The sequence below is a fragment of the Alligator mississippiensis genome, chromosome 9 (assembly GCF_030867095.1).
Source record: "Alligator mississippiensis isolate rAllMis1 chromosome 9, rAllMis1, whole genome shotgun sequence".
Classification (NCBI taxonomy): Eukaryota; Metazoa; Chordata; order Crocodylia; family Alligatoridae; genus Alligator; species Alligator mississippiensis.
In genome coordinates, this window is record NC_081832.1 from 74664778 (window position 1) to 75201851 (window position 537074).

Sequence of the window (537074 nt, forward strand, 5' to 3'; positions counted from 1 at the left end):
AACATTCCCAGCGCTGGAGTTCAGGGTGGATTTGAGTGAATACTTCAAGTGGCTGCAAGTCAGGACACAGACTGGCTCCTGAGTCCACAACAAAGCAAGAGGGAGGTGGGGTAGGTTGCGGCTCTCAAACATTACCTAGTCTGTATAACTACCGGCTCCCTCCCCAGGCTTTGGGAGAAAGAAGAGAGATCATGGGACTCGGCTGAGTCACAACCATCTGACCTTAGTCCCTTCCAGTAGTTCACAGGGCCAAGCAAGGGAGTTCCACAGGGCCAACAGCAGATTGTGGGCAGGATTTTGTGTTTTAAATCTGGAACCCTCCAGAAGGGGGAGGATGACATCACGGAGAAATCCAGTGTGATTCAGCCCAGGCAGACAGGGACTCTCCTGTTGTTTTTGACCTTACACACAGTTCCTGCGGCTGCAGTTCTCAGACCTACTTACAAGTAAGCCAAAGTGCCGTTATGGAAAGCCCCCCACCCTTAGTAAACTAAAAGAGATTGACTGGCACCCCAAGCACTCCCTCAACGCTGTCCCCAAAATTCATCACCTCCTCACCCTGTTGGGAGATAATCCCGGCTTCCTTTCTCAGCTAGAAAAGTATTCTTTCAGAACCACCAGCATCTTGCCTGGTGTTTTACACGTGAAGAAGAGAGACAGTCCCTAAGCCAAGAAATCTATAGTTTGGTGTAGACATAAAATAGTTTGGGCACAAAAAGTACATGGCGAGTGAGCCTATGGTATAGGAATTGCAGAAGAGCTTTAGAAAAGGCTTCCCAGGAGGTGGTGGTTCTGAAGAGGAATTGGAAGGAGGAAGAGGAAAAGACTGGAGGGAAGTCAGTGGATGCAAAATAAATTCTGAATGCTCTGCATAACTGGAGAATCTGAAATGTGCTGAGTTTCAGGCAGCAATCAATCCTTCTTGAATGGCCTGGGAAAGTAGTCGTTAGAGCAGTCTTCTACAAAGCATTCCTGAACATCAACAAAAACACATTACAAAATTCAGCCCTTCTAAGCATAATCTTGTCTGCGGCTTATCTGACGGACTGACTAACCTCTTTATGTTTTAATAGCTCTCTTCTGCTCCTCGTATGGAGTTCTGCAGGTGCAGACACTCTGTTCAAAAATAGGGCCAGGAATCTACCAGTATTTTTCAAGCCAGATATAAGTCTTACTGTATTGCCTGGTTCCTGGGCTTCCTCACTGAAAACTCCCTAGAAACTGAACCTTCGTGATAGGAATTGCAAATACAGCATCCACAATTAAAGATATCAAAATGGACGCAATTCACCTGAACCCCCAAATCTCAAAGCGAACATCTACTGAATTTTGACCCTAAAGGCTCAAGGGCACTATTACTATTACAATGATTGTTATTGTTATTTCGATGTACATCCTGTACTATCCAGAAAGGCTCAAATAAGACGGGTGGGAAGCCATGTTGAGGGAATTGGCAGGGGTTATTGTGGGACCCCGGCACGCACTCGTGGTGCTCTGGCCAGGTGCCAGATGACTGGAAGAAAGCCAACATGGTCCCCATCTTTAAAAAAGGGAAGAGGGAGGACCCAGGCAACTATAGGTCCCGTAGTCTTACTTCAATCCTGGGGAAACTCTTTGAGAAGATTATCAAGGAGCACATCTGTGATGGGCCAGCAGCAGGGATGATGCTCAAGGGCAACCAGCACAGGTTCATTAGAGGCAGGTCCTGTCAGACCAACCTGGTGGCCTTCTACAACCAGGTCACAAAATCATTGGCCGCAGGTGTCACGGTGGACGTAGTCTTTCTGGACTTCAGGAAGGCCTTTGTCACTGTCTCCCACCCCATCCTCATTAAAAAGCTAGGCAACTGTGGCATTGATGCCTACAAAATCAGATGGATTGCATATTGGCTGAAGGGTCATATTCAGAGGGTAGTGGTGGACCTGAAGGGAAGTGGGCAGTGGAGTCCCACAGGGCTCAGTCCTCGGGCCCACACTGTTCGATTTCTTTATTAGTGACTTGGATGATGGGGTGAAAAGCAGAGTTTAAATTTGCTGATGATACCAAGATTTGGGGTGAGGTGGGCACGCTAGAAGGGAAGGACAGGTTACAGCAGGACCTGGACAGGTTACAGGGGTGGACTAATGAAAATAGGATGGGTTTCAATACTGACAAGTGCAGGGTGCTGCACTTGGGCAGTGGGAACCAGCAGCACACTTATAAGCTGGGAAACTCCCTTCTTGAGAGCACAGAGGCAGAAAGAGATCTTGGAGTCATTATTGACTCCAAGATGAAGATAGGCCAACAATGTGAGGTCACAGTCAGTAGTGCTAACCGTACCTTGTCATGCATCCACAGATGCATCTCAAGCAGGGCCAAGGAGGTGATCCTCCCCCTCTACACGACACTGGTTAGGCCGCAGTTGGAGTACTGTGTCCAGTTCTGGGCGTCGCACTTCAGGAGTGATGTGGACAGCGTGGAGAGGGTCCAGAGGAGGCCACCCACATGATCAGGGGCCAGCAGGGCAGGCCCTACGAGGAGAGGCGACGGGACCTGAACCTGTTCAGCGTCCACAAGAGAAGGCTGAGGGGGGACCTGATGGCTGTCTATAAACTCACTAGGGGGGACCAGCGGGGTTTGGGAGAGACCTTGTTCCCCTGACCGCCCCCCCGGAGTAACAAGGAATAATGGCCATAAGTTGTTGGAGAGTAGGTTTAGACTAGACATCCGAAGGCACTACAGTCAGGGCGGCTAGGATCTGGAACCAACTTCCAAGGGAAGTGGTGCTGGCTCCTACCCTGGGGGTCTTTAAGAGGAGGCTTGACATCTACCTGGCTGGGGTCATATGAGCCTGTTTTTTCCCTCCTGCTGAGGCAGGGCGTCGGACCTAATGATCTACAAGGTCCCTTCCAACCCTACTTCTCTGAATCTATGAAGCCTGCAATGTTACGGCCAACACTGGAATCACAGAAGTACCATTTTTATCACCGTTCTGTCCAGTCCAAAGGCAGATTGTTCCCCGAAAGATTACTGGTAAATCTAAGCCAACGCTTATATGTCAGATATACAATCTGACCATGTATGAAAGCTTTTGCAGTCATATAGGTAAACCTCCACATGAAATGGCTGGGTAGAACAAGATGGATTATAGAAAAAAAGCACAGTTTAATACCAATAAATGAAGCTCCCTAACATCCGTCTATTTTTCTGAAACGTTCCCTTGTTCTCTGCAAACATGAAAACAGCTCATCAGGTTCGAGTGATTCTCAGCGATGTGAACGTGGAGAAGTCTCGTGTGGATTCAGTACCATCTTCAGGAAAGGTCTTCACTAACACACTGCAGCTCCTGTGACGCAATGATAGAAGGGGAGCGATGGGAAAAGCTCCTGAGACTCTGGGGGAGAAAGGAAAGTGCTCATGGGATATAGGTGAGTCAGAACAATGAAGTAGGCAAAAAGCAGGGGCCCTTTGAGGGGGTTGTGGATGACAAACAGGGCCAGCTTGCTTTTGTTGCAATATTTTAATTAGGAAGGAGCAGGACGCCATCAACAGCAAACCTAGCATGACTCAGCACACAGCAGGCAGGAGCGGGGAAACCCCGCATGGTTTCTGGTCCCCTTCCCTGCTCACTCCTGTTCAAGTTCTCACTGCTCACATTTTGAAGCTTTTCACTACGTGCCCCTCCCGATCTTGGTGGGTGCGTAAAGGAGTCAGGGGCAAAAGTGTTCAGGGCATCTGTGGAACGTGAGAGAAAGCCTCCAGCCCCTAAACCAAGGGCAGGCAATTATTTTGGGTGGAGGCCCGCTTACTGAGTTTCGGCAAGCCATCGAGGGCTGCATGACGGGCAGCCAGGGGCAGATAAATATTAATTTTCTAAATTTTTTAGGGGCCCCGCGGGCCAGATAGAATGGCCTGGTGGGCCGCATCTGGCCACCGGGGCCACATTTTGCCCACCCCTGCCCTAAACAAATCTGCAGGGAACAAGCACCCTCTCTGCACCACCTGGCTAAAGGTTAGTAATAGCCCAAAACAGTTGATGTTGGAGGGCAGTTTGGTGCCTGTAAAAAAACCTGGATGTTTTAAGACCATTTCCTAGCAGATAAGAGCCCAGTTTACAACTGGCCCCTTACACAGCCTCAGGATAGCGGCAAAAGAAGGAAGATACATGCAGAAGGAACTAGAGTGACCTTGTCAGGGAGACCTGGGCAGAGAGGCCCGTGCTATCCATGCTGCCTCTATGCTATGGATAAATAGAAGACAAGTCTATTAGCCATGACAAGCCAGCAATTTTCATCAGTCCCAAATTTGACAGAGGGGAAAAATGGAAAGACTGACGAACTTGTCCCTACTTCCCCCCCACAGTGTTTTCAATGTCTAGCGCTGTTAGCACCGTACATGTGTTTACAAACCTGGCCAAAGGTTCAATGACAAACATCCCACCATTTTCCTGCTCATGTGTTTAAACATTAACTCATTGCTTCAAGTGGGATCATGGACGTAAACCAGTAATATCAGCCAACGTAGGCTACTTTAAACAAAAAGCAAGTCATTCAGACTACTCTAAAAATAAATATTCTTCAGCTAAAAATATGGCATTGGGATTTGAAAATGACAGCTTTTATTTTCAAACACTAAATTGATTTACCTGGAAAGCGGATATATTTTGCAGTCTGAAAAGACATTTTTAAATATTTCCCCATCTAAAAGACAGAGCGAGAGAGATCAGATCTTTTAATTTAAAAAACCATTTAATTAATGACAAGGCCTCTCAAGCTTCTCCATTATCACAGGTTAAGAATGATATCACTAAAATTCAGGGCAGTGGGCCTCCAAAATGAAAGGAAATTAACATTGACCTGATACTAATTGATTTGTCTTTATGTAATTTTACTTGGAAGGTACAGACAGCATCTTCTGCCAGCTGGACTCTTGTCTGACCAGATTAAGAATCCTGTCAACTGTGTCTGATCTGAGAATAGTGCTGCCAACAATCCTGGAAAGTCCCCAAAACGTCATCCTTAATGTCACTGATGTTTATGCTAGCATCTATTTTTAAACCTCCAAATTCAGGCTCAGGAGAGATTGTTAGCTAAGGAATTATTCTAAGCTCATGTAGCATACAAGCCGGCAGGGGATGCTGGATACATGGTTGGATTGCTAACCCACCCTAAAGTTTGCAGTGCCATGTCTTTGCAAGCGTTACCCTATGTAGTGAGATGAAAGCTAATGCCAGTGTACCAGCACTATAATAACATCTGTTTGCCACGTAGACATACCCTTGGAAAGCGTGTATTAAACAAATGGAGAGGTCTTGTTAATTAACATACTCATCTTTTGGATTTCATAAAGCAGACTGGATTTTGGAGGCCCTCCCAACCAGCCGTCCTGACTAATATTGCCTTGTGACCTGATGGGAGCAGTGTAACCGTGTCAGTGCTAAAGGATGCTGGATGCTGTGCTTACGGCAGAACGGAGGTACAGATGTGACCATCTCTGTGACAAGGGCCCTGGGGTATCGTGCTGTAGCACAGCACTCGTGTCTCCATGCTGGAGGCTTGTGGCTGCCGTGTTGCTAAAAAAAAGACGTATCAATAATAGACTCAGTCCTCGGTGTAGGAGGCTCCTGGACGAGGGACAGATGTTGCTGCATTCCACTAATGGGGCTTAATGTTGCTGACAAGCCCCGGATAGCAGAACCGACTGCCAGCTGCTGGAGAGTGCTGCAGACTTGATAAGTCACTCCCAGGTGAAGTGAATCATATTTCCATAACACGAAGTGCTGGAAACAAGTATGTCAACAGTCACGCCTACACGGCCCTGTCTTGTGGTAGAGCTGTCTGTGGACAGCAAACACCCTTGCTTTTTTTCTTCTTCTTTTTTCTAAACACTCAAACCTATGAATTCTTCCATGCTAACGGGTTGGGTTTTTCTCAGTATGCAGGGAAATGGGACATGGAGTGAAGAAGTCCTTTAAGAGCAGGATTAAGCCAACAGGAAGCTGCTGGCCTTCACTGGAGAGAGGAAAAATAATTTGGGAGCTGGAAGGAAAGAGAGGAAGAAAGAGGGGAGGAAAACAGAGTGGTGAACACACAAGGGAGTGCCGGGATGAAAAGGCAGCGGGAGGCAGAGCATATGAACGCTGTGCTCAGTCCTGGTTTCCAAGTCTTGCAAGCTGCTGCAGGATGCAGAGGGGCTGGGGGAGGGGCAGGATCCAGCACACGGCAGCCCCTGCCAGGGCGGATCCAGGGGCGCACCGCTGCACCTGCACCCCTTTCACTTCTGCTCCACCCAAAGTTTCAAACCAAGTACCTGGCCGTGGCACCAGCATTTCTAGTCCGGCAGTTGTCTTCATGGCTCCTTGTCACCTACCTGATCCCTTCCGAACTCTCCAGTCCTCAGGCCTTAACGACCCCTCTCCCCTTCCCAGTGCCCTCATGAACCAGCTATCTGCCCTGCTCCCCGGCACCCAGCTTTGACCTTGCAGCCCCGCAGGCTGGCTTTTAACACCTGCCAGGGCCCTTCCCCTTGCTCCAGCACAGCCCTTGAACTCCAGATTGATTCTGAACGGGACATAAGTGAGGGCCGCGTGGGGCGGCGAGGCAGGAGACAAGAACGGGACACAAGTGGGGACCGCGTGGGGCAGCGAGGCAGGAGACAAGAACGGGACACAAGTGGGGGCCGCGTGGGGCGGCGAGGCAGGAGACAACGGGACACAAGTGGGGGCCGCGTGGGGCGGCGAGGCAGGAGACAACGGGACACAAGTGGGGACCGCGTGGGACGGCGAGGCAGGAGACAACGGGACACAAGTGGGGGCCACGTGGGGCGGCGAGGCAAGAGACAAGAATGGGACACAAGTGGGGGCCGCGTGGGGCGGCGAGGCAGGAGACAACGGGACACAAGTGGGGGCCACGTGGGGCGGCGAGGCAAGAGACAAGAATGGGACACAAGTGGGGGCCACGTGGCGCGGCAAGGCAGGAGACAACGGGACACAAGTGGGGGCCACGTGGGGCGGTGAGGCAGGAGACAACGGGACACAAGTGGGGGCCACGTGGGGCGGCGAGGCAAGAGACAAGAACGGGACACAAGTGGGGGCCACGTGGGGCGGCGAGGCAAGAGACAAGAACGGGACACAAGTGGGGGCCACGTGGGGCGGCGAGGCAAGAGACAAGAATGGGACACAAGTGGGGGCCGCGTGGGGCGGCGAGGCAGGAGACAACGGGACACAAGTGGGGGCCGTTTGCCCCTCACCCTGTGCGCCCCTTTGGCGAAATTCTCCAGCTGCCCCCAGCACCGGCATGAGGCGTAGGGTGGCCATTGTAGAGGACAGTCCGGTTGCCTTCTGCTGATGTGAATCTGTCCGCCTGTATGCACTGGGAGGTGTGGAGGGGCACGTGCCCCCCCCAGAGAGGCTCTGCCCGTGCTGGCAGTGGTGCCCGCGGGCAGATGGTGACTGCTCCACCATGGCCGGGGCACGCGCGGCCCGTGCCTTTGTGCGCTGTTTCCCTGTCGCAGAGCCCCGGCCCCGGCCCCGGCCCCGGCCCCGGCCCCCCGCGCCCAGGCTGGGACCCGGCGAAGCCACCCCGCCCGGCCGCTCCCCGCTACTGCCCCCGGGCGGGCGGGCGGTGCGGGGGCTGGCCCGAGGGGGCGTGGCCGCGCAGGCCCCGCCCCCGGCGCTATAAGGCGGCGCGGCGGCGGCCTGCCCGCAGTGTGCGCTGCTCGCGGCCGGCTCGGGGCGGGTGGTTACAGTCGGTGCTGCGGGGCCTTGTTGCTGCGCCACAGGCGGAGGCGGAGTTGGAGGCGATGGCGGCGGCGGCGGCGGCGGCGGCGGTGACGGTGAAGGCCTACCTGCTGGGCAAGGAGGAGGCGGTGCGCGAGATCCGGCGCCTGGCCCTGCGCCCCCCGCTGCGCTACCAGCCGCTGCGCGACCGCCTGGCCGAGCTCTTCCCCGTGCTGCTGCGGCCCGGCGCCGGCGCGGCCTGCCGCCTGCACTACCGCGGTGCGTGAGTGACCCCTCGCGCCGGGCCGGGCCGGGCCGGGGAGGGCCGGGGGCCCGGGCGGAGGGGCCTGGCCGCCCGCGGGGGTCGCTCACTGGGTTTCTCTCTCGCAGATGAGGACGGGGACATGATCGCCTTCTCCAGCGACGAGGAGCTGGAGCTGGCCTGGCCCTACGTGAAGGACGGCATCTTCCGCGTCTACATTAAAGGTAACTTCTTTTTCCCCCCCTCTTCTCGAGAGAAGCCTGGAAACATAGGGCGTGTCGTGGGCGCGCCGGATGCAGCCGGACCCCGACTCAGTCAGCGCGGGGCTGCCCATGTGCCTCCTCTTCCCGCGAACAACTGCCGGGCGACGGTGGATCCAGACGCTTGGCAGGTGTCGTGGCTGTGGAGGCTGCAGCCTCCGGGCACGGCTCGGTGGGGCTGGACGGTAGATCTAGCGCGGCGATTTGAGACGCGCGGGAGCCTCAAAGGGGGAGCGAGACTTGCCTCTTTCGGGAGGGAACAAATACCTCGCCAGGGGAAAGCAGTGTCATTTGGAAATGTGAAGCCCCAAAAACTTTTTGGGCCCCTTAAGTCCAGAAAACTGAAAAAAAGAAACAAAACCGAGTTTAGCTTTCTGCAAAAGTAAATGGAGAACCTCCTCCCAGTTGAGCGCTGTCTTCAAACTATGGTTAATAATAATACTGATTATTATTTCATGTTTCTCTGGATAATAATATAACTCTGATGTTCACCTATTTCAGAGAGAGAAACCTTGGGGGCACGTAATCTGCTAAAATTAGATTGTTTAGCAGTGCTAGAAACTAGCAATACAAGTAATACCCATACAAGCTAGCGGGGCAAGGGCAGCTTCTTCCTCAGTGCAGCGTGGACCGTGTCCAGTGACACAATCCTGTCCAAAAAAGTGTCTCCACAAGGAGGATGTACGCTTTCTTGACTTAGTCTTTCTGGCTTTGTTTCATGTTGCCCTCTTCAGCGTTGCGTTTCTTCCCCAGCTCTGTGCTTGCTGCTGGCTGGTCCCCAGATACCCGAGCATTGTTGAGGGCGTGCGTAATGCAAATGACCCATAAGCTGGCATCGTGGACACATTCGGCTCGTGTGGTCCGTGTACTAATGAACTCCAAATGTAGAAAGCTTTGCTGAGTCTTGTTTCCTAAAGGCTTAAAATAACCTGGCAGCTTCCTTGTAACGTAGAAACTCTCACTCTTTAGAGAAAAAGGAGTGCAGGCGTGAACATCGCCCACAGTGCAGCCAGGAGCAGCCCCCAAATGTGGTGCATCCCAACGTCATCTGCGATGGCTGCGAGGGACCGGTGGTGGGCGCTAGGTTCAAGTGCACTGTCTGTCCAGACTATGACCTGTGCAGCACCTGTGAGGGAAAAGGCCTCCATAAGGAGCACAACATGGTCATGTTCCAGAGTCCGTTTGAGGTGAGCAGTGTTTCTGCTGTGGAGAGGGACTGGTGCAGGGGGTGTCCAGAGGAGTTTGCAATTCCAGATACTGCATGTAGTTGCATGCTGTTGTGTGACTTGTGTCCAGGATGTAATCCAAGTATGGGGTCAAATGACACTGCAACTTCTTTCAGTGGTTCCCACGAGGTCGCTGGCTACGTAAGATGAGGCACGGTGCTCCTCCCTTTGCCTGGATGCATAGCTGGGGGTATCCAACTCCTTCAGCTCCGTGCCAGAACTCTGGGCAGGAGCAAGCCAGTACGGCACCGGAAAATCCAGCCCCTGAGCAAGGTAAGAAGGGAATGCTCTGCTGAATGAAGTGCTCGGACTAGTAAAGGTTTGATAAGTTGTTGCTGCTGTGGAGTGGGCTGGAGTCTGTGTTGGATGGGAGTGGGGAGGAAGCGCTAGGTCTCCATTTCGAATGCAAACCTGCTTGAATTGCACTTCCCTTGGATGGTGGGTGGAATGGGTTGTCTAAGCCTGCCAAGACCCGGCTTTTTCATTCCCTTGAGGAAAGTGTGCGTTTGGCACCTACCTGCTGTCTTGCATTAACAGAAGTTGTTTTTTTTGTTTTTAGAGCCCTCTACTAACAGCCAGCCTCAGGACCCCAATGTCACCTTCCTAAAGAATGTCGGGGAGAGTGTTGCAGCCTTTCTGAGTCCCCTGGGTAAGTGACTTTTTTTAACTCGCAGTTCTCAAATCCAGTGTTGGGGCTTGCTCCTATCTTGTACCAAGAGGAACAGTGGCATGCCTCTGCTCTAGAAGACATCCGAGCCATTTCTGGCTCCAGTCTCCCCATAAGGACCCAAGGGTGTCCTTTCTTGCAGAAGTATACTACACAGTGGTAAAATGATAGCATTTAACTGGGAAGAACCTTGAGCTAACTAGGTGACTTAAGGCTGCATCTAACTCCTGTGTTAGTGCATGTAACAGCTGCTTGCTCATCCTTTTAAATGAGAATGGAGAGCAGCTTTTTCCTGGCACAGGAATGGCTGGCATGTGCTTCACTTAACATAAAAGCACACTGAAAGCTTTCTTTTTTAAATTTTTAAATCCCCTGCAGATGAGAAATGTCAAACAAAATGATAACTTGCTGTTTGAGTTCAGAATAACTAGATTCCAATGAATGTGCTATCTTTCAGGGGACTTCCAAGTCTGTAGCTTGTATGCTAACTTACTGATTGCTTTTCCCTCTGCCTGGTTTCTTAGGCATTGAGGTAGATATTGATGTGGAACACGGAGGACAAAGAAGCAAAGTGACCCCCACCTGCCCTAGCTCCAAGAAGAGTGATGCTGACTCTGCGGGCAGTCCCACTACTCAGAACAGCCAGACCAAACAGGAAGGGAGCAGCACAGAACCTGCCCCAGAAAACAGTGCTATTGCAGAGCAGATGCAGGAGATGGTGATCGACTCTCCTCTGGCACAGATGGAAGACAGCAGCTTCCAGTCTCAGGTATAAGAACTGAAGGTGGGTTCAATCCTGTAGGTGTGAGAGATGTCTAGCCAACTCTTGCCATTGCAAACTAAGTGGCATTACAATGGATACTCTTACTAGCAGGCCATTATTCATACTCTCCTGCTTGGAATGCTTCAAGGCACAAAACTCACTTGTCTGAGTAGCTGCTGGTTTGTTTTTTGTCTCTTTTTAACATTCAGTCCTACAGACTTCAAGTAAAGGAAAGTGATAAACTTTTCTGCAGAAGCCTTGGATAACAGCAGAATCTCTTCTGCCATGAAGAACTCTGCAACATGGGCTAATTCCCTCTTTCTTTACAGTCCTTAGAACAGAGCGATTCCAGTAGCAACTCAGCAGTTGATGAGGACTGGACCCACTTATCTTCAAAAGAAGTAGATCCCTCAACAGGTGAGCTGCAATCTCTACAAATGCCAGAGACAGATGGTCCCAGCTCTCTGGACCCATCTCAGGCTCCCCCTACATCAGGGCCTACTGGATTGAGAGAGGCTGCACTGTACCCACATCTCCCACCAGGTAAGCAGGTCAGGAGTGAGAGTTAGTTGCCTACTGTCATACCCCCTTGAAATTCATTTAGGTTGCTTGTATGAAAACCTCTGGTCTTGAACTTCCCTGGCCACTAGTCAACCCATGCAACACAAAACTGCAGGAGAGAGCATTAGTTGCAGATGGGATGCTTGGAGGGGTGGTGGAAATCTGGGTCACCTGAGAACAGCTAACACCTGCTCAGCCACTGGGGTAATGGGAGCTAACAGCAGGAGGGAGATTACCAAAGCTGCCAGCTACTCTAACTAAAAAGGAACTATTTACCCCTTCTGTTTTGAAAAATGTAGTAACTTATCTGTAATGGAAGGGAGCACTTTAGACTAATGAGGCTGTTTCAATACCTGCTTTCAGTTGATAGTAATGTGATGGCTTCATTTCCAAAGCTCCAGTTGTAGGAAGCATAAGAGCAGGAGAAGGGTGGAGAGAACATGTCTTTGATATCCCTTCCATTTAACTTGCTAGATGGCTGATTTTAATGACTTTACTGCACAAGTTCTGAGGGATCCCTCCCTCCTCTGCTGATTTTTAAACTGCAATCATAACCCCCTTTGCACTCTGTTTGACTAACAGAAGCAGATCCTCGCCTGATAGAATCTCTGTCCCAAATGCTGTCCATGGGCTTCTCAGACGAGGGGGGATGGCTCAGTCGTCTCCTGCAGGCAAAGAACTGCGACATCGGGGCGGCATTGGATGCCATCCAGTATTCCAAGCAACCACCGCACTCTTAACACTTGCTATGTAATCTAAAGTACTTACCTGCAGTCTACGAGAAGCTGAACTTGTATGACAGCTCAACCGTTGTTCTCCCTCTATCAAGGGTCTTGTATCTGTACTTGGTCTTTCTGTAAGTGCTCAGTAGAACAAATAAATATCACTTCCTGCCTTTAATTTACCACACTGTCCTAATACTTGTGTCTGTCTGGTATTTTACAATCTTGCTACTCAAACATGCAGAATTAGTAATGCATTACTGCTAACACACAAGAAACATGTCAAACTTAAGTCCTTATGTAGAATTTCTATCATGATGGGAAGGGGCTTTAGGTATGAGATACAGGCTTCCTCTTCTTTATGCTGTACATGCATTCCTGGAAAATGGCGCTTAACTTAACCTTGCATAAAGGGAACCCACTTTACAATATAACAAATAGGGATACATTCCAAGACCTTGCCTGTACTGAACCCCAGGCTGATTCCTACCACTTGGTTGCAAGACAATTTTGGTACTTGCCAACAGCACACAAGCACAGGGCACTATCATAATGGTGATGGCAACTACAGAAAACAGTTGTTGCAGACAACATGCAAGGAGCAGTGATTCACACAGGAGACGATATTTTGGTGTGTACCACTCCCACAATACACAGCACAAAGCAGCTGATTAGACTTCCACCACACCAATTGCATAAGAGTGAATTTACCTTGCATATAATGATTGTTTTGGTATAGAAAGGGTCATCACATAAGAGTGAATTTGCACACATAAAACCTGCTTAAAGCAGGGGAAAGCTGTATAGGAAGTGTCTGGTGGAAGGAGTCATGTCTAGCCTTAACCCCATATTATCTAGGACTTTAGTAATGAAAGAACTGTTATACATGGGCATCTTACTGGTAACTAATCTTCTGCACTAAAACGTGTTACAGGAGTGGGCAAAATGGTGGATCTGGCCCATTGCCAGACTCCATTTCCTGGCAACCCCCACAGCTCCCAGCACATCTTCATGGAGACCCCAGGATCACAGGGCAGGGTCAGCTGCAATCCACTCCTTGCCCATAGGACTCATGCTCATCATAGGGGCATGGGGGCAGTGGATTGTGGCTCTGCCCCAGCCTTACCCCATGTCACCATCCCAAGATCCTGGGGTTCTCCTAGCCCTGCTCTGGCAGTGGGTACAGGGCAGAAGGGTTGCATCCTATGGCAGCAGCCACAAGGAGTTGCCGCTGCTGGGAAATAGGAGTCCCATCACCAGCTGAATTTTGCCAGCCACTGATTCAGTAAACCTATGGGCTCTCATGGAGAAGCCACAGGCCTTGCCCTTTGCATAGCATCATCAGGCTCTTCTTGCTATAAAAGTAGTGGTAACAAGCCAGTGAGAAGTAAATGCTTTAATTCCTTCCTGAAGCATCTTTTCAGAGAGTACAAGGAATTACCAGAGAATATCTTGCTTGTGAAAAGAGGAGTCCAACAATAATTCCTTTAATAAGTTATGCACCAGCAAGTAACACAAGCGTGGGGGATGGGACTCTAGTCTCCAAAATTGCATCTTAATACATATCTAGGGTCACCAGACCAGAGCCCCTCCCAGGCAAACTCAGCCCACTCACCTTCAGAAAGAAAACACTTAAAAATACTGAGATTTGTAGAAATAGCAACAAATATAAACACAACTCAGCCCAGATCAAGGGAACAGCTTAACTTTTAGCCCTCCGACTTCCAGTAGAAAGTAAACTGCATGAAGACATCCCTTCCTCACACTGTTACAGTGAAGCACGAGTGACCAATTCTCAAGACATTAATATAACACTCTAGGGCTCTGCTCTTCCAGACTATTTTAATACACCTTAAACAAAAATAGTGGCTAGCAAACCCCCCAGTCAATCAGGGTGGTGAGGCAAGAAGGTCAAGGGTGGAGCCCAGAACTTCTCAAAGATCATCATCAAAGTCATCACCTGTGCAAAAGAGGCCATGATGTGGAGTGGTAAGAGGGTTAGACACCACATTACAGCTCACAAAAGACCCTGCAGAAGGTGCCACACAGGCCTTGGACAGTCTGCTGGCTGGCATCAGAGTACCGTCTACCATGCAAAGCCTTTCTTTGTTTCTCTCTGCAACAGCAGATCCTGCCCCCATCAGGTGATCTTCACATTTTCCACAGGTCATATCTCCAGCTGCGTCACTGCTGACGTTAAAAGCAGTTTGCACATGCTTGGTTGCTGTGGTGCTGTGCGGCTTTGAAGCACGTTGCTGAGCAGTGCATGTATTATTGGTGAAACAGTTTCTGATTTGAGCACCCGCATCTGGAGACAGAGACTCTTCTTCCCATTGTGCATATCCACCAGAGGTGGGGAAGTCTGCTGCAGTGGCTTTGAGTGGCTCTAACTTCTGGGCTGTAAGGGTTGCTTCATCTTTATCTTCAATGTAGTTACCAGCAGATGAGAGAAATGTTTTCCACTTAGAAGCAGTGATATGACATGACCTGACACTGGAACTTGCTGCCTCGGATACCAAAGGCCGACTGGGAACAGGAACCACAATACCATCACACAGGACATCTTCATGACCTTGTTCAGTCACCGCTACTGAAGTTTTCCTGCTCTGTAAACAGAAATTCAGGTGGGCTACGGCATCAGCTTGCACAGCCAAACTAAGTGATGCTGCTGCTGCACACAAAACTGACAACAAACAGGCGTGCAAAGTTGTAATCCTGTTGTTGAAACCTGTCTCACTGCTAATCTATGTCGCTCCACTCAAGGCAGAAGTGAGGCTGGCACAGTCGTTATTCCTACACATGAATGAGGGCAGCAGCCAGGAAGCACAACTGCAATGGCTAGGTCTGCTATCCCAGGAAGCAGGGATAATAAAAATAATACATTTTCTTTTTTTCTCTGCCCCTGCCCTTATGATTTCCAGGGACAAAACCTTTTGCTAAAGAGGCTGATCAGACTTAACTGCTGTTTCACACAGTTGCACTATTAAATACAGAACAGAGACCAAGTTAAGCTGCATACAATCTTAATTATGCATATAAGGCATAACACTTGATATTTGAGTTGTCTGAGCAACCTTTGTACAAACACAGGTACAAGCAAGCCAAAAATAAAATCATTTACAGGTAAGGAAACATTTGCTGCAACTGGATACCTCAAAGGCTTTGACTTTCTTGGCCTGGTAGGTAAGCCCACAAGCTCTATTTTCCTCCTGGGCATCGCTGCTGTGGAAGCTGCTACTGTGTTTCCTGGCAGGGAGGGAGCAGTTCACAGAGGGGTTGGATTAACGCAGGTAGGAAGCTCAACCTAAATAAACTAGCAGATATTTTTAGAAGAGCGGATCTACTAGTAGGTGGGTTCTCACTCAGGCTGGTACAGATCGGTTACTGCAGCCTCCACTGGGTTCAGCAACCCCACCAGAAACACTTCCTAGTGCCAAGGCTGCCCATACAGAAAACCCCATCGATCAGAACAAAGTAAGGATTAAGGAAGAAATTATTTCAGCACCTTTGTTCTTGCACACAGTCCTGGTGGGAACGGAGCTGCGGTCTGTTTGGATGCAACTCCTCCTCTTCCTCCACATCTTCACCACCCTTATCCAGATACTTATTCCAGCGGCTGACAAAGGGCCTGACCTCCACCTTCTGCTCCTGAGGCACGGCAGAACGAGTCAGGACAGCAGCAGTAAGGCTTTCCTGTGCTGAGTCCCCCCAGAAATGCTCAGAGCCTAGACTTGCACCGCCTTCGGCAGGAATTGAGAGCGCTCGGTACCTCGAGGCCCTAAAGTGACCTCTATTAAGTTATCCTCATCAACGCGGAGCAGCAGGTACCCACGTACTGCCCCCTTTCCTCCAACACGCTGGAGCCTCCTTACTCATGCTCGGTGGTAGCTTTCTCCATTAGTTTCAAATACCGTTGTTGCATCGTCTCTTACCTGCCAGCCCGAACTGCCTTCAGGCTCAACCGCTGTGTATTTTTTGTCATCGACTGATTCTTCTACGCACCTAAAAGGAAAGGTTTAATCTGGGTTTTCCCGGGCGCTCGTGCGTCTCCCAAACGTTTCTCGACTCCCCTAACCGTAGGCACGAGCGACAGACCGCAGGAGGAGCAGCGCGCACGAACACAAGCCCACAAGAAAGCAGATGCCCACGGTAGAAATGGACAAGGCGCGTCTTCAAATGGTTCAGGAGGGGCCCCTTCCTCTCTCGCAACCGGAGCAGGAAGCGTGATTGAGACGTGGATACAGATGTGGTCACTTTGAACTGATCGCGGTTAAACCCTCTCCGTCGGCTGGGACGAAACGAGCCATCCCGGGAGCGCGGGGAGAACAGCAGCAGCAACGCGAGCTCAGAAAGCGCCCTCGCCACACGACAGCATCTAACGCAGACGCCCTTCATCCATTTCAGGCGCTCTCGGTAGACGATGGACTTCCACAACCGCGCTCCAACACGCCGGCAGCGCTGCCCGCGGACACGGCCCGGGCAGGGAAGCGAGCAGGCAGAGACTGGGGTTTGGAGATCCAGTTTGGAGCCCCCTCCCCCATAAAAAAATAATGCCCCTGGAGGGGCCGAGAAGGTCCCCACTCACCGCGCGGGGGCTCGCGCCGCCTGCTCCGCCTCCCCCCGCAGCCGGTTCAGCTTCTGCACGTGGCGCCGGCAGTCGGCGGCGCAGCCCCGGCCGTGGTCCTGCGGGGGAGAGCGGGGAGCGGGGGATGCGGGGCCGTCGCGGGGAGGCGGACCCCCGTCCCGGGCCCGATCCCGGCCCCGGCTCGGCCGCACTCACCCGCAGCAGCGCCTGCCGCTCGCCGCACACGGCGCAGCTCCAGCGCCGGCTCCGCTTCACCTGAGGGGAGCACGCGGGTGAGCTCCGGGCCCCTTCCCTTTCCCCGGGCCCGGCCCCGGCCCCGGCCCCGGCCCGCACCCACCTGCTGGACCTGGAAAGTGCGGCACGAGCAGCACCGCAGCACCTGGAAGCGCTCCGCCATGCTGCCCGTCGCTAGGGCCTGCCGCGCCTCCCGGCCCTGGCAACCGCCCCTTCCGGTCACGTGCTGTGCTCCCGCTTCCGAGGACTGGAGCGCCGCGCGGTGCACCACGGGTGTCGAGGGAAACCCGCCCCCTGGCGCCTGGCGGAGGGAGCGCAGCCCGCGGGGCCGGGGTGGGGATTCCTCCCCTCGACCTGCAGGCACCCGGCTCTGAGCTGCAGGCACGCCAAGGAGGGCAGGACCTGCTGCACCACGGGGGAAACGCAGGGAAGCTCGAAGCCAGCGGTCCTCAGCCTTTTTCCTACTGGGACCCATTTGCAAAGACCCACCAGCCATGCTGGCCTCCCTCACTCCTGCCCTGCCGTCCCCTCGCCCTGACCCCACAAGCAGGGGTGCCAGCCTGGCCCCACTTTCCCCACTGCCCTGCTGCAGCTCGCGACCCTTTGCAATGTGCTTGCCCCACTTGCGGGTCACAACCCACGGGTTGAGAAACAGGGCTCTGCGCCTCCCGTAAAAAGGGAGGCCGCCGAGGACAGAACAGATTTCTAGGGATAAACTGCAAGAAAGCTGGGACGGGGGCGAGGTGGCAGGGGCACACGCAGGGAGCTGGAAGGGGACATGGAGCAGAGCACGCCAGCCAGCACTCAGCCCCTGAACGAACAAAGGGAGCCTATGGATGCTGACTAGCGAAACTCTGCCCAGAGGCATACGTGGACTTGCCTGGCTTGCCCCCCCCCGCCACAACCTCCTTCCTGGAGGAGTGGGTGGTCAGCTTGGCCAGAGCCAGGAGGAGGTTGACCAGGAGGTCCCAGGGCTTGGCAGGGCCACAGGTGGGGAGCATTGAACAGAAAAGGTGCAAGGAGAAGTGCAGCAAGAACCTCAGCGCACAGTTGTGGAGGAATGAGGGAGACGGGAATCGCATCCAGGGGTCTGGGAGGGAAAGAAGCAATCCTCCCCGCAGCTTGCAGGTGATTTTCTGCCCTAGAAATGCATCTGGGACACAGTCTAGTTGGAAAAAAATTGCATGCCAGCGTTGCCAGGTGTTAAATATGAAAATTATCATAGTGGAAGCTCAAAATTACCATATTTGCTGAAAAACCCATCATACACTGAAAAGTTATGTAAATAAACAGCCTTATTTACATTATATTGCTCTCTAACTCACCAGTGAATGAGTGAGAATTGAGTCAAAGTTGAAGCATTTATTTTGAGACAAGCTGTCCTAAGACGTACTGACAGCAAACCCAAATGTTGGTTGAGACTCTGAGAACAACTTGGGTTTTGCATATGCTGCATCAATTAGCTGCCTCAAAAATTACTGCATGTTTTGAACACCTTTACTACTATTATTGATCATACATCGTACAAGGGTTGAAACTGTCATACACCTGGCAGCACTGTTGCATGCTCCCCCCAAGGATAAATGTAGCAAAGCAAGAGCCTATCCAGGCTTGTGCATGCGGTTCCAGTTCGTTTATTGAATACACGACAGATCGGACACAGACAGTGTAAAATCACGCATGGTATTGGGACTTTTAAAAAGTTACAATAAATTACTGAATAATTAGTAAAAGCAATTTTACTAATGGCTGCTCTCCAAAACGTACGTGACCTAGGAGGCAGAGAATGAAGAAGCATGTTCTGGCTGTGAACACGTACAGAGAACTCCACAAAAAAAGAAATAACACTGAGTATCACACCGCGTAGCGTGTTCAATGGAAACATCCATCAGATGGCTCCAGCCCGTACTGAACAATGCTCACCAGAAGTACCAATGTAGCTCACCTTCAGCACTGCCTGCCAATGTTCTTGTCCCCCGCTAGTGAGGCGCATATGCCTGAAACGCAAGTGCTTGTGTAATGAGATGAACGTGTCTGGATGACGGGAAATAACAGTGCTTCCTGGGAGGGTACGCCATCCCACAGGGTGGCCACCATTCCCAAATGGAGCCCCTACTTTCCTCCGGGCCACCATTGATTTGCAGAGGGGAAATCAGTCTCTTCAGCAACAATCTTTTGAATTAGCAGCTGAGCTAGTCTGCTCTGGTTTCTAGTACTGGGGCCACGAGAGCAATGTGTTGCTCTGCCCCTCCTGGCTCCTGCTTTGCTCAGGATGTAAATGACCCTTTGAACTCCTTTGTACAGCAAACCAGCTCAGGCTCCTGGAAAGTAGTGTACTTCACAGGACACAAGGAGCAGCTACAGCCAACACCTCGCTCCTTAAATCTTCTGCTCCTTAGAAGTTACATCAGCCATGCTCCTGCTCTCACAGTGAGATACCCATCAGCTGGTTTCTCCTGCATGACATACTTGTTCTATGATAATGGACTTGATAAGGGTCTGGGAGCTTGGTACGTACACTGATACATCAGAAATTTACTAGGGTAGTTCTAATCATTGTACCTGTCATTAGCAAGCTAAATGAAATACCAGCAGTAAATCAGAATATAGATGCTTTTCCTCTAACGGCTAATGGCTGGGCTGACAGGAAGCGAGGACAGCTCAAGCACAATCATTAATGCTGAAAGCAACAGAGCAAAACAGATCTGTGTACCGCCACCTTGCAAATACTCCACTCACTTGATTTCATGGTCAGGAGGTGCCTCATTTCATCCATCATCTAACCCCCTAGGCTGACCCAGTCTGTTACAGTCTTAGTATTACTGGCACAATGTCAAGGAGCTTGTGGCTTCAAGGACAAAATTCACACACACCAACAATTCCTTGCACCAGAGTTAAAAAGAGATTAGAACACAGCGTCTGCATCAAACGGTCTTGTAAAATGGTGAGATCTCCCCTACACACTCCTGGAATGGCAAATCACATTCAACAGGAACCCGCACATCTGAGAAATGTACATCTCAGAGTACCAGGGACAACAGGACACAACTTTAAGTTTGCTGCAGTTACAACACAGCATCTAAGAACTTAGCAAAACTATGTTATAGGCCAAGGACATACAGCACTTAGACACTGCATTAGCTCACAGGGTAGCACCCAAAAGATGTACAGTTTCAAGCCAGGCTGCATCTGCTGTGTAAAGTTACCCAGGAACCTACAGCAACAAGGGCAGGGCATTGCGTGGCTGTATCTGAAATAAAACTTCATTAAAAAAAGATAGCAAAAGATAGACATGCATCATTTATGGTGGTAAGTCTAGGCCTTAGGGGCTATTAGGTTCTAAAGGCTTTCATGCTCTTGAGAATGTAATGTAATCCCACCAACTAGGGTATCCAGGAAAACTGTCTACATTAAATTGCCACCGTGAAAGAGCCCCATATTCAGCTGACTCTACTGCAGTTGTGAAGTTATTGGTCTCAGTAAAAATAAAGAAAAAATATCTCCTGACATCTGCTAGGTGTCATCATCTTCCTGCCTTATCTCCCAAAAGGTTACTGTTTTCCTTGAGTTCAGCCTGACACAGAGGAGAGTTCATAGTCACTGGATGAACTGAATTGCCTCTCTACCTTCTTCTGGTCCTTTATCTTCTGTAGAATGTCAATCTTTTTCTCAAAGTAGTTTACCAGGGCTGACTCCGTCAGCATGGAAGCCAAGACCTGCTCAAAGGAGATAGACCAGTCAGTGTCAACAGTGCTACCGTACCTTGCAGCTGAACTCAGGGCTTCACAGCCAACCAGGACAGTGTCGTCTGCAATATCTTCACACTGTAGGGAGCCTGTGCTGACCATGGAGTAGGAAGACATGGACATGTCATCTTTGGCTTCATCATCTGAAAGCAGCTGTAAAGGAGATCCTATTTCCTCCCCTACCCCATCCCCCAGAGTTTGGTTTTCCTGCTGGGTTTTTCCAGCTTGTGCATCTCCAGCAGCACTATCTTCAGGGTCTACTTGGAGTTGCCGTTCTACTGCTGAATTCTGACTGTGTTCTGATGTCGGTGACTCCTCTTCACTAACAGGATCCTGGGTATTATTTGCTTTGCAGTCATCAGCTTTCTTCATGGGGCGGCTGGAGAATTTTTTCCCGACTTCCCCAATTCGGAGGAGAAGGCTGGCTACAGTAGCAATGGCATGGTACAGCTCTTGTTCCACTGGATCCTCACTGAACATGTTATAAAGGGTCTTGCATAACTCGATAAACTGTTCCTTTAAATGACAGAAAATGAAATCAGATTAGGATATGAAACCTCTATCAAGTTTCCAGTGGTGGGTGGAACCACTCCCTGCTTCTCTGTATTTGGTTCCTACTCTTAAAGCATTAGCACCACTCCCAAGCATTTTAAGTAGCATCTTATGTCTATGAGATGCAGGAGACTCCAATCTGAGATATGAATTTTATTCGCTCTGGGAGCAGAAGGTAAGTTTGTGGAGAACAGATAGAGCTGAAAGTAGGGCTAGCAGTTTCACTAGCTCATAAAATGGCAACAGACACGTATTTGAAGGGAAGGGAGAGAATCTGATTCTGTGCCCAAAACCCAGTGCATAAGATGGCTGGACTGGGAAAAAAAATTAAAAATGGAGAAATATATGCTTGTCAAGCTTTTATGGGTGGTAGGAAAGTAAGGAAAAACAGAAGCTTATAAAATAAGGAGCTACAAGTTAAAAAGAGGCTTTTATCTTTCTATAAATAACTGAAATCTCAGAGAGAGAGAGAGAGAGAGAGAGAGAGAGACACCAGGGGCTTGACGCCAAGATGACATTTGAAGTGTGCAGATATAGAGGGGTGTAGGTTGTAGCCGTGTAGGTCTACGGACAAAGGCAGACAAGGTATCAGATTTACCCAAAGAACCTTGTCTGACATAGAACTCTGACCTAAATTTCCCTTCTTCAAAGGAAAAAGGATCCTAGAGGCAAAAACAGGTAAAAGCCTCAAGTCCTAAAACAAATGAAATTGGTTTGTACATTAAATCTCAAACTCGTCCTCCAACAGAAGCACTCTCATAACTGAGTCACTGTAGAGTCTGCTGCTGTTTAGAATTCTTCCTACTGAAACAGGGGTTTAGGTTGTAGCCGTGTTGGTCTGAAACACTACTGAAACAGGCAGGTGAAGACGGAAGCATGCCGGAAGAGCTGTGCGCTTCCTCTCTTCATCTGGGCTGAAAACTTGTCAGCTAGAAACATAAGGAGGTCACTTCCTACCTGGCTCATTTTGGGAAGATCTTTGATGGTTTCTTTCTTGGTGTCTTTTTCCTTGGCCCACATGCGCAGGTAATATTTATAATCCTGGGGACTGGTACTCTTCTCCTCTGCAAGACAAGGCCATGCTATTAAACACCTGACTAACAGATTGCGACTAAAGATGAAACGTGCTGGCAACAATACTGTTTTTGGAGGGTTTACCAGGCAGGGTCCAGGAAGGGCACACCACTCTGGGACAATTTATCAGATAAAGCTCAGAGGAGAACATTTTTACATTACTACAACAGTTTAGTAGTCATAGAAAAATGTGTTATTCTGTAAATTCTGCAGTAACACAAACTATGCTTGTCTAGTTTGGGCTTCCCTAGTCCATCAAGACCCTTCCAGCTGGAACACTTAACAGATATGAGCAAGGCATGACAATGTTTATTGGCTTGCCTGCATCACCCTGTGCTTTTTTCCACAAGGGAAGTCTTGAAAACTTCCTTGTTTTGAAGTGAAGTGTAGGAGGATAAACACTTTGCACCGGAAAAGCCAAAAGTCTGAGAAATGCTGAGGAGCAAGAGGCCATATATTATATATTGAGGAATGCTGCATTACCTTTTTCCTTGGAGTTCCCATTTCCACCTCTTTTATCTTCCTGAGCAGCTGCTTCTAAACAGTGATATTATAGATATAAAAAAAAAAACCCAATCACACAACAAACTCAGCAAATATCCCATTTATAATAATACAGAGCAACGAACAAAACAAGTAACAAAACCCACAAAAAGAGTCACATGTGGGTATATTTAATATAATTAGGGAAAACACTCCCATTTCTACTGCAGTCAATAGGACCACCAAAGCCACTGCTCAAAAGACCAACATGCACATAGTAGGGAGCCTTTCTCAGGTAAGTATCAGCCAGTTTGCAGAATTCAAGTTTATGAGCTCTTATAGAAGAAAAGAAGCTTTCCATTCTTGCTAACTGGTATAGTCCTTAAATTGTGAGTTCCCTCAAAACTCCAACAGCTTATGGAAAAATAACATTTCTTAAAGTCATCCCCTGATATAGTTCAACTGGCTGCAGTAATTGTAGAAAAGTATCAACATACACAAACCTTTAGTGAACAGTGTGAGTAGGGAGAGAGAGTGAGAGACTAGGATAAGCGGGGGAAAAAGAAAGAGTATTAGTGAGGTGGGTGGGAAGGAGACGGGCAGACTACACAATGCGAGGAAAGAACAGATGTGAAAGACAGAAAACTGAGCCACATGATCTATTACAGGAAGGAAAAAGGAGTTATCCCAAGAAAGGAAAAAGGAGACAAAAGCAAGAGAGGTTAAGTACAGAAGAACAATATTCAACAAATACAGTATTCAAATGTGCCACTATTCTTTGAGTAATTTGACACACTAATTATTCACCCAACTCTAAAGACTGTGGCACCATATTTGGCAAATGTATTATTCAATATGTACCAGTAGGGGTGCACCAATATATCAGTTGCCTATCGGATCAGCACCGATAAAAGAGAAATTTACGTTATCAGCTATTGGCTTTTTGTGGCTGTTGTAGCCGATAATGCTTACCAATAATTATGTATTCTGGCCAGAGCCCTGGACACCTAGGTTCCCTCTCCCCAACAGGGCCAGGGCCCCCAGATGCCTGGGTTCCCTTGGGAAACAGTGGGTTTCCCCTTGCAGGCAGGCAGCATTCTAGCCTGCAACGGGTCCTGCATGCATGTGTGTGGCTGCACACATGCACATGGCCAGGAGTACAGTCAGGCAGCATGGAGAGCAGCTCCCTGCAGGTAACTCTATGGAGAGAAAGGTGTGGGGAAGAGAATAGGCATGGACAGATCAAAGGCCCCACAGGGAAGGAGGGAGTAGGGCAGGAAGCAGCACGGAGCCATAGGCAGCTCATCCAGGGGACACAGGAGAGGGCAGCTCCCTGCCACTTCATGCACCCCCTGGGGGAGACATGGGGGGCATGTGCCCCCCAGATTTGTGTGTGGGGCAGATGCAGGCTGCCCGCTGTGGGCTTGGGGCTCTCTGCCCTGCTGCCTTTGCCCTGGGAGCCCTGCCCCAGTGGCATGCCCCCTGCCCACCTGGCAGCACTGGGGGCAGCAAGATGTGCCTCCCACTGCCACGTGGGCATGCAGTGCGCAACCAGCGTGGGGCTCCCGAGGCAAAGGCAGCAGAGCAGAGAGCCCTGAGCCCACAGAGGACGGCCTGCATCTGCACCATGCACAAATCTGTGAGGCACATGCCCCTCCCATGCCTCCCCCAGGGTGTGCGCGCAGTGGTAGGGAGTGCCCCCCCCCCCAGATGAGCCACCCATGGCTCCATCCTGCTCCCCGCCCCACTGATTTAACCAGAATAAAATTGGGTTAGTGGATCGGCATCGGCTGATATGATTGCTTAATAATCAGCTATTGGTATTAGGCAAGAAAATCTTTAATTGGTACATCCCTACAGACCAGTGACCTCTGTCACATACATTTAACCCTTTTGCTTACTATCTGACAAGTTCTAGCAGCCAACTACACTTACACTACAAAGTAAACCCGAGTAGCACGTTTTTAATACCTTTTGCTCAAGGCAAAATAAACATTTTACTTGCAAAGGCAGTGTTTTGTGGATAATGTGTAGGCCAGGAGCCAGTACCACCAAGATAGTTTTATGGTATTTTTTAGATGGCACTTGGATGCTGGCTGATAAGACTGACATACGTCGGTACCCAACATGTGCATACACCTCCCGTCCCCAAGACTAACCTTGAGACTCACAGTGCAGGAAGAGATCCAGCTCGGAGACAAAAGGAGATACTGGAGCAGCAGAGAGAGGGTTTGAGGGAAGGGTAATATCCAAAAGACAACCGGAAGAGGATCAGACAGAGAGACAGACACAAAGGAGAAAACAAAAACAGGGAGAGGCAATGAGACTTGCATGAAAACCCTGAACCAAGAGACAGGAAAGACAGGCTGATAAAAGCAGACAGTAGCAGTTCTGTTCCTCCTCGGCAGTCTCTGTGACAGTGATTCAGAACATGCTGTGCCCTTCATAAATGCAGAGCTTAAACCAGCCCAGCACCTGACCCATCCCCCACTATACACCACCACCAAACAATTATCACACGCCATGTTAATGTAATATGCTCCTACTGGGAAGCCCTGCATGCAAGGGTGACCCTTCAAACTGCAAGCCCCAGCAGAGGGGCTCAGCCTCCACCTCTCAGTCAGTTTACAGCAGGCATTGTGTTACCTTCTGTCACAGCATCCTCTGTGAAATAACTTGTGGCCTCCAAAGCAGATTCAGCCTCTTCTGAGCTCAGAGCTGTACTTGCAAAGAAGCACAATATGATCAAGGCACATCAACAGCAGCACTCCTTCCTCCCATCTGCCACCACCTTACATGCCTGTTGCCCTGGCGGCAGCTGCTTACATGGATTTTGAATGTGGAGGAGTACTTCCCGTATGTCTAGCCATCTTTCTCGAGCACCAGGTCACAACAATACCAGCTCTCTGCTGACCATGACCTAGCCATCTCTCTGTAACCATGAGCAAGTTCTTCATAGAGAATCACTGCAGCATGATGCTTAAATAGTCCCCAACCCACTGGTGCTTCAGCAAGAAGGAGATTCATAATCATTACTGAAGTATCAAACAACACATTACAGCTACGCACAGACAGTCAAGAAGCCTGAGGCTGAATCCCCCATGGGCTGACAGACAGGAAGCAGACTAAGGAGCAGAGGGGTGAGGCAATCCCTGCTCCATGGGAGCAGGCAGCATAATCCAGGGCTGCAAAGTATCCTGGGATGCTAGGGGACTGTGAGTTAACTTGAACCAGGAAGGGATCTGGGACAAAAGTTCCATAAACCGGTTTGACCTAAATCAGTTAAGTCTGATACTACATTCAGTCAGGTTTACCTTAAACTGGTTTTGGTCATTTTGAAAGTGGTTTATGCATATTGAACTTCTGTTCTGGTACAGGTTTAAACCAGTTTCTGATCACTTAAACCAGTTATATGTAACTTGTCTCTAGCATACATGTTTGGCCAAGGGAGGGCACTCCTGGTAGGCAGCTAGCAAGGAGTGCTGGAGAAAAGGAAGAAGAGGGCACTCACCTGGAGGCAGATGTAATTTATAAAGTAATTTGAGCTTCTCAGTCAGGTCACCATGGTACATCCCACCTACAGGGAGGACATGAGAGAAAGCAGCTTAGTGCCAAGACTCACTGGCTGTTTGCTCACTGCAAACAGACCCACAGCCTTCCTGTGAGAGTGATGGGAGGCCGTGCATGTCTTCAGGCACTACTGCTGCATGGAAAAACAAGCCATACTACTGCCCCATGAACAACTTTCTTCTCTACCCCACAGCAAGGGATGGACATTCTGGCCAGAGGACATTCTTACTTTGTGTCACAGTTCCTTAAAACACATTCCCCTCCCTCCCAGGTAAACACCACCACCTCCCTATGGTTCTGTGCTTGGGAGAGTTCAAACACTCTACAGCATCTCTCAGAGGACCACTTACTCATTCCTGTCACAAACTCCTTGAAGTTAATGAGAGAATCCCTGTTCTCATCCAGAAGCCGAAACATTCGTCCCGCCAGCACAGGTGTGTGGAGCCCACAGGACCATGGGGTCAGACTAGCAAAGAGCTCTCTAAACTGCTCCAGGTCAATGCGATACTGCTCCAAATAAGGCAGGTTCTGGTCTCGGCATGCAACAGCAGTACGATTGTTCCCCCAGTAGCAGCTCATCAGGTGTTTGGCCTTTGAGGGGAAAGGGTTAACAGGAATCAGTCCACCTCTTCTCCCTTGAAAATTCTACAGCATCTTGCAACTGAGCACAGCAAAAGCACAGCAAGCAGGGTTCTGATACTCCCTTGAGACTGGAAAGCTGCCAGCCCTCTCTTGCACACTGGCTGATGGAGGCAGAACAGTTAATGCTCATGGTCACGGAGCATTTCAGTGGCAGACGTACGAATACAATTTAAGGTGCTTTGAATCCTGTTCCCCTACACTAGACATTAAATGTTCCCTTCCCTCTGCATTTCCCTCTGACATGGTATCATTTGAATGCTGTGAGCAGTTTTCAGTCAGCTTTGCCAATAAGATCAGACATACTAGAGCCAGCCTTACTGGCACCATCTATTCCCAAGTTCCACATCTGCTTGTGATGAATCAGACTGTGGGCTGAAACAGAGCCATCTTCTCAGACTTGGCCATCCCTCTGTGCATATGACAGAATGAATGGGACACTTTTCTCCCCATGCCAGCTTCCTACCTTGAACACCACATAAAGCTCTTCTAATTCTTCCATAGAAAAATTTATATCACCAGATACAGCTCGGACCTAGGATAGGGAGAGACAGAACGAGCATTTATTTCTCTTAAAGCTGAAGGCACAGCGATTATTGTAAGCAATATATTACCCCGTGTGAAAAGGGATCTTGAAGTGCTGAGAGACTAGGTCTGAGAATGGGAGGGGAAGGAATGCAAGATGATCTGAGACAACTATGAGCTGCTATTGATCTCTGGAACAGGAAGATGCCAAAACTGCTGACACTTGCAGAACAGCTCTACCCCCTCGAACCTCCTGAATAAGTACATTTCCTGAGCAGCTTTTTGCTAAGTGTATTTCCTGCCTTTGCTGGGCTGTAATCAGAACTGGGAACAAGTCACCACTCCTTTTCATTTTATTTTTTCATCTAGAGCGTGTATGACAGTGAATCAAGCACAGAGAGCTAGTCTGTGAACCAGCACAAAAAGAGCAAAGCTGCAGTAATGTACAAATATTTCTTCTGCAGCCCCAGAATCCTCAGCAGGATTTCTCACACCGCAGCACAAGCTCTGGCTAGGAAGAAGCATCTGTCATCTCTCCTTCCTCAAAGACTTAGTGTGATAAGTAAAACAGACACCAGTGGGAAGTACTATGGCCTGCTGGTATTCCGTATTTTCCTTCCAGTATAATTCCATAAGGGCCATGTTTTAGCACTTTATCAGTCAGAACTGTTAAATTACATTATTTACATTACCCATAGTTTCTTTATTTACCGGTTTGGGTAACTCTACTTCACGTTAATCTAAGTCACCCTAACCCAATTTTGCTGAAGAGCAGTTTCCAGAGAGCTCAAAATGAAAAGTGCTATATTAACATGCCAGTTGGTAGTCAATGTACTCTGGTGTCACCTACCACACTCCTCTTGGCTGTATCCTCCAGGGACTGGATCACCTTTAGTCTTTGCTTAAAGCGCATCTGCTCAATGTCATCTGCCCTCAAGCTGCTGAATTTCTACAGTAAGGAAAAAAAAACAGACCAGGTCATTGCCATATGCCACAGAAAAAACATCTCCCATTTAGTGACATATAGTCAGCAAATCAGAAATCACCTTATGGGTGACCTGCAGAGGTGGGTTAGCACTATACAGAAGAGCAAGCATGTGTGATGGGCTGTATTGTTAGCCATTAGGAATCCACATGCAAGTTCATGAGGCAGACATCCACATATTGTAAAGAGGCCTGGGGCAAAATAAGCTTTTCCTTTGTTGCACTAGTCAGACTGATTGCAGTGAAGTTCTCTTAATAAGGAAGGAACCAGAAAGAACTGATAGGCAGTGTGATAATAGAGGGCACAATGACAGCAGGAGATGGCAAACAGGGAGCAGTAAGAAGAAACTGTGCAAGACAGACAGCAGGAGGAGGACTGGAAGGGACAGGAAGATGAAAGACGAAAATAAGAGAGGGATGGTAGCTAAGAAAAAAAAAAAGTTGGCCAGAAAAAAAGCCAAGTCTTCCCACAATTCTTCCTCATTGCATTGGAGGAGAGGAGGTACCAAGTGCAAATTTCTGACTGCCCTGCTTAAGAGAATAAACTTTGTTTTCTCCCACTCAAATAGCTTCTCTCAACAAAGTGGAAGGAATCTCTGACTCATAAGCTTTAACGGACACCAATACTCAGTTTGGTTGGTGAGATTTTGTCAAGTTGCCAACATGGCCCCCATCCATGTTTAACATGGAGACTGGTGGCTCAGCCCTGTGTTCTTTGTACACCCTAAACAACTAGTGGAGATGGTTGAAGTCTTGACCAAACAAGTACTGGGTCTTGGACAGCACAGATGACTCAGGAAAAAGTTATCCAGTGCCTGACCTCGTAGGATGTTTTGATGAGTTCAAAGATGTCTATTTCAAGTGGTTGATCTTCGCCACTGGTGAGCAAGGCATGCAGGTGTGGAATACGTGGGGAAACACTCTGCTGATTAACTACGTTGTCCAGGTACCTGTGGTGTGGGGAGGAGAGGGAAGAGGAACAAAAGCAGGACTCTGTCAATCATCTGAAGAGAAGACAAGTAATATTCTAAATAAATTATCTCACTTCCTTTACACAGTCAAGCTAGTTGCCCAGGAGATGCTCCTTCCTCTGTCACTTTCACTGTAGTACAACTAATTTTCATTCCATTATTCTGGGAGCCTTGTTAAAAAAACAAACACTGCGGGCGATGCTGCATTTGGTGCCAATCAATGTTTCAGTGGAGGAGACTGTATATTTGCTACACTGAGGGATATCTGTCTTCTAAGGTGCTAAGAGGCTTCTCCTGTTAGAAGCTGTTATTGACGGTGGGTTTGAATTCTCCATGGTTTTCAATCCAATAAAGCTTCAGGTTTCAAAACACAAGGTGGGCCATAAGAATGCACTATGCCAGGAAAAAAAGGCTGGAGGATTCTGAGGAGATGATGGACCCCTTCACACCTGAGCTTTCAACCCCAAAACCTTGTCTTCTCGAGACAGTAGAAGACGGTAAACTGAACACCTTTGGATTCCAGACAAGAGAAAGCATTTCCTCCTAGAACTGCTCTCTTAACCACTAAGCAGTGACAGCTGTGAGGGCATTAAAAAGGATTTCACACCAAAGTGAAAGGGGAGGGATTTACAAAGGGTACTGTTGCCACTCATTTAATTATAAAGGGAGAGTGAGTTAGGGGTACCTGCCCAAGACAGTCATGGCTTCACCTTCATCACAGCAATTTAGCAGCTTTTCCACGTTGGCATCAAGGATGGCCAGTGACACCTGCAAGATAAACTTGATGCCCTCATAGAAGAAGCAGTCGACAATGACCACAGCGCTCTCAAAGGGCATGACACTGAGAAAGAGGGTGAGAAACCAGGACAGGGAGATGGTGGAAATCACTCCCAACTCCTGCATCTTCTCTGACAGTTGTGGCAGGTAGTCTCGTGTGAGTTCCTCAAAGATACCCTGGTCCACTAATGCACCTAATAAAGAAAAAGGATGGAGACAGGAAGAAGTCAGACAATTTGACACCTAAGTACTAGGTCCAAAAAGTCAACTTAACTTTTGCTAGCATGGTTAAAGTAATTCATATCACACACCAAACAGTTTCCATCAGAACTGAAAATGACATAGCTTTGGTCCATGGTAATAAAACACTGATGAGAATAGCATTATTATTATTATTATTAAATGAAAATTTATAATTATATTATTATAAATATCTTGTATAATCTCATAACGCAGAAGCTATGGCAATGAATCCTCTATTGATCTGTGCACCCCATCAAAAAGATGGGCAACATTTAAAAGCTCCTCTTAGCGACATGTTGGAAGATAATTTTTCTACAAGTGATTTGGCAGAATCTGGAGACTGCAGCACATTCTTTAGTACTTTGTCCAGTTTAAACCAAGAAATCTCAAGTAAAGGACATCTTAAATTTCCCTGGGAGACTGTTAAAAAAAACCCCCAAGAAACCCCACGCTCAGCAAATGTTCCATTATTTTTTCTAATTTCAACCCATTACTCATAATTGTCCTCCTTGTACTTCAACTGTCCTTTATGACTAATCTAGTCATGACTAGTCACATGGAAGAATTACATCTTGGTCATACATATTTATCTTTAAACCTCTCCCTACAGAGAAAGTCCTCCACTCCTTAATATTCAGATACTCCGTCTTCTTGCTTAATGCATTTACGGTATGAAAGAGGGAGAATTGAATTATTCTAAGAGGACTGAATATAGAAAGTTTACAGGAAATTTTCTTCCACGATATGAGGTCAAAGCATTCATCTGCTAGTGTCCCCCCACTACCCACCTTTAAAATGCATAGCTTGTTTATCAGTTGATGATTACAAGACATCCCTTCCTGAGTGCTGCTAGTTGCATCATAGTGGACACTCCAAGCTTCAAGGGTGAATACTATGAAGACTCACCTACTACCCTGGTGTTGTAGTAATCTGGCAGCATGCGCTCACACAAAGCCACGAGGAGCCAGAAAGCCTCTTCCTCATTACAATATAGCAATAGCACCGATGTCACAATGTTCATGGCCTAAACAAAAGGTAAAGCAAAATCCATATGCATGTAAAAAAGGAGAGCGGGTGAGGAAATTTCAAGAGAGCAGTGGGTATTAAACCAGCTAAACTTAACAGGGATACACGATTGCATTAACATGGTTTTTAGGGGCTCACACTGTTTCCAGCTGTTGATTGAGTCACTATGCAACCTCTGGTACAAAACTGCTGCTCCCTGTAGCAGTGGAGATAAGGCAACTCGCCCTTGAACAGCAGTCTGATCTAAAACCTTGGAAGATTGTATTTATGATGAAAACGCCGAGACAGCTTTTAATAAACCAGCATGAAGGGAAGGACCCTTTGTATCAGACAGACCTGTAAACAATTCAAATCGAGTTTCTAGAGCACTTGTTTACAAAGTAATGAGTTAGAGGCAGTGCGGTAACAATGCAGCCGTTATGAACACCGGCCTCTCCTGCACTACTCAGGAAAATGAGTATTTCTCCTGAGCAAGCAAATGCAATATCCAGGAAACAGGAGCTCTCCCTAATCAAATGAAATATGCAATATCATTACAACCACTTGAGAAGGGCACAGCAGACTCCGATTGTATCCAGATGACCATTAAAGCCTTACGACATCATGGGTCCTGCCCTTGCACTAGACTCTAAAGGCTACATCAAGGAGGCTGTTTTAAAAATCTGGCATGTCCACTGAGCAGGGGTGGTCAGTCTATGCTCTTACCTGACAGTATCCGATGGTGGGGTTTCGGAAAGCATACGCTGTCAAGACTCTCCGGAGGGCAGCAATCCCCAACTCGTTCTGGAAGGCTGGGTGCTCTGGCATGGAACGGTGCAGGTCTCTCTCAATCTCCTCTGTGGCAAGGTTATACTTTCCCATTGACTTTTCCACCAGATCTGCATAGTATCCAGGATGAGTCACCATCTCATTCCAGGCCCCTGCAACAAACAATTACCAATTCCCTTATTTGCTTTCCCCAGTCAGCCCTTTCATTCTGATAGCCTCAGCAAAGGGACAGATTGGGGTACTACGTGACCTTAGTAACTAGAAGCAGATTCTAGGGGTCAGAAACAAATCTGCAGTAAAATCAGGTAAATGTCCCGACTCCTGCACATCAACATTCAGACAAAGCAGATCATGAAGTTCCTAAGGGACGGAGGAAGGACATTTACAACATGCTGTCATTGGAACCATGACATGATCAAACATGCAACTATCACAAGCAAAATTTCAGAAGCCACCTACAAGGGAGGGAGGTTACCACATGTTCTGGTTCTTAAAGCCTTCAAATCAGATGGAGTGCATTTGTGACCAAATTATTTATTTCACTTATTAATAAATGTTTGTGTCCAAATGGATCACATTTATCTCTTGCAACCTTTTTCTCAGAGGTCTCCAGAAAAGTTATCTCCAATGCCCGTCTGAGTATCCAGTAGAACCTCTCACCCGAAAACAAGAGCCAGAGCTCTCCACGAAGATTCTCTGGGATTCCTTTTTGTATCAACTCCCGGGTCTTGGCTGTGCGATACATACACATTCCTCTCCCATATTCAAAGAAATGAATATTCCAAGACTCTTCCTTCATCTTTTCTTTTGCCTACAAAGGAATCAAGAGAACCATTTTGCTAGACTAAAGCATTTACATCCATTCTGCATAGGTGAACCCAAATACTCAGATCTGAACTGAACTGCAAAATTTCAGTGCCACTTTCAAACCGTTCCTTCTTTCCGACCATGGGATGTGCTACATAATTTATGAACTATTCCTCGATATGAAGTTTCTGTGTATTCACATCTGAAACGTGAAAGCACATAGGTTGACATGCGACAGGAGATGGCTTCTGTCATTCAAACAGGAGTTACTGGAGGATGTGATGGGTGGCACTCTAGGTCAACAAATACCACCTTTCATCTCAAAGGGCCAGTTTTAAACAGTTACCAAGTGAAGTGCGTTTTGTGACCCAACGCTAATTCTTAAGTCTCCTCTACAACACAAACATAACCAGTATAAGGAGTTATCTTGGAATATGGTTAAAATTCCCACATCTCTGTACCCAAGCTAAGACTCTTAGGAATCTAGAGGGAGGTGACACTTTGGGGGCATTTCTCTACATTACATAAGCACAAGAATTCAGCATAATTAGCAATCTCTGCTCAAGGAGCTCAGAATGAGAAAAGTTGGTGCTCAGGTCACAGCTACGAATGGCAAAGCTGAATGGATGCATAGCAGTGTCAGAAACAGGCCATGGAGATAGACTCAGGCAGAGGTTAGGAGTTGGGAAGGAAGAGGAAGGTTTCACTGCACTAGCCTGTTCTAGACAGTACTGTACTATGCGACTTTCAAATGCATCACAGTTAACTGCCTTAGATCAAAAAAGAGTGAGCTGCTTACCGCTTTGGGCCCCAAGAGCTCTTCAGAGTTTCTCCTGAAGAGTTTGAGGAGCCCCTGTGAAGCCGTGGGAACCTCCCCTGTGCAGAAGCTGATGGGTTGGCTGTTGAAAGCAGAGGTTGGGCTGACTGGCAGTGGACTGGAAGGCAGCTCTGCAACCTCCTACAGAATAAGAATACACAGTCTGAGAAAAAGCACAAGCAAGTCTCTACTGATGTTCATTTTGCATTAGCAAGTGCAAGACTGAAGATCCTTCCATGGAGAAAGTGCAGTAAAGACAATGACAGTCAGTGTGAGTTCTCCCCGCTTTTTGATTCATGTACTGCAGTTCAGCCCAGGAAGGGACTACCACCAGGGAGTAAAGGAGTTTAGCCTCTATGCTTGGAACTCCGCCAGGTTATGGCTTCCAGTGTTAGACTCCAGAAGACAGACCTATTTTCTGGAGGAAATATTACAAAGAGCATAGCTTTGGAAGCACAAGAACTGGCCCCCAGGCCCCAGTGCTCTTCTGTACCTCATTTCCAGGTTCCGCCATGCTCTCCTTCCATTCCCTGCCATTGCCACATGGGGTCTTGGAGGGTGTCTTCTGCAAGAAGTCGGAGATTCTCTGTACCAGGAAATCTCGGTCTTTCAGGTTGGCGAAAAGGAAGGTCATTTTACTTTTGGTGCTGATGGAGAGTGGGCTGGGTAATACACTAGAGCTGTCTGCTTTCTCAACAATCGTCACCTGAAAAAAGAGAGACACCAGTAACTGGGATCTAGCAGAGCCTACACTACTAGTTCATTAAAAGGGATGCTAACAAGAGATGTAGGTCAACACCTAACCTCCCATACAGCATCTGTAATCTGGACTGCCCTCCTGGTATTTTTTTTTACCAGCTCATCAAGAGAATACATGACAAGGTCGCATGTGTCATACTAGTGCAGGCCATCTTTACAGGGATGATGGTGGGTGGCAAAAAGGGCCTAAAAATGGATAGACACTTCTCTGCCAAGGTGTCTGATTTGCTTTTGAAACTCCCTCACGTCCTGTGGCTCATACAGTACAAGAACTTCCCAGTTTACTTCCTGCAAGGGAGGACAGACATCTTACTGCCCTCACCACATCACTGAACTGCCTTGAAAACTGAAATAAGAACATGCAGTGCGAACAGGACCGACAGTTCCCCATTTACTAAGCTGAATACAGGCAAAAGAATATGAAAGATATTTTGTAAATAAGCTTCTTTTGAACAAGGTGTGTTCACCCTGCCCTGCATGTAAACAGCTGTGTTAAGTGTGCAACAACCAGCCTGTCTCCACTTCCACAGAGCAGAACAAAAACCCTGCAACACCATTTCTCTAGTGCCCCTGCCACTCTATTGTGCACATGTAACAGAGTCATGTGCTACTGTTCCCCTTTCCTTCAGGCTCAACAGCAGCCATTATCAAGAGCTACTGAAAGAGCTGTGCCAATCTCATCAGTTCTGTTGGCGCACAAACAAGATGCATTTCAGCTTCATTAAAAATAGAGGAATACATCTATTTGCTAGATGGGGATGGGCAAGTAGTAGGGAGAAAATGCTATTTTCAAGCTTCTAAGAGGCTTTCCTTTTACAAGCTCTAGGAGAGCAAAAGCAATAGCTAAAGTGTCAAACAGAGTATTCCACAGCATCCTTTGAACAGTCTGTTACAAAGTGAATGCTTGACTTGTCCTTGGACACATCCAGGGTAGGACGAGAAGCAGACCTGCTGGCTGGCACTCACAGGAACTGGAGAGAGATGCATGCATGCTCTCTACCTTCACTTTCTTCTTTGTTACTGGGGTTTGGAGACAGAATCGTCTTTTAACAAGAATTGTGCTTAGTCTTCTACTACAATTATTGCTAATGCTGAAAGAATGCTTCAGCATCTAACTACATAGCTAGCTCTTGGGGAAACAGTTGATTCAACACATGGATTAACCCAGGAGTTGAGAGTCAGGACTTTGTAATTTGCAAGCCCCAGAAACACTCAAAATCTAAAAACCAAAGGCCTGTGGCCATGACACACACATGGGTGTTTTATCTAAGAGATTCCCACCTCCCGGAGCGGAATGATGAGATGACAGGCTTCCTCTGCCTTGCTAGCAAAACAGATGTAATTGTTGGAAACAAACATCTGGCCAGGGATGTGCATCTTGTTAAAGGGAGTCCACAAGGTGCAGTCTGTATGGCCATCTAGACGTTCATCCTTTGGCAGCCGGAAGGTGGCACGGTAGCATTCATTTTTGGCCCGAGCATCCAGATCCCTGGTGGGGAGAGAAAATGATAATATTCATACACAGAAAGGCACAAGGCACCCTACCTTCTGTCCTTCACATCCTAAAGCCTCCTAAGGGCTCCTTCAAGTCCCAGCTGACAGACCGCGTTGTATTTTCACTACTCCCTTTTAACTGAGCTGCTATTCTGAATTGCCCTCTTTGCCTTCCTATTTCAAGTAGGTCCCAACACAGACCCTTCCTGCAGCACAAAGTAGATTAAAAGTTATACTTCTCCATATCCTAGGCTTGTGCTTTAAGGGAAACATCACCACAAAACTGAAGCTGTTGAGAAGGGAGCAATTGTACAGTATTGTTGCCAAATGGCAGTACCATAACAGTTTGTACAGTACTCTGAGGATATAAAATGCTAAGTGTGTTTTGTGATTAATAAAACCCTGGACTGCAGACAAAGGAGACCAGAAGAGCATTTGGGAATATGGAAGGATACTGACAACATATGTCAAAGCAGTTGCAGGCCTCCCCCTTCCCCAACTATGTTTCTGCACCAGAGCACAATCCATAACAGATCCAGACATCATCTGAAGAAGCAAATCCTGCTCATGCAATTCCTTTCAACCCTTTCCCAAGACATGTGGGAGAATATACTGGACTTGCCTATAAAATTAATGATCTATACCAAGCTGGAAGAAAACTAAGCACAGCTACAGGGATGATGGGTTAAATGGCACAAGGGCCCCAATCCTGATTACTGAATAAGTGATACATAACACTGCAGACTCATTCCTTCAGTCCCCTGCTTCCTTTCTCCCTTCCCATTCTCCTTGCTGAAAATGCACCTTTTGAGTGCAGAGATGTTCTTGAGAGGCTTCCTGGGCTTGGGCAGGGTCTTGTCCTCCAGGAAGCCCTCATTGTCCAATAGCTGCCGCATGGCAATGTTAGCCAGCTGCTCCATCAGCTTGAAGGTCTCGTTGATGTTGAGGAACATGGAGAAGTAAAGCTCGCTATCCCTGGTGCTCACTTTAATACACTCAGGGAACAGCAGTGTTGCATTTTTTTCCAGCTGCGTCACATCCACCCACTGGACCACCAGCGTCACTGAGGAAACACCCAAAACAAAGCCAGCAGTTCTAGTGTGATCCAAGACAAACTTAGTCAGAGGGACAGCCAAAGTTGCCAGCAAAGCCCTCACACTACTATTACTTTTTACTGCTTCTTTTCTCAGTCATGGGCAGCTTTTTGCTTTCAATTTCACCCTGGATCTCCAGAAGTGCTTTATAATAAAGGAGGCACTTGGGGAAACAATGGGCTAAGAAATAATGCAGGTTCCTTTATTAATATTTTCCAGGTAGGAAATGTAAATTTCTCAGGTTTTTATTTTTCTCCTCGGCAGGAGACCAAAAACCACTGATATTTGTAGAATGCTATTCCCAAAAGAGAACTGCCAAATCATGGATTACCTGGTTCCCCAACAGGTTATGGGTAAAACTTCCTAAAGTGCTTAAGAGACATAGGAGCCCGAAGCACATTTTCAAAAGCAACTTAGGCTCTTTGACTTTCAGTGAGACTCAGACTCTAAACTATGTTGCGTACAAAAACAGGGATCAGGGTCCTAAGTCACTGAGTGGCTTTTGAAATTTTTACCCAGAAGTCTGGAGAAAGCTGGATGAAGCATGTAAGACGAGGCCATACATTTGTCTACTATAGGTCTCAAAGAGGATTCCTCTGCAGAAAAATGTTAGCAGCCAAAAGGACCCACACAAAGGGCCAACCACCCCCAGGAAAAGTGGGAGGAGTCAGGTAAGCGCAACCAGCAGGCTACTAACTCACCCTCCTTGCCCAACAGGAAGGAGTAGAAGCAGAGGTGATTGACAGTCAGGTAGAGCCAACCCTGTCTGGGAACACGGCCTTTCCAGTAGCTGCAGGAATAGTAATTGACCAGCTTTTCCACCTCAGGCATCCCAAACTGCTTCCGCATCTTCAGTTCTGCCTCCTTGAATTTACCCGGGTCCTCTTCACTCTGCGGTTGCTGATTCTTGTTCTCTTCAGCAATAATGCCCTGAAGGGAGAGGAGAGAATGGTGAGAAATGAAAAGGTCACTTCTGTTTTCATTTACAGAGTTAAAGTACTGCAAGAGGTAACTGGCGACCACTGCTTGGAGAGGCAGAAAGAGAGAAGGAAAGAATGTGGCAAGGAAACCACCACTAGATTTAAGTTAAAGATAAAATGAAGAGACATTTCATAAGAACAAGTCAGGCAGCTCGGAATCTTGGTGAAGGTGAATTGATGCCCGAACACATACTTACAGCTACTGCTCACAACGAACATTTAGTGACCTTTGTATGACTGGCCTTGGAGCACTGAATACATCATTCAAGAGACCTGGGGACGGTTTCTGTTATTAATAAGGAGTGAATATGCCTCCTTGGAGGGAGGAAAAAAACTGGACAAGGATGCGAAGGAGTCCCAGGAAGAAAACCTCCCACAGTTACAATCAGGAATGAGGACTTTGGAGGTTTAATTTTCCTAGATTATAGTAAAGCCCTCCTCCCTTGTGGAGATTTTTCTTTCCCTTCTCAATCCCAACTACAAAATTGCTACTTGCTTAGAATATCACTCTGCTCCTGCTTCTTCAGAGGTGCCAGGCAACTGCCACGCGAGTTTTGTGAACTGGAGTCTTCGTTTTCAGAGGTCCTGAGCATATAGAAGTCCATCAATTCTAATAGATGGAAGCTACAGCAATCCTTGATAAAAGTCCCCAACTTGCACCTTTACTTTAAATGTTAAGTAGTTCTCTTCTAATGACATTCAAACAGCGAAGAACCAGAATGAGAAGCTGCCCGAGAATTGCAAGCCAGTGCCTGTGTTCTCTCTCTCCATCAAGTCACACATGTTGGTTTGTGACTCAGATCTGGGCTGCTTCCATATTTCTATTGTTAGAGGGAGCTATTTTTAGAAGACTCATGAGTCTTTAAGGAAATCCTTAAGGAAAAGATAACTTTGAAAACTGAGCAGTTTCTCATTGCATCATGGTGTACAGTGACCTTCCAAGCAAGCACAGCTACCTTTTTCCAATGACAAGATGACAAAACCAGTGCCTGGTTGCACTGTCATTTTCAAACCATGCCCTTATCACTTCTGCCCTCAACTTGGAAGATGGTCATCATGTTAACTCCTTGCATGGTTGTCAGTTCTACAGTCCAGATCATTCCCAGGTTTTCAGAAAAGAGTGCACAAGTGTCTGTGGCTGCAAGTACACTACATGTTCATCTAACAGGGATGCAAAACTCATGGGACTGGTCCCTAGGCTGGATCGAGCCCATGGAACCCATCCCCCAGACTGGATCTGGTGCCTGCTCTAGCTAGTCTGGGACCCATACTGTGTGGGGTGCAGATCCTGGAGTGGTTGGAATGGGCACTGTGTGAAATGAAGCCCAGTCACAGGTGGGTAGTAAGGATCCTAGACTATGCCAGACACAGCACATGCTTTGGGAACCACTCTGCCCACAGAGCCTACTCCAGGGATTCTGGGACCTGCTAGGGCAGGTGTCCCATGTGACAGACCTAGAGTTGCTGGGGTAGGTGTTGTGTATGTCACACATCCTGAAGCGGGCACTGCGTGGCACAGTCCAGTTAGGGCAGGCACCACGTGTGGCCTGGTGCCTGCTCCGGACAGTGTGGGATCCATCCTACATGCTCTCAGCTGGACTGCACCACATGCAGTACCTGTTTCAGCCACTCCAGGATCTGTGCCACACACCCACTCATGAGGTGCAGACCTGGAGTGGGTGGAGTTGGTGGTGTGTGCAGCATGTGTTCTGGGCCCTGCCCACAGGGCTGGTCCTGCACACACTGTGCCTCATGTGGATCTGCTCAGACCCTGGGGCAGCATCAGGGTCTGGACAGCAGGGCTCTGCAAGTTGGATCCACAGGCCATGTTTGACACCCCTGATTTAGCAGTCCAGAATACAGGTAACATATCCCACCCTAGCCTTCAATTTTTGCCCATTAAGAGATAGGATTTTTTTGCTACTCCCAAACGTTAATTTTGGGCTGAGAGGAAAGCAAAATCCAGAAGTAAGGCTCTTCAGCAAACAAGGATTGCAAATGTTTCTGGTCAGACCTAGAGTCTGACAGAAAAGGTATATCCACCAAGGTCAGCTGCTGCTACAGCACACAGGGCAAGAGACAGTCCATTGCATACAGGAATGTAATCAACATCAACCAGCCAGGGCAAGCTGTGTCTGGCATTCTCAGGCTGTCCTTCCCAAGGTACTATTCCTACCAAGAAACTGCCAGAGGACTGGTTTATCTGCCTCCTTCTCCATCTCCCCTGATGCTGCAAGAGCTGACAATCTCTACTCCACTACCAATGGCAACATTGGCCACTCTCCAAAGAAATAAGTCAGACCTGTTCTCCAGCATCAACAGGTCAATCTCAGTTTGTCTTTGTTACCTGAACAAGCTGCAAAGACGCTAGGGTTTGTCTGGATCACAATTCAATTTAATTCAAGGTGCCCGAGTTACTTTATACCACAGAGATTCTTGACAGCCCTAGTAATGGAAAGGCATTGTTTATAAGCTGGAATTATCTGGAAACAAATATGGGGGAGGTAAAAGGAGTATAACACGCTCTTCCCATTTCTCTCTGCCAAAAGTTCAACCCACTGGAATGATGTTAGACAGGCAACACATTTTAATGAGTTACTGCAGGATGTGAAATGCTGGCTGCTTGGAGATCTCCTGCACTGTCCCCATGACTTCTACTGTATGTGTTAATCCTGTGCCTTGGTGGTAAACAGGTTGCTGATCCATTGCATGTTTTTATGTGAAGACTTGAAGCTTATGTCTCTCCAGAGAAGCATGGAGATGGAAGAGCCTCTGTGAAAACCTCCTTTCCAAAAGGGTAAGGCTCCCCATTTTTCTGCCAAGGAGCTGAAAGCCCTGCAGGGAATCATGTGCCCTTACGTGTATTTTGCCCTTGACAAAGGTGGTGATGTCTTCCTCATTGTCAAAGATGGAAAGAGTCTGTAGCAAGTTATTCTCCAGCCATTCCCAATGCTTCGTGATCTCCTTACGGGATGAACCTAACAGTGGAAGAGATAAGAATAGTTAGATCGCATTCTGGATTTTTTTTTTTACTACAAGTTCAGTGAGAATTTAATAAAAGTATAGCTCCACACAGCAGAGGCCAAGGCACCTCAAACCAGCCAGCGAGACTCATACTAGGGAGTCAGCAAGTCTGGCCTTTTATAAATAATGGGAATCACTGTCCTCACAGCTGAAGATGCCCTAAAAGTGATGAAGCAACATTTGGGTTCAGCAAGATGCATTCCCCGCCCCCACCAAAAAAAAAAAAGAATTTCACAACTTGGAAAAGTTTTCTGGGTTCTCATTATTAAAATCCCGGAGGATGAAGATACAGAAAACTTTATGAAAACCCTGTAACTTTAGAATAAATGGACTTGGTGCACCCCTGCAGACCAGCTCCATTCTCTACTGCTGTGCATGATTGCCAGCAAAGAGCATGTGGACTTAAAATAAATAACTAAGTGAATCTGAAACATTCATGCTGTAAAAATACTGCTGTGCTGTTTATTTGGGATATTTAGTTGTTTGTTTTTTTGGAAAGAAGATTGTTTGCAGTCTCCTATAACCCTCCAGGCCAGGAGACCCCACAGAGGGCAAACTTCATCCCTCTAGCTCTTGTACAGATTTCTGTTTTAATAAGAGATTTTTCTCTTCACCATGGGCTGTGTCTTTTAGCTTAATTGTGCACCAAAGGCAGAACCCTTGGCTCCACGTGTCAGCTTACAGTAATGGAAGTCAGCTGTTTGCTGTTATAACTTCAGGTGAGAATGAAGGCAAAAAAACCCAAAAAAACCCAGCCAAGAAATTAAAAAAAAAAAAAAAAAAGTGTGAGGTAGCAAACAAGGTATAAACATTATGAAGTGCAGCTTGAAAAATGACCTGGATTAAGTGTAAGCTATCCACATATTTTTTTTCCTTTGCAAATTCCAGTAAAGCCTAAATTCCACTTCAGCCAAGTAAACAGAACTCCTTCCCAATTGGACACGGGAAAGAAGTGAAATTACTAAGAATTTTTAATTAAGCATTTCAGTCCTTCAGTGACGGTGTCCATCCTCCAGTACACTCTCCATGCAGGGCTATCAGCCCGCACCAAGGGTGATGGAGAAACAAGAGGGGCTGGGGGAAACAGAAGATACAGGCAACTGCCTTTAGCTTCTGATCTACCTGAGGTTTATTTCTTAGCAAGTGCCTGCCTCAGCAAAACAAGTCACAGATGAGGTCTGCTGTTGGAGATCTAAACACAAAGCCTATACAAGACTCTCTGTGGCTTTTCAAAACAAAATAACCCCAACATCTGAAACCAGAAACTAGAAATCTTGTGAACAGTGCTGTCTCAGAAGACCAAGGAGCTATGAATGCATGTTTTCTACCCATTAAGTCAATGGAGCATGGACTACAGGTATACCCAAAGACAAGATGAAAGGATCCCTGTGGTCTGCTGTAACCACTGTTTAGGGTTCAACGTATTTATTACTGTTGACAGTTCTAAATGGCTCAAGTTAAAAGGCAAGTATCTGACCAGCGCTTTAAATTTGGAGGAAGCATGTCCAGTGTTCAGTGGTTTGGAAAATGGAATAAATCTGAAGTTCCCCCACCAGCTGTAGCTCTCATTTCATGGTTGTAGGTGGAAAGGTCTCTCTACAAAAGTCACGCAGAGTGCTGTTATACCATGTATATAGCTGTGCTGAGCGCTCACAAGTCAGAAAGTGCCAAAGTTGGGGTTACAAGCTCGAACATAAGTCTGCCTGCATTTATCTAGTACAACAGTCTCTAAATGCACCTATCACACCCTGCTTCTTAACTAGGGTACTAGACTCAATCATTACAACATGAAATACTAGTATAATAACATCTTGTAATATTCTGCTTTTCCACTTAGATTAATTTTATAGTCAAAATGAACGGTTCGTTATATAAAAAGTCCACCAATAAAACGAGCCCTTTTTTTTCCTCCAAGGCATAGCATTTAATCACTATACACAGGCTTGCTATCATTCCCATTTAATACAAAAATGCATTCATAAAGAACAATTCAGGGACTGAGATAGTTAAGATACTGATGTAGTTGTGCACGCATGGTATACCATTCCTTAGGAGCAGGGCTTCACATATAATGCCTCTGCACTCAGTTTCATAACAGGTATTATATAAACCCACTTTGTAACACATACACCCACAAAAACACTGCTTCTTTCCACTCAGTTTCTCGCTCACAACCGTTTGCTTTCAACTGCCAAAGCTTCTCACTACACTGAGTCAGCCCAATACAAGTCTGGCTATATTTTCTTCACTAACAGGTAGGATCCAAAGCCTTAATAACCAGCCTTCTCAGCCAGATAAGTGGGGATGGTATCCAATTCAAACCTGGCATTGTGCAATAAGAAATAATTCCAGCAGTAAAATAGGAGGGGCTCAGGGACTCAGCTGGTGCCTAAGAATTGAGTTCTCTTGATCTATTCCTTTCAGACAAAAAAATCTCAGGCTGGGTATAATAAAAGGAAGGGCCCCAGCAACATGGTGAAGGTAGCTGTGGGTATTGTTCAGCACCCTGAATAACCTTATTTCTCCACTTCAGCACACTTTCCCATGTGTTATACTCTCAGTACACAGAGCAGAACACAGTACTTGCTATGACAAAGGAGTCCTTGTGGGAAGTGGGTTTACATCGCTGTGTGCATGCACACGTACATGTACACACACACACACACACACACACACACACACACACACACACACACACACACACACACACACACACACACACACACAGAGTTTTAGGATCTCTGCCAGTTTGGGCATCCTACGCAGCCCAAGGGTTGGCTCACTGGCTGTCAAGATTCTTGGCAATATTAGCTCACTTGTTATGATCCTAAAAATGAAGTGTTAAAAGTTGCAGACTTTAAAAAAAAATAAAAAGAAAAAAATAAAAAGAAAAAAAAGAAATGAAATGAAAGACAGAATCTGTCAACATTCAACAGGAGCAGAACTAATCATCTAAAGAAATGATCAAGTAGCTTGCTTTGGTGCAATGATATGCATGCCAGCACTTGGCAGGAGCTGCAGCAGTACCCACCACATGCTACCGTCCAATAGATTTGCGAGTCCTGGGTCTGGTGAAGGATCCGGTAAGGGGCAACTCTAGCACTGGAATCCAAAACCACGTCTAAGGTTCCCACAAGCAGACCTGGGGAAAAAAAAGATGTGAAAATAAACTCTCTCACTGGAGTTAGTCAGAGAGTTTGGTTAAGCAGAAAATGCAGCTTCAGCAGGATAGAGGCAGCATGTGCTCCTTGCCATTTCAGTAGGATGGTGGAGCAATAGTACCTTAGTCTTGAAGGGATGCCCACCCCGTCCCAAGGGAAAACAAATCACACCAAATAGTTACGGTTTACTCCGCTGTTAAGGACTCCACAGTAAAGGTTACAAGCAGATGTCTTAAGCCTTAGGCTGACTACATTCTCCCTTTAAACTTTCAGTGAAAGAAGATAATTCCATTAAAGGTTTTGTAATTAGCCCCAGGTAAAGACATTTGCTGGAAATACTCAAGTCTAGAATAAATATTTTTCCAGTGGGAAGCATTCAACAGACCTTATTCAAAAAACGTGAAGAACTTGGCTGCGAAGCTTTGCTTCCAGCATGAAGAATGCTCCTGGGTAGCCTCTGAGGGTTTCACTGACATACCAAAACTACTATAGAAGGATACAGAGTCTACAACCTTCCTGTCCTTATCAGTCAGTGATGAATGTTAAGATTGCCAAAACCCCAAAATGTACCAGAGACATTTCTACACTATAGCTTTCAGTGCAAATAGCAGATAAGAGAGAGCGGTGAGCAAGTGTTAGTAAATGCTGGCATTTGCAGACCTCAGTGATGTCACCTGAAGATAGATTAAATGCAAAGATTTCTGGATTAACAATTAAGAGGAGAGGCAATTTCAGTGTGCAGAGGCAAGAAGGTGATAAGAAGATACCCTAACTTTACAAAGGAAAGTACTTCCAGTATCCAGTACCAAGGAGAGCCGCCAGAGAAATGCACCAACCAGTTTGTTATTGGGGTTGACTTATTTGCCAAAGTGCTTATATTGAAGTATTAAAGATGTTACAGAATTCTCATTCAGGGCTCAGAGGGATCATGAACCTAAATCTCCTCCCTCTTGTCAGATAAGGAGTGAATCATCAAGCTGCAAGGAAAGAAAAAGTTCCTCTTTTGCCTCAATCAGTACTACTCAAAAGGTACAGAAGGATTTTAGACATGCTTTCAGATCCCTTCAGAACATTTAAGCTCATGCTTAGCATGTAGCTACTGCTCTGGTGGAGAAATAACATGCACTTAGATGAATAGGATGGTTTCCCAATTCCCATTTTCTTGATACTGTTTGCTGACCACAAGGGACTTTTATGGAGTCAGGAGGTGAAACAGCCTGTTTCATTTCCTCCTAAATTTAGAGTGAAGCCAAAACATCATCTTTTCAGATGTAAACCTGAGCAAATCACACTCTGAACAACATTAAGGATGGTAAAGTAAAACCCTCTGAACTCTGTAACTGCCTCAAGAGATGGGAGAACAGTGAAACTGCATCTCCACTGATGCTCTGCAACAGCACTGTTAGCTGAACCTTTACTCTACTACACATAACCAATATGAGAAGTTTAACAGGTTCTTATAAAATGTTGACAGCTGTTGCTCTCCCAAGCAGTAATGCTATCACAGTGCTGCACTTTCTTTTTAGAAAAATTCCTGGACACAAGTGCCATTTTAACTCAACTTTGAGCTAAAAGCCTGCTAACTCTACATCTGCAACAACAGTCGGTTTTATTTTTAGATTTGCTTATCACTGGATACAAACCAGTCATCTCCTGCCCTTATAGAAGGACATATGGTACTCATGGTAGTTATTTCTTAAAAACTGCATTTATGGAAAAAAAAGTCTTAATACTCAATCTATTTATTCTGTAAACTTTAGCTTAAAAAACATAATCGCTAGTATTAACTCTACCATTTTAGGGTTTGTTGTAGTTTTCATCATTACTGAAGCACTCCCAGATGCATCAAAGCTATAAGGCAAGATCATTCATCTATTTCAAGGAACTTTCTGCTCTTTCAGCTTCTCTAATTATTGGAAACTTTGCTTGGGACATGCTATTTCAATGATCACATTTAAATTGGGTTATTCTTATCATACTTCCAGACGACAAATTGCGCACACCTATAAGCAAATGCCAATTGTTTTTGTGACAGCCGATGCAGGATCAGACATCTCCAAGCTTCTCCCTGCTGTCTCGCTGTTGGTCTCAAAGAACAGACCAAGGTTTGCCCCGGGACAACTCCTTATCGGCACAAGCCTCAGCTCTACTGCCCTTCCGCAAGACCCAACAGGTGCAGCAGGGAATCTTTGCCAGGTGATTGTGAAAGAAGCCTAGGTGCCCCCTCCCTACCCCAGTAGAAGGGGCCAGCCTGGACTATCACTCACTGGAGATCACACTTTACCAGAGGAAATCAGTAAAGTTACCAACCAACAAAAGGATTTATTGCAAAGAATACTTCTTTCCTTCCTGGGACATTGTAATTGCCCTAGTTAATGGCCCACATCCCCGAGATGCCTTTGTTATGGTGGGTCTGGTTACAGGCAGACAATACCTTGGGTGTTTGTCCCAACAACAGCCCTTTCTGCTTTGGGTTTGGAGTGGCAATTGCTCTTGCCCTAGTACAGTGGTTCTCAAATGGGATGCTGCGGCTTCCTACCGTGCCACAAATTCCCCTTAGGGGCGTAAGCGGCCAGGTACAACTGCCCCACGTGCACTCCTATGGCATTAGGGCTCTGATCAGAGCTGGCTGGTGCGGTGTAGTATTTCTGGTCCAGCTCTTCCCACGCTCCTCCTGGAAACAGAGGCGTGCGGGACAGTTCCACTTTATTTCCAGGAGAAGCATAGGAGAGACCAGACCAGGAACAGCTACGCAGCACGAGGCAGGTTGTGCAGCCAGGCACTCGGGGCAATTTTTATCTGGAAGAGGCAGACTAGGGTTGAGAAGCACCGAGGTAAGCCGAGGCAGCACCAACAGCTGTTCTCAACCAGAGGTGTTGCCATAATCCAAAAAGCTGTGGAGAGGTGCCCTGAATCGTAAAGTTAGGCTGGAAGGGACCTCCAGAGCTCATCTAGTCCAACCTCCTGCCTCAGGCAGGATCATCCCTAACCAAACCATCTCAGACAAATCCATCATCAACCCCGACTCGAACAAGATTGAGAACCACCGCCCTAGTAACACAGTTGCCCAGTGATACTAGATTCACCTTCTCTCTGCCCCCTTGGCATACGTATACACAGCTCTTAACTAGAAACCTGGCTCTAATTCTTTCTTTTTTTATCCAAAATTGTAAAGACACACACAGACGGCCTGACATAATCCACGCAGCGATAAGAACGACATCAACGACGACAGTCTATTACTGACGTTTCGAAGAGACCGAACACGCGGTTAGTCAGATCAACAAGCATCCGTCTGACCCCAACGAGCAGTCCTGCTTCGGGGCTGGTTCGCGGGCAGCATCTTCTAGCTTTTAATGGTGCGTCACTTCAGGAGTTGGAGAGGACGAGTTATCTTTCCTCCGGACCGGAGTTCAATTTCCAGCCCTACTGAAAATTTCCCAGTGAGCTTGGGAAAGTCCCTCTGTGCCTCAGTTTCCCATCGGTACGAGTTAGAGTATTTGGCAGCTCCCAGCCCTGGTCCGTCCTGACTACCAACACTTTTGTGCTGCGCGCAGCAGGGCGAGGGGGAAGCACTGCCGTCAGACAGACGTGCCGTCACGTGCGAGACTACAGCCTGTCTCCGAGGCACGGCCAGCCTCCTACGCAGGGGGGCCATCATAGAGGACATGCCCATTTTCTGCTACTCTGCCCTCCATTGATACACAATCCAATGCCTTTACACCCTCTATTTTTCTCTCCGAGAGACAGAGGGCATGAAGGCATCAGGTTTCGTACCGATAGGGGAGAGGGGATGCTGGGCCCCTGCTCCCCGCCCGCGGAGCAAGGCCCTGCTGCACCTCGAGGCCCTCGGTTTCTAGCGGCGATCGCTAGGCCGGGCTTTTTCGGGAGAGAAACAGGGGGAGCTCAGTCGCTTCCAGGCCGTCGCAGAGGACGGTCTGGTTTTCCACTCCTCTGCCGACACGAAACCCGACGTCTTTACGCCCTCGGTTTTTCTCTTCAAGAAAGAACACGTTTTTCTCTTTGAGGGAAAAACAAAGGACGCGCAGGTGTCCGTCCGGCCTCTCGCCCGCGGAGGACCTCTGCCGGTACGCCCTTACGCCCTCTCGAAGAGAAAAACGCGCTCTCTTTCTGGAAGAGAAAATCCGTGGACGTAAAAGGCGTCGTGTTTCGTGTCGACACGCGCCGGCTGCCCGCAGACCCCGCTCGAGCCAGCCCCCGTCAAACGCCAGCGCCACGGCAGTGCCTGGAGCCCCTCAGCGCGGCCTGTGAGGGGAGCAGCGACCCCGGCCAGGCCGCAGCTGGGCCTGAGGCGCCGCGTCGCGTCCCATCCCATCCCATCCCGCCCCAACGGCCCCGGCCGCGCCTCACCCGTGAAGCCGCCCCCCTTGCCGTGGCCGCGGCGCCGCTGCAGCAGGAAGAAGGGGTTGGCGCGCTCCGTGACCCACAGCGCGCCGGCCAGCAGCACCTCCTCGGGGCCCAGCCACATCGCGCCGCGCCGCCCGGTCCAGCCCGGCGCCGCTCCTTGAGGCCGGGCCTCGCCGCCGCCCGCCAGCGCCCCCTGGCGGCCCCACGCCTCGGCGCCGCCCCGCGCCACGGGGCCGGCGCGAGCGAGCGTGGCGCGGCCCGTCGCCGGCGCCGTGCCCCCGCGCCAAAACCCCGGGTGAGGGGCGTGTGGGGGGTCGGCAGCATCGCCCCCCACCCCGCGCGACCAAGGGGGGGGGGGGTCGGCGCAGCGTCAGAGCGTGGTTTTTGGGGTGATTTTGTCTCATTTGGGACACCGGCCTTCTCGTGTGTCTGTGCAGCCGGGTTTTTTAAGCGATGTATTTTCCCCTCTCAAGAGACAGGCCCTGCCCGTGTTTCGAGGCCGTGTACCAGCCATGGCCCCGCGTCCCCATCTCCTCCGTGAAATCCTGTGAAATAGGGACTTTTGTTTCGACACAGAAGAGCTTTTACTGTCTTTTCGCCCATGCCTGATGAAGGGGGTTTGCGCCCGAAAGCTTGCCAGGCTTTTTTTTGGTGGGAGGGGACAAAAATCCGGTTGGGTTAATCCAAGATGGCACCTCTAGTAGGAGCGCACTAAAGGGCGTTTCTGTTGACAGGTCCCGAGGACGGCGGGCCCGGCCGGGCAGGGCTTTGTGAGGCGCGGAGGCGACGAGGACAGCGAGGGCACGAAGGGAGGACGGGGTCAAAGAGGACGGGTCTGTCGCTCACCCCGGACGCCGACGCGTTGACGATGCCCATAGTCTATAGTCATTAACGGGGCACAGGGAGGAGGCTGGAGGTTTGAGCTGTGGTCCTTTCAGTGCTGCATATCCCACATGCCCGTCCTCCTCCTCGCACATAGAGAGAGCAAGGATGCCCCTTCCTACAAGTCCCTCCCGCTGCGCCTTTGTGACGGACGGCACCTGCACCTGGCGCAACCCTTGCTCTTCCCTCAAGCCATCTCCCTCAAGTTACCTACACGGCTTGGAGGAGCAAGCAGCGGCCTAACGAGCCCCTAATGCTAACGTGACACTCCACGGAAGGAAGCACAGTGACTTCATGGCTGTTGAGAGAGCATTTTCCTTTCATATATATATATATATATATTCACAGGTTAATCTGGAAAACCTGGGTGTCCCTCCTCTACGGCTGCAAAGTGGTTGCCGTAAGACGTGCTTTACAGAGGGCATTAGCTGGACCCTTGCTGATGTCCTATTTTGAACTGAAATGTCCCTTTGCCAGCACAGCTATAATTTGACAGACTAATGGACTTATATAGTAAAATATCAGGCAGATGAAATATCTTCTGTGCAGACCCCTTGGGATCCATTGAATCCAACATTAACTAACACTGATTATTTAAATGCTCTTTCCGGTCATATACACTGTAATTTATTGGCTGGGGATGCCAAATGTTGCTTTATAAGTGGCAGTGGCCTTTTTTCCCTAAACTCCTGCTCTCAGCCTTTTTTCTGGGCCTTTATCTCTGGTTTCCTACAGAAGCACCAGTCTTTTGGGGAGACAGAAGCATGCTTGTTTTGTTCTCAGGAAGCTATTTGGGGCTGAACCCCACTGCAAAACCCATGACCCTGGCACTCTCCGTGTTTATGTGCGAGTGGGGTTTTCCGGCTACTTGGTGTACATTTCCTGGAGTACTTACCTGCCTTGCTGGGAATGTAGGAAGAAATATTATTCTTCTGCTTGAAAACTGCAAAAGCCAGCCCACTAGTTTTCCCCTCCAGCTTTGGGATTCCAGAGCTTTTTGGAACCATTTTGCCTGTGGATTCAGGTTTATTTCATGCCCTTGGCATGTTTGTCCGTGGCGTTTTGAAGGACAAACTCAGCAACAAAGCAGGAAGAGGACAAGCAGCATGTGCAGATATTTCCTGTTATCCACAGAGAATTTACTGGGCTTCCTGTATTATTTTTATAACCATTACTAAGCTCCAAAATACTGGGAGAAAGTGATCGCCATTCTCACACGCAGAGCTCCCAGGGAGGCAGCAGTGGTTTGTTTGCTTGAGCGTGTAAACCCTACAAGGCTAGGAACATTTATTTTCAGAGCCCAAATCCTAGCTGGAGCCTTCACATGCTACCATTATATAAACATTTATTGCCTGGCTGAGCTGCTGAGGGCCTGTGCTCAACCTGATAGCGTTGCTGCAGTTGAATGCAATGCAATAACTTTTGAACATTGCATCTGATACAAGGAGTGTTTTAAGTGGCAGTAGACAGAACCCTACCGATTTGGGGAGTCATGGCTAAACCAGAGGAGGAAAGATGAGACCACACCAACCCCTTGCCATCTCATTAGCAGGGTCAGAGCTTCCAGAACCTTTATAATTGCCTAGAGATCAAAGAGCAAATGAATAGGATCCATTAATACCTAAAAGTGTAAATGCACCACAACCTTCTCTCTGCCCTGTAGCAGTGAAGGGGACAGGACTCCAGTATGGGGGATGGTGGGAAGACTGGGGTGGAGAACACAGAGGGGTCTGGCATAAGGGAGGAAGCAGAGGGTTGCAGCAAGTCCTTGAAAGAGGGAGATGGAGGCTGGTGCACACAGGGAGCTGTGGAGGCGGCTTCGGTAGCAAGGAGGTCCTGAGACAACAGCCACAACCAACCAGGTGACACCTACTGACATTTAAAATATGCTAGTCCAGACCTAGACCTTCAACTTGTACAGATACTGCAGGAAGAAGATTCCTTTTCATGTGCAGGACCACATGTAGAGCAGGCTGCCTTCAGTCCCTGTGTTTCTTGGTGAGTGATGCCAAATGCCTCCAGCCCTGCTCGGAGGAGGTACCAGCTCTTGGGGGAAGGACTGCAGCTCCACCAGCTTTGTTAGTGTTCACCTGCAAGCAGCATTTTTAATCCCCGTGTTCACAGTACAAAGACTCAGAACTGCTTCCTGCAACCAGCCGTCCCAGGTGCCTCCCAGTGGCAATGCCAGGAATCTGTGACAAGTGAGGTGCCTTTGGAAAGTGGGTGAAGATCAGCTGCCTCTTTCAGTGTACTCCACAGAGATTTTTGTAATGAAACAGGCTTTACAGAAGGATTCAAATAAAGCGTAAGTTAGTTGGCAGATCTGGGGAGCCTTGCTAAAGGCAACAGTTCTGCTGGCATATAAACAGAGCGCAGACATTTTATTTCTCACATGCTTAAGCAGAATGTGTGCAGATTTGGGGAACACAAGCCACCGACTTCCTTACAGAAAGGATGGATTATCTTGCCCCTTTGCCTGTAGCGCTAAGATTTTGCAGTTGACTTCTGATTCTTTCGCAAAACTGATTTTACTGCTGTCAAACTGTCCTGATGCCAACAGGATTATATCAAATTATCCACTTTACCTTGAAATCGTAAGAAAATGTGGACAGCAAAGGCACATCTCCATTGTCAGTGCTAGTTAGCGTTGCCATGAAGACACACGCAGCCCGCTTGCCCCTGCTGCTCTGTATCCTGAAAAAAATGTCATATCGTTTGCCCAGTGCCATTCTCATGAGCACATTCAAGATTGAAACCCAGAGCGCGGTGGCTGGGCCTGTGCCAAGGAGAGCAGGTGGAGGGGTTGGGAAGCGCTGTTATCTAGTATAATCCAGCATGAAGTAGATATGTCCAAAAGCCCTGATCCAAAGCCCACTCAAATTAACAGGAGTCTTTTCACTGTCCACAACAAGCTTTGGATCAAGGCCTGCAATCATTTGGCCATACACATGGGGATATCAAACTTGATTCTCTTTTAAAGAGGCTCAGTGACTACCTCCTCCACATTCACAGCAAACGTTTGCTTTTCTTGGAACAGGGCACAGCAATGCATCCTTCGTGCAGGGTGGCCAATGGCAACGAGTAGCGACCATTGAAGTCGCTGGCAAAGTATTGTGAACAGCATTTACAGAGGCCCTGAACTGGTCCAGATCCAGTGGTGCCAATTGCAACCTCTGACACTTAGCAGCACAGTAAATCCAGGAAGGTGCTTTTTGCGACTTGGTCCAAACTGCTGTTGTGTCCCAATGGAAGCGGCCCAAGAGGGCAGGATGCCCTGTCAAAGGGTTTTACAAAATTGCTCTGCTTCAACTGTGCAGCATAGTCCTGGGCTATCCTGGATTTACAGCAGCCAGGGGCAAGATTTAGCAGAAACAACATCTGCTTTTTGATCATGACATTTTATTACCTTCACAGCACCTCTCACCTTGGCAGCCAAGTGCTGTGATACAGACTGTTAACACTGTACAAACAACACAGTGCTGCGCACAGTGGGCACCTGAGAAACTTGTCATATGCTCATCAGCTCATTTCAATCAAAGAGCAATATCATGCAGAGGCTCTACATGGCCCGATAATGGCTAGGCAAGTGACGGGGTGTGATTACTGCTAGCAATTGCCTTCAAATTGCTCACGCAGCTCCACTGCACTATAAGTTCCTTTTCTTCTTGCTTCCATCCTTCCTTCTCCTGCCTGCTTGTTATACGGCATCTTCTATGTCACAAACTCTTTGGCACCATTCTCTCCGCATTCAAACACTGTTTAGTACAATGGGGGGCCCCCAACTGGTGGAGACTTCTAGGCAACTACTACGCTCCATCACAACAGTAATCATGGTTCTTAGACGGGAGATAAAACCAGTTCTGCCAGGGAATCTTTAACCAAGACATGCCAGGCTGACCCATAAATCAACGTACTCAGTGAAAGGGTGATGTTCTCATCTTCCCACAGGCTTAGGCACCCAACCTACAGAAACACACCAAGCAGAGAGAGCTTGTGTTTTTAAATAGCTTTTTATTGAAATGTATTACATTAGCAAATCTTAACCTATAGGTATACACTATTGACATATTGGCATATACCACGCAGCTACAATACAGTATTATACTTACATCAAAATATGTAGACCAAAAGGTTCTGCCGCTACAATTTCACAAGGGCTCAAAAGATCCACTCGTCAAGAGGTGCACAAGCCACCTGAACACGCACGCCTGTGCTCTACATGTGGCCACAGTCCACTGTCATTTTGCAAGACTTGTAGTAGTAGCTCATTTGCATTTTCTGATTATATAATCATACCGATAGAGTCAACCCCGTGGCAAAAACTGAAACGCACAGAACCTGCCTTTTCATTTCACACACACGCGCGCGCACACAAATCTGTTGATTTATTTTCTCTTTAGTCCAAAAATTCCTAAAGAGGTTTCCCTGTCTACTGCTATAGAAGTCTGGTTTCCACTCTGTGGACTCTGTGCATAGTTAACCATGGGCATAGCAGGTGATTCCACACAGACACAAAGACACAAGAAGCATTTGGAATTTTACATCCACTTGTAAGTGCTGTGGAATAAATTTCCCTTCACCTGCTCAAAAAGGGCAACACCCCTAGTCTAGAGGGCTAATGACAGGGCTGATCACCACAGTGTCTTAAGTGTAGATGTAAAGGATAAGAATAGTCCACCTCTCAAATGCATTTTGGTGGTGGCATTTCTTTTTCTTGGCAACCAGGCATGGGTTTCCATGTGTTCCTTCAGGTACATGCAAGAGCTGGAGGGGAAGGAGGCCACTGCTGCTGGTTACTGTTATACTGTTCCCTCTCTAGCCAGCCATCTCCGAGGCAGATGCTGTTGTAACATTTGATCAATGTGAGTAGGTGATCGCTTTTTCCTCTTTCCTAAATGCACTAAGCTTTGCTGGCCTTGGAAGCAAGAGCCAAGGTAATTCCCAAAACAGAGATTTTCTGTGCAGAGGTATGCAGGAGTTGTTGAGCCTCTGCCCTGCCTAAGTAGAGGCTATTTTTTTCTAAGCCTTTTTTCCCCCTCTAATTCAGTGCAATTTAGCAATTCATCTGTTTGTCATCTGCAAATTGATGGTCTCCAATGACTCTAGACCCATGTACTTTTCATCATTTGACTCATCCTCAGATTGCCAGCGATTCAACACTTGGGATTCAGGACAGCATGTTTTAGCAGTCAAATTGCTTGCATCATATTTGCCTTCTGTCAACTGTTGACAACGTTCATTATCAAGCCAAGGAGCTTCTGGTCTTTAGCGAGGTACAAGTGTATCCCGTATTCTGAACCTTCCAAGAAAGCAAGTTCTAGGAACAACCAGAGTCAAGCAAACAAAGCAGAACACAAAGAGCAGCAAAGGAAGCAAACTTCATATCAGAGTAAATACACAGAACAGATCACAGGCTGGGGCTAAAATTATCCATAGCTCTTCAGAGGCTGATGTGTAAAGAAAGCTGAGGACAATGGAAAAAGATAATCAGACAGGTTATGACCAGCCAAAAACAAGCAAATAAATAACTGTGTGCACTTATACAGCACCTTCCCACTAAGGTGTTCAAAGCACTTTACAGATATTGCCAAAATAAGCCTCACATCAGCCTTGTAAGGTAGGCATTTTACCCATCTTACAGATTGGCACACAGATGCAGAGCATGACTTGCTCCGGACGTCTACCAAGGAACCAGGGATCTCTGCTCAGACCCCTCTTGGTTTCAAGGCTAATGCCTTACCCTCATAACTGCTGTCCCTCCATATCACTGATTAAAGGTAATCAAGGCCTTCCTTGTATTTACACCTTGCGACTGCCCAGGCATGCAAGGGCAAGGTATCAATGCCCGTCATGCTAACGTTACTGGCCTTGGCCACGGAAGGACTACTACTGACCTACCGCTTCAGGACAAAGAGAAATACAGTTCCTGTAAGCGTCTAGTTCTTATCTCATGATTCACTACAGAGCCCTCAACTGTGTCTGCTGCTGGGGGGAGTTTCTGCAGCACAACCTGGGCTTGCGGAGCAGGGATGTTACCGTACGGGTGCTGCATCTAGCAAGATGGACCCCAGTCTCAGCTGAGCACTAACATGGGAGATGCTCCAATGCAAAGAAAACCACATTTAGGCAACACGAACCACTCGGCAGTCTAAATGGCTGCAAGTTTTCATAAACCAAAATCAACAACTTATTCCCAAGCCCCCTGGAGCCCCTTGGTTTTGTTTTTATGCAGCACTGGGCACAATGAGCTCTTGGTTCATGATTGGGACTCTTAGGCATGACCACAACAAATCAACATTCACAAATTGCATCCTAATTACTTCCTAAAAATTACTTCCACAATCCTAGGTGTCAAATTCCTTTCCCCTGGGGTTAATCCAGAGCTCCTCCGAGCTGAGGGCATCTTCAGGAGGCAGGAGAGAGAAATGAAAGGCTCACTCAAAGCAAGCGACTCGAACCACCATCTGGTTTTATACGCTTTACTACTTTTACTGAAAGGGATGCAGCAGGGACTGGCTGCAGTGCCCCAGTGCACATTTGAGGGATTAATTCTTCCTTTTTTTTTTCTTTTAGAAGGAACAGACTCATTGCTGCAGGGAAGGGAGAGAGTAGCTGAGGAAGGGAGTCAGCAGGGCATGAGCCAGGCGGGGAGAAGCCTGACAACTGTTGTCAGATAAAAAAGCTGACTCGGGGGAACATGCTTTGTGTCACTGAAAACCCACTGTCAAAGCGAGGTGATCCGTTTTTCAGATCTGAGCAACTGTAGCATAAAAAAAACCCCATACTGACAGAAAACGGAATGACTAGTGTCTCCATTGTTCTAACAAGCAGAGGAAGGAGGAAAAAAAAATAGGACAATAAAGCAATTTTCTGGCTGAGACTCCAAGTGGCTCCACGCTGCTGCTCCCGCTAGATGTCACTGCACACAACCCAAATTCGTCGCAGGGAGAGTCCAGGAGCCAGCTCGCAAGACAGCAAGAGGCTGCAGTGCCTCTTCAGCTTCCTTGACTCATCCTGCAGGCTCCTCACCGTTTCACTCGGTTGGTGGTAAAACAAAGACAGCCGCACCGTGATGGTGACGGGTTTCTCAGCACAATGTCTAGCCATCTGGACCTGGCAACCTTAGCTATTCCTGCCCTAGGAGAAGTAACGCACGCCTGCATCGGCACTGACAATGAAACAACAGGAGCAGGGTTTGGGCACTAGAACCAGGCCCACCCTGGCAGCCAAAGAAGTCAGCACTTGTTAGGAGAACACGAAATAGCTGTGTGATGAGAAAGCTGCTAGGTTCAGACAGCAGGAGCGGACAGATGTCCACCAGAGAGCAGAACGATCCTCTCCTTTGCAGAGGGCATGTTGTGCGTTTGCCTGATCTGTGTCCAAGATGTCACTCTAAGGGTGTGTTATTGTGTGCGTGCGTTCACATGTACACCTGTGCTGTTGGGGTTTTTTTTCCATTTCACAGAATGGAATTAAACAGACAGCCGCTGACATCAGTGGCTACTGACTGCTGCCATGTGACAGGCATGTATCTCGTCATCTCAACCCACAACAGATAGCTGGGCACAGGAAATGAACTCTATTCTGTCTCTTTGTAATAGTCACATGCGTCTGTCTCATAAAAGCCTTCTACATCACACAGGAAGGAGGCTCAGGGTCATATTCTCAAAAGCACCTTAAGAACCTACATCTTACTGAAATTCAAAGCCCTTCCTAAAGGCATCTGGAAACCTCACCCTCTCCAGAACAGAAGGAAGCACGCAGTTATTAACAGAGAACGGCAGGGGAAATTTAATTTCGGAGGATTAAGAATACACGGGACCACTGCAGACTACTGAAAGAAGCTATTAAAGAACAGAAGGAAAAGCAACGTCAATTGATATTACTTGGTATTAGATGTACCAAGAGCCTTTCATCACAAGATCTCAAAGTACTTTACAAACAGCAATTAAATCTCATGATGGCCCTGCGAGGTAAGGTAATATCATAAGCATTTTTGCAGGTCCACGACCACTAAACAGAGGTTATACGACTTTCCTAAAGGCAGCTGATGCTGGAGCCGGAGCCAGCTCCTAAGCATCACTGCTAGTCACTAGACAGCACAATGAGGGAGTACTGGACAGTTTTTTGATGTTTTCCCTGAATTACTTCATACAACACACTGTACAGAGCTAAACTCTGCACCACCCTAATTCCCCACCCCAAATATTATGCATGCTATCTTCTCTGAAAATACTTTTACCCACATGCATGTGCACGCCCCTCTCCCCTTACTCTTCAGCACAGTTTGCTAAAAAACTTTCAGTGAGACAACGGACTTTGTGGTCTATGGAGAATAGATCAAGTGCTGACCCTATGGCTTCCTGTAAGGTCAGGGTTTCACACTCAGACTTGGATGCTGCATTTTTTTCAGTCCCCACCAAATAGCATTAACCCACACTTTCCGGGCAGGCTGCATAAATGAATTTAGCATCTAAGGAATACTTAACAGAAAGTCCTGTTCCAGCTTTCTGTGGGAAGGTAATTTCTACGGCCTCCCTGTTCCAACTGCTTTTCTTTCCTTCTGGAAACACACCAGCAGGGGCAGAGACCCTCCCTCACTCCAACTGGATTGCATATATTAGGTGTTTGGCACCCAAGGTCTTAGATTTGGAGATTTGCTTAAGTTTCTTTAAAAAAAAAGCACAACTCCTAAACACACAAAGAAGTAATAATTTAACCATTAACTGCTCCCATGCACCAGCAAACAGCTTGCACAGAGCTGCCTGAAGTGAACTTCTGCTAGGGTCTGCTGCCCTTGTACTTCAGCCCAGGTTTTTCCGGTACAGGGCAGTAATCTAACCCTAAACACACACTGCGGCCACATGTGAACTGGACAATTAACTGCCCTGGCCTCTGCTGCAGCATGTCAGAGTAGCTGTCTCTGTATTAAAAATGCAGGCTAAAGTCATTTGTTCTCCCAAGCTTTTGAACTGGCTTAAATGAGAACTACAATTGTTTGCGTTACCTTGCTCAATCACCTGCTCCTCACAGTAAATTTTGTGTCCTTTTTTGTAAAGGAGAGAACACCAAGCCTCCCAGTAAAACCTTCTGTTGGCTTGTCCAATGTTGTTCAAACAGAGAGGAAGAGTGCAGATGCTTCATAATCTGTTTGTAAGTACTGTGGTCATTTCTTTCACTGGTACCCAATTGTTCTGGCTTTCATTTGGCTGAGACAGTGCAGCTAGTCCGAGCATGTCATTCTACAGTACTGGTGTTGTGCAACAGCTTTGACAATCTCTTTAAAAGAAAGAGAGATTGTTAAGACAGGTATTAAGATGTGAAGGAGCCTGTCCTGGAAAGGTCTTGTTCTCTAGAGTGGTGGCACTAGCCTGACAACTACGTCTTCACCTACTGGTGTGATCATGCAAGTCTTAGCAGCGACAGGAAGGAATAGGAGTCCATTAACAATGTGCTAGCCTGTTTTTTCTTTCATTCACTTCCCCGGCACCTGCACATCTTTGGAAGCTGGTGTGCTACTGAAGAAGCGTACAGCCCTGGCACGTCTCTCTCACCAGCAACAACCACCAGAGCATTTTGCTGACTATTACACAGCTCTAACCTGAAGCAGATAAACTTGCCTTCTGAGGACTGATCCCATGAGGTGCAGTTCCCCTTCACTCCCACTGGCTGTTTCCAATCAGTTGTAGGCATCTGCTGTTCGAACCTGCCGTAGAAACTTCTCACTTCTGCCCCAGTACTGCTACTTTGCCCTTTGAAAGGAAGACACATGGCAGGCGCAACAATTCAAGGAGCCCCGTCTTACCAACGGACCACACTTCAAACAAAGCTCTCATTAGTGACACTATCAATAGACTGCTTAGAAAATCCTGCCCCTCTAGAAGCACACACACGCATGCACACACTCTCTCTCTCTCTCTCTCTCTCTCTCCATGACACTGTCCTGATTGACTATCCATGCCCTAATTCTGTGGACTTCCTTTAGCAGGGCTTAATATTTTCCCCATACAGAATCCCTTCCATATATATTTGATTCCTGTGTTTGCTCTATGGAAAAGTGCCTGCTTCTAACCATTTCACAGGCTTAATGAATGCAGCAAAAAAGTAATGCTGGCTAGTAATTTAGGCCTACAATTTAGGGACTGGGTTAAAAAAAGCAAAAGATTCATCAAACCTGTTGTTTAAACAACTCCTTTTAAGTTTGTGCTCGGTTATTAACATTCTGATAGCGGAGAAGAAATGCAGTGGACTGACGAGCCAGTTATTGGTTGTAGCAGACCTGACATAAAGGGCCTCCCTCAAGTTGAGCCTTGTTCAATACAACCACAGTATCCAAGTTAAAAATCCTAAATCTGCTTTCATTGCCCAAGCTTAATGATGGAAATAAATAGAGCTGTTGCAAGGCAAATTAGATTTGAACATGCTTTCAAGTTTTAATAATTGATGATATTATTGGTAACATAAGTAAAAAAAAAAACAAAACAACACACTGATACACTAGCTTTACCTGGAGAGTATCCTTTAAAAACACAAGCAAATCTTGATTTTATAAATGTCTCGGGAGAGGAGAGGGGCATGCAAAACTTTCCTGAAATTCACAGATTTGTAAAAACTGAAGGGAAATGCCATTTCTTAAAAAAGTACAAGGAAAAGGGAACTGCCATGAAATCCATAATATTGGTGCTTGTCTCTAAATCCTTTTGGTCTAAAAATTACTTCCCAGGTGACTGGCACTTTGCAAGTTTGGGGAGATTATCAAGTATTTTGCATCTGAAGTGATTCAACCATGTGTAACATCACATCAGGGGAAGCCACACCGAGGTGCTGGCACCCAGTTCTTTTTAAAATACTATGGAAAAGGAAACCTCAAGCCTAAGAACACATCCCAGAAGAATAAGACATGTCGCCTACGCTGGTTCTTTCACATCCTTCATGTGACGGTGTAAAAGGATTCCCAGAATACCATGACAGGACATGCATTCAGGGATCAGTGCTTGGGCTGGCACTTAAGCTTCACCAATACTTGGAGGTTTCCAAACGAAGGAGCATCAATTATAACCGTCAGACCAACACACCCCTCAATTCACTCATGTGACTCGTTGCAGCACCAGCTCATTCTTAAATTTGGCTGTCGAGTTCAGGTTTTCAAAAAGTATCAGTCAGGTCCCACAAGATCACAAGACTGGATAAAAAACCTAAAAGATCTGACAACACTGATAACATTTTCTGTTAAATTTTATTTCCTTTTTTTAATTATTTTTGTGCCTGTAGGATTCATGTTTTTCAGCTTTTCTTTCCTACAATCACAAGGCATTAGCTGGCATAAATTATCACAGCTGAACCTGGACATCTACCTCTTACTTAATTTTTAAAAAAAAGCAGTGATTTTCACTGACTTGCACGATGCCAGCAGCCGGAGTCTTAGGAAACTCGCTAAATACGATGAGAGTTGGCAACACTGGCCAACTTAGTTAAAACCTCAGAAGTTAGTGCCAAGTTTCAACTAATCCATTGAAGCGGCGCAAGAAAACTGACTTCACAGAAGACAGCAGCAATTGACAAGCTCATGGCATTCAGAGTAAGTGATCACCGGCCTAAGAGGATAAATATCACTTTCCAAAAGCCAGTTCCCTGGGAATATTGATTGGTTTTGTCTCTCGTTTTCGCTGCTCACTTGGGCAATGGGTTTTAAAGCTAAGATAGGAAACAACATTGTTCAAAGCTAGGGAGAGACTGCACCTCACCAAATGCTGCTCGGGCTTTTTTGTCTACCAACGGGGAAAACTGCCCTGGTTACAGCTCACCGTGGCCAGCCACCGACAGAGCTGCACTGGGGCAAATGCCTACATTAGACCGACAAAACTGCTGTAAGCTAGGATTTGCACAGTGCATTGTAACGCTGCATAAAACTGGAGTAAATTGCACTAGTGCAAATCACAGTTCACAGCAAATTTGCTTGCAGACTGCAGCCAGGGGCTGGATCAGCAGAACAGGCAAAACCTCAGAGGCTTATATGGAGCATTAGGTAACTAAGAGTGTAATCTGACTACTTCACCTTACTATTACAAGCTCTAGAAGAACTCCCTCTGTCCTTGAAAGGCAGGGATTTTACTTTGGTGCATTTGCCTGATTTGGGAAAGTTCACTGTTCTTATGGATCTGCCTGTAGGTATCATATACAATCATGAACACAAGTGAAATCCAGTCAGGCTCCTACTGCACCCAAACTTGATGTTGGACTTCATAAACCACTTAGGTCAAAGAGGTCTAGCTTGAGCGACCAGCTTCAGGACTTTAAACGGGGCCAATTTCTGCCTGATGTTCCAGATTTAAAAGAGGAACAACAAATGCTGATGGTTGGTTTGTTATTACTTTGGGGAACAGGACTAGCTTCCTCCCTCTCCCAGCCTTCAGTTCTGCATTCTCCATGCCTTGTGGGAGAGCTTAGCATTAAAACTGTGCTTCTTACAAAGTTTGGTTTTACAAAAAAGTTTCTAGGATTACTTGAATACAATAACATTTATTTGGCAAATGTAAACAAGGGGCTGTAAGAGCTAAATCTCTTTAAACTCTGTGCCACCAAGTCTAGAACGATCAGATTAAATAAAGCCGACTCAGCAGCAGCAGCAGCGTCAAGTCAAAGTTTGATCGCTGAAGAGGATCACTTCCTCATTTTATAGCAGTTGTTTGGTTTCTTTCCACATCTGCATTAGTGTCAAAGCTCAACCACACATCACCTGAAGATGTGGGCTGAGGCAACTCATTGCAGGACCAAGAGGGCAAGTTTCCCCACCCACAGCAGCAGGTGTTCAGATTTAAAAGATAGCAGGACATTTCTTACCTCTTGTTTTGCTCTGCTATTTGTTCTAAGTCATTTCTATATAGAGTGAAGCTTTTTTTTCACATTACAAAGGACACAAATGCATTTCTACACCTACAGTAACTCAGACTGCAATGAAGAAAATATTAACATTCATTAAACAACTATGCAGTGTCCGGTAGGAAAAGGTGCCTTCTAATGCACTCACTCACTCTCCAGATCTGCTTTAAAAGGAACGTTTAACTACCCTTTTAGAAAAATCTAGCCTTTCTTCTTCTTGCTTTCCATTTTTGCATTACTCTTTCAGAAGCTTGAAAACAACATTCACTTCCCTACACTGCTTTTGTCACACTGGTAAAAAACATTGATTTTCCCTGCCAAGTGTAAAAGCAGTTGCTGCTTTTCTTGATTCTTCTGCTTTCTGCATTCACATTATTGATGTCAGCAGGAACAGGCATAGCTTTAAGGAGTTTGTTACTTAACGGCTGCAGTGAGAGAACAGGATAAAATGCTTAAGCCTTTTTCTCTGTATAATGCCAACATGTTGGCTTTCAAAAAATCTCAGTGAAAAAAATTGGTGGATTTTTTAAAAACCAAAAGGATAGCAATCGAGACTCCCGTGCAGTTCTCCAGAAGTCTAATGCTTTGAAGAAAATTCAAATGCTGGTCCAAAGAGCATTATCACCACCCCTGCATTCAAGAGAGTTACTTGACAGGTGGCCTGGGAGAGGCTACAGTTGCATTCTGCACAGGCAACTTTTGCCCAACTTCAACAGGAACCAAAATTGAAGAATCGGTTATTGCAATCTTTTTCTGAAAACTGCGGTTGTAGTTTCTTCCATAGCATTAATGCCAGCCTGTTTTGCCATTGCTCAGAGTTAAATGGATAGTTAGAAAGTCAATGCACTTATATCAGTCCCTTTAAGAAAGGGAACATTTCACAATGAGTTAATGGAGAGGATGAAGAGAAATGGGAGTGCTTTTACCAGTAACTTGCAATCCTCTCCTCCCCCCAGTCCCATGTCTGATACAGTCCAGCAAATATCTGAACAACTAAAAAATGGGAATGGCACGCGCCTGGTTGAGACGCATCTTCAGTACAGAACTCAACGCTCAGGATTAGGGCAAAGCCTTTTCTGGACAGACATGGCTGGATGAATGCATCTAACTGCACTTTAACTCAGCGATTTTCACTGGCCGATCCAGTACGTGCACCTTATCATCTCAGAGGAGACATCTTCAGAAACCACCTCAGTTGAGCTTCATCTTTGTAACCTGGAAGCGGGGCTCATGTTCTGGAAAAAGCAGCTCCTCTTCAGACAAAGGACACCCATGGGAAGAGTACACAACAATAGCAGTGGGAAATGGAGAAAGGAAGAGTAACCAACACCCAACATGGATTCCTTTCAAGTTTTGTTCTCATCGTATATGTCCAAGACTGGCTCAATCGTTGAGAATTCACTCTCATAGACCAGGCTTCGAGGAGAGAGAGAATTGCGGTGAAAGAAGTGGCCACCTAGAAGAGGCAGAACAGAGAAATGGCTGTGTTAGAAACACCTGCGAGTCTATACAACCAGACAAAAACCAAGAGCAAAGGCTTGTCTGCATCATTACTCACTCTTGCAAATAATTCAGTTCTGATCAGGAGCATAATGTACACATAAAAATTAACCTTCTCTTTAAAACACTCACCAGTACAAAAAACAGAGGAAAGATGAGCATGAGGACTCCTAACTTCGTTGCATCTTTATTTTAGAAGAGTATAGGATTGAAAGCAATCATTTGTTTGGTACCACAACTGTTCAGTGTGGTCCTGCACTTCAAACATCCTCACCTGGCTTGCCTTCTGCCATGTATCATGCGCTCAGCTGGGTGTAGGTAAGTAAAGTGTCCGCTGAGGATTGGACTATGGCCAAATTTATTTTTACCTTCAGCAGCTTACTAATTAAATAGTTGTGCTTTGTTCACCAAGTTGGTCTAGTAATCTGGGTACAGCACTGCAAGCTGGGAAGCCCCACATTTGAGCTCCAGGCTCCAAGACACCCCACTGCTATACAGTACTAAACTTGGGAATATTGAAGATTTGATGTCCTTTATTTTGCATGGCACTGTCAACTGGTGGAAGAAGGTATGTGCATGTATGATCCCACCTCAAATGGTTCTTTCACCAGGAAGAGAGGCCTAGTCTCAAGGATGGTGGGGCATGTTTGAGTTAGCAGTCATTAAAACTCCAACTTGCAGCGAGTTACAGCAAGATCCAGTTAAGAACTCCTCACGCATCTGGCCTGACACACTTAAGAGTTAGACTCCTTGGACTGTGATTTAAGAGCAGCCAGGCTGAATGGGGAGGCACCTAGACCTAGCCAACAAGTCATGTATGTAGGCAGGCATGCATCTGAGGTCTGCCCCCCTCACAACTCAGATGCCTCACTCAGAGCTGCAGGAAGGACCCTCCAGGGTCCCTTCCTACAGACTTACTCAGTTCTTTGAAAGAATGGATGCAAGGCTCATTCCCTTCCTTCCCTTTGAGAGTGTGGTAGGCAGTACTGATATTTTGTCTAATGCTCTCCCATGACACGAGATGCAGATTCAATTCATTTCTCAGCCCAAGGGGATGCAAACCCACATCTCCCTGGAGACTGTCCTAGCTATAGGCTTGCCTGGGTGGCAGCCCCTCTCCAGGAACATGTCTGAGCCTGCAATTTTGGATTTGATGGGATTCACGTGCCACTTTGGCACAAGAACTCCTGTTGGAGTCTGAAAGCTCTACTAGAAGAGTAGGGAGTAAAGGGGGCAATGGACCCCTCCCATTGCATGCTGTTACCCTACCCCCCACCCAAAAAGAGGTAGCTTTGTGGGCATTAAGAAAAAGCTGGTTTTGCACTCTCACTGTGGGAGGTGTTACAAAGGTTAAGTAAAGATGAACTGTGCACTTATCAAAGCAAAAGGCCTAATAATAGTTCTGTCTGGGACCGAAAATAGGGTGGGTGGGTATGTCAGCTTCTTCTTCCGTAGCTCTGACAATGCACTGCACACTCCGGACTCGCAGCGACATCTACTAATTCTAGTCCTGAACCGTCCAGTGGCCGCCTGACCCAGACAACAAGCTAGCACTGAACGGTCTCCACCAGTCCGACTTGGAAGGGAACCTTCTTGAGAAATGGTTAAAGGAGTGAATTAATCTACTACCTTAATCTTCCATGAGAATAAAACAGTAGTTAAAATTCCACAAGATCTGCCAATAAAGCAGATATTTAGGCGTATATAAAGAAACACACTGTACTGGACGGGGGCGAGAGAGGAGGAGAGACCAGCAGATATGACAATTGAATGATTGGTGCTCAATTTGTGGATTTGAATCCCATCCCAGACTTAAGCTTCCTGGAACCATACAATGCTTTAATAAAGATAGATGTATTTATTTACACAGATCAGCATGGGACTTCAGCTCCCAGAGAGATCATAGCCCCTCTTCAAACAAACCTGAACTCCACCATAAATATCTACTTGGGAAACATATGGGACAACATGGGTATTCAGAGCCTCCTGCATTACATGTTTTCCACCGTGTCCTTCTGCGTCAGCATTTCAATTATGATCATCCTGTGTCCCATTTTACACTGCCCAAAATGAGCAATGGGGTTTTGAACCTTTTGCCGCCTCTGCCACCCTACTGAAATGGTACACATTGTACGACTGAGGCGGAGGCAAAACAAAGGGCCCCTAAAGACTCAACACTGCTGCTCTTTGTTTTTATTACACAAAATCAAACAAGGGATTAGGAAGCAGACACCCGAGGCAATCATTTCCTCTGTGTGCAGAGAAACTTGCCCTCTAGCAGACTCAATGGGGAGAGTTTAGTTAACAGGCAGGCAACCATAAATGTTTCCTCTGACAGATCTGTTTAATTAATCTGCAAGCGAACACTGTGCACTCAGCACCTCCCATGCCTTGCTACCTTCAACGCTTTCTTGCTTCCTGCAAAAGCAAATTTACCTTGTCCACCTAGAAGAATTGCATCTTTATATCCAGCCTGTACCTTTACATCCAGGTACAGACTGTTCTGCTTCAATAGCATCTTTGGAGCTCATAATTCATTCTCTAATGCCTTCTATTCAAAGTAAGTCAGCTAAATCAAATAGCATTTTTCCCAGTCCTTCGTTGGGTAGCAGAACTGCCTGTGCACCAGAAAAAGTCCCAAAAGATGCCTTTGTTAAGCCAAGTATTGCAGGCACTCTCTGCCAGATGCAGACAACTGAATGGAAGTCCCCCTTCTTCTCTCCTTCAGTTCCTTAAGACAATTTTTTTCTGTTGGCCTTAACCCCACAAACACCCAGGAGACAGCACACCAGCCATATGTTGCCTGTCCCCTCTTGGTACTGAAGGTCGTGTTTCAACATGGACCTTGCATCTCAAGGCAAATATTCAGTGCGATACTATCATCACCATCCAGCTCGGAGAATGCGTCATCACTAGATCCCGAAGGGTTTACACAAAGGAGGGAAGGCTCATTATCCCCATTTTACAGAGGGGGAAACTGAGGCCTAGGGTGGTGAAGTGGTTTGTCCAAGGTCACTTAGCAGATTACGAGGAGTGAAGAAAACCAATCCTAGTTTCAACCCAGTGCTCTCCGTTTGGCAACACTGCTTCTCCTCCACTCCAAAGATATTTGGGAAGAAGCTTCCATTCAACAGGACAGCTCGTGTCATGTAAAGATACCGGAGAATTAAAACTGAGCTCCAGCTTGTTCTAAATTTGCAGGGGTCCTTAGTCAGAAGTTTAAAAGGACCCTTAGCACCTTGCCTAACATGCTTTTTTCCCCCTTAGGCAGAAAGCTGCTTTGTTTAAAACTGAGGTAATCAGCACTCTGTAAATCCACTGCCACGTTGGGCATGAATAGATCTCAGTAGCATGCAGCAACACGCAAACTTCCAGCAAATTTCTGACAAAGACATAGTATACTCTTCCCATTTTGCAGCTACCAAGAAGACCTGAGAGAAACTACACAAAAGCCTCACTATCCCTTAGATGGGGAAAGCAAACCAAAGTGAATTACTCCGGTTTACAAAGGTCAAAATAAATACATCTTAAATACATCCAGCACACCTTGCTATTATTTTTTCAGTATTTAATTAGAGAAAACCATTCAACAGTGATTGAACACGAACGTGAGCTTAAAACTGACAATAGCTTCACCATGTGCTGCAGGGATAGGCGCAGTACAATGGCATGCATTAACAAGTTACTGTAGTGCTGTTGCATATATGCCAGGTGCTACCGGGGGTCCCTTTGTATTTACACTTTTATGCAGCAGAGTTCAGAGCTGCATAGAGCCGGGTGCTGTGCAGAAATGGAGACGCTCCCTGCTAAGAACAGCTGACTCTGCAATGCTTTCTCTCGACACGGAGATATGGTTCGGGCACACCTTAGGCTCTTTGCACTGAATGATCCATTTGGACACTAGGAAGATGTAAAGTAGCAAGAGAGCCAAATGTCACCAGACATTTTTTTCCTCCTTGGCAGCAACATTTGGCAAAAGGAAGAGAATGCTGAAGGACATACTTCTTTGTATACAATCGCAACAAGAGGAGCTGACAAACCCTTGCTCTAAGCATTTATACCTGAAAGTAGTGGATGGCGAATAACTTTAGGCTGTTCTTCTGCTGGCCCAGAAGCACACACGTATTCACCTTCCTGGGGTGGTACAAAATCTACTCAGTGAATGACAGTAAGGTAGAGTTTTATCTTTGGTTTGAACTTCACTTAGCCAGCTTCTCTACTTTGTGAGCATCTAATGGATGCAATGATCAGAAAACTCGAAACAAAGTGAAAGGGCGAAGAAACGGGGGTAGTGGGTGTCAAAGCCTAGAACCTAGAAACTAGTTAACTTTATTCCTGGTACCAGTCAAAAGACAGCTCTTCACTTGTGGCATTGGCCTGTTGAAGAAGTGTAACAGCCCTGGCTGCGGTGTCCCTCAGAATCTGGGCCCTAAAGTTTGATGTTTTTCAGAAATAGCTCTTTACATTACTTCGAAAAATAACCTTAAAACAATAATCCCAGGTGGTAATGGGAGTATTTGACATACTATTTCAGTTGTCTCATACTGTTAATAAATGGACAAAAAATGAAATCTCTGAACTCTCTAGTTTGTGCATCATACTTCACTGTACTTCACTCATCTGTCTCGGTATCAGTATTCAGCAATACTGGGTTTTATAAGCAGTCAGTCCTAGGGCATAATATACAGGGTTGTTCCTCCTCCCCTTTTTAAATCCATCCAAGATTCCCAAAATTGATTCACTGCTTTCTTCATTGACTGTATTTGTGATTCCTTCAAAATTTCAGAGGCTGTATTTAAAAAAAAAAAAAAAAAAAAATCTATTAAATATATTGAAACGATCAGACACTTCATTTCTAATTTTAAAAGCTGCCTTCTCAGCTGAAAGCTCTTTGACAGCTAAGAATTAAGCAAGTATTTTAATGTAGATTTTGGCCGCCTTCCTAAATTCTAAAAGTGCCTATACATTAAAAAAATCCCTATTCCCAATACATTTAAAACACTAAATCCTATCGTAGTACAAATGGCTCTTTTCAATAGTTTAGTTTAATTAAAAATGTTAGATTTCAGTTGTCAGTTAAAGCTGGATACCAGGGGAAAAAGCCCACTTGCAACAGGTTTTAACTCTGATCAGCTTATGGTTTCCCCCATCTACTGGGTTCTCCAATGCACCAGCCAATCTTATTAATTTAAACATTAGGCCTTGGCTGTGAACCAGCTCCACATTCAGTAGTGAAGGCAGTGCGTGCATTTTTACTTGAACAGTAAGCTATTACTTACTCTCCGGTTGGATAAGTAAGTTTGCGTGAACAGCTTGAGATTAGATGAGATGTGATGGGATGGATACTATCCCTCACTCCCTCTGCCACATTACCTCCCCAAAGCAGAGTTTGGCAGGAAAGGGCTTGTTCACAGGGTTTCCAACTTATAGAAAGATATTAGCAGCGTTTCACAACTGCCTATGAGTTAACATGAACTAGACCCTTTACTAAATAATACTGATCTGTAAAGAGATTTAGCAACTGAAGGGGGAGGGAAACCCTACCTCTTGCTTGCTATTGCTGCACGAAGAAGTGGTTAGGATCGGCTTCACTTCCCATGAAAAAGGGTGGTGGGGGAAGGGCGCTTACGAAGTTTGAAAAATGTGTTGCAATATTAAAACAGAAAACAATACTCCAAACCTCCTGCGGTTGATGAAGCTAGGGGAGCACACTGCTAGCCTCCTAGCACAACACAAAAAAAGTTAAGGGATGAGAAATGAAGATAATATTCTTGAACTGAGTTTTAGAAGCAGAAAAAAAAGACTCAAGATGCTGGGTCCAGCTACTTGACTAACTATAAGCTGGTAAGAAACAGCCTCTGACAACACTGTCATTAACCTCTGTGCTAAAGGTGGATATCATGATAGTATTAAAACAACATCTTGCAAATCTCCCACCTACTAGTTTGTGCCTCTCAAAGGAAAAGGAGAAGTCATTCACAGAAAGATTAAGTAAAGATTAATTAGCAGAGTTTAAGCCATTCACAAGAGGAGGTTAAGGAACACATGCAAATTTCAGCAGAGGATGAGAGAAACACTGAAACAACTCAATACAGAAGGCTCACAGAAAATAAAATTCAACCTCAGAATAAAGTTTTTGTAATTAAAGTCCTTTATTTCTTCATTGTTTCCTTAATACAAAGCTTTGGCATCAGCAAATTTTAGGAAAAATAAAATATACTAAATATAACTGCTTGTGCTGTATGGATCAATACATGATGCATAAAAAGGTGGGTCTTTCCAAGGCAACCGGTCCAAAAGCATTTCTTCAATACCATTCTGCTCTGTGGGGTGAAAAAAGGAAATACTAGTATTAATTACAATACTGCTCACAGTTGCATAAAAGTCTTGTAAAAAAATATCCATGAGGAGCAATTACATGCAGCTACAGAAAATTGTGCAAGGGGTTTGTGCACTGCATATATCACTGGTCACGTCATGATGAAAATGCATCAGTTATCAGAATGCCTTAGGGCAACACTGCTAGCGGTTTGAGAGTTGGCTACGAGACTGTTGTGGAATGTCCACCTGACACCAAAACGTTTCTGCTAAGGAAGACTGACCAATACTCGGAGGCTTTGGATTCTGGAATGTGGTCATGCAGTTACTTTTGGGAGGTCAGTCTAGAGTCACTTCTGAATGCAGAACAAACTGTTCTCATTTCTTGCCTTCTATGAACCCATTATCTAAGAACTGAAAGGAAAAGTAGCTGTCAAGTCAAGCTAGTTCCTGGAAGATGCTCTCTATACCCAGGGAACACCCCACATTATAAATTAAGACCAAAGGGAAGCAGTCTTTTAAACAGCGTCTCTTACAGTCATTCCCTTCTAAGCAACTTTATAGTAGAGATGAATGTGAAAACAGTAGTTATTTTATCTTTTGCATATGCACATGAACACAGAAGGTGTGCCCTAAATCAGATGAGTTTAAAACTGCAGGAAACGTGGGAGAGGGAAGCAGTGGGGAACGTCACTTGGAGGGTACTGCTGACTGAGCTCCCTCAGACTATGTCCCATCTTCTACTCATTTCACTCCTTCCTGCTAGTTTCATCTTGGAAGGTGAAAGAGGACCCTCATCTTCACGATGAATTACTGGTGTATCAGCTAAATGGTGCAATGTTAGCCCCAGCTGTTATATGGAGAACAACACAAGAAGCTTTGTTGCTTTTTCCTCTCTCGCATCTATAACAACCTGGCATTTCCTGCAAATCTTAGGAGTCAAGCAGTATGTGGCACACTGATCAGCAGAGGAGCCTTCTTGCTTGATGTGTAACATATTAGGTAGCACTTAAGCAATTAACCTCGAACCTCTCACGCACAAGGGACAGACTAGAACAGGGTTGCCTAACCTCACAGCAGAGTTGGAAGCTGCTTAGGTTATTGGGATCTGACTGGAGAGCCACTTGGGAGGTGGCTGCAGGTGGGGATTCAAGTCACAAGATGGGAGAAAGTGGTGAAATTTTGCCACTCTTCTGTACTTTCCCCATTTTCCATTATTGCTTCTGTATTTCTGTATTGGAGAAAGATCGCTCAGCTCATAAGAAGCTGGTACAAATGCTAGGGAGCTTACCATCTCTCCCTTTTGATCTTGCATACAAACAATTTTAGTGAGGAGCCACTTTCAGGCAACCCAGCCAGACATACCTTACCACGAATGTGCACGGGTAGTAATCCATTGAAAAGTTTTAATAGAGAGACTTATACCTAACAAGAGAGAGAAGGCACTCCCTCCTTCCCCTCCTGCCATTTCTTCCCAGCGTTGCCTGTGATGCATGCACCAAAACCAAGTATACACACACGTATTTTAACATGTACTTACTCATTAGCATTCAAGCTAGCTGTGGCTTTGATGATCATGTAGCAGAGTGTGAGGGCGCTGAGGAGGCCAAAACTGGCAATTATAAACCATTCTTCTGTTGACAAAGGAAAGGGAGGAAATCACTCGTGGGAGAAGGCTTATGTCAAAGCGATGTCAACATATCCCTCAAACACTGGCAGAAGGCAACAGGGTTTTAAGCCATGACTGGCACCGGGAAGTGAAGCAGAAGGAGGTTAGCCATAGAGTTACTGACTGGAGAAGGCTAGCAAAGAAGAAGTGGAGAGAGGTGTGGAAAAAAAGCATGGCACAACAACATCTCCTGGCTCAGCCCAAGGGTTAGCGAGAAAGAAAGATCACTTAATGACAAGTGAAATGCAAAACAAGGGAGAATGTAAGTGAAGACTCCTACCTCTCCTACGTTAGGAAACACTGCTGAGGCTGGCTTTCCTTTGCTCAGACAGTGTCTCTTCAAAAAATATTTGCATGCACACTCACAGAATTCAGCACATTCCTTTTTTCTCCAAAGCAAATGCTTTTGTTCTATTTTAGAACAAAAATCAGGGCCACCCACCCAGTGTTTAAGCATAACTCTAACAAATTTTCTCCAACATAGAAGGAAGGGCTGTTTGAAAAGGAGAGAGACTTCAACTTTAACAGAATACAAATAGTACGTACAGATACTTTAAAGAGAAAAACCTTGACGGTAATATTAAAAACAGTGGATAACAAACAAAGGCATTATTAGTTGTGATACTGTCCCTTTCTGACAACTTCTACAGATGCTAATAGATTTTGTTACAGATCTGCATTGCTGAATACAGATTTTAGGTTCAATGTGAATGTATCAATTAAGGCACACAATGCACAAGGCTAAAAGCCTGTACAGCTTTTTTTAATTTAATTTATATCTATCAGGGTGAATTGCTGCTTATTTTTCTCAGTTCTTTACTATGGCAACACAGCTGAATGCAGGTAGCTACAGCTGAGAGCAGACAGTTAACACACCTACAGTCAAGGAAATCGAGCAGTTAAACTATTCGACTTTGTTGTGGGTAGGCAAGCTTTGAACACTACACAAACGCAGACCAGGATTAATTTGTCTTCAAGAGAGATTTGAGTAAGGGATGCACTAGTAGTTGACAGATGCCAGACAGATGCCAGACGAAGACTTGTTGGTTTTGCAAATGAACTCAGTTTGAAGTTTCGATTTGCTCACGAGACCAACACATTTCTGGAACTGATTACACTCGTCAAGACAAGAATAATTTTCTATAGCAAACTTCCTTTGCTGTAGCATCTGAAGAAACGCTCCAGAAAGGACAAGACTAAAAATACCATCTTAGAGAGCTAAGAATACCAAGCAGTGTCTCTGACTTTGAGAGGCTGGATGAGTAGTTAGGCAAAATTGTCTCCTTACTTTAAACTGTCTTGAACCATGGAATCTATTTTTTTTTTAAACAGTGAAAGAGGAAACCCCCCCGCCCCCCCCCCCAGCTATCTGTGCATCAAATCACTGCTCTACAGCATTTAGAAAATGATGCAATTCCATGCATACTGTGCAGTATTCACAGAGGCCTATTTATACATCAGAAGCCCAAGGTGGAATCTGCTCAGTGGAATTTTCTCCAGTTGCTCCTTTAAAAAGAAGAGCCTGTGAACAATTTGGTCAAGCAGTTCAGCAGTGGTCTTCTGATGCCATGAAATTCCTAGATTATGCAAGGTTCAGAAGCCTCAACATCAAATGCAACAAATTACAAATTAAAAGGGCAAGCATAACAAACGTTAGGGTTAGCCTTTCAGATCTCTGTTGCCAGCAAAAGAACTTTCAAATGCGACACAGAAATTGCGAAAGGGTTCGTCTGTAACAATGCTAATTTAGAACCAGCTAACCAGTTAAGCATCTGCACAATATTTTTTTAATATAGTAAAACAGTAGAAGCAACCAAAACTTCCCAAACTGTCAAATTCAGTTTGTACTGAACCCTGCTGTACGTTTGTTCCACGATATATGAAGAATGTACATATTAATAATAAGCATTTGCAATGTAGCACCCGATTTAATTAGTTTAATTAAAAAGCGTGTACTTTTCTTGTACAAACAGAGTGATCACTTTCATCTCTGTAAGGCAGTGGTTCTTAATCTTGTTAAAGTTAAGGCCCCACCTCTGAAAATGCCAGCTTTTAGTTTTCACTCATTTTTTGACTATGCAAAAAAGAGAGCAGTTTTTCTGTTGCAAAGAACTCAGAAAGACCGTAACGGTTCAGAATGTTTTTAGCACTCTGGATTCCTATTTGAAATCCTTGGGTTTATATTGTGAATCATGTTTGTACACTTAACAGTGCTAATGTTGTGTGGCACCCTCGAAAGGATGTCACGGCACCCCAGGATTCCCTGGCACCCTGATTGAGAATCGCTGCTGTAGGGAAATCTTTACCACTGCCCTGGTGTGAAGAAACACAGCAAAGCAAACCACAGAACTCAAATTGAAGGCCAACCCCCACTTACTTGTTACAGCAATGTTGATCTCCCCTGACCGTGGGGTCAGTTCCCCATCCTGTGGAAGCTGTGACATGCCAGATGTGCGCAAAGGCTCAAGGCTGAGCGAACTGTCATTGGCAAAATCACCAAGTGCTGATCGTCTGTTGGGTGGCTGGCCTCGGGTGAGCCTTTCCATGTCAAAAGCTACGTTATCTGTGCACGGCACATTTGGCTGAAAAACAATATTTCCACAATAAAATGCTAGATTTTCTATGTGTGGGCAGCTTGCAAAGTCATACATTTCCCCTTTATCCAATATTTTTTGAGAATGCTTTCTAAACGAGAAAACACCAAACAATCTGTAACAGGCTCTCTATAGCAGACAGTTACCTCTTCACTTTCAAGCAGGAACCCTGAAGTGAGGCACATACAGGTGAGAGAGGTCCAGGGGATAAGATCGTGAGTCAGGAGAGAGTTGAATAGGCTATGCGCAACACCTAATTTACCCAGCAGCAAGTTTACTCCCATCAGCCGTGAAACCATATTCTCTGCACTCTCCTTGCACAGAGAAGCTATAACAAAATGCTTGTCAAATGCTACCCTTTCTCCTTTAACAAACTTGGTTGCATTATTAATCACAAAAACACCTGCCCACAATGTGCCACGTGCAGCTCTTTCTAGAAAGTGTCTCTGGTTTGCCTTTAAAAGGGCTAGAAATATAGGCCCGATTTCTTCTTTGTCATGCTTGACTTGATAGCTGCTATAGACATGGAATGAAATTTCTCCTTACCCTTACATCTCTTGCTATGCCCTTTCTCATCTTCTTTATTAATCCCTGTGACAAAAGCATTCACCTCTGTGCTCCCCAGACAGGAACAGTGGCAGAAAGGTCTTTTGGGAGGCCACCGTCAGAGAGGATGTGGGGCTATATGGACCTGTGGACTGATGCACTACAAGAGGGCTCGTGTGACAGCATTCCAGTATGTAAATGTTAAGGGGAAAAGCAATCAACTGGTCACTTTGCCCACCGGAGTAAGAGACAAAGAAACTGGTTTGATTTTCAGTGAAATACATTTAGGTTATGTATCAGGAAAACATTTCTAACGATAATAGTGAAGCACTGGATCAGGCCAGGTAGGGAGACAGTGGAATCTCCCTCCCCAGAAGTTTTTCACAACAGATCAGTGATGAGCTAGGACTGTGACCCTGAGATCCCTTCCACCCCTGCATTTCTGTGATCCTGTAAAACGTGAATGAAATGAAGGTCACAACTATGTAACTTACCACAATTCCCAGTGCCTTCAAAATGTTCAGTTTACACATGGGACAGGTACAGTGCTCACTTAGCCAAGGATCCACACAGGCTTTGTGGAAAACATGCCTGGAAAAAAGTAGATATAGACAAGATTATAAGCAAACCTGAAGAGAGATTTGTATAGTATGTATGACCCAGTTAAGTAGAAACAGTGAAGAAGTCTGCTATAAAAACTAAAGATGACAAAAATACCCATCGACCATCTAACAGACCCCATGGTCAGGTACAGACATTACACTTTTACTGGTATAAGAGTGATCAGAAACTGGTCTATACTCGTAACAGAAGTTCAGCACACCAAGCCAGTCTATACCCGTGACAGAACAGAAGTTAGGCACACAGAGAATGGTTCAAAAATGGTGGAACCCAGTCTAAGATTTGCTGCCCCACCAAAGAGCGAACGTGTGTTCTGTTTGCTCCCAATCTAAACTACGCTGCTTACAGAAAACTGCGCAACTTAGATTGATTCTGCCTCAGGCTTTTTGAATGTCTGCACCTACAATAATCGACAGATGGGCTGTGCCGCTGGGACCAAAGAAATCTGATCTGGCTTAGAAACATGGAGTTGAGAGCGAACCTCAAGAACCATCTAGTCCAGTGTGGGGCCAGCCTTTTTGGCAGGTGTGCTACAAATTAGCCCTACATTGAGTGCAACTCTGATCCCCTTCCCCAAGCTGCTGCTCCCTGCCGAATCTGTTTTGCACTACTTGTCCCCTACCTGATCTGCTGCACAACACCCCCCACACACAAACACATAGGCTGTGTAGCACATGTAGCTCAGGCTGGTCATTCTGATCTAGTTCACCCCTTCCCAGACCAGCCCAGAGACTATTTTAAGAAGCTCCACTGAGGGGTTCCACAACCTCCATACACAGATTTGTTTCCATTGTACTACAGCTCTTAAGACTTTCCTGAGATTTAACCCAAGTCTCTTCTGATACAGTTTAAACCAACTGCTTTGTGTTATGCTCTCTATACCTCCACTGTTGGATCTTGGCCATTTTTTCCCCCAGTGGCAGCCATTCAAATATCTGAAAACTGCTCCAGGCATCTCCCCCACCTGCCTTCAGCCTCCCTTTTTTCCAAAATAAGTTTTCCCAGTTTCTTGCTTTCCAAACCCATTACCTTTGCCATTTGTACTTGGGTCCTCTCCAGTTTCTCTACATCCTTCTTAAAAAGCAGTCCTCCCGCACTGGTTACAGTACTCCAAGTAAGGCCACAGAAATCACTACTCTTGGATATCTGTCACCCAAGGAACCTTGTCTACTCTTGGATATGGCTCTTTCTGCTTAGTGACTAGATAAAAGTCACTAAGACCATAAAAGCTAAAGAGGCGGTAGTCATGGGGGACCTAAACTACCCTGACATCTGCTGGGAGACGCAGACAGCAAGGTCCCATCGCTCACGCAGGTTTCTAACCTGTGTACAGGACCTCCACCTGACACAGGAGGTGCATGGTGCCACTAGGGGGAATGCCATACTGGATCTGGTATTGGCAACGGGGGATGACATGGTAGGCGACCTCCAGATCGGTAGCCATTTGGGAGACAGTGATCACCTAATAATAGAATTCAACATAAGACGTTGAGTGGGTAAGGTAACTAGCAGGGTGAAAGTGCTAGACTTTAGGAAAGCTGATCTCATTGCACTCAGGCGATTAGTCAAGGACGCACTGCAGAGTAGGAGTTTTGAAGGGATGGGAGCACAAGAAGGGTGGCTGTGCCTAAAGGAAATGATCCTTCGGGCACAAAGCAAGACGATCCCCGAGCGAGGCAAAAAAGGGAAAGGGGCCAGGAGGCTTCCCTGGCTGACCAGAGAAATCCAGGGCAGCCTAAGGGCCAAAAGGGAAGCACATAAAAAGTGGAAACAGGGTGAGATCACTAAAGATGAATATACCTCCTCTGCTCGTGCTTGTAGGGAGGCAGTTAGACGGGCCAAAGCTACCATGGAGCTGAGGATGGCAACCCAAGTAAAGGACAACAAGAAATTGTTTTTTAGATATATTGGGAGCAAAAGGAAGGCCCAGGGAGGAATAGGACCCCTGCTAAATGGGCAGAAACAATTGGTGACAGACAGGGGGGACAAGGCTGAACTCCTCAACGAGTTCTTTGCCTCAGTGTTCCTAAGCGAGGGGCACGACAAGTCTCTCACTGGGGTTGTAGAGAGGCAGCAGCAAGGTGCCGGACTTCCATGCGTAGATCCTGAGGTGGTGCAGAGTCACTTGGAAGAACTGGATGCCTTTAAGTCAGCAGGCCCGGATGAGCTCCATCCGAGGGTACTGAAGGCACTGGCTGACATCATTGCAGAGCCACTGGCAGGAATATTCGAACGCTCGTGGCGCACGGGCCAAGTCCCGGAGGACTGGAAAAGGGCTAACGTGGTCCCCATTTTCAAAAAGGGGAGGAAGGAGGACCCGGGCAACTATAGGCCAGTCAGTCTCACCTCCATCCTTGGTAAAGTCTTTGAAAAAATTATCAAGGCTCACATTTGTGAGAGCCCGGCAGGGCAAATTATGCTGAGGGGAAACCAGCACGGGTTTGTGGCGGGCAGATCGTGCCTGACCAATCTAGTCTCTTTCTATGACCAGGTTATGAAACGCCTGGACACAGGAGGAGGGGTGGATGTCGTATACTTAGACTTCAGGAAGGCCTTCGATACGGTATCCCACTCCATACTGGTGAACAAGTTAAGAGGCTGTGATGTGGATGACTACACAGTCCGGTGGGTGGCGAATTGGCTAGAGGGTCGCACCCAAAGAGTCGTGGTGGATGGGTCAGTCTCGACCTGGAAGGGTGTGGGCAGTGGGGTCCCGCAGGGCTCGGTCCTTGGACCGATACTCTTCAATGTCTTCATCAGCGACTTGGACGAGGGAGTCAAATGTACTCTGTCCAAGTTTGCAGATGACACAAAGCTATGGGGAGAAGTGGACACGCCGGAGGGCAGGGAACAGCTGCAGGCAGACCTGGATAGGTTGGACAAGTGGGCAGAAAACAACAGGATGCAGTTCAACAAGGAGAAATGCAAAGTGCTGCACCTAGGGAGGAAGAATGTCCAGCACACCTACAGCCTAGGGAATGACCTGCTGGGTGGCACAGAGGTGGAAAGGGATCTTGGAGTCCTAGTGGACTCCCAGATGAACATGAGCCGGCAGTGTGACGAAGCCATCAGAAAAGCCAATGGCACTTTATCGTGCATCAGCAGATGCATGACGAATAGGTCCACGGAAGTGATACTTCCCCTCTGTCGGGCGCTGGTCAGACCGCAGTTGGAGTACTGCGTGCAATTCTGGGCGCCACACTTCAAGAAGGATGCGGATAACCTGGAGAGGGTCCAGAGAAGGGCAACTCGTATGGTTAAGGGCCTGCAGACCAAGCCCTACGAGGAGAGACCAGAGAAACTGGACCTTTTCAGCCTCCGCAAGAGAAGGTTGAGAGGCGACCTTGTGGCTGCCTATAAGTTCATCACGGGGGCACAGAAGGGAATTGGTGAGGATTTATTCACCAAGGCGCCCCCGGGGGTTACAAGAAGCAATGGCCACAAGCTAGCAGAGAGCAGATTTAGACTGGACATTAGGAAGAACTTCTTCACAGTTCGAGTGGCCAAGGTCTGGAACGGGCTCCCAAGGGAGGTGGGGCTCTCCCCTACCCTGGGGGTCTTCAAGAGGAGGTTAGACGAGTATCTAGCTGGGGTCATCTAGACCCAGCACTCTTTCCTGCTTATGCAGGGGGTCGGACTCGATGATCTATTGAGGTCCCTTCCGACCCTAACATCTATGAATCTATGATGACCAAACCAAACCCCAAGCCCCCTGCTCAAAATGCAGCATTTCTTCCAGTACAATTATATCTACCTTGTTGGGATGCAAGTTATATTGGTTTGGCTGGAGCACCACACTCATGCAACTACACTGCTTTTGGTATCCAAACTAATTTGGGTATCTCTGCATGTCATGTCATTGTGTTGTCAGCACACTCTAGGGCTCTTCCATGACCCTGTTCCCAATGAAGCAGTGAGAGCAGTGTCATTAGAAGTCAAATTTATCTTTAAAAAAGAACAGATATATAAAGTAATTCTAAGTAAACCAAACACACCAGAGCTTATTTTTTACTCGCTTTTGTCACTGTCAAAAGGTACGTAAAAATACCTTCTGAGAATTGGAAAGGACAAGTCAACTACTACTCCATTATAAACAGATCTTCTGAAGACAAGAAAGCAAAATGGGCTTCTACTTGCACAGCAGAGAAAGCTGCATTGGATGATGGATCTGAATGGCTTGCAGAAGTTTATTTTCAGATCTATTAAAATAAGGGTCACAGCACTGGTTTAATGTAACGATAGGAGTGGAAAAGGATGCTAACAACACACTTAAGCAAAGGGGTGCCCTTGGCCTTACCTGTGGCACATTTCTGACTGTGTAGGCGTGGCAGGAACTGGTACCAGCAGCTTTGCTACCTTGTACAGCACTGTCACGAACTAAAAATAATCTACTCCAATCTATTCCTTTCACAAGTCCCCGTGTTTAGAAAGGAGGTAATTCATTTCTAGCTGCTCTGACTGCTGAAGTCAAGCTACTAATGTTAACAGGTCTGATTTTGAATGAACACAGACGGATGAAGTGAGAATTGCTGCTAATTGAGAAGCAGCTTTGTTCTGACATGTCAGCGAGGGAAGAGGTAGCAGCTCAAGCAAGATGGTCTGGCTATTATATTACACAACCCGCAGAGGTCTGTGCTGGCTCCCAGAGCTACTCAGAAAAAGGGGGAGCAGGAACAGAAGACATTTGCCTCCTTCAGGTTGTACTTGTGTCACATGGGACTAGGCTCAGCATGGAATTTGGGCCTATATTAAAAAGAGACGGACTGTTCTTGATTTCAGATTCTCCTTCCCTACCGAGGGAAAATTTTGAAGTGGATTACAAGATGTGTCACTGGGAAGCTACCTTGCAAGACTCCAGCAAGTCATGCTAGTAATCTACCCCAGAAGCCATTACTAAAAACAGAGAGGAAGTACATGTGATAGTAATCTTTCTTGTGTTGATAGCATGAGTGTCAGGGGTTACAGTTCATCACTAGCATTAATTTCCAGCTTACTACATGTGTGCAAACCACCAGACTTAAGCAAAGGTGCACATGTACAAGTAAGGGCCTAAACTGATGTGCAGAAAATTAACAAAAGGGAAGATTTTAGCCTGATATTTCCAGACAAGGCTGAATTTGCAGGAGAGAAAGAAAGAGAAGGGGAAGGAAAAAGAAAGAGAAAGAAAGAACATTTCTGATATATGATCAAAGACAGACATATAAAAGCTTGTAATATTACTTGCAGTCAATTTTCAGAACAAAGCCATAGTTTCTGTATTCATGGGCTGGTGTGCTACACAGCATGGAGAGCTGAGCTAAAGATAGTTGGTATGTATGGTATTTTGAAGGTATGAGACTTGTACTTCCTTGGTGAAACAGTCTCTCTCCTCATCAGCTTGCCTGGTCTCTCTACTTCCCTCTCTAGCATTCTTAATAAGGCAATGTACACTGAAGAAACATCCATGCAAAAAAACCAGGATATGTTTCTTGCTCAGCTTTAGAGTAGTGTATTAAAAAAAAATGCTTGTTTCTGATGTCGTTAGCTATTAACCTTTTCTGTTTATCACTTGTGGGAGCACAGAAAATGCTGTTCAGCAGTCCTTTGGGGGTAGGAATTGGCTTGCAATCCAGTAGTACACAATTACGTTACTGTGGCATCTTAGACAATTTATTGCTGTTAAGTCACTTACATTTCTTTTTAAAACTCCACAGTTGGGTTTTTAGAGTGGGGCATACATTCCTAACAATTTAATATTTTGGGGAAACGGCAAACATCAAGACATCAGTATGAAAACAGATTTAATGTCGTTACCAGCTGATCGGTGCTTAGTGCTATAAAAGCACGCAGATTAGCTTAGGCACCATGTGATATGAATTCCAATGCGTACCTAGCAAATGGTATATGATTGTATTCGTAGCCTGATAAGATTAAAAACACCAGAGCACCTGAACTCCTTTTCTGACCTCTTTCTAATTGTTCTGAAACCTTCTCAGCTCTGGGGACCTTTATTGATATTTTCCAGAAATCACAGTCCGACAAAAGCTTTTATTTATATTAATCAATAGGGGGTTGCTGGTTTTTTTCTCTCCCTAAACATATCTTGCTGGCATTAATGCTATGGATCAGGCTCTGCTTTGGGTTTTGCTTAATTGAAGAGCAGATACAAAATGACAGTGATAATGACAAAGGCACAGTTTGTAAAGGTCGGCATGAATGAGAATTTTTGTGCTTTTTACCATCAGAAAAAAAGAAAAGAAAAGGAAAGTATGTTTCTTCCTGTCCTCCTGTAAGCTAACATGCAGCGTTCCCAAGCCATGAACAGGAGCAGTCCCTGGCAGCTCTTCTGCCACATGCTGATTAGAGTCCACCAGCAACCAGATGCTGGCAGGGAAAAGCTGAGTGCCCCGTGCTCCAACTCATCAGCTCTGCAGCAGTAGAGGCTCTCCTCATGCTGATGGTTTCTACTCCTAAAACATACCTAAGCTTCTGTGAGTGCATATACAAACAGAGACCCGTTTGCATCCTACAATGTGGTTTCTTTATGCCATTCCAGAGAGAGAAGACAGCCGGAGTAGTCTTTGTCATGATTCCCTTTCTTCCATTTTCCCAGCAAAGGCTCAAAACATGTATGCACCCATTCTACTGGATTGACTTGGCTTCAACCTTACATTAGTTTTTAAATGAATTGAGCTACCTCTTGTTTGCTCTTTCATCCCACTCCTTTCTTGTTTTTCTGTAAGCTGTTTTCTGTCCATTCTTCTCGTCTTCCTGATGCATTTAGTTCTTTCCACTCCCCCACCTCCCAAACTGCACAAGCTAAAGATGCTCCTTTTCCCTTCCGTACTTTTCTATAACTTGCTTCTTTACTTTTTTTCTTTCCCCATTACTCACATTCCCTACTATCTGTTTGACCTCTGCTGCTGCTTCCTCCCTGCTCGCTCTGGCTTCCCTCTTCCTCCTATTCTAGAGCTATAAACAGGAAAGTGGAATGGAAGCTGTTTTTTGTAGAAAAGTTATTCAAGAGTCTTGTCTTTTCTTCCTGATATATACATTTACTTATATAAATATGACACGGGCAAGAGAACAGTTCTAGCCAAATGCTCCCCAGGCTAAGATGTCTAAAAAATGACCAGCGTTCCCTGTTTTGAGTTAGGCTGGGTAGATCTGGCAGTTGTCCCATCTCATCAAAGCACAAAGAGCAAGCAGCCACGTTTGCCAGCAGCTCTTGGTACTGAACACAACTCAACTCGGAGGCAGAACAGGCTGTATAGAATACATTCAATATAACAGGATGCACACGAGGGATACTGTCCTCTTGCTACTGGTCATTTTCAGTAATTGGAAAGAAGATTTTTTTTGAGTTTACTTAAATCTGCCACAGAATTTCCCATCTGTCACAAAACTCAGCACCAGAGTGCATGCCAGAAACCTGGAGGCTTGCCACAGACTTGGATCCAACTTACTGCCGAGTGCACAGGGCTCTCTCCTTATTGTGCATCTGCCCCAAACAGACGCCTCTCTGTACCAATGGACGGGAGTGCCAGATGAGCACTTTAACCAGAGAGCACAATTTTGTAACTACAAAAAGAAATGTTACTTTCACACTGAGTACAGAAAAAAACCCTGCAAGGATGTCACATGTCACTGAATCCCACTGCAATGATTACAGCTTCCTTCACAGGCACAGTAGAAAGAATCCAACCCTTCCATTTGGCTCCTCTTGGCCAAGAGGACTCTGGTTATTTTTCTAATTATTACAACACATTTCCTCAAATCTAGCTAATAAACTGGCTTGTTTTTATTGCTTCATTACTGACTGCAAATATCACACTGGAAGGGTGGAGTAGGAGGAAGGAGTGAGAAGAAAGGCAGGGAGATTAAGATCTTGTGAAGCAGGATAGATTGGCCTTAAATCAGCAAGCAAGAAGCCTTGATTTAAAACATCAATTTTAATCTTGTACTTATTTTACTAAGGACAGGTTGACTCTCATTTGTGTTAATAAGTATGGGGAAGACAATTCAAATTCAGTGACAAATACACAGAAACTTCTTTATTTAACTGAACAAAAGCTTTAGTGTACCGATACATCAGACAATTCACGGGATGGTTTTGTTCAATCAACATAAAAAAAAAAATCTACCTGCAGCTCATGAGCAGAAGTCATTGTTTCTGGTCACCCAGATTTAAAATAGACTTTGGCGCTTCAAGGGGTTAGAATTAGGGCTGCGGCTGGGCAATTCCTCTCAGTATGCCCCAGCTGAACAGCATCCAAGTCAGTTCAGCTGAAGGACCCCTGAGATGACTGGCTTCTGAAAGTTAAGGGCTCACCCTCAAAGGTGAAGTGGTAGAAAGAGAAAAGGTGAGAAAGGCTAAAACAGGGGTGGGCAAAGACTGGTCAGCAGGCTGGATCGGGCCCGCGGCAGACTCCATTTCCGAGCAGCCCCCAGCATGGGGGCTCCTTCTGGCTGCCGCCGCTGGACCAAGCCCCACTGTGTGAGCACCCCAGCCTGTCTGCCCTGCATCCACTGCTGGGGGCAGGATCCGTGCGGGCAGGGTGTGCAGCCAGGTGGCTGAGACTGGGCTGCAGCTGGAAGCAAGGCTGGAGGACAAGGCCAGGGAGACCCTGGGATCTTGGGGCTGGGGCAGAGCTGCGATCTGTGTCAGGATTCCTGATGGCATAAAAATGACTGCAATACTTTATTTTTGTAGAGTTAGATTAAATAGTTTGCTACATATACACAAAAGAGTTAATTTATTATAACAATATGGAATACTAAGTATAAACCAATCAAGATTCCTAAATAATCTAGGAAATGTACAAGCAATTTAAGTGCTTCATAACGACAGGGAAACCTGGTTGCACCTGGCTGATTAGCAAGCAAGCAATTTATATTTACACACATGGTCTACCTTTTTTACCTTCACATCTATAACTGCCATAATTTTTTTTTTTTTTTTAGATAAAAATAATAGTTTCCCATTGTGCTTTGTACATTTGACAGCTGCTTCTTGATGTAGCACAGCTATAAGGGTTTTTTTTCCATATAGAAAGTAGGAAGAAATATATTCAGAACAGGAAAAAGGAGTTGGCAAAATAAAAATCAAGATGTAGTAATTTGAAAGGTCTGTAAAGCTGACATGGATTAATTAAAGAGTTACAACCAAGTGCTGCTAAGACATTGTTTTTCTTTCCATTGTCTCATATGCCTATTTAGAAGCTGGAAGATAAAGTCTAAGCTCATTTTCAGCTTTACCGCCCAGTAAAACATTGTAGTTTGCTTTCTGTCAGTGGTTCAGAGGTAAGAGTAGAGCCAGTGGCTGATTTCTGTCTGTGCACCAGTGCTTTATATTGCCCTGTAAGATGTTTAACCCTTTTTTTGGATTCTATCCAGGCTCCAAGGGGTTCCAGTGAACGGGCGAAGAGTGTTGTGCTGAAAAGGCGTGGGTTTCTGGCTAAAACGTGAATGTAGTTGATCTAATTAAAGATATCACATTTACCCAAAGAACCTTGTCTGTCTATGTCCTTAGACCAACACGGCTTTAATGAACACCCCTGAAGTCAGGAAGCAACATGAAGAACTCCATTCATACTCCTCGCCTGCCCTGCCTTCTCTTTACTACTGCAGTCCTTGATCCTCACCCTTTGACAAGGGACCAGCAGTGGAAAAGCAAGTTGCTTGATGAGATCAGATGGAGCAACTGGCATGTTGCCAGAGGCAGCTCTGTCAAACAGCTGTGCCTGTATTATCATTTGGGGATGTGAAGAGACTACTTTAATATGCAGTGAATGAAGTAAGGGAGCAGAATCTATTTTCCTCTGCTCCAGTTAGGATACATCTGTCCAGTCAGAAGTGCGATAATAAAATGAAAGTTTGGGTATAACTACGTGCAACTCATGTGGGTTCTAAGAACAGCGAAGGAGTGGTGGGCTGGATGAGCCTATGAAGTATGTGCTCAAAGACTGTGCCACTGAAGCTTTGGTGCTACCGGAATACAAGCTAACTAGATTAAAGCTAGCTTGGGTATACTTACATACACCGCAATCAGACCACCCAATTGATGCACAAATGCAAGTTTACTCTTCATACAGGCTCTAGACTGAGCTCATACAACACTGAATAAGTACCATCCATTTCATTCACTACCTTCCCTCTGCTGGAAAATACCGTACATTCACTTATTAGTTATTATCTACTAGTAAAGGGAGTTGAAGCACAGTTGTATTAATTTCTTCTTGAGACCAACGTAGGATTTGGAATCCATAAAATACTTGCCCTTTCAGATCAAATGTTTGGCTTAACTAGGCTGATATTAATTATAAATGCACAACCCCCCCCCCCAAACAAATTAACCCCTCCCCCCTCCCCAAATCTGTATTATGAATCCAATTTTTAAACAATTCCTTCTCAGCATGTGGTTTACTCTGTTCCTTTAAAGACACCCTTTTATTCTACGCATTAAAGCCTGCTGGCTTGGTAACACACATTAGAAACAACTCCATGAAATGCGCACCTCAAATGAAATCTCTACTTCTACAATGCATTAAGAGAACACATTTTGTGGCTAGATCATATTACGCCATTTGGTTCCAAGTATTAGCCACAATCTAATTACTGCAAACTGATATACAATCAAGCCAAAAAAACTTTGTACTCATCACAATCTTTACCTTGGAGTGCCCTAAGCTCAATTATACCCAAAAGCAGTTTGAACACCAACTTTTGAGTACAATGATTTGTATGCGTACACACATGCGAATCAACTCAACACTGCAAGGAAAAGTCTTGAGGAGAAGACAAGTCTGGAATTTCTGGAGAGCCTTTTCTTAAACTAGACCAGCAATAAGCATTTCAGTTGCACAACAGTACATAACTGAATGACATCTTGAATTTGCAGAGAAGCAAATAATTAGCCTTACAATGTTTATAAGGAGAAGTGGGACAAAGTGTCTTTGCACAAGAAAAGGGAAAAGCATGTTTTAAAAAAAAAATCCCAAAAACTTAAATTTGGACTACAAAGTTCAATGCTTAAAAAATAAGCCTTTATAAAAATTTAAGGCCAGGACCAACTGTTCTATGCATTTCTAAACACTGCATTTCAAAGGAAATAGCTTCTAAACAGACATCCCTCTGTAGGGTTTGCTACCCAGGCACTTCAGCATTGAACCTAAATACGAAACAGGTGTCATTCATTTTCACTGTCCAACAAGTCAGTGAATTTAGATAGAAGTAAACTGAATTCCACTTCCAACTTCAGTAAGCTAAGGTGCTAACAGAAACAAACCTAGTGTGTAACATTTTTTTACTGTATGATATACAAACTAATTTCACACTGTCCTTTTAATATCTTAAAATAGAAATTCATTACACATTAGAGGAAAAATCTTCCACCTATCTAGGACAGCTTGCAGGAGGATTTAGAAGACTGATAATGAGTTGCTATATGGCCCTCAGGGACATGGGACTGATGCCCAATTTCAACACCGTGACTTACTTGTTTCTAGAGTATCATGCAAAAAGCTATTTATATACTTAGCATAGGGCAGGTTATTGCATCTTGTCTGCACATATGCATAGTAATTTATATTTTTTCCTGTTGGTGGGAAAGGGGAGGAAGGAGGAGGATAAAAATGTGTTTCAGAACAAAAGGAAGAAATATCCTTAGCAACAGTCAAATGATTAAATTCCCCACCAATACCCAGCAAGTGTAAAAGCAGTTAAACCAGCAATCTATCAGAGACAAGTAATGTCATTGATCAGTTCAAGAGTGGAAATAATTAGGAGGAAGGAAAAGAAAACAGTGTCTCTGGGGGGCTCAGGGGTGTTTAGGAAGGGCACACAGGAGTGGAAGTGGTTGTTGCACTTCAAGTGTGCCAGGACAGCATCTCTAATCTATTTCTCCCACCCAGCAAGATTGCAAGGGAATGAGATGACAGTGGTGGGGAGTTATCTTGCGAACATGCAGGTGGCAGTGATGCTGGAGTGACAGCATTCCTAGGACCTGGGGGAATGCTTGACCGAGCTGGAGTTGCTGAAACAGCAAAACATCAGGTCGCAGCAGCCACTGTATAAATTCTGCATCTGTGCCTCAGTTTGCTATCATTCACCAAGATACTGGGTCTGCCCATTCTTCCGTCATTAAAGCTCCTTTCGTCTTATTCTCTTACTCTAGGTTGCGTCTTTCATACCATTCAAAGCTTCCCGATCTGTTATTTCTCAGAAACCTCTTTTACCTGATCTTCATTGTCAATAACTGTGTCAGCTATCACCTGCAAGCCTTTCTACTGCATTTGAGACCGCGTACTCCCAGTCTTAAGCATTACAGCATTACACACACCTACACTAGTATATAATTATTGGAAAAAAAGAGAACGTGGTACATAAAATAAAACAAAGGGGTCTTAAAAAAACCCCAAAACACAGAGCAAATATTTATGAAGAATAAATCCTTTTCTAAGGAAAAGAAAATGCTAGCTTACTTGCATGGCAGAATGCGGACAACATCGTTCTGCTTGTAACTCTCAATGCAGACAGCACAATGATCAAAGTCTGGGTCTGTTTCCTAAAATGAATAGCATGAAAACTAAAGTCAAAAGTTATGACTATTAAAAGCAGTGTAGGCACTTTGCAACCGAAGAATCCCGCTAGCCCACGGAGCACTAGATATGCAAGACGACTATTAAGAGGAAGATACAGAAAGTGACACAGGTTATTAAATCCTACCACATTTCCCCTCCCACCCCAAAACCCACATGTTTTACCTGCATATCAAAGTCACCCACTCATTTAAAACTACTGTTTACATGCATCTGACATTTAAGTTAGAGGAAGACAAGACAGCTGTAACCATCATTTTGTACAAACAATCTCTTCACATTGACTCAAGGAGGTAGTAATTTTCAAGGGTGTTACATTTATGATCTAGTCTATGGCTATGGTTTATAAAACATTTTTTTTTGTATAATACTAAAAGATATTCTTTCATCCCCTCTTGTAATAAGAGATAACTGCCATCATTCCATGCTTCAAAAAGTCCAGCGTGGTCTCATTCTTCAAACCCTCTCCACAGCCTCAAAATTACTCATACCCTTCTTAAGCAGAGAGGGATTCAGGTCAGGATGCTTGCTGGCTCTGCAGTATTTTGCTACAAAGATTACACTTCAATTACTGTTTCTACATCGACAGAAAGAATTTCACTTATTTTAAGCTTTCCTTTGGAGAAAGACAGATGTCACGTAGGCATAACCATGGCATTGTTGGTATACAATTAAAACCTTTGTGCTACACACACAGACTGTGCTTTCTCCCAGCCCAAATTCAGACAGTTCTTTTCAACACCAGCAAAGTACTGAGACAAGGACATCAAAAACCATAGCAAGGCAAAATTAGCAACTCCGCTGTCGGAAACAGGCAGTCAATATTTCATGCAGAGAACCCTGATGGGCTGCACTGATGAATGACAGATTTATTCCTGTATTCCTTTCAACTACATATACGCCTCCTGCTGCCTGTACTGCAACCTCCATATCACGTAACTGTCTTGCAAGAAGACAGCATCTTTCCTCTCTGTATTAAGTTCTAAATATATTCACGTAGGCAAAGATCTATTGCAGAAAGTTCTTATAGCCAAAAGGCATGGGGGGAGGAGGGGAGGAAAAGAACACAGGCTTGGGAAAAACATCTTCCTCAGATTTCTCTTCAGGCAGGCACAAATTCAGAGAGCTTCTCCCATTAGAGATGGTATTGGTAGGAAAGATGAGACTCAGGCAGGCTTAAAAGGCCAAAGAGAAACTGCTTGCTTTTTAATACCCTTTAAATAAAGTCAGGTCTATGCATGATGCAAAATGCAAAGGGACAGTAAACGAGGCTATTAAGCAAACCTCTGGTAAAACCAAAAACCTGAAGAATACCTACAGATTTATAATTTACAGTGCATCAATTATTCTGCGATAGTCAACCACGATTCCCACAGTTCCAGATGGAAGTGGCAAAGAAAATAACCTTGTTGTGAATCCAAGGAGAGGATATGGAGGTGAAGATTACGGACTGCCTGACAATTAAAATTTTTAATTTTGTAACAGCTACAAGCATCCTTTAAGTAAAAGCTAGCGTGCAACTCAACCTGTGTCACTCCAAGAACACATGACTGTTGAGAAATCACTTGTATAAAAAAAAAAGACATCTTCCTCCCTAAGCCTTCTTCCACTTTGCATAACATATATGCAATTGCTAGTTTACTGCGACTCGCATAACTGATTTTAACCCTGCCTTTTCTTTGGTACTGATAATTTATACAGAGCATAGTAAAGGAAATGTCATGATGGTTAAATAAGGTTCTTGCATGACGCTTTCTGTACTCCTGCCTGCAAAACCATCAGGGCCAGCTAGCACAGAAAAGCATCCGCCATTCAAGTTGCCAGGGAGAGCTCACCAAGTTTACAGGCAAGAAAACTTCTCCTCTGCGGAAGCAGAAGTCACCTAGAGCTTTTGTGCATACTGTAGACAGTAAATATTACGGAGGGTGACCTCTCTAGCAAGCCACACACTAACAGTTGAAAGGGAGGAAGAAACAGTAAGTTGTTTTTCTTGCCAGAGTGAAATACAAAGCTCAAGTTTACTGTGAGAAGTCTCATTACTGTACCTTATCGCCCTTCTTTACTGTCCTGGTTGCCAGTTTGCCGATGGCTTTCTTAGCGGCATCTCCAAGGCGACGCTATTAAAAAGTTATAGAAAGAACGCAGGAATTAGTGCTGAGAAACAAGCTATTTTTTTCCTTTAGAGGACTTATTTAGGCTAACTATCAGCACTGCAATGTCTGTCTGCTATAGCTAGGCCAGTGCACAAATTGTAGAGGGTACAGTAAAGACACAGGTGCTGGCAAATCTATCCAGAGAGAACATCCAAGTACAGACCACGTGGGTACAGTCAGGGTAATCAGGAGTCTCAGACTGTTGTAGCCATGGCTTAAAAACAAAACTCACCCCCCCCTGCACACTTCAACAGAGCTATTAAAAACACAGGATAGGAATAGAAACACATGACCTTTCACTAATTTCTATTGTATTCTGCTCTAATCGCTTTTTATTCAGTGAGCCATAACAGCCTTCCTTTTTCTCTCCATACACTGCCTAGTTCTGTTTTTCCCCAGAAGTGGGCAAATCTACCCTAAAAGGTTCACTGCTATTTTTCCCCCCCATCTCAATACAACCTGAAACTGCCATTATCTATACATGGGGAAACAATTTAAGGACCATGAAATCTAAATCAGTCAATACAGATTAAATAAAGCTCAAATGAATACTGATTCCAAAACTAAACTCTATTGGGCTGCAAAGGGTCAAGCCACTCTAATGGGCAGCGTTGCTTGGAAGCAGCCATTTCTATGCTTAAAGTGCTGATCCTAATTGCAATGCCCTGTTTGGAGCCAATTAAGAATGGCTATTTGCCAGCTGGTTCAAGGGATTCCAAGGACAGGTCACTTTGAGCTGAGCAAAGCTCATGTTTCCTTGTTTCAATAACCAGAATGCCCCGGAGAAACAGGATTAAGTTTACACTGATCAGGACTTTTTCCCCCCCCCAATCATTTCCAACTCCTACAGTCATATCACATACAATTATTGCAAAAATGTTCCACCTTCACCCCTTTCATCCCAAGAAAAATGCTGGTTTTTGAACCTTCTTCATTCTTTGACTCTCCTGAGTAGATGCAAACCGCACACGATATAAGTCACTATAGGTCCGTGAAAGGACACACTGAGTAAAATGGATTAGTTTATCTCCAACCCTTCATAAGCTTGAAAAAACAATATCTGCTTTACAAGGCTTGGGCTTTTTCTACGACATTTTTTATGGGTTTCCGGACAACCAAAATGAACAGGGCTCCTTATGTTTAAAGCAAAAGGCCTCTATTTTGCCACCACAAATGTGTTTACACACAACAATCATCGGCAAAGCCACATTATTCTGAACGTACACAAAGGTCCATGTTTTGGGAGCCAAACTTAAGGGCCCAAACACTACTGCACCTTCTAGGCAGCACAGCTGGGGATAGGGGGGAAGACAGTGGGGGGCAATGTAGTTTAAGGTGCACCTAGACCTCCCAAAGTCTGGACTTGACTGGGGCCTTCTTGGTCCCCAGTTTAAGATAGTGCAGCCTCTTTTCTGTTAGAAGTGCCTTGCCAGCACAGCTCTCAGTGTGGACACAGCTTACACTGACAGAACTGCATTTTTGCCAGCATGCACTGCTAGCTGCTCATAGCCTGGCTCCATGCAAAAATCACTTGCACCAAGTCAGCAGTTTTAGCTGTATAAATGTACCTATACTCCGGGCTTTTGCCAGCACAGGTATGTCAATCACTAAGCATACATCTTTACCCTTCTCCACTGAACAGCTAAGTCGTGCTGGCAGAATGTTTTTATACTGATATAGCCTTATGTGCATTTCACACTGCTTATGGGTCGTGCCAGCAGTCCAGGTAACTAGAAGACAACACTGAAGCCCTTCTTCTCTTGCTCTCACCTGGCCTGTGTTGTCACTGGGGATGGCATATGGCTGATACACCAGCCTGAGCTGCCAACAGAACAGCCTGTGCTCAGGGACACTACATTCACGAATAACGGTTTGGGTTTTTTTATGATCTGAGATAAATTAGTCAAAATACTTCCCAAATTTGGTATTCACAAATGCAAGCAACTGTGCATGCCGAAGCAAGGCAGGTGCCACACGGGCTTTCCACAAGTTGGGCAGTGCAATACATTCTTGACCTTCAAGCATCTTAAAATATACACTTTATACTGAAATTGTAGAGATGTTTGTAGAGCCTAACAGAGTCTGCAGGACATGCAAAACTAGTGAAAGCTGTTAAATTTAAATCAGGTGAGAAGTTTAATTATGGTTTAATATTGAAGGAAGGGGCTTATAAATAAAAAATGCTGTCCTAGAAATAAAGGAAGAGTTTTTCCATACAAGTGTTAAATTAAGTGGCTGTTCTCACAATGTATTCAGATAAAGCTTTCATTGAAGAAATGTCTGTACAGAAGGAGAGCACTTGCACATAATTACAGATATCAGGTATCCCTCCACTAAACTGCAACCACACCTTCAGTTAATGCCTGAATTGCTATGCCTCTTAGAACAGGACGTGAATGTTATGGGCAATGGAAACTGAAATACAAATATGCAGAGGATTTAGCCGTTAAAGTGCTTTTCAATCCTTTGGAGTATATCGACTGTAGGTGGAGCTGGCACCATCACCTATGATTAAGGTCAACTCATTCACTTCTGACAATAAAGATACTGTTTTCAGTTTGCAGATAACTGCCAAATTAACAGTTTGGGCTGAATCCTTCCATGCCAGGGTCTCCCTTTTTCAGCTAATATCGTTTAGCTGTTTCTGAGAAAGTTGGGGAAAAAAAATACATCTTCTCCACATTAGGAACAGACTCCTACAACTGTTTCACTGAAGAGCTCCAAGACCTTCATGCTATAAAGAAGGAATCTGAAACCTGGCAAAAGTTACCCTGGTGTCAGGATGCTTCCCTATGAGAACCCACCCAAATCTGGCTGTTATAGCTTCTGGGGAAAACAAACACACCAAGCAACCCTGCTTTTAAAAAATAAACAAATAAAATAAAATTAAAATTAAAATATATTAAGACTGGTATCTAAATTCTCTGGAGTTTCAAACAGCATTGGGTAGGTTCCAGTCTAGAGGCAGATATGATTTGAGCTGGACTTGATGGCCACACTTGGTAATAGAGCAGGTATTTGGTAAATCTTCCCCCGCTGGTGCCTACAGAGCAAAGAGGAAGACACAACCTGCTTGAAATGAGAGGATGAGAAGTGGTGGGGGGAAAGAGGAAGAAGGCAGTAGGAAGTGAGGAGAGACCCAGGATGTGGCAAGCAGGAGCAAGGTAGACTGACAAAGTTGGCCTAAAAGGACAGAAGGGGTTTCATCAGGACAGCACAATCTCCCCAGCCCCTGGAACTGAAACCCAAAGTCCTGAATCTTGACAATGCTATGCCGCTGTGAGCAAATAGCTTTAAAGCCTATTTGCAAAATGTACCATCTTTCCTCCCGTGGCCGACTGGTCCACAAAGAACCTACCCCCATAACCAAGGACTTTATTGGTTTCAACTAGGTAGAGCCAGCTATAGATACAAGAGTCCAAAACCTAGCTGATGACTCAAACAGAAGGGCAGAGCAATTTTATTATTTTTATTACTACAGTTCTTGAAAGGACTTAGGTTGAAGACAAAGAAAATCATGCATCGTGACATCTTCAATTACACTGCTGCAGACTATTTTTTTTCTACACCATCCACTATCCTGAATTCAGTGCATGTGAGGGGGGCAAAAATAGGTAAAAATAGGGTGTGACAGGAATCAAACTTGGCATTTCCTGACACCCGAGTGCTTGACATTTAAGCCGAAATAACCTAACACCACAGGCTTTTTGCAGGTGATTTATCAATACTGTTTGTATTACATGCACCTATACACTTGCATCGAGTGTTATCATTCATACTTAAACATCAGCTCTTCCAAACACTAACAAAATTCAAGATACAGTTGACTGCATTAACATTTGTTAACACACTTCATTACCTTTGAATTCTATTTAATAGTTACATGATCATGTCAAGGTTAATGTGCATCTATATCAGGAATTTGCATTAGTACAAAAGCCCATGTCACTAATATTGCATTAATGGTCTCAGTTTGAAACCAGGATATGAGGGTGCACAAATATGACTGAATGTATGCTATTCATTTTCATTAGCAAACTTACACTGGTGCAAAATTTAAGTGTAGATAAATATTTAGACAGGCCAGCATCATACACGCTTTTTTGAGCAACTAGGACAGTGATCCTCAACCAGGTGATGTGGGATGCCTTGAGATCCTTTCAAGGGTGCTGGGGGTTTACCACTGTTAGGTGTGTAAATACAATTCACAAGATAAACCCAGAGATCTCAAATAAGAATCACAGTGTTAAAAACAATGTAGATCCATGGTCTGAGTTCTTTGCACCAGAAGAATTGCTCTAGTACTTTTTGTAATCAAAAACAGAGTGAAAACTAAGAGCTGATATTTTCTGAGGGGTGCCACAAACCTACCAAGGGGTACCTTGACCCTAAAACAGTTGAGAACCACTGAACCAGGATGTACCGTATATTTGCTTATGGAAAAGTTCAGCACTATTAGCTAACTGAATAACCACAAAAGGAGTTTCATGTTTTTGGCCTAGTAGAAGTGCACAAGGTTAATCACGCGAAGCACCTGTATCGTACAACTCTACTTACATTTTCTTCTCTACAAAACAGCCTGTTTTCAATGGTTTCAGTAGACAGGAAGTGTGCTTCTGTACACGATAGCTTAAAACAACAGAGCTTAGAAATGAGCCATTGTTCATCACTAATAGCTCTGGCTTCTCCGTTACAATATGAGAGCACTTCAAACTGGGCTCTAGCTGTTGCCACCTCCTTATTAAACTTTAATAAGCTGAGCTTTTTAAACCACATAAAAATTTCATCAAGTTTCTCCTGACCTTTGTAAAAATCTAAAGAAAGAAGAAAGGTCATAAAAGGCCTTTCCCAGTGGAGCAACTGTTTTGAAATGTGGGCATTTGGAAGTAGCACACAGTGAGGCCGGGGATGCACAGGAACAATTCTGTACTCCATGGACATTCCTGAGTGACTGGTGTATTTAAATCTTTATCTTCCCAAGGGACCACATTAAGTACCAGTTACAGTCTGGTCAGTCAAGTAATTAAATTTTCCCAAAGGTGTTTCAGGATCCCCTTTGGACCAACAGCCTACTAGAAGCTATTTCCAGAAGCTAAGGAAGATACCCATGGACACTTGTGAAGTTTTAAATCTGTCTGAGGTTTATTCAAGTAACGTTAAATAGATTCTTCAGACCTTCAAAGTAGCTATAAGGAGACCTTTCTTTAATAGAACATACCCCCTACAAGGGACTGTTAAAGCAACTCCTTACACATGGACTAATTCCTGAAAAAACCTATATACAACTCCTGCAACTATAGCCAAACAGCTGAAATTCTGAAATCTGGAAGACGCTTAAGGCAAACGGCAACATAGGAAGGCCAGTACGTTCTGTCTTCAGGGGACAGAGTCAAAGACGGCAAAAAAGCCTACAAAAGTTCTAATCCCTTCCTAATAAAAATAATGGCATGGCACATGGGAAAAAAAGACGCGGTGGGGTGGGGGGAGCTCATGAAATATTAGGTTTTTCACACCAATTTAAGGAATTTTTCATTGCTAGAGCTTAGCTTATATTTTAGTCTATAATCATGTAAGTGCCACAGAAAAGTAGGGAATGGCAGAGTGCAGCAATATTTAGTTAGCATCGCACCCAGATAGAAACAGAACATTGGAAGTGAGAGACGAGTAATAAAATAAAGTTGAAGGAATGATTTAAGCTGATCACTGGAGTTTGGTTGATACCAAGAGCTGAGGACATTCTTCTCAGTTAAGAAGGCTGAAGTTTACTCTCAGCACTGAAGGCAACCAGTTCTGGAATATGTTTCTTGGTTCTTCAGAATTTAAATTATGAATGTAAAAGCAACATTACTATAAACTGCATTATGATGCTTGAAGTATAGGACCAGGAAAGTCAAGAGGTCTGCATATATATCATGCCATCTTGGGTAAAGGCACAAGTCAGGACAAATCACTAAGCCTTTTTGTGCCTTAGTTTCTTAATCTATAAAATTGGAACAATAATTATGTCACAGGACTGCTGCAGAATTCACTCACTGGCATCTGGAACATACACCGACGATCTTAAAATAATGCTTGACAGGGCATTCCACAGAAGCAATTCTCAGTCTAGTATCTGGGATAATGAATGCAGTTCTCATTTGTTTAAAGAAGTAACAGGGTCCATCTCAGAAATGGCTTCTTAAAACTATAGAAGAGTCTGGGAGGTACTGATTACAGGGCCTATTGAACTCCATGAGAATTGCGGGCTCTCATCTCAGAAGAGAATGGTGATCTTTTAACATCTTGCTTCTTGGTCTGAGTGTCCTTGAGCAGCTCTTTAGAGACTGAATCAAAGTCAGATGCTGAATATGGAAAGACACAAATTTCAATGATCTGGGCAGCAGATTTGGTCTTATTTATTAACTGCCATAATCCTTCAAGTCGCACTGCAGGTAGCAAGGTAGAGGAATTCTCTCCAAATGCATGCTTTGCTTACTATGCAACTATACTGCACTCATTTAAATCAATTACCAATTGGGGTCTGTGAACTTTGTCTAAAATGAGATGCTTCCTGTGAAAATCTCACAGATCATTTACCCTCCCACTAGAAACGTCATGGCATCTGTGGCAACTGCCTGCAATGTCTCTAAACAGCTTCAGAAAACAATTTAGCACCTGTAGATGAGAAGATAGTGGTCTGTGAGGAAACAGATCTGCCACTGCTCATAGCACCAGCCACTTAGAGGGGTAAACTCTTTCATTTAAATACAGTCCACCTATGTACTAGTAGTTTTAACACATTAACTTGACTCAATGTATCAAGAGGGATTCAATTACCACCTTCCCAATCTGAACTAATATCTGCTCCTGATTTTTAATGGGTTAAAACCCCTGTTCCACTTGAATGTGTGCAATTTTGTGGCGACAAGCCTTGGTATGTATACTTGTGGAGCACTGCCACTTGGATATACTGAATACACACAACGAAATCCATGATCTGCAGACACAGATATTAGTGGAGCAGAAGTGCTCATGCAGAAGCAAAGGATATCTACTGAAAATCAGGCCAACAATATCAGAGACTAGATCACATTTCACCTAGTAATTCTCCTCTCTTATCAGTTTCTGTAACAAGAACCTAAAAAAAAAAAAGAGCAGTGGAGACAGGTACCTGGGGACTCAAAAGGTCATTTCTACTAAGTCTCTTCATAGTGCATTTGTTAGGATAACTGTACTTATAATATTAAAGCAATAGGGCACATTAATATTTTCACATGAACAGTATAATTGAAATGGCAACACATTCTTAAAATGTACTCATGATTCAAAAAACATGTCCTCTTATCTCAACATAAAGACATCTGCATAAACAATGTTACGGTGCTATTATTATTAGCAATATAAAGGGTTTCAGATCCGTACTGGCTAGAGATGTGCAAATAGCTCATTCAGTTTGAGATTACTGTTCAAATGGAAGATGGGACCAAAATCAGAATATAAATCCTATTTCTTCTCCCATTTGTGTATACTAAGCTAATAGAGGTATAATTAAAGATATCAGATTCACCCAAAGAACCTTGTCTACTAAGCTAATAGGTATTCATGCTTCTTTTAAATTTTATATCCAATTAATCTGTCCTCAGTTATTCCTATTACGGTGTCTGAGAACAGAGAGAACTAGCTTTTACCTGAGTTTGGGAAGACTGCATTACACACAAGGAAAAAAGCCATGAATTAACCATGAAATTTTCATACAAAAAGATACTGATACTGTAATCTGCATATAGCACATTTTATACAAAATAGTTTAAAAGATATTTAAAAATATTCAAATATTTAAAAATATTCAGCACATTTATTGGTACTATCTTTCCATATTTTTCTTCCTATTATACCAAACACCCTGACTATCACAAGGCTGATCGTATGGGCTCTTAGGAGAGACACTGGGTAATAAATATTTTATCTACTTTTGGTAATATTTAGCAGCGTTCCCCATACCTAGTCCAAACTCCTTCCTAGTGCACATCTATCCATGAATTCAAATGGATTTGTTTCAAATGGATATGGTAATGAGATTTAATTTTAGCCAATTCACGGCTGGTAAGGTACCCATTAAAAGGTACATTACTTTTCCAATATCTCTTCGGAGTTTCACACACTGTGTACTTAATGGTTGCTTTTACCTTCATTGGAGCTTGGTTTCTCAATTCCCCATAGATCACTTTCTTCAGAGAGAACTGATAGGAATTGTTTCAAATCTCAGGACAGAGTTCCCTCTATCCCAAGATGTTGCCTCAGCAGGGGGATTTACTGTAGCTAGTGTGGCAAAAGGACTGTGTAGAATAAAAAGGCATTTTTTCCTGTGAGCTACTAACTGGGGTAGAAGAAACATCTACTGGTATATGGCCCTCCATCAAGTATATTAGTCGTGTGGATGATAGGATTAGAAAGGAATTCTACACCTGCATTAACGCACTTTAGTTAATGCGCATTAAATCTAGTACCTCCGGGGATTTTTACATGTGCTCTGGGATGCAGCACCGGGTACCTTAATTAGTGGGCCGCACTAATCAAAAGCGCGCACCCATCATGTGCATCAGCGTCCCTGAGCTGAAAAAATGGCGGCGGGGAGCTTTGAACTAAAGCTCATCCAATGTGTTTTAGTTCAAAGTGCCCCAGTGCCATTTTTTCAGCGCAGGGACGCTGATGCATATGACGTGGAAGGCTGCCATAGCACAATTTCCGTGCTCCAGCAGACTCGATTAATCGATTTTTAGTGTTGGAGCAGGCTCCCCAAACATCTAACAGGAGCCTTCCATTGTGAGATATTAAGAAAGTGAGATTAGCCTGTCTTAAGGCACATTAACTAAAAAGCACGTTTTAAGTGACACTTAATGTGCATTAAAATAATGCGCATTAACTGAATAGCACTTTTTTAGTGATGCTTTAATGTGCATTAAAGTGCTTGTGTAGATGCACCCACCAAGTACTATTCTAATCCTTAGTTTGACCACAATTCCTGTGTTAAACAATTATTTATACCCACTTCCAATAGGAAAGGAGTTAACTTCTGGGAAGTACTTAAATGGGCTTATCATTGCCAGCTTGGTTTCTTCCTCAGTCTGTAGGCAAATGAACATAAATGGCATAAAAGGGGGTGGATATTTACCATGCATCAGATACTCAAGGATACTGCCTTTGTGCCCACTCTTACCCAGAGGTAGATGAAAACTAAACTACAGCAGCTTGGATTTCTTTCACTGAAGTATCTTAGTACCTTTCTTTGAGTACTGAGCTACTGCAGTTTAGGTTTCACCTACTGTGGGCCAAGAGAGTACTTACAGTGTTAGTGCCCCCCCTTTCACTTTGGTTTAGGCTGCTTCCATTAAGTCATCTGAAAGCTTGCAATCTACTTGGTATAATTCTTACATGCACAGCCTTCACCAAGGTATTCAAATCTGAACCCCTATTGAGATTTCTGTTTGAAATTCTTCTGATACCCAAGATACGTCTATGGCCCTCAACACAGCATCCAAATACATCAATATTTTTAGTGCATTTATCATCACAGTGCTTCCATGAGGTAGGAAAGTGCTTGACCTCCATTTTACAAACTAATTTACCCAAGGTCACATAGAAAGTCTACAATAAGACAGACCATTTAACAGACTTCCTGAGTCCCAGGCTTGTGCCCAAGCCAGCAGACCATCCTTCCCCATATAGAAACCACAGAAAAAGTAATCCTGCTGAACTTAGCTTCTCTGAAACTTTTTTGCCCCCTTCATCCCCCTGCACCTCCCATGTACTATGAAGATTTCCATGCTAGTCACTTATTACTAACAAGAGGCTGACAAACCAGATTTCAGTAAGAATGTCAAAATAGTTTCTGCGCAAGTGTCTGCCATTGGCTAGTTAGGAAATGCCAGAAATCTAAAGTTCCATGAAAGTTATATAACAACCTACCTGAGACGCCTAAAATACTGCACAAGGAATGAACTAAATCTTAAACTGATTTACAAGATAGTTTAAAAAGATTACTAGAGGTGCACTGATACATCGGTCCGATATCAGATTGGTAACAATATGAAGAAAATTGTCTATATTGGATATTGGCCCTATGCACAGATGTAGTGCAGCAAGGAGCAAAGTCAGCAGCGTGGAGAGCTTCCTCCAGCTGGTAAGTCAGAAGGGGAGGGCGTGGGGGGGGCAGATCAACTCCTCTCGTGGTAAGGGAGGGCGCAGGGGCAGGCATGCAGAGCTGGGGCAGGGCAGAGGGGGATTCCACTGCTGCTTGCAGGAGGGCAGGGGAGAGGAGGAGCATGTGTCCCTGGATCTGTGCAGAGCAGGGTGGGCTGCGGATTGGAGCCAGAGCCAGCGCTGCATAGCTCTTCTCACCGGGGTCTGGGCTCAGAGCAGGCTCCAGAGGCGCAGGAAGGATGCTGCATCCACCCCAAATTTCGCCACAGCTCCACTCCCAGCTGTGCGCCAGAACCAGCCACAGCCCCGGCTGAATGCCCCACCTCCACCCAAGCACCAGGAAAAGCTGGGGCTGTGGCATGGGGCAGGGAGAGGAGCTGCGGCAAAATCTGGGGTACCTGCAGCTTCCTCCCAGTGCTGTTGCAACCCACAGCGAGAAGAGTCCCACACAGTGCCGGCTCCAGCTCCACTCCACAGCTGCCACCTGCCCCATGCCAATCCGGGGGCATATGCCCCCTCTTCCCCCACCCTCCCAGGGTGCAAGCAGCAGAGGGAGCTGCCCCCACCCCATGAGCAGTGCCTCCATCCTGCACCCCTACCTGCCCCAGCTGGGCAGCGCCTGTTCCTACCCTCTCCCTTACTGCGGGGGACACTGATCTCCCCCCACTTCCACCACAAGGGTGTTATCAGCTGATGGCAGCTGTATCAGATATCGGATTGGTATCAGCCGATATGCCTCCTTAAATATTGGCTACTGGTATCGGCCCCCAAAACCTCTATCGGTGCACCCCTAAAGATTACATATATGATCCAACCCTCAGTTAGCAAAATCTCCCCAGAACAATGAGCAGCCAATTTCCTCCAGCAGCATACCATACAATTTTATCCAAAACTTTATTTCCTTTTAAAATCTCTAGTAGTTTTCAAGAGAAGCAAGAAATATTATACTCTGTTTTGCCAAAACTGGGTGATTTTTGTTCTCAAGAAATGAGTCTCGCTTTGGAGGACTCCATGTATTTTATTCTTCAGTTTCTGTGCATTAATCTCACAATGAAAATAAAAATTCTTCCCTTAGTAAAGAAAGATTATGTCTTACTAAACACAGCTATCACATAGCATCTTACGCTCTGAGTGCTGAGTATTTAAACATCCAGAATCTACATTTAAAGACTACAAATTCAATGTTTATGGCCCAACAGACCATGCATCAGCAATCAACTGTACAGTATACTGTTTTATATATATTTTCATAAATTGATAGGAGAAAAACAACCTATTACCTGGTTCCTGTCACGTGCACTTGTGTACCTAATCTTTTGGATGAAGTAAAATATTAACCATGCTGAAGAAATGATCATCAAAACGATGAATGATATTGACACAAAGACCAGAGAGCCACGACTGAAATTCTTTGGAGGAACGCGAGCGCCGACTGCTATTGCCATTAAGACAGAAATGTTCTTCTCCAAGTAATTCAGGATCTCCTTCACCTTTGACTCTGTAATCATCACAGCAACAATGTCCCCAGTTCCTAGAAGAAAGAAGCGAAAAGTTCACACCAACCTTTTAACACACATGCATCCTACCTACTTAAAAAGGAATGAACCCTAGCCCTCTGGCCCTTTGTGACTGACATTCACAACTTGTCCTACAAACCCAGATCCCTAACTTACATTCATAAACGCACCTGTACCACAGTCCTCTAGCAAATCGATAAGCAGCATTTATTGCCTTTGTAGCTGTTTTAAGCAATCTCAGAATGCACAACTCTTTTCCTCCTCTCCCAAGCACATTAATCCATGTATACCTTGTAGATGTCAGCCATGTGACTTGAACAGATATTACTTTTTTCAGTCTTTAAGACTATGCAGGAAATTCATTCTATAGGGAACAGAATTTGGGACTTTTTATTTTATTCATTAGAAAGCTTCACGTGCACCACTCTTGTAGAGAGTAGGGTACTTGCAGCAGTGATTACATCACCAAAAAAACAAACTAGTTCAGGGTATGAAGTGGAAAAAAGAAAGTTTAATTTCTTGCCTCCTTAGGAGGCACCATATAAAATGAGGATGCAATCTGTGGGGGGGATAAAATCTGAGAAGAGCGAGGGAAGCAGTGCAGGTTGCTGCAGAACACATTCAATGCATACGATTCAGCTTTATAACATTCAGGTAAGACACCAAATGCAGCAAGGTCCTCCTGTAATAGTAATGAACCAGATCAAGTGACTGGAGCTGGCTATGAATTCCCAGCAAAGGGCTTTACTAATCAACACCAGAAACTGTGAATAGCTGAACAGTACCTCTTGGGAAAAGCTTAGTAGAGCACTGTAGTGATCAAAAGACAAGAGATTAGGGAGTCTGGAAATTCAAATTTTAAGGTGACACTTCAAAGAAAAAATGTTGTGCATTCTCATAATTATAATGATTTAGATGGCTGTAATTCTGCTGTGCATCTCTAAACATGGAAAAACAAGAACTCTACAAACAAATTTATCTTCAAAGACGAATGCAAATATCCAGTAGCTACTATGGTGTCTACATTTTTTAAATTCTACTTTCAGTGTCTGACAAAAGAATCACTGCCTCCACTCTCTTTCCCAAGTCAACTCTTTTTTGTGACTAAGATTACCATTTGCTTCCTGGTGACAGTTAACAGGCAATTAATTACTGTGTATGAGAATTATTCCTTTCTGATCACTACTTTTAGGACTGGAAAAGTCATAATGATGATGGGGAAAAAATAAAAATGAACAAATAAACAAACAAAAAGAATAAAAATAAAAATAGTAATAATAATAAATCTCATCATAAATCCTACTATTTTTTCATCCTCTAGCATCAGGCAGAAAGCCCAGGAAATCAGCCTTGGCCTTCCCTATTTCATGGTGTGTGTGGAAACAATCTGGTGTTCTGTTTAAGAAACCTTAAGGATGGGCAGAAACCTTCAGTGACGTTGTTTTGGGGTGTTCTACCTGGAGGACCAGCTGAGAATACCAGAAGGTCTTCAGCACTTTAAGAAACCCGGTATTTTTTGCGTGCCTTCTGCAAACAGCTTTGGGATCTCCCCGGCTATTCTAGGTAATCCTGCTCTGAGAGGCTGCTGCAGACAGCTGAGCAAACAGCCCCAAGAGGAACCATCTTGACGTACACAGCTGAATGGCAACTGCTGGGGAAAGCTACAGGTTTCCCCTAAGATGATTTGCCTGTTTTGCCAAACCAGTACCAGATGCTGTATTAACGGTGGATGCTAGATTCAAAGGAAATGGCAAAAGTTAGGCTTCTGTGCAAGTCACTCTGGAGAAAGGGAAACAAAAGAGAGAAAGTTTGGGTGCAAAGCAGAGGGAAGAACGAAGTGCTAAGATTCAGCAGAAAAATCAGGAGTGACATCCGCCAGCAGTACAGTGAGGGCTGGTGGCCAAGACAAAAGCCAAGGCTTCTACGTGTATAAGAAAGGGCTGTGGAAGGACAAAGTTCTTGTAGAAAAGAAAAGGCCCCAGGAGAGGAAACTGGAAAGATCATGTGCTGGGTGCTCCCATCACCTGATGAAGCTGATCAGGAGGTTGCTTGACAATGGGACTGGAGAGGTTAGGAGAGAGCTCTGCAGATTTTGAGAAAGAATCTTTTTATATTCTAGAGGAAAGGGAAGTGGACAGGCAGGTTTTCCCTGCACCTCCCACCATACACCCAGATCCTTGAAAACAAGTTCCCTCCAAATAACCTTACATCATTTAACACTTACAGTATTTTAAATGAATAGGATGGAAGTAGCATTTAAACAACCCTGTATTTTAGAAACCAAGTTCAAGTGCACAAAACTCAGTGCCTTCTCCTGAACTGAGTGTTTTTTAAAAATAAATTATTACAATAACATAGAAGTTTTACATAGCAACCAGAAATCAACATGATTTATGGAAACCATTTATTTTACCAGTAGTGCACCAGAAAATCACCAACCATCCAGTACAGACTATCTGCAAAGGCCTTTCCTCCATTCTTGAGGCAGAGGAAACATTTCACTTTTACATGAGAACTTACTGGGATATTTACTGGGTGGCAGGACTTGAACAACCAAACAAGAGCAAAAGTTTGTCACTGTTTTACAAACACTGTCCCTTAATTGTAAGAAAAAGGTATTCCCTGGCTTTCTACCTTGGTTCCAGTACAGAAGGGATGCTCTGAAGCATCCTCCCCTGTAGCTGCAGCTATGAGAAGACAAAACCCAGTGTGCCTTCGGCGAAGAATTCACTGAAAGCATGAAATACCGATGTAGAAATATTTCTGTAACCCTGAACAGTATAGCTCAGATGATACATGATCTATCAAGATTATTTATTTATTATTGTTTTTCTCTAAAGATTTAACTTCTGCTTTACATACCTGATGGTGGAGGAAGAATGATTTTTCCCAAGAATGTGTTGGGTTATACTTCCTACTGCGTTACCCACTGTGATTCTGGGATCATTTTTGTGTTGACCTATCAACCAGCAATACCCAAAGTGGGTTCCCAGCATGGTTTATACATGGAGCCATCTGCAAAGCACAACTAAAAGATCATATGATCTTAGTCTCTAACTGCAAAAGCTTTTACTTCTAGTCCTGCCTCGATGAGCTGACAATCTGTCGTGTGTTTTTACAATGCCTAGCACAATGGGGTCCTTTGGCACTACTGCAATATAATTTGAACACGGAATGACTCAAATTGAAAACAGTCAGCACAACTGCTGTTTCTGACCTTGCAAGGGCCAAGAAAACTGCAGAACAGAAGAAAAGGTTGTGCCTGCTTAAAACATCCTAAAGACTTTCAAATTGGTGTAAACCATAACTTTGTTGAAAAGGCTCCCTAGTGTAGAAAGTTATTTAGTATAGTTCATAAAAATGTGTTCATCCAAAAACTTAGACAAAGAAAAACAAATCTTTCACTTCTTACATCTTCAAAAACGTGTAGCTCCAGGTGGACTCTGAATTAGTATTTGTAGACACAAATCTCTGGATATTAAGGGTAAAAAAAAGTCACATTCCAATATGCTAATAAAAAGCAGTGCTTTGGGTAGTCCAGAACAAAGCCATTCTGTAGAGGAAGGGGAGAGGTGCTAGGGTGTTAACTAAACCCACCTGGAGGCCATGAGTTAAGGACAGATGCTAGATCAAGATCAGGGATAATTTACAAATCCCAGTGTTTAAATTTAACTTTTACCAGCGCTCAGTTAGCTTTTCCGATCCAACAAGAATACCAAATTAAACAATTCAGCTGGAAGCGCTATGAAAATGCATGGTAATCGAAACACAATCATTACATAAAATTCATTTTATATGGGAGAGAAAATAAGAGGAACTGAAAGACAGGAAGAGCTGAAAAACAAGGAAAATAGAACCAAAAAAAGCTGTATTCAGAAAGGTCCCAGTGGTTTTTCTAGTAAATTATGAGTAGAGTTCCCAGCAAGCGCTGGGGGTTTTGCTAGCTTACTAGAGCTGGTTCACTCTTGCCAGCTATTTTAAACATTTGGAAGATAGGAAGCTATATCAAAGAGCATCAATCTCTCGTGTTTGCCAGCATCAATGCAATAAGTTTACTCATATTTGTTTTTACTTTAAAGCTACCAGATCTCATCTGAAACTCATGGTGTTAGGTCAGGCTACAGGATTAGTCAGACTGACTGCATCCAGACGAGCGTGGTCATGCGGTATGTGGTGCTGCAGACCAGTCTGTGGTGACACACTGCCCATTTCAGGCGTTCCCCATGCTGCTACCTTGCAGTGGGGGAGAGGGTTGACCCTGGGGTCAAAAAACCTGTGCAGAAAAAAGCGGGGAGGTGCACGTGGCGGTGTGCCCAAAACTGGAATCTAGCTGGCCGGAGCCACACTCTGGCTACCAGCCAGGCTCCCAGCTGCAGGAGCACCGTGGGTGCAGCTTCCCAGGCCTCCTGGTAAGGCTGTTGGGGCTAGTACTGTTGGTGGCCCCAGCTTCCCCTACCCCATCTGGGGTAACCTGCCATGTGCCAGAGGGCATGTGGCACAGACACTCCCCAGAGACAAGCAGCAGTGCCACAAGTTGTGCCACTTCTTCTTGTCCCCAGGGAAACAGACATCCACACTTGTGTGAACGTGGCCACTGTAATTGAATTTGATCCAGTAAGCCATTCCTTATTCTCTCCTACTGCTAAAAATGTGACTCGACGAGTTAGTCAACTTTGACTGGATGAAAAATTTTCAGGTAATATTGGGATACCTGCAAGCATCCAACTGAATAAATCAATGCTTGGAGCGAAGCAGAGAAATACCGTGGACAATTTCTTTCAAAAGAGGTTGGGGGGGGGGGGGGATTTTTTTTTGAGAAGCAGGTCGATACTATATTTCAGCTGGGTGACAGCACTTCAACTGTCACCGTATACAGCCAGTTACTGGGGACAGTGGTCCAACTGATTTCAGAAAGGGAAACCATCGATGTTGGTTTGGCATGATTCTTTGCAATAAAATATGAAGAATTAAGGACTGGCTGTTGGCACTAGCTAGTTGAGATGACAATGTCACCAGGACATTTGCTCCTGATAAAGGCAAACCTGGGGCCAGGGGAGCAGGGAGCCCTGTAGGTTGGATAGGACTTGCTTCAGTGAACAAAGTAGAAAAGTGTATGTACAGTGGCATAAATAACCATTATAGTGCACAATGAGGTGGGACATGGAAATGAGGTGGATGGACAGGTTTTGTACAGCCAGACCTTCATGCTCGCATTACAACTGCACACACACATGATCAGATAGTGCCAAATCAAGTCACAGGAAAACAAAGATCGCAATCGTGCGTGTCAGTGTTTAACCTCTAAAAGCAAGGTTAAACACAGTTATCATAGCTGGGGAAAAATAATTTTAAAAAGGACCACTGGTTTACTGGAACTCTCTTCCTATTGTATTTATACCATTAAAGCATTGAACAATCGCTTGGTACATACATTTTTACATTAGGATGTCTGTTCTTTTATGGAAGAGTGCTACTGGGACCAGAATAGATGTTACCATATTCTGAATGAGAAAACTGTAAAATAAATAACTGCACATGAAACACTGTGTCCTTATATCCAGCTGGAGCATCCACGTGAAGCCATAATATGCCCTTAGGAGCCCCTGGCTGCCTCAAATTTCTGAAAGTATGGTGCAACCCCTTTTGGATACTGTTAGACAGGCAATTTTACTGAACAAAACCAGGCAGATCAGCTACCAAGACACTGGTTAAAAGACTGATCTATGGAATAAATTATTTCTGTTCACTTGTTTTTCTTCTAGATACCTGCCAAGCTTAAACATTCAGAAAAGGCCAAGTAGTTTTGGTGGTTCCGGAATGAAGCAGCAGCATTAATGGAGCAAGGACAGTTTTGTACTACTTAGGCCACATTCCTACAGTTAGTTACATGTGCTAAACTTTATGCATGTTAATAAGCCTGTTCAAAAGAGCAGAACTAAGTTAGCATGTGTTATGCACTCTAAAGTCCGGTTAGTTCGTCAGATACATTTCTGAAATAAATGGAATTTCCCTTCTTGTCATTTGAAGTCCCCTTTCTAAAAATGGATTATTAGATTATAAAATCTTGTAACATGTTCTTCTGAAATCATATATAGGCATTCGAAAATAAAAACTGCAATACATGCATTTCTCCTTCCTGCACTAAAGCCACCACCTTTTATTCTAAGAATAAGTCCCTTGCTGCAATTTCTCTAAACTAGCAGCTATAATTATTTTCTCACTTAGTAGGCTACTGATTATATCATCAATTATATGTAAAGCTGTGTAAATGCAGGGTCAGAGTTGTCCAGAAACTGGAATATTAATTACTGGTAAATGAGAAGTAACCAAGATGTGAAAAAATGTACTTGCAAACAGTTTGTTAGGCTCTGAGCAACAGTGGTACTTTATCTTGCTCTTCTGTATGTATTCAAGTCATTACTTTCACAGTCACATGCATGCATGACGTGAGCAAAGTTAACGGGCAATGTGCCAAAGTTATAAAGCAATTACTATTTTTCACATTTAACTACCCTGGCATCTCTGAATGCTTATAGCCTACAAGGGTCTACAAGGCATTTCACATTTAAATGCGCACGCATCTCTGAATGCTGGTAGTCTGTTGTCTTCCAAAGATAAGTAACACCTCAAAACCAGCAGAACACATCTGAAGTAAGATTTAGGTTATACTGTATACTTATACACATGCCAGATGTCTTCTCCAACGCATGCTAATTAGCACACAATTAAATACAGCAGCCACCGTGTCATGTCTATTCAGTGTCCCTACACTTCAAAATGGCAGCAGAGGCGCTTTAACTAAAGCTCGTTGAAGATGAAGGACCTGATCCCGAAAGGTGCTGAGCATTCAAGACTCTCAATATCCCTAGACACCACAGATGGTTAGCAACTAAGGATTAAGGCCAAGTCACCAAATTCATGTTACAGGACATTTGTATGTAATTCTCCCACATCCCTCCCCATAATTACACTGACAAGGATAATACCAGACTGATCCTATTTCACAGTCCTTTTGCTTCAGGGCTGCAGGTAATCAATATATATAATTAATAAATCTTTTATTCAGGCTGATGGTCCTGGGTATAACCATAAACTGCATCTGACTGGAGGACTTGGGGGCAACATAATGGAGCCAAATGTGGTGGGGTAGCTCCTATATCACAAGGTTGCAAACTCTAGAGTAAGGCAAATATTGGGCGCCTCCCCCACTGCCTTGTGGGCAGCCGTTAGCTGGAGAAAGGACAAGAGCCATCACCCTGGCAGAAACATGTCTTTGCCTAGGGATTCGGCAGTCAGCAGCAGTTCTTATCTGTCGTTCTCCGGCAGCAGCTACAACCATCGAGGCACTGAACGTCTGGACTCGGTCTGGCCTTTGGATTTTGTCTCAATGGCCTGAAGGGAAGGGGTGATAGGTCTTGGGCAGCCTCCACTCCTCCATACTTCTGCCTAGGCAAGAGGCTCAATGTACGTGTCCAAGGTCTTGGTGCAATGGTCACAGGACTCTGAACAAGTGCATTCATAAGGCGCTTGCCTAGACCTCTTACACGTACACCACGATCCAGAGGATTGACGGTAGCCTACTTGTATTCACGCTTAAATGAACAGTTCAAAACACCTGAAGTTTTATTGTTCTAGTGAAGCATTATCAAATGTGCACTTTAGGATAAAATTCACTTGCTCATTTTCACTGAAAAGTAAGAGCCTGATTTCAAGAGAACTCAGCTTAATCACCAAGTCTGTTTGGAAATCCTATCCCTAAGTGTCACAAGGAAATCTTCTGGGTAGTCTACAATTTTGGAAATCTGGCCAAAGTTCCTTACCACTTAGTTTCACACTTTAAAATAAGATGAATTTGCAGAATTAGGGCTTTTTAAAAAAAAGTATGAATAACTGTTGATATCCCATCACAATTGCGGTATTTTTCTGGAAAAAAAAATCCACAGCAAAAACTGTCGCATAATAAAGAAAACCTGTCAGGTTTACAGTGCTGCATTTCTACTTCACCATGGTGGCAAGAAAAACAACAAAACAACTGTGTGACAGTTGCTTCATATCAGACTGAAAGAACATTAAAATGGTATTACAAAAAAAAGAAGAAAAAAAAAAAAGATTCATCTCTCCAATTCACTGATTGCAAGATAATGCTGTTACAATCGACTTAACTGGCCTTTCTAACAAACATTCCCCTACCGTTACCACTACAGTGCAGTCCCAATGGCAGGAGCACAAGGTCCCCGAGAGCTGATGGCATTTTAACCGCAACATCCTGAACATCAGTGGTGCTATTAACAGTGGGAAATTTCTGAGAAAAACAGCTTGCATGGAGAGAACCTGGAAAGATAGCAAAACCACCATCATAAGGGGATCTCGTTACAAGACAAGACTACCAGCCTGCAATGGGAAGACATAAGGATAGACTGAAACTATTACTTAGCACGTTGTTGTGGCTGTACCCTCTTAGATTAAGGTAGAAAGGGAATACGAGAGGAACCAGAACCCTAGAAGAGTTTGCCAGAGGAATCAAATAGCATCTGAACTGATCTGGAAAGTGTACAATGTACTTTTAAAAAGCTGTATTTCCTCAAATGAGTCATCTTTATGGATAGCATCACTGTATAGATTCAGAAAAAGCAGAAGTATCAGATATGACCATATAAGAGAGAGGATTGAGGGTGCATATAGACATGTGGGGATGCATACTCCAACATGCTGCAATTGCAGTGTCTTAGAGCAGGCTCAATTAATCCAGCAGATTAATTGAGTCTGCTGGAGCATGCTAATTAGCACGCTCCAGCAGTCTCAGCGTCTTGAGTATTCAGTGCCCCTGCAGGGCAAAATGGCGGTGGGGGCGCTTACCTAAAGCTTGTTCAATGAGCTTTAGTTCAAGCACCCCATATTTTGAAGTTTGTGGCTGTGTAGGACAGGAAATATAGAAAGACCGATCTTGTTCCTTCATTGTAACTGTATGGAGTGATGCATCTAGATTGGCTTTTGCAATATTCTGAAGAAGATTTGCATTTTTAAGCTACTTAATTCTTAAATATCTTCTTCTGAAACCACAGGGATGGTATTAAAATTTATGCAGACTATCTGGAAGAGAAAAAAAATCCTTTACTTACATGATCTAATTGAAGAAACATTGGCTAGAATCTACTGCATTCAATATTCCCCATTTTAGAAAAAGGCAGAGACTCATCTGTCCTTTGCCTTGTGATATATTTTCAGTGCTGCACTCCTTAGGATACATAAAAAGTACATAACTACAGCCTGTTTAAGAGGCTGCTGCAAATGTGGACTACTGTGCAACAGTTCAGTACACTGAATAAGATGCACAAAAAATACTAACAAACAATAGGCGACATGGAGGTTGCACACACCACATGCAGTCAGGAGATAAACATTTTTTTTTTTTTTTAAATCAGAGTTTACCAGTTTGTGGAGAGGACCTAAATTTTGCTCCATGAGTGAACTAAAGCTCTGGAAATAAAGAACTCTCAAACCATGACTCAAGCCACAAAGGTTTCCCCTTTGGGCCAAATTTAGTCAGCACTATGTTTAACAGCAGAATGAATCTATTTAACCAAAATCAGCATTGCTGATGCTAAAACCTGAACTTTAGACTTGCCTGCCTCCTTAAAACGATAGACATATATGTTCAAGACTTAGCTCCGCTGGGGAAGACTGCTTAAGTCTTGTCTACCTTACTAATTAGACCCAGGATGCAGTCAGGTTTCTGACTGCTGTATTTATACACTACAGGAAGTAACCTTACTCTGTAAATTCTGTTTACAACAGGAATCGTACTGCCCTCCCAAAAAGCAGACGTTTGGCATATGGGCAACAATGAAATCACAGGGATCTTAGCTTACAGGAGCTGCAGGTCCTGGTGAATAGCACCAAAATTTGCTGACATGTTTCAGTATCCTGGATTAACAGTTCTCAGTGGCACTGCTAAGACAGGTGAGGTTAGCAGTTCACTAAATTCCTGTTCTCTTCTTTTAGAGAGGGGAATGACATTAAGACAAACAACTACAGCCAGAAAGCATCAGCAGCTTTCCAAAGAGTGGCATTGTGGTATTTTCAAGGAGCGACAAAGTTGTATTATATACTAGTTTAACAAGGAGGATATTTAACAAGATATTTTTCCGTATCCCCAGCATATTTAAAACCTTAAAAACAGGAATTTATTTCCAACAGAACTGCTCCAAGCCTTCAACATAACTTTCTGAATGCAGTGCTTTTAGACCACTATTGTGAACTGACAAGCCCAACATCTTATTAAAGGGGTTTTTAGATGGCAAAACAAGAGACCTATTTTTTTCCCCAAATTCTTGGCTGCCTTTAAAATGTTAACTGTTGGCACCTGAATTGGTTAAGTTGCATTATTCAGTTCTGCCACTCACTGAAGCATTAAGTGGATGGCGATGCATGCATGAGTGACATTTCTCCAAGTCTAGAAAGGCATATCTGGCTTCTGGGTACATCTGTCTCTTCACTGTACCCATGGCTTAAAAAAAAATGAATGTGGTCTCACAGAAGGCCTCACCTGCAGAAACATGCATCTCTAGTCTCACAAAGATACAGTCTAGTCTTAGTATAAAAAAGATGTAAAAAAATTCAGGACGTGTGCATCTCGCCGCCTAGCGTAACTCACCCACACTACTTAAAAACCAATTTAAACGTATTGTTGTTAAACCCCTATTGTTTAATGAGGAAGTGTCCAGTTCTTCCCTAGGTCTTGCTCATCATCACGTTCTCTCTACGTCAAGTCACCACTCTCCTATTTTAGTATTTCACAGAGCTATTGGGAGTAAGTCACAGCAGGTAAGAATAACAACAAAGCTACCATGGAGTTTAATTTTAAATTGCAAGGAGAATTTCTTTCACTCTCTCTTTTTTTTCCCCCCCGCTGACCTCTTGGACTACTGCCTGGTTCTTAAAAAATCAAACAGCGAAATAGCTAAGATTATTCTTTTTATACTATATTTTTTTCTGGATGCAGAGCTTGTTGCCTTCTGGAAACAGGTTTTTTGTTTTTTTTTTTAGTTAATGCTCCTAGATAAAGTCTTTGAGAATCTAAAGGGATCTCAGTGTAGCAAATGAAGCTATAATATAAAGATGCTCCTTAATGCAAGAGACTGAGGAAATTGGGAATTGGGAGATGGTCCCCGAGATAGAGAATAGCTAGTTAGAGAGAGATGCAAAGGGTCTGCAGAGGTTGCCTACTGCTCACATTAAAAAAATCGGTTGTTTAGTTCTTCTCAATCACGTACGCCTGTCTTTCATTGAACCCTATGATCACTACTCTCAGGAAATATTAAGTGATAGAAATTATATTCAAAAGGCAACCTAACCCTTTTGCCTGTTAATTCTTTCTAAACAGGACAAAAAAAAGCTGGAGAAACAGGGATGAGGCAGCTGAATTTTGCAACACGCCTACAAACCCCTCATACAATAGTTACCATCTCCACCACATGCTGCTTCTATCCATCTGCTTGACCTTGCAAGGCTGGAATCTACAGGGGAGTTGGTGAAGAAAGTCCCTTTTATTCCAGCATACTTATGAGAACTGTTCATATTCCTTTTCTGAACCAGATCTGTTAACATCTGTCTATTCATTTCCTTCAGACCAGTGGTTCTCAACCTTTTTAGACTCAAGGCACCCTTCAGAAAAAAATGTCAACCCTTAGGTTTTCACTCGTTTTTTTGACTACAGAAAAATAAGTCCAGTTCTTCTGTTACAAAGAACTCAGAAAAACTATAGCAGGTCAGAACGGTTTAACCACTATGGATTCCCAGTTGAAATCTCTGGGTTTAGCTTGAGAATCATGCTGCACACACACCAGTGCTGACACTGCATGGCACCCCACAGCACCCTTGGAAGGATCTCCAGGTACCCCAGGGTGCTACAGCACCTTGGCTGAAAAATCACTATGTTATACTGACCTCTTTTTGAGTCAAACTAGCACCTTCTGCAGTGGGCAATATTTCACAAAAATGCCTACTCCAAACTTACATTTTTTGGAGGACAATTCTGTTACACTGGAGATATGTACCTGCTTCCTGTGATCTCATGTGATTTCAATTATGTCTGTCATGCCTGTTTCCCAGAGTGCTATTAAGAATCCTGTTAACATTTCAAGTGTAGTCTGAATGATAGCTGTGCTTGCCTCTGGAATAAAATAGAGACTCAACACAGGTGTTGATCAGAGGACATGCATCTAGCAAGATAAGAGACTGAAGTAGTAAAAGGCAATTTATCAGAGGGGCACACAACCATTTAGTCATGCAGCTCTCATTAATAAAAGTCATGCCTTTTACCAAGTTGAAAACTTACCTATATGCAACGTGTAGCTTAAATAGCTGTAGCCTTCTTAGAACTGCGTTTATGCATTGCAACTCACCCGGTTTGTCTCTTAAGTAAATATGGCTACTATAAAAAATTAAAAAGGATACTTTTTATTTTTAATTAAAACAAAAAGATGCAGAAAAAGAGAGGGTGGTAAATCTGAAAAGTCATTCAGTATTTCTGGGTTGCACGTTTATTTATAATTAAATTGCATGACAGAAACCAGCATGAATGTGGAACAGTGCCTGTCCTTGAGAGGAAGCAGGTTTATCAGAAAGTCATGGCAGAAATGTCTTTACCACTCTCCTCCCTCCCATCCATTTGCATATACATTTTCCCCCTTTGTTCAAGTTAATTTTACAGGACAGCTATGGAAACAATGAACTTGCAGTAAGACTGCAAATGGGGTTTTCACTGTTGGGAAAATCAGCAAAGCTAACAAGCAAGGAATGAAAGAGGTAGGAAGTCTTGAGCAAATGCAAAATTTTAGAGTTAGAACAGCTTAAGACTAAATCAGTTCCAGAAAACTGCAAATGAAAAAGGAAAATAATCAATGATGAAAATCTACTCTACATCTCACAAAATCCCCATTTGAGTATTCTTGCCAGTATGAAATTAGAGGGTAAAGCAGCTACAGTGACTTCTACAACCCACTGAAAGGAAGTCTTTTGGAAATTTTTTCCTCCTTATTAACTAAATATTATAACATGAACTGATGCCAGCGGAGCTGGAGAAATGACAAGATGCATATGCTACTTATCCTGCAAATGAGAATGTGAAATCTAATAAAGTTTCTGGTTTTTCTGGCAACTTCTTCATTTCATCCTATTCATAGCTCAGTGAAGTCAATTAAATGCAAAGCAGCATGCTTCCTAACTGATTAGCAAGCTATTCATATTAATATATTTGGGGGTTCAATATTTTTGAGGAAAGCACTAGTACTCATTGGAGAGGTTTTCTACACACCACTTTCAAGGGGTTTGCCATGGAAACACAATGTAATACTTCAGTATTTGCAGCGTGCCTGGTAAACTAGCTATCTGTCATTTGCCTTACATGCCATTGCTCTCTATGAAGGGGGACTGATACGGACTACTGCTACAGGCAAACAGTGGTCCTCCTCTTTACTGTGAAGTCACACTGTGCCATAATTGAGGCTATGACAGTTTGCAATTCAACAGAAATGAGAAATAAAATGTAGAAGTGGAAAAGCAATAGACCTCACATGTATCTGAAATGCCCAAAATGTTTTTTATGGACTAATTTACTGCACAAAAAATAACCTGCCAGAAGTGACCACTTGTAAATATTTTAGAAGGGGTTAATACCTCTTTTAGAGCCTTGCGATCTGTTTGTGTGTTTGTTACCTTTATATATAACACACTGATTAGATCAGTGTCATTTATGAACAGATCTGCAGCTTGGGGCTAGGGTGGGTATAACTTCCTGCAGTTTTAAGTTGGTGGCAAATCTATAAACTCCAGGTTGGCAAAGATGTACAGCCACCCATGAAACACCATTCTTGAATTGAGAAAGAGCAAACTATATTCAAAATCTCTTTCTGAATTACTGAATTACATTTCTATGCCTTTCGCTACACCACACTAGCAAACCAAGACAAAGATGCCTATCTTACAGAGTTTTATCTTTTTAAGGAATAAAGAAGAATTTAAGCGCTAAATCTGTATCTCTACATATTAAAAGTAATACGTTTTCCAACTTTAAATGCACACACTAATAAAACCTTAACCATGACTTCAACAACATAAGGCAGAGTAACTTTTCAACTGCATGGAAATTGTGCCAATCTTTTGACAGAGGACAGCATGAAATCACTTGTTAAGGATTTCCCCCGAGTTACTTCATATTGCAAAAATTTTAAGTAGTCTGGAACAAGGGAGGCTCAACCCCCCAGACCATGGGCCAGATCTAGTCCCCGAGGCTTGTCATCCAGCATACAGGGCTCCCCAAAGATCTGTGGAGATCCCCATGGACCATGGCACAGTAGATCACGCCTGATCCTGGTACACGGGGGAGTTGGGCAGGGGTGGTACAGGGTCCATGGAGTCCAGTCCCGGCCAGGTGGAGGCAGCCCAGGGCCTAACCCAGACCTCACACCAGTCATCTGACCCATGGGACACAAAACTGTGAGCACCACTGGTCTGCACCTACAAGATCACAACTACCAAAGTTAGCTAGAGCAATGAGAGGAGACTTAACAGGAAGCACATTAGCAAGGGTTTCAAAGCATTTCAGATTCAGCACAGGATAACAGGACAAGTAGTAACTATACACAGACTAGCTATATAGGTTACCTATAAGAATTCTCGATTTCTCAGACTCTTTCACATAATAACAGGTCTCTTCACTTTAAATTACACACATGTCCACTTCCTGTTGCATTAGCATGAATTGCCCTTCTTGGCTGCCGCTCACAACCAGGGAATGTAGTAGTGTATGGCAACTTGGGCAGCAGTGACCATGAGATGGTTGAGTTCAGGATCCTGAGGAAAGGAAGGATGGAGAGCAGCAGAGAAAGGACCCCAGACTTCAGAAATGCAGACTGCAACTCATTCAGGGACCTCATGGGCAGGATCCCCTGGGAAGCCAGACTGAGGGGGAGAGGAGTCTAGGAGAGCTGGCTGTACTTCAAAGAAGCCTTACTGAGAATGCAGGAACAAACCATCCTGGTGCACAGGAAGAGTAGCAAGTATGGCAGAAGACCAGCTTGGTTTAGCAGGGGATTCTTCAGTTAACTAAATCACAAAAAGGAAGCTTATAAGAAGTGGAAACTTGGACAGATAACTAGGGAAGAACACAAGAGCATTGCTTGGGCGTGCAGGGATGAAATCAGGAAGGCCAAGGCGCAATTGGAGTTGCAGCTAGCAAGGGATGCGAAGGGTAACAAGAAGGGTTTCTACAAGTATGTCGGTAGCAAGAGGACGATCGGGGAAAGTGTGTGGGTCCCTTCCTGAATGGGGAGGCAACCTGGTGACAGAGGATGCAGAAAAGGCTGGAGTGCTCAAGGCCTTTTTTGTCTCCGTCTTCACAGACAAGGTCAGCTCCCTATTACAACAGTTTATCACACCAACATTTGTTAGCAGTTTGATAGCCAAATATTTGATTTGGTGCCATACCATAACATGGGGTGAAGCTGGTTGGCATCTCTTGTGGTTGTCATGACCCAATGATTGTGTGCGCGCTTCGGCACTGCGTAATTATTTCCCGCCACATGGAGCTTTCTTTGCACGGTGCAATTCTCAGCTGCAGAGAGAAAACCCCGGTGCAAAGGAGTTCCTGCCATCCGTATGTAAATTTGTTTCCCACTATTGGCTTTTCCTAAATTATTTCTACGTGGCGGCTAGCAATTGGCTCGCTAGCCGTATAAAAGGTTAGAGCAGTTTCCGCCCAAGTTGTAGAGGACTCCATAACCATTTCGTGGGGACTCTGAGCACGCGGCAGAGTAATAGAAACTTTGTGTGTCTCTCAGAGGAGTTTGGCGGCCTGATCAACCACCAACCTCTTCCCGTCTCGTTCGTTAAATTCTTCTTAAGACGTATCTACGGTTTTTGCGCGCTTGTCAAGGGTATCCAGAGCTCTGTCGTGTTTGTTTTGCGGAGCCTAGCAAACTCTGCTCGTGTGTCTTCGGTGGAGCCTAGCAAACTCCACTTGTGTTTGTCTGTAACTGCAACTCAAGCAAGTTTTTCCTGCCTGCACCGCGACCACCTACAGTGTAAGTAAAACAATGTTTAATTAACCGCTACGAGTCCATGCTTAATTCTAGTCCGTCGTGCAAATGTACCTGCCCTACCATTGCAGGCTCCCGGCCACAGCCCACCACGCGCCCCCGAAAGCCTCGGACTGCTCCCGGCCCGCACAGTGGTTACTGTTTCTAGATAGCTCGTTTTCCACCTGATGCTGGAGCCAGAAAATAAAAGTATTTTTAATGAGGGGTGGGGGAAGGAAGTATCCCTTGTATACTAATTTTGTATTGGGGGGGTTCGCTCAAACAGGACCATTAATGGAACCTTAATTAATTAGTGCAAAGGCCCAGTAACAAATGCACAGACTAAAATTAGCACTTTGCTGCTGAGGTTCAATCATGGACGACAAACAGAACCTAACCCCTCACAATGTCATGGCCTTTTCACAACAAGAGCAATCAACTTCTCCATCCCCTAAAGAAACAAGATAGCCCTACCTTGGTGGCTGCAACTACTTCTGAAGATGGTGAAATAACACCTGGAAAATGTTCAGATATTGGAGTCAGGTGGGAGAGTTGTTGTGGCCATGATGGCCCAGGAAATGCATAAGAAAAAAATGTTGCCTTTTGATATGGGCACAGATTATTCTCCAACACACTTTAATAACGTGTCCATTCACTGGAGCAGTTTTTCCTGGCTTATCCTAGAATGGCTCCGCTGTCTCAGCTTCCTAACACACACTCTCCTGTTAACAGTCAAGACAACTTTACTGCATAGACTTTTTTTTAATTAGTATGCCTCTAAACTACAGTGAAAGACTAGGTTTAGATGCATGGGCTTTTTTCCTCCAGCCACTTACCATTTTACCTGGTGTAACTGCGATAATTAAAATGGTGTATTAGCAAGAGGCAATAGTGCAAACTTCTCTTCCTTGCCCCAATATCATCCCTGAATCTTGACTTGAAACCACTACCCTTTGGGTGCAAAAGCACAGCTGCTTTTATATATTTGTTCCCTTCTTTAATGCCCAAGTGCCAACAAGCATTATCATGGCAATTTGAATGAAAGGTTCTTAACATGTACAATGCCAACCCTGAACCCTCAATGGCAAATGAAAAAGCCATCAGGTGGCAATGACAAGCCACTACTGTCCCCATTCTGCCTTTAAACTTGCGACCTAAACTTATAAACTCTCATCTTTGACTGTATTTTAGAACAGACATGAATCCTGCTTTCTTAACCACTCTTCTGTCAGATAGAGACCAACTACATACTTTCCTGGGGGAAATACCTCCTCCTCAAAAAAAAAAAAAAAGTTAACACGCCTTTCTTACAGCACAAAAACGTATGGCAGAGAATCTGCCTGCATACAATGCCAAACAGAGATGCTCTGAAAAAGGAACAGATTATTTTTCCAAAAATGCAATAAAGCCACATCAAGATCAATATCTGCAAGCTTGTCCTGAAGCCTTTCAACACTTAATCTTGGACAATTACCCGCTCAGAATCAGCTATTATGCTAAATACAGAACAAAGACTTAAATAAATCTTCTTAACACAAGTGATACCATTCATCTATCAGTGGAATTTGGTAATTTTTATATTGGTGTTTTGAGTCTCCATTTAGACGAGCTTTATTTTAAGTGCTAAAAAAAAAAAAAAAGGAGGAAAGAACCTATACTAACCTCCAGAATAAAAATGACAGAATTTTATAGAACAAAATTCCAAGAAGTTAATGGAGTAAAATTGCTACAATTTGAGAATTAATCATAGTTTCCACAGCAATTTTTAAAAATGAACATTTAACATTAAAGTGCTAGTTTACCTGCACTTCCTTCCCATTCCCATAATTGATTATAATGGGACAGCTACTAAATATTTTCCTCTACCACATATGCGCTTGCTACATTAGATAGTATTTGTTCTGCTTGGTAGAAGTAGCAAACAAAACCACCCATAAAGCTGCCTTCCTGCCAGTGATATCATAGCCTGTAAAACCTGTGCTGGGAAGGATGTCCTCTATTGGGTAAATGAAGGGCATTTACCAAGTTATGCAAAATGTACATATTTTACGGTGGGGATATAGACAGGGGAAATGAGATAAAATTTGCTGCAACTCAAGTCAGCAGAATTTTTTGGTTTTAGAAGCAGATACAAGCTTAGTAAGGTCAATGCCTCTTTTGCAATTGGGCCCTGGGTGACAGCAGCACAAAAACCCAAGAGTCAAAGACAATATACGACTATTACAGTACCAAGGAGCAGGGGAGGGGAGGAACAACTCCTAATGTTAAAACAGTCAATTGTTTTCAAGTGATGCATGAAAATATTTTTTGATTGAAGAGTGATGATGGCTGACATCTGGCAGAAAGGTTTTGTATTCTGCTGAAGCAGCATGTGGAGTATATACATGCACACACACTTCTGTACCTTCCCCCCCCCCCCCAAAATGTGCATTTAGCCACAAAACAGAACACAACATGGATGAAACGTTCATGAATATGCTAAAATAAACAGACCTGCGGGAGGGCCGCTTGCTCACATCTGCAAGGAGATGGGTGTCCTCTGGGGGGCAACACAATGTTAAAAACTGAATATATAAAGAATTACCTTTACATGCAAGACTTGTATGTCCAAGACTCATATAATCTGGGTCTCATCTCATTAAGAAAATACAGCAGATGAGATCACCCATGGTGCCTGAACAGGCGGAGTAGAGTTGGAGCAAAAAAATCAAGGGATCCTTTGTTAACCCTATTCAAGGACTGGACATGGTGAAGTTCAGAACATGCAAGAATATCTTCTATTTATGCAGACCTATTGGGAAGAGGGCTGATGTGGGAAAAGATAACAACTTCTCCATGTAGATAAGACAGCTGCCACACGATCTTAGAAGAAGGACACAGATGTGGTACGTTAGGTTTGTGGGCCTGACTGGAATGGGAGTAACCTAAACTGTGCTTACAAAACAGAGGTAGCATAAGCAAACCAATATTTTTGTATGCAGCCCTGCCACTTGTGTTGCTGTGCATCCCTGGGCTGTTTGCATGGGTCCCAAGCACCATCAGAGCAGGATCAAGCACGTGGCCCACAGAAGATGTGTCTGGCACAGCTCCTGTTCTCCCTGCTTTGCTTCTCTGGAAGAACAGAATATGCTCTTTGAATATCTCAGAAAGCCTAAGAAGCAAATACACAGCATGCATGTAGCAGCACTGGGTCATATCTAGTAGACCCTTGTGTAGTCAAACTGAGAAAGAGGACGTCCTAAATGCCCTATGTAAACTGTATAATAGCTGAGAGTACTGGAAAACTGGCATGTGAAGATGAGTGTCTCATGTCTATTTACCTGTCAAATAACTTTATTTTAAGGACATCTACTTGGTTAGACTAGTTAGACAACAGCTGTCACAGCCATGGAAAGTCAACCCCTGTTGAGGGGGAAACTGCAAAGAAACAAAGTAATGGACTTCAGTATCTTGTTGGTGCAGAGAATGCCAGACTCCTTACAAAATGACCAGCAAGGAACATAGGTAATAGTACAGGGAACTGAAGGGTCAAAACCTGAGAATATTATGTTCAGTTACAGAGATTCCCCTAAAAGAGAGTAAGATTCACAAGTCAGAATACTTGAGCCATTATATATAGATGGATTCATAGCGGGTAGGAAGCTTGGAGGACTAGACTATGAAGTGTGTCCTCTCTGACATTCATTTTAGTGTTGAACTGAAGTTACAGCAACGACTAGTCTAGCTATCACAATTGCCACATCTATAAAACTGCTTCCCCACTGGCAATTAAATTTTGCTTAGGTCAGCAAATAATGTAACTCAAAACAATGTTGTAGCTCTAAACAGAGTCTCCAATGCTTGCTCTCAAGACAAAGTAAAATACAGTTGTGTTCTACTTTATTATCACATGACATTTAATATTGACATTAAATTAAAGCCGAGATAGCACATTATTTTGAATTTGCTGAGCAGTTTAAATTGTTCAAGTCTAATATCTGGTTCAGTTAGTACTGACAGGTCTCAATCAGCAAATGAGCCTGTCCATCTTACTGTATTAGGGCCTGTACACAACAAAAAATGGTCCCTGCCCTAAATAACTTCAGGATGCAACATGCATTTTTTGTGATTAATATTTTTATCTCCTCATGCAAAGATTAACTTAAATTACATGGGGCATAAAAAAGGTGGGGAACTGAAGGAAGCGTATTGTAAAATATTTATTTTCCAAACATAAACCACCCATGTAATGATATCACAAGTCTCTGCCCTTGTGACTCCTCACTAATGGATTTTGGGTCCTTACAATTTGAAGAATTACATTAAGATGTCAGCCCCAAGACCTGCTGAAGGACTCTTCCAAGGAACTAAACTGGTACTTGTGCTGAAGTGCTGAGTGAACTTTAATTTTCCCTTTAACAAATGGACACATTCATAACTACACAACTTATGTACCAAACCCAATCATTTAGGATCCTCTCTCTCAAGCTCCACTTTATGTTTCCCTTAACATTCAATATTTGAGTTACCTTTCTAGGCTTTAGTTGGTAACTGAAATGCTACTGTCAATGTTTTAGCGCAGAGGTGGTCAACCTCTGGCCTGCAAGCCAAATGTGGCCTGTGGAGCCTTGGCATCTGGCCCGCAGGGCTCCCCAAGGGTGAGGAAATTTGGTGGTAGGGGAACAGTGGCAGTTAATACTGCCACCCCTCCCCTGCTGCCAAATTCCCAAGTTCTGTGCAGCAGATTGGACATGCGGTGCATCCTCTCCACCCACATGGTTAGACCAGGGCCAGGCCATGCCCTCTTCTTGCACAGCTGAATCAGGGACAAAACACATCCTTTCCCTGCCACGGCCTGATTGGGGCTGGGCCAAGCCCCTTCCCACATAAACTCGGGCCATGCCCCCTCCACTCCCATGGGGGCCAGGTTGGGCCAGACTGATCCCTCTTCCTCCTCTGTGCTGCCAGATGGGGCCCTGCAATATCTGCCCCAGGTGCCGGATCAGAACCACCACTGGGCCACGGAGAGACTGGGCACCATCCATCTGGCACACCAGGTAAAAAGGTTGGGCACCACTGTTTTAGCACAAGTCTCTCCAATCTTGGATGTTCCTATAGTTCCCTTCCTGACAGACCTGTCTAGACTTCGCTCTTTTCTTAAAGTTCATGCCTACTGAATAACTTACAGGAGGAGGAAAAGCATAAGTCAAGGACTTTATGCAGCATTCTACTATTTATTAACAGGGTAGAAGCAACAAATTGTTTTAAATCTATACGTACAGCTGTTGATATAGTTTATTACAACAGGTATCAATAGGTGCAATATCAGGACTTCCAATTCATTAGGAGCATTAGAAACCACAAAACATATGTATTGCTAAATACAGGCAGTAGGCACTCAAAAGTCTTACCCACTGACCTTGAAAAGGCAGAGATCAAAGCTGAAAGGTTTAAAGGGAAACTGCATAGGCAGAGGAGACAAAGAATAGAGATGTCCCACAGAAGGAAGATGTAGAAAGTGTTTTAATAGAACAAAGCAAAAGACAGATAGCAAGAGTTATGAACATGGGTACTGGGTAGTTTCCTCTGTACGAGATTTTGCTCAAATCCCAAATTAGGTATTCAAGAGACTATATAGCTCTCTTAGCAAAACACATTTAAAACTATTTCACACTAGGGTTTCACAATGTGCAAATTGATCATTTGCAGATTCCAACTTCTACAAGCATTTCCTCTCTGTGTTTAAAAAGAAATGTACTGAAACAATTTTAGAAGACTATTTAAAGGAGACAACCATCAGAAACATATGAAACTTTTCAGGGAAGGGAAGGATGAAGACAACTCAAAACAGACATTCTTCTGCAAAAATAAAGCAAAATTTAGTCCGGTCTTGAAAAATTTACAAAAAATATTTTTCAGTTGTGGGATAATGCAAAAGGAACAGGTTCCAACTACCAAAAATAATCACTAGCAACACCAACATTATCCACGTGGACTATTCTTGTAAAATGTAAGTCTGCAGAGATCCAAGACCGTTAATGAATCAAACCTCAAAGGGTAATTCTAGATTATATTTAGAGGCATGTTTCTTTCAATCATGTGCACCTTGTTAGGGCAGTACAACAGTCAGGTACATTTATTGGCTTGGACCATCAGAAGAGAACTAGGCTGTCACCAAAAAGGGGTGTGTAGAACACAATTTTTGCACCATCTCCTATAGGCTCTTTTGAAAACCCCAGCTTAAAACAACCAGTGAGAGACAACTATAAACATTCGCTACTCCCCTATGCTTTGTAAAAGTTACAGCTCTTCTTGTATTCAAGAACGTTGTCTCCCATAAACTTCACAACAAGTGACAGCTCTAAAATCCACCAAAAAGGAAGGAGATAAAAGTTATTTGGTAGACAGGCGCTCCCTTTGGAGTACAGCTCTAAATGCATTCATTTCACTGTATTATATACATATGCACATCTTCAAAGAACAGAGGGACAAGTGCTTTCAATCAGTATTGTGCGTATGCTTTAGAAAAAACATGAAGATTTAGGAAGTGAGAGGTGAATGAATTCTGTTCTACTTACCTTGATGGGTCATAGTAACAGGCTCTTCACTGGACACATTGTTGTAAATGACCACCGCTGTGGCATTGTGTGAAGCTGCTCGCAATATTTTCTCTCTAAAAGTACAATTTCCTCGTTGCAGCAAGGCAATCCACTGCTTGGTGTTTGGTGGAACGTTGAAACGAGTTCGTGGATCACAGCCCAAACGATCTGCAACTAAGGGAAAAACATTTATGTATTTACAGGTACATTCAGACAGGCAAAAGTCAAACAGTAAAGCAGAAAACAAACAGTTGTCACAGAACCCAGTTGGCTTAAGCAAGAAAGCTTAGACTGTCCTGTTACTGAAGACTAAAACTATGCGCATATTTATAAGAGAGGTCCTCCTTGGAAATATTTTTAACACACCTCACACCCATAGGAAGCTGTGAATATACCTGAGAATTTGGCTCACTGACCAACTGTTAGATACTCATAACACTTGGGCAGTCAGTATAATGAATTTATATTTAAATCAATACCGGTATGGGAGGGAAAAAACATTAGAATATGGTTCAGATGCCGATAAACTGCTGTTTGTTAAATGCTTACATTCGCTATGGGCACCATCACATTGTTTCTTTCCAGTCATTCCAGTGTAAAGTGTGGCCAGACAGAGAAAAAAAATAGGATTTTTGGACAGGCTATGTCATGCAGACACTAGTCTTGGTAACTGGTGACTTGTTCTTGGGCTTGCAAAACTTCAGCTGCCCCTGTCAAATACATACATGTGCCCCACTGAAGCCCATTTAAATTAATTTAAAAAGTCACTGAGAAAGACATGCTGCAACCAAGTTACTGTACCAGTATGAAAGGATTCTGCTATTACAGTGCTTATATTACAGAAACCGCAAATCCCAATTACACCTTTAATTTCAACACCCACAGCAGATTTTTCCTGTTGTGCTCTTTCCAATCTTACTATGAAAACAGGAGTGTCATGCAATTTCTCCTGAGGTGCACTAACAAGATTAACTGACCCACTATATAAAAAGGATAAAAAGCAAGGTAATAATATACAGCTTGCAGTAAAACAGCCGACACCCATGAAAAGTAATTCTGTTCACAACAGGAAACTCAGGCAGGAATATTCAAGACTGAACCTAGAGAATTCAACACAGCAGAAGCAACAGTAACTTGCAAGACAGCAAAGCAATCGCGGATTTAGGGATCAGTTATCCCTTCCACCCGCCAAAAAATGCAAATATGATTGGCTGCCAATGTCAAGTTAGGACCACAAATTTACTAAAATATATATAGTACAGCTGAAAACTTCTATTTCCTATATTTCTATGACACAGATAGGCTGGTGTTTGCTGGAATATACCAAACGTTCTCTGTTTTCACAACTGAGTGAAGACATGGGGCAGTTATGTTCATTCACAAGACATCCAATTATAAGCAGTGTCTTGAATCGAATTAATTACAGCATTGCCATTTAAGGTCAAACAATACTATGGATTTGATGTGGCATCCTTAAGATGTGCATTTCCACCCCAGAGACCTGCTACATATCAGAAGCTGCAGAATGACTGCACATTTTCTAACTGTGGACAACAAGGACTTCTAAGCAGGGCTCATTTTGTACTTCAGCAATACAAAAGCCCCCCAAATAAGAATATAAATACACAGTGATAGCAGCCCGTGTAGTGGACAATTAACTACTGCAAAAAGCTGGTGTAGCATTTCTTGCTAGAAGCTTGGAAGAAAACCTGATGTAAATTTACAGATTCAGGGAGGCTGGCTTATATTCGTCTGATCAGTAGTTACAAATCTGACAAAATTCTGACCATGACAAAAGGAAAGTCATCCATATCAGGTCCAGGTGAGCTGGTATGGAGAGTGGACAAATTTGGGAAATAGCAAAGCTGCTCAACAATTCATGCTAGGCAGGTTGCAGCCAAATACACTATCAAAGAGAACCTGAAGGACTAGACAGACTCTTTTAATAGACAGGCTGATGAGAAGCTTTATTTGATTAAAAGAACGTTTTAGACATTCATCAGACCTCTGCAGCAATCAAAATCTGTTAGGCAACAAACTTCCAAGACAATATTACCTAGAAAATGGCTTAGAAAATAGTGAATACAATTATTCTAGCTTGAGAGTGTGCTAAATCTTTGTAACTCATTTGTCTCTAAATCATGAGCACAGGTGCATAACAAATTCTGATAAGCTTTTATTGACAACTACATGCCATTCAGGGACACGAACAGAATGCCACAATTTCTTTCAACTCTTATTTTTTGTTTTATTAGATTTTTTTAAAAATATACTCAGAGGACAAACTCTTACAGTTAGTCACTCCCTTTTCTTACTGAATTCACCAAATTGGGCAAGATAAAATATCTACTGTACACCTAAAGTGCCAGACATATCAATCTCTCTTGTAAGGAAGGTAGATAACCAAACTAAGTCAGCAAGTATAATTGTCAATAGTTGTCCATTATCATCCGTCATCTATACTCAGTTGTTCAAAATGCATTTGAGATGTACAATCTTTTTCACAAGCTTAGAACTTGAATAGATCAGCTGGATGGTCTCCATGACATAATGAAAAGCAATTTAGAGTAATTTTAAATACTAATACAAATCACATATATGAAAAGATCTTATCAGAAGTAATTTGTCATTTCATAATTGTGGAAAATATCAATAGAGAGAGCAATATTTTTAGTTTTTTAATGATAAACGAAGTACCATCATATGAGCTAACTCAGAATAGCAGTTACTTGTCAAGTCTTCCTTGCCCATATCTGCTGCTGTACCAAAACCAACCTGGGCACAATATGAGCATCCTGACAGATGAGGGCAAAAATCAAATCTGCAACCTACCATCCTCTAATGTCTACTCAGCCCCACTCAGAAGTCCTTGTGGTCTTATTTAGCAATAAGCCACCCAAACATCTGCACTTCTGCTTTAATTTAGTTGCAGAAGTTCATTTCATACAAGTCTCTCAATTAAACTGAGGAGCCACGTACAACATTGCATTACACTTCTCTGTCAAATTACTTTGAACTGCAGTTTCCCCGCTTTCAAACCTTATCAGAATTACAGGAAGTTTAAATATATACCAATGAACCCAACTATACGCAATTTCACCTTTTAGTTACAGGCTTTATTACAGAAGGTAGACAGAACCCACAGCAGAGACTCTTTCTAGTAGGCATCATTCACATGACAAGCTGTACTAGTTCAACAACATGAGACCAATAATTTACTATTTTCTTCTTGTACCGTATTATTTCTACTTCCTATAAAAGTGAATATTGCAATGCTATTTTGTCACTTTCTTTAGACATGTATTTGCTATTGAAGCTGCTCTAACTTAATGGCACCACTCAGAAGTATTCAACTGGAATGTCTACAAAGCAAAGCACATTATTCCCTGGACACTTGCTTAGGACCCCCCCCCCAATAAATAAACAAACAAATAAAGCACCTTCCTATAAAGATAAGGAGTTTCCACAACCACAATCTGTACAAAAAGCACAATGGCTCATCTTCTCTTTTCCACCCAAAAGCAACTTGCAGTTTTGATTTCTTCTACTGGTAGAAGAAAAATCCAGATTTGGAGACTTAAAGACCTCTTTCCTACCTCTTCTGAAAGCTCTAAACTAGGGGTGCTCAAATTCCAGCCAGCAGGCCAGATCCTGCCTGTGATGCCGTGTCATCTGGCCTGCAGAGCTCCCCATGAGTCTGGAAATTTGGCAGTGGGGGAACGGTACCACCACTCTCTAGCTGCCAAATCTTTGGACTGATTGGGAGCCTCAGGCCCCGTGTGCTGGACAAGGTACCCAAACCCAGCATATAAAGCCAGGTGGGGGCAGTGCCAGGCCCCCTGGCCTTACAAACCCAGTGCATGAAGGCTAGGAGGGGGCAGTACCAAGCCCCCAGGACTCAATCCTGGGGCACTGGGTGCAGGAGAGGCATTGCCAGGCCCCAGGACCTAATCTGGCCTGCTGACAGGACCCTGCTCTACCATCCCAACCTCCCTTCTCATATAAGAACAATGTATCCACCTTTAATTTGTCCATATGAATTCACACATGTGTAAAAGATGATGTTAAGAATGCAAAATAAATCCCTCCTCTAAAAGCTACACTCCACCTATACCAACAAGGCTACAACCAACACCCCTGAAGCAGTCTACCTATATGCACACGTCCTTCACATTTAGGAAGCTTCAATACAATTGGGTTTAGAAGGTCTTAACAGGCATATCAAACTCCTGAAAGTCAAGGGAAAAGTGGAAAGTAGCATGCTTTCTATAGAAGTTCTGATGACAGTATTATCTTTTTTAAAAGTTGCAAGGGAAATTATCTGTTGATAAAGATATTTCCCCATCTTCTTTACGGAGAGCCTTCAATTTCTTTAAAATTAAATTCAATTGAAATTCATGTGCAGGAAGTAGAAAAACAGTAAGTTGTTCTTCCTAGAAACCATTAAGATCACTTCATTACTTAGTAGCCAACTAAGTACTAAGCTCAAAGTGTGAGCTCAAAGATTACATGGGCTTATTTTTTGGTTAGTTTAAAAACTAATTTCTACCAATATAAAAATGTTCATAGGTTAATGGCCACAGCATGTCCCTACAGCAGTAACAGTACTTTCAAAACTCTAAGAATAAAATATAGATGTTCCCTTAATTATGTCCTCTGAAATGTCTTTTAAAAGATAAATATAGTAGTAAGAAGGTATTTGAAACAGCAGTCATCATAACCATTACAAATATCTCTGTGGAGATCAAATATTTTGGAAAACTACATCTTTTGAAGACTTTCTGCTATTAAAGTTTCAGTTCTGCTCAGCTAAAGTGACAGTATGTTCTTAAAATGTTTTCTGCTAGAAGATACTATAATTACAACATTACACACAAACTGTTAAGAGAACATTGTCATTGCTAAGTCAAGCACCACTCAAAATATAAAGTGCCAGAATTAAGACAACCTGTGCATCCCTCTATGAATATTATGATGCAGTCTAGTTACATGATTATACACTATTTTTTCCACAGGAGTCCACTTTGTACAAGGCACATGATGGACTAACTGAACTAAAGGTGGTATATAAAGTACTCATCTATAGGACGCTTGCTGCCTTAATTACAGAGAATGGAAGACACAGTGAATAAGACAGGACTATGGAAAGAAAAAATGATGTTCTGATAGTTAAGTTATGCTGCCCTGCATAACTGAATTCTGTCCTTATCTATACCAGAGCTCCTGTATAATGTAAGTCACTTAACTGAAGAACTTTCATAGTTAGGCACTTTGCATGCTTTTCATTTTTCACTCTCTGGTCAACCTCAAGTGCTGCTGCGTACTCATAAATACAAACTGAGATCAGGAAACTATGCCCTGCCACAACACTTGATTTTTTTCAAAGTATAAAGCGTCTCAAATGCAGTATCCAAATTTAGTGCATATTTTTACCTTAATCTCTCTTTTGGATCCTCAAATGTATACCTATTACAATGATATCCTTAAGAGGCAAAGCGAGATTATGAAAACAAATCAATGTTTCTAAAATGCTCAGATAAATGATATAGGAAAACCAAAAGGAAATGAATAATTCTATCCTCAGAGCGGGGTTTGAATATTATGCATTAAAAAGCAATGGGGCCACCCACTGAACAAAATTAATCATAATACTAAATAATTGTCCACTAAGGGTATGGCTTTGCAAACAAATTACTATAGGTAAACTAAAGTGAACTCACAGCACATGAGCTACTCTGACCTTATAGTAAGTGCAAGTAGCTTACTCAGAACAGAAGAAGCGACCTTGTATAGGCAGAAGCATGTGCATGTGGGAACTGTCTGCAGAACAGCTGACACTCCTTAGCTTACCTAGGAGTTAGCTGTTCAAGTAGCCATGCCTTACATGCACACTCTGGGCACTGAATTACGTACATCCTGCAGAGAAATCCATGAACACATATTATGGTTCAAAAGGGAATTGGCCAGTCACTCGCAATGCTGGCATTGCCCAACTCTAATGTTACTTTCTTGGTGTTCCCTCTTCTGTTCCTAGTCCTCTTGCCCAATGCATCCCAATCCCCCTCACTTTGTCCTGGTTGTCACCTGCCCCTCCAAGTCCCAATTATCCTCCCAGTCTTCCTCCTTCAGCTTCCTTGTCCGGATCCACTTCCCTATCACACTCTCCACTGCAGCTCATCTCCTCTGTTATGCTCCCTATTCTGTCTGAGCATCAGTAGAGAGCGCAGAACAGGAAGTCTTGGGATTCTTAATTCCAGTGCCCAGATATGGCTTGAGAAGCAGTTCAGAACAGTCATTAAAGAAAAACCCCTTCTCAGCCCCAGGCTGAAAGCATGGTCAGTGGGGACAAAACCTTAGGGGGATTTAAACTGCAAAGCTCTAGGGAGTTTCTACTGCAACTGTGTCCACTGAAGTTTTTCAAAAGCTTTTTTTTTTTTTTTTTTTTAAACTTGGCCAAATTTGACTTATGAGAACAAACTACTCATCCCCAGGAGAAATGCTAGAAACAAGTTTCAAGTTCCTTCTCTATACCATGGTGTGCTCAGCTTCTCACTCTGCTTTTACCAATATAAAAATGTTCATAGCTTAATGACTACATGTCCCCATAGCAGTAACAGTACTTTTTAAACACTAAAAATAAAATATAGATGGTCCCTTAATTACATCCTCTGAAATGTCTTTTAAAAGATAAAGAAAGTAGTAAGAAGGTGTTTGAAACAGTACAGCCATCATAACCATTACAAATATTTTTGTAGAGATCAAATATATTGGGAAATTACATCCTGGAAAACTACCACCAGAATTAAAAAGTCTTGCTCATCTTAAGCTAGCTCTGCTTTCCAGAAGTTACTTATCTGGTTTGACTCAAGTTTTCTGAAGAATTTTAGCTTGAGGCAAGCACTCAGTTTGAATAATTTCAGCTCAAGCTACAAAAATTTGGCAGTTACAGGCCACTGAAAATAGGATCTTTGAGAATGTGATTTATTTACGTATTTATTAAATGTATACGCAGACAGAATAAAAATATTAAAATAAAATAGTATGTAATAGAACAAACTTGGTTGGTGTTTATAGCACAAAACTTAGTGCTATCCCAGCCCTACTGGTGATACCAAAGAAGCTTTAAAACAGGCTTATACAAGATCTTTTATTATTGTTCTGTTCTGATGTCAAAAGGCAGTCTATGCTTTCCATTCTGTACATATTGTAATCTATATTTAGGAAGCCAGTTAAAAGCATTTTTTATTGTTATATGAGCATATTATGTACTTTGTTCTGACGTCTTTAAAAATTAAGCTTTCAAGCCAGTGACAAAGAGAAAGAAACCCAAAGACATGCAAACAGAGGATATAATGGTGAATAATATGATAGCCGAGACATTTTTAACATACTATTTGTAGCCTAGGCTGAATGTGACATGAGCAAAACCACCCAAGTTACACATTTACGCTTCACATTTACAAACTCTAATGTGAATTACTCTTACAAGTATCTCTGGGAGGTGGAGGGAGGGGCAAATGGACAGCTTTTGAGACCCAAACATTTCACAAAATTTTGATAGATTCATAGGTTGTAAGGTCAGAAGGGACCTTGGAAGATCACTGGGTCCAGCCCCCTGCACCAAGCAGGAAAGATAACTGGGGGTCAGGTGACCCCAGCGAGGTCACTGTCTAGTCTCCTCTAGACTTGAAGAAGGGACAGGGAAAAAAGCTTGGGGTTAGGAAAATTATAGCATACTGGAAGTACAACTTCAAGGGAATGAGAAGAACTCCATGTTGGGGGTGGTACAGTGAACCAAATCTTTTACTATTTATTTTAAAAGGAAAAGTGGCTGATGTAGAAAATACTGAGTAAGCAAAGGGCCCAGCCATGAGAATCGAACCAGGCATGTACTGTTTAATATTATGAGTAGTGGTAACACATAAAACATCATGTTTAATAGTTTAACCTTTTCAGGACTGACTCCAAAGCACTACACACAACTAATTTACTTCCCTATATGCAGCTAAAGAGAACTATCATATTTGTACACAGAGGCATTTCCATCCCCGAGGCCAGGGATGCTCAGTCTATTCAAATTTAATCAGTAATTCTGAGCAACCAGATTCACATAAGAGTCCATGCAAGGCAGCGAATTGACAGTCTAATACCAAACCCGAACCAGTCTGTCCGCATACATGACCACAGCAGGGACACGGGGCCTTTTCTGCTCACCTCAAGCATGAAGCTGAACTTGGCTGAACAGGACATATTTCAGCAGAAGATTACACTGTTTATTCTAGTTAAGAGGTATTAAAACACCTTCTAGCAGACAATAATAAAGGCATTAGGGCAAATGCTGGCAGAGGGCAAACATTAGGGCTCTTATCAAATACAACACATCAGGTGGAAATAAAAACAAGCATGATTATGTCTAAACAGAAGCATCTTGGATCAACTAGGAAAATACAAATTTCAACATTCTCCACACTAGATGAACTGTTGCACAATACTATTATTTTTTACCTATGTGAAAGCATGCCATGGCAAAATTCAAGCAAAATGTGCAAGGCTTAAAGTGTATCCTGGAACAATTCTTAAGGGGTTAAGAATGAGTGGAAGGCAGCTGTGCATACCTTCACAGCCTTCTTTTGACAAGCTGAAGGACTGAACTGAACCTGCTCAGCAACTGATGACATATCAAATTTTAATGATTACACCATGTCAAAACTGCAATAATTCAGAGCTCTGCAATTTCATGATTCACCGTGCTACCTAGCTGAAGTTATTTGTCATGCTATGCTTTAGTATGGTATACTAAAAGATGTTTATGGACTGCTAAGATTTTGTTCAGATTTTCTCTTCTTATGGGCTTCCAGTTAAAATACAATCATCCCCTGAACAAGGCCTTTTCACTCTTTGGCAGGTACTGTATCATATCAGAAAAGACTGCTATAAACAGATTAAAAAAAAAAATCTCTAGCTGAAACACTTTAATTATTTAAAGATGCAGCAGTATCATAACCTTAAAAACATCCAAAACATGTTTTCAGCTTGGTCAAGCATCAAAATATGCTATTAAGATTTAACACATTAGCTTCGCTCAACCCCCAATTATACTTTAGAAATACATGGCCTGAAAGCATGTTAAGGTATTCTTCATCTCAGCTCTTAAAAAAAGTGTGCGCCTCCATGATGAGCGTGTAAGGTTACTTTGAAAGAATAATCCATTTTCTGGTCTCTTCAGAAGTCGTGTCCAGAAACTAGGCGGGGGCCAGATGCGCTCCATCAAGTCAGTCCATTTTCTAAGAAAGGTGGCAATTTGAGAACCTATTGTGATGTACTGTCTACAGCCAAAAAGAGCAGACATACCTAAGGCAAGAGAATCCATCTTTTTCTAGGTAATGGACTTTAGTTGCAGCTTTGGCTAGATCAGCATAATTAAAAAAACAAGTTAAAACTAGAATAGTTATATTACGTTGGCCAAAAACCACCCCCCAAAACTGCCATTTAAAAAACAATTAAAAAATAAAATAAAATCGGCAAGCAAGCAAAATGTCATGTTTCGGTTTCAGAATGCTAATAATGGAAAAGAGGCTAAAAGCACGTCGCACCTCTGAAGATGACACTGTCATGTAAGGGGCACAGTTAAGAGGCTGAGGAGCGGGGCAGGAAGGGGACCTCCAGACGGCACCTCCGATCCAAATCATCCTCTATGAATGCGGCGTCTCGACCCGGTATCAGACACCGGTCGAGAAGAAGCCCCAAGGGTTTCACAGGCCGGAACGGAGCGAGACACAAGGATGAAAAGCCGGGCTGGTTCAGCCACCTTGCAAAAGGCAGGGGGGCGAAAACATCAGTGTGTCAAGCACGGGAAGAGGCTGCCCAGACAGGAGGTGGAAGCTGTATCCTTGGAGGTGTTTCACACCCGGATAGACAAAGCCTTGGCTGGGATGATGTAGCTGGGGCTGGTCCTGCTTGGAGCAGGGGGCTGGACTAGACGTGACCTCCCTCACGTTGGATGGTTCAGCGTGGAGCGCGCTGGGCCGGCCGGGCCGGGCCACCCTCGGCTTTGAGGCTCCGGTTTCTCAGGGCGCTGGTGGAGCAGCCGCACGGCTGGGAGCGCCGCAGGCAAGCGTCCTAAAGCAAGGCACCCTCCAGCTCCCCGCCGCACGGGCGTGCGAACAGGGAGCGGCTCATGGGGCCTGCGCCCCTTACAAACACAGGCTCCAAAAAAGCCAGAAATGTGTCTATAAATACACACACACACGTCTCGTGGCTAGGCAGGGACCCCCATTTTACACATGCACAGGTCCCATGCTTGTGCAGGGACCCCCCCCCATTCCACACACACACACACACGTCTCATGGCTAGGCATTACACACACACATTATACACACACACACACACACACGTCCCACGCTTGTGCAGGAATCCTGTTCCCCCCCCCCGACAGGTGCGAGGCCGGGGCAGGGCCGCGCGCGGCGCCACCCACCTCCGTTGATGGGCCCGGGGGCCACGAGCAGGCCCCTGACCTCCACCTTGGGCGAGTCCTGGCCGTAGCGGCCGCGGTCGAGGCGCAGCAGCGCGGGGCCGCCGCGCTCGGGGCTGAGCACCGTGACGTTGAGCAGCGCCGTGTAGTACGCCTGGCTCGCGTTGTCGGCGCCCGCCAGCGCCGCGCACCAGGGCAGCAGCACCCAGAGCGGCGCGGGGCAGCGGGCGCGCCGCGGGCTCATGGTGGCGCCGCGGCGCGGGGCTCACATCCCTCCGCCTCGCCTCGCCTCAGCGCCCCATGGCCGCCCCGCGCTGCGCTGCGCAGCGCCTCGCTCCTCTCCACGGGGGCGGCAGCGTCTCGCGGGCTCCCACCGCAGCCGCGCCACTGCGCACGCGCGCGCCGCCCCGCCCCCGCCACGAGGAGGGGGCGGGGCTCCGCGCGGGCCACGCCCACCTCAGGGAGGGGAGAGCGTGAGTGCGCACGTCCCCCCGGGGGGGGGGCGGGGCGAGCTGGAACTAGGTCGGCGTGGGGCGGGGCCAATGGGAGGAGGGGGCGGAGCCACAGCTGAGTGCAATGGGGTCAGGGTGGAGGCCCGTGGCTGCAGTGAGGGCAGCCCATGCCTCGCACCCCGCAGCTCTGCCTTGTACCTACCCCACGTACAAATCTGAGGGGCTCGCGCCCCCTTGCCTGTAGTGGGCAAAACCCCCTCCTCTTTTATTGTGACCCCATGCAGCGTTGCACCCCCCCAATTTGGGAGCCGCTGCTCTAGGATCCCACGCTGAGCTGTGTAGGGAGAAGATGGGCGTCAAGAACGAAATGCACAACCACGTCTCCCATGTGCAGGAGGAAGGAAGGGCCAGGTGGGGAAATGAAGAGTAATTGAACCGACTGCAAGTAGAGCAGGAACTTAAATAGACGCGATACAATGACCGTCCTTGGAGTTTCGCCACCGCTGCTTGGGTTGCTTTCTTTTTGTTTGGAATAAAAGTAGGAAAGCGCACAAATGCCCAAATGTTACGGGATTAAACAAATAAATATTCATCTCATTACACCCTGTACAGGCAGGGGTTGGGGAGTGAGCATGTCTTCATTTCAATGACAAAACAGCAGTTACAGGGATTTGAGGCTGGTTGTGGCCTCAGGAACAGTTAAAAATAACGACAGCAACAACAACAAAAAACAACAACTCAGATCTTGCAAAGGCAAAGTCTCTCAAATTCATGTCTTCTAGAGAAAACAAGTAATCTAGTATTTCAGTCCTCACTGGGCCTTTGTGGAGGATACTTTCTGAATTCCCCCACCAATAATTGCAGTGCTGTTCTTCTGAGATAGGCAGTCCCTGATGATTTTACCAGCAGCTGTGGAAAGCCCTACGATAAGCAAAGTGATTAACCTTTAGTATTCTGGTTAAATGGTTCCTCTTTTTAAGTTTTGCAGCCTATCTGGTTCTGATTCACACGGTTGCACAAGCACACGTGGTAGCAAAGAGAAAGCCCCTCTCTTTGTTTCCTCCACCTGTAACCGCTGGGTCCTACGCAGTCCTTGGCTTTGTCCGTGTAGTTCCCAGGGAAGGCAGTGGGCACCACACACATGCCTCTGAGGCCAGAGCTGGCCCAGCAGGCCCCTGATGACATGTAACTTGTGGATCTGTGAAATCCTCCGAGAGGCTGTTTATGAAAAGCTCTATAGAAATGTCAATACAATACAGGAAATGTTTCTAAAGCAGCAGCTGAATGTTCTGCTTTGCATCATATTTTTTCCTCCTCTGCTTGGGAAATGCTGGGTGAAAAACCACAATGATTTCACTAATGGCCTCTGAGCATTTTACAAAACCCTTCATCCTGCCCTCCCTGAGAGAGGGGCCGCAAGGCAGCAGCGATGACAAATGCTCACAATTTGATAGCGTCCCTCGCCAAAACCGTTCCAGAGCCCTTGTGCCTGGAGTGCGGATGGGAAGTTGAATGTTATGGGCCAACAACTCTGTGGTGATCAAAGCAAACTCAGAGCGAGGAGCATCCCTGCCGAAATGCCCTTTCCCCGTAGCATAGCTCACACCTCTGCATGGCTTAATGGTTGGGCAAGAGGGAGGCAGCGTGCTGGAGCGCCAGGGGCTGGCTCATCTCACCTGCAGTCCAGGGGAGTGTACCAGGCCATCTCAGTGTGTATCCCTGCTTTGCAGAGGCACAAAAATCAGAGAGCTCCAAACCCATGGCTGTGTCCCTAACCTGCTTCCTTCACCCCAGTGATTCTCTAGCAGGGTCCCGTGACAACCTGGGGTGCATTGAGATCCTTTCAAGGGTGTTGCAGAGTGCCACACAATGCTAGCAGCATGGGTGTGCTAATGGGATTCCCACGATAAACCCAGAGGAATCCATAGTGCTAAAAACATTCTGACCTGTTGTGATCTTTCTGCCTACTTTGCAACAGAAATGCTCCTCTAATATTTTTACGTAATAAAAACTCACGAAAACTAAGAGCTGGCATTTTCCAACAGGTGCCTGGAGTCTAACAAGGCTGACAACCCCTGCTCCACCCTGTCCTGTCCCCTGCACAGTGGGGTATTGCCGAGACAGCCCAGGGCTGATGGGGCCAGCTGCCTGCCTGGGTGCAGCAGCAAGCTCCTCTGTGCGCGGGGGAGTCCCAGACCGCCTCGTACAGCTGCTCAGCAGCCCCTTTGTGTCGGGCTAGCAGGCAGAAATGTGCTGTAGAGGAAATGCTGCAGAGGGACAAATAGCTTTCTATGAGGAGCAAGGTCTGCAGGAGCGAGCACTGGGTGGCTCTCAGGAAATGGTGGCGGCTTCTCCTGGTTCATGCTGGGTGGTACTGAGCCAGCTACTTCCCTTCCTCACCTCAGTTTTCTCAGCTGTAAAGTGGAGCTAATCTCCCCCCAGGGGTGCTGCAAGGTGTGCTTGGTAGGCATTTGTGCAGTGCTATGATAACAGCTTGACTGAATGGTCAAGCTGCTATTACTGCTCCCTTTTTTCTGAGAATTTCCAAACACTGCACAAGCACCTGTAAAACTCCCCAATGCCCCGAAATATGGTTTCTATTTTATACATGGGCATATTTCTCCCAGACCATTGCTCTACACTGTGTTGCCTATTACGAAGGGACCTCCTTTCTCACCCTCGCTCTCTCATCTTTCCTAGGTGTTGTGTCCCCTAGTTCACACCTCCCAGGTCAAGAGTCCCTGGATGCAGCAGCTCTCTGGCCTTGCGCTTGGACGGCACCGATCTGCTCAATGGAAGACTACATGTGTCTAGAGGAGCTAATCCTCCCGCCCCCAGCGCGAGCAGCCAAGTTCTCTTCTCACACTTTGCTTTTCATGGTACAAATATGTTTCCTTTCCCAAAGCTTCCCCCTATCCACCCTCCTCATTCAGTCTCGGGTGCCTTCCTCTGTCCCACAGGTTTCCAGCCTCATCTCTCAGCAACCCTGGTCCTTTCCAGTCCTGTGCAGTGTTGGAGTCAGAGCTCCACCTTGAGGAGATTTAGGAGAAAAAAAACATTTTCTAACCTCTTTCTCCAAGTGTTGCTCAGGTCCCCTTGGAAAACAGCTGGACAGGGGGAGGATTCACTGGGTTGGGTGCTGGCTTGAGAATCTCTCGACCCTCGGGTCAGGACTGCTGGCGTCTGATGTAGAGGCGGGGGGGGTCTGAGACCCTGGGGAAGGGCCCGCTCTGACTCCTGCCTGTTGATCTCAGCACATCGCCAGGTTTGAAGGAACACATTCATATATCTCTGCAGCTGGATAAAAGCTATCCAAGTCACAGCCTTCTGGGGCCTGAGCCACCGCAGGGACAGGAACTGCAGAAGTGGGGTCCATTTCAGTGGATTTTGACTAGGCAAAAAATCCCCAAACCTCCAGTAAGGAACCTCCTCCCTCTTCCTTAGGTTTTAGCTTGTATTCTGGGGCCCGGTGGGATTAGGTAACCATACTTATTCAAAATGCATTTGGTTTTATCCAAAGATCTCACGAGAAAACACGTATATTTTAACCTGGGATGGAAATGCCAGCGCCAGCACAGCTGCTTCCTGGCTGCAAGAAGGAAATGCAAAGGGGCCCCACAAAAAAGATGAAACCAAAGCATGTTCATTGATCTGAGTTGGATCTCAAGATAGCCTAGATTCATGCTTGAGTTCTGTGTAAAGATCAGAGACGCTGGGACTTACCGAGAATCAACACCTCAGTATCCGGTGCTGGGTGGCCTCAGGCATGACAGGCAGCAGGTGCAAGTTATAACTTTATTTAATCTTTCACATTCAGATATTACAACAAAACTCTTAATGGCAAAGTATAACAAGTACTATACGAGGAGAAGAAAGAAAGAAGTGTTTTAACTGGTTTGATATATAACCATGAACTTCCAGAGATAGGACTCAAATACAGTGGGCTGTAAAACCCATGTATGCTTCTAGGTAACAGCAACACTCACAAACACACAAACACTTTCTCACACTCACAACACCCACTTATCCTCACACACAACACACTTATTCACTCATGCAGAACCCCTAATATCCTACTTTTATCAAAGTCCAGTTCACCAAAACATTCAATGCTGCTGGGGCAACAACTGGTACCAGTTTAAAATGTTGCCATATAAATGAAGTATTACTGGATAGACAGGTCTGATGCATATTCAGGGTATGAGCGTGTGTATGCGCAGGCAGAGAATTTATGACCACTTGGAATCAAATCCTTTACTTTCATAAAGGAGGAATGGTTTTTATCAGTATCAATGAGTGGCAAAGAAAAAGGAAACTGTGGGTATATGAAGTACGGTCATTTTTAAGGGATGATGGCAAGTAGGTGCAGTGACAAAAAAAGTGAGGGTGCGATTATAACCCAGTAGGTACAGAAATTAGCAGGGACTATACAACCTGAACTATAATCCTGTGACTGTCAAAAACCCAAATAGTATTGGACACCAGAGCCAAAAAAACGGACAGACCAGCCTCATGTCATTGGTTGTCCTGATCTGCGCCAAATAAAAAATGAAAGAAATAATAGAAAAGTGGATTTGTAAAACTCTGGAAGGTTTAATACTCACTGAGGTGGCCACAACACTGAAAAGGACATCACATTATTAAACTAGAATTTGAAACTTGCTTGAATGGTTGTAAAAGACCAAGAATACAATTGTCTATGACTGTCCAGATTCATGCATTACGTTCATGCTTCATTAGAGGGCACATCTGCACAGCACACGGTACATGCTCATATTATGGGTGCATTATTCATATCTTTCTCTTGCTGGAGATGCAATAGGATTGGATTTTTTTCCCCCAGTCAAGATGGTACAAACTATAGGCCACAAAGAAAACCTCTGTCCATGTTGAATGACTGCAACAATAAAAATTAAATATTACTCCAGCTCCTCACCGCTGAAATTCAGAGACTCATCCAGGTCACCTCTGACAACGGACTTTAATACCGTAACCTTTCCACAGGCTGGTATCTGCACACCAGTTATAGCGTGAGTGCATGTTCTGAATGCGGAGACACTGCTCAGCAGTGCAAGCTCACTGCCTGTGAAGGGAAATAATGTGTTTCAAACCCATGCGTTCACACTGGTGAGGGGAGCTGCATTAGGACCTTGTTTAAACAAGGCTACATTTCAGCCATCCCATACACAGAGCTGTGAGGCCTTCTGCAGAGTGTGTTACTTGCTGTTTTATGTATAGACAAAGGCAGGCTGCTATGGAGGATGCCTGCCCTGGAGAGAGCGGGCTACATTCAGCTTGGTTTTTTGCTTGCCCTGAAGCAGATATAAGACCTCAGCAGTGCAAAGCAGGCATAACCTCCCCTCTGCCAAGGGGCCAGTGAAAAATAGCCGCACGTGGGCAGAGGAGAACTGATATTACACAGAGCAGACACTGAGTGCATCCACAAGGCACGGGCCAATGCAGGAAAGGCATGGGCAATGAGGGACAGGCTTGGAAATTCAGAAAGCCTTCTTAGGGAAGAAACAGAGTCTGGAAAAAATGTGTCTGGCACAACAACAAAAAAGCCCCAACCCCCCCTTATTCTATACAAAGAAGCCTGGCCCGCAAGCAGAGTTCCTTGGGTGCTGAGATGCCAGTGAGATAGGGAGCTTCTGGCAGGGAGGGGGATGAGGGATCAGAGATGCTGGAGGGAAGCTCACAAGCTGCTCAAACCAGCCTCTTCAGAAGGAGCCTCTGATGTGCCTGTATGCATTAGGAGCAGAGAAAAGGCAGGTGGAGAATGGCAGGGAACCAGAACCAACACGTGTCCCAAAGGACCTGCAGAGAGATTCCCCAGATCTTCATTCACGTGGTTTTGCATATACAGAAAGCCACTGAAGCAGCTCTTAAAGAATATAGGGGTACTGCTACTCAGCCTCACGGCTGACCCGCAAAGCTTACCAGGATGAGAGACTGGCACACATGGGAGGCTCTGCCATGACATAGGAGCTGCAGAGGAGCCTGGCAGAAGGGGTGTTGCCTGCTGGAGTAGTGGCTGCCTAAAGCGGGGCTCACAGATAGGGAGCAAGCTTGTCTGTCCAGGCTTATAGTGCTTACCGATCCCCGCGCACATGCCTCTCTCTTCCACTTGTGCAGCAATGCCAGCAAATGAAGTGCTGCAAGGAAAGGAGCCTTGTCTTTCCGCTTGGTCTCCCCCATTGTTTGTAAAGCACTTGCAGCAGTTTGCATATAAATGCCTTGCTCCTTGCCAGCTTGATCCTTTTCCTTCCAGCAAACACTGATTTTCTCCCTCTGCCTTGAAGAGCCAGCTGAGATTTACATGGCTTTGTCATTTATTTTCTTATCTGAGCAACAAATGATCTCAGCACAGCCCTGGGGAAAGGCTGCTTAGCTCCCTGCTGCCAGCACAGAGAGGATAAACCTCTGCTTTTTCACAGGGTCTTCAATAATACTTCATCTGGAGGACTTCAGCTACTGGCTGCTGCCTATTTCCAGGCCCGTTGCTTTAAGATGGCAAAAATAACCCACCTGGTAAGACACTCAAAGCAGGCCTGGGCATTATTCCCAGAGGAATGCTGGGATGGGATGGACCTGGGGAGAAGGGATGGCATGGGTGGGTATCCCCTGGGGTGCTGGGATCTGCCCAGCTGCCTCTGGGAAATGGCCTGCTTTTGCTGCTGGTTGGGGTTTCTTCCCTTTGATCCTGCCCCCTTTCTCAGTGGCTGATGTGGGGAGGAGAGGCAGAAAAGACAGTCCAAGGAAAACAATTTCATATACCCACAGGCCGCATGTCAGGATGGAGACGGTTCTATTTATATCTGACCTGAGCCATGGCTTATGGAGTGGAGTCCTGTCTGCATGGAGCCGGGATGCAAAGAGAAGGGCTACAGTGCTTGGGAGGGACACCTGCTTGTCTGACCCAGACATATCTCGTTGCACCCACTGCTCAGGGGTCCCCCCCGCAAGGCAGCAACTTGAGTCGCGGCATCAGTCGTTGTCCAAAGGGGTCTCTCCTTGTCTCCCTGTGCTCTGCGTGGGTTTCCTGCTGGGGTTCCTTCTAGCTCGAAGGGGAAGCTTGAGGGGGAAGCTCCGTATGGCAGTGGCGATGCAGCATGGGGTGTGGAAGGTGGGTCTCGGCATGGCATCTTTGCTGCCCATGCCCGTCAGTACTGCTCTGAGAAGAAGGATGCCTGGAGGGCGGAGGGGCTGGCCCCCTCCCCGGGGGGGGTGCAGCTGCCATCCTCCGAGTGTTCTGACAGCTCCCCATATTCACTGTTGTAAAAAGTCTGGCCTCTGACCTGGGACTGACATGATGGCCGAGCCCTGCCCCTCAGGTCCGACTGTTCCTCTGCCAGCTCTATGTTCCAACCGGGCCCTTTACTGCTGCAAGGGGGAGAGAGGTGCAGAGAATCAGTCCCAAGCAGCCCCCAAGAGCCCCCATCACTCTCTGCAAGGCTTCCCCGCAACAGGGAGACTCCCCTGAAGAGCTGCCAAGGCAGGAACGGGAGAGAGAGACTTGCTTGGTGTGTCCATACCCCACGTGCTAACACCTAGTGCCTCCAACAAGCTGGGGATGCTTGCCAACAGCCCATGCCAGCGAGCTAACAGCCGGGGGGCCCTGAGGAGTTAATCCCCAGCATGCTAATAGAAAGCACATCCAAGCTACTAGGAAGAAGCAAGCTAGCAACCAGTGCTGATACCGAGTGTGCTGACAGTCTGTCCAAGCAAGCTGAACCTGGGTCTGCTAACAGCCTGAGCATGACACAGTATAGCCCAGAGTGGTAACAGCCCGGTCACCTAGGGCACAAACACACTGTGCACCCAGATTTAAATCCTGAACCCAGCACCAGGCCTGACACTTGGGGGTGTGCGTGTGTGCGAACGGTTCTCCCAGGGCCACTTGCTGGCAGCTATTTCAGCTCAGTGGTTGTACTGGTCTCTATAGAGCCCTGCACAGTGGCTGGTGCAGCTGCATTTGTGCTCTAAGAGAGCACCTGGGAAGACAATCAGGTAGAGACAAGTAACAAAGAAGACAGCCCTTGTCCCATCGTGGTCACAGCTGAGGTGTCAGACGGGATGCAATTGGTGGCTGAGACAGACAGAGAGGTGGGAAGAGGGGGAAGACAAAGGCACAACACAAAGTTTCCCAGGAAAACAGAAACCTCAGATCCCCCCTGTCTAAGGCCACTGGGCAGCTAATGACAGAGGAAGGCTTCAAGGATATATTCAGGAAGAGGAGTGCCTCTGGGAAGTCTGGCAGGAGATCTTCCCCGGTACAGTTGTGGCCTGGAAGGAAATGTGCTGATGCTTGAGGGATGAGTGAACAGGCAATGATCAAAGCTGGTGTGTCCCTGAGAGCAGGCTGACGTGTTAGCATGTCTGGAGGACAGGCTGGGGCTAAATGCCCAAGGGTCTAAAAGGCAAGGCAAGGATGCTGAGTCCAAGGTGATGGAGGAGGGTATACAGCTGCAGACTCAGGGGCTGGGTTTCACCAGAGCAAACTTATGTGTAGCTCATGCAAGGCCTCTCTGCCCTCCTCCTGCCCCAATGGCAGCATGTCCCAGCGGGACCATTCCTGACACACCCTGCACACATGCTCTGAACCCAGAAGTGCATTGTGCTGTTGTTCTGGGTTGACCCTCTGCAGCTGCTCTCCTGACCTCACTCTTTGGATCCTGGAGAGTCTTTATTGGAACATTTCCCAGTTTAGAGAGTGTGGGTGGGAGCAGATGGGCAGGGCAAGCTGGAGGCCGTGCCAGTCAGGTTGCATACCTGCATGGGGCAGACCTGTCCTCCACCCTCTAACACAAGGCACTGGCCTTTGGAGAGAGGAGGGATATTCTGGGAAGGTGAGAAGTGGATGTGGTCTCAGTCTCAACTTCTGGATATTGGAAACTAGCCATAATATAGAATGGGAAGGGATACAGAAAGGGCCTGGCCCTGGAATAGCAGGAGGTGGTATAGGATTTTACCACTTTCTAACGCTTATTCCTTTTGCTCCTGCAAAAGCAGTGTGCCCACTCAGGCCTCTCCTGGCAAAGGGCTCCAGGAATGCAGCTGCTAGGAGCAAGGCTATGGGGAGGCAACCAAGAGAAGCACTGCTCCCTGCCTAAAGCAGGCAGCAGAACTCAGCCAAGGGGGTCCGAGTAGGAGATACCTGCATCCACCTTCTTTTCTGTGTCGGTTTTCTATCCTCTCAAATTCCTCAGAGGCCAGAACCATCCCACTGTCCGTTTGATTGTCCTGGGTGGAAGCAAGGGAGCATTATCAGTACCAGCCCTACCAAGTGGTCCTTCCACTCCTGCTGGCATCGTGGGGTGGAAAGCATCATTCATGAAAGCACACACCAGAGCTATCTGCTAGACAGGTGGCAGCACTGAGGGAGGTGGCAGACGTTTTTGTCAGGGGATGCTGTGGTTTCAGTGGGCCTCAGCTTTCAGAAGCAGCCTCTGGAAGTCACATTTTCAAATGCAGGGTTTGTGTGTGTACTTTAGGTGACTGGTTTTGAACATCCGCTTCCTTTCCCTGAAGGTACAACCTGTCCCAGCAAACAGTGTGGTACCCAGCATTTTTCTGACAAGGCCCCTCAGTAGCTGGGGAATTAATTTTTGAAACTGTGGGAAAATGGAGGTTAATGTAATTTCTAAGCTATCTATTCAACACTCAGACAGGCCAGCGATGGCTCTACAGAAATGCTGTACATGACGCTGACAAACAAGCAGGGGGCTGGACCGGGTAGTACAGAGATGAACAGATAGACCGCATATGGGTAACGACTCTCCCTCTGTCTATCTCACAGTGAATGGGCCGGAAAATAATGCGCTTCCCTCACTTGCCCTTGTCCCCCAGGCTGCACTCACCGGATGTGCTTTATACATGGTGTGCATCATGGGGAACTCCTCAAATGTCTTTATTCTGGACGGACACCTTATCTGATTCCCCCCGGTCAGGCAGCCGGGGAATGACACGCAGTTGTAGTATCTGTCAACAGAAACAGGCAGCACATGAGAAAACGAATAAGCCACTCTCTAGATACATGCTCTGTGAAAGGTCACCGGTCTTAGGCTCCCCTCAAAGAGCTTATCTTGGTGAGCAGGCAACTCTCACAGGCATTCGGGGGGCTCTGGCAGTTTCTAGACACCTCAGGACCCCAGTGCTGTGTGCTAACCTTCTTCTTTTAACACAGTGGCATGGAGGCCTGGGGTGTACTTGGTAGCCGTGTTGGTCTGAGACAAGAAGACATACAAAAACCTAGAACTCTTGGGTCCAAAATGATACCTTTTATTAGACCAAAACTTGGAAATCGGCTGGACACTTTTCTTGCGATTTCCCAGTTGGTCTAATAACGGGTATCATTTTGGAACCAAGAGTTATAGTTTTTTTGTATGGAGGCCTGGGGCACTGCTCCTCTGGTGACAGAGAAGCACCCATCAGGGAGGGAGGCAACCAGGCAGGCACTCCAGTCACCAAAAGCTTTCCGTCATCCTACACACCTTGGCTATTCAGCTCCTTAGCCATCTCCTAGAGCTTAGCCACCAAAGATACTGTGGGTCTGTGGTGAGAGAGACACTGGATAAGAGAGGAAATTTTCCTTACATCAATAGTGTCCAAACCCTGCCCTCTGATCATGGAACAGCCTCCCAAGGGTTGAGGCACAGGACCCATCTCTTGAGTCACTTAGAAGTAGACAAAAGAAGGCACCTGATGGATTGGCAGAGACAAGCTAGACAGGTAGTTCCCTGGCATAGGAATCCAGGGTCTGGAGTGCATTGCTGGTGGTGGGAGGTCGATGCAGATCTGCTCAGGCATGAGGCCTCTTGCTGGTCACCAGGAACATAATGAGGAAGCTCTGCCTCCCAGCACCGGACTCAGATCTGCTTAAAGGGCGTCCCCAAAGCTTAGCTCTATGGAGATTTTCCAAAGGGCACCATTATGGGATCAGCTCCTGGCAGGGTTCTTTCTCCAGGAAAAGCACACACCAACTGCTGAAACTTCCCTAGCCTGACGAAGGGTTTTTGAACCCAAAAGCTTGCTAAATAATTTTTTTCCAACTATTTGGGTTGGTCTAATAAAAGACATCAGATTCACACAAGGAACCTTGTTCTTCCACCAAGACACTTCCCAGGAGGCACCAGGGACTCACCTTGCTGCTAAACTGTGGCAGCGTATCCTCATGTCAAACTCCTCTTCGTCAGAGTTCTGCTGGGCAGAGGAAGGCACCTGGGAGAAGCCGTCGTCCTCCGAGCTCTGCGAGTCATTCAGCGGGATGTAATCCTTCCCTTCCTGGTGGGAGAGAACACAGGTGAGGAGGTGCATGGAAAACACCAGGAGTGGGCAGGCCAAAACCATCTCCCTTGAGCCCAGTGAGGGAGGAGGCTGGGTGTGTTACAAGGGCTGTGAGTATGTGCTGATGTGCGTGCATTGGAGGAACAGCAAGGAGAAAGAAAGTAGCTAGTCCCCTATCTTGGAAAGGATGCAGCTCCTCAGCTTTTCTCTTGGGGGGATGTTGGTAGAAAGCAGGTGCAGCACTCATTCTGCTGACATTTACCCCAGGGTTCGCTGTTAGCCCCTTTGCAGCCTGTAGGCCACAATGGACACTATGTATGGTGCACAGAAACCAACCCCCTGCCCATACTGCGGATGTCTTGTGCATCGGATGTGCCGCTGTACCGTGCTGATTTCTGGCCAGCACCTGCAGCGTGTTATGCCTGCTGTGCCCCTTTGTGATACACCAATGGGACGTCAGCATTTGGAAGGCCTGCAGCTGTACCTGGGATGCATTCGCCCTGGGGCACAACACCAAAAGGGTTAATTTTGAAGCATGAACAAGGAAACTACAAACCAGAGCTGCACGTTCACTGCATGCCAAATCAGATCTGATCAACTACTGCATGGCAGTAATTAGGAGCATGTGTAGATACATCTGTATGTCACCATTAATGGTTAATAGGATAATTGGTTGGTCTGCGTGTCCATGACATTCAAATTTGGAGATACAGTTTCAAAAAGCCTTGCTAATGCCTGGTATTCATTATTGGTGCCTGGTAGAGGCAGGGACTTGCCAGGAGGTAAAGGCAGCTTAAAAACTCCGTAACGTGGAGGCAACTAAGAAAGAACAAGAAGTTGGCTATACTCCCAGCAAGCAGCTAGCAATGCTGTGCTGGGGACTACAGTGAAACATGCATGTCACAGAGCGATACAGATAACAACTGCGTGAGTCTGAACCTCAGCACGTGTCCCTCCGTGTATTTCCCACGTTGCTATGCAGATTTACCATCTGTTCATCTGTCCACACATGCACATGCATGCACACACAAACACACACATGCATGGTGTCAGAGGAGGTTGTAGGTGAGAGGTGGATAACTAGTAGTGCAAGGAAGAAAGGGCTGCTTGAAGGAACTGGGCCCAGCACTGTGCTGGGCTGTGATGGTTTGTGAGAGCCTCACCTGCTGGACGTTCTCCTGTAGAAGATCCCCCAAGATCTCCACCAGGTCTGAGAACGTGGGTCTCTCCTTGGGGTCCCCATTCCAGCAGCTCAACATGATGCGGTAACTGCCAAGAGGAAACAACGCTCACTTTTCATAAAACTCACCCTTCTCAGGCAGCCTGCAGTCCTCAGCTGAATGCAAGGGCTGCTTAGACAGGTGGTGACAGCCCAGTGATGGAGCGAATGATATCTCTCGGGTGAATACCTAGCCTTCTACAACACCATCCCGATTTGGCTACCATGGATGGAAGGAAGCCTGAAGTCAAGCTGTCCTAAGCATCTCTGACTCAGGCATCCTTTTAGGTTTATTTGTCTTCAACTTCTTCCCTGGAGATGATGCTTTCTGGGGCACAGGCTAAAAAGTTGCAAATACATTGTTTGAAAGAGAAAGGGCATCTATCCAGCATGGGTGACCTTCCCTCAGCCTTCTTGGCTCTGTGGTTTGAGTCAGAAGCGTCCCACTCACATTTCTGCCGTGGCGTATTCAGGAGCTCTCATCCTGGTACCATCCTTGAGTCTCTGGCAGAACTCCTCATTGATCTGGACTCCAGGGTAAGGGGAGGCACCTAGAGAGGAAAAGTCAAAGATGATAAGGAATAGGGGAAATGAAATCTGCAGGAGAACACCTACACCTTGTCCTCACCCAGCCCCACCTCCCAAAACCCCAGAAGAGGCAGGTATGATGCTGCTTCCCTCTCCATCCACTTCCTTTACACTCTGTCTCACACTGGAAGGTGCAATCTTTCTTTTCCCACCTCTCCTTCAGATGTACTGCTGAAAAGGCCACCCGTCCTGTATGGCCTGCCTGCCGAGCCTGCTCTGTGGAAGATCTCCCTCGGAAGTGCGTGGTACCCCCCCATCTCAGCACTGACCTAGAGAAAAGATCTCCCACAGCAGGACTCCAAAGGACCAGACGTCACTCTGGGTGGTGTAGACCTTGTCAAAGATGCTTTCTGGAGCCATCCACTTCAAGGGAAGGCGAGCCTGTGGGACAGAGACATGCCATAGGAATACGGTCATCCTTGCAACCTGGAACAGAGCTATGGGTACCAGTGTGAGAAATGAGACCCAGAACAGCTCCCCCACCCCAGACTTTCATGGGCAGAAGGGATAAGGATGGATGTCAGCTAAGGGAGAAGGAACATCCATGCATCAGAACGTTACATCCCTGTTCTGTGGCGATAGCTGTAAATATATCAATCGCTAAGTATCATGTTCCCACTGAGGGACAGATCACTTAAGTTTTCTCTTGCCCAGTCATCTCTTTCTGTTCCTCCTTTGTATTTACCACTCACAGGATAGCCCCAGGCCCAATCCAGATGTGCATAAGCTGAGACCCCCTACTCACGCTGCCCTTCCTGACATAGTCAGGGTCCTTGTAGATGTCCCGGGCTAGACCAAAGTCGCAGATCTTCACCACGTTGTTCTCTGACAGCAAGATGTTGCGTGCTGCTAGATCTCTGTGGATGCACTAGAGGAGAATAGGAAGAAAGGGGCAAGATCAGAATGAGTGGCGTTTGTGCAGGATCAGCCAAGGGAGGTGGAGAAACTGCTGCATCTCCCCCTCACTTCGCTTGTAGCCATGAAAGCAGGGAACCAGCCCCTAGAAACTCTTTCACTTCTGGACACCTGCGGTCAACTCCAGGGGGCTCACAAGGAAGAAGCAGACCTCCCAAGAGCAAATGCATATGCATCATGCTCAGGGCACTTGAGGCAGAATCAGAACAAATATGAAACACAAAGCAGAATCAAATGATTCCTGCTTCCCCCTTTCTGGAAACCAGAGCATTCTGGTTTGGGGGTTTTGGCAGGAGGGGAAAGATAAAAATTCAAAATAAGATTGGTTGTATGATTAAGGGACAGGGCAGGGCTCAGGAACTCAGCTGTCTTCCCATCTTGGCCACAGATTTCCCACGAGGTCAGGGCAAGTCCTTTCATTTCTCTCAGTGCAAGCTTCCCATCTATAAAATGGCAATGGTAATAGTTCCTTCCAGTGCAATGGTTTCATAAGGATATATCAATACAGACGGAGAAATGCCATTGCCATTTTAGAGATGGAGAGCAGACACAGAGATGTGTACACCCCCCCCCCTTCATTTCTATTATATGGATATTGTGAAAGACCTATCAAGACAGAGAGATATAAAACAGAATCAGGATACATAAAGCAAGCTCACCTTTCTAGATGCCAGGAACTCCATGCCCCGTGCCACCTGGAAGCTGTAGCAGATCAGGTCTTCCATAGTTAAAGGACTTTGCCACAAATCATCCACTGTCCCAGAAGTGAAAGAAAAAAAATCATTATCTTCCCTGGCTGATAGACTTCACCTTCCACCCCAGCTTGCCTCCAGAACTGCTGGATGAGCTCAGTACCTTGGCAAACTACCAGGATGTTTAATGGAGCATATTTCTTAAGAGGACCAGCTATAGTCTAGAACAGTGAGTCTCAACTGGGGTGCCTCAAGATCCTTTCAGGAGTGATGTAGGGTGCCATGCAGTGGTAGCATGGTTAGGTGTGCAAACATAATTCACAAGATAAGCTCAGAGACTTCAAATAGGAATCCAGAGTGTTAAAAACATTCTGCCCTGTTGTGATTTTTCTGACTTCTTTGCAACAGAAGAATTGCTCTACTATTTTTCTGTAGCCAAAAAATGAGTGAAAACTAAGAGCTGGTATTTTTTGAGACTCCTAAAGGGTGCCCGAGTTTACCTAAGAGAGCTTTGAGTCTAAAAATGATGAGAATCACGCATCTAGGGTTTTCCCTGCAACCACTTCAGACGATGAAGTGTTCACTAAGGAAGGCTGGTCAAGTCAAGGAAGAAGCCTCCTGCAGCTGATGCTTTTCAATCAGGATTGACAGAGCCTATGCCAATCCACAGAGCTTGGGGGAGAGGGTGCTTTCAGAGGAACCACTGATTACTACAGTTGCTTGTTAGTATTGAGTAGGATCTGAGGTCCTGGAAGATTAGGGCCCCATTGCATCAGACACTATTCATGCATAAAAAGCTGCTGCTGGCTCAAAGAATGCACGATCTGGGTTTATTAAGAGAGAGAAAAGATGGGTACAACAAACTAACAAGAACACATGACCACAAACAGTTAGAGGGAGGAAGGAGTGGGCACCATCTCTCTTTCTGGGACTTCTCTGTATCTTTGCTCACATGAGGAGGAGGAAGATGCATGGGCCAGCATCACATGGGGAGAGGAGCTTACTGTGTAACCACAAGGAAGTCACTGGTCCCCCATGTGACTTGGTCACCCCACTTAGGAACCTGAACAAAGCATCTGGTCAGGAGATCTGGGCTCCGTTCCCAGCTCTGCTCTCTGCCCCCAAGAGGGACATTCTCATCTTCCTCTTTCTCAGTTTCCCCATTCGCACACTGGGGATGATGCTGTGAAGCTTTTGAGAGCCCCAGGTGGGAAGCTCTTTGTCAGTAAGAGCTTAAGGATTATTCTGCATCTTAAACAAGTTGCTAAGCTTGTTCAGAGACAGCACTAACCACAGCATACTGGGCTTGGTAACCTCAGAGCACACGCTATCACAAGAGGCCACAGGATTCCAGTTAAGGCAAGGAAAGCAGTCAGACCAACATCACTGGAGTCCCCTGTCCCTGTTAGTCAGGGCTCCTTGCTGCACCTTGACAGATACCCTAATGATTCAGTGGTAATTAAACATGGTGCTAATTTAATGGGCAGCAAATGGTGGAGGCCAGGGCTGATTACTCACCTTCCTGTATTGGCTGCGCTGTCTGGCTCTTGTTCATCAGAAGCCTGCTGAAGATTGCACTGTCGCTGGTACCCGAGCGACTCCTCCTGTCTGCTCTCACAGCTTCGACGATGGACCGGACCTGGATGCGCTGTCTGGGTGATTTCTCCTTTAAAGCAAACAGCTCAGCGTAAGATGCACAGCAGAGATTTCGTCACCACATTTGTACCCTATGCTTCCCAGCTCTGGTCTGCCAAAGGGACCCCACCCTGGCCTGGAAGCACCAATCCCCCCTTGGGCAGCAAGTGATGCACACTCTGCATTCACCCATCCGGCAGCACCATCACATGGAACTGGCACATGCCTAGCCGTGAGGCTTCATTGCATCTGACTGTCAGACCCAGGCTTGCTCCAAGCCATCTGCACGCTTCTTCCTTCCCTAACCATGGGGAAAGGTCTGCCAACACCCTGCAAGGTAAGACAGGCCACGCACCCTGTAAGGACTGAATCCTTCTCGTTTGGTCCGCAGGTAGTTGGAGAGGTTTCCATATTTGCAAAACTCCACAATCACCATGAGGGGGCCTCGAGAGAAGAAACAAAGGTGTCAGCAGTTTCCTGGACGGGGAGCTAAATCTGCCCTGACTTCCTGCATGTGTAATTCCATTCTGCTCAGCAGACACGCCATCACGTGCGCTCCTAGACGTGTACCAATGCATCCCAACACTCACGCTCCTCTGCTGTCGCACTCACAGGGGAAATGATGCACTGTATGAGGCGGAAGAACTCTGGACTCACTTCCCAGCCAGCTGTCCCAGTGCCGGTGGATATTTACCATTGGGTTTAGTGCAGGCGCCCAGCAGGTTAACAACATTGAGGTGGTTTCCAATGTGAATGAGGATCTTCAGCTCGGACATCAGTGCCTTGTGCTCACTTGCAGTAGCTCCCTCTGGAAAAATACACACCAGATTATGGATCCCCTTGGATTAAAGTGTCTTCCTCCACCCTTGTTTTCCCCAAGGCCCTATCCCCAGTAACCTCAAAACAACGTCGGCCCAAATCATAATTGTGTCAAACATGGTTCCTGTTAGCAGGTAGTAGCAGGTGTCAAACATGGTTCCTGTTAGCTAGTGTAGACGAAGTCTTACTACCTTGGCTTATAAAAATACAACAGGTAGACTCCTCCACCCCGCCCAGCTGTATCGCTAGTCTAAGTTATGGTAGGTCAGCCTACTGCTGTTGAAAACTGCAGCCAAAGGTAACGCAACCTGCACCAACAAACTGTTGCTAGTGGTAGCTGGAAGTGTTTAAATCCACTTGGTAGAGGGACAAATTACCAAGTCAGGTCTGCATACACGTGTCCACGCATTTCTAACCTGGCCTATTGACTTCTTGGACTGAGATAATGAGCCATAAACCTTTTGAAGGAAAACCAGAAACAAAATAAATTTGGGTTTTTCAGAGCCTGGCTGTAGACAGCTACCCTGGGGTTAGAGTCTCTGACTTGGTTCAGACTCAGAAGTTTATTCTTAAATTCATTTCCTGTATTAACCACATTGTTTGAGTAACTCTCTGTCCCTAGATTTTTCCTCTAGAGAATGCAGGCGGCGGCAGCGATTGCTCTTCAATAGTTATTTATGCACCAGGTGTTGTGTTGTTGCTCCATGACTCAGCTACACTCATGCACTGAGATGCATCTCTTTTTTGGTGAGCATTTTCTGCTTCTTCCTCCTGTTTTAAGCAGATCTAAGGCTTGCTATTCAGAGCAGTTTGGCCACAGAAATTCTCCCTGCTTGGAGTGGGGCAGGGAAGGGCCTTTCCAAAGAGAGTCCAACATGCCGGAAGAGAGCTAATGTTAGTGCCTGGTGAGGAATTGCAATCAATGTTTGCACAGTCTTGCTTTCAAACAGGCCTCTGCAATTACTCCCACAGACTTTGTGTGTGCAGCCTCATATGCAAATGGGCACTGAGATCAATGTTTTCCACATGCTAATGCCTATCTGTGTGTGCAGGGCCCGTTGCCTTAGGGGTTGCACATATATGTGGTGCCCAGTGTGCTCAAATAATGTGGGGTGTTTTTAAGCATCCAGGACAGGAGGGTGATGCTGCAGAGGCCTGCTGGAAAATGTAGTCACAGGTTGGAGACCTCAAATCAGCAGCATGCCAAGACAGGGCCTGTGTCTGACAGGTGCAGGGCAGGTCAAGCTCTCCTGATTTCAAGAGAATTGCAACCTACTTCTCACACCTCTGCATTCGGTCTTTAAACACAAAATGCCATCCCCTTTGAAAGCAAGGATTAGAATAGCTAGGGCGGCTGTGGAATCTCCATTACCGGCAGGTTTAAGGGCAGGTTGGACAACCATTTGTCAGGGATGGCTTAGACACAGCCCATCCTGCTGAGCAAGGGCTGGATTAGATGGCCTCTTGAGTTCCCTCTCAGCCTTATTTTCTATGATTCTAAGAAAAGCAGCTTCCTTGTCAGTCACAGGCCAAACGTGGAGCTCAGGACGGTCTCTCTCTCTCTCCTCTGAGAGTCAGTAAGGCCATCCAAGTCCCTAAAGCAGAGCAGGGAAGGAGCATTTCCTTGCAGTCCTCAGGAACTTAAAGTGGAAGCTGGATATCCCAGGGTCCTGGGCGCATGGCTACACTGCTGGAACACAGAGCACTGTACACCAAGGTGCTCAGTGCCTGCTCTGCACATGCTACCTCCTGAAATGGGAGCAATGTGGCCAGCTTGGTAAATGCCTGCCACAGCAGAGCTGAATGGCAGCACTGCATGCAGGTGACAACATTACTGGCCTTTTGGGGGGCAGCAGGTGTGGAGGGCTCCCGCGTGCTGCCGGGCCATCCTGGACAAGACCTAATGGTACAAGGAGGCGTCTAATTGGGTTTGCAAAAGCACCTGAGCTGCCTAATTCCAGCAGCATAACTCAGGGTAGTAAGCAGGGCACCAGTGCCAGGTGCCCGTTTAAGGGAGCCCAAACTGCCCCCACCACTGCTCCTGCCCCTGCAGCAACGGGCAGCATTTGGGGAACTTGTACTGTGGCAGCAGCAAGACCTGTGCAAGGAGGTGAATGGTCAGCACCCCTAAACTCTTGGCTATGCCTCAGCTGGACCCCCACCAGGGCAGGACCAGCAGGACTGTAGTGGGAGTCAGACACAGTCCCTCAAGGTAGCTTTCTGCATAACTTGTAAAGCTGGCCCTCCCTCCTCTGCAGCATTACCAGTGCACCTGCATGGGGACAGGATGCCTTCTAGCAGAGGCCAATGGGAGCAAGGGGCTCAAAGCCCAGAGACCTAGAAGTTGAAGGAAGCATGTTCCCTTTACGGCCCCATGCACCTCCCATCCTCTGCCGAGGGCTGCATAGACCTGGGGGCTCTCACCATGTGAGCACAGGGGGATGCTGGAGAGGTGACAAGGGATTCATCTAAATCACTGAGAGTGGTTTCTGTAAGACAGGTATTAGCCAAGCAGCCAGCTCCTCCCCTGCTGTCTGCCCCAGCCTCCTTGGCTCCATACCTTTCAGCATTTTGACTGCCACAGTCTCACAGCTGTTACTCTTATGAATCCCAAACGCGGAGGCTTCCACCACCTTCCCGAAGGCACCATGGCCAAGGACTTTACCTGCCAGGAAGAGAAGGACAGAGGGAAGGTAGCAGCGCCTCTCCTGGTGATGGGAGAACAGGTGGCTCGCCTGGGGCTGTGCCAGGAGAGTGGGACAAAAACAAAACAGGAAACTGGGAGGAAGAGAAAAGGGATGAAAAAGGAAGAGGAAAGAGTAGAGCATTTGCACTGCCCAGGTCGCTGCCTCTCTGGAGGCCGTTATGAAAGGATGAATGGGGGAGCGGAGACAGACCCAGCGCTGACAAAGCACAGGAAGGAAGTTGCTTGCTGAGGTGAGGCACCATTTGTTGCCCCCGAGCGGAGTTTGTGGGAAAGGTGAGTGTGACACCTTGGAGCAGAACGGCAAGGGCGGATGGTGCTATTCCAGCCCCCGGCATTCCCACATGCAGCCCTCTCAACCCTCCGGAGGCTGCGCAAGGAGTGGAAGTGGGGACAGGGGGTGCGTGTGTTGGGGTGATGGGGCGGGGGGCATTCCTCAGCTGGAACGCCTCTGCCCTCCTCCAGCATGCTCCCTCGGCAAAGGAGCCTTGGGCTACCTGGAAGGCCCCGGGCTTCTGGCACCTTTGCTTCCCAGGAAGCAAGGAGAGCAGGGCCCTAGAGTGGGCTGATCTTGGGGACTCAGCCATGGCTACAGGGTGAGCCCTAAAACCCAGGTATACAGGAGCCCCGGAGAAACAAGGCAGTGAAATCCAGGAGCCTACAGCATGCCCAAGGGTGGTGGCCAAGTGTACCCAGAGCCATCTCTGAGCCCTGCACTGGGGACAGAAGCTGGGGACCCGATGCTGGCAGGAGGCAGGGCACACAGAAGGAGAGCTCAGCCCCCAGGCACAGCCCAGAGCTTGCAGTGCCTGGCTGCCCCTCACCTAAGCGGAGTCGCTCCCGGGGGAACTCCCACTTGCTGGAGTCGTAAGGCAGGTATTCGCACTGCTCCTCCAGGGGCACTGAGCCGGGGTCCATGATGATGGACAGGTAGCCAGTCTTGATGTCAGCATGGGCGGGCTGCAGGAGCCAACAGACAGGGAGTCAGTCTCATTTCCAGTGGGAAGGCACCCCCCCAGCTGTACGGTGCCCTAACACCTGACCCTCAGGTCTGCTCGAAGGGGATCTCCTACTTCCCCTCAGATCCTTTGCTCTGTGCCCTTAGTCCAATGCCAAGGCTACCCCACCTCCTTCTCCCCAGCCTTGTGGCCACCGTACCTGGAAACAAACCAGCCCAGGGAACCATACAGTGCACGTCCCATCAGTGACGTGAGAATTAGGTTTCTGAAGGTGCTGCTGGAAAGGTCCCTTCAGCTGCTATGCCCTCCCTCCAGGACATGCAAGAGGCTTTTGAGCTCCTCTCTCCCACTCCTACCTGCCCTCCTCCACCTCTCCCCCCACAACGCACCCTTCTGATATTACAGAAGATGAGAATGAGGAGGATCCAGAAGAAGACGGCAATGACCCCCGTGCCAATGAGGATGACAATCTCTACGTTGGTCTTGTCATCGGAGCCTGTGGGAGGGGGGGGACAACGGTGGGATCAGGAAGATGCTCATTCACCACTCTCTGCCCCAGCCTGGCCCACCCTTGCCATGTGCCCCAGGACACAGGAGGCGGCAGGGGTTGGAGGAGATGAGACAGTGCATTCCCCTCACACTGAGCTAAGCACAGGTGCTGCTGTGAGAGCCCTCGGCATGGTCCAACACCTTGTGAGTGAGCCACGTCTGCATGTCTGTGGAGAACACGGCTCAGCGACTCAGTGGCATGCTCGTTCCCTCTCCTCATGATGTCTTCTCTTCAGCAAGACCAAGGTGCCTTTGCTCCCAACTGCCCACTGCACCAGCTCCCTTGAAGCCTGTGGAAGCAGTGGGGGCCCTTGTCTGCACCCCCACCCTAAGCCTCAAGAGATTGTTCCCCATGAATCTAATGGCTGGGGTAGCTGACGGTACCTTCCACAGAGACGCTGGCCGAGGAGTTCACACAGCCCTTGGCGTTGCAGACACTGCACAGGTAGAGGCCAGCGTCCTCTTCTCGCACCCTCTGAATGCTCAGCCTCTGGTTGGAATCTGCCAGGTCAATGCCTGAAAGGTGCAGAGGACTGCGGGTATCAGTGTTGGCTGGGGCGGGCCCAGGAAGGAAGAGAGCCTCATGCTAGATAGATTCAGACTCAACATAAGGCATATGCTTTATATAGGAAAAGTCATTTGCAAGTGGGGCCTCTTGCCCAGGGCTGCAGTGGAGTCCCCATCTCTGAATGTTTCCAACTCAAAGCTGGGTGCCTTGAAAGAGCTGTGCTCTAGTTTGACTAGAAGTTGACGGAGTGCAGACAATATCTAATGCTACTAGTCCCTGGTGTGGTTTGACACCCCGCATAAGAAGACCCTGTCTGCACAGGCCTCCGAGCTTAGCTTCCCAGCTATGCACAGGCACAGTACAAATGCACCTATGCTCAAGTGGTCCTGGTGTCATGTGCTCGGCCAGTGAGGACACAGTCAAATCATGGTGGAACCTAACATCCAACCCTGTTCCAGACCTGCTGTGCAGCACAGGGGCCTAGCGTCTAGGCCACATCCACATATGAGAGCAGATATGCCTGGCAGTCCTGTAGAGGCAGACCACCCTGCTTTCTGCTCCACCCCTGCAAACCAGATGTACCTGAGACCTCTTCCACCAGCTTCTCATCCTTGTACCAGCTGATGGCAGGAATGTGATTGCCATCCACCTTGCATCGCATCTCTATCGAGTCACTGACGTTCACCCAGATGTCTGTCAGGTTCTGCTTCAGTCTGGGGATCTCCAGGGCTAAAGGAGCAGCATGCAAATAAAGAGGAGGCTGAAGAAGGGCAGGAGCTTTATTGCTCTGAAAACACCTGGACCCCTATGGGAGTGGGAAAGGAGTCTACGAAGGGGGTAGCGGGGGCTAGATAGAGCAATGGCAGAGGCCCCAGCTTCTGCTGGCGGAGACACCAGTGCTGCAAGCTTGCCATTGCTGCTAATGACCCATTTGCTCCAGCCCTTCCTGGTCCTCTCCATGTCCCTTGTCCATGTCTCTGCACATTTATGCAAAGCCTGTCCCTCACCTTGTCCCCCTTTTACCGCCCCAGCACATGGGGCCCATTTAGGCTTTGTGCATGCCTCCTGTCCTCCCCAACCCTGGCTCCTCACCCTGAACCGAGATGTATTTCTTGTGGCAGTGCTTCTCTCGGGTCTTTCGGTTCTGGACCTCGCAAACATAGTCGCCCTCCTCGCCCAGCGAGATGTTGGGAATGGAGAGCAGCAGGGTGGCATCATTGGAGTCGGGTTTGAAATGCAGCTCCCCTTGCATCTTGGTGGCATAGTGGTGGACGTTCTTGCAGTCGAGCACCAGCGGGTTGCCTTCCTCATCGTGTAGCTTGGAGAGGTTCAGCCGGTACCACTGCAGGTTCTCATAGGTGTAGTTGTCGGCGTTGCAGCTCAGCTGGAGGTCTTGCCCCTCAATGGGGTCCTCCGATGGCTGAGTCTCTATCTTAAATCCATCTGGAATGGCTGCCAGGAAAACAAGGCATGTGTGGCTGAGATTTATGGCTCATCTGTATTGAATGGCCTTACAGGGTAGAACTGTAACTGTGCTGAACTCCCCGAATCCACCCTGTACAAAGAAAGCTTTCCAGAGCACAGCTGCAGCTTCCACGTTCTGGCAAGAAATAACTACAGCTAGGAGGGGTCGCAGGTGATGCACTGAAGTCCTGAGCTCAAGTTAAGACCAGGTCACAAGTCCAGCGAGGTTGGGAGGTCTGAACCTTGCGGTCAGTCTAAGGCTCCTGCTACACATTACATATATCACACAATGAATTGCACAATAAATTTAGACCACCCACATGAGCAAAGTAATTATCGTGCGATAAAAATGATTATCCAGCTATGAAAAGGGCCAACCCACTATAAAGTGACTTCTTGAAAGAGTGTAACAACTTTACCACTGGTTTCTATCCAGCTTTCATCTGAATGTGTGGCAGGGCCCTAAGTGTTAAAACAGGGTCCTAAGCTGCTTCCACTAAAAAAGTGCTTGCACCCACCCTTTGCACATTGAAGAGGTGTGTATGCAGACAAGGTAAGTGCCTACCTGCCCACACAAACAACAACTCTTGTTGCTATTCATGGGGCTGTGATGGGCTCTTTACACATAGGGATGAAGACCAGTCTCCCCCCCTCCCCGAACCATTTGTACTCTCAAGAGCACTCTGAATCCGCAACACCAGAACATCCTGCAAAAATCCCAGACTCTGCAGGACTTGGGCCTGTCTAGCAAGGGGGATTGCTGGTCAGGCCTATATAAGGGCCTCTTATACTGCATTTCCCTGTCCTTTTTGTGCCTTAAGCCAGTTCTGGCAGTCTCCAAACTTTAACCACAGCTCTCTGGGATTCACTTCTTCCCTGCACTCCCACCAAGCGCCTTGGGAATGGAGCACAACCCCTTTGGGCCAGTGCAGTTGGGGCATACAGCACTAGGGGGAGATCTTTCACCAGACACACCTGAGAGCCGCACGCTCCAATTTTGCCGCTGTGACAGAACAAGGCTGCAAACTCTTCCTTCGGAGGCAGGCAGGAAAGTTGCAAGAGGAACAGAGAGGACTCTCAGTCACACTACCATTGTGAGTCCCTGAAGCTTCCAGCATGGGCACCATTTTTCAAGTACCAGCTGAGTAAAAGCCTGCAGCAGCGACCCTGGCTGGCAGATAGTGACTTCTTACTTTGAGGCTGAGTTTGCTGCCAGGACCTTGAGATGGACCTGCTGCAGGCTGCTCCATGGGGTCATGCCTTGAACTGATTTGGCAGCTGATGCCAACGCATAATGTTAAGGGGAATTTCTCATGGTAAGTGCATGACCCAAGTGCTCTGGGATCAACTGGAGTGGCCTGATGGCTTTCCAGGTGGAGCTTAAGGTGTACATTTTGACCTACAAAGCCACATATGTCCTGGGACTGGACTATTTGAGGGCCTTCAAACAGACGGACAGACAGACAGACAGACAGACAGATAGACAGACGGCCATAGAAGGGATGGAAATTGCCCTGGCATATTTGTGGTACTCACTGGTTACATAGAAGTAGATCAACCGCTCATCTCGGCCCACTTTGTTGGAAGCAACACACTTGTACATGACGGAAACGTTGGCTTCCTGGATCACCAGTTTGCTGACGGTCTGATAAAGGAAGCAAATGTCAGAATGAATGATACGGGGAGACAGGCTCTTCTTGGGCCAACACAGGGCAAGCAGTAAAACACACAGCAAATTCCTCTTCCTCACCCCCCAAAAAACCATAAAGTGCTGTTCCACTCTGAAAAAAAGAGAGATGGTATAAAAACTGACCCCTTGGTCTTCAGCAGGCTTCTGTGCATTTAGAAATCAAATCTTCCCCGTCTAGCATCTGGCAATACCTTTTTTGGCTTTCTATGCCCATTGACAATGCAGAGCCAATATGGGGTGCATACACATGTATTAAGTAGACTTAAAATAAGGTGACTTACCTAAGCCAACTTAATTAACACACGTTGGACTGTATACATGTACAGCTGCTTGACATGGTGACAGCCATCTTGTGAGCTAAGTCGACTTACCTAATGAGACTCAAGATAAGACACCTAGGAGATGTATTATCTTACACCGCATTTAAGTCGATTCTGCTCCATATACATGTGTACAGTCTGACAGTTAAGTCAACTTAAAAAAGTTAAGTTGGCTTAACTGCCAGAAAATTAGTACAGGTGTATGCACCCACAGCTATTAGATAAAGAGCAGGATCCCATTCTTAATCATGCCTCAAAAATAGGATTGCGTGCTAAATTCCAGCAAGCGCATGAGGGCAAGTCTCTGGAGGGCTCTGGAGAGTGTGGGGCTCTGCCAGTGGTCCTCAATGCCCTCTACCTATTTAGTACAGGTGAGGAGGAGTGAGAAGGAAAGAGCTTGGATAGATTTACAGGTTCCAAATGCAGGCTTGTGGGACTTGGGTTGCCATCTGGGTACAAAAAGCCCATCTGCTTATTTGTAACTGGGGCACAGGTAGATGTGGCGCCCCACCAGGTTGCTTTTACATTTTATAGTTACCTCTCACATCAGAAGGGCACCTTGGCCCTCATTCAGGAAAGCAGACCTGTTCAGCAAAGCAGTTAAGCACATGCTTACTGGCTATCTGAATTCAGTAGGCAGTAAGCAGATGCTTAAAGTATTTTTAGCATATGGAGAAGTTCAGGGGCCTGAAAACACTGTGGATCTCACCGCTTTAGGCCATTTTTTCTGCATTCTGTAAATCCCAAGCTTTCATTTAGAAATTTCAAAAAAAGCCGCTCCCTTTTCCCATTGCCAAGATACAGCCAACACAAAGTAAACAGCTCTGCGGCTGTTCTGTTCCTCAACATTAGAGGAAACTGTCTCCAGCAAAAACAATAGCATCGACAGCAAAGATTGGAATTTGCTCTTCCTCCACCCTCTTCACCTCGCGGAGGTATGGACTTCAAAGCGATGTGTTATTTGAGCACTTTCCCTTTGAAATGCTCTGTGGTATGAACCCCTGGTTCCTTCTTTTGAGTTAAAGCAACAAGACAGTGCAGAAAGCTATGACAATACAATATCTAAAAAGCACCAGAAAATGCAAAACCAATTCAAGTTCCTATAACAAGGATAGTTTGCTCCTGCTATGCAGCCGGGATGCTTTATGTTCTAAGCATGAACAAGGACCCCAAGCGCTCCAGTAGTGCGGTGAGGCCCAGAGAAGGAGTCGGAGGAGAAACACAATCTGAGGGCACAACTTCCTTTCCTAAGTAGCGGAGTGCTCTTCTCACAGAGCTTTGGAGGCTCCCATTGGTTTCGCCACCTGAGGTCCTTTGGGATATTTCATTAAAATAACCCCTGATGAGCAGGTGCATGGGAGGGGCAGAGGGGAAGAATATATGGGAAAGAGGAGGAAAGGGGCAGGAGAAGGAGGAGAAGAGCCAAGGGAGCTAGCTGCTAAGAGAAAAGATGAAAGCCACACTAAGAGGCACCAGGTGCCGCCACTGTCACCAGCTCCCGCTACACCGCTTTGTCACGTCGTCCTTCATCCATGAACAACTAACCCCGAAGGGAAGGGTCTGGAGCAGAGTCACAGGCAGCATCCTCCCGCCTGTCACCCTTTCTGGCACAGCGATGAATTCCTGGCCAGGGCGTTGGAACAGGACGGGACTTTGGAGGTGTGTATGAAAACAGGAAGTGACTTTAGGAAACGGGGAGCGTTTGTTTGTTCTTGAGCCTGTATCCCTCTGCGCGCGTTTGGTGCCTGACACTCCAGCCTGGAGCAGGAAGTTAGTCATGGCGGGGCGCACATACTTCTGACACTTATGTCTACCAGAGGGATGGAAAGACACAGCTATTCAGCGCTGGCCGGGCCTGGCCGTGTCACACGTCAGAAAGAGGGAGTGGAGTCCCTTCCAGGGAGGAAGCATGCTGCGGGAGCCAACGGCTCAGGCTCCACGGGGCATGCACGCACTCCCACGCTTTCATTCACACCAGCGCTGTTCCATACCACCTCCGTTTACTGGCTTTTCTCCCACGCCAAACTGAGTCTCAAGTGAGTGGTTCTTATCCCAGGATGTTCAGAGATTCAGAGTCCTATCCTGTCCTTCAGGGGTAGGTCGGTGTCTGATTCACAGCATTGGGCTGGCTTTCCCCAGCTGATGGTCTCTACTTCATTTACTGGGACTCTGCACCTGAGCAGTGATGCCTGTGTCCAAGAGCAAAAGCATGGGGGTTTATGGGACAGAGGAGAGCGTTTTGCCTCTGGGGAAGAGATAAGGTGGAACCTAATCGTGGTGGGGAACAACCTTCCCTTGAGGTTGGTTTGGTAGAGACAGGCTTGAGATGTTTATCAGGTTGCAGGGAACTAGTTTGCCGGCATCTCTCTGTGTTTTGGGCCCCCTCTCTCCCTGGTTTGGACTTTTGCTTCACAGCTTGATTGTTGGCTGGCAGCAAACCCACGAGGCAACAGGAGACGGTAGTGGAAACCCCCAAGATCTGCCCCTGGGTGCCCAGACATGCCAGCTGCCTTCCCCAGGTGCTCTGGCTGGTCCAGCAGGCTAGATGATGGGGAGCTAATCTGAACTGAACTGCCAGCTGCACCGTACCTAGACTCCTGGCAGCCCCAGGCAAAATTTTAGTATCGCCCCCGACTTCGCCTTCACCAGGGATAATAATAATAATAATAATAATAATAATAATAATGACCATTTTGGGGCCCCCTTTCTGTCTGGGCACCCAGTTCATCCATGCCCATGTCCGGCCCTGACTACCAGAGAGCTCTGCATCACAAGCAGGGACCTAGAGAAACAGCCTCACCTTGTTTCTTCCTTCCACAAACTCTGTCCAGGTCTCGATGTTCTCAATGGGGTTCACGGCGTCCTGCAGCGACACGTCCTTCCAGTCCTTGCACTCGGGCATCCGGTCCCGCTGATGCCGCTTCGCTGCCCGTCGCCGACTGCGGCTAATTCGGCAGGGAGGGGAGAAAGGGAAGGGAGAGAGGGTGTTAGCTGAGAAGGAGACAAACAGAGGGCTTGAGACCCGGAGGCTCCTTGTGCTGGGACAAAACACACTTTTTGGGCTGGGGAATGGTCTCGGTTACAATACTTCATGTCCCCATGTGGGCAGGTCTCACCAAACCCCTTGAGCTAGGCAAGAGGATTACTTCTGTTCGGGGGGAGACACTGCGGCAGGGAGAGGGAAGCGACCAGCCCAGCATGGCCACTATTTTAGCTACAAGTTTGTCCTGCCCTCCGAAAGCAGGAGGAGGCTGGAAAGGAAAGCCAGTTACTAATGCCGAGGCTGGTTTCTGGCTGAGCTCTGAATCCACATTACGATTCCCTGGAGCTGGATGCAGAGCGCAGAGGGCTGAAATGCCACCATGGCTCGCTGCCGGGGAGCGATTGCAGATGTTTCTGCTCCCCCACCTGGTGGCTCAGGTCCACCAAAACCCCGCTCTGGGGCCGAAGGAAATGTCTCCAGCATAGATGCTGAAGGCAGTGAAGAGAGAAGGGAGTGACTGAATCTGCTTGGCCCGGGCGCTTTCCAACGTGGGGGAAGGAGCCCGAGGCTGTTCAGCCTTTGATCTTCCAGGAGTGCAGAACCCAGATCTCATGGGCAACCTGGCAGCCAAAGGTGCCCTCTGCCAGGTGCATTTAAGAAAGGCAGGTGGGCGATGTGGAAAGGAGAGGAGGGTCGGCTAGAGACCCCCGGAGCAGGGCACGAGGGTGTCCTTGGGGGAGCAGTGGGGGTCTGGGGGCCGGTGGAGTGAGCAGAGAGCATCCCCAGTCTGTGAAGGGGCTGGTGGCTTTGCAGCTTGAGCAAACCAGGGGCAAGGGGCACAGGGCAGAGCGACTCTGCTCCGTGGGTGCATGGGGGTAAGGGCGAGGGGGAATCTGCCGGCAGCGCAGGGCAGAGGGCTCGGTGTTTTGCGGGGATCTGTGTAAACAACAGGAAGTCAGGAAGAAGCCTCCTGCATCCTCTGGAGCTGCACTAAGCAGAAATGCCGCGGCCTTGGGAGACAGTGCTCATAACTCACCGGCCCCTCTGCTTCCTGACAGGGCCACAAAGCGCTCGTGTGCTAGTGGAAATGCCCTGGCTTCCTTGCCCCTGGCGGCAGTGCCTTTGAGGCCTGGGTGGTTGTGCAAGCGTGCCATTTCCTCCAGGCCTGTAACTCTCCCTCTCCTCCAGCTCCTGCTGCCTCCGCTTCGCCCTCTGGATGCATCCGCACAAAGCCTTTCCCTTGAACCACAGTGGGGACCAGAGAGACAGCGAGCCCCCCGGAGCCAGCTGCCATTTGACCACCGCAGCATCTATTTTGAGCAGGGTGCGATAGTGCAGGGATGAAGAGACCTGGGACCTGCTACACAAGCAACTCCTATGAGGCTGCCTGACCCAGGACTACGGGCAACGAGGGATTTTGCAGGAGGAAGTCTAGTGTAGACAGGGCCTTCCAGAGACCCCTCACCTTTACAACTCATCATGCTGAAGGCCCTGTACTGCAGAGACGCTTTCCTGCCACAAAAGGCCAGCAGGATCCTTTCCAGAGCCTACATCAGCCAGTGGAGCTGGGGGAGAGGACTGGAGGGTCCCCTAGCCCCCAGAGCCTGAGCATGCACAGCCTCTGGCCCCTACTGCTCTGGTTGTAGGTCCTGCACATCACAGGCTGTCAGTGTTTAAATAAAGAGAGGGTGAGGAGCAGGTGTCAGTTTTTGCCTTAGCAAGGGGCAGGGAAATCCTGGCCTGGAGCTTTGCACCCGACCAGTGGTGAAAAGGAGGCAATGATGGCAAAGTGAGATCAAGACCACAGAGCGGGTCAGTAAAAGAACCCAGGAGTCCTGATGCCTCCCAGTTGACAACTGGTTCCCAGCCTTGCCTCCTATTGTGCTACATAATGGTGTAAATGTTACACGTGCACACCGTGACTAGAGGTCTGACGGGTCTGCAATCATTGACCGCACGACCTTAACGATGTCACGACCTGCTTTTCCTAAGAGGAGCACCTCGTGTTACATCACACCTCTTCGGTGGGAAAGCTTGCAATGCTCACCTACGTTCCTGAGCGGTCACCGTGGGATTGATGGGTGATTGCAGTCCGTGAGACCACATGATTGGTTGTGCATGAGATGGACAGGAGTGGTGTGGTTAAAGGGTGCGAGAGCTGAGGTGTGTGTGAGCAGGTGTGTGAACTGCGGTGTAAGAGGTGTGCGAGGATTGGGCAAATACCATGCCCAAGTTGGTGATTTTTGGCTCAGATCAAGTGGGGGCATCTGAATTGCAAGACCTCCAGGCTTGGGTCTGCATGTAGGATGCCTGCCAATGGATTTGGGAATCTCTAAAGTCTCAGGGTGAGAGCCTGGGATGGAGGATGCTCGCTGGTTGTAGCGCCATACGTGATATTTTGAATGATTGAGTTCTGCCTGCTCCATTGATATGGTTTTTGGAACGATTGAGTTCTGCTCAATCGATGTGATTCGGAATTGATTTAACCTGGAACACGAAATGTATTAATAAAAAACAAAAATTGGTGTGAAATCTTGTGTATGAGTAAGGTCCAGTGCTGTGAGGTGGGGCGCACGTGAGGTGGTGGGAGTTGAGAAGGGAGCCTGGGCCGTGGGAGACGATACTCTGAGACAGCAGAGTAATCTCGAATTTGGCCTGAAGTACATCCCGAACCTTTTGTCTGAAGGAGTGGGTAACATATAATTTATCCCTTTTCCAGTGACGTGCCGAGTCCCCGGTGGGAAAGGTACAGAAATCTTCACTGGGGGAGAACGGGGGGCAGTGGAAGAAGAGCTGCACGGCTGTGCCAGGGCAGTGGGCGACAGCCTGCCTTGGGGAGAGTGCTGACGGGAGCGAGCGCTGTTGATTTTATGTTTCCTGTTATTCTCTGTATACTTGTGTAGTCTGTTTATACTGGTTAACCTTCCATGGTTGTTGTCACTATTATCTTTTAAATACAGTCTTGTGGCTGAACTTTAACTGTGGCCCGTTCTAATTATCGCCTCGGGGTGGGGGCAAGCCGTAGGCCAATGCCCGGCGGGATCTAACCCTGTGAACTCACCATTTCTTTTCAGGACCCAGGATTTCTTTGAGAAGGTCTAACAACCCTGATTGACTTTAAGCAGCCCTGGGTTCTTCACTTTCTTGCTCCAAGTCGTAGACAACACCACTTTCCATGTACCAAAGAGTTGTCCAACAGCCACTCTCCCCCACCCTGTCCGCCATGCCCAGCTCTGAGGGTCACAGAATCAGATCCATACAAAATGAGGGTTGGAAGGACCTCAGGAGGTCACATCTAGTCCACCCCCTGCTCAAAGCAGGACCAGCCCCAACTACATCATCCCAGCCAAGGCTTTGTCTACCTGGGTCTTAAAAACCTTTGAGGATGGAGAGGCCACAACCTCCCTGGGCAGCCTGCTCCTGGCCCAGGAGCTTCTCTTGAGTGATCTGACAGGGACCTGGGTGCCCAGTCCCCTCCTCAAGAAGCCAGGATAGGAACAGGACTTACAGGCTGCGTCGGGAGAACATCCGGCAAGGCATCCACGGCCTCCACTGCCACTGGATCGTTTCGGGTGCTGGGATGCCGTAGACCGTGCAGGTGAGGGCCTGATGGCTTCGGCGGGAATAGATGCTCGGGGAAGATGCTTCCTTCTCGTGGATGTGCGGAGGAACTGAAATCAGCAGAACAGCCGCTTGCGTCACCTGGCACCATCCTGGTTGCCCCTTTGTTGAGCTGCCCTCTAGACATGACCCATTCCCTGTCCTGCTCTATTAAAAGATGGGTCTCTGGACCTCTCTGGGCTTCACGGCAGCTGAGTCCAGCCGCAGGGGGCTCCGGGAGGCTCTTGGCTGGGTGGTGAACTGATGCAATGGACCTGAACCTCTGAAATGTGGAGGTGGGTGCGGGGTGGGTGCTGCAGGGTAGGTTGCACTTAGCTATATTCAACACAACTGAATCCTTCCCCCATGGGACATCACTGATGAATCACAGCAGCTTCAGGCCCTCTCAAGCGGCACATTCAGCAGGACCAGACCATCCCAACAACGGGGTCCCTTCCTCCTGCCCCACCTTTCCCTGCTCAGACGTGTTGTTTCCATATTGAAGGGATGCAGGAGGTTTCTAACTCATCCCTGGACTAACTCCAGTCAATTAACATGGGTGGAGACTGGGTGAGTGATTTGCTGATGGGAGCAAAGGAAGTTGCAAGTACCAGCCTCTGGAGGCCAGTGGAGGAGCCAGGAAGAGGCCCCCAGGTCTCCTGGATCCCAGCCCAATGCTCTATCTATGAGGCCACCCTGAAAATGCCAGGTGTCCTTATCTTGGCACAACAGGAGGTGTTTCAGGGGACTGGGGAAGGCGGTGACAGCTCCAAAACAGAGCTGTCTCCCTGGGAAACAGTGCAAAGGGCCAACGAACCCCCTGAAGACACCCCAGGGACAGGAGGCCCCCTGGCCGCCCGCTGCCTTCCCATTCCTTACCATTGACGACGAGCTGGAGGCTGATGCTCTGCTCCAGCCCAGCCGGCCCGTTCCTCAGGACCAGGGTGTACATCCCAGAGTGCTGCTCCGCCACGTCCTTGATCTGCATCGAATATTGAGATTGCCTGTTGGGAATTAACTTTCCATCCTTGTACCTGAGGAAGGCAGAGAGAAAACGCATGCACCCAGAGGAACGCTCCCGCCGAGGCATGCTCCAGGCTGGGGGTTTCTGTTGCTACAACTGGGAGCCCCACTTTCCTGAGGAAACAAAGGAGGGGCCTTCTGCTGTCTTGGAGGGATAGACTCTAGCACCAGGAGGCCTGGGCAGCAGGGTGCCTGGCAGTGCAGGATGAGGCCCTCTGCTTTTATCCTCCATACAACAATGACCCTAGCTGCCCAGCCGGGAGAGGAGCAGCACAAATGCAGCTCTGCTCAGCCCCTTGGGCAGCGCAGCAGTGCCCAGCTCCTCATCTCTGCCACTTGCTTTCAGCATGCACCCTGCTTCCCTCCCGGGCAGGAGGAAGGTGCACAACATTGCAAAGTAGCCACCTGCCCTGTGTGTGGGGGGCCGTGGGCGGCGAGGACAGAGGAGGTCGAGGGATGGGAGAGCCGATGCAGCCAAAACCAGAAGGCTGATTCCAAGGACCCATTAGGAGCGCTCTCTTCCCTGGCCGGCTGCCAGCTGCCTGGGCTTGAGCCAAGGGAGAGCGCTTCCATCAGCGGCAACTGCTGGGATCTCTCAGTCAATCCTGTTAGCCAGTTCCTGCCTCCCCAGAGCGCTGGAGGGAAATCTCTCTTCCCGACAGGGATATCCCCAGATCCTCAAGAGCCCCAGTCCTCCCCGCTCCCTCCGCAGTCGTGCTGGCATGACAGGCGGGTACCAAGGAGGGGCAGGCAGGGAAAGGTGCGTTACCACTGGAACTCTGGCTGTGGGTAGGCGACGACCTTCACCGGCAGCTTCACCACTTCGTCTCCTGCCGTGGCCTCGATCACGGGGCCCTTCCTCCACTCCACGTTGATGAAGGGCTTTTCTGTAGGCACCAGGGGAGGCAAAGGAGATGCATGAGAGGACAGACCATCCAGCTGCTCTACCGAGGTGTCACCAATGCGAGGAGTCAGCCACGCGTGGCAGGACCACAAGTGCTAGGAGTGCATGCTAGTCAGTGTGTGGAAACAGAGCTGCGCCCTCGCTGGGGTGTAAGGAAACTGCGAACACCGAGCTGCCAGCTCAGTGCTGAAGTGCAGGAAGCCCCCAGCTCGTCCTTTGCTTTGGGATCTCTCACTCTGCTTTCAGGCTGTCTCTCCCTGCCACCTTCCCCGACCCCCACCGCCTGGGACACGGGGAACATCCGCTGTACCGTGCACGATGACATCTGTGCTCTCCTGGAATATCTGCTCCCCATTGCTGGCAACACACTTGTAATTCCCCAGGTCCTGCTGGCTCACGTTCTGGATGATGAGGATACTGGAGAGCTCCGTGTGCGTCTGCTGGGAGCGCCTCTCGGGGACCTCTGTGGCGGCCCGCTGCAGCTGCCAGTTGGAGTGGGTAGAAAGAAGAGGGTTAAAAAACAAGATGCGGTGATGGAAGCAGTTTGGATGGGTTTCATCAGGAGCAGACTCATAGCTTGGAGGGCTCAAGTCCTTCCCCAGTTGCTTCTCCCCAACCCACTGTTTGAAAGATGGGCAGCTCTGTTATCTGCTTCCATCCTTCGGGACCTGCTCAGCCTGGCAGCGAGCCATTCCTACGGGTCTAGGCTTGTAACAGGCCTACGGTGAATAACTAGACCAGGAACCCTGCTGTGTTTTTAACTTTCTGAAGTTCACCAGCGATGTTGCCACTGAGTACTGTTTTACAGGACAAAGTCTGGTCCATGGCTGTTCTACCCCAGCATCTGCCAGCTGTTTTAATCTTACCAGGAGCTAGACAGGAGCTACCAGAATGGGTGGGTGTCTCAACAAGGAAGGAGGTCACAGGTTCCCTGCCCTGCTGCCTCCCACATTTAACCTCACTAAAATGCTGAAGTGGATGTACAACAAAGCCAATGGAATACAATAGCCCTGGTAAAATGCAAGGTAAAGCGGAGCATGGCAAGGCCGCTGCAACGGGAACAGCCGAGAGAGGCAGCAGCTTCCGCTGCCCTTGACAGACGCAGGCACTCTGCTGGACATTGCAGCCCTGAAAAGCTCAAATAACCCTACTCAAGTCAAGGAGGTTTGCAGTGGTTTTGCACCTGTGGAAACAAAACTGGCACTTGACCTGCAGGCTGCCAGAGAGAGGCAGAAAAGGATGGCTTGACTTTCCCGGGAGCGGAGGGAACAAAATTTCCCTCCTCCATGGGCTCTTGCGGCATAATGGCAAAGAGGGACACTTGTTGGGAAGCATCCTAGTTGCATGAGCTAAACGGGATGCTCAGGCCTCAGCCAGGCAGGGTGGCCACAACTGGGATCTGAGCCTCACCGTCAGCCAAGGAGGGGGAGCTCACTGCCTGGCACCCCACTCCCTGCTGGCTGCGAAAAAGTGGAAAACAGGATGGAAGTTGACCCTGGACATCACATGCCCCAGCAGCCATCGCCTCCTGGCCTGAGAACACCACCAGCATCAGCGAAGCACCAGTGTGGAGACTGAATGTATGGGGAGCAGCTGGGGGGAGGCAGGAGGGTGTTTGAGGTACCTGTTTCCCAGGATAATCCCACTGGAAGTGCACTCCGGAGTTGAACTCAGCCCACACAGTGCAGTTCAGGACCAGCTTCTCCCCCACAAGCAGCTCCATGGCCTTCTTGGGAAACAACTGGATGTCGTACAGTTCATTCCCTGATAAAACAAAGGTGAGAAGAGAAGCCATTCCTGAGTGAAGGAAATACCAGGCAGCTCTGTGCGCGTGTCCACATGCAGATTCGCTAGGATTGAGGAATTCAGCGCAGCAGGGCAAAGGGCGCCGGATACCAGCCTACCTGTGATGTGGACAATGAAGAAATTGGACTTGAAGAGCTTCTTGTCAATGGTGGTTCCACACTGAATGAGCCAGGAGTCCCTGATCTGGTGAGTGGGGACCAGCATCCCCTTCTTGTTGTCCCAGAGAATGCTCTTCCCATCGGGGTAGAGGTCTGAGGATGGCTGGAAAGAAAGCAACCGTTTGCAACATCTGCCGGAAGCAGAGTGGCATCTTTCTCTACTCTCACCCCCTGCTTCTCCTTGTCTTCCATGCGAACTAACCAGTGTTTCTTGGGGGAGTGGGAGACATGCAGCAATACACCACACTGGACCTCTGCCCTCCTCCTGCCTCCAAGTCTTTGCCATCTAGGAGCCCCAACAGCCCAGCAAGTCACCTGGACAGATTGTGTATCCCACACACAGCGGGATGGGACTGAGTCTTCCAGGAATGGGAAAGGATGGTGATAGCGGAGGAAGCTGCCACTGATGTCCCAAGCAGAAGCCCCAAAGCCATGAGTGCTGACCTTGTATGGGGGCCTGCCTGGGCAAGGGGAAGGCCCCCGGCCCCCAGAGGATCCCAGGAGACCTTTGCACAATAACATGGCTCATCCTGGAAGGATGTCATGCCATTGTGCCTAGCCACAAAGCAGGCTGAGAATAGAGTTGTTTTGAATGAGGAGCCCCTGGTCTCTCGGGAACGCTGGCCACCCAGTGCGTTTGAAGATCTCGATGCTCACGGCAGCAGCGACCGCAGGGGTAGATGTGAGCGGGAAATAGCATTAAACAAAGATTTTACAGCTTCAGTGGGCCAGAGCGATCCAGCAGGAAACCTGTGGGCCAGGCTTCACAGACGGCTCAAAGGGCCTGGTCAGCACCGCTCCAGCCAGCACATTGAATGAGGAAGCCAGTGGCTTGCACTTTCCATGGAAAATCTGTCCCATGCATTTCCCAGCCCTGGCAGTGTCTACTCCATCTCTTCTCAGCCCATTAAAACACACCATAAAAGCAGAGAGAGTTCATATGGGACAGGCAGGTCCTCCTACCAAGTGCAGCGTGACATTGAGGTCCGGGATAGACACCAAGCAGGGCACTCGGGTGGTCTCTTTCTTGTTGAGGAGGAGCGTTTCCGGTCTGTTGATAAAGGGTTGCTCGAAATCTGAGAAAAAAGTGAGGGTAGGGGCAGGAAGAAGAAATGGGTGACTTGCTGGCAAGAGTTACCCCAGCACAAGGGGGACCAGGAGGGCCACCTGGGCATTCGGGGGCTAGGAAGTTTAAAAGGCCACCTGTCAACCTTGGACACACCCAGGGAATAAGTGAATATATTACTTATACTCCCAGGGAGCGTGCTGGGCGGAAAGGAGGTAGGGACACATTGGGAGCCTGGTCTGCCCTTCATCTCCTGCTAGGACCTTCAGCCTTCTCTTATGGGAGCCCCTGCCCTCCACTCATATCCTCAATGCTGTCTGCACTGGGCGCCTCCCCTTGGACCACTTCCCCAACTCAGCCAAGTGCTATTTTTTTTCAACAATAGTCAAATTTCGGCAGTGATTTAGCCACCAAAACCCTTCATGTAAAAATGAGAAAATATAATGGGACCTCGGGTCACAGGCACCGCTCCAGGACTTTGCAAAAGAGGCTCTTCTTATTTGCACGACACCGCTTCTCATGACACCTTGCTAGCCCTGTGACACCGGACAGAGCCAGCACGGACTTGCACGCCACAAGAGAAGGCAGCCAGTGCGACCTTCCTGCCCGAGAAGGAAGCGATGCACAGCCCAACGGTATGCAGATGTTATCCTGCGGAGATCCCGGCCAGGAGATAAACAGATGAGCTGAGATATCCAGGGCTTTCACCCCATCTCCGCTGGACTCTCACAAGCACAAATATTGACAGGAAGAGCGGAAACACCAGAATGAATCTTTGAAGCTACCTCGGTAAAATGCTGTGTCTTAGGCTAAACCCTTCCGAACCCTCCAAGAAACCATGGAGGGCCTCAAAGGGAACATCCAGCAAACAGATGCCCCGGGGGGGACTGCCCTCCCCAGGCTGCTCAGCATACTGCCCTGATCAAGCAAGATGAGGGCCCACGTCTTAGGGCCTCCGCCAACCACCAACACCAGCGTATGGACCATCCAGTTCTGTGGGCTGGACAACGTTTGCTATCAGCACAGCTTTGCGATGCAGCGTCCCTCATTGCTCTCAGCACAGTGGGATGGGATAACTGGATGATGCAGGAGACTGGGAACGAGATGCAGCCCCTTTCCTCTCCAAGTCTAGCCGAGGCCTCCCATGAGTGACTGCCCTCAGGAAGCCCATCATGGACCAGGACACTGTTGTGCCAGGCGCTGTGCAAATGCACAAGGAGATGGCCCCTGGCCCAGGGAAGGGCCGCGCTATGTGAATGGGCAGGGTTTCCTGGCAGGACCTCTGCCGCCTTATTCACTCTCCTTCCATCCACATCGGGACTGGGAAATAAAAGTGAGGGCAAATGGCGACTTTTCAATGACAACCACTGCACTGCGTAGGGAAGGAGCTCTTGATGTTTTTCACAGCCACGGAGCCACGTCATAACATCCGGCACCACCAGTAGCATCCTTTCAGGCAGCCTCCGCCAAAAGAGGATCAGCGTGATCCATCTCCCGCTCCCCGTAGCCCCGTGTTAGCCGCAGAGTCCTTCCCACTTCTGGGCGCAGAAGCCTGCCACACATTTTTAGTGCAAGCAATACAGCAGTGGTTCCCAAATAAGAGGTCATGACCCCCAATGCGGTCGAAGGACTTAACAAATGAGGTTGCAAAGCCTCATCTAATTCAATTACAGTGATTGGGACTGGCTTGGAAACCCAGTCATGGACCGACTGGGAACGGGACTGCCCTGGAAAAAAGGTGGGAACTGCTGCAGGAGAGGCTCGTGCTTTTAGGCCCCAGTTTTAATTCCAGCTGCAATGCCAGGAACTGAACAGACCTAGAAAACAAGCAACCTTCTCATCCCTGGGAGATTGCCCCCGTCAGGTCAATACTGAGACCCCCCCGGCCGGGGCCGCAAGGGAGGTTTGCTGCAAATGCTGAACAGGTGCGAAACACAGGCTCTTCTGTTGCTTTTGTCCATACAAGGCTTTTGCTGTGATTTCTTTTACTCATCAACTACTTTGTTGTTTCAAAGGGTTACTTAATCCCGATGGCTGTATATAACAGGTCCTCCAAGGTGCGCTTGAAGAACAGCCACTGATGGTTTTATGAAAGGCCTCAAACCAGCCGAGGAGATGAGATGACGATGAATTTTTGGGATGGAAATTCCTGCCAAGTCTTTTCTGCTGCTGGCTGTTGTTTTCAGTTTGGTAACGAAGGAAGATTTGCTCTGAAATAGCAGCATCTTGTTGCCCACGAGTGCTCCTTCCCCAGGGGCAGAATCCAAGCATGGACCCATAGCTAATGCCCATAACCCACACCAAAGCAAACGCAATGAGCTTTGAAATGCCCACACCATGCCTGTCCTCAGCTGGCTTCTCCTGTGAAATCTGCCCGTGTGGACACTGGAAATATTTCTTACATGGGGAGGTGATGGAGCTGAAACAAGATCTGGGAGCACTAGGTCAAATTCTGTGGCCATTACACAGTGAATGCCTGCCAGCAGCTGGTGCGTGCATCTGGGATGATCTGATACTTTATCCCTCTTAGATGGTGCAGCCACTTGCCATCCAAGACAAAGATGCCCTTGGCCACGAGTCAGGACCCAATGGGTCAGTCTTTGGGATCTAGTTCAATCCACCTCTTGCACCATCAGGTACATAAGGCAAAGGTCAACCATTGCCAACTAATCCTACCCTCCACCGCTCTAACTGATTCAAGTTGTCGACTAGGACAGTCATTGCTTCAGTCGCCCTCTTGCTGCAAAGGTTCCTTCTGCCTGGACACCTGGAACAGGGCTCCCACAGACAGCCTGTTGTCTGGCTCTTTTTAAAGAGTGATTTGGATGGAGAAACTGTGTTTGCTTTTAGCAGCTGAGGTCTGCAGATTTGCTTCTCAATTTAAACATACTTCTGCTTCTTTTCACTGGTTGTTCGCAGAGCTTCAGTGGTCAGAGAGACACTTAACAGCCATCTACTTAGGTGCTTACACAAACCCTGATATCACAGCATCGGAGCGGCCTCTGGCACTCATGGATGCATCTTCGCAACACACCTGACACAGAGAAGGCTTATCTCCTCTAACAGGGCGAGAGCCAAGTTGCAGAAAGGTTAAGCAGCTTGCCTGAGGGAATCCATGACAGGGACCAGAGCTGATCCTAGATCTCTTGCATCTTGGGCTGGCGCCTCAGCCCCTGGGACCCTGATTCCTCCCCACCAGCGGCCCAGACTGAGCTGCTTTTCCATTGCAGTCATCGCAGCGGCAGAAGCAATCTTGTGTGTGCATTTCTGGTGCTACCCTGGCACTGCCAAAAATGTTGTCTTATAGGTCACAACCTTCCCACCTCACGGTGACAACACAGACTAGAAAAGGAGCAAATAACGGCCCACTCCTTCCAGCGGGAAGATTATCCATCTTAACAGCATGAGCTTTTAGCTTTGGCGTGAGCAGAATGGGGGGAACATCAGTGAGTTAATGCAGCAGCTCTTCACCTCTGCAGACCTTGGGGTTTGACTCAGGTCACTGAGCTGCATCTAATAAGGGACACAAGTTCATACCTGGCGGACGGTCACTCTTACAGACACTCGCCTCCTAATTTCTGCCTGGCCTAGCAGCGAGTCTCCAGCCGGGTGAGGCCCAGGCATCATTGAAGAAGGCTGATATAATTGGCAGAGCTTTGGGCACTGAAATTAGGAAGAGGTTCTGCAAGTCCGGGCTGATGCACATGGCCACGTCCAGCTGGGTCCATCGGAGCCTGCCTGCACTGTCCTGTCCCCTGCCACCTCCGGGTCCAGCGCTGCACGGAGCATTTCAGCTCTCAGTCCTGCACCGTGGCTGCTCTTTGCAGAGCCTGGCAGCCCTTCATTTTTGTACAGGCTGAGCTCCTCGAAGGCCCAGCGCTCTGCCTGGGGGACACCGCGGAGCTGAAAATTCCTGCATTCCAGACGGACGGGAACAATCACCCCCGGCACCGCTGTAATTGAATCCCGGGCAGAGCAGAGCTCCAGCGACCCTGCAGAAGGGGACGGATATTGATTCGTTCTCAGCATGGGGGGACAGCCCTCTGCCCTCCGGATTCCAGCCGCCTTTCTGCAGACAAGGGGACGGGCATGTTTATGGAGGAGACTTTCAGGATATGAGCGGTGAGCTCAGCTCTGCCCAGCTGCTGCTGGAAGACGTGTCACTGCCTGAGGGCAAGGCTGCACTTTGTAATACTTCTTCCATTCGGTCCATGTCCCCTGCTCAGTCACGCTGGCATCTCCGGGCTCTTGGGGGCTGTCCGCTTCTTGGGGTCCTTCATGCCCAGGGGTCGATGCAGCTCCAGCGGAACTAGACCAAAGCAAGGGGTCCTTTCCCCCCAGAGACCCTGCCAGCCCACGGCCACTTTTCCCAAAAACAGGCCTTTCTTAACACCTGTCCTAGGGAACCTTCCCACTCGCTCAGAAGCTCCTGGGGCCAAGCATGTCCCAGCACTGCAAGCTGCTCTCAGCTACAAGGATGTTGCCCCTTCCTCAGATTTATGCCCAGAGTGACAGTTTTACTGCACCCTCGCTGCTAGGCGTACCATGCTGCCAGGCCACACTGAAGAGACACAGGTCTAAGGCAACGGGAGGGCTGGAGCTACAGGGGTAATGATGGGACAGAAGTGTGCATGGAGGCTAGGCTGGTCCCAGCATCAGCTACGTGTTTATCAGTCTCCTTTTAGAAAGGGGACGGCCCCTTCCTGCCAGGACCGACTCTGACCACTCAGCTGCTTCTCCTCGGTGTACTCCCTGAAGGGTTTAGTGTGGCCCGGCTCACCTAGCCCTCCCTCTGCCATTGCCCATGAGCCCTGGCTTCTTACCTCTCACAAACACGTAGGTGCTGACCGCTGTGGTGCCCTCAATTTTGGCCTTGATGTACTTGTAGTAGCAGCAGTAGTAGCCTGTGTCATTAGCCTGGGTCTCCGTCAGCACCAAGATCTTGCAGTAGGGCTTTGTGTCAGTGCCCTTGCAGTCGTCCTGCCGGACAGTCCGGCTGCCGCTGATGCTCACCAGCACGGTTGACTCGCTCTCCTTTTCACTCTGGACAGGATCTACCTGGCCCCCAGGCCACGACCACTCCAGGGGGTGCTGCCCTCTTCACGGAAACAAAGGGGAGAGTTAGCCAGGACCAAGGACTGACAAGGCTAATCCATGCTTAGCCTGTCCTCTCTCTGCACAAGCGTGTGGCTCCCACCCTTCGTATCAGACCATGCTTCTTCCTGGGACTGACCAGGGAAAGGGGGAACCAGATACTCCCCGAGACCAGGTGTGCCCGGCCCAGCTCTGCCCAAGCCTGTAGGTGCCCAGGTGAATGCCACTGTGTGGGTGGTGCCCAGAGGAGCAGCGGCATGGCCTGTGGGCAGAAAGGGGTGCAGTGTGATGATGAAAACCCATGGCTCCATCAGCCCAGCTGGTGACAAAGAGGAAGAGAGAGGTGCCCCCTTTCCTGCAAGACACCAGTACGCTTCACCCACGGAGTCTCCCTTTCCTGAGCTCCCCCAACTCCATGTGCGACAGGTCTGGGCCAGCTCTCACGAAACGATGGGTGTTGCCCCTTGCCTAGCTCCCGTAACACAATGGGCGTCTCATCATCTCCTCTGGTGCCCATGATTTCATGTTGCTCATACTGACTCCAAAGCAGGATGCAGAAGGAAAGGATCCGCTTATCCAAGATCTCCCTCCCCATTACTCAGAAGAGTTTTCAGCAGTAAAGAAAGCATATAGACATGACACACTCTGCCTCTGGCTCATGGCTGGTGACTCAGGCTCGGGTGTGAAAAATGGAGTAGGTAGGACGGAAAGGGGAGAGGAACTGACTGGGAAGAAAACAGCAGAAAGGAAGCGGGGACAGAGATGAAGTCAAGGAAAGGGAAACCAAGGGGAAGCTAGAAACTCATTGAACTTCCTTGAATCCAGCTGCCGGGACTATTCACTCCTCTCATATTGGCAGCCAGTCGCCTTCCAGGCAAGTACTCCAGCAAGGTTGTTCAGGTGCCTAGTGTGCTCCCTATGGGCCAGCTCTCACCCAGCTCAAGCTTCCCCCGACCTAGAAAGGATGGTCAGCCTTGAGGAAGCCCCCAGGGCTGGCCTGCCGCCTTCCAGGAATGTCCAGGGAAACTCAAGGCATAGTGCACACGTGTGGCTTTACGCTCTGCCCCTGACGAACGGAGCCTGGGGTTTCCAGGCAGACACACATCTGTGCAAACACGTGCTCATACACACTCCGACAGCTGGACACACTTACTGAAAACGCAGCGCTGATGGATTCTTCGCAGAAGGTTTCTTGCAGCAAACTTGGAGCCCCTGCCGCAAAAACGCCTCGTCTGCACTTCCAGGTTTGGCAAGCGTAGCTAACCCCCAAAGCCCCATGCCTCTAGCTGCAGTGGTTGGGCTGGAAGCCCTTGTGCTGGGAGAGCCTCTTTCACTGGGCAAACTGGTTGCCGCTCTACTGGTAAAAGCACACTTTGCTGGTACAAGCCACTAGGCGGGTTGCCAGGACAGCAAGTGCTTGAGGCGTGCGCGCCCAAAAGCTTGCAGAAAAATATATACGTTTTTGCAAATTCTTAGTTGGTCTAATAAAAGGTATCATCTCTGAACCAAGAGTTTGAGAGTTTTGCATTTCTTTTTGTCTCAGACCAACACGGCTACCAAATACATCCCTGAAACCTAGAACTGGGGCCAGTTTAGCTGGCGCTGGGAGAGGATAGTGAAGAGGAAATGAGACAATAGGGCACAAAGAAAGAGCACCTGAGATTGTACGGGATGGGATTCCTGTGTGCAGTGTTGGAGATGATGCCGTGCTTTCCTCTCTGCATTTGTCTTCAGCAGAGGATTTTCCTTCCTGCACAGACCCTGCCTTGCAGGGGAGGCTGGATGGAGCTCCCTTCTATCCAGGGCCTTTAATTAGTCACAGAGGCTGCCCCTGGGGACTGATGTAATTGCCCTCTCTCACCCACTCCAGCCTTCACAGAGGTCCCAGCCCTGCCAATATGTGGAGTAGCATTAAGTAGGGCACGGTGAGAGATTATCCAGTTCAGAGAGGCATAAGCTTTCATAGATGACAAGCTATTTTGTCTGATGCTATCATCTGTTGTCAGGGTTTGTAATGGTTAATGCAAACCCCAGGTTTGGAAGAGATGCTCAGGGCATAAGGCAATCTCTACCTAGGAGAGGCTTAACGGGGAGGAGGAAGTGACCTTACATCTGCTCCTGCCGGATTGTTAAACCATCATCCGAATCAATCGACACCAGGCATAGTTGGAGATAGGATACTGAGTTGGGTGGACCCCAGGGCCGGTCCATCTAGCAACTCCTACATCCCCCTGCTTTCCACAGCAGTGCAGCCTGCTCGTGATAGGACTCAGGAGCGGGTTGCCTTCTCCACCGATCAGACTCAGGAATGAGGATGCCTGTTCGATTACAAAGACTCTTTGTCGACTCCGGTCTCGAGTCTCTCTCGAGTATAAGCCAAGCGAGGGCTACGCTGCCTCGCCTGTGGAGCGCAGGAAGCAGGAGGCACATCAAGAAGGAGCTGGTGCAGCTTCCACAGTGGGGGGTGCTGGCCGGGAAGAGAGTGCAGCCAAGGGACGTGCAGATCCAACATGTTGGCCGAGCAGTCTCCTACGGGATGTGATGGGTTTGCTCTGAAGCACTTATAGCTCCCCCCTTCTGGGAACCTTTGCCTGGGGCGTGGGAGGATGAATGGGGGCAGGAGGTGGAGCTCACATGATGGATATTCCAGCTGCTGCCCTTGTCCAGTCATCCCAGGCTCTTTACTGGTCATGTATTGCCAGCTACAGACTGAATTGTGCCTTCAGCGACACCTGAGCAGCCCTCTTTCCTTCATGCTGCCAGGTGCTGTGCAGGTGAAAATGCCTGGGCTTTGTGTGTCGGCCTAAAGATCCTGCTGGTGCTTGAGATGGGATGGAAACCATGCCTCGCTCAGCCCTAGCATGCTAACACTGCAAAGTATCTGCTTGCGACTCACGTGAGCAAACGTGACTGAATGGGGAGTGAGAAGGGGCTGTTTTTACACTGAGAACAAGGTGCTTTCGGTCTTGGATGGAGCACAAACGTAGTTTCACTAGGATGCAACGTGCCAGAGTTGGTGACTCCAGGTTAGATTCAATCCCACCTCTTAGTTATGCAGGAGTGCGATGTTTTAAAACATGCATTTGGTTTTTTAAGCTGAAACCAGAAACAAATGGTAAACTTTCTTCCCCTGACCAGACTCAGACCCCTCTTCCCACTGAGTCTGCTCATGCTCTCTCCGCAGACCCCATTCCTCAAAAGCCCAGGGCAACAGGATCGGTAGCAGGATGGCTGTGCTTATTAACAATATCTCAAGGTTTTAAGGCCCAGACTACATTATAGAGCCTCAAAGCCTCCCGCATTTGTTCAGGCATTCCTGGTGCTGCGTATGGAGCAGAATAATTCTGGGAGTCTCCAGAGTTTCCGCTGTTTGTTTACCAAACGGGATTTTCAACCTTTCTCAAACCCACTGTTTTATTAACCATCAAGGCTAGCAGCGGTTGAGTGATGAGTATATACACATGTATCCAAGAAGGGCCAATACAAACAGACCTGTTGACCGGTCCTGGGTCGTGCTCAACGCATGCATTCCTGCATCACGTGCCACTGGACTGAATTCGGAGCTGGGGAGAGGAGCGATGTGCGGGCACATGCGTGTGGGGACAGACCGAGGTGGAAGTGACGTTGGGTCAGACTCGTTTCGATTCACCTCTGTGTTTGGACCGCTGTGCTTGGGAAGAGGCCCGGGTAGCAGTTTCTGGACAGCATCCTGCCTCCTGCCCTTCCCCATCAGCGCTCCCTGTCTAAGTGCTTGTCTTCATTATGCTGTTCCAGCCAGGGCCCATCTGCCAGCTCTTGTGACTGCTCCTCTTTGCTGAGGGGTAGGAGACAGGCAGCGCTGGTGCCAGCTAGGAACAGATGCCGCACAGACTTCTCTGCAGCTGCATACATGAATAGCCCAAGTCTTCTCCGAAAGGATGCTCTTCAAGGCAGACAAGCCACTGACAGCTCTCTTCTTTCTGGCCCAGCTCTCTCCACCTCCCCACGCGCAGACAGACGGGGCAAAGGCTTCAGTGGGCTTGTGAGCCGATCTCATGGAAGGAGACTGTCTAACTCGGGGGGGGGGGGGGAAACTTAGAGGTGCCAAGCAGGGGTTTGCTGCATCTGCCACACACGAGCGCAGTCCTGTCTCTTCCCTGTGCTCCCTGCGAGCTGCCACGGGGGCATGGCTGTGCCCTTCTGTTCCTTCAGCTCCACAATAGCTGTTTGCTTCCTCGTCACCCTGAGCTGGGAGGGGGCCAGGGACAAACTTCCTTTCTGCCAGTGGAATATGCAGGCGGCCCTCAAGCAGCTCTGTGAGCTCATTGCCCTGCCGTAAACCGCAGCGCTCTCTTCCCTTTCCTGAGTGTCAAGGCCAGACGCGCTGACCCGGTGCACCTGAGCGCATGACACCTGAGCGGGGACGCGTTAGGTAGGCGAGCGGTGGGGCGACCGCGGCGCCTGGTGCATTTCTTTCCTCCGGGGCTCCCTGTTGCTGTGCAAGCAGCTCTGGTGGGCTCTGCGCCAATATTCATGAGACGGAAAGGCACAAAGTCTCCGCTTCCCCTCTGGCATGGGCTGCCGAGGGCATGAATACAGAGATTCATCCCGATATTCCTTCCTTCCTTCTTAGGACTCAAACTAATAAAAGATGCACTGTGTGCACGGACATCACCCTCTTGGCCCTTGGCTGTTATATGCTTTGACTCAGCCTCTTTGGTCTGCTCATGGTCAGCCCAAGCGCCCAGGGCTGATCTGTAATTCTGGAAAGGAGAGGGAGTATTTTTATATGGGGCCCAGCCTGGTCTGTGCAAGGGAACAAAAGCCAGTGGGTTTGCAGAGGGAGCCCAGCTCTCCGCCTAAATGCTGTTTAACAGGCTTGGACTAACGGGGCGGGAGGCAGATGCCAACAGCAGCCAGAGAGCATGGTTTGTGGGGTGACAAGGACAAGCAAAGACCACGTGCAGCTCGACTCCCAGAAGGAGCCGTCAGACACAAATCATCACCCCGCCCCACCCTGGCACCCTTCCCTTGTCTCCTCTGCCCTTGGTGGCCTGGATGCTTGTGTATTTTGCTGCCATAACCCTTCCTCACCCATTAACGCGAGCCGTGTCCTGTCAGGGTGGTCTGTGGTCTAGGGGGGAGACTTGGAGACAGCTGGGCCTAATTAAAAATGCATGAACCCGTAAGAATGAAAAGCAAATTCAAGTGATGGAGTGGCTGGGGGCGGTGGAGGGGAGGATGACTCTGTAGCTGCCCTCTCAGCAAAATGATCTCCTCAAGACACTAGAGAAACACGGGTGCGAGAGGCCAGGAAGGAGGAGGGAGCATCTGATTCCTGTCGTTGGCAAAGGGCTGGGACTTCAGTGGGACCTGTGCAGCTGTGGAGGATCTGTGCAAGGCCACAGCCCCCAGGACTTCCACAAGCCGATCACCCCTCGGCCACCAGAAGGACCCCAACGGGGAACACAGCTTAATGGGAACATAGCCTTCACAAACCTGTCCTTTATATGCCTTCTTTGTCAGTCTTCACAGGCAAGGGCAGCTCCCAGACTAGTGCACCGGGCAGCACAGTTTGGGGAGGAGGGGAGCAGCCAACAGTGGTGAAAGAATAGGTTAGGGACTATTTAGAAAAGCTGGACATGTACAAGTCCACGGGGCTGGATGGGATGCACCCGAGGGCGCTGAGGGAATTGGCTGATGAAACTGCAGAGCCACTGGCCATCGTCTTTGAAAACTCATGGCAATCAGGAGAGGTCCCGGATGACTGGAAAAGGGCAAACATAGTGCTCATATTTAAGAAAGGGAAAAAGGAGGACCCAGGGAATTACAGACCAGTCAGCCTCAAGTCAGTCCCTGGAAATCCTGGAGCAGATCCTCAAGAAATCCATTTCTGAGCGCTTGGAGGAGAAAAGGGTGACCAGAAACAGTCAGCATGGATTCACCAGGGACAAGGCATACCTGACCAACCTGACTGCCTTCTACGACAAGGTGACTGCTCCGGGGATGCGGGGAGACCAGTGGATGTGGTGGGCCTTGATTTTAGCAGGGCTTTTGATATGGTCTCCCACACCATTCTTGCAGGCAAGATAAGGAAGTACAAGCTAGATGAATGGACTGTAAAGTGGATAGAAAACTGGTTGGAGCATCAGGCTTAGAGCGTAGTAATCAATGGCTTGATGTCTAGTTGGCAGCTGGGATCAAGTGGAGTGCCCCAGGGGTCAGTCCTGGGGCCAGTTTTGTTCAATGTCTTCATGAACAACCTGGAAGATGGCACAGCGCACCCTCAGCAAGTCTGCAGACAACACCGAACTGGGGGGAGTAGTAGATACACTGGAGGGTAGGGCTGGGATTCAGAGTGACCTAGACAAATTGGAGGATTGGACCAAAAGAAATCTCCTGAGGTTGAATTAAGACATGTGCAAAGTCCTGTACTTAGGAGGGAGCAATCCCCTGCACCGGTGCAGGCTGGGGGTGACTGGCTGGGCCTCAGCTCTGCAGAAAAGGACCTGGGGGGACAGGGGACAAGAAGCTGAACAGGAGCCAGCAGTGCGCCCTTGGTGCCAAGAAGGCTGACGGCATCCTGGGCTGCATTGGTAGGAGCGCTGCCAGCAGATTGAGGGCAGTGATTATTCCCCTCTATTCAGCACTGGGGAGGCCACATCTGGAGTCCTGTGGCCAGTTTTGGGCCTCCCACAACAGAAAGGATGTGGACATGTTGGAGAGAGTCCAGCAGAGGACAACGAAAATGGTTGAAGGGTTGGGGCACATGACTGGCAAGGAAAGGCTGAGGGAACTGGGCTTATTTAGTCTAGAGAAAAGGAGACTGAGAGGGGATTGAACAGCAGCCTTCAGCTCCCTGCAGGGGGTTCGAAAGAGGATGGATCTGGGCTGATCTCAGTGGTGGCAGATGACAGAACAAGGAGCAGCGGTCTCAAGTTGCAGCAAGGGAGGTTTAAGTTAGTTATGAGGAAAAATTTTCCCATTAGGAGGGCAGTAAAACTCCGGAACAGGTGACCCAGAGAGGTGGCAGACTCTCCCTCCTTGGAGGTTTTTAAGACCCAGGTAGACAAAGCCTTGTCTGGGATGATGTAGTTGGGGCTGGTCCTGCTTGGAGCAGGGGGCTAGACTAGATGCCACCTCCTGAGGTCCCTCCAACCCTCGTTTTCTATGATTCCAAGGCACAGGGATCACCCCCACCCTGCTCTATTTGCAGGGACCCTGGTGACCTTTGGCTGGGCCTGTATCCCACTGAAAGCCTGGACACGTAGGCCAGAGCTGCTCCTGGTTTGCCTTGACAGGACACGGCTCGCATGAATGGGCACCTCTGGTGTTTGCAGGATACTAAGAGAGGCTTTTGCTCATTGTGCTCAAAGAAGACCCTTTTCTGCTCTGCATGGCTTTCTTCCGTGTACACGGATGCATCCAGAGCGTATAGCTAAGGATGCAATGTTAGCATAACGGCTAGTTCCTGTCCCTGTGTGGGGAGCTTAAGAGAAAGGCTTTGCACTCCACAGTGAACAGGCAGGCATATGCGTGGAGCAAGGCTTGGGGTGCTCACTGAGAGGGACTGTTTGTATGTGCCCACCTGTCTCTAACCCTCATTTGTTCTCCATGCCCAACAGTGACCCACAGGCACTGCGTGGGTCTGGCCTTTCCCTGCCCTGCTTCCACGTAGGAATACCTGCCTTTCATGCCATGTACAGAACACCTCCCAGACCTGGCATGGGCAGCTATTCAGATGTAGATGAAGAGAGGAGAGCTCTTCTCTTGCTGCATGTGGGGGTTAAAGGCTGTCAGGACCCCTGGCACTGCCTACAAGCCAAGATGCAACTGGAGGTGCCAGCCAGCATCCTTTCAGAGTGCAAAACAGCGCAGCAGGGGCTGGCACAGTTTGTGCAGCTCATGCAGGGAAGAGCGTCTGGCATGTACCCCACTGTCGACAGCCAGTGCTGCCCAGGTCAGCCACGCACATTGCACCCACCTGGGACATGCACCTTGGGCTTGCAGTCTGTTGGTCCGGGCTGCTCTGCCAATGCAGGAGGCCTCCTCATGCCCACTGGCAGCAGCCTTCCTAATTCGAGGAACAGTGTTGGCCGGAGAGCCCCAGAGAAAGGCCTCCCATTGAGGCAATGCCCATCACTGGCACCAGCAGCACAGTGCAAGCCTCTCCCAGCACTCCCACTGCTCCCAAACCCATTCACTGCTTTGCTGAGAAAGGATCTGCACAGATACTGAAATCTCTGGGATGTGATTAAAAGCCCCTTGGGAATGAAATGGAGGCCAATGCAAATATTTATTTCCTCTACCACCAAGGTCCAAATGAATCTGGGGGGAGAATGTGGCCCTAACACTCCTAAGAGAACTGGAGCTGGAGCCTTGTGCCTACAAGGTGTCCTTTAACACCTTCCACCTGCTCCTCAAGCCCAGAACACTTTCAGGCTAGAAGGGAGCATTCATCAGGGATGAGATGGATATGGCTAAGTGAGCTTAGGACAAGACAAGTGCATGGCCCTATACCCAGGACTGGCACAAATGCTTCAGTGCCATGTATAATGCTGAAATTATAGTGCACACCTCACCGGGCACCTGCCTGCACAATCCTGCCATGGACTACTTCATGCTCTTGGAGCAAATCCCCTGATTCAGCAGCATAGGTGCTTCCAGCCAGGGACCAGTTCCCTCCCACGCATGTGAGTACAACACAAGGCGTCAAATACCCACTTATGGGAAATACCAAGGACCACCTCCATCACAACCAACAGACACAGCTTTAGCCTCCTGCCTGTGGGGTCTCCACATCCCAGAACCACCAAATAGCTGGCAGGCTTTGCTCAGTGCAAAGCTAGAATTAGACTGGCAGGGACCACAGGACCAATGCTAGGGCCATGCTAGACATAGAGAAGGGCTGTCACATGCACAAGGAAGAGGAGGAGGGTAAAGGCAATGCTTTCTTTCAGAGCCAGTGAGCAAACGGATGAGATAACAAGCCACATGGAAGTCCTCATTGCCGGGCGTGCTGAAGGTCAAGTTCCACAGCTCCGAGTCCAAAGAGCAGACCACCAGGAGCCGGCATGGGCACCCAGAGCAAAGCCACTGTCACAGGTCTCTTACCTGCAGGTAACAGCCAGTGTGTCCTTGGCGTTTATGACGTGCTCCTCCTCGGTGATGCTAAGAGTGGGTGGGCTCATAGAATAGCTGCTCACCAAATCTGCAGAGAAAAAGGAAAGAGAGAGAAATGCAGTTGCTCTGCTGTGCTTTGGTCTGCCATCGAAAGCCAGCCCGTGGCAGGAGAGATGCTGTAAAAGAGCAGCAGGGTCCTGCTGCCCTGGATTGATTTATTGCTAACTCACTGGGGCAAGCACAAATCCTCAGGCTCCCCCTTCTCTAGAAGGCATCAGCTCCCCAGCAAAGGTAGCTCAGCCTCAGGGACAGATTGGTCCTGAAGGAAGGAGCTACAGGAGCACACGAAACCTCAGGAGCTGGCTTTGGGCAGCCTTGCAGAAAACCATGGGCACATCTGCTTTTAAGCAGACTAACACAAGATCGTTGATTTATTCTTCACATCTGCATCGTCAACAGACTGCACTAGGGGCAAATGTCCCGAGGTGCCACTGAGACAGCAAGATAAGTAACCACTGACTTGCAGCAATCCGGTGTCACCCACTCTCCTTATTTCCTGGCCGGTCTCATGATCTTAAGTGTCCATCTTCAAACTCAAGCTCCTGGAAATGTGCTAATTGAGAAAGGGAAGTTTCTAGCCCTTCTGGTTGCAAAGAAAAGCCTGAAAATATGACCAAGCGGACGCTAAAATCCCGCTCAACATTTTTTTTGAAAGTCTCTTGGTTTTTGACTCTTACAAACAGCAATGAAATTAAGGATTTAGCTGATGGAAAGCCAACTGGGTTTGATTCCTGGGCTGGTGACTCTGTTTCTGGGTTTGACAGCAACATCCCAGAGCTGAGCAGCCCATAGTCTGGCAAAGAACCGAACATTAGAGCATCTGATGAAATGACAGACTCCCTGCGGGACTGAGCCGCAACCTGGAAAAGGAGGTGAGAAGCATCCCAGCTCCGAGCGGACAGGGCCAGCCTCCCGTGGCCAGCCACGGGACACGCAGCGAAACATCCACTGCGGTGAATGGACCTCCAATAACGCCGCTCTGCGCAGACGGCCTTGTGGGGCTTTTTTAATTTTAATTGTTTTCCATTTCCTTCCCACCCAGAAGACATTCTGAGCACAGTCAGATGACTGGCTGTGCCCATGGAAACTGGCCCAGCGCTAGTCTATCGTGGACTGACGCACCAGCCGTCAATCCCCCTCTTCCCCTTCCTGCGCTACGCGATGACCGAGGCTGGCTCAGACGTTCCTCGGATTGGCTCGGGGAGGAGATGATTCGCTGTGATGGTGGCGCGGCACTGGGCGATGTCACGGCCAAATGCTGCGTGTCCATCTCCACCCCTTCGTCCGGCATGCCCTTTATGCACAGAAAGCCTCCTCTGGCTTCCACCCTGGCCCCCCAGTCACTGTGCTACCAGGCAGAGCCCTCCGCCAGGCTCGCCTCTGCCAAGAGCCCGTATACAAGGATTCGACAACAGGAATCCGGTGCAATTAAGCACGCCGATCCCCGCCTTGCACGCCCTCCCAGACTTCTCAGCGTCTGCTCTGCCCCGCTTCAACGTTAGGTTTTCCATGGCAGGGACTGTCTGCCTTTTATGCCGTGCTGAGCTGAGCATGCCGCCAGCCCCTGACAAATACTTCTGCAGACGAAAGAAATCTGAGAGAGGAACAAAAAAGGAAGAGAAAGAGTGAGGGATAGATAAGGAAAGATAAGAAAAAGGCAAAGAGGGGAACAGGCAAGCAGGCCGGCACGGCTTTGCAAACTGGTGTCTCCCCCCTACCTGCCCTAGAGCGTGCCAGTGGACCGCCAGTGCCTGGGCAAGCCCAGAGGTCAGTGGGAAATGGGCACAAGCTCACCCCGAGCACAGGAGGATAAGAAAAGGTGTAGCTGAAAGAGAAGGGCAGCGTGGAGAGAGACGGAGGGAAGCAGAAGAGGGAGACGAGAAGAGGTGCGGACAGAAGGGGTGAAGTGCTCCCTCTCCCCATGGCCATCACTTGAACAACAATTTGTTAAGAGAGAGAAAGGGAGAGACGCTTTGGATGTCAGACAAAAAAATGTGCCCCGTGGTTGTGAAAATAAATTAAAGCATTTTTGGTGAAATCCCTGAAAAAAACAGAACAACAGTTATTGGAACAAAAGAAATCCGGGTCCTCTGCCACAGGGCTGGGCTGGATTCGAATCTGTGTTTCCTATTATTGCTGCACAGGGCGATGCTGTCCAGACGCTGCTTCCCAGAATGGCCAGGTCTATCTCGCTCAAACTTTGTGCTACCCTCGGGTCTACATCTAGGGACAATCCCTGCCACAGAATAGGAGGCGCTCACTGCATTGTGGCCCACTTACAAGATAGACCCCCAGAGCCCAAAAAGCCCTGGTCAGATGTGGTTCACACTCATGGACTCTCTAGGAAGTTTCCCTCTCTGTCTGGTCCAGGTGAACTTCTCAGTATTTTCCACCTGAGTGCAGCGAACGTGCAAGTGCCAGCCTAACCGCTCTAGATTAAGCCAGCTACCGTGCAGGCGAGTCCTTTGTGCAGTTCTGCAAGCAATGCCCATGCACGAAAGTCTTCCCACCAAGCCAATGGACTACTCGTCTAAACATGCAGGTGTGCCTGAAGGACCAGAGCCAACATTTCTCCCGTACGACTCTGGCAAAACACCTGCCCTACGGGACCATCAGAGCCCAGGGAGGCAGTTCAGTGCAGACCGTCGGCACCTTTGGATATTCCTGACACAGATCCCAGCACAACTTGGAGAACACAGCTCAGTCCAGGCCCCAAATCCCTCTGCTCTTCCAGTCGTGGCTGCCCGCACAGCGCTGCCAACCCTGCTCAGCACCCACTGAAAGCGCTCCTCACTGCTCCACTCTTGGACACCCACAGCAGAGCCTGCCGCTTGCACCGACACTTCGCCGTGGGTTTGTGAAGCCCACCCGGACTTGGCTGAGGTTGCCAAATGTTCTGAGAGCTGGAATTTTTGCATTACAACACTTTGGAGGACTAGTGCTTTTTTGTTGTTGACGGAACAGGATTCCACCCCCCAAATCTTTTTGGTTAATTTTTCCTACATTTTAAAGAAAATCTGGAAACCAGTAATAGAAAACACGCAGCCAAAAAAATCAGTTTTAGGGTTCTTAGGTTTTGCAAACTGAATTTTTTTTTGCCAAACGTGTTTTTTTTCCAAGATTAAATATGCTTTGGTTTTCTGGTTCCTTTTTTAAATCAAGAAAAACAAATTGTGGGATATTTAAGGGGGAAATGGAAGTTTTTCTAAATTTCCTACAAAATCCGGCATTTTTTGATCACTTCACCCATTTGTCTGTGACTTTAGAAAAGTGTGAAACCAATTCTTCAGCGCTGAAAGGCAAGTGCAGTCATCCTCTTTCCTCGGTAGTTTCCAAGTGACGATGAGCAGAACACAAGTCTGGTCTGGGTGCTGGGATATTCAGCTGCTAGCAAATGAAGCAAGCCTGAACAGTAACGGATTAGCAGCCGACTGATTGATTTGCAGGTCTCAATAGCTCTCGTCCATTGATCTGAGGGTCCCAACTCCCTGCTCTTACCGGGCAGCTCTCAGGATGGTTGCAACCTCAATATCACGTGTGATAAAGGCAGCAGAGGGATGCATGCCGCTACCTGCAATACAGGCAGAGGACTTGGGCAGCACAAGACAAGATTAGGATGTCTCCCATGTGTGGGTGCTCCACGGGGCAGGGCTGGTCTTCAAGAGCCTAAGTTTCAGAGGCAATCAGGTCTGTGTGAACTGCCAGGACTCCCCTGGCCTCCACGCCTTGTGTTTCTGGTGATGCATACTACCATTGCTATCACAGCAATGCTTTGCAGTCCATGCTCCCCGTGCTAAGTGCTGTGCATGACATCCCAAGGTCTCCATAAGCTCACCAGCTGGACAGAGAAGTGGTGGGGAAGGAATTAAGAGGCAGTGAGGGTTGATGGTCCCTTGCCTGGGCTGCTGGAGCATAGTGCCCCCTTGGGAGGGCAAGGTGTGCCAGGCGAGACACACCCAGCTGGGATGCCTGCAGGTGGCTTTGCAGAGACCCAGGTGAAGGCCTAAGGCAGCCACAAAAATAAAGGCCTGTCTCCCTTTCTGTGCAGTGTTATGACCCGCTAGAAAACAACGCCGGGGGCAGGGGCAGGGGCAGGGCAGCCGGGGAAGGACGAAAAAGTACGGGCTGTGCAGGTTGAGGCTCTGGGATTCCTGCAGATGTATCCTGTCTGCGCCCGGCCGCAAGTACAACAGGAAAAGAAACAAATGCTGCAGCAAAGCGCGCTCGGACAGAGCTGCCCACGCTGCGTGGGGGCCGGTCATGCCGTTGACCAGCCAGCATGGAGCCGCCCTCCTGCCAGTCTGGCCCCAGCCGGTAGGAGGTTCCCAGCTTGCCCCCGTCCCTCTCGATACAGCTCCTGGGGCGAATTCACAGGCAGGAGCAGTCCCCTTCCAGCCTCCGGTGGGCCCCGACCCCCAGATTGCACCGCTGGTGACACGCTGCGGTTGAACACCTCCCGTCTCCTTTCGCTGGCTGCTCTCCGCTCCCTAACCAAACCCACCCCAATGCCTGCCGTGCTTCCCCGCTGTCCCCCAGACACGGCCGACTTCCCGAGGCAACGCACCTCCGCTGGAATTCACCCCGTGCCTGCGCAGCACAACCCGACTCTCCTGACAGTTGATCTTGGCACCGGCTTTTGCTAGGAAATGTCAGCTGACTGACAAACAGATGGTTCGTGTCTCTGACAAATCCCGGAGCACGAGGGAGACGTCTCCTGAGAAAACAGGGCCCCATCTCCCCAGATCACACGTTCCCCAGAGCCATCCCAGGCTGGGAGACTGAGCGGCTCTGGCTCTTCCAGGCATGTACCAGTGATGTGCGTCACATGTACCCTGATGCATGCGTACATGCGTGGTGGGGGCGGGGGGCTACAACACTGCATATATCATTATATGTGCATGTCTGAGTATATGTACACACACATCACACACACACACATATCACATCACATGCTTCCACAGAGAAAGAATTAATGTAATTAAAAAGGCATGCCTCAGCCCCGGTGATCTTTGTTTTTTCAAGAGGGTTTCCAAGCGAGTTGGCAAGAGGATATTAAAACAAACAGAGCGGGATTGATGGGACGCGGGGAGGAGAGGAAGCCGGGTTCCACAGCCACTCACACCTTGTCTATTTTGGGAGAAGCGTGTTTCCCAGCGGCTTCCCTACCCTTGATCTCCCAGGGCACGGCTCTTAAAGGAGCAGGCTGAAAGCACCTTCTCCAGCTTGGATGCATCTTCTGGAGCTCTCCTCCAAGTCCATTAACAGCCCTTGAAATCACTGGAGGGAACCTCCGACACGGCTGTTCAGAGACCATACGTCAGAGCCCATCGCCAGCGCTCGCCGCGGACTCGCCTGCCACGCACCCTGCTACCGCTCCAACTACGATTCTTCACTTTTCCCAAAGGCGATCTGGGAAACGGTCACCTGGTGCCCCGAGGTCCCCCAGCGTGACCCAACTGACTCCCAGGGAGGCACACCTGACGGATGCCAGCTCAACACTGTCCTGAAATGCCATGCAGCTTGGAGAGGGCTGCTGATGGGACCCTCTGCCCATGTGGGGCCGGGGCAGGCGAGCGGAGGAGCCAAGTGTGCCAGGGGCAGATGTGAATGTGCTTTGGTCTTTGCCACTCAGCAATGCTTTCTGCTCCCACTCCCTGTCCGCCCGGACTGTCATGGGTAGCCCACTCAAACGGCTCCAGCATGTCTCTGCCTCCCATTTCCTCCCTCTTGCAGGAGGCAGCCCCGCTGAGCTCCTCTCCAGAGAGCGATCCAGCTCACACGGTCCCTTGCACCAACCTCCTTTCTTGTCCTGGCCTGTGCTGAATCCCTCTGGTTGCCATCGGCCTGGTTATCGGGCAACCCCAAAGGGCCCCCCCACACTGAGATACCCCTCACTTCCAGGATCCTTTTAATAAATGAGCTTTTCAGCTGCGGCACATCTTATTGCAAGTGGCTGCAATAAGGATTTCCAGAGCTGGAGCATCCAGCATTCAGCCAAGCGGTCACCGGCCCTGGGCCCACCGCTCCGATTTCCTCCCTCCTGCTCCCAGTCCCAGCTCTGCGGATCCCCCTTCTCTTCTTCCCCCCTTCCTGTCCCCACATCTTCTCCCCCGCTCTCTTCTCTGCTCTCTTCCTTCTTTTGCCTCCATTTCCTCTTGCTCTTCCTCGACCGTTTTCCTGTTTCTTATCTCACCTCCTCTTCCCCCAAACTCCGAGCTGCCCCTGGGCTTGAAGCTCCCTGGCGCTTGCAAGCGGTGCAAGTCGACACCGGTGCAGAGTCAGCAGGTGAGTTTGGCCCTTCCCATGTGGCTTTGGCATCTAACAAGGGCAGCTGCTCCAGAGCACGGCCCTGAAATGGGAGAGTCCTGAAGGCGGGGAAGGGAGTGGGGAACCAGCTTCAACAAGTGGAATTAAATCCATCTATTTTCTTTTCTAATACGGGAAATGGCATTTTCCTCCTCGGATCTTCCCCCCTGCCTTGTTTGCCTTCAAGCCGAGCCCTGAGCATTTCCAGATATTAGTGGATACGTTGGCAGCCAACTCCATGTCTAGACGGCCTGTTGGGCTAGTTCCTTATGTCAACAAGAGCAGAGGTTACTGCTGATGGGTGATGTCAGCACCAGAAGTGTCAGAACAAGGCCATGCATTTCCACTTCCCTCCCCACCCCCTACGAGCCCACCCCCTAGCTAGGGGCTGATTGAAAGGCATGAACCTTTGTGTCTCCAACGCCACCCAGGCCCACGGTCCGGACTGGTCTGCCCACGTGCATGGTGCACCCCTTGTTGCTACGCAGAGATTTCCATGTCAAAAGAAGAGCTAAGAAAGAAACACGGCGCTTTTCCTTCTGCTCCACCCGTGGCAAAGGGACAAGACCCAACCCTCTGCCAGCACGCAGATCTTGTCCACACGCAGTTCCACTGGTGGAAGCTTGCACCCAACGGGGTTTGGACCATTGTGATGATCTCTGCCTGGGAACTCCAGGGAACCCCCCCAGTCTCCACTTTCTCATTCAAGGCTCCTGCCTGGATCATCCCAACAGCCTCTGCTGCCCTGCGATTGCAAAAGTGCGCTGAGCAAGCCCCACGTGTCATGCCGACCCCTTGGGTTCAAAGCCACCCATACGAGTCGCTTCATTTCTCAGTGCCTCGGCCTCCCTCTGTAAAGGGTAACACAGACCTGCCTCAATCGTAAAGAGCTTGGAGGAGGTTAAATCTACGCCTGGTTACACTATGCACGTTGGGGACAAACTCAGTTGCAGACACTGGGGTGCCCGAGATCAGTCATTGCCTTAGTGTTACCTCGTGGGAACTCTTCAATAGCCCTGGGCTGGGTGGGCTGGTTTGCTGCTCAGAGCACACGGACATCATGCTGCAAAGCAGTTGGAAGCATCTCCTGTCCCAGGGGCTGACAAATCTCCCAGCCTCAGAGGGTGCAAGTAGGAAACCAAACCAGGTCTCAGGTAGCAGCTGCGGAGACACCAGGATGGCTGGACATGCATCGCAGATTTGTGATTCCCTTTGCATCGCAGATTTGCAAGCCTGGGTTCCTGCTGTTGTGAGCTGCTGTGCTCCCCGGCAGCCCGAGTTGCCTGCACTTCCCAGCCCACTCCTTTCTCTGCTGCCCTTCACGGTGAGGATTCATAGATGTTAGGGTCGGAAGGGACTTCAATAGATCATCGAGTCTGACCCCCTGCATAGGCAGGAAAGGAGGAGCAGAGCTGATCTGCAGCGCTCCCCCATGCCGCTTGCGGGGGAGTGACAATACCTCCTCCTCTCCCCAACTCTTCTGTCAGAATAGGGCTTCACAATGCAAAATGCCTTCAGCTTTTGAATCTCATTGCCAGCGCAGTAAGACCCCTTGTTCCACCCCTCCAGGCCTTCCATGGGTCAGGAAACCTGGCAGAACTGCCTTCCCCGTGTTCACCGCTTATACCATCACCTGGAAAAGTAAAACTGCCCTTCTGGACAGCAAGGAGGCTGGAGCAAGCTCTCAGCCAAGCAAATGTTATGACCTTCCCCCCTTTCTCAGCCTTACTTAGCACAGCAGAAAGGAGGAGGCGAGAGACACCTGTTTCCTAGTCAGCAGAGACTAGGACCAGGAGAGCTGCCTTAGTCCACTGGAGGGAAACATATACAGCATTTGGTGGCTGCTTGGAGGAGAATTAGCAGCCACTGCTAAAAAAGCCACTGCAAAAAGTGGCACCCCCATCAGAGCCCTGAGAAGAGGCCGAAGATTGGACAGACCCAACTGTCCTCTCACACATCCAGCGGCAGCTCTCACCTGGAGAGGTGTCCCGCTGTAGGTGCAGGCAGCTGGTGCATGAAGGAAGCTTGTCCATACTGGCCCTAAAGGACTTCCCAGTCCAGAGCCGTCTTCCCCCCCACTCTGAACACTGGGGAGCAGATTAGCAGAGCACAAGGCCAGTGCAGATCATCACCCCTCTGATGTAGTAGCATCTTATATCCCCTTATATAAAGCAACGGGAAATGTGGCCCCTAGTACTTCTATGTGACTCGATCCACGTGCTGCAGACAAAGCTCGCCCCATTTCCCACCCACTGGGCTGAAGTTCTTGCAGCAGGCTGAGTCCTCCTCTCTTCTCCAGGGGAGGCTTGGAGCCGTGTTTGAAAAGCAGAATGTGGCTGTCACGCATCGAGCAGGGGAGCTGGCAGGTCGACAGGGGGAATTTGAATGCACAGCTGACATCTCCTCCTCTTCACAGTTACTCATGTCATAAGAAAGGACAGGCAAAGGGTGAGGAAGGCTTGTTTGCAACGGCATGACAGCGCTGAAGGTTGAAAACTGAATAAACCGGCCCTTGCCAGCTCTAGCTACAGCTGGGATCAAACCCCATGGAGATGCATAGCAGGTGAGGTTCCCCCTGTCCATCACCCAGGATGACCCGTCCTAAATGCAGGACAGAAGCACTCTGGCAGCATGGAGCAGTCTTTAAATGCTAGCCAACAAAATGAGTAGCAATAAGGTGAGCCTGGATTCAATGTGACCATTTCAGAAGGATCCCAGCAGAGAGGACTGGGGCAGGCTAGGATGCTACAGCAATACATGTGCATAACCAACAACTGAAAGCAGGAATCCCAGAAAACGGCTGGTTCCCACAAAGGGCAGAGGCACTGCCTCCCTTTCTTGTGCTCTTAATGAGCTGCTTAAGAGACATGCCCAATGTGCTCCCTGTTTCACAAGGGTCAGTCAAGTTGCTCCGCACACGGTTCAACGCAGCAGGTCAGTCCGTGTCTTGCCCTGTCCTACACAGGGTTCGGGCCGAGGGCTCAGCTAGCACCGTAGATATAGGGCTGCTTACAGCTGTCAGCGCCTTGTCCAAAGCTCAGATGTGAAGGGGCTGGTATCCTTGTCCTATCACGAGGCATCCACATGGATGGGTTAGAAAGAATCTCGCTGGAGTCTGGAAACACCCAATTCCCTCTCTCTTGTTCCCCCATTCCCTTGTCCCTCCTTGTCGATGCACACCCCATGCGAGGAGGCCTTTCAAAGCAATGACAGTGCCTTGTCACCCTTTTCCTTGCGATGCAAGTGAGACCAGAAGGAAGCCTGACCAGGAGGAGAGGCATTGCTCTGTGAGACTTACTTCTGTCCCCTCGAGACCTACCGTCTGCAAGCACCGCTCCGCCGGGGAGCATCCTCTAGCTCCCTGGGCTCCTTTGAGGGATGGAGAATGCGGTGGGAGCAGCCTAGCAGGGCTGAGAGGGCAGAAGGAGTCCACTGGGCACAATCACTGCATTACAACACGGCAGCACTCCTGTTGAAAAGCTCCTGTTAGCACCGGGGCTTGTTATGAGACAGGCGGTACCCCCAACCCAGCTGGGACTGGCAGGCTCGAGGACGTAGGAGAAGTCAGGTTGTGGCAAACCTGGCGTCTGAACCCCGACCTAAGCACTCTCAGTGCTTAGCTGGTGATCTCAAGAACCCCTTTGGCCTAGAGCCATAGACTTTCTTATTGCAATAGGAGACTTGCACACACAAACACACACTTCAAAGGGCTTCCTACGGAGGCAAGCGGGGTATCTCAATGCATCAAATTAGCACCAAGTTGGCCACATGGCCCCCTCAGGAAGCTAAATATAGATGTTTCTGCAATGATGCTGCATCGCTGAGGCCCTTGGGAGGTAGTGGAGCACTAAGACCTAATGGCTAGAGTATGCGACTGGAGTTGGTGACATCTGCCAACCTCACAGAGGAGTGGGGGCAGGTGACTTCAGGTCCTCACACAAATGCTGCTCTAACAAAGCACTGCTATTTGTACAAGCCCCTGGGAAGCTTTTCCTCTCTCTGGAGTGCGCCAGGTCTGCTGTGGAGGCAGAGGCGGCAGGGGAGCAGGGCAGCCAACCCTCCAGCTGTCCAGGCATCGCCAAGCCTTCCAGCACCCTTGCTCAGCTTGGGGAACAGCATCAGTTCCTCTGCCTGGGAGTGTTTATCTGTCTGTCTTTCTCCCTCTGCCTCTGCAGGAAGCTCTCTCCTCATCACCCTGCTTCGCTCCAGCCTGGTTTCCTGCACGATCCTGCCAGGTTTACCCTGCGTTTTCCTCCTTGTCTCCCCCATGCTATGACCATCAGGCCATGTTTGCATTTCTGTCTCCTGCCGCCTTTCCTCTCCCTTCCCCCAATGCTCCCTCCCCTCCCCACTCGCTCCCTGCTCCATCCTCCCAGAGAGGCCATGTCCTGAGCCAAAGTTAGCCTCTGTCAGGTAGCCACATGTCCGGCCCAGAGCAGCGGGTCAGCCGGGGCCACCCTGCAGACCTCCTCTAGGATCTGTGCTGTCAGCAGCCTCTCCGGGCCCCAGGGGAGTTGGATGTTTGTGGCTCTGCACTGGTGAGGGATGCTCTCCGCACATCTGAGACAGCTCACTTCCCCTCCGGCTGGCCAGCCAACCCTGGCTAGCCCACCTCCTCGTTCACTGGCAAGGGGCTGGCCAGACGCCTCTTTGTTTGGTCCCCAAATCCCTGAATTGCTTTGCATTTGTTGGCTGCCCACTTCAAGCCGCAGAATCCTTTTCCTGCCTTTGAGATAGAGGATGCTCCAGCCATCTGTGTGTGCTATTTCCTAGTAGAAACTAACCAGCGCAGAATTGCTTCCGCGCCCCGACACGTGGGAGCATGGCATGGGTTTTCAGCAAGGCACAGGACTAGGCAATGTGGGCAGGACGTACCCAGCACCTTTTGGCAGGACTTAGACCTGCCTTGATCATTGGATGCATTCCCCAAGGGAGAGAAAAAGGTGGCCCTCAAAATCCATAAGGCTTCAAAGTGTCTAGAGTAGCTTGCAGGGCTGCATGGTAGCCATCCTTACTAGGACAGGTGCTGATACTGCCTGGCAGCGCAAGCAGAGATCTTCTCCCCCACCAGTGTACAAGACTGGCCTCTGGGATGTGGCCTTCATCAGTCATAGGGGTCAACCTTTGCAAAACTCAATTAAAAATCACCCTCCTTCCTTTTAGAGCCTGTCAGTCTCCCCTCCCTGGTCCTTTTCCATTCCTTTCTCTTGCAAGCTCATCTTGCTACTCTCCTCCGTTCCAACGGGATGCACTTAATGAGGAGCATAAAGAGCATGGGGACGCGGTGGCTCCAGGGTTTGGTAATGGGAAACAATTTCACTGGCAGGTCACTAGTCACAAGGGATCCAAGCCCATATTGGGAACAATCAGTAGGTCGGAGACCTGACTGATGGCCTGCATGAAACGAGCAGCTGGTCCCAGGCCAGTTCTCAGCAGACGAGTGTCCATGTCGCAGACGGCAGTCTCAGCAGAGGAACCCAGCGCGGGGTCAGCCAGGAGGGTCAAGCTTTGCTCTAGTGGTTGCTGAGGACAGACAAGGATGTCTTGGGGGAAGCTTGCACTGCCCTGGCCCAAGATGAATCCATCCTGCGACGAAAGAGAGGCTTTGGCCATGCCAGCGCCTTTCCCCGGCATTTTTCTTTGCTTCCATTTAAGGAGGAAAACAGTAATGCTCCACCTCAGGAGGAATGCAACAGCAAAGGGGATAAACCAAGAGGTTATACAGGGCCAAACTATGCCTTCGTCTACAGAGGCAGAGCTCTTGCTGCCTTCGCTGCAATGAGCATGGCCTAGAGCGTTTAGCAGCAGGAGATGAAGCCCAGCTCTTCATGGCACAGGTTTGCCAGCACCGCCAGGCCAGGCAGGGGTGTGATTATACCTAATAGCCAACACTGCCAACAAAGCTCCTTTTGTGGATGCAGCCAAAGAAAAGGGCCCTGGTCAGCTTGATTATATTGCTCAGGGAGGTGGTGAAGAAAACCCCTGAGTGGCATAGGCTGCATCTTCACCAGGGGCTGTGCTGATAGAGCCATGCCGTGTAGCAACGTAAGTAGAGGCTTTGCAGAACAGGCAAGCCCAAAGAGGGGCATATTCCACACCTTGTCCCTCCTCCCACGAGAGGGGAAAAGCAGGGTACAATGGGCAATGGTGAAGGGGCTTCAGTGCTTACACAATTATGCAGACCCTAGCGTGGGTGGATGCTGGTGGGAGACAGAAGAGATGGCCAGATGCACAAAATGGCTAAGCTGCCGATGACAAAGAACCAGCTAAAGCAAAATGACTGTCAGAGGAAGGCGAGGCAGCAGCGATAATGGTGATGTGAGGCAGCAAGGAAGGCCAGGAATCAGTTATAACCAGACAGAAAACCAGAGTAGGGCCCTGGACAGACAGACGGGAATGGGGAGAGACACTCTCAGCATCTGATGAAGCAACCTGCTGCATACGAAAGCTTATGTATCTCTAATGTAGTTATTCTATAGTCTGCAGGTGCAAATCTACCTGGCCTTTCGCCTGACTTCAGACTGACGCAGCTAGCCATCTCTCTACAGACAGGGCAGGTCCGTGTATGCCCACGTGCCCAGCTGGGTTTAATACCATGAGCTTACTCATGGACCAAACTCCTGAAGTCCATGTTGAGGAAACACTCCCTCTGAGGAAAGGGCTTCAAAATGAACCAGGATGTTAGGATTTGGCCTGTGGGGAGGCAGAAGGTATAAGCAGAGGCTGGACAGGAGTCAGAGGGCCCCAAATGCCCCCTGAGAGCGGCTGCAGCACCAGTGCCGGCTGAGGAACTATAAACTGGAATTAATCCAGGTCCCCAAAGCAAAAGAGCAACAGCAGGGTTCGTCTCTCCTTTCCGCCCCCCTGGCGTGGCCACCTTGAAACCTATCCTTACTTGGTCCACAGAAGAAAGGACATCAGGTGGTTAGAAATGATTTGAAAAGAAGATGCAAGAAACAGCAGGGAAGTCCAGCAAGTAGGGCATAGTCCTAGATGTGCAGGACCTGAGTCCAACCCCTCCTTGGAGATATCGGGCAAACCACTTGGGGACAACAGGGAAAAGAGCATGGCCCAGCCTCCCAAGGGTGCTGTGAGGATACAGGGGTATGCAAGCAGATTAGATAGGACAGGTGAGACCTCGAGAGAGAGACAGCTTTGAAAGCAGATGAGCTAGCCGGCCCTGGAGGAAAAGCAGGAGGGAAGGACAAATCACCATAGCTCCATAAAGAAAATGAATGCAGAGCAAAGGAATAGGAGTTGTTTAAGACCATATGAGGGGAATGAGCTAGTGGAGGGGGGCGGATGCTGGGAAGGAAGAAGAGTTTAACGAAGAGCAAACTAATAGCAAGAGGAGGCTCTAAGCTCGGGGGGTCTCATGGGTAGGATTTGCAAAAGCCAGCACACGGCGTATTTACACAGATAATAACTATGGGAGGCTGTGCAAGTGTAGCAGCGGGTTGCTCTATGTAGAATTAAGAGGTGTAGACAACTCAGACAGCGAGAGGGCACTTGCTCCGATTCTCGCACATACACTCCCTGTGCAAGTTATTCTGGCAGAGGAATGAAAAACTCAGGTACGAGGCAATGAGGGATCTCATCTATGTGGACACGGCAGCAGAAGTGCCTCCAACGGCCCTGCAGACTTCTGTGAGCGTGTCAATGCAGCAGACCGGGCACGAAGGAAGCGTCCAGGGAGATGTGCAGCAATCTAGGGGCAGAGAGGAATGTCACCCCCCAAGTCAAGCACTGGCCATGGGCCTTTTCTGCCACCCTCTCCAGCATCTGATAGGCACCATCCCCAGTCTGACGAGCTGATGCAAGCCCCGGCCATGCTGCTCTATGGATCTTGCTGAAGAACGAGGTCCAGGTGAGCAAGTGACAGGGACCTCATGCCACAGCATTTGGAGAAGAGCCTCACCTGACTTGCAGGACTGTAAATGGTCCCTGATGCTAACAACAACACGTAAAGGGGCAGTTGGGAAGAAAATGACCCATCCTGTGACCTTGGCTCAGGTGAGGAGCTCCTTGATTTCAAGGGAAGCAGAAAGACCACGCTCTGTCCCTTTTCTTCTCAGCATACGGCTGCGACAGCAAGCCAGGCATGATTTTATTAATAAGACGTGATAGCTAGCAGAGCCCCAAAGGGAAGCAGTGAAGTCGAGGGAGGCGCCAGCATCACCCTGGTTTGAGACCTGCTTATTGCTTGACACCTGCGCAGATATCTCCATTGCCTGCCACACAGCAGAGCACCTGCAGACAGGAGACTCCTTTCATTCCTTGCAAGAGAAGACGGGCTTTGAAATGTCTTGCGTGGTATATCCCAGCGGAGCTCCCAAGAGCAAACTCTATTACCGTGCTCAGGAGCAATTTGAAGGCAGGCAAGGTGAAGACATGCTTTTTAAGCAGCTTGAAAAAGACTCCCGGGATTGTATAAACAGGCAAATGATGCCTTTCTTGAGAGGCATGGCTTGATAGTTGTTTTCTTACTGAAGGACCTTTCCCAGGCCGTATAACCCAGCCCAGGGATGCACACCACCAAACACAATAGAAAGGAAGTGTTTACATATGCTAATGACTTCCATGTAAGGAGCAGAAATAATAGTAGAGCTTGTCCTAAAATGCCTGGACATCTCGATCTGCTTCTCCAGGTGTGACCGCAGCACAACTACCCGGGAACAGACGGAGCTCAGGTCCCTGCAGGCGCAGCCTCGCAGACCAAACGGCTTGCCCACAAGCACACACCTCACATGTGCCTCTACCAGCAATGGGAGCCAGCTCTCCCGGCAGATGTTTCTACCACCAGATGTTTCTGTCATGCACGGCGGGATTCCCACGGGGAACACAGGCCTTGCCCGTTTCCACTCTCTCGCAGCCCTGAGCAGAGCTGGGAGGCACAAAGCCCTCCTGCGCGCAGCGTGAAGGAGCAAGAGAAGCCCTGGCCGACGTGCAGGATTAGAGCACAGGCCTGCAATGGGAACGACGCCCACGGGAGCTGCCGGCACACGTGCAGCGGTGCACGCACAGCGCTCCGCTGCTGCACCGCCGCATACTGCTGTATAAGGTGAGGGGAACGCACAGACCCTCCCCGAGATCAATCTCAGAGAGGTCTTTTGCCAAGAGCTCGTGAAAGGGGCTGGGGCACATGACTTGTGAGGAGAGGCTGAGGGCACTGGGCTTATTTAGTCTGGAGAAGAGAAGACCGAGGGGGGGTTTGATAGCAACCTTCACCTCCCTGCAGGGGGGTTGGAAAGAAGATGGAGCTGGACTGGTCTCAGTGAGGGCAGATGACAGGACAAGGAGCAACGGGCTCAAGTTGCAGCAAGGGAAGGTGAGGTTAGATATTAGGAAAAACTCTCTCACTAGGGGGGTGGTGAAGTACTGGGACAGGTTACCTGGACAGCCTGTGGACTCTCCATCCTTGGAGGTTTTTAGGACCCAGGTAGACAAAGCCTTGGCTGGGATGATGTAGTTGGGGCTGGTCCTGCTTGGAGCAGGGGTTGGACTGGATGTCCACCAGCGCTACTGATAACCTTGTTTATTCTGCAGGTGGAAAGAGTAACAGCATGTCCCTTCCTGCTTCCATTAGTGTCCTCAGTACCAGTATCATGCATTACCCTGGGAGCGCTCAGGGAGCATCAAGGATGAAACACTGCTGAGACTGGAGAACTGGGCTGAGCTCTGAAGGCAGGAAAAACCATCTGTGCAGGGAGAGAGGCCACAGGATTGCAGCTCTGCCTTTCTAAGTGCATGGACAATTACCTCCTCCAGGTCCTGCTCAGCAGGTTCATCACAGATACATCTTTTTACCCTCGCATAAGTCTCTCAAGTTCATCTGGGGATGGCTTTATTATTGGTTTTTTTAAAAATCTGGTATTGTATTTAAGCATTGCTCTCTTTGGGTGAGGGTTGCTGGGAGGCCAATGCTGCACAGCATCTTCTGCCTTCCATCACAGCAATAACCATTAAAGAGCAGCTCACACACAGCCACTGGCTCTTATCTTCAATAAAGGCCGGCTGGTGTTTCTACCCCCATATCAAAATGGATCCTGGCGCTCCCTCTCTCCCACTGATAAGTTCTGGGAGATGCCACCCAGATCTTGTTATTGCTTTGGAGGCTGGAGGCCTGGGGGATGAAGCGCTTTCAGTCAGCATTGGACATGATTTGTCTAAGCAGCCGGGGGCGGCAAGGGACTGCAAATCTTATGAAACGCTGCACACGGTGAGTGCAGGCCTTGTCCTGCTGAACTGCAGTAAGGCACAAGTTGTGCACAAGTCAACACTGCTGCGCGGCATACCGATCCCAGGACAGGTCCGACTCTAGTGCAGCCACTGCGTTTGGAGAGGGGAGATGGGATGGAGGAGGCAACTGAAGCCACTTTCTTTCCCCCCAAAGGGGATATGGAAGATGTTAAGGACCTGTCCCTGGACCAACCTGACCCAGGAGAGCAATCTTAGGTTCTGAGATCCCCCCTACACTGGCTTCTTCTTTTTGGACTTCATTGCTGCCAACAGGCTGGCTCTAGCTAAGGCAGATCATCCGCAGACTGTTTAGAATAACCTCAGTCCTTCCCTCCCTGTACCGGCTGCACACCAACAGCTCTGTGATTTGCACTCAAGGGCACAAATGATTTCTGCCTGCCTCCATTAATTAGGCAGCTGCATGCAAGGCAGGGCACTCAACATACCCTTCCAATGTCCCTTTTGGTCATAGTGAGCTAAACTGAAAGAAGCACTCTTAGACCAAAGTAGGAGGACTGATTCTGCACAGATTTGCATTGAAATCACTTCATGGTTCACTGGTAGTTGAGCTGGGCATGTCTGCATGCAGGCAAGGCATCTGCCTCCACAACGTGATGCTGCTGCTTTCCGCTGAGCATGTTCCACCCAAAGATCTCCAAGCTTCTGCCAAACAAATCAAGCTGAGGTGTGAAGGAGTCCTGGCCAATGGAAACCATATGCAAACCATACATCCCTACTCATTCTGTTGAGTTGATGTCAACTCAAATCCATTTACCAGCAAGTGAAACATGGATTTTTCTGGGCATCTGACTTCTTCAGCTCTTTATGATGCAATTTTAAAAGAGGAATTTTTTAAAAAAAACAACAACCCCTGCTATCGGTTAATGCAGTTACACGGAATTGCCTACTGGCTATTTTGAGTGACAGCAATGAATGGAAATAACAATTCTGATATTGACTTCTTGTTTCTTTGAATCTCAAGATTTATTGTCCTGCAAGAAAACTATTGACTTAAGCTTTGCATTGGTCAATATGTATATCCAGAGTTATTGACCACCCAAAGCACGTCTCAGCAGCACTCAGTATTTTACTGATGTGGAAACTGAGTCCGAGGCAGAGTAGGGAACAAATGCTGCTAACTGAAGGACAGAGCAGAGTCCTGGATGTCCAGTCCCTTCCTTTAACCAGCAGGCACATGCCTTTCCTTTCGGGGGCTTCAAAGTGTGCATGTGCCAGGGGACCTTCCACAAGCCTTTGTGCCATCATCTCATGTCCATTTTGCAGGCTTAAGATACAACTATGCCCCTTTCTCACGCCTCCTGCAGGGAAGAAGGCAATAAAATAGTATACTCTTATGGACATATTCGTCCCCTGAAGAGCCTGCGTGCCCTCTACAACGCCCTCTGCCCAATTAAGTGCTTTCAAGCTCTCTGCAGGCCTCTTGGTGCTCGTGAATCTCTAGACATGCTCTCATCAACCTTCTGATTCATTACATAATTGTGTACATCTAATCAGGGCTTCCAGAAGCACGTCCAGTAGCAGAAGAGCAGCTCAGATCTCTGTTTATCTTAATCCACCAGCAAAGTAAATGCACTATAGATATCTATCTATACATCTATCTATCTACCTCAATTCATCTATATATCTAGATCTAGATCTAGATGCAGTATCTAGATAGATACCTAAATATATAGATACAGTTTATAGATAGATATCTATCTATATATAGATCTATATACTGTATCTATATATCTAGGTATTTATCTATATATCTTTCTAAGTTGATCTATATATATATATATATATATATATATATATATATAGATACAGTATGTAGATCTAGATCAAGCTATCTAGATACCTATCTATATACTGCATCTATATATCTAGATGCATAGATTTCTTTTAAAGCAATGCACTCGCTGCGCAGAGGGCAAGCGGTTGCTCAGAGTCTGAGCCGCCTGCGGAAAGACGCTGGGTGCTGGTGGACACGCTCGGCAAACAATACTGTTTGCTAGGGGCCAGATTCTGAAGCCCTTGCTTCAGCTGACCAGAGGCAGATCTCGCAGTGGAGTCATCAAGGACTTCGCCACCATAAAACTGAAGGACTTCAGGATCTGGCCGGATAATAAAAGCTTCCTTCCTTTGGTAGTGCTCGCTCAGCCTGATGCCATGGTGGCCTATCTCCTCCATGTCTCCCGAGGCCTTGGCCATCAGTTATTTTGGTTTATGCTGCTCTGTCTTTGTACCATCTGCTGGGCTGGGTTCATCCCTTCCTGCAGCTGCTAGCTGCCATAGTGGAAACGAGGCAAGCTTCCAGCCATCAGCGAGGAAAAGGGCGTGGGCCAGCGTAAACAGCAAGGCACCAGATGGGCACTGCTGCTTTCCTGGCATGCGTACGGGGACGTAGGTACAAGCATGCGTGGGTCACAGTAGGTGTGTAAATGCACCTAGCTGGGAGTCGGAGCATCCTGGTGTGAACGGGATGGTGCTGTATTACAGGGCAGGGCCATCCAACTGGTGGGTGCACAGTGTGCAGAGCTGAGGGGGAGCTTGGGGCAGTGCAGCAGTGGCGGGGAGGAGGGCAGGGGGTTTGGGTTCGCAGGGAAGCAGGAGGGGAAAGGGGGTTGTCTTCACAGCATGCAGCCCAGGGGGCCCGTGACTTGCCGTGGTCTGGCCCATGGGGCACTTGGCCCCCGGGTACTTAGAAGCTGGCCGGCCCTGCTATAGGATGCAACAGCATGGGAGAAATGAATGATCTGAAGCAAACCCTTTGCTCCATAGATCTTGCCTCTTTTTCTGCTCTCAGAGGGCCTGGGGTGTCATTATTCTGATCACAATCAGCTCTCTGCAAGCACTGAGCTGAAGCAGCGGCATTCAGCTGGGATTGGGGAGGGAAGTCACGCAGTCTTGCTTTCATTGCTCACCAACTGAGCTTGCAAGTGCCTCGGCTGGAAGCGGTACTTGAGCATCGCTGAAAATTTTGGTTTCCTCCCACACTTGCCCTCGCAACTCGGAAACTTCCTGCTTGTGAATCCGCAGGGCAGCAAGGTCTGACCGCATGCAGCGGTTGCAGAAGCCCAAAACGAGCTCATTTACAAGCACTGACGTGCACAGAAGAGGACGAGCTGTTTAGATATTACGACAATAACTCTGGGATGGTGACTTGGGCCCTTGTGCATGGACTTTACTAGATGCGTGGCAGCCCCAGGGAAGGGAGCGGGAACATTTACACAGCATGAAGTGAAGCATGTGTAAGTATGGGCCCCACTGAAGTGCTGGAGAAAGGGGGTTTTCCTGTTTGCTCGGGTGAAGCTGAATATGGCACATGCCCTTCTGTGCCCGGGCACTTCCTCTCATGCATGTGGAATCAAAAGGCTCCACTCCGCAGAGGAGATTATGCCATCCCCACGTGCAATGCACTCGGGCAGTACCCCAGCCTCGCACAGCTCCGCACCAAAGTGTGAAGGTGAAGCTTCGTGGGCAGCACGTGATGGAGAGCTCCCAGCTGTCCCGCAGCCTGATCCTAACTGCAGTGGTGCTGGCGCCACTCCTCAGCAGCAGCACAGGAGAACGGAGAGCATGATCTGGTGCCTCATCCAATTTTTTACACCATTCATCTTGCTTGACGCTTGCCCTTTCCTCTCCTGGACATGTTCCCCCTTTGCAACCTATTAATTACTATGGAAACTAAACTGTGGTTGGTATGAGAGCTGCTTAACAGCCTCCACAGATGCAAGCTCAAAATCAATGGACACATCACAATACAGACAGTTGTTTGGGACCCCAGGTGCTTAGGGGATGGTGTTTTCTAACAGATGTGCTCCTGGCATTTCATTAACCTCCTCACCAATGAAATGCATCTTTTACCACCAGAAGATGGGGGAAGGGGAACCATCTGGTGGACTTTCCCTTGGCTGGGCTTATCTGCTGGATGGCTTCAGTTGCAGGCGTGTGGTCCTTGCGGTTGTGCTGGGCACGGGCACATGGAACGGCACGTGCACAGACCTGTTCTTCCACCCTCTTCTGTAGCTGACCTGGCCATGTCACCAGGCCATCACGCTCATCTCCACCCACCCCACTGCATGTCACATCCCCAGCACTAAGGGTGGAAAGCTCTGCCTGGCCCTGGAGCCCAGCCAGGTGGCCGTCCTCCCGGATCTCCCCTCGCCCCACACACCCCGCTTGAGCGTGCTACAAAGAGGTCATCGTTCCTCATCCTTGACCACCTTTTCACTCAGATCTGGGGGTTTGTGCACAAACAAGTAAACAAGGCCGAGGGAAGGGGCTGGCAGTGGCCTCCCTCCCCGTCCTGGGCCCGGAGGGAGTGCTTATACCACAGCCAATGGAAACCTGGAGCAGGGGCAGCCCGAGCTGCCCTCTTTCTCCCATCCTGGATAGACCGAAAGCTGCCCTGCTCCCTGCTGTTCCGCCCACCATAAAGGGGTCCCTGAACTGTTATCAGGCAGTGACAGTTTCCGCCATTCGATTCCTCCTGTCCGTCAGGAAAGCTAAATAAGGAACGTCGTGCAGGCGGCTGCAGGAAAAGGGGAAATGCAGGAACATCCGGCCCAGCTGCCAATTTTTCCTTTCCCATGAACCACTGCTGACCTCCACCAAGGAGAACCTGGACACCCAGCCTGGCATCAGGACCACTCATCTTCACTTAACCCTTTGGGGGCTCCCGGCCGCGGCTGATCCCACCTAGCTAGTATGCCCAGTATGGCGGGTATCTCAGCCCTGCCGCCCCATCGCTCGGTTGAACCCAAAGAGGGATGGTGCCCTTGCGAGCGGGGCGCTACGTCACTTGGTGTCGCGCTACCATTCGAGCGGGAAGCCAATGCCGCTTGACTCCTACGCACCAGCTGACTTTCACCCAGTGAACTGGAGTCTCCAAAGTGCAAAATAATTAACCCTTTCACCCCTGCAGGCTGTTGGATTTGCACAATGAGAATTCACGTCTAAGTCTTCTACCCCAAAGCATCATTCCGAAATATAGCACTCCCCCCCATACACCCCCCACTCCACAGCAAGGGAAAACATCCACTAAAAGAGGGTGTTCATTGGTACAGGAGCAGTCAATTTGCTGCATTACAGCAATGAAAAAGTCCGGTCCTGCTGGTGGGAGTGTTAAAAGCAAGGGATTGCTATAAACAGGGTTCATGAAAAATAGATTGCACCGTCTCACTCAGCTACTTTATCTCTTTGGAGGCAGTTTCTCTGTTTAATGTTTGCATTAAGCCTGCACGTGAACCCACGGGAGTGGTTGAACCTACTCCATTCTCGAAGCCATCTGGGATTAGTCTGTGTCCTTCTGGACACTGACGGGGGCTCTAAACCAGCTCTCGGCTGGCTGCCATAGGGAGGCAAAACCCACCGACTCTGTGCAACTCTACCCACTCCACTTACTGCTCCAAAACAAGGCCCAGGAGTGTGTGGAGGGGTCTGGGATACAGCTCCTGCCAAGTCCTTCTCACGCACAGCCCCGCGGGCTGGTACTGCTTTTGCCCAATCGGACAGCACGTTTGTATCGCGGGAATGAGTCTGCAGCTCGTTCCCTGGCAGAGACCTCAAAACGGGCATGGAGACTCAAGGAGGGAGCACCAGATCCAGAGGCAAATGCAAGCGTGCCCACCCGGATGCAGCCATCGTCTTTCCCCACTGTCCCATGCCACATGTTACACTGACCTTGCGTCCTCCTGCACCCCCTTAGATGGATGCCCACGTACTGATGTGCCCCACAGCACCCCTGACAGGGGGCTGTTTAAGTCCGTACATTCAAGGGAATCGGTGGACTGACTCAGACCTGAAGGGCCTGGAATAGAGGGAAGCCCCAAGAAGGGCCGTCGCAGGCAGGGGGGAGAAGGTGGGAGTTCAAGTGGAAGTCACCCCCTGGACCGAGCTGTTTCCTCCTCTTGTTCCCAACTCCGCAGTGCTTGCCCTGGGCAAAACCATGGCTTAATAAAGCTGGCTTTATCCCCAGGTTAGTGAGGCCAGGGCTTCACCCCCTGCCCCCGTGCCCTTTGCGTGGGGGATCTTACCTCACCTCTGGCATCAGCACTGAAGTATCCCAAGTGCCAGGAGCTGGCAAGTGGCAGAGCCAGGCTTTGAGCACGGGCCTTCTTGCCTCTTTGCCCACTTGACCACTTGCCATCTCCACTCCTGTGATTTTGCTGCGACAACAAGACACCGCAGACAGGCGAGAATACGTTCAGCTGGAAACAGCATAACGGGCTTGACCAGAAAGGAAAAGCCCCCCTTGGGACTCAGCTAACCCTCTGCTCGAACAACCAGAAACACGAAACACAGGCCTCGCATAGCCAGAGGCAATAAAACCCTGGAATTAATTTAACCAGGCTCTAGATGCCAGTGCAGCTGCAGCAGCACTTGGTTTGCTTAAGGAAGGAGAAGTTCTGATTTCAGCTCAGATCCGAGGGAAAGTCTAGCCCCGTCCCACGCAGCTGGCTGTGCTGCAGAGCTCGCGAGCACCATGCGTATGGCTGTCCCCTTCCGACCACGGCACCAGGCACAGCCGTACTGTACGTCTCTGCAAGCCTTGGCTGCTCCCTGTACCGCCGTGCAGCCAGGCCTTTGGCTTGGATTCTCCTAGCTCCCTTGTGTTTCAGGTGCTTTTCTAAAAAGCTGCTGAGATCTGCAAATCAGGCATCCAAATCTCCTAGGCAGGTTTTGACCCAGTCGGGTCAAGATGAAATGGGGTGTGGGGTTCCTCCAGAACACAGGCTGCCTCTGCCAGCCCACGGGCTGTTACTTGGTCAGGAATCTGGTATCTCTTCCTAAAAGCTACGGGCTCCCCGGTCCCTGGGGTGGCATCGTGAGAGTCCCTCTTCCAGGCTTTCACAGTCACTGGGTTGGAAAATGGGGTTCCCCTGGCAGTGGACACAGGAGCTTGGGCTCCCCTGTAGCGGCTTCCCCCAGCTCTCATGCAGAAAGGGCCCATTCGCCAGAATTAAAAGAAACAAGCCCCCAAAACCCAGCTGGAAAAGGGAGGTCAGACAGCCCTGAGAAAGCTCCTACTCCAAGAGGTGTCGTTGGCACGCCGCTGGTGGAGAAGCCTGGGAGAGAGGAGGCTGCCACTTCTAATCCCTGCATCCCCCCCAAACCATGGGGAACAAAGCAGGGGGGGAGGACGGGCCTCTGATCACCCCCGTCTTCACCGCCCCGCAGGCACAGCTGCAGTTGCAGGGCAAGGGCCTCTCACTCAGCAACAGCTTTGCGGAGAAGCTCCGATTTCAGCTAAGATCAGAGGGAGAAGTCTAGCCCATGTCCCAGACAGCCGGACCTCATAGCAGCTTTGCACAGCCGCGAGAGCCATTGGTCCCCCCTGGTTTGCAAAAGCATCATATGGAGAAACAGAGCTGGGGACGGCTGCCCCTGCCCTGGCTGCCTCTCTCTGGTGGATACCGTCTTCTCCGCCAAGATCTGCTCTTTCTCCTCCTCCTCCGCAGGAGGCTTTGCAGGGAGGTTCTCGCAGGCCACCTCTTTGCCTGTAGGATACCTGTGTCTTCCCTTCCCCGGGGGTCCAGAAATGGAAAGTGCCACGCCACCACGGAGAGGCTGCAACCCCAGAGCGGAGCCAGGAGGGGTCGGCACACAGGTAGAAACCCTGTGGGGTGGCAACCTCCTCAAGCCCCGTGGCAGTACTGCCCCAGGGGGGCAAGGAGGCCATGCGCAGCTGGAAGCGGGCCCTGCACACGACATGGAGCACCACCATCATTACGAGCTGCTGGGAGAGCAGGGGTGTCTGCATAGTTGTGCGGGCCAAATCCCAGCAGGGGAAAGACGTCTCCTTCAACTGGGGTGCTTTTGCCTTTGCAAATGGATGGGCTGGCTTTGCAGCCCCCTGCCTGCAAGTTGCTGGGACACAGGGCTCGAGGGGGCTTCCTGAGGCATCTGATTCAGTCTGCAGGGGTGGTCTTGGTCTCTGTAGGGAATGGCACGGCCCTAAATGGTGCCTGGACACTTCCAGAGCTCTGTGCCCAGCTCTCCCCCTACCTTTGTCCCCTACCATTGCTCTCTACCCAGGTGCTCCCTTATGCTGGGAACAGCTCCCCTCTCCTGGCACATGCTGGTGGCACTTGCTGATGAGTGAATAAGTCAGTGCATCCGGGTGGCTGCGCACTCCCAGATCCTTGCAGGGAGACCATCGGAGAAATGGCCATTATTAACAAGCAATAAAGCTGCGGATGCAACTGCTTCCGGCACTAGATGCGAGTGTCACAACCGCCTCTCCAAGGTGCAGATAGCAGTGCTGCAGCCACGGGAGCTGGGGTGTCGGCGCATCTAAACACAGGGATGACGTTGTGCTCTTGGGTAACTAGGGCTCTCTGGGAATCTGGAGCAGGGACGCTGGCCAAGAGGGATATCTCAGTTCTGCACCTCCAGACACGATCCCTAACACCCCAGTGGGACGTTACCCCCTGACATTAGGGAGACGAGCCCCTCAAATTCAAAGAACTGGCCCAACAGTTCGTCCCAGGGACATAGCCAGCTGGTCGGACTCTCTCTTCCCCTTCCAGGACACTGCTGGAAAACCAGCTAGACCCTCCCCAGCCAAAGTCGGTGATGGCCAGCCACTCGCATCGGGTGTATCGCACTGGCTGATGCACACAGCCCGGCAGAGCTCTGACCCCGTCTGGCACTGGCCAGGTATGATCCATTCCCACACGGGAAAGGCGCTGCACGCTAAGCCTGCTGCTCTGTCGAGACCGATCCCGATTACAGACCCATAGAAACAGAGTTAGGAGAGACCTCCAAGGATCCTCTGCTCCAGCCACTGCTCAGGGCCACATCCCCCTGTCTAAACCCTCCCTCCCATACACCCGTTTGTCTCGCCCACACCTAAGCACTTCCAGCAGCGGAGATTGCACAACTGCTCTAGGTGATTTGTTCCTTCCTAGGACAATGCTGGAAATCCCCTTCATTGGCGGTTTCCAAGAAGAAACTGGACGGGCATCTGTCTGGGGCAGCTCAGGAGCAATGAACCCTGCATCTGTGCAGGGGCCGGACAAGATGACCCCAAAGTCCCTCCGAACCCAATGCTTTTACACGTTATCCTGTTTCTCCTCAGTCTCAGCTTTAAAAGCTGTCTCACCTCCTCCTAACACAGAGCTTGACTTCTGATCCCCAGACAGCACCGGAGAGGGAAAGAAACACAAGTAAATCCCAGTCCACGCAGCAGTCGCACCCCCTCCTCTCCCAGCTGGACGCTCATTTAACAAGGAACACATCAGTCTCTCCCTAATGAGCATGGCAGGGGGAAAACTGCATGTCCTGGGGGGGCAAAAGAGGCATCTGACCTTTCCTATCCACATTTCTCCCTGTTTCCCACTTGAGAACTGTAAGAACATTAGCTAACGAGGCCCACGTCCTGGCAGTCTCAGCCAAGCTCCCACATCAGGACAGGATTAGGGCACAGCTGAGAGCTGCTTTGCAAGTTGCTACCAAAAAGGCTTCAAACAGATGCTGTTCTGGCAGCAGGGCCACAAGCGGAGCGTCGGCAGCTGGGGGCTCCCCCACGCCTGGCAGCCACCCCACCCCACCCCACCGGGGTCCAGCCTGTCCTTCCTGGGACCAGCTTCCCCCTGGCGGAGCACTGCACACCCAACCATTTTACACCTCTCCATGTCCCCTCGCAGCTGAGCCAGCTCGGACCCACAAACCCGCCATCCCCTCCCGGCATGTTACAGCACAGTGTTAATGTGGCGACAACGAGCCCCGGGGCACAGAGGACCGACCGAGCTATTTACACTCCAGGAATCGATGGCCCCCCTTGTCTAAAGTGTCCTGCGCCCGGGGGTTTTCTCCAGCAAGCCTCGTCTCTGTGCGTGCCCCGCAGGCCCCATCTGAACAGGACGGTGCCCTGGTCGCCTGCCCCGTCTTGGAGCCTCAGCCCAGCACCATCCACACCTCAGTCCCCATTCGCCCTGGCAGGACCGGCCACGTCCCCTGTCCGCCCGGAGCCGGTGCTCTCCCGGCACCCCAGCCAAACCGAGGGGCTCCGTTTGCCCACCTGGCTACAACGGCCCGCGCACTTTGCTCCTGGCCAGTAGCTTCCCCCAGCGTGCCCCGTCCCCGCTGCGCCAGAGCGTTTCAGGCCACCACGCTGGTCCCAACAGCACTGGGTACCTCGGCCCCAAATCAGGACCCAGCGCCCTGCAGACGGGCGGCTCCTGCCCGGTGCCGGGCACAAGGGGAGGGAAGGGGATTGGGAGGGGAAGGGATCGCAAAGCCCAGCGCTGCGAGCCGGGCTGGAGCGGCCAGGGCAAGCCCTGCCAGGACCGGGGGGACTAGCGGGGACAGCAGAGCAGCACCCCCTCCGCCCGGGCTCCCTCCCGTGCCAGGCGGCGGTGCTCGGCGCTGCACGGCGGCGCTCACCTGCCTGGGAGACGAGGCGGATCCAGAGCCAGAGGGACAGCGGGCACACTCTCCTCATTTCCAGGCGGCGGCGGGCAGGTGCGGGCAGCCGAGCCGAGCCGAGCCGAGCCGAGCGGGCGCAGCCTGCAGCCTCGCGGCTCCGGCTCCGCTTCCTTTTCCTCCGCCGCCCGCGGCCCCCGCGCCGGGCGCCGGGAGCGGGGAGGGGCCGCGCCTGCCGGGCCGGGCCAGGCCGGGCCGGGGGGAGCGGGGGCGGCGCTGCCGGGCCGGGCCGGGCCGGGCCACGCACCTGCCGCGCGCACGCGGGGGCACACCTGCGCGCACACGGCTCACACCTCAATACACACGTGGCACACACAGGGCACGCAGTTGAACACACGGCTTGCACTTGAGTGCACGCATGGCACACACATGACACACACCAGGCACATGGGCACGCAGTTGAACACATATGACTCACACTTGAGAGCACACGTGGCACACACATGACACACAGGGCAGGAGTACACACACAGGGCACACGGTTGAACACATGGCTCACACTTGAGTGCTCATGTGGCACACAACACACATGGACACAGGGCTTGCGGTTGAACACACATGGCACACATGACACACACAGGGCACACGATTGAACATGCATGACTCGCACCTGTGTGAACACGTGGCACGGACATAGCACACAAAGGGCACATGGGTGCACACACAGAGTTCACACATGGGTGCACACACAGAGCACATGGGTGCACACACAGGACACAAGCCTCACACCTGGGTGCCCATAGCTGTGTGCATGCTGCCCGCACTTGCACAGGCACACACTCTATGCCCACACGTGCTGACCCCAAGTGGCAATGGGCAGCGGCACCCCCCCAGTGTAGCCAGGCACACCCCATAGCCCCCTGTGTTCACAGCCAGGTCCACAGAAACACACTGGCGCACATGCTCAGACAGACATGCACAGAGCCGTGCCTTGGCACACGCAACCCCCACACGCCCCTGTGTACACACATCGGCACATTCAGAAATGCAAGAAGACGGCCATAAAGCAGCAAGAGCAGAAGTGCCCCAGAGCCGTGCCCTCCCCCAGCCACACGCAGGCACAGCTGCACACGTTGTACAGAGCAGGTGGGAACCCCCGAAGGCTCCCTCCATCCGGCCCCCTCGACCAGGAGCACCGGTTCCTTCTCCGCTGTTTGTTGGTGTGGTCCCTCTCCTTTCCTTCGTTTAGGTTTTAGTTTCACAGCCTGCATGAAGAGACCCAGCCCCAGCCCCAGCCCTTCGGAGACTTTCTAGGGCAAAGGCAGGCGGGGGGAGGTGGGATCCAGGTGTTAGGAGCTTCAGTGCTACCAGGACAGCGAAGGCCACAGCTCCTGCACCAGCCCCTGTGCTGTAGGGAGCAGGCGCCTCCTTCTATAGGGGCATCTTGTGTGCCACCCTGCGCTTGGACAGCCGGGTCTGGGAGTCTTTCTGGGCTGCTAGGTGTTGGCAACCTGGCCCTGGCTTTGTAGGCATGAGTGAGTGGGTGAGTGAGGTTATCCTCCAGGATAAGTAGCCTGCTGCCGCTGGTGGTAGATAACACGCTTCTGGGGTGCAGTCACAATTCCCTAGGACTGACTTGTGCAGTAGCTGTGTCTATGGCTGCCAGAGCAATAGCGTAGAAACCTCTAAGGGCTCCTTACTGGCGTGTCAATGGAGTACAAGGGGTGGGGAACTAATTAGCATGCGCCCATAGCAGGAGGGTTTTGCAGAACCAGACGTGCCCCTTCACGCACGCAACGGGAAGATTTGGTTACGTGAAGGTGCCAGTCCACTAGCGCTCCTGCCGTCTGCCGGGCTACAGCGGGCAAGTGTGGGGCACAGGGGATGCGCCAAGACAGTGACAAGAGCTGCTCTGCAATGAAGGCAGAAGAGATGCTCTCCCAGGGAGGGATGCACACGTGCATTTAGAAACCCACTGTCCAAACCACCCTGAAAGAAAAGGCTGTTAACACTAGTGGTTTATAAGCTCAGATGTGGGGGCATAAACTTTCTGATTCTTAATTACGATTGCAGCTCAGCAATCTGGACACCAGCCCTCACATCCAGCGTGGATTTCCCAGAGCGGTCAGTAAATAAATGTCACCCCCAGGCTCACACCTTAGAGATGCAGCAATAGCGCTGTGCAACTTTGCCGACATAAGAAAAAGAGGGGTCTGGATTGAGAACTGTGCGCCTGGGGTCTCAAAAAGGCATGAAGCTTTGTGTGCCTTTAGCTGCCTCCCCAGATATGTGAAAGAAACACCCTTCTTCCCAAAGCTAATAAAGGACATCTAAGAAGATACAAGTGCTTCTAGCTAGGTTATTTCCCTTGTCCCCCCATTAGTACACTTCTGGAGATTTTACTTGCTCAAGTGCCAACACAAGCACACACATCCACGCGCCCGTTTTGCTTCTTGAGATGAATACGGGCAAATACTTGTGTTTCTCATCTGTGACTTCCACCAAACCCTCCCCCCATCCCTACTGTGACTCAAAATTGGGCAGTCTCATACTCCTAATGTCCCCCGCTCATGGCTCAAGAACTTTCCAAACAGGGAGGAGGTTGGTAAGGGCCCATTATTCAGCAGTCCCTCACCTAACCTTGCTTCTCCTGCCAGCGCAGCTTTAGACCAGACTCAGCACCTCTGATGCTGGATCACGTCCTAGAGCAGCAACCTCCTCATTTTGGAGCAGGTCCTTGCGGCGGTCTGGAACAGTTCTCCCGCAGGTGAATCGTTATTATATCATGGTGATGATGATGATGATATATTTCTATTGCTGTACAGCCTAGGACCCCCCATGGACGGACCAGGGTTCCCTTGTGTTAGGCACCGTGTATCGAAGGAACAAAGCTCCCCCCTCCAGGGCTAATAGTCCACAGAGAAAGTGAATGCCGGCAGGACTGAGTGCTGCAAGCTGTTTCCACAGTTTCTACCTATGTATTTCTAAAGCCCTCTGGGAACCAGTTGCTGGTAAAAGCCCCAGAGCCAGAGGCCCACCAGATTTGCACAGGTAGGAGTTGTACAAATCCCCCCTTGTACCCGTGTCCTGGTGCCATCCTTAGGTTTGTGCTCAGCACAATGAGACAGGGAAGGAGGGTGGCAGCAGGGTCCGGCGATCAGGACACCCACAGACTGGGAACTGGACTGCGAGCACTGGTTTGCAGGAGCAGCCCTGGTTTCCATTCATCCCCCTAGGCCCTGGCCCAATTCTTGCAGAATCCCTGAAGGCACAACCAGAGCTCGGGAGGAGAAGGAACACGCTCAGCCCATTGCATGGCAATGAATGCCGGGCCCAGCCCTTTCTGTGAACATCTGTTTCAGCGGCGAGGAGCAAAGGCAGCACAGGTACAGAAATAACAGGCTGCTGAATCACTGGCACTGGCGCGCGGACAGACAGGGGAGGAAATGCAGCCGTGTGCGGCAGAGGGTTTGTCTGCAGCAGCGGAGGGGGGAATGAGCTGGCTGCCAACTCCCCCGCCACCGGGTCCCAGGGGGCCAGGAGAGCAGCCTGCAGCTGGCGGGGAAGGGGCTGCTGTGCACCTGAGGAAGGGATACGAGGACCCCCTATGCCAGGGCTGGGACAACCAGCGGGCAGGGACCCCCTATGCCAGGGCTGGGACCAAGCTGCCACCTAATGGTGGGAAACGAGCAGGAGCGTATGCCCGAAAAAGCTCTGCGGGAAACTTTCCATCACAAACACAGGTTACCATGCGCCCGACCGGACCTTTTTGGTGTTTCTATGCTCAGGAAACAAAAGGAGCTTATTTAAAGCCTTACTCCCCCGCTTTGCCCAGGACATTGGACTGACAAGTGGAACAAAGGCATCATGCGTACGTGGGGCGCCGGGACTCTTCCCTTTCCCCCAGATTTCAGCCCCGGCTGAGTCAGTGTCTGGAGAGCTGCCCTCCAGCAGCCTCCATTCAGCCAGGAAGGCCTCGGCGATGCTGTCGGTCTCGGGGAGCTCAGGTTGAAGGCTCTGGGCGGCTGAGGCTTGTAGCAGGTGCCGGGGGGAGAAGGGGGGACATAGAGTCGGCTATGGGCCTGGCGAGGGGTACAAGGAATGTGGCTGCAGATCCTCAGGGCGCTCCCTTTGGAGAATAGCTGGGTCTGGGCTAGGTGAGAATCAGTCCAGGAGGTCTAGGGACCTGGGAAGTCCAAGGCTGGTCGGTGCCGTCCCCACCTGCGCTCTGCTCACGGGTTTCAGACAGTATCTCAGGATGCTACGCAGGAGTGCAATAAAGGCCTACCCCATGCGTGTCACAGCCACGGAGATCAAGGCCTTCTCTTATTCCGCTCTATCCAAGCAAAGCAGGAAGGCAGGCCAGATACAGCTCTTGCCACCCCCCTGGCTCTACCCAAGGCCCAGGAGGCACATGGACATGGGTATCCTTGCACTGCAAGCCTTCCCAGTGCAGAGGAGATGCATCGACAGGGTCCCTCCCGCCTGACCCCTCCCAGCCCCGGCTGCTGTGAAATGGGACCCCTGCCTTTGCCTCATCAGCAACGGAGCCCAAAGCACATGGGGCTGGGGATGCTGGAGGGGAGGTTTCCATGGACTGGAGCCGTTTGCTGGGATGGGATGTGAGCTCACAGCACAGGCAGCTGGCATCGGCTGGGCAGTGACGGGGCTTCCACCTGTGGCTTTGCTTTCTCCACAATACCGTGAGCTTTTGAACCGCACCTGCTGGGCAGGTCTGGTTTTCCTGCCCAAGACACTTGCACAGGCCTAACAGGGGCTTGTCCAGGGGAAGCACCAGGCACTTCCTCTCATGTTCCTTTAGCAGGGCTCAGAGCCGCTCGAGGGCTTGCCAAACGTCTGCCTGCCACCGCAGCAACCCTCTACCTGGCTTTTGACACATGTCACAGCATCATGTCCCCTGGGGGAGCAGACAGCCCGGGAGGTACAGCGGAAATGCAGCTGTGGTCCTCAGGGTTGTGTTGGACCGGCTGCTTTGACCGTGGTCAAGCCACTTACCATCTCGGTGCATCTTTACCTGTCACACGTTGTCTGGCCTATTGGACTGTAAAGTCCTTGGAGCAAGGCCTGTTTCTTTGGCTTTGTACAGCGCCTTGCACGGGGGAGCCTCAGCTCAGCCAGTGCCCTTATGGCAACACTGAACAGTCATATGAGCAACATGCACAGCTGAGCACCAGCCCTGTCCAAGAACTCCAGCCCGACACTGAGAGGTGTTACGTATCAGTGCTAGTGCTACACATCGTCTCACGTGCACGTGAACTAACTGCTCTACAGCTTTTCTTTAGATGCTACGCGCTGCTCTCTGAAAGGCTGTAGCAGGGGCTGGAAATGCCATATGGACTCTGACCTCTGCATTTTTTTTCTTTTTGCAAAAATATTTATATTTTTATATATAACTCCACCTCCAACACTGCCAATTTTTCCCAGTGTATCCATGCACCCATCTCCATATCCATTCCCCCACCCACTGCCCTCTTCAGAGGGCCTGCCCCTGGAAAAGTCTATGCCAGACCCCTCTCCACCGGATGAGGTCTGCCATTTCTTTCCCGTTGTCCTCTTCTGTCCTCCTGCAGTACCACTACATTTCACTTAGCTCCATTTTAATACCTCTGCAAGGACTTCTTCCTGCTAGAACCAGCCTCACTGACCTCTCCCCCGTCCAGGCCGGATTGGCAGGCCCCCGCACCTGCTCCTGCTCACAGGAGAACAGTAAGGCTTCGTTTTGAGCTTGATCCCCAAGGACAAGCAGGTACAGTCTCTTCCCTCCTCTCTCCCACCAGTCAGTCCCATTCTTGGGTGCTTGGTCTCTTCCTCCAGGAACCACCCAGCCACCCTGGCCCACTTGTCTTCCATTTCTCGCTCCTCATCTTCTCCTCTTTTGCATCCTCGGGCTGCTTCTGCGCTCCATGCCCCAGGGGCGCTGCTACAATTCATTAGCAAATGCATTTCTTCGACAGCATTGCCAAGGGGAGAGCAGTTCAGTGCAGGCGGTTCTACCCTGCAGATCCCCACGCAGCAGTGGCGATAACAGGGGTAGCCTTTTCCCAGGTTCTTTGCAACGTGCCTAATTGACCTGGCACTCACAGCAATGCTGCACCCACGGCTGGGTGCATGCCGGAGGACGGTGCCCCCTGAATGGCAATGTCCCCGGAGAGGGGCAGCTATGTACCCTGCAGGATGCTATCACCTGGGACAGGCCTGTGCCGCAGGGACCATGGCAGAAGTTAACGCGGCAGCTCAGGCATTGTCTCATTTCCTGGCAGTGACCCCCCGGGGTCTCCAATGTGCTTCCTCGCCTCCTGACCCCCAGGGCAGGCTGGAGCCACTGACATCCCCTTCCTCGCGGGGGAGGGAGGGTGCAGCCAACCAGGAGCTGGAGGGAGCCCTTCCAGGCAGACCCATGCATGGGGCAGCAGTGCCCTCCGAACTATTCTAGCCATTCCCCATATCCAGGCAGTATTAGAGGGCAAGGCAGGTCCCCCGGCTGAGCTGGGGAGCACCCTCCAGACTCTGCTGCCTCTGCCCCACTCACCAGACACTGCCAGAGGGAAAATCTGGTTTCTGGGGCTGGGTTCAGCATCCAAATCCCGAAGCACGGCAACAGGACCCAGTCCTTGACAGAGAAGGCAGGACAAGCCGTGGCACTGCTCCCATCCTAGTGGTGACAGCCCCCACGGGAGGCACTGAGCGTTCAGAGCGATCCCCAGGCGCTGGAGCAAGAGAAGCACAAGTGTCTGCTCCAGCGGTCCATGGAGAAGTCACGGGCATCACAGAGCTAAGTCCAGGCTGTGCACAGCGCAGAGCACATGATGCCGACAGCACCTTACAGCCTTGGCAGCTGCAGCCACCTTGGGGAAAGGCAGCGCTCGGTCCCCTGAAGGACAAAGATGCAGCTCTTGCCCTACCAACGTCACCTTCTCCTCGGGCCCAGCAGTGAAATGGGTTTGTGCCCGAATTTCCCAGCTAGTTGCTGCTCCTGGCTTGCACCAGGCTCATGGGGGAGGGCAGCCCTCACACCTGCAAAGCAGCTCAGCTCTCCCAGCGCAGGGGTGCGGTGCCATGGCTGGACCCGCCAACAGAGAGGGATTCTCGCACGGCTCCATATTGGCCCAAGCACCACAACCCAATGCCGGGCCATCCCTCCCCTGGGCATCTACGGAAAACAAAGTCCCTTGGATCCAGAAGTGCATCAACACTGCACCTCCAGCTGCCTTCCCCTCCAGGCGTGCGTGTGTCTTTCTGCCTGCCGGGATGCGTCGAGACTAGCGACTCTCAACCAGGGTCGCCTCAAGATCCTTTCAAGGCTGCCATGGGGGGCCAACACACACATGGTATACAAGATAAACCCAGTGGTTTCTGGCAGGAAGCCATGGGGCTACGAACATGGTGCCTTGCCGGGGTCTTTCCAAGTTCTCTGCAACAGAACGGCTCTATTATTTTTCTATAGACCAAAAATGAGCTAAAGTGAAGAGCTGGCATTTTGCGAGGAGGGCCTCGAGTCTGACACGGTTGAGAGCCACTGCTCTAAATAGCAGCACTTTGGCTCCAACTGAATCCCAGTGCTGCAAATCCCCGGGGAGTGAAGTCAAACTGCTCTGTGGCCTGATCCCAGCTCACCTCTAGTGAGAACTTAAAGCCCAGCTGCCCTGGGCAAGAGGACTATCCCACCATCCACCAACCCTCCACTAATCCCCCTGGCTGCACAGAGCCCCTTGACCCGTGCCCAACTCCCCAGGTGTCCTCTCGGCCCCTTCCCTGCCCGTGCCGACACAGCCAGGCGGGTATGGAGACCGTGCCAACGGACACCCTCGGCCCCAAGCTACTCCATTGATAAACGGGCCAGGCGGTCAGTGTCCAGCCCATGTAACAAGCTAGAAACTGAATGTCCAAGGAACAGGAATCCACAGGCTTTGTCCAAGCCCTCAGGCCACATGATATTGCATTGGCTTTAGCATCGGCGTTGACCTTACAGCATGCCATGGGTGGCTGAGCCAGGGCAGCACCCTCATCTCTCAGGTCTGAGACCCCGCTCCAGCCAGCATGGCCTGGATCCCCTCCTGGAGGGCGGCCGGCAGGGCCAGGGCTGAGCCAGCTGGGGACACAGCCAGTTCCCCAGAGGCAAAAGCAGGAGCAAGAACGCAGCGCCCGGAGGGACGGCAGCGCCAGGTGCCTTCCTTAGAGCTGCCACTGAGAAACAGCAAAGGCAGAGGTGTGGATACCGCTGGAGCCCATGTCGAACCTGCTCGGACGCATCGTGGGCAGGGACTCTGGGTCTGTGCCGGCCAGAAACAAGAGACCCAATTCGTTTCCTCTTCTGACCAAAGACACCATCAGAAGCCGAGTCTGGAGGAAGATGACCAGCACAGACACCGCGTGCAGGAATACCGAGGCCTGCGGCAACAGGCAATGCCCGAGCGGCCAGTAGGAAGGCTAGAAGGGGCAGCCTGCCATCGGGACCGGCAGACCAAAACCCTAAAGCAGTCTTAGACAAGTGCATTGCTGAGCCTGCTTCCTGTCCGTCTGTCTGGGACCCAGGCCCACCAGGACTGTAACAAATAGGCCTCCCTCCTGCCCGTCCGTCTCCCCCTGCCCCCGCCATTGTTCATTATGTGCTACCGAAGCGCGGCTGAGAAAGCAGCTGGGACCCAAGGTGCAACACAAAGCAGTGGCATTGTCTGCGGGGAGCGAGGGGAGACGCCAGGAAGAGCCCGGGTTCCTGTCAGGCCGAGGTGACGGTCTCGGGGCCCTGCTCTACCGGAGCATGCATCATGCTGCCCCCCCCTCCTTCAGGCAGTCCGGCTGCAAATGCTCCCAGGTGGAGCTCGTTTTACAAGGCCCTGGACAAAAGCAAAGGAAGGCGGCAACAAAAGGTTAATGCAGTCCCAGCAGCTGGCCAGTTTTCCAAGGGGAGCTCTCCCAGCTGGGGGTAGCAGCCACTTGCAGGGAGGAGCTGGGAGCCATGGGTAGCATGAATGCAAGCAACCTTGCTGCTCAGACCCTGCGGCACTGGGCCCTGGACATGGGGCATGCAGCACCAGTCTTCCCTAACCCAGGGCCAGTCACCTGGCTGCAGGACCCCCCACCCACAGACAACCCCATCTCCCTCCCTTCTCACCGAGCGGCCCCAGAGCCCAGCCCAAAGCAGAGGGTGAATCAGGAATAGCACTGCAAGGCAGTAAATCCAGGGGGTTCCTCCCTGCCCCAGCAGCCTGGTGTTGAGGTCTCCCTTCGACCGCCCAAGACAGAGGAGCAAGGCGATGACAGCACAGTCTGCTTCTGAGCTTTAATGGCAAGGCAGCAGGGAGCACAGCAGGGGTAGGAGCCGGGAGCCAACACATCCATCACCTGCTGCTAGGAGCCCCGTCGTGGACACCTTGGCTGGGTGGAGGGTGCCCTCTCCTGGCCTGCCCTGGCCTGGCACCGCAGAGGAAGGGCTGAAGAGTCGGGTCTGGTGCTGGAGCCCAAAGGCGGGTCTGTGGGCGATACAGGTGCAGCAGAGGCGGCCGTGCTCTGCTGTACCAGGGGCCTTGTGCATTAGACATCTCTGGCTGGGCGCTCCACCTCCTGCTGCAGGGCTGCTCCTGCCCCTCTCCCCACACTCGCCAGAGCCAGGACTGGAAATGCCCTGGCTCCACACAACACAGGGGAGTGCAGGCCAAGGCCCTGAACGAGCACAGCTCATTTAAGTCTTTACTTGGAAAGAGGCCAGCCCCCAGGAGTCTCAGCGCTGCACCAGCCTGCTTCCTTCCACTGATCTCCAGCTGGGGAAACTGAGGTGCGAAGGTCCCACTAGCAGGTTGGCAGCAGCACCAGGCCCTATGCCCCAGGGGAGGGTGCCGTGTGCTGCCATGAAGCAAGTTTGCAGATTCCTCAGCACAGCTCCCCCCCTCTCTCCACCTTGCACGAGGCAGGGGATAGCACTGGGCAGGGTGGAAGAGGCCTTGCACTCAGCTTGAGCAGGCACCGGGAGCGGGTGCGACAGCCTTGCTTCGCTTCTGCAGCTGCAGCAAGGGGCTGAGTCTTCCCCCTGCACCTGAGGGGCATGTTGGCACCAACAAGATGCCACTGCCGTAGTCCAGCAGCTAACAGCTCTGCCCTCTGGGCAGGAGGGGCTGGCTCAGGGTAAACTGGCAGATCTAGGGCCATCCCTAGCCTGTGTGGGTCTGGGCACGTGGTGGAGCAGCGGGGTATACCAGGCACCCAGCACTGCCCAGCCCGCACTGATGGGGGAGCAGGGGCCAGTCAGGATTACTGCTGCCCTCCCCATGGGCTCGGCTTGGGACCAGTGGCATCCAAGACACAGACACATGGCAAAGCCTCAGCGACAGCAGCATGAAGGAGCCCCCACCTGGGCAGCTCTTCGGTCAGTCACCGGTGCCCCCGGTCCCACGCATGCTGCCCTCCCCCTGGCTCAAGAGGGAGCAGCCCGAGTCCTACAGGGCCAGGTGGCAGATCCTCATGGGCTCTGCGTTCTGCCCCCCATCGCTGAAGCAGGTGCTGAAGAAGGGGCAGAGCCTGGGGGCGGCAACCCGGCGGAAGGTGTAAAGGTGGGCCATGTCCTCAGCGTTGTAGAAGGCCACCGTACCTGCCTGGCAGTCCAGCAGCACCCCCACTTTGCGCAGGCGGCGTGGGGGGTAGAGGCGCACCCAGGGCGTGGCGGCGGCCCAGTATTCTGTGCGGTTCCTCAGGCGAAGGGACCAGTAGCCGTTCTCAGGACACAGCTTCACCTTGGCCGCCCGGTCCACCGACTCGGCTGCTACGCCCAGGTCCCACTTGGTCTTGCCGCCCACCCACACCTCCCAGTAGTGGCTCCCGGCTGCGAAGACCTCAGACCCCAGCACATTTACACACTTCTGGAAGCGCTTGGGGCTGCTGGGGACAGGCTGGGGGGTCCTGCTCTCCGTCACTGCCCTCAGGTTTTCAGACAGCACCAGGTTGGGGTGTGCTGTCTCGGGGTCGAAGGTCAGTGGGGCAGGAGCTAGGATGGAGGATGAGTGTTTGTCAGGGTGCTGTGCACATCAGCTCCCTTTAGCTTTGCCTCGTCCAGGCACCCCTGCCACCCCCTCGCCCCTGCCGGGGCCCTGCCCAGTGTCAGACTCACCAGGGGATATGGAGGGCAGCATCCGTCTCCAGAAGATGTACTGCAGGGGGCCGCTGTACTGGTCTCGGAGGCGGTCGGCATCAAAGGAAGGTGGGGCCTCTACACGCACCAAGGGCCTGGCAGAGGGAAGGGGCTGGAGTGAGGCACGGTGCAGACAGAGCGAGTTGGGGGGTGGGCATAGCAGGTTGAAGCCAGGACCCTGGACGTGGCGGGGTGGGGGGGAATATTTCCACAGACTGAGGCTTCTGCAGGCACCAAGGGAGTGGAGCTGGCAGGACAGGAGCCCCCCAGGAAAGGCAAGAGGATGCAACAACCTGATGGCAGTGTCGCCCGCTCCCTCTGCCTTGCTCCCTGGCCTAGAAGGGAGTCACTGGACCGGCTTTGGTAGTGACTGGTCTCGAAGGGCAGGGCAGTCTGCGGGGGAGCAGCATTCAGGGCACGTGAGAGATAACTGGGACATATACAGAGGGGCGCTGGCGACTGCCAGGCTCTGGTGGCAGCTGTTCTTATAGCGCCGCTCCAAGGCACAGACACTTCCCTTTGACAGCTGCCACGATCCCACGTGAGCCTGAAGGCTGCTCCGAGCTGCGTTTCTGAAGGTGATCGGGGGGGCGGGCTGCCGCCTGGGGCTCAAGATCCATTTTGCAACAGAACCCTTCTCCTGTGAGCCAGGCCAAGCGCTGACAGGCTCACAGAGAGGTGGCAGCAGGGAGGACAAGAGCCAGAGCTACTGAATGGGGCCTCCTGCTTTAGCTCTTGCATTTAAAACACCTTCCACTTCCCCCTTGGCATGCAATCCCTGCCTGTGACACCATTCCCAAGCCCCCTGGCCCCCGCCCTGGGAACTGTGCACTGCCAGAGAGATCACCCAGCCCTGGCCGGGGGCTGCATCTTCCCTCCACCCTTGGCTGATTCCGCACCAGCAGCTCGCCAGATAATTTGCAATGCTTTAAAAAAAACTTACAGAGATAAGGCCCCTCCCCTGTGCATCACCAGCCCAGGCAAAGAGGGGAGATAAGAAACTCGTGAAAAGGGACGCAGCGCATTTCATGCCAGGCACGTACCTGATCTCCAAGCTCTCCACCTGCAACAAGAAGCAGAGAAAATTAAACAGCCATCAGCCTTCATTCCTACCGCTGCCCCAATGAACGCTGCCCTGCACTCAGGCACACAGCAAAGGAAGGGATGCCAGGACAGCTAGGCACTGGCAGGGAGGGGTCAGCCCGGCTGCCTGGGCAGAAGTTAAGGGGACGTGGAAAGGCTGGGAGTTGAGGAGAGATGCTCCCAAAACCTGGTGCCAGGCGGGAGAGGTCTCTGTAGGAACCTGACCCGATTCCCAGGGAGAAGGGAGGCGACTCACGACACCTTTCCCACAGGCCAAGTATCCTTGGATGTCTCCCGGCACAGATGGCATCTTTGCCAAGAAACAGCCTTGCAAACCACCCCCTGGCTCCCATCTACAGCCCCCCTATGCCCTGTGGCAATGGCTGATGTGGAAAAAACACGAGGGATGTGGAACTAGACCCTGCCTGCTCTGCCTCTGCTCGGGCGCAGGTGCACCAAGCCCTGGGCCTTGCTACAGCATGATCCATTTCCTGCTCTCCCGCTTCCCCCACATCCCAGTGCCCTGCCCGGGCTTCTTGGCAAGCACTGGCCAGACACTCACCTCCACCAGTGCCACATCGCCCAATTCATGCAGGGCTTGCTGTATGCACTCCATGTTCCTCTCCAGCTCCAGGATCCCATTCTCCAGTTGCCAGATGTCCCCTTGCAGCCTCACCAGCGACTCCTCCTCCTCTTTGGCCAGCTCCATCAACACCACTCTCTCCTCTTCCACCAGGATCTGACGAAGTCGCTCAAACTCCGCCTGGATCTTAGCGTGCAGCTCCCCAGAGACTTTCTGCGAGAGGCAAAAAGCCGCAAGACACCATGAAAGGGCTTGGAGGGGCATGAGCAAGGGGGAAAATGGAGACTGAGTTGCAGCATGTTCATAGACCCACTTGTTTTTCCCCCTCCCGAGGGTTTCAGGTGCGATCAGAATTTCTGGGAAGGAGGGTGGGAGAGAGGCAACACTACAGCTGCAGGGCTTTGGCTGCCCAAGGCACCCATTTCCACAGACGTCCTTTAAAACAGGGCCCACACAGCCTGGTGAATATGGAACAACCTTATGCAGGAAGAAGCCAGACTAAAGGCTGACTGTCACCACGTTCCCCCCACCCACTCCAATGGTTTTCCAGTCTGCAGCTCCATATTATTTAACACCTGCTCCCCAGAATCAGGCCATGATCTCACCAACACGCAGCTCCTGCCTACACAGCTGAGACATGCGACCCGTGCGGCTGACGTTAGGACTACGGGGCTGCATTCCCCTGCGCAGTGCATTAGCTGCCGGCTAACGTAGTGGCCCAGAAGCAAGCTCTCTTTGGGGCTAACACATGTTTCTGGACAATGGGCAGGTGGAGAATAGCTATGCTGACCACAGAGAGGGCAAAGGCAGCCCATTTCCCCTTGCGCAAAGCAACTCAAACTGGCCGCTTCAGCTACTCGGATGGACTGCCTGGCCACGCAGCTTCTGGTTCCAGCCATTTCCCATATCCAAACTTTCAATACATTGAAAACTGTTGCAGGCGGTTTCTGCTAGGCCCAGACCCAGCAATTACTTGCATCTCTGTATTAAAAATATTAGTCCCTAAATACCTTAGTTCAGAATACAGCCCTGAGTCTCAACAGACATGCACAGAGCTGTGATGCTGTAGCTATGTACCGATGGTCCCAAAGTACTCGCTACCTATGAACATGAGACATAACAGGTGCACCCAGGGAACAGGCAGGAGGAGGCCATCAGCAGACGGCAGCCAGTGTGACTGGCAGGGTCACTAGTTAGCCACTGCTGAGTGTTTAGCAGGGGCCATGGCAGAGATCAGATCTACAAGCCCTGGGCTCCTGGAGGTCATTACTTGGTGTTATAGGAGCAGGAGGACTCAGCTGAGCTGGAAGCTCTCCATGCCCTAAAAGAACAAGATGCCTCAGGGTGAATCGGGTGAAGTGATTAAGACGGAAGCAAAGTGGTCAGTAGTCCCTGGGCAGAGTTCAGCTCCCTTCCCTGCTCTCCTAGGTGGCCTGTCTTCTCCAAAGCAACATACTGAACTGGTACGACTGCCAGGTGTTGGCTTGGCTTCATCCCCGCTCGGTGTTTGCTCTAGGCCAAATGGCTCCTGTGGATTCAGACTCAAAAGAAGGGCCAGCACAGCCACCTTTGCAACAGCATGTAGAGGGATTAGTACAACGCAGCTAGGGAAGGGAGGGAAGCCCGAGTGGCTAGAGGCCCTCTCAGCCCTATTTTGTGGCCAGTTTCCCAGAACGACGCAGACACGGAAGCTGCTAAAATTAACCTCTTCCAACAGCCTCTCTGACACTCAAAGGTCGCTGCTCCCAGCTTGTTACCAACCTACCTCCAACCTACAGGGTAAGATTTGCAAGCGTCCTTCAGCAACTTTGCCTCCCAAGCTCCCAAAATAAAAATGGACGTTAGGCTCCTAAGTCACCTCGGAGCTTTTGAAAAGGCTGTGCCTAATCTTGAGACCCCGAGCTGCAGCTCAGCTGGGCTCAGAGCAACTTGGAGGCAGGACAGGCACATGCTCTCACAGCAGCTTGTCCTGGAGGATAACTGTGAAATGGGCACGGCATTATTGCTTCTCAGGTTTGAAGTGCCCTGGTTTTCACTGTCACCCAGCGCAGCCTTCTTCCTGCACTGTGAGAAAGGATAAGTGGATTCATCTACTCGCTCTTTCTGTGGCCTTCAGGAGGTGACACACCTCAGTCGCATCCCCTACTTGTCTCTCTCCATTCCCCTTCTTTAAACTGAACAGACCTCATTTTTCAGGCTCTTCAGTCCTGGATGGGGGGGCTCTGCCAGGCCCATAATTGTTTTCCTTGTCCGTCTCCATCACCTCCATTTCTGCTGCATCTCTTTTAAATGAAGCAACCGAAGCTGAATGCAGAATTCCAGGTAGAGGACGCACCACCAATTTCTATAATGGCCTCGTAATGGTCTCATTATTTCTCTCTTATTCTTTAGGGTGGCGGCTGCCACACGCTGTATGGAGGTCTTTGTCAAGTATCTCTAAACGAGCTTTGTGGCTTTGTCCCGGGAGATTACAATTAATTTAAAATCTAAATGACTCCTTCCATCGGGCAATTATGCTGTTTGTGTGCGTCAGCCCTGCCTGTGCTCTGCCTCACGTGGCCTGCTCTCACTGGCTCCAGGGGAACCGCAGTGACTTACTGTGGCCTTTTGGCTCCCCTCATCGACGCAATTTTATGTTGGCGGCAGATTCTGCTACCTCCCTGCTCAGCCCCTTTTCCACTTCACTGCCGCACACAGCAGCGAGCCTCCCCCGCTGCTGATCCTTCTCCAGGAGGAGAACTGGCCATTTATTCATGCTCCACTTCCTTCCGACTCGCAGCCACATCTGAATTCACAACAGGTTTTGTTTGCTCCTTGCTCCGTCACTGCGCTTCTTGGGCATGGATCGTGTGTCAGGGGCTGCAAAAAGGGAAGAAAGCGGCAGGGTCTGCCCCAAGGAGCTTACAATTAAGGGAAATACACTGCTTGAGTTCTGGTTTTTCTAGCACCCTCTCCTGACACCTAAGTCCCCGAATACCTCTGGATCTGTACCCAAGAAGCCTAAGATATCAATGTGCTGGAGATAGATGGAAAGATGTGCTCAGCTGGGTCACCAGGCCTACACACCTCGGTCCTGGTTTCCTGCTAGTGCTACACGTAAAAAAGTTATCTGCTCCTGTATCTCTGAGCATTTGCTTTTCAGTGGCCATCTTCAATTTTCTTCTTTCTGCCAAGCTTCCTTTGTCTGAAGAATACCTGTGGGATCTGAAGAGCTTCTTGAACCATTTAGCCTTAGCAGTTTCTCTCCTCTCCCTTGTCTGAAGCTTCACATCCCCCTTTTCCAGCCTGTTACCATTGCACAAGTGGCCACGGCACTAAGTCCAAGAGGCTTCTCGACGAGCTCCCAAAAGTCTCCTTCCTAAAGCTCAGTGTCACTGGACTAGTTTTCGGCATGTCCCTGAGGACCAGGTCCTCTCCAACGGGTTAGAAGCAGGCCGAGCGTCTGTGCTGTCTCAGAAACAGGCTGCTCTCTGGTCGCACCAAACACCTTGCAGTCAAAAGCCCAGCATCTCTCGCACCCCAAATCCAGACCTGCCGCAGATTCTGGCAAGGGCCTGCGGTAACAAGTACACGACACTGGGTTTCTTGAAACACCCTCTGAATACTAAGCGGATAACAATTTGGGGTAAGCATATGGGACATTTCACTCCGGTTTCCCACCTAGTTCCTCTTTTGGCTTTTACAGAGCACTGAACTGGCAATCTCGACTAAATCTGCATCAGGCGGACGTGCACACAGCTGTTACCCGCAGCGCTATCCATGTGGTTCGAGGTACCATTCCCCACAAACCCGCGCCACGTGGTTTAGTTGAGTGAGACGGATCCACCTGCTCAAGAACGTCGCAGGAGAGAGACGATCTGGATTTTCCCAAAGTCCCAGAGCCTTTTGCTGGCTTTGTGCACTCCTCAGTAATTACCCAGCGCTGTCTCTAAGTGCTGCGATTAGAGCTCTTTATCTGCCTTTCTGAAAAGGCATCTCAGCAGATTGATTGTTATCTTGGCAGAGGAGCCTTTTCTGCCGCCCCTGCAGCAGCTCTCTTTATTTTCCCGACTTTAGTCTGTTGCTCGTGATCTAAAGATACTCGACGTAAAAAAAAAAAAAGAGCAGCCCTAGGACATTCAGCTGCAAGTCTGCTTGTTGGCCAGGTCTGTCAGATCCCTCAGCTGACTCGCTACCAATAAATAAATCCCTCTTCATTTTTCTTTCCTCCAGGGATCTTGCATCTAACCTGCCCTGCAGACAGGCCAGAAAGAGCAGCGAAGCAGGATACTGCCAGGCCCCCCGGAGTGCTTCTCCAGCCACACACCCACCACCCTGCTAGCACCCTTCCCTCAGCCAAGCCAACGGCACTGCTCGGTCTATGCAGGAAGCACTAGGAGCAGGGGTTTACCGTCAGGCTGCAGATATCCTCCTCCACCGCATGCTTCGTACGCACACGGCGCTCCATCTCTCTCTGGTGAGCTTGCAGCGCATCTTCAAGCTGTTTCTATGAATACAAAACAAGCAGAGTAGCACAAAGCTCTCTAACAGAGCAGCAGCCCTGTACACAGCACTGACTCTAGAGGCAGCTGTCCAGGTGCAGGAGAAAAAAAAAAAAGACGTTGTGGGAAAGTGCGTGTTTTGGGAACAAAGGCCCTCACTACATATTACACAATTAACTGGTTAACCACACAATAAATTTAGACCAGTCACACTTGCAAAGTAAGGCCAGCCACATGTGCAAAGTATGGCATAACTAACCAGTGAATTGTGTGATCATTAAAGTAGACTGGGCACATGTGCAAAGGAATCATCACGCCATAAATGCGTCCACCCAACTATAAAGAAAACCAACCCACTACAAAGATAGTGCTTGAAGATGTGCAACAACCTTGTACCTAGTTTCTAAGCAGCTTTCATGTGAACGTGCGCTGGGGCCTACGTTTTGTACATGCTAGTGTGAAACCACAGTGTGAGACCACAACGGTCCCATCACCCCGCTCTCAGGCTGCCTGTTACAGAAGGCCTGACAAGCCTTTGCTTGGAAGAGGCGGGGGCAGAAACTCCCCTATCTCTTAGTTACGTGGCACCTAGCACACACGGGCCCTGCGCTGCACGCAAACAGCCGGTGCAGCCATGCACGACAAGGAGCAGCCGCCCAAAAGCTGAACTTGAGTCTGTAACATGCCAGGGGCTAGAAAGGGCACTGGGGAGCCAGTGCTGCCCTCTGCACAGAGTACGGACAGGGAGGCGATTTCACAGCTAAATGAACCTGGCTTGGAAACAGGTGGGAGGGATACCGGGCGGGCACAGCACCCGGGCCTGGCGCCGTGGCTCACCTGTATTTGCCTCCGGTGCTCCTGGAGGCCGTAGCGCCGCACCTTCTCCACCACCCCCGCTACCAGGTAGGGGGTGCGGAAGGTGCGGCCGGGGATCTCCCTGCGGCACTGGGGGCAGGAGGGCGGGTGCTGGCTGCTCTGCCAGTGGGCCTGGATGCAGCCCTTGCAGAAGTGGTGCATGCACTCCAGCATGACCGGCTCCGTGAAGAGGTCGCAGCAGATGGCGCAGGTCAGCTCCTCCAGCAGGCTCTGCTCCGTGCCCCGGCCCGCCATGCCTGCGTGCAGACACCTGCCTGTAGCCCCCTCCGAACGAGCCCCCAGAGCCCCCTCTCTGCTGCTGCGGGCACCCGACCCAGCGCCCCCCCGCCCGCTTCGGCCACTGCCAGGCCCGGCCGGGCGCTCGGGGGAGACTGTGCTGGGACCCAGCGCCGCGCCTCCGGGCTTGGCGGGCGAGGGACTTCCCGCAGGGCCGGGCCCCAGTTCGCTGCAGGGCAGAGTCCAGAGTCCAGAGTCCAGGCCAGCTGCGCGGAGCTGCTTTCACTTCCTCTCCATGTCAGCAGGACACAGCCCCGAGCAGCCGGCCTCGCGGGGACCCCGATGCCCAGCACAACCCTGGCCGGCCCGGCCCGGCCCGGCCCGGCTGGGGAGTGGGGCTGCCCAGTGCCCGCACGAGGGAATGGGACGTCCCAACCCCAGCACCCCGCACCGCCTGCCGCCCGGCCTGGCTCGGCTGCAATCCCCCTGCACAGCCCTGGGCCTCCCTCCCACCGCCTGCCCTGCCCTGCCCTGCCCCCCCTCGCCTTGCACCTTGCTCCAGCCTTACACCCCCTGCCAGCCTTGCACCCCCAACCTTGCACCCCCCTGCCTTGCACCCCTTGCCAACCTTGCACCCCCTGCCTTGCACCCCCAACAACCTTACAACCCCCTGCCTTGCACACCCCCAGCTTTGCACACCCATTACCGCTCAGCTCCGTCCCGCCGGCCGTAGTCCAACTCCTCGCCCCGCCCCCTTGCTCCCGCCCCTCCCCGCGGAGTGACGCGCGGCTGCTCCAATCCGAGCCCGCCCCGCCCCCCCCGGGGCCCCCGCTCGTGACGCGCCACGGGGACACCCAGCGGGAGGCGCCCGGGGCGGTGTGCGCATGCGCGCCCCCGCCCAGCGCGCGGCACGTGGCGCTGCCTTGGCCGGAGCCTGGCGTTGGACTCGAGGCGGGAGGCGCGAGGGGTCCCGGGATGCTGCAGCGCGAGCCCTGGGGAAACACGAGCTCGTGCTCGGACTGCGTGTCTGGGCGGTGCCCCTGCACCCCACTGCCGGCCCTCTGCACTGGGGTTCATACAAGCGCGCCCGCCTTCAGGTTCAGTCTGCAAGGCTGCCACACAGAGCCCTCCCCCGCCCAGGAACAGCGGGATTGCAGGGGAAAGGGTGGTTGGGCAAGTGGGACATCTGGACCCTTAAAAAAATCAGAGGGGCGTTCACACCTGGGGGTGGAGAGAGATTAGCTGGAAGCGGGAGATGCAGCCTCCTCCCCTCCACAGCGTTCGCACTGCTCAGGACTATGTGCATCATGCGAGGTTGCTGCTGATGTTCATTTGCTTGATAAACGAATGAGGTGTAGGCCTCCTCCCCGCACGGAGCAGGTGCCCGTTGCAAATGTGCTGACATGCTCCAGTGTCAGCATTGGCGTGTGAGCTGGGTGGACACCTCGCACCCAGAGAGGGCAAACGCATCCTTATCTGGCTCGTCACAGCCAGGGGGATGAGCTGCAGCCCCAGCACTGACTTCGCTGCCAGGCCGCGGAGGAGGAGGAGTGCATTCGTGTCTCGGTGCAGTCTGAGAGTGGCCGAGTCGGAGGAGTTCACCCCCTGCTCCATCGTGACGAGGTGAAAGTGCCTTGGAGAAATGATGCTGACAAAAGAGTTGCCCAGCTCCACTGGTTGCACCTGTAGGCTGCTCCGGTGGGCATCTCTCTCTGAGTTTGCTCATCTGCTCCGGCTCCATGCCGAGCTCTTGGTCTATCAGTCCATGCCAATAATCACGATTCCACAATACTACATATGAGCGCACGGGATGACACCTCCAGAGAGACCACATTTGCCACCAGACATAGCTGAGTGCTCTCTCGCAGCTCTCCAAGGGCTTATGAATATCAGCATTAGAGACAAAACCTGACCGACCCTGTGAGATGCTTTAGTTCAGGCAAAGCCTGCACATACTCAGCGATGCTCTGGGGTCTTGTTCATCTCCCAAACGAGTCCATGGTGTCAGACCAGGACGCACCACTCTGTTAAAATGATCGTTGTTGTTCCTCAACAGGAGCAGGAGGCAGATGGGAAGCTAACGGGCTTGGTTTTTTCCTGCCCTTTCTATTGAACAACATTAACTTACAAAATTGTATTTCGGCAACAGTCTCAATCTTTGCCTTTGTTGTCTCCAGAAAAGCAGCCAGATGCCATAATGCAACAAGCAGACGAAAAGAAAAGGGACAAAGCAGGATGATTATTGTAATTGCGTCTGCTCCGTGACAGCTGGAGCAGAGTTATGAGGGCGCAGCTATTCCCCCCCCTTGGACACCAAGCTCCCTTTGCTCTTTTAGTGGCAGCTTATCAAAGACCCTTTCAGAATCAGCCAGAAACTCGGGGAATGTTCTTATCTATTTTTGTCTTTTCAGCCTCAGTGTCATTAACTGGTTGCTCAATCAATCCCACTCTAGCCAGACATATTTTCCTGAGGTCTTCAGGCCCACATTTCCACCTGGCCGCTTTTAACTGCGGCATCGGTGCTTGTGGGTGCAGCTAGTTGTGTGTGCACAACCCCAGCATATGTGTGTGCGCGCATGCAAAATGCAGGATTCTCCATGTGCAAACGGGATCCTGTGTGCGTGCAAGGGGCGGGGGAAGACACCTGGCAGTTTAGCTCATAATTATTTCCCATGCAGTCTTGGGAAACAAATGGCCCGTGTAGCAGGAGGGAGAGCTCTACTGCTGCAATCTCGGTGAGCTCGAATTTGAGTGGGAGGGGAGATGGAGGGCAGGCGGGGGGGTCCCATGGGACCGTGCCCGTTGTGGGGAGAGGGGTGACTGTGGTCTCACAATGCAGAGGGAAGGACTAGAAAGCTCCCAACGAGCGCCCGTCACTACAGGGTCTGCTGTTCTCTACCATCCCCGGGGAGGTTGCTCAGCAGTGCATGGAGCTGCCCCTCCCTTTGCGCTCAGGTCACTGGCTTTCCACTCGACTCCACACCGAACAAATCTCTTTAACTTGCATCATAGCTTCGTGACCCCTGCAGCAACCACCGCTGAATCTCACCCACCTCTGAGTGGCAGCTTCGTTGCCTTCTGGTGCCAAATTGCCTGTCTCTCGAAGCCCAGATGAGAGCAGTACCTTGAAGTCTGGAGCAGGGGATGAGCTCTCTGCTTGCTGCCTAGCTATGGAGCAGTCCTCAGCTCTCCCTCTTTATGGCAGGGTGAGCCTTGCCCAGCCGACACAGGCTTGGGATGCCTAGCTGTAGCTGGCAGCGAGTTCATCAGATGGAGGGCACTGCACAAATGCGAAGCGTCCTTGCCCATGTCCAGCATCTGCCTGCAGGTGCTTTTGTGCTGCATATCCCTAGCACGGTGTAGCAACAGGTGTCTGGACATCTCCCCCATGGGGACAGTCACAAGGGGCTGCTAGGGCAGTTGAACTAGTACAGTCTCCCCCAATAACCTAGTGCTGTGCCATCAGGTGGCAGGGAAACAAGGGTGTCCTGGGGAGGGCACTCATGGACCCAGAGGGACAGACTTCCATCTTCAGCTCCCTCTGTGCAAAAATGAAGTTTATTTCCTACCTATGGGGACTTTTTACCATCTTGTACCATCTACACTTTTCCCAGAACCTGACGCAGGGACTTTGATCCCAAAAGCTTGCAGAAAAGGACAATTTTCTTGCCATTTTCCAGTTGGTCTAATAAAAGGTATAATTTTGGAACCAAGAGTTCTAGTTTTTTGTATGTCTGGGGAGGTAAGGATTACTTAGGGCGATAGCTCTTATCGGACCAGCTACAATGTTGGGATAAAGCTGGACAAGCTTTTGAATGCAAGGCTTTCTTTGTCAGGTCTCTGATCACTGGGTTAGTCTGGCACCGGGCAGAAGGCAGGGTAGAGGTGCACCTCATAGACTAACTACATCAGAGACACACAAGCTTCCACGAGCATCCTTGGTTGCCCTAGGGTGCAGAGAAGGGGCTCCTCTGGGTATTTTTTGGCCATAACTTTGCTTTGGTGCTGCCTCTGCCTCTCCCATCTCCCAGCCTCACTTCTTGCTCTTTCCTCCTCCACTTCTTTCTCTGGCTCTGCCTTTATGCCTGAGCTCTCTGAAGGTGTCTTGCTGTGTCTCCGTGCAGTGCCTTCCTCTGGCCAACTCGCTCCCCTTTCAGACCCTGCTTGGGTTCGGCTCGCTCTCCCCCACCCACAGCACCAGCCAGTTCTTGGGGACAGCCTGGTGCTGAGATACTGAGCCGCAGCACAGCCCTGCATGGCCACAAGTCCAGTAACAGGACCCACATCCTTCCCAGTCCATGGGGGATTCCCAGCCACTTGATCTATGCAGCCAGGGGCCTCTCCAGCCACCTCCCTCCCCTCCCTGAGCCACGTGGAGGTAGACTGTGCATGCACAGCACTGGCCAAGGCTCCACCCTTTGCATGGGAGAGCGTGTGTGAATTTTGCCATCAGAAAAGCAGGACGGCATCAGTTTAGGGTCCCCACTGACAGCCAGGGAAGGAGGATAGGGGGGGAAAGGCTGGGAGGTCTGGAAGGGGTCGAGGAGCCCGGAGAACCCGGCAGAGCTGCATTATTGTATGATTATTGTACAGCCCTCAGCTACTGATTGCTGCAGCTGCCTGTGCTACGGGGAGCAAGCAGGAAATGAAACAATGGTCCGAGATAAGGGATCCGTGTAAGCAACTGCGGTGAGGCTCTGGGCACCGCCTGGGCTGTCCAGGGGGAAGATGCTCTTGACAGGCACCCGCCCCAGGTGACGTGGCTTGTCTGCCAGGGCCTGGAGTTCAAGCGGACCCCAAACGGTTACCAGCACCCCCGAGGGGTGCATGCATGTGAGTCGGCAGCAGCTGCTGGACGCAGAGTAACCTGGGGAGAGCCAGAAGATGCAGGATAGCAGTCGGGGGTCAGGGGGAGGGGGTCTCTGACCTCAGGCAGCTGGAGGGGCAGCAGAGGCCTGCATCCTGTTCCACATTGGGTTTCTTACTGCAGGACTAGATAAAAGGCTCTCACAAGTGGTGACTGAGCACACTATGATGGCAAGGTCCAACGGGGGTGGGGGTGGCAGTGACCTTGAAGGGAGCTCTCAACGCGGGGCTGGGTCAGCTCTGCCTATCCCTTGGCAGGGGTAAGGGGCAGGGGACATGGCGGGGGGCTGCCAAGCTGCAACAGCCCTGCACAACGTCTGCCCAGCCTGGCCCTGCACCCTTGTGTAAACCATCGTGGGCGAGCCTGCCAGGGGCTGTGACACATTAACAAGCGAGCTTCTCCATCCTGGCATGGCCCCGCCGCCAGGCGTCTCCGTCTGCATACCACGCGGAGCCTCACGCTCCCTCCGCCAGACTGACCCGGGGCTGCAGACGCTGGGGCGGTTTCTGCCGCGGCTTGTTTTCGGGGTGATTCTGTGCTTTGCCTTGGTCTTCCCAGTCCAGATCTGGCCCTGCCTGGCCCAAGCAGCTCTGTGCTAGCAGCGTGGCCTCCTGGCTCCGAGACTATGCTCCCTCCTGAACCCAGGCCCCGGCCAGGCAAGTCTGGCTAAGAGCAGCCCAAACCCTCCTGCAGCCGCTTGTGGTGCACAGCCGTGAGCCTCCAGGCACATCCATTCCCAAAGCTGCTATTCCTTGCCTGATGCTGGGTTTTTGCTACGTTCATAAGCAGTTGCCACCGAGCTCTGCTGTACACAGTGCTCCTGGGTATTACATGTGGAAGCCTCGGGTCTGTTAAGTGAATGATTCATTTGCAACTTCACCGCAGCAGAAAGCCACAAAAGCCACCGGGTTGACTGGAGTGGGGGTCCACAGAAAGCCAAGGACCCTGCAGGCTGGGGGACATCGCACAGGGCTGCATCCATGCCAAGTGCAAGTTGCCACGTGCAAACGCTCACATTTCCACTTGCTCGTTGGGGCTAGCATTGCTTCTAGGGCCGGGGCCGAGCTCCATCCATGGCCAGGCCCCGCTGCGGGAAGTCTCTCTGGATCCCAGCTTTGCCTGAGCTCTGCGCTCCGGTGGTAATTAAAACGACTTCCACCCTGTGTCGAGCTGAGCTGAGTGTTTTGTGCAGTTGTGCATCGCGGCACCAGCCTTCAAAGTTACTCGCCAACCCGAGCAATCGTCAGAAAGAAAAGCACAACGGATATTGTCATTTAGCAGCGAGCGCGGACCGCGGTCTCCTCCCCGCCCAGCGCCTGAAGGAGCTCTGTCAGCATCGCAAAATCTCCTGAAAGATCCTTGCAAGTGTTTGCTCCTGGAGCCGTCACCATAACAACCCGCAGTTGTTAAAGGGGGGAAGCGCCTTGCACGGCCAATATTTGGCATTTCCAACTCAAAAGTGAAGAGGCATGAACTTCATGGGTGGGGAGATGGAGTGGGATGGGGGAAAAGAAGCACTGTGGCAAGTTTGGAGGTGCAGTGCGTGCTCGGGGGGAAAGGGGAGGGTGGAGGGAAGCTGGAGAGGTTGGAGGCAGGGGGTGCAGAGAGCTGGTGATTTGCTCACCCTGATGCCTATGTTATAGCGCTACTGCCCCCGCCCCTAGGGAATGCCCCGGCTGCCCCTCATCCCTGGGCAGAGCTGCGTCCAGCTGGGGCATCTGCTGTTTAGGCTTGCAGGGTGCGATCTTTTCACACCTCCAGCGGACCATGCAGGCTAGGCCTGAGCACATCCCCTGGATTAAATCTGACCTGGTTTCCCTTTGTTTTGTGGCAGAGAGGCTGAGGGCAGCACATACCACTTCCATCTGCAGCGGTGTCGGGCTTATGCGGATTAGCGCTGCCCAGACCTCGCCCCATTCCCTCTATGGGGAGGGGATATTCCACCCCAAGAGAATACCCTGCCGCCCCGGGAACCTCCTCATTCCCAGTGACACGGACCCTTTGATGCAGGAGATGCCAGCACACGTGTGCTAAGAGATACTGAGTCAGCCCCTTGCTCATGCCACGACGGACATGGGAAGCCACCCTCCTACCTAGCACCCAGATGCCTGGCAATACAGCCAAGTCTTTTCTACTCCATGAGTTTCACACTGTTACCATCACGGCTTGCGCTGGGGAGAAACCTGCTGCCTCCTTCTCCAGCATAAAGAGGCTTTCGAGTGGGACTGGTGGTCCACGGGCTCCCCATCTCCCTGCTCCAGCCTGGCGTTTCAAGAGGAAACCCTTTCTGAGAACCGCATAGGAAGCAAGCGGTCCCTGAGCAGCAGCTTGGAAAGCAGCTCAGGCTCTCCCTGCCAAATGGGCATTAGCCTATCCCAGCTCATTAGAGCTTGGGACATGTCCGTTCCTTCACTTTGCAGGGGCGTGGGAAGGACAAACCCAGAGCTCCCTCCCATCCCAGCTGCTTGGGACACCAGGCCTGTTCCTTTCCACCCCCCAGGAAGGTGCTGCTACCCCACGGGCCATTCTCCTCCTGCTCTGGCCTAGGCCAGGCTTGCAGATGGTGACGGACTGCAACACAAAGCCCCAGTGCAAGCAGCTGAGGTCCTGGCTCCCCCCGGAAGCCTGGACTAGGGCTCTAGGGTCACCCCAACTCTCCTTCCAGCTGTGTCTGCTGCCCGGGGGAGTGGGAGGAAGGTAAGGCTCCGATGCCTTTCCGGGAGAGGGTGAGGTTGCTGGCAGGAAAGGGAGGAGGACAATGAGCTCCTTCCAGGGCCAGGCAGCCTGCTCAACTGGTACAGCCTTGTCCCAGTGCTGTCAGGGAGGGAACCAGCAAGGCACCGCAGCTGCCAGCTTTGGGCTGGGTCTGGCCAGGAAAAGATCCTCACTGCAACACAGAGGGCCTTTATTGGGGGAAAGCAGAAGTATGGAGCCGAGGTGTCAATCCATGGGGCCTGAACACTGCAGCCCCTTTCACCTTAGCAGAGCCTGTGGGAACAAGGGGACAAGGAGGGAGGAAAGGGGAAGGGCAATGTCTTTTTTCCTCCTGTTTGATTGAGGTGAGGCTAAGTGCTTTGCCCAAGGTCACACAGGACATCAGTGTCAAAGCAGGGCCACCGAAGCACCCAGGCCTACACCTATGCACTGAGCAGCATCCTGAGGGTTGCCTCCAGTGGACGATGCAGTGATTATTCAGCCCTGGGCCTGGTGAGCTGTTTTGAAGACAAGAGACCCTTAGCGGAAGCTGTTGGGTCAGCGGCCACCATATAAATTGAAAGCAACAACCGCCAGCACAGCGGCGAGGCTCTGAGCCCAGGCACTTGCCCAGGGGAGGGATCAAGGCAGTTGCCGGGGCTGGAGCTCAGGCACACCAGGCTCTGCACCCAGTAACCCCGCCAGCTACCCTGACTGCAGCAAGACTGAGTGCATTTGGCAGGACTGCGAGGGAACGGGGTGCAAGGTCCTTAGCGGGTGTAACTAAGAGCAGGCAGCTCCGCTCGGGCCTGGGTGCCTTCCTGGGAATTCAGACCTGTCAGGGGTCGAAGAGAACCAGAGCCCTCCGCACGGCTGCAGGGGATGGGCATCGAGCTGTGCCCAGTCCTGCACACCTTGCCAGCTCCTGACTTAGACCTGCCTCCTCTCAGCTGCGCCTGCCTGAGCCATGAGCGCCTACCGCTGCATGTTTGCAGGCAGCTGGTCCCTGGAGCTGGCCCCTCAGCTGGGGCCTGCCTGGTCTGGGAAGGAGACAGGCCATTGCACAGATGAACTGAATCCCAAGACTGTCTGGAAGCCTTTGTACTGGCTGGAGGGTCCATGCTCACATTTGCTGGCAGCTGCAGCCCCACACACCTGAGCTGCCTCTGCGCTGAAATCCCCAGCACCAGGCCTGGGGTGCTGTTTCCCAGGGCAGCCCCTGCAGGTGTCTCTGCCCAGCCCGAAAGCAAAGGCTCTGGGCAGGAGTTGCCTTTCGGGGCCCCTGCTCTTCACTAAACCGAGTGAATGCAGGGGCCAAAGCAGCTGCAAGGCAGGAGTGCGAGGAGCTGTGCAAGGGAGTCTATGAATGGAGTTGACCAGGAAAGGAAGCAGGAAGGCAGCTCTGGCATGCAGGATGCTAGCCTGAGCTCCCAGTGGCCTGTGGGCTCCATGCCTCTCCTTGTCTCCAGCCTGTCTGTAAAATGGGTACAGCTGCCTCATGAAGGGAGGCTAGGAAGCTCTTGGTTCTAGCGCCCCCTGTGCGCAGCTTGCAGTTGGTCCGTCCCTGCTGGGCATTTCAATGGCATGGCCATGTGGCCCAAATCGGTCTGAGTGGCAGGGAAATGCCCCCATTCTGGCCACTGCACCTCCCCTCGGGCTTCCCAGCCTGGCGTGGGACCCCTTGCCAAGTGTGGCTGGGAGTCTCCTGGCTCTTTGCAGCTCAGCCCTGCACCAGGAGGGCTGTGCACAAGTGCATGCGCAGCAGGACTCCTCGGGGAACGGGGGGTGGGGACTCCACAGGGGGTGGGAAGGAAAAGGGGTTCAGGCCATGAGGCCTTCCCAGCTGCTTATGCTCAAAAAGCAGGTGCCCCCTTCATCCTGTAGGCATCCCAGAGCCCCATGCCCAGACCCGAGCCTCCTGCAACAACGCTGTTTAAATTGTAAGCCACGTGCCAGCCTGGGGCTCAGGGACGTGTGCTGTGGGATCCCGTGCAGGCAGCAGGAACAGCTGGCGGGTGCGGCGGGCAGATCTGAGGAAGGCCGTATTAAAGCAAAGCAAACAGGGTGGTTCAGCCCTGTTGCCCCCTGCCCTTGGCAATCAGAGCAGCTCATGATGACACTGTCACGCCAGCGCCTGGTGAGTTGGCCGAGGGGTGCAAGCAGGATCCCAGGACTCTGAAACCATTACGCTGGGAGCAGCTCTGAGCAGCGAGCACAGGACAAGGCTGCCCCTTGCTCCCTGCATTTCCAGCCCGTGTTGTTGCTGAGTGCTGTTTTCCCTCTGCCGTGCTCTGAGGCCAGGTACAGTCTGGTGGAGCAGGACCGCGGGTCCACTGCGCAGTTGGAAGGATGCCGACGGCTGGACTCCACCCCAGACACCCGGACACTGGGGGACAGCCACGACTCTGCCCGGCTCAGCAAGGGGCTTAGGGGCAGGAGGATGTCTCTAGTGCCTTTTCTGGCTGCCCGCTTGGGCTTTCTCTCATCCCCTGCCTGCTCGGAAAGACCTGCTTAGTGCCAGGGCTCCAGGCAATCAGAGGGGAGAGGCAGCCAGCAGGCGGTCAGCTCCACCCCACGGTGCTTTGTGACCCCTTCCCAAAATGCTTGCTAGCCCAAGCCTCTCCGGTAGATGCTGCGTCCCCTCCTCATCCTTTGTCGTGCCTCTGTGCGCCCAGGCCAGCTGGGAAGGCAGAATCACAGCATCTGCCGCAGAACCCATGGAGCAGGAGCCCTTCCTCTGTCTTAGCTGCCACGGGAGGGACCCCCATCCAGACTGCAAGCCAGGCTCTGCCCTGCTTTCCCCACTTTGGCTGCAGGATACTGTGCTGGCCCTGGGGCCAGCCCTGGCAGCAGCCCTGCCACTTGGTGATGGACTCTTGGATGGTGTAACTGCACCCACCCTGCCCTTGGGGACTAGCTCAGTAGTGTGTCCAGCCAGGCTCTGGGCTAACCCAGTGGATCTGAGCCTTTGCAGACTCCAGGCACCTCTGACTGGACTCGAATGACGCCAGCGCTTAGTTTACGCTCACTTTTCGACTCCAGAAAAATACTGGAGATGTTTTTCTGTTGCAAAGCACTCAGGCCACAGCAGGGCTGGAAGACTGGGAGTTCCTGTTGGAAATCTCTGGGGTGATGGTGTGGATCATGCCTGTGCACCTCCCGGGGCTGACACTGTGTGGCCCCCCCTGGCACCCTTGCAAGGACCCAGGGTGCAGGGGCACCTGGCTGAGAATCACTTCTCTGCCCCGAGCAGACAGGCACAGGGAAGGGGAAAGAGACTTGCCCAGGGGATCTCAAGACAAAGGCAGTGAGTGACTGAGCTGCTCTGGGGTCCCCGTAGTGCCCTGCGCTGCCGGAGCACTCAGCATCCGCGGCTCCAGCCTTGTATAAACAGCAGCCAGGCCCCTCCCTGCTTGTCAAACACAGGCTCCCGCTCCCTCTCTCCTGTTCAGTGTCTCCTGGAGCATCAGGCGCCGAGGGAGGCAGGGCTGGGCAGGCGCTGGCCCGGGGACCAGCGGGGAGGTGCTCCCCCGGGCCACAGCCTGCACGTGGCTGGCAGGGGCCGCTGCTACAGGTTGCACTGGGGACAGGACCGCAGCTCCATCCATGAGACAGTGACAGCAGGTGAGTGGCTCCCGGGGCCTCCCGGGCTGGACTAGGAGGGTGCTGGGTTGGCAGGTGGGCTGGGGAGGGCATGGGCTAGGGGCCAGCTTGGACAGTGGCATTCCCAGGACTGGTGTCAGCTGCAGCGGTGGGATGCAGCGGGAAATGCTGTGGGACTTTGGCGGTGTCCTGAGAAGGGGCAGGGGGTCTGCCTGGACCCGGATGAGCCGATGTGTGGGGAAATGGGCTCTTCTCAACCCCACAGCCCTGGCACAGACCTCCTCCCCCTGCTGCCCACTCGGCTGGCTGTGCCCAGCTCCAGTCCCGGGAGCTGGGGGCAGAAGAAAGCAGGGACTGCTCTTTGCCCCCTTGTTGCACATGTGCATGCAAGAAATGGGGCTGCCCTCGGGCTGGGACAGACTCTGCAGGGTCTCTGCCCTCTGCACCCTGGCATAGTCTCAGGAGCTCGCTCCTGGGTCTGCACCAGGGCAGGAATCTGGGTCCTCTTTCCCACTACCCCTCCATTCCTCCCTTCCCTCTACCCCCTCCATTCCCCCTTCCCCCTCCATCCCCTCCTGCTGCAGTGACCCCTCTCCCCCCAGCATGAAGGGGCTGCAGGCTGGAGATGGTCCTGGCAGGACTAGCCGGAGCAGAGGGAAAGCCATGCTGGGAGTCTGCCTCCCTCTCCTCTCCTGTGTGGCGATGCTGGCAGCACATCTGCTGCATTTCTCGCAGCTGGAGGGGCAGCTCCTTCCCTCTTTTCTACTGCATCTCCTGCTAGTTGCAGCCGGAAGGGAACAATAGGTGAGGGGCTTCCCCCCTCCTGCCCCAGGCAGTGCCGCTACACCTCTCCCATTGTGTCGCCTGCTTGGGGTAGAGCCGAGTTCCTGCCACTGTCCTGGGGGGAAAGGACTGGGGTGGTCAGACAGTGCAGGGGTGGCCCCGTTACCCCCCTCCCCTTGGTCCCTCTGCTCTGGGCTGGGAGCTCCTCCAGAGCCAGCTCCCCGGCACTGTCCCCTGCAGAAACTTCTGCTGCTCCACCCACATGTGGAGTGAACATCTGGACCTGTCCGCTAGGCTCCAGCCTGGGATTAGGAGCCCTGAGGGCTGTTCCCCTCCGCCATGCCACTCCTCTCCGGCTGTGTTTTTGGGTGGGTTTGGCGGTGGCTGTTCCTTTCTCCTTTCTCTTCCCCTGAGCCCTGGGGAGTTTGCCCCTTGGCCTAAGGGGCTTGGCAAATGCCTGGATGTGCAAGGGGCTTCCTGGCTGGATGTGCAGCCAGGCGCAAAGGATCATCCCCTCTGTTTGCTGGCTTCCCCTTCCCAAGAGCTGGAAGAATCAAGTAGGATGCCAGTTGGGGCCGTCTGGGATGCCAGGTCCGGGAGGTGAGGTGGTGGGCACTGGAGCATGCTCTCAGCCTCCTCAGGCCTCCAGGGGTGTGGGTCAGGGGAAGAGATTGAATCCTTTGTGTTTCCTTCTCTGCTGCCGCTCCATTGGAAGCCCCTCATCCCACAATACAAAATACCCAGGGTCTGGGGCTTCTCCATGTTGGGGGCATGCTCTGCAAGAGCAGAGCTGGGGCAGGGCAGGTGGAAGGGTCTGATTCTCTTCTACACGCATGAACACACGCACATGCTTGCAAACACGTATGTGTGGACGCACATCTGGGCAGGTGCTGGCTATTTTGGCAGAGCTGCCTGGCTGCAGGCCCTTTGGGGAAGGGGCTGGCGGGACACTTGGCCTCAGTCGTGGATCCAGTGCTTGGAGTCTGGTATCGCCTTGAGCCTGGATAAACAGCTCCAGAACGGCAAAGCCACCACGTGGGACACAGGAGACAAGCGTCTCTGCCAAAGTCAGTGGCACGGTTCCTGCAGCGAAGCAGAGCTGGGGAAGCCCAAACACTGCTGCTGCATGTGCTCGAGGGAGGAGCGAGGACATTTGGGCCCCCGCTTTACTGCATCCCGTCTTGATTCCTTGGGGCTGCACGGGGAAGAGTCAACATGGTCCCTGCGGCTTCCCAAGCCCCGAGTCTGGCCAGTGCTGCTCCCCTCCTCATACTGCAGCCATGGGGTCTGGCTGAGGACAGCACGGGTGCCAGGTGTGGCCTTAGCTCCCTGACCCTGAGCTGGACCCAGCGCTGGGGAAGGGGTGGTGAGCAGGGGTGTGAGGATGCAGGCGTGCCCCTTCGTGCCCCCACCAGTCGTGAAAAGGGATCACAAACGTTATTATTCAGAGCCACTGCCCTTGGGTCCAAAGCAGGGGCAAGAGGCTACCCCGTGATAGTGGCAACGGGGCTGCGATTGCCGAGGGGCCTCTCTCTGAGTAGCCTTTGCCCTTATCTCCCTCCCATCTATGCCTGCTCACGCTCTGCCACCGCAGGCTGGAGCCACCGTAATCTCCCTGCTCCGAAGGGAGAGAGATTTTAATTAACAAGCTCTGCTGCTTCTGTCTCCGGAGGGCAGCGCTCTCCTCCTCCATCTCCATCTCTGTCCAACTGCCCCTTCTTCAGTCCTGCCCCATGGAGCCCCACAGGGCTTTGCACAGGCACCCGTGGCTGAAAGATGGGTCAAATTGAGCGGGGGCTCCAACGGGGTGGACAGGAGCAACCCGGGGCTCAGCTGAAACTCCCTATAGTCTGCAGAGGTAGATGGTGAGGTTTTATATATATATATATATATATATATAAAACCTTTATATATATATATATATATATATATATATATATATATGTATATGTATATGTATGTATGTGTGTGTGTGTGTGTGTGTATATATATATATTTCCCCCCCACCCCCAAAAAAGGTAGATGGTGAGGTCAGGCAGGCACTTCATCCAGGACTCACATGGCCGTCCTGGGCCCGGATTCCAGTCTGGTCCCTGGGAGGAAGGGAGCTGAAGCAGAGCTGGGCTGCCATCTGGACTCCGCTCCATCCTTCGATGGCGACCAAGCTGGGATTTCTGTACCGGCCTGTATTGAGCTCCCCAGTGTGGCCGTCCTTCCTCCGCAAACACTTTGTCCCACCCATGCTCTGGCCCTGGCAGGGGATACGGGGGTTAGAAAATAGATTTGCTGTTTGCCTTTACCTACATGGGCTGTCCCCTCCCCGCTCTCTGGTGCGGTGCAGACCGGAGGTCCCCGAGAGTGGACACATCCAGCATCAGAGCGGTCCTTGCCAGGGTGGCCTCTTCTCTCCAGACTGCAGTTACCATCCTCAGCGTGACGGCTCTGCCCGGGGGCAGGATGAGCGTCACTGCTCAGTGCTGGTACGCCCCGTGCTGGGCAGGGCACCCAGCGGCAGACAGTGCAGGTGTGCCTTGGAGGAAAGAGCTGGGGAAGATTTTGGCTTGAGAGGAGGGATGGCCGAGGGGGCATTCTCCCAGCTCCTTCCCAGCTGTGGGAGGCAGCGGCAGGGGCTGGAGAGCAGACAGGAGTATTTCTGGCTCTGCTTGCCTTGTTCCCACCAAAGTGCTTCTCATTCTCCTGAGGTTTCTCCATCTAGCCTGGCAGCTTCAGTCCCTCCCAACCCGCGGTTCACACAGGTTGCACCTCCACAATGTGGGTCCCCGTGGGAGCGATGCTCCATGCCCCAGCTCTCCAGGGAGCAGCAGCCCGGGGACCTCCCAGCCGCCTGCGGAAGGGCCATTACAATCAGCACCGTTTTTCCTCTAAAGTAAAACCCTATAATTAATTTTTAATCACTGCCCTCTGCAAAGTGAAACACCCATTAAAACCTTTTAGTTAGGAGACAAAACAGCCCAAATCATCATCTTTTTGTTTCTGTCTGCTCCTGGAGCACATGTCTCTTCCAGGCCCCAGCTAAAGAAATCAGGGGGGAGCTCTGCCGCTGGTTGGGGGGCAATGAGGGTGGAAGGAAAGCCTGGGGCCCGGGTTGGGATGAGGGGCAGAGGCAATGGGATGTAGGCAGAGACAGGGAGAGCAGTGGTGCGATGGGCAGGACGTAGGAGATGAGCCCAGCGAGGGAGCTAGGGGAAGGTGTGCCTGGCTGGGGACACATCTGGCACTTGCTTTGCACCAGCCTTCGATCCAAAACTCTGCTCTTCCCTCCCACAAAGTTGGCCTTTGGGCACGTGTAGCTGGAGGAGGGCAGCGGGCAGGGATGTGTTTTGGGCAGGGTCAGCCTATGCAGGGGGTCGGACTCAATGATCCATTGAGGTCCCTTCCGACCCTAACATCTATGACTCTATGAATCTATAAGAAGGGATGCAGCTATCACCAAGTGGGGTCTCTCTCCCCACTTCCGCTGGCCTGCAGCTACCTCCCACACTGCCTTCGTGCCCCAAAGTCCCCCGGCAGAGTGCTACCGTCCCTCCTTGCCAGGCTGGGATCAGGTCTCCCAGGCCTCACTGTACTTTTATTCCCCTGTAAAGCACAGGGAACTTTTCTCTCCCCTTGACGAAAGAGCCGTGCGGCTACGCCATGCTGCCTGCCTGCTGAGCCCAGGGCCACTGGTACCAAACAAGCCGCCCGCTCACGCCCCGTCCCAGCTAGGCAGAGCAGACCGCACGGCGAGGTCCTGAGCAAGCATCTCGTCCTCCTTTCGGGCTCAGGGAGCAGCACCAAGGCACATGCATCACCTGCCTAGCTGCTAGGGTCACACGTGGGGGGTGGGTTGGCAAGCAGCACAGGCCTTGCCCAAGTGACTGTCATACAGTGACATGGGTACCTGCGGAGAGGACGGGAAGTGGGGTCTTCCAGAGCCTGGCCTGGACCAGGCTCTCCTTCCCATAGCTGTTCAGCATTTGTTTTGTCAATGCACTGCTTGTTTCCTCTGGCTACGAAGAGTGGGGGCCACACGCTCTCTTATAATGATGCCACCTCGCTGCAACCCATGCTCGCCATGGGACCACATTGATTTCTCTGAGAGGAGAGATCAGGGCAGCGTCTCTTGAAGGATTCAGCAGCACGATTAGGGCCGCTGGTGCCAGAGTTGTCAAGGCCAATAAAAACGTGGAGGGGGCAGGAGAAAGCGAGTGCATTGGGACCGGGCTAAATTAGGCAGTCCTCTCCGTGTAGGGCTTCCCAAGCAGCACAGCTGTGCAGCTAGCAGATTCCTGCCGCCGTCCCAGGAGGAGGCCTGATCCGTGTCTTGAGGAGGGACAAGCCAAGGCAGAGCCATTTATTATTTGTTACACATGATGGCAGGGCAGCCTCTGATGGCCGTTGTTTCCTCCCAGTTGTTTAAGGATCTAACTTAAATCGCGGTGCATTGCACACGACATTTTGGAGAGCTGTCTGCCCCCGAGAACGTGGTGTTTCGAAATCCCCGTGGTTGGCAGGCTGGGCCCTCGCTGCAACAACGCAGGAAACGGGGCAGAGGAAAGGAGGATGCCCTGAACTCCAAGGGGCATCCTTCCTTTGCACCCATATTTCATCCCTCCCTGGCGCCTGGCAGGAAACACATTTGCTCTTCACTGCGCTTGATTCACAGCAGACGGGCTGAAGCACAAGGCTGCCCGAACAGTTATTTATGCACGGCCATTAATCTCTTGCTAACCGCCACTCTGCTCAAGCCTTGTTCCTGGGGTTTGACCTCCCCTTTGGGCCAGGGTGAGGATGGGAGTGAACAGGACCCAGTGGGGAGGAAAGGCTGATGGGGATTTAATAGCTGTGCTGAAGGTTATCCTGCTGCATGTGTACCAGGTGAAAAGTTGCGGCACTTACTTATGTCCTCTTATTGCGATGGCACCAAAATCCAGCACCAGCTCGCAGACCTGGTGTGGCCCTGGGTCACCACATGCTCTGCTGCCAAAGGCATGTTTGCACAGGGATGGCAGGCTACATGTGCCCTGCCGGGAGCGGGTAATCCGTGTCGACACTTGTGTTCTCAAGTATGATGCTTGGGTATCTGTTTGTGCCTGGATGGCCAGGCTCGTGCACAGCCCTGGCAGAAGCTTGCTCACACTTGGGCATTGGCTCCCATGCCAGGGCACACGCATGCACTTGCACAAGTCGATCCATGCTCCATGGGGGTAAAGGGTGAGGCTGAACCTGCACTGGCGGAGCGACAACCTGAATTGCACGGCTTCAGCATCCCCAGCTGGGAGGATGGTGGGGGTGGCAGCGTGCTCAGGCCTCCCTGCTCCATCCAGCCCTACTCAGATCATCAGAATGGCCCGTTACAGGGTCAGACCATAGGTCTGTCTTGCTTAATCGCCTGTGTCACACAGCGGCAGAGAGCAGGTGCTGAAAGGAGAGTGAATAGGGCACAACCCAGGTATTTTCCTTTCTCTCTCTCACTTGCAGCCTCCAACATTTAAGGTCTAGGAGGTTCTGATTCAGAGGCAGCGCTCCTCATCCCCACCCTTAATAGCCAGTGATGCCCCTTTCCTCCAAGCATGTGTCCGATCCCTTTTTGAATGCAGCTAAACTCTCATCTCCCACCTCATCCTGTGGCAATGAGTTCCCCCTCCTTTAATAACATGCTGTGTGAAACCAAACTTCCTTGTGCTCGTTTTACACTTACAACCGACTTGGGAGGTCATTTTGTGACCCCCCGTTCTTGTCTGGTGGGAAACCATCAATACGAAATCCCTAGCAACTTTCTCTTCACTATTTAGTGTTTTGTGAGCCCTTAGTCTCCTGCTTCCCTATGGTAGGCGAGGCCTCCGGTGCTTGCTCTTTGGCCTGCCGGTCCTGGAGCGTATTTGTGAGGATGCGAGGGAGAGGATCCAGGAGAAGTGCCGCAGGGGGAGAGAGGCAAAAAGACCGAGAGCGCAAAGGAAGCAGAGCCCGGCACAGTGTCTCGTTGCCAGAACGGCAGGCAGGAGACCGACTCTTTGGCCGGCTGTTTGACTCCGACAGGGTGACATTATTTTTGATGCTCCCCACCATCCTCCCTGAGCTCATTTAACCTTCTGCAAAGCACAGCAATGACCCGAGAGACCCGGGGTGGGAGAGGGCACTCCGGCGGCACTGTGTGAGTGCAAGCTCGCCCTTGTCTGAACCATGTGGCATTTGGAGGCCATTTCTTTTAACCCTCCAAATTAAATAAGCAAGACCTGAAAAGTCTCGTGCGAGGAACCAAGTGGGCACTGTCCTTTTCTTGCTGGGCTGGCATCACTTTCATCGTGTGTTGAAAATGAGATGTGATGGAGGGGTTGACATTTCCATCTGAGTGCTGTATGGAAACCACGAGCTTATCACTGTAACGGGAGGGAAGTCACGGGGTGGGGAGCAGCCGGGGGCACTGCCACTGTCTGTCTGAAATGCCACCCTGTACCTGCTGCATTGAGCCCGAGCCCTGGAAGCTGCTCTGCCATCTGCCCCCATCTCATTTGTACCCTCTCTGCATCCCACAGGTGACAGTGCTGCCTTCCTCTTCCCAGCTGAAGGGCACAAGCCAGGCATGGGGCCCGTGGAGGAACCCAACAGCACCCTCATCATGGAGCAACTCGTCCTGGAGGAGCAGCTCGTCCTGGACCAGTCCAACAGCCTGGTCACTCCGAGCCCGGGTCTCTACGGGTCCGGCAACGTCATGATGGACAGCACCAAGATCGTGGGAGTCCAGGTGATACTGATTGCTGCCTATTCTTTAATCATCCTGCTGGGGTTCATTGGCAACTCCCTAGTCATCTACATGATCGTGAAATACAAAACCATGAGGACCGTGACCAACTTCTTCATAGCCAACTTGGCCCTGGCTGACCTCATGGTGGACACCCTCTGCCTGCCTTTCACCCTGGTTTACACCCTGTTGGATGAGTGGAAGTTCGGGGCAATTCTTTGTCACTTAGTCCCTTATGCTCAAGCGCTGAGTGTGCACGTGTCCACTCTCACCTTGACCGTGATTGCTCTGGACAGGTACAGATGCATTGTTTTCCACCTGGACAGCCGCATCTCCAAGAAGCTCAGTTTCACGATCATAGCCATCACGTGGCTCGCGGCTGCCATCTTGGCTGGCCCGCTGGCCATCTTCAGAGAGTACCGGTACGAGGAAATCCCATCCATCAACCTCAAAATAGCCGTCTGCTCTGAAAAGTGGCCTTCTGGGAATAACAGAGACGCTACCATTTACAGCCTTTCCATGCTCCTCCTGCAGTACGTCCTCCCACTCAGCATCATCTGCTATGCCTACATCAGGATATGGTTCAAGCTGAAAAGCCATATCAGCCCCACCTCCAGGAGCGAAAGCCAGTGCCGGAGGAAGAAGACGACCAAAATGCTCGTCATGGTGGTCGTGGTGTTTGCAGTCTGCTGGCTTCCCTTCCACATATTCCAGCTTGCCATTGACTTGGATCTGGTTCTCATCTTCCACGAGTACAAACTCCTGTACACCGTGTTCCACGTGGTGGCCATGTGCTCCACCTTCGTCAACCCCCTGCTCTACGGCTGGATGAACAAGAACTACCGGAACGGGTTCCTCATGTTCTTCAGCTGCCAGAACAAGCCCGAGAGCTTCTACACGGACGGTTCGCTCAGGGGACGGTCTTTCACTTTCAGGGTGACCACACTCAACGGGAGCCTCAAAAACTCTGCGGGCAACGGGAAGCTGCCGACAGAGGTGTAGAGGTGAGGCACCCCCTATTCACACGGGCAGAGGCCAAGTGGAGCAGATGCCTTTTGCTGGAAAAGCCCCAAACTGGAGCAACTGAAAGCGCCGAATGTATCTATCGAAACCGTAAGCCTGGAGGACTGTCCGTTCTGCTTAATGAAAGTGCTTGGCGGTCCTGCCTCTGCGTTCGCGGCGTCAGAAGCTTACTTGTACATAAGTCCAGAAAGTGAGTTGAACGAAGGATGCTCCCGGTGACCGGGTGAGGTGGTTCACTGTCACCCTGGGCTGCAAGAAGGCTCCCATTCAGTGGCCTGGATTATTTACCGGGGTTCACAGAAATACGATCCAGAGCCAGTGTGGAATCAGCGGAGATGGGTGCACGTTAAACGGGTTGTATATTCCTTTATCTGGTGTACAAACGCTCTTCTTTCTCTCTCTTACCCGAGAGCCTTATGCATTCATCCCTAGCCTGTGACTGCCCGTGGAGAGAACCATGCTTTGTCCTAGACACTTCAGTCTCATCAGTCTACCATCCTTACCCGGACTGCTCGGTCTAGGCCAAGATGTGGTGAGAAGTTGTGTTGTGGGAGCCAGGGCGGCAGTGGTGATGATGTGACAGGGAACAGGGGACGGTTGTCTGATTAAGAGCAAAGGTAGGAAGTGGAAGGCAGGTTTGCTGGTGGAAGACGACAGTCTCCCGGTGGATCAGGGCGGTGGGCAATGCTGTTTTCATACCTCTGGGGCCTGTAGCCCACCGTCAAGCATCACTGGTGACTGGAGGAAGTGTGACAATGTCCAGGCCCCTGCTTATTATCCTCGTTTCTAATGTGCTGTAAGAACGAGTACTTACAGCACAGTATAGCTAGGGTCAGATTTTGAAATAGCTGCTATATTAATGCTTTTTCTCGGAAGACAGAAATAACCTTTTAACGCACCCACCCCCCTGACAGTGTCCCCTGTACTTATCTTAGATGAAGTCACGTAGAAAGAGATGTATTCTTTGAAACCAACCGGTACGTTCTCATCTTTTAGGCTGCGTCAGCTGGAGAAGCGTATTTTTAGCTTTGCCATCAAAGGAGTCTTGATTGCCACAGTGCTCTTAACAGCTCGTCATTTGTGTCATTTGAAGCCAGTGTTCATCAGAGTGGAAAGTAACTCTCTAGAACCCGGGAAAAGGGCCTCGACATACCTCCTAATTAAGCCAAAATGAAATCCCATGTGTAAGTCTTCAGGAGAGCAAGGGAAAAAGGAGAGAGAAGGATGAAAGACTTCAGGAACACAGGATTTGCCATACTGGATCAGACTATGGGTCCATCAAGACTGGAGCCCTGGAAAGCCTGGGGTAAAAACCTGCTGAAGGGTTGATTTGAGGGTCTGTTTTCCTGCACCTTCTCTGACTTGACCTGGCTCCAGCCACGCCGGCTGCCCCGCTCAGCTTTACACTGCCGTACTGAATTAGTTTCCCCCACTCTTTCCATTCCTCCTGTTGCTTGCATTAATTGAACCTCAGCCGTCCGTAAGCGTAAGAAAGTCTATGGGTGGCAGGGGATTTTTTTGAAGCAGAGAGATCATTGTGATGCACATTATGGAAACAAGGCTTTGCTTCTGTGCCTGGCCAGACTGCCTGGTGACACTGCCATGCCTATGAATAATTACCACAAAACCTGGCTGGCGGCAGATTTTCTAAATCAAATCCCAGGCGATTCTCTTCAGAGCGCCTGGGAATAGCTGGGGCGTCTGCTGGCGAATTTGACTGTTCCGATAACAGAGGCATCTGCAGCATAATGGGGCAAATGCTGACAAGACAAGAGGCACTAATTAATTGCTCCCTCCTGTGTTTGCTAAGAGCTAAAGCCTGGTCCGCTGCTTTCCATGGGAGTTTTCCAGTTAATCCCGATGGGACCAGGATGATGCTCTTCATTACGCTCCCAGCAATTTCTTTTTGCTGCATAATGAAGTGGTTGGTTCTGCAGTTCATCCTCTGGGGAGATTGCTGCATATCTTCATCCCACGGCAGGGTGCAGGAATGTTTATCTTTTTCAAGGAGGCTTGGCTGGATGGAAAGGATTTGGTCTCACCAACAACCACTTCATAAAGCAATTGAACGCTCGGTCACATATGTCAGAAAGAAACAAGACGTTTCGCCGCGCAGGTTTGAGAGCGGGCTGTTCTGGCAGCTGACATGGATGCAGAGCTAAATGCTTTTTGCCAAGGACTTGCCAGGGGTCTTGTTCCGTGACGCTGCACAAAGCCTGTGACTGCACAACATTAGAGATAATGGCATTATAAATGACCATTTAATTGGAGTCGAGCTTGCCTGCTAAATATGAGTGAATAAATAAATAGCCGAGCGCTCTTCACAAATAAAAACCGGTGGTGTAATTTATTGGGAGACACTCCGTGCTAAGCCAACAAAGGAGGAAAAACATTTACTTTAGAAGGAGCATGCTCGGCAATGGCCTCTCAGCTTTATTGAACTCACTTGTACAGTTTTATTAAAGGATTTCTGCCTCTCAGCCTCCTGCCTTTCTGCCCCTGAAAACAACTGTGCTCTTACGCATTTAATATTACAGGCCAAATTCTGCTCTGGGACATGTATGGAAAATTGCATTCCTATAAGGAAAAAAAAAAAAAGATCCCCAGCTTGCATTGCCAAATCAAACAGGAGAAAGTGGGCAGTGCGGGGGCAAAGTTCTTCATCGCGTGCATCTAAGCTGGGTAATTAAATCAGGATGTTAAGCATGAAGACGGAAAGAAGATGCATAGATTTACATTTATATAAAGCAGAGGTCTGTATGATTCAAGGCTGCCCCCCTGAAATGGCATTAACTGCATGATAAGCTCCACGCAACTTCAGCCAAGAAGGTTGGCAGTTCCTAAAGGACATATTATTGGAGCCTTAACATCAAGCTATTCCAATGCAGAGGAAAGATAAGAAGAACCACAAGAGACCAATGTCACAAAGAGTTTCCAAGTTATCTGAAAATCACAAGAGATAGATACAGGCATTGCAAGGAAGGGCACATTGCTAAAGAAATCCTCAAGGGCATGGCACGAATGTGACAAAATCGGGAAAACAAAGATGAAGAATGAGTTACAGCCGCAAAAGAAATGCTAAATATGCTAAGAAGAGGTTCTGCAAAAACGTCAGAGCGAAAGGAAAGTCCAGGGAAATTGTGGCAGGCTATTAACAGAAGGTGCAAAGCAAACAGACCTGCTCCGTGCCTGCTTTGCTTCAATCTTCCAGTAAAAAAACGGAAGATAAACTGTGATCATCTGCGTACCAAAATGCAGCTAAACAAAGAAAGGGAAGGGATACAGATCACAAGAACTAAAGGGCATGGCAGAGAACTTCTCATTAATTTGAGGGCATTTAAGGCAACAAGGCCCAGTGCAATTCACCCAGGACAGTGAAGGAAAGAGATGAACAGATCTCAGAGCCACTGTTAATAATATAGCTGAACAACCATGAGCAAAGAGTAACTATAAATGGATTGGTGGGAGAGTAGCAGGTCTTATGCAGGGTTACACAGGGGCCTGTGCTGGGTCCCATGCTGTTTAGCTTTTTAATTAATGATTTGGATGCAGCGATAGAGAGCATGCTGATCAGATTTGCAGACAACACACCACCAATCTACATGGAGAGATGCAAACACGTTGGAGGACAGGAGCAGTATGGCAGGGGCGGGCTGGGCCATAGACAGTAAATGAAATTCAAGAGAAGCTGATGCAAGGTGCTACACAGAGAAGAAAAGACAAATGCAAAGTTAGAGAATGGGGGGGAACTGGTTTGAGAAAGACCTGCGGTTGGGGTGGATCACCAACATGAATCATCATCAATGCCATGTTGGTTGTGTTAACCGTTTGTGTCTTGTTTGCAAGATGTGCAATGGACTAGTGCCACTTTACTTGGCACCAGTTTGGCCTCAGCTGGAGCACTGTGTCCACTTTGGGATGCTGGGTTTTCAGAAGGATGTACAGTAACTGGAGAGGATCCAAATGCAAATGATGCTGATAAAGGAGGCAGAAAGCAAGCTGCATGACGGAAGAGCTAAAGGAACCAGGCAGGCTTAGTTTGGAGAAAAGGAGATGGTGGGGAAGGCAGAACAAGATTGCAGTTTCCAAATATTTGAAAGGTAGCCTTAAAGAAGATGGAGACACTGTTCTCCTCTGCAACAGAAGGGAGGAAGGACACAAGGCAAAGGGTTTAAGCTGCAGTGAAGATCATTTAGTTCAAATCTCAGGAAACTGTGTAACTGTAAGAACAGCAGGGCGATGGAAAAGGTGTCTAGGAAAGTTAAGGAATCCTCTTCATTGGAGGTTTCAAGAAGCAGCTGGGTAAGCATGTGGGGTAGTGCAGGGGGTTGGCCTAGAAGAGCCTAGAGGTCCCCAACAAATGTATGATTGATAAAACTTGTAACCAGCTGCACTGTAAGGTTTTAACAAAAGTGACAGAGCTCAGAAACATCATCCTGCAATCACTGAATCAATGGCAAGTCTGGGACCTGGACAGGGTCCATGGATAACGCCAGTGTTCGTGGATTTGCAAAATAGTCTTTTCATGTTTGTTCCTACTTCCTATTCCTTCATGTTTCTTCCTACTTCAGATCTCGAATTGTAATGTAATTTGTGATTATTATGAATGCCAAAAGAGCTTTGGAACAGCACAGGCACGGCAATCCAGCCATTTACAAGCAGCAGCTAATGTTAATAATTGCAGACTCTCACTAAAAAATCATCCAGGGCTCTAAGGAACTGGGGAGTTCCTTATCAAAGCACCATTCTGTACCAAGTCCCCATAAAGGACTGACAAATGAGTTTGGCTGAGATTTGCAAAAACATATTTGGGATTCAGACACTGAATAGCCAGTGAAAGCTCTGCCTCTAAATGTACTAGGCTGCTGTGAACATCTTGTCCCATTTGTTTTCCAAAACAGAGGGGACTACAGGGAGTTAGTTAGGATTAAGAAGCATAGGTAGGGCTTGTATTTTTCCTTGCTTACAGGTATTTTGGGACCATCTCTCTGTTCAGACGATGCAGGCTGGGTTCAGCCAGCTTGCATCTCTTTGTCTCCACTGGTGGAACATCGAGCCTTTTGGTCTGACTTTCCCAGCACAGCTTTTTCAGTGTTTTCTCAAACTTTTCATGTACAGTTTTGCAGAGCTCCCCAGCTTGAGAGAGAGGAGAGCTGATAAGAGGATATCAGAGAACCTACAGGCCTTTGCACTGATGCTGTGTCTACGCCGCAATTGCCATCGCTATCCCTGAACTGGCAAGATTAGATTAGCCATGAAAGCTAAGGCAGAGCAGATTTGGCATGAATAGCGCTGAGGCCCCAGACAGGCTAGGGCAGCCCATGTGGGATCCTGTATGGCCATGGCTTTGCTGTGTTAGGACTCAAGCTCTGCACTCTGCGTACACCTGCCCTGTAGACAAACTCTGTGTGCCTTCAGCCATCCACCTCTTCCTGGCAGCTCAGTTCAACAGGACCCACTCGATCCTGGCAGATCTACTCGACAGCTGTCTTTGGGAGTCTCTTAAAAGGGGATCCCCACCACGGAGGAGGTTTGCACCCTACTTCCCAAGTGCCGAGCCTCATGGCGAATACTCGGTGGGCTTGGAGAGGATGTGGCCAAAAGCCCCTGCACAAAGACCGGGGCATGCATTGCATTCCTGCCCAAGGGGAGAGCAGCACTCATTCGAGCACGAGGCAGCTGCAGGTAGAGCACTGTGGAGATGCCAGTCACATACAACCAGATTGCCCATCTTTGGCACTGGAAAGCCTACAAGACCTCCTTTGTATGTCCTTGTATATCACAGCATTTGCTCCTGTCACACGGTTGGAGCGATCTGAAGTGATCATTAGAGGTTTGGCCCATGTCCGTCATTAAATTAGGAAGCTTTAAGAGCCCCGCAAGTTCTGCTGGATTTGGAGACAACCGGTATTCCAAGAGGGGCTTGAGCCCAGTCATAAGAGGTGCTTGAGTCTCTAGTTTGAGACTACAGTGACCTCCCCACACCACCTTTTGAACACTGTTGGTGCAGTTTTCCCCCTCCCAAACCATGTCAAATGGCTTCTGTTTTGCGGTAGATTCTGTGAGAGAGCAACAGAAACACTGCCCTGGGGTTTGAACAAAGGATCCATGGGGAAATAAATGCAGTCAGAGGATCAGTTCCTTTAATGTAGGATAACAAGGGAATGGATGAGGTGACTTTCTCCAAAATGAGGTCACAGACAGCACGGTGTTTTCCCTGAAATTAAGTGCTAATCTTATACTTATTAGTGCTTAACTTAGTCTGAAACCAAATTAACCTTTAGCTCAGGCAGGAGCTGCAATTTTATTGCCTTCTTTGCATACATTTGTTATTGTCTAGAGCTCTATTTTTTACTTGGCTGGGGTTGCTGGATGTCTTGTTTGCTAAACTAAGCCCTGGGGTCCATCCATACCAGTGCAAATCGGGATTAACTCCAACAATCTTGGAAGAGTTACTCTGGATTTACCCCAGCGAGCAGCATTTGACCCCCTGAGTTGGAACAAACTGGACTTCATCCTCCGTTCAGTTCTTTCCATATCTATTTTGAGGTTCTTCAAGTGCCAAAAATAATATGGCATATTTCTGCAAGAACATTTATCTTCCCCTTGATTGATTTCAGTGAAGGGATTTGTTTAGGAAGGGGTTTGGGGAAATAGATATTTAAAGCAGAGACTTATCTGTATTCTCAGTGTTTTGTAAGTTAGAAGATAAACCAGGGAGAGACAGAAACAATGTTGCAAAGTTGCACACATGCAGATACACACGCGCACACACACACACACACGTGTGCGCACGTGCACCAATTTCTCTTCAGACTACACAACACGCTTAATTTGCTAGCCAGACACTCCACTACTGGCTGCACAAATGCTGCAGGTATCTGGGACTGAATGAGACTGTAGGAGGAGCGTGGGAGGAAAGCACTTTTCCTCCGTTAGTAACAATACCTTTGTGTCACTCACAATTTATATTCACTGAAGAAAGCTTTTTCTGACTACGATATTCTTTCAGAGCCTGTTCAATGCAATGAAGAGAGAAGGAATAGCACAGCTGTCTCCTGTTGCTCACAGGGGGAGGTCTTCATTAGCTCCTTTCTCATTTATGTGGTTTTATCTTGCCATTAATGGTCTGGCCAAGATTGAGAATGTTAGAGAAGAAACTCTTTTGTTAACACCCAGCTTATTAAAGGCTTGGAGTCCATAAGGCATCCATCCTAGAAGGCACTTACAAACTTTGAACCAGCGCCTGCCACAAGAGTAAATGGGCAGTTCACCTGCTGGCTTGCTTCCCCCCTCCATATGACAGAAGAAGAATCAATGAAGCTATAAGATTAGCACTTACAAAATATACCACTGACAAGAGGCCATAGAGCCTCCCACTGAATCCTCTGGGTGCGCAGGCTCTTGTCATTGAAATGCTGGGTGGAAATGCCAATATGCTTGGAGGGCAAGAGCACTAACACTTGAAGTCTGTGAACTCCAGGGGAAACCGGGAAGAACAGGATTTCTATCAGAAGACAAACAAGGAAAATGTGCAAAGGGCAGATTTCTGTTCTCGGTTATGATGGCAGACGGGGAGATGCCGCTATCAAGTTATGGACTCTGTGTTGTACTACATGGTGCACACACGTTCAAAGTTGCCTGTTATGCCCTGTACCTGGGAGGTTCCCTGCACAGGAGAGGGGCTCGATGCATTGTTGAATGACGACCACTGAGTTACCAAGACTGCAACTCAGGGCCATTGCCTAGGATTGTCTCGGCCTTGGAACGACGGACTTTCTACACTGGGGTCACCATGAGGAGTGGGTCGGGGATGAGTGCAGGGGGCTGGTACCTCCTTTGCAACACACAGCACAGGAAGAGGTTTGTTCAAGAAGGTGTTTTGCTCTGAGCAGGGGGGAATAACCATTGCTGCAGGTAAGAAGGATTTGCAGGGGGGACTCTCCATAGGCTGAAATGTTCCTCCGTGGACTCCAAAGGATGAGTGAACATCAACACGGGACAGGCGTGTTTCTAGACTTCTGTTTTCAAAGATTTGTACCCCTCCAGTGGTTGAAGAGTAAAGTGCCTGTGGTGAAACGATTCCTTTACTAAGTGTGTGCTCTTTGCTTGCCTGCTGCACTGTGTCTAAAGGGTTTAAATGAGTAACCCGCAATGTCCGGCTGTAACCATGTCCGGCAAGGCAGAATCCCAGTTGTTCTCAGCATCAAAACCCTCCTATTTGCTACATGTAAAGACAATCCGTCGGGACATAAGCCGGGTGGAATAAAACTGAAGAGAAAACTCTGAGGGCCATTCAGCACGTGGAGGGGTTACTCATCATTTATGTATAACGTTGCATAAATGTCGGTGCCAAGCACTGAGCCTCAACACCCATTGACGGGGCTTTCTTGTTACTTTAGCCTAGTCGTGAAATTATGATCAGAAGGAGAGGAGCGCTTTCTTTGGTCCGAGTCAACACAGCTTCAGAGCGTCCTGTTTTGCTGCTGCCTCCCGATCATTTTATCTTACTCATTTTCTGAATACAGAGAATTGTTAGAGGCAAACTTCAGAAGATTCATAGGGGAGAATCGGGAAGCACACAGGACCCAAGAGACCAATTTATAAGCCAAGGATTGAAAGAACGAGCTTGCTAGATACATTGCTGTGCTCTTGACTAACAGAGAGTGCTGTGCCTACTAGTATTTTAAGGGTAGGCAGCCTTAATGGTATGGATTAGGGTGATAACAGGGACGGAAGTGGGATGAAAGGCTAGTGCAGCCACCTCTTGTGTAGCAGTTCCTGATCACTTTGATGAAGCTACAGATTGCCAAGCATGGTTAATGCCTGGCTTATCTGGCCTCTATCAAAGCTGCACCAGAATAATTTACAATCTTCAGTGGGTTTTTATTTTCATAAGAAATCCCCACAGGGTAGGGGAACGATATCTGAGCCGAGGCTTACAGAAAGGAAGGCCCAGATCCTCAAAGGTATTTCAATCTGGACTTCATTAATTGCCCCAGGGCCATGCAGGGAAGCAAACACAGGTTTCCCAAGTGCTACCTGAACATGCCCAGGCTGCTTTTTTTTCAGCAAGTAGCCACAGAGTCCTTGGAGCAGTGGTCGTTAGCCCGCTTGTAGCTTTGCACTAATATAGCCACACTAACTGGATCCAGCCACGGTACAAACTACTTTAAGTTTGCAAAGTTTATGGAACACCTGGATTTTGCTCCCAGAAAGTCGGCTCCTTCACCTCGCCCCAGACTGATGGCCCTGAGCTCTGCACCCCTCTGCTAGGCAACTCACCAAAGGCTGGACATCTGAATAAGAGGGCTGACTTCCACAGGTGATCCAGCATCTGCAGCTGCCTTTGTTCGGGAGAGAGATGCGATTGCTCATCTTCTCTGGAAAAAAAACAAGCTGCTGATTTAGGACATGTAGCTGGGACCCCCTTTTAGGTGCAAAGATCTTTCAGGTGGGAAGAACTTTGTGGCAGCACAAGTGGTCCTGATCTTGTCTTCCTGTTGTGGATGGCTGCAGTGGCTCCTGAGCTGTTCCTGTTTGTGAACGAATCCTCGGATGTGTCCCCTCTCTCCAGCAGAGGCATTTCACAACGGTTTAAATGTGCTGTAATCCAGCTGTCAGCTGCAATCAGTACAGCCCGGTGACACTCTGACAGCCAACCTTTGAGCACCAGAAACAAACCCATCAAAGGGAAATAAGCAAGGCATTTTCATGTCAAAGCCACAAATGATGCAGTTAAATCCTGGGGCCCAGGTGCAGACAATATAAAGAAGGGTAAATTTGGACTCATTTCCTGTAGGTGCAGCTAACTTCAGGCCCGAATGCTGACTTTGTTATTTAAATAATAATTTTTAAAAACTGCCATCCCATTCCTTAGCTAGAAGCTCATCTCTAGTGTTAAGAACCAGCCGCTGCATAATGCGCCCCGGCTAATGCATTTGCACAGCACTTCAGCATTTCTCTCCAGTTTTGTTACTGACAGCTTTGCTACGTGAAATCTCATTTTTATTCCCCAAGCTGGATAAAGGGGCCCGGCAGTTTCAGCAGACAAGGCTCAGTTCTCAAGGAAGGACTTGCAATGCCCAATTAAGCAAAGCTAATGGAGCAAAGCTACCATGGTGAGAACTGGCTGAAGCATATATGGCTCGAAGGGTTCCAGGCGTAGGAGATTGCTATAGTGGCTAAGATGTCCCCTTTCTAAGGGACAGTCTCTTGGTGATATCTGGTCCAGATAAGCAATCTTCTTTCTGTTGGATGCAGCTGCTTTTAGCCAGGTGAAATTCCCAGTGGCTTCCTTGGAAGCCAGTGCAAATTGGGCACCTAAATACTTGTACTTTGAAAATTCCAGTCTTGGTGACTATAAAGTATATAGGGTAAACTGGAGATCATAGTGTGGGTCACCTGCTTAATACTGACTTGGACAGCCTAGGAAGATTTCCTTAGAAACATAGGTGTATAGCTACTGGCTGTGGGCTTCCCAAAGGTGTGGGAGGTTTCTATAAAGCATCTTTTGTTTTAGAGCAAAATGTCCAAATCCAATAAGTTCCCAGATAAGTATAAGGCTGAAAGCAGCAAAAGCAATACTGAAGAAACATAAAGTCTTTGCGCTGATTGTTGCATACGCTGGAACGAACGATTGGGAATGACTGTTTTTCCAACCTGATGACTCTCTCTGCTCGATGAGAGGAGATCGGGGCGTTTGCTAGGCTGGGAGCGGGAGCAGAGCTGTTTCTATGCCCTGACTTGCCTGGGCTGCCAGTGCTTTGTCACTCTTTTCTTGCCCTGCCTGTTGAGAGCAAAAACGGGGCAAAAGTTTCCCTGCAAATTAATTACTTTGCGTTTCATATGTTGAGGGTACTGTGCCTTGGCGTCACCCTGTTTACTGATGGGGAACAAACACACAGACCTGTTTCCCAGCACAGCAGAAGCAAAGCGCAGCGAGCAGTTTCATTGCTTATTTGCTTGCAATTTCTAAACCTGTCTCTCCTGGAAGCCCTGTGCCCCAAAGAGCAATGCGTTTCTTCGGGGCACTCTTATGATTGCTTCTCTTGCCTTGCTGGTTTTCTAGTGACGTCCTGCTCTTACACACAGAATATGCAGAGTTACAATCCATCAGTCCCAGGCACCTGCATTTGTGATCAGCCTTGAGAAAACCTCTTCGGACCATACGCAGCTGATTGCTTTGGGCAGTGGTCTCTTATGGGCTGCAGCTATTTCATACCTTATTTAATTGCTCTGTCCATTCAGCCTTAAAAACAGGTACCTAGTAAAACTATTGGCTTTACCCAGCTGAGTGTCGGGAGTGGGAGGCAGGAGGCATGCATTTTTATATATTATAATTAATGCAAAAAAATTTGCATTATGAAAGAGCCCCAGCCATGAACCAGGACCTTGTTGTATTTGGTGCTGTTCAGACAGGGACCAAAACAAGCCTCAGAGTGTACAGCTTGGTTGACTTCATCAAATACCCCTCTTTCCAGGTCCAAACATTTCAGGCATCTTTTGATGGAATATTTTAGTTTAAAACTTTCAAACTGAAATGTTGGGGTTTTGTTGAAAACCTGGAGTGGGATGGAGTTTTCCAGTTCAACAAAATAGTTGAATACCTTCATTGCAAACTTTGCAATTATCTCTATGTTCCAGCCTTGGTTGCCTCTTGGATTTCCCTTGAAATAGTGGGTAAGCCACTAACCTAATGCTGCCTCATTTTCTTACCTCTGTGCATGGGTGCCGAGTACGTGGGGGTGTAGGGGCCCTGGCCCGCCTCGGGAAGAGGGGCTGTCACCTGAAATATATAAAACTTTCCACGTGTCCATGATTGTAGGGCTTCCCCTGGCAAAAATAAAAGTCAGCGCCTATGCCTCTGGGTCTTTCCTAGGCTCTAACAGAGTAGGGTTTGCCTACAATAGCTCATGCCTGTATGAACCTGTTAGTCTGTAAGGTGCCACCCTGCCCTCCCTTATGCCTGACTTCAGACTAATGCGGTGAACCACCTATATTGTTTTACCTTCAAGAGATGTTCATGAGCCTTAACACATGAATGCTTGCACGGCATTCTGCACTTGCTAGTTGAATGGTGCTACAAACACTAGATTTGAACACACAATCATTTAACCCCAAATTATTTTTTTTCTCAGTTAATGGAGGTGGATGTTATTTTTAAAGTTATCCCTAAAAGCTCAATGAAAAGGAGGTTTGGTATTCTCCCGGGAGAATAAATTACCAAAAAACCCAACCCCTTAACAATTATGAGATATGTATCCAGTGGGAATTCTCATTATTGGAGAAGTGTAGAGAAACAGCCAGTCTATAGGGGCCAAATGTCCATTGATTCATTTTTCAATTAGGCGTGAATAATAGCTGGGAAAGGGATTCATTCCCTATCTGATATAGCATTTTTGGATTGTTCTGAGATGAAAAGTGCTACAGACGTGTCCCATATACTGATATGTTACTTGTTTTATTTTCTGCTCCACAGAGCCTACTTTTTTTTAATAATCAGCATATTTCAGCAAAGCCTCGTTGTTGCCATGTGCTGTCTGGTGGTTCCTTCCCTGCTGATTGCCGAGATATGTGAGCGTAATAAGTAGCTTCCTCCTGTGGAACAATTTGTAAGATTACAAGGCTGGCCGGCTGTGAATGGACTGAGGGGAAGGATGGTGCCGATGGGTTATAAAGGAAACTTATAATGTCACCCACATATCTTGGCAATCAGCAAGACAGAAAATGAAATTTAGGAGCAGTGTCTAAGTGACCTCCTGAAGGAGGGCGTTTTTCACATCCCGATGAGGCTGTTGGTAAGCAGACTGCTGTGTCTCTGCTTTTATGAGTAAGGTGATTGAATCATGCCCCTGTGTTTCTACAGCTCGCGCCCTGTCTGCTTGTTAACGATGGATTTAATTTTATTTTTGCTAGCCAAATCTTAATGTTTGCACTCACTGCTTCATCTGAGGCTCTCAACGTGCTTTGTGGCTTCAGTTCTGCGTGTGTGAGTGCACAGACATGTGTATGTATGCACTCAACTCCTGGTGGTAGTGTTCGATGGACAAAGTAAAAAATATACATATATCAAATGCAAGATGCAGTCACAAGCTACAATTCTGGGCTGTACCAAAGAAGAAAGGTAAAAATTTGGCTCTTTGCTAGCTTTGTCCTCCCAGAGTTCAGGGTTGTCGGGGCTCCTAAGGGAATATCTCGTGTCCCAGAAAAGCTGGAGCAGAGTGCTGATGTTCCCTACAGTGTATTTGCTGGCATTTTTTCTGTTCTAGTTTTAAATATCCTAAATTATTGGGTGTCTCTTATTTCCTTTGGGAGACCATTCCAGAAACGAATAGCTTGCACTGACAAAAGCTGCTTCTTGGCACTTAGTCTCTTTTTTCCTTTTCTTAATTGCTTTCTGTGATGCCTGGTTATACCTCCATGCACTCCCGTATTTCTTGCCCCCCATGCTGTTATCAGAAAAATAACTGGATAACCCTATTCCTGGCAGAGAGGCCTTCTAGCACACCATGTGAAAAACTAAAATGCCTGCTCTGCATTGAAAATGTATCTGTCGAAGAGAGGTGGTTGCGCTATTTACCTGGATGTTTGCAAAAGTAAGAAAACATATGTGAAAGAAAGGCTCCTTCTGACCCAAATGAAATAATGCGGTTCCAACGTCTGCTCTTTGATTTTTGCATTTTGTCTAAGGGGTTGTAATTTCAGACTGATCTTGTGTTCTCATTTTCTTGCATTTTTATATTCTGTATCTGTTTTATCAAGGTGTGCTGATTTTAAAATTTGTATTGATCTCTTATTTATTATATCGTGTGATCTGCTTAAGGTTAAGATGCTATATTAATAAACTCCATCCTGAATGTTTGCACCCTTCAGATAGCAGTAGTCTTTTTTTTTCACGCCTCTTCCTTTTTATATCTCCTAGGCAAGCTTATATGCACATTGGTCCTTTAATCTCACTTTAGAAAAATCAGTGCCTCCAGCCCCCTGATAATTTTTGTTACTTTCTTCTGAACTTCCTCTGGATTGTGTTAATAGCTGTCTGGTGAAGAGATACACAGCGCTGAGCACAAATAATGAGGATCATGAACATCTTAGAGGGCAGAACCTGTGCCTTGCCAGCTGAACCTAGTGGTATAGATAAGTCCACATTTTATAGTTGAGTAAATTAGGGCAACTAAGCTCTTTTAAAAACAGCCGTATATAATAAGCCTTTGAGTTTCTGGATGACTCGTGTGTTATACTCTTCATTACCTTTATTTCTGTTTGGCTGTGCTAGCAGGTGTGATGTGGGCACCTTTGGTACTAATGAGTTTGTATTAGCCTCCGTGTCTCATTGAGTAATTGATTTTAGCCAAGCCTTCCAGAATAATAGTTTCAGAGAAGGGCCATTTCAGCAAGCCAAGGCTTGCCTGCATTGGCGTGGTATAAAAACAGAACCTGATGAAGTGCAGTGTGCTTGTGCGAGGGGTACTATTCCCCAATTATTTTGGTTACTGTGGGGTGTGATTCAGGCCTCCTTACATAACTGACAAATCCCCCACCCCAAAACCACTGGAGCCTGTGGGCTGCTTCATACAAACCATCCACGTTAGATTTCGGTGGACTGGATCTTCTGGCGTGTTAATGGATGCCAAGTTGCTCTGAGAGGTACTGTGCATAATAAGGTCCTGGCACTGATCTTTGCTCACTAGAGACTTGCAAACATTTAGAAATGCTCCATAGCGCAAGCAAAGCCAAGGCTCGGGGCTTTTTAAATTCTTTTAATCAACACACAGCTGGCGAGGTTGATAAGGTAACTCAGAGCTTCAGCTTAAAATGAAGCAGGCTACACTAAAGGGGGGCTGAAGGTGAGAGAAGCTGCAGGCGGATGCCATGGAGAAGAATAACCTCAGGGGTCTGGTGTTTTCTTTTCCATTGGCAAGAGAAGATTAACTGCACTGCATTCAGTAATAGTATTAACTGGTTCAACATAAGAGGCACAGCAGCCCTCCTGCAAGTCACCACTGAAAACATAAGAACAATTCCAGGAACATTCTGCTCTCCATTGCTCTGTGTCAACCCAATTAACTTCATTGGGAGCGCACTGCCATAACAAGCAGCTTGGTGTACTTGGAGATATAAAGCAATTCCCACTATAGCCAAGAAAAATGCCTCCCTCCTGAGGTATGTGGGATTTTCACGGTTTAGAGATGAACATACCTTGGACAGCAAAAGTCTCCAAGTGCATTTGACTAGGGTGCTAAAGGTTTGAATAAGGCTGCAGTTTTGATTGCCCTGCTGAAGGTCAAGTAGTGTTGGAAGCTGACATCAATCTAGCTGAAGGCAGAGTAGAGATGCACCTTGTAGCTCGTTCCAGGTACGGTGGAAGCTCAGTCGGAGAGGTTACCAGGCCCCAGCTGCTTTCGCATACAATACAGGAGCTGCAGAGAAGATGCAAGCTTCTCAAGTGGAAAGATTGTGCAGGAATTTTATTCTGTGCTAGATGGGCTCTTCTTTGATGCTCGTTACTATAGCACCTGAGTCCAGCCGTGTATTAAGCACACTGGCTAACATCTGTCATGGACCATTTGCTTCCTCATTCTCTTCGCAGGGCAACAAGTTTGCTGGTATTTTTGGTCAGTGTTTCTTTTTATTTAATGCAGATGTGGCTATGTGCTGCCTCTGAGAAGGTAAGGACAAGGAAGTGTGTCTCGCTGAGCAGAAATGGATATTTGTGACAGGCTTTCATTCCTGGGGGCTTCATTTCATACACTCAGACCAGACCCAGGAAAGCATGGGTCAGATTTATCCCCTTATTGCTGGAAGGTAGGTGGTGCAAGAGGAGTATGAGCTTTAGGTGGTCTTTTAGAGATCCTGAGCCCAAGCTACGAGGTGCCTAAAGACAAAAAGACGACGGCTTTTACCCTGACTCCAAACTCAGTGAGAAGCCAGTATAGAAAAGTGAAAACAGTTCTTGCAGTAGGCAGTGTTGGTGGGAGCATTCAATGCTAGCTAGTTTCCTAAGTGCCTGTATGGCTTCATGCCTCAGAATATCCACCTTAGAAATGAGAAAAGTGTGAATCACTGGTGCCAGGGCAGTCTGCCAAGATGCAGACTGTGCATCAATTAAAAACCCCTCAAATGGTCTGTACGGATTGTGTACTATAAGATGGAGGTTCAGCTGCTGAATAAATAGTAATTCATATTCCAAGATTTGTTCAAGCACCTTCTCTTGGCCAACCAGAGATCATAGAAAGCATCACTTGCAGAAGTTGCTATGTGAGAGCTTAGCACGAGTGAACAATTCAGGCATCCTTGTAAATGACTGTCTGAATTGTACAAGGTACATGCAACCAAAGGAGACAGTACCATGGCTGCAAACACTACCAAATGCACTGCTCTGCTTGGCATCACCTCTGTGTTGCTAAGGGTCAATGTGAGCCACTTGTTCTCTACGCGTGGGCTGATCTAATCCTACCACTGGGCCATTTTGGTGGCAAGGGTGTGAGTGCATGTGGAGGAGCAGTGTGTCACTTGTACGGTGATCACTCTTGATTTCAGGTCATCTGAATAGTTCATCTACTGGCTGTGAACAGAAGTCGAAAAGGAGCAGAGCAAGCAATGGTCCTTGTGGGGTTCCACACATCGGGGCTCTAGCAATGGAGATGCCATTTCCTTGGGGGATGTCAACCAGGGGATGTCCACACTGATATGTAAGCCACCTAGCTTGTTTAGCCTATATGGAGCTCTGTGCTGGCATGGCTAGATTGCTTCTGATACCTAAGCTGGGTCATTTAGTACTAGCCCATGTACTGCTACCCTCTACTGCAGTGTGCAGGGTAGACTTAACCCAGGGTAGTCCGGTGGGCATGTTTCAACGCCATTCCCACACTCTGCTATAACTCTGAAACGATTTTGGCTTCACGTCCCAACCTGAAGCCAGTTTTTGCAGTGTCTGAAACATTAGCTTCAATTAAATGAGTTTGTAGTTAGCCTTTGATTACCTTCTCTATAAGCTGACATTGGGGCTACTGGAGGGATTGGCCAGAAGTGATGTCAAGCTCTGCTTCCTGCAGTCCCTTCATAGCACCCTATGGAGTAACTTACTGCTTACAAACGCTTCTGCATCTCTGAGTTAGTTGGTCAATAAAGTGCAAATCTATCCTACCTTCTGCTTGACTTCAGAATAACCCGGCTAACTACCTCTCTCAGAACTGACGTAACCAGAGCGTGTTTCTTCAGATTGCTTGGACTCTGGTGAATTTGCAAGAGGAAGGGAAGATTTCTTATCCGAACCGTGCTCTGCCTATTTTGGTCAGAGCACAGTCCAGACTCTCTTTTATGAGCTAAAAAGGCCGTGGGTCAGGTTCTCAAATTTTGCGTGAGAGTCCTTGAGGAAGCTTGGAGATGAACATTAGGAAAGCAGGTGGGCTGCTGGTTTTGCAGGGTAGGAAGAGCTGAGCTTTTTAAAAAATCTCATGCTGCCTAGAGTCTCATGATTGTGGCAGGGTGGGGGGTGGACACTATTTAAACACTTGGGTTTAGAAGTACTGGGAAGTACGTTGGGCCTGTTTTAATGTCCTTCTCATGCTCTGCTGTAACATGCACGTGGAGTGAGGGAGAGGAGGATTCTTGTGGTTGCATGTCATTTAGATTATTCTTGGGAGCCTGAGGGTACCAAGCACTCTCAATTGACCTTTATTGCCTTGATGCCTCAGCTTCTCCCACGCTACAGGGACATGAAAATATACTGACAAGAGATGACTAATTAGTTTGTGCAAGCAAAGTGGTCTATATTACTATTGCCAAGGAAAGCTCCTTATCATAGCTTCAATTCCAGGTCTCCAGATATTTTCTCTCTCATTTACATAGACCAAGGCAAACTTGTCATGCTTTAAAGACTCGGCACAAAGGATGTTCTAATTTCCCAAGGCAGTGAGTCTGCAAGTAGGACCTCTTAACTGATTAATATATTTATCAGCTCAGTGAGACATATTTCTGCACTTTGCGAACTGTGAAAAGATCTGAACAATACATGACTTGGAAAACAGAAAGACTCATCATGGATCTAATTCATTAACATGCTCATTAAAGAATCGATGGGGCACTGCCGCTTGTTTTGCAAAAAGTGTTGCGCACTGCTTAACAAAAGCAGGATGACATAAAGCAACAAGCTGCTTGTGATAGCTAGCACTGTTGCTTATGAGTCTCATGGTTCAGCACATGTGCAAAACTTATCAGAAGAAGGAGCGTGACATTAAAATCAGAAGATATTATTTCTGCAACAACAGACCAGCAAGAAGAGGAGAATCCACGTGCTTTCTGGGGGAGCAAGTCGTTAGCCTTCTGGGCTGGCTCTGTCTTTAGATGTTTCTCACTTAGTAAGAGCAAGAGGATGAATTGTTCACTTAATGTGTATATTTAGTACAGGCTCCTGGGGACCAACATAGCAGTCTGGTGTCAGCGGGACATGTCAATGCTCCAACCACGTCCTCTTTGCCCTTGGTTGCCTCTCCTATGCTCTGTGCTGGCAGCAGGGATAGAGGCCATGGGGCCTCGCATAGTTGCTGCAAAACCACTAAACGCTTGCTTTATGTAAAGACAATTCTTTTGTGGTTGAACAGATCATAGTATGTGTGGCACCAAAAGCCACAAAGTCTCCCAGAATGTGACTATACTTTTGTTAGCAACCAGTGAACTCCCTTTAGAAACAGGTGGAATAAAATTCATCTGACAGCTTCCTTCAACTGACAGCTTAAGAAGTTCCCAGCCTATTTCTCCGAGGAGTCCTCTGGTTAATACCAGGAAGACAGTACTCCTGACTTTTCTAAGGTAAGAAACAAGCAGAAAAATAATTGTTTAGAGAAAACAGCTTTCAAAGCTGCTTTAAAAACATAGCGGGCCCTATCAGATCAGGTCTCTTGCTCTTCTGTTCCAGCAGCCTGGCTCGAAGTGTGGCTAGTGCTGGATGCTTCCTAGGAGAGAGCAACAATCCTGTAATGAACAATTATGGCAGAACCCAGCCATGGGGGATTTGCTTCATAATCTCTTTCTATTACTGCTTGGTTTAGTCTTTAAAAAAGAAGAAGGCTTAGAGCCCTCATGCATTTTTCTCTTGTCCTGTTCAGTGTGACTGGATATGCTCAATTTCCATATGAACACCCAAAACTTTTTTGAATCTCACTGAGTTATAATTCTCTATGATAACCAGGAGTTATGAATTCTGCAGATTAATTATATGTGGTTTTGAAAGGCATTTCATTTTATCGGTTTAAATCTGTGGGCTTTCAATTTTGTTGGACGTCTCTTTTCCTTTTATTATAATAAAGGGTGAAAGGGGGCACTCTTCTGACCTCTTTTGTGCTATTCATTACTTTATATACTTGTATCATATACCTAGTTATTAGTCTGCTTTCTGAGCCGTCCTAATCTTTTCAACTTTGCCTCATCCCAGGCCTTTCATTATTTTCTTCTCCTGAAATATGAGTCTTTATACAAGATTTGGGGGGGGAAAGGGTCCTGATTAAATTTTCTTTTAATATATTAAGGTCACCTTTAAGGCTAGCAAACAGCCTTACAGAGATAACCAGAACAGTGAAGCAACAAGAATCAATGCCCTTTATTTTATTGCATCTAAGAAGGTTTGAATAAATGCCTTGAAAATGCTTTATGTAAGCTCTTTAAAAACAAATTCAGTTAGTGTGCTTTGAAATATGTCCTAGGCTGACTATTGCTGGGTAGATCTTGCTGGATAAATCTAGTTAATAAGGGACTGGGAAATCAAAGCCATTTTAAAGGAAAGAGAGGGGCTTGTTTTGTTTTGTTAATTTATGAAGTCTCGGGTAAGCACTATGGATGAGTAAACTGGCTTCCTGCATAAATGGAAATGTTTATGATCTTGGTGCGTCAAGTGTGAAGTTGATGTAATAACTCTCTTAATGGTTACATTGCTTTTGCTGAAAAGAGAAGAGTTTTTTTCCAAGTATCTAATTTAAATTATTTGTCACACTTGTAATTTCTCTGCCAGTGCAATAACCTTTAACTCATGAAGGGCCTAGATCTTGAGTAATTAATGGCATATTTAATAAAAGAAAGATTATTAAACCTAAAAGTTCAAGATTCCTTCACTTGTGTACTTTGCTGTGATTTTCTGGCGGCTTGGTCTTTCCACCCAGTAAAGATGAGTGTTTGCCTTTTGGGGTCATCAGTACTGCGCCTGGGACAACTAATGGAGATCATTCTGGGCTGAAGGAAAAGATGCTCTTTCATGACTCTTTATACTAGTATTTCTGCAACTTGCAATGTTCTGGTTATTATTTTATGTACGTGTCATTGCAGGGTAGAAACTCAACTCTTCTAAAAGTGGTTGGCGATGGGTTGCTCTTCAGTAGATACTACTCATTGTTTATTGACCCAGCTATTACTGCTAATGAAGAGTCTCCCTTAACTAAGCCCATCAGGGGAGGTGTTTCTGAGCACAGTTCGGATGTTCTGTCCTGCTCGCTGCATAGGCACAATTCAGCTAATCATTGTAACATTTCTAACAAACGTGAGCAGCTGGGAGCGTCCAAATTCTTTACAAATACACCTCTTGACTGCAGGCAAAGCCACTATAATAACAATCTCTTAAACATCTGGACCAAACTATCTTAATCCAAATTGGGGATGGCTACACTGTTCTCATCATGAGCTGTTCACACCTCATTTTCTGGCTATTCCAATCCTAAAAAAAGACTTGTCTGCAGCTTTAAGGAAGGAGAAGGGAGAGGGCTTGTGATGTAGGCTAAAGTCCATTATGAATGATTAAGGAAGAAACAATTTAACTCGTTTGAGGTCAGGGTGATGTCTGGTTCAGTGGCTCTGCAAAAAGTGTGATACCCTCTCATGCAAGAGATCTAGTTGTGTTTTAGCACTTGGGAATGCCCTGAAAATAATATTTTGAGCCTGAGATGCTACTTTTTTCTGTATCTGTCAGGGGGCTCTATATTAAGTGGCTTTACTGTTTTAGAGGAGAGTTATGTGTTGTTTCTAGTTGCTGTTGGTATTTTGGGAGAAGGAGCCATAAAGCCATGACAAGTAGGACAGTGAGGAGAGAGGTAGAAATCCTGTGACTCCTCTTTTCACTCAAGATGGTCCAGCGGACTTGAAAAGAGAGGAGTTTATTTGTGGGTATAAATCCCTGGTGATGTAAAGAAGAGCCTGTTCTTCCTCAAAATAATAATAGTTAAAAATCGTTTAAAAAAAAAAAAGTAATTTATAAACAGGCTAAAAATAAAGACAACAGACAAGGAGGCAACTGATAATAAATGTCTGCAAGTCTGTGAAATAACACAAATGCCTATGTTTTTGTCTCCACCTGCCACTTTTCATTATGTATATAATTAAGATTTTTGAAAATATTCGTAATATGAACATTCCTAAGATCCCTGATGTTTATCCTTGCCAACACTTCTTAGACATAATAAAAGCTGTCAGGAAAAGAGTAATAGTCCTATTTTTGCTTTTCCACTGGTGCCATCATAAAAATAGTAACCCCTCGTTATTTTTATTTGTTCTTAAAAAGAATGACCAATTTACTCATCTGCAGACACAGACATAAATCTTTCTTTCCTTATTTATAGAATGATCATTAGACTCCATTTCTCTGACTGCTGCTTCATCATGGTGCTGGATGATTATCAGCATGAAGAATATTATCAGTGGCACAACACAACAGGAGCTCACGGAGGAGGAACAGCACCAGAGAGTCGTAGTGGGACTAGTGAAGTCTACTAGGGCTTCTCTGTGAATGAAGAAGGACCCTCTTTCCTGCCCAGGGCAGGGGGTCAGATTCGATGATCTACTGACGTCTCTTCTGACCCTAAAAATCTATGAAATCTATGTTGGCCTTAGTGCCGAGAGCCTCAGATATGGGTGTTCATGTTCACAAGAACCATGGAGCTGTTAATGTGCTACCATGAATGAACTGCAGGTAGGGTACCATCCAGGACAAAAGTGTTGCAACCCTTTCCTGCTGTGGACAAGTCTTGTAGGGAGGCTTTTTGGAAGATCCCTCAAGCATCTCTCAGTATAACACACAGTATAAAAGGTGGGGAGTTGTCGCGGAGTTGTTTGCAATGCTTCCCTCCTCCCAGCAAGGCCTTTTGCTCTGATGTGAGTTTTGCTTTTAACCTGCTGGGAGGCACTGGGAGATGGGACTGTGTAACATGAAGGAGATGTAAAATTGGGTGCCACATGTTTAACGTTGATGCTTCAGCTCCATGTGTCAACAACTCTCAAAAAAAGCTTTGCCTAGATATTGAAACCCCTGGGGTAAAGGACTGAACCTTGTAGGGGTTCAGCAGGTAAAGGATGTTGGGGTAAAGAAGCAGTAGCTGCTGGGAATGTACATGTTCACTGACTGGCTTCTTTAGTATTTCATCCAGGGAGAGCACAGGCCATCTGCAGACGTTTCCTCAGCCTGACGCTGGGGATTTGTACCTGAAAGCTTGCAAAGAAGAATTTTTCCAACTATTTGAGTTGGTCTAATAAAAAGTATCGGATTTACCCAAAGAACCTCGTCTGCCTGCTGCGAATACCGAATCCATTGCATCTCTGACCAAACCTGGATCTGCAACCCACTCTTTGGCAGGAAAAAGACTGACACGCTAGCTCACACTGCCACCTAGCCCTTTAAGCTCTACAAATGTGTCCAAAACTTTGCAGGGAGCTGAAAAACGGACATCTGTTTCGTATCAAGCCTGGCAAATCTTGAGATTTGGTGGCTTGCTGGCACTGAGTATGCGATGCTTTCTACTTCCAAAAACAGATAGCAAAGGTCAAGAAAGGTAAAACCTCCATCCAAACCTAGGGGGCACATCAGGCTAACATATTGAAGGCACACTAGTTTCTAAAGCCTTTAGCTTTATGCCTTTCTGTCAGCCAGTAATGGAGATCTTTCTACAGCAATGTTCTTTTTATGCTTCTCTTCTCAAAACATTACCGCAGGGTGAAAAAAAATTATATATATACGTGGTATCGTTTGTTAGCAATAAGGCTGTATTGCTTGCGGGAGCTTTAGACATGCCCAATTTAGGCAAAAGCCTTCATTTCAGCTGTAGTTGACAGCATACACACAGCGAGAAACTTATCCAGGAACAATGAGCAAACTGTGCTTTTTTTCTCCCCCAGGCAGACATTTATTTTCACTTATGTTTTCCATATTTATTTCCCTTACAGGTTAGGCCAGTGAACCCAACTAAATTTTCTTTTAAACGCAATGCTATAATACTTCCAGTGGTTATACATTGTTCCAGATCGATTTGTGGAGCTATAAAAGAATATATAATCTTCTAGCAGGCTATGAGAGCCTTGATACAGAAAAGACTTGCCACCAATTATTGTGCTTGCACATGCAAACCACCAGCTGTGAAACCTCAGGAGGATAAATAAATGATCTAAAATTAGCATTTGCTGTCATATCACTATTTAGTTGGTTTTATTTATGAACTGCTAGATGAAGGACTCTTGTTGTAATTCACTCAGATTAGAGGAGGTGTTTATGGGGTTTTTTTGAGATGGATGAGATTCAGATTTTTCTGCAATTAGAGCTGGAACTGACCTAACATAAACAAACACAATCAGATCTAGAGGAGAAAAACCCCATGTAATGTAAAACCTCATTAAAAGACATTACTTTCGAGAACATTATGGCAAGTATCTGAATTAATGAAGAGGGAGATGGATGCGGGTCAAGAGTCTTGCGAGATTTAGTTCATCCGCTTGTCCCTCAAGGAGATGTGCGCTAGTTTTTCATGTCAGTTTGCGCCAAGGACAAATCCCTCTCTTATTTCATTGTGAACATAAGAATACAAGAATTGCTATTTCCTGGGTCAGACTATAGGTCTGTCGTGAGCCATCAAACCCTTGCTATACTTAAGATATATTGATGACATCTTCATCGTTTGGACTGAAAACCTGCAATCTCTGACTGAGTTCCATCAGAAATTCAACAGTCATCATCCCTCCATCCGACTATCTCTTGAATACTCCAGCACCAACATCTTCTTTTTAGACATGATGATCAGTATCCAGAATGGTAAAATGCAGACCACGTTATACAAGAAACCCACAGACCAACATACATATCTGCACAGAACCAGCAATCACCCTAAACACACCAAGAAAGCTGTGATATACAGCCAAGCCCTCTAATATCACCGCATTTGCACTGAGGACACCCGGGATTGCCACCTCACCAATCTTAAAAAGGCTTTCACTCAACAAGGACACTCCTCCAGAGAGAGAGAGCGCACGTTTGAAGGAGTCACCCGGATACCACAGGAAGGATTGCTGCAGTACAGAAGAAAACCCCCCATGAATCGCACACTGCTGGCTATGACATATCACCCCTCCCTTGGACCCACACAGAAAATCCTCAAACAACTGCAGCCCAGACTAGAAGGAGACCCAATTCTTAAAGGGATCTTCCCAGATCCACCCATCCTAGCCTTTAAACAAGCACCAAACCTCACTAACGTCACCACCAGAAGCAAACTTCCTATAGCCCAAACCACACCCAATGGATCCAGACTATGCCAGGACAAGAAATGCAAACCCTGCCAACACGTCTCCACCACCCCCACCATAACTACACCCCACAACAGAGCCATCACCATGCCTGGATCTTACACCTGCACCTCCAGAAATGTCAGGTACCTCATCCAGTGCACCACATGCCCCGATGGAAAATAGGTAGGAGAAACCAAACAACAACTGTGTACCCGAATGACCGCACACCGGAAACCCATCGACGACAAAAATACCCAGTTACCGGTGGGAGCACATTTTTCACAAGAAAACCACTCTCTCCAATCTCTCAGTTCTGATCCTCAGAGGGAACTTACAAAACACTTTTCGCAGATGAACCTATGAACTTCACTTCATCAACCTCCTGGATACAAAAAATCATGGACTAAATACAGACATTGGATTTATGACACATTATAACATGCTTGACATGACTCCCCAGGTACCTCTCCACTATTTACCTGCTCCATTCATCCCCCCCCCAGCCTGTCTCTCACCCACTGACTCCTCAGTTTACATCTTCTCTGACTGCCCATCTTGCATGCATCCCAGCCTCTGGCCTCTTTACTAGTCGCTCCACCCAGGACGAGCACACACCAACTGCAGAGACTTCCTCAGCCTGACGAAGGGTTTTTAAACCCGAAAACTTGCTAAGAAATGTTTTTTTCCAACTATTTAAGTTGGTCTAATAAAAGATATCAGATTCACCCAAAGAACCTTGTCTGCCTGTGTCCTTAGATACACCCCTCCAATCCCTTTTTCCCATCTCCCACCACGTCTGGTGGCAATGATTCCCACCCTGTAATGAAAAAGGACGTCCTCGTGTTACTTTCAAACTTACGGCCTACTCATTTCATCGTGTGACCCCTCGTTCTCATCTGGCGAGAGTCATTAATGACTTTCTCTTCGCCATTTAGTACTTTGTAAACCTGGAGAGCTGCTTCTTGCTTCCCTCATGTAAGCCAAGCCCTCGCGGCTTGCCTGTCCTGGGGTTTATTTGCAAGGAGCAATGCCACAGAAGTGAGGGGCCTGGTTTGCTGGAGGAAAGGGGTTCCCAGCACCATTGCGAGCTGTGGCATGAAGGAGGAGGGCGACGCTCAGCGGGAGCTCCCGGCACCCTGGGAAGTCAGCTGGGATCGAGTGACCCCAGCACGAAAAACATCCACGTGTTTTTTGAAAGAGTCCAGAGTAGGCACTTGCAAAATTGCCGTGATATTTCAAGATGAATTATTGTAACGTCTGCACCGATTGATGAACTGAATACAAATAGTAACGGGGGAGCCCTATATATGTCTATTTTTGTCATATTAGAACAAAAACATCCCGTTTCCCCCCCCCTTAGAGGCCCCTCATACAGGGAGGCCCTAAAATGTAGCTTAAGCCGAAATCCAAATCCGGCACTGATTTCACTTGATTAATGACAGAAGCAAACTGCCCTCAGACAGCTCTTAAGAGGCTTGGGGGCTTCTCCTACGAGGGGGGTGGGGGGGTGCCTTTTTGCACAGCCCAGCGCCAGCCTCGCCCCTCGTAGGCTTTTCCCGCCATGTCTTTTCCCGCCACAGCGCCAGCTGGCCCCGCGTCACGTGACACAGCGGCGGAGTGGTACATTCCACCCCCTCCCCCCCCCAATAGGGTTCTTGGTTGAGTTCGCTTCGCCGGGGTGGCGTCATCGCGCGCCGGCGGCGCCATCGCGCGCCGGCGGCGCCCTCTGACCCCGGAAGGGTTTGTGGCGAGCACTTCCGGTGCGGCGGCTGGAGCCTCTTGAGGCGGCCTTGTGTTCCGCCGCCGCCCCGGGGGCCGTGGCGCCGCCTGGCCCGGGCATGCTGGGCCGGCCCCGCCCGCCGCCGCCTCGCGCTGACCCGGCAGGGAGGTGAGTCCGTGTCCCTCCCCACCGCGCCCCGCTGAGGCGGCGGCAGCCCCGCCACTCCGTGATTCTTGGCTCATTGACAGGTCTTCAGGTGACTTCAGAGCCCAATTCTCGACGCGCCGGCGCACGTGCAGCTCTGTGCGTGCGGGGGGGAGAGTAGTTTGTAGGGCAGCAGCCCTCTCTTTTTTTTTTTTTTTTTGTCCCTTCCTCTTCTCTCCTCCGCTTGGAGGGCCAGGGGCTTCGCCTCCAAACTTTGACAGCCAGCCTGCGTCCCCAGCAGGCCCGCGCCCCGCCGGGTGTGACTGCTCATTCTGAAACAGACTTGAGTAAGGGAGGGCTGGAGTCCAAACCTCTGGCAGTAAGAGGAGGACGCCGTCGCTGCTCTTTGGGATGATTAGACGCAGCAGCTGTTGTGCTCGGACACGCGTCGGCTGCGGACTGAGCTTAAGTTTGCTACGCTGGCTTCACACCGCCTGTTGACAAATGACAGCGTTTAGTTATCACGGGCCTGGGGGGCTGGATTTGACCTCGTAATCTAGAAGAGTTTTGTTTCTGGTCCCATGATGCCCCCCCCCCCGTGTTATGGTTTCTCTGCTGCGCGTCCACCAGTCTCTCTCTTCTGTGTTTGTCGTTTGTCATTTGAAAGATGTGTTTGTTGTTGTCGTGTGAAAGGGTCTAGCAAAGGACGGAATAACTTGGGGAAATAAATGAAATTTCCAAGTAAAGAAATGTAAAGCAGTTAATACCGAAGTGCTAGTATTGTTGTCAGGGCGGGCTCATTTGCTAAATGCAAGCGCTGCATAACTTTACTCGTCATGCCATCCAGGAAGAGCACACGCCAACGGCTGAAGCTTCCTCAGCCTGATGAAGGGTTTTTGAACCCGAAAGCTTGCTTAATAACTATTCTCCGACTATTTGGGTTGGTCTAATAAAAGAGATCAAATTCACCCAAGGAACTTTGTTTATGTCCTTAGACCAACACGGCTACAACCATCACCCCTGCAGCATAACTTGAGGTGTTTCTTACTTTGTAAACATTTTGTCACTTTAGTAATGGAGGCTCCGTATGATGGCACCGAAGTGACTGTAGTAATGGAGGAAATAGAGGGTACTTACACCTATGCATCTCCAGTGCCATCGAAGAAGAAAAAGAAATACAAAAGTCCTGGAGACCAGGGAGAAAAGGCCAAAAAACCTCGGTGAGTTCCTCTCCATCTTCCTGTCCGTTTCCATTTGTGGCTCTTTTCAAGTGTCGGAGCGGGATTCCGTTTCTTTAGTACAAGTTGCCTCTGCAGTATACTTCGGCTTGTACGTCACTCGGAGCAAGTGCGATGTGCGTGCTTTTCTCAGTGCCGTCACGTGGCCAGAGCTCACCATAATTTGCAGTTCTGTAGCTGCAGTATTGCTGTCCCCTTGCTACAGAATGACTTGCTAGCATGTAGATCAGTGGTTCTCGACCTTTTTGGACTTGAAGCACCTCTCACTGGACTTGAGGCACCTCTCCAGTACTTTTGTGAATTGAGTGGCACCCAATTTCAAAAATTGTTTTATCGGTTATAGTGCTTACCTCCTTGCAGAGGGATTTAGGGTGGGAGTGAGAGATCATCCAGACTGGGATGAGCCTGAGCCTGCTCTTACCTGCTTAATTTATTTGGTTATCTACTTGCACCTCACAGCACCCTTCAAAAGGTCTGGCTATGCACCCTAGTTGAAAATCACTGATCTAGACTTTAACCTTAGAGGAGATGATGATTATGACTGCTATTGCCTGCAAGAATGTGTACTAGATGAAGTTTACTTTTCATCTCATGGATACACATTCAAGACTCAAATATGCTTCAGATTGCAGTGAATTACTTATTTTGCTTATTCTCCTCACCCTCCAATATACTCTTATCCTTTTCTGCTTATGGAAAGGCTAAACTATTATAGTGCTCTCATAATTGGCCCTGAGGCCAGCGTAAGACTGGTGGCTCTATTTTACATTTGATCTTTAGGAAAAAAACTTGCAGTATTACCTTCTGTTTCAGATCAGCTTACCTTCTCTACTACTATGATATCTACTTGAAAGTACAGCAGGAGCTTCCCCATCTCCCACAGTCTGAAATCAACAAGAAGATCAGTGAGAGCTGGAGGCTGCTCAGTGTAGCTGAAAAAAGCTACTACTTGGAGAAGGCCAAACTAGAGAAAGAAGGACTGGATCCAGTAAGTCCTGACCTTTTCTGACCTTCTTCACTGTATGAATTATAACTTCCTGTCCAACTTGCTTTTTTCCTGAAGAGTACGGTGAGTAAAATACTAGGAAGAATCATGACCTATGAGCTACTTTTGTCTTTGCAGATTTAATGTGCATCTCTAATTGATCCCACTGTGTTCAGAGGTAGCTGGGCTAGCTTCTTCCTTAGGATTAGAAAGCCTCCCTATTTCTTTAAACTTTAATGTGTCTTGAGTACAGTGATATCTGATTATAATAGACTAAGTCATGATACAGTTCAGCAGGATGTAACATGGTCTAGCTTCCTAGGTGCTGCGTTCTGTCAGAAGTAGAATAGCCACGTGCATGAGGTGACTATTGTAAGATAACTGCCTTGTGGCAGTGCATACCATAGCTGTGTGGGAGAATCCCTTCTTTATAAATACCAGTCTAATCCTGATAGGGTTAGGCTTGTTGTGGGAGGTAGTGTGCTTGGGGGTGGGAAAAAGGGAATTTATTTTGTTGCCTAATCTTTGTCCAGCTAAAGAGCAGTACTAGCAGGCTTCAAACAGATTCTGCCCAGTACACACTCGTCAGAAGCATAGTGACCTTTTTTGTAAGGGCTGGTAAAGAGTAGGGTTAAAATAGGACTAAAAATCGAGGATGGAGTTTTGGAGGCTCTGTCAAATGTGGAGGAATCTTCAGAGTGTGTTTAGAAGCCTGTTGAGTCCTGATGGATTCACTAAATGTCCCCTCTCCCAGCACCTTGATTGCAAATTAAACTTTCTTTTGAGTCTCGCTCCTCTTATTTCCTTCTCTGTTTTTGTCAACAGAACTCCAAGATGTCCGCTCTGACTGCAGTAGTTCCAGACATTCCAGGTTTCCGTAAGATTCTTCCTCGCTCAGATTACATAATTATCCCCAAAACCACTCTCCAAGAGGACAGGAGCAGACAGCCCCTAGAACTGTGTGTGGCACAGGGTCAGACCGCATCAGAAGGAATAACAGCCTCTACCAACATCACAGGCGTCTCCCAAGATGCAGTACAAAACATCCTTTCTGTCGACTCGAGCCATGTTGGCATTTCTGAGCAGTGCATTGCCATTGAAGGACTGGCAGAAGAGGCTGCCTCATTTGGTCAGTCAGACACTATAGAAGAAATTGTTGCCTCAGAGATTCTTTCTCATTACGTCAGACCCATAGCAGATAAAGTGACTGGAGATATCCTCTTGGATGAGGCTTCTGTGGAGATGGGAGAGGGGCAGCCATATCAGACGACCAGTGTGGTAATTGAAGAGACTCTGGTTAGCAGCTCCACAGACCTCTCCAATGGGAGCATTGCTGTGGCACAGCCTCAGGTTTCAGACAATCTCTCTGTGGTAACAGTGGTGACTGGGAGGGTAAGTTAAGCTAGTAACCACTGACAGCTTTATTTCTGTTAACTTGCTGCCTGCTTTTTTCCTGTAGTCTGCTCAACCAGCAGGTCAGTAGTGATGAAAGAACGTTTCACTATTAAATCAGTCTGAAAAGGCTGGGGTGTTTCCCTATCTCCCACTGTTAGCCCAGGCTTAAAAAATGATTGCCCTAGGCTTTGGGATGGGTTCCATAGGGAGCATCTACACATGATAGTAATGTCACACAAAAAACTCGGGTGCAGTTCACGCTGGAATTTATTGCTCCCAGGCTCAGTGTTTGCTTGTGTGCCCGGGACTGCAGCACGTTGAGCCAGGGCAGAGAAGCTGCAGCTTGCAGAGGGCCTTGGAGATCAGCCTACCAGCCTAGGGCTGCTCTGACCCGGCTCAATATGCTGCAGAGGGGCTGGCTAGGGCACGAGGGTGCTTCAGTGCGAGGTTAGCCAGCAGGCTGCCCCTACACTGGAAGCACCCTTGTGCTTCAACTGGCCACGTCACCGTCTACATGTGCGTGTTTTGCCTCATGTAACTACACTGCTGTACAACAGTACTTGTGTTGGGCAGTACTATCCTAGAGTGGAGTTAATTTATTTACTGTGGCCTAATAGTGCTGCATGTGTAGACAGTGATGCTTTACTGTAGAGCTAATTAGTCAACTCTGCAGTAAAGTGTCTTGTGTAGGTGAGCCCACAGAGACACTAGAGCTTTATTTTGTGGGGTTCAAACACTTTCATTTCCCTGTCGAGTCTGGTCCCCATCTGTCTCCTTGTGTGTCCGTCGTCCATGTGCGCCGCCGCTTGCCCTCCCCCCCTTCCCCCCCCCCAATTGGTTTCTTAGCTACAGAGGATTGGATGGGGATTCTTTTGAATTCTAGGGTGTTACTACTTGTCTGGCAAGGCTCAGAGAGATCAAGCAGCGTCTGCCCAGGAGCTGAGTGCATTGCTTTCAGAGTGCTTGTGACCTTTTCTAGACTGTGAAGAGATTGACAGTCTCATCAAATCTGCTGTGCAGCCATCGCTTCTTTGAACATGTCACTTGTACAATGGTGCCTCTGAGCATAGCTGTGTGATACACTCTGAAATCTTACATTGAAGGGACTCTTGACAGAAGTTTAGAATACAGCAGCATGTAGCCCTTGCTTGTTGTATAGCTTTCCTTTTCATGATTTTTAGGATACGGAGGAGAGCAGCTCTTCCACGCCCCCTACACAATATATTATGCTGCCTTGGCCAGCTCATTCTGTTGTGGAGAACCCGACATCAATCAAACTGGTAAGTAAAGGAGGAGGTTGTGTTTCTCTCAGGCTTTCTTTGAACTACCATTTCTGCGATATCAATGAGCTTATCTACGTCAGTCTGTTAATGAGTGGTGGATAACATCTTCTGAGTCCTGGCCTAGACAAAACCTTAAAGAATTTGATCATATTCAGCTCCTTATTCCTAACAAGATACATCACACTAATTGCGATTTCCTCTCTAGTTGGGAGGGTCTGTATGCTCAATGCAACAGGTTCAGATAAACTTAAATGAAGTTTTATAATAAACGCATAACAGTCAGTACAGCAGCCTCTTGTGTTGTGTAACTTGGTATTCAGCTGGTGATGTGCTATGCATGTTGTAAGGGGTATGTGAGCATGCTATATCAAATTGTCTTGGAACAAATATGTTGCTGCACTAGCATGTGCTCAATGTCCCAAGGTATTTTTTTCTCACTTTATAGGAGAATGAAATATATATTTTTTTTTAAGTGGGAGGTTAGTTCCTGCAGGAGGGGGAGCATTTAATGACAAATTGCACAGCTGTGAAATTCCTGAGTCCTTGCACTAGCCCTTAGTAACAGGGCCTAGGACTCTGAACATAAATGTCCTGTGACGCTGAATATTGCTAGTCTTTTTGAGGGAAAAATACTTTCTGCACATTAGTTTATGTAAAATGTATAGTATTACTTGGCTCATGGGGGTTAATTAGCTAATGTTCGTAACAGGGTTACCAGTAGAAAGTGTGTGTATTGTGGGTTATATATGTAGTTCTGTAGAGAAATTCTTGGCAATCGTTTTGTTTTAGACAACGACCTATACCCGCAGGGGGCATGGAAATTGCACCAATCCTGGCTGTTCCTTCACTTACGTCACCAGGCACAAACCTCCAAAATGCCCGACATGTGGGAATTTCCTGGGAGGGAAGTGGATCCCAAAGGTATTGTCCCACATTGTAGATAACCTTTGCTTTTTCTAGTGATTGACATTTGTATGAATACCTGTGAAATCCCAAAGCTTATAGCCTTGGCAAGTCAGAGAGATGCGAAAATGAATTGCTGTCCTTTTCTTTCAAAGTCTGTGTTGGAACAAGTTGCTGTTGACCGTGATTTAGGTGGAGATTTGCAATGAGCTTGAATGATATTGCTTCTGCATTTTCTGCCCCTCTGCTGAAGATACTTTCTACACAAGTGGTATCAGTCTGAAAGAATGGGGGAAACCTTATAAGGCCCTGACCCCTTTATACGGTTCAGTTTCCCCCGCTTGTGGTCTGACTCCACTTCTTGTAAGGTTCTCTTGTAGCAGTCATCAAACTGCACACAGAATCAAATGAATTCAGACACTCCAGGATGTAAGTTTTTAAGGAGGCTTAATTCATGCAAGCTTCTATCAGTCCAAAAGGCTTTATTTGTGTCTCTCTTTAAATCGTCCTTGTTCTTCTGTTGTGTGGTAATTCACTGTGAGAGTTGGGTGCATGTGTGTGCACAAGTGTATGCATTGCCAAACGCCTTTTTTTTTGATGACCAGGATTTCTGGGTGCTGCCTCGGCATAAAAAATGCACCCTGCACGTTTGCAGAAAACTAAACTGAAGTACACAGAGTGTCAAAAGCAAATGGCTTCTGTCTGAAAGTGGCGTCTCCTGGTGTGTTCCAAGTAACCCCTGAGGTGACTGGAACTGACTGAAAGACATTAGAGGGAACATGTCACTTCTGCATTTTGACATCATTTTTTGATTATAAACAGCTTTGTTGTTTACAGTACAACCCTTTAAATAGCTGCATCAGTAGTTTTTGTTTAAACCAGTGCAAGGAGTACAGAGTTGAAGCTGGAAGTGAAAATATATGCATCTTGCTATCTAGTGAGGAAGGGGTTTGGCCTAAATGTCTGCATCTCAGGTCTTCCTTTAAAAGCTCCTTCATTGTAAACTGAGCATAAAAGCCTGTCTTTAAAGTGACTTGCCTATGAACCAGCAGGATTCATAGGTGCTAGGGTCGGAAGGGACTGCAACAGATCGTCATTGAGTCTGACCCCCTGCCTAGGCAGGAAAGAGTGCTGGGGTCAGATGACCCCAGCCAGATGCCTATCCAGCTTTCTCTTAAAGACCCCAAAGGTAGGGGAGAGCACCACCTTCCTTGGAAGCCCATTCCAAATTTTGGCCACCCTTACCATGAAGAAGTCTTTCCTGATATCTAGCCTAAATCTGCTCTCTGTCAGTTTGTGACCATTGTTTCTTTTTACTCCAAGAGGCACCCTGGTGAACAGAGCATCTCCGATCCCTTGCTGCGTCCCCTTAATAAATTTGTAGGCGGCCGCAAGATCCCCTCTCAGCCTTCTCTTGCAGAGGCTGAAGAGGTCCAGGTCCCTCAGTCTAGCCCCTAACTATACGAGTGGCCTCCTCTGGACCCTCAAGTCTATCAACATCCTTCTTCAAGTACGGAGCCCAAAACTGGACACAGTACTCCAACTGCGGTCTGACCAGTGCCACACAGAGGGGAAATATCACCTCCTTGGATCTATTTGTCATGCATCTGCTGATGTATGATAAAGTGCGGTTAGCTTTTATGATGATTTCGTCACACTGATGACTCATGTTCATCTTGGAATCCACTATGACTCTGAGATCCCTTTCTGCTTCTGTGCTGCTGAGAGGGTCACTGTTGTGGATGTGCTGCCAGAACACGGCATTTCTCGGTGATCCTCCCTCTAACTCGGGTATCGCTAGCCCAGAGGGCCCAATTATTATTTGGCCATTGTGAAGGAAACGCTTCTGATTTCCTTCTGTCTAGGATAAAATATCTTTCGAGTAGTTAACATTTCTTCTCTTGAGGAACACTTACTTCCTGAATTCCTCAAAATGAGTCTTTTTCCCCAAGTGATTGCAGAACTCTGACTAGTACACACCGTTCTGGTCCAGAAAGGTTATACATACAATAGCCAAACTGCACGTTCAGTTCATTTGAACTCTTAGACTGAGTTCAGAGCAAGAGACTGGTTTAGAGAGTTGGGAGTTGTGGAAGAAAGGGCCTCCCACTAGGAGAAAACTGTGGATGACTTATGCTATGAAGTAAGCAGTGCTGTGGAAATGGCATGATGGGACAGCTCTAATGCTAATGAGACATTGACTGTCTGAGGGGATATATGTTTCTGTTTTTGTGTATCTTCAGACTCATACCATGTTTTTAAAATTGGTGTTAAGCAGTCCTCAGACAAGATTTGAATAGAATTCATTTTCCTATGAATGTCCTAGAGCTCTGAGGAATCTGGGTGTCTTTTTTTGTTTTCAGGAGAAGCAACCCAAAGGCAAAGCTGAGCCAAATTCTGGTGTCTCTCTCAGAACACCAGCAGCTAAAAGAAATCAGCAGCCACTAATCACAGACCAGGCAGCTGCTCGAGAAAATGCCTCCAGAGCTACTTTGGAAAGCTCTGAAGCTGTCAGCCAGCTCCTGAATGCTGTACCTATTGGGGAACAGATGCAGGAGACTGAGTGGGAGGAAGTGATCATCTCTGAGGCTCACATCCTTGCAAACAATGTGCAAGCTGAAGACAGAGGGAATGCTGCTGCAGTGTCGCTGGCTCAGGAGAGCCATGTGCAGGGGGACGCTTCCTTAGAACAGGTGGAAAAAGACAGTGCGGGGCTGGGGCTTCAACCATCCTCCGAGGTTACAAGTCCAGCTAACCCTGCAAAGAAGCCATTGGGGTGAGTCAGTTCCAGATAACTTTTATAGAGGTGTTGGTCTGTTACATGTGGCAGCGCTGGCAGTACTAATCCAGTGAAATATGTAAGCTTTTGCCAACGTCCTTGGTAAGACCTGCTCTATCCTGCCCCATCCCCTGCCAGTATGGGGTTTCCCTTGGAGATGTTATTCTGTGAGTCAAAGCCAGCTTGCATGGTAAAGTGAATTACTGGGATAAATCTGAGGCCAGATTTGTTCTTGAATTCCCCACTCCTGCACAGTGTGGTGGGTACTGATTGTGCTTCCTTCTGGCCTGCTGTCTGCTTGCACTGCACTAATGTGCATACACTGTGTAACATTCATTGCAGCTGCCACTCTTGTCTTTTAGAGTTGATGCTCCTGCTACTGTACACAAAGGACAAGAACTAAAGATCAAGCCAAGACCCAAACCCTCCTTGCTTGCAGCAGCAAGACCCATGAGAGCAATCTTACCTGCCCCTGCCAGCCTGGGGAGGGAAGCCAGCACAGAGCCTCCCAGCACCAGACAGGCCTTTCCAAATAATGGTAAGAGCAAGAAACAATCCATAATGTTCTTTGAAAGAAGTAGAGGCTTCTGAAATGTGGGCATAAGGAGGCAAATGATGCATAGTACGTGTCTTGATGTTGCAATGTCTTCTGAGGAAACTTGAATTCCAGTACTTGTCTGAATCACCAATTATATATTGCTCACTGGTTTGTATTGTAGTGTCTAGCAGAAACTTTACACAATCAGCCTTCAATAATGGAGCAGCTTCCTGCCATTTGAGGTTGTAAGCTGCAAATTTCCAAAAGCTGCTTTGGTTACTTTGGGTTCAAAAAACAGCAGGTCCCATATGTGTCATTCCTACATTTGCACAAGCTCCTAGGATAGAACTAAAATCCTGGTAAAGATGCATCTTGCAATCTAACCTACAGTGTTCATCTCTTTTTCAAGATAAGCTTTCCCCTGTGAGAACCTCAGGCCTGAAGCCCAGTACACTGAAGCAGCTGGGTCAGCCTATCCTCCAGGCAACTAGCGTTGAGGAGCGAAAGGTAAGAGTGTTGCTTGCTTTTTGTAATGCGTATGCTCTCTGCATTGGATTGAATTGGCTGGGTACATGGTAGGATTTCCAAAAGGACCTGAGTGTTAAGGAAATCTAGTAACATCTTGGAGCTGGGATTTGTGACTAGTGCCACTTAGCTTTTGGTCTCTCTGAGGCAGAATAGGCTAGTGGCCTGAACACGAGACTTTTGAGCTATGAAGTGCTGAATTCTGTTCATGGTTATGACTGTTTCTCTGTCTTGGACTTTTTCTTCATATTACTGTTTTAACACCTCACTAGTTATCTCATGGGAGCGTTTTGAGGATCTCTTAGTGCTTGAGGGTGATGTGTGATAAGTACTGAGTGGTGTTCTTGCATTTGTTCTGTGAAAGAGTGCTGCATAGCTAGTGATATATGTAAAGATGTTGCAGTAATTCTAGTTTAAATTGACACTGTATACAAGCACCATGCTAAAATATAGCCTGGCTTCATTTTAATGTCTTAATAGTTCTTGTTTGTGAGTGATGACTTGTGCATCCAGTACCAGATTTCTTAAATGTGTTTTCCTATATTATGTTCAATCTTACAGCTCCACAGTAGCCCAATCAGCGGGTCATCTCAGGTGAAAGTAGTGGAGGTTAAACCAGACGTATTCCCTTCCTACAAGTATAGCTGCACTGTGACTTTGGTAAGTGTCTTTGACAGTCTGTGGGAACACCAGCGAGCCTCTTGAGAAGTCGCAAGAGTCTTCAAAGGCAGTTGCTTTCATCTTCATCATTAGCTCTTTGGCTCTGATAATTACAAGTTTGAAAAGCAGTTGTAGGTGTTCAAGAAACCACTTCTGTATGTGGTCTCCTTTGAAGGTACAGCTTGGAATTTGGTGTGCTTTCATTTTGAAGCAAGTACTGTGTTGATGAAGTAAGCTGCCCTAACAGTGTTGAAGTTTCCTATCTACAGCTTAAGGAATGATAGGGCAGACTCCTTGTATTATGTATAGCCTGTGTCTTGAAGGCTACCATTAGCAGGGATCAGGTTAGGTCAGTCTCAGTATTGGAATAATAGTGTCCTTGAGAGAGTGCTTGTTACAGCAGTAGGTTTTGCGAAGTGGACATGCATCAAGTAGGAATTGGAATGAGAGGTCAGATCCAGCTCATAGTCAGGAGTTACATTGGCTTCCAAGAAAAATGATTCTGATGGTCTGGTAAAGTGAATTACTGGGATAAATCTGAGGCTAGATTTGTTCTTTAATTTCCCACCCCCACACAGTACAGTGAACTAGTGCCAAAAAAACAAAGGACTTGTCATGTTACAAGTGCTCTGGGTTACACAGTCCTTTATGATTTGATTTCTCAGTTGGGTAGCTCCTCTGTGTTTTTTTCTATAGGATAGCTCTAATTTGGGGTCTTTAACACTTTCTGGCTTGTATCTCCACTTGTCTGAGTGAGTCACCTCATACATTGTATGTCTTCCATTGCTACCTACGCACTGAACCAGAACATTTTAGTGTTTTGATGAAATCCTGTTAGATACTTTATATCCTAACATAACCTTAATCCCTTTCTGGCATTAGTATGAGAGGGTTAAATAGGACTATTTCTGAATTTCTTTCCCCTGCCAAGTGACCATCAAATGAAGCCTAAGGTCTATAGATTAACTGAACTGTTCTTAAGTAAGTAGCCAAGCCTGCTTGAACCTTATAAACTACTATTTGAGATATGGGGGGCACATCTTAAGAAAAGATGACAGTTTACTCTCAGGGGTCACATTCCTTCTGTGTCCTTCCAGGATTTGGGACTAGCAACCTCACGTGGCAGAGGGAAGTGCAAGAACCCATCCTGTAGTTATGTATACACGAACAGGCACAAGCCACGTATCTGTCCCAGCTGCGGCTACAACCTTGCCAAGGACAGAGCTGAGAAAACAGTGAAATCCCTGGTGAGTTGTCATCTTTCATGCTGAATTGAATAGATTGCCCTGGGGTTTGCTGCAGTCTCTTGAGTCTCTCTGTGTGTAGAGAACTGATTGCCACTGCAATATCTTGGTGTCTTCTAGTACAGCATTTTTCAACCTGTGGGTCGCAACCCAAAAGTGGGTCCCAAAAATATATAAAAGGGTTGCAAACAAACTTTAAAAATGGATTCTCCTTTAAAGGAGAAAAATGTGGGATACTGTGGCTTTTTCCCTTGAAGGGTGTCCGAGTTCCAGGCTGCTTGGTGCCCCCCATGCCCTACACACTGCAGAGCTGGGGCATGGGGGCAGGGGACAGCAGGTTGGGAGTGAGGGAACTGGGTCAGGACTGGCCATCAATGTTTACAGATGAGTCCTGGTACAAAAAAGGCTGAAGAGCACTATTGTAGTGAACTAAATCATCAAAAAAATTGGGGAGGGTGATTGGAACACACTTAATTTTGACTGTAGTGAATATTTTTGAACTTGGGGAATCGGTGTTTATTTTGTTGGGGTTCCCCTCCCTCCCCCCCCCCCGGTAATTACAGCATTTTAGTGTTTTCAGGCAGCTTATTGGTCTTCACACTTTTTCACAGGAGTGTTTTTTCACTTTGAATGAAACCGCAATCTCCAGTATTTTTCCTGAGGAAATGCCGAAGTTAATTTTGCTGACTCCTGTTAGAGGCTATTTTACCATCCTAGTGACTATACTCTATTTTGAAAACATATATTCAGATTGATAGTGATCACTTTTACCACTGGGTGCCTCTACATTTTTAACTCCCCCACCCCTTTTTCAGGGAAAGGACACATAGGAGAAACCCCTCCACATCTCACCTTGACACTGCCTCTCTGAATTTGAGGTGAAAATTCCCAGCGAGTCTTATCTCCAAGTCATAGCAAATGTCAATTCACTGTGTCTATTGTGAACAGCATCATTCTGTTTTCAGTGGCTTTTGACTCATACTCTCACTTTGACCTGTTGGTAGACGGAGGCTCGGCCTGGTTTTATTTCATCCTGTGAACGTTTTCACAACTGTCTTAGCTGCTTTTCATCTAATTTGCAATAGATTGCATAGAATGAAAATAACAAAACCTGTTACTTTATGACACTTGCTATTTGCCTCTGAGCCAAAATCTGCATTTTACAAAGGAAGTTTTGAAGTTCATCTCTGTGGGTTGTTGCTTGTGCAGAATTGGTTTGGACTTTCAAGAGGTTTTCCCCATTCCTGACTAGCATGCTCACTCAGCATGTAAGCTGGCTACATTCTAATGTGTGCATTTGATTTGAATCTTCCAGCTGCAATTTATTTTGAAGAACAAAATTATTTTGCTTGCTGTATAAAACAAACAAAAACCCCCTGCACTCGAATAATACCATGTGAAACCCACACATACACAGATGCCTAAGGAACCTTACTTTCCTTTTATCTGCTTCCTTAATACAATATGCTGGTCTTGCATTTTGAGAAAGCAACTGTGTCCTGTTTCTTTGGGTTTTTTCTGGACTTTTTTTTTTTTTCCCCAACCTTAGTATTCCTATCACAGACTTTGTTGTGCAGGAATCAATGCTATTTACAGTGCCCTTGGACAGGCCATTTATCTCATCACTGGACTAGACAGAAAACAAGCTGAAACGCTGGCCAGGGTGGTTTGTTTTACTGATTAAGTGGATTAGTCTGTTACTGTCTCTGCTTTGTTGAGCCCCATAGTGCTGAATTCCTCCATGATTCAGTTTGGTTCTTATGGGAGACTGGCCACTAGTGCTCAGATGAACCAGACTCCTGTATTTTGTATTTATTTCCGTGTATTTGGTACTATGCTGTACACCTGTAGCTTTCTCTTACTTGGTTGCTTATTGCTTTCCTGGTTTTTTTTATCTTTTATAGACTATCTAGGATGACTGAACATGTTGGAAAATTTGCACCATAGCCTACAGCTTAAGGAAATTGTGTTTAGCAGGAATGTTAAGGGTGCGTGTACTTTTGCAGCCCTTGCCTTGCCATTGCTTATACTTGTTAAGCTATGGTTGCTTGTACAGTTGTCGTGCTCTACCTATGTATAGCAGTTGTAGCGAAGTGCTAAGTGGGCCAGCCACAAGATTCAGAGAGAGAATGGTGCCTGGGTACAAGATTGACATAGATTCTGTTCCAGTCTAACCTAAATTGATGCCTGTGCTTGGGTAGTATATTTACATATGTGTCAGATCTACTGTTAGGTTCCAGGAAACTTAATGCTGTATTCCTTTGAATAGGAAGCCTGAGTATTTTGGCTTTTTGTAGGAGGTGAACTCTGGTCCCCCTGATGTGCTGAACACTAGTGAGCCCTTAACTCAGGCCCAGAAAGAGATCCAGCGCCAGTCCACGCTGCAGCTGCTGCGCAAGGTAATGCAGATCCCGGAGAACGAGTCAGAACTGGCTGAAGTCTTCGCACTCATCCATGAACTCAACAGCTCGCGGCTCATCCTGTCCAACGTGAGTGAGGAGACGGTCACCATAGAGCAGACCTCCTGGTCAAACTACTATGAGTCTCCATCTACGCAGTGCCTCCTCTGTAACAGTCCATTATTCAAAGGGGGACAGAAGTAAGATCCTGTTTTAGATTTGACTTTCATCATCAAACTGATGTTCTGTGTTTATAAATGTGTCTGAAGTAATGCTGCTTTATCCCCTTGATATCAAAGCCAGGGTAAACATTTTCATTTAACTTGCATCTCTGATGGAGCTTAGGGTTTTGTGTGAGCTGTTCTTTAGTATGTCCAGGTGGCGATTACAATCTCTCACATCTAGGGTTTGCTTTTGTATAGCAGAAAAGCTTCATTGAGTGTTCAACAGGATTCAGCTCTGGATTTGACACTGACTGTTCCTCATTTCCACTTCCGGATGATTTGCAGTGCATAATGAGTCTGAAAGATGCAGTAGTTTAAAATGGCAGGATTTTAGATGTGCTGTGGTAACTTGATGCTTTTCCCAGCCTCACTTCTTTGCCAGAGCGCTTGCTGTTTGTGACCTGTTTATTTTTAATGGCTTGCACACTGATTGTCAGCCTGCATACGATTCTAACCCTCTTCAGAACCTGGGCTGAGAATCTTGGAGTTTCTTCTCTCTGAGCATTGAATCACTTGCTTTCCCATTTTCTAAGCTAGTACCAGGCAGGTTTGTATACGTGGTGGATAAGTTTCTTCCTGCTTGTTCATTACAGTTCCCTCGCTGGCCCTCAGGAGTGCTGGTTGCTGACTGTTAACCGGTTACAGGTGGTTACTGCTCAGGTCAAGGTGTGTTTGAATCTGCAGTGCCTGGCCTTGCATAGCTTCACTGATATCTACACAGGTAGGAAAAATGATCAGTAGGTTACTCTATAGAGACACCAACCTGCAGACGCTAGGGATAGAGGCAGAGTCCTTTTTTTGAACCAAAAAGTGTTCTTGAACTCCCTACCTTGTCAGACTCTGTTTCTTTGACCAAGACTTGTACTGCTTATTCTCCTAGTTGACAGATGTCTGTGAATCACTAAAGTGGAGAATGCCCCACCTAACTGGAGCAGTCCTGTCTGGAAAAGAGTGACCAACTGTTCTGTGTTGTATACAAAATCACTGAAATATTTGGGATATGGAGCTGTGGGCTGAGGAGATGGACAGTTAGTGTTCATTGCAGGTTTTCTATACAGGGTGCAGAGCTGGATTGACTTTTGTGCTGCTTCCTTTCCAGCTGTGTCTTTAAATTTAAGAAAACTCTCCAGAAGCTCTTTAGCCATGCTCTATCTGACCCTCCAATCAAGCTTGGGTGGTTTGTTTGCTTAGCAGTAAATGAGAAGTGTTGCATTTTACACTGTGTTTGTGGGTTTCCAAATCTTGTTGTGGTGTTTAATTGCAGGCCTCTTCAACGTGGGCAACAAGCTGTTAGTGAGCCTGGACCTCCTGTTCACAATCCGCAACCACATTAAACTTGGAGAGGATCCCAAAGTGGCAGTTAGCAGTATCCTGGAGTCTGTGCAGGAGCAGACTGGTAGGGTTTTTCTCCTTCAGTTATTCTGAACTAGCTGCTTTCGCTGGGAACTTGTGGGGGTTGGAATCTTAATGTAATAATAATATTAGATGGGAAAAGTTGGTGAACTCTAGATTGGAAGGAGAGAGCTCAGCCCTCCTTGGGTTAGGTTTCTCTTGGGCTTTGGTTTTGGTAAAAGCTCCGCTCTGCATTTATAAAGGCAGAGTTCTCTCTGTCTATATACAAACCAATAGATTTCTCTGTAACTGTAGTTTCTTCACAGTTAGAGTGGCCAAGGTCTGGAATGGGCTTCCAAGGGTGGTGGTGGTGCTCTCCCCTACCCTGGGGGTCTTCAAGAGGGGGTTAGATAGGCATCTAGCTGGGGTCATTTAAACCCAGCGCTCTTTCCTGCCTATGCAGGGGGTCGGACTCGATCTATTGAGGTCCCTTCCGACCCTAGCATCTACGAATCTTAACATAAGAAACATTAATGCTTCTGTATCAGCGAGAACGGTTTCTTCTTGGGAACTTCATCCCAGCGTTCTAGGGAATTCCTTCTCCTTTCAGTGACCGTTGGTAGGTCAGCAGCAGAATGTAGTTATTTTGTGAATTGGCCTCACTTGACCAAGAGCAGCAAGAATAATGAGCAGGGGAGCTCATACAGGAACTCTGGATTCCTACTGCAAGCAGAAGACCCAGGCATCCAATGTAGAGACTTAGTAGTATGGTGGAGCTGGGCTGACAAGGGAGCTGGGTTCCAGCCAGGCTGTAAAGATAATCCCCACTGCCTGTGGGGATAGAGCACAAAGAACAGCTATTTAACTTTATATGCTGGGAAAATTTAGGTGATGAGGCACCAGGGAACAGTCTGAGAACCAGGGGTGACGTGGGTATTTAAATATTAATAATGTATTCTTTCTGAATATCCACCTGCTCAATCTTTGGTAGAAAATGAGCATATTCCATTAATTTCTTCCCCTCCAGGCAATGGAGCTGGTACCTCGTGGCTTCATAAAGAAGTGTGTTTAGTTAGGAGTTTCTTCTGATTAGTGCCAACAGTTTTCATTTAAAAATTATTCCTGGGGGTTTTGAGTGATTTTAAAATGATTGAGGAGCAGTAGGTCTAGTTGCAACATGTCCTTGTTGGTTAGGCTGAGTGTTTGAAGCTTAACTTTTAGAGCTCTTCTGCTTTCAGAGGAGCCCTGTCCAACTTTTTCTTGAGAGGCTTTTTCCTTACTGGGGACTTCAGCATTAGACAGTCCAAAGCGGGGAAAGGAGATTTTAAGTTATTTTGGTGTCTCCAACTATTTCAAGGCTTCTCCTTGAAAGTTTCTCCATTAGATCATGACTGGTCTATTTTATAGAAACCTCTTCATCTTTGGGGCTTTGAAATAGCTTTGTCTTTTTTTTTTTTTTTTATTGAAACAGCAAGCACTTCACTGAACAATTTTGTACAAATTTCAGCAAGAAATCATGGAGGATGGTGCTTGTTTTGAGCAGTAGCTCTGATGGTGGCTAGTTTTGCTACTTTTTCCTTTCCTTTTGGAAGTGAAGCCTCTGTGAATGCAGTTTGACTCGACAGTGCAAGTGGCTTTAAATAAAGCATTCTTTTCTTTCTAGAAAAAACTCTGAGCCCTGATGAGCTGAGTCAACTCCAGGAGCTGCTGTGCAATGGCTATTGGGCATTTGAATGCCTCACCGTCCGGGACTACAACGATATGATCTGTGGAATTTGTGGCATTGCACCCAAGGTGGAGATAGCCCAGAGAAATGAGGAAAATGTCCTGGCGCTGAGAAATGTTGAGGTATGTTGAGATGGTCTTCTCTTCTGCTAGCACTTCAGACTGTATTTGAGGGTGTTTTCCACTAATCCTGATTTTTAGTAACTTGTGAGGGTTACGTGTGCTTTTCTTCTGCTGATATCTCACAACAGGGTGTGACCTGGCTCACTGACATCCATTCCCTTTCTGAGTGGAACCCCCAGGTCATAATCCTCTTGCTCCTGACTTGAAAGCATCCTCCCTAAATAACAGTTTCTCTGAGGTGTCACAGTATTTTTCCCTAATCCAGAAGGAGGTGGTATGCAGCATTCCCTGTTCTCTAGCTGATTTAATCTACAATCTGTCATCTCCCGTTTCTAAGAGAAGCAAGCCTGGATGTTTTGTTTGGCCCAGGGCAGGAAAAAGGAGCACGGTGTCTGCTTGGTTTGTTGGGCTGAGCAGTGTCCATGTTGGCCTTCCATCTCTTTTGCAAATCAAAGCGGATTCAGAGCCGTCAAAGCCAAGCAGCTTTTGACCTATACGTTTTCTTCCCCTGGTAGTTTACCTGGCCAGAATTCTTGTCGTCTAGCGAGGTGAATGTGGAAGACTTCTGGTCCACAATGGAGACGGAAGTGATAGAGCAGGTGGCGTTTCCTTCTAGCATCCCGATCACCAAGTTTGATGCCTCTATTGTTGCTCCTTTCTTCCCACCGCTGATGAGAGGGGCAGTGGTTGTCAATACTGAGAAGGACAAGAACCTTGATGCCCAGCCAGTGCCAGGTAACTTACTCAATGAGCTGGAGGGCCCTGGGTGCCTTCAGCAGTGGTGGTGCACTTCTTTTTCTGTAGATGACTTTTGGAGAGAATTGTGAAACAGCAGTTCTTAAAAAGAGATGCTTTAGATCCTCCAGTCCTCAGTGGGGCCTTAGGTTAGCTTCTGGTATTTTTGATTATGAATGCCATGTTTGGACTTGGGTCTGCCTGGGATCTGATGGACTCGGGATGCCATTAAAGCTGAGGAAATGCTCTGTATCCCAAGTACAGTTCAGTGCTGAGGATTTCATGTGGGCATTAATCACCTGGGGCTTATGGACTTAAGTGTTCTGTGTTCTCTATCTTGAAAACTGGTATTTTACAGCTGCAGATGGTTCTTGTGGCTGTGCCATTTTTGAGATGCTAACAGAGGTGTAAGAGGTCTGTAACGGACTTGGAGAGGAAAAGGTCTAGCAATTGATATCATTGCTATAGTACACTCATCTAAAATTTATTGTGGGTTAATACTATTAATATGTTGGCTCAGAACATCTTGTATGTTGGAGTCAGATATCAGAATCATTCACTCATGGCTCCTTGTTAAGAGCTGGGTTCACTCTGAGTAGCTCTTTGCTTAGTAGATGGATACACATGCAGATGCACCGAAGCTTGCACCTCTGCCTCCCTGGGCTTAGTCCCTTGTATGGAGCAGCTCTGTTTGGCAGAAAATGAACAGTTGACTTCTTCATTCCTGAGTTGCTTTCGGAAGGGAAGCTCAGCATGTGGCATGTCTGAAGGAGAGAGACGCCAGTAACCAGTTTTCAGACGGAACTAAAACAACAGTGTTATTGTGGACCCGAAGAAGTTCAGGTTGCCCAGCATCCCGCCAACAGCTGTAGCTGTACCAGCTGGCCCAGGAGAGGGCCTCTGCAGTTGCATGGCGGAGAAGCAGCAGGCAGGCCACTGCAGACAGGGGCCTTGTGGGCTCCTGAAGTGTTAGGCTGAGAGCTGCAGAGCCAGCTCCAGGGCGTAAGGGGGGGGTTGTATAGCAGTGCTGATGCTGCAGATGTGGGTCTTGGACTAAGGGGTTTCAGAATATTGAAGGGGACTGAGTGCGCTCATTGGGACAATCTGGCCCTGCCAGTTTCTTGAACTGGTTCCTGTTAAATATTTTGATTTTAATTATAAAACTCCCAGAACCTCCCCAGAAAAGCACCCAGCTGCTGGCTTGGTTTGGGGTGAGGCTGGCCATCAGCTTCTCCTTAGAGGCTGGGATGGTTCATGCGATCCACTGCAACCGCCCACTCCTGAAGAACTGACTGAACAACCTCTTCCCTTCTGAGGGTATGTGCTGAGTGCTTTTTCCTTTGGCAGGTAATGCCAGTGCTTTGGTGAGGCTGCTTCAGGATGAGACCTGCAAGCTGGAGCAAATTGGCTCCTACAATGAGGAGCAGCTGCGGGACTTTCTGACACAATGTGGAGTGCCCTGGGAAGCAGCAGATACAAAGGTAATAGGATTGTTCCCCACGCACCAGGTCATGCCGCCCTGTCATCTTCTCTTCGATTGGTAATGTGTAGAGTACTTTTTGCTCCACTGTACTAAGGAGATGGGTGGATCAGAGATCATAAGTCCCTGCTGTTTGCAGGTTGACTGACACACAGTTAAACAGTCAACCCTTGTGGGTTAGAGGAAGAGAAGCTTGTAATTACCTTGTCATGGGCTCCTCCTCTTGGAGACGTGCATCTTCCCTGTTGTACTCAGCATGAAATTAAAAGCTTGTTAGCATATGTTCATGCAGGACTTGTGTGAGATGGCACTTAGCCAGGCCCCTTTTTTTTTTTTTTTTAGGAGACTCCTGGGCCTTCATTCTTTATTTAAATGCAGGCCTTTCTCTCTGTGTTTTGCCTAGGACCAGCTCTGTTACTCTCTCCTGGCCCTCTATGACTTTGTGCTAAATGGGACAAGTGCCAAACAAGTCTCAGCCCAACACACGGGAGGCAAAATCTACAAAGTGTGTCCACACCAGGTAAGGCAGGTTGGAAGCTGCCATCTGTTTGCTTGGCAGGTGTGAGTGACAGGTGCTTTAATCAGTGGTTGACACATCATTTGCACAGGGAAAGATTTGTCCCCCCTTTCCTGGAAGTATAAACAGGAGACTGATAGTGAGTGGAGGGGAATTGGGGATTCTTGTTCTCCAGCTCTTTTCAGGGGGTGTCAAGGTGACTTGGTCTTAATAGTCCCAGAAAGCAACATTTTTTTTGAAGAAAAGAATGTAAGGTTGGGGTGAGTGAGAAGGTTCCTGACTATGCCACAGAGGTGGGATTAAAAATTATCCATCTCTGCATGAGTCGCTGTTGACTTGTGTGGGGAGGAGACAAAACTGAGGGGGCACTGAGTTGACCAGCTAGTTAAGAGAAGTTGTGACCATTACACTTGAAAGTGGGAGTTTTTAAACAAATATTTTGTTCTCTTTAGGAATTTTTGTTTTGGGTTTAGTGCAGTGCAATACCCAAAGTTGCCAGTTTATTTTTCTCTCTCCTTCCTAGGTGGTGTGCGGCTCTAAGTACATCGTGAGAGGGGAAAGTGCCCGGGACCACGTGGACCTGCTAGTCTCCTCACGCCATTGGCCTCCTGTTTACGTGGTCGATATGGCCTCTGCAGTGTCATTGTGTGCGGACATCTGCTGCCCTGACCTGACTTCCCAGATGTGGGGAAAGAACCAGGGATGCTTCTCTGACCCCCTGGAGCCGCCAGCGGTTAGTTATATTGCAGTCCATGCCATCTGCCAGGCTGAAAGGAATTTTCAGCATTGGTACTGGTCTTGTGTCATCTGCAGCTATGACCCTGTGGGGTGACTTGGCATCCTTTTATTATTAGGCTAATTCTAGAGTGAGGCTGCAGCTCTCTGCCTCTTGGGAGGTCTCAGACTGATGACAGGCATGTGTCATGACCTGTCCAGTGTTGTTACTTTTACTGGTACATTCCTCCTGGGAACAGTTACAGGCAATACTTGCTGCTATTGCAATTCACACGTATTCTCTTACACACGCAGTATGCACTGGTGATATGTCTTAGTTGCACAGCTTGTGGATGTTGGAGCATGTGGCCTGTTCTTAAGACAGTGCCTTGAGTCATTCAACAGACATTTTACTATTAGAAAAGCAAGGAAGCTGGAGAGCAACAGGGATGTAGTGATGATGTTTTCCTGCCTGTCTGATGGCTCAGCATGGGGTTTGGGATGTATGAGGCTGCCCTCTTGGGGTCTGGAGAATACTGACTGTCTGCTTACCCCCTCTGCCCCAGGTCATAATTCTCATCTTTGATTCAAGAAAGAGTTAGGATTTTCCTAGTCTCTTAACAGGTGTGCACTCAGCTGGGTGCATGGGTGAGTGTGTAATATAAAAGAACTCTTTTCCCCTCTTCCAGTATGTGTCCTGCCCAGAGCTGCTAGACAGGCACTACAGTGTGGATATGAACATAACTGAGCACTCTGTCCAGCACCCAGTCACCAAGTCCACAGCCCGCCGAGTTGTTCACGCTGAGGCAGAGGCGAATGCCCAGAGCGACCCAGTGGCCCAGCACCATTCTATCTCCTTGTGTCAGGAACTGGAGCCTTACAGTGCCATCATCGCCACCATCAACGACAGCAAAACTAGCAACATTCGCCAAAGGCCGATCACCTTTGACAATGCCACCCATTATTACCTCTACAACCGCCTGATGGACTTCCTCACCAGCAAGGAGATTGTGAACCAGCAGATCCATGAGGTGGTGCAGAGCTGTCAGCCTGGCGAGGTGGTGATCCGGGATGCCCTGTACCGGCTGGGGGTAGCCCAGATAAAAACAGAAATGGAGGAGGAGGAAGAGGAACTCCAGGAGGATGATAAAGAGGCTGCTGAATAAGCTGTTTTGAGCTTAGTTGGTTTATCTCTTTCTGGCCGGGCAGGTAGGGGTGCTGGGGTGGCTTTGGCCAGCTCTTGGCAACTGTCAGGTTTATTTGGGGTAGCTAATTCTTTACACGGAGAAGCTGTGATTACAGAAGGCTTTGACTGCTTACACTGACCAAAGAGCTGTGTGCTTCCTGAGGGCTGTCAATGCTGCCGTGGGCACGAGTTTCCTTAACATTCTTACAAAGAGGATGGGAATCCCTGCCAAGGTGATTCTTGGCCCCATCTGTGTGTGGAGCAAAGTGCTGCTCTTGCAGCAGTTGGCTGAGGTGGAGGAAGGAGGCATTTCTAGTCCCTGGGGGTGTCTGAGATGGGAAAGCACGTGGATTTCTTTTCCATCTAGATCTTAGTTTACTGACCTTGTTCATCAATGCAGGGTTGGCTGTGGTGGGGCAAGACTGGAAGGAAAGCAGCAGAAAACAGCACAGGGCTCCCCCCCCCCAGACTGTTTTGAATGAATTAGCAGAATACATGGACCTCCCTGCTGTGGGCCTCTGGCTGTGCTCTTAAATGACACATGCTGACTGGTCCTTTTAGTAGCTGGAAGCAGCCAGTAATGTCTAGGTGGCCACCCAGGAGACGCTGGCGCCCAGGGCAAGAACATGCAGTTGTAAGGAGGTGGATGGTGCCATATTGGTGTCTGGGGTCACTGGCAATGCAGTGTAGCAGCTGTGTGGCTGCGGGAGTGAGTTTCTAGGACAGTGGATCCCTAAACTTGAGTAATCAATTATTTAGAAGCTGCAGTGGTTAGTGAGCAGACTTGGTGGAAGAAAGAGTTGACAGAAAAGGGTTGTCATTGCTTTGATAAGCCAAGTGATAGCAGGTTTTTTTGAAGCTTGAGGTGTGCTGTGTAAGGCAATGATTCTTGAAGCAGAAGAAGCACTTGAGTCCTGGGCACCTTACTGTTTGTTTGTGAGCTGTTGCATCCTGTTGCAGACTTCGGACAGTGCCGATGATGGCACTGTAATTTGCATACTATCCCTATGACCAAGCTTGAATTGCAATGAACATCTGTGTCTCAGCAGCCAGAGGCCGTGACCATAATGTAAACTCTTCACGGGCCTCTCTGGTTTTACTAATCATTTTGCTTAGGCAGAGTATGGTAGGGAGAGCTGCATCCGCTTGTCTCTCTTGGCCGTGTGCAAAGTGTCATATCCCCATCCTGCTCCCCACAAACTTGAAAAACCCAAGTGGGTCTTGTATCCTCCACGCTGCTTTGACTGTTCCTTTTGAGGAGCTTGGCTGAGACCCTTTTCCTTCCAGCATAGTTAAGCAGCTACTTTAAAGCCCATTTGTAAGCTACTTGCATTGTCCTCTGACTCCCTTTCCTTTGTGCTGGTCATCAGTCTGGATGTAGGCATCTGCTCCAGACAGGGAGCTGGGATGTCAGGGCATTGGGAAACCAGGACAGAGTTTCCGTGAGAGGACATGGGAGGTTCAGAGATGCATAGTATGAAAAGTCCCTTCTGTGAAGGGGAACCTACTGAGTACCGTACTGTAAAAGTAAATGTATTAAGTCTGAGCAAATTCGGTAATTATGCTTTGGGGTTTTCCTGTTAAGAGTGTTAATTTATTAAAAACATTAGTGACTTTTTCAGTCTGTGATAAAGTTTAATAAATTATCTCCAATTTTTTTGAGTGAAACAGCTTGGCTACTTGAGTTTTTGTTGAGATTTAGACATCAGGAAAAGGGTTTGTGCAGTTTGACAGAGATATGTTGTTTGCAGTTGACAGGTGAAAAGCCTGCCAACATTTCACATAGATTCATAGATGTTAGGGTCGGAAGGGACCTCAGTAGATCATCGAGTCCGACCCCCTGCATAAGCAGGAAAGAGTGCTGGGTCTAGATGACCCCAGCTAGATGCTCATCTAACCTCCTCTTGAAGACCCCCAGGGTAGGGGAGAGCACCACCTCCCTTGGGAGCCCGTTCCAGACCTTGGCCACTCGAACTGTGAAGAAGTTCTTCCTAATGTCCAGTCTAAATCTGCTCTCTGCTAGCTTGTGGCCATTGCTTCTTGTAACCCCCAGGGGCGCCTTGGTGAATAAATCCTCACCAACTCCCTTCTGTGCCCCCGTGATGAACTTATAGGCAGCTACAAGGTCGCCTCTCAACCTTCTCTTGCGGAGGCTGAAAAGATCCAGGTTCTCTAGTCTCTCCTCGTAGGGCTTGGTCTGCAGGCCCTTGACCATATGAGTTGCCCTTCTCTGGACCCTCTCCAGGTTATCCGCATCCTTCTTGAAGTGTGGCGCCCAGAATTGCACGCAGTACTCCAACTGCGGTCTGACCAGCGCCCTATAGAGGGGAAGTATCACCTCCTTGGACCTATTTGTCATGCATCTGCTGATGCACGATAAAGTGCCATTGGCTTTTCTGATGGCTTTGTCACACTGCCAGCTCATGTTCATCTGGGAGTCCACTAGGACTCCAAGATCCCTTTCCACTTCCGTGCCACCCAGCAGGTCATTCCCTAGGCTGTAGGTGTGCTGGACATTTTTCCTCCCTAGGTGCAGCACTTTGCATTTCTCCTTGTTGAACTGCATCCTGTTGTTTCTGCCCACTTGTCCAACCTATCCAGGTCTGCCTGCAGCTGTTCCCTGCCCTCCGGCGTGTCCACTTCTCCCCATAGCTTTGTGTCATCTGCAAACTTGGACAGAGTACATTTGACTCCCTCGTCCAAGTCGCTGATGAAGACATTGAAGAGTATCGGTCCAAGGACCGAGCTCTGCGGGACCCCACTGCCCACACCCTTCCAGGTCGAGACCGACCCATCTACCACGACTCTTTGGGTGCGACCCTCTAGCCAATTCGCCACCCACCGGACTGTGCAGTCATCCAAGTCACAGCCTCTTAACTTGTTCACCAGTATGGGGTGGGATACCGTATCGAAGGCCTTCCTGAAGTCTAAGTATACGACATCCACCCCTCCTCCTGTGTCCAGGCGTTTCGTAACCTGGTCATAGAAAGAGACTAGATTGGTCAGGCACGATCTGCCCGCCACAAACCCATGCTGGTTTCCCCTCAGCATAATTTGCCCTGCCGGGCTCTCACATATGTGAGCCTTGATAATTTTTTCAAAGACTTTACCAAGGATGGAGGTGAGACTGACTGGCCTATAGTTGCCCGGGTCCTCCTCCCTCCCCTTTTTGAAAATGGGGACCACGTTAGCCCTTTTCCAGTCCTCCGGGACTTGGCCCGTGCGCCACGAGCGTTCGAATATTCCCGCCAGTGGCTCTGCAATGATGTCGGCCAGTGCCTTCAGCACCCTCGGATGGAGCCCATCCGGGCCTGCCGACTTAAAGGCATCCAGTTCTTCCAAGTGACTCTGCACCACCTCAGGATCTACGTATGGAAGTCTGGCGCCTTGCTGCTGCCTCTCTACAACCCCAGTGAGAGACTTGTCGTGCCCCTCGCTTAGGAACACTGAGGCAAAGAACTCGTTGAGGAGTTCAGCCTTGTCCCCCCTGTCCGTCACCAATTGTTTCTGCCCATTTAGCAGGGGTCCTATTCCTCCCTGGGCCTTCCTTTTACTCCCTATGTATCTAAAAAACAATTTCTTGTTGTCCTTTACTTGGGTTGCCATCCTCAGCTCCATGGTAGCTTTGGCCCGCCTAACTGCCTCCCTACAAGCACGAGCAGAGGAGGTATATTCATCTTTAGTGATCTCACCCTGTTTCCACTTTTTATGTGCTCCCGTTTTGGCCCTTAGGCTGCCCTGGATTTCTCTGGTCAGCCAGGGAAGCCTCCTGGGCCCTTCCGGAAGCCTCCTGGCCCCATCCACATGGACTTCAGGCCAAGGTGAGTTAGAGAAGTAAAACTTGGTTGTCTCAGTCCTGTGTTTTGAAAGGAGTACATATAAAGTCCCTGGGTTCCACACCATAGCAATGAATCTGAGTCTCTCAGAATAAAGCTGGTCTGTAAATACAACTCCTTGTATCACCTTTTAAATAAAAATTCATCACTTTGCGTAGGGGGGAGCTAAAAGCAAAGAGTTTGGGTCAAATATCTTCTTTTCCGCTGGACTTCAGAATCTTTCTTCCTCCCCCAAAATGGTGTTCTTTATTACTGGACTGGAAAATTAAGCAGAAAGTGATGGTTGACTTCATTGTGTGAGTGGTTTAGAATGATTTTTAGGAGCTAGAGTTTGGTTCACTCCAAGTGAACCCCAGGTTCTGATTCATTCCTTTCCGCAGAGGTAGACAAGGGCAAAAGCAACAAGAGTGATGTCATGTGAGAAGAAAGTGCTTGACGGCTGTGTAGCCAAGACATGGCGTGGGCTGAGGAACTGATCTCATGCCTGCAACTGAGCTGTTAATGAGCAGACTTTGGAGGGAGGGGATAGAAATGGTGGCAGAGGCCATGTTTCACCCCACTAAGGGAGTCCCTAATTGTGCTTTTATTTCCAGCTGTGTAGCTTGTATGCTGCAGAAGAGATCCTGAAGAAGAGGGAGGTAATAACATTGGGTTTCATAAATTGAATTTATGGCCACCAGAGTGGTGGTAGCCTGCTCCTTCCAGTAGTGTACTGCTGTTCTGATGCAGCCGTTCTACACAACATGATGCACGGGCACATACCGGTCTCCTGTCTTCCCAAATGTCTTAACCCTTTAGTCAAAATATACTGTGGTGGTTTTCCCTCCTCTGCCATTGCTTCACCTCCCCTGCTTAGGCTCCTTGAATCAGTTTGTCACTGTTCAACTGCTTAAGGAATAGCAGCGAAAGGTTGAGTTTCTCAGATAATTCTGAGAGCACCTGGTAACACCTTGTATGACTGCCTTGGTTTCACCCTTTTCATGAAGTGAGCACTGGAGAAGGAAAAGCTTTTATGAAAAAAATAGAAATGGAGCATTGCTTTGTTCATCATGTTAGTTTTATTATAAGGCTGACAAGTGGAAAAGCGTTAGATTTTATTGAACAAGAAGGAAATCATTCTGTATTAACAGCATGTGTACAGTTTAATTGGAAATCGCCCTGAAATTATTGGCAGTAGTTCAGCAAAGGCTGAGTTAGTTCATGGATTAGTTCCTAGTAGCTATCATTTAAGCCTATCTCAGTGCATCTATAACTAGTACTAATACTCTGCTATACAGTTGATTAAGGCTAATGTTCCTTATAGCCTCTTTCCATTATTGTTTGTAAAGACTACAGACCTGGCTGCTGTGTATCATTAGCAGGGATCTTGGTTTTCCATGATTAAAAAAAATCACAAATTCTCTGATAAAAACCCCCCAAATCTGTGATTAAAATTAAATGCCCCCCACAGCCCCTGCCCCCAGCCCTGCCAGAGGGGACCCCAGCGCGGCAGCGCACAGGGGGACATGCATGAAAGCTTGCTGTTGTGAGCTCCATGCTGCCCTGGCCATGCTTCCGCTGCAGGTGGGGACTAGGAACGGAACCCTATGCTGCCCCCGTGCACACAGAGCAAGTGTGGCCTCGCTGTGCCCTGCCGTGCCAGTCGCACACGCTGTAATTTGGAGGGCAGCAGGGCGGGGAGTGCAGCGTTTGCAGCTGACCGTGCACTCTAGAGGGGGGAGGACTGCCCAGCCAGCTGCAAACCCACCCCCACCCCTGGCCGGAGAGTGCCCAAGCCGGGAGTGAGGAGGCTGCAAACCTCCTTGCTCCCTCAGCCCCCAGCCAGCTTCCCCCAAGCCCCACTCACCTCCAAGAAGAATAAGCCTGAAGCAGCCTCCAGTAAGTGTGAGCTTGGGCTCCACCCTTCCTCCTCTACCTTCCACTCAGGGCAGGGTTGTGGGGTTTCCTTGCCCCTTTTGCAAGCAGCTCTTGCAGGCTGGAACTCAGCCAGCCTGCAGAGCTCTTTGCAAAAGGGGGAAATCCATGGGTTTCTCTGCTAAAAGAGAAAATCCATGTTTTCTTCAATAAAAATGGGAAATCCGTTGTTTTCTCTGTTTTTTTTCCATAGGGAAACGGAAAACCCGGATCCCTGATCATTAGTAACCCGGAGTAAAAAGAATGGAAGATCAAAAATATATTCTGAGGGCATTAGGCCCTAGCTTATGAAATCTTAACTACCTTACCAAAAATGTCAATACCTACATTTAAAAAAAACAACCATATGGTTCTGCTATAGGCAGTGAGTTGCTGCATTTCTTGTTCAGCGATTCAAATGCAGTGCAGACTGCAGAATGCTGATCAGTTCCAGGTCAAAATAAAGCTGTTGTTCCTTCCTGGGTTGGGATTTATATTCCATGCCCACTTTTAAAGAGTTAATGATTCAAGGAGGCTCTTAGCTCAAGAAAGTGCTCTGTTCCTTGTCTTCTCACCCTGCTTTAGCCTAACAATGGCTGAAGAATGCCTCTCTGCTCTCATCTGGGTTTGAGGGGAGAGGGGCGTCTTCCAGTTAGCCAGTTAATGCTGAAAAAGCTTCTCTCTCACGGTTACTGTAATACCTGTGTAGGAGAGGGCAGGTCTAGTGAAGAAAAAAGGTACGCTGTTTCCATCTCTAAAAGTTAGGGCTGTCCCAGAAAGCAGGTTGTGTTGAGACGGGCATGAAATTAAACTGCAATCCTCAAACCACTTGCATACAAAAATGCACAGAATTCTTTGTACACGCACAGCCGTACAGAGCGTACATATCCCCACGTGTGAGCTTACAGATCTGACTCTGGAGAGACTGCTTGCTTTGTTTTTTGGCTCGTAGGAACTGGATAGCATGGATTTGCAGTGGCTGGTCAGGAAGACTTAACCAGTGTGCCCATATGTTACCGGCATTGGTCAGTCAGTGAGGATGACAAACATGATCCGTATATGGATCACGGCTGAGTCTCAGCTTTTTGCTCCTACCGTGATGGCTCTTCAAGGGGGGAATGCTGTAAATCTCTCATACTTCAGAAAGCACCGCAATAAGGAGACTTGGCATGAGGAGCCTGCCTTCCAAGCAAAGTCCTCTGCAAAGGTGAGTGGAGAATAGGGGCATATCCCCGGTGACCATACAGCCTTAACAGAACTGGTAATTGTTGCTGTTCAGAAGGGGCTGACTGCTCTCTCCTTGATCGCAGGACTCCTCGCAGCAGCTGGAGGGTTCGCACCCACTGTCTTCCTCTGCGGGGAGGTTTATGTAGTCCTGAAAGCAAAGAGAGGCCAAGAGCTTTAGTGCACCCCTCCCTAGTTCTCCATCAGTTGTCATCGTGGAAATGTTACTGCTCATTTCATATTTGCTTAGATTAATTTTGGAATTTTCCAGCCTTGTCTTGACTGAAGAGAAGGGCAGAATACCTCCTTCAGCAGGAGTGGGGAGCATGGAGGAGCTGCCCTGAGGGTTGAGGCCTTAAAGGTCCAGTCCTTATGTAAGCCATTGAGACTATTTACCAGAGATGCTGCATCCTGCAGTCTGACTGGAAGTCCTGCTCTGCACAGGAGAGCAGGGCAGCCCTGGCACTGGGAAGCTCGTGTCTCCCCACCTATGCATGGGCTTAACTTGCCGTGCAAATCTTTAGCATTTGATTTGCAAGAAGCTCCTGACCAGGTAAAAGAAGGGAGCTGCTGCCAACTGGCAGTGGCTTGTAAATGCTGGGGTACATCTGAGCCTCTCTTCCTGCCTTTGTCCACACATCACTGTGTGAAGCTTCTCACCTGCTCCTTGTTGACTTCCATTTGCTTCTGAATGAGATGGCAGATCTGGTCGAAGGTCGGCCGCTGCGTGGCTTGCAGGTTCCAGCACGCTTGCATGATGCTGTACCTGCAGGGTTGAGAAGCAGTGATGAGTCTGTTAATGCTCTGAGCATTTCATAATCTGTTTGCTCTGGGCCCTTCCAAGATGCCAGGATGGGATTAGCCCACTTTGTCTTTCTGTGGGACCTGGAGGACTAGCAAACCTTTAATATTCCCATGCCTCTAGTAAGAGCAATGGTGATGTCTGCATGTGTTCAAAGAGGCTTTGTTAGTACTGGTATGAAAGCTCTTGTCTCTTGTCAGGTGGACGATATTAAAGGAGAGCAAAAAGCTGCCTCTTTCTAACAGCCTGAAGACCTGACATAAGGAGCACTTGGGCCATGTATACAGACTTTCCCATATAGCCAACAGGACAGGAGCAAATTATAGGAATGTTTGTGGCTATCCATGGCTGTTACTATATTAAAAAAAAAAAAATAAAAAATCTCCCTTTATGTATGCCAGAGGGGCAATGGTGCCATGCCAGTGGCTTCTGAGAGGAAACTTAGTCCTGTTTTGGAAGGATCTTGTATCCAGCAGGAGTAATGGTCAGGGACAATACGGCTCTTACTGTCTGGAGCCTCATCTGCCCCCCACCTCTTTTTGCTCCCCATCGCATATACACACTTACATTTCCAAAGGAGCGAAATCTGGCCTGGCCATCTGGTATCCCAGCTTCACCATGTTGTAGAATTTGCTATTCACTGCCATGCCTGGGTACGGGCTTTTACCTGCCAACACAAGAACCAACATGTTGAGCAAAGGCAGTGGTGAGAGATCGAGGTCCCTTCCAGCCCTAAACTTCTGTGAATCCTTATCAGCCAGTCTTGCTGCCTGACTTAAGCAGTGCTGGAGGAGTTTGCCTTGCCCGTTTCTCTTGCTGAGGAAGTTTTGCGGCAACAAGAATTTGTCACGATCCAGTGATTTTTACAGCTAGGACTGATAGTGGGTTGTTTTATGTCCCTAATAAAGGCTGCTGGGCCTTTCCCCAGTCCTTGCATTTATGTAAGCTGCAAGCGATGGAAATGTATTATCAAGAACTTTTAAACAATCCTTTCTCACCCAGTGAGAAGATCTCCCAGAGGAGGATGCCGTAAGACCACACATCACTCTGCACTGTGTAAATGCAGTCAAAGATGCTCTCTGGGGCCATCCACTTCACGGGCAGACGAGCCTGGAGGGGCAAAAGTCTCCAGTCAGGGGGACAGGCTGGCTGCAAACACCACTGGTTTTGTCTTGTTCTCTCCTTAATGTCTTTCCCGGTGAACAGTCTGCTCTAGCCCTCCTCACTGCTGTCCCCATGTCAGGTACTTACGTTGCCTTTCACGACGTAGTTTGAATCATTCATGATGTCCCTGGCCAGCCCGAAGTCACAGATCTTGGCTACTCGTCCATCAGACACCAGCACGTTCCTTGCTGCCACGTCACGGTGGATGCACTAGAAAATGGATGGCAAGACAGTCTCCATGAGGTACCTTCCCATTACAGCCCTTCTATAACAAGGGCACAATTTACCTGTCTGAGAGGAGCATTGAGAAGATGAGCTCTTGTTCACTGAGACCCCTTGGTAGTACTAACTGTCTCGCACTACAAATGCTCTCTCTGTTTATACTTGCCACTTGCTTCCATTTTATTGTGAGTTTTAGGGAGCTACACTTCTAAGGCACTGCCTACTCTAACTTGGAGTCCCTTTTGCTGCTCTTGGGTTCCCTTTTTGAGGGCGTTTCAGGAGTCTGGGATGTTTAGAGACAGCCTCAGCATAGAGCAGTCCATCAGTTTGCTCGTTCTTAACCCACTTCTACAAGCAGATCCAGGCGGCAGTGTCAACTGTCACTTTCTGTTCCTTTTTCCCTGAAGAGAGCTGCGAGTGCAGGAAGGCACAGAGCAAGAACTCACGCTCTAAAGTAACAGCCGGAGAGAGAGATGTGATAACGGCACAACACGAACATGCAGTTAGATACAGATGGCTGCACTATGGGTTGCTGCCACGGAGCAGGGGATGCATGCTCAGAGGAGACTGCAGGCACTGGGGTGGAATGAATCTGACCTGGCTACTGACTGGCACCACATCAGCACCAGAGTTTTATCCTGCTCCTGAAGCAGCAGCTTGCTATGATTGACTGAACCGTTAGGAACCTCATGCAGACTGACTCTCATCTGATGCTGTGTCACCGCAAGCTGGTGTCCCCCTGATGCTCTGTACTGTGAGCTAGATTGGTATTAACTAGTTCACTTGCTAGGAAGCCTCTGGGGTGGTCTCCCCTTGGCACTCACGTTCTTTGAGGCGAGGAAGGCCATGCCCTGGGCCACCTGATTGGAGAATTGCAGCAGGTCGTGCAGGTCCAGGGGCCGCGCATCTTCCTTCTCCTCTTCCTGTGGGGTCTTGCCTGGAACAGACAGGAGTGCTTAGAGGCTGGCAGAGGATGGGTCCAGCGGGGTGAGTGAATGCAGAGCCTGCTAGATCCCGGCCTGTGATGCATCAAACAATGTGGACATCACATGGCTAAGGTCAGTGGAAAGCAGAGGCCAGGCTTTGCAACTTACCCCTCGTGGGTGTGGAGTTTGAGGAGGATGACGATGATGACACGGGTCTCATTTCCACATATGTCTCCAAAGTCTGGCTTGCAAACCCGCTGTCACTAAATCAGAAAGAGCCAAGGGCGCAAGTCATTAGGACCGAACAGGGCCGTCTCCTGATGGACTTTTGCCATTCTCTAAGCCCAGGCTGCTGAGCAGAGAAGGCGCTTCAACGTAGCTACCAGAGTTGGCTTGTATTAAAGGTGGGACTGCAGAGCTAGCGTGAGCAAGGTTAGACTGAGAACTTCACCCTAGCTACCCCTGGCTAATTGCACCCCATGTTGGGAGCATTCAGGAGGGAGATGCATTGTAACTACCCCTCTCAGAACTGGTTTTCTCCCCTTCTGTCACCTTCTCTCGATAGCTCTTTGGCTGGCAAGATCTCAAACTGTGGCAGGTCCTTTGCCGTAGGTTGTGGGCAAAGGAGCAGCTTTGCACTGAAAAGTATAGAGGGCTCAAAAATCACGCCAGTAAAATGTAGTCCATTTTCAGAAGCTTCTGTAATGGACCAGTCACAATTTTGCTCTTTATCCCAAGGTGTCCTTCTAGGGCATTTCTGATTGATAGGAAATGTGGCTTCATGGACATAGGGATTTAAAGAAATCCCTACATTTCTACTTACAAGTAACCTGAACTCCCAGACTACATTGATATAACCTTTCTCCACTTCTTGCTAGCAAGTATTCTTTTTCTTTCTCTTTCTGATCTCTAGTCCTGATTTGTACCTTCGGACATACTTCTTCTCCAGATAGATATTCTTGTAATTGGCAGTGTTGTCCGGAGAGGAATCCGAGCTCAAGTCCTGGATAATTAGGCACTCCGCTTTCTTCCGCAGAAAATTCAGCAGATCTCCGTAGCGGCAGTACTCCGTGATAACCAAGATTGGGCCTAAAAAAAAAAATAAGGAAGTGGTGACCATCAAGAAGTGACTTCACTGCATCCTGTCTCTTCTGGAGAAGACTTGCATCCCTGATGCGTGAGAACAAGGATGTCTGGGCATAGACTTGGTGTGAACAACAATCTTGTATATACTTTTCATTGGAAGACTAGAGATTTTGCTGGACTCTGCAACTTTATGGTTATATATGAGTCTCTGATAACAGCCCACTCTCATCCATTCCAGTTCTGTCCATGGAATAGGATGGCAGCTCTGCTAGGCCAAAATCCCTTAATCAGCTCTAGGAAGGAGAGACGCAGTGGAACGGCTGCAGGAAAGCACCTGAGAGATATTCCAAACCTACTCCTTGTAACCAATAAAGTTCTCCTTTGTATCTAGCGTGGGAGACTTATTGGGAGAGGACCTAGATTATGCCTTGGGGTCCCCTTGGTTTGACTGACTAAGGGAGATCACTATTTGTGCTTCAGACTGAGGGAAGCACCCCAAGTTCTTGCAGTGTGTCAAGTACCCTCGAGGACTACTAGGCCTGTTTCCCAGGGGCAAAGGGCCAAGATCAGTCCAGACCCTGGGTGGTGGTGGCATTACCCCCAGGCTTGTGGGTGTGCTCCAGAAAGGGGTCGGCCGGATGCAAGGTGCCCCCAGGCAGGCACTTGGAGCCTGGAAGGTGGTTGGGTACAATGAGGTGGGTGGCTCAACACAGGAGCACCCTTTACTGGCCTGCTGCATGTGGTGGCAGTGGTGGGATCTGACAACCTGCTGTCCTGAAGGCATAATTTGGGGAAGGGAGTAGAGTCACTGAAAACCCTTGAGCAAACAATCTCTAATTCGGCATCAGGTCAATCAGACAGTGTAGCTAGCTAGACTGGCTGATGGGTATGACCACATGACAGTGGCTGACTTGAAAGAGGCAATGTTTTAAAAAGCAAGAAGGGACCATTGTTACTTCCCAGTTTGACATGCTTTTAAAAGGTTTTTAACATGCCGGTGCTCTCTTTGGTCATTGAACTCAGACTTCCTTTGAGGGAGAGGTACGTTGCTGCCTACCTCCGCAGGTACATGCTCCCAGGAGGTTCACAATGTTCTCATGGTGGCCCAGATGACTCATGATCTTGAGCTCAGACATGAGCGCCTCTTGCTCATCTGTGTCAGCTGTGGCTGGAATGAAAGAGGAAAGGGTGGTGTGGGGGGTGATGGGGGAGAGAAAGGGGTTAGAAAAAGGGAGGTTGAGGAAGGGAGTAGAAAGGGGGCCAGAGGTAAGATGAGAGGAAAGGTAACGATGCAAATATGGGAAAGGAGGAGGATTGATGAATGTGTCCCCTTTATCCATAACTTATGGTAGCTATGGCTGCGTGATGACCAGCAGCAGTTCTACCCATGGCGCCAGCCTGCAAAGCAGGTGTTATCTAGCCTATAATCTGCTAGAGGTGCAAAAACTGTGTCCTCCATCCCAGCCCCCTGGGGCCACGTTGTTTCTTAGCCAGGCTCCCTCTGCAATCTGTTCTTGACTTACCCTTTAGCATCTTCACAGCCACTTTGAGGACAGAGTCTTCCTTCCCCAGCCCGAAAGCAGTGGCTTCGACCACTTTTCCAAAAGCCCCTGCTCCAAGGGTCTTTCCTGGAAAGAAACATCTGCTTAGAAGACCCCAAGTTTTGCAATGGCAACTGTCCAAAGCACTGGTTCGGGTGGACTCTCCAGCTGATGTGCCAATGGCAGAACCATGGCAAACATAAACCGCACGAGCAGTGGGAAATTCAGATGTGTTCTGCCCTTGTCTATGGGGGATTTCAGTGTGAGAAAAGTTTTTTTTTTTTTAAGGAAGTGACAGTCCAGCCCTACAGGTCAGAAAGCAGCCTGGACAGCAGTGGTATTCTGGATAACGCACAATGTTAAAAGAATGGGCAGTATCCTATCATCCCAGCTCTGCGTGAGAGAGGTCACGGAGAAGGGCTGTCTCATGTTGTTTGTAGTTCTACATGCAGGGAGAAAAGGGGGCCTGCGTGTGGGTGGTGTTTTATTGCTCTAACCATTGTGTTTCTTTTTGATGCAAGGAGTGGGGGGTGCCAGCAGCAGCATTTCAGCTCTGCACATGAACCAGTTTGGACCTGCATATTGTCACCAACTCGAGGCAAAGAAGCCAGAAGGGTTTCTCACCAAACTGCAGGTTGTTTCTGGGGAACTCCCACTTCCGATTGTATGGCAGCTGGGTGGGGTCAATAAAGATGTAGTTATTCCCTTCGCAGGCTTCAATGATCTTCCACCGCACCTGGTATTTGGGTTTCTGCGAGGAAGAAAAATCTGATTACTCAGGTGCTTTCTTCTGCACAAGGTTCCCAATCCAAGGCTGCCGTTGCACAGGGGCTCTGTTGCAACCACACCCCCTTCCCCGTATGACAGAGTGGTCTCGCTATGTTATTCCATAGCTTTGGAGAAGGGACCTGGTTTTAGACCATCAAATGCTACTTGCTTCTGAATACGGGCTGCAAAGGGGTGGGAGAGGCTGAGAAGCAGGTTTGAGGCATTCTGACTAGTCATGAAGTCCAGTCCTTCCTCCCTTGCTTGGACATGAAAAGCTCCAGCCACCACTACCTACACATGGATGCTTCTGCTCAGCCCAGGGCCATGCAAGCGTGCAGGCCAGCCCTCCTGTTTTCTCTCTAAAGAGCAGCCACTGGAGTCTGTAGTCTCAGAAATCCCTTCTCTTCATCCCCTGAAGCTTGTTGGGGCTATAGAGCTTGGATAGCTGTTACACCCTATACCTCCATAGGGGATTTCAGCTGGGCAGCAGACATCATATATGCTGTCTACCCCCCCTGCCCTGGCAGCTGTCTGTGTGCTTCGTGCGCCCTTTTGCTGAGCACAGCATAACCAGTACATTGCCTTGGATTTGGTTCCTGTTAGAGCAAAGAAGGAGAACTTAGGATTTCTCCCCTGCTCCCCGAATGTGCACCTGGCAGAGCCAGGGGGCCTAAAGCCTATGGGCAGCGGAAACTGTCAGCTTCTTAAACTTGTTGTAAAGGTCACGTCAGAAAGATTTGGAAAATCAAACAGAGGTGAGGAAAACAGGGAGAGAGGAAGTGAAACCATCGGTCATCAGGATGCTGCGTGCTGTGGGGGAAGGGGAACGCAAGCCAGCTCTTCTGCCTGGGTCTTGTCTACCCTTTCAGGAAGGAAGAGGCAGATCCGAGCAGGCAATGATTCACTTCATTCCCAAAGCTCTGGCTGTGGAAACCCTTCCTACAGCTGGTGCTCTGGAGGAGCTACAGACATGCATGAATCACCCGTGTGCATGGGCTGCAGGCGTGAAAGGCTGGGGATGTCTCATGATGATGCTGCAAGCCAGCTCTGGAGCTGGGTGCAAAGCCTTAAAGTTTCCTAGTAGTTCGGGTCAGGAGGAACCTGAACAGATCATCTAGCCTGACCCCCTGCCACAGGCAGGAATGAATGCTGGGTTCACAAGATCCCAGACAGGTGATCGTCCAACCTCCTCTTGAATTTGCTCAAGGTAGGGGCGAGGACCACTTCTCTGGGAAGTTGGTTCCAGATTTTGGCCACCCTAACTGTAAAATATTGCCTTCTGATCTCTAACCTAAACCTATTCTCCATCAGCTTATGACCATTGTTCCTCGTCACCCCAGGTGGTGCTGGGTGAAAAGGGCTCTACCCATTTGCTGTTGATCTCCCCTGATGAGTTTGTAGGCAGCCACCAGGTCCCCCCCTCAGCCTCCTCTTGCTGAGGCTGAACAGGTTCAGGTCCCTCCGTCTCTCCTCGTAGGGCCTGTCCTGCTGCCCTCTTACCAAGTGGGTGGCCTTCTCTGAACCCTCTCCAGGCTGGACACATCCCTTTTGAAGTGCGGCGCCCAGTACTGGACGCAGTACTCCAACTGCAGCCTGACCAAAGTTGCATAGAGGAGGAGTATCACCTCTCTGGACCGGCTTGAGATGCACCTTTGGATGCACGACAAGGTATGGCTGGCCTTGCTGGCTGCGGTCTGGCATTGGCGGCTCATGTTCATCTTGGAGTCAGTAATGACTCTGAGGTCCCTTTCCACCTCTGTGCTTTCAAGAAGGGAACTCCCCGGCCTGTATGTATGCGTGGACTCCTTCTCCCAAGGTGCAGCACCCTGCTTTTGTCTATGGTGAACCCCATCCTATTCTCATCTGCCCACTTCTGTAGTCTGTCTAAATCTAGTTGCAGCCTCTCTCTCTCTTCAAGTGTGTCCTCCTCGCCCCACATCTTAGTGTCATCAGCAAACTTGGACAGCGTGCTTCCCACCCCCTCGTCCAAGTCGCTGATGAAGATGTTAAACACTGCGGGCCCGAGGACCGAGCCCTGGGGGACCCCACCGCTCACATCTCTCCAGGTTGAGTACAACCTGTCCTCCACTACTCTCTGGGTGTGCCCCAAAGAAAATGTGCGTCCAAAATGGTTGGGCCCAGAAAGATGGAGCAGCTCAGGGCCCAGAAACCTGAACACCGGGGTAGGTTCTACCTGCCACAAAGTCATAGCCGGGGGGGTGGTGGGGGCATCACTTAATACCAGCCATGTAGCCAGGGAGAGTGCAGCTGTATTGTTTTCCTCCTGTGAATGGTCTAGAGCAGTGGGGCTGAGAGGCTACGGTGCTGGGCTCACTCATGTCCCTGTCGGCCCGTCTCCCTCAATAGCTGAAGCCTGTTCCTTACAAAGCAGGGCTGAGGAGCGGGTGCTTCTCGACCCGGGGCTGAGCTCTCTCAGGGTGGAAGATGGCTTTTCTGCCTGAGCTGCTGATCCATGCTTGGGGAGAGACGCCCCTCTTTGTCCACTCAAACAGACAAGAAGCAGGAGTCTGGGGCTCAGGGCAGCACTCTTTGCTTGCAGTGTGGTGGACTGGGGAGTGGAGTCCCTTTTCCCCTGTGCAAGCAGCAGCAAGGGCTGGTTTAACCTTAGGGTGCTTTCACAGAGCAAGAGGCAGGACTTGCCACTTTCCCGTGTGACGCTGGGGCACAGTTTGACTGGAGGCAGCTGAGCGTCCGTGTCCTTTGCAGCCTGTTTTGCCTCGCTGGTCATTTTTTTGTTTTGTTGTGAGAAAAGGGAGGCCAGGCTTGCAGGACGCTGGCTGAAAAGGCAAGGCTTTGTCCCCAGCTAGATCTGCACATTTGTGCTGATCCTTGCAAAAAAGAGCTGATTCAGAAATATGTGGGCGAGCACCTTGGCCGAGCACTTGGAGGAAAAGCCTGCACAGTACTGGGACCATGCGGTACCAGGGAGAAATGGGGTTAGTTGTGGCTGTGGGGTCCAGTATTTGCCGACGGAGAAGGTTGTGGTGGGCAGAAGGCATGGGCATGAGGACTCGTGGGCTCCACGTCGGCCCATGCGGGAAGGGCAGCTCAGCCGTCCACCATATGAGTGTGGAAGCTGCTTTCGGCTGGCATGACCCCTAGCATCAGCCAAGTGCAGGGCTTCAGGTTCACAAAATTAGCGGCATGAAATAAGCTAGCCTCTTCCCCAGCCAAGGGGCACTTCCAGATCTCCCTTGCCAAGCCAGCAGGGCTGCCCAGACCCAAGAGCTGCAGTCGTGGGACCAGCTTTGCTCCCCCAAAGGTGTTCAGCGAGGTACAGGCTTGCCGCACTGCCACGGGGCCCGTGTTGGCCGCACTGCACAATGGTAGCAGACCCCTGCACGCAGGCCTCTGCTTGCTGCACACCCCTCTCCCTCGGGGACTCAGTCTGACCTGCTTGTATTTGTACAGGAGGAAGAGGAGGAGCAGGAGCAGCAGGATGGATATTCCCACGCAGCTGTACAAGGTGGGGTTGAAGAGCTTGTTGGGGGCCATCCACACTTCCCCTGGAGGAACATGAGGGAAAGGGGGAAACTCAGACATGGCAATGCTTGTTTCACTGTCATCACTCCGATAGTGCCCTACCCGGCCCCCCACCTCCAGTCGCACAGCTGTAGCCCCAGAGCTGACTGCTGCCCTGGGAGTCAGGGGAAGGAGGTAGGTAGAAAATCAGACCTGCCAAAGACTCAGCCTGGTTGTCAAGTGGAGGGACCTGTGCTCAGTTTTGCATTCGCTGGTTTTAGCGAGAATGTGCCTGAGGATTGAGGAATCGGATCTCGTGGTAGAGGTGATTTTTTTTTTTTTTTTTTTTTTTTTTTTTTTTTTACTTAGATGAAGTAGATTTTTACAAAAAATATTTCTTTAATTGCAAGCTTGCAATTCTGATTTTTGCAAAAAAAAAAATTGCAGTTAAAGAAGCTTGCAATTAAAGAATTAAAACAAATTTTTTTTTTTTTTTGCAAAAATCTAGTTGGTCTAATAAAAGAGAGCACCTCTACCACAAGTTCTGCCTCTAGACTAGTATGGCTACAACCTGAAGACCTGAGACTTGAGACCTTTTGAGTAAAGGGCTCCAGGATGTGACTGGAGATGCTAATAATGGAGGAAGGCTTTTTACTGGGGAAGACTCTTTATTGACCCCACCTTCCTGGTTCAATCAGCTGTTAGACAAAAGCACCAAAAAGCCCTGCTAAAGCCCATGATCTATACAGACGCTGGGCAAGCCAGGTCCAATTCACATGCTTCCTCTTCTGGGCATGTGTTGGGCTCAGTGTGTGTGTGCGCCAAGCTGGAGGTAAAGAGCTATTTTTTCCCTCCCTCCACATCTGTAAGCAGATGGCTTCGTTGGTGAGTGGCAGGGGCAGTGATGAATAATGTCACTACCCACATGGTCCTTCGAGGTGGCTGGGTGAAGCGGACCCTGCCCTCGCTAAGGCACGGCTACCGCAGAATTGTCCTCAGTTCCTGGCATAGGCAGGGATGGAGCGGGTGGAGAAATGAGGTATGGCCTCGCAATGGGCACTGGCAGGATTGGGGTGGGAAAGGGGCCGCAGGTTTGAAGTGCAGGGCACCAGCAAGGCTTGGAGAGGTGGGCTCTGGGTTGGGAGTGAGGGGCACTGCCAGGGCTGGAGGGCTGTCTTGGGAGTGAGGGCACGAGCATATCGGGGCTGCTCAGTGCCACAAGGCAGCAGAGGGGACAGCCACAGCTGGACCCGTGTCCCGGTGAGCAAAGGGGGCAGGGGGAGCTCTTTGTTTTCCACGATAAAAAACTAAAATCAAACGCCAACATTTATAGGTATTTAGAATTTATTTTATTACAGTGATAGAAGCACCGATAGGCTTCCAAATTGCAAATCTATCAATAAAACACAGCATTCAATTGATACCTATATATATAGTGGCGTTTCATTTTAATTGCGGAAAAGTGTGGATTTGGGGGCTTTTAATCAAAGAATTTACAAACTTTTATCAGCGAATTTGTGATTTTTAAACAGAGAAAACCAGAATCCCTCATCTCACTTGTAATGTAAGGGTGGAAGGTCTCAGAGGTGTTCCCCTCTTCGTTGACGGCCACGCAGCAAAAGGTGAGGTTGGCGCTCATCTTAGGGACTGTGAGGATGCTCTCAACTTGCACAGTTTTGAAAAGCATCTTTTCCAGGACCTGTGGTCTGGTGTCATTCAGAATCAAGGTGCAGTTTGGGTTGTATCTGTAGGAAAAGAGGAGACAAGAGCATATCTCTGAAGTAGCCCGACTAGGCCACGGAGATCGCTGCTGCGTCGTTCCTGCAGGCAAGGTGAGTGCTAATGGCAAAAGCAGACCCCAGGGACTGGAGTCCTGCAGCAGCAGGGGGTCGGACTCGATGATCTGCTAAGGTCCGTTCCGACACAAACATCTATGAAACTTGTTGCCCTTCCGTCTCCAGGGGATGTTCACTTCCTTCCTCAACAATGATTCTTCCATTTCCTTTAATTGGCTGAACTGACCCTAAACCTAAAACGTAGCTGTTCAGATGAAGCTGTGCTCAGCAAGGCCCTGTTGATGTAAAGCCCCTTTCCTCATTGTGCAAACCAAACCCACCTCCCAGTTGCTCCATGAGCTTGGTTCTGCTGACGTCCCTCCCCAGCAACTCAGCTACTGGGATACGTCTGCTCCCTCCTGAGCAGGGGCCGTTTTGGAACAGTGCTGTGCTCACCGGGTCTCATCCAGCACAGCTTTGTACAATGTACATGCACTAGACTTTGCTGTCCAGAGCAGGTCTAAATCACCTTCTGGTGCTGGAGAGGCACCTTGCTCACTGGTGCCTACTGGAAACAATGGAGGAGCTGCTATAGTCGGCAGCAGGAGACTGCATTGCTGTCATGCTGGGCAGAGCTCTGGGGTGCCGGCGGGCACCTTTGTAGAGCCTGTTGTGCCATTGCCAATGGCACAAGCTCTGGCACCAGGGCTTTGTGGTGCGGGACCCCTCTCCCCACCCTCGCTCACCTCTCGGCATGCTTGTAGCATTGATACCACTCGACATGGGGAGCAGGGTAGCCATCGGCCAGGCAGCGAAGGGTCTTGGAGTTGTTGGTTGGCACAATGTTCATCCGAGGCGGGGCTGGATGGGGACACAAAGGGATGTCTGGTTTTGTCCTCACCTGTACAAAGCTCTAGTCCTACTGGCTTTGAGGGAAGGGGGCTGCTGGCTCCACACTGCCCCTCGGGGTCTTTGGGATCCAGCTTCCCCCCCGGTACATCTTGGCTACCTCCCTGGAGCAGGAGTTCCAGCTCCATGGCCCTTTTTGCTCTTGGGGCAATTGCTGGCACCCCCAGGAGAACGGCCATGTGGGCACTCCTCATTGCTCAGGTGATAACGGCTTCCAGGCTTGTCCCTTGCTGGCTGGAGGAGCTGGGCCTCCTCTCATCCTCCAGCTCTCCCCAGTTCCTGTGCATCACTGCGCAGATCCCATGCAATGGGCACTCACACTTCAAGAACAGGCTGAAGGTCATGGATGCGGTGTCCTCTCTGTTTGCAGCATAGAAGGTGTAGAAGCCACTTTCCACCCTCTGTAGGCGGCTCAGGACAAGCGTGTTAGTGTACCTGCCCCAGGAGAGAGCAGACATCACGGTGGAATTACAGATATGGAAACAACCAGGTGTGTGGGGTGCTCTACAGTGCAATGCACTTGCTAAATGGCTCAGTTGCTGCCCGTGAATCCCCAGCAGCCACAGGGATCCAGGTGCATAGTCCATCTCCAACCCTGTGAGCAGAGAGCAACGGCCTCCAATGCCAACCAAGGAGAACTGGGCACTGAGCTTTTGCCAAGCTCCTCCTCAAAGGGGACACGGTGAGGTGATGTGGGGCAGGAGGGCAGCGCTGCTTTCTGTTCTGTTTGGAAAGAGCTATGGGATCTTGGCATTGCAGCCGGCCTCATCTGGAGAGAGACCAAGGAGATCTACTCCAGTCCTTCCTCCTACTCCCGTCAGAGAAAACACCGTGATGGAAGAGCGCAGACTCCGGGGAGCTGACACACAGTGACCTCTTCAGAGAGACAGCTCGGAAGCTGGGGAGAGTTTAAGACCAAAGTCCTCAACTGGAAAGGCCCGGGACTGGCTCGACAGAGACGGAGAAGTATTATTTCCCTACAGTGGCTCCCCCCTCCCTCAAAGCCTGTTCTGTTCACTCCATGTCCCTAACCCCAAGCCCAGCCTGTAGAGCCTGGACCTGAGCGACAGTCTGACTGACTACCCTTTTGGTAACTTTGCACTTCTGTTCCTCTTCTGGGTTACTTCTGGTGCCTGAGAAATGAAAGAGGAATTGCCAGCTCCTTCCAGCTAGTAGGACGTATCTCTGAGCATCCTGTTGTGGCTCAGCTTGACTCGAGGAAGTGATAAGTGTGCAGTCCCAGCTACCCTTTTTCCCCCCACCTATTGACCATCTCCTAGTGCCTGGGCCATGTCTGTCTGGCCTCAGATCCTCCTCTAGCTGGTGCAATCACCCTCTGACCGGGGTGTGAAGCTCCAGAAGCCAGGGGGTGCAAAATTCAAGCAGCAGGAGGTGCTGAGGGCAGTCGTGCCACTGGCCCCAGGGTCAGCTAAACCCGTGATGGAGGAGTGAGGGGATTTCTAGGGCTAGTGGATTGTGTGCATCTGTGGTGCCAGACCCTCAATAAAGCAGCATCTGTTATACAGTCTTGAAGCTCCCAGGCCCCTGCTACATCAAACACAAGTGTGATGAAGAGGTGGCACCATCTGACCTGCTGGTACCCAATGAGCCCCCCTGTGCTCTTTGTCCCAAAGAGCATACATTTTAGCTCTGGTGGCAGCCACCCATGAGAGTGACGGGGGCTCATGCTGTGACGCCTCTCAAAAATTAGGCTGCCAGGTTGGCTCAGGTGGGGACACTTTCCTTAATTACCTGTGTCTTTTCCTTCCTCGCTCACTCAGGTTTTTTGTGGCTGGTGGACGCCAGACCGAACGTTTCCCCTCCCTTTGCTCTACCCGCTGGTGGCCCATAGAAATAGTCTGCTGTAGGGATGCCAGTCTGGAAGGGGAAGGGTTCCTCTGGCAGTGTTGGGTATACGCCCAGGAGAGAGGGGACACCGTACCGGTTGTTACCAGTAGCCATCTGGTTTTCAAGCTGGGAGTTCTCAAAGTTCTCCGAAGGGTTGTGATGCTTCCAGCCCCAGTCGTGAAGGGGAGGGTAAGCCTCAATCTGGACCTGCAGTTGCAAGCTTCCTCCCAGCGCTATGTTCTGGGTGGTGTTTTGCACAGGAGACAGATGCACGTAGCCTCTCTCTGTGGGACCAAAAGAGCAAAGACGGTCAACGGGGGTGGCCATCCCCATCCAGGAGTGTGGTGCATGACTCCTGCGCCCTCAAAAGAGTCCGCTGCACTTACTCCAGAGCAGATTTCGGGGGAAGAAAGAACATTTACTGATCTCTGTCGCTGGCACGATCCACTTTAGTCAAACCTGGCATCAGGCAGTAGCAGGGTGCCCTTCCCTGATGGGTGGCCAATGGGTTTATATGGTTTTAAAGCCAGGGAAAAGACAGTGGCACCTGCCCATCATCCCTTGAGACATGTAAGCTTTAGTTCACCTCATCCCTGCAGACTACTGGGACTGAAATCAGCCCCTCATTGGGCAGAGCTAATCCCAGTGCCTCCGATGGCAAAACAACCCTGGAATATGATGCGGTAGATGCCAGCAAGGATCACGTCTGTGTGATTAATAAACAGGCACATTGTTTTTGACCCCTTTAGAAATTGCTCACCTATGACTTTGAGCATGGTCGACAAACTCCTGGATCCACCTGAATTGTTAGCCATGCAAGTGTATCTTCCACTGTCTCCTATTGTCACTGCAGCGATGGTCAGGGTAACGTTAATGATGTAATCCTTCTTTACGTAGTCAGTGGTTTTGGTGATTGCGGCCTGTAATCAAAGGAAAGGTCCATTAAAGCAATCTGTTTGGGAAGGGAAAAGCCAAGACTTAATGACTGGACCTGTCACCTTGTTTCCCCCACATCGCTCTGCTTTGCTTTGTGTAGCTTAAGTGCACATGAGCAAACAGGTATTTTTAATTTAGGTGTTCAGTACTGGTACTGTACAGTATGGACAGGCACGCATCTTTATTTCCATTAGTGCCAGCCCTGCCTCTAAGCCATATGTATGTTGCTTCATCTGAAACCAGAGTAATATTTAGTATATCAATGCCATCTCTTAATTTAAGCTGGTCAGCTCTCATTGGGATGTCAGTGGGTTTTTATGGCGCCCTTCCAGACATGCCCTTAGGCAGCACTTTGGCATGATAAGGTAGTGATGTGAAGAAATCCCTGATGTAGCTGGGATGTGGAGGACCTGGCACTGCATTAAGTACTTTATGCCAGTGCCCTAGAGCAGAAGTACTCAACCCACGAGGCCCCCAGTGGGTGAGGTGACTTGCGGCCCCCAGACCTCTGGGGCCTGATCCTGGGGCGTGGGGTCTGATTTGGCCCGTGGACCAGCTCTGTGCCCCTCATCTGGACTGTAGGGCCAAACGTTGAGCACCAATGCTCTAGCGGCTCTAAAGAAAAGTCTTTCCCCCCTCTTCCCTTTCTCTAGGGAGCTTGCATGGGTGTGTTGAGCACGTTTGTTGGCTTGTAAGCTCCAGCATTGACATTTCTTGGGGAAAAGCCGTCTGGGAGAAGCCAGTTCAGTTTCCCTCAGAAGGTGTCAAGGTTCATGCTCAGTGAACCCCAATAAACAACATGCAATTTATTCTTCAGTGTCGCGAGATGCCAAGATAAAGACCTATGTCTGACTCTGGGCGAACCGTCGCTGCACCAAAGAGGAGAAGGGAAAGAATGGGCGGCTGTGCTCAAAATCTCCACGGCTGGTGAGCAATGCCTAGTCTCAGCCTGGGCTTCGGTCCTTTGCTGCAGTCTCCTCCGTCCATCTGGTGCGTGCCTGAGTTAAGCGTCCCCAGTGCCACCTTTTCCCTCGCTTCTCCAGGGATGCACCCTGCTGTAGAGCCGGGAGCGCTACTATGACTTACTTTTTCAGCCGGATGCTTCCACGCGATGTCGTACTTGTGGGAAGGAGCCTTTACTTGGCAGGTGACCCAGAAAGGCTCACCCTGGATTCGCACGTGGTCTTTAGTGTCCATGGTGACTGAGACGGACGCCTCCACTGCTGAGCAAAGGCAAATGCATGTCCAGGTGAGTTGTACAAGGGTGCTAAGGTCTTTGCTTCCTGGGGGAGTTTCCGAGGGCTTGCTGACTTCTTCCTACCGCCAGCTCTCCTCACTAACCCTGATCATTCCTCTCCCTCTGGAGTCACCATTGCATCTGCTGCTGCCATTTCTACACCCCATCACTGCCCCTGCCAGGCAGCTCAGCAGATTCAAAGGGAAGGGGAGGCCTGTCTTGGATGGGTCCCCATTTAAGAGGCATAGTGCAAAGACCTTGGGGCATGCGGGCTCCCAGAATGAAGAGCAGCGTCTCAAATGCATCTACAAGTACCCGAAACCCTGCTTAAAAATTGTTCTCCAACTATTTAAGTTGGTCTAATAAAAGAGATCAGATTCACCCAAAGAACCTTGTCTGCCTATGTCCTTAGACCAATGCGGCTACAACCTTCACCCCTGTCTACAAGTACCAGAGCACCAAGGAGGCAGGAGGGCAGGGTCCAAAGTTATGGTCAGTGCTAGTGGGATCCTGCTGACTGAACCTGTTCTTCCTGGCGATGTTGTATGTGGCCCTCCCAGTGCTACGCAGGCCATTAGGCTGTGGAAGCGTTTTCAAAGCGATACTTTAAGTCTACCCAGGACACAGCCCTAGGGGACAACCATGCCTTGGTAGGGAGGTAGACTTAGGGTGATTTTAAAGGCACCTCTGGGGTAGGTGACCAACTTTAGTGGGAACTGGGCACATAACTTGAAAATTCCTGTCTCAGGGACCCTGTTGGTCTTTCCCATCCTTAACCTCTCTGGTCCTTCCTTCCTCGGGAGAATTCCCCCCACCAGTGCTACCACTTCTCATGGAGCGGCTGGAAAAGCAGCCAGAAACCTAACCCTTCACCTTCAGAAACAAGCAGTCTGATCCTTGCTGACTTCTTTGCTTCTCCATTGATCAGGACCTGGCATCTGTAGTAACCTTTCTGAGCCTGCTGGACTCTGTATATCGTTACTCCATCCTGAGCACTGAAAGAAAACTCTGTCCCTGGTAAGATGGGGGAATGGTTGTCCATTAGCAGGGTAACGTTGGATCCATAGGCTGGGTTGGTGATCAGACAGGGTAGCTGGGCGTCACTGCCTTCCTTTACTTGGACTCTGTAGGTGCTAACGTACCACACGTTCGTAGGATCTGTTGGGGGGATAAGACAGACCAGACAGTGAAGTTGAGCAGAGTCGGGTGATAGGTCCAGCTCCCATCTATCTGCCCTGCATGGCTGCCTAGCTTTTAGCTGGTGGCAGGCAGTCCTGACCCCACTGATAGCCCCACAGCTTATTAAGACAATTGCCAAGGCAGATCGAGGCCATGACATTTAAAAAGTTGAGATGAGGTTGTGTGAGTGGCAATTAGCCCTTTAATAAGTGGTTATATTGACAAAAAACCTGAGCTGGAAGAATCAATCTGACTGGCTAATGAGGAGCTGGAGATGCCCGACTGCAAGGTCTCCCTGAAAGGCAGAGGCAAAAACATGCTATCGGACCATTTTGTAGGCCCGACGTGGGCTGGGTGTAGGAGCCCGTGGCTCTGAGCACAACCTGGCTTTCCATATGTACTGCAGAGCTCACGCAGATGTAAAGCTTCAGGTGCAAGTTATGGGTTGGCTACACAGGGACAGGTCTTCTGTTAAAGGGAATAGAGTTGTGCCTGGTATGGACCTGGCAGACACACCTTTTCTGGGCCTTTTGGGTTAGCTTATGTTGCTTAGGACTTGGTTTAACCTGAGGAAAAGCTATTTGAATAGCGAATACTCCTACCTAGTTCTTGTAGGGACTTTTCATCCTTATACCTTAAAGTGCTTAAAAAAAAGGGGGTGGGAGATGTTGCACCATTAGCTGCATTTTATAGGTGGGAACAGAGAGGCCCAGGGATGTGAAGCAACTGGAATAAATGACCCAGGCATCCTGTTTTCTACTCCTGTACCACCCACTGAGCACACTGCCTCCATGAGGGCTTTTATTGGCATAACTGAAAACCGTCCTATATCATCAACAGAGCAGGATGTGGTATAGCTACCTCTCACAAAGAGATGCACAGAGGCTCTCCCACGGTCGCTGCTGTTGGTGTAGGCACACTGGTAGGTGCCTGTGTCCTTGTAGGTAGCACTAGCGATAGTAAGTGTGCTGTTAGTGCCCATGGTGTGCACAACTTTGTTTTTCTCTTTGGTGATCCATTCTACACTGGAGTCCCCATAGCAAAGGAAGTTCACCAGGTCTCCGTTGTTCACTGTCACAGTGGGGACATTGGGTTCAATGGTTGGAGATGCCGAACCTGCAAGCAAAGAAGGAGAGGGTGGATGAGCAACCCAGGTAGGAATTCCCATGTCAGAGCACAGCTTTTTAGCAAGGGCTCAAGGAAAAGTCTCATGTCAGGCTAGTTTGCTCCTCGTACGTATACAGTAAAGACCCTTTCCCTTGCTGGCACTCACCAAGGGGCATGGCTTTCCAGCTTTTCTGATGGAAAGAGTTGGGTCCAGAGAAGAAATTAATGTCAGAGCCCTCAAACACTCAGGTGGCGAAGTCTAATCATCCAGATTTAATTAATGAACATAGGGAGTATGAAGAAGGCACTGGGTAATGTGGGGCCCCTGCAGATTATGCTTTGCAATCTGGTCGTTGCACCAGAGGAAAAGGCAGACCTTTTTAACAATTTCTTTGCCTCCATTTTTTTGTGTAGGGACTGGGGCTCCCCCACCGAGCTTCAAGATGGACTCAGGAGAGACTCTGTCAGGCCCAGGGTCAGGTAGGACCGAGTCAGGGAACTTCTGGAGGGGCTGGACATGATCAAATCAGCAGGTCCAGATGCTCTCGACCCCAGGGTGCTGAGGGAATTGGCAGGGGTCATCGTGGGGCCCCTGGCACGGCTTTACAAGTGCTCATGGTGCTCTGGCCAGGTGCTAGATGACTGGAAGAAGATCAATGTGGTCCCCATTTTCAAAAAAGGGAGGAGGGAGGACCCAGACAATTACTGGCCCATTAGTCTTACTTTGATCCTGGGGAAGCTCTTTGAGAAAATTAACCAGGAGCACATCTGGGAAGGACCTATGTGGGGGGTGATGCTCAGGGGCAGCATGGGTTGAGTAGGGGAGGTCCTGTCAGACCAACCTGGTGGCCTTCTATGATCAGGTCACAAAATTATTGGACGTGGGTGTCGCAGTGGATGTAGTCTTTCTGCACTTCAGGAAGGCCTTTGACACTGTCTCCCACCCCATCCTCATTAAAAAGCTAGGTGACTGTGGCATTGATGCCTACACGGTCAGATGGGTCACAAATTGGCTGAAGGGCTACACCCAGAGAGTGGTGATGGACGGGTCATATTGGACCTGGAGGGATGTGGGCAGTGGGGTCCCCCAGGGCTCGGTCCTCGGGCCTGCGCTGTTCAACATCTTCATCAGTGACTTGGATGAGGGGGTGAAAAGCACCTTGTTCAAATTCACTGACACCAAGATTTGGGGCGAGGTGGGCACACTAGAAGGGAGGGACAGTATACAGCTGGACCTGGACAGGTTCCAGGGGTGGGCGGATGAGAACAGGACGGGTTTCAACACTGACAAGTGCAAGGGGCTGCACCTGGGGAGGAAGAACCAGCAGCATACCTACAGGCTGGGGAACTCCCTTCTCGTCAGTGCAGAGGCAGAAAGAGATTTTGGAGTCGTTATCGATTCTAAGATGAACATGGGCCGACAGTGCAGGGACACGGTCAGGAAGGCCAACCGCACCTTGTCCTGCATCCACAAATGCATCTTGAGCAGGTCCAAGGAGGTGATCCTCCCCCTCTATGTGGCACTGGTCAGGCCGCAGGTGGAGTACTGCGTCCAGTTCTGGGCGCCGCACTTCAGGAGGGATGTGGACAGCATGGAGAGGGCCCAGAGGAAGCCACTCGCATGGTCAGGGGCAGCAGGGCAGACCCTACGAGGAGAGGCGACGGGACCTGAACCTGTTCAGCGTCCACAAGAGAGGGCTGAGAGGGGATCTGGCGGTCGTCTATAAACTTACCGGGGGGCCAGCGGGGAATGGGAGAGACCCTGTTCCCCCGAGAGCCTTCCAGATTAACAAGGAATAACGGCCATAAGCTGTTTGAGAGTAGGTTCAAGCTGGACATCAGGAGGCGCTACTTCACTGTCAGGGCAGCTAGGACCTGGAACCAGCTTCCAAGAGAAGTGATGCTGGCTCCTACCCTGGGGGTCTTTAAGAGGAGGCTGGATAGTTACCTAGCTGGGGTCATATGAGCCCAGTATGCACTTATGCCCAGGGCAGGGGGTTGGACTTGAAGATCTACTTAGGTCCCTTCTGACCCTACATCTATGACACTATGAATCCCGACTGCTCGGGGACTTTGCTGTCAGTCCCTCAGCGGCTGTTCTCTTCTGGCGGTTTCTGCATCCAGCACATTTTCCTTCTCCCGGCTTCCGATTTTTGCCATCCCCAACTTGCTACATAGCCTTTTTGCACTGGGCCAAGCTTTGGGGCTGAACTCTAGGCACCCTCTTTGCCTGTCAGCTTTTCTGGGGAACTGGTGTTTCCTCCTCCAGAACAAAGGGGAACCTGGACCCTGCTCCAGCCCTCTGCTTGCAGAGAAACCTGTGTCAGCGAGTTTTTTAGTCATGGCCTAAATTTAGGGTGAGGGGAAGTGAGACATGAATCAGTGTCCCAGGCCTGGGGAAGGAGCGCTTTTACTGCCTGACGTCAGGCCTTCGAGGGGACCGGAAACACATTGCGAAGGGCTAGCTGTGCTTCCAGGGGCTTGGCGGCCCCTGGCCCCTTTCCTCTGGCTACTCCACTTCTCCTTTTCTACCCCATCATTAGCCCATCTTAAAGGGACCTAAGCATACGCTAGGATATGGTAACATCTCCCCCTGCTCCTGGTTTCCTAACCCCACTCTTTTATTCATTTAAGTTTATGGCATTCAATAGACCCAGTCCTGATTTCTCCCAGGGAGAGGAAAAATGTTCCTTGCTGCAGTCCAGCCCCGGGCACGTTTCCTGGAAGGGCAAGGGGACAGCACTGCGAATCAATACCACATGGATTTAGCAATCTTTCCAGGGGGAGGAGAGGAGTGAGGGAGGGCTTTTAGAGAGCATCTTAAGGCCTTTCATGGTGAGGTCCCTGTCCCATATCTCCAAGGCTTTTGTTGACTGGACCCTGTCACCAATGTCCTGAAAAAGGGTCAAGTCTACCCAAGTGACAATAGGTAGATTTGACCCTATTCTGGCGGTGGCCCTTGTGTGCACGCAGGTAGACTAGTTGGACTGTGCTTTTTCTTTCACAGCTGCCTTCTCCCGAGGGTTGCAATGCTCACGGGGCTGCATTGCTGTTGTAAGTCTAGTCCATGCGAAGAGCGCTTTGCTGTTTTTTTGTGCAGAGACAGCTGTCCTGGCAATGTTTTCCCCGCGGAGGCATTGCTGACCTGTGGGCAGGCTGCCGCAGGGCCGAGATGAAGGCTTGGGGGATGTGGAAACATTTGATGCGTTGTTCCTTTTGAGGGTTGTTTTTTTTTTTTCTTTTTTGCCATTGCTATTTTTTTTTCTTGCCATGGAAAGAGGAACCACTTCTCTCCTTTCCCAATTGGGGAACATATATCCCAGAATCCTCCGTAAGCCACATTTTCCATCTCTCTGCAGTACAAGGTTTTTCCTCTCCCTTATATACAGGAATGAGTCCTAGGACAGCAGTTCCCAACCTTTTTTTATACTACTGACTTGCATGGGAGTGGGTTGGGGTGCACGGAGCTGGCTGCCTCCCTCCCGGGGCTGCCCCGCTGCCCGACTTTAACCCTGCACATGACTGCCGGTGGTGGAAGCCGCTTGCCTGGCCAGATAGATGGGGTCTAAGCAGGGTGTTCATCCCGGTCCCAATGGTTGGGAACCTCTGTCTAAGAGGAAGGTAGTAAGGGGGGGGTGATGTTTTGCTCACATACTAGTTTCTTGTCCATCCTTGCCCTCTGTGCCCACCTCACTAGGGGCTGTGGTTTGCTTGGCAGACTCTTTTGACTGGCAGCCAGTCTTGACATTTGCAGCTTTGGCTTGGCTTGGCCAGAACACCTTGTTCCCATGTACTTCTTAAAGGAGGCATGTGAAAGGGGTTCAAGGGACACCACGTGGCTGTCGCTGAGAGGTGCGTGGTCAAAGGAGTTGGTGCCCCTTGCTTGGCGGAGAGTCCATGGATGTTATTTCACAGACCCATGGACTCCAGGCCAGGTTGTTTATGATTCATCAGCTGGCCACAGAGCAATCGCCCAGTGACTCATGCATCAAGCCCGTCTCTTGTGATGGGGCAACATTGCTCCTGTCATCCAGCCAAGCGTGATATGAAGAGTCCAAGTGATGGCTCGCTCACTGCATGGGTGCAACGAAGCAGCAGTGCTGAGTGGTTTCCCTACCTGGGTAATGGTAGCACCGGAGCCCACCTGGGCATGAGATGAGGGGCTAAGGGGCACGGCAGGGCAGTAGATCATCCTGTCCCACCTCCTTTGCAACATGCAAGGACTTTTCCTTCTTCCTTGGGCTCCTGCTGACCTGCATGAGACGCAGCACAGGGCTCAAGCACATCTCCCACGCCATCCCCACCAGCTTCCTCAGCACTGTCAGTAAGTGCCGGCCATTGGCTTTCCCACACCAGCATTGTGTAACCGTGACCTCCAGTTACAGCATGAGGCCCTTTCCCCTTCTTCCAGCCCAGCCACAACTGTCAGCCATGCTCTTCCTCAGCTGTGTCCCCCTGCGGCTCCTAACTCAGGGATGGATGTGCGCTGGGGTGGGCATTCCCAAGCGCATGCCTCCATGCGTACACCAAACCCAGAAATAGGCTTTACACTGGGGTGTCCCCTTCCAGCTTGTCTGGAGACCCCAGCCTCCCGAGGGATGCCCCAGCCTGGCCTCGCTGGCATGTCACCAGGCTCGGAGCCTGTGAGCAGGAATGGGAAAGCCACGGATGCGGGGTGGACGCTGGACATGCTCACAGGGGTGGTTATGGCTTAACCATGCTGGATGTCTTGTGTGGAGATCCTCGGAGCGACCTGGCATGGCTCTGCGGTCCCTGCTTTCGAGTTCCCGGGAATTGTTGGCTTTGCAGGAGGGGCCAGGGTCGTTGGGCAGGGTGTGGGGAGAGTTACAGGTCTCATCAGAGGCTCCTCTCAATCCAGCTCAGTGTGGAGCTGCCTAAGTTGGCAAGGCTTAAGTGCCAGCGTGACTGCCCTGGCTTGAGAAAGGTGCCTTTCTCCAAGCCAGACGGGGCCCATCGTGTGCTGGGGACCTTCAGACGTGAGCAACTGGGTGCTGGGTCAGCCTGGTCTCCCCTCCGCAGAGATTTAACAAAGGCTTGTCCGAGATGGCTAGGTTTCTCTTGTGGGATCCAGGCTCCAACTCTGCCCTTGCCCTGTTAGAAGCAGGGCTTTGAATCCACCTTTTCCCCTGCAGGCAAGTGCTCTCGGGGGTGCAGGTGCCTTCGGTGCAAGCTGCTCCACTTGGCATAAATAACAGGATATTATACACAAGAGGCCAGAGAGGGAGGCTGACAGGCTCCAGAGCTCAGTGCCAGGGGTTGGAAGTGCTACTCTCCCCAATACCATTCAGTGCCCGGCTCCAGGTCTGGCAGAGCAGCCATGAAGCCAGGCTTACCATGCTTCAGGGCACTCGTTCACTGCCAAGGCATGTTCTCCTTTCCCCACCTTGTGTGCCAGCTGCACAGGGCTGGGGCAGGTTCAGAGCATGCCTGCAGGATTGAGTCCTGGCAGCTAGCTAGATGGGGAATGGTTTGATGCGAGTGGGAGCCCCGAGCAACTCCTGCATGGTGGGAAGCCTCTGTGGTCAGGTAGGGGCCGCGGTGTTGGGAAGCAGCTGGGCTGTGGCTTTGCATCAGCCTCACAGGCAGACCGCTCTAACCGCTGGCAGTTGTTAGAAGCAATGCTGGTGGCATCTGCCAGACAAGAGCCACCTTCGGGATAGTCAGATCCGTACAGACAACCCCCAAGGAAGGTTACTTTCCACGCCAGGCTGCTCCAGTGGCCTCCAGCATCAAGAGTGACCTTCCACGGGCATCCTTAGAGAAACGTAGAGCCCCTGCCATGTCCCACACTGCCCAGCCAGCATCTCTGTGCAGGCCTGAGGCTTCAATTGGGACCTCCTTAAGATGGGCACAAACCTTTGGAAATGCATCCCACCATAGAAGATGGGAAATGCTCCAAGCCAGATCTTAAAGTATCTGATTCCCACATGCTTATGGGCATGTCAAGCTTGTGGAGGAGCCCACCAATGATTTGGGCATCCTGCCCCTACCGGGAGAGGAAAGCCCTGTTTGGGGACAGAGGGCTCTGTGGTGAAGGCAAGCCCAGCGAGTGCTGAGAAGAGCCTGGCTCACCAAGGAGTCAGGAAACAGACTCCTCAATCCAGACAGCAAGCACCACGCAAGCCCTTGCAGACCTCCTACACCCACACCATGGGCTGTGAGATTTGCAGGCAACTCAGATAAAGACTTGGCCGCTGAAGACCAGGAGCAGCAATGCTCACAGGCAGTTTGACCCTGTAGCAGCACCTGCATCCCCTCCGACAGATGAGGGTGCAGAGAAGGAGCTGTTGCTGCTTCTCCCTGAGTCTGACCACTTTAAGCTCACAACCAATTTGGGTGGCCAAGGATGAAGTTTAGAGAACCCCCTGCCTGAGGCAACCCCTGACGCTTCCTGGAGGATCCAGCTTGTTACCCAGCCCTCCGAAGGACAGTTTGTCTCTGCTCGCCCAGCGCTGCTTGCACTTTACTGCACAGCAGGTGTCCAAGCATCGAGATCAGCATTGACAGGATGAGCCCAGGGCTCGGCCAAGAGCTGTGGCACAGTTCAACCAAGTTTCAGCCCTTAAAAGGACACAGGGGCTGGGGGTATAAAGTCATTTGGGTACCTACAGATGGAGACATGTAACCTGCTAATTCTAGTAGGTCGCGAGCAACTATTGGAAGTTGCTAGACCTCAGACATCTCGCGTGCTAAACACATGTGTCGGTTCTCCCAGGCGCCGAGTTACCTTTCAAGTCAGGAAGGGGTGTCTTAAATTGTCTTGGAGCTTCTGGCATCTCCTGGAGCCTGCCCCTTTCCTGGTGCCCAGCATTGCAAGCAGATGTGCCTTCACAGCACGGGCCCATGGGCCTGTCGATACGGCCACGTGCAGGTATCGCAAACCGCCCTGTGCCCTGTGCTGTCCCAGAGCTCCACTCTCCCTCTAGCCACCTACTCTGGCCCACCGCGTAAAGCTTCCCAGGACTCAGTGAAGTTGGCGCGCTCAGACTTACCATGCCAGATGCCAGCTGCCACTAGAAGCACCAGGAGGCCAGGCCCCATGTCCCCTGGGGCTCACTCAGCACCGATCAGGTATGCTGCACGCAGGTGAGAAGCTGGTGCCCAGCACGGCGGGTCCCCTGGAGGGAGAAGGCTGGAGTGAAGAGTGACGCTGACTCCTTCAGGGGCTTGCTTGATCTGGGAGAAACTTCTCTTTTTTTTTTTTTTCAAAACTGACCACAAATTAGGAAATCCCTAGTTCTGTGAAGAAGGAGAGTTACACCATGTCATCAAAAGCAGACCCCTCCGCCCCAGGGAGGGGCACCGGGGCAGAGAATGGCCCTTCACCACGCCTTGTTTGCAAGGGCCATCCTCGGCATTGGTCTAGATCTGCTGCTGCCCACCCTCCGCGCTGGGCGGTGTCATGGGTCGGTGATGGCAGCACGTTCAACATCGCAGCCACTGAATCATGGGGAGCAGATTGACGTAAATACTTTACTTATGAAACTTTTCCAAAATACGGACGTGGGAACCAGGCCCCGTCACAGCTCCCTTTAGGCAGGCGCATTGGGGTGCAGATGCCATCCTATGCTCTTGCGCTGGCATGGGGGAAGAAACCGATTTCAGGCCACTTTTGGCCAATCTGGCAATGAATGCAGCCAGCCAAGCTGTGCTAATCTAGCACAGGGAGTTGGAGCACGAAGCGCAGGCATTTTCACCCTGGGAGAAGTGTCCGGGGAGCCCAGAGAGGGTTGGCCCAGCAAGGCCCAGAGGGAAGCAAAGACCTCAGGCGTCCGTTCCTGGAAGTCTGGTTGATTGGGGGCCAGAGCTCCAGGCAAATAACCAGCATCAGGGCAGGGGAGGAAAGGGGTGTGCGATGCTACTTCCATTGACCATTCACAGGACATTGCCCTGGTGATGCCTTGGCTGGTACCTAAGCTGGGCTCGTCGAGTCAACCTAATCAGTGACATTCAAGAGAACTGCAAGCATCAGGTGTTACAAAACCAGACCTGTCCTACACTGTAGAGAACTGAGGCCCTGCAAATCCCACATCTGGAAAGAAGCCTGGGGCTGTTTGACCTGGCCCAGACCTGACAGTACCCATGGGGCTGGTGGCATGGATGCAAGGCAGGGCATCAAGTGGGGGACCTGCCTGAAGAGCAGCTCTGGAGAGCATTTTTCAGCACTCGGGCAAAGATTTGCCATTATGGCTTGCCTTACCCTAGCCTCCAGGAGCTCCTGTCCTGGCCAGCACGCCAGGCGCTGTACAAACACCCACTCAAACAGAGGGGCCCTACCCCAAAGCAGAGTCCGAGTGAAAGGCAGCGGGATGCAGACAGGCAGCAGAGTCAGCAGCAAGAGCAGGGCGCTAGGGACTTCAGATTATCACTGGTATGTGAGAGCATTGTGGTGAAACAGGGGCTTTTAGGAGGAATTTGGAAGAGGCAGTGAAAGGCTACATCTGTAGGTGCAGCGCCTCTGGGTGGCCGGGTCTGGCACCAGAGCCTTTGCTACCCAAGGGACTTGCCCCTTAGGGTGCAAGAAGCTTCAGACTCTGAACCCCAAAACCTGGGGGCCATAGCCCAGCCCAGGGTCTCCTCCAGACTTGGGGCTCACTGCTCCTTGGCCCTCTTCTCTTCCCCTTTCTGCGAGAGGAGGCAGCCCCAGCTCCTCCAGGCTCCAGCCCCAGATCCCAGGGTGGCCTGGATACGGACACCTGGAGAGAGGCCTGAGTGTTGATGGTGCCCTTCCTGGGGGGCAGGTTATGGGGCGAGTGGCAGACGGGACGGTGGTGTTTGCAAGGGTCAAGGAGGGAGACGGGGGAAGTCTTGGGGGGAGATTCAGAGCGCTGTCTTGGCCATGCTGGGGTCTGGCAGATGGTGAGAGATCCCCCAGGAGAAGACAGACACAGGCAGAGATTTTAGCCCGGGCAGAAGGAGGCAGGTCTGGAGCCGAGAGCAGGGTAATTAGGTGAGACAGACCGCAGGAGACGCTGGGCCATAGCTTCTTCCCTTCTTTCAAGCCAAAGGGGCTTTTCGAAGGAAGTTTACTTCTCCCCTTCTCTTTCTTTTCCAGGAACAAAGTCCCAGTACGGAGAGCCCTGACTCACCCGACTGAAGCACACGTTGACAGGGAAAGGAAACAATCTCTCAGCTGTTCCTGCTCCCCTCCCGAACGGCCCCTCGCAAAACATGCCACATTTTGGCAAGTCACCGGCTCATGGGGAGCTGGCAGGTAATGTACTGTGGCCGTGGAAAAATAGCACTGCTGTGGGACTGGAGCATCCGTGGACCCGGGATAGTCGGGACCAGCTTATCTGAGAGGGGGGAGGGTGTGTGTGCGTGGTCTAGGGGGTTAACATGTACGACCATGCACTTGCCTGTGACCTGCAACAGCCTGCTAGTTGCTGGCTCCAGCATCCTTGTCTAGTCCAGCCCCCGCTTTCTCCCCACCCCTAATATCCTCCTGTTGCCACCTCTCGGCCAGCTCGAGACCAGGCCATGTGCATTTACCTCAGGGTAAGGGCATGCACTTGGGCAGTTACCCTGGCATTGATGGCATGCAGCTCGCACCCTAGCTGACCCTGCCGTACCTTGTATGCATGCCCAGAGCCCTGCAGGCAGAGCGGGGAAGGCTTGGAGGGGCACTCAGGAGCGTGAGCTGATCATCTAAGGCAGTGGGGGCCAAGCTTTTTGGCAGGCATACCGCAAATTAGCCCTGCACCCTCCCCGAGTGCTCCTCCAGTCCTCTTCCCCTTCTCAAGCTGCTGCTCTGCTTTCTGCTTCCCTCCGTGGTCCCCCCGCCTGAACTGCTGCTCCGCACAGAGGCTGCCCGTGTCATTTGTGGCATCCAGGCTGCAGTTTGACCATCCCCAGGGTTGGGAGACTGCAGTTCACATATGGGGTCTGCCACATCCACAGCTGTTACAGCGAGCCCAAATCCTGCTTAGGGTTTTTGTAAACTCGTGACACCTCCATTGGCCAAGGCTGCACGTTGCTGATGACAAGAGTTTGGCGCACACCGCTGCCTGCATCGTGGCACTGCTGCAGGGAAGAGGGTACTCCTATCCTCACATTGCCCTGAGCCCACAGGCAAAGCTGCTGGGAGAACAACCATCTCTCCATGAGTATGGGGGCTTGCTCTTTTCGGAGGTGCTGAGCACCTGCAGGTGAGCAGGGAAGGTGTCTGCTTTGGGGTCTGGATGCGTGAGAGGGGAGCAGCAAGACGAAGGGAAGGACGGCAGCTCCCAGGACAGAGCTGCTCAGAGACTCAGAGTGTTTGAAAGGGAACACCTTCATGGGGACAGCGCTGCCCGTGTGGCGTCCCAGAGGCCGACCCTTGTCCTCTCGCCCCGTGCAGACTCCTGGGGTTGCAGGTAGGGTTCGCTCTATTCCAGCCACCGTCTTCCAGGGACTGCAGAAGACGGGACGAGCAGGAGGCAGTGCTGGTGCTGCCTCACTTCAGGGGTCAGTGTGTGGAGCTCTGATGCCTTTTCCTGGCTGGAGATGGCTTGGGGAAGGGCTGGCAAGGGGCAGAAAGAAGCATGCTCTGCACTGAGTCTGGAGAAAACCTATACAGCAAACCTGCTGAAGACAAGCTGCTCCCCACGTAGTGCACTGCCAAAGGTGGTAACGATGGTGGTAGCCCTGAGCCAGAGGGTCGGGGCTCCAGCTGAAGTGGTTGGAGCCTCAGCGGCTCATCTCCTTGCCTGGTTTCATCCTATCGAGAGCTGAGAGATGAAGTCAGGCTGTTAGTGCTGGATGTAGCATCATCTCTGCAGCTGCACTAGTGGAGTCCATGAGACTTTCTGATGTGCTGGCATCCTGTGCCTTCTGCATGATGTGAGCACGGGCAGAGGGGTTTGTGCCAGGGAGGCCAGGGTTTGTGTTGCATTGCACAGCACAGGCTAGGCTAACAGGAGTCCAGTGAGGTCAGAGATGAGGAACCAGGGCTACCCAAGAAGTTAGGTCATAGCAAAGGCAGGATTCACACCCCTCCTGGGGCCAGGAGCTGCAGTGGGACTTGGCTCCAAGGAAGGTTTTTGACCGACAGAGCGAGCTGCAGCACGCTCCTGCCCGCCCCGCCGGCCGTGGCTATTGCCATTAGAAGTTAGCAAAGGGGACGTGTCTTTTCCCGAGGGAATGGGGCTCAGTGGTGCTGTCTTCATGAGAAGGGGCCCTGGGGTTGGGTCTTGTGGATGTGTGTGGTTGTGCGTAGTGTCTCGTGGCGACACGGCTGTCAGGCCCTTTCCCCTTCTAGGTGTGGAAGCTTCTCCACTCCTGTTGGGCTGTGCCTGTGTTGTGGTGAATCAGGCTGACCCCTTGCTACCACTGCTCAGGCCTGGTGGAAAATGCGATGGTCCAGGCAGGGGCCTTCTTGGAGCAGCCGCTTGGCTGCAAGATCTGGAGAAGTCCTGGATTTGAGTCTCCCTCTGCTCCTCTTCTGCCTTTTGTCCTGCTGCTTCTCCCCACATTGCTGCCTGATGGAGACTTTGCACAGCTGGGTGGATTGGGGCTTCCCTGTGGAGGCCACCAGGGCTCCCACCAATGCAAACTCCAGAAGGGATTTCGAGTCCAGGACAAGAACACCTCCATGGTGGCACGGTCCAGCCATTCCCTGGTGGCCCATGAGCCACCCTCCATCACCGGCTCCTTTCAGGCTGTGGCTGGGGCTCAGGGAAGTTCATGGCTTAGCGCAGGGCCAGCAGACATGGTACTTGTGGCTAAGTGATTGCATTGGGTCTCACCTTCATGTGTAGCCTGTGCATCATCTCCAACCTACCTAATAACACCAATGATCTAAGCAATGACCAAGTACCCTGTGGGAATGAACTGGATCCCAAAAAGCAGCTTCCCCTCCCCTCCCTGCCTGCCATCTCCTGTCCCTGGGAGAGGCACGACTGTGTCTTTAGGGGTGGGGATAGGGGGGCTTTTTTTGCTTGTTGATTCAGCTCCTGCTGACTCAGTTGGTGGAGGAGAGAGGCTGGGCTGCCTGTGCCAGCTCAGCCTGCCCTGTGAATCAGTGTGAACTGGGTGCCTTTCCCTTGGGAAGAGCATCCTAGTCAGAAAGCATCAGCCTCGACTTCAGCAGATGAAACTATCCAGGGTGGAGACAGGGCCAGCCAGACTAGGTGCCCGGGGCAGGAGGTTTTCTGTGCTGGTGTCTGGACCTGAGGCGATGGCTATACTGGGATTGCCTGGGGCAGGAGGTTTTTGGTGCTGGTGTCTGGACCTGGTGTGATGGCTATACTGGGACTGCCTGGGGAAGAGGTTTTCTGTGCTGGTGTCTGGACCTGGGGCGATGGCTATAGTGGGGATCCCTGCGGGGCACCAGTGCAACTGTCACCCAGGCAGGCGCAGCCAGGCTTTGCAGGGCAGATTTACAAACTGTTGGTGGAAAGGCAAGACACTTGCTGTCCCTTTCTTTTTGCATGGGGCGGTTCAACATCACGGGATGGACAGGGATGCACAGTCCCATTGGAGCCATAGCACACAGGAGGGGGCTGGTGTCCTGGGGAGCCTGGCTCTCCATGCTTCAGCTCTCCAGGGGCAGGGTATGAGGGGCAGCAGGTGTGGTAGGAGATGGGACCTGGCATGGGGGTGGGGTTAGGGTGTAGGGATTTACTGGTGTCCCTGTAAAGAGCGTGTGGGGAGGGGTTACAAACTATTTGGAGGGGCTCTGCACAAGTCCTAAGTTGGGGGAGAAGGGGAAGGGGAGCCCAGGTAGGAGGGGAGCCATGGGGAAGATTGATTTCTCCCCACAGATTTGTCGGTGATGTGGTTTCTGGCCACCAGACAGGCCACCCTGCTGGACAGTGGACATTGCCCCGAGCTCAGCGTTCGGGACTGGCTGTGCAGGATGGGGGAAGCCCTGGACTCTTCCCTCCCCAGGGATCATTAGCAGGGAGCTGCTGAATTGTGCATCTCCAGCTCCATCTACTCACCTGCCCCCTCCGGAGCAGCGATGACTCCCAGCCTGTTCACCAGTCCTTTGGGCAGAGCCAGCCGTGCCCACGGGACCCGCTCCCGCACCGGGGCTGTGGGCTCAGCGCCTGGCTACGAGACCGTCGCTCTCTTGCTCTGTGCTTGGTACCCCAGCTTAGCCTTGCCTAAGCCAGCGGCTATATGCAACGCATTAACATTCTTCTCTCTCACCCTTACCACGGCTAATCTTTGTTCCCAATAAAACCCAAATGCAACCAGATGAGAGATTACAGGGGGGCAGGGGGCGGGAACCCAGCAAAAAACATCCAGTAATGGCAAGCAGAGAAAGGATGAAAAAGAAAACAAAACTTTTTAATTTTAAAAAACCCTTTTCTTTAAAAACACGTGTGTAAAGTTTACAGCATAAAAATAATATCTCACGGGTATAAATGCAATGTAATAAGAGTCCTACTAACACACTTGTAAACACCTAGGAGGACATTAGCTCTTTGGTACCGTAGTTTGATCTCAGTTTGGCTTCTCCCCCCCACCCCCCGTGACTTAAGACAGGCTAATGACAAAGACGAGCGCAGGAGATGTTTCCATCCAGGCATGAACGTGGCAGAGGAAGAGCCCAGGACAGGCGCATGCTGCCAGGACAGAAGGCACCAGGTAATGTTTCATCTGATTAGGTAGAAGTCCTGACTCTCCCCACTCTCCCAATCCTGCAGCCCCCAGGTCTGCTGTTGTCCCAGCTGCTGCAATGCCACCCAGGTGAGTGACTTCAGGCCGTGGCAGCAGTCTGGGAGGTAGCCTGAGGTCCTGGTAGGCTTCACCTAGGCAGGGCCAGGATGGCAGGGCCTGCAGGTGCCCAGGAGCTGCTGCTCAGCTGCTCTCTGAATGGACGTGCCATCGCTGAGCCGTGCTGCTGTGCTTGGCCCTGCCAGCTCTCGGGGGCTGCTCTGGCTGGCAGCCACGGTTCCTTGCACCATGGCATGTGTGGGCACTCTGGGCACCAATACCGTGACCCCAAAGCTGGGCTCGGGGGCAGCACTGAGGTGTGATGTGTGAATGAGGAGTGAACCCTGCGGAGGGGTGCCTGCCCCTGCCTTGCTCACAATGCAGCTTGCCTTTGGTAAAGCTCTCCCAAAAGATGCAGTGAGGAGACCCCCTGCCTGCCTCCATCCAGGGTCATGCACTGGCATCTAATGTGGTGCCCCGTCCCACCCTATTACCGAATCTCTTGGATGTTTCTGTCCACTTGGCCCTGCACCTCTCGGAGAGTTGTTGGGTCTGCACAAGGGGGCATTTCCCACTTTGGCCAACTTTCTACTGGCTGCTCTTTGTCGGTGCCTGGCAAACTCCTGCCGCTGGGAAGCCCCCTCCAGCAGGGTCCCCGGGGCTGGGAACCGAGGCAGCTCATTGCAAGTCAAGTCCACCATGCTCTGAATTTCACAACGCAGCGCCAAACACTGGTTTAAACAACACATCCGAGGAGCAGAAGACAAGAGGACTACAAACCGCGTGCACATCAGCATAAGCGTCTTAAACATGGAAAGAAACACTGCGGTGTGACAGGCATCCCCCGGATATACATAGCACAAGGAATAGTGGCTGGCAGGAAGAACAGGCTTATACTGGTGCTGATAACATCGGACGAGCTGCGGAGTAACATACAATTAAAGAGAGGCGGTAGAGATGGCCCCAAACTGCAGCACTGGATTCCCTTTGCGGAGGCTGGAAAGATTTAGGGGCTGGGATGTGGGGTTCAGTTTGGGCTCATCTCTACATACACAAAAACCCCACAACCAATCAAAACCAACCACATAAACTAAAACCTAGAGGCACTGGTTCCCTTCTGAATAGGACTGGACGCATCCCGGTTATAATTGATGGAAACGGAAAAGTTATGGTATTTTTGCCCCCCATCGTCTGATTTACCGGGGGCTGGAATGTCAGAAGTAGGGAGGGGGAGAGAGAGAGAGAGAGAGAGGTGGTGAACCCTAAATCCGGGCTGGTTTGGGCCACTGACTCTGTTCTGTGGGCACCTGGGGGGCTTTCCCCAGAGCTGTTTCCAATGTGGTGAATTGAGCCAAGTGAGTCCACTCTTTGGAAAACGGGGTTCCCTCCTCGGGTTTCCTGGGGCTACCTGGCTGGTGTCTTACCTTGCGTGGCGCTCACCTGGCCAGCACCCCCTACCCTGAGCTGAAAGGCTTTCTGCTGCAGCGGCAAGGCAGCAATCTCACCGCACGCCCTGGGCAGGATGTGAAACTAAGTTCTGCAGCCAAGCGGAAAGCAGATCAGACACTTCGCATCGAGCCCAGACAGGGCCACAAAGCATCCGACTGGCATCAGGTTCCCTTTGCCTGTGACTCCCGCCCCCAGAGCCAGGTCTGATGTGTGCAGTGCAGCGTTGCACAGAGATGCAGCAGCTAATGGGGTATTTCAAGTAAAGACCTGAAAATACCACGGAGTGCAAGAATGGGCTTGGCAGCAACTATTTTAATAACTCTAGTAACTTAAGGGTGATGCCAACTGGCTGGAGAACATCTAAGGTAGCATCTGTTTGAAGATGAAGGGTGGGGGGAAGTAATTAGAACAACAACAGGCCAGGTGTCAGAAGAGCTTTGAAGGAAAGAATAAAGACAACGAGGGAAAAGTTAACCCCCCCTCCCCCCCCCCCCAAAAAAAAAAGAAAAGGGGGGGTGGGGGGGAGAAAATACAACCTGGGTTTGCTGGAGCTAAACCAGACCAGTCTGATCTCTTTCTTTGCTAAGCTATCTAATCTGTGATATGCAGTAGATCGTATCTCTCAGGACACCAGAAAAGCATCCAATACGGTGACATGTGGGAAATAATTAGTGAAGCTGGAGATGATTAATATGAGATGTTGCAAAGCGAGCAAGGGACTGGCTAAAGGAGAGATGGCAACTGGTTACCCGGGGCAGCCTCAGGTGAGAGGGGAGTTACTAGAGGAGCTTGTTAAGGATCAGTCTTGGGACCGATCTTATTTCATTGAGGACTTTGGCACAAAATGTAGGAGAAGGGGAAAGAAAACGGCTGATGAAACCAAATTTGGGAACATTGTCAATCCAGTGGGAGAGCAGAAGGCCTTGGGGACTGGAGTAACAGGAACAGACTGCGTTTAAAAGTGCAAAGGGCAAGATCATGCACTTGAGGGCTAATGACAAGAATTTCTGCTATGTGCTGACAATCCCTCAGCTCCAGTGACAGCAGAGGAGAAAGGTCTGGTTGCGTTTGTGGATCGCAGGTTGGCTCTGAGCCTCCCCTGCGATGCAGCTGTGGAAAAGACCAGTGCAATACCAGGATCTATCACGCAAGGTATTTTCTGTAGAGAGAGGGAAGTACGAAAGACATTGTGCAAGATAATGGTAGGATGCCATCTGGGATCCTGGGCACTGTGCTGGCCACCCACACGCGAGAAAGACGAAGTGAAACGGGAACAGGTGCAGAGAAAGGCGATGAGGAAGAGGAGGGGAATGGAGAGCCTGGCTTAGGAGAGGAACGCAGCCAGCTGGACTGCTCAGCGTAGCAAAAGGAGAGCATTACTCTCCAAAAGTATGGCAGGAAGGGAGACAGCAGGGAGGGAAGAAAGCGTTTCAAGCTGGAGGACGATGTTGGCAGCAGAACAAAGGGGGATCCCACTGGCCGTGCATACCTATAGTCTGCAGGAAGAAGTAATCCAAGAAGAAATCAATCAGAGTGGTGGCAAGAGGCCTAACTTTTTTAAAGACGGGCCTGATCAGTCATTCATAGACATCACAGAGAAATGGGGCTGCAAGGGCCCTCCAGAGCTCGTCTAGTCTAACCCCCTGCCCGAGGCAGGATCTGCCCGGTCCAAACCCTCCTAGACACATCCAGCATCTAAGCTCGCAGTGGGAACAGGATTGTATGATACTGTGTTTGCAACAGCAGGGATGGGCTTTACCCCAGGAAGCCCCTTCCAGGGCTATGATCCCACGTTCAACTGCAAGGAGTAAGAAGAGGTGCTGTGAAGAGAGAAACCAGCCTGGCAGGTAAAGCCTGTGATCATGCATGGACCCCCCCGAGCCCACCCGGGTGGAGCATACGTGCCACTCGCATTGTGGGAGAAGAGCAGTGGCCCTGCAGGAGTGAGACCCCATGGGCTGACCTTGTGGTGGCACGTACCCACCTGAGCCTCCACCACGTCAAGGGAAAGCGGTCTCGCCCCACACAGCTGCGGTGTTATTGCCTCCCTGTGGCCTGGCGGCTGTTCATGGCACATGGAGCTTACTAGAGGACTGGTACGTGGGGAAAAACGTTTGCTATTCACAGGGCGGATGCTCTGGCTGCTGGGAAGGCTGACCTTTCAGGCTGGAAAAGACAAACTGTACTGACTGTGGTTATTATCAGCAGCACTCTGCTGGCTACCACTAACAGTGTTTGCGTTTTACTGGCAAGGCAAACCTCACGGGACATGCCCGTTCCCCTCGGTCTAGCTTTAGCGAGGCTGCTAGGAACAAAGGGTCACCCCAATGTCTGACCGGCTCTCTCCGGAGGCACGCAGCCACTGAGTGCGGCTGGGGAGGGGAAGGTGAAAGAGGTGATGGAGGTCCAGGGCAGGGAGGGAAAGGCTCGAGTCTACTCAGTACTCTCGAAGGAGGAAAACTGCGGTTTCCCCAATTGAAGCGATTCCCCTTGCTACCGCGGCTGGGCTGCTTCTTGCCCACCTTGGCAGGGACTTCACACTCTGTTTGAAATGCTGGGTGTGAAGCAGGAGGGAGAGTCTCCACGTGTCCACCCTGCAGGTGGCTTTGTAAGGGAGGGTGATGGGGTCATGCCCCCCAGCCCTTTCCTCCAGCCCGATCCTCCCTCCTCTGTTCAGCTCCCAGCCCGCAGGGCTCCAGGCGCCACATCTGCCTGGGATCAGCTGGCCCCTTGCAACTGGAAAGGCTGCTTGGTGGCTTCCCCCTGGCAGGTGGGCCACCAACAGCTTCTCAGTGGCGGGGGCATAGACATGGCATGGCACTCGGGGGACTTCACAGCCTCTCTCTTTCTCTCTCTCTCTCTCTTACGTGAGATGTCTTTGGGCCTCCTAGGCTGGCGTGCTTGCACCCTGGCCACTCAGCATGGCTTTGCCTAGGGAAAGAGGCTCAGTTGACACCCCCTGTCCTGAAGGAAAGAGGAACTCAGACAAGCCCCTGACTCTACCTGGTCCCCACAGACAACACACAGCCGGGATGGGAGACCCTCCCAGCCAGGTTCAGCGGCACATCACGTTGAACAGGTAGCCATTCCTTCCTTATACTGGCCCCGGATGGTGAATGAAGAGGTCTGGCTTGTTCCCTTGAAGCGAGTGATCGGGGTTAGTGTTCACACAGGAGAAGACGGCTCCGAGTGTCCCCAGGTCCCGGCATGCCCTTGGCAGCCCAGGGAGCAGCTCTGAGCAGAAGGAGGGTTCAGTCTAGGACAGCCCCTTGGGATGCCTGCAGCAACGTGGCCCAGCACCACGGGTACCTGTACCACAGCGCTTGCGGTGCTGCCCCATCTCCGAAATGCTGCAGAGGGTGAGAGTGTGCCGGCTGGCGACCCAACGTCTCCGAGACCCACCACAGGCCTCTTTTCGGCAGTCGCTATACCTTGGTTGTGCTTGAGGGAGAATCCTGTTTCTCTTAATGGCTGGAGTGTGGCCTTTTGGCTTCTCTTCGCCTCACCAGCGAGCTATGAGAGGGGGCTGTCTGTCCAGCCGGCCATCCCTGGCAGCTCTGCTGTGCCCACCGCATGGCTGCTACACCGAGCATCAGAGAGGCGGGCACGATGGAGATGAGCTGGAATTCAGCGCCGTGCATTTTAGCAGGGCGGGATAGAGGCTGGGATATGCAATCAAGCAGAGGGAAAGGCAACGTCTCCTATAGAGACAGCATCTCCTTTCATGGTGAGAAGAGGTTTTTCTGTGAGCAGACGCCTCCGCTCTTCCACAGTTGGGTGGCTGGGATGGTGTGTAGCAATGGGACGGGATGGGGGTTGGTGCATGGTCCTTTGGCACAGAAAGGGAACGCGTCTGTCTTTCCCCGGTTGTGCTGGAAGGTGGGATGAAAAGAGGAGCACTGAGGCACAGGGGTCCCCCAATGCATAGCACGGCTCTGCCAGGTTGGGTTGGCCCCTGGCCCATCTCCCTGGCGGGTGAGGTGCAGCATCAGCCCAGAGCCAGCTACAGAAAGCTCTCCTCCGTGTCGTGATGCCCAGGGCTCAGCTCCTGGCAGCCTGGCTTCAGTTCTGGTTCTGGTTCCAGTTCTGGTTCTGGTTCCTCATCCTGCGCTGGGATCAGGGGGCTGTCGCAGGATATCGTAGATGAGGTGTTTGCCTCGTTCAGTGTAGAGCTGAAGGGAGGGGAGAGGAAGAAGCAGAGAAATAAATGCTCTGTCTGACGTTTCTCATGGCAGGAGAGGGACCCACGTGGCTCTCCTGTGCCATGATAACAGGGATGTGTCACCTGCCAGCATGAGGATGCTGAATGCCAGCTGGCAGCCTGGGTGGGCAGGACAGGGGGCAGGCAGTGGGTAAATCTACAGATCCTGGAGGGACAGGGAGAAGATCCCAGCTTTGCCCTCCTTGCTCACATCACAGCCCACCCTTGCCACCACGGTGCTTGCAGAAAGGTCAGAGGCCAGAGGTGAGGGGGGTCAAGGTAGGGGAAGCACGAGGAAGCTCGGGTTGCCTACCTGGCCCGGCTGACGGAAGCTTCCTGGGGGATTTCGTCTGCTCCGTCGGGCTTGGGGTCGGGCAGGGGGATGATGTAGTCGTTGTCCCCTCCGTTCTGTTGCACGGCCGTATAGAGGATGCTGCTGGCGCTGGAGCTGTGCTGGGCCCCGTTTACCCCGGCAATCCTGGGCTGAGTGCGGACGACGGCAGGGTGGTCACTCCTCAGGAACTCCTCATCGACCTGCTGGTACCTCTGCGCCCGCGGGTCAAGTAGCAAAGAAACATGGCGTGAGGGCGAGTGGGTACAGCCAGCTGGGACCCTGTCAGCTCTCCCTGCTCCCTCGGGCATCTAAAGGGACACTTCAGAGCCTGTGCAAGAGGCAGATCAGGCACCTAAAAGCTGCCAGTGGTTGAAGACATGGAAGGGAGTGGCTTGACTCTGGGGAAGAGCCAAGGACAGAGCTCAGGGCTGGGTGCGAGCCACGAGACAATGCTTGTATTCGTTTTTTTTCATACATCCCGGACGTTGCCACCACCCAGGACAAACTGGGCAATGTCACTGGACAGGCTTTTTTTTGCTGGCCTCTACCATAGACTATCCCAAAGGGAGCAGCTCACTCTTATTCCTTTAAATGCACCAACTGAGCTTGATGTCAGATCAGGCGGACTGATCTGCAGATTAACGCAGTTGACCCAACAGGCTTGATAAAGGGTGGGAGCGATACACCCAGAGCCCTTCATCTGTCCCTAATGTGCAGGCATGGGGGCTCTGGGGACGTACCTTCTTGTAGCCGTCCATCAGCAGGTTCCCCATCAGCACCACCAGCTGCGAGAAGGAAGGTCTGATCTCAAACTTCTCTTCCCAGCATTTCTGCATGATATCGTAGCTGGGGAGACAGAGGTGGAGGGGAAAGCTCAGTGCAAGGAGTTAGAGGGTGGGAGCGGTGAGGTGGGGAGGCATCGGAAGATGCAAAGCCAGTGGGAACTCGGGTGGGTAGCACTTACATCTCGTCAGAGGCATGCGTGGGCTTGGACATGCGATAGCCCCGCTTGATGGCGTTGTAAAACTGCTCGTTCATGGGCAGCTCAGGGTAGGGCGTCCCACCTTGGAGCAGAAAATAGAGCAGGAAATCAGCCTAAGGGACCGCGGGGGACAAGAGGGGCTTTAGGACTGGGGTCTTTCTCCTGGCGTGGGTGAGAAATGGAGAGAAAATGCTCCTGGTTTGGCGGCGCCTCGCCAAAGGGCTGTGCTCGGCGGGGGGGAGGGGAGTTTCAGGACACCTACCCAGCGTGAATATCTCCCAGAGGAGGATCCCGAAAGACCACACGTCACTCAGGGTCGTGTACAGGTTGTTGAAGATGCTCTCAGGCGCCATCCACTTCAAAGGCAAGAAAGTCTGCGAGGAAAACACAAAGTGGGAATGGGTTTGGGCCGCTGGGCAATGACGGCTCGTGTCTGTGCCGCCAGCAGGAGGGGAATGCAGACACCAGCCCCTGACTGCGCTTTTGTGGTATGGACCTCCATCTGTTAGGCTTGGGACGGGCCAGGGCCAGATGGGAGGTGGATACCTGGCCCTGGGGTGAGGAACTCCTCTCCTCTCCCCACCTCCTGTGCTACTCCAACCTGGAGGCCTTGAGACCCACTGGGAGAGGCCTGGCTGAGGGCTGTGCTGCATGCTTTGGACATGGATCCACTTGCGCAAGGGATATCAAAAATAATCCCCAGGAAGCGTTGCAAGGGAGCTGAGTTTCGTTTCCTGTTTTATCAGGAAAGGCAGCCATGCTGAAGCTACATTGGAAAGTCCCATGCAGGAGGGACCTTGCTCCCCGCCCAGGCTCTGATAGCCCAGTGGGGGCTGATCCTTGCTTTCCAGCAATGAGATTTGGTCACTGAGTTCCCGTTTTTGCATACCAGACTGTGATTTCTCAGGAGGAGAAGGGAAGGAGGGAGACTGAACCTCCCTTCCTCCTTCACCTATTTCCCCAGGCCAGGGCAGTGCTACTGCAGCTGCTAGCTAGAGCACTGGGCCGGCATTCAGGACACGAGGCTCTGCCTGGGTCTGCTGGGTGACTGTGGGCAAGTGACTTCCCTTCCCTGTGCCTCAGTTTCCCCAACAGCAACGTGCAGCTGATGACAGTCTTCCCTTTGGAAAGCATGCTGAGATGGACAGATGAGCATGCGAATGCTCGCTAAGAGCCGGGGATTCCTGTTCTCCTCCTGCAATGCCCCCAAGCCCCGGCTCACACCTGTTAAGCCAAGAGAAGATGGGGAGGACGTTCATTCGCATCGTGGGAACTTTTCCCTGCTTGAAAGCCCAGGCCTCCCTTCTGGAGAGCCCTCGTGCTGGGTGCAGAAGCCTGGGAGACCGGAGACTCAAAGCTGCACGCTGCAAAGGGGGATGGCGTGCGAGGTGCTAGAGCACTCCCAGGGCCCCAGCTAGAAGGGGCCGTGGTAGCATGATGTCCCTACTGCAGTTGCAGTTCCCTAACTGCTTGCATCTGAGCCTAGAAAGCATGAGCGTGTCGTTCCATGACCCTTTGCAAAGCCACAGGCCAGGCATCTAGGGGAACGATGAGCCTTGCTGCTGCCAGTAGGGCAGTGGGATAATGGCCTATGTGTGCGCTCAGGCAGGGGTTATCCCAGGCTAGTTCTGCCCCACACAGGGCTAGTAGCCCGGTAAAGACACCTCACCCGGGTGAGAAGGACAGGGAGGAAGGGCGTCGCGGAAACACCTGGCTCCCAGCTACTCACGTTGCCCTTGGAAATGTAGTTAGAGTCTCGCACAATGTCCCGGGCCAGCCCAAAGTCGCAGATCTTCACCAGCTTCCCCTCGCAGATCAGCACGTTCCTTGCTGCCAGGTCACGGTGCACGCACTGCGGAGCAGGGGACAGAGCCGTCAGAGAGGGAGCCCAGGGAGCAGAGTGGATTTAGGAGCCAAGTGCTGGCTCGGGGGGTTGGAGTGTGGACCTGGTCGGATTTGAGCCAGGCTTGGCTGCAATCTGCAGGCTCTTCCATGAAAAGGCCTGTTGTCTCCTGAGCGGGCTTCACCATCAGAGGGTAGGGAGTGAGCTCCTGCGGAAGCTGTGGTGGAGACCCAGGGGCTTTTGGCCTCCCCAGGAAAAGCTCTGATACCTCCCTTGCACACGCCGAGCAGCGCTGCATACGTACATTTTTGGAAGCCAGGAACTCCATGCCATTGGCTACTTGGAAGCTGAACCCGATGAGGTCCGTGTAGCTGAGAATGGGGGACTCGTTGATCAAGGTAGCCTGGTCTGTCCTCTCAGGAGCTGGAAGGAACAGAGAAAGGGACAGAAACACAGCAAGCATTGTCAGCAGTCCTCCACGTTGACTCAACCGGGCAGAAAGGAAGTGGTTTTGGGGTTTGTCGGGCCTCCGCAGTTGGAGGGGAGAAGCCAAGGCACCTCGGTGTGGGAGATGCTCCAGCTCAGCCCTAACCATGTTACATCCATGGATGTGACTTTTCGATCACGCTCCAGCCACAGGGGCCGGTGACCCTGGCACAGCCCGTGCATCCTTCCCTGGCCCTGAGCAGCGCCCGCAGGTACCTGACGGGGAGTAGCTGTCCAGCTCGTACGGCGTGCCATAGTTGGAGGCCTCGATGTCAGCGTACTTGATCTCTCCCTTCATATCTGACATGGGCACGTAATCCAGGGAGTCATCCTTGCTCATGTCCATGTAGCCTCCATCGCTCTCGACGGACACGGATGTCTGCCTGCCGAGTGGGGACGGGAACAGGGAAGCAAAGGAGCCCCTCAGTGCAGGCAGGCGGGGAGGAGAGTTGGCCTGTCCCTGCCATGCTGGGAAAGGAGGCTGCATTTATGGAGCTCTATTCCAGTGGTCAGCACTATCAGCTGCCCGCCTACGCTTGCTTGCATCTCAGTCGCGCGTGCACACATCTGTGCACAAAGCAGGCACTGGCACATGCCGGTGACCAGCTGCGTGCCTGAAACAGCGACAGCTGGGAGCAGATGCTGTGCTGACACACGGGCGCCTGGGATTTCTGGCAGAATTGCAGTGTCTGCAGTTGATCTGCACATGCCTAACATCTGACTGGGTTTCCTTCTCCATCACCAGGGATGGTGGAAGCCCCTGGCAGGACTGGGGGGCTCAGTGGGACAGTGTTTGGGAGCACTGGGAATGAATCACGCTCTCCACTCAGGGGGGCTGGCAGGAGTCAAATGCTCCCAAAGGGCTGGGGAGGCAGCCAGCATCTCACCTGCCTGCTGCAGTGTTGCATCTCTGGTTTCCCCATGCAGCTGTTTGTCCTGGAGGGTGCTCACATCAGAGCAGAAAGGCAGGGCATGGGGCGGGGGGGATTGCATGGAGGTCTGGGTATAGCTTTGTCTGCTTACACCTGCAAATTGTGTGTGTGTGCATGTGCAAATGCTAAGCAGGTGCCTAATTAGGTATTTGCATGTGTTGGCATGGTGCACACTGTGGGGGTTGTAGCTACAGGCACCAAAGACCAGGCGCCTCCTTTTGGAAACATGTGGCCGTATTGGTGACCCCGGTGGGCAGAAATCCCAGGCTGTGAGGATGCCACAGCTCAGAGACTCCCCCAAGGTCTGTACTTGAAAACCGAGTCCAGACTGTTGCCTGTTGCTCAGTTTTAATGGTTGTCTCATCTGCCTTGGAAGGGAAGCTGCAAGTGGTTCTCGCAGTGTATGGAGATGCTGCCCCTTCCACTAGCACCTCTGCGCGCTGGGGGGGGAAAGCTGCTTTGCAACTCCTCGCTGCAATGCCTCTCTGCACACGTGCTCCCATGCCTCTGTCAGCAGGGCAGAAATAGGGGTGGCTGTGCTGTGTGAGGCTGGGAAAGAACTGGGATGCACCAGGGCACTGGACCCTTGGGCCCTGAAAATGCACAGCTAGAACTAAGCCAGGGCCTCGAAACGTGCCGGGAACACCTGGCTTCTTCACCTGCAGATCTCCCCAAAGTCACCTGCCTTGAGCCTGGAGAACAGAGTCCCTGGAGCTGCACAGCCCAGAAAGGACGTGGCTCCATTGCTAGGGCCTGAGATGGCTGTAAGCTCAAAGGGTGTTGCCGAGCGGTCACCTCTGGAGCCGGTCCTCACTGAAGGTGTTTCCGTAGAGCTCAGCCTCCCGCCTGCTCTTCTCGCTGTAGTACTGCAGGAAGGTGTGCTTGTTGCGGTGCAGGTAGTCCACCAGGTCTCCGTAGCGGCAGTACTCTGTGATGATGTAGATGGGGCCTGGGGGAGCAAAGTCCATTGAGTCAGGGGGGGCCTGAAGGCAAGAAAATCACTTGCATTGGGTGGGAAACAGGCTTCTTAGCTCAGGGGAACGTTGGTGGGACTGAAAAATGTTCTCCCCCATCTTCCCCTGCCCTGAGCTGAAACACCAAAGATCCTGAGAAGGGGGTTGCATGGCCTAGGAGGGGTTTCCAGGTGAGGGAAGGGGGAGGCAGGAGGTACCTCCTTTGGTGCAGGCTCCAAGCAGGTTGACGATGTTCAGGTGAGGCCCCAGGTGGCTCATGATCTTCAGCTCCGACATCAGGGCCTGCTTCTCGCTGCTCCTGGCAGTAGCTGTGCAACAGAGGCACCCCCAGGATGAAGTCTGAGGGGTGAGGGCGCGACTCCGAGATGGGCACAGCCCTCGTGGAGACCGCAGGGCAATCAGAGAGTGGGGCAGTGTGAGTCTGGGGCAGGGAGCCAGGGTCCTGCCATGTCAACCTTGGCTCTGACATGGGGCTTGGCTCCCTTATGGGGCTGCTGCCACCGCAGCTTTGCTGCCAGAGGCCCCTAGTGCCAAGCAGCAGGCACCAGAAACCTCCTTTGTCAGCCCAGAAGGGGTTTTACCAGTGCTTCAGTAAAAGGATGTACTATTTCCACCCCCGCCACACCTGACCTACCAATGCTGACAAAATAGCATAGGGGAGATAAGCCACTGCCATGCAACCTAGCCCTTGAGAGGCAGGGCAAGGATGACAGCAATGCATAGATGTCATGCTCTGGCCACACTACCCAGGGGCCAGGGAACTAGATCAGCCATGACCGACCAGAGCCAGAGCTGGCATGGCTCGGACCCCACTGTGCCCAGTGCTGGCAGGAGGGAGACAGCGATTGAACTCGGTGGGAAACTCACACTTGAGCATCTTCACGGCCACCTTCATGGAGGACTGCGAGTGGCTCAGGCCGTGGGCTGTTGCCTCCACCACACGGCCAAAGGCCCCGGACCCGAGCGTGCGCCCTGCAGAAAAACACCAGCGAGAGGCCGTTGGCAACCCCAGGGGCCGTCACACGGGGGAAGGAGGGGCCCGCAAGGCAGCTGCCTGGAAAAGGCATGTTCCCTACCGGACTGACCGGCCTAGCCACAGCCGTCCCTTGGGGAATGACGGCGGCCGTGAGCTATGGTGTTTGTACAAGGGCCGATTTCCGCCCGTCTGGAATGAGCGGGCTGCCAGCCATGGCATGAATAACAGGGAAAACCCAGCATCCCGGTCCAGGAGAGACGCCGGCCTCCCCGCTCTGGCCGCCAGGGGGCAGGCGGCATGGCAGAGGCCTGGGCTGTGCCTGGAGGTAGCGGCCCTGGGGTCTCCCCAGCTTTCTGGACCTAAGCCCCTTGACCCAGCCTCATGCCTCCCCCAGCCGGGGAGAACCAGGCCTCCCAGACTGAGCCCACAGGATGTCCTGGATGTCTACCTGGTGATGCTCAGACCCTCCAGCTCTCCCTGGAAAACAGCAGAGCTGTTTTACTGCATGCACTAGGTGCATCCTCCTTCAGCCATGCATGATGCAGCCCGTGCAAAGCCACGCAGCTCTCTGCCTTGTGGGCTGGCTGAGCGTCTCTGCTCTGCCCTGCAAGCCAGGGCCCCCTTTCTCCTGCTGTCCCAGCCGTGGCTGTTGACATGCCCGGATGAACAGCTGGAGGAGGATATACAGACCCCAGGCAAGTGTGTGTTGCCCCCTCCAGTCCAGCAGGCCCTGGCTGCGGGCATCTGCCCCGCTTCAGAGTGGTTGGAGAATGACTTCACCCTGATCTTTCGTAGCCCCCACACTTGGCCCGTCTATGTGGGGGGGGGGTTTCCCTGCCTCCCCTTACCCAGCACCAGCTTGTCCCTGGGGACCTCCCAGCTGGAGTCATAGGGGAGTTGCAAGGGGTCCACGTAGATGTACTCGTGTCCGTCGGAGCTCACTGACTCGATCACCTTCCACCGGATTTCGTAGCGAGGTTTCTAGAGCGGGGCAAAGGCGGGGACAGAGTTCAGGGTGAGGGGGGCAGGGAGCGCAGTCTGGAGAGGTGTCGGAGGGACGAGCGAGGAGCTGAGCTGGGATACATTGCTCTCAGGCAATGACCTGCATCCTCTGGGTGCCCCATGGCTGGGGACACCCCCCACCACCCCGTCTGCCCTGTTTCTGCGCCCACGAGAAGCCCAGCTGCTGGGCATCCCAGCCAGGGAGCAGAGCGTGGGCAGCCCGGCTCCCTGTGCCAGCTCCCTGGCCCAATGGGAGGGACCGACCCCTGCCCCAGGCTCCGCAAGGGGAGGGCTCCCAGCTCGTACCTTCCTCCACAGGATGATGAGGATGATCAGGGAGGTGACGATGAGTGCCAGCAGACCCAGGATGACCCCGGAGATGATGATCACCTTGAAGGACAAGGCTGCAACACCGCCCCATGGACAGCCGTCAGCTCCCTCCAGCCACGGACACCCCCAATGCACCCCTCTGGCCCTCTCCTCACCCCATTACAGTTTCCCTGCCACACACCCCACAGGCCTCATGTCAGCTGGCCCACTTGGGGCTTCTGGTCTGTCCCTTGGCAGCCGTCGTGGTGCCAGGCCTCCTGGGAGAGGGACCGTGTTTCCTGGCTGGCCTTTCTCCCACGGGAAGTGCTAAGAGACATGGCCCTAGGATGGCTCAGCCCAGCACTAGGATGGCTCAGCCCAGGGGTGTCCATCCCCCCTGCCACCAGCACAGACCCTGCCACGGGTCCCAGGGCAGGGGTCTGCTTCCCTGCCCCAGGGGATGTGGGCACAAATGCCAGGGTGGGAGGGAATTACAGGGACTGACGGCCCCTTGGTCACGGGAGAGCTCTGTGGGGGCTTTGGGAGGAGGTCTGACCTCGAGGGTCTATCAGGAAAGGCAGTGGTCACCCTTCAGTCTGAGCTGGCTCTGTTTGGATCCAAGCCCTCGTCTAGGACCCCAAGCGAGGCCCAGCACCTGGATCTATGGGGACGTGGCACCCTCTAGTGCCCGAGTGCAAACAGCCGGGGGATAACGTGGGTCCCGGTGCAAAGTCTGTGGTCAGAGGCATGCATGCAACTGCACCCCCTTCCAGTTCAGCCGGACCTCGGGGGCCCAGCTGCATGCATTGACGGGGGCTGTGCACCCATCGGACAAAGGCAGGAGCTCTGCTGGGGGACGGAAGGACAGGGCTGGTTAATCCCATGGGCATATAGCGGGAGTGAGGCAATCCCTGGTGGTCACCCATGGGTGGCCAAGGGCTGCGCATCAGCAGAGGCTTCTCCCACCTCAATGCAAGGAGGTCGTCCCCTAGGGCTGAGACATCTAGGCCTCAGCAGGCTCCCCCTACCCACCTGGCTGTGCTCTGGACCGCGGTGTGGACATGGCCCAGGGTGGGCGGGGATGGCATGGCGGGACTTACCGTGTGGCACCAGCTTGATGTCGCGGTGGCTGGTGCCCAGCAGGTTCTGCACGGCGCACCGGAGCAGCAGGGGCTCGTCCACCCGGCGCAGCTGCAGTGTGCTGTGGACGTGGTACACCCGCAGCGCCTCGTGGTACGTGGCATTGGTCTGCAGCTGCATCTCCTCAGAGGCATTGCCCAGCTGCTGAATGGGCTGGAGGCTGCATTGTCTGGGGGGAGATGCAGCAGATGGGAGACTGTCTCCTCCACCCGCCATGGCAAGAGATGCTCCTGCTGCCCTGTCAGCAGAGCAGCCAGGCAGGCCCCATTCATTTATCCCCTTGATCCAGCACAGATGGGGTGGGGGGCGGGGGGTCCCGTGAAGTCCCACTGGCTCAGGTCATGTCTGTTTGCCTGCTACTTTCCAGCCTGATCCTTTGCAGCCAGAAACCGATGGCTGGGCTGGGATGAATGATGCCATTGTAGCACTGGGAAGAGATCTCTCAAAAGGCCTGTGTCTGGGTCGTGGCCGGCAGCGGGGAGCGCACCCATTGCTCTTGGTCTGACCTACAGCAGTGGTTTTCAACCTGTGCTCTGCGGACGCTGGGGGGTCCCCAGACTATGTCTAAAAGGTCCGTGAAAGATGACTATGATCAACCAAAAGTATGTAAATACTCACACTTATAGTTCAAAGGGGTCTGTACCTCCACTCGAAATTTTTTAGGGGTCCACAAATTAAAAAATGGTTGACAACCACTGGCCTAAAAAAAGTCTGGGTCTTTCAGGGAATTAGAAAACAATCAGGAGAGGGGCAGAACGTGCGAGGGGCATCCCTGCCAGCTCGGCCTGTGGTTGAGGAGGGCAACACTGCACCACGAACGCCTCGGTTCATGTGCACCGGTTTGATGAGACTGCCGCCCGTCCCGCAGACCCACGCAGCGCTCCCTTGCATGTCGGTCTCTCTCCACTGACTGTGTCTTGTAGTATACGTGGGTGGTAGTTGTGTGGATGAGGGGACTGTCTTTTTGTCTGACTATACAGTGAGTAGGAAGCTGGGATCCTGTGCCAGGACTTGGTGCCCTTGACATTTATCATCACCATTACTATGATGATGATTATATGTGGGATGAAAGTCCAGGCCTCGATCTTGCTAACAGCAATCTCCTCCCCTTGGGCGCTAAAGCTGGAGTGCTCCAACTAGTCCAGAAGGCACATCAGCCAGCGAATCCCATCCCCGGTCCTGTACAGCTGGCCTATATGGGAGATGGTGACTACCCTTGGGGGCAGAGGACTGAGGGTCTCCCTAGAAGAAGCCATTCCCAGCTTCCCCCGGGAGGAGGTGCTGCATGCATGATTCTTCATGGAGAATGAAAGCCACAGTGTCCTCTTACCCTTTGTGGTCACTGCAGGTGTACCAGCTGATCTCCGGCTGCGGCATGCCCTCGGCGGCGCACAGCACCTTCTGCTCCCCCTTGATGGTGCTGTTCTCGTGCAGCGCCAGCACCTTGGCTGAGACTGAGTGCAGGGAAAGAGGAGGGGCGACATGGTGTAAGAGGTGCCCCTTGTGCTGCCTGGGGTGGGGGGTGCGTGCTGGAGACATGAATGCTGGAGCTGATCAAGGGGCTTGGGCTGGCTGGGGACCTAACCACAGTGCCTCCCACCCCAGCCATTTGCAAGGCTCCTGGTTGCTGTGTGATGAGCAGCATAAGTGCCAGCTCTCCGATTCTTCCATTGCGGGCAGTGCCAGTGGGGATCTTCTTCTGGCATCTCCTGTCAGCTGAAGGGCTAGAGGGGGGACTGGGGTTGAAGGGACAAACCTGGACTGATGTCAAGGAGTTTGCCCCCTCTGGACCCCGTGGGCCTGCTCCAGCTCCAGCCTTCTGGGGGTCTGCCACGTGTGTGCATATGCATGTGCACATATGCATGCGCGCATGGATGCACATGGGTGTACACATGTGTGCATGTATATACGTGTGCATGCATGCACAGGGGTGTACAGGTATGTGCATGCATGTGTACACATGTGTGTGCATAGATGTACGAGTGTACATGGGAGTGTGCATCTATGTGCATGCATGTGTGGATGCGCACACGTGTACATGGGGGTGTGCATGCCACCTCCTCACCGTTGACCTGCAGGAAGAAGCTCAGGTGCTGCGTGTCGTCGTCGTTGGACGCCCGGATGGTGTAGTTGCCCCCCTCTTTCGGTTCCACCCGCACCAGGTTCAGATTTGTCTCGTACCTGGAGGGAGAAGAATCCCGCGGCCGTGAAGAGCCACCCGGCGGCCCAGGAGATGCCGTGGGGCAAGAGGCAGCCACACAGCAGGGCCCTGGGGCTGGCACCAAGACAGCAGGGCTAACAACCGAGCTGGGACGGCCCAGGAAGGCAAGCCGAGCCCGCGGCTGGCTCTGAGACCCCCTTTCCCGCTGCGGAGGGGCGCCGCTCTCCATGCTCCCGCCTCACCTGGTTTCCGACAGCTTCCGGGTGGTGATGGAGAAGTCGCTGCTGCTGCTCACCGTCAGGGGCTGGTTGTTCTTGAGCCACTGGATGGTGGGTGGGGGGTAGGCCTCAAGCTGCACCCGGATGGTGGGGCTCTTGTGCACCTCGGCAAACACCATGGTGCGCCATTCGGAGAGGAACTTCACGAACCCGCGCTCTGCTCGGGGCAGGGAGGAGCAGGGAGGTCAGCGCGGGGCAGGGCTGGTGCCTGCCCCTAAAACAGTGCAAGGAGCTGGGGGTGGGAAATCTGCACCCCCCAGGAGCCTGAGAGATGACCCCGACGCACCGACCACACTGACAGTGATGTCCTTCATGTCCATGTTCTGCTGGAAGCCCTCCGAGACGTTGCAGATGTAGGAGCCCGCATCCTCCAGCTCCGCGTTCTGGACGATGAGGATGGAGCGGATCTCATGGCTGGACCCGGGCAGGAAGTCCGTCACCAGCTTCACCACCTTGCCCGTCTGCACAGGGAAGGGAGGAAACCCTCACGGTGAAACAGGGCCAACAGGCCGGGTGCGTCTTGCAAGCCCCAGGTAGGCCCGGGGGAAGAGGGGGAGCCGCCCGCACGATCCCTGCCCAGCACTCACCTCCAGGCCGGGGTACACCCAGTTAAAGTTGAGTATCTCGTTGCCGCTGACGGTGCACATGACGGTGATGTTCTCTCCTCGCCGCACCAGGGTCTGCACCGCGCTGATGGAGATGTTAACGCTCGAAGAAGCTGGAACGAAAGGAGCGGGGGTGAGACGGCAGGGAGGACCCCGCGCTCCACAGGGCAGGACAACCCTGCCAGGAGCAGCTCTGCAGAGAGGGGACAGCTGGTGCTTTGGCAGTGCTGGTATCTGCTCATTGCTGCCTGATACTCCCCAGCCGGCCTGTCTTTTGTCACGGGGGGGAAGGGCTGTCTCTGCGTCTCTGAGCATAGCAGGGCCCTGATCCTGCTTTGAAGGTGCCGTGCCCTGGCCGTGGCTGTGCAAACCACTTGGTGCCTGAGCTTGACTGTGAAGGCCATAGGAAGGCTGGATGTGCAAGGAAGTCAGGGCATCATCAGCATCATCTCCACTGAAAAAACTTCCCCGGGATGGTTTTCAGCAAGGAACCGTGACCCAAGAGCAGGGGACGATTTTAACTAGGTCTTGGGTGTGCTGGGTGCCCAGGCAATGCCTTGGGCTTTTTCTTCTGTACTGTGCCGTGTCTGAATAACCCTTTCCTGGAGGACAGGAGCTGGCGGGAGGGAGGAGCAGCCTCAAATGGGGCTGCCTTCAACTCACGGGGACATGGTGCAGTTGAGGAAAGGGGCCCCTAATCATCCTGGGGAGGGAAGCTTAAGCTGATGAAATACCGACCGCCCCATCCCGGCAGGAGCGGAGCCAAAGGGCAGCTCACACTGGATGCTGTAGATGTAGTAGTTGTCCGAGTCCACCTCCCGGTCGTCCAGCGTCGCCTTGCAGATGTAGGTCTTGTCTTCGAAGAAGCCCTTGAAGCCCTGCTGCCTGTTGTAGGTGGCAGGGATCGGGGTGTCGTCCTTCTTCTCGTACAGGGTGACGTGGAAGGCAGGGTCGGTCACGCGGCACGGGATGGTGGCCTCCGTGTAGCCCGTGGTGAAGATGAACGACTCCGCGGAGTCACTGGGCAGGAAGACCAGGGAGGGGTCTGCAGGAGGGAGAGAAATGCTGGTTATGCGGGCTGCCGGCCCTTTGGGGCAGAGGCGGTCTACTGGGCTGGTGCAGGGTCCCCCCAGGTCAGACAGGCCGTAATCATCATCATCATCATCATCATCACAAGACAAGAGAGAAGCAGCCACTTTGCTTGGAGATGTGTGCTGAGCTGTTGGGACCCCTCCCCAGCGCTCCTCCCCGGAGAGACACATAAGACCATAGGACGTGCCACACTGGCTCAGGCCAAGGTGTGTCTAGCCCAGTACGTCGTTTCTGACAGTGGCCAGAGTGGGTGTTATTCAGGGAGAGCATCAAACTGGGTATCTCTAGAGCGATCCACCTATTCAATCCTCTGCTTGGCATCCCCCACGTATTGGGCTAGAGATGCCAGAAGAAACTCCTCCAGCCGCTCTGTTCAACAGCCATCAAGAAATCCATCATCCATGAATTTTTCCAGCCCCCTTCTTGAAACCCGCCACCTCCCGTGGCAACGAAGTCCACAAGTGAACTATGCATTGCATAAAAAAGTCCATTCTCTGGTTAGTTTTAAGCCTGTCACCAACTCATTTTAGTAGGTGCCTCCTAGTGCAAGTATTATGGGACTTGGTGTTCACTTGGTCCATGCCCTTCGTGATCTTATAGACCTTATAGACATGATATTATATCCCCCCTCAGCCTTCTCCTTTCCAAAAAAAAGAGCCTTAGCCTTTTTTAGTTTCTCCTGTTGTCACAACTGGTCCGTGCCTCTGATCATTTTGTTTTCCCTTTTTTGGACCTTTCTAATTCTGCTACATCCTTTTTGATGTAGTTGAACCCTCACGTTCCCCTTCCCTGAGAGGGTCTCTGTGCTGGGCGTCCCTCCCTTGCCTTTCCCATGACCATCTCCGACTTAGGGCTCTTCCTCAAGCGCCAGATCGGGAGTGCTCTGTCTCCTACCTGGCACGTAGACATAGATGGCCTTCCTCTCCGCCTGCTTCCAGCCCAGGGAGTGGTTGTAGGTGCACACGTACTCCCCCGTGTCAAGGCCTGTCAGGTTGTGGAGCGTGACTGTGCTGTGGAAGACGCCGTCTCTCTGCTCCAGCGACGCGGCCAGGGGCTGCCGGTCCCGCTCCCAGACCACCTCGGCCTCCCCCGAGCACGTCAGGGAGGAGCTGCCGTAGAGGCTGAGGATGATTTCGGGGTCGCTGGGTGAAATGTGCAGCTGGCTGCTCCCGGGAGTCACTGCCGGCAGACCTGGGGGAGAGGGACGGGGTGGGGGAGTCACCCGGGGGCCAGGCGGTGCTCCCGCTGGCAGCATTTCTGCTGCATACAGGGCGGACTGAAGCAGGACTGAAAGCCAGACTCTGCTCTATATTAGCCTTAAACGTGGCCTACTGACTTTTCCTTCCATACGGGCCTTACAAACACTGCCGCCCTCTTTGTGGGACCTGCCACAGAGCCACGTGTGAGTCCGCTGCTGGCAACAGCTGGCAACAGCTGGCACCAGCTGTTCATAAACAAGCTCTCGTCCCACGGACTTGCTGCAGAAACACCCTGCCCTCCTTCAGAGCCAGGGCTGGGCTCCTCAATGCTGGCTGCAGCCCCTGCCCTTCCGAGAGGCACTAAAACCTCGCTAGTCGGCACTGGAAGTCTCCGGTGAAATGTCTATAGTGGAGCTGTGCTGCCCATGCCCGTGAGCCCACAGTGCCCCTGCAGCACCACTGGATCAGCGCTCCTGCCTCTGCCAGAGCTTGGGGGACACCTTAGTGCATTTAGCCCCATCAAAGCCAACCGAGGCACTGCAGCGTTAAGGGACATGCCCAAGGATAAAGGGCAAGACTGTGGCAAAGCTGGGCAAAGCACCCCGGTCTTCTGAGGGACTAGCTAGCACTTTTGCTAGCTGGCTGCTTCCCTTCCCTGTGTGCACGAGGCAAGTGTACACCCAGCCGGGCTGCAACACTTGGCCCGTGCACGTGCAGGGTGTAAACGGGGATGTGATTTGGAAAATGGTGGTGGTGGTGGGGGACTAAGACTCGGTGCTTGGGGACAAACTCACTGGACAGTGACATGAAGCCATCATGCCAGCCCAGGGGGCAGTGAAGCACCTTTCTTTCCAGGGCTATAGAATATCAACCAAGGGTGGTTTGAGGGACCCTCATGCTGCCCAACACCCCAACAAGTGGGCTTGTTTGCCCTGGAGTGCCTGAGTCCAAGAGCTGTGTCATGAGATGAACCCAGCCATGCTGTGCTGTTCCCTCCTGACTTGGGGTCCCTCCGGCCTCTTCCATGGGCCCAGGCAGGTCATGCAAGTAACAGGGAGAGGTGGAGAGGTAGGGCGCTGCATGTACCGGTGAGAGGTGGAGAGCTAGGGCGCTGCGTGTAACGGTGAGAGGTGGAGAGCTAGGACGCTGCGTGTAACGGTGAGAGATGGAGAGCTAGGGCGCTGCGTGTAACGGTGAGAGGTGGAGAGCTAGGGCGCTGCGTGTAACGGTGAGAGGTGGAGAGCTAGGGCGCTGCGTGTAACGGTGAGAGATGGAGAGCTAGGGCGCTGCGTGTAACAGTGAGAGGTGGAGAGCTAGGGCGCTGTGTGTAACGGTGAGAGGTGGAGAGCTAGGGCGCTGCGTGTAACGGTGAGAGATGGAGAGCTAGGGTGCTGCGTGTAACGGTGAGAGGTGGAGAGCTAGGGCGCTGCGTGTAACGGTGAGAGATGAAGAGCTAAGGCGCTGCGTGTAACAGTGAGAGATGAAGAGCTAAGGCGCTGCGTGTAACGGTGAGAGGTGGAGAGGTAGGGCGCTGCGTGTAACGGTGAGAAGTGGAGAGCTAGGGCGCTGCGTGTAACGGTGAGAGGTGGAGAGCTAGGGCGCTGTGTGTAACGGTGAGAGGTGGAGAGCTAGGGCGCTGCGTGTAACGGTGAGAGGTGGAGAGGTAGGGCGCTGCGTGTAACGGTGAGAGGTGGAGAGCTAGGGCGCTGTGTGTAACGGTGAGAGGTGGAGAGCTAGGGCGCTGCGTGTAACGGTGAGAGGTGGAGAGCTAGGGCGCTGCGTGTAACGGTGAGAGGTGGAGAGCTAGGGCGCTGCATGTACCGGTGAGAGGTGGAGAGCTAGGGCGCTGCGTGTAACGGTGAGAGGTGGAGAGCTAGGGCGCTGCGTGTAACGGTGAGAGGTGGAGAGCTAGGGTGCTGCGTGTAACGGTGAGAGGTGGAGAGCTAGGACGCTGCGTGTAACGGTGAGAGGTGGAGAGCTAGGACGCTGCGTGTAACGGTGAGAAGTGGAGAGCTAGGACGCTGCGTGTAACGGTGAGAGGTGGAGAGCTAGGGCGCTGCGTGTAACGGTGAGAGGTGGAGAGGGAGGGCACTGCCTCCCTTCTGGGTGCATCCTGTGGGCCATGGGGGAGCAAGGTCTGTGGATGAGGGAAGAACACAGCGGTTAAAAAAAAAAAAGAGGAGTGAAAGTAAACTCTCTCGGAAATCCTTTGGAAGTGATACAGAAAGCAACATCTTCCTGAATGGCTTCCTGTGTCGCTTCCTGGCAGCTCTTCACGGCTGCCAGCTTCCGCGCTGCACCCTCTGCCCCGAGCGCCGCTGTCGGGAGCGGGGTCAGGCAGGCGGAGGGGGGTCACGATGCTCAGCTCAGCCTGCAGCATGGCACTGCCCTCCGCCTGCAAGGCCCCTGCCAGGTTGCACGTGCAATGAAAGGGACTGATGAACAATGAAAGGGACCTTCTGAGGCCAGCTGTTTGTGCCAGGGCAGCGGTTCTGCTTGTACAGTGTGCCAGGCCTCTTTCCGGGGAGATCTGGGAGCAGCTTTCCAGGCCAAATGAAAGCCGGGGTACCTGCCCCATCCCCTGCAAGTGAGGGCAGCTGAGCCCTGACTCAGCTCCTTAAAACCGGAGCCTGAGTACCCCGGGCAGGGGAACCAGGCCCTGTCTCAGGAGCCAAGCGTGTGACACTAGCCTCGGACACAGGAGGGTGCCGAGTCCGCGTTCCTATTTCTTTTGGCCCCCCAGACTGTTCCCCCACAGTTCGTCTCCCCCCATCATGCACTCACCTGCGAGGAGAAGGAGTAGGAGGAAGGGTCCCCTCGGAGCTGGAGGAGGCATGGTGACGGGGCTCAGCTGCCCTGCGTGCCACGTCCTGTCAAAAGCAACCCAGAATGAGCGCAAAGATCCTGGGACCAGAGCGGATCCCTCAGGTCACCCGGGGCCGGGCTGGCAGTGTGGCAGGACCCGCTCCCAAGCACGCAGACAGGGCCATGGCAGCCAAGGAGAAACCCAGGCGGGCCGCGTGCCCGGCTGCCAGGGCGCTGGGAGGCTCCCAGTCCTGTCCAGCTTTCCGAGGCCCCGGTCAGCTGAGACCGCAGCACTAGGCAACCTTTGCTTTGTCTCTTGCTCTCGGCGAGCCCGCCCCGCTTTCCTCACTCTGGATCCGCTCCGCGGCCGTCTCCGGCCAGCGGGGCTTTCACCGCGTCTTTCCATGAGTCGCCTCCCGTGTTGCTCATCCCTGCTTGAAAGCTCACTTGCTTTGAAGTGTCCTGGCTGGAAGGCCCTGTCTTTGCTCGCCCACACTTCTCCGCCTCTTAGCTTCTACTCCCTTTGCTCCCAGGGGTGGGTGGCAGGGCTGCTTGGGAAATGAGTTGGTTTTCCCTGGAAAAAGTCTACCTTTGTTTGGTGGGAAATGCTGAAAAAATGTCAGATTTGGGCTTTTCTAACTCTCCGACCCCAAAGCTGAAAGCAGGCACTTCAAACACCCAGTTGTCCCCTCCAAAATAGTTTCTGTAGAAAATGGACTGAACCCTCCTGGCTATCAGCTCACATGTCCTACACAGAACGGTGGCATCCATAACTGCTCCAGGGACAGTGTACTACTCATGTCCTTCTTTATCCCCGCTGAGGGGTATCAACCAGCCAGTGCCGCCTGCCTCTGCAGATGCTGGGACAAATATTTGTCGGAGAGAAACAAAAGGAAGGAGCTCAGGGGAAGAGGGTCCCATTGCACGTGAAGGGAAGGCACCGAGAAACCAACACCCAGGGCCTGGGAAAAGAAAACAAGGAGCAGAAGGATGTGCTGGAAGCAGTCAGGGGCCGGGAGGTTGTGCAGCAAACGGCGCAGGTGGCAACCAGGCTCTCTGGAGCCGGGAGAGGGAGCCCGTCCCTCCAGCATGGGCACTGGGAGGTATTTCGGGGCTGGAGTCTCCTTGCAGTACTTCTGCGCTCTGGGGCTTGTCATGGCATTGGCAAGCGGGGAGCAGCCCATCTCCCCCGTCACTGCTATATTGTCCCATAAAGAGACAGGGAGAAACTTGGGGAGACGTCACGCCATGAGACCGAGTACACAGGAGCCCGACTGAGTCAACATACACAGAGTGAAGTTCCCCAGTAAATACCCTGGAGCAAATATTGTCCCCAAGAAAGGAAGGAAATCACAGACGGCACCGAGACAGGAACCGCAGGGACCCAAGCCAGCTCCCGGACGCGGCGTCGTGAGAGTTGGGCTTGAGTCCCAGCCTAACCTGGGGTCCTCGTCCAGGTCTGACCTGTATAATAAGCTCTGCTGCTACCGTGAGCTGGACCTTCCCTGCCTCCCCTACAACGGACTGCTCTCTTTTGGATCTGGATCTAACAGACAATCCCAAAAGCTGCCTTTGCAATATCGTTGGCGAAGGATACCTTTCCTGTGCCAGCGTTCACAGAAATGCTGGATGAGAGGCACGCAAAACGCTGCCGACCCCGGCTCCAGATGCCGTCTCCCGCTGACCTGGGACTGGAGCTGCGTCTGTCTGCTGGACATCAGAAGGAAATGGTTTCTAAATGACGTGCAGCCGTCAGATGTTTTTGTTATCCTTTTGCTTGGCTTGAAAAGGCCTGATTTACCAGAAAAGCCAGCCAGGTCTACAACTTATTCAGCAACTTTCCCCCAAACCTTGTGATTCTTTCTGCTTCCTCAGAGGGCCATTTCCCAGATGAAGCCCCTGCACCGGGGAGATGAAAGGAGTGAGATGGGCTTCAGGCAGCCAACTTAGATGACATCAGTCTTCCAGCCCAAGGATCCTGACCTGGTCCAGCAGCAGAGAGGAACAGATATGGAGACAGAAAGAGAGACCGGCCGCACCACAGGCGTGTGTTGGCATGGATGGAGGGAATGCCAGACAGACAGATGTCCTCGTATATCTTAGCTGAGCAGTAAAGGCAACACCACAAAAAACCAAAGATCCACAAAAAACAATGGGTTTTGTTTCACATCTCATCTGTACCAAGGTGTATTGTTAATAGGGCCACCTGTTTTAAAGCCAAAACTGGATTGTGATGATCCTCTAGTCTGACCTATATAACCGAGGTCCTGAGGGCCCCACTCCAAAATCTCTGCAGCAAGCTGGCCTTGCTGGTCAGGCTGTTTTAGAAAAGCAGCTAACAAACTTTATAAGATTGTGTCTAATAAAGTCCAATATGTGAGGGTGGTGATGCACCACAGCCGACTGACCACCTCCTCGCGTGTGTAGCACACCCGCACACCCAGGATGAGCACCTGGCAAGTGTCAATGGTAAAGCAGTTGTGTGGCTCAGCCGCCTTCATGATGCGTAGCAGGGGAATGAAGTATATGAGAGAAGAAGACATCTAAGGGTGGTTCAGGCTGGCATATCTGGGACCAGGCTGTGATCCCTCTTGAATGGGTTGGGTAGTGCCTTCTTCCAAGAGCACCCTTTGATGTTAGCAGGATCACCGACTCATAGAAAAGGAGGGTTGGGAGGGAGCTCAGGAGGTCACATCCAGTCCAGCCCCCTGCTCCAAGCAGGACCAGCCCCAACTACATCATCCCAGGCAAGGCTTTGTCTACCTGGGTCTTAAACACCTCCAAGGATGGAGACTCCACCACCTTTCTGGGTAACCTGTCCCAGTACTTCACCACCCTCCTAGTGAGAGAGTTTTTCCTAATATCCAACCTCAACTTCCCTTGCTGCAACATGAGCCCATTGCTCCTTTTCCTGTCATCTGCCCCCACTGAGACCAGCCCAGCTCCATCCTCTTTGCAACCCCCTGCAGGGAGGTGACGGCTGCTATTCAATCCCCCTCGGTCTTCTCTTCTCCAGACTCAACCAGCCCACTTCCCTCAACCTCTCCGCACAAGTCACATCCCCCAGCCCCCAAACCACTGGGTATCACTCCTGGGAGACACCACTCATGGGGAGGGCACCAGCATCCAGGCCTCCAGTTGACCAGCCGAACCCCGCTGCGATTGTCATCCTCCACATCTGCCCACAGAGCAGCGGTGCCCGCGGGCGCTGGGGGCCGCTTGGTGCCTCTGGCTGCCCCCTCTACCTGGAGCTGGCTGCTTGCAAGAAGGGGGAGATGCTTCCTGCGTGGGGCTGGAGGGTGGCAATGTTTTGCTGACTGCAGTGACCTCTCCCTTGTTTATCTGCTCTGGCTGGGGCACAAGCCGCACATGCAGACACTGGTTTTTTCCCGTCCCAGAGGAAATGCTTCAGATCGCCAGTCCCTTCCCAACACAGCTGGCCCAGTCCGCTCTGCCTTGGGGCAGGGAAGACGGGTGGAGGAGAAGCTGTCTGTGTTTGCTTTTCATTTGTATGGCTCCTTTCTAGGGGACGGAGAGCTCAGTCTTCTTCAGAGCCAGGTCTGGCTGTCAGAAAGGTGGGTTTCCTCGTCTCTCGCACACGCGCACAGACACAGACGCACGGCGCCAAGCTCCGGGCTGCATTCAAAAGCCACATGGAGCCCATCAAACGCTGGCAGGTTTGACGTCCTCGAATCAAACCCAAATAATTAGCATCAGACACTCACAGGGAGAGATAGGAAACGGCTCAGGAAGTGGGAGCTGCGGTGACTCGCCGGGCTTGCCAACGCTGGCGGTGTGTTACAGCGAGGCTCATGATAGTCGCTGTTCTTCCCGGAGCCCCGGTGCCACGAGCCGGGTGAGGATCGCAGCCTCCCTGCCCCAAAGACCCTGCTCCGAGACCTGCGCCACGCAAGGAAGGGGCTGAAACCTTGCCCCAAGTGCCAGACACCCCATAGAAAAGCCCCTGAGTTCATTATGTTTAAAAACATCACGATGGCATGGGGCCTGGGTCGTGCATTGAAGACGACAGCCCTTGACCCCCGGTAGGTCTTACATTGCTGCCCCCCCTCCAGCTGCCCCGCAACCCGAGCATTGCTCCTCCAAGCACGGGCCGGCAGGCCGCTCTTCTCCCAGCTAGTTTTGCACGGAGCGAAGCTCTGCCAGGTTGTTTCTTGGGGATTTCCATTGCCGGCTCTGTGCTTTCATAATCCGTCCTGCTGCTGTCTCCCATCTGGGAGCCAGGGCTGCCAGTGCACGGGACGCCGTCCCCGCTCCAGCCGGGAGAAATGAGGCAAGGAGGAGGCATCAGAGGTTGTGACACCCTTTGCTTCTCCTTTGCCCCAGCTCTCCCCATCAAGCGAGGTCCTCATTGGGAAACCACCCTGGAGCCTCCCTACCTATTCACGTGCCTCCTGCCGCCTTGAGCTCGGGGGCCGGTGCCAGGGCGAGAGCAGGATTCAACCCACGGCGGTCTCGGACCTCCCCGCACCTCCAGCAAGCTTCCCTCTTTCGCCAGTCCCCCCAGAGCAGCGCGAGGCTGCCTCCAGGCCTCGGGGAGGGAAGGAAAATCGTTAGCAGCCTGTTAGGGGATTTTTTTTTTTGAGCTGAACTGTTTATTATTCTGAAAGAGGAATTTGGCTGGGAGAGGAGATGGGAGGTCACTTGGCTCCGGGATGCAGCTCCGGCTGGATTGGAAATGCAGGCACTTGGCGGCCTCTGTACAAGCCAGCTGACAATGTGCCTTTGAACGAGCGAGGGGCTCAGCTCGGCGCGGGGCCGTGCAGGAGCAGCAGCTTTCTCCGGGGCTGCTGGTTCCCTCCCGCAGGGCTGTAGTCTACCCGACAGCAGTGTTTCTCAACCTTTTAAGTAGCAAGTACCCCCTAACTTCTGAAAATGTTAATAAGCACCCCAACACTCAATTTTCCAGGGGATTTTATATTTACACACTAATGCGTGCTATATGTTGGAAGAAAGGCTGTGTAGACAAGGCCGTGATATGACAGATGTCTGATCTGGAGTGGGTAGCGTTGCCACCTTTTACACCAGGGGTGCACAACTCAAGTATGTACCTGGGCTAGAGGTGATGTGGGCCAAAGCTAGGAGGGCTGAACCCAGTGCTGTGCCAAATTATTACTGGGGAATTTTCATGCACGGTGCACCCAATTTTTTGCCATAGTTTTGAGAGGAAAAGACGGTGAGAGAGAGAGAGGAAAAGAGTGCACGAGAGAGGGCATGTTGGGGTCCCCGTGTCCCCCCTGCCTGTATCTCACGTACCCCCAGGGGTACGTGTACCACCGGTTGAGAAACTATGCCCTACAGCTCCCTGGATATCAGGGGGTTGCATCTCTGTACACAGGTGCCGAGCGCGGCTCTGGGCTTCCTCTGGCCTCTGTGCTGACTTCAGCACCCTGGAACAAGCCTTCCTTGGGGTTTCTGAGCATCTCTGTGTGATGCAGAGATGGGGCAGAGATGGGGCGGGTGAACCGAATGCCCCGACACCTTTCCAGAGAGCATGGATGGCTATAACCCCTCCCCTCATGCACCTTTACAATGCCCCATTGTCACATCTTATCTCCTCTCTCTCATCTCATCTGTCCGTGCAGCATCCGTGATAAAGCCCCCCTGGCCTGTCACTCCTTTTGATGTGGGGAGCCAGGCTGCAGAAGACGAGACAGCAGCAGGAGGCAGCTCTGGGCTCTGCTGCTCCTACGTACACAAACCCACTCGGGCGCCTGGGTCGAGGAAGGTGCGGTAAAGGGCTAGAGCAGGCCTGGTCCGGGCCAGCTGGGAAAAAGCCCCCTGTTTTAAACTGTTATCATGCCCCTGGCCCTCGCCTCCTGCTTCTGTGGCCTGCAGCATGGGGCACTGGGACAGGGAGCTCACCTGAGCTCACCTTGGATTGATCAGCCTACGTGATTGAATTACATTAGTCCCTATAAGCCCTGGCCAAGATAGGGACCCCCTTGTGCTAAGCTCTGTGTGGACATGAAATAGGCTTCAAAGACTTTGCTATCTCAGCGGGCAAGGGTGGAGGGAGGGGCAGAGCTCAGAGGGGATGTCTGTGGCTGAACTGGGACAAGGACCCAAGTTAGTGCTCTGCTGCTTGCTGCTTAAAAGACATTTCAATGCTGCTTCTCTTCTTTCTTCCCTGCTTGCAAGGGCTGGTTGCAGCTGTGGCTTCTTGTCCATCCCCCTCTGCCTAGGATGGGGAGCCAGGGCCAGGCCTTGCCCTGTGACCTTGCCCTTGAAGTTCTGCAACGGCCGACACCGTGCCAGCCTGGGCTGAGTGAGCCATGCATCCTCTTCTGGGGAATTCATAGATTCATAGATGTTAGGGTCGGAAGGGACCTCAATAGATCATCGAGTCCGACCCCCTGCATGAATGATATCCTGATGCTCCTTGATCCACAACACTGTGCCAGCCTGGGCTGAGTGAGCCATGCATCTTCTTCTGGGGAATGATATCCTGACGCTCCTTGATCCACGACACCGTGCCAGCCTGGGCTGAGTGAGCCATGCATCCTCTTCTGGGGAATGATATCCTGACGCTCCTTGATCCACATTTGATTCCTTCAGCCATCTCGGACTCCTCTGCCTGCATTGCAACACCACGAGGAGAAGCGTTATCAAGCTCTTCCTATGCTAAAGCCTCCAGACTTATCACATTCCCTGCTCTTGCACGCAGATGTGATTAAGCCACAGAGGCCTTGGCTAATACCTGAAGTATGCTGTCGGCTCAGGGAGGACAGCTCGGGATAGACTTTGCAGGACAAGAACGTGCTTTGATTTTACTCGGTGTGCCTTGCAGCATGTGTCCAGGCCTTCGGGCTTGTACGAGATGGCAGCTGGCCACAAGCCGCTTGCTCTGCACACGTGGATGAAGGGAGCAGCGTGTGCGATGTCCAGCTCCAAGTGAATGAGGAAGATCTTCCTGAGTGCCTGTGAGCTAAAATACAGCAATGCCCGCCAGGCTCTCTGGAGCGGCCTCCCAGCTGGTGGGTCTTGAGTGTGTTCCCAGTCACATTTCCCACCTTTTCTCCACACGCACAAGGGCTGCTGTAGTCAGGTTGTGGGGATGGGGCTTTCTAAAGGCAGCATCCTTGACCCTTGGGTGGAAGGAAGCCCTGGCATGTCCCACCCCTGTGGTCTGATTCTCACAGCAGCACAGATTGAGGGTTTTTGTAATGCCAGACTGGGGAAGGAGCCATGAATGGCTCACTTTGCAATGCCAGACTGGGGAAGGAGCGTGTGTGTGTGTTGGAGGAAGGGGGAGGAGGATGAGATGATCCTATGGGGTTCTCAAAAACATGAACAAACTGGGAAACAATCCTGCAAGTCGAGCAGGTTGACTGAGTGACCGGGGTTGAGCAGACAGGAGACGACTTCTTTGCTGGTGGCAATATTGGAAGACTGAGCAACGCGTGCTGGGCAGTGGTGGGATGGGACCCTACCAGCCCCCGTCCACCCACTCACCCTGGGGATGAACTCTGTCCCGGCCACTACAGTTACTGTCCCATGAAAATGAGGATGCACAAGACCCTTGCAGGAAATACAGCCTGAATGCATGCCATCTTACTGCAAGGAGGAAGGCCATGTTTTGTGGCTCCCATCACTGCCTTTATCTTCACCCTTCCCCGTGTAACTTGGCTCCCCATTGCTTCGTGCTGGCCCCAGACCTCCTTCCTCGGGCAAAGCTGCCACTGGAGACCACTGAAGACGAAGGGGTCCCAGCTAAGCTCCAGTGAGTCTGGGACGAGGGTGCCGAGATCAAGCCCTAAGCCACAGCGGGTTTCAGACCTGATGCTCGCGGCCGGCAGGGCCAAGCCAAGGTAACAAGCAGACAAGGGAGGAGAAGCCAGGCCTCGCACCTGAACGCTGTGCCGCTTCTCTTCCTCTCATTTTCTATTTCTAGCTCTTTTTACAAGGTCCCATCCGGGCGGCAAGTCCGGGCTTTCCCACAATGCTTTGCTGGCCTCGAAATTCTGCCAAGCCAGCCATACATCTGGTGCCGATTAGCGGAAAGTAAAATATACTTTAGTCCTGCTTTGTTTAAAGGCATCATCTGAGTCATTAAGTGAGATCATGGATGCTCACGTGCAACGAAAAGCACCGTACGGATCTCATGATCGGTGCGCAATGTCTCCGTCCGCACGGCCCAGGGCTCTGCCTGCTGCCAGGACCGTGGGTCCCGGTCTTCGGGGCCGGGCAGGGCTATCTGTGCAAGGCAAGGCGAGGTCTAAAAACTCTGACTACAACCCTTCTGCAGCAAACCTTTTCTTCTGGCCTCTCTTCCTCTCCCCGCTCTCCCCAGCTCTGTGACTCCAGTTCTTTCCCACCCTTTAATCTAAATAAATCCGAGCGTTTTTTGGCTGGAACTGTCCACAATTGCAACATCCCGCCTCTGGGGTCCTCGGGCTCCCATGACACCACGTTTACTCACAGGCCAGATTACCATGCAAGAGCCCGTTCTTTTTTTCCCAACACATGGCTGGAATTAGGAAGCGTGCACACATATGGAGAGACTGTCTTTCCAGGCTCATAAACAGGGGATGATAAAGCACAGAGGTAGGAAATCTGAAACCGAGCTGGGGGGGCGGAGGGATGTCTCGGGAGACTCAGGGTACATCCAGGCATGCTGAATGAATGCTGAATCTCTTTCCGGGCGTCTATCTAGACCATCTGGAGAACCACCCAGGGGCCAAACCTCTGTTGTCCTGCGGTCCGCCAGCCATTTGCACCAGGGCAAAGTGGGCATCCACGGCACCCGTGGTCTGCTGGAGTTTGCACAGCCGGAAATGATGGCCCAAGGTAGGCCAACGTGATTGTGTTGTATGTCACTGGAAGCAGAGGAAGATTGTGCATGCATTACCTCTTCCAGCCCAGGTAACGGAGCACCCCAGCCCTACAGTGACCCCATCCCTAGCACCTCTGAGCAGGTTCTCCAGAGTCCCTGGGTCTGCCCCAACGCACAGAGTATCAGCCCCAGATGGGGACAGATATCATAGACAGCGGCAACTTCCAGTAGCACCCCCTGCCTTTCATGAGCTCTACATCAGACCGCTCCATAAAAGACGATCCCCTTGTGAGCCGAAAAGGATCGCACGTGGCTGCAGAAGGTTTTCAAATCCATATTTAGGGTCCGAATAAAACCTGCCCTGTTTACAGGGGCGCTGAGCAATCCCGCCCCGAGGCTGATGGGATCGCAGGGCACTTGGCACCTCGGAAAATCGGGTGACCTTCATTCAGGTGCAGAGGCGGGGATGTAGGTGCCTTTCCTGAGAATGGAAATTTTTACTGTCAAGTCTAGTTACTTTTGTGGGACCAGCCTCATCAGGGACCTCCGCTGAGGCCCAGCTGGGTACAGCCAAGACCACCATCAACTGAGCATCCTTTTCCGCAGGCAGCACAATACTGGAAGGCACCTCCCGTCTGGCTCCAACCAGGGCCAAATCCTTGGCTGGTATCAGCCAAAGTGGCTGCCCTGAAGTCAATGGAGTTGACTAAGTGGCTCTGGCTGGCAACCAGGCTCCAGCATGAGTCACAAGCGTTATCCAGAGCGGGCAGGAGGGTGGGCTACTGCAGCGCTTCCATCCTTGCAGGATTTTAAGGCCCGGCTCGACAAAGCCTTGGCTGGGATGATGTAGCTGGGGCTGGTCCAGCTTGGAGCAGGGGTTGGACTAGACGTGACCTCCTGAGCTCCCGTCCAACCCTCATTTTCTACAAGTCTATTCTAACTTGCCCCTTACTGACCTCCCCTGATGCCAGGCAGCTTTGGATCATCATAATCTTGATAGTTATTATTAAGCATCGCTCTAGCTCTCTTACCCTCCTCTCCTTGCATTCACCAGAGCTCGTTGTAGTGCCCCAAATGCTCCTCTCCCCTCCCCTCGGTGCTCTCACTTGAGAGGCTGGCAGCCATCTCTGAGCCAATGGGTCCCAATTTGATGACACCATTTCTCAACCGTCCCACAGCAGCAACTCCCACTAGCATCCCATATCTTCGTGAACTCTACATCAGCCCCAGAAAAGATGAGATCCGTCGCCATCCAGCCCTGTCCCTGTTAGCCTTGTTCCCAGAGTAATTCGGTGAGGAAAGGGAAGCCGAGGGGAGGTCGGCCTCGTCCAGAGGACGCTGCTCCTGCAAAGTCTCCGCTCCGGGATAACTAAGTTAGTGTCTCCAAATGCACCTGCCTTCCCCGGGCCCCTTGTCCCCCACAAGCTTCCAGCCACCAAGGCTTGGTCCCTGCTCTTTCTATGCTGCACGTACGAGGGCCACAACCCAGAAAGAGATGGGGAGGGTGCTGGGAAGGGTGGCACATGCAAGGGCACACAGCGTGGGTTTGCTCGGTGGCGGCCGTGGGGTGGAGGTTGGCTACGCAGCCCCTGAGCCTGTTGCATCCCTGAAGGGCGAGCTGTGTTACACGCTGGATGCGTGTGTGCGAGCGGAAGCGAGCGTCCAGCTGCGTGTGAGAAAGCAGGCCCACACGTGGCCTTGTGGCTCAGCCTCCGCTCACAGAAGCACAAAGCCTCGCTCTCCGGGATGCGCCAGGGGACATGAGCGGGGGGTCATGCCCTGCTCCCCCCCGAGCCATGCACCCCTCGCAGACCCCCGGGAGCAGCAGGAAGCGAGTGACCTCTTCTGTGCAAGTTCCAAATAAAATGAACCATCTGTTTGGAGAGGCGCCAGGGTTATAAATACCGACTCCCCTGCCCCACCGGGCCCACGTCCCTCTCCCGCTCAGCTGCGCATGCTTCCTCCGCCTCCGCCTTCAAAACACAGACCAGGCCCGGGGCTCGCCGGGCTATTCCTGACAGCGAGGGAACTTGGAGCTGTCTGTGGGAAAATGTCCCGTAGCCTTAGCAGCTGCAGCCCGGAGCAGGGGCTGGGGGCTCACCTGGGGAGGGGGACGGGAGCAAGGGAAGGGGGAGGAAGGAGGGAAGAGTTTGGAGAAGCTGTGTGCTCAGCAGAGATGTGGGACGGAGCGGGGCCGTTGCACGGCGTGGCTGACTGCCCATCCCTCACCCAGTGCCCCGCCAGCCCCGTCCCTCCACCCAGCCAGTGCAAGCATGCTCCACTGAGAGCCAAAGCCGGGCTCAGCGGGGTGCCTGCACGGGGAGCCGTGACACCAGCTTCACTTGTGACCGGAGCTGGGATTTCCCGTCAGGTCTCCTGCAGCGCAAGGGCAGTGAGGGGTCGGTCCACTCCTCTGCTGGTCAGCTTGGAGCAGAGGGCCCCGGCGTAACTCCGCTCCCACACATGGCAGAGGACCGCATGTAGCCTTCCTGCGGTCGTCACCCATGTCAAGGACGGGGCAGAAAGCCCCGGCCTGGTCCGAGGTGCGGGTGGGTGTGGGCAGCGGGTGCTCTCTCCGGGAGGGCAATAGGGAAGGGGCATGCACAGTTCCTCCATGGGCCCGGCCGGCCCAGTGCTGACTCATAGCTAGCTCCAGCAGGACTTGGCTGGGGACGCCTGCCACTGCCCTGGCTCTAGTCATTGCAGCCAGCGGTTCCAAGCCACAGTCAGGCCCATCTTCTACAAGCCCAAATATACCGTCCTTCCCCTCCACAAATGCAGGAGCAGCTCGGCAGCACGAGGCAGCCCGGCAGGGTCAGCCAAACCTGTGGGTCCAACCCTGGCTCTGACACTGACCCCCTCCACGGCCTTCATCAAGTCACTTTGCTGCTTCCCCCCACTCAGTCCCTCCGGCGAATGCTGCGTGCCTGCCCTGCAGGGATTGCTAGCCAGTTGTATAAGACCTTGGCTCTGAGATGCCTGAGCACTGCCAGCACCAGTCGTTGGGTGCCCTGCCTTCGCAGCAGGCGGGCAGGGGCCGGTGAACTCCCGGCCTGGATGCGGGCACTGCTCAGAGGGGCCCTGCATTTCAGAGCATCTCGCTGCTCCTCCACTGGTCCTGCCAGCTGGGTGGGATCAGAGAGAGCAGGGATGAGAAATACTGCTTTGCCAGAGTATGCCACAGCCCAAGGCTGGCTCTGAACTCTCCCGAACAGCAGGCGGCAAGGGAGAGAGACCTGCTAAGTCTTTGGCACGGGCAGGGCCTGCTATCAGGGCTCCTACTCATCTTCCCCCTGCACCTCGAGGGTCCTACCTTATCTCAGAGCAGTTTTTCCATTGCAACCTCTGTGCTGGAGTTGGCGGGTCCAGGGCCGGAAGTGAGATACCACCCCGGTCCCTCCGGCTGGGCACTTGGCCACCTCGGGAGAGGGGAGCGGAGGTTTTTTCTCAGGCAGGTTTGTCAGCTGGCCAGAAAGCTGTGCTCTGTCCTCCCTTAGTAATTAAAGGGAAATGCCTTCCTAAGGCATACATGAGAAAAAAAAAAGCCCCTTCTCCCATGCGTGGGAGGCTTTCCATCAAAGCCCTCAGCTGTGATCAGCTCGGGACTGTCGCTGCCGCGAAGTCGAACCCAGAGCAGTGACTCCCGGGAGCCTCCTGCGTCCTGACGGGCTGTAATTATTTCCGAATCCGAAGGAGAGAGAGGCTCTGAGGGAGAGGGAAGGGGAACGGCAGCTGCTCCCCACTTACATGCCTCTGCTGATTTCCAGCCCCCCCTGCACAGACAGGCAAAAATGCCAAGCAAAAATGAAGCCCCGAGCCACGCTGGGAGCAGCTGGCAGGGCATGATCCCAGCACACGACGGGGAGCTGAAAACTTCCGTGAGAGGCAGGTCCGGCGGGGCAAGGAATCCCTGTGGATGCATTTGCTCCTCCAGCTGCAAGGGACTGGGGCTTAATTTGTTCGTTATGGGGCTTCTCGGCCTCGCGTCCAGGATTAGCTGCTCACCCGAGCTAGGGTCAGGCAGGAATGGCTTGGAAAGGCCTCTGGGAGCCTCGGCCTGTTTGCAGAGCGTCAATTGGGGATTAGGTGGGCAAATCCCAGCAGGTCGGGATCCAAGGGCTGCTCTGAACCCATGGGGAGGGGGCTCCCTCGCTCTCAAGCTGGGACTCAGGAGCCCGGCTGCTGTCCTGGCTCTGCCACCACACCGCTGGGCGGCCATGGGCAAATCACTTCACTTCTCTCTGCCCCTGTTCCCACCCCCCAACCACTGCTTTTTGAGGTCTGCAGGAACCCCAGTCGCAGACTGCACGGTGCTGGGCGCTGTACAGACACCGGAGCAAAAGATTCCTTGTGCCCCAAAGAACCGAGTCGGGTTTATCTCGACAGAGAGGAGCCTCCATCCCAGCTGAGACTTCCTAAAAATAAGGAACATCACGTGAAGGAATTGGGAAGAGGCGCTGGCTGGACAGATATCCCTGTGGCGCAACCGTGCCTGTCGGCCGTGGCTTGCAAAATCTAGGGCACGCGAAAGAGCATGGCAGGGAGCTGCAGGCAGAAGAGAGGCGAGGCAGGAGGGAGGGCAATGGAGCAGGAATGGTCTGATACGGCACCGAGAGCCTCTGCTGAGCTGCCACACGGACAGCGTAACACGGGGGTAGGCAGGGCAGGGAGATGGCAGGGGTTGGGCAGCACTGTCTTGGGGATGAAGCGTTGTTATGGGCTCTCTGGCTTGGCTACCCCCTCTCTGGGCCACTGCCAGGTAGGATGGCACCTGGGGGATTGGGCACAGTCAGGCCGGGCATGTGCAGGAGGGTGACAGTGTGGACAATTTAGCTTGCTCTGTGCTTCGGTGTAGCAAGGGGGGCTGGAGGCCTAGCCCACTGCTGTGCTAGCCATTTGGAGACCCCCTACCGAGCAGTGTCACAGAGACACAAATCATCCCAAAGGCCACTTCCTCTCTAGCATAAGCCTTCATGACCCAGGGATAGCACTGGACCACCCAACATCCCAGTTGGAACCAGTAGGCAGGAGGTTTCCTGCCAGTCTGAGCCGTGGTGGGAATTATTCCCATCAGCGCTGGTCCGCCGCGGGGAAGATGGAGCAGTGAGTGGTGCAGAAGGGAAGCCACGGACAGCTGTCCTGGGGGCAGGCAGATGGAGGTCGGCGGGGGCAGACCGAGGGGAAAGGAGAAGCCCATGAAAAATTTGGTGTCTGTCTTTTAGGAGACAGAGGCGCAGAGAGCATTTTACTCCCTGCGCTCCCTCGTCCCCACCATGCTCTCCCTGCCATGGGCTGCTGGGGGTGCCATGGGGTCAGAGGGGGACGGGGCATTGCAAAATGCCAGGATAGGGGTACCCACAGTGGGGCAGAGGGAAGGCAGGGGGCATTTCCCCTGCCTCCTTATAACAGCAAGGCCGAGAGGGCAGCTGTGATATACCCGCCATCGCCCTCCGCCCTGCAGGCATCATCAAAGCAGGAGTGAAGGGTTGTCCTGATGGATGCCACCTGCTACTACAAGCCTCCCCACGCGGCACCATGAGGCAGACTCCCCTCCCGTGGCCATGTGGCCCCGAGTCCAGCCAAAGCCCAGCTCTGTGGGAAGGGGCAGCAGAGAGGGAGGCACGCGACAACCCGCTGGGGGCATCCCAAGAGCCTGGCGCTGCCCCAGGAGACACCAATCCTACCGCTGGGCTGGGCTGGGCTGGGCTGGGCTGGGCTGGGCAGGGGGGAGCACCCAGGTGACAGCTCTGGGCTTATGCCCCAGCCGCCCGGCAGCTGCCCTCCTGTCTACCCTTGACCCCACCTGGGTGTGCAAGCCGCCCCTGTCCTGAAGACCCGACAAGTACCTTGGGAGGCACCTGAGCTGCGCTTTGGGGCTCTGGCTGCCTCCGTCCATCCGCTCTGAAACTTAACCTCCCTCCTCGGTCGCTCGATGGCAGCTTGCAGAGCCCCACCGGCCCCTCAGTGGGGAAGCCACTTCAGTGTCCTCCTGAATAGCCTGCCCAGGACGGGGATGGCAGTGGGAGGCACTTGGCTGCTCTGCAGAAGGGGGCTGGGGCTGGGAGGTGACACCCCGAAAGCCCCGGAAAGCCCCCAGCCCTGTACACAAGTGGCTCTTCTATTCCGCGGCCATTTCCGAGGCAAAGAATTTGAAACCGAGGTGACTTCCAATTTGCAAGGGGAGAATGCACCTTCAGAAAGAGAGGCTCGAGATGGTTTATTTTCTCTTGGCCCCAGTTCAGACAAACCCACAAGCAAACATATTTTCTGTATAAATAAGACAGTGTGTCTCGCCAGTTAAAGCAATTCAAACATGAATGTAGCGATTTAATTGGTGCCAATTACTGTGTCTCGGTAGCATTAAGATTTCAGTCACAGCCCCTTCAAGGGCTGGACGGGCCAAGGACGCCGGGGCAGCGAAGCGGGCGCGCAGGCGGGAGCAGTGGGACGCAGCCCGGCAGGGATCAGGCTCTCAGATCACCTGCCAGGCGGCTCCTCCGTGTAACCCCCGTTGGAGGGGGCAGTACGGGGGGTAGGGCTTGGGGAGAATAAGCCCCCTTCCCTACCCAAGAGGAAGCCTTTCCAGAGGGGCAGCTCCCTCCATTGAGGGCTGAGATCTTTGATTCATAGATTCATAGGTGTTAGGGTCGGAAGGGACCTCAATGATCATCGAGTCCGACCCCCTGCATAGGCAGGAAAGAGTGCTGGGTCTAGATGACCCCAGCTAGATGCATATCCAATCTCCTTTGGGGAAGGGTTTCCTCTTCTCCTGGGGAGGCAGAAGCCCAGAGCCGTGGGGCTGGCCGGAGCTGTGGACGTCACATCTAGTCCACTCCCCTGGATCGGCCCTGTCCGAGCCCTGCCGGACAAATCCAATGTCTAACCCACTAGCAAAACTACAGCCAGCCACAGGACATCATGCAGGTCCAGCCGGGGGCCCACGGCAGCCACCGTCCTGCTGTCGCAAAGGTTGTTAATGTATGCTGGAGAGATCCAAGGGAAATGGCCCCGGAGGAAGGCAGATAGGAGCCTTTCCGTCCCCCGGTTCTAGGGGCTTTGAGGTCCGTGCTTGTAATCTGGACCTGCGTCTGCTCCGAGGAGGACCCGGGCCGGGTGGGTCGCCTTGCGCTGAATGTCAGCGGCTCTTTCGGGCACCGGTTTTCTGCACGGGCCCTTTAAGCTGCAGCGCGCTAGCGCTCATCATTATTCTGAGTCTCTGACATTTATAGAGCTCCTTTCATCATGCTGGGAGGGAGGCCGCATCCAACCAGTAGTACTCGCTAGCAGCGGTGGAGAGGAAGGGCCGGCTGCTGGCTCATGCTCCCCGCACCCGTTCAGTGCCCTGAAGGAAGGGGCACGGCCAGCTATGCACCTCCTGGGCAATGAGCTCCCCCTGCCCTCAGCACTCCCAGTCCCTCCAGGCCACCCGCCGCCTGCTTCACTCAAGGCTGCACAGGCCCACTCGGTCTCCTCTGCCACAGCCCTCCTTTGTGACCTTGGGCAAGTCACTTCACCCTGCTGGGCCTCTAAAACAGAGAGGATCCTGCTCCACTGCCTATTTTGGCTGGGAGTTATTTGGGTCAGGTGTCACATCCGACTGCGCGCTTGGGGCTGCACACCCACAACTCGGCCTCCAGCTGTGTTGCAAACAATAAGCAGCGTTTTTGTGCCGCTCGGTTCCTGGAAGAGGGGGCAGCTCTGGAGACAAGAGTGCCTGGCGGGGGGGGGACAGTGGAGGAGGGCCAAGGTGCACTTGGCCTCAGGGAGCCTAATTAGGCATTGGGGGTGGGAGGAAAATTGAACTCGTTATGTCCTATTTGCCTGACCGAACGGAAGGAGCCTCCTGGAGCTGCTCCAGCCTCTCAGGGAACAATTCCCAGTTTACAGCCTCCCTCCAAGATCCTCTCCTGGGGACCCTGTCCCCAGGCTTCAAGCAGTGGAGAAAAAACAAATTTGCTCCCAGGAGAACACGTCCCAGTCCTCCCTTGCGTTCCTGATGTCCTGTCCCAAACCGAGAGCCAGGGCAGTCCCTGAGCTCTGGTCGACACTGGGACAAAGGCCGCCGTCCCCACGACAGCCCGTGGCACAGGCTATGGGCAGACTAGGCTGGTACAGCCATGAGTGGCTGACTCCAGACTTCAACTTCGTATGTCGGTAAGAAGTCTGCACGGCAAAGCCTCTGGACTTTTGTCCCAAGATGGGGCTGGATACTTCTTCCCTCATCTCCATGTCACCTCCCTGCTTGCAGGGCAGAGGCGAGCCTGTGATGCAGCTGTAGCTGGTAGGAGCCAAAAAGCAGGAGCAAAGGGTCATCCTTCTCCAGGACCCTGCAACCCAGGTCAGACCTGAACGGGGGAACTGAGCTCCCGTCACCAGGTTGCCGTCGGCTGCAGGCCACAGATCATAGACATGTAGGGTTGGATGGGAGCCCCGAGAAATGATCCAGCTCAACCCCTGCAAGGAGGCAGGTCTGATACACCTAGAGAACTGCCCTGGCCCATGGTCATCTCACCCGCTCATAAAAACCTCCAAGGAGGAAGGGTCCAGGTTCTCTAGCTGAGGATGTTTCTCCGACATCCAGCCTAAATCTTCTGTGTTGCAAATAAAATGATTTCTTTTTGTCATACATTCATAGACATTCGGGCTGGACCCCGGAGGATCATCGAGTCCAGCCCCTGGCCCAAAGGGCAGGAAGTCAGCCGGAGTCACAGGATCCCAGCAAGATAAGCATCCAAAATGGAAATCCCAGACGACAGCTCACTGTCCTCTCTACAACCTTTTACATAAGAAGGAGACTTCTCATATCAGTCCTCTCTTCTCTAGACTAAAGGAGCCTAGTTCCTTCACCCTTTTTTTTTAACACGTTCGTAAACCTCTCATCCCTCCTGCTGCTTCCCGCCGGACTCCCTCTTGCTTGCCTGCACCTTGTGTATCGTCTCAGATTCACCACCCGATGACAGTTCAGGCAGGAGACCTTTCTTTGCACACCATCCTCCTTTCCCATGGCTCTGGGGACACGTGGGAAACCGGGGCACTGCTTGCTGCTCTTCCCAGCCTTCCCCCTGCCCTGCCAGCTCTCACTTAGTACCTGGACATAGGGATAGTTGACAGGCGGGGGGACGGGGACTTCTCGTGTGGCAGCTGCTCGGTGATAGCTCTGCATGCTCAGACCTACCCCGAGAGGGAGCCAAGCTGTGTGGTCCCTTACCCTGCGTGGAAGAGAAGTCACCATGGCTGAGCTCCCACTTCTGGTGGGATAAGTGTGTGCACACAGGCAATGAGCGCAGAGCAGGTGAGGTCTGCAGAAACCCCTGGTTTCCACCCACTGAGCATGTGGGACCACGACTCCCTGCGGTGGCATGACTGGGGGGGTCTCTGATTTTGGATACAGACCTCAGCAAGGGACTCGGATGTCAGAGAGATGCTCAGCACTCAGGGTATAACAGGCTGGTTTTCCCAGGCGCAGGGCTGGAAGGGACCTCCCGAAGTCAGTGTAGTCCAACCCCCTGCTTCAGGCAGGATCACCCCTATCCAAAGCATCCCATAAAAACCATAATCTACGCTCTACACAAGACAACCATCAACAACTATCTTCAGCTGAGTGCCCCCAAATTGGAGGCACTCAAACACACCCACCTCCTCGGAAAACTTTGGCCTCAGTTTCTCACTCTCACAACTGCAAATGAAACACGGATTGTGCAGCGCTGCGCCCGTCCTAGGGCGGGTGACCGCCGAATGCCGTCCATTCAGCTCCCCAGAGGATTACCCTCAGTCCTTAAGGACCAAATTCAAACGGCAATACCATTCACCCCTTCTCTGCTGCCCACCTGAGCAGAAACACCCCACTGCTTAGCACAGGCCACCCACGCTGGGATGCTGGATGGGTGCTGGGTGCAAGAAGAGCCTTTTCCTCGCCCATTGAGCTGGGAAATGCTTCCACTCAAGGTTTGTCTTTTCAAACAGCAAAGGTGCAAAGCTCCCCTGCGAAAAGTCCCGGCTGGATGAATAATCCCCTCCAAGAGGAAGCTGGACAGTGCATCCGGGCCCCTTCCCGTGAGTGGGCTCAGAAGCACTAACTCATTCAAGGTCCCATCGCATGGCTCAGCCTCCTTTGGGGCTCTTGCCCCGACTTGATGGGCTTTTGTGGCCTAAAATTCACCAGAACACAGCTTTCCATTGAGGTTGATGGCTGTGAAAGAAACCTTCCACTTGGCCATGCTGCACGTATCCAGGCTACTCGGGAAGGAGCTCTCTCAGGTCCCGGCAGCAGCGAGAGCTCTGCTCCAGCTGCTTCCCCCCAAGATTACCCTGAGCCTCAAGCTGCAGCTCCACCAGAGACCCGAGCTGCCCCGTTCCCCTCCATGGGGACGTTATCCGCTAAGGCTCACCTGGACGCTGCAAGGGGCAAATTTCAAGTCAGGGAGGCGCGGTTCTGTGCCTCCCTGGCTAATGCAAGCACAGCAGTCGTTCACGTGAAGGCGCATGCCGAGGGCCACATGAAACAAGGATGGACGTAGCCGGGGTTGCAAAGGTCCCACTGAATGATGCCATGGACGTCCTGGGCAGAGGGACGCCTGTCTGCACAGGGAAGCCGTCCTCACGTTGCAGTCAGTGGGACCCAAACACAAGCTTAAATTCTTCCTAGAGTGAGCACCCGAGGCTTGCCAGCATTCACTTCCCTCCAGGGCCCCTGCAGACCTGTCACTGCCCTCGTGGGGATCTGCTGTGGGGCCAGCGGAGAGACCAAAGAGCACAACTGAGGAGCTCTCCCATGGGTGCCACCCTGCTCTGGGGAGCAAGCACAGCCCCGCCTTCCCACGGGGCCCTGACTAAGTGCCTTGGGGGTCAGCGCAGTACTCGCCAGCCGGGCACCCTCAGAGCTGCTTTCTAAGAGGCAGAGCCTGGGCCAAGGCACCGATGCCCAGCACAGAGTCCCAGTGCCCCCCCAGCTTTGCCCTCAGCCCCCACTGCACCTGGCACAGCGGGGGGCACTGGGACAGGAGCAGGAAGCGGGGCAGAAACCCCTTGGCTTCCCCCATCACCCCAGCCCTGCAGAGGGGAGGTTGGCTCTCACCCCGGGGTGGCACCCTGCTGCCTCTGTCCCACTCGGGGCTGCCTGCCCCTTCTGCCCAGCTCTGGGTGCAACCCCCCAGCCCCCTCCCAGGGTCACCCACTTCCCCCTATACAGCCAACTCCCTGGGGACTTGCATCACAGTCCCTGGGGACTTGCATTGGAGCCTGGGCAGACAGCAGGGTCCCTTTCCGCATTGCAATCCCAAACCTGGGGAGCTGCATGGCCGCAGGGATTTAACTGCAAGGGCTGGGGGGCGAGGGGGCACTCAAACGCCCTTACCTGGAGCCTGTGCGGCCGGAGCCCTTCCCCGTCTGGCCAGGGCTGCCCCCGAGCTCTGTCCTGCCTGGAGCATCCAGCGCAAGGGGCAGGTCCGAGCCGCCTCCCGGGGAGCAGCCCCTGCCCTGCCCTGCCTCCCTGGGCTGGGCTGGCTCTAGCTCTGCTCTCCGCGTCTGCTTTCAATTCTGGCTCTTTTCCCTGCCTCCTCCTTTTTTCTTTTTCCCTGGCTTCCAGCCCCCCTCCCATTTTTCCCCTTTCTCAGGATATGAGGGGATGTTTAGAGAATCCGCTGCCCACGCCAGCAGCTGACTCATGTTTTTATTCGAGAAGGCCTGTGCTCAACTGACTCCACACATTCCCTTCGGATCTTGGCTGGAGCTGGCACCGTGCAGGCTGAGCCCCTGGCAGCAGGCTGGGCCGGCCGCCGTGTTTCTCCAGCAGCCACCCGGCCCCTTAGGTGTGCAGCCCCTTGCGCGCGGGCTCGACAGCCCACCACAACGACTCCTTTGCTGGCACAGCCCAGTGAGGAAGGAGAGTACATTCTTCCAGGGTCAGGGACCAGGGCTAGCAAAGGAGTCCGAGTTGCCGGTGGGGCGCGGGTTAGCCCCCCGGCACCGGGAACCCATGTGGACACTGGATTCAAACAAAGGCCCTTTGGATCTGAGTCTGGATGTGCACCCTGAGCTTTGTGAAGGGAGATGAATTTGCAAAAATGCGGGGGGTTTCCCTGAGCGCCCCGGCGCAGGGGTCTGTCTACATGGGGATTAACCTATTGCACCTCTCTGGCTCTGGCAGCTTGATGCCATATCTGGACACTTTTTTGGGTGAGTTTCTGGCTTAGTAGAACCTTTTGTGGGTGAGTTTCTGGCTCCCTGGAGCTGGTTTCAGGCCCTGGGTTCACCAGGATATCCTGGGAAAGCCCAGACAATAAAAACATGTTGCAAGCATGTGACGACCCACTGAGCCGACCTGGGAAATGCTCACCTGGGTCCAGCATAGGTTAATGGCCCCTGGGCCCAGCGGGTCTTTGGCATGTCGTTACCCCGGGGAAATCACCCTGTGCTCTGCCTTAGGTTTCTCTATCTGGAAACAACTCTTCTCCATGTCTCAAACTGGACGCCAAACGACGCTCTGAATCCCGAAGGAGCGTCCTGGCGGAGAACCCCACAAAGCTGTGCTGGCAACGCTGTCCCAGGACATCTCCCCGGGCCAAAAAGCCCTTTCTAAAGCATCCCCTGCCCTTCTCCAAACATATTTAGCAGACTGGGTACAGGCTGCGTGCCCCTTAGGCGAAGGGCAGCTTGGAGGCACCATTTTACTTTGCTAGGTGGATGGTTTCCAGTCGAGCCGGCGGATGAGTCGCCAGCCCCGGTGGTTTCAGAAGTTGCTGCTTATCTCTAGTTATCTCAGTATCTTCTTCCTCTCCTTGATGAAAAACCAAGTGGAGACGGCTTATCCAGAGACTGCTGATGGGAGAGGGGGAGGAACTGTCCATGGGAAATCCCGAGCTGTTACCATACAATGGGGCTGTGCTTGCACAGCATCCTTCGGTGCCCGTGATAGAAGGGAGCAAGAGGTGTGAGGTGCAGGGTTAGCCCAGGTTAGGGGCAGCCGTGCGGGAGGCTCTTGTGGAGGTGAATGGGCTGGTGGCAAGCCCGAAATGTGGCATGGAGCAGCGTCGAGGGACCTGCACAGGCTGCCCTGCTATTTGCACTGGGGATTCATTCCTTTTGGAGGCAAGGAAAGGCCCTCGGAGCACCCGCACTGGGTGCAGAGAAGGGGCTGCAGAGACAGACAAGTCCTGGGGGCCTTTCTGAGATGGGAAGCTGCTCGCGGCATGCTGAGTGGTGGGGGGAGAGGCTGGGAGGTACGGACCCAGGGCCCTCGGGGTGCAGGCACAGTCTCAAACCTCTCCCCAGCTGCTGCAGGCCAACCCTGTGGGGTGGCAGGACGGAAAGGGTGGGGGCTGTTCGTCTTTAGCCACAAGCCGTTTGACGGGACAGCTGCCCGGTACCAAGACCCTGGGGTCACCTCCGTCCTGTGGGCAGGCTGGGGTCTCCAAGGTGTGCCCCCACAGCCATCCCTTGCAAAGGCAGCAGGGTCTTGAGGCCCCTCTGGAGGAGGGCAGGGGGCTGTTACCCTGGGGCTTTGGGAAGGGCTTGCCATCGTAGCCATCGTAGAGGAAAAAGTCGTGCTAAGGAGGGCCTGGTGCATGCTGCAAACTGCTCCGAGTCCTTGTTGCTGCATCCCTCGTGCCTGTCCAAGGTCACGTTGTTTAGGAACTCAGGGTGTTTGGGCTACGGGCGCTGCGGGACAGGACACGGGGAGCCTGGAGTAAGCCACGTATGTGGGAGGAGAGAGGCTGCCTGCTCTCGCTAGCTCCCTTTGCTCCGGTGTAAGAGACCTCCGGCCAGCCGTGATGCTCAGAGGGATTAGTTACGTCCGAGCTCTGGGGTTTGCTGCAGGGATGCTGAGCTCAGCAGTGCCCACAGGGCCTAAGGTGCTCCTGGCCTCTGCCTGCACCCGTTCTAGATGCCAGAGCTGCACCTGGGCCTTGCCAGTCCCCCGGCTCCTTAAATAAAGGGCGATTCCTCTCCGCTCCGCCAAGCTGCACCCGCAGAGAGCTGTCCCGGGTGATTCTCCTCCCCATGAGGTGGGGGTCTAAGCCTCAGGCCGCGAGACAGATGTCAGAGGCCCTATCACTAGCCAGGGGGGCACGGAGCAGCATATGCTCACCCTGTAAGTCATGCCAGCATCTGCTGCTCATTTAGCCAGTGGGGATGAACAGCAGGGCGGCAGGGGCACTAGCACCCATGGGGCTGGCACAGTGGGAACAAGCACCCGGCATGGCTTCACAGGGGCCATTTCGAGCCCTGGCTGAGGGCAGGGGCTCAAGGAGAGCTGCCGCCAGGTGCCTGGGGCTGCTACCTGGACTGTTTTGCCTGGGTGGGCATTGATGCAACATGAGGCCCTGATGCACGAGCTCTTGTCACCGTGCAGAGACACTGGTTCCCGCGGCTGTGGTTATCGCAGCAAGTGGTGGGCCCCAGGGGTGCGGGGAGAAGGCATCCCAGAGGGGCCAACCCAGAGCCCCCCAGTGCGACGGCAGTGGGCAGCTCTGGTCCCCACCTCTCCTGCCGTCCTGGCGGCTAATGCTGCCCCCAGGCCAGGGGCACAGGAGCCTTGTGCCCATTCTGCTCTGGGACGATCCCATGAGTCTGCAGGGAGATGGGGGCTGAACTGCATCCCTGACTCTCCTCCAGGCTTTGGGGGGCTCCCCCCAGAGCTGGCCCTTCCTGCCTGGTGCCTTGGTGGGAGCAGCTGCACGCTCCAGTGTGAATGCGAATAGCAGCACTTCCGGTCACCCCAGTCATTCCAGCACATCTGGAGCCACTTAGGCACTGGAATGATTAACCCCTTGTGAGCTCTGCTGCTGCCATGCCAGGCCAGCCGAAGAGGGAGTGCAACCCCCGTGAGCCCGGAGCACTCCTGGAGGGTGCTGGCAGAGCTGGAGGGCAGGGCACAGGGTGGGCAGGCCCTACTCCACCCTGGCCTGTGCAGCAAAGACCGTAGGCATCCCATCAGCCGGGAGGAAGGTCTAGGAGCCACCACTGTGTTCTGGCACATTGCTCCATGAGGCACAGCGGAGCAGAGTCCCACCTATGCCTCGGTCTCTGGTCCCAGAGCAGGGGCTCAGCTCTGTCCTGCCCTACACAGGAGGGCTCCCAGGATGGCCAGCGATGGCCAGAAGTAAAGGAAAGACAGAGCTGCAGTGGATACAGAGGATCCAAGCCACTGGGCTGGCCTGGGCGAGTGTCCAAGCCAGATACCGGTCCAGGATACTTCGGGTTCCAGTTCTAGGTGCAGAGAAGCATCTGCAGATGTGTGCACACCTATGCATGTGTGCATGATGCATGTGTGGCGAGGTACATCACCTCCCCTGGGCCATGGCTTTGCATGTTGCATGTGCCCCTTGCAAAGGCTGGGTGCATACCTGGGCACTGTCCGGACAACTCCTGTGCCCGTTACAGCTGTGCCCAGTGCCCTCCCATGGCGAGCTGGGGTAGTGCCATGCAGGCAGGCTCCACAGTGCCCAGCTCTTGCATTTCCATCCCCGGACTCTCCCTATTTAGCGTTTGCAGCAGCCTCTAGGCCTTGCCAGACAGAGCGGGAGGACAGGAGCTCGGAAACCGGGATGCAGAAAAAAAAGAGGCTGGTTTAAAAAGAAAAAAGGAATGCTTTTTTTTTTAAGCCCCTTCTTTTGAGGCTGTGCTGGTGCTGTCCCATGACTGATGCAGCATGGTGAGCCAAAGGCTGCCTGCTCTGGGCCCCACAATGGTGCCAGAGGCAGCAGGGGGAGGTTACTAGTAGGGGGTAAAGCAGGTGGGACAGGAGGGGCAGGGGGCCCAGGAAAGCGAGGGGTCTCCTTTGGCTTCCAGCAGGGCAGGGCACTGCTTGCAGCCTGGGTCCAGGCCTCTGGCCATCTGGGATGTCCCCTCGGCCTCTCTCCTTCCGCCTCCTCTGAGAGCGCTGCCAAGGCAAGCAGTCAGTGTGGTAGAGACGATATCTTTTATTAGCCCAACTAGACAGTTGCAAAAACCCCAACTTCCTTTATTTGCAAGCTTTCAGGCACATGCGCCCTTCCTCGGGCATAGGAGAATGCAAAGACTGTAACGTTTCTCCCAGGGAGAAACAACAATTCGTATCGTGCCGGAGAGCTGGAGCGTGATGTAAGACGAGGGCATGCAGAGCACCTGCCCTCCTCCTGCCATGGCTTGCCCCCTTCCCTGCGGAGCCGGGCAGGAGGAGAGTGAGCCACGTGACTCCTGGAATGAGAGCAATGCGCTGGGAATGCTGGCCACGGCCTGGCTGGGGGTGGGCTGGGGGCGGTGGGGAGGCCCAGTGCGGCGGCGGGGACCAGCCGTTCCTTCTCCAGCGTGTGCTGGAATGTGCGTGCCTGCGGCGTGTGCGTGCCATGGGGCTCCGGCGCCGGGGGCTGCGCACGGCTCTGAACGCACAGCCCAGATGGGAGACCAGGGACAGAGCCCCGCGGGCAGCTTGCAGCCAGCCAGAGGCAGCTGTCCGTCTGCATCTGCAAAACCCTGCCTGCCTGCCTTTGGCTCCTGGGGTGATACGTGAGCTACAGACAGACGGACAGACAGGGTACAGGCACACCGCTGCGGTCTTCCTTTCAACTAGTGTCAGCGCAGCTTGGACACGTGGTATACAGCCTTACAACCCTCCCTTGTAGCGCTAGCTCAGATGCCTAGCCCTGCTTTCGCTGCCTGGGGCATACTTCCAGGGCTCCCCTCCCCAGGCCAGCTGCTCTCCAGCCTCTGTCCAGGACAAGGGGGATCCCAACCGCTGTGGATGAGCCCCGAGGTGGCCACGGGTTTCGTTTGAGCGTGGCTTTGCCCTGCCTAGGTGGCTGGCTCCTGCCTCTCCGCTGGGGTGCTGGACCCCCGCTCCCTTCCCTGCCCTGCGGGGTGCTGTGCCAAGGCCACTGTCCAGGGCCGGGATTCCTCCGCCGTGCGGCTCCTTCGTGGTCCGTGGGCCCCGGGGAGCCCGTCTCCACCAGGTGGTGCCGTGAGACCACAGATGAACCGGAGTCAGACCCAGCCCAGGCGCTGGAGCTGGCAGAGCCGCACTGGCCCTGCTTGGGCTTGGCTTCTCCTGCCCTGCAGACACGGGGGCCACCCGAAACAGCCCCTCCCTGTCCATCCCCTGCCAATGGGCTCCTCCATCTGCCTTCTCTTGCCCCTCACCCTGGCATCGGGTCTGCCCAGGCCTCGAGGGCTCAGCCCAGCCCTGCCCAGATTGCAGAGCTGCCGGGTTACCTCTTGCGGTGCTCAGCTCTAACCCAGAGGCACGGGCTTTCTTGCCAGCTGTTTCACCTGAAGATTTATTTGCTGCCGGTGCTGAGGCTCAGTGCGATGCCCCGGGCTGGGAGCTGGGAGCAGCCCCTTGGGAATGGCTGGAAATGGCCCCTGTGATGCTGGAGGCACCGCAAGGGCAGATCCGCATCCCCTTCTCCCTTCAAGCAGAGATGGGAGCAGATTGTCTGTCCTGCTGGTGGCTGCGGAGGGGGTGAGAGAGGCTCTCACACCCCCAAGGAAATTTGTCACCACCCACTGCCCCTCTCCAAAAGCCTCTGCAAGAGCCAGGGCACCAGACAGGCCCTTAGGGTTAGAGCTGGGGCTGGGGTATTGACAGGGAGGATGAAACCCCCAGACCAAGGGGGTCAGGCCTGAGGAGGGCCCTGGCTGCTGGAGAGCGTCTCCCCTGCTCCAGCCTGCAGAATCACGGCTGGTTCTGCGCAGGCGACTAAAGACCTGGGGGCAACCCCTGCCCGGGCTCAGCAGAGCCATGAGGACAGGGGTTTCCCCTCCCAGGGGCTGGCCGGGATGTCTGAAGCCCGCAGTGGTCCGGGTCCAGCTCAGGGAGAGGATCCTGTGCCCCTTCCCGGCCAGAAGGGCCATCAGCCCTGGGGACTGGCCTTGCTGTCAGTGGACCACATGTCCCTTGTTTCCTTCCCCGGGGAAGTGCATATGGATGGGGTCTGCAAGCAGAAAGCCCCTGAGCTCAGGGCCCTTCCCAAGGACCCCGGGGATTATGGCTCTGGGCCTTTCCTTCCAGGCCCCTGGAGCGAGAGCGGCCGCCCTGCTCAGCCCTGCAGGGCACTGCTGCAATGGGAAGGTGGAGCTGAAGCTGCCAGGCAGGGATTTCCCGTGCACAGGAAAATCCCCAGATGATGTCAAGGTGACTCTGCTCCAAAGGGGCCTGGACAGCCTGCGCTGGGCTCCAGTAACACTCGTCTCCTTCCATACCCCAGGAACTGGGGGATCAGACAGTGGTCCCTCCTGGTGCAGGCCCGCTTCTCATGGCGATGGGGCTGTTGCTTGTCCCCCAGCAAGGGGCATCCTGCTTGGAGATGGAGGGGCCAGGGGCATAGCCGGACCTCAGGAGAGCTGAACCAGACAGAGCCCTGCTCTCAGGCCCAGAAAGATCGAGCTGTTTTCCATGGACAGACTTCTCCAAGCCTAATCCCTGGGGGTAATAAAATGGATCCAAAAGAGAAGTTATCACAAGAGGATCTTTATGGCCCCATTGTCTTCCCCCTTCCCCTCCCCAGCCCAGCCCTTCCCACCAGGGTAAACTCTCAACTCGGAGGGAACTTGCAGCACCCGGGAAGCGTCGTGAGCAAGCACCTGGCACAGGGGCGCAGGGCTGCAGCTCTCACCTGCAGTGCCGGGTGGCTGGGAGAGAGGGCAGGGCTGTCTGGATTGCAGCGGACGCTGGCTTAGAAGGCAGCTGTTTCAGCCTGGGGTCTCTGTGGCAAACATTTCCCAAGGGCCCAGTCCCTGCCTGCGAGCTGCAGGCACTTCAGGATCACCCCCCCCTCCATCTCTGCCCTGCTTGGAAAGGAGCTTGTACACAGCGCATCACCTATCACTGACATGCAGCCACCTCTGGGGTGGGACACAGCCGCTGTGCAGCAGGGCCCAGTTTTCCCTTGCGCTGTCCTCATTTCCCCACTCTTTTCACGGCAGACTTTTGTGGGGGAAGAGGGAGCTGGGGCTTCTTTGCATGATCAGGCAGGAGGAGGAAGAGAGGACGAGCTCTTTTGTTTAAACAAAGCTGCCAGCATGGCTGGGCTATGGGAAGTAACCAGGAGGGACAGAATTAGCCCATCAATCAAGGGGCACAGGAGCCAGCGGGTACGACAGTGTGCGATTTATTGTGTGGGTTGGGGCGATTACATTTCCCATGCATGATGGAGCCAGGGACACAGGGGAGGGACAGTCACCACAAGCCACAGAGCGGCCTTTATGCCAGGCCACACCACCCTGCCTCTTGTATGGGACACACAGGAGCCCCTGGGCAGGGTTCCCAGGCCCCTCTGGATGCCCCCAGACCTCCTCATGCCAAATCACACAGCTTAAGCTGCGACTTTTTTCCTGTATCCTTCCAGCTGTCCCACCATGAGTCTCCCCCGTCTCCTACACTACTAGAGCCAAGGGTGAAGACCATACACGAAGACCTCAGTCCTCTCCCGGGACAAACCCTGAGACCGTGTGATGGCTATTCCCCATGGGCAGAATCTGGGCCAGGGGAGAGGGTGGAAAGCAGGGAGAGGATGAGCTGTGGATGGCACTGGAGAGGACAGTCCCGGAGGCACGTGCCTCCCCTACGCCCTGTGGAGTGGGGGCAGCTGAGCTGCTCCCTCCTAGAAGCTGAGGCTGGGGAGGGGAGCGGTATCTTCCAGCACATCTCCCTTTTACTGCCTGTGGCTGATCCCTGCCCCACGCTCCCGAAGGACAAGACTGCCCCACTTCCTCCAACCCAAGGAGCCCCGGCTGCGGCAGGGTGGGACCGGGCGTCCCTGCTTTGCAAGCTGAGCATTTCAAATCCATTCAAATCTCCATGCCTTCTCATTCGGAGGAGCCGATGAAATGGGTTTCTAGCAGACTTTTTACCCATGTGCATATTTGTGTCCAAGCTCAGGCTGAATTGGGGCTGAGAAAAATCGAAGCAGAACAGGATGGGACATAGGGGACTGCCAGCAAGGGGCCTCTGAGCGAGCCCAGCCGGCAGCACGGATCTGGACGTGCCCATGCACCCAGGCTCGTGGCCTGCTGCTCTGGTTTGGGCAGGCTGGGTTATCGCGCTGGGGGTGCGGGCGAGGGTTTCAGAAGTGCTGTCCTAGCTCTGTTCCCCGGCAGTGCTGCGCCTTTGGAAATCCCACCTTGAGCAAATAAGTGGTTGCACTTTGACAGCATCCCCTGGAGCCCCAGAGCCCTTCACAAACAGACGCGGGACCTGGCTTAAGACCCGGTGACGAGAACACGGTGTACGTGAAGGACAGGCGGAGGCACCGGCGTGCCCTTGCTGGGACCGTGGCTGAAGGGGTGACTATCCCAAGAGAGACTCCAAGTGTCCTGCCGTTGCCGGGAGGGCAGTGCTCACTTCACCCAGTGCTGCTGTCACGACTGCGCCCGGTGCACCCCGGGCTGCTGGTTATGAAACAACCACTCTCTTGCTCCAGTCTTTAAACCAGGACTGGAGATCCGTGCACCAGCCTGGTGGTTCACTCCCTTCTCAGACCACTTGTCAATCCTGGGTGTCTCTTGTGGGCTACGACAGCCCCATGTCATCAAGCTTTTAACACTGCAGAAACACCGGGCTTGGTGATCGCTTAGGACAGCTTAGCACGGCCCGCTGCATTGCACCAGGGCTGGACCCCGGCTTGAGACCCAGTCCCAGCTCAGCAGGAGCTCTGGGCTGCACCGGCTGAAAGCTCTGGGCTTACGTCGCATGGGCACGTCTTATCTCCAGACCTTCCAGACTGACAGGCCCCGTGCCCCCCATGAGGTCCCTGTGAATGCCTCAGTGAACGTCTTGTCTCAAAGCCATCATGGCGAATGCAGGTTCATTGCCGGTTCAGCCTAGCGTGGAGCCCACTGCCTTGCACCACTTCTGCTGCGAGTCGTAGATCGAGACGATGCATTATCTTGCATCCAGCCGGTTGTCTGGTTTTAGCCATAGGGACTGGGAACCGCCTGGCTTCAGGCTTTTCTGGCCGGTGCTATCCAGGAGGTCAGGTCAGAGGCTCAGCAAGGTCTCTAGGTGCCTGCATTTACCAGGCAAAGGGGCTCTCCAGCTTGGGGCAGGGGCAGCCTTGTGCATTGCCTTCCCCTCATGGCTCAGAGGGGGTCTCCCCACCTGGAAAAATCGCTCTCAGGTCTTCAGGAAGTTTTTTTTGGAGAGAGAAAACTGCAAGAAAACCTCCCCCATGCACCCGGGGCTCCACTCCCCTCCGCACCAGGGGCTCAGTGAGGCAGAAGCAGGAGCTTGCTGGGACTGGAGGATTTGGACCAGGGACAGAGTGAGGTCTGAGCTGGGGGCAGGGGGCTATAAGGGCCACGCTGGGGGCCACGGGCACAAGCTTTGGGCAGCTGGGAGGAGGGGCCAGGCCAGCAGTGGCCCCAGGACTGCAGGATCCTTTTGGGAGACACCAAAGCCTGGGAGACCCCTTGTTCCCAGCCCGACCCAGCTCCTAGCGGTGCTGAGCTTGGGGGAGAAATTGCAAGGCCCTCCCTGGGCTGGGATGACGTGCCTGCGACTGAGAGTCCCCAATCTGACTGTCCACCTGCCGGTCCATTCCCAGCCCAGGTGCCAGCTGCACTGCGCTAGACCTTCCTGCTCCCTCCACCGGCGTCTTGTTCATTTGGCCCTGGTGCACGCCTGGCCCTTGCTGAGCTGGGTTCGGCCCCAGCGTGCCTGAGGGGGAGTGAATCCAGCCTCCAAGTTGGCGTGTTATAGATCACGCAGGATCAGGCTGTTAGACCAAAGTGTCCGAACACAGGATCCCATGTGCAAAAACTTCTGCCATTTTTGGGGCAAGATGCCCTGCGCTGCCCCAGTCTTCCTGCCCTTCCCCTGACATGATCCCTGTGTCCCAGCCCAGCCACTTCAGGGGGAGCTGTGGGTTCCCGGAGGCAGGGGGTCCAAGCCGGGTCCGGAGGGAGGGAGCTAGGTCATAAGGACATAAGGATCGCCATTTATGGGGTCAGAGCCTGGGTGCGTCTTGCCTGGTCTCCTCCGCCGCACGGCAGCAGGGAGCAGAGGCTGGCCGGCAGGGTGAGTGGGCTCTGAGCAGGGCTCTCCCTCGCAGCCTCCAGCATTTAGGGGCTAGGAAGTTCTGACTCGGAGGCCGTGCCCCTCACTCCTGTGCTCGATAGCGCCCGATGCCCCTTTCCTCCAAGTCCTTTGGGAACGTGGCTGGACTCTCAGCTTCCCCCATATCCTATGGCAAGGAGTTCCACGCTGCAACGCCACGCCGCACCGGCTAAAATGAACTTCCTTGTGTTAGGTTTCCACTTTCCGGGTGGTTTCCAATTCCTTTCTTATGGCTGCTGAGCCCTGAGGCCAGGGCTGGTGCTTGCATGGGAAGAGACTGGAGATGCTCCTACCGAGGCTTGGCTCCCAGCCACTCCCAGGGGTCTGAGATCAGGGCTCCATGGAGGTGACCAAAGCCTGGGGCTGCCCCTGCCCAGCCTGGGCCTTGCCTTTGCCTCCCCCCCATGGCTTCTGGCTTCCTTCTGGCCAGGCCATGGGTAGCCGTGGAGGCTCCCCAGCCCGGCTCCTGCCCTTTGAAGTGCGAGCCTATCTCACCATGCAAATGCTCCCAGCGCTTGGCCCAATAAAAAGCCTTTTCCCCCCAGGGAGGTGCCTCTAGCAAAGGGCGAGGAGCAGCTCAGGTGAGAGGCGCAGCAGGCAGGCAGGCAGGCAGCAGCGGAGCAGCGTGCAGGGAAGGGCGCAGCATGCGCGCAGCGCCCACGGGGGACCATGTATGTGGGCTACCTCTTGGATAAGGACTCTGCCATGTACCCCAGCCCTGCTCGGCCACCCAGCCTAAGCCTGAGCCCGCAGAGCTACGCGCCCGCGCCCCCCCAGTACCCGGACTTCGCCAGCTACCACCATGTGCCGGGGATCCCCGGAGACCCCCAGCACAGCCAGCCTGCGGGCGCCTGGGGCTCTCCCTATGCACCCAGCAAGGACGACTGGCATTCGTACGGGCCCTCGGCCGCCAGTCCGGCGCAGCTGGGCTTCGGCCCCCCGGATTTCAACCCCCTGCAGCCTCCCGGCTCCGGACTCCTCCCGCCGCCCATGCCGCAGCTGTCCCCCGGCTCGCAGAGGCGCACGCCCTTCGAGTGGATGAGGCGCAGCACCCCCAGTGGCAGCAGTGGCGGTAAGGCACCCCCAGCCCCCCACTCCTTGCCTGCTGGGCACCCCAGGGCCGGAGGGGCTGGGCTAGGCTGGGTCTTTTTTGGCTGGCACTCACAGGTGTCTGCAGAGGCCACTCAGCGCCCTGGGCTTTACCAGCCTGGGTGCCTTTCCAGCCCGGATCTCCCTGGTGCTATCATTGCAGCACCCTTTGGAAGAGGTCAGGGGGCCAGGAGAGGCAGGAGCTGGGTCCAGGGTCAAGGCCGGGGTGGGGTGCCCAGGACAGGGGTCTCGCACCCCCTTGGACTCTTTGGGGGCTTTGAGGCACTTGGGAAGGGTGACCCCTCCTTGCCAACAGAGCCAGGCGCTGTCCCGGCTGGAGCATCCTGCAGCGCTGAGGCTGGGCTGCCCGGGGCAGGTGCCTGCCAGGCTGGACAGCGATGGGCGCGCAGGGGCAGAGATGCACGCGCAGAAGGGGAGGTGGGGAAGGCGGGTGTGCAGGGCTGGGGGGGTGGCCCTGGACTGGGGGAAGCTCCAGCCTGGTCCTGCGGGGTCCTGGCCCCGGCTGAACTCCTGACCTCTGCGGGGGGGTGGGAAAGTGGAAATATCTCTGCAGGGCAAGCGGCCAGTTCAAAGGCAGGGAGGCCTCCCAGGTAGTGCCCCCCTCCGGGCCAGCCCAAATCGGCAAGCGCTTTGTTTTGTCATGGAGATCCCGAGCTCATTGTCCTCGCCCATTGTCCCAGGGGCACAGCCCTTTTGATGTGGTTCACACGGCCAGGCACTGCCCGGGTCACTGCTGCCCCTGGGTGCTATGCCCAGCTCTGCTGCCTTGCCCCATCTCCAGCCCCTGCCCAGGCCACTCCATGCTCACCTTGACCCTGGTGGGCACTGGCACAGCCAGCGCCTGCCTCTCCTGACCCCGCTAGCATCGTCCAAGGGGACTGCAAGGACAGTGGTGGCATTGCTGGGAGATCCTGGCTGGAAAGGGGCGCATGGCTCATGGCTCGGGGCACGGACAGGCCAGGCAGGGGCAGGCTGGGTGGAGGTTTATCCTTCTCTTCTCCCTCTCCTATTCCTTGCGGGTGTGAGGGTACCTTCCCGCGGGATGGTCACATCCTGCTAGTATTAACAGGCACTGAGATGGGCAGCTCCCCCAAGGCAGGGGAACAGGATTTGGCCGCATCATGCAGCCCGGCCTGTTTCTCTGCAGGGCTGGGAGGTGGCTATGGAAAAATATCCCTATTTCCAAGGCGCGAGGAACCTCACGGCCAAAGATCCAGCCGCTGTCGGACTCAGAGGAGACTCCTGCGGTTGTGCAGGGGAGCAGACGATGCTCCCTTTAGACTTACACGGGAGCAGAACCAAGGACCCGGTCCTGCAAACCTGCCCGGAAATTTCCCTGTGCAGACACACCTTTAATTAGCTATCTTTACTCATATGGGACCGGCTCCATCCGCCCTGTTCAGCCCCTTAAGCCCTCCTTGATTCCCCGGGCTATCTCCCGCTGCCACCTTTGCTCTGTGCGGTCCACCCTGCTTTGTCCTTTAGGAGTTACTCTGCTTGGAAGCATTACAGCTTCCAAACTCCTTGTCCTGATGGGACCTCTCACGGAGCACAGTATTACTGGATGGGGTAAAAGAGGCAAGCGCGGGGCCAAAACTCTCTGCCGGGAAGTTGTCCTGAGTCCATAGACGTCCAGGCACTGATTGCAGCGGGAGCAGGGCGAGTTGGGAGAAGAGTTCCCTGCTTGAGGACAGTTTGCACAGTTGAATGTTAAGACTCTCCCACACTCAAGCACACGCCGTTCCCCGCTCGTATTGTGAAACCGCGCCAGCACGGCCGCCTCTGGCAGCACACGCACATGTTAGCAGCCTGTTTCCTCTGCAAAGGCTTTTTAAAGTTGGTTTCTAGTCAAGTCGTGGGGATGCAGCCAAAGGGGTGCGGCTGTCTCTTTCTGCATGAAGTGCCAGACAAATCATTGCAGGCAGAGAAAGATAAAAATGTACATCAGAAAATTGGAGCACTGGGAAACATTGGCTTTTTAGACAAAAATGTTATTTCAGATTTAATATAGGGCGGCTGGGCGGCACCCCGCAATGTGAGAGTGGTTTTGGTTATGCTGCACAGGACCGAAAACAATAACCTGGAAAAGGCAGATCTGGATTCAGGTGTTTCTTTGAGTAGCAGTCGCACAAGCCTATTTTCCAGCAAGCCCAGTCTCAGTCGCCGTCCCCATGAATAGCTGTGGGACTCTCGGCGTTTTGGAAAAGCAGATTGATACCAGGTTGTTCCCCTGATCAGCACACAAATCCCCAGTGACTCCAGTCACATGGCTCTGGTTGAAAATCCAGGTGAATTCATGGGCAAGAGACACTTGGATGCAGGGGTTTTACTAGATGCATCATTCTGGGGGTTTTACCAAATGCATCACTGCTACAATGGGATCCTCCCGAGCTGGCAAGCCTTTCCACTCCCCTCTCCACGGGGACGGATGAGAGCCTCAGTAGCAGAGAGGTCGGACTGAGATGTGTTCAGGCTCTCACTGTGATTGAAGAGCTGCTTAGTTGCTTTATACAGTTTCCCAAAGCTTTGAACTTCCCCTGTGAAGACGTTGCTGAGTGTCCCAGGCAGTCTACAGTGTGATGGGGGAGAGTGCAGCCTGAGACCAGGGGACAAGAGCATCTCCTGAATGCATCCTCTGCTGCACGTGGGGGTGGGCAGAGGTGCCCGCGTGTTCCCGGGTGCAGTGAGGATCTGGTGCCATGCCCCTTGGCTGCTATCTATACCCAAACCTTGCACCACATTAGCTGTACCAGGAAAGCTAATGTTGCACAATCCTCCTAAAGTGGGCACGGCCATTACACTAGGGCATAGGCGCTTATACCGGAAATAGGAGATGTCCCACCATTTTAAGCCACTTCTGCATTCACCCCAGAGCTTGCTTCGGTAGCACTAGTTGTACCTAGGGATCTTGGCACAAAACCTGTGCGTGGGGGCCAAGCCCCCTTGCAGCAGGGCAGGGGCAGCCGTGATAGTGGCTGCAGAGGTGGGTGAGACTGAAGCCCAGGATGTGACCCACCTTCCCCAGTGCCCTGACGAGCCGATGGCATTTCATCTGCCCCTTCCCCTCATCGTGCTGCATAGCGCACAGGCTGATCGGTGCCTTCCTGCCTTTTCAGCGGCGCTCTGGGAACAGGACTCGGGAAGCCTCTGCCATGAAAGGCTCTGCGCGAAATGCAATCATAGCAATTGCAATTAGATGATCACACAGTAAGAGCTCTAATTTAATTAACTGCAAGCATAATTAGGGATGTGGAGGCTGTTAGGGATGTGGTTACAGTGTCTCACGATGTATGCGGAGGCATGAGTTCAGAGGTTGCTATAGGCTCACGCCAAAGGCTACCTTCATCGACCCTGGTGTTCAGAGGTACCTGATCATCAAAGCTGGGGTGTCCAAGGCAAGGACACGGTACAAGCCACATTATTCCCTTTCCCAGCTGTTGGTTAGAGAAGCTGGCACACCTTAGCCATGCTAGCTTGATGGGCCATGAGGCTTGGGCAGACCTTATAACTTAATTTGCGATGCATTTTATTCCTTGACTAGAGCAGGGTCTGCGCGTTGTTCACGGTGGGTGAGGCCCTGCTCTCGCAGCTTGTTACTTGGCTAATTTCTGCAGGGCAGAGATGTCTCCCCGTGGCAAGCCGCAAGGCAAAAGCTTCGATGGGTGGTGAACGCAGCAGAGCATTGCCATCCGGGCCGCTGACCCCAGAGCCCGTGCGACGGGGGCAGGAATTGATTCCTGTTCTGATACGTTCCCACTGAGACTGGCCTTCTCCAAACTGGAGCCAGCTCCCTGCTTCCAGGTTTGGGATCTTTTGCTCAGTCCTTCGAGGGGAGGGAAGCTTGAAGCACTCGATAAAGGAGAAAAGGAATCGACAGACATCTTCTCTGGGCGAACTTGCCGCAGAGTTTTACCCCAAGGGCTGGAATGAAGATAAAACAGGGGCTTGAAAGTGCCTCCGCTTGAGCTGAGTGAGGGCTGGATTGATTGAATGGTAAAAAATATCATTAGTTGCTTGAGTTCATATCTCTTAGATTAAACGCACACAAAGGGCCAAATAAATCAACCATTGTCTCCTTGAATGCAAATCAGGAAATACCCCTGACCAGCTGCTGTGACCGCTTTAAAAATGGGCAAGATACAGAAGCAGCGGGACGTCTGCTTGATGTGTGCTTGGGTCCTGCTTTGACAGTCCTTCCTCAGGCCAGCCTCCCAGTGAAGCCAGCTCCCTTCGAGACCATCCCCAGCGAACCCAAAGGGACGTTCGCCCAAAGCACTCAGAAACTGGCTTTGTATCCTCCGTCCTGGACGAGGCTGCCACGTATGAAACTGGCTTCAGTGGGGGTTTTGCCCGAGTGAGGACAGCAAGATTAGTCCCTGCAGAGCCGTACGCTGGGAAATTATGGTGTGAAGTCTTAGCTCAGTCAGCGGGGGCTGGAGCTCGCTGGTTCCTGTCTCACCGCCGGTTCTTTGGTGGCATTCATGCGCGTGCGTGGAGGGTTAAACCGCAGAGCTGGTTCTTTTCCTCCAAATGGACTTAAATCCTCAGGGCTTCCCTGCTACGGTCTGTTTTTTCAAGGCTGCAAGCGCATTAGAAACCTCCTTTATGAAGCCAAGAATTAACCGGCCTGGAGGCAGGCTCGACACAGATAAGGGCGAAATTCTTAACTGAATTGTTTTATTGAAATCAATAAACTGGACATTAATCAGTTGGGCTAGATTAACTACCTAACTGGCTGGAAGGGGAATAGGAAATTAAAAGGAGAGTGTTTTCGCTATAAATATCACTAGTTTCATTATGGGTGCCATAAATCATAATACTTCAGAGGGCTACAAATTAAGCCTCCCGCTCTGTCTTGCCTTGAATAAACAGTCGCAGTCTGCAAGCTGCTGGGAAAGAGTTGTGCTAAGTAAGGCTTGTGCTGTGGCAACTTCAGGCACCGTATGAGTGGAGGGGGTTTCTGCAGATGCCTGATCCAAAGTCCAAAGCGACTAATGATAATGAGCTCTCTCCTCCCGAATTGTTCAATGGGCTTAGCATCCTGCCTTAGAGAAGGTAATGGTTTGCTGCTAACTCTTGACGTGCTTTCCCCCGGCCTGAAGCATCAAACGATATCCGGGCAGGAAAACGAGGCCGAGATCTCCCTCCCGTGAGAGCGCTTTGCAGGGCTCGAGGGGCAGGGTGGCTGGAGAGCCGCGCGGCGTTCGAGCAAGCCGGAAACGGAACAGAAATAATTCCCGAGAAGTCACGTCCTTGTCGGACGGCCCCGCTTTTCCTGTCCGCAAAACCTGCAGGGTCTCGCATGTGCTTGTTGCTCATCGTCGGCAATGGGCAGGCGTCCTTGTGAATCTGCCTCTAGAGCGCTCGCTTGCTAGTCAGATGCTGAAACGCAGCCGGCGCGGCTCAGCTGCATAAATCCCAGGATTTATGCAGGTTGTCTCCATTTCGGTTGCATCACTAACCAGCCCGGCGTGGTTTCGAGTGTCCTCAGCCCATTTCTGCTCCCGTTTGTGGAGGAATATTCGAGGCTAAGAACCCGCTTTTCTCAGGGGTTTGCGGGAGGGAAGCCTGAGTACATGAACGCTGGTAGAAAGCCAGGCCGCAAGCACGATCAAATCCAAATGTCATGAATTGCAGCAGTTATTGCTGAAACTTTTCCCAAACCATGGGCCTGGTCCAGGGCTTATTCTTGAAACCTTGAGGAAAAAGGAGAATTCCTTATTATCAAGGGGGCTTTGCTCTGCAAATATAGGCTTCTTGTAGAAGAGACGGTGTTGCAGACGCTCTCAGTGGTGGATTTATAATTTTTTTTATTTCTTATGATTGTACGTGTGAAGAAGTCAATATAGGTCTCCCAGGCAGGTAGGCAACATATGATGTCAAAGTCCTTAACACGGTTAAATCAACTCATGCAGCGCACACGCACATACGTGTGCCTAGATCACCCAACCCCCCGTTTAAATGATTAACCCATAACCTGCTACTGGCCTCATTTGGGGCTTCTCTCCTGTCTTTTCTTCGAGTTGACTTTCCTTGAACAAAAAAACAAAAAAAGGGCTTTCCTTGAACATTAAAGGCACCTACGTGACCAGCTCAGCCAGGTTAGACCACAGGATTAGTGCAGGGACCCTTAAACCTCACGCCAATGGCAGAAGTTCCTGCAGAGGGACCGTCAAGGCCGCCCGCCCAGCGCTCTGTTAGCATTGCGATTTAATGGATGATAAGAGGACCCCATCCTACCCACCCCACTGTTACCCAGGAGTCGCTCCATGGGTAAACTCATTGAGGAATAATGTGAGTGGAGTCAGTCCAGATCTAGGTCTGCGCCAAGCAGGAGGAAAATTAGGCTCTCTCTGGCATGCAACTACGGCTTGGAGGGTGCAATAAAATAGCCCCAAATGTTGGAAACATGGGTTAAACTCTCCAGGGACTGTCTGCAAGTGCTTCCCACGAGACCGGCTTACTACCGGCACTGCTCCGGCTCAGACAGGGGACAGGATCCAGAGTGGCGCCGGGTGCGGGCAGCTGGGATCCACGGGCCCTGGTCTCATTGGCCCCTCCTTTGAAACCGGCACGCGTGACCAAGCCGCTCTGTTTGCTGCCTCAACAAACCCCCGGGGTAGCCGCTCCCCGAGAGAGCCTGGTGCAACCGTGTGCGAGGAAAAAACCATCCGGTGAGCAAAGGGCTCTGCCTGTTGGTGAAGGGTGGGGCACACGCCACCTGCCCTTGGACACGTGGCCGAGGCCGGGCTGCAGCAATGCCATCATCCTGACGTTAAGAGGGCACCGTTCTCAAATAGGGATGTGCGTGTGTGCCGGAGAGGGGTGTTAAGGAGAGATGGGGGGACCAAAATCTCATGGCCGTTCTTCAGTCTCTTCCACCCTGTGGCTTGCGCGGAGAAAGCCTTGCTTTGGTTGGGTTAAAGTCATCCCATGGAAAGGTGTGGAGGCAGAGAAAGCAGGCTCTCCACCCCTGAGCCCTGGCTTCTTCCTCATGCCCTGAGTCGCCCTTGGTGCCGGGGCACCAACCTGCAGGTTTCTGGGGCTAAGACCCGGCTCGGGCCACTCTGGAAACTGGTGCAGCCTGCAGCAGGGGCTTTCTAAGCGTTCCTGCATCCACACTCACATCCTCCTCTTTCCCTTCAAAGAGACAGGGCACAGCCCTCAGTGTTTCCTCGACCATCTTGTTTTTTGCGGCTGTCTTTCTTGCGGGGAGAGCCCAAGAGGGAATGAACAAGGAGTCCGATTCATTCAGATGGTGGATAGGGCTTGCAAAAGCCAGGTTGGTTCGTAGCCAGGTTAGCATCCCCCCTAAGGACCCTGTGTCCACAATACATTCAGCCCTCTCGCCCCTACGCAGCAGGGTTATTTAACACAATCAGAAGGCAGGGTAGATTTGCACCGAATAGACTCATTATATCAGGGCTGCATAGCAGCCGCTTTCATAAGCAGCAGGTTTACTTGGTCGGACGCTGTGAAGCGAGTGCAGGAAGCAGAGCTTCTCAATAGAAGGAGACATGGGAGTACAAAGGGTGGAGAAGGGGCATGAAGAAGCAGGGGGTGCTGCTGGGAGAGGCAAGGTGGGTAGGAGGGAGGAAAACAAAGCCACTAACTCACTAAGGGACAGAGGGGTTATGTTCACTAGTCCGGATAATGAGCTAAGAATCAGCGTCCATTTGTTCCTACACGTAGGGATCCGGCGGAGGTAGCAGAGGGGCACTGTAACCAGGGCATGGTGTATGCAATAAAGGACAATGAACAAACCTTGGATGTTATAATCCCTTTTATTTCATACAAGCCAGGTGCCTAGTAAGCTACCAGCTGAGGGCTCTGAAGTACGAGGGAGGGTGTGCCAGGGAGCACGGTGGTAGGAAAAGCAGGGGCTATAGCAGGGCACGGCCCAACAGATACACCAACCTCTCTTTTATTTAAGAAAAAGTGGATGAAATAGCGACCTGCCTGCCATTGCCGGCCTGCAGGATGGGTGTACTTTCTTAGCCAGGGCACCCCACTCATCGCCCACGCAGGGGTAAGAGGACAGCATCTTCCCAATGCTGTCTCATTAACAAAATAATGGATGTGAGCAATGTGTGTGGATCCCTTTGATGGAAAGCTCTGGGGAAGTTCAAGGTCGTACTGTGAAGGAGACCCTGGGTTCCCTGCCCCTTTGCAGACAGAGTGGACCAGGAAACCATTGCAATGGGGATGTTCTGTCTGTGCTGTGAACGCTTGTTCATGGAGACAGGGCTGAACCTTGCAACTTATTTCAGGTAAGGATAGGGAACAGCTTTTGATTGCTAGTGACCTGAGTCAGATTTGAACCATCAGTTTGGGGGCAAAAGGCTCTGTTTCACTGCTAGCTCCTTGTGCTGTTCAGTCCTCTGCCATCTGAATGATAAAGTCATCCTTGCCTGCGCTACTTTACAGAAGCTGATGGAAACAAGCTCATTATTGGCAACCCCCCCACCCTCAGGGAGGTGCTGCTGGTTCTTGGAAATAGTTGCATCCTAAGATGTTGCATCCTAAGATGTTGCACCCTAATAGTTGCATCCTAAGATGTTGCATCCTAAGATGCACACCTAAGAATTTGAGCTCCCTCCTCTCCAGTTCAGAGGGGCCTGTTGGGAGCTGCGCTGGCTTACGTCGTAAGGGGCTGGGGATCTTCCAGGTGAGACAACCTCACAGGACTTGACAAGAGGTGTGGGGTAAGCATGGCGGATGCAGCTGGTTTAAGCTGATTCTGGATCCAGAGGCCAGGAGGAGTTGTTAGAAGCATAGGCTCATACAACAGCACCCCGGGGTGCAAAGAGGACTGAGACCCTGCAGGGTCAAGGTGACTGAGCTCCTCCTTAGGACCCACGGTAAGGATGCATTGAGTCTCGTTGCCCCAGCGTGGGGGCACGTCACCTCTGCATGCCTTTCCTGACAGCGCGTGCCGTGATCTGCAGTTGTGCATCGCATCTTTGCTGCCATTTGGCAGCCTCTTGCTGCTTGGGTGCTGTGGGAAGGGATGAGCCGCACAACTCTGACACTTGCCAGCTGGCAGGGACATTGGGGCTAATCACACTGAGAAGGCGGGAGCGCACCAGGCTCACCACCTCTTTGGCATTTCTGCTGTTAACAATGTTGGTTTAATAATTGCCAGTCCAGTAATGTGATATTCCCAGTGCTGCGTGTCTAAAGGCTCCCACTTGGGGCTGTCAGCAAGGATGCCCTCCTAAGCCTTCTGAACCAGAGGCACAGGCCTCTTGCAGGGTAGCAGTAGTAGGCTCTTTTCCTGTGTGGCACGGCCACTGAGCACACAATGCAGGCTGCCTGATCCCATCTGCTTTTCTTTTCGCCACTGTTCCCAGGAGCGTGTCTGCACAGCAGTCCAGAGGTGGGACGGCAGCTTGTGTGCTGTCCTGAAACAAGCTGGATTAGCTCCTGCTAGATGCAAACTCAAAGCAACCTGGAGCTCAGAGAGCAGCTGGCAAGCTGACCCAGAGTCCCATGCAGGTTTGGCAGCCTGAACTGAGCTGCGTGCAGCTGCCGGCAACCTTGTATTAGGGCATGAGCTCGTTACCACCGCAGGTATGTCTACACGGTAGCGGCCACACCTTTGTCTGCAGGGAGACAGACCCCCTGACCCAGGAAAACGTTGCGGTTCCCGTCCTCTCTGCATGTATTTGTGCTGCAGTCCTGTTGCCCACACATGTCCCCAAATGTCCAGGTGCCAACATCACCCTACTCTGAACCTCACCCAAGCTGCCCTTGCTTTAGCATGCAGCCCCAAAGCCTTGAATCACTCTGTGCCAATGTGAGCCTTCAAGTCTTGTGGGCTTCCCATTGCTTGCAACAAAATTGGGGTCAGGTTGGAGAGACAGGCTTGAAGACACTTCGGTGGCCATGCGTGGTAGCGTTCTCCCATTGCCTTGGCCAAATTCTAGTCTTTAGCCCCAAAGGTGACTTGTGACTTCCTGCTTTCCTCGCTGACCCCTTGGGAGAGGCTCTAGTCCAGAGCATGCAACAAAGGAGGCAGAAATCCCTGCTCCTTTTTTCTTTTCCTCCCCTGCTTTGGAAGGAAGTAGTGACAAAGCCTGTCCTGTTTGGGGCTACAGGCTCTGCATGGGTTGGGGGGAGATGGGTTCGGGGAGCGATGGCAAGAAGTGCATGGTTTTGGGAGATCCGGTATAACGTGACGCCCCGTGTGTTGAAGCGAGTGCCTTATCTCCGGGGAGGGTTATCACAGACCGAGCCTCTGCAGCTTCGTCTATGGGAAGGCACCGCAGCAGGTGGGGAACGGGTGCAGGCCAGCAGCTGGACCTACCCCTGCCATTACCGTGCCATTGCCATGTGTGGGTGTCTCCCTGCATGGCGGCTCAGAAGTGACTCCTTTGGTTTGCACAGGACATTAAAGCTATTCCCTTATCTAATCATGGCTGAGGTGAGCGCTATTAGGGTTATTCATTAACAAAGATAACGATACCCTCTCCCCATGCTGGCATTGGCCCTTCCTGAAATCCTGCCCGCTGCCCTCCCAAAGGGCTCCTTATGGCTGCTCGCCTGCCCATGTTGTGACAAGATGGAGAAAAATTTAGCCCCCGAGATAGCCAGGATGCAGTGCTCATGGCTGGGTCACTCTCCAAGCAGAAGATCCCCTTGGAGCCGGTGGGCACGGAGAGGGCCGGTGTTTTAGCACCATTGCCGAGGGCTTCATCTACTACATGCCCAAATCTGAACAGCGCTCGGGAAAGTGGTCATGGAGATGTCTGGTGAGGCGTCTGGGCTGCTCACTGCAGTACACACTCCGCCGTGGATGGAAATAAAGGCGCTCAGTGTCCCCTGTTATAATTATAGTTTCTCCAAGTGGTTCAAAAGTGTCTTGAGGTGAAGCCTTCGGGGACCCAAGGATTTGGCATAGCAAGTTGCTTTTCTGTCCCAGGTGCCGGCGGTTGGATTCAGTTCAGTTTGACCGAGGGCAATGAGATGGATTATCACCTTCATTGGAGTCTCTTGCTTTCAGTTGGGAGATAAGAGCTTGACACCCGAAGCACCTGCTGAAGTTGTGCCAGGCACTTTCTCTCTGGCTCTTATACCACACTCACTGCTGTGGTATCCAAGAGCTGGAAGCAAAGGTCTGCTTCTTAGGGCATGAGACAGTGGGCGCATCTACACGTGGGCATTTACTGCACAGTAACTGAAATTACTGGACACACATCTACACATGCACACCCCTACTGTGCAGTAAATATGGCGACTTACTCTGGCTTGAGTGTAAACTTGATATCTGCATCCTACAGGCATCAAATTTACACCCAATTAGTTACTGCGCAGCAATGTGCGTGTGGACGCCTTACTGTGCAGTAACACTGTGTGTGTGGACTGACTTGGGACTAACTTTAGTCACAAGTTAGACCACACACAGCATTAATGCACTTTAATGCCTGACATGTAGGTGCTGGCCTATTCCTGCAGTAACTTACAGCGCAGTAAATTTAAGCCAGTGTAAATGCACGTGTCGACATGCCCAGTTAGTTCCTTTCCTTTTACATAGACACAGGAACGTTATGAGGTGTGTAACTCTGCATTTGCACTCAGGGTGGTCGAATCATTCATTGTGAATTACCGCTGGGTGCAAAATTGAGCGTTTTGCTTGCGAATCGTTTCCAACCCATTCCCAAAATGGGCACACGTTCCTGGACATAGGAGGAATTATTTTCCGTCTTTGGGTTGGTCGTGAGCGCTTGGCTTTGACTGTGCGCTACTCCGAGTGCAGCAGTGAGTCACGGGTCTCCGGACCACCATGGCCGTGTTTCATCGGCCTGACTGGTGGACTTAAACATCTGAAACAAAAGGAATTCATTAACACCTACGGGCAAACAGCAACCAAAAAGACAAGCGGCGAATAAGGACTTGTAGAAGATGAATAATTCCGGTGAGAATTCATGGACCATGCAGGTCTCCAAACTGTCTTGTCTCTGGACTTTCAGATGTTTCTTTTTAAATCCTAGCTGACTTTCTTCTCTTTCCAGCACTGGTTCTTGCCAACACCCGTATTCAAAGAGTTTTGTTTTAAAAGCGCGGGCATCTTTTTATTTTTTTGCAATCAACATGATGTCCAACATTTCCTTTGAAAATATCTGTGATCATTGAGCAATAAGAAAAAAGAAAAAAGGAAGATGAGAAGCCATGTTGGCGTTGCCACAGGCTGAGGCAGAGACGGAGACGGCGGACGTGAAGTCTTGCTTTTGCACAGCTTTTATTAGCTCCGCAGGAATCTCGGTGCTTCTCCGTTCGGCAAGAGTCAGTCCCGGGCTCGGGAGCTCTGTCAAGGTCGCTCGTGTGCTTCTGAACGCTTTGCTTGGCCCTGCAGAGCTGATAAACTTGGAAGGAATCTGTCCATTTGGAGCTCGTCATATCTGCCCGTGTCCCGAAAGAATGAGTAAATGTTTACACATGTCCGGACCCGGACGGGGAAACGGCCCATCTCACTCGCTGCACCCACAGGGTTCATCACTTGACGCCTTACAGCAATTTGTGCTGCTTTCCCCACAAACTGTGCCTTGGGGAGTTGTCCTCCTGGACATGATTGCTGTTGGCATGCAGAGGCCCAGGGAAAAGTGCCCGGATCATCACTCCTAGTTCCTCATTTACCCCGCAGTAATGTGCGCTCCTTTTCCTGGAGCTTGGCAGGTGCAGCGGTTTCAGGCTCCGTACCTTGCAGCTTCAAGCAGTCATTTTTTTTCTGCAGTTGCATAGCCCTTAAGCAGCCGGCGGGCTCCACCTTGGAGTTTGTGAAAAGCCTGGGCAAAAATCCCGTCAGTGCTGGACACTCGACATGTCACTTTGCAGACAGAAGGAATGGATTTGGTAGACCTCGTGGGGAGGGATGCGGGGTGGAAGAGGGGGGAAATCAAGATTTATTATGCAAAGTATCTTCTTGCTTTGCGCACGGGGTTGCGAAGGCGCATCCATAACATAAGGAGCGGCGGGGTTAATGCTGTCGGTGCTGGTGTCAAGCGTGGGAGCAGGCTCCTAGAGAAGCTGTGCAGTCTCCATCCCTGCAGGTTGGGCAGACACTTGGCTGGGATGTTTTAGCCAGGGATGATCCTGCCTTGAGCAAGGGGCTGGGCTAGGTGGCCCTTCTAGCCCGACTTCCCCATGATCCTGCGTCTTTCTCCGTATTTAGGCTCTGTCTTCGCACGGGCTCACACGTAGCAACCAGACAAATGGGTTTCAAAGTGTTTGCTCTTTTCCATCAAGCGCGATGTAGTGACCACAGCAGTGGGAGTCAGGAGACTGGGGTTTCTTCTGGCTGCCGTCTTCAGAGAGGCGTCGGAAGGCTTAACTGGCCGTTGCAAGTTGCTTTGGGATCCGCTGTTGTTATTTGGATGGAAGGTGCTCTCGGAAATCAAATCCTGTCCCGTTCACACGGGTGATCCTGCAAACCCGTGTTCCCATTGACATGCCATACCTGCCCATGGGGGATGAGCACACTTCCTCATGGGCACAAACACACACTGCAGGCGTGTGCAAACGCACCCACCTCTGCTTGCCCCACTCATGCACTTCAATGGTGTCCTCAGCCAGAGGTCTCGGAAGAGGCAACAAAAGCCCCTGGAGATGACATAGGAATGGAAATGCTGCTCTGGCTTGAATAGGAAGGCTGCTGCTTTTGTGTCAGGAGGGTCCTCGGGTCAAGTCCCAGCAGGATCAGCTGCTTCATGCATGCACCGAGTCTAAGTCACACATGCACACAGACGTATGCACATATTTACATGTGCTTACACACACACACACACATTCAGCTTGGTGGGAAACTGAAAGCAGGAAGCTAATCGCCTGGGCTGGGTTATTCATTAGAAACGCAGCTGCTTGGTGCCTGGACCCTTGGCCACCACCTGTTGTGGCTTCAGTTTCCCACTTGTTTTCCCCGCCCCGTCATAAATCACTCCATGGGGCCATGCACCCCGTAGCCCCCGCTGCCACTCCTGTCCCTCTGGGGTCCCGTGCCAGCATCAGAGCTGTGACACAGACGTCTACAATGCATCCCAATGGGCCCAGCCCCGTTCTTTCCCCTCTCCAGATTAAGTAAGCAATTAAAAAATGTCCCCATTCAATCCAGATGGGAAAGGAAGGGCAAAACCCCACTCTGCTGGACTCCCACTACCCCCCAGTAGGGCTAATGCCACTCAGGGAGGGTGTGAAAGGGGCACCATGTTTTTCCCTCTCGAGGTGTCTCCCTCCTCAGCTGTGCAGAGAGGTCAGACCAAGATGAGAAGCGATAGCAGTGCTTTTAGCCTTGCCAGGAGGACCGGACGCGAGGACCCACCCGTGTGAGGTCCCAGCCGGCTGCACAGGCAGCTGCACAAACATGCAAGTGGAGGATTGAGGGCCACCGGGTTGTCCCCCCTACGCCTCCATGCCTATGTCCTCTGAAAGGAAGTGGCACCAGCCACCACCAGGCTGGAGGATCCATCTCTGGGCGTGGGCAAGCGATATGTTGAAGCGGGTGAGCAGATGCAGGGTAAATGCCCACCTGTCTGCGCTGCCCTGAGGGCAAGCAGGAGCTGAATGGAGCGGAAACAGGGCTAAATTGCCTTGGATTACCATGCCCTTGCTGCAAGGTAGGAGTGGGCACTGGTCAGCTCCTGTGCGGTAAGACCCTGCCTGCTTTAATGCCCTGCAAGTTGCTTGCCTGCCAGATGCTTTAACAGAAACCCTCCCTCTCTTATTCCGGATTGACACTGGTGTCACTGGGACAGGGTTTGGCCCATTGTGTGCTAGCTTTGGGTCATCTCCTTTCCTCCATGCTGTCTCAAGACCAGGGGAGCCTCTGGAGGATGAGTAATACTGGGTCAAAGCCTGTCTTTCTGTGCACTCTTGTAAATAAGCAGCATCTCAGTTGAAAGCCATGGAGCCCTCTGGATGTGCCTCCATTGCTCCAGTCTCCTTGGCACAAGTTTAGGAAAAGTCAGTCACGTGCATCTGTTATCCTTTGTTTTCTGGGAAAACAAGAGGAGTGATTCCCAGTTCGAGGGGTGTTGACTCTACAGATGAAAGCATCACCCCTTTCGCTCCTGATGGCCTGGAACAGGCTTTAAGTGTTGCTAGACACAAGTGGGTTTGCTGTCTTCTCTCTGGGACAGCAAATCATTAGCAAACTTGATGTGGGAGTGAGCAGTCCTTCCTCCGAGTGGTTTTAAAACGACCGTGGGGAAGCCTAGACCCAAGCGCAATCACCCAAGGATATAGGAAGTTAAATGCGGGGCCCGCTCAAGGTCTGGTGTGCATGTAGGGACGGCGTTTCCTTTCTCTGCATAAAGGTCTGTCTGTATAGAGGGACGCTGCTGTGTGTGACTCATTTGTCCGCGGGGACCCCCGTGGTCCTGTAGCGCTGAATGTCAGGCAGCCGCTGGAAGTCAGTTGGCTACAGATGTGGATTGCTCACACCTATTTATTTATCTCACAAAGCCCGGGCGCTGCTTTTCAGACCCCAGAATGACCTGAAAAACCTTTGTCCGTGAGACCAATGGATGGATGATACCTCCGTTTCTTACCATTTTCCTTGCTGCGTGGGTCATACTTTGCAAAATCCCCCAGCATCTCCTACCAAGCTCGTTCCATTATTGTTTGTACTTTCACCCTTATTTTACATATACTGAAGTGTGATATAAGGAACCGACTAGTGCACAAAACCTCCTGCTTTTATCTGACCACTAGGGAGAAAATTTCATGATATCGTGGAATTAGCTGCCTTAAAGACAGGTGTCAGCAGCAAAATTTGGGATCCATTGGAGGGTTTTAGTGCTTGTAGCTTCGTCTCTGCTTGGCTCCGTATCATGATTCGGGCTACACCGGGTGTATTGTATATACCACTGCAGTGCGGTCTGTCTGCCATCTTTATAGCAAACCCATTGTCACCTGGCATAAGTTATTCCCAGTGCCCATTTCAGCTCCCGTATCGCTACCAGATCACACCGGCTGCTTCTAAAGGCCCCTCCTGAATCCTATCAAAACCAAACCAAAGACTCCGAACAGACTTCCAAGCAAGCCCTCACTGGATCAAAAAAAAATCTGTGAATTCCTGACCAAAGAGAAATGCAAAGCTCTCGCTGGCGCCATCTTCCACCAGCTCAACAAGCCTCTTTTCCTCCATTTTGCCTAACTAAACACTGGGGCCAAGTGGTCAAAGGTTGATGAGGAATTGCTCATGCAGAAACGCACCCTGGTTTCTGTTACACAAACCCACGCTGGCAGGCACTGCTTGGATGCCAACCTTTGCCCCCGAGCGATGCTGCCCTCTTCAAGCAGCAGCGGTGCACACTTGTTATAGCATCTGCCATGCTCAGCCCTTTCTCCATGTTCCTCCCCGAGCAGCTGCCAGCAAACATGGCTGTATTTCATACTCGGGAACATTGTGCACGGGCATCTCCAGGAGTCTGGGTCGGTATGTGGAAACAGAATTGGCCCTGTGGGTTTTTGGCTTGGTAAAATCATGGAGGCAAGGCTGCTACCTCCCACATCCAGGGTCTCCTCTCTTCTCTGTTATTATTTGCACCGTAGTAGCAGGTCTACACTCAGCCAAGTCCAGGCCCCATTGCACCGACCAGTGACCAAGCATGCAGGAAGGCCAAGCCCTGTCCTGAGTCTCTATTCAGAGAAGAGAAGCTTAAGGTGGGAAGTGCAGGATGAGAGGGACGAGTAACCTGACCAAGGCCAGTCAGCAGTTCAGTGGCAGAGACTAGACCAGCGCTGTGGTCTCCTGGCTCCCAGTCACGTGCTCCCTCTATTACATTTCTCCTGCCTCGCATGCATTTGGAGCTGGTTACTGCTCTCTTTCCTCCGCAGACTACTGCTACCTTCCTTCCTTCCTTTCTTCAGTCGCCTGTCGCCAGCCAGCTCCCTGCTTCCAGCGGGTCGGCCTCTGCGGGGCTTGGGCCTGCTGGAATGGCTTGGACGGCTTCCCTTCAGCTTTGCTTGTGAAGGGGTGTGCCAGCGTGCCTGGCCTCTGGTCCCCGGGGCCTGGCAGTGGCCCCGTGCTCCCCTGCCTCTGCATACCCCTTGTGTCGTGGGTAGCTGGCATTTCCTCCACGCTGGGGTCCGTAGCAATGCTCCCCTGCCACGGGGCTTGGAGGGACCCCAGCCCCGTCCCCTGCAGAGATGCAGGACATGTTATCCCAAAGCCCTCTTGGAAGCCTCCAGTGAAGGGGACTTCCCAACTTGGCCAGGCAGTGTTGCTCATCGTCCTGCTTTGGGAGTTAGGAACTTTCCCCTGAGATTTGATCTCATGCCCATGGGTCAGGTCCTAGTCTGTGTGCCAGGGAAGAACACAGCTCCTGCCTCTTCCCCATGCCCGTCTTTCCAAGATCGAGATTGCAAACCCACCATCTCCTCCTCCCCCAAGGAGCCTCTCATCCCCCCCACACATGGCCTATGCACCAGCCTCTCTGCCAGCAGCATTGCTCAGACTCTCTCCAGCCTCTCTGCACCCACTTCTGTCTCCAACAGCATCCTCCTCCCTGCTCTCTCCACTAGGCAAGACCCGAACGAAAGACAAGTACCGCGTGGTGTACTCGGACCACCAGCGCTTGGAGCTGGAGAAGGAGTTTCATTTCAGCCGCTACATCACCATCCGGCGCAAGGCAGAGCTGGCGGCTGCCTTGGGGCTCACCGAACGGCAGGTCAGTGCTGGGGTGAAGGGATCCTCTGGCCCATGCTGGGCTTGACGTGGGCTGGGAAGAGTGCAGACAGCTGAGGGGCGGTGGAGGTCTGTGCCTGGGGCGTTCAACCTGGCTGCTCCCAGTGATCAGGCCCTTGGGGACCCATATGGACCGGCTCCTTTTTCTGGAGCCATGCCCTCGGGCGATGCTGTGAGAGCTGGGACACGAGGTGGGGAGCGGGCGAGAGCCTGGTGGGAAGGATGCATGGGAAGCGGGGAGCGGAGGCAGCCGCCCCGAGGCCAGGCTTGTTCAGTTTAGAAAAGAGACGCTCCAGCGGGGACAGGAGAAGGGTTTAATGGCGAAGAGGAAGTCACTAGGGATGTCTTACTGACTCTCATCAGACACGAAGGAGGGGTCACAACATGAAACGAGCAGGTTGTAAGTTTAAAACAAACACGAGAAAGTCCTTTTTCACTCGGTGTGTCATTAAAGGGTGGCACTTGTTGCCACCAGATGTGCGGGGAAGCTGAGGGTTTCCCAAAGGGGTTGGACTCAGGCTATTGGTCGCTATTGAGCAGGGAAGCGAGCGGCATGGCCACTGAATCACAGTTTCTGAGACCCTAAATGCAGAGCTGCAAGGGAGAGAGGAGCGGGGGAAAAGCCCTGCCCAGACCCCGCTCACTATGGGGCGCAGAGACTGGGCAGGGTGGACCTAGGGGCTGACCCAGGCCACGATCCTTATGTTCTTATGCAAATACCAACCCTTCACACTGCCGCCCTCCATCTGCCCATACCCCATCCTGCCCTGCCGTGACTTTTGTGTCCCTTCGGGGCTCCACCAACCCCTTTCCCTGCTACCCGCTGCTTGCCTTATCCATCGCTCTCTTGTCTCCCCAGGTGAAAATCTGGTTCCAGAACCGGCGAGCCAAGGAGAGGAAAGTGAACAAGAAGAAGATGCAGCAGCAAACGCAGCCCGCCAGCACCACGACGCCCACCCCGCCGGCGGTCGGCACCCCGGGCCCCATCGCCGGCATCTGCAGCAGCACCACCGGCCTGATCTCGTCGTCGCCGTTGGCTATCAAGGAAGAGTTCCTGCCTTAACCTGGCTGCTCCAGACTCAGATGCCAGCCCCCTGCGGCCAAACGGTGCTCGAGAGCGACCACCCCTTCACCAAGGCATGCCGCGGCGGGGCCTGAGCCAGCCGTCGTCCCCGCTGCAGAAGTTTCGTGGGCTCAGTTCTCTGTATAGACCCAGTAGGTTAGTGACTGTTGCTCTGTTTTAGGAAACACAGCCTGATCCGGCTGCCCATATTTATATAACGAAGAAGCAAGACAGCAGGGTAGCGTGGTGGGTGGGAGGGAAGGTTGGGGGTCTCCATTAGGAGAGCCGCTCCCCTATCAGCGGCGCTGCCTGTCCCCTGGGTGAAAGGGCCCCTGAAAGGGCTGAACCAAAAATCCCAGGGAAGCAGCCATCCTTGGTCCTGGGAACCCACCTGGGGTTTGGAGGGAAGGGCAGGATTGACGGGACAAGCCCTGTGCTGGTGCCCGGAGGGAGACCAGAAGCCCTCCTTTCCACCCTGTCTGCCCCCTGCAACACACAGCTCCCCCCATGGCCCCTGGTCCTCACCCTCCCTGCCCATCAACGGGCTCCCACCCACACCACCCTGCCTATGCTACCCCAGGCTGGGCATCCTCCTGAGGACATGGCAAGGGTGCTCAGTTGTACACTGTGACTTGCAGTCTCCGTGAGGGCTCCCCGTCTCTCAGCAGACTCATTGCACTCGTGCTCCAGTGAAACAAGGTCTCAGCAGTGAAGGCATGAAGCCTGGGTCCTCCAGCCACGCGAGGAGGGGATTGCACGCTGTACTCCACGTGGAAACCACCTGCTGTGGGTGTGAGCTGGAGGGGAAGGGAGCGTGCCATTGGTAGCTCATTTATGCCTAACGGGGCCTTTCAGTGCAGAGGTTTCTACACACCGGCTACAAACGCCCTCTCATCAGAGCAGCCTGAACTTCCAGGAGAATTAGATATACAGAAGAACATTTGTAACTGGGACAGGGTTTAATGGCAGGGCAGAATGACCCACTGATGTGGGGGCTGGGGGAGTCACAGCTGGCACCCATGCGCCCGGGCAAGTTCAGAGCAGGGCTGTGATGCAAGGCTGGGATTGACCCATCGGCCACTTCCCGTTGTGATCCCGGAGCTGGTTGAGGCCACAGAGCTCTGCCGCCCTCCCAGAGCTCTGCCAGCTTGCGGGGGAAATGAAGTGCCACGGGGAAGTGCTGGGACTTGGGTGGCACTTTTCCAGGGCTTGGCAGTGACAATGGCAGCATCCACAGCTGCTGCATTTCGTCTATGCATAACCAGCCTGGGACCCGAGAGGGCATTCATGTCGCACGGAGAAGAGCACAGCAATAGCCTTTGCACGCACGATGCTCTGTGACTGTGTTGCACAAGTGGCGCGTCCCCAAAAATCATGGCGCTCTTTTTCTAAGCCCCCCAGTTGCTTGCTGCAAAGCCCCCAGATCCTGCCACTCACCCACGCTGTGGTCCGGGTCTTTATTAAACCATTAAGACTGAGGTCTGGAGTGGACTTGTGTGTCGGGAGGAACCTGGGCATACAGTCACAGGGCGGCCATCCAGGCTGGGGACAACCCTTGCGGGTCCACAACTGACCTGATGGGCTCTGCTTCCCCCTGCTTCCACTTGCCAGCTTGGTGAGGGGGTCCCTGCATTGGTAGCTGTCATTTTGCCCTCTTGAAACCCCGGCAGTCAGTGTAACTTGGAGCAACCCTTAGGAAGGAGAGGAGCCAACAATAGTCAACAATGCTACCTGGGCTGTGTTGTATGTTCCTGAGCGATTGCTGTGACTATGGGCTTGAGCATGGAGGTAAAAATGTAGCGGTCTTTTTGGGCGCAATGCCTGAGGTCTAATGCAGAAGGAGATGGGCTCTCCAAATCTGTCCTGCCCTGCCACACCCTGATTTCAGTGGAAAACCTAGCGTGGAGTCCTCTGTGGTCATCCTTTGGGTTGGTGGAGGCTTCTGGCTTGCAGTTCAGAGGGGACAAGCTCCAACAGAGGAAGGACTGGTGGAGACCCGCTTTGTAGCCCTCTAACACATCCACACATCTGTTGGGGGTGGCAGGAGGCTGGGGGCTGCTTCTCCCCCTCCAAGAGGTGGTGGTGAATGCCACAACGGTGGCCCTGACCTTCCAGCCCAGAAAGCAAAGGGGTCAAGCAGGAGACCGAGATCCCCATGAGGGCTTCAAAGGGCACCTCTCCTACCTCCGAGCATTGAGAAGCTTCTGCCTGGCAAGATATGAGCTCTTCATCCCATCCCAGAGGTAGACGTGTCTCTCTCCCTGCTGCTTCCAGAGGTGAAGGCCCTTTAGGGATGTTTGCTCAGGGTTTTGGCTCAGGTTTTTGTATATATGATGTGGTATCTTTTTTAAAGAAATCTTTAAAATAAAGATTGGCAAGAAACCCACATGCGAGGAAAGCGTTGCTCTCCATAGACTCAAATGGCTCGGTCAACAGTCCTCTCCGACCTAGGTGGCTAGGGCAGGTCGGCTTCCTTAGGCAGCAGCACCTAGCATCAGGGCCGGTGGCTTTGCACAACCAGCTTGCCCCAGGGAGCCAGACTGGCACCAGTCTAGAGCTGGACCCGCACTTACGCTTCTCGAGACCTGCCTTAACTCCTCTGCCGCCGGCTCTCAGCACAGATGAGCAGGAAGTTTCATTCCAGGTCAGGTGCCTTGAAGGAGGTCCCAACACGGGGCTGCTGTGCGTGGCAATACCCGCCCAGGGGTCTGTGGTCCGATATGTTGACTGATTATGAAGTTGCTGATTGACTGCAGGTTCGGTGGGTTTGAATACAATCGTTTTCCAATCAGGATTCATGATGGAGGTGATATCTTTTATTAAAGCAACTAGATTTTTGCAAAGAAATGTCTTTAATTGTTAGAGACTTTCTGCCTGCAGCCCAGCTGGCTGTGTCTTTAGCACAGCGTTCCTCTATCACAGGGGGTAACACTTGGTTCACCTAAGAGCATAGGCTGCATGCCTCGAGCCCATAAGGGGTCACCTGGTGGGTGCCTTGCACCTCTTGCACATAGGTGTGGGAAAAGGTGCACCGGGACTTAGCTTCTCTCTGCATTGGCAAGAATCACATGGCTCCGTTATGGCTTGGGGATGTGTCTCCCAGCTGGGCACTCCCTCCCTGGTCCCCTGAGCCAGGCCGCTTTACCCTGGGCTGTCAATGTGCAGCGTCTGGGGCAGAAGTGAGGCAGGGGCTTGAGCTAGAGGGGGTCAAAGAACAAGGCCGGCAGCCTCCGAGAGGCGTTTCCTAGAGCCTAATCTCAGTTTGTGGCTGTGAGCAGGCCAAATATCCTCCTGGCCAAGAGCAAACAGCGCAAAGGGATGCAAGATAGTGCATGAACAGCTGGCAGTGGTGCCCGGCGGCATGGAGAGGGATGGTGAATGCAAGCGCAGCCTGGCACTGGAGGTACCCGAGTTGTAGGTGCAGGAACAAGACCTGGTCCCCCTCCTATTTTCTGTTTCTTCTGCCACATCGCCTCACACGGTCCCTCTCAGCTGGTCCAGTGTCGCTAGCACATGGCTACCACGTGTGCCTGGATGATCCCAGGCTGAGGAGATCCTCTAGGTCTCCTGCAAGCAGAGCGGATGGAAGGAGGGAAGGGGTGAATTCAGGGCCCGGCTGTGGGATGGGGTTGCCTATAGCTTGGCTCTGCTCAGCCTGGGGTCAGGGCCAAAGTTAGGCTGACACCAAGTGAAAATCCTGCTCCAGGTGGCTGATGCCCCCTCTCCATCTGCAGCCAGAGGGAAGGAGAGGGGCAGGGACACGTGAGTCATGCTCAAGCCGGCAGGTCGGGTGGGCAGAGGTGCAAAGACACATCATTGTGGTGGGCAGACAGGAGGCAGGGAGGGAGCTGGGGTAGAAAGGAGAGAGGTTTTCGGGCCAGAGATGTGGATATTGGGGTCAATGCAGCAGGCACACAGGGGAGACTGCAGGCAGAGGGGCAGGAGGGAGCCCAGCTCTTCGTGGCTGCAAGGGTCGAGTCCGGAAGGGTGTAAGCAATCCTGTCCACATGGACCAGCCCCTGTCACGGGGAGGCACACACACCTCCTCAGCTGGATTGCCTGGGTCACTAACGTGAGCATGGGGCAGATGAGGGGCTGCATGCACGAGGGGGGTGTCAGGCCGTGCGTGTGCATTGGTGGGCATGCACGTGTGTGTGCCCATGTGCTGAGCATGAGCCAAGGGCCCTGATGGAGGGGGCCCAGGGCTGGGGAGGAAGGGGTGAGGCGAGCGCGGGGAGGGAGACAAGATGCATCTGCTCCAGGGTGCCCGGGCCACCGCGCTGACAGGATGAAATTCCGGCTGATACTGTATCAGGCCCGGCCTGTTTGCACAGCAAGGTAAAAGTCCATGGGGCTGCGAGCTGCGCCCTTGGGTCCCTACCGTGGTGCATGTCAGCAGCAGCAGGCGCTGTCGGGAACTGGCGGTAAATGCACCTGCACGCCTGAACTCCCCCGCCTTACCTGGGCTAGCAATGCACCTGTTGGGCTCGTGGGCTGGGGCAGGACTGGTCAACGGGGAGCAATTTGATTCACAGCCTGGAGCTGAGCTCTCCCGCCCAAGGCTGTCCCCCGTCCAGGTGCCACGTGCTGGTCACAGTGATGGTTAGACCAGTGGCAGGGGACAGGTGCTCCCAGCTCCGTGCGCTGCTGGATGCAGATGGAGCTCTGGCTTGGCTTGGAGTAGCGGGGCTCCCCTATGCCCAAGTGCACATGTATGCATGCATGCGTGCATGTGTGTGAATGCACGTGCCCATGCCTACATGTATTTCCGCATTGCAGGCTTCAGAGCAACAGGAGCTCCTCTGTGCTCTTCTCAGTGTCGCCTCGATCTCAACACCTCACTGCTGCCAGGGGCCTGGCTTTAGCCAAGGCATCCCCAAGCCAACTAGTAGCCCCGAATGCAGCTGTCCGCACAACAGAACCGGCGCTGGATCGGCCTCCTTGCAAAGCAGAGACTGAGGCATGGACCCACGTCTCTGAACAGGAGGCTCCCCTCCAGCTGCCAGGACAGCTGGGGCAGACACCCAGGTGCTCTGGATGCTCTTGCTAGATTTTCAGCTCTTTGGGGCAGAGAATTTGACCTTGTGCCTTCTCTAAGGGTGGCTCCAACTCCCACGTTGGCTCCTTAGTGTGGTTGCAGAGGAGGCTGAAACTCTCCGTTTGCTGGAGAGCGGTCAGTAATAACCACAGAGCCCCCCTAGCCGAGGGTGTGGGTGGGGCAGAGGGTCCCAGCAAGCCCAGGATGGACACGGCCCATTGTCCATCCTTCCTTGCCCCTCCACAGCTGACGGTAAGGGATGGGTCTTGGCTATGGTGGCTTATGCCCCTGTGGCCCTGAGGCCTTAGAGCAGCGGTTGGCATCCTGTGACCTGCAGCTGGATCTAGTCTGCCCAGCGATTTCATCTGGCCAACGAAGCCGGGATGTGGGTGGCAATTCGGTGGGCAATTGGTGGAATTTGGGTCATGAGTAACCTGGCTTCTGACCAGGCTGAGTTCGTTTGGCCTGGCAGGCTGCCCACCCCTGTCTCACAGCTCATCCTCCGGAGCTGGGACAAGGAGCACTTGCCTTTCCACCCCCGCAGAGCTCAGCCATCCGCTGGTGTCTGAAATGATGTTTCCTGCTGTCTAAGCGAGACCACGGTCTATCTTTGGGAAGCTGCTGTCCATTTGGGGCTCCCGGCTGCCCTAAGGCAAAGATTGCCTTGGAAAAACATAGTGGTGAACCCCAGAGGTTTTGCTGTGTGCCAGCCCCCCTGGAAAAATTGGGAGCGGGGGAGTTGGCTGGGATTGCCTAGCTGAGCAAACCATTGCCACGAGCTCAGCTCAGCCCTGCATCCAGCCCGTCGCAACTGCAACCTGACCCATCCAGCTCCGCTGGCAAGCTGAGAGGAACCGACCCCTTTCCCCACCCGCTGTGATAGCCATGCTCTTGCTTATGCTTCCTAGCATCGAGCGCTTGCGGGGGGCCGGGGGCGTAGGGGATGCAGCTCTGACAAGGACGGGTGATGGATTTAGATGCATTGCTTCCTCCATCCTCTCCGGCTTGGCGTGCAGTGTTTAGCAGCCATTTGTTCTTGGAGGAGTTGCTGTCGCCTGGTAGAGAAGAGCTGCACACACCGTGCTCTCTCTCACACAGGCTTTGCTTTGCTTCTTCTTGGTTATTATGATCATTTCCCCCCTCTCATCTCAGACTGAATGTATCAAGTCCACCTCTACTGACCTTTGAACATGGATGCAAGATAGTGTATCCAAGCTCTCGAACTGCTCCAGCTCCTGCCATAGGGGCGACGGTGCTATGCCGGACCTCTGCTGATGGAGTCGCATGTCCTGGGAGCTGGGCAATCTCCTGGCAGATCAATTCGGGTAGCATTTTCTCACTGCAGGTAATGTGGACATAACTCATGAGTGGGCTCTTTTATCCTCACACACTGGAGTCTTTTCCTGCATAATGATACTGCTTTCAAAGCAACGTAAGCTAAAAGGCGTTCTTGTTTCCAAACCAGAGTCCACATGGGGATTTATATCAGTGCAACCATAGCCATATAATTGCCTAGGTGTAGTTCTGCCAGGAACATTTCCCTGTGTCGAGTATGAGACCGTAGCTTGATGTCAGTACAGCTGATGTGGCTTTGTTTGCAGTGAGGCGACCTTGCGCGGGGGTAGTTTTCATAACCACGTGGCAACTTCTTCCCTCCCATGTTCCCGTGTCCCTGAAATGCAAACAAAGCATGGGGGCAGGAAGGGTGAATAGGAAGGGTGGGGCTGTGATGACAACGGGTGGCAGAGATAGTGCCCTTGTGGGGACAGGTGACAAACCACTTGGCTGAGTGGGTGTGGGGAACAGCCACGCTGACCTTCACGGAGGATCTCAGCCAACAGCTGCGAGCAATGGGAAGGACACGCGTGCACTGTGCATCCCTGTCACCTCTGGCCTTGTTGCCATCCCCAGATGTTCATGCAAGGGAGGGTGGGGACACTCGGCGGGGTCCTACAGTCATTGACCCTTGGCAGCCGGGAGCCCTTCTGCCACTGTGACTTCTCATATAGGGAAAAGATTTATCAAGGCCAGCAGGAAAAGTCTCCTGCTGCCCTCCACCACGTAGCCAGATCGGCAAAGCTATAGGGGCAGCAGCCCCATAATGCAGACAGGCCTTAACACTCATGCAGCTGAGATGACCCCCTCCACTTCACCCCCTGGGCAAGAAGGGCCTAAACAACGCTAGGAGCTGCCCAGAGGGAAAGTGTCCAGCGCGGGGAGTTCACCCAGAAGCTGGGAAGGGCTGAGGGGCCGACATCCCCTGAGCACAAGCCACTGGCTTCCCGTGCCCTGCAAATGGAGTGGAGGTCCAGTCCAGGTGCCGCACAGCCCTGGCCTGGCCGCCGAGCAGCAGCTGGCTGGGATTCTGCTGCAGCCACACGCTGGGTTGGCAGCGCTTGCTAGGAACAGGCCTCGGATCCGAATCCCTGCGGAGGAAGACGGAGCCTCTGGAGGGATCGGAGCAGACGGCAGCCAAGAGCTCCCTTGCGGGTACTGCACACGGTGTGTCTGACCCGCTTGGCTGCTCTGCTCTCATCGTTTGGGAGCAGCAAATGGGCTGGGTGGCATCCCCCACCGTGGCAGGCTGCCCTGGGGTCTTGCAGACTCACCGGGCCTGATGCATGGTCCTCCCCTTGCAGCCGCACGCGGAGTCTGGCCTCTGAGCACCGTGCCAGCGAGGCCGAGCGGTGGGCATCCCCTGGGCCAGCCCCTCCAAACACACTCCCTTGCTCCGGGGACGTCTTCACCGGGGACTGTCTCACCCTCACGGGTGCTTCCCACCCTGGCGGGGGCCTCTCTGAGCCTCAGGGAATCCCTGGAGCATTGCCCCAAAACAGATGCTGCAGGCTGCAGACAAGGCTCCTCCGCACTGATGGGTGGCAGAGGCTGCAGGTGTCATGGACTCAGCCCTGCCTTGGCACGGTCCCAGGGGCTCAGCCCTGCCACCAGGCTCCTTATCAGACCGTGAATGGGAGCTCGGGGGTCCTGGGTGTTTGCAGGATCCCTCAGTTCAACCGCTTGGTTGCAGGGATTTCCTAGCCAGCCCATCCTGCCTGGGTTGTGCCCCACAGGGAGCTGAAGGCACACTCAGGGGCAGGGAGGAAAGCAAGGACCCTCTTCCTCTACAATAGGGGCCTGGCAGATCCTCCCCTCCTCCCCAGCCCTGCCTCCCAGGATCCCACAAGATCCCAGCTTCTCTGCATGGGATCCATCAGCAGGGGAAGCAGGGATGCCAGGCACGGGCCAAGGGCTGTGCTGGTGTCAGGAGGTGTCACTGGGACTCCAGGAAGGGGGGGCCATCCAAGAGCCGGGTCTTAGCCTGTGTGGCTTCCTGCTCCCCTTCTCTGGAGCCAGCAATGCACCCAGCAGCATCGTCTCTGGGCATGGAGAAGCCCGGCAGGGTCCGTGCAAGGGGTCTGCTGCGCAGCCTGGGTCGGTTTTGTCCCAGCCCTTCCCTTCAGGGGCCAAAGCATCAGCTGTTGCTCCACGCTCTCCTGCGTGCTACTAGGAAGCTGTCCAGCCGGCGTTGGGCACTCACGTGTCTCCTCTGCAGAGCTGGGCTTTCCCCTGCTCGGACCCTGCTCCTTGCGGGTCGCATGGAGAGGTGCAGGGGTCTTCTCCAGGGCTGGGCGCAGACTGGCTGAAAGAGCAAGCAGGTCCCCGGTGACCCTAATTGCAGGAGAGGCTGGAGAATGACCCAGGGCCTTGCTACCTGTCTTGGTTCTTGCAGGTCTGTCCAGACAAGACTTGCAAGTGTCCTGCCTGGCTTGGCCACCCCGTGCAGCTCTGCTCACCCATGTCACCCCGAGCTGCAGCTGTTATTCAGGCCCCAGGCCTCCCCCCTCATCACCACGCCAGACCCCAGGCTCACAGGCTCCCTCACGCCGGACCTGCATCGCAGCTGCTGCTCCCAGCCTGAGCCCTCCCACGTGGCGACAACCCCCGAAGACGCCTGGCTCCCGGGGTCTGTGCCAGGGAGAGCTCCAGCTGCAGCGAGCTCATGGCACATGTGGTGCAGCCGATCTCCTCCTCATTTCCTCGCTGCATTCACGCCAGACCCCAAGCCCTGCCAGAGCTCACCGGAGCCAGGTGAGCCCGTGACTCCCTTGCAGGAGGGCAGGGAGCACTGACCCCCGCTTAGCAGAAGCTCTTTGGATTGCCATCCCCTTCCCACTGCCTGCTCAAACTGCACGGCAGCTCCCAACTCAGAGCCAGCCCTGCTGCTGGCTGCCACGGCCCCCCCTCCTTCCCCAGCACCTCCTCTCCTTCTGCCTCGCTCTGCACAGGCTTAACATCGCCTCTGTCTGCCAGGAGCACCCAGGCGAGGAGTGAGCCACGCGACGAGAGGGTGGAGGGGGGACACATCCTTCCTTCTCTATTCCCGGGGTGCTCCCTTCCTCCCTCCCCATCACCGTAGAGACGGTCGCCGGGAGCCGGCCAAAGTGTCAGCGTGCGGGGAGCTCATAGCAACAGGATTCCAGGATGAAGCCGGTCCAGGAGCATCATCCCCGCAAGGTGAGGGGCTGCAGCTTGTGGCTGGCATGCTAAGAGGGCAGGGGGAGATAAGGGGGATGTAAGGGGCTGACTTGCATGCCGATGCCTTCCCATTGCACACCGGGCAGGTGGAGGGGGTCTGCCCGTGTCTCCCCCTGGGGAGGGCAGGGGTCACCCGCTGGGAGCCCAGCCCCTGGCTCGTGGCCCTGGAGAGTCCGGGCAAAGCGCTGAGTGGGGAGAAGAGGCTGGATCAGCAGTAGATGAAGAGGGTGGGTGGAGGGGTGGGTGTCATTTCATAACGAGCTCTTCTCGCTTGCTTTAATTAGCGAGTTGGGTAAACATCCCCGCACGGCTAATTGGCTGGGCCCGTGCTTGCCCGCCGGCTGTGCCTGCCCGACGCTTTCCCGAGAGAGCAGGTGTCAGCAGCAGGATGATTCATGCTGGGGGCTTGGGGGAACGTGGGTGCCCTTGGTGCGCGGACGGGGTGGCCGAGGACTGGGATGGGGTGGCCGAGGGCCGGATCCAGCCAAGTGGAGCTGCAGACCTTGCGGTGGGCAGGAAGCTAGGCCCTCTGCCTTGCCTCCCCTCCTGTTTCCACCCTTCCCCTCCTGCCTCCCCTCCCCACCCCTAACCCTACTGAGCCTTCCCTTGCCATCCTCAAGGCAGGCTCCCAGGAACGGGGTTCACCCCCTTGACCTCACAGTTCCCGGGTGACAAGTCCGGGGCTGGGCCTGGCCTGTAGACAAGGGAAAGATTCGGTCCTGAGGCATTCCTGCCAGGTTTGCTCATCTTCTCACCTGCCTGCCACCTCTCTGTCTGCGGGGAATCCCTCCCCAGCTCCCCATCCAAGAGCCCTATGGGCTGGATGCCAAAATAGAGTCTCGTAGGCACCGACACAGAGACACGCGCCCCTTCCCTGGGCACAAGCACATCCATGGCGCTGATCGTCCCTCTCTCGAAGCAGCCCCTTCTTTCTGTCCCTCCAGATCCCACTAGGTTTCAGGGCAAGTTGCTTGGTTTCTGGTGAGCGGGGGGGCTTTGGGCAAGGCTCTGAAGTTGTCACGCCTGGGTTATGCGGGGAGGTTTTGGATGCCGGCCGGGCTCTTTGTACAGCTCAGACTTGTGGCACACACAGAGAACACCGCTAGTCCCTTTAACGAGTCAGTTTAAAAGCAGCAAGGTGGACCTCACCCCATCACATCTCTGCTAATTTTGCAGCCTTTCTGGACCATCCTACCGGCCCTTGCATTAGAGACCTTCCAGGCCTCCAGCTATCCTCCCTTTCCTCCAAAGACTGTGGGATTTCCAGAGGGGCCCATGGAGGCTGCCAGCCAGTAGGCAATGGGTCCTGAGCTCAGACAGGCCTTTTCGGAGCCCCCCCACCGCTAGGCTGGGAATGTGATTTTAAGCTTTTGCTTCCAGGCTTTTATTCCTCAGGCTCTGCCTGTCCTCCAGGCTCTCTCTACCCTGGCCTGCTCTCTGCTACAAACCCAGCTCGGTGCTTTGGATGCTCCTTCTGTCAGGCAGGTAAATTCGGAGCAGTCTCTAACACATCTCTGGTTTTAACTGAGCATTTGGAGGGATGAGATGAAGCACGGAGGTGTTTCAGCTGTCGTGAGAAACATGCGGGACATGGCTTGGAACAACAGGACTGGGTGGCAGGGCCCAAGTGGGCGGCTGTCTTCCATGCCCAGCTCTGGTTTCCCTCTGCATGCAGCTCTCCCCTCTTCCCCTCCTCCCACCAACTATTTTTTTTGCAAGCAATTTGGGGACTTATTAAAAGCCTGCCATCAACAAGTCCTCCCTCTTCTTCCAAAGCCTTTGCATGAGCCCTTGGACCAGATGCTGCCTCCTTCCCCCGGAGCATTGCTTCCCAGCTCACCTAGAAGGCTCGTGGGTTGCTCACTGATGAGGGTAAAGCTTCACTGATTTTCTGCCATCAAAAATGACACCTGGGTCACCTGAAGATGATAGCCCTCCTCCGCAAAATGAAAGACACACACTACCACCTTTGGTTTCCAAATCCCCTCCTCCCTCCACCCTCCATCCTCTGTGCTGTAATCATTTGGACTGCAGCTGCTCGGATCTCTATGTTAAGTGCACTGTATTCAGGGCCGGTGCGTGCAGCCACGAAGTGCATTGCGGGCTGGGAGCTGTTGCAAAGTTCCCTAAGTATATGGAGCTTCCTGGTGCCACCCTCCAGCGCCTTATACAGCCCTACGTGGCTTTGGGGGCACTCTGAGCCATAGAGTACTCGGTCCTGGTCATGTACTACAGGGTCCTACTCCTCATTTCCAGTCGCCGGTGCTGCAGGCTGTAGCTGAGCCAGCTTCCAGCTGCTCACATCTGTGTGCAGAGCCAAACAGAACGGCCCCTGCCAGGTGTCTGGGCCCAGTGCAAAGGTCTCCACCCAATGCACCTTTTTCATAACGCTGCTCAGTGTGAGGCTTTCCTGTGCTTCCTCTCACGTGGCTCTCTTTCATCTCACCCTCCTTCCTACCAATGACTTCTTCAGATGATTTTGCAGCTGCAGGATCCATTCAAAGCCATCCCTTGCTCTTCCAAAGTCTTCAAAAAATCCTCAACAGTTGTTTGAGATCCCTCCTGGCATTGACTCGGGGACTTGCTTAGCTTCTGAAATGCCAAATGCAAACACAAGCAGAAGTCTCCAAAGTTATTTCCTCCAACTGTTGATGCTATGTTGCTCCAAAATGTTTTTAGCATAGCCTGCCTTCCTCCCCCTGGCAAAACTCTGCCTGGGCTCATTGTAGCAGGAGCTCAGGATTGAGCCCTTATAATTTTCTGCGGCCCCATATGTTCAGATCATCTAGAGCCGTTGAGTTGGTATCTTTAGGGTCTGACATCAACTTTCCTCCAAGAAGCCCAGTACAACTGATGGAAGATTTTGTTCAGCATTGGCTTCCCTGTCTTCATGTCTCTCAAAGCTCACCAGCTCTTTCCTCTGATTTTGCTCCAGTTTCCATCTGTGAGTTGGGAAGTAGAGATCTGTTCCCCAGACGTGTTTTGGGGAGGTGGAAAGTCTGGTTTCAACCGACAACAAGATGTGCCTCGTGCAAGATGGATTTTACTCCTGCTTTTCCCTCAATGTGTTTCCAGAAAAGTGCATGGTGTTTTTTAGCTAGAGACTGGCCCAAGTTATCAAATTCACAGCCAAAGCTGGGGCTTCCTTGTCTGCCCTTTCAACAAGGAGAGGAACGGGTTGTATCCCACAATGGTCAAACACAAGAGGGGGCTGGGGTTGGTGTTTGCTGTCTCTAACTCTGGAGCCTCTTTTCCTTTAAACATTTGCTCAGGGACATGGCTTGTACATGCCATGTGGCTTGTACTTCACTAAATCCTTGTCCGTGCAAACCCAAATGCGGCGTACTACATTCCTGGGCTTCAGTGCGAGTGTGAGTGTAGATGGCACAAGGCATGAGGAGTGGAGCTCTCTGCACAGCCCTCCGCACAAAGCAGAAGCAAGTGTGAAGTCTACAGGTCCCAGCTTTCAATGGGCACCTGCTCATTCGGGCTGGCCCTGGCCTAGCCCCATCATTCCCCAGTGTGCTGTTGGTCACAGAAACTAGGCCCAGTGGCCATTTAGCTTTGACTTGACTTTGGCCAAACTTCAAGAAAGAGACCCAACACAAGGCTGGCCAGACAGCCATCAGCTTCTGTTGCACCTGGGCAGGATCCAGCTGGGATGCAGTTTCACAGTGTTATGGGGCATGCTTAGGTCCATTTGCCAGCTCTGACCCAAAGGCAGGTTGGCTTATACACCGGTGCTGGCTCTGCTATCTCTGTCCTTGGCTTAGTCATAGTTGTTTCTTATTGCTTTCTGCTGAAGTCTTTTATCATGTGCACTTACTTGAGGAGCTATCTAATCTCCCACTCCCTGGTGTCTTGGACCCTGCAATAGTGCATTCATCTTTGTTTCGGTCTCCCTTCCCTTACTCGGGGTCTGTAGCTGCTCTTTGGTTTCCAGCAACACTTGATTTGTGGATTTAGGGAGAGTCTGCCAGACATTGCAATGGGGTACGGTCATCTTTGAATGCAACCGTTCTGTAAGGGACCTGCAGCAGGGAAAAGTCACTGCACTGGTTTAAAACTTAAATCACTTGTTGGAGCAAGTGATTGCTAACCTGAGGCAACCCCCCTGCTTAGCTGTCAGGATCCACCGCTCCCTGAAGGACCTCTTGCCTTCCCTTCTCCCTGGAAAAAGGAAAAGTGAGGGCTGGCTTGGAAGAGGCCATCTTTGTGAAGGGTGCTTTCATCCTCGCTCTCAATGCTCACAGCAGGAGCTGACAGTTTTTCTGCGAGACGCCGGGTCTTCACGCAGCTCTCTCTGGAGAGCCTAAAGAAATATTATTTTTCAGCCGTTGCTGAAGAAACATCCAGTTAGGAATCAAGGAAAAAAACCAAACGTAGCCGGAGCACGAGGCTGCAGTCAGCTAAAGAGCCTGCGTTTTTCTATTGTTAATGCCAAGTCTGACCCCGGGCGCCCGGCTTCTTGAGCAACTAAGTGTTAAAATTAAATTTTGACTCAAAACAATGAACCGATTCACCTGTAAATGCCCCGGGATTTCATTCGGCGCCCCAGGGTGCTACCAGAGGGGACACTCTTGGATTCTTGATGGGCGACAAAAAGGTTCAGGCCAACATTGCCCTTCAAGATCCACCGTGGACCACCACCGCCCCTCCGTGATCTGGCCGCGCATTTGCAGTAGGGCGCTGTGTGAACCCAGTGTCTCTCTCTGAGCCCGGCCCAGAGAGGAGGACTCTCTTATAGGTTTTACCTCTCCAGGTTTGGCTATTTCAATTAACAGCACAGCTCCAGCTGTTAAATCTGGAGGTCCTCAGAGCAGTCCTTGCCACACTGGCCGAATGGGAGGCACGTCACCAACGTGCTGCTGAGTTTTTAGTGGGGGACTTGAGTCTGCGAAGTGCTGTTGCAAAGTCAGTCATGTTGGAAGAGGCTGGACTGAGCTTAGATCTTGTCCCATGCCCTTTCCTTCCCTCGTGGTGCTCAAGCACTTATTATTAATGTGCAGTTGGTGGTTGGATACGTGGAAGTAATGAGGTCGTTGTCCCAAACGCTGATTAAAAATCAGCCCAGCAGACTGATCCCTTGCCTCATTAGTTGTCTTTACACTGCTGAACGTGTCCTCTGGACAGCAAAGATGTGGCCAGTGGTTTGCTTGCCACTGGCCCTTCCAGTTTGCCCCTCGTGGACAAAGGTTGTTTAGCGATCGGATCTGCTTTGAAGGACGTTAAGGAATAATTTGTTCGTGCAACTGGAAACACAAGCACTTCTCTAGGTCGGTGGGTATTGGGCTGATCAGTCTGCGTGGCAGTGTCTCAGTGAAGTGCCCAGTTTGGAAGGCTAAATTAAACAGCTTCAGATGGGTTTTCACCAGAGCAATGTTTCAGTCACTCCCTGGTGTATTATCCGAACGCATGATTTTCTCGGCCTGAATTTCTAGCATTTTTCATGCAGCCCTCATATCCTCAGAGGCATCCAGGAGGGAGGATTGTTAATGGCAACTTCAAAAGTCAGCACTTGGCTTTTATTCTGTCTCGCATTTTCAAGTTGGAGTCCATTGTGCGGCTCTTTGAGGCATCCTATCTATACTGCCGCACGCCGCTTCTTTTTTATTTGGCTTATATTCTGTCTAGGTTTTCTAGGAGGAACTTTGTGCCTATGGGTTTGCTAAGTGCATGGACCTACGGGGCACCGTATACTTACGTGTGCCATTGCGTGTTGTGCGTGTGTTTGCAAATATATCCATGCCATGTGTACGTGCATCCATGTGTATGTGCATATATGCATGCAGGGCATGTTTGAACACACCTGTGGCTGCACCCATGGATGACCATGCAGAAATGCAGGTGTGAGGCCAGAGAGGTGGTGGGATCTCCATCCTTGGAGGTTTTTAAGCCTTAGCTAGGATGATCTAATTGGGGCTGGTCCTGCTTGGAGCCGACGTGACTGCCGGAGGTCCCTTCCCACCCTCATTATCTACGATGCGCTGGTTCTAGGATTTGCACATCACAAGCAGCCGTGCATTTCACGATCGGCTTGGCTACCTCACACATACTTTCGCCATCTGAATAACTCCTTGTCTCCATGGCAACAAAGCAGCAGGAACTTCACCGCTGCAACGCAGCCCGCTGCGCTGGAGGAAAGGGCAGGACAGCAGCCACGGAGCCAGGGCGAGCGGCGGAGGCAGAGGGTGCGGGGACGGCAGGGCGGGCTCCCCAGCATGATGCCGTGGTCTGTGGGAGAGCTGGCATTGAGATCCAGGCCAGGGGCGCAGGCAGGGATGATCTTTGCAGCCAGCTTCAGGGCCAAACGGGAATCCTCTGGCCCCGTCCAGAGACCTTGTGCACCCTGAGCATTTCCCAGGGGCATGCCTCTTTGCTCCAGTGTTCCCCAAAAGCACCGGGACAGCTTCTACGTGAAGACCCCCAGGAGCAAAGACGCCTTGCTGGGGCACGCTGTCGTAGGGTTGGTCTCGCCTGTTTGCCCGCGAGGCTGCGTCATTCGCTCACGCGACTCCCGTGGCCAGCTGCCATCGTCCACCTGATGTCTCCAGCTGAGTCGGATGGAGGAGATCTGGGCCTACAGGGAGGGAGGGCATGCATCCCGGCACGTTTCCACAGGTCAGGGGCTGTGCCGTGGGGGGCTTGTCCACATCACCCTGTGCTCACGGCTTGCTGGGGGAGGGAAGGGTTAATCCCCTGCCAGTCTACAGCTGCATGCACTTGCCTGAAGACAGGACAGATTCCCAGAGCTTTGCAGGGACCTTGCATGGTTGGGGCATCTGGGGAGATCATTTCAACCCCCAGGAGTGGCCAAGGGGCAGTAACCTGGAGCCCTTCCCTCTGGCTCTGTGGGAATGTCCCACGCGACGATCCTCCAGACGTGGCTCTTATTCTCTCCTCCCAGCTTCTCTGGCTTTCTTTATGCAAGGTCCTCACATGCTAGTCCCTTCTGGCCTTAATAGCTGAGCCTGTGAACTTTCTGGTGGGGAAAGCAGGCTGGAGAGTGCTTATGACAGGGGGTCTGGGCTTCCAGAGAGGAGCAGGGCCACACGGCTTTGTGGCCCAGTGACGCCACCCTGTAGAGGCATCGGGTCACCGAGGTTGGACTGTCCCTGGCAGCCGTCAGCGTCTCTGCCTGGACAGCCTGGATCCTCACCCACTTTTCCTACCTCCTTCTCTTCCCCACCTCCACACCAAACCTGTTGCCACTCTTCTCTGTCCCCATCCTCCTCCCACCCCCTTGCTCCTGCATTCACCTCCTCCCTCTCCTTCCTCCCTTGCCTCCCTTTGGCCCTTCTTCTCTCTCCGTTCATCTCAGCCCGTAACGCCAGACCTGTTGCTGAGCCCCAGCGAGCAAGGCGATGGCGACCTGGACTCCGAGTACCCCGCAGACCGAGGGAACTGGACCGGGAAGCTGGATTTCCTGCTCTCCTGCATTGGATACTGCGTGGGCTTGGGGAACGTCTGGAGATTCCCGTACAGGGCTTACACCAACGGCGGAGGTACAGGGTTAGGGTTTGCACCCGTGGGCTCCCTGCCGCCGCTCCCATCCTCTGATGAGCTGGCCCCGTGGGTTGCGTGTGGGAATAAAGCCCCTTTCTCCCCTCCCTGCTGTTGCGCCTCCAACCAGTCACCGTGGCCAAATCTTTTATTAAGGACATTATAGAATAATACTGCCGGCGGGCGCAGATGCCTCTGTGGGAGGAAGTCGCCTCGTCTGTCTAGTCCCGCTCAGACTGGCTGGGAAGAGAAAATGTGGAGGCTTAAGAAACAAGGATGGTTGGGAGCTGGGGCGTAGTGCCCCCAAACCCATGCTTGCTGCAGCCTGACATTCAGCCTAGCGTGGAGGTAGGCTCAGGAAGTCTGTGGGGAAACCTCTGGTTTTCCAGTGATGTTCATGATGGAAGGACCGCGATGCAGGCAGGGCACTGGGAAGTGCTGGGGGTTTGTCTGGGGAGGGTTGGTGCCCGTAATGTGAAGGTCCAGGCTCCTCTGGTGATGTCCTGGAAGGATGGACAATGCATGGGTGGGGATCCCAGCTCTGTGCTGGACTGTGTCACCCCGAGGCTATTCCAGGGACTGAAAAGGGACCACGAACCGGGCTCTAGTGGACTCCCCTGGTCTTTTGCAGCCCCTGATCATACCCTGCCTGGGGTCTCATCTCCCTCATATTGTGGGCACTGGCAATCCATTTCCCATGGGCATTCAGGCCACTTATAAAGACATCATTTCCATGGCGGTTGTGCCATTGATACAGTCCGTCCCCAGGCAGTCCCTTATGAGCAGGCTTCACCGACGTGCATGCTGGGGAAGCGTTAAGCATTACACGGGCTTCACAACTGAGTAATGAACTGGCACTGGTGCAGAACGCTGGTTGCCAGCTCAGCTCTTGAATACACAACGAGAAATTCATGCTTTCGGCTGGTCGCACAAGTCATCCGCCCTTGAAACAGAGACGCTGTCATGTGAGGGCACCGTGCAACCTCCTGTTTCTTCAAGATGGGTTATTTGCAAACAGCCTGCAGGCGGGCAGACCGAGGATGATTTCCAGTCGTTTGCTGGTAATTTAGAATCGCAAACGAACTGGAGAAGTTCCCAATCTGTCTGCAGAGAAGTCAAGGTCGGGGGGGGCGGAAAAACCTGCATGGAAATATGTAAATAATAAACCTTCCTGACCGCATTAGTTGCCCATCAGGATCTCACAGGCTGACGAGGGTCCGAGCTGGGCCTGGATACTCCCACCAAGCTCAGGCAGCGATTTTGATGCTTCCTGGCTTGCTAAAGGACTGAAGGGTTGCGGGAGGTGGCCTCTTTTCAGAAGAAAGGTGAAATTCAGTTCTGGATGTTCACTATAAAGCTCATGGGATTTTCAGTGTAGGGATACGAGCTCTGGGGTCCTGAGCACATTGTAGCAGGAGATCAGCGGCATCCTCCAGAGATCTCCCCAGCTGGAGCTGGATGCAAAATCCTTGACCTAGGACCAGATGTGTAGAGTTGATGGACCTGCATTTCATCGCAGAGGGGGCTGTGCTGCGGTGGTAGGGGGTGCTTCCCACATCTACTCCTTCCAAGGGAAGGTATTTGGGTTGCGCCCTCCCAGGCTTTGGCTAAAGGCATGTGGAGGTGCCTGGATGCGACGTGCCCTTCTGATCCCTGCCCCGGAGCTCCATTCCCACCCTCCCTGCCCTTTCTTGTCTCCTGCAGGGGCTTTCCTGGTTCCTTACTTCATCATGTTGGCAATATGCGGGATCCCCATCTTCTTCATGGAGCTCTCCCTCGGCCAGTTCTCCAGCCTGGGGCCCCTTGCTGTCTGGAAGATAAGCCCGCTGTTTAAAGGTGCGTGACCCTCTTGGACAGTGAGATTCAATAGCATCTCCATCCTGCCCTCTTTCAGGCCCGTATTGGAATCAACAGTCGAAATAGTGGGAGATGTTTGGAATTTGTTTAATGTATTCAAACCATTAAGAAAAATCACAACTAAGAATTAAAAAGCAATGCAATTATCAAATGCAAATCAGACTGACAAGCTGGTCTCCATATTAGACTGGAACTAAATCAGCAAATTAGTAAGATCAGCCAACAAATATATAACGATTACCAATTCTAATAAGGCTTCCAAGGAGTTGGCTTCGGGCCCAGCTCAAGAGTTTCACCCCAATTAAAAGAAACCAAAACGTGTGAGATGAGTCACTGGCCACTGCTGTGTACGTGACGTCCAAAACCGTCCCTAAAAGAACAGGCTGGGGCGTGTCTGGAGCAGTGCCCATAGGTGTAGGCATGAACCAGGAGAAGCCAAAAAAGCACAAAGCTTATTAGATATCCAGGTTGTAGCCATAATGGTCTAGAGGCAAAAAGAAGTCAGAACTCACGGTCCAGGTGATATCTTTTATTAGACCAACTATGTTTTTGCAAAAAAAATCCTTTAATTGCAAACTTTTGGGCACAAACACCCTTCTTTGGGCACAGGAGAAAAGCTTGTCAAAGCTCTCCTGGGTAGAAATGCAAGTTCATATTTCATAGGGTGTTTGTGCCCGAAAGCTTGCAATTAAAGACAGCTTTGTTGCAAACATCTAGTTGGTCTAATGAAAGTCTCTTAGAAGACTTTGGCCTTGTACGTTCTTAGGCAACATCCCCCCCTTATGATGTTGGATCTCCTTTATTCAGTCTGCTTTATTCAGTGTCTTAGCTTGCATAGTGTCTCACGATCCCCTGGGCATGGCGGGGGGCTAGGGCTGATTTCAGACCCGCTCCCCACCGCTGGCTAGGCTTGGGAGGCGCTGCAGTAGATCAGCAGCGCCCGAAGAGAGATACCAGGCTGTCGTGTCTCTGCGGTTGCACTGAGCTGTATTTGCATCTCGCCTCCCTTAGGTATCGGGATGGGCACGATCCTGATTGTCTCTCTGGTGGCCATTTACTATAACATGATCATTGCTTATGTTCTCTTCTACCTCTTCGCGTCCCTGACAAACAACCTGCCCTGGCAGCACTGTGGCAACTGGTGGAACACCGACCTTTGCCTGGACCACCATGTCATCAAGGCGGGGAACGCGGCTCTCCCCCTCAACATCACAAACACGGTCAGCCCTAGCGAGGAGTACTGGAGGTAAGGACGGTAGCAGAGCTGACAGCCCAGAAGGACGGGGGTTGGAGAGTCCTGGAGGTGGGTTGCTCTTTGACTGCCCGGGGAGGTGTGAGGTTCCTCTTGCACACCGCTGCGGGCTGTGTCTCTGCACTAATGGAGCGGTTGCATGTGCAAAACCCGAGCTTCGCACCCTGTCTCGCTCTCCGCATTCAATAAGAGTGTGGCAGTCACGGATGCAGGCGTGCTCTGCCCTGTCGCTCAAGCAGTAGAGGCGCCCAGGGGCTCCAGCTCAGCATCTGCATGGATGTAGCTCTGGTTTGCTGCATGCGGGCTAGTTTCCTCCGAATCACAGTCAGCAATAAAGCACTAAAGACCAGGCTGTTTTTCCAGCTGTTTTAGCAGGTGGCTGCCTTGCAAGGGAAACTCTTGTGGGGACTAAGGTTTTGCTGCCTGTTACATAAACCAGGTGGTGGTGGTTTGTGGGTTGTCATCAACAGCCGTCCCACTGTGTATATCGGAGTCAATCATTTTCTCACTCTTCCTGTGTTTGCGGCTAAGTTGGGAATTCGAGCAGTTGCTGGATCAGGGTGCCCGCCCAGCACTGCCAGGTACCGGCGAGCTGGTGGGGGATGCGGGTCCATTTGCACGGGTGGCCACGTTCGAAGAAATTCATAGGATGATAGGAAAGTAGGGGACCTCATGAGGCCATGTAGTCCAGGCCTTTGCTTAAGGTAGGACCGTTCCTGACTTAAACCGTCCCAGCCAAGTGTCTGTCCAACCTACTCTTGAAAACTTCCAAAGACAGAGATTTCACAGTATCTCTAGGCAGCCTGCTTCACGCCCAGGCAGAGAGTCCCTCCTCGTCTCCAATCTAAATTTTCCCTGATGAAGCTTAAAACCATTGCTCCTAGTCCTGTCCCCTATGGTCATGGAGGAAAACCCATCTCCATCCTCTCTGTAGTCACCCTTCAGGTCCTTGAAGATTGGTTTCATGCCACAATATATGCCCGGTCTAACAGGGGGGTAGCCCAGGAGTGAGGCTCCGTCTAGAGATCGAGATGTTTGGGGGGTCTCTGGGCCTGTTCGAGTCCCTTGTTTTGGGCTGATTTCACATGGACTAGATGGAGCGGGACCTCAAAACAGGTCCTTGATATCATTCACGTTAGCTGATGTAGGAGCACAGCGTTCCCCGTAGGCCTCCCAAATGTAGGGCTTCGCTTAGACCCTTGTCCTGCATAGGACAGCCCTTGCCAAGAGATAGTTCAGTATCCTTCACCTCGGCAGGGTCAAGGGTAGATTTAGATGTTGAAGTCAGGATGAGACCTCGGAAAGGAGAGCTCGTCTCTGCTATGCTGCTGGAGGGGGGGGCACGGCCAGTTTATTGATGGTTCTCCTTTTGCCCTAGCCGCTATGTTCTTCATATCCAAGGGAGCTCTGGGATCGGGGATCCTGGGAGAATCCGCTGGAATCTGTGCCTGTGCCTCCTCCTTTCTTGGGTCATTGTATATCTCTGCATCCTGAAGGGAGTCAAGTCCTCCGGCAAGGTAAGCGGAGCAGCAGCAGTCCTCTTTCTCAGCCGCCCCATCCTTGGCTTTGCAGGAATGGACTTGGGGAAGTAAAGGGATCTATTTCAGTGATCCACCCACGGGCGAGCCTGTGTGTAGGCTGGAAGCAGTCGATTAACTAGCCGACCTGCTAGATCCAGTGGCTGCAAATGGGCACGGTTTGGAGAAGGGGTAGTTTGCCAATCTAGCGTCTCCCTCCCAGAACTCAGGGGCCCTGCTTCCCCTGCCTGGATTTCGTGGCACTGCCCGTCGAGTGGCGTTAGCTGCTCTCTAGCTCTACCACGATGACCCAGGCAACACAGCCGTGCCTAGCTCGCGGGACCACGTAGCAGGGAGATGCACGACGACACAGATGTCTCACTCGCCTACGACTGTGCTGTTCGAGCTCCTGTTCGGGGCGAGCTGCTCCCGCCGCGAGCTCACCCGGAGGCGTGCGCGCTCTTCTTGCAGGTCGTGTACTTCACTGCCACGTTTCCGTACCTCATCCTGCTCATGCTGCTCGTCCGCGGCGTGACCCTGGACGGGGCCTGGAAAGGGATCAAGTTTTATCTCACGCCCCAGTTTGACCACCTGCTGTCTTCCAAGGTGAGCAGGCCTTTCCCGTGTGCTCTTCTCACCCCAAGGGTGGCCAAAATTCGGACTTCTGCTGGGTGGAGGGAGGACTTGGTGATGGGCTTTATAAAAGCGACGAGCCCTACTTTACTGAGTATGGTGTGATGCAAAACAGCTTGCAACAGCTCCAAGTCTCTTCCCTGACCTCAAAGCCCTCCATTCCTGGGCTTTTCCCATGGCCATGAGCATGTGCCCGTCAAGCCACGTGGAAACTTCCTTTGTCCTCTGTCTCTGCCTCTTGTCTTCTTCCTCGCTCACACGTGTGCACAGGACTCAGCCAAAGCCCCTCCTCACCCCAGACATTTGAATTCCCGAGCAGTTTTTCACTGACTTTCGGGTTGGGAGGAGACACACGCTTATCTGCCTCTGACAACTCCCTTAAATGAAGGACAGGGGTCAACGGCGTCATGATAGAAGGAGGGAATGGGTTTTAGTGACAAGGGCCAGGGTGGGATTTGCTTTATCTGCTGCATCTCCATGCAGGTCTGGGCAGCAGGGTACTGAAAATGCATGGATAGAAACCTTGAATGCCGCAGCAGGTCAAGCTGGTTATAGCTGGCTCCAATTAACACTCCTGTCAGCTGCCTGCTTGTCAGAAGGAGGTGTAAAATCATTTCCTTTTGAAAGAAGGAAAAAAACAACAACCCACGCACACACACAGAGGGGAAAAAAGCCCCTCAAAAAACCCCAAACTGCAAACAATTTCTAGCCAGTCAGGATCTCAATGCTGCCACAAAGGGACGGTGGCTTTTGGGAGGTCCAGGCAGGCCTGCACTTTGCCAGATGCTGAAGCCTGAATGAATAAAAGGGGCTAAATTCAGGTCCTTCCCATCACCAGCTGCTGCAGAGGAAGAGCTCCTGGGCAGACGTGAAACAGGCCCTGCCTTTACGGTGATGGGCTGTTGGTAGAGCAGCCCGAGGGAGGCAATCACTAATCAGCTGCATTGAGGTTGAATTGTCTCCTCTTTTTGGGAGCTCCCAGGTCCAAGAAGCACTTTCATTGCAAAGAGCTGAAGTCCAAACACCTTGCTCTGAGAGAGGACGGTCAGGGCTGGAGACCAAGGCCGCATGTTGTGGGCAGCCGGGAGCGGGGTGTCAGTGGGAAGCAAATCCCCGGGAGAGCAGAGCTGTGTGAGTTGGTCTAGTGGGGGCAGAGGTGATGAGTGGAGATGTGCACGTGCCAGAGGAGTCACGGGTGAACCACATCCTGTCCTGGCCTCATAACGGCCTTGAGGCGCTCTGCTTCTCTCTGGTTTTCCCCCTGCAGGTGTGGATAGAAGCCGCTTTGCAGATCTTCTACTCCCTCGGGGTGGGCTTTGGGGGGCTGCTTACCTTTGCCTCCTACAACACCTTCCACCAGAATATTTACAGGTGGGTTTCCAGGCTAGGGTGGGGCGGAAACCAAGCATGGGGAAGCCCTATCCAGAAGGGAAGCCACATAGGATGGGGCCTCCTGGGTGGGTCTGAGTCAGGGAGATACAGGGAGGATGGGAGTTCGAGTCAAGCTGGAGGGCAGCATTGCCCGAGACCCACAGGCCACTGTAAAGAGAGAGACCTGTGTCCTCTGACATGCAAGCGGGGCCTTCCCCTTGCACAGCCCACCCTCTGAGTGCCTCTTCCATCCCTCCGGTCTCCTTCCACAGTGCGCGGAGGAGCAGGAAGCCTGCTCGGCCAGTACACAGGTTGTTTCACAGCCGCACCGAGCCGATGGCCCAAGCTGGGTGTTCTCCCAGATGCACCAGTCATCCAAGGAGAGGACCCCTGCGCAAGGTGGATCAGCACCAGCGGCCTGTCCTCTGGGTCCCAGGCCCCATTAGCTGTGGCCTTTCTCTTGTGTTGCTGGGACTTGCGCGGTCTCAGCGTGACGGGGACGTGCTCACTTTGTCTGCTTTCCTCTCCTGCAGGGACACGTTCATCGTCACCCTGGGCAATGCCATCACCAGCATCTTGGCGGGGTTTGCCATCTTCTCCGTTCTGGGCTACATGTCGCAGGAACTCGGCGTTCCCGTGGACAAAGTAGCAAAAGCAGGTCAGACTGAAACATAGTCCTGCCTTTCTTCTTTTCTTGGTGGGGGGTGCAGGGGTGTGGGTGTATACACGAGTGTGCAGGTGCACATATGTGTGTTTGCATGTTGGGGAGCACAGTCAGGTGGAACATGTTAGCAAGGATCCTGGGTGTTATAAAGGGCTTCTCTGGAGGACTGTGGAGCATTAGATGAAGGGTGAGGCCACAGTCTTCCTTTCGAATGGAGACCGGGGAGGCACAGCAGAATAGAGGGATGTGTCAAGGTCACACTGCAGCTCATGATGGATCCTAACCTCTGACCTCTCTATCCCCAGCTGAGGATTTAGGGATCTGAACTGGCCACCTCAGCAGCTAGGACAGGCAGGCACTTGCCTGGGCAAGGAGGAAACAGGGTGTCTCCATGCCTCCTGCATGGTTGCAGTCACCGGGAACATGGGGCAGTGGACCGCCAGCCGCGGCCTCGCTCAGCATTTCCAGCTGACTCTTCCTCTGCCACGTCTCTGTCTGTCCCCCCCCCGGGGCATTGCTTTTGCTTGCAGCCTTCTGGCTCTTCTCCGCAGAGCGGCTTCGCTGCATCCCTGCCGGGAGTCCTAGCAGCAGCCCAAATGCCAGCCTGCGGGGTCCGGATTAATGGATTCAGAGGAAAGGTCAGAAGGGACTGCTGTGCTCATCTGGTCTGACCCCCTTCCTCTGTGCAACCCAGGCCACCCTGGGCTCCGTCCTGTTGCAAGGCGGGTGCCTATTTTAGAGCAGAAGCCAACCATTGCTACCCTAGGTCTGTGGCTGTGATGCTTAAATGCCCTCTGGTTTATAAGTATGCCCCTTTTCCCTAGTCTGAACAGATCTGGCTCCAGCCTCCGGCCATTGCAGATACATGAAAGATCTGGATGGATCTTTCTCTGATGGATCTATTATTAAAGCCCTGCTCCTCACATAGGTCCTGGCAAACTGTGACCAAGCCAGCTCTTCACTTTCTCTTCCATACGCTATGTAGACAGAGCTCCCAGTCTCTCACATGGCTTCCACCCTTTGATATCGTTCTCAGACTTCTTCTCCTCATCCTCTCCAGTGTATAAGCATCCTCCTGGCACTGTGGATGCCAGAAGTGGATGCATTACTTCAGGGCTAAACACACAGAAGTCATAGGACTTCCCCATCCCATTCAAGATCCCATTGCACTGAGTTCTTGGGTTAAGTAGATTGTCTACCATGAACCTCAAACCTAGGAGAGAGCCCCATCCTTTCTGTACAGCCCTCAGTCTTCACTCCTGGACATCAGACATTGCATCTGGCCATAATGCCTACCTGAATCTGGTTGCAAAGCGATCCAGGCTGCTCTGTGTCAGCCTTCATCACTTCCCCTTCCTCCAATCCGTGTCTCATCTGCAAACTTCATTTGCAGGGATGAACGTGTTCCCCTGAGTTACTGAGACCACTGTTAGCAAGCAGAGCGCTGAGAAGGATCCCACTAAAAATGCAGCTGCTCAATTAGGACCCCCCTGTATAGCTGCTCGGTGGTATGTAGGAGCTAGTAGCCAGCACTGATGCCACTACATGAGCCCTGTGTTGGTTGTGCATGGCTTGATCGAAATGTCGTGCTATACCTGTCAGCAATCCTAAAGACCATGCTGCAAGGGGGTCTATTTTCCATACGACTGGGGCAAAAAGGAGGCTAGGATGTGAGAACAGCCAGAGGCAGCTCAGGGCCTGGGCTCTGCGCTCTGATGAGACACGTGCGGTTTATGGGGCCAGGCGAGCCAGGCGTGGAAGTAAGTACCTCTGTAGTTGTGGCTGAAGGTAGGGGGAGAAAAGGGCAGCTGCCCAGACCGGCCTTCCAGCTGCACCAACGAAGAGAACGGTGCCCCTGGCAGGAAGGACCCCATTCACTGTGCCATCCTCTACCTGTCCCCTAGGTCCCGGCTTGGCATTCGTGGTGTACCCTCAGGCCATGACCATGCTTCCTCTCTCTCCATTCTGGTCTTTCCTTTTCTTCTTCATGCTGCTGACCCTGGGCCTGGACAGCCAGGTAAGGACGCAGGCTGCTGGGCAGAGATGTGACCCGCGCCCCGGCATGTGGCTCACGTCACTCAGAGCCCTCTCCCCTCCCTTGTATGCAGTTTGCCTTCATGGAAACCATCGTTACTGCGGTGACGGATGAGTTTCCTTATTACCTGCGGCCCAAGAAGGCCTTCTTCTCGGCCGTCATCTGCATCGTCCTGTTCTTGATGGGGCTCATTCTCACAACAGAGGTAAGCAGAGCCCACCGCGCCTGGGGTTTCCAGGTGCTCCCATCATGGAGGAGCTGCAAGGAGGAAGTTGGCCAGATATGCAATCACCTGTGGTGGGGACTGAGTCACAGAGATCTGGACAGAAGTTCAATAAACTGATTTAACTTAAATCAGTTAAGTCTGATACTGCATCTATCCAGGTTAAACTGGTTTCAGCCATTTTGAAAGTGGTTTATGTGCACTGAACTGTTGTCGTGTGACAGATCTGGACCAGTTTCTGATCACTTATGCCAGTTTAAGTGGAACTTCTGTCCCTAGCCAGAGAAGGGAGGGTACTGGGAAAGATGAGCAGAGCTCCCCATGAGAGCTGGCAGTGTCTCGGACAGCCATTCTCAGCAGAGGATTTATCCAGGCCTCAACCCCGGTTTCTTTTATTAAATACCATTATGGAGATTGCATATGGTTGAGATCTGAGCTGGGTTTGGCCAGCAGACCAGCACAACCAGATGGGAGACCTGGACATTAGCTCTCTTTGAATCTCTGAGAAGGAGCATGGGAGGCTTTGGGGTGGAAAGTGAGAGGGTTTGAAGCAGGGGGCCTTGCTCTGGGGATATAGCACCCCTCCGGGAAGGCTGGTGCCTTGTCCTTCTCCCCCTCCAGGGTGGGATGTACTGGCTGGTGCTGCTGGATGACTACAGTGCCGGGTTTGGACTCATGGTGGTGGTGATCACGACCTGCCTGGTGGTGACCCGCATCTACGGTGAGGAGACGGGCATTGCGACGCAGCCGGGGTGGAGGACAAAGCGTGAGGGGCAGCAGAGATGGGGCTGCGGCAGCAGGGTGCAGGAACAAGGGGGCTCCGGGGCGGGGTGATCAGCCCCTTAGTGCAAGGCTTGTGCTGTAGCATGGCCGAGCAGTGAGGCCCATGCCCATGCCCGGGGAGGCTATTGGCAGCAGGCATGCGGGCTCACCCCTGATGCTTCCCCTCTGCCTCTCCAGGAATGAAGCGGTTCTGCCGGGATATCCACATGATGCTGGGGTTCAAACCCGGGCGCTACTTCCAAGCCTGCTGGATGTTCCTGTCCCCAGTGATGATGATGGTAACCGGGGTGGCCCTGTGGGTATTGTTCAAGCTGCTCCATGTGATAAGGGTCAGTGCCTTTTGGGCCAGATCCCTTTCCAAGACTCCCCTCTCTTTTACTTTGCACCTTGGTATCTTTGTCTTGGCCGTGGACCTCCACTCGGCACTGTCTGACCAGGTCCACGTCACCCCTTGCAATCCCAGGCGAGAAAGCCCTGGGGCGGGGGGTCCCAGCAGGGTCTGGGTGGGAACCTGAAGGCCTTGGCAGGGTTTGCACGGACTCATCTGTTGGACTCCCCCCTGCCCTGTGCTGCAGGCCCTGCTAGTCTACAACATCATCAAGTACCAGCCCTCGGAGTACGGCAGTTACCACTTCCCCCACTGGGCCGAGGTCCTGGGCATCCTCATGGGGCTCTTCTCCTGCCTGATGATCCCCGCGGGGATGGTGTTGGCGGTGCTCCGAGAAGAGGGGACGCTGTGGGAGGTGAGTGACAGGCAGGGGCCAGCATCTGTGTGCGCCCCGGGGTGGGGGTAGGGGTCACTTCTCACGCCGGGGCTCCCCGCGTCTCCCCCAACCTGTTCCATGCCACAGCTTGTTTTGCGAAAGTCCCACTCCTGCGTACAAGACAAGCCCTTCCCAGTCATTTAGGGCCTTTTCAGCCATATCTCAGCAGGGTTTTGCTGGCAGGACCCTCTAGGCTCTCCCAGTGACTGAGAACAGGGCATTGCTAATAGCCAAGAGGTTAGACAAAGGATTGGTCTGGGATGGTTTGCACAGGCCTGATCCTGCCTTGGGCAGGGGTTGCACCAGATGTGACCTCTGGAGGTCCCTTCCAGCCCAAATTCTCCGTGAATCACTGCCGGGTGGACCAGCCAGGCCCAGCCTGCCCTTGCTCTGGCTTTGCACTGCGTGTCTCCTAGGGGATGTCTTCTACCCCCATGGTTTTTCCTTGACATGGCAGAGGTGCACCTTGCAGACTGACTGAAACAGGGAGTGGTGAGGTCACGCTGCGCAGCAGACTCCCGTGTGTTTTTACCGTGGCGTGTGGCACCCTCTAGTGGGGTCCGTTTGCACAGACCGGGGGCCGTCGTCATCCTTATTTGAGATGTGGAGCCAGGTTAATAATAATCCACAGAGCAAGCAGCCTCTGCCTGGGGGCTCTGCCTTGCCCTGCAGTGACACGCTGCTGCACGGGGGCTGCTAGCATGTGTGGCACAGGTGTGTTTGCACTGCTGTAAGGAAGTGCCCGGTGGACACTCAGCAGGTCTGGGATAGGAGCCTGTGCAACCCACCCACAGGAAATCAGTGCTGGGCAAAGTCTGGCTGGCATGTGCCAGAGCCAGCCACGCAGAGCTTGTTCTGAGCCCCCGTTCCCACCCCGAGCCGTAGGGCGACGAACAACAAAAGGGGAGCGCTGGAAGTAATGGATCTGTTTAGATGCCCCAAATGGTCCCCCCCTTGCTGGCTGCACACACAACCCCTAGGGCTGGGACAGACATTGCATAAAACGGTTTGCCCCAAACCAGTTAAGTCTGATACTGCATTCAACCAGGTTTATCTTAAAACCAGTTTCAGCCATTTTGAAACTGGTTTATGCGCACTGAACTTCTGTTGTGTTACAGGTTCAAACCAGTTTCTGATCACTTAAACCAGTTTGTGTGTCATGTCTGCCCCTAGATCCCCAAATTTGCATTTGCTTGTGACCCCTGGTCAGCCCTTAGCCCCAGGCAGGCACCGAGGCTTTGCTTGAAGAGCGGCAGAGCCCTGCTGCCCGGAGGCTAAGCCATGGAGGCGGCTAGAGGAAGGGTTATGGGGTGCCCAGGGGTCCTTGTCCCCTGGCAGAGCGAACACATGCAGCAGAGAGGGCTCAGGTGCCCGCTGGATCTAAATGTCTCCCCTGCTTTGGCAGAGGGGGGCAGTGACTCTAGCGCCCTGCGCTAGGTTAAGTTAAGGAACCGCCAGGAAAGTCCATCTCAGCCCGAACGTATTGCACAGCAAAGCAGCTCTCCGCACGGATCCTGCCTAAGCACAGAGCCCCCCACCCCACGCGGACCCAGAGCAGCCAAAACGCCGCCTGCAGCTGCAGGGCTTTTATACTGAGACAGGGCTTTCTCCCTGCCCCTTCACTCTTGACGGAAGGGTGGTGTAGCCAATCCCTGCCCTCTGTGCCACAGCAGTCTCCTCCCCCTTTTCTGCAAGCAGCTGTTTCTGCTGGAGGCTTGGAGTGGGGGCTTCTCATTAGCTACGGGAGCAGTTCACCTGGCCGCATGGGGCTCTTGCTGCGGGTGGGGGTGAGGAAGTGAAGGGAGGGCACGTGTATATTATGCATGGAAGAGCTTACCCCACGAAGGGGCAGAACAGCATGCCTGGGGCTGTTAGCCCGCGAGGAGCCCCTGCAGGAAAGGACTCCATCTCCTACAGCTTTCCCCCTCCAGGCTGGGGCTGGGATCCAGCTCTCCTTCCTCCCCAACCTGCTTTTCCAGACCTGGCACCATAAGCCCCTGGACCTGACAGGTGGTTTGCCTCCCCTGGGTGTATTGCCCGGAGACCCGCTGTGCTCATCGCACAGATGCAAACATAAGGTTGGAAAGCTGCAGTGCTGGGGGAAGGCGTTCCCCCAGCTCCCCTCCAGCCTTGCGCCCCACTGGGCTGTCCTCAGGGTCCCGATCCGCCAAGGATCTCATTGGGTCAGTGGGCATCAGGCCCTTAGGGGGACCTGAGGCTGTGCCTGGGGCATGGCTAGGAACAGGGACGTTCCCCTCTCTGGTGATGGGCCCTGTTGCATTGCTTTTGTCGGGGAATCTCCTGCTGCCCCACCCAGGGCACAGATAAACCCACCACCCTTACCATCAGGGTGCCCACTCCTGCCACCCTGCCCTTCATCTCCTGCTTGCACTCGCAGAGAGTCCAGCAGGCCAGCCGGCCGACCATGGACTGGGGCCCATCCTTGGAGGAGGACAGGACCGGGATGTACGTGACCACCTTGGTGGGCAGCCAGTCCCCCAAGCCCTTGATGGTGCACATGAGGAAGTACGGGGGCATCACCAGCTACGAGAACACGGCCATCGAGGTGGACAAGGAGATAGAGGAGGAGGAGTCCATGATGTGAGGAGGCCGCGAGCCCTGCGGGGAAAGGAGAACGGGGCAAGGGGGTCCTCTCCCCATGAACTTGCACAGTTGCACTTGGGCTTGCGGGCCTGTCCAGGCGTGGTCGGAAGCAGCCCCTGGCACACCCCGGCCTCTCCAGAGACGTCTGCGGAGACTCCCAGTGTCGTGGAGGTTCTCGTTCAGTGTGGCAAGCTGTGTCATGACTCCGTGTGTTCGTGTGCCAGTGTCCGGTCCCCACCCCTCCCTTCCCTTTGCACAGACAGCGCTGGGTGCAAGGGAGCGGAGAACAAGGCTCCTCGAGAGGTTTCCCCTTTTTGCTGCCCCTCATCTAACTCTGATGCCCAACAGACATTCTGCAGAAAGGCCTTCTTCACTAAGGCTCAACAAGAAACTCTTGCTTTCAAAAGGTGCCACTTGTGCCCTCTCTCCTGGGAGCTCGAGCCCCACTTTGAGGTGAATCCAGAACCCCAGGGGAAGGGGGTTTAGGAGCCCTCCCTACTGACTGGGGCTGGAGATGGGGCAGAGCCTCTGGCTTTTGGCTCTCTCTCCCCCCCAGGACAGGCCATGGAGAGGGGTCTCTGCATGACCACCCTTTTCACACATGCTAAGAACAGAGTCCTGGCAGGTGGGGGCCCATTAGCCCCTGTCCAGGTGCCAGTGGTCTCCGTTTGTTGGGTGATGCACGCTGGGCCATCATGGTCCTGCAGCCCCTGGGGTGCGGGTCTGGGGGAGGAGGAAGGGGCTGTCCTGCCCATGATGAATGAGGAGAGGATGGGGGTGTGAAAGGGGGGATTTGCATCTGAATGGCCCCTTGGGGAGATGGGCGCAGAGGCAGGGCCCTCTCCAGTTAGGGCCAGGAAGCCACCCCGTCTCCTCCCCAGCGGAGTCCGCTCCCCGTGGGCACAGGCACAGGGCCAGCGAACGAGGGAGCAGCCTCTCCAGGCTCGCGCAGCCTTGGCTTGGAGTCAGTGCATCCCTGGCCTGGACACTTGCTGCCCCCACGTGCCCCCTCCACCCACTGTCTGTGTTCCCGGGAGTGGGTGGCTGCGCCGGGTGCTTCCCCGTGCCTCAGCCCGCCGGGGCTGGCAGCATCTCCGCGTGCGGTGCCCGTGTCAGGCGCTCATCTCCTGCTGGCTCCTGTGTCTGGAGGGGGCAGGTGCCCTCTTTGAAGGCACTGCCCCAGCCGTGCCCCCTGGCATCCGGCAGGGCCGTGGTCCCCACGTGTGTTCGCTGGTGTGCGTGTCCCCTCGGCTCCGCAGTAAACACCAGTGATGCATCCGTTTGTGCCTGCTGTGCTCCCAGCACAATCCCCCTCTTCCTCTCTCTGTCCTTTGCACTATTAAAGCACCTAGTGCAATTGTGTCTAACTGCCGCCACGTGAGAAAGAATTGTTATTTCCTCGGGGGACTCTGCAGTGCCTTTCAGATCCCTTCATTTAGAGCTCAGACTTTTCCCCCTATGCTGGACTCAAACAAATACGAACACCAGCCCCGGCAGGTTCAGGCTCTATCCCTGCAGTCCTAGAAGCCATCTGGGCCTGGTGGCTTCCTTGGGTAACCAGGGGCCGTGGCAGAGAGGTCACCGGTCCCTGATCATTTGCTCTGCTTTTTCCTCCAGGTTTTGAGGCACCAGAAGCAGAAGCCTCTGCTGCTCCCAGACAGGCAGTGGTTCAGAGCACGTTTGTCCTGGGCAGGCTAAATGCACAGGAGGCAACCCCTACCAATTCAGGGGAAGGCAGGTCTCCAGAGAGACCTTTCCCTGGGAGGGGATGGGCAATGGCTGTGGGTCAGGGACACAAAGGACACGGCTCCCTTCCCGACTTGGCCCAGCACCGCCTTTGCACTCCTCTCACCGCAGCTTCCTGGCTTGGAGGATGGGGGGCACTGACTTCTACCCCCAGCTCTGCCCAAACAGGACCCATGCCCTTCTGCACATCCCAGCAGCCCAACCCCTTCCTTGATGCCTGCTCAAGCCCCCAGGTGCACTCATGGGTGGGCAAGGAGAGACGCCGAGGGCAAAATCCAGGTCTGCTCTCTGGGGCATCCTGGTATCCCAGGCTACCTGAGTGCCGGCAGAGGCGGCAGTCGTTCCAGAGGTGCCCAGCTGTGCTGACTCCAGCAGGCGGGCGCGTGGCTGCATTAGCAGCTGGGGCCGGGGAGAGACATAGCTATTTCCCACCACTTTTTGCCCTAATGGAAATGGCACGTTTAATGATTTCCCCTCTGCAATACGGCATCTCTCGCTCAGCTCAGGGCTGGGTGGGTCTCGCTCTCCTGCCTGGTATCTCGCTGGCGCCCCATCCCACCTTCAAGGGACGACAAACCGAGGATGCGTGGGAGATGTGCTTCCCCATGTGCCCCGATAGCTCGGGGCCTGGACAGAGTGCAAGGGGCTTAGAAGAGCAATAGGAGGTGAAGGGACAGATGACCCTCGCGCCAAGGACCCTGGTTGAGACGGGCACAGTGCTTGATGTGCTCCGGGGTAAAGCACTTCAGGTGACATCTCTCCTCCCAACCTGCACTTCTCTCTCTCATCTCTTCCCCTCCCAGCTCCTAAGGGAAATCCCACGATTGCAGCCAACAGACCCGAAACAAGCTCCGTAGCCCCGGGCTGCAGGCAAGCCCTTGCTGAAGGCAACTCTTCAGCCTTGAGGAATGGCTGAATGGCCCATGTCTGTCCTGGCATAGCCTGGTGTGATACGGGCAGCAGTGTGGGAGGCGCTGGGGCCGGCCCTGCTGTGTCGCTGGTGGGGCCAGGCTTGGAAATGCTGTGAGGAAGGGACGCCAGGAGCCATCTAGGCCTCCGCAGCCTCCCATATTGGTGCGGGGAGTGGTGCAGAGCCATGCTTCTCCTTTCCGCTGACTCCGCGCCTCTCCGGGTCCAGCCTGGGTTGGCTGCTGGGATGCGGGTCCCGGGGCCACGGAGTTAAGTGGGGGATATTCCTGCCCCGGCCACGGGGATCGTCTTCCCAACTATTTGACGCCCATTGCTCGGCTGGAACGGAGGAAGGATGCGGACACTCAGTCTACCAGAAACCCCTCTCCTCTGACCTCTGGCCTCGCTCCTGCCCCATGGCGGGGCAGAACGAGCTGTGCCCAGGGCCCAGGGGTTAATCATTAGAGGCCTGTCATAAAGGTGGCGTTGGTGGAAAGTTCAGTTGAGGGTGGGGGCTGAGCCAGGTGCAATAAAGATTTATGGCCGGGGGGAACGACTTGCTCTAACCTTGACACTGTTTACCCACAAGGAGGCGTCAGCACCGAGTTTTATGGTGCCCACGGCCAGCCATTGGGCGAGCGTGGGGAACCTGGGAGCGGATTGGCTCAGGAGAAGGGAGCTGCCAGCGGATTGGCTTCAGAAGAGAGACCCATGCAACAGAAGGTGCTCATTGGCTCGAGCGAGGGCAGCTAGGGCAGGGCGAATTGAATTGCTGGCTTGCTAATCTTGGGCCGGGAGGTGCAGCATGTCGGGATGATGGGCTGCCCCCGTGGCCCTGTCTCCTCTCTCCCAGACCCTTCTGCCTTGCCCCCAATGGGTCACCTCGACGTTGGGTCCGTCCCCAGCCTGCCTCAAGATCCAGGGGGTTCAGAAAGGGGGTTTGGGTGAAGCTGAATCTCCCCGGTTGTAGGAGCATCCGGCAGGGGGGACCTGCTCTAGATTGGGGCTGGTGTGGGCGAATCGCCCACACACCAGCAAAGGGCTGGTCGTGTGGCAACTTCCTGCTGTCGGCGCAGTTGGATTCCCATGGGAATGAGGCAGCGATGCCCTGGCTTGAGCAAACATTGCTGCCGCAGAAGGAAAAGGCCATAAAACGTTTACTGAGAGCCGGGCTCGCACGACCGTTCACCGCACGCCACTGCCGCACCGGGGAGGGAGGAAAGCAAACACCCCCGTGCACACAGCATCTCCCCATGTATGGCTGACACACATGAGGATGCACAAGGCATCCACACAGAGAGCCTAGGGGAGCTGGGCACCCCTTTCAGGCCCTGAGGGTCCAGATGGCTTAGGCGCCTTTGCAACCCTGACACCTGTGAAAGGCAGCTGAGCTGCAGCAATAGCAAAGCCCCCTCTCCCTCCTCCCCGAACAAGCCATCTCTGGGGTGTCCCTAGCTGGAAAGCTGGCTAGGTTTGGTGTGGCCCCCACGGAGAAAGCAGCCGCTGAGGAGTTTGCAGGGGGTCTCCAGGAGAGCCAGGGGGTGTAATGGGCACTGTTGCCTGCAGAACGGGTGTCATTCGGAGTCAGTGAAAACAGCAGCGAGCCCTCCCCGATGCCCTGCCCGCAGCAGGGAAGACTTGCTCTACGGGATGTTTGCAGCCCCCTTTCCCAGCTTGACGGGTGGGAGCAAAACGGACCCTGGAGATGCAGGGATTGGGACCCGAGCAAGGCAGCGAGATGATGTTCAGTGCATTGGCATGAGGTTGGGCCTTGTCTGCTTTCCTGGCTCTGGGGCAGGTGGTCTACTAGAAACTGGGACCGGACCACCCAGCCCCCATGTCGTGACCAGAGATCAAATGGGGGATGTGGCACTGGGCTCTGCTTGCAGGTTCAATCCCAGCTGGGCTGACCCAGGCCCACCTCCCTGTGGGGGATGCAATATGGGGGCAGCGCAGATAGCTAGGTGGAGAGGAGACCTCCCCTGTCCACTTTTTCCAGGGCTAAGACTCCCATGACTCTGCAAGTGTTCCAGGTTTGCCCCTGTGTCCTGAGCTATGCCACGTTTCTTCCCCGCTGTCCTGCTCTGCACGGGCCAGCTACCATCTTGCACCCCAGAGGTGGCTGCATTGCAGTGGCGCTGTGTGTATCTGATCAGGGACTATAGGACATGCCTATGATTTATGACCCTGACTAGTAATGCCCACACAGCAAGAGGGTGGGTCGGGCTTCTGGAAGGCCTGGGAGACCTCTGGGTCTGTAACACCAGAGCATCGCAGAGCTACCGCCCATGTTCCTACCCCTGAAACTGCAGCTGTAAATAGGCTGGCACAGAGCTTTACAGCAAGGCTGGCCCTGCTTCATCCGCTCCCTTGAGACTGCAAGGGATGGCTCCTGGCACAGCAACCCAGGCAGAACCCAAGCAAAATGAAATGCAGACCACATCTGTGGGGGGCACCAGGCTGCATCAGGCAGCTTGGGTGGGAGGGAAGGTAGATAACCTTGTGGTGGCTGGAGGAAGAGAAGGAGCGGGAGGAAGGGAGTCGTGGTGACATGCAGAGCAGGCGGGGTATTCGGGGGTATCAGCAGTGCTGTGAAGTTCACTGTCAGTGCGTGGGTCAAACCCATGTCTTCACCATGGGAAGGAAATGCCTCTTGAGGTCACGTTCTTCTGCTCCCATCTGGTGGAGACAGCTTGGCATTACATGTGAGGCCTTAGCATCCTGCAAGGAGGGTGAGATTGGGTCGCTGCCCTCATGAGTGCATAGGGGCATCCCAAATCCCCTGATCTGGGGACTGCCCAGGGGTTTCAGATGGGGCTCCTGGCTGTGAGACCAGCATGGCAGCACACTGCCTCGCTGCCCGGCAGACGGGCCTGAGCACGCAGAGTTGGGCACCTGGACCCGGTTCCTGCCCTGCTTTAAAGGCGTGAAGCAGAGCAAACTCCCCCAGACAGGGAAGCTGCACCTGGATGGGGAGCAGCCCTGCTGCACTGCTCCCCGGCTGGGAGCCTTTGCCTGTTCGGGAGGAGACTCTCCCAGCAGATGAGGCTCCCTGGGCTGCGCCAGGGCTCAGCTGCCCACCAGGCTCCTCATTTGTGTTAAAATCTTCAGGGCTGGGCCCTTGCTCCCAGATCCCTGCCCGGGCAGCAACAGAGCTGAGGCTGCCAAGTGTGACATGAGCACACCACCAACATTTGCCTTCCAGCCACTGCTGCTCCAAGTCAGGCTATCTCCACCAGCCTCCACTTGGACAGCCTCCATTAGTCCGGCATCCTCCCAGAGCTAGCAGCCCATCCATGTGGCCAGCTGGTGTGGTTAAAGCCAGCCAGTTTCTGCAGTACTCAAAGGATCACCGTGCCTAGCATCACCGCCAGGTAGGTACTTTCGACTCCCAACCCAAATGACCAGGGACCTACTTACAGCTGAATTGACTCAGAGCAGCCTTTAGCCCAGAGCAAAGCACAAACTCCAGCCTCTGAAGCTTGCAGCGATAGAAGTTATAACATAGAGACGATCCCTAACAGGGGACTGAGGGAGCTGGCAACTGGGAGACGGTCCCTCAGATAAGGAGCAGCTAAGGAATTAGTAAGAGAGACCAAAGGTCTGCCAAGGTTGCCTACTGCTCCATCATAAAGTTGATAGTTTAGTTCTTCTCATTCCCCGTAAGCTGGTATTTATTGGACCTGGTGAACACTACAGAGGTGAAGCCACGTACCCCAACCCCTCTGCCACCACAACCCACAGCTCAGTGGAGCACACACTTAACTGACAGCTCAGCTGGAGATTTAGCCAAATAAAGACCCACCTTCGACATCACTGTTGCTGGAGTGGGGCGAAAATTTGCCGCTTAATGGTGCTTATGGGAGGTACTAGCAGAAAGGGGCATTTCCCCTTCTCCCAAAAACAAGCCAAGCCACCAGCATCCAATCTCACAGCTCCTCCCTCACCCCTACACCAGCCCCGCGGCTCCCAGAGACCGTGCAAAGGGGACCAACACGATCCAACACCACACCCCGCCCGAGTCCCCGACGGAGAATCATTGCGTGCCACTCTCCAGAAGTTTGTAGCTATTTATTGCACTTGAAACACTAAGAATAAAACCGACGATGCCCCCTCCCCGCTCCCCCCGCTCCAGATATAACAGAAGAGTTGAGCAGTGATCATTCTGTTCACAGCCACGGGTTCAAAAAAACGGTAACAAAGAAGCCAACACGGACGCGCCGCTCGACAGTTCCCAGGTCACGTACAAAAGATACCGAAAAGGCTTTGATTCCAGCTACGTGGAGGCGGCCCGCAGGAGAGAGCACAGGGCAGCCTCTCGCTGGGGTCCCGATTTGTTGCATGATGAAACTCCTTGGTGTTTTTTTGTTTTTTTTTCTTCTTCTTCTTCTTATAACTTTTTTTTTTTTTTTTGCAATCATGTTAAATAAATATTTCCATAGAGATCTCATGTATGTATGTATATATATATTTCTATCTATAGGTTTGTGTGTATATATTTATATATATATATATATAGAATTATTTTCTTCAACCACTGGTAACATTTTCCCTGCTTGTCCAAAAATGGTACAAAAGCCCTAAAATTGTGCAACGGTTAGAAAAAGGTAACAACCATCCCCAAAGAAAGAAGTCTGTACGGATCTCCCTCCCACGAACCCGCCTTTCCTTGTGGATGTCACGGTTATGAAACGGGGTGGGGGTGGTTGGGCACAGCCATGGAGGGGATCAAGAAGGAAGGAAGCTCAGTCAAAGGAAGGGAACCGGGTGGATCTGCCTGGAGGGGCTGTGACCCCCCTTGGTGGCAGTGAATGGGGGGGCGCATCTGCCCACGGGCCCGTGGGTCCATCACAAGGAAGGTGTCTTTGGCTGCACTTTACAGGAGTCCCGCTAGAAAGCGGCTCCAAAGGGCTGATCGATGGTTGCAGCCTGCAGCCACGATGCCCGACCAAGGAGCTGCTCTTCCCTTGGTGTCACCCCTTTATAAACTGCTTGCAAATGTGCAACGGCTTCAGTTTGTAGGTGGCACCAGCCCAGAGGTGGTGGAGGTGTCCAGGAAGGTTTCACACCAACAGTGCTTACCTTTTGGGGCTCCTGGGACATCCCCACCACCTCCTCTCCAGCTGCTGTCTCTGGGGTTTGGATCCAAAGCTCCCAGAAGGCAGGCGTATTTCTCCAAACACAGCCTTTCCTTAAGCCATAGTACCACCGGCTGCGGTAGGACACAGGCTGTTTTGGGGACCTGAAGAGAGCTTCTGCATCTCTGCTGTTTGAAGGAGGATGCTACTGGTGGGCCACATGACTACCAGGACTCTCCGAAAGACGATGGCATTCATCCTCTGCAGACAGGGTCATCCTGGTGCCGATGCACATAAAGGCACCTCACTTTCAACACCTCGTCACTGAGAATTTGGGACAGGTGGGAGACGAGCCATTGGGGGAAAAACAGGATGGGCAGCCTGGCGACCCCTCTGCTGCAGCTGGCTTGCCTCTTCTACATCTAGGGAGGGTCACATTCTCAACAGTGGAGTCGGGTGAGGGTGGGTGGGAGCCAGGCCTTGGTTCAGTGCTCATCAGTTATTAATGACCGTCTTCTGCTGTAGCAGCAGGCCACAAGGAGTCCTTCCCCTTGTCTACCATAGCCAGGGGTCAGTGGGAGGACTTTTAAAACCACTTTGGTCTCAAGGATGTCGCCTGGCCTGTGCAAGACTCACAGGGACATGGAGCAAAGCTACGCTGGCCCAAAGATACTCACATGGGGTGGGAAGATGGGTGCTACAGAGGGGCAGGAGGCATTGCACTTGACTGATGGGGGCTGAAGGATTGCCCTTGTCCTGCAGAGGTGACAAGCTCTGAAGTCATCAGGGGTCTGGTGTTTTCCCTTCGGGGTGGAGGGACACGCTCAATGGGCTCTCCAGGTGGTTTGGCTGCCAGGCAAGAGACACTGCCCCTTGCTCTGGAAGCCAAAGCAGAGCCGCCGGGCGGTGGCAGTGGAGGAGCGAGACCGAAGGCTTGAAGGAGACCAAAGAACCCAGGAGATGACCTGGGATAGAGGAATTTGGCCACGGCTGCTGCAGCAAGGCTGTGGCTGAGTCCTGGGTTAACACTTACTGAGACAGAAGAGGCCCCAGGAAGGCAGAAGCCTGTGCTAGATGGCCAAGACAAGGTGGGGATGAAGCCCAGAGCAGATGATGTTTCTGGCATCGGGATCCCAAAGCACAGAGGCTGACACATGTATCCAGCAGGTCGTGAAAGGCTGGAGTGCCTCTTCCTTCATCAGACCTTTCCCATGGTGGAAGACTAAAATGAGCCAAAGCCACAGCCTCTGCGGGGGGGACAGCTTCGCTGTGCAATGCTCAGGGGACAGCTAGCATGAAAGGGGCATGGCTGCTGTGTGCAATCCAGCAAAGGTGTCCCTTGGGAAGCACTCTGAGAAGGGCCTACCTGCATCTAAGTCAGCCTGGACCATGCTGGATGGGACCCAGAAACAGGTGGAGCATGGGCAGCCTGGGCTGCTGCATCCTACCCATAGAGGATGGTATTCTTAAGGTAACCCATCAGCTTCATCCCTTGAAGGAGACACACTTCTAGGGGGACAGGAGAACATACCCACACCGAGGCCGGTATTTTTGTTGTGTCTCTTTGGATGTTCAAGGTCCTAACCCCCTCCACCACCTCAGTCTGCACTGCGCACAGGGCTGGCTCGATCAGCAGAAGCAAACACAGCAGCTGTAGGCACAGACGAGCTCCCAGCAGGGGAGAAAAAGCACCTGGGCCTGGGTTGTGCTGCAGCCTTCCCCGCCGAAGCGGCAACAAGGATGAGCTATGACTTTGGAACATGAGAGCGCAGCTGCTGCCGTCACGGCTAATCCTGCAATGAAACCAGGATCAGCGCAGCACCTCGTGAATGCCTGCAACGTCCAAAACATTTCTGGGGTCTTGGGATTGCGGCGATACATGGGCGGATCAGAGACCTCCTCGCAGCTGCCTTCGTGGCAGGTTCGAGGGAAGAAAGATAACGAGTTGTGAAGGAGCCAAGTCCTTCCTTGAAGCCCAAATTGCTTTGGCGCGGAGCGGATGCTGGAGGAAAGAGTAGATGCTATGGAAAGGACAATATCCCCAAAGGCGGATCCTCTCCCAAGAACGAGAGCCCTGGTTTAAAAGAAGATGCTGGGCCAAATTCTCAGCGGGTGTGCGTTGGCGTAGCTTCACGGTACGTCAACCTAGGTCCACGGGATGGCGGCACCGAGCATCCGACCGGTGTCTCCCTTCTGCACGCGCTCCTCACTGTGCGTGCACGCTATGTTGGGTGCAGGCCCATCCGCCGTGCCTCTTGATGCTTGCTAAAGGCCCCTGACTGCTTGGATTTCTTCCCCTCGGGTCCGGCGGGTTTCGCGCTTTGCTGACATGGCTGCGGTCCAGCAGGGAGTTGCCCTGCCCTGCCCCGCTGGAGAGCTATGCACTTGGAACCACAGAAAAGGCAAAATACACCATTCAGAACTGACATTGAGAAAAAAAACACTTACTGTTGTCCAAAAAACCCCCAAGCATTTCTGTTGGATTTTTTTTGTTTTTTTGTTTTAAATACACTCACGGTTTATAAAGTCATGCAAATGAAGAAAGTGCAGTTAGAAAGTCCCCCTAGCGGCGGAAGCGCACTGCAGTCACCTCACATCAAAGAGTAAAGAAGTTCCAGCAGGAAAAAAAGAGAACAAGGAACTGAAGGATTTACTAAAAAATAATAATAATAATAATAATAGAATCGTAATAATACCCGACCTCGTGCCTCTGAAACGTCCACCTTCGGGCAAGAAGGTGACGCCAACATCCAATCTCTTTCCAGCTCCTTCGCTACGTCATGAGAATGATGTAGCGGTGGCGTCTGGCTTAGCCTTCGAGAAAAACCCAGGATCGGCAATGACCCTGGGGAAGCCAGGCCCGTATTCCTGCCAGCTGGCAAAGAGGTCCTGTTGGGTTGACTACGGCCCCTGCGGCCCCTGCATTTCAGCACCGGGACGCCTCCCTGTTCAGCTGTTTCCATGAGGAGGGGCACTGAGGACATTCAAAGATTGCGCCCCAAGATCTCAAAGGGCTCGGTGCATTTTTCACTGGAAAACCAGCCCTGAAGTATTCCCCGCTCTGCTGTCTGGGATCCAGATGTAGGGCCATCTCCGCTGGGAATACCACTTGGCGATAACCCGGCTCCAAATGGTAAGAGAACAGAAACCCCCCCCCAAAAAACAGCAATCCCTCCCCCCCCAAATTACCCTCCCCACCCTTCTCCCACCCGAAACATTTGATATTTCTAGTTATTACATAAAGATCCATTTCAGCAAATACTCCAAATCAATTTACGAAATACACGGTAGGTTTGTTATTCCCCTTCCCCCCCTATAAAAAGGCATGCGCTCAAAGTAGAAGAGATAGCTAAAGGCTCCTTTGTTTCTTGAAAGCATGATCAGATTCCCCAAAGTTTTATTACTAAAGCTTGCATTCTCCATCTTTGCTGGAAGGTGTCGTGTGGTTGGGTTTGTTTTTTTTTCACGTCTCGAATCAATGGCCAGCTCTGTTTCCTTGGCACTGGCCTTGGCACTGAAGCTCTTTTAAAGGAAGGGTCTTGGCTTGGAGGTTCGTGGAGGTCTTCGACATGAAGAGGAAAACCAAGGCTCGGAGGGGAAGCTCGGAGGAGCTCTGTGCAAGGGACAAAGGCATACATTCAACAGCAGGTCTGGGGAGTGGGGTTTGAAGTCGGCCAGGGGTAAAGGAGACCACCTCAAATCTGCCGGAGGATGGCAGTGACCATCTCGTGCTAGGAGGCAAACCCGTCATGGAGTCGGGAGTGGATAATAACATGCGTGGAAGAAAAGCCGTCTACCGCACCAAACCCGGGGCTGTGGCAATACCTGCCCTGTGCTCAGAGCCCCGGGTCCCCCGCTCCGGTGGTGCTCAGGTACCTCGCTGTGCTGATCAAGTATTCAAAAGGGGTGTCTTCTTTGCTCTTTCAACATCTCTAGTCCCCCCTCCAGCGGAAGAAAGGGGAAACTTTGGACGCCCAAATCAGTGGGCGGATTGGCTGGGCCAGGGCTACCCACCGACTGCTTCTAGGAAGAGAGAATAAAGGCTATATTCTGCTCACCCATCAAAAGAAAACCCTCCTTGCCCTAGGCAGGTTGCGGGGTGAGGGTTGGAGGGGGGAAAGGGAGGGAGTTGGATTTGGCACCGGTTTAAGCTGATGTCCTTCAGCCGCTGGCGTGACAAAGAAACTTAGGAGTTGAGAGGCAGAGTCCTGGAGGGGGAGCAGCACATTTGTAGCATCAGATCAGGTACCTGGACCTCACGTGGACAAAAGCCACCGGCGCGGAGAGACGGTGACCCCAGACCTCTGCTGGCACAGAGCAAGCCGCTTGAAGCTCCCACCCGCATCTCTCGGTTGCCCCCGTCCCTGGAGGCTCCTGGGCAGAGACGGGAGCGAAGCCGGGGTGAGTCCTGTCCCGTCCTAGGAGAAACGTGGTGAGGAGGGGGGAATCCTGCGGGGAGGTGGGTGGAAGCCTTTACCCAGACCCGCTCCGTATTGCCGGCCACTTGGTCGATCGTTTCCCGTTCGCTATTCTTCTTGCAGAGGATTGTTTCAAGCAAAGGAAGCCGGGTCCATGCACAGGCTTTGCCCGAGAACTGCCAGAGGGCCGTGCGGGGGGGAAGGGGCGTGTGTCCCATGCGTGCTCACGGCGGTGTTTTTGGTGAGGAGCCTGGGATGGGGCAGGGGGGTGAGAGAGGGATTCCAGCAAAACCACGCGGTAGAACCAACAGCCAAGTCCATAGGTGAAGAGAAGGGGGGGGTCTCCCCTTTGCAACGAGGCAGTGATAAACCCAGCTCAGGTGGCCAGCGCTTCAGCTGAAAGACACAAGTTGGGGGAAAGGCTTTTTGCACCTCGCTGGACCTTGCAAAGGGCTTTCGGCGGGGGATCTCCTGCACACCCCTCTCCCCTGCCTGTCCACAGTACCACGCATGTCTCCCACCCTCTGTGTCATTCTCCACCCCACGGGCTGGGGACCGGGCTTCCCCACAGACATGTGCAATGGCCCACAGGCTCTAAGTTATTCTCCATCTACCGGTCTTGGGGTTCAGATGCCCCCAGATGCTACAGGCAAGCACCCTCCTACCTGAAGTAGGGACTTTGGATACTCCCTCCATCCACCTGGCCGAGGGCAGGCCGGGCACTGTCACTCCAGTGCCCGTGTCTGGGACAGGAACAGGAGACAAGGACTGGGGGGGGGAAGGGGGCGAGGCTGGCCCTGTCTTCTCAGGGACTTACTGCGGTAGGACGGAAGGCGCTCCAGATCTGTGGAAGTGAACGATTTGCCATTTGCCATCGCGGCGGTGCCAGATACGGGTCTCCTCGGACTGGGCCGTGCGCGGGATGCCGCCGGCGTCCACGTACTGCGTGATGCGGATGTAGGCGATGCAGGCGGACTCGTCGCCCATCAGGTGGATGTGCGGGTTCAGGATGGTGGTGTGCACCGGCTTGCTGTTCCTGGACCACACTGGAGTGGGGGGAGAGCAGGTGGGATTACACAGCGCCGGGGGGGCTGGAGGCTCTTTCGGCATGATGGGGGAATCTGCTCTGCCCTTCGCAAACCACCCCGGCTTATAGGAAGAGCAGATGCCTCCCTGGAAGGGGAGCAGGCTTCCTGCTGGCACCGTGGGGCATTCGGTTATTTCTGCAGAATGCAAGCGGTTCCTCTAGAAAACAGCCAGCAGCCAACAAGCAACTAACCCGACAGCCACCCCATGGGCCATCTGGACCCCAATCAATTTGCATTCGACTTGGACCTTTTGGAATAGCTAGGACTCAGCACTGGGCACCTGCCAGCCTGGCGGGGGGTAGCCCAGCCCTGTCCCCCTGCTCTCCCCGGAAAGGTGAGAGGCATCAAAGAGGTCCGCGGGAGCCGACCACGGCCGCTTACGGTTCTCAAAGTAGAATCGATGGAATTCCAGCCCTTCCACCAGGTTTCCTAGCGCCTCCGGCTCAAAGGCAGTCATCCCGGGGTCGCACATCTTCCTGGGGAAGCCGATGGAAAAAGAGAAGGGGAGAGGTTATTGTGCAAACTCAACCCTGACCAGCAGTGAGGATTTGTGAAAGCAGTGTGCGATTCCCCCTAGGCATTTCTTGTGTAGCACCCTCAGTGACTCATCTGAGAAACTGCATGCTCCGAACCAGGCCTGGGAATGCAGGGAGAGGCACAGGATGCTCATTGAGATGGGGTTTTCAGATACCCCGGCTCAGGTTTTGCAATGCTGTGAGCAGTTTCTGGCTGCCTTTCTTTTTGGACACAAGAAAAGCAGAATAACCCACTCCTTCTAACCCTTTCTGCTCCATACCCATACATTCCCTGCTCTTATAGCTGTTATAGTGATGGCTGGGATGGCCAGTCTCACGGCTTGGAGTGAGCATTGGACTTGGGGAACAGGCTGTCCCAAAGTGTAGTCCCAGCTTCGATGCTGACCCATTGGGACACGCACGTGCCTCCTCCGAGCCCTGCTTCCACCGCACCCTGACACTGCTGCACGGGTGAGCGCCAAAACTCAGCACGCCCTGTTGTCACACCTGGGAGAGCTTTGCCAGCTGCCTGCACTACAACCAGCTCAGCCAACCCCCCTCCTGCCGCCAGCACCCCGGCGCCCACACTCACGTGTAGGACTCAAAATCTCCGTTGCTTATTGCTTCGATCAGCTGCTCCGTCACTTTGATGATCTCTTGCTTCCTTACTGTTTTAAAAGAAAAAAAAGCACAGAGAGTGAGAGCCCTGCAGAGCACGGGGCCGCCATACAGGATTTGCAGGGTCACAGTGCTGATGGCGGGGCAGAGGGTGCCAGCATGGAGGAAAGCAGAAAAGGCATCCTGGTGGCTGGCTAGGAAGCCCCTTCCGAGTTGGGGGAGTCTAAAGAAATCCTTGGTTTCCTGCTCTTTTTAAGGAACAAAAGGTTAGTGGCCAAGACGGGGGACGAGCAAAAGAGGCATGGAGCCTTGCATGAGACTAGCTCTACCCCTGGGCTAGTAAGTCTCAGTGTAAGCCACTACAGATGATTATCATTTCTCTCCCCAAGACCCATTGTTGCTAACTGGACTGTCAGGCTAGAGCTCAAGGGCACACATCAATGCCGAGGGAACCCCTCAGCATGGTCCCCGGTGGCTGTCCTGCCTTTTAGTCCAGCTGACACCTGAGCTGGGGCCATCCTAATCGATGGTGGTGCTTCTCCTTAGTGAGCTAAACCACTGCTGGCCTCTGCCCGAGGCAGGAGCAGATGCACTCAGGTGGTCCCACCTGGGGGAAGGAGGCTTTCCCTTTATATGGCCTCAATGGGAGCTTTGTGTTTCTCTTGGGACGCCTCCGTTCCTCCAGGCCCCGGAAACCGGAGGAGGGGAGAAGCAAACTGAATGCTCGGCAAGGGCAGTGCCGAGCTCCTGCCATTTCCCGCCTGGTCCCAGCTGGAAAAAGCCTTGTCCTTCTCCTGACAAACAGGCTCCGATTGCTGGATCCTGCCAGAGCCACCCACTGTGCTTACGAGAGACGTCCCAGTTCAGGCACGAATTGGTGGGCTGGGTGGCTCTGAAAGGAGGGTTCATTTTTTTATCACACCGAATTCGGGAGAGAGGGTCATTCATAAAACAGAACAACCAACTCCAGGGTGGCTTCGCATGCATTTCCATCCCTTTCTGCGCTCATTTTCATTCCCTTGCCCTTGGGAGTTCTTCCCCATGACAACAAATTTTCAATTAACTTGAATGTCAAGCCAAAGTCCCTCTCACTCGCTGTTGGGTTCACTTCATTGGGGAAGGCTTTGCAAATTAGCACTGGCAAATTGTTCCCCTGGGCTGTTCTTGGAAAGTTGGCTCTGACAGGTGCGGGGAGGAGGAGGCAGAAAGCCTTCCTGCCTCAGCCTGTTGCAAGCGGGAGGTGGGTTACTCTTCGGGTTACCTTCAGGAGGGACATGCGTGAACAGGAGCCAAGCTGAAATGGGGGCCTTTCAGCGTGGGCAGATGGACTGCTGCATTTAAGCACTCGCAAGGACAGGGAAGATCCCAGAAGAGCTAGGGAAGTGCCTGGATGGATGTTGGCAGGAGGAGACTAATGTGAGGGATAATTGTATAATCGCTGCATACAGCACGGCACAGGGCCATCTGGTGAGGATGGGAGCCAGCGCTCTGACTCCGGCACTGTGAGCTCTTGCTGCATGGATATGAGGCTCCGAATTTGAATTTGTCCCCAGCGTCAGCCCAGCGCATTCAGCTGATTTACACTGACAATGAATTTTGTCCGGCCTTTTCCCTGAGAGCTGGGACCCCCTCTGAAAGACATGAGCTTATGTTCCACAGATGGACCTCATCATAACATCTAAAAACCACAGAAAATGAGGGTTGAAGGGACCTCAGGAGGTCATATCTCGCCGAATCCCCTGCTCCAAGCGGGACCAGCCCCAACTACATCATCCCAGCCACAGCTTTGTCTACCCGGGTCTTAAAAACTTCCAAGGATGGAGACTGCACCACCTCTCCAGTGCTTCACCACCCTCCTAGTGAGAAAGTTTTTCCTAATCTCCAACCTAAACCTCCCTTGCTGCAACTGGAGCCCATTGCTCCTTGTCCTGTCATCTGCCCCCACTGAGACCAGTCCAGCTCCATCCTCTTTGCAACCCCCTGCAGGGAGTTGACGGCTGCTATTAAGAAAAGGCTGTGAGAGAGGCTCTGAACGAGGCTACAAGCAGGGGGACCTCTGGGGACCTCCGCCTGTACCTTTGGTGTCTTCATCTTCGATGGTGGTGTTGGTGCTCTCCGAAGACTCCTGGCAAAGAACAGAAAGGAGACAGGACAAGTCAGTCTCCCCGTTGCCCGTGTGTTAGAAGGGGCTTGCGCCTTCCACAGCCTACCACCCGCGGCTCAGCCTGCAGCCCCGATTCTGCAAAGGGACAGAAACCAAGCCAGATACCAGCCCTGAGAGCCGGTCGTCCATCACAGGTCTCACTTGGCCATCGCACTGCCCTCCCTGCCTTTCAAACCTGGTCATCAAGGAGCTGGGGGCTGGCCACGGAGCATCCCATAGGAAGGGGCATGGCTTTCCTACAAGTACCTACAGGGAGGTCCGAGGGTCGGGTCCGGAGGGGAGGTTCTGGAGGTCCCTATGCCGGCCGGAGGGGCAGGGAGGGCTGTGCAGGGTGAAAGACACCATGTGGATTGTACGAGAAAGAAAGAGATGTACAAACTAACAGAGAGGGAGCTGGGATGAGAGAGTGAGGGGACTGTGCAGGAGTGAGAGAGACCACATGGACTGCATAGTCAGGAGAGAAACGTACAGTAAAACAGAGAGTGGTCCAAGACCCACACGGACACAGCTCCTTCGAGACACAGATCAGCGGGGGCCGCTCGCCAAGCTCCCCACCAAGAAAACTCTTCTGGCTGAACCGGAGCCACAGCTGTGCTCCTTCATCCCAGGACAGGTTTGTGTGTGGTTTCCCCATCGTCCCCTGCGGGAGGTTGCCGTCCGTCCAGGCGCTTCCTGGCCATGCAGCTCCGGCAGAGCCAAGGGGGAAGGCTCCCAAGGCTCTCCGGAGGGACTGCAGAGATGGCAGCCCCGCAGCAGGACGGGGAGAAACGCCACAAGGACCTGTCAGCAATGCCCTTCCCACTAGCTCTTGAGCAGCATGGGTCCATGCCGGCCCTGCCAGTGGGATCTGGGGGTGATGCTGCTTTGAAGATGTTTCCTCCAGCCCCGGTGCCCCCTTTCCCCTACCCCACGGGTCCAAGGGAAACTTCAAGAGCAGGGTAGGCCAGAACAGGTGGAGAGGCCCAGCATTATCGGCACTGAGGAAGACGAAGGACACTCACCATTAACTGAACGCTGGAACTGGACTTTCTTTTCTGGAAAAACAAGGAGAAGAGATGGAACAGGAAGAGACACAGAGTGAGCAAGGCAGAGAGCAGCACATGGGAGGCAGCCGCTCCTGAGCCACCCTCTTGCGTGGGCAAACGTAGGCGCTCGACGTGAGGAACCGATGCCAAGGTAGCACATAGGGCAGACAGAGCCATGCGAGCTCCTTCGCGCAGGTCTGCCGACACCTCCCTAGCCTGATCTGCCTCGGCCTCTGCTCTTCCAGTGCACAGCTCTGCCTATGCAACTCGGCCCTGGCCGGATCTCCCCAAAGTGGGCCTCTCCTGAGAAAAGACCTCCAGTCATGCCAGTGGTTTTGGAGGACATACCTCCACTAAGAGACCACCATGCTCATGCCACTGCTCTTCAGAGGAGAGACACCAATATTTTAGTTCTCTTCAACACCTAGATGTTCCTCTACCCTGACCACAACTTATGGCTATGGGCTATCCACTAGAGTTGTCCAGTGGTTGGTGCTCAGTGGGGTCATGTCTCCATCCAGAAGCCTGCCACAGAGTGCTTCTTGGACAAACCGTGGGTCTGGCTACTTTGCAAATGGCAGCACAGGGCAGGGATACACAAGCGAGCTAGCTTCAAGACGTGAACCCGGGTGAATTACCCTGCACGGATCTCCACCCCGACAAGCTAGCTGGCTTGACTATCTCTCCACTGCACTGTGATCTGTCAGATGAGCATACCCCACATCAAGCCTTGTCCATGGTGTACCCATGGACTCCTCAAGAGACAGGCTCTTATAAATATATCCAGAAGGATATATATCTATATAGGACTTATATAGGTCTCCCTACATATCTATATATCTCTCTCTATAGAGAGATATATAGATCTATATAGATATATCAATCTCTCTCTCTCTATATAGCTCTATATAGAGAGATATATAGATATATATCTATATACATAGATCTATATAGATCTATACAGGGATTAGCAAACCAGGAGATATATATTTATATAATATATAAAGCAGGAGATATAGATATATATAGCGATATCTATTTATATATCGCTATATATATCTGTATCTCCTGGTTTGCTAATCCCGACTGCTCCAGGATCCTTGAATAAGAGAGATTCCACAAGCGCATTTCTGCCTACGACCCCAAAACATTGCTGCGTTTCTGCATTTCTTGGGCTTTCATGCTTGTATTGTCACTGCCTTCTGCTTGGCTCAGTGACTGAGTCTTCAGAGGGATGGGGAAGAGGACCTACTGCCTTCTCTCCAGCCCTCACATCTAGGATACGAGCCACCGCAGGAAATAGGAAAAGCCAGTGCAAAATGCACCAGATTTCAGAGCTGCCGTCCTGAGGTAATAGGCTCATTGCCAACACATTAAATTAGGCACAGACATCCTTCCCACATGCTGCTATCCCTACCAGTGTGGTACACGGCATAAGCTGTACATGCCCCCTCGTGAGATATCACGCGGAGTCCCATCAGAGCGCCTGATGGCTGCATTATGAAGAGCCGCTTGTGCTCATTACCACTTGTTCCTCCCTTTGCATCCTAAAGGAGACTCGCCAGCAGCCTCAACGTCATTAGATCCCATCCTACTTTGGAAGAACTACCCCCAGCTTGCCTGACAGCCCACGGTGGCTTTAATCTCTGCACACACTTCACTCGCAAACTAGCATGCATCCTCCAAGACAAGCCTGCAGAGCAGCAGCTGCAAGATTTAGGATGGAACCTGATGAGACCGAGCAGCCGTGGTCGCCTCGCTTTGGGACGTAACAAGCTGTAAGAAGGCTTAAGAGCTCCCACTCGTCGAGGACGCGACATGGGGCACCAACTGCAGAAATTTTAGACGCCACACGATGCAACACAAAGCAGTGATCGCGTTCGTTGAGGACGTACAGTAACAGGATGCAACATGGGGCAGTGACTTCGTTAATTTAGGACGTAACAGGATGCGACACGGGGCAGTGACTGCATTAGTTTACGATGTAACAGGATGTGACACTACACAGGGCAGTGAAGGTGTCGTAGCTGCCAGGAAAAGGAGGACCCCATATGGTCTCCTTGCGTTGCCCGGCGGCGGGGGTTGTCTGTTGCTGAGTGCCCAGAGCTGCACTGTCGGGGATCTACAGTAGCCGGGTGGAGGGTAGGCAGGACCAGGAGAAAGCCACTATTTCTTTACAGGCTGGTGTGGCAGCTGCTGTGGCTTCGGGGCTGTAGCCCAGGAGGGATGAGTCAGGCACCTGGGCCCAGCCTGATGCCACAGGGTAGTTAATCCAGTTGTTTCCTCCAGCAATAGCTCCAACCTCATGGGCCACATGACAGGGTGACCCCAGAGAAGCAGCAACATGCCCTCCACGGAGAGGACGACGCACATGCCTGCTCCCAAGGAACCACCCACAGTTTTCGGGACCCGGCAAATGTGAGTAAAAGCAGAAAAGCAAACTCCTCTGGTGCCTGCCCCGGTTGCTGCAGGCCATCCTCATGGTGTCACAAAATCACGTCCCACACTCTGCACCCAGGGGAGATGACAGGGGAGAGCAACCGGGCTTTCTGCAGGCCCCTTCCAGCCAAGGCAGGCGAGAATGGTGCCACCGACCAGTGTTAGAAATCAGCCAACGTTACAGCCCACTGGGAAGGGCTGTGGGAGCAGAGAGGAGCCATCTCCCCAGCCCATCCAAGCTCGATGCCAGAAATGATTGTCCTGGCAATGCAGAACCATGCAAAACCGTGCCCAGGCCATGCACTCTCTGCAGCGGCATGCCAAAGGATACTGCCGGACAGGACAGCCCCTTCCCTCCCTGCTCCCCTTTCCAACGGGACCTGTGGGACGAGGCTGTGAAGCAAAGGATACAAACCGAAGCCACCTAGGCAGATCTGTAAGCAGGGACCCTTCCTTCTTAGTCTTTTGGTTCAGAAGAGTGTTTACTTGCAACCGTTTCTCTACACATGGCCCTTCCTTCAGACCTGGGGCCGTGCTCACCCTCCCAGCCACCCGCAAAGCCGAGGCAGAAAACATTAGCAAGGAGGGGAGGAAAACGATTTTCCACCAGACTGACCCTTACTGAAGGCCAGTCAAGCCCTGGCCTGAGTTTCCCCTCTTTCTTTTCTTTCCAGAGCACCTTTCCATTTTGTCTTGCCTCTGTCACTGCCCACATCCTGGCTTTACTGGTGTCTCTGGGGTGGACACTTCCTCCAGTGACGCTGGGGTTTTTGGCATTGCACAGTGGCAGAGGGAAGGCAGGTGCTGTGACCCTTCCCTAGCCCAAAACTTGGCCCCTGAAAAAGCCCCATGGAAAGAAGAGGTCACCATAGCTGCTGATCCCTGCCAGGCTGAAAGCCCAGAGATTTTTGGAGCGCCTCCCATCTGCCCATAGCCACAGGGTAGGGCATTGCGCCTGCTCCTCTGCAGGGTGGCTGCTGGCTTTCATCAGGCCCTGGCTGCAGGGTAGAAAGAGGCTTTCACACAGGTGTGTTTGTCCAACCTGTTATCAAGCAACGGGTAGCACAGCTGGCTGCTTATGGGAACTGGTGGCTTCTCCGGGGTGCTGGCATTTAGCTGTCCCCCTTGCCCTCGGCCAGGGGTGGAAAGCTGTGGGCAACACCTGCATAGGAGGGTCCCACATCACCTGGCAGAAGGAAGGAAGCCCTCGAATCTCAGGGCGAGGGGAACAATCAAGGTTCAAAACGGGATTTTTTTTCATTGCTATCCTAAATCCTGAACTCTGGGGTGGATATGGGTGGGAGAGAAGGTGAGCCCTGCCCCACCAGCCCCATGCCCCTTGAAGGGGCAGTAAGAAGAGCTGGAAAGGACCTGGATGGCTGTGAATGGAGCAAACTATGCTGGTGCCTTTGCTGGAACACAGGCCGTTCCTTCCAGGTGCCCCGGCTCTGCCTCACCCAGTGCCCGGGAGCCCCGCGCTCATGCTAACTGAGCCAGGGAGCCTGGAAAGCTGCAGCTGTGGGTTCGCTCAGCTCTGCTCTGCTGCCAGGCTGTCCCTCTCCTCTCCCTCTCCTGATTTGCCCCGTCCCTTCCCCCTCCTGCTCTCCCTCCCTCTGCCAGGGAGCTCTGTACAGAAGAGATGCCGGGAGCCCCAGGCTCACCGAAGTCCACCTCTCGTTGCCATCCTGCCGGAGAAGCTGCAACGTCCAAACATGAGCTTCAAGCCCCGTTCTCTCTGCTCAGCCAGGCTTGTCCTGGGGAGCTCTGCACAGGGCATGGACCCCGCTTTTCTTTCTGCTGAGGCTGGATAGGGGAGAAGCATGTGTGGAGAGGGGGAAAGAGCCCCTGGCAAGGCGAGCGGGGGATGGACCCTGCTGCGGGTGAGCTGGCGGCTGCGCTAGCTGGAGGGAGGGGACTTACCTTGACGCCATCGTTCTTCTTGTTGCCGCCGCTTTTCCCTCCTGTAGACAAAAAGAAGGCGGTGAGCACGGCCAGGCAGGGTGCCAAGACCAACAGGCCGAGTAAGAGCAGCATGAGGAAGGATGGGCCTGGGGCACGCCAGGCAAGAAGGAGCAGGAGGAGACCACGGGCTTAGGAGTGCTCCTTGCCACCGGTGCCCTCCAGAGCACGGCAGCGATGGCCCCGCTCGGAGCTCACAAGGGCCCTCCTCGACGCCAGCCCTCCGTCCCGCCGCACGTCTCTGCAAAGCCCATGGTTGCTTCTACGGTCGTCCGGCCAGGGGGCTTGAGCCGAGGCCAGAGGAGAGGGCTGAGCTGAGGGAGAGCTCCCTGGGGGTTCCCGTCCTCCGGGAGCCGTGTCAGCGGGGATCCAGCCGCCGTCCGGCCCGGGCTCCCCTTGCTGGGGCCGCCTGCTTCGGTGTGTGCTGCCGAGTGCCGAACAAATGCCTGCCTGCCTGTCTAAATTTAGCCCCATGCTGCTGGGGTCATGTGCTACGGCCCCCTCGGCCCGACAGCTGCAGCCCTCGTTCCGACGCCGCGGATGCCTTCCTGGTGCCCACGTATCCCGGCTGGCCCCACCCGGCCACAGGTCCCTCCCCAGCCACGGCCCCTGCAACCCACTGCCAGGTCCCCGCAGGGAGGGGAGATGGGATGAGTGCGCTGGTGCTCAGCCCCTCTCCCGCAGCCCGTGGCACATGGCTGGGTGCCACGGGGGGGTATGCAGAGGCTAAAGGGGGTGGCTCCGAACTGCCAAGCCTTTGATGCTCCCCGACAGACTCTTATCCCTTCCAGGCCTGATATAAGATCCCTGCCAGCTGTTTAACCCTTTCAAACCCCCAGTGCACCACTCGCTGCTGCTGACACCACCGCTGTCAGCAAAATCCCAGCTGTCCCCAGAACAACGCCCAGCTCTCCGAATGCCCCGGGAGGGTCCCAAGCCCCCTGCACCTGCCCTCTGTCCCTTCCAGCTTAGCCCCTGATCCCTCTGAGGAGCATCCTATCTGGACATCTACAGCTCCTTTGCAAGAACTCCCTGCCCCAGACACCAACCAGCCAAAAGCGAGTGCTTCACACAAGGCCAGGGCTGGACCCATCACCTTCTTGCAGTGCCATCCTGAAAGGGCCCTGTTGTGAGCCCATCCCTGCCCCGGCTCCCAGGTCTCCCTCCGGGGGATAAACCCTTCACCCTACCCAAGCATCCTCTTTCCCATACGGACACTCTCCTTCCTCTCTGGGCTCGCTACGCCCCCATGCCTCCTCTCTGCCCAGGATGTGGCCTGTACCCAGCCGGCTCCCCCCGGCTCTGGGAAACTCCGGGTCCAGTTCAGCTTCCTTGTGTACCTCGTACCACTGTTCACACCAGTGTGAGCGTGAGCCCTGTCCAAATGCAAGTGGTGCCCGCTGTGGTGCAAAGGACCCTTTGAAGGTCAGGGCCACAGCCGGCTGCCCACGTGAGCGGGTAAAAGAATGGCTCCTTTTAATAAGCTACAACTCCCCGCTGTCTCTCCTACCAGCTGCCAAGGGCAGGTGTCCACATTGAGTCACAGCAGCTCTTTCACACATTTAATGACCTACTCACAGGCCATCTAAAAATGCCAGGTGTGGTTTGAGGGTCTTTTGAGAATCCAGGTCTGTGCGACAGCTCTATGCGGACTGTGAGGACCCCTATGTAGACAGCGGGACCTTTCTCTGACTGTTTAAAAAGGCACCTCCCGCATTCTGGGAGCGATCCAACCATAAAATGACCATGGTTATTAATATTAACCCTGCAATTACCACGCTTTTCAGAATCAGGAGGGACCAGTAAAGGAGAAAGCTCATTGCAACCTTCTCCCATCTGTCAGGCCTTTGCCAGAGTGAAACGCTTTTCAGCATCACCCCCGTATCACTGCTGCTAACAGGTGGGACTACTCCACCCTCTGAGACACTGAACGGACAGTGGGACATGCTGCCAACGGGTGAGATGCCCTCGTTCAGCTCAGCCCTGAGACCTGCTCCCTGATTTACCATCACCAAGTGTTGTTTTTCTAGCTGGAGCCTATTTTTTTTTTTTTTTGCTTCATGTTGGATGGAGCAAAAAACAAGCCCAAGGAACAAACCCAAGACTGGTCCAAACTCAGATGCATCTGCATGCACTCCAGACCTGACCAAACCCTTTCCCTGGGGCTGGCTGGGTGCTGGAGATCAGACAGGTGCTCCTCTTCAGGTCAGCAGGTTCAGTGGATCCCTGCCCGGTGCCAGGATGCCTCTGTCTTGCCAGGTCTGGCTCTGAGCAGCGTGCACAGAGTTTGTGAGCCCATGAGCTGGATCCTCACCTGCGAGGCTAGCTTTATACCAGGGGGACACGTGGGTGATGGCAGCTCTCAGAGAAGATGCTCACTAGCTATCTCCGGGCAAGACATTCCTTCCCAAACGAGCACAGCGCCCGTCCCTTCCCGCTTGCTTGCATGCGTGCTATTGCCCCCGATGACATGCGCTGTTGCTTACCCAACTCTGAATTAGTTAGGCCAGTGGCTCTCAACCTTTTTAGACATGAGGTTCCCCCTCAATAGACTTGAGGAACTGCCAGCTCTTAGTTTGCACCCATTTTTTGGCTGCAGAAAAATACTCGAGCAGTTCTCCTGTTGCAAAGAACTCGGACAGCCCCCAAGGTGTTTTTAGCACTCTGGGTTCCCATTCGAAGTCTCTGGGTTGGTCTTGTGAATCACATTTGCCTGCCTCCCAGTGATAGTATCACGTGGCACCCCAGAGCACCCTTGAACGGATCTCGAGTCAACCCAGGGTGCTGAAGCACCCCGGGTGAGACTCACTGAGTTAGTCTAGAAGGTGCAACTCGGCCCTGCCATCTGCCCAGGGCCAGGGGATGAGTTGGAGATGTCCTACGTGACTTCAAGCTTTGCTGAGACTCTGTTCACAGGACTGCTCTCTAGAGACAGAGAGTGAAGGAAGCGCAGAGAGAGAAAGGAGGGAGGGAGACGGAGGCAGGGCCCTGCAGTCGAGTGCTGCTGGCTCCTGGGACGGTTTCCAGTGGGTGTGAGCGCGGGGGGGTTTCCATGAGTCCAGCCCCCACCCCTCTCCAGACAGGGCCCCGAGTGCTGGCCTCCCAGCTGGGCGGTCAGATCAAGGAGAGCAACTTGATTACTCATGGGCTATACTGGGCTGCCCTGGGTGACCTCCCTGCAGCAGAGCCCTTGCTTTCCAGGCCAGCCAGAGGCATAGGATTGTAGGACCCATCCCAGGAGCCCCTCCGTGGAGGCAGAGAGTCACATAGGACCTGAATCAGCCCTGCTCAGGCCCTCACTTATCGCAGGCATGTGCCTGGGGGTAGAAACAGCAGTACAGGGAGAAAGGACAAGCCAAGCCAGTCTTTAGCAGTCCACACTGGCAGCTTTTCAGCTCCCATATCAGTTTTCACTTGCCACCGGAAACCCAAAGCATGAGACATGCAAAGGGACAAGCCGCCCGGACAGCACCTACCAGAAAAATTGCGGGTCGCCAGCATGGTCGTGAGAATAGCTCCCTGAAACGCACAGGAGGCAGAAAGGAAAGAAAGGAAAGAGAGATCACTGTGCTCAGTCAGGCCCCTTGTTTCCCCGGCCATCTGTCCTCCCACGCAAAAGCTGCCCAGAGGAAAACGGGACCAGCTGGGGATGGTGGGGATCACGGCAGCAGTGCCAGGGATGTGTATGCGGGCCAGAGATGTATGCACCAGACTGCTTGTAGGGCCAGGACAGCGCGTGGTGGATGGCGGGTGCTATGCAGGGGCCCTTCTCTCTAGCTGGCAGGGGGAAGCATGGGGGGAGCAGGCCGTTTGGGTCTCTCCCCTTGGCCTTTTTTACAGCTCGTGTAGGCAGCACCATTTCTTACACCCTAAACTCCAGCGCTATCAAGAGACAAGAGAGATTTCACATCGGGTATTTGGGTGAGGATTACTTCTAGCAAAACTTCACGCACCTCGCTTGCTCTCTGGAGATTTGGTTGGAATCAACACAGTGGACGTGCCAGGACTCCCCTCATCTTTTCAGCCCCGACTTCAGGTATTGCACTACCGTCCCCTAAACTGGCCACACCTCTGAGATGAAAGGGCAAAGTCTATATAACGGGGCCCAATTCTGATTTTGGCTTAGCCTGGTGCAAATCTAGAGTCAATCACGCTAACCTAGTGGAGTTACTGTTGCTTTCAAGGGGTGTAGCTAAGCTAAGAATGGGGTTTGATGCTATTAAATGAGTTTTTTACCCTAACTACAGCTGGGGGTGGGGGGTGGTTTCCATCAAAACTAAACTTTAACCCTTAAATAGAAAAGGCAATTGCAAAAAAATGTTCCCCACAAATGGTTTCCATTTCCTCACCAGCTCTTCTAACTAGCTCTGTAGCCTGTCGTGTGATCCCTTTACCGTAATCCTTACAGTAATGGCATACTCTTTAGAAGCGCAGCCTTGAACTAATGAGATTACTTGTCTGGGTGAAAAGTAATCACAGATTATTGCTGGTTTCTCCTCCAGATAATCTTGCTCCTCACCTGCAGTCCTGCTGCTCTGTGCCTCATGCCAAAGCTGACGGGCGCTGGGCCTTGCTCGGAGGGGTTTGAGGGCAGCAAGTTGCTGCGGGGGGTGGTTGGGGCACTTTATTTTGCAAACCGGCAGGGAAGCAGTGCCCCCAGCATTGGGTTGGGTGGTGCCACGAACCTAGAGGTGTTGTCCTTTGGTGGAGATGGAAAATCAAAGGGCTGATTTCTTCTGACCACCAAGCTCCAAACTTTTTTTGTGTAATGTCTCCTGACTTCAGCTCTGATGAAGATTTTAGCCCTGCGTTTTGCCTACCTACCTCTGAACCCCTGCGTGGGGTGGACTGGAGACAACCTTCCTTCTTCCTCTCTCGATCTACCCTATTGCACTGTGTGGCACTGCTGTGCATTGGGAAAGGGGCTGCCTCCCAGGCAAACGGATCCCAGCGTTTTGCTGAGATTTGGCATCTTTTGAGTTATAACCTGCATAAAGGGGCTGTGTCACAGTGAGGCATTGTTCCCTGGGGGAAGGAGGATGCACTGGGGCTCTGTTTGGTCCCTGTCGCCCCATGCAACTTCCATGCAAAAAAAAAAATACGCAAGGCATCAGTAACAGGTGGCTCCCTCCACTGTTCACATGAACCAGCTGGAGCAAGCTAACCTGTTCCTCCGTTGCATCCATTTGCATTGGGGTCCTCATGTTCAGAACCTGACAGGCTCCCACAAAATCCCCCACTCGTGGCATCGCATTGATTCCTGCCCTCCAAGACATGCCAGCCTCTTCCGTTCAGGCAAACAAACCCACATCTGCATTTCCCAGAGGGCTCCCAGAGCTGGGACCCCAAAATTACCTTCAGCTTCCTTCTGGCGTTGAATTTCTTCAGGCAGTCCACCGTCTCCTGTCTGTGCATGCAGGATGCCACGGTGGCACGGTGCTGGAAGACAGAGCAACAGCCCGCTCAGGGGTGAAGATGGACAGGAGGGAACGCAGAGACACGCAGGAGGGACGGCTCGGGGCACATACATCCACCCTTGTACTCATGCATCCATCCCCTGAGACGTACGACCAGAGCTGTACGGAGCCGAAGGGGCCCCTGGCACCACCTGCTGAAACTTTAGCAGGAGTTTGTTACCCTCCTACCACCTTTGCACCTTGTTCTTTCTGCATTTGGCTGGCAGAGAGCTGGGCTCTGCCCGGAGCTGACCCTTGTGCCTGGATAACTAGCCCTGCTGTGGGGGGGTGGAAATCTTGGTGGAACTGGGGGGTTATGGCCTTAACAAGGCCCTGAGGCCAGGCCTTGAGGCCCCCCGTATGGGCTGCAACACCATTCAGACCTCCTCCTGGAGAAGCCTGCTCCGTCTGATGGCATTGGGGTGGATTGGGCTGGAGATTTCAGGAACGCCAGTGCAATAGCTCATGGAAGAGAAAACCCTGCCCACGTGGAAACCGAGGCAGGGTTCAGGCCTGCAGGGATGCCAGAATCCAAAAAACATCCTGAGAGAAGCATCTCTGGAGACGCGGGTTCCTGGCAGCGCAGGCAGGAGGAGAGTCGTTTGGCTGTGGGTAATTTGCAGCTTCCCCAGGGGAGCTCGGGCCAGAGGAAGTGTCTGGTTTTCTCTGACGTTCCTGCTTTCTCCTCCTCCGCATCATTTTCCATCTGTGTGCGGCCAAGGTACAAGGAGGCCAGTGACTTTTCCCTCCGGGTCACGTGGCGAGTCAGGGACTCGTGCTGGAAGCCGGGACCCTTGTGTGCACCCCGGGGCACCCGGGATCCCGGGGAGCCAGGAAATGTCAGCGTGGTAAAAGCCTGGGGAAAACACACAGGCCTGCCTCCAAATCCCTCTGGCTTCTCTGAGTCTGCGCAGCTGGCTAAGTGCTCCAGCTGGCCCTCCGATCTACCTGCCCCCGAGCAGCTTCCCGAAATATCCCAGGAAAACACGGAGACCTGATGGCTCGTGTTGGTAGGATGCCCTGTCCCCCAGACTCCTAGCCCCCATGCGAGGATGCTCTAGACAGTGGCAGGAGCATCCTACAGAGACCGTTGAGACTGGAAGTGGGGTCGATCAGAGGAGTACGAGGGTTAGGGTCAGGGTGCAGGGGAAACGGTCCCTTCCAGCCCCTCTATGAAACTATGGGAGGGCACGGGAGAGGGCGTGAGTTTATAGCATGAGGCTTCCAGCATGGGGAAGTGTAGCCAGAGGGCTCAACCAGCAGCCCAGGAGCTGGGTCAACACGTCAGACACAGCCCCTTCCCATCCCTTGGAGAGAGGGAAGCAATGCTGTCCAAAGGGCCCCGATGGGTACAGGACACTAGTGGAGTCCCTCGGCACTGCTGTTGGCTGGGCCAAGACAGCATGTCTTCTCTCCTTCTCAGGGCATCTGCATCTGAGCGTGAGCATTCAACACTGTTTGTATTCACACTTCTATTTCACTGAGATTTAAAGGCACTTAAATGTCTCATCCCGACGGTGAGAAAATCCTGCCAGCCAGACCCGTACCGAGCGCTGGGAGGAGGAGCGGAGTGGGAGAACAGCCTCTTGCTTACACAGAAAATAGACGGTGGATAGACAGGATTGTAAATATTCAATGTGCAAAGTAAAGTGTCACCATATTTGCATAATGCTTCCAGATGTCTGGACCGGTGTCCTGAACAGGTCCGTGGCACCGTGATGGAGCCGGTCCCATCTAATCCCACGCTTACTCATTTTCTCAATGCCTGCCCTGCCAGGGCGCACACTTACCGATATCCAGGGGTGCTTCAGAGCCTCGGCTGCCGTGATGCGCTTGGAGGGGTTGATTGTCAGCATCTTGTTGATGAGGTCTTTTGCTTCTGGGGTGACTGTATCCCACTCAGGCGAAGGGAACTGCAAGGCAAGGGGACAAAACGTGAGGTTGGGGATAGCAACGGAAATGCCTGTCTTTCTTCTGCCACCCTGTAAAGCTTGGCTCATCCCTGTACTATCCTTGGGGAGGAGGACCCTCTTCTCGCACTGGGCTCGGAGTCCAGGAAGAATGAAGGAATATCAGGGAGCAGGAGAGAGTCTGTTCTCTGTTGGAAAAACTCAACCCCGCTCATGCTTTTGCTCCCCTTTTTGCTTCTCCCGAGGCTTGGAGTGTCTCTCCACGACCAGTGCCTATATTCCTCAGTCACAGGCACCTTAAGTAGCCAGTGACATCCTTCCAGATACCTGTTGGTCTCAGCTCCCAGTCCTGCTTTTATAAGGGAGCAAAAGTGGGGACCCAGAAGCAAGGGGGCATGTGAGGGAGTGGAGAAGGAGACGCGAGAGAAGAGGAAGGCAGGGAGAAAAACAAAATCCACTTACATCGTAGGCCCCAGCTTTGATCTGCTGGTAGAGTCGATGCTGATCCTCATCCCAAAAAGGTGGATACCCAACCAGGAGAATGTAGAGGATGACTCCTGTTCAAGAGGAAGGTGGGAGAATATTACGAACAACTCCTGTTGAATGGAAGGGGACAGGTCCAAGGCTCAGGGACCCAAGCCTGTACAGACCCAAGCTGTGCACGTGTATAAACAGGGAAAAAGGGGGGTTGAATAAGCCTGGGCTTGCTTGTGTGCCCAACTGCAGGGTGTGCACAAAGTGACTCAGTGTGCACATGGCTGGTGAGACACTCAGCCAGCCCCTGGATTGGAGATGCCACCATCGATGCACCATCATCGGTGCACCTGGGGCTGGCAACTGTGCACACAAAACGTAGGCGTGCGCTGGGCACGAGCTTCCTGCGAAAGGGCTGGGCCCGAGAAGAAATCTGTTCTAATCTGCAGAGAGCGATGATCTGGAAGTGCGTTCGAGGAGCGGTGCCTCTCCCCATGCACGAGCTGTGAAATCAATTTGAAGGTGACGCTTTTAATTAACTGGGTCACTGGTGCATTGTGTTCCAGAGATGTGACTGCACACTCGGGCTGGCCTCGTGCCTCTGGCACGGCCCCGTGAGAAGTGCTGGCATTTCACAATGGGCGGCTCGTTGGAGAAAGCGGCCGCTGCGGCGGCATTTTGAGCTGGCTGAAAGCAAAGGGCTTGGCCCATTGGGGAACCTCCTACTCCTGCCCAGGAGGCTCGCCTGGGACACAGGAAGCCAGTATTACATGCTGAAAGCCCAGGGCCTCTCTGGCTTCTCTGGGGTTTAACACTCAGAAGCCACAGCCTCCTATTTGATACTTAAATCAAATATAAAGTGATGCCATAGGAGTGGCAACCAGTGGGCAAACAGGGCATGGCTGTGGGACAGGTTGGTGTATGGTCCTCCAATGCAATGTCAGGAGAAGTGCCCCGGAGAAATCCTCCCCACCATGCCAGTGGCTGTAGCAGAGAATGGGGTGAATCAGTAGCTCTGCTGCTCACCCCAAATCCCCCAGCCCCGTCTGACTTACCACACGCCCACAGGTCCACCGCCTTGCCATAAGGGTCCTTCCGGAGCACTTCTGGGGAAAGGTACCCCGGGGTGCCTGCAAAACCTAATGACCCAAGGCAAATGACACCCCATCACACCACTGCTTCCCTGAATGTGGCTGAGTCTGGTCCCCAGTGGCTGGGTCTGGCACCACAATGAGTGTATTAAGGTAATCGGGCATGCAGCGGGACCACGCTAGCATGATCTCACTGAATAGCCCCGGCGTGGAGCAGTGAGCCACGTCCCGTGCTCCATCATGTGGGTGCTAATCCAGCCTAATGCCATCCGCTTTGGCACCGTGACTCCCAACTTCCATGGGTGTTGCCGGGAAGCCAATCTGTGCTTAGGAAGCCCTGGCTCGTTAGCAGCTAATCAAGCAAGTTAAAGGAAAGGATTATGAGTCACGAGGGGCGGGGAGCCAGCTTCCTGGAATGAGCCGTGTTGGCAGAGCACTAGAGGAAGGTCTGGGTTTGCATCCTATGGCTGCCCTTTCCCTCATCTTCCTCTCTATGGTGGCAGGTTGGCTTCTGGAGCTGCGTGCTAGGCCTCTTCCCAGGATATGGCAGCCCTCTCTAGTAAGACCTCAAGTGCTGTGTAGCAGATCGGCATGACACATCCCTCCCCGAGTGTCCTGTGACTCAGGATGAAGACAGAATAGTGAATAGACATGCCAGGCCTCCAGTCAGATGGAAACCGCTATTGGACCGGGTTTGCCATTGCGGGGATACTAATCGTGGCTCTACCCCCACCCAAAAAGAGTCCTACAATTCCGGTAGTAGCTTGGTGACTCACATGCTATTTCTGCAAATCCACTCACTAGATTCCTGTCGGGTTGCTTTTCTTATCACTTGATTATGCCAAGCCACTCGGGGACCCATGGTGCATCTTTTTAGTGGCAACCAATGCCAAGTTGCATGGTCTGAAGTTTGCACCGTAGAGCCACAAAAGCTTCCAGGGACCTCGTTGCCACTGGGTTCCCTCGCTGGGCTTGGGCTTGGCCAAAGGAGCTGAGCAGGAGTTTTTGAACCTAGCACTTAGATACTGGGGAAGGGGCAGAAAATACTCCTAGCTCCAACACTAATAAAATTTTTGTGGGCAAGAAGGTGGGGGCTGGAGGTGGTGGCATCCCATGGAAGATGTCAAAGGGGAAAATCAAGAAACCACAGGCCACTCACCAAACCAGGCCTGCTGATCACCCTCTACCTCAATGGCGAGGCCAAAGTCAGCGAGCTTGACCGCAGCCCCCTTCAGCTTGGATGCCAGCAGCAGGTTCTCCGGCTGCAGGAAGAAAGGAGGGATCAAGTGAGAAATCAGCCTCATGGTGAAGTGTCCAAAGAGCCTGGGCAGCCCCTTGCCTGGGGCTCTCTGCGTCGGAAAGCATGGCATAAATCACCGCTGCCAATTCTACCGACAAGGGACTCTTGTCTCCCACGCCTGGCGAGAGACTCTTCACCATCAGACTTGAGACACAAGGGCCATTTCACTGAAAAGCCTGGGAGGTCTGCCTGGTTAGACCTGTCCTGAGTAGGGAAGAGCAAGTGCTGGGGTCTGGCTACAGGGCACGGCACTTGTGCACCATGACGTGTCGCTGCAGCCCGTCGTGCACGATTGCTAGCCTGTGCCCGGAAGGAAAGGCAAAGGGAGCGCTCCAGACCAAGGTGCTTCGAAGAGGACGGTGCGAGCTGGTCCTTCCCCACCAAGTCTGTCCTCAGCGAGGCTGCAGTGTAGAGGACAAGATGCACTGTCCTCCTTCCTTCCCTCCTGCAGTCAGGGGGCTTCCCCCCACCACGAAGCCCACTTTACAGGGCCACCTAGCTTCCTTGTGCTTAGACGGCCTCAGGCCCCAATGATGCCTTCACACCTCCATGCACGGAGCCACCACTTGCACAGATTTGCACATGCTCGGTTGGCTTCTCTGTGGCAGGCAATGCCTCTGAAGACCCAAACTACATGTGTTCAGCTTCCTGGCTGACTAGGAGGGTCTGTGGAGTGAGCCCAGCTGCCGAAGCCAGAGGGGCGATGCGTGGCGAAGTCTCTGTCTTTCCTCCGAGGGCTGCTGCTGCACCTCAGGCCCATATTAGGGCTGAGGAAGAAATATGGATCAGGTCTCCATCTCTGCTGAGGCGCCTGGCTCCCGGTTCCTATGCCATGACAATGTTATTACAGCTATAAGGGAGACTGATGGCCTCACTACTCTCTATTGACTGCAAGAGCCAGTTAGGAATCATCCAGCTGGCCCAGTAAAGCCCAGACAAACGATGGGCAGATCGAGGGATGACAGCGCCTATTGATTCCCAGGTATTACCAGGGTCACTGGTAATGAGAAGCTGGTTCTGGCTGGGAAATCCAGCTCCTCCTCCATGCATGCCTGAATGAGGCACATGCTGGGAGAGGGAGGGGGAGAGGAGAGCATTCAGCTCCAGCTTGCATTAGTCCAGAGCCTTGCAACCCCTTCCCCTGGCAGCATGGCAGGTCTCTCTTACAGGAGCTCCCCGAGAGAGCTGGATTGAGAAGGCTTCAAGCTAACCGCTGGAAAACGCAACCCCATCCAGCCCCAGCTAGTCTCCAGACAGGATGGCTAGGAATTTCCTATTCCAGATGAAATGAAAGCAAGGATCATGTTCCTCCCTGCAGTCTGGAGCATGGGCTGGAAGAGTCCCCTCAATCCCCCCCGTAGGGACTTGAAGCCAAACAGTGGGATCCTTCATCTTCTACCAGCGGCTCCCAGTTTGTGGTACATGCTACCACCGGTGGTATGCAGACAACCTGTTGGTGGTACGCATTAACAGATTTATTGTAATTACTTTATACGACAAACATTTGCGGGTGCTATTTGAGGTTGAACTGAAAAATGTGCCAGCGGTACTTGTATTGTTTTAAATTTAGGAACTGCTGTTCTAGTCCTTTCTAATCCTACCGGTGGCCACCAACCCTTTGAGTCAACCCAGCCACCCTTTCCCACCATCGCAAGAGTGAGGGTTTTAGCTCCTGGAAGGGAAGGCTGGCATGAGAGAGGGTGAGCAGGACTTTCTTCTCTCTTCCTACTACTAAGTCGGATGCCCCAGCAGGCTTGGCTTGGCTTTGTGCCCTTGGCTTCCTGATGCCCCATAAGACATTCTTCACCCAGCGCTAGAAGCATCCCAGCCGGCCCCGAGAAAGACACGGGAGAAGACATGCTTGGCCATCTCTCCCTTGATGATGCTCACGTATCTTGGAGGCCTTGGCCACTATATATGTGTACGTGGGACCCTCCACCGCAACGCTTACCTTTAGATCCCGATGCACCACCCCCATCTGGTGACAATGCAGGACGGCTTCCAGGATCTGCTGAATGCAATGGCTGGGGAGAGAAAGGATGGAGGATGTGTCTATGCTATGGGTGGGTTTCCTCAGGACCTTCCCTTTGCTGTCCTCTCTTTCCACGACTGCCCACACCCCCTCTTCCCACCGCTAGCCATGGCGGCTGGCTCCGCGTCTCGGCCTCCAGAGCCCCATGCACATGCAGCACAGACAAAGGTAGAACAATTACGACCTGCTTGTCAACAAAAGACAGCTGGGGGTTATTGAAGTCATTAAACCACCCCTTGTGAGCAGTAGAGGAGGAACACGCCGCTCACTTTATGAACTCGTACGGCTGCCAGAGGTAATGAGCTAAAACGATCCAATCAGCTTCCCACAGAAACAATGAGAGCAGCGTGATAATGAGAGTTGGGGGCATCATGATGGAATTAGCTTGAGCTAGCGAGCTTCGAAGACAGAAAGCTAACAGCGGCCCCGGTGGCTTAGGCTTATCTGGTCCTAGCAGCTGTCTCCCTGTCCCTTTGTCACACGCAGCTCGTTAAACCACGGACAGCCCAGAACGAACCCGCAAGAATTTCCCAGATGCCCAGCGGGTTTTAACTTTTGCTATCCAACACCTGCCTGCAAAAGGAAGTGTCTTTATCTACATTTTTTTTGCAGGCTGCTGGCGTTGGTTGTCACTGGATCCTGGGCATGCAGAAAATCCCACTGGAAGCCCATTTCACAGAAGGAAATAAAGCAAGATCCTTTCTTGAACAGAGCGGCAGGGTTGCATGCCTGAGGGTCAGCGTAGGGCTGTGTTGGCCTTCACCTCCATCATATTCCCTAGGCCCTGGGCTGTGCCATCAATACTGAAGCAAAGCCAGGAGTGTTGCTCCCACAGGAGAAGATGTTGGACTGGGCTCCATCCAGTTCTCCCCCACAGCCTTGTGTGACCGGGCAAAGTCACTTCTTCTCTCTGTGTCTCTGTACATCGAGGCAAACGCCTCCCTCCTTCACAGAGCTGTGGTGACACCTCATTCATTTGGACTTTCAAGGTACACAGCTATTCCTGAGGTCAATGCCTCAGAAACGCCTTTAAATATAACTACCAGAATGGGTAAAGATTGCAAATCATATGGCACCTGCTGTATCTTCCTGGGATTCCCCAGCTTGCTTCTGTCCCACGCTTTCCCAATTGGGAAACCAGTGTGATACTGGTGTCCCCTGTCCCACATACTGGTGAGGGTAGGCCATGTGTTGCAACCAGTCGGGCAGAGGGGTTGGATGCCGATTTTGCATTGCCAGTCTGGGAAAGGAGGTACCATTCACGGTAACTTAATAGAGCTTGGCTTTGGCAGGGGAATAGACACCGTGACAGTGCGCCGCATCCTTTGCAGGGGACATGCGTCAGTGAGAATAAGCCTTTTTGCAGCTTCACAGCTGGTATTTGAGAGCACCCCAGGAAGCAACAGTTATTTGCACAGCAGAGCCCTATTATCGAATGACTGCTCAACACAAAGACACTGATGCTCAGATACCGTAAATCTGCGAGTGCCTGAGTCCGCGGGCGGGGGCTGATGCCAGGCTGCTAGGGAAATGAGGCGCCCCAGCGCGTCCAGGGCCAGGCTGAACACAAACTGCCTGGCCTGGCAGGGTCACGGCCAGTGGGTTTCCTTGCTCACCTGGCATCCGCTTCACTGTAGTACTCTCTGGCCACGATGTCCTCAAACAGCTCCCCGCCTGTGACGCTGCAGATGAAGCAGACAGGGTGTCACACACAGCTTGGGAAGCATCGGGGAGACATCTGAACACCCGCCGAGGTTTCAGCCCCCCGAAAGGAACTGAAGACCAGCTAGGAGAAGGGTAACACATGGAGCTGGGGTGACGCAGGGGTGTGTGTGAGGGCTGCTGGATAGACGGGGGCTGTAGGGCGAGGGGATTTAGATGCTTGATCCTAATTTTTCCCGGACAATTAGAAAACTGGGCTTCTATTCCCATGCACTCCCCAATGGCGTGGGACCTAAATAGGAGCCAGCAGTGTGCCCTTCTTGCGAGGAAAGCTAATGGCATCCTGGGCTGCATCGGTAGGAGCATTGCCAGCCGATCGAAAGAAGTGATTCTTCCCCTCTATTCAGCACTGGGGAGGCCACATCTGGAGTCCTGTGTCCAGTTTTGGGCCCTCACTACAGAAAAGATGTGGACAAATTGGAGACGGGCCAGCGGAGGGCAATGAAAATGGTTTGATGTTGGGGGACACGACTTATGAGGACAGGCTGAGGGAACTGGGCTGATTTAGTCTGAAGAAGAGAAGACCAAGCAGGGTTGGGGGGCGGTTGATAGCTGCCTTCAACTCCCTGTGGAGGGGCTGCAACGAGGATGGAGCTGGACTGTTCTCAGTGGGGGCAGATGGCAGAAGGAGCAAATGGGATAGTTGCAGCAAGGGAAGCTGAGGTTGGATATTAGGAAATAACTGTCTCCCTAGGAGGGTGGTGAAGCACTGGGAAGGTGACCCAGAGAGGTGGTGAAGTCTCCATCTTTGGAGATTTTTAAGACCCGGGTAGACAAAGCCTTGGTTGGGATGATGTAGTTGGGGATGGCCCTGCCTTGAGCAGGGGTTGGACTAGATATGACCTCCTGAGGTCCCTTCAACCCTCATTTTGTATGATTTTGTGACTGTTTGGGTTTCGGGGCTGCACGGTCTCAAAGGAGGCAGGGACAGGAGCAGCCGCATCAGACAGCATCCAGCTGAGGACAGCAGCCACTGCAGCAGCATCAGGACCTCCGGGGAGCGTGCATTAAACATGCTAATTGTTGCTCTCCGATGCCTGAAGGGATGAGCCCTGCAGAACGCAAGACAAATTCAGCTAAACCTGCGAGTGGGAGGGAAATGGCATCTTGACACTGGTGCCATTAATCCAACCCTTGTTACGAGGAATGCAGCGGAGCAGGTTGGTGCGAGACCCTGGAGAAATAGGATGCCAAGGCAGGAGTGAAGGGCTAGGTGAGGGGCGATGCAGTGATGGAGAAAGGCCTCTGGCATGGGGAATCAGGAAACACCATGGCTGCCATTACTTACAGATCAAATATCAGGTAGTGGTGCGCCTCCTCCGATATGCTGTCATGGAGTCTCACTGCAGCGGGGACAAAAGGGGTAGGGTTACTAACTGCGGCACCGGTGACCGGACACACACTGCTCATCTCCCTCTCTCATCCCGTTTCCCTTTGGGCAAGTGGAAGTGGGGAGAGCGGTTCAGGACCTCTGCACCCCTCTGCACTTGGTCTTTCTCCGCACAGGGTCTTCCCAGGCTGCCCCCACGTAACAGCCCCAGGTGCCCTAGCCACGCCGCACCACCGCGGTGGGCTGCAGGGTCTCTGAGGTCATTTCCAAATGGAGGCCTTGCCTTGTGGGTACACATAGTGCTCATACTTGGATAAGGCTCTGGGCAGCTGCTTGGTTATCTTCAGCCTTGAGCTGTCCCCTTGTGCGCACACGTGCTTCTCTAATCTCCAGGATTAAGGGGAGCTTGATCAGGAGATGCTGGCTGCAAAGGGAGTTCGGTGGGGCACCGGGTCTGCCGCACACAGCGCTTTTCTTCTGTGACCTTCCTTCTCATTGGGGATCTCCTGCGGTCACCCAGGGGATCCCTTTCTTATTCCAAGAGACAGCCCCTCCTTCGCCCACTGCCACTGTTGTTTTTGCCAGAAGACCAGGAATGGGAGCAACAGCACCCACGCCTGTCTGCACTGAGGTCTCTCTCCCTTCTGCCTCCAGGACTTTGGCTACGGACTAGCAGCACAGTTCCCAATGGCACTGCCCCATGTTTTACCCAAGATGCTGGCTGTGCTAGGAAATAATGCTTTGAAGGGTTTTTACTAAGGGCTCTGTGGAGTGAACCGTTATCAATAAACTCCTCATCCTCTAGCTTGCATTCGGGATATGGGGGCCAACTCAGCTCTCTGTTCCACGTGGCATTCAGACACCATGGGGACAGGTGTGGTTTAGGAATAAGGCAAGACAGAGGGAATATATAGCTGACCCTGTAAATAAAAGAAGAATCTGGCTCTGGCTTGGATTCAGGGTTCTCCGTGGTACCTCTACCTATGTCTTTTCCAAATCTCTTGGGGCGCTTGTACACGCCACGTGTGCAGATTATAGATATGTTTCACCCCTTTCTTTCTGTTTGCCACCCAGTTGCAATATGACCCCATAGCTCTCAGTCCATTGGCAAATGATATTTAGAAACTGGGGAGGAGGGGATTTGAGATACAAATCTGTGGATCGGATTAGTTTTATTTTTAAATCCCATTTCTTGCTAAGTGGGGGTAGGTTTTTCGCTGCTAAATTTGTTGACCACGGTGAAGGCAGCTCATGGAAACTTACCTCACACTTGATCAGTCTCCTCGTTAGCTCACTATCCTAGATACCTAATAGAGAATGGGAGATGCGCTGTCCCCGGAGGATACTCATCTCTGATTTAGGTTGCGGATGCATTGTGGTGCCAGTGCTAGTTTCCAGGTTCAGTACAATGCTCTCGTTAGTGCCACTGCAGAGAAGAGCTCCTCGGGCTGGTCTGGCAGCACGTGACCACAATGTGGCTGGATCTGGAGGGGTGGGCTCGGATCTGGAGTAAAAGGGGACTTGGACATCATTACTGAATGCAAGTGAAATCCAGGACAGCGTCGCTCTGGGTAGGGAAGTGCGTGACCGGTGCCGCAGCAACCTCTGTGTCCCTGTGCAGATGTGCACATCGCTAGCAGGCCGTGCTACCCTGCCACTTCGGCACTCGGCGACTTAGCATCCCCAGAGAAAGTTGTCACATCAAATATGGTCCCTGTCACTAGTGCTCATATCACCCCGTGCGCCATCGACACTGGACGTGTTTCGGGACAGAGAATACTCAGCGCTGCTGGGAGCAGCTTTCGCTGCAGTATCAGGCCAGCAGATTTCTGTAAAGGGTCATGGCTCAAACATGCCATTCAGGAGCTACCCAGTGTTTTGCTTGTCCTTTTTTTTCCCCCTACAATCACCCAGAGAGAGGCTCCTGGCTGCTTTGGTCTCTTCCCAAAGACAGGAGACGACTTGCCTCTATCTTGGGTGTCCAAGAAGACAATAACCCATCAAAGCTTCTGTCTTGCTCGAAGGAGGAATTCTCTGAGGTGGTTATTGTTGCATTTTCATTAATAATTATGAAGAGAAGGGAACAGGTTTTCCATGCCTGAGTGAGTCTTTTCTCTCTGTCCCTTTTGTGGGCTTGATGACTCCAGACAGGGCTTTTATTCCGCTGTATTTGGAATTTTCCCTCCTCTCACGTGGCTGGTTTGCAGAGTCATCCCTCGGTGAGCAGAGATCTGCATTCACCTGGTTTCTCCTGCTCGGGCCCAGTAACAACTTTTCTGTCACTTGGGTTACAAGAGAAACTTTCCTTCCTGTTCCAGGAAGAGATCAAATTCCCACAAGCATCTTTGCGACGTGTCTTGGGGACGCAGTCGGTGGCAGGAAGCGTGTCAAGATGTCCATACAAATGTCTTAGGCCGCTGGCATTTCACACCAGCTCTCAATAATGCACAAACCCAAGACCTCCAAGACAAACTCAGTGGAGTTTGGACCCTATGCTAGGTCACTGCCACGGGCAAGACTACGATTCCCAAGATTTCACCCCGAATCATGAAGTGGTATGCCTTCTTCACTGACTAAATAGCCCTCGAGGTCTCTTCCAACCCTATCATTCACTCAAATTATAGGCTTACACTCAACTTGGGCCCGAAGAAGTGGATTTGGTGGCAAAAATGTGGCCGCGAGCTCGCAGGGTATGCAACCCCACCAGGATCTGCAGAGCTGAAGGCAGGTCGGTCCGTGAGAAGATGGCCTAGCAAACAAACTCGATGCTTGCTACGGGGGCTCCATCGGATGCTTCCTCATCTCATCGGGACAGAAACAAAGAATTTCCCGCTCGCTCTCTCTGCCAGGAGGCCTACCAGCAATTGCCTAGGCTCCTGAGAAGAGATTCAGGGGTGGAGCAGGATCGGAAATATTATTGCAGAAGAAGTCCCAACATCTAGTGTCAATAGAAGTGGTCAAAGGCCTGAATTACGATGTCCCAGAATCGTAGGGACATGCAACTGCTGGACCCCAACTTTGCAGCTGGATCCCTGCTCAGCTAGGGGCCAAAGCTCCAAAATGTGGGGAAAATGTGGAGCTGTCGGGGCCACCTCAAGTCATAGGGAGATGTGAAGGCCCAACCTAGTGAAACAGCCCTTCTACCTTCCTCTCGCCTGCCCAGAGAACCGGCAGATGAATCCCCACGGGCAGGGTAACACACGCTCTGGCATCTGCCAGGAGCCCTGCCTGCACCGCAGACCAGCTCCCTTGATGGCATCGATTCTCCCTGCTCCTTAATTCTAGTTTTAGTTCATTCCAGATCATCAGCGGGTAATTAGCCTGTTTGTGCTGCGCTGGGGGAAGCTGCTGCTCCCTAGTTTCCAGGCAGCAGCAAACAGTGGGGGTGTGATGGGAGGGGGGCAGAGCCACCCGGGTATAAATAGCAGCCGGATTGGTCTCATTAGCATTGCGCTTGGTTAACCCCTTCCAGTGCTGCCCCACGGTCACTGCGTGCGGCCATCTGGGCAAGTCTTAGGGGGAGAGCATCAAATCGCCCTGCTTGGCTGGGAAGGAGAGAGTGAGATGGTATGGTAGGAGGAGACCTAACTGAGGGGGAGGAAGGGGAGAGCAGAGAAGACAGAGGAAGAGAGCAAGGGGTTGGCCACACAGTGCCCAGAGGCTCAGGTAGTCACCCCCCACACTTCTGCCTGAGTGTGCAACCTGCACACCCTGGCTTGGAAAGCCATGCAACTCCCATGCAGCCCACACTCCCCCTGCAAATTCATGCCCTGGGCAAAGCCAGCACCCAGGACATGAAGCAAGAGGATGAAGCCAGTCTCTCCTGGGTGAAGCCTTAGGGTGCCAGGGCCGATGCCACACTTCTTACTCATGCCCCTGGAAGTAACTGTTTTGCCTTGAGGGCTTCTGTGGCCTGTTGGAGACCAGACACCTGCCGCGCTCTTGCGCAGAGCCTCGACTCTGACTCCTTCTTGTTTCGCTGTTGCTGGGAACTGCAAGCCATTCGGACTGAGAGCAGACAATGCTGTCGCCATGCAGAGAAATGCATAATGTGCACCCCCTGACTTGCCCCGGGGAACTGCTCTCTCTCTAGCCAGCTCTGTCTCCCTCCCGTCCAGCCCCACACAGCCTGGCAGAGATTTTCATACTGAATTGCTTGGGAGACTCCGGGGTGGTAAAAAACAATCGTTACGGACTGAACCGCCGGGGAAATCAGGACCGGCTCTCTAACAGGCACCACCTTCCCCTCCCTCCCTCTTTGCACCCCTGGGTGACAGCATCCCCAAACCACGACTGTTTTTCCTTTGCCTTGGAGCATCGTTGCAGTCAGAACGGGGATGGAGGGGTGCAAGGAAGGGGAGATGCTTCTGCTGTCATGGCAACAGCTTGGTCCAGAGCGGTCTGTGACTCCAGCTGATGCAGAGAAGACTTGACACTGCTGTGCAGGCATTTGCCCAAGACAGATTGAAGCTGACAGGCTCTTTATGATCTGAAACATTTATAAAGCCGGAGCTGTGGCTGTGTGCCGGTGCCTGGGAGCAGCGGGGAGAAGAGCGGGCCAAGGTGGGAGTCAGCTGCAGGCACAGCCGAGCCCCCGGGGTTTGCCTACGTCCCTGACTTCCTGCCCCCTTGCCCCAGCTCCGCGCGCCGAGGCGGCATTGCAAGACAACATGGCTTTTAGGGAGGCGCTGGGGAGAGGGGCCTCTCGGGCAGGGCAGTGCCGAGCTCGGGGCTCTCCGGGCGCTTGTACACGGTACGCGCTGTTTAGACGCATGTCACAAAACAGCGCCAAAAATCTGCGTGTGACTTGTCCCCCGCAGCCCAGACACCAGCCGGGCTGGCTTCAGCACAGCCCTCCTCCATTAAGAGAGAAACCCAGGTACCCGGGAGCAACCCAAAATCCTACACGATGAGTCCCGCTCCCAACAGACTTGGCGTCCAGGCTGCTGCAGGTGCATCCCCGGGGCAGAGCATCTCTGGCTGCTATTCCAGCATCTCTTTTCCTGCAAAAGCCCCCTCCCAGTTCATGATCCATCTGGGGCAATGCCCCTGTGCCCCTTGCTACGTTCCTCGCCAGGCTGAGGACGGCGACGGCCGGGCCAGGAACAGCTCAGGCTCCAAGAGAACAAGGGAGGCGACAGAATGAATCAGCTCTCCGGGCTCAGGTTTGGTTTTTTTCCTCTCTCTTCTCCTCCTGGCCTATTTTCGTCTTCCTCGGAGGCTCAGGAGTTTTCCTGGAACAGCTTTTCCGAAGGAGGTGACCGTCATGTGGACCGTCGGCGGGAAAGCCCCCCCCTTCTTGTGCTCCCCTCCTCCGCAGCCTCAGCTCCCGCGCTGGTCAGAGATGGGGCCTCTCTGCGGAGAGCCCTGGGGAAAGGAGCACCTGGGGAGTGGGAGGTGCGGGGGGCTAAAAATGGAAGTGCTTCCCACTGGATGGGGTCCCTCCCTTCGCTCCGGCTGCTGCTGAGGTGGGGCACGGCCAAGAGAGAAGCGTACGGCCAGGTCCAACATCCACGTCAGACCCAGGCCACAGGCTGCTGATGCCATCTGCATTGGTTTCAATGGCACATGGGCCTTGAGAAGCCACCAAGTCAACGGCTCATTCCCTGAGCATTTGGTCTAACATTAGGCTTGTGCTGATTAATATTAATTGCTGGCACGTTTATGGGGATTAAGACTCCTGGGACTTTGTCCTCCTCTCCCGAAGGAGAGTTTTGCCTTTCCAACAGCATTGGCTTCGGTGCAGCGGTGTGAGCAGGGCAGCTAGGTTCCCATGCCCCGTGCTGCTTTAAATGTGGATGGGGAGAGGGGGCGAAGAGTCAGACAGTCTTGTCTGGCTGGATTAGAAGTGGCACGTGCACATGCACACACACACAAACGTACACCCGTGGAGACAGGCGGCGAGCCCTTACCTATGTTAGGATGCTTCAGAAGACGGCAGATGCGAGCCTCCCGCTCCAGCTTCTGGTGATCTGAAAGAGAGGAGTGCACAAGTCAGGCAGCCCCGCGCCGGCTCCGGGCAAACCCTGCTCGGCTTTCTCTGTCTTCCCCAGCAGCCGGGCCAGCCACAGGCAGCCCCCCAAAGCCTCAGCAGTGCTGAGCAGAGCTGAGGATTTGGGCTCTTGGGACATGGCCTAAACCCTCCAGCCTAGCACTGACATGCAGGAGGGAACAGTTCAGCCCAAACATTTACAGCTGGGCAAAATGACAAGCAATGGAAAGCGTGGTCCACCCACCAAGCTAAAGGCCTCTATTTCAGTTATCACTTGGAATAAGCTTTTCCACTTGTACTTCAGCTAAAGAGGAGGCACAGCCTCCTGGGTTGCTATAATCATAAAAACACACAGCTTTCCAACTAAATACAGCCTTCCCGCTGGATGCGGTCCATCCTCTCGCTAGTTTGGAGGGCACACGCAGCCTGTCGCTCAATGTTCTTGAGCGAGGCGCTTGGGTTCGACATCTTTCTTTATTTGATTTCAATGTTTTCAAAGACAACAATGACAAATGTGGGCCTCGACGCGGTGAGGTCTGAACGCGGTTTAAACAGGTTTGTCTTTTGCCTGACGATTCAAGCAACAAAAATACAAAATTCGACCAGAATAATAATCGTAATAAAAAAAATCGGATTTCTTTTGCTGCTTTCAGGCATCGGTTTTTACCACCCTGATGCCAGGCAGTGTCAGGTCTGGAAGGCACTGCCAGCTCAGGGCTTCTCCTTTCTCGCAGCTTCTCTGCCTTGGTTTGACTTTGTCCTTTCCCTTCTCCGCTGCCTTTCCCACTTGCTTTTTCTCCTCCCATCAGACTGCCTGCTCCGTTTTTATTTTCAGTGCTTCTCTCAAAAAAACCCAACACAGCCCCGGCGAGGTCAGTGCTGAAACGGGGAAAGCGAGATGTGCGGCATTAAGCAGCTGGCGTTCTCCCCTCCCTGGCTGATTGTGTATTTAGAGGTGATTATAAGCCCGAGGACGGCAGTCTCACACTGTACCCGAGGTGCCATAACATCAGGCACTTAGCAGGCTCCAGCAGATCATTTATTGCTGCACTTATGAGCCTAGCCTAGCTCCGGCTCCCCTATTGCCCTGCCTTATCTTTCTGTCCCCACCACCAATGTGTGTGCGCCAATGCAAACCGCAACTCATTTTCCCCTTGTGTCCTTTTGCCCTCCGAAAAGCTCTGTAGAAACAGCCTCGGAGAGCATGAGATGGGGAGTACAGCCCACTCCTTCCCCTGGCTCCATGGGTTTGTGCACTTGCAAACAGGCTGCTGCATATAACTTCTCATCCCCAATTTTTCTCCCCCTTCCAAGACCACGAGGGGCAGGGACCAGAGCGGTCGCTGGACACAAGCACGCCTGCTTTGCGGAGGCCCGTGAAATCCAGTGCAGGGACCAGACCCGGCATTTACAACAGGTTGAACCAAACCCCCAGCTGGAAAACACCGCAAAGCTCTGGGATCCTGTATATGAGGATATGAGTATATTGTAACCTGTGTATGAGCTATTATCCTATCCCGCCCGCCGGGTGAGCTTCGCCGGGCGTAAGGAAGTGCAGCAATTCGGCTTCATGGGAGCCAGCTTGATAACGGAGCTGGAAAGCATTTTGTTCTGGGGCATGGTGCAGCGATTTCAGAAAATCATGTTGTGTTGTTGTTTCGCCGCAGTAAAGTGCCTTCTCAGTCCCTGGAACGGCCTTCCTGGGAAGAGCCACATTCCCACGGCAACAATTTGCCGATGTATTTTCATGATATCAGGAATGAAGCCGCCAGAAAAAACAGGGTTATTGCTCGAGCTGTGCACGTCCCAGGACCGGCTATTGCTACAGCCCAGCTTGGCTCACAGCCTGGAGCAGCCGGTCTCGCCCTTTCTTTAGGCTCGAGGCCCGCCTCGTTCGACTTAGGGCCCCCCGTGGAAAATGCCAGCTCTTAGCTTTTGCTCATTTTTCAACTACAAAATATACTAGAGCGATACTGCTGCAAAGAACTCGGGCCACAGCAGGGCAGGACGGGTTTAATACTGCGGTTCCTATGCGAAATCTCCAGGTTTATCTTGTGAATTGTGTTTGCACATCTCATTACCGGTGCTATCAGTGCGTGGCCCCCGGCCAGAGGCGTAGCAAGCTCCTTCAGCACCCCAGGCAGAGGTGGGGGCTCGTCCCGGGCCTCTCCCCGATGTCTCCGCTGCTCCCTGATAATGTGGTACCCAGGCGGCAGCAAGCAGTGTGGTTACTCAATGCACTATCTCATGTTCGGATGCGGGTGGCGTGCCAGCTCTCAGTGGTCCTTTGTGGCATCAGAGCCAGGGAGCTGCCCTGAGAAGGCCATTCCCCCACCAAGGACAACAGATGTGACTGGATCATCTGTTGATCCATCTGACCAACGGCATTATGCAGGCTGCAGAATTTCATCCAGCTGCAGCTTGAGGACCCGTGTCCTCGTCCTCTTCCATTCGTGCTGGCACATCCCTTAGCAGGCCCCATTCCTGGGGACCACCCGGGACATGCCCCAGGGTGTGGGAGCAGGGCTCCAGGGAGTGGGAGAGGGGCTCCCTGGAGGACACCCATGCAGATGCAGCCATGCCCGCCCAGGGTTAGGAACCAGGACGACTGAACTTGCGCAGCCCTGGGGGCTCCCCATCACCTGCCTTTCTCCTTGCTTGTTTCCTGGGGAAGAGGAAAGAAAATGAAAGCTGAATCACTCAGATTCAGACAGCACGAGGCCTTCGTGGGGCATCGGAGCATAGAGCAGCTTCCTCCCCATCAGCTACGTGGCTCCAGCCCCTGGTACTGCACATGCCCTGGAAAGCAGAGGCTGCTCAAAGGCTGGTCTCAGGTTTGGACATCAGGGTGCTGAATAGGAATTACAACCAAACCAGGGGCTCAGTAGATGGATCACTTGCTGGAAAGGGAGGAGGCTGGACCTCCTGTCTCTGAAATGGGCATGCTTTCTCTTCCACCTCTCGGATGCAGCTCAGTGCTTTGGGTTCCCGCACCCAGGCTGAGCCCTGGCAGAGAGGAGAGCAAGTGGGAGCCATTTCCCGGACTCCCCCCTCTCCCCCTTCCAGCATCTGAAGGGCGTCCATCACCGAGCTGTCGCTCCAAACCCGCCCCCGGCCGCCCCCGCGTCTCCTGCTCCACTAATGCGATTTCGCAGGTTCCTCCTGCCCAGTCCTGCCACGCAGCCGGAGCCGAGGAACAAATGTCTCCCTCCCTCCTCGCCCAGCCTTGCCTTCTGCTGGGCCCTGTGTTTGTACCGCTGCAACCTGTCGCCGCCGGCGGGATGGCACAGCCACCGCCAGCCCTCGATAGCACAGTGAGGGCAGCCCGGAGGGAGTCAGTGCTTCGTACAGTGCAAAGTGAGGGGCGCTTGTGCAAAGGGAAACGGACCCCGGCTTGTCAGAGGGGATGGAGGCAGGTCATTATGGGAGAGCACGGGTATGGAGGACCCATCGCTTCCCCAGGACTGAGGCAATGGGGTTGGCATCACCAGGCTGCGACTTCCAAGGGCTATACAGATGAATATAGAGGTTCAAGGCCACGAGGAACCACGCAGGCCCGCAGATTGCCGTGAACGGAGCAACACGCAAGTCCTTTCCCCTCATCTGTGTAATTTGCTTCCAGGAGGAATAGGTCCTCCTTCCCCTTTCCATCAACCTATCACTGCAAGTGTGTGCAGAGACACGAGCTGTTAGGAAAATGCCCCAACACGCGAGCAATAACCGTTGAACTATTTAGCGTCATGCCGCAAGGTGCACGATGGAGCAATGGCTGTATCTGCTGCAATGAGCAGCCCGTAGCCACCACGTGCCAGGGGGAGGGAATTTGTTATTTGCCTTCTGAGCATCTGCTGCTCTTTGGGATCTCAAGCTTCCAGGGAAGCAAGAGTCAAAGCTCAGGGTTTAGCCTTACTTGCTGCTTGGGTCACTTCTTGCAGAGACACGGATTCATTGCGGTGCTTTGGGGTGTTGAGAAGAACCCCTGGTTTCAACCCACGGCCATCAGCATTAAGGTAGAGTCTCTATTTCAGCTAAAGGAGAGGCTTTCAGCAGCTGGGGTCCATAGCTGACTTCTCCTGTAATGCCAACCAGCCACTAAAGTGGGAACACAGGACTTCTGCTCTCTTGGGACGGCTGGTCCATGGTCCATGCAGTGGACAGGATACCTACATGGTGCTGTTGAGAAGCGGGATGTGGGTCCAGCGGAGGCCAGCCCCCCACCCCAGATGATCTGGCGTTCAGCCCAGGCACTGGAGTCATGATGTGAATTCCCAAGCAGACCACCGTACCGGGGTTAGTGTTTCCATATCAGGACGATTCAAACTCTTGGTCACTGATTTTGGGGACATCAGGACAGACTTGGCATTGATATCAATATATTGCTCACATCCCGGTAGGAAAAATAAGAAGAGGATATGGTCCCCAAACTCCTGCCAGCCGCAGGTTCCAGTGTCCCAGTCCTGTGGCCCCTGGCACTCTTGGGGCAGGAGGGATGTAGCAGGTTGTTGATATAATACGGGTTTTTAGCAAGAGTGTTGGCCTGTCTGCTCACTGGAAGAGTGAGATCAGTTTACACGCATGCTAATCATCTGTTCCCCTGCCGGAGAAGCAGGGCTAGCAGCAGGGATGCTCAGCTTGCATCAGTCTGGATGCAGATCTGCTGTGGGCTGGGAGCCTCAGGAGATGAGCTGTGCCCTGCTTCTTCCTGAGAACAACCTCTCCGTAGGGACAAGGCTTGGGCAGTCAGGACCCTTGCCCCAGACAGGAGCTAGGGCTCTGATTTTCAGAAGCACTTATGTGGGTGAAGAGTACAAGTCCCGTTAACTGCAATGTGAGCCCCTAAATCCCTTGGGCAGGCAGGAACTCCTACCTGAAGATAGAGATGTGTGCAAAGGCGGGAGAGAAAGGGAGCCGTATTCTTGGTACAAGCTTTGGGCTAAGTTTGATCATCCACCCGTGAATAAGCAACAGGTCTCTCTCCCTTCCCGAGGCCTTTGTTGTCCCTACACGGATGCGCTTTGCACCCCTGGGTGTGTCAGGATGAGAACAGCAGGAGCTTCCAGCTACACTGGAGATGGGTTTGTCTGGGATGGTTTGGACAGGGCTGATCCCGCCTCATGCAGGGGGCTGGACTAGATGTGACGTCTGGAAGTCCCTTCCAGTTTGACCTCTCTATGATTTTATGATAAAAAGGCAAGAAAAGCAAGTCATTTGCCTTCCTGGTGCCTCAGCTTTTACCGCTCCACGGGCTTATCTGCTTCCCCGGGATGCTTATTCCGAGATGCTTGCAGATAGCAGATGCTTGAAATGCATGCAAGATGCTTGCTTGAGATGCTCGCAAGGGAGTGCTAAACAGACTACCTGTACCACACACAGGCAGTGCCCCGGTGCCTCTCCAGCTACATGTGCCGAACACAGGTGCCCCTTTTCCTGCACACACATACGGGCACCCACGCCTTTGCAGCAGCCATGCCTCTCCGTCTTTGCTTCCTCCCACACAGGCCTGGCACATAACCCTCCTGGAGCATGGCAGAGAGTGGGCTGACTTCCTATCCTATTGTGCTCAGGTTCTCAGCCCCTCCCCAGCGCTGCGGTATGTGCCACCTCCCAGCGCTGCATTAAACAACGTGACGAGCTTGGCCTTGGTTAGGAAGTCTGCTTCCAGAGCACCCCGAGCGCCTTGGAGCGGGGCCTGGAAGAGCTGAATAGTGGAGAGAGGTTAAGCCTTGTTAAGCACAGCATGGGGCTGTTCAGCAGGATCTATGGGGCCGAGGGAGGGCATGAAGGCTGGCGTTGCTGGGAGACATGGCAGGAGCAGGGAAGATGCCTAGCCGACGATTTCCGTTAACTAGAGTTATCCGGCTGGGCTTCGGTTGCTGGTTTTGTGGGTCGCTCCTTCCCAGGGGTTTCACCCAAAGTGGGCTCTGAGCAGCCTCCCGGGGTGGAGACCGAGGCCAGGCTGCATTGCCGGAGGAGCCTCCCCTGCTGCCCTCAAGAAGCCGTGCAAATGGTGGTCCCTCCCGCAGCTCCCACCCTGGGGAGATTGCTACCTTCAGGGCTTTGATTATCCACCTCCTGGGCTGGACGCCAGGCAGGGCTTTGCAGGAGAGCACCGGCGTAGGAGCTTTGCCAACTCTCCTCGCCCGCTCAGGTGCCTTCCCTCCCCGTCCCTGGGTTACCACTGTCACAGGATGCCGTCTCATGGCCCCTTGCTCAGCCAGGACCCTGTAGCTCTCCCATGGTTAGTAACCAAGCTCCTTGGTAGCAGGCCAAGATCTGTGTCCCAATGCTGGCAAAACAGCAGCCTTCCCAGGACTCGGTTGCATCCATTGCTGCCAGAACCTGGGGATTTGATCCAGAGCAGGAGGCTTCCCCAGGGAAGGGAGAAGGAGGATGCTGGGCTTGTGCGGGAGCAACAGATGAATGCAAGCCTGGGAAGAGGAAGAGGATGAAGAGGGAGCACGGGAAGAAACCAAACAGAAATAGCATTGCTTAATCTGGTGTTTCTGGAAGCCCACAAATCTGCAATGTGTTGCCTCGTTGGGCTTGTTGGCAGTCACCTTGGATGTGCACAGAGGAACTAAGTGCCAAGCTGGTGACCGTGACCCTCCACGAGGAATGCACCAGCCACTTCTGCCCGAGCATGGCTTATTCCCCCAGGAAAAGCAAGCTGCTGGGGAACGGGTAAGGTGAGAGATGACCGGCTCATCGGGACTGGCTTTAGGGCTCAAATGGAAAAGGCACTGGGCGAGCTGAACATCACCTCTGCCACGTCTGTGCCACTCACCCCATGAGCAGTGCAACGTGGCTGGTGGGCCAAGGAAAGACTCAGCACAAGTGTAGGGGTCAAGTGCGAGGGGCACTGGCAGAATGGGGGCTGTACCCATAGACAGCGCTGTGCTGCAGAGATGGGGTGACTGCAGGACGGGGAGAGCCAGGAGGCTCCAATGAAAAGTGGGGAGCCCTGGGGGAGCTGGGGGGGTCCAAGCCCACATGATGAGGAGGGGCTGGGGAAGAGGAGCCGTGCGTGGAATAGCTGTGCTGCCACGGGTCAGATTGAGGCGCACTGGCAGAGCTGTGTGGGAAGCTTGCAAAAGGCTGTTCTATTTTAGGGTTTGAAAGGAGTTGGTTGGTTTTTTTTTTTTTACTTTGGAAGAGATGAATAATTGCGTTCGAGAAGCAAACACAGCGCTTTGCCCATTTCCAGGCACCTCGCCACGCCTTGCACACCGCTCAGACCAGGGAGGCCGCGACGGTGGCCCAGGCCTCGACGTCTCAGAGGTGCCAGTCGAGGAGGAACCAGGGACAGCAGGGTGAGGAATTGGGCTCCTTCCCTTACCGGGATCCCCCTCGGGCCAACCGTGCGCAGACCAACCAGGCTGTCTGATGATGCAGTGAAATGAAGAGACAGGCTCCTTTTCTTGGGCGAGCCGACGAAGAAGCACGAAGAGAAAGGACTAGCCTTCAGTGCCCAGGCTGGGGATGAACGTGGCTGACAGCTTTGCCGAGCCCCATTGCCAATCACCCAGGAGGAATCCACCTGGGATCAGATTTGATATAGAAATATATTTAAAAAAAAATGGATGGGAGACTCCTCCCTAGCTCGCTCCTGCGGCCGTACGGCTGAGGGCAAGCAAACCCCCAAGTCTCCGGGTTTAGGCCTGCAGATAGGATGCCCGCCAAAAGACTTGGAAGTATCTGAAGTCCCAGGCTGGGAAGTCTGGGGTGGAGGATACTTGCTGGTAGTAGTGCCACGTAAGGCTTTCGAACGATTCAAAAGATTCGAACTGATCTCACTAATTTGACCTGGTACATGAAACATTTTTCCAAAATATACTTGATCAGCGCGGGACCTGATCTCCGCACCCCCAGGGCTGGGAGCCCTGCACAGCACCAGGTCAGCGGTGCCCACCCTGGGGCGTCTGAGCAGAAGGCAGAGGCCCGGCTCAGCGCTGCTCCCAGGAACTCGAGCTGTAGCATCCAAGGCAGCAAGGTACAGCTGAGTGCATAACAGCTGCTGTGTTTGCCTACACACTGACTGCACTTACTCACGGCTTTATAAAGTGCTTTGGCACTTTGAGTAAGAACCACATTACATAAAGCCCAATTCCATTTTATTTACAGCGGGTGGAGCGTTACCCAGTTATAAAACACAATGCGCGGCTCCCGCTTGTGCACAGCTCTTGGCAATCAATCTTCCTTGACTGTAGGGCTTTTGACGCCCTGCTCCTCCGAAGCTAGGCTATCAACTTTCCCTTTACAAGGCGCAGCCTGGGACACAGACAACTGCCCGTCCACCTGGGTTCCCAGAAGAGATGTTCGCACAAGGAGCACGGCTGGCGTAACTCCCCGGAGCCGCAGGTAACGGATCAAGCCTCCGGCTTTCGAGAACGCCGAGATGGAAAGCATGTGCCTACCCCGGCGGGAACAGCAATGAAAACACAGCCAACTTGCGTGCACAGATACTGCGTGATTTATACGGTGCCAAAGGGGACGCATGCCGATCTCCACGTATACATTAAAGCAAGTCCCTGCCCCGAGGACCATAGCTTTTAATGTATGCAGGCAATGTGAGTAAAGGAAACCCGAGAGAGGGGATGAGAATATGGAGGGAGGGGATGAGAGATCTGGAGGACTTCCTTGTCCAGTGCCCGGGGGCTGCAGCGTTGTGAGTGATTTTGTTGGGTTAACCTGGCAGGGGGGTTATTCTGTATGGACTCTGCTGCATTTGAGGCAGGGATGAGGTTACGGGAGCAGAGGTTATGGGATGGAGGTCAGGGAGAGGAAAGCAGGTAGAGGAAAGGCGTGCAGGATGGGCTCGTGATGCTGTTACGCCACGAATGGGGTGGAGGTAGGCGTGGAGGAAGGCCGGGGAGAATGGGATGAGGATGGGAGCGTGGAGGAGCGAGCAAAGGGGAGGAATAGGGGATGGGAGGAGAGGCGTTGGTAGGAGCAGAGCGGTGGAGGCAAAGGCAGGGGAAGGGTGGGATGTGGGAGGCATTAGCCAACCCCACGGTGCGCTGGGGGGACGTGGCCCATCACAGGAGATGGAGACGGCTCTGCGGCGGGCCAGGCAGAAACAAAGTGAGGCCTGGAGGCGAGCCAGGGCCACCAGCTGAAGCTTGGACCAGGGTGGTGGGGTCAACAGATCCGAGTCTCAACCCGTTCCCCCTTGCTGTCCTCGGGACACTTTGGGGACTGCATGGGTTGGAGAGCCCACAGCCACGACTGCTGGTTTGGGAGTTGCTCCCACTCAATGTGGGCCACCTAAAAGGGCTTGGGCTGCCCTTGAGGAAATCCAGGCTCCCGTGTCGGGCCGCCCACAACTGGATTTAGTCATTCAGGAGCGGGGCTGTCGGTGTCCGGCCACCTCTCGAAAGAGTCCCCCTCCGGCTTGCTGCCGCTGAGTCCAACCTCTTTTCCACCACGGGGATGCTTCACCCTCCAGAGCAGGCAAAGCCCCCAGCCACAGATAAGGGCAAGGGAGCCCTTAATTAAGGGCTGGGTCTGAGTCCAAATTAAAGATGTCCATATAAACCGTGGTATAAACCAGCAATGTCGGGCCTGAGAGCCTGGAGGGGAGCAGCAAGATGCCGACTGCTGGGAAAGAGCCGGCTCTCTAGCTGGACTCCGTGTATCTGGGGGCAAGGGCAAGTGAAATATTAGGCTGATAGGGGTCACGTAGCAGCTGGGTATAGGCCTAGGGGGGCACCATTGAACTTGGGGCGATGCCTGCTCGTGGCCGGCCTGCAGGGCCATTGCCAAGGAGTTCAGCAGGGGGCTGTCACGGACTCATTGGTTGCTCTGGCTGGGGAGAAAAATGGATCCTACATCCTACTTGACAGTTTTGGGTCTCGGAGACCCCGGTCAACCCTGGTGCAGCCGAGAACAGCGCTGATCAATTATGCAGCCTCCCTTCACGCCACGTGCATTGCCGTGTGCACGGCCACGGGAGCCCAGGCACAGGGCCACGTGGGACCGGCAGCTGCGACCGAGCACGCTGAACTGTCATTTCCAACGCTGCTCTCCTCGTGCCAGGCCACGGCGGCTGCTGACTGGGCACCTCTGAGGACAGCGCTGGGGAAGAGGACGCAGGGGACGCTCTCCAGGCCCACGTGGCAGAGCAAAGAGGGCTACGTTTCTACAGCTGGAAGGGTGGGTTCCCGGGGGCGGCAGGGAGGGGAAGGAGGGGGCATCTCTGCAATGAAGAGTTTAGTCTTTCCTGCCATTCTCTCTTTCATTTGTCACAGGCCGGCCTGTGCTTTCTTTTCCCATGAGAGCGTTTCGCTTGCAAACACTCTCGGGGCAGCTGCGGGCACTGCGGGCGACGGAGCAAAGTGTGGGCAGGGTCCTGGGGAAAAGCAGGTGCAGCTCTGCTTGTGGGCTCCCGTCAGCACCTCCTTCCCCCTCCAGCTTCCCTGCAGCAACCCCAGCCCCCACAGCCATGGACAGGGGCTATCAGAGACGGCATTGAGAACGGAGCTGGAAGCAAGGGCTGCTTGTTTCTCTTCTGTTTGCCCCTGCACCATCCTTCCCATGCTGCTGGGACTTCACGGTCATGGCTACTCCATGGCTAACATCCCCGCTACTCTCCTCTCCAGGCCCCTGTGACATTTCCCCTTGCATTGGATATTCCTCCAGCCTTGAGAGCCTGCATGTGTGCATCAGATAGCACCTGAGAGCAACGTGGGGCATAGGAAAGCCCCACGAGATGCAGAGAGGGGTATGGACAGCGAGAAAAACCCCTGGAAGTGCTGTGAGCAAGGCTCAGAGCTGGGGCAGGAGGGGAAACAGGAGTCGGAGACCTAGGAGTCAGAAACATGTAACGCAGGGGAGATCAGGGAGGAGGGGAAAACCCCAGGCTGGGATAAAAACCTCACTGAACTGAACTCGAGGGGCCCGGACACAGCGCTTATCTGTGCTGTTGCAACCTGCCGTATGAAAAAGCAGGAGACACAAGGCATAACCCCCCAACCTGGTGTGCACACACCATAAGCTACTAGATTTCAGTGCAGAATTGCCCCGACAGAAACAAGCAGCAAACATTCATCAATGCAGGCGGCACTGGGGTAGGGGCCCCGTGCCCACAATGTCCTGGGCCAGCCATTTGTTCAGTGCAAACAAGCTAACGCCTGGTGGTAAGGGGCTATAGTAAGGCTGACTGTGGCAGCTAGCTGAGAGCAACCGGTTGTCTGCCCACTCTGGGTCCTGGTATCATTTATGCTGGCAGGAATCCATCATTTGTCTGCACCCCAAGGTGTCCAAAATTGCCACCCCATAGGCCCTGGAGCAGGGTTGAGTTGCTGCAAGTCCCTGGGAGTTGAGGATACGCAGAACCACCCCACAGAGGCTCTGGGGACTGTTTCAGGGCACGTGCGTCATGCAGATAGAAGTTAGGCTAGAGGAAATGGGATTTCTGGATGTCCGACATGCCACCCACCCTCCCTGCTCGATGACCCCCCTTACCCAAATGCAGCCTGTGTCTCCCCCACCTCCCAACATAAAATCCATCACCTCCGCTCCACTCTGCCGTTCATGACAACCGGCCCGATACATTATGCATGGAGATCACCTCCCCCACGGCCCTCAGCAGGACTCAGGCAGGTGATATGACAGGTGAAATATTATATTGTATTGCCTTGGAGCAAGCAGCAGGGACACGAGGAGCACGGCGGTGGAGCCGAGGCACTCCACTGCACCTACCTCTGGCAGACAGCTTCTTGGTGTTTATGATCTTGGCTGCATACTCCTGTCCCGACAGCACCTTCACACATCTCCGGACAATTGAGAAAGCACCTCTGGGGAAGACAAGAGCCCAGAAAGAAAGCGTGAGGGTTGGGTCTCAGAAAGGGAAGCAAGGTGCCCGCATCAAGGAGTTACCAGCCTGGGCGTGATCTTGGGTAGAGCGGGGTGGGGGTTGTGAAAGGTGGTGAGCTGGACCACGACGATCCAAAAAGCACCAGAGGGCATCGCAGGACTGTTATGACAGTGTGCCCGTGGTACAGGGAAGCAAGAAGGGACCGTTCAGTATCAGAGAAGTTCAAAATCCATCCTCCCCTTTTCAGCCAAGCACATTCGCTTTCCTCCTCTCTTGAGTGGGCAGGTCTTTGCTGAGCCACCGTCTGTCTTTCCAAACCTCTCTCAGTCCACAAGGCCATATTCACCAACAGCTTTTGCTTATGAAGGGTAACAGAAATGAACTGCACTGTTCCCACAAAACCCTCCGGCTTGACATCAGTGTCCTTTTTTTACCTGGGCGTCGTACTGAGCGATTACAGCAATAACACAGGGAAGGTGGGTGCACACCCCACATCCAACATAGGGATCATCCCTGGTCGCAAACACTGCTGGTCCAGGGCCCCGTGCCATGGAGAAGGACCGGGGACATGTCAGGCTATTGCACGAGGGTGGCTGCATCTTGGGGTCACCCAGTGAGTGAGTGTTTCTTAGCTGCTCACGTGCATCTTGGGGTCTCGTGGATGGATCTACCTATGGCATCTTGCTAACACATAAGGGTATATCTCAGGATCAATGTGCAAGGCTGAAGATGGCATGGGTGTCCCTGGGTGAGACCCTATATGATTAAATGCATGTGCATATGTTTCTTAGGGCTGAGTGTGAGGAAAGCAACAGAGAGAAGTAGAGCTGGGGTTTTTCTAGGTCTGTTGCATGCATTGGAAAACTGAAAACCGCCTCTTAACCCTGAGCTGTCAGAAGCACCGCCCCGTCGAAGCGAGAGCTAGCGTTCCCTGGGACTGCCCAGCCCCGGGTCGCTGCTGAACGCGGTCCCGCCCTGACTCAACAGAGACCAGCTGATGTTTTCCACCCCACACCCCCCAAATCTGAGCCTGGGTTTCAGGCTCGGAGGGCAAGGCACCTTTCCCAGCATTACACACACACATGCACAACCACAAACACACCCTTCAAACATCCGTGCACACGTGTGCACACAGACACCACTCAACCATACAGGTGTGCGTACACACACACGCAATCAGACACTCCTCTAACCCTCCACGTCCACACGTGTCACCTCCACCAGACACACGCATGCACACAACCATAGGGACACCCCACAAACCGTACACGTGTGCACACCCCATCCACGCACCCCTGCGCTCAGACGCGTGCGCACATGCACGCAACGGCCCTGCTGTGTAGGAGCAAAAGCTCTTTGTAGCGTTCTGCCAAACCCATTCAAATCAGGAAAATAATAACTATCAAAAGCAATTCCACCTCCAGCCCCGCCTCCCCTCTCCCCACAAACAAGCTGGAAAGCGATGAAAGAGGAATGGGGCCGCGGGCTCCCTGACGAGGCCTGGGGAATAATGGATTTTCCCGGTGGGGGCGGGAGGCGGTGGGCAATTTGGGTTTGAATAGGAATCCGTAGCCAAATAGGCGAGCGGCAGGGTGTGAGGGACGGGAGCGTGGAGCATGCTGGATCCCGGCGGAGAGGCAAGCCCACACACCCCGAGCCCCCGTGGAGAGCGCTGCATGGGCCACATGGCAGCTGCAGGCAGGGCTGGGGAGAAGCTGCTTCTCTGGAGGGCTTGAAAGGCTTCAAGAGCTACGGGGGATCTCTCCCTGCCCCTCTGGCTCGTGGGGTCTCTTTTGGCCCCAGAGACACCGGGCCAGGAGGTTGGATTGCAAAGGGGCAGGGGTGGAGGCCTGCTCCTCCTTGGAGTGGGTGATGGAGGGCAGGAGCAATGCCTTTGGGGTGGCCCCCCAGGCTCTGTGGGTGGGCGTAAAGGAGGGAGGTTTGGGAACAGCTCCGTGAAGCCGTTTCGACTCAGTGTGACAGGCTCCTGGTCCCGGCACCTCACCTACACCAGCGCGCTGCCATCCGCAGCCCCGGCCTCCGTTGCATCTACCTGGTCTAGCTTCACGGGCTTTTTGGGGTAAAGACCGGGCATCCCGTCCACCCCGGTATCAGCGCAGCGAGGCAGCCCCCGGGCATGATGGCAGGATGCTGAAGGGCTGCCCTGCCCCGTTCACACGGCTCCCGGATCTGGAGTCACGCTCTTTCCGAGAGCCTCAGCTAACGGGGGCAGAGCTGCGGGGAGAAGCTGGACCGCACCGATGCAACGGCAGTCCTCTGTTGCATCTACTTGACTGCACAGGACTCCTGATTTGAGGCCTGACTTCATTTTTTTATCCCTGGGGCAGGCAATGCCCTCAACTCCCACAGCCATGGGCAGGTCCTGGGGCCCAGAGCCCATCGTGGGGTAACCCGTGCCCTGAGACCAACAGGAGCCACCCTGTTCCCATCCTGAACTCAGGGGGAGGCTGGTAAACCCCGTCAGGAAGGGCCCCTATACCACAGGCTGAATCGTTGGTGCCTGACTCAATAAGGAAATCTTCCATTTATGTTAACCTAAGCCACCCAGCAAGAGAAAACCCTGTGCCGAGACCCGAGGAGAGAACTGCAGCGGGGGAGTTTCACCAACGTGCTCTTCCCCATTTGGTGTCTCAGCTCTTCCCTAACAGCCCCCAAGCAGAGCCGGGGACAAGGTCTGAACTGGCCATGGAGGGCAACAAGCGGCACTGGCCTTTCCGCTCAGGAAACATCAGCCTCGGTGCGGCTTGAGTTCTGCGGGTCTCAGCCCGGTCCGCCCTGGATCCCTTGCAGGGTCTGCCACGTAGCACAGAGTCGCTCTGCATGGGCAAAGCTGGGACGAGTTGGAGCTGGTGGTTCATCGAGCCCAATGCCCGCTTGCGACCTGTATCAGATCAGACCCCCGTGGCAGGCAGAGGCAGGGCAACCTGCTCCCACTGCCCTTTACCCGGGTCGCCAGCCAAAGGGCTCCAGCCCGGACACACACGGCTGCAGATCCCTCCCCGGGTGATCGTGCCTGATATATGTCCAAGCCCCTTTGAACCTTGCTGAATGCTTCACGTCAAGAACTGCCTGTGGCACTGAGCTTGGCAGCCTGATCCTCCATCATCTGAGACCATGGGTTATGGTTTTGGGGGATTTTTTCTTATTTCCTGCCTTTTCATTCCATCAGCTGCCCCTTTATCCAGGTGTTACAAAGCAGGGAGGAGAGAATTTCCCAACCAACCTGCCTTGCACCCCTCATCATCCAATAAACCTTTACCTTGCCCCTTTTTATTTGGCTTCTTTCTGCCATAAGCTAGCCTGGCTGCCGATCGGATCAAAGGATCCCTAGGCCTCACTCATTCCTTTGAGACAGGGTGACCAGCGCTGCATAGGATGCTCCAGGTGAGGCCTCTGCACTAATTTACACAAACGCCTTATAATATCCTCTGCATCGTTCGCCAGCCTGCTACCTCTGTGCTCGAGCCTGCTTCTTGTTTGGACCGCAGCTACAGTGAGCAGTGGCTCCATCCAGCCGCCTCCAGATGCTGTTCTGGAGTCGGCGCGGTTCACTTTGACACGTGGGATGGGCTGGGAGAGCAGGGCCAGCCACGGATCGGGCAGGAGCCCGGGGCTGGAGGTGCCTCGGCAAAGGGATGCAGAAGGAGAGCCAGGGCTGTCGCTCAGCAGTCAGGAGCTGTGCGGAAAGGCAGCATGGAGGTGTGTGGGAGAGCCTTGCATATGGCCGACCCTCATCCCAGCGAACGTGTGTGGGTGAGCGCTTCTCCAGAGCGCTTGTACATGCCGCACCGGGAGCGCGAGCTGTGTGGGCATGGGCGGGGGGAGCAGGAGGGGCACCATTTGCTTTTTGGCAGGGGGAAGGGAGGCACGATCCTGTGCCCTGCCCGAAGGCCACACACCCAACCACCCCACTGAGCACCCCCCCTACACCAGGCCTGCCTCCAGGACCTGCTTTAACTGGGGATTGTGCCTCACCCCTGCCAAAACCTCTCTGGTTGCTGTGCGGGGGTGCAGGCCGAGGGGTGCTTTGGGATGCATCCTCCGAGCATGTTCAGAGGGAGCTCTCTGGGCAACCTCTAGATGGTCTTCACCTGCCTCCTGCAGTGTGTGCATGTGTGTGCGTGTGCAAAAGGGGCAGAGGGGGCTAGGTGCATGTTGTCCGGTGTTACACGGGCCAGTACGCTAGTGCTGCCACTCCATGAGGCAGACTCTGAGCCCAAAACCAGCAGACTGCCACCAGTTAAACCCGAGAGCTACATCCAGATCGCTGCCTTGCACCTGTTGCTGACACCAACACCGGTGGGTCTCCTTAGCGTAGCCCAGGCGTCGGGACCTGGGGGTTGCTGTAAGGAGTGTTCTCTGGGTGCGTGGTCTGGGGAATTGGGTGGGGGACATTCAGAGGGGACAGCTGCAATGTGCACACATGGGGGGGTGCGTGTGTGTGTGTGGGGGGGTAATCCTAGCAGCCCAGTGTGCACAATGCAGGGACTGTGCAGCATCTGCGTGGCACAGGGATGCTCAAAGCAGCCTCAGCCTGTGTGGGGGTGAGGGAATGGGGGCTTGTGTCCTTGCAAACACGCTCACAGCTTAGCCCCCCCGCTTCATTTGCTAGTGCAGTCCCGGCGCCTCCCAGTCTCCAGCTGGTCGCCTGCACTTTAAACTGGAGCAGCTGCGGCCAAGGCAGGCTGCACGCTGGGCAGCACGCTTTGCTCCCCGCAGCAGTTGTTTGAGCCGCGGAGAACCCATCCGGTGGGTGTGACACCCCCAGCCCTGGTGAAACCTGGTGCTCGGCCACGTCTCCTGCGGGCTGGATGGAGGGCAGCTGCCAGCTGCATAATGCTCCAGGTTTATCCTGCTCAAGGAGACCCTTCCCTGCTCTTCAGCTTCCCAGACAGGAGACACCAGCCCCCTACTTGGGAGGTATCTTCACCTGCCTGGCCCCGCACCACCAGGGAGCACTTGTGAGCATGCACGGCCCCTGCCTCCCTGCAGAGGAAGAGCCCCTGCCCTAGACCACCTCTGCAACCACGGCCCTCCCTGCATGCACCTATGCAGAGCTGCTGCGGGGAGATGCAGCTGGAGGGTGGCCTGCCAGGGCATTGCGGCGTCGATAAGAGCTCTGTCCCAGGTGGGCCTGCTCCCACGGGCCATGGGAAAAGGCCCTGGCACGGAGCCAGCCCTGTGAGCGGCAGGACCCCGGCGCTTCTGACACGGGGACATTGTGCTTCTCCTCGTTTCACACCTTCCCTGCCAGCACCAGGCAGAGAGGCTGCCTCCTCCCCCTCTTCCACACCTCCTCCTCCTCCGAGGCATTTTAAGGCTCGTTCTCCTTTCTAGAAAGAAGAGTGTGGGCTGGGGTTTTTTTGTTCCCTCTTCTTCTTCTTTTTCTTTCTTTTTTTTTTTTAAATGAAATCTTCTCTCCCTGCCGATCTGGGCGCAGAGGGGCTGATTATACAGTGCCGCATGATAATTTCCTCCCGGCCCTCCTCAACCTGCCGTGGGGGCGGTTGCAAAGGGGAGCTTGGAGCCAGAACGAGGCGTTCCTTTTGTTCGCCTCCCGCCGGCTTCGAGGAGTCTCTCCCATCGCCTCCCCAGCCACCAGCCCCTTTTCTTTGCCTCTCTGCCCCTCCGCCGCTCGCTTGGCTGCCTGGCCCCCGGGGCAGGTGGACTCCGGGATCCCTGTGGTGACTGGCAGGAGGGAAGACACGAGTCAGTGGGCCACGGCCAACTTGGAAACGGGCTCCTCCGAGAAGAGCTGCCTCGTTGCCCTCGCTGCCGGTGGGCGGCTGGAAAGGAAGATGGAGCCTGGGCTGGTTTCCTCCTCGCCCTGGGATGCTTTGAAGGGATGGCTCCAGAAGCAATGCCCCGAGCATCCTTCCTCCCACCTGCCCAAGCATCAGAGCCCGCTGCTCCAGCCTTGCCCCGAGTAGGGCCCACCTGTACCCGCAATGGCAGGGAATGAGCAAGGCAGAGCGAAGAGGCAAGAGTCGTACCAGTCAGGACCCACCATCCTTCCTATTGGTGGTGACGGTGCTTTCGGGGAAGACCAGAAGCCCTCATAACTCACGGGACCACATGCAGCACTATATAGGAGTGGGGAAATCTATATGGGGAACTCTCCTTCGCCCACAACCCCATCTCCTACAGCTGGGCCGGGCTGTGCCCACTCCTAGCTGCCATGGGCTGGGGAACGGGCGGCCGAGCAGACCCTACCTCCACAGAGCGAATTGCCATCTCTGGGTCATTTGCCTTTGCAATGACTTCATGGCACTGACATGACACTGATGGCCAGATCTTGTCTCCTTGGGAATCGCTGCATCCCATTGCAGGAGACCGGGACTGGGCACTGCTCCCCTCAGAGCCCTGCCATCGCTGCCGGAGGAAAAAGCACGTGAAGTTCCTCTTCCTCCCTACCCCGGAGCACTCCCAGTCCCAGGCAGGATCAGATCTGAACCCCGTTGTTCCAGGGGCATAGACAGGAGCAACCTCTGGACCCTCTTTCCCAAAGGAAACGAGGATGCCCTGAGCTGCATTTTCACACTACGCTGAAAGGAGAAGTTGCAATCCCAGGGTTTTTTCCAGGCATTGACGGGCTCCAAAACAATGTGATGGGGAAGCACCAGCCTATTGCATTATAATGCTCCCCAAATCAAACCGTCTGGTTTGCTGTACTGTCCCCGAGTCCACGTGACATGTCCTCGCCTGATGGAAGACCCCACGGAGCTAATGTTTCAGGAGCTCCCTGGCCCAATTATGTCCCCCAGGATGCTTTGTGCTGTTTGGGCCGTGGGTAGTCAGTGGTACGTTATGGGAGACGTGGTGCTCCAGGGAGATCAGCCCACGGGAGAGAAAAGGGACCCAGACCACAAGTCCTATGAGCGAACACCCAGATGGGGAAGCCCTGTTTGGCATGGGTCGAAGTGAGGCCAAAGGAAAGCTGTCATTCTGATTTCTAGGAAAAAATTCAGGCCAACTGCAAGTCTCCCATCCAAAATTTTGATTTTGTTGAAGCTGCATTTGATGCAGAGAAATGTTTCCTATGGAAAATCCCCAACCGGCCCAGCCCAGAGGGTCACGGAAACCCACAGGGAGTGGACCTAAGTGATGCAGGGGCAATTCCCTTTCCTCCAGCTCAGAGACAACGCTTAGGAGGTGCTTTGGGATAAGCGAGATCTCTCCATTGCCCAGGAAAGGAGAACGCAGAGTCAGGCTCTGCCTTGTGGGTCGCCCCTCTTTGGAGATGTCTCGGCCTTGGGGTGGGCAGCGTTGAGGTGGAAACCTCCCTCTCTGCATGGCAGGCAGGAGCAGACCTCCTTAGGAGATGGGGCTTGGATCGAGCCCCGTGGGGTGGGGAGCTCGGAGGAGCGGAGCGATCCCAAGCTCCTCTCTGCAGCCTGCAAACGCTGCTTGTTTATTTTTGGCTTTGGAAAAGCACATCCATCCGCGTTGCCTCCAGTTGAATGAAGCTCCGCACAAAGCTGCCACCCGGATCGGCTGGCTCGGGCTAGGACCCCCATGGAGGCTCGAGGTGTCAATGATCCCACTGCCCTACCCACGAAGGCAGGACCTTGCCAGGCCTCCGGTCTGCCCTGTGCCATCTGCTACCGGCAACCGAGTGTCCCATCCCGTCACACCTCTTTCTCCCCACTCATGCCCCAATTGCCCCCTCTGCCCTGTTGAGACCCCCCCACCCCCCAGCTGCCGTGCGCCCTGCCCGTTCTCATCTCCTCCAGCCAAACCAGTGGCGCTGGAGAGCACTTCCCCCAGCTCCCCTCCCTCCTGCACCTCGACACCACGCAGCGGTGGGTGAGAGCACAGCCGGGAGAAGAAACCTCTGGAAAAACACAGGTCCAGAGCAACACCTTGCAGAGAGCTGATAGGAGAAGCATCCCCCCTCCCCGCTGCAACACCATCTTTACTGCCACTGATTGCAGGGACCTGGTCACTGACTCATGGCTCCACTTGGGTTTTCTGCTCCCATGAGTGACGCAGTCACCGAAGCCTGCTGCAAGCACCCGCAAGGTGCGGAGCACCCCGCAACGCCCCTCCGCCTTTGCATCGACGGGCACGGACCTGGGCGCAGCTCAGGGGCAAACCCACGCTGACTTCTATGGGGCGCGCACCTGTTTCTGACCTGTTTGGACTTCTCCTGCCACTTGAACTGGAAGTGCTAGCCACTTTCAGTCCAGGAGAAAGCAACCTCTCTCCTCTTGATCTCTCCATCCTTGCCCCCTTTTTTTTCTCTGGGTTTCTATACCCACACGCCTACGCGCCACCAGCACTGTATCCACACCCACTTGCGTGCACACAGACTTAGGAAGGCACTGACACGGCTGTGCATGGAAGGAGCGATGGATGCGCTGGAACAAGTGTGTCCACCACTGCGCATTCAGGACTTGCACTTGCACACGCAGATGTGCTCCAAATGCAACAGATGGGCAGCGCACATACATGTGTGCTCAGATGCCTCTAATTGCACGCTTAAAATCTGCACACAAATGTAACCCATGTCAACAGCACTGACACCCACACATTCAAAGAGGTGCACTCCTTTGGACACAGGCGTAGAGGGATGCCCAAGCATGCAAAATGTGCACACGCATGCATCTCTGCATACAAACACACGGCTTCATCCTGCCAGGCATTCAGGGGCCTGATTTCCCATGGGAGCAGGTGTTCTGGACCCCGCAGGAATGCCCAGCACCCTACAGGGTTAGCCCTCCAATACACACCCATTCAAACGGATGCCCACCAAAATATCCTGACATGGGCTTGCACACATGTGTATGCACTCATACCTAGACACCACATGAAAAGGCAGACAGCCTGAGACATGCACATGCCAAGAAACATGCCAAACCAGTCCCAGCCCTCTGCATAGATAGCAGTGCCATGAATCCCCACAGCCGGATTCGCTTCCCACTTTCATGCTCAGGTTCCCATCCCGTGGATCCAGAGCAGAGCTGGCTTGCGGAGATGCGTCTCGCAACTCCGAGCTATGCGGGGCTAGGCAGGGGTGTGCGGAAGGGGTAGCTGCAACCCACAGATCTCCAACCCCCAGATGCCCCAGAGCAAACCGTCGTGGGCAGTGCCAGCGCGGTGACACCTAACCCGGAGCATTTCACTGAATACAACTTCATGCAGCCCGCACCGGAGCAAGTCCCCGAGTGGCTGCCGAGGTCCCAGCCTTCCTCCTCTCCCCCCCGGGAGCTGGGCAAGTTTTGCAAGAGCATCACTGGAACCCCGGTGGGGTTGGATTTCTCCAGCCAGCGTCCCTTGGCGGGTCCCCCATCCCCACGGCATGAGCCCACAGCTGTTCGAGCAGCTTGTCACCTTGCCCAGACAGATCCCTCCACGGCCGCCTGACCGAAGTGGAGGGCAGGGGAACCAGATTTTATCTGCCACTGCATTCACTCAAGGAGAACAAAGCCGGGCTGGGGGGCTGCTTCTCTGCGCAGTTTGCATCAGCGCATTGGGATTTACCCTCATCCCGCGGCTTGCCCTTCCCTCCAGCCCTGGTCCCAGTCTGTCGGGTGGCTGTCCCCCCCCCCCCCCAGCACCCCAGTGGCAAGCCTCCCAATGCAATGCTGCTGACCAAGCCCCGTCTCCAACTTACTTGCCCAGTTCTTCGAAGAGCTGGTATTCCTCGGTGAACCGGGTGCAGGTGATGGTTGCCATCCTGGAGGCTGGGGCTCCCTCGCCGGCCTGGAGTTTTGTGCGAGTGCCGCTCCTCTCGTGCTCCTGGTCTCTTCTTGCTCCTGGTGCTCTCTCCTCTCCGAGGTAAATAAGGGAATAGGTTTGATTGACAAGCCTGGAGATAATGATGAGGGCAATTTGTCTTCTCAGCCTCACAAGCCTTCGTCAGCATCCAGGTCCCCATGGCAACTACCTCTGGAACGCCCTGTTTCTGTTGCCCGGGCAACTGCTTCCCAAACACCTGCTTTTGCTGCCACTTGCAGCTCTTCAACGCCCTGGCTCTGTGGTCGTGGAAACTGCATCCCAGCTGGGGACGGGCAGGACACTTTTGGGGGGGAAAAGGTGGGTTTTAAAAAAAACAAAACAACCCCCCCCAATGTCAGTATTCAAGCAAATTAAACTATGCAGCAAAGAATTAACTGGGGCAAAAAGGTTACCATGGAAACTGCAGTCTCCATGTTGCAGGATGGGTCCCTGGAAAGACAGGATGCTGTTGCCCGGGCAACGGCATCTCGTTCTCCAGAAAGACAGGTATTGCTGAGTTGCCCGGGCAACCAGCATACTTCCACAGTTTCCTGCGAGAGGGTGTCTCCTGCAGCCAGGACGAGGGGGTTTGGGGGCCCGGGGAGGGTCCTGCGAGCACCGTGGGCATGCACCGGGGAGCAAAGCGGTGAAGTGCCGAGGGCTGGAAGCAAATGTGGGTCATGCGAAGCCAATGAGATGGTTGCCGTTCTCCGGGGGGAGGGTCCCCGCACTGTCCTGGAAGAAAGCAACCGAGCTGTGTTCCCAGGGGAAAAGCTGGCCCAGATTTCACTGCGGTTTTGCCCTCCCAGGGGTTTTCTCTTGTTGTTCCTTGTCGGTTCGGTTTGCATTCGGGGAGAGCTGCATCTTTGCCGCCATGGGATACAGCCCCTCGATGCAGAGGGGAAGGGGCCAGAGGAGGGGAAGGCTGGAGGTTTGGCCCGGCGTAGCTCTGAGCCACTAGCCCCGGAGATGCCCCAGCAGCCGGGGGACCCCTGCACCATGCTGCTGGCTGGGCATCGGAGGCAGCCTCTCCTCTAACGGGGAAGGTTGTCCTGTCTCACAGGCCAGCTGCAAAGGAGGAATAAACCTCGTAGAAACCCTGTGTTCTTGCCTCATTAGGGTTTTTGGTGGCATTTCAAGGCAGCCGAAACACCGGAGGAGGTCGAGAGGTGTTTGGAGGCGGGTTCTGCTCTGCTTTTATCTCTAAAATATCAGCCGTGGTGAGCGTGACCCTCCTGGATCATGCCCTCTCGCTGGGCGTCCCACCCTTCACCCAGGCTGGTTTCTCTCAAGTGTTTCTCAAGCATTTGAGTTTAAAACAGGTGGTTTGGGGTGCTTTTTCCCCGCTGGAGAATAAAGTATTTTTAAACCACCCGGCGAATCAATTCAGGCCCAAGCCAAGTCTCCACGGTCTGTTCTGCTCCCCAGCGAAGCAGCACTTTCCCTGCACCCTGGGATCCCACAACCTCGTTTCACGCGTGGGGAAAGCAGGGAGCTGCGGTCCCCTGCAATGGACCCAGCTGTCCCTGCTACCGCAGTGTCTCAGGCTTCCCGCCTCGCTGCCCCACACCTCACATCCCAGCCCTTCGAGAGGGGAGCCCTGAGACAGGGCAGTGGCAGGCGGGAAGGATCGCACCCTTTGGCAGGTGGGGAGAGGACAGGGATCTAGCCAAGCAGAAGAAAAAGCCATCCTAAGACACAGGCGCTCCTGGGGAGAAAGAACAAGCGAGAGAGGAGGAGCAGGGCAAGAGAGCGAGAGAGAAGGAAAGGAGGTGGAAGTGGAGGAGGACAGCGAGCGATAGAGCTCTAATGGCTTTCCAATTAACTGCGCTGCTACCACCCTCGTCAAATGTGCTCGGCTGCAACCCCCCTTGCACCATGCGGCACAGCCTGCGCTCCAGCGGCCCGAGCCGGCTCCCGTCAGAGAGGCCAGCGTCGCCGGAGCAGCTGTGCAGAGCAGGGTTCGAACCCAGACCCCTTCCGGAGGCGGCAGGGCAGCCCCACGGGGTGGAAAGAGCAGCACCCGGGCAGAGGGCAGCACCCGGGGCTTGATCCCTCCCTGTGCACGTGTGTCCATGACGGGCTTTCATCTCAGAGGTGACTATCCAATGATGTTTGTTTAAATCATAGGAAATGAGGGTTGGGAGGGATCTCAGGAGGTCACATCTAGTCCAGCCCCCTGCTTGAAGCAGGACCAGCCTCAACTACGTCATCCCACCCAAGGCTTTGTCTACCTGGGGTTTAAAAACCTCCAAGGATGGAGACTACACCACCTCTCTGAGCAACCTGTCCCAGTGCGTCACCACCCTCCTCGTGAGAGAGTTTTTCCAAATATCCAACCTCAACTTCCCTTGCTGCAACTGAAGCCCATTGCTTGCCCTGTCATCTGAGGACAGCCCAGCTCCATCGTCTTTGCAACCACCCTGCAGGGAGGTGAAGGCTGCTATTCAATCCCCCTCGGTCTTCTCTTTTCCAGATTAAATCAGCCCACTTACTTCAGTCTCTCTTCATTAATCCCCCGAATCATTTTCGTTGCCCTCCACTGGACTCCCTCCGATGTGTCCACATCCTTTCTGTAGTGGGGGCCCAAAACTGGCCACAGGACTCCAGATGTGGCCTCCCCAGTGCCGAATAGAGGGGGAGAATCACCTTCCTCCATCTGCCGGCAACGCTCCTACCCATGCAGCCCAGGATGTTGTTAGCTTTCTTCCAAACAGGGGCACGGTGCCGGCTCCTATTCACCTTGTTGTCCACTGTAGCCCCCAGGCCCTTTTCTGCAGAGCCGCTACTTAAGCCAGTTGGTCCCCAGCCTGTAGTGGTGACAATAAGGATTTGGCAGGGGACAACGCACCTCCCTGTGCTGCCCTGGCACTCCAGGAGCACAGAGGGGTCCCAGCTGGAGGGTGCTGGACACAAGGGGACCAGGGTCCTAGCTACACTCCCAGCACCCTGGTCTCCTGGGTCACAGCTGGAGGGCAGTGGGCTTCCTTGATGGGCAGCTTCGATCATTGAGGCTTGACCTCCACCCAGGTCCTGGCGTTCACTTGGGGCCCTTCTGATCCTGCCCATGGTAGCTTCAGGGTGTAGACGCACTGCTCTCTCATCTGGTCTGAGCCGCCCTGCCAAAACCATCACAGCAACAACGTCAGGATGCACAACCCATCTCTATCCTACCTATGGCCTCCCTCCTCGACTGCCACGTTGATGACGATGCCTGTGGATCAGCAGGTGAGCGGAGCAGGGCCCAGCAGTGCCTGGCTCGGAGACCTCCCCGGGCAGGCTGATTGCTGCAGGCAGTGACCCTAGCAAAGCAGTGGGTGTCCCCTCTGGGTTACTGCAGGACTGTGGTAGGTGTCAGGGGCACAGGGCTACAGCCTGGTTCTGGATAAGACCCAAAACTAGACCCCCCCACTCCTTTTCTGCCATCACAAAGCCCATCGCCCTGTTCATATCACCCCAGGGACCCTTGAGGGGTGCCCCTTCGCCTCTACAGAGGAGTGGGTCACCGTGATGCCAGAGATGGGGGCAGAAACCATCATCCACAAATTGCTGGGGAACACGGTAGGCAGGACTTCTACAGGAACATGCCCTCCCCGTGACACAGGCCCCTTCCCCCTGCCTCCCATGTGGCCCCTTCTCATTCCCCACCTAGACGAACTCCGCTTTGCTCATGCCCCATGCTGTCCTGGGCAGTGCCGGTCCAGAGCAGGCCAGGCACATGGGATGGAGATGCCCCCCTCTGTATGCCCGCCAGGCAGAGGGATGTGGGCTATAGCTGACGTGTGGGGCAGGGGGAGGGAGTCTGCACTTGGCCGTTTCACCACCTCTCTGCTGTAATTACAGCCCCACGCAGAGAGGCAGTGTGCCTAATGCACTGATTGCCGGCAGCCGTCACTCCGAGCTGAAGGGCTCTGCCAGTGCCTGCGGGGAGAAGCTGACATTTGAGTGCCGACTGCAGGGAGACAATGGCAGGATCATTGCCTGAGGAATATTGGTGCGCTCTGGCAGGCTACCTTGGGTGTGAGTGCATGCACACGCGCCGACCCGCGTGCATGGAGACCCACCCAGGTGCATCCAGGCACTTGCAAGCCAATGCAGGCCTGTTGAGCCCCCGTTCCTCTCTCTCTCACGTACACACATATACACCTACACAGATGGCTAGAAATGTGAAGGGTTGCCATGAGCCACATCCCCGTTAGGAGCAACAGTCTCTTCTGAGCCTAATTGGGTTAAACAAGGGAGGTGGTGCCTTTAAAGGAGACAAGCTCTTCTTGGAGACAGGTGCGGGGTTGGGAGGGTCCGTGGCAGCTGGGCTGGCCAGAGGATGATGGCCAAAGGAGGTCCTATGTGGCTGCACCATTCCCAAGGAGTCCAGGCCAGTGACACAAGGGCTGCGGGGCTGCGGTTTCCCCTCCTGGCCCTGCATATGCCCACCTGAACGCCCCAATGCCTCCTGTCTCTGAAGGGGCCTTGCAACCCTATGCCAAGTCTTGGGGTCACTCCTGGGGGATGGGCTGCCCCCCAAGGTAACAAACCCAAGCCCACTCCAGCCCGGCTCGGGGACAGCCTGGCTGGCAATGAAAGGCCTGGAGGCTGTTCCCAGAAAGAGCCCGGACCAAGCTCCATCTCACTGCTAAACAGGGTTTCACTGCCAAGCCCCAGGGGAGTTGGACTTCCCCAACCCCTCTGCTACCCCACAGTAGCCATCAGACGGACGCAGGTTCCCCGCCGTGGGCTCTGCTTCCCTCCCAGAGCCCCTGTGCAATGCCGGGCTCTGCGCGGCTGCTGGTAACGTGACGCCCAACAGCACCGCAGCCGGCACGTGGCTCAGCCAGCTCACCTAGGAGCAATCAGCACTCGTGCTTCAAAGCATCAGCCAAAGGTTTCAGGCTGGCGAGAGCTCTCTCTGCCCCCAACTCGAGTTGCACGGTTGGTTCCAGATGAAGCACAACCCATTTCTTCTTCCTTCCTAGAAGACCTCAGCCATGGAGCTGGCTGGGAACAGAGCTTTCCCCCATTGCATATATATATATATATATATATATATATATATATATATATATATTTCATTTTCATCCACATGGTCTCCTGGATTTGGGGGGGGGGGGGGAGGGTGGTCCAGTTGTTGATTCAGGCTAGGGCATGTCTAGGGGCACCTCCACTAGATATTTCCATCAAAGTCCAGCCCTCCCTGCATTTCTGCACAGCTGCTGTTTTCTGTCTTGGATGGGAACTTTCCAGCTAGGTCTAATCTGCAGGGACTGGCAGAGGCAGGCCCCAGACTTGCTGGCCCAACTAAGGCAGCGTTTCCACCCTCGTTCCTCAAAGCAGGAATCCCCACGGGGTCTTGTCCATGCCGGAGAGGTGACCGGTGGGTAGCACTGGTGTGTCCACATTGGGTGGCTGAACTGGGTGCAGGTCAGGGGCACTTTTGCCCCACATCTGCACCACGCTATTGCAGGACTTCTCTCCCATCAGTTGCTGAGCACTGAGCCTCTTTCCAAGAGCTTACCTTAGTGCTCTGCTCAGCACAGCGAGTTTCCGATGAAGCTTTCGCAAGGCAGACCCGGCTTGCTCCCCTCTCCACTGCTGCATCTAGGTCTGGCCACCCGAGGGAGACTTCCAGCCTGTGTTTCTCTCCTCCCTCCCCATGGCTGCATCCTCAGAAATGCAGCTTATGTCCTGGACAGATGTTGCAGCTCCTTTGCCTGGGCCCACAGGGACTGCATCTCACCCGTGCAGCTCAGCCGCTTGCAAGCAGCACTGCTGCCTGGGCCCTGGGAGCAAAGCAGAGGATGCCCAGTGCAGCGGGCACTCTGCAGTATCTCAGGCTGGTCTCTGAATGGGACTCCCACTTCTGGCAGCCAGCTGCTGGGGATGCCAGATGTGGGCACTGGGGGCCATCTAGTGGCTGGCCTGGGCTGTCTCTGGGGTTTGGGACAAAAGTTTCATAAACTGGTTTTACCTAAATCACTTAAATCTGATACTGCATTCAACCAAGTTGATCTTAAACCAGTTTCAGCCATTTTGAAACTGGTTTATGTGCACTGAACTTCTGTTCTGTTATAGGTTTAAACCCATTTCTGATCACTTAAACTGGTTTACATGTAACTTCTGTCCCTAACCTGGTAGGCTGGAGGGAGTGGAGCATGGGGACGGTCCTCCTCCATCCTGCCTCGATCCCGGCCAATTTTGCAGGGGCTGTACTTATCTCAGAGTAGGGAAAGCCTGGGGCAAAGGATGCATGTGCCAGGAGCTTGGGGCCACGTGTCTCGGAGTCTCACAGGACCACGTGTCAGGCTCCCGATGCCCGCTCCAGGGGCACAGACTGGCCACAGGAGCAGGGGTAGCGGCAGCCCATGGCGACCCCTCCACCGGCCCCGAGGAAACAAGGAGCCCTGGTGCTGCGGCGGTGCAAACCTGCTTCCCCTCCTGCAGCTCAGGCTGGAAGACGAACACAGTAACTAGCCCTGGAGAACCTGGGAGATAATTAAATGGTCCTCTTGAAAAGACTGCTCAGGGCGGCTCTAACGAAGCTCCCTTGTTAAGCATGGTGCTGATGAGCGCCGGAGGACCTGTCTGCATGCAGCTCTGCATGCACCGCACAGATCAGGCTGGAACAAGACCGGGCTCCGAAATTTCAGCCGGGCGGAGATGGGGGAAGGGCTGCACCTTTAATGCGGCCAGCTTGCTCCAGGGGAACGGGGACCCCGGCACCATTCACCCCCCGGGGCAGGCTGGGGTGGCCGCAACAGGAGCTACATCTACTCGGGACACCTATCACTCTTGCCGCATGCCGCGCTTTGCTGGGACGCCTGGCCCCAGACCCAGGAGCTGTGCAGCCCCCAGGGACGGAGCCGATTAGGCCCCACTTCACACGAAAGCCGGCTGCATTGACACTAGGAGAGGGTGGGCGCAATGAGCATCCATACCAATGATGCCACGGAGTAGCCAGCTCAGGAAACAAGTTACAGGGACCGTTTCCCAAGCTGGCTGGGGCCAGGAGAGAGCCGGGCCACCTCCCACCAGGGGTGTGTACAACGTCCCAGGAGCTGAATTGCAGGTTCGTGCAATGCAATGACTGTTATTATCACAGCCAGCAAATCACCGGAGAGTTCGAGGGTCTCTGCTGACCCCTCCTCTGCCTCCCACAGGCCCTGGGGACCGGATGCATTGCTGAGGCTCTTCCTACAATGCAGCACAGATGAGATGTAGGAAAGCCGCAGCGTCGCTCGAGGCTGCTAGGACCTGAGGAACCGGGCACGTTCGCCTCTCTAAAATGCCCCCTCCTAGGCTGGGTGCTTTGCTGCCAGCAGCCACTGCTGCCATGGGCCCTCTAAATCCCAGCAAGGGGCAAAAGGCCAGGTGGGAAACTGGTGGGGTCGGGCAAGACAGCTTGGCTTCTGGGCACAAGTTGATTGTGATCCGAGGAAAGCACAAGGACAAGCTGGGTCTCGGCTGCTGTGAGGTTGGGAGTCGTGGAGCAGGTGATGACGTCGAGCAATAAAGGGTCCGTTTTGCACTGAAACCCTGCACCTTGCAGAGCTCCCGCCAGCCCGGCACCCAGTCCCCAGCCCCCACATCTCAACAGCTGTCAAAACCCCCCCAAAACCCCAATGTCATTAAATGAGGAACACTGACTAAGTCTTGTCGCCCCCTCCCACGGCTGGTCTGGTTGTGCCAGCCGTTGCCATCACCCACCGCTGTGTTACGTGCAAGAGGTGATCGTGATCACGGGATCATAGGAAAGCAGGGCTGGAAGGGACCTCCTGGCCACAGCCACCTCTTCCTATTGATGCGGCCTCTGATCTCTGTGTTAGCGCTTTGTCCTCCTTTTCCTTGACCCGCATGGAGACTTCCCCAAGCCCCTGATTCAGCAAGACGTGTTTAATTTCCAGCACGGCTTTAAATCCCTCCATCACAGAGGCAGCAGTTCATTGCATTATGTGTTTGGATGGGTGGGAGGGGGTCGAAGCACGTGCTTGAATATGGGAACCTGACAAAATGAATTGCTGCCGTGGGGCTGAGTCTCAGTGGCGGGTCGGGAACCAGGAAGCACGTCGCGGAGGGAGGATGGTAGTCACCATCCTGCCGCTGTGACAGGTGGTCCCGTGGGACACTGAGCCTCCGCCCTTGGGTTAAGGTTGCTAGTGAGACATGTCACGCCTGTTCTTGGGAAGCAGCGGCTCATGGTCACGATCCTGCCGGTGGGCTCCAGGCATGGGTCAAAGCCAGAGATGTTTCTCTGCCCATCTCCAACACCGGGTGGGTCGCTGATATGTGGAGTGAGTGCAGATCCCAGCCAGCCTGGATGCTGGACCCCAGTCTTGCCCACTCAGAGATGACCCCAAACCCAACCCATTTCCAACATCTTTGGGCCAGGACCCAGCCTCCACCATGGCCCAAAAAGACCCACAACGACCTCCGTAAGGGGGTCTGTCCACATGGGACCATCTGCAGACTAGTGCAGGGATGGACGCGGCAGGAGTGTAATAGGGAGGCAGGTAGGTGGATAGATGGATGGGTGGTGGGTGAGTGGATGCATGGGTGGGTGGATCCATAGACAGATACCCCTATTTTCCCCATCTCAACACAGCCTCCCATTTTTCTTCCCTTTTGTTTTTTTCACTCCCTTTCTCCTCTGCAGAATCACATTCTCCCAGATAATCCAAATAGGAATTAAGAGCAAACTACAGATGTGTCAACACAGTCCTCTCCCTTCCCCTTCCTTCTCTTCCCCTTGCCCCCCCTCACACACACCGAGCTTGAAAGCACACCAAAAGGTATTCAGGAGAAATTCTGCCAATTGTCACATCTTTCACTGACAGATTTTAAATGAATGTTATTTTGCAAGGGGGGGGAGGGAGAAACCCCCCCCCCCCACACGGCTCATCCAAGAGCTGACAAGTCCTAACGGGCCTCATTTTCCAGAGACAAAAATAACTATTTTCAAAATTCACAGCAGGGCTTTCGCCTACACACGCTGCACCAAGAGAAACCTGGGGGGAGAAATGTAAAACGCATTGTGTAAATGTAAATGCGCCACGCGCTCGCAAAGCTTTTAAAGCCATTTATCCTTTCTTCCTGGCCGGCCTTCGTTCCCCGGCACATGCGGGCATGCACATTGGTGTGCAGGCACACACACACACACACACACACACACACACACACAGGTGCACACACACAGAGTAATGCCTGAAGGGACAGGCAGCTGAGAACACACACGCATATGGGTTTGCAATCACGGATGCACAGACACACAGGCACACGTGCGTGCTCACACACACAGACACATACACATACACGCACAGAGTAATGTCTGGAGGAACAGGCAGCCAAGAACACACACACAGGGGCTTGCAATCATGGATGTACGCACACACGTGTGCATGTGTACACACACGCACACATCTGAAGGAACAGGCAGCCAAGGGAGGAATGAGCAGGCGACCCCCCAGTTGAGCCCCCTTGGAGGGCGGTGTGATGGGTATTCTTCCCCCTACAGCCAGGCCTGTGGGTCACCGAGGACCGTGCTGTGGCCAGGCCAGGCAGGTAGCACCCTGCCCGAGGGACCCCTCTCACTTTCAGCCCAGCACAGACCCCTCCTCCACTGCCCCCATAGCCCGGCTGGACTGCATTTGCCACCAGGTCAGGATGGATCCTATGGGAACACCAGTGCTGGAGCGCACACCTTGCAGAGGGAGGGAGATCATGTCCCCTGCTCCTGGGTCAGCTTCGAGGCTGGGATGCAGGTCGCAGCAGGCAGCTCAGCTCTTCCATGACCCCATCACCGCAGGGGCACGGGGGCCTGAGAATCAGGCCAGTCAGCCCCGGTCAAGCTCATTGCCTCGACACCCAAAATTAGCACGTCCTCCACCTGGCTCCGAGGGGCTGCGATAGCAGCCGGCGGTCAGCTACGCTGGGATAAAGCAGGCCGTCTGGATCGGGGGTAAGTCGTAACTGGTATAAACTGTGCCGGTGGCAAACACATGATACATGTATGCAGTAAGCACCCTTTCGCTATACATAAGCTGGCATGCATGTGTGCATATAACTCATGGCTGTGTGCATGATAGGCACACTCTGGGGTGGAAACATCTCAAGCCCCATTGCTTTTAATGCAGACGGGTAGCTGGTGCTTTGCCTGTCCACACCGTCCCACGCCTGCCCACGCTCTGTGCTTATGGGGGTTAGGCACCTCTTGCCGCCCCTGGGTCTGAGCCAGGGACCAGCACCCTAAAAATAAGTTAACCCATCTCCCAGGAAACGGGGTGGTGTGGGGACACCCAAGGGCCCAGAGCAGGGCAACGCAGTGCAGCACATGCGTCACAGTTTTGTACGTGTACAACAAACTTTATAGGGAGAGACAAATCAGGAAGGCTCGCCCTATGCCGTCTTCTCTTCCCACCTCCCTTACTGTCTCGGGCGCTGCCTGCCTTGCATTCAAAGCTAGCCTCCCCCAGAGCTGGAGGGGCTGGGCTGGGCCATACACAGGACGATGCAGCTCGTTAACCAGGGTTGGATACAATGGGCACTGAGCTGGGCTGCAGGCTCCTCTTGCTGTCCCTCAGTGCCCCCTACCCTGGATGCCTGCCCAGCTTAGACCAGTGGCCATCCCTGCTGATGGCTCCCGGGAGGTAGAAGTTAGGAGAAGCAGGAGGAAAACCCCCCTGGTCCTGCAACAGCGTGTCCAGGTGCCAGGGAAGCGAGAGCAGGCGGCGGTCTCTCTCCACCCCACCGCCCCGAGGTCGCGTTCGGTGCCCCCGTCAGATGCGGTTCGACATGAGCCGGGTGTTCAGCTTCCGGAAGAAGGAGCGCAGCTTGCAAATCTTGCACTTCTTCTTTCGGTTCTTGCTGCGCAGCCGCTCCCCCATCCCCTCCCACTCCTCCGCCTCATCCTCGCTGGCCCACGGGCCCCAGGCGCCGCCGTTGAAGTCCGGGTGGGCCCGGGGGTTCTCGGCGGGGTACCGCACCGGGATGGCCGTCCGGTTGTAGTGGACGAGGCGCGTCAGCAGAGCCCGCACCACGTCCGGCCGCTGCTGCGACAGGTCGTAGCGCTCGTAGGGGTCGGCCGTGATGTTGAAGAGCCAGACGGACTTGCGCAGGCCGTGCGTCAGGCGCTCCAGGTTCCACCAGCTCCCGGGGAAGTTGGTCAGGGTCTGCGGGGGGATCCAGTCGCTGTACCCCGGGTCGCCGGTCAGAAGTTTCCACTCCCCGACCCGGATGGAGGCCTGCACGGCCGTGTTCCAGATGCCGAAGCCGTCTTCCAGGGAGCCGTACTTGGCGTGGTTGTAGAGGGGGTCGATGTTGTGCAGGATTTCCATGCGGGGCGACGCCTTGCCCTCGCTGATGGCCGGCCACACGTCGTAGCCGTCCAAGCCCTCCGCGGCAGACACGTTGCCCCCAGCCAGGGTCACCAGGGTGGGGTACCAATCCGTGATGTGGACCAGCGCCCAGCTGGTCCGGCGCTTGCGTTGGATCAGGGGGCTGTGGACGAAGCCGATGCCGCGGACCCCGCCTTCCCAGTAGGTGCCCTTGCGGCCTCGCAGGGGCCAGTTGCTGCCCCCAGAAAACGTCTGCCCGCCGTTGTCGGTGGAGAAGATGATCACGCTGTTGTCATAGTAGCCGTACTTCTTGAGTGCCCAGGTGATGTTCTTCACCGCCTCGTCCATGCAGGTCACCATGGCGGCGTACTTGCGGCGCGCCACGTTGCCCATGGAGCGGTAGCGGTAGATGTACTCCTTGGGGGACTGCAGCGGGGTGTGCACGGCCTGGAAGGCCACGTAGATGAAGATGGGCTCCTTGGGGCTGTGGGTGGCCAGGATCTTGTTCACCCGCTGGGCGTACAGGACGGTGGAGTACTTCCCGCTCTGGCCCCACGCCACGTTCTCGCCCTCGTGCAGGTCGTAGCCGCAGACGCCCGGCCCGTCGCAGTTGTCGTAGGTGTAATAGTCCACGTTGCCCGTCAGGGAGCCCAGGAAGGTGTCGAAGCCGCGGCGGGTGGGCAAGCACTCCTTCTTGTAGAAGCCCAGGTGCCACTTGCCCACCATGTGCGTGGAGTAGCCGGCTTCCTGCAGCTTCTGGGGCAAGGTGACCCGGTCGAGGGGCAGGCAGTTGGGCTGTCGGGGACGGATGATGGAGTGCTGCAGGCCGGTGTGGATCTGGTACCTGCAAGTGGGGTGGGGGACAAGGGAAGAGGGGCATTAATTCTGATCCAGGGTCCCCGTTCTCCTCCTCTGTGCGGCTGGGAAACCTCCTTCACTGACAGGGACCCCAAGCACGCTCCCAGCCAAGCTGCTCCCTCCAGATCCACTGCAACCTGGATCACTGGGGACCCAGGAAAATCCTTCTGCAGAGACCGTAACAAACCGTGCATGGAACAGGCCTGGCTCCTGCAGCCGGCCATTCGGCACGGCTTCTGGGCAGCTCTCCTAGCAAAGGCTGGATCATACAAGCCTCGGTCACCGCACAGCAGGCTATTCCCGTGAGTGAGATGAGTCAGGGCTGTGCCAGAGAGCCGGACGCCTCTCCAGAGTCTCCTGGGGGGTTAGGAAGCCTGTTATGGGGGAAACGGGAGCAAAGCTGGAGCTCTCCAGATGCAGTCTGGCACCACCTGTTCTACCTGGGCCCTCGCTCTCCCGGGAGCACGTGGCACAATGCACCCGGAGCTCCCAGCCCTGCCTGCACGGGTCCCACAAGCATCGATAACGACCCACCAGGCATGCTTTGTGGGCCTCTCTGTAGGGGATCACCCTGGACCCACAGCCAGCTGCACGTACCTCTGGGGGGTCCGCAAGGCAAAGGCAACTGAGCAGCGAGAGCTGTACGCGTGTTAAGGATTATCACGACTACTCGAGGAGAGTCTAGCAGAAGCCCCAGGGAGGACAGCAACCCTACAGGTAAACACACAGACCCTGGCGGGAAGCTGCCTGTGTGTTGGCACTGTATGCCCAAGTGCCAAGGGGCTTGGCAAATGCAGGTACCTATTGCTAGCCCATTTTACAGGCAGGTAGCCTGAGGCACAGGAGTTGGCTGCAGCCTTGAAAAATTGCAGTGATTTGGGTTCTCCCATGAAGGCACCAGCCGGACCAGCCAGTGGCATGTAGCAATAAGCCCCCAGTTTCCTGCCCCCCCAGCTTGAAGCTCCAGCCCCTAGACCCACTGTCTCTCTTGGGTGTTGCTGTAGCCGTGAAGCCCCTCACTGCCTTTAGTGCAGGTCTCCTCACTATGCCCCAGGAGGCAAGGCAGGACCACTGTCCCCATGCCACAGGTGGGAAACTGAGGCACGGAGAGATTAAATGACTTGTGTGTGACTGCAACAGAGCGGGGACCAGCAGTCTGTCTCCGGCATCTCAAGGTAGGACCCTCCCCAGGCGACACCCCAGGAGAAGTGGCTGCCTTTAGCTCTGGTGTGCATTTCTGCTGATCCGTGGGAGCTGGATCCGCTCACAGCCAGATTCAGCTCCCTGCCCCGTGAGAAGTTTGCTGGAGTTATTGCTCATGCAGCGCACACATCAGCTCTTCTCTGTGGGACTGGAGTCCGCTTCTGGCCAGACCTCACCACCTCCAAGCTGCTGGCAGTCATCCTAGGAGAGTGTATCCCAGCCCTGCCTGCAGCCGTGAACTGGGATTAACTGGCCAGAAGGGAAGGGAGGGGAAAAAGTCTCCCAGGACAGTGCGCAGGTAGAGCTGGTGCCTTACCTGCCAGTGATCAGCTGGCTCCGGGACGGGGTACAGATGGGCTGTATGTAATAATTCTCCAGTTTAACCCCTTCTGCCGCTAGCCTGTCCAGCGTCGGCGTCTGTATATCCGAGCCGTGATACCCGACGTCATGGTAGCCTTGGTCGTCGGTCAGGATGAAGATGATGTGAGGCGGTCTGGTGAAGGTGGGAGGCAAGGATTTCTCCATTGGGTCCATGGAAACATCGGATACCAAGCCGGGCTTGATCCAGTCCCAGGACAAGTAGCCGAAACCCAGCAGGCTGACAAAGGAGAAACCCGTGAGGGCATAGACAGCCATCATGCAAACGTCCAAGGGAAGCCACCAAATCCCAGTACGCTCCAGGAATCCCAGGCTCTTCTTCCACTCCAGCCTTTGCCCTGGGCAAGTTTTGCAGGATCAACTCTCCAGCACCCCTGGGAAGAACAGGAGCAACGTGATCCACCCAGGCTGGGCACTTCTAAGCAGAAAGAAGCTAATCTTCGTGCTGAGCCGACGGAGGACACGTGCCCCGTCAAGTTAATTTCCTCCGGGATGTTATTAAGAACAGTTCCAAGAGTTTCCAAGACGTGTCCCAGCGCTGGAACGACTCCCCGCTGTTTCTAAACCGACCGCACAACCCCCTTGCTGGAGAACACGCTGGAGTCTCTCCCAGTTCAGCCGGGTCCCTGCCTGGCTGTCCAAAGGGCTCATCGAGCCGCGTCTCAGCAGATGATGATCTTTATGTTCGAACTCCTGCGAGAGATAGAGCTAAAGTTCAACCTCACAGCTCGGGCGTCCTCCCCCTCACCCTTGGGTGCCAAACCATACTCTCCCCTCCTCAGGGTCTGCTCCGCGGGGGCTCCTTCACCGTTGCAGAATACCATTATTCTCTTCCTTCCTTCCTTTGTTTTATTCCCCCCCCCCACACCTTTTTTTGCCTCCTAAAAATCCCTGAAGTCCTCCAAGGCTGGGGACGGTGCCTCCTGAGTCAGGAGAAAGCTGCCAGCAGTGTGAGAGCGGAGCCAGAGGGCAAGAGAAAGAAAGTTCCCTCCTGAACAAACTGGAGGAGGCGAAAAGTTGGAACATCTGCCCGGGATCCTGGCTCCGCAGCCAGGTTTATGGGGAGCTGAAGTCTCAGCCCCGCCCCGAGCTTTCCCTGTCCAGGAAAGAGCAGGGAGGATGGAGCCCTGCAGGGTCCTAACTCCGCTGCCTCCCTGCAGCCTCCTCGGAGATGTGCAGGGAAATCGCTCCAGGTCCGGCACTTGGTGGCTTCTTGCCCGCCTCCCCAGAGGCATTTTCACTGCTTGCCCTGCAGCAGGGAAGGCTTCGCCTTCTCCAGATGTGCCCCCCAGCTCCTGGGTCTGGCTGCTCTGCCCCTCGCTCTCCCTGGTGGTGTCTACACAAGACGCTTACTGAGCATTAGCCTAATAACACTACGCAGTGGCGTGGCAGGCAAAAACTGTGCTAATAGCCTACGGCGCAGTGTTATTAGGCTAAGGCACGGGAAACATCACAAAATAACCGTGCGCCAGTGCTACTGCGTAGTAACTCTAGTTACTGCACATTTAGCTTGTACTGCATTGGGCAAGTACTAAATTAAATGCGCAGTAACTAAGGCACGAATGTGTAGACGTGCCCAGGATGGAGCATGCTTTTTGTGCTAAGATGGGGAGTCCTGCAGGGCACTTTCCTCCTCCTGCGGGTTCTTGTTTTTAGCACGATGGCATCCCCTTGCTTTGCGCAGAGATGCGTCTCGATGTACCATGGAGCTGGTGTGGTGGTGGATGCCACCTGAATGTGCCCCTGGGAAGGCAAAGCCACAGAGCTGAGTTATAACCCTGGAGGGCATGAGTAGCAAGGGGGTAGCTCATGATGCTGGGGACTCTTCACCTGTCACAAAGAGGAGCCAGCAGGGCTAGTCCCACCCTCCAGATGGGGAAATCGAGGCAGAGAGCTGGGGTGGTTTCTCCGCAGTCACAACGTAGACTTGGAGCAGGATTTTGAAGTCACTCCCAGCCCAGCTGCATCTCTGGCTCCTGCGTGCAACTGAGGTGTCCAGTCTGCAGCCCCGAGCAATCGGGATGGAAATGTCGATGGAGGACTATGACCGTGGGTGCTGCCTGCAGATATCCACGGGTCTCCTCTCCTGCATGGGCTGCCACAAAACCCCTTTAGGAAATGCCTATCGCTGTTTCAGCAGCCGCTGGAGCCCCTAAGGGTGGCTTTCGGGGTCTCCACTGAGAACTTCAAGCCCAGGTGATGAGGGATCATCTCACTTGATGCCTTTTGGTGTCACTTCATGCAACCCCCAGGATCACAGGACATTCAAATGCTTCCTTACGGTCCCTGGGCTCCGATTGTGGGGGGGCTGAGGAGACGGTCCTTGTCTCTGCACCAGCACAAGCCCCCGTGATGTGTGGGGCATTCATAGCGACCAGGCACCTGATCCAGATTGCTCTCATGCGGGTTTTGCACCCGGGACTCTGCAAGTGCGAGCAGAGCCGGGCCCCGGGCATTGCCCCTCGTCTTTTTGCATGGAGGCCTGGCCGCGGTTGGCAGGCCTCCCAGCTGTGCGCCGGTCTCTAGGACCACAGGGCTTTGGTTCGGCCCCTGGGCAGCTCTGCCAGGCTCTTGTCGTTCTGTTGACCCAGTGCAACAGCTGGGCACGTTTATTCAGTGCTCCTCGCTTGCGCTCACTCTGCTCCCGCGGGGGGAAGCGGTGACTGGGAGCGAGGCTCCGTCCTGGTTCCCAGCACCTCCCAGCCAGAGCTTGCGATGCTCCCCGTTGGCACCAGCGTGGTCTCCGGGCAGGGCTGAATGAGAGTAAAGGAGTCTGGGAGTGGGGGCAGCAACGATGAGAGCCATGCCCCCATCCAGGAGGGCATCAGCAGACTGTGGACACGAGAGGATGGGACCCCACAGGCAGAAGGGATGAGCGGACCTCCCACCATGGCGATGTCCATACCCAGCCAGGGCAGGACGGGGGTGTCTTCCCACATACATGATGCCTACCATGAACTGCCCCCCACCCCCGGCAGCTCTGCTGATTTGCCCCAGGTGGTTGTCTCTCAGGTTGATGGCAGGGGGGTCTTTGCAGATGCAGGGCGCTACAGGTAAAAACTGCAGCGGACAGACAGGCAGACCATTAGGTTTTCTGGACAGGAGCCTGGCTTGTTGCATTTTCAAAGATTCAGACCTTGTTTAGGGGGTTGAGCCTACCCTTTAGGAAGGTTTTATTAACCCCTCACTGAGTGGCTGTTTTCTTTCCCTCCTCCCCTGCCCCCCGCCCTCCTGCTCCCCTCCCGGGTCTTGAACTTACCCCTTTCCCTTCTTAAAAGATTTGTTTTTTTCTCCCTTTCTTCTTGGGCAAGATAACCTCCTTGCAGTAAAATCTGCCTCTCCCTCACCAGGCAGTCTCAGGGTGGTGGCAAGAGGATGGGACCAAAGCCAGAACCCCCGGGCTTTGCCCTCCTGAATTGTGGGCACAGATTTTTCTGTGCCTCAGTTTACCTGTATGCATGGCAGGGACTGTCTGTGCAGCACGCTGAGATCCTCAGGCCAGTGGCGTGGCACCGCCTCTGCGTATTAGCATCACGGTGCTTCCTAACTCACAAATAAAAGCCGGGTTTGGTACATGTCTCTGCAAAACATGCAAACACCGAGCCTTCCCCTTCCCCGTTGTGTCCTTCTCCACTTGGAGACGACGCTGGTTTACACCCTCTGTTTATCCCCAAACTTGAAGCTCATGAGAAGGTGGGATTTGAACACGCTGCTTTGCTCATCGACACCTCTGATCCCGTTAAAAATCTCTCGGGGTAAGTGCATCTTGGCACGGCCATTTTTTAAGGTCCTATAAAAACGCTGCCTGTTTGGCCTGGGTTGTTTTCTTCCACGACCCTTTGCTGTTCGGAGACCTCGGCAGGGCGAGCTTAAAAAGGTGCATCCCAGCCGTGTTTGAAGCAATGCACGTGGGTCTAGCCCCCACGCCAGCGTCCCCCCATCCAGAGCAATGTCTTCAGCCGCAGCAGTAACCAGTGCAGCAATGGGGAGCGGGCTTTAAAAGGGCTGGTTTCTGGACAAGGCTGGGACAGGCGGGGTGGAGAGATTGGAGCAGGGAAGGCCTGGAGGATGTCAGGACTGGCTGGCAGATCTCTGGGGAGGGGAAAGGGAGCCCTGGGACCGCAGTCTGGAGAGGGGTAAGGGATCACCAGGTGAGAGCAGGGAGGGAGGCAAGCCCGTGCCCAGGATCTCCTGGGAGCATCCATCTGAAGAGCAGCACGGCAAGCGCATTCAGCCCTGAGGCAGGGCAGCGCATTAGCTCTGTTCGCACGTCACGGGCACCAGACGAACTCATTCCTGTGGTCCCGAGGAGGATAGGCTGTGATGGGCTGGGAAGGGAGGTCTGCTGGGAAGGAAAAGCCATGGCAAAAGGCAGAGCGAGAAGGGGCAAACACATCAGGGCAGGGCAGAAACGAGGGGCCAGGAGCCCGGCAGCACAGGACTGCAAGGGACGAGAGAAGGCCTCAGAGCCCAGGGGGCAAAGCCACTGCGGGGCAGAGCGGGGGCCGGGCCCGTTTTGGGATCCAGGCGACAAAGGAAGAAAAAGCAGCGAGAGCTGGGGAGCACGGCTCGGTTTTGGGGTGGGCGCTGCTCCAGTCACCGCTAGCACGCGCAGGAGGCTGGTACTCTGCTGTGAGCCCCTGCCCACTCGCCCCAGGGCACTGATGGGCGCGTAGCCAGACTGCGTCCTCGGCTGCTACGGCATGCACAGAGCAGCCACGTCCAGGCTCTGCTCACGCCGGCGTCTGCTCTTCTGGACGGACACGGCTGTCACTGAGCGCAGGATCCAGCCCTGGATTACGCTAGCTTGGCTCCAAGCCCTTTGCCCCCGGCTCACTTGGGATGTTTTCTAAGCCCGCACCCAAAATCACTGGAAAACTCCCAGCTCTCTCTGATCTTTAGCTCCATGCTCTCTCCCTGTCTCGCACCTCTCAAGGATCCTGCATCACACCCTCCTGCGGGAGGAGGCTGGAGATATCACCCAGGAGCACGCACTGCTGTGCCCAAGGTACCACTGCCATGGGTGGGCTAAGACCCAGACCCAGGCTCCCCAGATAAAGCTGGGGCTGGAGCCACCCTACAAACCACCCTGCACACAGACGGTCCGTATCTCTTGGCTTAGGGATGGGGTAACCAGTAGCTGTGCAGCCACGCTGGAGGCCCCCCAGCCTGGGCTTGATTTCGACACTCATCCCCGGAGCTGATGAAGCAACATGGGACATTCGGGGTCCATATACTCCAGCCAGCTCTGACTGATCCATGCACCGCAACGTGCAGAAACGGGATGAAAGCAAAAAACCCCCCAAACCCTCTGGTTTGGGCCGTCCTGCCTGTCCCTCTGCCAATGCAGGAGCACTGCTGGTGTGAGCTTTCCAACCTAGCCCTGGAGCTGGGGCGTCACGACCTCCCTAGCGAGGCGTTCCAGCAGATTGCACAACTGGGAAGTTTTCCTGAGCCATCGGCGTGTCTACGCTGCCAGAGGCTTGGCAGCTGGTGATTAAAACAGCTTCGAGCTTGCTAACGGTGTGAGCTTCACCCACTAGTGAAGTCCCAGGTGGGCTCGGGCAGCTGTGCTTCCTTCGGGACCTGAGCTGGCACAACTATGGCTTCTCAAGGTGTGGGCATGTCTTTGGATGTGAAGAAACACTTTTAGTGACCCTTCCTTTCATTTGCTCCCGTGTTTTCTAGCATTATTTCCATTGCCCCCTTGGAATCACCCTGTCTCTCCTTAGCTGTATCCTGGGCCGTTCTCCTAACCATCCTCTTGACTTCAGCTGCTTTGGCTCAGGTCCTTAGACCTGATTCCCCAACACCCTAGGTAGGATCCAGCCTTGCAGTCCCTCGCTCCATGCTTTCACTGAGGTTAATCACAGATTAGAGCAAGGAGATGGACCCTTTCTCTCTGGCTCTGCTGAGATGGCAGGGGCGGGGGTACGGTGCTCAGCTCTGGAGGCATTGGGACCAGAAACACTGAGACGAAGGGGAGGGAATCAGAAAAGATGATCAAAGACCCCTCGCAGCTGGCAGAGCTTTACTTTTTTATTTCTTTTGCACACTCTTCTCATCTCTGCTCCTTCCATGTCCCAGGACGAGCCCATATCAAGCGGGGCTCCTTAGCACTGACTGGCCCTGCGGCACCTGGCCCGGCTCTACAGGTGATGCATCACCGAAACCCCCGCAGGCTGGTTTACCTGGGAGCATGGGGGCTTTGTGGGAAGACAGATAGCCAGTTGGCCAGGAGAGGAAAGCAACCCCCTACCATCCCAGTTCATCCAGACTCCTCTTCCAGTTGGAGTCAGGTATGTGCAGAGCGGGCTGGGAAGCTGTGGGGCAGGGGGCAGCGGCCCTGCAAACAGACCCTGGGGCTTGCTTTTGTTTTTAAGCCTATGGAAGAAACAGGAGGTGGGTGATTTATGGCTTCAGGCCGCTGGGGGTGAACCCTGACCTAGCTCTGGACAAGGTCCTATTTACACAGCTGTTTCTCTATGCAAACATTTGAATATTAGGGAGCTTTTAAATCAGTTTTAGGTGGCTGGGGGTGGGGGTGTCTCAGAATAAGAATAATCCTAGATCTTCCTGCATCTTCCCATTCCTGCCTCTCGTATCTCCACCACCACCCTCTGCCCTGTGAGTTTTGGCTCCCTGCAAATGGCTTTTGCAAACGGGCTTTGCCGACCCTCACTGCAAGGGCCACACAGCAAAGCTGCGAACCTGGCGTCAAGTGTGGTTTTTTATGTTAACCCTTCTTTAGCCCCTCAGGGTTTCAATACTGCCTTTCTCTCGACGCTCAATGGGACATTATTAACAGCAGGATTATTAAAAGCAGAACTCCCCGGCTTTACAATGGCAGCTCTGTTGCAGGGCATAATATTGCACAATCTGTTTGCCGGGACGGCTGGATCCCCTCCCCTCTCCCTCCAGCCCCCCCACGCTCCCCAGGTACATGCCTCATCCCCCATCCCACCGAACGCGAGCTCCGCCTGAAAGTATGAAAGGGTTTTAATAGGTCCCACTCCTCCTTCTTCACACAAGACTTTTGACCTATTAGGGCATCGGGGTCTACAACAGGCCTTAAATACTGAGTGTGTCGCTCTTGTAGCCTTAGATGTTTAAAGGCTTCCGTTCTCCCCGGCCAACGTGTGATTTTGCTTTTTTATTGGGTTTCTGATGAAAGGGTCTAAGCAAGTCTGGGGGAATAAAAACCCAGTGCAGAGGCCGGAGGGAGCTTGTTACTTTGACTGAAGAAAACCCCAAGCGAGGGATCTCAGCCGCCCGGCTAGGACGTGGACTCCAGCGTTGCCGCTGCGCTGGCAGCGAGGAGAGATCTGTGGGATGCCGCGGCAGATAGCCGCATCTCAGCATTTCCATGATATCAGCCCCAATGCCGGGTTTCTAACTTGGCTGTGAAAACACCCTCCGGGTAGAAACTTGGCAGCCAGCCCCTGGTCAGGGAGAAATGTCGTGTTCACAATATGGCGATTAAAACAAATACAGAAAAAAGTTTTGAAAAAGTTTGGGCGCTCCTGGTCGTTTCCAGCACCGCACGTTCTGAATGGGACCTCTTCTGTAAAGGGCCAGCCAGGCCTTTCCCAAACGGAGCCATTACTCATTACTGCCTAACAGAGTGGGGGCCACATCCATTTCCTGGGAAGTCAGGTGGAGTCTTTCTGTTGACATCCGTGAGCTTTGCAGCAGACCCTCCACGGATCGCAGCGACCACGCTGACCCTCTTATTCAGCTTGTGGTTGGGCACCTATAAGCCCTGTGGCATTGCCTGTCATCAAACAACTAGTTGACTGCACGCCAAAAATAATCCTAGTTAGGAATGAGCTATCCCCAGCTCATGTCCGGCCGTGGTGGAGATCCCACGGTTTATGAGTCCGAGTGCAATCGTGGCGCGGGAGTTGCTTGCGTGCAGATGTGCAGCCACCCTGGGTAAATGCTGCCTTGGGCACGGCGATTACTGTAATGGGACGCGTCAAAAGCGTGACAAACTTTTATGGATCGGGGCCAGAGCGTGCGTCTGCGGAAAGTTGGAGATTGCTGGGACAGAGTGACTCATCCGCCCTGAACCGGAGCAAGCAAGGGGCTAAGAGTGATCAACAAGTTTGCATGATCTTCCTTTTATGCAATCATGATCGTTGCTACAGCAACCCTCTGTGATGTCAGACACCAAAACAATAGGAGTTGAGACTCTTTCCCCGCAGAAAGGAGTCACGGCGCTCTGTTTATCCCGGCTAGATGGCTTCAGACTTTCCCGATGAGAAATCGGCTGCTGAGCGCTCCAGCTGCTGGACCTCTTTCTGGGGCTAAGCAGCCCCTCCTGAATGCCTGGCACAGATGCATGTAATCTGTACCATCGAAAATAATGCTAATCATAATAAAATGCACTTAAAAGCTGCTGCATAATATGAAAGCACTTCTCTAATGTAAACCACGGTGCCTGCTAACACATGTTGGGCTTGGCTGGGGCGTGCTGAACATCTAAGCAGTGCCATTCCCCTTTCTCCCTCCGGTCCCTGGCGCACCGGCCTTAGACAAATAAAAAATAAAATGCTTAAATAAAAAACATTTCCTCTGCTTAGCCGAGAAATATTTCTTCCAGGTTTGATCGCTGTTGATGCGTCTCGATTACTCTGCTAATTGCTTCCATGGAATGTCTTAGAAATCACCTTTGGGATTATTTTCTTTCTTCCCCCCTTTGCAGTGATAGATCTCACTCCATCAGCTACAGCCCCTTGGTTAAACATCCCTCCCCTAGCCCTGTCCCCACAACTCCAGCTCTCCTCCTTCTTCCCTCCTTCACGGCTGGCGTGGTTGCTTTGAAGAGACGACAAGCTGGAGCAGAGCCGGTGGGTTTGGCTCTGCTCTTTCCTTCCCAGGCCTTGTGCTTTCCACATGGTTTCAGCGCCCTCCATAAACACTCTAGCACGGGCCCAAGTTTCCAGCCTGGCCTTGAAATTCATCCATCCCCAAAGCAGCATGCCGATCCCATGCAGGGGCTGGAAGGCAGTGGGATGGCTGGTACTCCCGAGGCAAGGTCTTTAGCTGTGCTGGAAGGGTTTTGATCCAAAACCCCAGCAGAGTTTGGAGGAGATGGTCATTTATAGTGGAGGAATTCAAATCCAGCCATGCTGAAACACCCGAGGTTTGGGGATGAATCAGAACCACTCCTGGGCAGGATAACCATTGAATACATTCGGGCCGATGCTTCAGTCTGTTCACCTTGGAGTGGTTTTCTTCTGTCCAGCCTCGCCATGCTGCCTGACCATCAAAGCAGCGTGTGGGTGGGGAGGGGGTGAAGGATCGGGAAGAAATCACTGGCTCTCCTTGTCTCTGGGACCCCGTTTGAACTGAAGGAGCAGGTCCAGAGGCAGCGGAAGGAAGGATTTAAGCCTTTAACATGGTTGGTTTCTGGCACTGCTTTCCCTTGCCAGTGACCTTGACCCTGGGCTCCTCAGGCTTATTGACTTTGGCCTCTTCTAACTTCATTCCTGACATGATTAATCACGGGACGCACAGTAACTCCTCACTGCTCGAAGTATGTAAGATGCTGGCATGCTCTCCGGTCTCCTCCTGGCACAGCAAGAAGGAGTCATTCTTCCCAGCACCAGCCAGGCAAATTTCCTTTGCAGCGCAGACCAGACACCTCTCCCTGCTAGGACCTGGGGAGCGACAGGGCTGACTTCTGGATGAATCTCAGCTTGGTGCTTCTTTCTGTCTTCATCTGCTAGCTCAAGCGCTCTTTCTGGACATCCTTCCCCTACCAGAAGAAAAGACACGCTTGGCCAACCCAACCAGTGCACCTTCCTGGCCTTTCTGGGTCGGGCAGCTGAGATGGCCCGCAAAGATGCATGACTTCCCTCCCTTCCTGCCCTTTCATCCCGAAGTAGCACTTCTGGTTGCTCGCTGGCAGCTCACCCGTGCAGTCAGGGAGTCGCCCAGGCTCATGATTGCTTGCTGTGAAAGGGTGTGAAAGAGCTTTGCCACTTCATTTGCCCATCTGGTTAGATTTGAGTCTCTCTCTTCTCTCTCTCTCCCTTGTTGCCGGACAAAGAAATCTCCTCCTTCAAGTTCAGCTGCATGCCACCAAGCTGGCTGTCATCCGTCTTAGGGGTTACATCCAGGCTGGGCATCAAAGCGCTCTGCCTTCCCCGGGTGCAACCCAGCCCTTTCCGAGCTCCCACCCCTCCTCGTTTCCATCTCGCCTTTCAGGCGTGACCGCTGCAAAAGCAGCCGGTGGGTTTTGCCTGGCGGGAGACCTGAGAGCCCGGCGGGCAGGCGGATTCCAGGAGCTGCGCCCCGGAGCGAGCACCAGGCCCAGCACGGGCGCGAAGGATGAAAGAAAACAAACCCCCGCGCTCGGCTTGCTGGAGACAAGGGGCCCTTTGTGACTCGGGGACCTCTCGCAGGGGTCCGGCGGAGGCGGCCGGATTGCCCAATTGCTCTGTTTGCCATCCCGGCCTGGTTTGCAGAAAGGAAAACACACCTGATTGCACCGGCCCTGCTAGCACCTGCAACCTATTAGCAGGAAGAGGACGACAGGCTGTTGACTTGAAACGTGTTTCCCCAGCTGCCTTGGGAGCTTTTGCTGAGCTGGTCGTTCCTACAGCTACTTCCCCCTTCGGCAGAGCGGGATGTGGACAGCGTCCAGGGGGCGGTCATCGTTCTCCATCTGGACAGCCAGACATCTAGTGTGCAGAGAATAGGCTGCTCTCGAGGAAAGGGATGACCCTCCGCAGACAGGGAGACAGCCCTTTCTGACCCCCGAAGAGCAGAGAGCCCGCCAAGACTTTCCATCCCTCTTCGGGAGTGGGCGGCAGCAATGCAAAGATGGAGGAAACACGGAAAACCCTCCTCTTGCAGAAGATGCGGCCAGCGTAAATGCTCTTCATAACCCTGGCAGCCCCGCTCTGCTCTCAAAGGCCGCCCGACTCCCAGCAGAGGATGAAACAGGCAGGACCTGGCCCCAAGCGGCGCTTGGACCCTGAAGAGAGCGGTGCGACAGGGGGGCCAGGAAGCCCGGCGGGGCGCTTGTACACGTTGCGCGTTGCTCAGTACATGTTGTGAAAGGGCGGCGACAATCGCCGTGTCTCTAGGTTAGTCGCATGTGAAAATGCACACTGACCTCTTTTTATCGTGGTAGATTTTGATTTATCTTGGCAAGTTTGACCACCTCCGATGTGTTTTATTTTTAGAGACCTCACTCTTGCCATTGACTTTCCATGGGTCGTGCCTATTGATTGGCGATGCTGGCCAAGCGGTGAGATAGAACGAAAAAGACCTATGGTGGGAAAGGGGGTGGAGGAGGGTCTGGATGAAGAGAGGAGATGAGACCCATTCACTGACTGGGTTTGGAGACACCATGCAGACAGACCCATTGAAAGGTCCAGAGGCCTCTTTCTGCAGATCAGCTACTAGGATCTCCCTGGGCAGCCCATGCCGAGGCAGGAGAGTAGAGCATTGGACCCGGGGAAGAGAAAGACGCCCAGCTCTCGCACATGAGCCCCAAGGCCTGGAATAGACTCCCTCCAGAAGTGGTGCATGCACCTACTCTGGACTCATTCAAGAAATGTTTGGATGCTTACCTTGCTGGGATCCTTTGACCCTAGTTGACATCCTGCCCTGGGGTGGGGGGCTGGACTCGATGATCTTCAAGGTCCCTTCCAGCCCTAATGTCCATGAAATCTGTCTACTGCCATCTCTGAACTCCCTAGCTGAAGGTGACGGACTTGACTTGCTTTCTAGGCAGAAACAGCTAACTCCCAGCCCCATCTCAGCCAGTACTGGGCCCCATGCATTAGTGGTACCAGAAGGTGAGCTGTGCTGCAGGGCTTTTTCACAGTTGTAAGGAGAATTACACCCATTCAAGGGTGCTGGGTTACTGCCAGGGTGTGGGGTGCACTGGAGGAGAAGAAACAGGCTCACTATCACAGGCTTGAAGAGCCATTGTTCTGCAGATCATTTGCAGGGGAGTGTTTTAGTAAAGAGCCCATTTAGGTGACTTCACCTGAAAGGGATTAATAATCCAGCTAAGGAGATGGGAGTTCCTTCTTCACCGAAGCTGCCAGGAGCACAAATTGCCTTCTTGCAGCAGACAGGCTTTACTTCCATACAGCCTGATAGATTAAAACACGGGTGGGTGGGCCTGGTTGATTATTCAGCCTTTTACACGTCTGAAAGGAGTTGGCATGTTGGAATCTCTTGAAGTCTCTTCTGAGACCCAATGTGCCCCGGGCCATTTCAGAGGGGTGGAGAGAAGACTGAGGAGAGAAATCGGCCGCAATAAAAAGACCTCACCGTGTATTTTCGCATGTGACTAACCTAGCGAAACGGTGATTTTTGCCATCATTTGTGACGCGCACCTAAGCAACGCGTAGCGTGTACAAGCGCCCAGAGAGTCTTGCACGGTTAATCCTTATACTCCCTGCTGCACTCACTTCATGAGGCTCCGGCTGCCTTGTGAGCCCAATTTTGGAGGTCCTGGCTTATAGCTGGGTGCCCCCTCCAACAAGAAAACACCAGGCATGGCCTTAGGAAGAAGAAGTCTCCGTGAGGTGTTCATTGGGAGGATTTTTCCCCAGCTGAGAGGGGTGAAAGGAGGGTCCAGCCCCGCTGCAGATAAAAAGTGACAAGGCCAATCTACAGCTCTCAACGTAAGCAGATCCAAAGCGGAGCAGAGGGGAGCCGGAGGTGTGAGTTTATGATATCACGGTTAATAATAACTGGCCATAGCCGTGCGCTGATACTGCCCTGATTTCTCTTGGCATCCGTGCAGCGAACTCTTCCAGCAAGTAAATCTGGGATGCAAGTTTGGAGACTGGCTCCCTCCCTTCCCCTTCAAGTGGGAAGTAGACAGAAACCATGAAGAGTTTCCATCAGCTGAGCGCAGCAGAAGCAAGCGCTGGACTGCTTCATTCAGATGGAAAACTCTGGGAGCAGCTTGTCCAGGCAGCATATTTCATTTGCAGCGAAACCCTCCAAAATTAGCCTTACGCAGGCAAATGATTTATATGCAGCGATGGAGGGGCTGGAACGGCATCACGAGCAGTCAAGCCAATCGGGCTAAGTTTTACTGACAATGCTGCTGGTGGCCAGAGGCCGTTTGGCTTTCCTAAAACCACAGATTTAGGAAAGAAACCCGACTGCCAACAAGAAAAAGCAGAGGGTGAGTGGAGACGGAGCAAGAGTGCTCAGCTGAGCAGGTCCAAAGAAAGGGGGAGAAGAACAGCTGCAAGAAGAGCTGCAGTGGAAAAGCATAGAGGCTCCCTTTCAAAAAACACCCGGGGGCTGAATGGGCAGAGATGCATTTCTAGAAAGGCCTCCGGCCTCCCGCCTGGCACTACAGATCAGTGAGTGTCGGCTCTCTCCAACTGCTTGCTCCGGCCTGAAGGCAGGCTTGCTTGCATCTTAGCTAGGAAGCAGACCCCAGCACCACCTCACTGCTTCTTGTAAGCCAGCCGTTAGCAGATATATTTTTTTTGTTATCAACCGTACGACCATCTGCAGGTAACGTGTGTTGGAAAGAAATGGGAGGCATTCCTAAGGTGTCCGAACCTGGGGACAGCGGTAAGCATCTCCGTGACTTCTACCCGGGAAGGGCTCATTCCTCAAAGCTGCTCAGGACGGGGACAAAAGCGATGCATTTCCTTGACTGATCGGAGCAGGAAGCGCAGCGGCGCAGAAAACACCTCTGGCTCTCATGGGAGCGGAGGAGAATAGGTCTAGAAGGGAGGTCCTCAAGCCCAGCTCCTGATCAGCTCTCAGTCCTCCCGGTTCAGTGTCTGTCTAATTGCTCTTAAAAACTCCCCAGCCTCTGCTCCAGGGCTAAACCACCCTCACAGGGAGAAAGTGCTTCCTAATTTCCAACCCCAAATTTCCTCTGCTGTAGTGCGAGAGCACAGCTCCTAGCCCTGTGGCTGCAGAGGTCAGTCCATCTCCACCGTCCGCAGAAGCGCCCTTCATGAGCAGCAGCATTTCTGCTTCTGCAACCGGTTCATAAGGATACTCAGAGCACCAGCACTCCTTCTGCTAGGACTCGGCTATTTACTGCTGCTCTCTTGTTAAAGAATGAAGATTACCCCCTCCTTGATCTCGATAGAAAATAGAAAACGGATTCTTTCTGCCTCCGATTGGGTTACGGCGCATGAGAGCTTTGACTTTGGAAAACAGCTCTAACCCAAGCTGGGGTTTTATGGGCAAAGCTTTTGAAAGCTCAGGGCCCTGCCAAATTGCCTTCCATTTAGAGAGGGATAATAACCTGGCTGCAATGCT

The 537074-nt window shown here is 51.8% G+C and overlaps 14 protein-coding genes and 1 long non-coding RNA gene across 29 annotated transcripts; 6 read left to right on the top strand and 9 right to left on the bottom strand.

Annotated features, from left to right (window-relative positions):
* The first annotated feature begins 7692 nt into the window (after nucleotides 1-7692).
* On the top strand, nucleotides 7693-12339 carry SQSTM1 (sequestosome 1). 2 transcript variants are annotated; one of them, XM_014597657.3, is made up of 8 exons: nucleotides 7693-7975; nucleotides 8087-8182; nucleotides 9188-9405; nucleotides 9561-9717; nucleotides 10004-10093; nucleotides 10636-10880; nucleotides 11204-11417; nucleotides 12018-12339. In XM_014597657.3, exons 1-8 carry the CDS (start codon nucleotides 7780-7782, stop codon nucleotides 12173-12175), a joined length of 1374 nt encoding a protein of 457 aa, XP_014453143.2. In that variant the 5' UTR covers nucleotides 7693-7779; the 3' UTR covers nucleotides 12176-12339. The 2 variants fall into 2 exon arrangements, with proteins under 2 accessions (XP_014453143.2, XP_014453144.2); XM_014597658.3 differs by having other exon boundaries at nucleotides 11204-11291.
* Nucleotides 12340-13538: 1199 nt separating this feature from the next.
* Nucleotides 13539-17198, bottom strand: MRNIP (MRN complex interacting protein). Of its 2 annotated transcripts, none has more exons than XM_059712909.1 (7): nucleotides 17080-17198; nucleotides 16938-16997; nucleotides 16743-16840; nucleotides 16090-16159; nucleotides 15663-15805; nucleotides 15310-15403; nucleotides 13539-14763 (listed from the first exon to the last, which is right to left on the bottom strand). In XM_059712909.1, exons 1-7 carry the CDS (start codon nucleotides 17137-17139, stop codon nucleotides 14092-14094), a joined length of 1197 nt encoding a protein of 398 aa, XP_059568892.1. In that variant the 5' UTR covers nucleotides 17140-17198; the 3' UTR covers nucleotides 13539-14091. The 2 variants fall into 2 exon arrangements, with proteins under 2 accessions (XP_059568892.1, XP_059568893.1); XM_059712910.1 differs by having other exon boundaries at nucleotides 17089-17197.
* A 1396-nt stretch (nucleotides 17199-18594) lies between these two features.
* On the bottom strand, nucleotides 18595-48995 carry TBC1D9B (TBC1 domain family member 9B). 2 transcript variants are annotated; one of them, XM_006263520.4, is made up of 22 exons: nucleotides 48842-48995; nucleotides 44341-44451; nucleotides 41145-41263; nucleotides 38007-38235; nucleotides 37016-37274; nucleotides 35999-36206; nucleotides 34452-34664; nucleotides 33941-34099; nucleotides 32995-33145; nucleotides 32272-32486; nucleotides 31447-31564; nucleotides 30206-30491; nucleotides 29370-29499; nucleotides 28416-28514; nucleotides 27507-27575; nucleotides 26752-26992; nucleotides 26343-26408; nucleotides 25478-25549; nucleotides 24991-25041; nucleotides 22832-22885; nucleotides 22232-22338; nucleotides 18595-21238 (listed from the first exon to the last, which is right to left on the bottom strand). In XM_006263520.4, the coding sequence occupies exons 1-22, from the start codon at nucleotides 48957-48959 to the stop codon at nucleotides 20546-20548; spliced, it is 3768 nt and encodes a 1255-aa protein (XP_006263582.1). In that variant the 5' UTR covers nucleotides 48960-48995; the 3' UTR covers nucleotides 18595-20545. The 2 variants fall into 2 exon arrangements, with proteins under 2 accessions (XP_006263582.1, XP_006263583.1); XM_006263521.4 differs by lacking the exon at nucleotides 24991-25041 and having other exon boundaries at nucleotides 48842-48994.
* Nucleotides 48996-49032: 37 nt separating this feature from the next.
* On the top strand, nucleotides 49033-50355 carry LOC109280869 (uncharacterized). The gene is made up of 2 exons (XR_002087327.2): nucleotides 49033-49133; nucleotides 49573-50355. It is a non-coding gene; the product is annotated as an uncharacterized LOC109280869 (long non-coding RNA).
* Nucleotides 50356-53711: 3356 nt separating this feature from the next.
* On the bottom strand, nucleotides 53712-135772 carry RNF130 (ring finger protein 130). 3 transcript variants are annotated; one of them, XM_059712906.1, is made up of 9 exons: nucleotides 135404-135771; nucleotides 124908-125102; nucleotides 102038-102288; nucleotides 90471-90542; nucleotides 88309-88391; nucleotides 75721-75817; nucleotides 74464-74668; nucleotides 71958-72051; nucleotides 70228-70445 (listed from the first exon to the last, which is right to left on the bottom strand). In XM_059712906.1, the coding sequence occupies exons 1-9, from the start codon at nucleotides 135642-135644 to the stop codon at nucleotides 70319-70321; spliced, it is 1365 nt and encodes a 454-aa protein (XP_059568889.1). In that variant the 5' UTR covers nucleotides 135645-135771; the 3' UTR covers nucleotides 70228-70318. The 3 variants fall into 3 exon arrangements, with proteins under 3 accessions (XP_059568891.1, XP_059568889.1, XP_014453007.3); XM_014597521.3 differs by having other exon boundaries at nucleotides 70228-70422; nucleotides 135404-135768; XM_059712908.1 differs by lacking the exons at nucleotides 70228-70445; nucleotides 71958-72051 and adding an exon at nucleotides 53712-64055 and having other exon boundaries at nucleotides 135404-135772.
* A 3861-nt stretch (nucleotides 135773-139633) lies between these two features.
* FLT4 (fms related receptor tyrosine kinase 4) lies at nucleotides 139634-214121 on the bottom strand. Its single transcript, XM_006275369.4, has 30 exons — nucleotides 213937-214121; nucleotides 186928-187024; nucleotides 177564-177838; nucleotides 172638-172750; nucleotides 171615-171777; nucleotides 171335-171474; nucleotides 170021-170192; nucleotides 169576-169693; nucleotides 168663-168817; nucleotides 167692-167854; nucleotides 164001-164145; nucleotides 160727-160835; nucleotides 158819-159178; nucleotides 158309-158455; nucleotides 157603-157734; nucleotides 157059-157165; nucleotides 156535-156670; nucleotides 155567-155671; nucleotides 152882-152995; nucleotides 152543-152631; nucleotides 152071-152218; nucleotides 150520-150614; nucleotides 149691-149813; nucleotides 149215-149326; nucleotides 148809-148908; nucleotides 148302-148407; nucleotides 146996-147135; nucleotides 145713-145833; nucleotides 145010-145095; nucleotides 139634-143235 (listed from the first exon to the last, which is right to left on the bottom strand). The coding sequence occupies exons 1-30, from the start codon at nucleotides 213992-213994 to the stop codon at nucleotides 143016-143018; spliced, it is 4149 nt and encodes a 1382-aa protein (XP_006275431.3). The 5' UTR covers nucleotides 213995-214121; the 3' UTR covers nucleotides 139634-143015.
* Nucleotides 214122-223202: 9081 nt separating this feature from the next.
* On the bottom strand, nucleotides 223203-233053 carry LOC102568749 (zinc-binding protein A33). The gene is made up of 7 exons (XM_006275379.4): nucleotides 233001-233053; nucleotides 232040-232314; nucleotides 231112-231207; nucleotides 226701-226934; nucleotides 226099-226118; nucleotides 225035-225150; nucleotides 223203-224911 (listed from the first exon to the last, which is right to left on the bottom strand). Exons 2-7 carry the CDS (start codon nucleotides 232310-232312, stop codon nucleotides 224367-224369), a joined length of 1284 nt encoding a protein of 427 aa, XP_006275441.1. The 5' UTR covers nucleotides 232313-232314; nucleotides 233001-233053; the 3' UTR covers nucleotides 223203-224366.
* Nucleotides 233054-250781: 17728 nt separating this feature from the next.
* LOC102563697 (neuropeptide Y receptor type 2) lies at nucleotides 250782-260088 on the top strand. Its single transcript, XM_019478663.2, has one exon. It carries the CDS (start codon nucleotides 250825-250827, stop codon nucleotides 251983-251985), a length of 1161 nt encoding a protein of 386 aa, XP_019334208.1. The 5' UTR covers nucleotides 250782-250824; the 3' UTR covers nucleotides 251986-260088.
* Nucleotides 260089-278289: 18201 nt separating this feature from the next.
* On the top strand, nucleotides 278290-302054 carry HMGXB3 (HMG-box containing 3). Of its 3 annotated transcripts, none has more exons than XM_006275371.4 (20): nucleotides 278290-278425; nucleotides 279474-279621; nucleotides 280453-280627; nucleotides 281450-282016; nucleotides 283201-283299; nucleotides 284092-284223; nucleotides 286569-286981; nucleotides 287347-287522; nucleotides 287932-288029; nucleotides 288609-288707; nucleotides 289805-289954; nucleotides 292249-292550; nucleotides 293168-293295; nucleotides 293839-293970; nucleotides 295570-295754; nucleotides 296270-296489; nucleotides 297837-297970; nucleotides 298373-298489; nucleotides 299010-299219; nucleotides 299890-302054. In XM_006275371.4, exons 2-20 carry the CDS (start codon nucleotides 279476-279478, stop codon nucleotides 300364-300366), a joined length of 3960 nt encoding a protein of 1319 aa, XP_006275433.1. In that variant the 5' UTR covers nucleotides 278290-278425; nucleotides 279474-279475; the 3' UTR covers nucleotides 300367-302054. The 3 variants fall into 3 exon arrangements, with proteins under 3 accessions (XP_006275433.1, XP_019334114.1, XP_019334113.1); XM_019478568.2 differs by lacking the exon at nucleotides 278290-278425 and adding an exon at nucleotides 278467-278513; XM_019478569.2 differs by lacking the exon at nucleotides 284092-284223.
* A 3207-nt stretch (nucleotides 302055-305261) lies between these two features.
* CSF1R (colony stimulating factor 1 receptor) lies at nucleotides 305262-333541 on the bottom strand. 4 transcript variants are annotated; one of them, XM_019478614.2, is made up of 21 exons: nucleotides 333336-333541; nucleotides 326077-326331; nucleotides 324910-325194; nucleotides 323886-324022; nucleotides 322624-322783; nucleotides 321958-322147; nucleotides 320335-320450; nucleotides 319853-319967; nucleotides 318889-319076; nucleotides 317263-317375; nucleotides 313705-313831; nucleotides 313063-313167; nucleotides 312597-312701; nucleotides 311380-311542; nucleotides 310622-310716; nucleotides 310352-310464; nucleotides 309393-309515; nucleotides 309140-309251; nucleotides 308709-308808; nucleotides 308000-308105; nucleotides 305262-307490 (listed from the first exon to the last, which is right to left on the bottom strand). In XM_019478614.2, the coding sequence occupies exons 1-21, from the start codon at nucleotides 333382-333384 to the stop codon at nucleotides 307365-307367; spliced, it is 2883 nt and encodes a 960-aa protein (XP_019334159.2). In that variant the 5' UTR covers nucleotides 333385-333541; the 3' UTR covers nucleotides 305262-307364. The 4 variants fall into 4 exon arrangements, with proteins under 4 accessions (XP_019334159.2, XP_019334160.2, XP_014453141.2 ...); XM_019478615.2 differs by having other exon boundaries at nucleotides 311392-311542; nucleotides 312597-312707; XM_014597655.3 differs by having other exon boundaries at nucleotides 312597-312707; nucleotides 323886-324019; nucleotides 333336-333540.
* Nucleotides 333542-339597: 6056 nt separating this feature from the next.
* Nucleotides 339598-383080, bottom strand: PDGFRB (platelet derived growth factor receptor beta). Of its 4 annotated transcripts, XM_019478530.2 has the most exons (24): nucleotides 382903-383080; nucleotides 364353-364465; nucleotides 362735-362820; nucleotides 359646-359942; nucleotides 358438-358704; nucleotides 357642-357772; nucleotides 357341-357515; nucleotides 357019-357211; nucleotides 356681-356796; nucleotides 355946-356069; nucleotides 354576-354784; nucleotides 353473-353570; nucleotides 353013-353145; nucleotides 352056-352160; nucleotides 351386-351496; nucleotides 351010-351163; nucleotides 349499-349665; nucleotides 349101-349219; nucleotides 348683-348805; nucleotides 347216-347327; nucleotides 346936-347035; nucleotides 346712-346817; nucleotides 345951-346183; nucleotides 339598-345608 (listed from the first exon to the last, which is right to left on the bottom strand). In XM_019478530.2, the coding sequence occupies exons 3-24, from the start codon at nucleotides 362784-362786 to the stop codon at nucleotides 345440-345442; spliced, it is 3294 nt and encodes a 1097-aa protein (XP_019334075.2). In that variant the 5' UTR covers nucleotides 362787-362820; nucleotides 364353-364465; nucleotides 382903-383080; the 3' UTR covers nucleotides 339598-345439. The 4 variants fall into 4 exon arrangements, with proteins under 4 accessions (XP_019334075.2, XP_014453078.2, XP_014453080.2 ...); XM_014597592.3 differs by lacking the exon at nucleotides 364353-364465; XM_014597594.3 differs by lacking the exons at nucleotides 364353-364465; nucleotides 382903-383080 and adding an exon at nucleotides 374863-374989.
* An 11168-nt stretch (nucleotides 383081-394248) lies between these two features.
* On the top strand, nucleotides 394249-413435 carry CDX1 (caudal type homeobox 1). Its single transcript, XM_019478343.1, has 4 exons — nucleotides 394249-394651; nucleotides 397378-397383; nucleotides 412210-412355; nucleotides 413232-413435. Exons 1-4 carry the CDS (start codon nucleotides 394249-394251, stop codon nucleotides 413433-413435), a joined length of 759 nt encoding a protein of 252 aa, XP_019333888.1.
* Nucleotides 413436-431425: 17990 nt separating this feature from the next.
* Nucleotides 431426-444696, top strand: SLC6A7 (solute carrier family 6 member 7). Its single transcript, XM_059712913.1, has 13 exons — nucleotides 431426-431573; nucleotides 432217-432348; nucleotides 433381-433615; nucleotides 435000-435138; nucleotides 435610-435744; nucleotides 437039-437142; nucleotides 437676-437800; nucleotides 439711-439823; nucleotides 439915-440046; nucleotides 440686-440785; nucleotides 441025-441125; nucleotides 441423-441590; nucleotides 444010-444696. The coding sequence occupies exons 2-13, from the start codon at nucleotides 432243-432245 to the stop codon at nucleotides 444214-444216; spliced, it is 1665 nt and encodes a 554-aa protein (XP_059568896.1). The 5' UTR covers nucleotides 431426-431573; nucleotides 432217-432242; the 3' UTR covers nucleotides 444217-444696.
* Nucleotides 444697-455156: 10460 nt separating this feature from the next.
* On the bottom strand, nucleotides 455157-509376 carry CAMK2A (calcium/calmodulin dependent protein kinase II alpha). Of its 2 annotated transcripts, XM_006275374.4 has the most exons (19): nucleotides 508934-509376; nucleotides 499182-499276; nucleotides 487402-487461; nucleotides 481448-481502; nucleotides 480054-480119; nucleotides 478357-478429; nucleotides 476265-476367; nucleotides 475070-475153; nucleotides 474003-474097; nucleotides 473421-473543; nucleotides 471530-471613; nucleotides 469651-469693; nucleotides 466136-466176; nucleotides 461753-461785; nucleotides 460664-460712; nucleotides 458562-458637; nucleotides 457836-457930; nucleotides 457184-457412; nucleotides 455157-456762 (listed from the first exon to the last, which is right to left on the bottom strand). In XM_006275374.4, exons 1-19 carry the CDS (start codon nucleotides 508993-508995, stop codon nucleotides 456759-456761), a joined length of 1470 nt encoding a protein of 489 aa, XP_006275436.2. In that variant the 5' UTR covers nucleotides 508996-509376; the 3' UTR covers nucleotides 455157-456758. The 2 variants fall into 2 exon arrangements, with proteins under 2 accessions (XP_006275436.2, XP_019334207.1); XM_019478662.2 differs by lacking the exon at nucleotides 461753-461785 and having other exon boundaries at nucleotides 508934-509375.
* An 8447-nt stretch (nucleotides 509377-517823) lies between these two features.
* ARSI (arylsulfatase family member I) lies at nucleotides 517824-523871 on the bottom strand. Its single transcript, XM_059712914.1, has 3 exons — nucleotides 523669-523871; nucleotides 522739-523493; nucleotides 517824-521205 (listed from the first exon to the last, which is right to left on the bottom strand). The coding sequence occupies exons 2-3, from the start codon at nucleotides 523059-523061 to the stop codon at nucleotides 519804-519806; spliced, it is 1725 nt and encodes a 574-aa protein (XP_059568897.1). The 5' UTR covers nucleotides 523062-523493; nucleotides 523669-523871; the 3' UTR covers nucleotides 517824-519803.
* Nucleotides 523872-537074: the final 13203 nt, after the last annotated feature.

Bases quoted from the DNA above. Each gene is read 5' to 3' on its own strand.
- SLC6A7 (XM_059712913.1), top strand. From the start codon at position 432,243: ATGTTGGCAATATGCGGGATCCCCATCTTCTTCATGGAGCTCTCCCTC. The intron at 435,745-437,038 runs GTGAGCAGGCCT...TTCCCCCTGCAG, and splicing joins ACCACCTGCTGTCTTCCAAG to GTGTGGATAGAAGCCGCTTT. The intron at 441,591-444,009 runs GTGAGTGACAGG...TTGCACTCGCAG, and splicing joins AAGAGGGGACGCTGTGGGAG to AGAGTCCAGCAGGCCAGCCG.
- CSF1R (XM_014597654.3), bottom strand. From the start codon at position 333,384: ATGGGGCCTGGCCTCCTGGTGCTTCTAGTGGCAGCTGGCATCTGGCAT. The intron at 310,717-311,379 runs GTACAAATCAGG...TTTCTGATTTAG, and splicing joins GAGAAGAAGTATGTCCGAAG to TGACAGCGGGTTTGCAAGCC. The intron at 307,491-307,999 runs GTGAGAAGCTTC...CTTTGCTTTCAG, and splicing joins TGGAAGTCAACAAGGAGCAG to GACTACATAAACCTCCCCGC.
- MRNIP (XM_059712909.1), bottom strand. From the start codon at position 17,139: ATGGCGGAGCGCTTCCAGGTGCTGCGGTGCTGCTCGTGCCGCACTTTC. The intron at 15,806-16,089 runs GTAAGAGACGAT...GCCGTGCCTCAG, and splicing joins AAGGCAGTTCGGGCTGGCAG to GAGCAGAAGGTGGAGGTCAG. The intron at 15,404-15,662 runs GTGCTGAAATAA...CCTCCCTGCCAG, and splicing joins GACTGTGTGCAAGAACAAAG to GAAACACAGTAGCAGCTTCC.
- PDGFRB (XM_014597592.3), bottom strand. From the start codon at position 362,786: ATGCCTCCTCCAGCTCCGAGGGGACCCTTCCTCCTACTCCTTCTCCTC. The intron at 359,943-362,734 runs GTGAGTGCATGA...CCTCTCCCCCAG, and splicing joins CCTACTCCTTCTCCTCGCAG to GTCTGCCGGCAGTGACTCCC. The intron at 349,666-351,009 runs GTGACCGCTCGG...CCCACTCGGCAG, and splicing joins AGTGAGGACCGGCTCCAGAG to GCAGACATCCGTGTCCGTCG.
- LOC102568749 (XM_006275379.4), bottom strand. From the start codon at position 232,312: ATGGCGGGCCGGGGCACGGAGCAGAGCCTGCTGGAGGAGCTGACCTGC. The intron at 231,208-232,039 runs GTGAGCCACGGC...TTGTATTCATAG, and splicing joins AGCACCGGAGGCAAATACAG to AAACAGCTTGAAGATGCGCT. The intron at 224,912-225,034 runs GTGAGTCTGACA...CCTCCATCCTAG, and splicing joins GCTGCCCTCCATATCCCCTG to CTCCTGCCCCACTGACCTTC.
- RNF130 (XM_059712906.1), bottom strand. From the start codon at position 135,644: ATGAGCCCGCGGCGCGCCCGCTGCCCCGCGCCGCTCTGGGTGCTGCTG. The intron at 102,289-124,907 runs GTAAGTAGAACA...TCTTTCTTCTAG, and splicing joins TGTTACTATGACCCATCAAG to GAACTGGGGACATTGTTGCT. The intron at 88,392-90,470 runs GTACAGTAATGA...TATTCATTTTAG, and splicing joins CAGTAAAGAAGGGCGATAAG to GAAACAGACCCAGACTTTGA.
- CDX1 (XM_019478343.1), top strand. From the start codon at position 394,249: ATGTATGTGGGCTACCTCTTGGATAAGGACTCTGCCATGTACCCCAGC. The intron at 412,356-413,231 runs GTCAGTGCTGGG...TTGTCTCCCCAG, and splicing joins TGGGGCTCACCGAACGGCAG to GTGAAAATCTGGTTCCAGAA.
- FLT4 (XM_006275369.4), bottom strand. From the start codon at position 213,994: ATGAGGAGAGTGTGCCCGCTGTCCCTCTGGCTCTGGATCCGCCTCGTC. The intron at 167,855-168,662 runs GTAAGGAATGGG...TGCTGATTTCAG, and splicing joins CCTCCAGCTCGTCGTCAATG to TTCCTCCGCACATCCACGAG. The intron at 147,136-148,301 runs GTGAGGCTCTCA...CTCTCCCACCAG, and splicing joins TACAGGAGAACGTCCAGCAG to GAAGGGAAGGATTACATCCC.
- HMGXB3 (XM_006275371.4), top strand. From the start codon at position 279,476: ATGGAGGCTCCGTATGATGGCACCGAAGTGACTGTAGTAATGGAGGAA. The intron at 280,628-281,449 runs GTAAGTCCTGAC...TTTTGTCAACAG, and splicing joins AGAAAGAAGGACTGGATCCA to AACTCCAAGATGTCCGCTCT. The intron at 286,982-287,346 runs GTGAGTCAGTTC...CTTGTCTTTTAG, and splicing joins CCTGCAAAGAAGCCATTGGG to AGTTGATGCTCCTGCTACTG.
- ARSI (XM_059712914.1), bottom strand. From the start codon at position 523,061: ATGATGGCTGTCTATGCCCTCACGGGTTTCTCCTTTGTCAGCCTGCTG. The intron at 521,206-522,738 runs GTAAGGCACCAG...CCCCACTTGCAG, and splicing joins AGCCAGCTGATCACTGGCAG to GTACCAGATCCACACCGGCC.
- CAMK2A (XM_006275374.4), bottom strand. From the start codon at position 508,995: ATGGCAACCATCACCTGCACCCGGTTCACCGAGGAATACCAGCTCTTC. The intron at 478,430-480,053 runs GTGAGCAAGGAA...TTCTCTCCCCAG, and splicing joins TACAGTGAAGCGGATGCCAG to CCATTGCATTCAGCAGATCC. The intron at 476,368-478,356 runs GTAAGCGTTGCG...TTCTTCCTGCAG, and splicing joins TGGTGCATCGGGATCTAAAG to CCGGAGAACCTGCTGCTGGC.
- TBC1D9B (XM_006263520.4), bottom strand. From the start codon at position 48,959: ATGTGGCTGGGCCCCGAGGAGGTGCTGCTGGCCGGCGCGCTGTGGGTC. The intron at 44,452-48,841 runs GTGAGGCGCGGC...TTTTTTCCCCAG, and splicing joins CAAGGGGGGCGGCTTCACGG to GTCTGCTTGTGGGAACCTTA. The intron at 34,665-35,998 runs GTGGGAATCTCT...CTCTTTTTTCAG, and splicing joins TCATCATTCCGCTCCGGGAG to GTGACGATTGTTGAGAAAGC.
- LOC102563697 (XM_019478663.2), top strand. From the start codon at position 250,825: ATGGGGCCCGTGGAGGAACCCAACAGCACCCTCATCATGGAGCAACTC.
- SQSTM1 (XM_014597657.3), top strand. From the start codon at position 7,780: ATGGCGGCGGCGGCGGCGGCGGCGGCGGTGACGGTGAAGGCCTACCTG. The intron at 7,976-8,086 runs GTGCGTGAGTGA...TCTCTCTCGCAG, and splicing joins CTGCCGCCTGCACTACCGCG to ATGAGGACGGGGACATGATC. The intron at 11,418-12,017 runs GTAAGCAGGTCA...TTTGACTAACAG, and splicing joins GTACCCACATCTCCCACCAG to AAGCAGATCCTCGCCTGATA.